The sequence below is a fragment of the Drosophila melanogaster genome, chromosome 3R (assembly GCF_000001215.4).
Source record: "Drosophila melanogaster chromosome 3R".
Lineage (NCBI taxonomy): Eukaryota > Metazoa > Arthropoda > Insecta > Diptera > Drosophilidae > Drosophila > Drosophila melanogaster.
In genome coordinates this window covers 25,158,294-25,630,697 of record NT_033777.3, presented here as the reverse complement: position 1 = coordinate 25,630,697, position 472,404 = coordinate 25,158,294, and the positions used below count along the sequence as shown (strand labels likewise).

The 472,404-nt window shown below is 41.7% G+C and overlaps 76 protein-coding genes, 7 long non-coding RNA genes, 4 other non-coding genes and 2 pseudogenes across 140 annotated transcripts, besides 5 other annotated features; 45 read left to right on the top strand and 44 right to left on the bottom strand.

Moving 5' to 3' along the window:
* Positions 1-3,773: 3,773 nt before the first annotated feature.
* Ssadh (Succinic semialdehyde dehydrogenase) lies at positions 3,774-5,893 on the top strand. 5 transcript variants are annotated; one of them, NM_001170261.2, is made up of 3 exons: positions 3,774-3,955; positions 4,053-4,354; positions 4,531-5,893. In NM_001170261.2, exons 2-3 carry the CDS (start codon positions 4,061-4,063, stop codon positions 5,764-5,766), a joined length of 1,530 nt encoding a protein of 509 aa, NP_001163732.1. In that variant the 5' UTR covers positions 3,774-3,955; positions 4,053-4,060; the 3' UTR covers positions 5,767-5,893. The 5 variants fall into 5 exon arrangements, with proteins under 5 accessions (NP_001163732.1, NP_001014665.1, NP_001014666.1 ...); NM_001014665.2 differs by having other exon boundaries at positions 4,035-4,354; NM_001014666.3 differs by having other exon boundaries at positions 3,774-3,966.
* Positions 5,894-6,035: 142 nt separating this feature from the next.
* On the top strand, positions 6,036-19,685 carry Npl4 (Nuclear protein localization 4). 3 transcript variants are annotated; one of them, NM_170231.3, is made up of 8 exons: positions 6,036-6,109; positions 7,293-7,526; positions 7,589-7,746; positions 7,808-8,336; positions 8,397-8,595; positions 8,658-8,818; positions 18,761-19,176; positions 19,249-19,685. In NM_170231.3, the coding sequence occupies exons 1-8, from the start codon at positions 6,092-6,094 to the stop codon at positions 19,406-19,408; spliced, it is 1,875 nt and encodes a 624-aa protein (NP_733110.2). In that variant the 5' UTR covers positions 6,036-6,091; the 3' UTR covers positions 19,409-19,685. The 3 variants fall into 3 exon arrangements, with proteins under 3 accessions (NP_733110.2, NP_001163731.1, NP_651407.3); NM_001170260.2 differs by having other exon boundaries at positions 19,249-19,645; NM_143150.4 differs by lacking the exon at positions 6,036-6,109 and adding an exon at positions 6,953-7,220 and having other exon boundaries at positions 19,249-19,645.
* CG5071 (uncharacterized protein) lies at positions 8,860-12,284 on the bottom strand. Of its 4 annotated transcripts, none has more exons than NM_170232.2 (2): positions 10,717-12,284; positions 10,019-10,652 (listed from the first exon to the last, which is right to left on the bottom strand). In NM_170232.2, exons 1-2 carry the CDS (start codon positions 12,217-12,219, stop codon positions 10,626-10,628), a joined length of 1,530 nt encoding a protein of 509 aa, NP_733111.1. In that variant the 5' UTR covers positions 12,220-12,284; the 3' UTR covers positions 10,019-10,625. The 4 variants fall into 4 exon arrangements, with proteins under 4 accessions (NP_001303432.1, NP_733111.1, NP_001247305.1 ...); NM_001260376.1 differs by having other exon boundaries at positions 10,019-10,649; NM_001316503.1 differs by having other exon boundaries at positions 8,860-12,284.
* Positions 16,247-17,032, bottom strand: CG5079 (uncharacterized protein). The gene has a single exon (NM_143148.2). It carries the CDS (start codon positions 16,830-16,832, stop codon positions 16,386-16,388), a length of 447 nt encoding a protein of 148 aa, NP_651405.1. The 5' UTR covers positions 16,833-17,032; the 3' UTR covers positions 16,247-16,385.
* Positions 19,686-21,570: 1,885 nt separating the features above from the next.
* On the top strand, positions 21,571-39,196 carry ymp (yellow-emperor). 4 transcript variants are annotated; one of them, NM_143147.3, is made up of 8 exons: positions 21,571-21,729; positions 21,794-21,833; positions 21,900-21,970; positions 37,813-37,977; positions 38,040-38,115; positions 38,322-38,344; positions 38,407-38,880; positions 38,935-39,196. In NM_143147.3, exons 1-6 carry the CDS (start codon positions 21,667-21,669, stop codon positions 38,324-38,326), a joined length of 420 nt encoding a protein of 139 aa, NP_651404.1. In that variant the 5' UTR covers positions 21,571-21,666; the 3' UTR covers positions 38,327-38,344; positions 38,407-38,880; positions 38,935-39,196. The 4 variants fall into 4 exon arrangements, with proteins under 4 accessions (NP_651404.1, NP_001287531.1, NP_001287530.1 ...); NM_001300602.1 differs by lacking the exon at positions 38,322-38,344 and having other exon boundaries at positions 38,588-38,880; NM_001300601.1 differs by lacking the exon at positions 38,322-38,344.
* msi (musashi) lies at positions 22,275-114,580 on the bottom strand. 7 transcript variants are annotated; one of them, NM_001276031.1, is made up of 7 exons: positions 114,349-114,580; positions 110,969-111,437; positions 66,571-66,618; positions 55,776-55,814; positions 35,096-35,624; positions 30,488-31,191; positions 22,275-30,428 (listed from the first exon to the last, which is right to left on the bottom strand). In NM_001276031.1, exons 2-7 carry the CDS (start codon positions 111,073-111,075, stop codon positions 29,951-29,953), a joined length of 1,905 nt encoding a protein of 634 aa, NP_001262960.1. In that variant the 5' UTR covers positions 111,076-111,437; positions 114,349-114,580; the 3' UTR covers positions 22,275-29,950. The 7 variants fall into 7 exon arrangements, with proteins under 7 accessions (NP_001262960.1, NP_524577.1, NP_001247303.1 ...); NM_001260374.2 differs by having other exon boundaries at positions 29,562-30,428; NM_170229.3 differs by lacking the exon at positions 114,349-114,580 and adding an exon at positions 112,226-112,375 and having other exon boundaries at positions 29,562-30,428.
* lncRNA:CR45910 (long non-coding RNA:CR45910) lies at positions 41,519-44,256 on the top strand. Its single transcript, NR_133451.1, has one exon. It is a non-coding gene; the product is annotated as a long non-coding RNA:CR45910 (long non-coding RNA).
* On the top strand, positions 41,740-41,839 carry mir-1000 (mir-1000 stem loop). Its single transcript, NR_048484.1, has one exon. It is a non-coding gene; the product is annotated as a mir-1000 precursor RNA (primary transcript).
* On the top strand, positions 47,519-49,475 carry CG4582 (uncharacterized protein). Its single transcript, NM_143146.2, has 2 exons — positions 47,519-48,230; positions 48,430-49,475. Exons 1-2 carry the CDS (start codon positions 47,734-47,736, stop codon positions 49,229-49,231), a joined length of 1,299 nt encoding a protein of 432 aa, NP_651403.1. The 5' UTR covers positions 47,519-47,733; the 3' UTR covers positions 49,232-49,475.
* On the top strand, positions 76,363-76,995 carry lncRNA:CR46100 (long non-coding RNA:CR46100). Its single transcript, NR_133450.1, has one exon. It is a non-coding gene; the product is annotated as a long non-coding RNA:CR46100 (long non-coding RNA).
* Positions 114,581-122,418: 7,838 nt separating the features above from the next.
* CG5111 (uncharacterized protein) lies at positions 122,419-124,423 on the bottom strand. The gene has a single exon (NM_143145.1). It carries the CDS (start codon positions 124,332-124,334, stop codon positions 122,490-122,492), a length of 1,845 nt encoding a protein of 614 aa, NP_651402.1. The 5' UTR covers positions 124,335-124,423; the 3' UTR covers positions 122,419-122,489.
* Positions 124,424-124,766: 343 nt separating this feature from the next.
* CG5107 (uncharacterized protein) lies at positions 124,767-125,507 on the bottom strand. Its single transcript, NM_143144.4, has 2 exons — positions 125,419-125,507; positions 124,767-125,358 (listed from the first exon to the last, which is right to left on the bottom strand). Exons 1-2 carry the CDS (start codon positions 125,479-125,481, stop codon positions 124,780-124,782), a joined length of 642 nt encoding a protein of 213 aa, NP_651401.1. The 5' UTR covers positions 125,482-125,507; the 3' UTR covers positions 124,767-124,779.
* Positions 125,508-126,219: 712 nt separating this feature from the next.
* lncRNA:CR45651 (long non-coding RNA:CR45651) lies at positions 126,220-127,320 on the bottom strand. Its single transcript, NR_125251.1, has one exon. It is a non-coding gene; the product is annotated as a long non-coding RNA:CR45651 (long non-coding RNA).
* A 156-nt stretch (positions 127,321-127,476) lies between these two features.
* lncRNA:CR43457 (long non-coding RNA:CR43457) lies at positions 127,477-127,913 on the bottom strand. The gene is made up of 2 exons (NR_048483.1): positions 127,820-127,913; positions 127,477-127,735 (listed from the first exon to the last, which is right to left on the bottom strand). It is a non-coding gene; the product is annotated as a long non-coding RNA:CR43457 (long non-coding RNA).
* A 207-nt stretch (positions 127,914-128,120) lies between these two features.
* Positions 128,121-128,871, top strand: lncRNA:CR43456 (long non-coding RNA:CR43456). Its single transcript, NR_048482.1, has 2 exons — positions 128,121-128,196; positions 128,266-128,871. It is a non-coding gene; the product is annotated as a long non-coding RNA:CR43456 (long non-coding RNA).
* A 5,348-nt stretch (positions 128,872-134,219) lies between these two features.
* On the top strand, positions 134,220-134,620 carry lncRNA:CR44948 (long non-coding RNA:CR44948). Of its 2 annotated transcripts, none has more exons than NR_125249.1 (2): positions 134,220-134,422; positions 134,478-134,620. It is a non-coding gene; the product is annotated as a long non-coding RNA:CR44948 (long non-coding RNA). The 2 variants fall into 2 exon arrangements; NR_125250.1 differs by having other exon boundaries at positions 134,475-134,620.
* A 284-nt stretch (positions 134,621-134,904) lies between these two features.
* Positions 134,905-135,398: a mobile genetic element.
* A 138-nt stretch (positions 135,399-135,536) lies between these two features.
* Positions 135,537-137,217, top strand: CG33494 (uncharacterized protein). Of its 2 annotated transcripts, none has more exons than NM_001276029.1 (3): positions 135,537-135,581; positions 136,278-136,483; positions 136,620-137,217. In NM_001276029.1, the coding sequence occupies exons 2-3, from the start codon at positions 136,287-136,289 to the stop codon at positions 136,681-136,683; spliced, it is 261 nt and encodes an 86-aa protein (NP_001262958.1). In that variant the 5' UTR covers positions 135,537-135,581; positions 136,278-136,286; the 3' UTR covers positions 136,684-137,217. The 2 variants fall into 2 exon arrangements, with proteins under 2 accessions (NP_001262958.1, NP_996295.1); NM_206572.2 differs by having other exon boundaries at positions 136,620-137,119.
* Positions 135,853-136,002: a mobile genetic element.
* A 218-nt stretch (positions 137,218-137,435) lies between the features above and the next one.
* Positions 137,436-139,238, bottom strand: CG5112 (uncharacterized protein). The gene has a single exon (NM_143143.3). The coding sequence runs from the start codon at positions 139,138-139,140 to the stop codon at positions 137,569-137,571; it is 1,572 nt and encodes a 523-aa protein (NP_651400.1). The 5' UTR covers positions 139,141-139,238; the 3' UTR covers positions 137,436-137,568.
* Positions 137,436-139,413, top strand: asRNA:CR44179 (antisense RNA:CR44179). The gene has a single exon (NR_074059.2).
* Positions 139,414-139,761: 348 nt separating this feature from the next.
* On the top strand, positions 139,762-145,080 carry Gnpat (Glyceronephosphate O-acyltransferase). Of its 3 annotated transcripts, none has more exons than NM_080271.4 (4): positions 139,762-140,101; positions 141,595-142,174; positions 142,427-143,703; positions 143,762-145,080. In NM_080271.4, the coding sequence occupies exons 2-4, from the start codon at positions 141,610-141,612 to the stop codon at positions 144,092-144,094; spliced, it is 2,175 nt and encodes a 724-aa protein (NP_525010.1). In that variant the 5' UTR covers positions 139,762-140,101; positions 141,595-141,609; the 3' UTR covers positions 144,095-145,080. The 3 variants fall into 2 exon arrangements, with proteins under 3 accessions (NP_525010.1, NP_001262957.1, NP_001262956.1); NM_001276027.1 differs by lacking the exon at positions 139,762-140,101 and adding an exon at positions 140,232-140,496.
* CG5116 (uncharacterized protein) lies at positions 144,843-147,600 on the bottom strand. Of its 2 annotated transcripts, NM_001300600.1 has the most exons (5): positions 147,418-147,600; positions 146,901-147,362; positions 146,396-146,846; positions 145,897-146,337; positions 145,217-145,837 (listed from the first exon to the last, which is right to left on the bottom strand). In NM_001300600.1, the coding sequence occupies exons 2-5, from the start codon at positions 147,134-147,136 to the stop codon at positions 145,385-145,387; spliced, it is 1,581 nt and encodes a 526-aa protein (NP_001287529.1). In that variant the 5' UTR covers positions 147,137-147,362; positions 147,418-147,600; the 3' UTR covers positions 145,217-145,384. The 2 variants fall into 2 exon arrangements, with proteins under 2 accessions (NP_651399.2, NP_001287529.1); NM_143142.4 differs by lacking the exon at positions 147,418-147,600 and having other exon boundaries at positions 144,843-145,837; positions 146,901-147,393.
* Positions 145,217-147,600, bottom strand: CG42488 (uncharacterized protein). The gene is made up of 5 exons (NM_001170258.3): positions 147,418-147,600; positions 146,901-147,362; positions 146,396-146,846; positions 145,897-146,337; positions 145,217-145,837 (listed from the first exon to the last, which is right to left on the bottom strand). The coding sequence occupies exons 1-2, from the start codon at positions 147,530-147,532 to the stop codon at positions 147,166-147,168; spliced, it is 312 nt and encodes a 103-aa protein (NP_001163729.1). The 5' UTR covers positions 147,533-147,600; the 3' UTR covers positions 145,217-145,837; positions 145,897-146,337; positions 146,396-146,846; positions 146,901-147,165.
* Positions 147,601-147,863: 263 nt separating this feature from the next.
* Positions 147,864-152,830, top strand: XNP. Of its 4 annotated transcripts, none has more exons than NM_170228.3 (4): positions 147,864-147,994; positions 148,315-150,312; positions 150,411-151,292; positions 151,349-152,830. In NM_170228.3, exons 2-4 carry the CDS (start codon positions 148,353-148,355, stop codon positions 152,440-152,442), a joined length of 3,936 nt encoding a protein of 1,311 aa, NP_733107.1. In that variant the 5' UTR covers positions 147,864-147,994; positions 148,315-148,352; the 3' UTR covers positions 152,443-152,830. The 4 variants fall into 2 exon arrangements, with proteins under 4 accessions (NP_733107.1, NP_001287527.1, NP_651398.1 ...); NM_143141.4 differs by lacking the exon at positions 147,864-147,994 and having other exon boundaries at positions 148,120-150,312.
* Positions 152,831-152,952: 122 nt separating this feature from the next.
* MED28 (Mediator complex subunit 28) lies at positions 152,953-153,695 on the bottom strand. The gene has a single exon (NM_143140.1). The coding sequence runs from the start codon at positions 153,594-153,596 to the stop codon at positions 153,027-153,029; it is 570 nt and encodes a 189-aa protein (NP_651397.1). The 5' UTR covers positions 153,597-153,695; the 3' UTR covers positions 152,953-153,026.
* Positions 153,696-153,782: 87 nt separating this feature from the next.
* CG4553 (uncharacterized protein) lies at positions 153,783-155,062 on the top strand. The gene has a single exon (NM_143139.2). The coding sequence runs from the start codon at positions 153,845-153,847 to the stop codon at positions 154,934-154,936; it is 1,092 nt and encodes a 363-aa protein (NP_651396.1). The 5' UTR covers positions 153,783-153,844; the 3' UTR covers positions 154,937-155,062.
* Vps33B (Vacuolar protein sorting 33B) lies at positions 154,942-157,208 on the bottom strand. Its single transcript, NM_143138.3, has 4 exons — positions 157,126-157,208; positions 156,970-157,070; positions 156,594-156,912; positions 154,942-156,529 (listed from the first exon to the last, which is right to left on the bottom strand). Exons 1-4 carry the CDS (start codon positions 157,180-157,182, stop codon positions 155,084-155,086), a joined length of 1,923 nt encoding a protein of 640 aa, NP_651395.1. The 5' UTR covers positions 157,183-157,208; the 3' UTR covers positions 154,942-155,083.
* Positions 157,209-157,639: 431 nt separating this feature from the next.
* On the top strand, positions 157,640-283,267 carry Fur1 (Furin 1). Of its 9 annotated transcripts, NM_001276025.1 has the most exons (13): positions 157,640-158,216; positions 198,717-198,781; positions 212,734-212,760; positions 233,136-233,986; positions 272,582-272,827; positions 272,998-273,126; positions 273,190-274,064; positions 274,128-274,301; positions 274,356-274,474; positions 274,620-275,750; positions 276,383-276,549; positions 278,506-278,581; positions 282,359-283,267. In NM_001276025.1, exons 4-13 carry the CDS (start codon positions 233,204-233,206, stop codon positions 283,093-283,095), a joined length of 4,437 nt encoding a protein of 1,478 aa, NP_001262954.1. In that variant the 5' UTR covers positions 157,640-158,216; positions 198,717-198,781; positions 212,734-212,760; positions 233,136-233,203; the 3' UTR covers positions 283,096-283,267. The 9 variants fall into 9 exon arrangements, with proteins under 9 accessions (NP_001262954.1, NP_733102.1, NP_524885.1 ...); NM_170654.2 differs by lacking the exon at positions 274,620-275,750; NM_080146.3 differs by lacking the exon at positions 282,359-283,267 and having other exon boundaries at positions 278,506-279,187.
* Positions 198,419-198,453: a mobile genetic element.
* Positions 199,042-199,088: a mobile genetic element.
* Muc96D (Mucin 96D) lies at positions 230,053-232,910 on the top strand. Its single transcript, NM_170227.3, has 2 exons — positions 230,053-230,095; positions 230,158-232,910. The coding sequence occupies exons 1-2, from the start codon at positions 230,080-230,082 to the stop codon at positions 232,785-232,787; spliced, it is 2,646 nt and encodes an 881-aa protein (NP_733106.2). The 5' UTR covers positions 230,053-230,079; the 3' UTR covers positions 232,788-232,910.
* On the bottom strand, positions 246,075-246,998 carry CG31437 (uncharacterized protein). The gene is made up of 2 exons (NM_170226.3): positions 246,958-246,998; positions 246,075-246,885 (listed from the first exon to the last, which is right to left on the bottom strand). The coding sequence occupies exons 1-2, from the start codon at positions 246,980-246,982 to the stop codon at positions 246,113-246,115; spliced, it is 798 nt and encodes a 265-aa protein (NP_733105.1). The 5' UTR covers positions 246,983-246,998; the 3' UTR covers positions 246,075-246,112.
* Positions 247,917-249,633, top strand: alrm (astrocytic leucine-rich repeat molecule). Its single transcript, NM_143136.4, has one exon. The coding sequence runs from the start codon at positions 248,026-248,028 to the stop codon at positions 249,439-249,441; it is 1,416 nt and encodes a 471-aa protein (NP_651393.1). The 5' UTR covers positions 247,917-248,025; the 3' UTR covers positions 249,442-249,633.
* Positions 270,664-272,413, bottom strand: ND-49L (NADH dehydrogenase (ubiquinone) 49 kDa subunit-like). The gene is made up of 2 exons (NM_143135.2): positions 272,198-272,413; positions 270,664-272,147 (listed from the first exon to the last, which is right to left on the bottom strand). The coding sequence occupies exons 1-2, from the start codon at positions 272,388-272,390 to the stop codon at positions 270,769-270,771; spliced, it is 1,572 nt and encodes a 523-aa protein (NP_651392.2). The 5' UTR covers positions 272,391-272,413; the 3' UTR covers positions 270,664-270,768.
* A 509-nt stretch (positions 283,268-283,776) lies between the features above and the next one.
* Positions 283,777-285,937, top strand: tobi (target of brain insulin). Its single transcript, NM_143134.3, has 2 exons — positions 283,777-285,585; positions 285,643-285,937. Exons 1-2 carry the CDS (start codon positions 283,812-283,814, stop codon positions 285,840-285,842), a joined length of 1,974 nt encoding a protein of 657 aa, NP_651391.1. The 5' UTR covers positions 283,777-283,811; the 3' UTR covers positions 285,843-285,937.
* Positions 285,860-290,446, bottom strand: rha. The gene is made up of 6 exons (NM_143133.3): positions 290,153-290,446; positions 289,650-290,095; positions 289,527-289,598; positions 289,114-289,462; positions 286,217-289,049; positions 285,860-286,153 (listed from the first exon to the last, which is right to left on the bottom strand). The coding sequence occupies exons 1-6, from the start codon at positions 290,277-290,279 to the stop codon at positions 285,982-285,984; spliced, it is 3,999 nt and encodes a 1,332-aa protein (NP_651390.2). The 5' UTR covers positions 290,280-290,446; the 3' UTR covers positions 285,860-285,981.
* Positions 290,447-290,609: 163 nt separating this feature from the next.
* CG11902 (uncharacterized protein) lies at positions 290,610-295,441 on the bottom strand. The gene is made up of 5 exons (NM_143132.4): positions 295,170-295,441; positions 294,782-295,095; positions 294,647-294,727; positions 293,077-294,595; positions 290,610-293,024 (listed from the first exon to the last, which is right to left on the bottom strand). Exons 1-5 carry the CDS (start codon positions 295,296-295,298, stop codon positions 290,787-290,789), a joined length of 4,281 nt encoding a protein of 1,426 aa, NP_651389.3. The 5' UTR covers positions 295,299-295,441; the 3' UTR covers positions 290,610-290,786.
* A 13-nt stretch (positions 295,442-295,454) lies between these two features.
* On the top strand, positions 295,455-299,335 carry CG10669 (uncharacterized protein). 2 transcript variants are annotated; one of them, NM_001170257.2, is made up of 6 exons: positions 295,455-295,670; positions 295,748-296,250; positions 296,306-296,551; positions 296,725-297,574; positions 297,776-298,324; positions 298,390-299,335. In NM_001170257.2, exons 1-6 carry the CDS (start codon positions 295,551-295,553, stop codon positions 298,921-298,923), a joined length of 2,802 nt encoding a protein of 933 aa, NP_001163728.1. In that variant the 5' UTR covers positions 295,455-295,550; the 3' UTR covers positions 298,924-299,335. The 2 variants fall into 2 exon arrangements, with proteins under 2 accessions (NP_001163728.1, NP_651388.1); NM_143131.4 differs by having other exon boundaries at positions 298,390-299,033.
* A 159-nt stretch (positions 299,336-299,494) lies between these two features.
* Positions 299,495-301,168, top strand: CHKov2 (CHK domain ov2). The gene is made up of 5 exons (NM_143130.4): positions 299,495-299,726; positions 299,779-300,275; positions 300,326-300,500; positions 300,557-300,748; positions 300,815-301,168. Exons 1-5 carry the CDS (start codon positions 299,552-299,554, stop codon positions 301,003-301,005), a joined length of 1,230 nt encoding a protein of 409 aa, NP_651387.1. The 5' UTR covers positions 299,495-299,551; the 3' UTR covers positions 301,006-301,168.
* Positions 301,169-301,381: 213 nt separating this feature from the next.
* Positions 301,382-307,542, top strand: CHKov1 (CHK domain ov1). Its single transcript, NM_001104448.2, has 5 exons — positions 301,382-301,637; positions 301,696-301,775; positions 306,288-306,701; positions 306,770-307,136; positions 307,197-307,542. The coding sequence occupies exons 1-5, from the start codon at positions 301,463-301,465 to the stop codon at positions 307,391-307,393; spliced, it is 1,233 nt and encodes a 410-aa protein (NP_001097918.1). The 5' UTR covers positions 301,382-301,462; the 3' UTR covers positions 307,394-307,542.
* Positions 301,771-306,286: a mobile genetic element.
* A 398-nt stretch (positions 307,543-307,940) lies between the features above and the next one.
* Positions 307,941-309,645, top strand: CG10562 (uncharacterized protein). Its single transcript, NM_143128.4, has 4 exons — positions 307,941-308,194; positions 308,247-308,740; positions 308,809-309,175; positions 309,234-309,645. The coding sequence occupies exons 1-4, from the start codon at positions 308,020-308,022 to the stop codon at positions 309,413-309,415; spliced, it is 1,218 nt and encodes a 405-aa protein (NP_651385.3). The 5' UTR covers positions 307,941-308,019; the 3' UTR covers positions 309,416-309,645.
* A 951-nt stretch (positions 309,646-310,596) lies between these two features.
* Positions 310,597-312,148, top strand: CG10560 (uncharacterized protein). The gene is made up of 4 exons (NM_143127.3): positions 310,597-310,849; positions 310,909-311,393; positions 311,457-311,823; positions 311,887-312,148. The coding sequence occupies exons 1-4, from the start codon at positions 310,642-310,644 to the stop codon at positions 312,069-312,071; spliced, it is 1,245 nt and encodes a 414-aa protein (NP_651384.2). The 5' UTR covers positions 310,597-310,641; the 3' UTR covers positions 312,072-312,148.
* Positions 312,149-312,586: 438 nt separating this feature from the next.
* On the top strand, positions 312,587-314,237 carry CG10553 (uncharacterized protein). Its single transcript, NM_143126.2, has 4 exons — positions 312,587-312,831; positions 312,921-313,405; positions 313,467-313,833; positions 313,893-314,237. The coding sequence occupies exons 1-4, from the start codon at positions 312,624-312,626 to the stop codon at positions 314,075-314,077; spliced, it is 1,245 nt and encodes a 414-aa protein (NP_651383.1). The 5' UTR covers positions 312,587-312,623; the 3' UTR covers positions 314,078-314,237.
* A 344-nt stretch (positions 314,238-314,581) lies between these two features.
* On the top strand, positions 314,582-316,204 carry CG10559 (uncharacterized protein). Its single transcript, NM_143125.3, has 4 exons — positions 314,582-314,783; positions 314,840-315,330; positions 315,398-315,770; positions 315,836-316,204. Exons 1-4 carry the CDS (start codon positions 314,594-314,596, stop codon positions 316,027-316,029), a joined length of 1,248 nt encoding a protein of 415 aa, NP_651382.2. The 5' UTR covers positions 314,582-314,593; the 3' UTR covers positions 316,030-316,204.
* Positions 316,205-316,864: 660 nt separating this feature from the next.
* On the top strand, positions 316,865-319,671 carry CG31087 (uncharacterized protein). Of its 2 annotated transcripts, none has more exons than NM_170221.2 (6): positions 316,865-316,937; positions 318,038-318,252; positions 318,324-318,814; positions 318,876-319,058; positions 319,129-319,312; positions 319,373-319,671. In NM_170221.2, the coding sequence occupies exons 2-6, from the start codon at positions 318,045-318,047 to the stop codon at positions 319,558-319,560; spliced, it is 1,254 nt and encodes a 417-aa protein (NP_733100.1). In that variant the 5' UTR covers positions 316,865-316,937; positions 318,038-318,044; the 3' UTR covers positions 319,561-319,671. The 2 variants fall into 2 exon arrangements, with proteins under 2 accessions (NP_733100.1, NP_001262952.1); NM_001276023.1 differs by having other exon boundaries at positions 316,865-316,950.
* Positions 319,672-319,754: 83 nt separating this feature from the next.
* Positions 319,755-321,269, top strand: CG31099 (uncharacterized protein). Its single transcript, NM_170220.2, has 3 exons — positions 319,755-320,691; positions 320,753-320,936; positions 320,990-321,269. The coding sequence occupies exons 1-3, from the start codon at positions 319,846-319,848 to the stop codon at positions 321,160-321,162; spliced, it is 1,203 nt and encodes a 400-aa protein (NP_733099.1). The 5' UTR covers positions 319,755-319,845; the 3' UTR covers positions 321,163-321,269.
* Positions 321,270-322,306: 1,037 nt separating this feature from the next.
* CG10550 (uncharacterized protein) lies at positions 322,307-324,291 on the top strand. 3 transcript variants are annotated; one of them, NM_143123.5, is made up of 4 exons: positions 322,307-322,383; positions 322,789-323,009; positions 323,070-323,936; positions 323,997-324,291. In NM_143123.5, the coding sequence occupies exons 2-4, from the start codon at positions 322,796-322,798 to the stop codon at positions 324,191-324,193; spliced, it is 1,278 nt and encodes a 425-aa protein (NP_651380.2). In that variant the 5' UTR covers positions 322,307-322,383; positions 322,789-322,795; the 3' UTR covers positions 324,194-324,291. The 3 variants fall into 3 exon arrangements, with proteins under 3 accessions (NP_651380.2, NP_733097.1, NP_733098.1); NM_170218.3 differs by having other exon boundaries at positions 322,307-322,387; NM_170219.2 differs by having other exon boundaries at positions 322,307-322,517.
* A 755-nt stretch (positions 324,292-325,046) lies between these two features.
* On the bottom strand, positions 325,047-326,561 carry CG31436 (uncharacterized protein). The gene is made up of 3 exons (NM_170217.4): positions 325,930-326,561; positions 325,352-325,877; positions 325,047-325,290 (listed from the first exon to the last, which is right to left on the bottom strand). Exons 1-3 carry the CDS (start codon positions 326,482-326,484, stop codon positions 325,109-325,111), a joined length of 1,263 nt encoding a protein of 420 aa, NP_733096.1. The 5' UTR covers positions 326,485-326,561; the 3' UTR covers positions 325,047-325,108.
* A 150-nt stretch (positions 326,562-326,711) lies between these two features.
* On the bottom strand, positions 326,712-328,234 carry CG31370 (uncharacterized protein). The gene is made up of 3 exons (NM_170216.3): positions 327,619-328,234; positions 327,042-327,555; positions 326,712-326,989 (listed from the first exon to the last, which is right to left on the bottom strand). The coding sequence occupies exons 1-3, from the start codon at positions 328,135-328,137 to the stop codon at positions 326,832-326,834; spliced, it is 1,191 nt and encodes a 396-aa protein (NP_733095.2). The 5' UTR covers positions 328,138-328,234; the 3' UTR covers positions 326,712-326,831.
* A 146-nt stretch (positions 328,235-328,380) lies between these two features.
* CG13659 (uncharacterized protein) lies at positions 328,381-329,807 on the bottom strand. Its single transcript, NM_143121.3, has 3 exons — positions 329,245-329,807; positions 328,653-329,178; positions 328,381-328,592 (listed from the first exon to the last, which is right to left on the bottom strand). Exons 1-3 carry the CDS (start codon positions 329,785-329,787, stop codon positions 328,408-328,410), a joined length of 1,254 nt encoding a protein of 417 aa, NP_651378.1. The 5' UTR covers positions 329,788-329,807; the 3' UTR covers positions 328,381-328,407.
* Positions 329,808-331,140: 1,333 nt separating this feature from the next.
* Positions 331,141-332,738, top strand: CG31288 (uncharacterized protein). The gene is made up of 4 exons (NM_170215.2): positions 331,141-331,402; positions 331,495-331,997; positions 332,061-332,430; positions 332,497-332,738. The coding sequence occupies exons 1-4, from the start codon at positions 331,198-331,200 to the stop codon at positions 332,703-332,705; spliced, it is 1,287 nt and encodes a 428-aa protein (NP_733094.1). The 5' UTR covers positions 331,141-331,197; the 3' UTR covers positions 332,706-332,738.
* A 181-nt stretch (positions 332,739-332,919) lies between these two features.
* On the top strand, positions 332,920-334,570 carry CG31097 (uncharacterized protein). The gene is made up of 4 exons (NM_170214.3): positions 332,920-333,116; positions 333,178-333,674; positions 333,729-334,098; positions 334,158-334,570. Exons 1-4 carry the CDS (start codon positions 332,924-332,926, stop codon positions 334,358-334,360), a joined length of 1,263 nt encoding a protein of 420 aa, NP_733093.2. The 5' UTR covers positions 332,920-332,923; the 3' UTR covers positions 334,361-334,570.
* A 533-nt stretch (positions 334,571-335,103) lies between these two features.
* CG31102 (uncharacterized protein) lies at positions 335,104-337,240 on the top strand. 2 transcript variants are annotated; one of them, NM_170213.3, is made up of 4 exons: positions 335,104-335,601; positions 335,863-336,350; positions 336,427-336,790; positions 336,847-337,240. In NM_170213.3, exons 1-4 carry the CDS (start codon positions 335,397-335,399, stop codon positions 337,038-337,040), a joined length of 1,251 nt encoding a protein of 416 aa, NP_733092.2. In that variant the 5' UTR covers positions 335,104-335,396; the 3' UTR covers positions 337,041-337,240. The 2 variants fall into 2 exon arrangements, with proteins under 2 accessions (NP_733092.2, NP_001262951.1); NM_001276022.1 differs by having other exon boundaries at positions 335,863-336,362.
* Positions 337,241-337,720: 480 nt separating this feature from the next.
* On the top strand, positions 337,721-339,328 carry CG31098 (uncharacterized protein). The gene is made up of 3 exons (NM_170212.3): positions 337,721-338,670; positions 338,734-338,950; positions 339,009-339,328. Exons 1-3 carry the CDS (start codon positions 337,828-337,830, stop codon positions 339,200-339,202), a joined length of 1,254 nt encoding a protein of 417 aa, NP_733091.1. The 5' UTR covers positions 337,721-337,827; the 3' UTR covers positions 339,203-339,328.
* Positions 339,329-339,331: 3 nt separating this feature from the next.
* Positions 339,332-340,809, bottom strand: CG11893 (uncharacterized protein). The gene is made up of 2 exons (NM_143118.2): positions 339,706-340,809; positions 339,332-339,642 (listed from the first exon to the last, which is right to left on the bottom strand). Exons 1-2 carry the CDS (start codon positions 340,769-340,771, stop codon positions 339,458-339,460), a joined length of 1,251 nt encoding a protein of 416 aa, NP_651375.1. The 5' UTR covers positions 340,772-340,809; the 3' UTR covers positions 339,332-339,457.
* A 958-nt stretch (positions 340,810-341,767) lies between these two features.
* CG13658 (uncharacterized protein) lies at positions 341,768-343,224 on the bottom strand. Its single transcript, NM_143117.3, has 3 exons — positions 342,659-343,224; positions 342,072-342,600; positions 341,768-342,006 (listed from the first exon to the last, which is right to left on the bottom strand). Exons 1-3 carry the CDS (start codon positions 343,211-343,213, stop codon positions 341,822-341,824), a joined length of 1,269 nt encoding a protein of 422 aa, NP_651374.2. The 5' UTR covers positions 343,214-343,224; the 3' UTR covers positions 341,768-341,821.
* A 499-nt stretch (positions 343,225-343,723) lies between these two features.
* CG31104 (uncharacterized protein) lies at positions 343,724-345,225 on the bottom strand. Its single transcript, NM_170211.2, has 3 exons — positions 344,617-345,225; positions 344,033-344,561; positions 343,724-343,967 (listed from the first exon to the last, which is right to left on the bottom strand). Exons 1-3 carry the CDS (start codon positions 345,163-345,165, stop codon positions 343,783-343,785), a joined length of 1,263 nt encoding a protein of 420 aa, NP_733090.1. The 5' UTR covers positions 345,166-345,225; the 3' UTR covers positions 343,724-343,782.
* Positions 345,226-345,473: 248 nt separating this feature from the next.
* On the bottom strand, positions 345,474-347,078 carry CG31300 (uncharacterized protein). Its single transcript, NM_143116.3, has 3 exons — positions 346,453-347,078; positions 345,863-346,391; positions 345,474-345,792 (listed from the first exon to the last, which is right to left on the bottom strand). The coding sequence occupies exons 1-3, from the start codon at positions 347,005-347,007 to the stop codon at positions 345,608-345,610; spliced, it is 1,269 nt and encodes a 422-aa protein (NP_651373.2). The 5' UTR covers positions 347,008-347,078; the 3' UTR covers positions 345,474-345,607.
* Positions 347,079-347,460: 382 nt separating this feature from the next.
* On the bottom strand, positions 347,461-349,150 carry CG11892 (uncharacterized protein). 2 transcript variants are annotated; one of them, NM_170210.2, is made up of 3 exons: positions 349,054-349,150; positions 347,873-349,010; positions 347,461-347,805 (listed from the first exon to the last, which is right to left on the bottom strand). In NM_170210.2, exons 2-3 carry the CDS (start codon positions 348,990-348,992, stop codon positions 347,606-347,608), a joined length of 1,320 nt encoding a protein of 439 aa, NP_733089.1. In that variant the 5' UTR covers positions 348,993-349,010; positions 349,054-349,150; the 3' UTR covers positions 347,461-347,605. The 2 variants fall into 2 exon arrangements, with proteins under 2 accessions (NP_733089.1, NP_651372.1); NM_143115.3 differs by lacking the exon at positions 349,054-349,150 and having other exon boundaries at positions 347,873-349,037.
* Positions 349,151-350,851: 1,701 nt separating this feature from the next.
* CG10514 (uncharacterized protein) lies at positions 350,852-352,271 on the top strand. The gene is made up of 2 exons (NM_143114.3): positions 350,852-351,925; positions 351,988-352,271. The coding sequence occupies exons 1-2, from the start codon at positions 350,890-350,892 to the stop codon at positions 352,191-352,193; spliced, it is 1,242 nt and encodes a 413-aa protein (NP_651371.1). The 5' UTR covers positions 350,852-350,889; the 3' UTR covers positions 352,194-352,271.
* A 1,214-nt stretch (positions 352,272-353,485) lies between these two features.
* Positions 353,486-354,908, top strand: CG10513 (uncharacterized protein). The gene is made up of 2 exons (NM_143113.4): positions 353,486-354,572; positions 354,638-354,908. Exons 1-2 carry the CDS (start codon positions 353,504-353,506, stop codon positions 354,835-354,837), a joined length of 1,269 nt encoding a protein of 422 aa, NP_651370.2. The 5' UTR covers positions 353,486-353,503; the 3' UTR covers positions 354,838-354,908.
* A 552-nt stretch (positions 354,909-355,460) lies between these two features.
* Positions 355,461-356,861, bottom strand: CG11878 (uncharacterized protein). The gene is made up of 2 exons (NM_143112.3): positions 355,785-356,861; positions 355,461-355,728 (listed from the first exon to the last, which is right to left on the bottom strand). Exons 1-2 carry the CDS (start codon positions 356,848-356,850, stop codon positions 355,532-355,534), a joined length of 1,263 nt encoding a protein of 420 aa, NP_651369.1. The 5' UTR covers positions 356,851-356,861; the 3' UTR covers positions 355,461-355,531.
* Positions 356,862-357,430: 569 nt separating this feature from the next.
* On the bottom strand, positions 357,431-360,489 carry CG11891 (uncharacterized protein). Of its 2 annotated transcripts, NM_001347743.1 has the most exon segments (3): positions 357,431-357,709; positions 357,767-359,352; positions 359,411-360,489. In NM_001347743.1, coding segments are annotated over 2 exon segments (1,255 nt in total). In that variant the 5' UTR covers positions 358,825-359,352; positions 359,411-360,489; the 3' UTR covers positions 357,431-357,512.
* Positions 357,431-360,489, bottom strand: CG11889 (uncharacterized protein). Of its 2 annotated transcripts, NM_143110.3 has the most exons (3): positions 359,411-360,489; positions 357,767-359,352; positions 357,431-357,709 (listed from the first exon to the last, which is right to left on the bottom strand). In NM_143110.3, the coding sequence occupies exons 1-2, from the start codon at positions 360,465-360,467 to the stop codon at positions 359,156-359,158; spliced, it is 1,254 nt and encodes a 417-aa protein (NP_651367.1). In that variant the 5' UTR covers positions 360,468-360,489; the 3' UTR covers positions 357,431-357,709; positions 357,767-359,155. The 2 variants fall into 2 exon arrangements, with proteins under 2 accessions (NP_651367.1, NP_001287526.1); NM_001300597.1 differs by lacking the exon at positions 357,431-357,709 and having other exon boundaries at positions 359,115-359,352.
* Positions 360,490-360,690: 201 nt separating this feature from the next.
* Positions 360,691-363,885, top strand: asRNA:CR45214 (antisense RNA:CR45214). The gene is made up of 5 exons (NR_125248.2): positions 360,691-360,775; positions 362,246-362,429; positions 362,486-362,594; positions 362,660-362,756; positions 363,001-363,885.
* CR13656 lies at positions 360,733-362,037 on the bottom strand (annotated as a pseudogene).
* CR43310 lies at positions 362,234-362,689 on the bottom strand (annotated as a pseudogene).
* On the bottom strand, positions 362,941-364,854 carry RIOK2 (RIO kinase 2). The gene is made up of 4 exons (NM_143108.2): positions 364,584-364,854; positions 364,149-364,527; positions 363,905-364,096; positions 362,941-363,849 (listed from the first exon to the last, which is right to left on the bottom strand). The coding sequence occupies exons 1-4, from the start codon at positions 364,789-364,791 to the stop codon at positions 363,012-363,014; spliced, it is 1,617 nt and encodes a 538-aa protein (NP_651365.1). The 5' UTR covers positions 364,792-364,854; the 3' UTR covers positions 362,941-363,011.
* A 122-nt stretch (positions 364,855-364,976) lies between these two features.
* GlnRS (Glutaminyl-tRNA synthetase) lies at positions 364,977-367,431 on the top strand. The gene has a single exon (NM_080102.5). It carries the CDS (start codon positions 365,024-365,026, stop codon positions 367,358-367,360), a length of 2,337 nt encoding a protein of 778 aa, NP_524841.1. The 5' UTR covers positions 364,977-365,023; the 3' UTR covers positions 367,361-367,431.
* CG11858 (uncharacterized protein) lies at positions 367,406-367,957 on the bottom strand. The gene is made up of 2 exons (NM_143107.4): positions 367,813-367,957; positions 367,406-367,753 (listed from the first exon to the last, which is right to left on the bottom strand). Exons 1-2 carry the CDS (start codon positions 367,886-367,888, stop codon positions 367,437-367,439), a joined length of 393 nt encoding a protein of 130 aa, NP_651364.1. The 5' UTR covers positions 367,889-367,957; the 3' UTR covers positions 367,406-367,436.
* Positions 367,958-368,061: 104 nt separating this feature from the next.
* asRNA:CR46099 (antisense RNA:CR46099) lies at positions 368,062-368,516 on the bottom strand. The gene has a single exon (NR_133449.1).
* On the top strand, positions 368,200-369,735 carry Kdsr (3-ketodihydrosphingosine reductase). Its single transcript, NM_143106.4, has 3 exons — positions 368,200-368,514; positions 368,585-369,153; positions 369,218-369,735. The coding sequence occupies exons 1-3, from the start codon at positions 368,298-368,300 to the stop codon at positions 369,440-369,442; spliced, it is 1,011 nt and encodes a 336-aa protein (NP_651363.1). The 5' UTR covers positions 368,200-368,297; the 3' UTR covers positions 369,443-369,735.
* A 203-nt stretch (positions 369,736-369,938) lies between these two features.
* On the bottom strand, positions 369,939-371,800 carry CG11857 (uncharacterized protein). 2 transcript variants are annotated; one of them, NM_143105.3, is made up of 2 exons: positions 371,266-371,800; positions 369,939-371,204 (listed from the first exon to the last, which is right to left on the bottom strand). In NM_143105.3, the coding sequence occupies exons 1-2, from the start codon at positions 371,332-371,334 to the stop codon at positions 370,662-370,664; spliced, it is 612 nt and encodes a 203-aa protein (NP_651362.1). In that variant the 5' UTR covers positions 371,335-371,800; the 3' UTR covers positions 369,939-370,661. Both variants share the same exon structure in this region, with proteins under 2 accessions (NP_651362.1, NP_001303417.1).
* A 225-nt stretch (positions 371,801-372,025) lies between these two features.
* Nup358 (Nucleoporin 358kD) lies at positions 372,026-381,350 on the bottom strand. 2 transcript variants are annotated; one of them, NM_143104.3, is made up of 7 exons: positions 380,996-381,350; positions 377,463-380,475; positions 374,405-377,406; positions 373,843-374,343; positions 373,641-373,773; positions 372,569-373,576; positions 372,026-372,497 (listed from the first exon to the last, which is right to left on the bottom strand). In NM_143104.3, the coding sequence occupies exons 1-7, from the start codon at positions 381,065-381,067 to the stop codon at positions 372,139-372,141; spliced, it is 8,088 nt and encodes a 2,695-aa protein (NP_651361.2). In that variant the 5' UTR covers positions 381,068-381,350; the 3' UTR covers positions 372,026-372,138. The 2 variants fall into 2 exon arrangements, with proteins under 2 accessions (NP_651361.2, NP_001247302.1); NM_001260373.2 differs by having other exon boundaries at positions 373,641-374,343.
* A 247-nt stretch (positions 381,351-381,597) lies between these two features.
* On the bottom strand, positions 381,598-383,040 carry Nup37 (Nucleoporin 37kD). Of its 2 annotated transcripts, NM_001276021.1 has the most exons (4): positions 382,921-383,040; positions 382,592-382,739; positions 382,117-382,525; positions 381,598-382,059 (listed from the first exon to the last, which is right to left on the bottom strand). In NM_001276021.1, the coding sequence occupies exons 2-4, from the start codon at positions 382,733-382,735 to the stop codon at positions 381,650-381,652; spliced, it is 963 nt and encodes a 320-aa protein (NP_001262950.1). In that variant the 5' UTR covers positions 382,736-382,739; positions 382,921-383,040; the 3' UTR covers positions 381,598-381,649. The 2 variants fall into 2 exon arrangements, with proteins under 2 accessions (NP_001262950.1, NP_651360.1); NM_143103.4 differs by lacking the exon at positions 382,921-383,040 and having other exon boundaries at positions 382,592-382,827.
* Positions 383,041-383,183: 143 nt separating this feature from the next.
* Positions 383,184-384,743, top strand: RpS27 (Ribosomal protein S27). 2 transcript variants are annotated; one of them, NM_143102.2, is made up of 3 exons: positions 383,184-383,265; positions 384,031-384,250; positions 384,317-384,743. In NM_143102.2, the coding sequence occupies exons 1-3, from the start codon at positions 383,260-383,262 to the stop codon at positions 384,343-384,345; spliced, it is 255 nt and encodes an 84-aa protein (NP_651359.1). In that variant the 5' UTR covers positions 383,184-383,259; the 3' UTR covers positions 384,346-384,743. The 2 variants fall into 2 exon arrangements, with proteins under 2 accessions (NP_651359.1, NP_001247301.1); NM_001260372.1 differs by having other exon boundaries at positions 383,226-383,265.
* On the top strand, positions 383,276-383,824 carry sisRNA:CR46364 (stable intronic sequence RNA CR46364). The gene has a single exon (NR_163215.1). It is a non-coding gene; the product is annotated as a stable intronic sequence RNA CR46364 (long non-coding RNA).
* An 845-nt stretch (positions 384,744-385,588) lies between the features above and the next one.
* bam (bag of marbles) lies at positions 385,589-387,659 on the top strand. The gene is made up of 3 exons (NM_057452.4): positions 385,589-386,209; positions 386,274-386,644; positions 386,706-387,659. Exons 1-3 carry the CDS (start codon positions 385,722-385,724, stop codon positions 387,173-387,175), a joined length of 1,329 nt encoding a protein of 442 aa, NP_476800.1. The 5' UTR covers positions 385,589-385,721; the 3' UTR covers positions 387,176-387,659.
* Positions 387,436-388,678, bottom strand: CG11854 (uncharacterized protein). Its single transcript, NM_143101.3, has 4 exons — positions 388,571-388,678; positions 388,257-388,494; positions 388,051-388,190; positions 387,436-387,988 (listed from the first exon to the last, which is right to left on the bottom strand). The coding sequence occupies exons 1-4, from the start codon at positions 388,638-388,640 to the stop codon at positions 387,684-387,686; spliced, it is 753 nt and encodes a 250-aa protein (NP_651358.4). The 5' UTR covers positions 388,641-388,678; the 3' UTR covers positions 387,436-387,683.
* A 351-nt stretch (positions 388,679-389,029) lies between these two features.
* On the bottom strand, positions 389,030-390,518 carry to (takeout). Of its 2 annotated transcripts, none has more exons than NM_001300596.1 (4): positions 390,448-390,518; positions 390,092-390,332; positions 389,885-390,024; positions 389,030-389,830 (listed from the first exon to the last, which is right to left on the bottom strand). In NM_001300596.1, the coding sequence occupies exons 1-4, from the start codon at positions 390,506-390,508 to the stop codon at positions 389,523-389,525; spliced, it is 750 nt and encodes a 249-aa protein (NP_001287525.1). In that variant the 5' UTR covers positions 390,509-390,518; the 3' UTR covers positions 389,030-389,522. The 2 variants fall into 2 exon arrangements, with proteins under 2 accessions (NP_001287525.1, NP_524497.1); NM_079773.2 differs by having other exon boundaries at positions 389,245-389,830.
* Positions 390,519-391,802: 1,284 nt separating this feature from the next.
* Jhbp7 (Juvenile hormone binding protein 7) lies at positions 391,803-393,084 on the bottom strand. The gene is made up of 4 exons (NM_143100.2): positions 392,919-393,084; positions 392,624-392,861; positions 392,253-392,498; positions 391,803-392,197 (listed from the first exon to the last, which is right to left on the bottom strand). Exons 1-4 carry the CDS (start codon positions 392,983-392,985, stop codon positions 391,996-391,998), a joined length of 753 nt encoding a protein of 250 aa, NP_651357.1. The 5' UTR covers positions 392,986-393,084; the 3' UTR covers positions 391,803-391,995.
* Positions 393,085-395,168: 2,084 nt separating this feature from the next.
* On the top strand, positions 395,169-397,062 carry Sil1 (Sil1 nucleotide exchange factor). The gene is made up of 2 exons (NM_143099.4): positions 395,169-395,436; positions 395,500-397,062. The coding sequence occupies exons 1-2, from the start codon at positions 395,301-395,303 to the stop codon at positions 396,651-396,653; spliced, it is 1,290 nt and encodes a 429-aa protein (NP_651356.1). The 5' UTR covers positions 395,169-395,300; the 3' UTR covers positions 396,654-397,062.
* A 1,314-nt stretch (positions 397,063-398,376) lies between these two features.
* On the top strand, positions 398,377-406,542 carry Cad96Cb (Cadherin 96Cb). Of its 3 annotated transcripts, none has more exons than NM_001170256.1 (6): positions 398,377-398,515; positions 399,738-400,065; positions 402,552-402,853; positions 404,075-405,118; positions 405,184-405,910; positions 406,092-406,542. In NM_001170256.1, exons 2-6 carry the CDS (start codon positions 400,005-400,007, stop codon positions 406,313-406,315), a joined length of 2,358 nt encoding a protein of 785 aa, NP_001163727.1. In that variant the 5' UTR covers positions 398,377-398,515; positions 399,738-400,004; the 3' UTR covers positions 406,316-406,542. The 3 variants fall into 3 exon arrangements, with proteins under 3 accessions (NP_001163727.1, NP_001287524.1, NP_651355.3); NM_001300595.1 differs by having other exon boundaries at positions 406,080-406,542; NM_143098.4 differs by having other exon boundaries at positions 398,377-398,537; positions 405,181-405,910.
* A 37-nt stretch (positions 406,543-406,579) lies between these two features.
* Positions 406,580-409,109, bottom strand: Alg9 (ALG9, alpha-1,2-mannosyltransferase). Its single transcript, NM_143096.4, has 4 exons — positions 408,839-409,109; positions 408,418-408,780; positions 407,886-408,363; positions 406,580-407,830 (listed from the first exon to the last, which is right to left on the bottom strand). Exons 1-4 carry the CDS (start codon positions 408,994-408,996, stop codon positions 406,958-406,960), a joined length of 1,872 nt encoding a protein of 623 aa, NP_651353.1. The 5' UTR covers positions 408,997-409,109; the 3' UTR covers positions 406,580-406,957.
* Positions 409,110-409,253: 144 nt separating this feature from the next.
* Positions 409,254-411,380, bottom strand: CG31103 (uncharacterized protein). Its single transcript, NM_001104444.3, has 9 exons — positions 411,279-411,380; positions 411,044-411,205; positions 410,814-410,976; positions 410,631-410,752; positions 410,156-410,570; positions 409,960-410,086; positions 409,616-409,899; positions 409,433-409,560; positions 409,254-409,371 (listed from the first exon to the last, which is right to left on the bottom strand). The coding sequence occupies exons 1-9, from the start codon at positions 411,349-411,351 to the stop codon at positions 409,325-409,327; spliced, it is 1,521 nt and encodes a 506-aa protein (NP_001097914.1). The 5' UTR covers positions 411,352-411,380; the 3' UTR covers positions 409,254-409,324.
* A 609-nt stretch (positions 411,381-411,989) lies between these two features.
* Positions 411,990-414,401, bottom strand: CG31106 (uncharacterized protein). Its single transcript, NM_170207.3, has 9 exons — positions 414,234-414,401; positions 414,004-414,165; positions 413,754-413,916; positions 413,365-413,486; positions 413,001-413,307; positions 412,830-412,937; positions 412,634-412,766; positions 412,158-412,569; positions 411,990-412,090 (listed from the first exon to the last, which is right to left on the bottom strand). Exons 1-9 carry the CDS (start codon positions 414,331-414,333, stop codon positions 412,056-412,058), a joined length of 1,542 nt encoding a protein of 513 aa, NP_733086.2. The 5' UTR covers positions 414,334-414,401; the 3' UTR covers positions 411,990-412,055.
* Positions 414,402-415,509: 1,108 nt separating this feature from the next.
* Positions 415,510-416,373, top strand: Saysd1 (SAYSVFN motif domain containing 1). Its single transcript, NM_143094.3, has 2 exons — positions 415,510-415,703; positions 415,766-416,373. Exons 1-2 carry the CDS (start codon positions 415,560-415,562, stop codon positions 416,153-416,155), a joined length of 534 nt encoding a protein of 177 aa, NP_651351.1. The 5' UTR covers positions 415,510-415,559; the 3' UTR covers positions 416,156-416,373.
* Positions 416,374-416,442: 69 nt separating this feature from the next.
* CG13654 (uncharacterized protein) lies at positions 416,443-430,880 on the bottom strand. Of its 3 annotated transcripts, none has more exons than NM_143093.3 (6): positions 430,648-430,880; positions 420,058-420,399; positions 419,886-419,997; positions 419,688-419,827; positions 418,220-419,441; positions 416,443-418,162 (listed from the first exon to the last, which is right to left on the bottom strand). In NM_143093.3, the coding sequence occupies exons 1-6, from the start codon at positions 430,697-430,699 to the stop codon at positions 417,049-417,051; spliced, it is 2,982 nt and encodes a 993-aa protein (NP_651350.2). In that variant the 5' UTR covers positions 430,700-430,880; the 3' UTR covers positions 416,443-417,048. The 3 variants fall into 3 exon arrangements, with proteins under 3 accessions (NP_651350.2, NP_001287523.1, NP_001287522.1); NM_001300594.1 differs by lacking the exon at positions 430,648-430,880 and adding an exon at positions 421,513-421,581; NM_001300593.1 differs by lacking the exon at positions 430,648-430,880 and adding an exon at positions 421,088-421,248.
* On the top strand, positions 422,415-433,127 carry Cad96Ca (Cadherin 96Ca). The gene is made up of 11 exons (NM_143092.3): positions 422,415-422,578; positions 423,605-423,785; positions 425,856-426,115; positions 426,181-426,996; positions 428,135-428,402; positions 429,050-429,138; positions 431,720-431,859; positions 431,918-432,023; positions 432,085-432,224; positions 432,288-432,429; positions 432,495-433,127. Exons 2-11 carry the CDS (start codon positions 423,650-423,652, stop codon positions 432,717-432,719), a joined length of 2,322 nt encoding a protein of 773 aa, NP_651349.1. The 5' UTR covers positions 422,415-422,578; positions 423,605-423,649; the 3' UTR covers positions 432,720-433,127.
* Positions 433,128-434,166: 1,039 nt separating this feature from the next.
* CG13653 (uncharacterized protein) lies at positions 434,167-435,171 on the bottom strand. The gene is made up of 2 exons (NM_143091.2): positions 434,979-435,171; positions 434,167-434,910 (listed from the first exon to the last, which is right to left on the bottom strand). Exons 1-2 carry the CDS (start codon positions 435,136-435,138, stop codon positions 434,363-434,365), a joined length of 708 nt encoding a protein of 235 aa, NP_651348.1. The 5' UTR covers positions 435,139-435,171; the 3' UTR covers positions 434,167-434,362.
* A 1,750-nt stretch (positions 435,172-436,921) lies between these two features.
* On the top strand, positions 436,922-461,133 carry lobo (lost boys). Its single transcript, NM_001043292.2, has 9 exons — positions 436,922-437,460; positions 437,532-437,660; positions 458,580-458,939; positions 459,004-459,718; positions 459,776-459,957; positions 460,015-460,230; positions 460,298-460,519; positions 460,580-460,774; positions 460,833-461,133. The coding sequence occupies exons 1-9, from the start codon at positions 437,044-437,046 to the stop codon at positions 461,088-461,090; spliced, it is 2,694 nt and encodes an 897-aa protein (NP_001036757.1). The 5' UTR covers positions 436,922-437,043; the 3' UTR covers positions 461,091-461,133.
* dan (distal antenna) lies at positions 437,892-446,315 on the bottom strand. 3 transcript variants are annotated; one of them, NM_143089.4, is made up of 2 exons: positions 445,269-445,687; positions 437,892-440,812 (listed from the first exon to the last, which is right to left on the bottom strand). In NM_143089.4, exon 2 carries the CDS (start codon positions 440,757-440,759, stop codon positions 438,723-438,725), a length of 2,037 nt encoding a protein of 678 aa, NP_651346.1. In that variant the 5' UTR covers positions 440,760-440,812; positions 445,269-445,687; the 3' UTR covers positions 437,892-438,722. The 3 variants fall into 2 exon arrangements, with proteins under 3 accessions (NP_001262949.1, NP_651346.1, NP_001262948.1); NM_001276020.1 differs by having other exon boundaries at positions 445,269-446,315.
* Positions 461,134-472,404: the final 11,271 nt, after the last annotated feature.

Below are 472,404 nucleotides of genomic sequence, written 5' to 3'. Positions count from 1 at the left end.
TGCTTATTTTCTAGTTCAAAATCAACCCCAACTTTTGGAGATCCAGGTTTCGCAATGAGTAAGTCGCAATAAATGTACCAAATTTGAACTTTACCAACTTTTGGGGAAGGAGACGCGAACGGAATGCGCAATTTAATATTTCCTATCCAGAGACAACAGAAGGACGAACAGAAGGATTATGCGCAGATAAATATGAATGGTCGAAAGGAAGTTCGTAATTAAAATACCCTTAGATAATAAATTATTGCACAATGCTGTTTTGAAATTACAAATCAAATGGATTAATCTAAACTTCATATATTTACACTAGCAAAATACAAGTTTGAAACATAACACTCAACTCCTCTGCTCTGCAGGATACCATAATCCCGCCGAAATCAATCAAATTATCGGAAATGAAAAACTTTTTGACTTGGGAAATTTTCGAAATTTTCTTTCACATAACAATTTAATTTGATGCGCCTGGAAGAAAGATATTTTCACAAAAGCACTCGTTAGGAAAGCAATTTTCAATTCATTTCGAAGGGTATTATGATACGCCTAGATTTCGGAATCTTTAATATTCGGGTGATCGGTTGTGTGAATTCTTTGGGGTTGGCCAGGCGTATTTTCGTACATCGAAGGACAACAATGGATACGGATAAGGGATCGTTTTGTGCGGCCCAAGGACAACGAGATCGAGTTCCAGTGCATGCCAGGACACGCCGGGGAAAGTGGAGAGGTACACAATGGGCGGCGGAATTATGAAATAATAATCAAGTAGGGCATAATCATAATGCCGTAACCTTGATGCGAAGGTAAACAATAATTAAGCCAGGCTGCGGGGACCTTCTATACACAAAAAAAAAAATAAAATAAAGAAGGAAGAAATAGGCTCGTTATAGGGGAAAGGAGAGGGTATCCTGCGCCGGGATCGCAATCACAAGCGCACACGTGTTGCTTCCACCCGGACAGAGCTAATCTGCTGACGCATTCAGGACGCCTCGTTCAGGTTCAGGATGGGACATTCGAAATTAAGGAATCTTGGCAGCTGCTCCGACCTCGTCCTCGTCTTCAGCTCCGTCTCTATCCTTCTGCGTCCTTCTTCGATTTCCCTGCGACTTGACTTGCCAGCAGCTGCAGATGCGATCGTTAAGCACACGTGCCAAGGTGAGTCAGCAGGATCTCCACCAGGATCCGAATCCGAACCGGCCAGAGGGATAGGAAACAGGAGCGACAGAGCCCACATATATCTGAAAAGCTGTTATCCTGCAAGCCGCGGCCATTTTCGAAGATTAACCCTATAAAAGCTTAAGCTCTGCCCCATTTATATTGCCAACCCCAAGGCAAATAAATATATGATACCAATGATATTAAGTATTCCTTTATAAAGAAGCAATGCTATATCAATTAGTTATCATATAGAGATACTTGTGCATAACTAAGCACAAAGTAATGAAATTCTCGAATAGCATATTGGCTATTGGCTTGGGAACTATATTACCCGCCCTCCGTGTCCTCAATGGGTTAATTTGTAACCCATCCTCGGATGGCTGATTCCGAGGAGCAGCTGCTGCTGTTGCATGAGTCGATCACGACACTTATCTGTTCGGCGGCTGTTTTGTTTTCGTGCCATCTTGCCACATTGCCACATTGCCAGGACAATTGGCAACCAGTTTGCGCCCTAAGCTTGCGAGTCCTTTGTCCTCGCAAGAAAGCTGCCAGGCAACCAGATCAGATCCCAAACCGACAGCAACCGAACAACAGATGTTTTATTCTTATTCTCGCGTTAAGGAACGTGTTTCCAAACATGATTTATGGCTCGACTGCCTCGCGTTAGAGAGTGTATTGGAATCCTACCGAAATGGAAAGAGACGGAGCATCTTTGCAACGAAAGAGATGGCCAATGCCACATCATTGTTCCCATTGACCAGCTGCCAGGGCGGCGTCTTGGGCTTCCACAGGGCCTCCGCCTCGAAAGACATAGAAAACAGCACAGAAGAACCGGTCCCAAAGACCATGATCCCTATACTATACTATACGATACGATGCGATCGCATCTTTCCAGCTTTGTGTCGTTTTTATGGCGTGTTATGATTTCGTATTACAATTAGCCGGCACAAAAGGCACACGGCTGCCTATTTCTGGGCTGTCAATTGTTTGCATTCTATAAAAACCAGGGGCCCCATAAATTCGCCGGCCATGGCAGCGCATTAAAACTGTCAAAATTGTGCAGTTAAGTAGACATTAGATTGGTTTCGAGTGCCAACGAACTGACTGACTGACTGACTGCTTCATTAGATGGGTTCCTGATGAGCCTTCGCTGAAAAGGTAACACTGACAAAATGTTCACCTAATAAGCAGATACTTTTATCTTATTATTCAATGATTAGCTTTTTAAAATACGCATACATATCTTCTTAAAACATAAAAGATACAGGGGTTACGGGACCGAAGAGCTCTTCTTAAGGATTCTAATAGTATGTTATGCTAACTAGGTATACTGATTTTGTGATATATCAACTCATGAGTATATGAAATATTTCTCTCCGTGCATCCTGATCTTGATCAGTCTGGAATGGGACATGGAAACACACCTCCCGGCAGCACTTAAGACAAATAACTTAAACACCTATCGACAGGAGCCGGCAGCATTCACGATTGCTTCCGAGCTAGACGCATTTTCAATTAGTTTTAAATCACAACTAATTGAATTCATTCCGTAGCTCCAGTTCTGGTCCGGGGATGCGATCGCCATCTGGACAATCTTATCTTAACAGTTATGATGTCCGTGTGGCGGCCGCCTGTTTTGGCATTCTTAGCCAAAATTTATTGACAAAATTTGCAACACAGATTGCGGGCTCCTGGGCGAAGGGAAGCCCCAACCAGGTGAGGCGCCGGAGGAGGAAGCTCCATGACCAGTAGCCCAGTAGGCAGAACCTACCGCTGTCTAATGCTAAATGGCACTTAGCAAAAAGAGTATTAAGAAAAAGATGAATGGAGCTTAACTTCTATTTGAAGTAAAATGTAGAAAATTATTAGTATTATAATATTTATACAAAACATTTTCTGGCTTATCCTTAAAACTTTATGGAAAATGTGGTTACAAAGAACTGATAGTTGTCTGAATATCGGTCTAATTTTTACAAATTTAAGCCCTAAGTGCACACATTTTTCTAAGTGCTTAGGATGGGTTAGGAGACCCACCTTCTGACAGAACCGCTGCCGGCATATGTGAAATCTATGGTCGTGATGCCTGGCTACAAAGTCATAATAAATGGAGCACAGTGCTCCACGTTGGCGGCGCATGCAAAAAAGATCGGGCAGATCGGGCGAAAGGCACCGATTGTCCGGAGATTGCTGGGACAAGTGGCGCTGCCTTAAAATCGCTGAAAAGCAACGACTAAAAATGGGAATCAGGAAGTTTACTTGGAATGGACTTTCTTTTTTTTGTCGTTCCCTTTTTCTTTTTGAAAGTCAAACGGCTGCCGCCCAGTTGCCTGACAGAAGGTGATTGCTGCATAACTGAAGATCGATAGCTCGAAGTCATTCGATAACAGCAGGCGAAATATTTATGGCAAATCAATATATGATATTTAGGTTCTTATTTTTTGCGTTATGGATGTACTTCTATTAAATATTTTATATTTTTAAAAGCTGAAAATATGTTTTTAATATCCGCTGCGAGTAAATTAAAAAGTAAATGTTATCAAGCAGTTCTTTTTTTTCAAATGGTACATTTTTCGCGGTTCACTCGCGACTGCCAGTTGGCAGCTCCTAAGAGCGCGAACATCTGCTGTTGATAGTAAAAAAACGAGTTGGCAGTTTCTAAGGCTCTGCTGGTTCGGAGCGTAAAAAATTAAAATCAATTAAATCCAATCAAAGCGCCCAATAGAAGCTAGAACTGCAGCTGTGGACAGCAGAGAGTCTTCCCGATAACGTCGCAGATAAGAGAAACGCCTCTAACCCCCCGCAGGTGATAAAAAGGTGATAAAGCAAGCGAACTCACATACCGGTTAATAATCGATTAGTAGCCAATTGTTAATTGCAATTAGTTTGTTTATTTCTAGCAGCCGGCAGAATGTGGCGACAGCTCAGCGGAGTCGCACGAACAGGAAGCAGCCTAAGCCTCTGCAGAATGCGAGGATTCTCGGCACTGGTGCAGGATAAGGCCCTGGTGGATGGCGCCTGGGTGGATTCCAGCAATGCAAAGGCGACCTTCGAGGTGCGGAATCCTGCCAATGGTGCTGTCATCGGCAAAGTGCCCAACATGACGGTGGCGGATGCCCAGAAGGCCATAGACGCCGCTAAGCAGGCGTACGAGTCCAAGGAGTGGCGATCCCTGACCGCCAAGGATCGGTCCAACCTGCTCAAGGTGAGTGCCGGGATCACTCGTTATCAGGGGTGCTGATTGTTGACCCCACAGATAAAGACCATCATATAATATGATGGGACTATAGAGTTGGAAAGTTCGACTGTAGGTCATTGTCATTATTTCTTCCTCTGGTCTCCAAGTTACTTCTGCTTATCTAATCTAATCTCGTCTTGCAGAAGTGGCACAAACTGATCGAGCAGCACTCGCAGGAGATAGCCGAGATAATGACGGCCGAGTCGGGCAAGCCGATCAACGAGTCGAAGGGGGAGGTGGCCTACGGAAACGCCTTCGTCGAGTGGTTTGCAGAGGAGGCCCGTCGCATCTACGGCGAAATTGTGCCCAGTGCATCGCCCAATCGCGAAATCATAGTAATGAAGCAGCCCATTGGGGTGGCGGCGCTGATTACGCCCTGGAACTTCCCGATGGCTATGATTACGAGGAAAGCAGGAGCCGCCCTGGCCGCAGGATGTACGGTCGTGGTGAAACCTTCAGAAGACACTCCTCTTACTGCCCTGGCTGTGGCCAAATTGGCAGTGGACGCTGGCATTCCAAAGGGTGTGATAAATGTGGTCACCACAAACAAAGCGGCTCCCATTGGCGATCTCTTCTGCAAGAGTCCCGATGTTAGGGGTATATCCTTCACGGGCTCCACTGAGGTGGGCAAACTGCTGTTCCGGAACTCTGCTGATGGCATCAAAAGGATTTGTCTCGAGCTCGGCGGCAATGCTCCGTTCATTGTCTTCGATTCGGCGGACATTGAAAAAGCAGTGGATGGCGCCATGGCCTCGAAGTTTAGGAATTGCGGACAGACCTGCGTCTCCGCCAATAGATTCTTTGTCCAGGACAGCGTCTACGATAAGTTTGTTGGGCAGCTGAAAAAACGCGTGGAAGCTTTGAAGATCGGAGATGGTCAGGGTTGCGATGTGCAAATCGGACCACTGATCAACGAGATGCAGTTCAACAAAGTCAGTGGCTTTGTGGAGGACGCCAGGTCGAAGAAGGCGAACATTATTCTGGGCGGACAGCCGTTGCCCGACAAGGGATCCCTTTTCTACGCACCCACAATTGTCACAGATGTGCCACCCTCGGCGCAACTCTACTCGGAGGAGGTCTTTGGTCCAGTGGTCTCCATCATACGGTTCCGAGACGAAGAAGAAGCGGTAAAGAAGGCAAACGACACCAGGAGAGGCCTGGCCGGTTACTTCTACAGCGAGAATCTGCAGCAGGTGTTCCGGGTGGCCAAGCGACTGGAGGTTGGCATGGTCGGCGTCAACGAAGGCATCATCTCCGCAGCAGAGGCTCCGTTTGGTGGCGTCAAGGAGTCCGGTGTCGGACGGGAGGGTTCCAAACACGGTATCGACGACTATGTGGACATCAAGTACATTTGCATGGGCAACCTCAAGTACGACTGAAGTCCGATGGAGGGATCACCCCCACTGCTTTCATACGCTGTCTTCCACTAGAATGCGATTGGTTTATTGTTGTCTAATTGTAGAATAACACGCCGCTATATTAATAAATGTGCACAAAGTCTACCTGAAGCTAATAGATAATTTCCCTTTTTTAAAATAGCCCGCCTCACCTTTCGATTAATTGGGATTGGTTAACAATCGCTTTAAATTGACAAGAAACCGATCATAGAGACATCGATATCCGGGAGTAATCGATTTTTCTCCACCTCTGGGCAGACTATCGCCATCCCCACAGCTGTGCGACAGAGACAGAGACAAAATTACAATGCCAAATGACAAAATTGTAAGTAAATTGTTGATAAAAAATTAAAAAGTGCATTTAGGGTGGAAACTAAGCGAATGTCTTATTGGTGAAGTGTGTGCAGTGAAATTGGTCAAGTGTTTCCCTATAGCTACCCACCAAAAAAGCCGGCAAACAATGTCGGTTTTCCAGTTCGCTGGCGTTTGTTGTTGTTGCCTAAATGTATGGAAAATATATTTAAAGTGCATTTCAGCCGGCAAAAGCGAAGCATATAATGCATAATGAACCCATTTGGAAGCACTCCCGGCAGTGCAAATCCACTGCAAGTCCCGAAATGCGGCCAAAGGTGCTGGCGGTGAAATTGAATGGTACCATGACTTGTAGATTTTCCACTGAAAGAGTGCAGTCTAGGCGGCAGTAGGACTGAGGGGAGTGTGCGGGGGTTTTGAGACCAAAAACCGATCCAAAAACCAAATAAATTATTAACAATTGTTGGCTGCAATCCGCCTGGGGGAAATGCATTTGAGGATATTTCTGTCTAATAAAGCAATTTCTGGTTGATAGGGTGCTACACTCAGAAAAATGTCTCTGCGTAAAATTAATTTTTGAAATATATGTTTTGTAAAATAAGAAAACTGCACATACCAGTAAATAGCACAACTTAAAATTTTAAATACAAATTTAATATAATTTTTTTGTTTTAAAACTGCATGCAGCTTGTCTTTCAAAATGCTGTTTTATTTTTTATTTAAAGCTCATACAATTACAGATCCGAATTTACATATACAGGCATTAGTTCTCTTTTTAACTATGCACTCATTTTGGCAACGAATTGCATTTGTTTTTAATTGCGATGCCAGATAAATTTCCGCAGTCAAGTTCGCGCCTTCATGACGTACAGTTCGAAACACTAAGCAAAAAGCCCTACAGGCTTTGGTAGCTAATAGCTACACTTGACAATCCCCCTTACCCAATCTACCACCCACCACCGCCCACACAAGAGCCCACCCAACCGCCCATCACCCAGTGACCCGTCCAGAAAGTCCAGAAAATGGCCTGTGCACCACTGCTGCTCGAGCAATTCATCTACAAGAAGCGCAATTTCGCCTACGCCTTTGTGCGCCATCGTCTGTTTGTGTTATGTAAACAATCGGTTGGATCAGAAATTGCCAAATTCACCTGTCCTAGTACTAATTAGAATCTGTTATTCATTTGTTAATTCCAGCTAATTCGCGTTCAGTCGGCGGAGGGCATCAAACGCATCGAGATCTCGCCCAAGTCAAATCTAAAGCATCTGTACGACAGCGTTCAGAATGCCCTGAAGGTGGATGGATTTGGTCTCTTCAAGGAGCGCAACTTCCTCACAGAGCTGCAGGCAAGTGGCTCCCAGCTGGTGGGGACTTCCTTGAGGCATGGCGACATGGTCTACTTAAAACAGATGGCTGGCACATCATCGCGCGTAAGTTGATCATATAGAGCAGAACGATCGGGGACTAACCTGCATTTTTCACCACTTCTCAGCGCACTAGCACCACTGTCCTGGACAGTCAGGCGTTCAAGACTAGCACCATTAGCAATCCAAACAGCGCTCGTCCATCCTTCAATGTGATCGAAGATGACGTGGACCAGGCTCTGAGCAAGGCTGATGGCACCATTAAGCGCGAACGTGATAGCAAGCTGTAGGCCTTGATTATACAATTAATTGTAAAATTAAACTGATCAACCTATAACTTTTTGTAGGTGCCACCACAATGCCAACGGCCGTTGCGTTCACTGCTCCGCACTGGAGCCCTATGATGAGTCCTATCTGAAGGAGCACAATATCAAGCACTTGTCCTTCCACTCGTACATACGAAAGCAGACATCCGGCATGGATCAGGGCAAGTACTTTGTCTTCGACGACATCAATTGCCGCATCAAGCCGGGATGTCGCGAGCATCCACCATGGCCCAAGGGCATCTGCTCCAAGTGCCAGCCGTCGGCCATTACGCTGAATCGTCAGACATATCGCCACGTGGACAACGTCATGTTCGAGAACACTAAGATCGTGGAGCGCTTCCTCAACTACTGGCGCACCACAGGACACCAGCGCATGGGATATCTGTATGGGACGTACGAGCAGCACACTGATGTTCCGTTGGGCATTCGGGCCAAGGTGGCTGCCATTTATGAGCCGCCACAAGAGTCTACCAGGGATTCGATCAATATTCAGCCGGATGAGTTCGCCGACGATGTGGATGCCGTAGCCAGTGCGCTGGGACTGAAGAAGGTTAGTTAGTTATAGACAGTAGCTATGTAGCATTAGTATTGACTTTTGTGACATTTATAGATTGGTTGGATTTTCACTGATCTCATCACGGACGATGCGAGTATCGGCACTGTCAAACAGATCCGTGGCATCGAGTCGCACTTTATTACGGCCCAGGAGTGCATCACAGCTGGCGAGCTGCAGAATCGACATCCAAATCCGTGTAAATATGCCTCCAATGGCGTCTTCGGCTCTAAGTTTGTGACCATTTGTGTAACAGGTAAGATTCACGATTTAATACTGCTTAATGAACTAGTACCAAAATAGTTTTTAACATTACAGGAGATAAAACCAAACAAGTGCACATGGAAGGCTATGCGGTTTCGGCTCAGTGCATGGCTCTGGTGCGCGATAATTGTCTGATACCCACTAAGGATGCGCCCGAGCTGGGCTACGTGCGTGAATCCACGGACAAGCAGTATGTTCCCGACGTTTTCTATAAGGTAAGTTAGAAAGTCTCCCCCCCATTCAAGCAAAATCAGTTATCGGGCAACCTTTATTGAATTACGTTCACACATTTACACAAACAACTTCCATATTTAGACATCAATACGAATGGGATTTGGTTTTTCAGTTTGATACATGCAAAGAAAATTTGGGTGTCAAGAGCAACGCCAATTCAAACATTTGACATCTAGAGGCTTACATTATCTTGGATTACGTTGATTTATTTATGGAACAACTTCATTATTTTCCTTATCCTTCTCGGTTTGTACTTCTCATCATTGCTCTGGGTTCTCCTTCAAACGTTCATTTTATTTTTCCTATACCTAGGACATTCATAAACAATGTTGTTATTTAGCGCATATTCAATTGTTAAAATAACTTTCTGAGCAACTGCCAAGCCAATCACAATTTTCCAGTTATTACCCTTATTTTTTTTTATTTATTTTTATTTTGCCAAACTGTTTTGTTCTATCTAATGCTTAATTGTGATACGCGTTTTTATTATTTTGGAAAATATAAGATTTCGATTTGATTTTTTTCTTTTCAATTGAAGTTAATCGTTGATTGATTGATTACTTAAAATAATTTAAAGTATAATAAGTCTACAAATTTCGTAAAATTGATTTCGATTTGTTCCTAAAAAGATTCTTTGCCTTCCTTTACATCGCTAAGGTCATATTATTACTTGATTCCCTTATTTTTATGGATGGCTATTCTTGGCGTTCATTATTTCATCCATCACAAACATAGCCTTAGTTATGATCACATCAAATGCATATTTAGACACCGAAAACTATCTCGTTTATTTACTTATTGCTAATAGGTTTATTTCATATTAATTATTAACTTGAATTGACATTAATTACATGTCAGCTATGTATTTGGATTTCACCTTACTCGTGGTTTCAAATTTTTAAGTTTTTATTGTAGCTAATTTACTATATCCAGGTATCGTCGTAGCGCTCCAACGCACATTTAGTGTCGTTTTCCTTAAGCTAAACTTATTTAAATACTCAAGGTCTGTTACAATTTCCACCTTGTCCATGAATCTGAAATGTTTATAGATCATTGATAGTCTTTTTTTTATTTAAAATAGCATCCAAAACGTTTCAATAAGTTGTAAATTGTTTATAAAAATTCTTTCTTTCTTTGTTAAAAAAATTGGCTTCTGTTGCTGAAAATGTCGAGTTTCAAGTGTCTTACATTGATCGTTTATTTTTACAAAATTTATACCAAGATTTGCATTCCAAGAATAAAATAGATATTGGGTGGTGTTGTACATTCAAAGTGTTTAGGAGCTTTCGGTTTGATACTGTTCGATAAGTAGGATTAGCTAATGGATCAGTCGGACTTATTATTGGTTTAAATGATATTCCCCACAATTCCGGATAATGCTCCTAAGGGCCGGGCGTCCTAGAGCATTGCCACTGGCCGCAATTCGGTCCACCAGCTCAATGCCCTGGACAATGAATCCGAAAATGGCGGTGAAGGATCGCATCTCGTTTAGCACCAGCCGAAATTGGCTGCCCACAAATCCACTTCTGTCCTGTCGCCGCTGTCCCCTGCGCATACCAACCGTTCCCCGATGTGCCGGCAATCCCGTTTCGTCTGGCAAAAAGTATCTGCTCTCAAAGGCCGAGTGCCCACCGCGTCCGTTCTGCGATTCAAAGTCGCCGGTGATGATGCTCTCGCCTCCCCAGGCCTGAAAGACAGTGCAGCCACGATAGCCATAGCCCCGCTCGTGCCGCACCAGCGCCCCAAAGTTGTCCGCCATCCGGGGAGCAGCATCAGATCGCACCTCGATTAGGACCCGTCCGGCCAGTTCTCCTGCTATTTCCATGTCCAGAAAGTAGATGGGGTAACAGTGAACGATGGGCTGACGCACAATGCTTACCGATGAACTCGTACCGCCATCCTGTCGATGATGATCATGGCTTTGTTGACCAATTAGCTGCGGCTCCACCGAGTTGACGAGAATCGCATCTGGCTGGTAAATTGAGTGGGTAAGCTGGTGTACTTGCTGCTGCTGCTGCTGCTGTTCCTGTTGCACTTGCTGCGGCTGCTGTTGCAACTGGCGCACCAATTCTCGAAGTCCATATTCCGTGTCTAGAGCAATATAATTGCTTTGGCTGTTTGTACTGCTGCTGCTGTTCGGCGACGAGGAGGATTCGTGTGAACCATCATACGGAGGTTGACTGAGCGTTCGAAACTGCTCGAGTTCGATCTGCTGCACATAATCCAGAAGTTCCACCTCCCGCAGGCTATTATTGAAATGCGGAGGCACCACAGCTCGCCGCGGTTCCGGCAGTAATTCTGGATCCGGTGTCAGATTCCTGTGGCGTGGAGGAATCATTTCGCGCTGCATCTCGCACCAGTAGGCGTACACACAGTAGTTGGTGAGGATGAGCGCCTGCGGTGGCCCCACATTGGCGGGAATAGCACCGGGCCGACGATGACTGCGTAGCCGTGCGATCCTGTTATTCAGAGTCTCAAAGTCCAGGACCTGCATCCCGTTCTCCTGAATTGCGGCTTGCATTCGACATTGAAAGTGCACCTGGTCCAACTGGCGCTCGTATCGCTGCCGCTGTGTGGCCAAGTGGGCGAGCACCTGCAGCATTTTTGCTCCAGTAAGTCTACCGACTCGATGCAGATCCCGCTCGGCTAGTCGATGCCAACCGATCATCGAGGCCGCAACCATGCTAGAATGGTGTTCCAGCATCTCACGCTTCACATGCAACTGAACGCGGTAGCACGCCTCGCACAGCTCGCGTAGTAGATCCATTTCGTGGGTGGCCAACTCTTTGGCATGGACAGCCGTGCTCTTGATCTTCCTCAACTCGGAGTTGAGCAGTTGGCTGATAAGGTCATGGTAATCAACCTGGCGCACCAGGATATGGTCCTGGTGCAATGGGACATCCGAGCAGGCACGGCACAGCAGACGTTGGCAATTGTGACACCACGTGGAGTTCGGCATGGCATGGATGAAACAGTGCTCCGCACTGGTGGCCAGAAAGCTCTCCACGTTGATGTCTTCCACCCAGTTTTTCGATGGGCTGCTGGGTGCTTCTTCAATAGACATTTCAATAGTGCTGCTCCTTTTGTACGAAAAATCCAACATGGCTCTGCCCAGAATCAAAGCTGGCAGCTCACGGAGCAGATACATGATGGTTACGGATTGCGGTAGCTGCTGGCCATCCAGCTGCGTGCGATATCCGCACAAATTGCAAATACACTCGGACGAGTTGTGGTCGGTGTTTCTTTGCACGCACTTCTTGCAGAAGCTGTGCCGGCAGGCGAGCTCCTGGGGCAGAAGGCCGGTGGCCAGATCGTACGGGCGATGGCATAGACCGCAGCTCAGCAGCGATTTCAGCTCCTTTGGCACCTGGATGGACTCCATTTTTGTCAGTACTAAAAAGTATAAAATTTAAACAAAAATACATAGGTATAACACCAATGAAATTTACAAACTTATTAAGCCGACGTACTCTGATCATGTTGGGTTAATCATTTTCAAAAGGAGAAATCTGTATATATAAAGTTACAAATTAGGGAACCCAGTTTAATTTGCTGTCTTGCACAAATCACCCACAGATGTCTCCAACTTTGTTTGCACTTAATTGAGCATCTTGAGCGCCATAAATAAATAAGCAAACTAAACGTAATTGAAAAGTTCCTGTTTTGGCAAATAAATAAATAAGGCCTTTTCACCTACCTACACTCGTTAAAAGTTGAAAGAGACTTTAAATTATTTGACTTGTATGTCTCATCATTGAGTCACAGTTTTGTCGGAAACATCTCTCTGAATTTCCTACTTTGACTCTTGATTTTTAATCCGCAAAAAACTTTGTAAATTTTCAAATTGTTTATACTTGTGCTGTCCTGTGATTAACCTTCCGCTTACACCTTCCCCTCCGAACAAAAAAAAAAAATAAGAAATCAAAGTTGCTACTAAGACTAGGGCCTAATTCTTTGTGCGACCCCTTGAGAAAGTTTTTGCCGTGTGGCAGCTATTGCGACTTTGTTCTAAGCTGTGTAATCAAACTTTGTTTGGCGTGGGACTTCCAACAGTAGAAACCCCAATTTAATAAGTAACAAGCGGTTCGGCGGGGGTCACATCAATTTGGCCTTGGCAACACACAAAACTCTGGCCAGTTGCCAGAGGAAATGGCATCGCATTCGGACAACGTGTTGACCAAAAGCCAAAACTTTGCTCTATTTATGTTGAATATGTTGGCTTGAACTGGGGCTAAACAAATTAATTAATATTCCATAGAGGTAAGTGCGACTGCTGCTTAACCAGATTTTGCACAAATGAGTGGTTTTATTGGGTCAGCAAGGGAACTTTATTTTAGTCTGCTTATATGCACTTAAATGAGCATACATATGTAAGAAGTGTGTGAAATATTACTTTAACTACGTGTCATATGTTATGAAAAATGTGAGCCTATTAATATGGAGCCGAGTACAAAATGTCAAATCACACGTTGAATTAAAGCCCCCATTTTCTGTGCAATTTGTACGGCGTACAAAACAAACAATAACCAACTGGCAAACATTGTTTGCAAAATGAGTTCTGAAGTGACCTTTCGTGCTATTTGTTGTCCTCATTTTCCCTCATTGTGTTACAATACACCTGTCCAAGGTGAAGGCTTCAAACGTTTAGGTTTCCTTGCCCATCTAGAGTTCTATTTCCTTCCATGCCATTGGACGGCGAGGAACACGTTTCTGGCATTTCTTACGCTTATTTTGGTTTCTGTTTATTATTCACTCTTGGTTGTATGTTTGTCTTTCACTTTCACATTCGCCTGCCATTTACTTTCCCCCTTTCTCTCAAAATTATGCAAATTCCTTAAGCTGCCTGCGAATTCGGCTGGCCCCAGCAATTACAGCAGGAACTTCCTTATGCGTTCACACATAAAACATTGCCTACTTTTTGGGGTCGTCTGCCTTTTTTTTCGCACTTTCCGCCAGCGAAGCGAATTTTGAACAGGAAAAAACAAATGCCGTAGCAGACTGACGCACAAATTCATATTTATGTCCTGCTGGAGTGCTGTGTTTAGAATAAAAATGCACAAAATGTGCGCGAAATTCGTTTCGGTAATTGTTTACTAGACGGGAAGTTAAGTTGACAATTTGGCGTAAAAATGTTTCGCCCTTTATTCATGACAATTGTTGATGCCGCAGTTGTGCGTTGCCTTCTATTTTGAACTGGGGGAAAGTAGAGCAAGTGGAAGACAATGACAGATTTCAGTTGGCACCAAGTCCGCAATAAATTAACCGCTCCACGTCCGTCAGTATTATTCAGGCTTAACTCACATTTAGCCACGTTTACACCCATCAAGCCGCAGTTGACACCTTGAATGAACTAATTAGGGAAACTGTGCGTCTGACAAATGTTGCTCCCAAATTCTATTTGCTGGGCTAAAGTCAGCAATTGTCCCTTTATTCTTTTCTTCGTTTGTGTAAGCCTGACTTAATTGGATAACTTTTGCGCAAACCTATTAACTATCAAAGGTCAATGGTGTAAAATTGGACTAAATTGTTGATTAAGTGCAATAATATTGGGTATAAATAGTCAAAATGATTACTGGGCTTTAGAAAAGTTATTTATACTACTTCCGTGGGCGTCTGAACTTGTGATGTTTGTTAACTCTTTAGCTTTGAAACAAATCCGATTTATTTATTAAAATTGCCAACATACATTTATAAAGAGGCCTCTTGAACAATTCCATGTGTGTCGTGTTTTGCCTTGGGGATTTTTCCAAAATCGCCATTTGTCTGAGGTGAAATATATGTACATACGTGGGAATACACTTATGTTTGCCACTTGTTGAAGCCTCTCGCTTAACACATGCAATTCCCCAACGAAATTAAAACTTTTCCACGGCAGATAAAACACCTGGTTGATGTTTAATGCAACTGTTGCTACAGTGGTCTTAATGAATTCTCGGTGAAAAATATTCCTTAGTCAAAGTTTGGCCCATTGATGGTATTCCGGGAAAATCATTTGCAGCGAATCATATGTGCGAAACGCACTGAATAACTGAGAATTTTCCATGCCTCCGTTCGTTTAATCAATTTTCACAACTGCGTCAGCGAATTCGGGCCGAGTATTCGGCTTAAAATCATAAAAAATCGGTGAAGGCAAATCTGCGAATCGATAAGCAATTTGCGGCCTGGTTCGCCTCCGTTTGGCCCACTTCCTTCTCCTTGGACTCATTGTCAGTGCCGCTGGGCGTTGGTCTGGCCCATTGGACATTGTGCTGGCTTTTCGTTTTATGCCTGGGCAATAAAAATTTATTGCGTGCCTGTGTGTCACCTTCGATGTGCAGGCGGGTGGCAGGATGTGGCTGGAGGAGGAGCATGGAGGAGGTCTCCTCTATTCCTGGACAGACTAAACCGCAAATTCCCCTTTGCTAATTGCCATAAGCGGACTAGGGCCTGGACGATAATTGGTTTCTCCACTTTAATGACAGTGCAAACGTGCTGAGAATTTCCCAGCCATATGGTAAAGTGTGCAATTCATATTTTTCAGCCAAGTGGCAATAAGGGGCTGTGCGATTACTGACAGTCTTGCCTTGAAAATGTTTCCCATCGATTCAATGCCAACTTTTCACTTTCTTTGGCTTCCTAAAAATAACTAATGCATTTTAACTTTAAGGGTGTTGAGTTACTTATGTCGCAGCACATTTCAAAGAACCAATTATAATGATGTTATAAAACAGCAAAAGTTGTAGAAAAACTAAGGAATACTAAAGATAATCAAATAGAGCAAGCAAATTGATTTCCGAAAGTTCGTTCAAAGTGGTAAGGAAGAGGTATGGGAAGATATAAGGAAGATATATCTTTACATCTCCTCCTTGACTAGCAAAACATTAATTTAAATGTGTAGATTTTTAGTAGATTTTCTTCAGTTTCCATACATCCTACATACGAGTGTTGCGCGCAGAGTTGACAAATAATTAACATATTTTGGGCGGAAATCGTCCTTTTTTGATTGATGGCCTTTGCCCCGCCGGCCAAAAAGCCTTTCTGGCCGACTTCAATCATGCAAATTAACCTTCAGCATGTCAAATCATGTGCTAATCAAAGCAAAACTTTGATGGATGCGAAATGAAATGTGGCGAGTATCTGACAAATATGCTTCCGTTGAGATATGATAATAAATTTGCGGATTAAGGAAAACCGCAGAGGTCTGTGAGTAATCAAAGGCAATATGGGAGCCATCTTTTAAAAGCGAATATATAGTAATGGATATGCTTTCATATATTTGTTTAGAGAATATAATTCAGACCCAGAATATGCAAATCTTACCATGAGAGTTATGTTTTATTCCTTAAAACTTGCGCACATTACATGGATTTAATGTTACTTTGTTTCACTTAAAAATGCACAGGAACTTGAACGTTTTTACTTGTTATTATAGTGCCTTTGGTTTGTATTTTCATCAATGTCTCAATGTTTCTACCTTGAAAATGCATCAAAAAATATTTCATATCAGTTTCGATTTGTGGTTCGGTTGTTATTGTTGAGTCATTTGTACACTTGCACGTGATGCTACTCCTACTTTTGGGTGCACTTGCAGGAGGTGAAAGCTTTGAATATTTTACTCTCACTCTTGGGACTGATTTTTTTTTTGATATTTGCTGTCTGAAGTTTGGTCTTTTGCCCCACCACCCGTCTTTCCTCCCTATTCGGTTGCACTTCCTGATGAGATGCGCCCTCGTGCTGCTGCTGCTGCTGCTGCTGCTCCTGTTGCTGCTGCTGCTCCTGTTGCTGCTGCTCGTGCTGCTGCTGCTGTATCTGTTGCTGGTGCTGGTGCAGTAGCTGTTGCTGTTGCAGGCGCGACTTGAATGCTGCATTACTAAGCTGCCAACTGCTGGCGGAGGCTCTCAGCGGCGATGGCTTCGTGTGCTGCTGCTGGTAACTGGGCGCCGCACTGGCCAATCCCGCCGAGCTCTCGGCACTGTTGGACGAGAGTGTGGAGGAGGCTACCGCCGTCCAGAACATGGTTTGATAGCTGTCTAATGAGTCTACGCATCGGATGGGGCTGCTCCTTCAGGCCAGGCATGTTAGCCAACATAAGAAAAACTACATGGGTATATTCGGAATACAAATAACCGAGGATGAAACGCGTGCCGTTCGACTATCACCGCTACTCTTAGTTGGGCTCGTCCTGCCCCTTTCGCGATTTGTTGGCAAATGCAGTCTCGACTCGCCAGGAAGTGGCTTTTATACCGCTAGGAGGAGAGAGCTTGCAAAGCTCTCGATGTCCTGGCTGCGGTTCTCTCTCTTTTTGGCTCCTTCCAATGTCAATGTCAAACTGTTTTTCCTCTCGTTTGGGTGTCTTTTCTTGCTTCACAGGGCATGCAAATATTTTTGCATACCTTACTCTGTTACTTCTCGCTACTCCAACATTGTTACACAAGCTTATAAATGGTAAAGTGACCTATATACATGTGGTATTATATTTCGACAAGACAACGAATTATTAAAGTCTTATTATTACTAAATATCGCACTCTGCTAGCTTGCGATATTGTTTTATAGGGCATTCGAATTAAACTTCCACATATTGAGTCAGTTTAAAGCACACAAGTCGTGTGTACCTTTTGTTATTCCTTCGCACAATAGATTCTATATGATCAATTATTTTGTAATTGCTTGTATGACATCTTGCAAACAATCTGATGACAAACTCCAGTGGCTTTGGCTTGGAGGTCGTGTAATTTGGCATTGTCTCAAAAAACCAATCCGATTTCAACCCACATTCAATTGTCCTGCCTTCGGGTTGTTAATTGACAAAAGATTGACAAGTATGCCACTGCAGCATTTTGTCGAATGAGGCACTTGGCTGTAACCCAACTTTAGCTGCAAATTTAATTTGCCACCGCTGACGCAAACGGAAGCGGAAATTCGTAATGCAACACATTTTGAGTGGCTCTGAAAGTTTAACATCGTTAAAGCAGCAGAAGGACCTCGTCCGAAATCCTGCTCAACCTCTATTATGTACGTCCATTGATTTTGTTGGTCCATCTGTTCCATCAGATATTCCACCAACTGCAAACTGCGTTAGGTGTGCACTTTCTGGATAACGTAGCTAATTAACTTATGCATGTTCAGGAAGTGTGAGCAATGTCATTCCAATCGGATGCACTGCTGCTGGGTGGGAAGAAATTGTTGTCATGATGACGCCTCTGTAACGCCCCCGTTCTCCCCTATTCGCCATCCCACGACATGCACAGTCAGCCAGCTTAATTGCGTTTGTCGCGGAACTAAAGCTATAAAGGCAATGGGGGCGTGGCACGTCGCGCCTCAACCTCAAAATCCGTCGGCCTTTTTTCGATTTCATCATCATTTCTCGCTACTAAAGAATTCGATCATTAACCAAAAATAGACTGCAAATGCGTAGAGATAATCACTCATGCATTTCGACATGTGGTTGCCAATTAAAATCGAAATAAACTGAATGTGCTCTCATAACTAGCATAAACTATAGACCTGTGACCTTTCAGAAGTCAGGGGAATGCCGGAACGAGTTTTCATTTTAGCAGCATAGTTTCAGGGATGCAGTGGCTTTGCTGGCTTTGCTGGCTCAGTGAATGCCATGCCGTCTCATCTGGCGACCCTCTGCTCTGCGTCCAAGACCAAAGACGAGAACCGTACCGCCGGCCTTGATGGATGTGGGCAAGGTCATTGCCGAGCTAACAGGTTGCTCGCCAACGAGCTTTTATACAGAGAGAGAGATATAGAGAGGGAGAGAAACAGAACAGAATGTGGGGTAAAAGGAGCAAAGAGCAAATCAGACGTCAGCAAACGTTTTTTGCCTTGCTTTGTGGCCCATATCTAATGTAGGTCACTGGGCCAAGTCTGACTGGGCTTATCTTGGTAAATCCACTTATAACCCGCCGTTCCCTCTTGATTTCTCGCCCCCTCCAGGAGAAGGATCTGTACGGCAACGAGGTGCAGCGGCTGGCTCGCCCCCTGCCCGTGGAGTATTTGCTGGTGGACGTGCCCGCATCCACACCGCTGCAACCCATTTACACCTTCACCGAGTACGACAAGCGCCAGCCATTCCCCATCGAGAACCGCTACATCGATGGCCACCTGCAGGATTTCAATGCACTCAGCTGCTATCTGTCCGCCTGGGGCGAGGAGGAGTTCCTGGAGGCCATCTCCGATTTCCACCTGCTGGTCTACCTGTACAAGATGGACATGCTGCCGCTGCGACAGCACATGGGTCCGCTGCTGGAGGCAGTTCGCACCAAGAACCCCAACCAGGCCGCCCAGTTCAAGGTCGTGGATGTGTGGAAGCTGCTCGAGTCGCTTATCCAGGCCAGTTCCGGCGGCAGTGGGTGAGTGGCCTTCCTCACCCAAAACTTAATCTTACCGTGAAATATTCCTAATTGCTGATTATTCCATTACAGTGGAACCACCAGCTATCCCAGTGGTGGAGCTTCGGCCAGTGCCGGAGCTTCTGGATCGGAGGCAATGGACTTGGACGCCAACACCTGGACATGCAACCACTGCACCTTCATCAACCGCGGCGAGCTAACGTCCTGCGAGATCTGCTCGCTACCCAGATAAGAATCCCAGACACGAAAATTTCCACAATTTGCAGCCTAGATGAACCATTCGAAATTCCGGTGTAAAACAAACTAAAGATTCAATCATACTTACTTACTAGCAGCGACTGGAAAACATGGGTGTCCTGCGAACACACGTACACATGCACACTTAGAGGCGGTTCGTGCGAATGTCGCGCATTCTCTATATGTAATCCTTGTGTAAGAATTTTATAAAATAAAACGAAATGATGGAAGGAAAATTTAATTTATTTTTAAATAAATTTCAATTGTTGTGCACATGTTTGTATGATTTGTTGTCTCTGTTGGCTTGGTAAAAAAAAATTGTTGCATTAAAGTCGGTGTGTCAAACGCAAAGCTTCCATAATGGCATCAAATTCCCTGGGAAAAAGTAAACATTATTTGGATTTGCTCAAATTCGAAGGGTTTTTCATCATAACTTTCTTGAATATCGACTCAATGCCATAAAAATTACCTATTTATGCAGCTTATGATCCCAACTAATAAATTCTGCCATTTACCTGCTGATTTCAACATATAAATTTTTTGTTGAATTTTGCAATTTTGGTAAGGGGTAACATCATGATTTTTTGCGAAAAATGGCAAAAATTTAAGATTTCTAGCTTTGAATGCCATCCGATGGGGAATTTTATTACGAGTCCGACGAGGTATGGCATTCTATGTTTAGATTATTTTTTTAAATTTTGTGAATAAAAAACTGATTATTTTTAAGCAGAATATTGAGATTTGGCAAAAATGCATATTTTACGGAGGGGATTTCATCATAACTTTCTTGAATATCGACACAATGCCATAAAAATTACGTATTTATGCAGCTAATGATCCCAATTAATAAATTCTGCCATTTTACTGCAGATTTGAACATATACATTTTTTGTCGAATTTTGCAATTTTGGTAAGGGGTAACATCATGATTTTATGCTAAAAATGGCAAAAATTTAAGATTTCTAGCTTTGAATGCCATCCGATGGGGAATTTTATTACGAGTCCGACGAGGTATGGCATTCTATGTTTAGATTATTTTTTTAAATTTTGTGAATAAAAAACTGATTATTTTTAAGCAGAATATTGAGATTTGGCAAAAATGCATATTTTACGGAGGGGATTTCATCATAACTTTCTTGAATATCGACACAATGCCATAAAAATTACGTATTTATGCAGCTAATGATCCCAATTAATAAATTCTGCCATTTTCCTGCAGATTTGAACATATACATTTTTTGTCGAATTTTGCAATTTTGGTAAGGGGTAACATCATGATTTTATGCTAAAAATGGCAAAAATTTAAGATTTCTAGCTTTGAATGCCATCCGATGGGGAATTTTATTACGAGTCCGACGAGGTATGGCATTCTATGTTTAGATTATTTTTTTAAATTTTGTGAATAAAAAACTGATTATTTTTAAGCAGAATATTGAGATTTGGCAAAAATGCATATTTTACGGAGGGGATTTCATCATAACTTTCTTGAATATCGACACAATGCCATAAAAATTACGTATTTATGCAGCTAATGATCCCAATTAATAAATTCTGCCATTTTACTGCAGATTTGAACATATACATTTTTTGTCGAATTTTGCAATTTTGGTAAGGGGTAACATCATGATTTTATGCTAAAAATGGCAAAAATTTAAGATTTCTAGCTTTGAATGCCATCCGATGGGGAATTTTATTACGAGTCCGGCGAGGTATGGCATTCTATGTTTAGATTATTTTTTTAAATTTTGTGAATAAAAAACTGATTATTTTTAAGCAGAATATTGAGATTTGGCAAAAATGCATATTTTACGGAGGGGATTTCATCATAACTTTCTTGAATATCGACACGATGCCATAAAAATTACCTATTTATGCAGCTAATGATCCCAACTAATAAATTCTGCCACTTTACTGCAGATTTGAACATATAAATTTTTTTCGAATTTTGCAATTTTCGTAAGGGGTAACATTATGATTTTTAGCGAAAAATGGCAAAAATTTAACATTTCTAGCCTTGAATGCCATCCGATGGGGAATTTTATTTAGAGTCCAACGAGGCATGTAATTCGATTTTTAGACGATCCTACGATCCATTTTTATCAACTTGATTTTTGGACACATTCGAAATTTATGTCAATAGACTTCAGTGTCGTAGTCTCGTTTGTATCAGAAACACAAGTTCGGCAAACACATTACAAAATTTAAAAAAAAAAAATAAAAATTTAGTGTATTGGATTAGCCGATTTGATTAAAATGGCGCTTCGTCTTACGACCATTGCTCTTCTACACCGTGCTCCTTTATTAGTTGTGCCAAAGGTGAGGCTAAATCAGATCAGATTCTCTTTATATGGTAACTCATTCTTAACAATCCGATTCGCAGTTAAAAGCAACACCGCCAACACGCACTCTATTGTTAAGAAGTAAGTAACGCGTTTGTGAAAATCCAGAACAGGATTGCTTATGTGAACACCAATGTCCTTTTGCAGAGAATCTGGTACCGTTTTTAGATGATGATCCTTGTGTGTTCTCAAAGAAAGCCGTCATGCATCATTGGGGGGTAAGTGAATACTACTAGCAAAGACTTACCACTTTTGCCATAAACCTATAAACGGAATTCAAAAGTTGGGGATGGGTGTATATATTATGTTCTATGCTTTAAGTTCCTCTAACGGACTATTAGAGGACTTCTTTGTAGAAGATTCCAGTGGTTAATGAGTGCCAAATGTATATAGAATTCTAAGTTTGTGTATTTGTTTGAAAAAAATCGAAAAAAGTTCAATTTTACCATACTAACTACGCGCAAGATTCATAGATACAAAATAATAATGTTGTGTGTAGGGTGTGAAAAATGCACGGAAATTGATTTTGTTGAAACTACAGAACAAATTATTTTATGTGAAACATTTATTGTGGTATATATGTATATAGTATATATATATATATAATTAATTATATTAATACGCTGCAACATTTAAGATGAGTTTGGTTTGAGTTTCGTGTGGGTCAAACAGCAAATCTTTACGCAAATTTAAGTTTACACATTACCAACGGATGTCTGTTTTTTTGTGTGAATGAGTGTGCATGTATGTACTACGGTCTAATCAAATACTTTATCTATGAATACTTTATATAATATTTGACTTTCAATAATATATTTATACTGCATAAGAAGCGAAGGGCAACCAAGTTTAGAAACGGCAATTCGAAAACTTCTCGACTCGATTTTTTTGTTATATAATTTTGTATTGCACAAACACTGGCAACGTAAAACATTTAATTTTTTTGAGATTAAATACTCTTCATATACGCTACTAATTTCTTTTCTTAAAACGACCAACACAACAACACAGTGTGCATCAGTGTATCTTTAAATTGGTTCATCTTTCAACTCAGCGCTTAGGGTTCTAATGTTAGCTTTTCGGGTCAAGATTGCGCTTAAGGTAGCACATCTTTGAAATACAAATATATATATGTATATATATTTATATGCATCTATTACTTGAGTTCGCCTCAACAGTAACACATCGGTATCAAAGTTATATATGTATGTATATATATTGCTTATATGTTGTCCTCGCTCCAACTAACTACCTACAATATCTGACTGTTAATTGTTGAATCATATGATTTACCTTCCAACTTTTAGTTCACACAAATAGGGTATTGTCGCATATATATTTTCTTAAAAAGAGTTCTCTTAGCTCTCAGATATCTTCGTTTATCAAAAACCATGCATTGCCTTCTGTGTGTCTAAGCCTAAGATAAAGCAAAAAAAAGTTGAATCAAATGTAAGAAATGGATACAACTTGTGTATGTACAACTTATGATGAAAGAAATCAAAAGCTGCCATTACTAAAAGCATAAATATTGTACACTAGAACTAAACTAAATTAGGAATTAAATTAAATTTTGAATCGAGAACACCGACTTCCAAATAATAATAATATTTATTAGAAAGCGGAAAAACTAGATGACTAATTCAAATTACTTTGAGCACCGGAGGTATTTAATAAAATTAAATTAAAGTTCGGAATCTACAAAGAATGGAGTAAATTGTATAATTAATATCGATATTGCTAAGTATCAATCATTTACCATTACTATTACGATTACGTGGTACCAAGTTCGAAACGGAGAGTACGTTTTACTAGTACATTTTACAAAGTCTAATATGACGGTGGTTTCTAAGTCAACTATGAACTAATTAGTACCATACGAATGTTGGAGTATTTATGTTTAATTACAGCTAATCTTACGCTAAACATTAACAATACAATATGTTGTACAAACATTTGTTTATTTTTCGTTTTTTTGTGCATTGTACAAGAAAAAATTATTTCGTGCAAACTACTTTCAAATTACAGATATACTTTTCCAGATGTTATTTTACTCGTATGCCACATAGTTCAAATGAAGTACAAACGTTCTAGGTGTAAAATGTTTTTTTTTCACATTTCATTTATTCATTTCAATTCAATTCAAAAAGGGATTTATGCCAAGAAGTATTTCAATAGGAAAATTACACAAAGGGTTCTTCACATTACATTTTCGTCAGCAATTTGTTTGATTTTCGGATTTCACGATTTGGATTCTGGGGATTTTATAGGCTAAAAGAGTAAATACCGTTTACATGTCCTTTGTATATATCGAAAGAATTATATATGGTGTTTCAGTATATATGTTAGTGTCTAAACATCGCTACAAGTATAGAGCGAGAAGTAGAGCGACAGCAGTTACGTGTTACAGTTACAAGATACAGGTGTTGTATATAATATATCTGATTCTCGTTACAGGCTAAATAAATAACCATTTCGGAAATAAATGTATACAAGGTTGGCTGTTATACTTTCTGAACTATGGATACGTTTCTCAGCCCAAGCCAAACTCAATTCAAAGGGTTTCATACTGATTTGCTTATGGCCTAAAAGTTATATCGTTTATATATGTGTATATATATAATATTTATATGAAAACTTATGGCTAACCTTCGTGTTTACCAAATCTTTCAATATAATGCACTTGCTTATCGTTTATATAGTTTGTTTTTATCCTTTCTTGACCATAATTCCAATCTCTGGAGAAACAAATTTACAACAGTTAGTAAGAAGAGCTTTCCACCCGTCTGCGATTTTTTCTTATGAATTAGGTCGAAACGATCTGTAGTTCAGGATCTTAAAAACCAAAAATGAAAACAAGGTTCTAAGCCATTTATTAATCAAATGGGCGATTTCGTTTAAAATTCCTCGTTGCAAAAATTGTACTGATTGATTACGTGTAACAAGTATAGCCAAAAGCTGAGCTCGGTTTGCCCAATGAAGTTGTTTGGAAATCATCGAGGGCTTTGGATTTAAACATAACCGAATTTTATTAACCCTAAAATTTCTGCCGTTGTCACTATTGGTGTAAGAACTTTTTCATGTCAATTAGTTGCTGGAAGACGAGTCTAAGTTATGTTTTCGTTTAGGAAAGTCTTAGCAAGGCTTTCTGCTAAAATTTCGTTAGCGAATTTACTCACCTCAGTATTGGAGTATTTACTTCACAATTTTTTTTTTTATTGTATTTAGCGTTGATAAAAAACCACGTTTGTATCAATTGAACTTGGTGTTGAATTCGTTCGTTTCGATTTTCTCTTCTTTTCTTATCTTTTCAAAATACAGCTCAGTAGAATTGATATGTTACGAGCCAGTAGAAGTAATCATCCTTCCATGCTATATAAGAAAACATGTTCCTTTTTTAAATATATATATTTATATATTTTTTGTTTTTAAGTATATTTGAATTTTTCCTGCTTAACACTTAAATTAGTTACGAATCTGACTTTTGTTGTCTTTGATCTTAGCATTTTGTTAAGCATTTGAAATGAGCAAAAGTAGCCATTCACTGTTTCTTAATAATATGTTATGCATTTAAATATAATTTTAGCAATTGATAAATATATATAGCTTGTTCGTCAAAGTATCTCTTGAATACTTGTACGCATTGCTTCGAAATTATGTAACACCTTGACTTAAGTTTAAGCTTAAATTAATGTTTTCTTAGAGCATTTTCAATGTGATTTATATGTTTTGTTGTTTTTATATTTCCCAGGATTAGTCAAGGGAAATAATTGCTTTTAGATTTTATTGTGTACGTTCGATTTTTGGTTTGCATTTTCACATTTATGGTTGGTTTTTCGCTTCGTACTTACCACCATTTTCATTTGTTTGTAAAGATTTAGTTTGTGCCTATGCACATCAATTGACTAGCTTGTTGAGAGTGTGTTGGTGTGTGTTTGGTTGTATTAGTGTCGGTGTTTTTTTTTTTCATAGCGCTTGGTTGATAAGAAACAATATTGAAACGCCAAACAATAAGCAAGAAGCCAAAAAATGCCAGGTCTCCAAATAAAAATACTTTAAGTAAACTATTTACTTTTGGGTTACACTCTCATAATGTTAGGATCTAATAACCTGATTTCTGAATTTTGCTACAAATTTGGTCCTCATCAGTCACTCAAATCAACAATATTGGATGCACTTGTGCTCGGTTATCTAAAACCATATCCAAAATGAAAACAACTTGCTTGCGCTGTTTTCAAGATTTCGTTGATCGGTTCAACATATTTTCTGGAGAATTCTTCAGCAAACCTCTTTTCGTAAATTCAGTTTGGTTTTCATGGGTAAATCTCGAAAACTTTTGGATCTGACACCATCAAAGTGATATGCGTTGTTTTGTAGCCTTCACAACAACAGTTGATGAAATGTTTACTTGTTTTTTTTTTCCTTCCCTGGTTTTCTCTGGGTATACCAAAAATTCTACTCTAAAGTATGCAATTTGACACATTTTGAGGGACGCCTCAATATACTCGTATAATTGATATATACATATAATATATAATTTTTTGTTTTGGTTTTACTAATTGAATATATCACGGTCTTGCTAAATATCATCGTATATGTTCTATCTGTATATATGCATGTAAATATCTATAAAGTTTTCGCCACTATACATGTATGTAGTTCCGCGAGAGAACCTGTTTCAAAGGCTATCTAATCCAACTATTTCAATTTCTAAAACGCTGCTCGATCCGAATCCAAATCCAAAAGGTTCCATAGGATTGGTTTCCTTGTCGATTGCATAGTATAAGTACTTTTCTCAGTTTGTTAGGTAATTTGGTTTACGAATACTGACACTTGAATGCTGAAACACAGTTGATCTTATTGTCATATGATGTATGTGTGTATGATGTAGGTATGTAAGTAGTTAATGCTAATGTCTTCCTAATGGGGGACTTCAGGAATCTAGGCTGGGATTTCAACTGTGACAGATGATATGAGATTGCCGTTGTATATATAAAGGTTTTACTCAATTGACTACTGTACATGTTTCATCATGCGTTTTGTTTTATAAATGGGTGTATATATCTATTAAAAAGGTTTAATTAACTATGGTTATCTTGGTTATGTTGTATGTCAAAAAGTTGGTTGTAAACCTACAATTATAACGAAATCATAATGCCCAATTCGGAGTGTGTAATGTTGTTACTATATTACAGGAAGTTCTTATGTAGTTTTTGGCCCGACAAAAAATGCTTGAAAACTATTTTTGCACTGAATATTAAAACTCTTGATGAGACTAACCACACCAAAACAAGTCAAAAATACAGATTATATTTTAAAATTCGATGGATGTTTAGGACTGGTTGATAATATATTCAATTTGATGAAAGATTTTGATTTTAAAATTAAATAAATAATTCATTTCATACCATATCAACCAGTCCTTCATTTTGAGCAAATTTTTATTTTAATCACATTGGTAACAAAAAAGTAGATATATGTATATGTATATATTTTATAGAGCTACATATGTTCGATCTGTTTACTATATATCAAAATTAGCAAGCTACTACTTTGGGTATATATCTTTGGTACGAGAATGGGAAATAAAACATTTCATTGGATATAAGATATATCGAATTCACACTGTTGAAACTGTTAAGATTACAAATATCTAAGTAATTCGCCGACACTTTGTCGCTTTGAATGAATATTAAAGCATACGGATAAGTGAACAAAAACTATAAGAGTTATTCCAAAGGAACTACAATGAACATAGGCAACTATGGGAGCATTTTTTGACTTCTTGCTTAATCGGCTAATAGAAATAAATGGAAAATGCAATAATGAAATATATATATTTTTATTTGGTTTCTTTATATAAATAATTTTAATAGAACAAAGTGTGTGTTTGTGTAGTCAGTAAAAAAAGGAATTCGTAAGAATCATCTTGGATTGGCAGGGTAAAATCAACCTTATGCTAAAAGCAATTGTTCTGAGATCGAGATCTGACAGACGAGTTAAAAAAATTATAAATATTAATATGGATAAGTAAATGGCACCATAGCATGTCTGGAATGTGTTAGATTCTTAAGCGTAAATAATAAATAAATAAATTAGTTTCTGCAAATGGAGATGTGGTATTTGAGCCTCGACTTAGGCCCAGCAAATGTAAAATGAATTTGGGTTAATATGCGTTATCTTTGGTATACGAAACAATATTACATTATACTCACCCCCCGAGTCGAAATCGAAAATCTACAGGAATTATAAACAATTCGCCACAATCGTTAACTTTTTGGTATTGGCAAATGCATCGAAATGTAATAAGTTCTACACATGGCTAAGAGGAGTAGATAACAGATAGTAGAGAGAAAGACAGCACAGCACAACAACAGATACAAGTGTGTGGATTACGAGATAATTCAAATCAAATCAAATAATACAGATAAATGTGGTCAAGTATGTACAATCAAATTAATCAAATCATAAGAAAACACAAATGTTTGCTCAACTCATGGCAAAGTTGTTTGTTGTTTTGTTTGTTGGTTTTTATTAAACACAAAAATTACTTCAAATGTTTCATTGTTTTCCATATAATGTGTGGTTTGTGTGGGTGTGTAATGTATATAAACTAGATATTTACATACGCAAAATATTACTTTCCAAATGATAACTAGTAACTAAAATTAAACTTCAAGCATGCAAGCGATTCAAATGAGACAAATACATAACTATCCAGGAGCATCTGCCCCGGGTTTCTTCTTAATTCGATAATTTTCTTGGTTTCAATGGGTGAAGTATTTGCCGAATGCAAAATCAAATGCAAATGCTACAGATAAGGGTAATTACAAAATAATATTAATAACTAAGATTGTGCCATTTAAAACAATAAGCTACAGTAAAGTTATGTTACCTGGTTCATGAGCTGTTTGGATGGTTATGCAAATGAAAGACTTGGTGATTGGGAAATAGGTCGAAGGATCTAAAATATTAGTAGTGCCCTAAGGACTCGTTCTCGGTTGAATATCTTAGGATCTATAAATGAAGCCGGTAGCCTTGAGAACTTGTCGTCACTCGAAAGTATAATAAGAATATGCAAATGCCAAAATGTTCAACAAATGGTTATTTAGTTACTTGCTACAAATGTTTGAGATTGAGTGCAGAATAAACTAGTTATAGAACTAAATCAAAAAAGAGTCGCACACATAAAAGACAACGTTATTTTGGTTTGTTCGTTGTGGTATTTGTAATTGTTATATAATTAAGTACAATAACAGATTTGGGTAGATAGAAGGTAGGAGGATATTGGAGTTTTCGTGTTGGTGAGTTGGTGATGTTCGTTAGTGATTGGTTAACTCTGTTGTTGTATTCTATGCTGGGTGAATTAAATTCGAACTCAACTAAACATCTAAAATAATAGTCTAATATAGGGTTTCATCGCTGATTAAAAAAATAATGAATAGTTCTTTGTCTTGAGCAAAACGTTTTTCTTCGCTGTTTCATTCAATTAATTAATACTGCCCTTGCAGGAGTTTCTCATTCATTTCAGCTGAGTTTAGGGCTCCAAAAAAAAGAACAATTTTTCGAACTTTTTAATTAGTGAGCGCCATTCTTGGTTATACGAGCGTGAGTTAACTTATATGATTCATTCCTTGCTCTTGCATTTTATAAATATGTATGTATATTTATATATACGTTTAGTTTTTATTTGGGTTTATTTTAATTTAGATTTAATGGTTTTCTTTTATGCACTAAAAATTATATATTAACGGCTACATTTAAACGCAATCACAATCGGTGGTTTTTTAATGTGTTTTCCTTTCTTCTTTTGCTTCTCTAACGCTCCGTAATTTTTGCTTTTTGGTTTTAAATTTTGTTTTTCCTTCGCTTTGCTTTGCTTCCGTTTTTGTTCTTTTTTCTCGCTTATATTGCTTATGATTTGTTATATATATATATATTAGTTAGTATTTATCGAACTCGCTCGAGGGCGCCTTAAATATAATACTTAATTTGCCTTCCGTGTATCGGACTACTAACTTAGCCAAACTCAAAGGAAAACCAACTTCGTATGAGTGTTTGTGTGTGGTTCTATGAATATTAATGGATGTGGGGGGCTGCTGTTCACATGTGGTAGTGGTTGTGGGTGTATGGGGGGTGGTTGTGAATGGTGTATGCATGGTGAGAGTGTTTCATTCAAATTACCAAACAAAACTCGCGTCTTAGACGTACATGCCCATGCCGTACATGGTGCTCCAATCGACGCCCTGGAAGCTGGACATGTCCACGTTGGCCAGCGCATAGTTGGAGTAGGCAGCCGCCGGATTGGCAGCAGCGGCGGCGGCGGCAGCAGCGGCATTCAGGGGATTGCCGGCCATTAAGCCAGCTTGCTGAGCGGCAGCGGCCAGGCTGTGGGCTCCAGCGGCACCTGCCCCATTCGCGGCATTGGCCGCCAGGGCGGCAGCCGCTGCTGCCGAGTGCGCCTGCGAAGCGGGATTCGAGACGGCGTTGTGGTGGCTCTGCTGCTGCTGCTGGGCGGCGGCCACATGGGCATTGTGGGTCTGCTGCTGGTGATGATGCTGCTGCTGTTGCTGCTGCTGGTGATGATGGGCAGCGGCGGCCACGCTTTGCGCCTGATGAGCCTGCATCAAGGCGGCGTTGGCAGTGGCGGCGCTGGCGGGGATCGAGTAGGGTGCATATCTATAATGGGGATTAATCAGATGTTAGTTCCGTCTAGATTATCTAGCGCTTTTACTCACCTGACGCTATGCAGCGCAGTCTGCGGATATGTGGTCAACAGCTTGCCGAAGCCAGCCTGATTGGCAATCGAGGCTGCCGCAGCGGCGTTTTGTACTTGAAATGGGTTCTGTGATATGAGGGCGGCCTGCTGGGCGGCAGCGGCTGCTGCCGGGGATTGCAGTAGCTGTGTGGGATTTTGAAGCATGGCCAGTGGGTTCATGGTGGCCACGCCGGCACCACGGGCTCCAATCAGCTGGCCAGGAGCTGTGGGCAGCTGGACGCCGAGGGTGCCCAACATAATGCGCTTCTGGAGAAGCTGAGCAGCCGGTGTGACTGCTTCCTTGGGCTGTGCCTTCTTGCACTCGACCTTCTTGTTCTTGATGGTGTGGAAGTGAATCTCACATACGCGATCGACCACATCCTCATTCTCAAAGGTGACAAATCCGAAGCCACGGTGGCGCTTTGTCTGCTGGTCCATCAACATAACCGTCTCCTCGACGGGTCCGAACTGGCTGAAGTAAGCCTTAACCTCCTCGGCCGAAGTATCCTGTGAGACGCCGCCCACGAAGATCTTCTTGGTCTTGTTGGCCTGACGAGGTCGATTCTTTGGGGTGGCATGCTTGGGATCGATCTTCTTGCCATCGAGTGTGTGAATGGGCACCTTGAGAACCTTCTCCACGGTGCAGGGTTCTTGGAATGTGATGAAACCAAAGCCGCGACTGCGCTGTAGGTGTAAAGTTGAGGTTTGTGTTTTTGTGTGGGTGGGAAAGATAAACAAATAGGGACGGATACATTAGTTATGTGAAGTAATTAGTTTCATAAGAGAGCTTCGGTTAAAGGCGACTAGGTCTAAGTTGCAAATGTTGTAGTTATATAACTAGGATTAATAATCGTAAAATGTCCTACGAAACGTTAGCAAAAGTCCAACAAAGTAAGAATCAATCAAGTCGATCGGAACTCGATCTTCCATAAGTATATAAAAATGATATATAAAGATATATGTAAACACAGATACGGATACAGTTTATATGCATGTATGTAGATGGCTTTATTGACTGAATTGGGCGTGCCATTTTTACGCTTTTTGCTCATCAAATATGCATCGTTTTCACTTTTTTTTTTTTGTTCTTTCGTGGAGTAAACACAAACAAGTTTTAATTAAAATCCAAACAACACAAAATATGTTTCAACTAAAAACTAAAATTCGTCTAAGGATACTTTTGCTGTTTTAACAGAATACCAATATTTATACGCAAGTAGATCGATCGTTATATGGTCATTTGCTAAACTGGAACATACATATATCATAGAAACATTACGAAATATATGCATTCAACATGTTCTCCATACAGATGCGACACCCCTCTAGATCCCAGATATATATGTAGGTACGGGAGGCATAGATTATATATACACGATAACTGGAGGATACCAAAAACATTCGTTCACTTTGCTGTGAATGCGAACTCAAGGATACAAATGTGGCAATTACATATGGTCTATGTGATAGTTAGGCTTGAATAAACAGAGTAGTACGAGTAGTGCGTTTTAGAGCTATAATACAATTGTAGCAATTTTAAATCTACTTGGCACAATATTTGTTTAAAATACCATATTTACGTAAGCTATTAAATATTACTGCTAGTAGTTCTATTGTCAAATATAGCTATAAAACGCACTATTAGAAAAGTTGGGAATGCTTTAGATATGCGTTTTTTTTTAAGTGATTACACTTTCTTTCGATTCGTTTTCTTTCAAGTTAAGTTAAACCCCCTTTTACCATACAATTCGCTTTCATTGGTTAGTTTTGCTTAATAACTACTTAAGAGTTTTTACAAATAATGAGTTGTGACTTTTGTTGGCTTAGTCTAGTTAATTATTTCCGTACCGGTTACATATATTACAGTAATGGGGAATACAATTTTCTCTTAAGCCTAGGGCAAAGAAGAGTCAAATGACTCAGATACAATTTATTGTACATTATTCGAGATAGAAATATAGAGAAACTATGAGACTACCTACCTAAAGAGAAAAGTGTATATTTTCTAGTGTATGATTTAAACCTTTCGCATACGTTTCCTTTAAAAGACGAGCTCTTTTTGTGGGCTGGGATTGGTGGGTTAACACAACTAGCTACTTACATATACCGGGCCTAGGATATTTCCTATGAGTTGAAATCTATAAAGTATGCCGATTTTTGGAAGATCTTCTAATGCGATTACAAAACATGGTAAAAAAAAAAAGAAAATTACGACGCAACACAACAGAAAAAAAATGTTTTCTTGACATATTTAAAAACTACTTAAAATAAAATATGGTTTACTTTGTGGTTGGTTAATTTAAATGATTCGGTATGCGAAATAAAATTAAGAAGCATTAACAACTAAACACATATAAACAGAATGTCGCATAATGGTTATTTATAAGGACTAAAATTTACGGGGTCTCGTAATATGGTAATAAATACGCATGTATTGGGTAAATTATGCTAAGCTAAGGTTCTTATTTATGTTACACAATCAATTCAACAGTTGCCAGGGCGATATTCGAATCCATATTACGCTAAAGTGGGAACATGGGCATTTGGATAGTATTATTGGGGGTAAAGTACGCCTCTTTAGAATATAGTTTTTATTGAGTTCTAGATCTAACAAATGTGTGTAAAAGATATGGCAGGGAAACTCGTTAGTTTAATTTGCTTTTGAGGCTTGCTTGATATCAATGCGTGGAGTTATAAGTTCATTGAATACGTTTTTGTTTTTTTGTTGGGTGAAAAAAGCTAAAGTAAACCAAGTACATAATACGGAGTACGAGTACAAGAACGAGTACATTCAATTAGAGATACGAATACAATTATGCAGCTGTTATTATTGCTCAGAGTTATACGATATACGAGAATTACGATGCGCCAGTGTTGAGTAAATCAAGTACGCTAAACGTTCTCTTTTTTATACAGTAGTTAGAGTACTTGGCGATTGGTTGTTTATTTTGTTTTATTTTTTTTTATGAAATGTACCTAAGCCGTCGCTGGTTCATCATCCTGTGGTTGCAATCGTGGTTGTGGTTACCAGGCCAGGTATTCGCTGCTTCCTCGATCGGCTTCCGGCCTTGTCCTTGACTCGAGATTCCTCACTTTTGGTCGTGGTATTGTGTTCATTAAAATTATGTTATGTTTAGTAGTTTGTACATTTGGTTGACTACATATGACTAGCTATGTATATAATTGACTGATCCTAGGTGCTTATGGACTACAGTACTCCCCAGATCATCGCAAGGATCGTCTTCACAAGCGATCTGCGGACCGAAGACAGTTGGTAAACCAGTTTTCTTCTCGCTTCTGTTGTTTTTCTTCATTCTTTTGTTTGTTTCTTGTTTCTTGTGTACTCTTTTTTTTTTTTTTGGTTCTTTGAAGGGGGGACGGAACAAAGGTGTTTTGTGTGTGTATATCTTTCGGGGTCTTCCTGAGGGGCCAGGACACAACCCCGTTAGTCGATCGCCGCGAATATAACTGCCCTATCATGCAGTCGTAGCAGGCCGACTCATTCCGTAATTGCGCAATTGGCTCGGAAACAACCCCAGGTGCACGTACAGCTATAGAATTTGTCCTGTGCCGCATCCATCCACAGCGAACCCTAGCTGCGGAGGTCGCAGGAACAGCTGCGCCGAGGGAACAGGACTCGGAACAATGCGCCAGCTAGCAGCTGCTGTTTTATGGCCAGAAAGCGGCGCGCGCGCTCTTTTCCGCTGGGGAGCCAGCCACACATTGTATGTAGTCGAATTGAAAGGAGTATGTGCATACATACATACATACATGTGTATGTGTGCCCACTAAATACTAGTATGTGTAGGATGTGTGCATAATGTTTCGCTTATCAAGCGGACAAATTGCTCAAGGCATTAAGCATTACGAAAAAGTCCATTTCCGCTGCAATAACTGCGTTTTCGAGGGAAAAACTACTATCGATACGTAATATATATTTTCTTAGAGAAAAGGTAATCTAAAAGGTGATTTCGAAAGCCATTTGTCTTGTTATCAAAAGAAAGTTCGAATCTACTCGTTTTGGGAACAAATGGCAATCCCCTAGTTCTTCAAGCTATTCAATAGAACTCAGATGGTAACTGAACTGTTGTGCCTCCAAATTCTGTGGAGAACGGTGGCCAATGTGGCCATCATGCGCTTATAAGAAAACTGATACAGCCTGCATACAAATTATGACAGGGAAATTGGTGCTCGAGTGCGTATCTCAATAAACAGTTCCGAGTGGATCAACCCCGGACAAGCTGATCTACATATTAAACCTGATTAAATTAAATTTCAGTTCGGTGGTCCCTTGTCCTCTTCCTTTTCCACCTTCTTCGCCTCCTCCTTTCCGATTTTCTTACTCCGCTTCTTTTGTTTTTGGCACGTAACGCCGAAAGAACTGTAATTCTAAACCTCGGCTGGAAGAAGAAGAGGATGCCAAAAGGGCGACAAAACCTGCAGTTTCTGCAGCTGTGCAAAAGGTAAATCACAAAATGGTAGCTGTAAACCCGAAGGGCAGGGGGATTATGGAGGTACACAATGTGCGATAGATAGATAGATATACATAGTGGTGATGAAAATGAAATTAGAGGATATTTCGGCTTACCTGGGTGACGGGATCCTTCATGATGAGCACATCGGTGACGGTGCCGAACATGTTGAAGTATTCCTTGAGCTTGTCAGACGACGTCTGCCAGCTGAGACCGCCGACAAAGAGTTTGCCGGGTGCCGGATCGGAGCCACTGCCTCCGCTCAGGCTGGGCGTGGATCTGCCAGAGGAGCCGCTCTTGTTGCTGCCACCCATGGCCGCCTGACCGTTGTTCTGTCCCGCTCCGGCGGAGGCGTTTACATTCTCCTTGAGCAGCGCCAGTGCCGCCTGTTGGGCTGGTTCCTGTTTGGGCTGTTCCAGTCCCGGTGTCACCACTACCGCGTTCTGGTTCTGTTGCACCGCCTGCTGGGACTGCTGAGCGGCACTCTTCAAGACTGCCGCTGTGGTCAGGCCACCGCCGATGGCGGCCACACTATTATTGGCTATCGAGGCCACCAGCGCCTGGTGGAGATCGCGATTGTGGTGCGGATCAATCAAGCCCGCTGCTGCGGCGGCGGCTGCTGCGGCCGCGTTCTCCATGGGATTGCTGCGTGCATAAAAGAAACTATCAGCGGTGAGCAGGTGATCCTCGCCAGAAGTGGGTGGCGGTGGCTGCTGGTGGTGCAGCACGGTGGCGCCTTCCTGAAGCGCGTGCATTTCCTGCTTTATCTGAATCTTGAAGGCTTTTTTCTTCGTTTATCAGAATTTGTGTTTAGCTGTTTTCCTTTTGGTTTGCGCGTTTTTATACTCTTTAATTGTTTGTGTTTGTATTTAAAAAAAAATGGTCTATTTCAGCACTTGTGTGGTTTCCAAATAATAAGTATAGACTTTTGTTGTTTGTGGCAATTTTTGGACTGCCTTTCGTCTTTTTTTCGCCACTTGCTTTGACTACGGTTCCCTTTTTTTCGGCTCTACTTTGTTGTTGCCAATGGCAATGATTTTCGTTTTCTGTTTTTTTTTTTTTTGCTGTTCAACAAGCTCGCGAATTATTGCAAAGGGGCAAAGCCATAAATAAATGCCCAAAACTTTGACGGAAATGTTCAAGTAACACGACTCTAAATTTATCCTATTTCGGTCTCGATTTGCTCCTTATTAACTTGCGGTTGCGACTGCGCTGTTTGAAGACTGAAACTTAAATGTTGTTTTCGCTGCTTAGGCGCTGCCGACGTCAGGATTTCGGAAGCAGCGTGGGAAGAGAAATGACAAAAAAGAGGGTTGCCGAGCAGCTGGCAAGTGACAGCTGATTCTTGCAGTTGCTCTGCTAAGTGTGTACGTTTGCCAACACTACAACTAGCTACTTAGCTCTAAAGCGCCATCTACTCCTTTTTATATAAAATTTTTATAAATTTTGCTATTCTCCTACGTCCAAAAATATTCAAAAACAAAAGGTCCGTGGGAATGAGGGAAAGCCAATAAATAAGAGAGTGCAAAGTGATGTCGAGAAGTGTAGCATCCACTTGAAAAGTGTTGGGATATTACGAATTTGAATGATTTACGATAGAGATGACAAACTACTTGAAAATCTATTCTTAACACCTGACATTATATTAATTGCCTCTTAATTATAAGCAATTTAGCTACATTTTCCCAGGCCACTATATCAAGCCCCAGCCGCAGAAATGCGATAAGCGATATAAGTATTGTTTTAATTATTGCAAAAAAGAAAAATAAATACAATTATAGCACATTTGCTAGTTTTCGTGTAAAATACTTTTTGCTATCGCATTTAGTTGCGGTTAGGACTCGAAATGGTTGGTTTTCCAACGATCGCTTACGAATTATTGCGGGTATGGCTCAATATAGTGGTCTGCAAGGATATTTTAATATGTGAAATCCTGCGCCAGACTATTATTTGGGTTCCATTCCACAGGCAGTGCCCATTATTGCGATTTCATTCCTCTCGTTCACCGCCGAAGTGATCACCTGGTTAATTATCGCGTTAACCAGACATGATGTTTCCTACACTGCCAATTCGGCACACTACGAATGCCTCGAGACCCGCAGTAGTCTATATTACCCAGCGAAGTACCTCAAGGTGAGTCCAGTTCATAACCCACTCGGAGCCATCACAAACCATTCTGCCTAACAGTTCATGAGGTTCAATCAAAAGTGCGAGGTCCCACAAGGTTTGATTCAGGCCAATCAAGGTGACACAGCCGGGCCATCATGTATGTATTGTTGCTGTTTAAAAGGACCTATTCATGTAGCTTTTTTAATGACCCAAATAACCGCAAATGTGACCGTGTCTTCCGCAGTTGATGATAAGAAAAAGAAGTAGTCTGAATATCCAATCCGATCTGGTGTAAACTTACACCCTGGTTACTTGATATGCGAATACATAGGGGCTCAAATCGACTTTCATACTTGCTGGCCGGAAGGAAATAAAAGGCCAGGGAAAATACTGTGGCGACTTTAGGTAGGAGACCACAAAAATGCAATAGTCCAGTGAAAAGGAATTCTATGCTCTAACTGCAGGATCTTAATAGGTATTATGTTTGTGTTCTATAAAAAATTTAAAATTAAACATCTATTGTGACAGGCGCTGTGGATCATCAACGACAAGGCTCTATGGATATCCAAGTTTCAGTTTTCTTTTCTTTACAAATGGAGTTGACAACTGAATAAAAAACTAAACCAAAAAAAGCGGATTTTTTCTACAATTTTTTTTTTAGTTTAATGACAATTAATTATGCAGCCCCTATGCGAAGTCACTCTATCACTACTTTATCCCATAGGTCCTTCCGATTCTGTTCATAACACTTGTTGGAGGTATACTTAAGGTTGGCGCCATGATCCGCCTGGCATTGGTGAAGGACGATGTGTTCTTTACCAAGGATTCGGCATACTATATGTACTTGGAGACACGCAAAGGTCCCTGGTACAAGCAAAAGAGTCGTAAGGTAAGTATCTCTATCAAAAGCCTAAAATAGTCGATATATAATTCCTACTTCTTTTACTAAAGTGGGGTGGTCGGGATGAGTATGATATGCCACCAGGATTGCTCTTGGCCAACCAGGGCGATGTTTCTGGTCCTTCATGTAAGTTCACAATCACAAGTTACGATATGTATGTAATCTATATTGATCTCCAAGACAAAGAAAACGAACTAATTTATTAGCTCTAATGATGTACAAGTTTTTAGCGCTTCCCAGAAATTTTTTTTTTAAATGCGATAAAATATTTTTGATTAAAAATACTATTTGGCCGGACCTTTGTTCGCTTTTCTCACTTGCCAATCGCGCAGTCTAGGAGGCGTTGAAAATAATGGTAATTAACACAAATTACGATAGACAAAACCCAACTTAATGACAATTTTCCATTTGTTGCAGTTGAAAATGCCGACAAGCATACAAGTGACGAAGGTCCGGATTTTAAAATCATTGCAGGACATGCAGTGATCACAGGCGTGGCTTTGGGTTTGGCAACAATGTTGTAGAAAGTCGTAGGACGGAGCTGTCCCCTTTTATTGTAGGCTCATGTTTCAGTTTTACTATGATCTGTATTACACAGATGAAAAGGACGACGGCAAGAAAAATGACAAATTCGCTTGGATTGGAGGAGGTGGTGGTCAGATTAGCATTGAAGCGATGTATTTTATAGACTTGACTCTACGTCTTCCATCTGTTCGCTTGGCCTTGAGGTTTCGAATCCGCTGAGGACTTGCTACTAGACTGATGAGTGAGTTCATAGACAAGCTATCAAGGTATTCGAACGGAGCTTTTGGAGTACAGGATACGCGCACTATAATCTGGCTTCAAGGAGATGGATCCTTGCTGTTTTGGTTTAATTGCGAAGAAACATACGTAAGTTATATCTAATTTGGTTAAACGCGTCATTTCATTTCCGACTTTTGACAGCATTTTGCCACGCAATTTTATAAGAGGCGCCACCAAGTGCCGAGTAGCTACTTCTTTCATATGGAAAGTAAAGAGAGGTCCTCGATGTAAAATGTTCTACAGCTATGTAGAATGCAAATGGTGGATGTAAAATTGAGGCCTTTTTTCGTAACTGCCGGATTTGAACCAATTTTTACATCTTTAGCGCCCGAAATCTCCAAGTTAATAAATTTGGCATTGATATTTTTACAATAAAGTAATAAAATAAGGTTTCTATGAAATTAAATGCAATATCTTTTAATGAGACGAAGGGCAAAAAACTGGGTAAAATACAGAACGTACGTTATAAATGAAAGCAATTTGTGGACACAAAAATTGTCCTTCAGGCCAGCTCGACGACAACCGGTTGTATCTAAGTAAAACAAAATAAATAACTCGCTTAGATATGAATATGTTTTGATAATGCCCTTAGCAAATTGCTGTACCTTTTGTGTGGACATCCCCCGAATGTCCTTTCCTTTCATTTTCCTTCCAGCTCATTTTCCATTGCGCCTGCGCCCGACGCCAAAAGCCCAAAAAAGAGGAGAGTTCGGTCGCAAAGAAAAATCCCTAAATAAAAAAATTGGTCGCTGCTTGGGACAATTTTCAGTCTTAAATTGGGACCATGTTTTTTCCTCTTTTTTTTTTTGTGTGCCAAATGGAACGCATGTGTGTGTGTGTGGTGGGCAAATACAAGTCGTGAGTTGCTGCGTTATGTGCGTTATTGATTTTTGGCCCAGGAAATGGGATATAATGCCAGAGGATATGAAATTTATTAAAATAGATTGCAAAATAATTCAATGAAGATGTTGAAAGGCAAACTTTGACGGCAAGGGGTGCGCAAGTGGGTTGGACTTTTCGGGGTGGGTGGACTTTTCTACTGCACGCGTGTATTTGTGTGGCTTTTCCTTCGTCGGTTGTTGAACTTTCCGAAGCGACGTCGTCTGCAGGATTTTTTTTGCCGTGTGAAAGACGTCTGTCAATTTTATGGCTACTGACCCAGAAAAATGGAATGCTAAGGAAACCTTTTTGATGTGGCAGCAGGGCGTCACAAATACAGCAAGGATTTGCTGAGCGCCGAAAGTCGTGCGGGAAAACCCCGAATATGATGTTGGCGATGACATCAGCAGTCGTCGCCGCGATATGTAATTCGATTAGGCGCACTTAACATTCCCCCTCCTCACACAGGGACACCTACACTTCCCCTGCCATGGTGCGCATTTTAATTGCGTCAAATAAACAGCAGGGAAGGTGCTTGGTCACGAGCCATCATCCAACTTTTTATGGCCTCCCTCGGACTGATGGCGCACACATTAAATTAAGCACTCGGAGGAGGTGACTTGATATATTTAGGGACGTAGTAGAAAGACGCAATACACTGGAGAAGCCAGCCAATCTTTAACTAGTTTGTTCAATAAGCACTAGAACTGAAAGTGATATATATAAATAGTGCTGATGGATTTAAATAAATCAGGTTTATGATGTCATCTCCATAAAAATCTGTGCCTGTTGGTGAGTAAAATACTTAATTTTACCCCATATCATATAATATCACTAAAAATTCTATCAAATAAGCATAAACGAACGCAACCTACAATCATCCAATCTATTTCTCAATCGTCATTTAAGGACTCCCTCTAGCTCAAAGCAGCTTGTCAGGACAAAGTAATTTCTAATCCGCAAACGGCCAACCGATGACAAACTGCAATCTGAAAACCGTGGTCGTCTGAGCGTTTTCCCCAGGGCTAAAAATTGCAATGCAATTTGCCGGATCCATTGCCAGGAACAACAATAACAATCGGATGAAAAAACATGAGAATGAACGAAAAACAAATTGCTCCGGCTTTGCTCTTCAAAAGCCGCCCAACAATTTCCCACTCTCTTACCTGTCGTTTGTCCTTTGCCCTGCATTTTCCACCCACACCCTCCCCCCGGCCGAATGCATAAAATTTATGTAGACACAAAACTGCAGTTCGGTGAAAAGCGTGAGAGAGCGAGCGGTATTTTCATTGAGAAAAAGGCCACAAAATGAAAATGACGGCAACTCTTTTCGAGGCAAAAGCATATGGCGCAACTTTATTGTTTTTACATTTGATTTTTCCACAGCCATGGATGGGGGAGAGCTGAGTGGCAGAGCTCGGGAAAATGAAAGGCACTTGCACTGGGCAAAGTGCAGAGGGCTACGGAAAACGCCGCATAAGCTCGGCTCTGGGAAAAGTCTATATATCATATATGTGCGATTTACGGGGTGGGTGGCATTCGTTCATCGTTTCGGAGAACTGGAAGCAGCGAGCGCGGCAGCGACTGGAATGAAACCACCCTCGAATGTGTAGCGTCGACTAATACACCGAGCGAAAATGCGCTGCAGTAAGACGCATTTCCATCGGCGGCATATGCATAAATACCGCTGTGAGCAGGCGAAAAGAGATGGAGCGGTTCGAGTGAAAGGGACGGCTGGTAGCAACCCCCTGAAATCGGGGGAGATATTTTGCAATTGGAATGCGCGCGCAACCCTCGGAAAGCCGACGAAAATCGAGACGATGGTGGCCGCTACCCTGGGCTGCCTTTCAGTCAACTTTGGGTTTCCGTACGTGCAATTTATCCCGGACCGATGACGGATCACACGTACCTCGAAAGCGGGCCACAAACTAACCCAAATCCCTGTTGGATAGTCCCCATCTACTGAGAACACTAGACCCAAGTGAATTGAATAAAGTGCTGCGAAATAAATCACTCCAACTAATTAGGAGATCTAAAAAGGATATATACATATATACCATGAAATCGGACGCTTGCCATTGATATTGTCCTGTCACAGCAGTATTGTAACACTATATTATAGTTTACTGCTGGGTCGGGGCATTAACATTGTTGAGCGTCATTAGCAACGAGCGGCGGACAGGAAAACCTGAGAAAAACGCACGAAAGCGTTCTATTCCGGCTTTGTGGAAAACATACACACATACATGCACGCACGCAGGAGCTCGTCCATTGCGATTGTGTGTGTATATGAGCGACCGGAAAAATCAATTTTCCATTTTTAATTCAAAGCTCACACAGCACAGGACACTCGCACACACACGCACACAACGCACGTGCATGTATATATGAAATGTACTTATATATACGTGTATGTGTGTGTATCGGGCCAAAAAGGGATAAGCAGGATGCTGCAGATTCTGCAGGACAAGCGAGAGGGACTGAGCGTGAGAAAGGGACAGCAGCATCCAGAGAGAGAGAGAGCTAAGAGAGAGATTCCGCATACAGGGATAAATCCCATTTTATGTAGACAAAAGCTGACAAATTAATCAAAATCAGTTAAAAAATTAAACAAAATTATAGTTATTAACCTTGGAAGTAGAGAGTTTGTTGGGACTTTTAGGGACTTCCGACTACTATTTGTATACAAGGCATTTTGAATAGAAGGCCAAAAAATAAGCAACGACCACTCCCTGATTTTTCGTGGAGTTTCTGGGTGGGCTTAAGAAAGGCATTACGGGGGGTGCAGAGGCGTAGCATCCGTTTTTTCCGCCCAGAAAATTGTTGCCAACCCGAAAGGCCGAAAAAGTTCAGAGAAATGTCCAAAAAGTTGCACCAGAATCAGCAGAGCAAAATTCGAGCATCCGAGCATCTTCATCAACAACCCCTAAATATAATCCAAATGCAATGCATTATCTGGGCAAAAGGGGCCGGCATAAGGATACCAAACCAAACAACAAAATCCAAAAGGATGACAAAGAACGATGATGAATTGGGAGATTGAGGGCAGGGCAGGGCAGAGCAGGGACAGCTGAAAAATGGCATTTAAGTGCAGTTCGGCTCGAAAGGTCCTGGGGGGCACCTGGGAATCTCTCGCTAGGGGTGGCTGCTCTCTCTTTCTCTCGAAAATCTCACGTTTCTGCAGTTTGCTGATTATGATGATGATGGCCTAGCTATATGGAACTCAATCCATAAAGAGGGGGTGAGATTCGAAACTTGCCGGCGTGCTATGCACATGCTGTTGCTATTTCATCATTGCCGTTTTGGGCTTATGCCCCTGTCAGCGAGGATCAAAGCAGTTTTGGGCGTTTCTCGGCAGCTGTGCGTCTGTATGCGTGTGTATCTGTGTCCTGTGCCCTGTGTCCTTTGCCTAAATACTTCGAAATTGGCCAAGCGTTTGTTGTGCACATTAAATTGACAACGCTTAGCTGTGCTTGAGGTAGCCAAACTGTTTCTACATGCGAAAAGGGTTCTCAAATCATCCTGTGCATCCTTGTGCCATGATTAAGGATTAAGGGTTGCTGCATTTAATATGCAACGACGGATGTGAAGTGCTTTTGTTTGAAGCGAAAATGTCACAGTTGACATGCAAGCCATGAGTTGGAATACTTAATTCGCAGAGGATTACTCATCTACATTTTACAGCATTTCGAAGGGATTATCTGCATGTTGCATAATGGCTTCATATTAAACATGTTTATTTTTATCCAAATACACAGGATTCTCATAGGAAGAGCACTTGATTAAGGACGATGTCATTTTACCTAAATAAACTTGTCAATGAGTTCATTAATTTTTAGTCATAAATCCTTTCTATGTTGCCTGACAACCTATATATTTAGAGAACCCTCCATTAGCCCCTTTAAATAATTAATTGTCAAAATAAAACAAAAAAAAAAAGAGGAACCAGTTTCAGACACAAAAAACAATAAACGGAAGCTGGCGATAAAAAGTGCGGAAATTACGTTGACCTAAAAATAAAATTGCCAACCAAGTTTGCCGGCATTGCCACCTAGACAAACACATAGAAGGGTACAAGAGAAAAAGAGAGAGAGAGGGAAGGGTACGGAGAGAGAGACGGCAGGATACGCACTTGCACTCATGCACCTCAAAAAACATGAAAAGGTAAACGCTCAACTCACACAAACGCACATGACATCAAAAGAACCGGCAGTGGATTCGTCAGGGATAAGAAGGATATATATGTGGACAAGGGTCCTTTCGAGGCTGGCTGTGCACGTAAATGCGTGGAAGAGCTGAAGAAGCGAAGGGTTAAGGTAAGTGGTTCCCAGTAACCACCGACGACGACACGTCCTCCACCCACAGCCATATGCAAATTGTCGGTGCTTTTGTGAGCTTATTAAGTGCTTGAAAGTGCATTACAAAAAATATACGCCCACACGCAGTGCAGAGGAGGGGATGAACGTTGGACGGGAGGAATGGGGGATCAAGGACCTGCGGCCGGAAAAATGCTTTCAAGTCAACCCACTCGGAAATGAGAACCCGGCAACGGTTGCTCCCTTTTCTCGCTCTCTTACGCCGAATGACAGCATCGAAATGAGCGACTACATAGAGAGAAATTCAAGACCAATATTGTATCTTCCACGAGAAAGAACTAAACTATTAACTAATAATATATATTTGAAAAGAACTTACGATTTACACGATCCAAGATATTTAAAAATTATGGCAACTAGGGGGGTTTCGCTCCTTGAGCATAGCAAACATAATAGCTCCGCCCAACGCACACATGTGGTGCTTACAAAACTTTTCCCGGTTTGGGTGTAATTTGCTAATTAAAAGGTGTGACAAAAGTGGGGCCAGCGCCCCATAAAAAGTCTCAAATTACCGAAAGCATCCTTCAACAAGTAAGTGACAAGGACAGTTGGCCAGGAGTCATAGACCACAACCCAGATGTTTGCTCATTTGCATACAATATCGTCTCAGGTGAAACGGGGAGTCCTGCGTGGAGGAGCAAGAGATGGGTGAAAGCGCCATTGAAGACGCCACTTGAGGATGTCAGGCAAGCCAGACATCGTTGGCAAGTGGCCACTTAGGCGTCTGAAGGACTCTGCAGAGCCGGAAATTCCTCTGGGCTCTCTGTTTCTCTCAAGGAAATTAACAAACAGGATGCTTGTACTTACAACTGGCAATTGGAATCATTTACCAAAAATTCGCGGAGCAGTTGAGAACTTTTAATTATTACAACTAGAGCAATAATTGGCATTTCGGAGGAGAGCACTAGCTAAATTTAAAACAAAAAATATTTAGTGCTTACAAGAAATTTTCAAAAAAATAGTAAGATTTTTTAAAAACCAAGAGGAAATCCTATAGCTTTAAAAGTCTTGAATTAAGGACGTCTATAAAGCTTGTACAAAAGCACAAAACCTTTCGAGCTTAGTCGGAGAGCTTTTTTCTGATGGGGAAGTTCACTTCAATTATGGATAACAGGAATCCAGGACACCTAACAAATCAAAGTCCATAAGCTTTTTAAAAAGCTTTTTGGAGAGCTTTGCTATCCATCGACGGATAAAGGATGCAACTGTTAGCTTTAACAGATGCTGTGCAGAGTTAATACATTAGTTTAACATTTGCATATTTAAATAAATTGAATAAAACAGCATAGAACAGCATTGATTGGAATTTCTGCTCGAAAACCTCTAATGATGAATTTAATAATACAAATTAGAATAGCCACCACTATAGTTCACATTTTAATAAACAATTTGAAGAGGCGCTTCCTTTGCTAGTCATCAAATTTGATGTCAAAAGCCTCACTCAGCCCTAACTGATGTAACAAATTCGTTTATGCCGCTCATTGTTTACCCACAACAGCAACAAAGCCACAAAGTACGTGCATGGGGAATATCAGGCTGAGTCAGCTTCTTTGAGCCGACGCATCCTGCTTATGCTCGCAGGATGCAGTGCGACAAGTGCCACTTGAGAAAATGCTTCTTTTTTAGCGATGGGGCATACCCATCCGCTAGCATGAAGGGTGCACACTCGACTGGTAAATGCTGACACCAAAGACCGGCTCAAGTATTTTGCGGGCAAATAGTCCAGAGGACGGGACACTACACCCATCTACCCATCCACACACACCCGGCATGTGCCCACATCCTTAACCAGTCTGAATATGCTCGTAATAAAAGTCACTCGAGTGACATTTTTGAGCTTGCGGCCATAAAGTAAAAGGCAAACAAAGCTCAGACTGCTGGAGTTCCTTTTTCAGTCGCTGTTTTTAATCGATTATTGTCGCGTTATTGTTTTTTATCCCCCATCTCTGCGATGGCAAACAAATCCTGTCTGAGTGTCGCATTGCAACAACAATGGGCATGCTGCAAAAAATGCAAATGCAGAAGTCCCAGCACAAAAGATTGTACATTGAACTTGTGCCGTATCATCATCATCTCTTCGGGGGCGGAAGTGATTTTACGGGGGGGCGAATTGAAATGTCCTCGCATGCTCCGTGACATCATATTCAATATACGCGCACATAATCCCGATAAGAGCGGGGTCTGAGATATGGTTACCTTCGTTTATCTTTCCCTGCTCCTGAGGCTTTTATTTCTACCCTACATCACGCTGTTCTCGTTGTTTTCGTCACGTTTTGCGATCGGCGATAAACCCAATGGAAAACAGCTATGTCCTGCAGCAGGTCCTTCGTCGTCGTTCTTATTTTCAGGCAAGAAATGCACGCGCCGGATGTCGTTAAAATGGCGACCGCCACTTCCGGTTGGCGGAATTCGCGGAAATATGTGAACTTACCTGGAAAGTAAACAAGAAGAAATGTGCAAATTTTCGATTAGTATGTTTATGCCGCAGGCTTAAGAAAATATTTTTTTGTGGGGAAAACACAATCACAAGATTGAGATACATAGTGTTTTAAATATAAAGAGAATGTTAAATCGAATTGTGGCTTGTTGAAATGTTCTTGCATTCAGTTCAATAGCGTTTCATAAAAGTTGGTAGCACGTGTTAAAACGATTTATTTTATTTATTTTAAATACTTTTGTTATTTCCGTCCGTAATGAACGAGTATTTGTGTTATTTAACTATACATTCAGAAATATTTTAGGCCAGTATATTGACCTATCCCAAAAAAGATTGAACTCCCGTCATCGAGTGCTAAATGGTACAAAAACTTGGTCAGTGGCACAGATTCCTCTCTTGCGCTTCCCCTTCCCATGACCACTTACTACCAGAACTTTTGTTGACCCAACAGATTAACAGCTAATGGGAGGGCACTCTTCCAGTAATTCCCGTCAACTCAGGCATTAACAATTACTTCTCGTTAAGAGAAATCATCGAAGATGAGAGTGAGAAAAAGTGTGAAGTTCTGCATATTAATAAGCCGAAAAATGAAAATGGTCAAAATATTGTGGTAAATGCCTGGCTTTCGTTCAGTACAATTCAGTTCGGAATTCCAGTTCGTCGAGGAAAGATCAGATTTTGAAAATATGGGAAATGTTGGACATTTGGCAGTCGTTTTGCAGGCAGGTGACTATCATCAGCATCATGAACTGCGGGAGCAACAGTAATGTACACGGACAGAAAATATCAGAAAATGTTGTTGTCAATTGATCAAAAACTAAGTGTTGTGTCACTTTTGAGAAAGTTTATGCATAATAAAATCTTTTTTAAGACTTAATTAAACAGTGCTATGAAAATGTGAAAAATCATAAAAAAAACACCTTTTTAAAAATCAATGATTTCTGGTTTTTCTTTGTGTGCCTTACTCATTTGCGGATTGGTCTAGTTGCACAGTTTCGAGACTAATGCATTTTCATTTCGTTGACACCAGTTTGTTTGTGGCTCGCTGCAGCAAAGCTGAAAGCGTCTGATTACAGGCCTGGTTTTGAGGACTATAATGTCGCTGCAGACAACAATCAATTGCAGCAGGAGGAGAAGGTGATGACTATGGCGATGGCGATGACTCCGGCGAAGACGAATCCGAGCCCGAGACCCGCAGTGCAAGTAAAAGTGACAAATGAAGTGGAAAGTGCCCTCAGAATGGGAACAATGATGATGCGGATGAGAAATCGGGGCGGTAAGCGGTTGCAGGCAAACTACTTTGACACACAAATGCCACTGCTGTCGTCTGGCCTAATGAGTCCCGGCCAGCTGCCAATATTGGATGAGCAGCATGGGCGGCAGGAGCAATTGGAGAGGCATTACTTGGCCCACGGGCCCAGTTCGGTTGAACAGCAATTACTCCGCCTGCAGCCGGACTACAAATTGCTGTACAGTGCCGAGCACCACACCTACTTCCACCTGCATACCCTGGTCCCGCAGGACAATGCCAACCGCCAGACAGGACCATTGAAATCCGAGAAGGAATCGCCACATCGCCGGCTATTCCAGCAGGTTGTGGGCAACACGCTGACCGCCGCCTTTGGCCTAAACGTGATGAACAAGGGGGACCAGGAACAGAACCAGCAGTTCACCAGCGAACCGGTGAATCTCTACGATGCCGCCTCGTTGCGCCGGTCTCGCTTCAGTCCCTTCAATCCCACCAGGTGAGTGCAGCCGGATGAAAGCTACCCGACCATTATCTGTGAGTTTTGAGAGCCATTTCGATAGCCAATTTCGGTTTTAAAGGCCCTACGGCCAATGGAAACTTGTTTTATTGTATACAAACGTATTGGGGTTGCACTCAAGAATTATATGATTAAGATATTTCATTCAAAGTTCAAAATAATATATCATACTTTTCAGAATCCTCATTCACGGCTGGTTGGGTAATGAAAATGCTAACATGTACAACGAGCTATTGCCAGCTTACTTTGATCTGAGAAATGGCAACTACAACATCTTCACTGTGGACTGGGGACGTGGAGCCATAGCGGACTACATAACGGCCAGCTATAGGGTCAAGCCGGTGGGTCAGGTTTTGGCCAAGTTCGTGGACTTCCTGCATCAGGAGGCGGGAATGCGTTTCGAGGATCTTCAGCTCGTCGGATTCAGCATGGGCGCACATGTGGCGGGACTGGCAGGCAAACATTTGCAGACCGGTCGCCTTCGGATGATCCGAGCTTTGGATCCGGCTCTACCCTTCTTTCGGTATGCCAAACCAAAGGAGCGGCTGACCGCCGAGGATGCCGACTATGTGGAGGTGCTGCACACCAGTGTGGGCAGCTATGGATTTGATCGACCCGTGGGTCATGTGGATTTCTATGCCAACTGGGGCAGCCAGCAACCAGGTTGCTTTTGGCATGAATGCAGCCATTGGAGGGCATTTATGCTGTTTGCCGAGAGTCTGGCAAGGGATCAGGCAACGGGCTTCTTATCCCAGGGCTGTCCAGCTGCTGAATGGCAGCAGTTGACCCGATTCCATCGCTGCCCAAAGGACACCGGAGTTATGCAGACCATGGGCGGGGATTTGGCCAACGTGTCGGCGGAGTTCTTGGCCCAAAGACAGGGTGTCTATTATTTCCAAACAAACGACCAGCCACCCTATGTTTTAGCGCAAAATGCAAGCTCGAAAAGGGCGGCACACATACAAGAGAACAAGAAATAAAGAGCGAAATGGCTGAGAGAACGTAATGAGCAAAATGCAAGTGCAGTTCGCGTTTTTATTTCTAATTAGTAAGTGCATGTGTACTATACACACTCACGTGTGTGTATTTGTGCTGTCCCATTTCTAAAAGCCGGCTGGCAAAATTAAAAAATGCTGCCATGTGTAAAATGCTTTTCATGCCAGTCGCAGGCAGTAAAAATAGCAAAAAAAAAGGGAGTAAAATTTATGAAAACATCCATGCAGGAAATAGAAGGAAGAACACAAAACCGAGTGTAGTTCAGTCTGGAAAATCAAAAAAATAGGAACCGAAAAATCTTGTCTGCCAGACAGCTCGGAAAATTAAAAATTGCATTCCCTAAAACTTGTATTAAATGTATTTTGTAACTACCACATATAATAAAATTTAACGAAAATGTAGCAAGCCATTTTTGTACTGATCAAGCTGTATCTAAGTTAAGTTTGAAGTGTTAAATAAACAAGCCTAATATAAAAGTTGCGAACAACACCAAGCTGAGTAAAAAAGCTTTGTAAAAACAATGAAAAACTTCTCGTGAGTCCCCCATTAATGTTTCAGCCTGCATGCTGGCATTATAAATTCAAAAACTTGGCTTAGCCGGCAAGTCAAGGCTTAAATGGCCAAGGTAACACGCTCCTGCAAAACATATAGCACACTTTGGGGCATTGAGACCTTGGTTCTGGCCAAATTGTCGCACGGCTGCCGCTAATGTGATTTTTACGCATCATTTGAGTGAGCAGCAGTCCATTGGCCAAAGGGCACAAAAACGTAGAAAACTTGGCAGCTGGCGATGGATGCCATAGAAAATTACGAGAACAAATATTGGCAAAAGCAAGACAAATATGGCGCACAACATTCCCTTGGGTTGATAAAACGAATGAGAGGAACCGCAAGAGTATTTATTTTGAACATTTTTGTAATATGTTAAGTGTATTTGAATTCGTTTTCCGAGAAATTGCATATATAAAATGTGCTCGCTGAAACTTCACTGACTTGACATGACTGAGAAAAAGTCTATGAAAATATTTAAATAAATTGTATAAAGCTGGCACAACTTCACAAATTGAAATGTATGTGAAAAGTTTGATGCATTTTCCAGGAGATTTCTTTCTTAACCGCATTTTTCCATTGTAAAAGACGTAAACATATTTTCAAATTATTTATCTGTACTAATTCTATATTTTCTTACCACAAAATAGTTTCTAAATAATTCATTTCAATTCAGATAACTCGGATTACTTTTAACTTAGTTGAGAATCTTTGCACTGAATTTAATATTTTTCCTTCCACTGGCTGCCCAAACCGAATTAGCAATCATTCGTTTCCTTTGCAGCAGCACTAATAATTAAATTAGCTCGAGAGAAGCCAAGATATTCACTTTAAGACTGGGGAATTCAACTTTTTTCCTTGGTTAACTACTCTGATTATTTCCTTCAGGGCAGACAAAAGAATCGAGTGCAAAACGAATCGAATAAAACCCGCCGACTGTTGCCAGTTGTGCACTGCAAAGCAAACTGAAAATGTTCTCAGCCAAATGGAAAAACTACAAAAAAAAAGAAGGCAAAAAAAGATGGCTAATTTGTGTCGCGTCTTCCAGCGAAGGGTTGTAAATCGGGGGGGAAGTGGTTGGATCGTGGGTGATTTGAGGTGGGGTGTCAGAGGAGGTGGAGGTTACTCTGGGAAGCCTATGAAATGTGGCCCGCACTTGAGCCAAAGAGTTGACGCACAAACTGCAGCAACACTGAGCTGAAAACCCGAACGGAAAACTGAGCTGAGCGCTCAGACAATGCATTCCTAATTCCTGCCAGAGGGTGGGAAATTGACGGGAGATGGGTTTGGGAGCCACGCCCACCAGTGCACAGAAAGTAAAAGAATAGTTATAAAAACTTATTGAATATATAGTATGAATAATACAAGCAATGTATGATGATTATCACACACATGCTTTACAACTTCGTTTATTTTCCAAATGACTTAAGACCTTTTCATTTTTAATTTAAAATGTTTTCCGTGTAGTAAGAGTTTTATGCTTGTTCCTTTTTGGAACTGGCAGCACATCAAACCGAACTGAGTGCAGGTCCCCAAGAAGCAGTCATAAAGTGTCGCGTTCCGTGTTTCCGTTCCGGTTGCCTCCCACTTACCACCACCCACATACCCACCTGCCAGCTGAAGCTCACCCCTTAACCCGCCTTGGCTTCCGGCGCACGCACCCAAACGGACGGATAAGTTTGCCAGCTGTTTGTCTCCGGCAGAAAGCGCATACTACTTTGCCCACAAGCAGAACTGCTCTCAGTAATAAGCAGGCGGATTAGCCGCGCTATTCATCTGCTCATCTCAGGGGGTGGGGGGAAGAACCAGGAGCTTTCGCGTCCTGGGAATCTGTCCTGTATTGGCAGCTTAGTACACAAAGCCACCGTCGGAACACTTGGGAAATCTCAAGTGTAGGCCTCTAATACGTCTGAGCCCAGTAATGCCCGCCATCCTCCAACTTAACTATTTAAATCACTTATTCTGCTTATCACTGTGCGCTCTCTTTAGTAAGTAAAGTTTAAAAGTTTAAACACTCGCATCCTCATATGCATAGCTCTTCAAGTTATTAAATTGTGAAACATTTTTGCTATTGTTTTAACCCCAAGAGTTAACCTTGCTTTGTAACTCGCTCCTGAAAAGCTGCAAGTGAAACTAGGGGGAAACGTCCGGCTGAATGGGGCGCAACCAATGTTTGACAAGATTGTGGCCAAAAAAAGTGGAAAACCCCGCATCCATGTGGGTGTGAAAAGATGCCCGACAACAGCAACAGCAGGTGGCCTTGAGAGGTGGAGGTAGAGCTCCGTTGTCAACACACACAGTTGGTGGTCCTCTTGGCTAGGTGACCAACGGAACGTTTATTTAATTGAAAGGTCAGTCGGTAGGATACAGTTGCCTAAACCGTTTTGGGGTGGAGAACCACAACGGCGAACGAAACAAAAGGTTGATTAAAGGCAAAGTGAAGAACACAATGGTAGGTGGAATAGGATTAGTTGCTGGAAAGGATTTCAATGGATGTGGAAATACTTGAGTGTACTAAATTCAGTGAGTCCAGATATAGCCAGCAAGATGACAAAATACGTAGAAATGGTGTAAGCCAGCTAATGAAAAGGAAACAGTTTCAGTATTCACTTAAAATAGCTGCACTTATAAACTGGGTCAACTTATGTTCTCTTGAACATTTCTAAAAAAAACCACTTGGCACCCAAATTGGGCTAACTATCAAATCAAAGTAGCGGGTAACAATTACATCACTTTGCAGACAATGCCGTAGGGAACAAGGACATTTGGCTTTTCGTGGGGCCAGGACGCTGCACTTATATCCAAAACTCGCTCAAACAATTAGCTCAAAAGGTGAGGTTGAGGTCGATAGGTGTGGTGGGGATTTGGGTGTTTGTGACTCACAACGCGGCGTCGTCAACTGAAGCCCTATGAAAAAGTTTCAGTTTTTGCGCAAACAAATTGGATTATTCGATTACGTGTTTGTACAAGCGCAGTGGAATATCGCTCACGGGGGTTGTCGGTGGGACCAAAGGGGCTGAGGTGCGGAAAAGCAGGTGAGTTTCAGGTGGAAGGGGGCTGGGTACAAGGTGGGCTGAGGTTGGATTGTAAAGCGGCCAAGGGAACAAGTTTTTAAGGGCACCTTTGGGGTTCGGTTTCTTTTTTTGCACGTAGGGGTTGCAGTTCTCTTGTTTGATTTTGATTTATTTGGCATTTGTTTGCCAATTGGCAAATGTTTGCCAGTCTATAGAGAGCAGAAATGTAATCTATTATGGATGGGCGGCATCTTTGCTGGCTGGAAAATCGAAATTTGTAATTGGATTTATTATTGCAGAAACTTTTCTATCGATTTTCTAAGGTTTTCAAGGGTTAATACTAATTATTTCGATAACTGATGCTAACTGATAACTAACTATACCCCATACGACTTTAAGCTACTGCATTGTTGCCCCATAAGGGTGCCTAAAAATAAAGTCCAACCAACTGAGCGGCGCCCAAATTGAAAGTCAATATAGTGAACAGTTGGCAAACACCTCGTGCTGCCAGCAACTGAAATTTATTGTTACAAACTGGCTTAATTGCTGGCCAACTGGTGGAAGGGGCTTTTAAAATTCTGCCCAACTCTTTTCTAAGCTTTTATTGAACGTGGAACCTGGGTGTTTTGTGTGTGTGTGTGAGTGTGTGTGGGATGTCTGGGCACTTTGATTGCTTGCTTTTAAAATGAATTTTATATAGTGGCTTTGGCCAGGTGTTTGACATTTGTGCAATATGTGGAGGACGGTGCTCTTATTTATTTTGCTTTTAATTTCTTGTTCGCCATTGAGCGGCCCGCAGCTGTCAGTTTGCCTGTCAGATGGTGCGTATGAGTGATTTTTAATTTAAATTTAAATCAAACGAAAGGAATAACTCAAAAGGCAGCAAGCAAGTAACACATACATCCTTGCTCTAATGAAACTCAAGGCAGCCCGCAGCTAAGAAGAACTCCAAAATCAACAAACTAGTGGCAAAATGGCGCAAAATGGGCGTCCGAGCAAAGTGTGAATCACAAAAGTTTGGGCCACTGGGTGGCTGAGGAACAACATGTGCGAGTTATGTGCAATCGATAAACTCGAGCGGAGCGTATTTTGCTGACGGCTGACAATTAACCCCTTACGTGCCAATTGGTAGCTAAATAAATTAACCCACATACACACAAACACAGGCGCATCGTTGCCAACAACAAAGTCAGCAAAAATCTTGGCATTTTAATTGGCCCTGCCGACGCCTTGAAGTTGGCCATAAAAAAGTTTGCTAACAGTCAACTTCAAAGGCTTTAACGGAAGCATAACCTTAATGCGAAGCGCCTTGAAAGTTGGGTAAACTTGAACAGTTCTGGAAAAGTGAGGTAATTAAATTGGGCCCTTTGTTTACATTTTCCAGAGCACCCTTCTCATGCTTTTCCCGGTAATGAAAATTAATCAAGCATACGCCATGTGTGACATGGGTGAGGGCTTTTGAATGGTCAAAAGTAAGGAAACTTTCAAAATGGCACAATTTAAATATTTATGGTTATTGAAGAAAATGTGTTAGTACTATGACTCCCAGTATTAAAAACGAATGTAAAAATATACAAGAGGATTGCTTACCGGACGAAAACTTTCGATATCCCAATAAAAATATATAAATCGCCCCAGAAAAACCCACACAAAAGTCGGAAAAGTTACTTTACTTGCCATTAAGCTTGACAGTCGATTCAGGGCACTCTTACACTAACATGTGCCAGACGTGCTCGGCTCGTTTCCTTTTGTGTTAAGCAAAGATCCTGGCTATCAACCCACTGGATTTTCCGCCCATCGCCTGACACAATACGTATTGAACGATTCTACATTATAATTCATTGAGCGAGCAACGCGATTTTTGGCATTCCTCAACTGAGCTACAATTCCCCGGAGAGTTGAGTAAAGTGATGTAAAAATGGAGGAAATGGAGGGAAGGGAACCCCCATTACTTTTAACAATGACATTCGGTGACCCCACAATGCCCCTTCCTCCCCATTTCCACCTGCCCCCTCTGAGAGCAAACATTGTGCAAAATGTGCATATGCCAGAGGGCTGCTGTGAGTTTTCCCGAGCTCCACAAACATTCCCCACCGCAATTTTTGTCGTTTGTTGGCATTTTACTTCCCCAGTCTCACTCACTGGCTTTCTCTGTCACTTTTTTATTTACTCTGATTTTTATACATGAGTTTGTATTTCATTTCGTATCATACGCATACTACGGTAACGAACAAAGCACTTGGGGAAAAAAATTAAGCAATTTAAAGCGGGCAGCTTGCAAAAAACATATGCGCGAAGTAAGCAAATAAACCCATCGATTTACACTAATTGTTTGATTGTTTTCACCATGAAATGGTAGTTTAATTGCTGGCACTTTAATCGTTGAAATATTTTAAAAGCTCGACGCGTTTTTCTTTTTTTTGGCTGATAATCCAGCAAGTTGGAAAAAAAAGTGTAGTAAGACTAGAAAAACTATCTTTTCAGCTTATAATATAAAAAGAATTCATTAAAGCGACACATTTAAACATTAGAATAGTAATGACCACTCCAATTTTAAACAAAGTTGAAACCAACTTCAATGTTTCCACTTTCCCTGGGGAGTTTGGCTAAACTTTTGTTTCGGTTTTTATTTTGTATGCCAATTATAAAGGACGTACGAGCTGCCAAAGGCGAGAGTCAAGTTAAAGCGGGGTCTGGGATTTTCGGAAGCCACACGGCCAAAGTTTGATTAAATTTGTATTTGAATTTTTGCTCGTAAAGTTTGCTTTTAAAGTTTCCCCACAGCCCACATAATGAATCGATAATGAATTTAATCCGTGTGTGTGAAAGGATACATTATGGCAGTGAGTCAATCACAATGCAAGTATAATATGATCAGGGCTTAAAGCCTCTGTGGCGGACCCTTTTCTTCCTACTATTATTAAATAATATATGAGCATAATTAAGCGTAAGTCCCACGGCTTACCCGGCATATAGAGAAGTGGCGTTCATCTCCGATACTGACCTGCAAAAGACAAAGAGCAGAGTGGAAAAGAAAACGTGATTATAGTACGGTCAATTATAAGTTTTCAGTTCATCGAGGGTCTAGTACGGGTAAAAGCTAAATATAATGACGAAAAAACAGCAACACGAGCAACAACTTCAACTACGTTTAACTAGGAAATTAAGTTGTCTGTTTATTTATTTATTTATTTTTTTTTTTTTCTTTGCGAGTGAAAGCGAGTCCTGCACCAACAGCTTACGGGCTAAAGTCAATTTTTGCCGTAAATTGCATTTCCCTTCGAGGGTTAGACGATATCCCCGGGCCAAAGAGGCAAGAGTGAGTGGAAAATCCGCACAGCTGATAGGTAAAGCGCAACAAAAGTACCAAGCAAAAAAGGCGGGTATAAAATGTAAAAGCGGAAGTTTAAGTTCTTCCTTTCCAGCGACGGATAAAAGTTGATCAACATCAGGGGTCAGACGGCTGCCTGGCTGGTGTCCATCAAAAACTCGGAGCGAAAGCTGCATAAAACCATATGAAATGCCAAGTTGAAGTGGTAGTTTTCACGGAAATATATCAATCAGTCAAGTCAACAAATGGGTGCAATTCATCAACAGATGTGAATCCAATAATAAACATTATTTTGCTCAAATATTTATCAAGAGAAACTTTACCGAACTAGCAAATGAATAATCACAACTTTCAATTGTGCCACTGGGTATAAACTTTGTGATAGGTACTGGGTAATAAGGTAAATTAATTACTCAAACCTTAATTACTCGAGTCAGATAACAAACTTTATACTTCAAACTTTGCCAAATGTGACTCTCTTCGGCCAGATTTCCACGGCTTAGAGGTCAATCGTTTTTCCAGTACAACCTAAGGCTGTGAAATTGTGTTTGAGATAATCTCTGCACTCTGCTGTGCCTTTACTTTGCTGCAAATCAATATCACACTTTGACACAAGTTTCATTAGAGAACATATTGATCCTGGGAAAGCAGAAGTTATCCTTCGGCTCGACGAGATGAACAAGAATCTGGGGGGCCAAGTGACGAGATGCACGTGCCAAAAGTCTCAAGTTTAGCTGTTGCTGTGGCTACTCACAAAAAATTCGCCCAAGGCGCTTGCAGGAAAAAAAAGGGCGGGCGGAAAAAGGGCGAGGTGGTATGTGAAAAATTGAGGAAAAGCCGAGTGGGATAAGCAAAAAGATGACGACAGCTTGGGCTTGTCATGGTAAACGCGATGTGAGCGTTTGCTTGGCCTTTGGCAAAGTTTCTTATTGCATGCATGTGGTGCAGAAAAAACGGGAAAATGGGGAAAACTGGGTGGTGGCGAGAAATAGTGTTGCATATTTATGTGTGCACCGACCAACGGACCGTTTGAAGGCTTTTGTAATTAAAAAAAGCAAAATCTTCACCCCAACCAAGCACCTGGCCGTCTACAGTGGACATACAATAAGCTGAACTCCAAGCGGTCAATATTTTTATCAAAATTTAATCATTTAATTATAGCTAGAGGTTGATTCTTTATCAATGATTTAAATTGACTAAAAATATTTATTTATATGCATTTCAGTCTTAAATTCATTCTCAAGACTTAGCTGGACTCTACTGTAAATCTTTTGCCTTTTATGTGGATGAGTTTCCATTTTGTAGTGGCGCTGGAAGGGGGCGGTGGGCGTGGGCTGAAGGATGGAAGAGTCGCAACGCTTAAGGATACTTGTGCAAGATTTATGATGTGTTAGTTTTTTTCGAGTGGAGTTCCTCGCCCAACATGCATATGCATATGCTCAAGCATGCAATTTCTGTTTTCCACTGTTTCACACTCGGTTTTTTTTTTGCTGCCCCCACTACTCTCACGCTTTCCTCGCATTTGGCAAATGGCGCTCAATTTTTTAATGAGCGCGCCGGAAATGTGGAAAATGTCTGCGTGTCTGTGTGGGTAAGTATGTGAGTGTGTGTGTGTGTGTGTGTTCGGGTGTAAGCGTATGGGTGTCACTTTGATTTATGAACATCGGCCTGGCATCCGACAGATTTTGTCATTTTCAGCTGTCGCTCTTTGTGGTGGAAAGTGCGCTTTTAGCCGGGCGCAAAAGAAAATTATTTTTAATGGTCACATGAAGGCGTGAAGTGTCCTCCAACTCGTCCTCCCATTTTGGATATTGATACGTAAGCCCTTCGCCGCAGCACTTAAACTGTATTTACGCACATGCGTCCATTAATCAAACAATTTATCAAAACATGTCACTTGACGGCGCTCAGATGAGTGTAATAATGTGCGAATACTCCTACTATTATCGCTCAACCTAACCGGAAGGAACCGACTTGTGGGCTCAGATTGCTGCCATCGTGTTGGGGCTGTCAATCATGATGGCGACAAGGATCGTTTATTGTCCTACTCCCCAGGGCCAATTATCGACAGTCAGGGAAAAATATGTAATCATATACATTGCAAGAAATAGAGCTTTCAATTTAAATATTATTATTATACAGTATGTATATATCCTCAAAGACTCTCAGCCATTTTTGCACATATAAGCAGCTGCACAACCGATGGGGATAGAGCTTACCAGGAGGGGCAACCAGGATTCACCAAGTCGGAAGGAGGTTAATAACAAGGCGTTCACACACTCTCACACAAGCTGGATGGGAAATGTGAAGAGATCTTTAGTGGGGCCACTTTTGTGTGTTCTCACTTACAGCAGGATAATGCAAAGTTTGTGATAATGTTTGAACAAAAAGCGCACGCAAACAAGTCGAACGAAGGACTAGTCGCATAAAAGGATATAACAGTGTAAGCAGGCATTTAACCTCTTACGAGTAGAGCCATCCATCAAAAGATTGGCTTTCACTCTATTGATAGTGCGGCAAATATTTAAAGTGCACGTAAGTGTGTCAATTAGCTTAAGGGGCAATGGATCAAATGACTTACTAGCTTCACTGTTTGTTGTACTAACTTGGAATATATCAAATATGGCAGAGCACTTTTCATTTCAATTTCGAATTTTTAAGCACAGTCACAATTGTAAGGGATACTTTTTACTTAACTTTAATTAGGAATGCTAAGCTGTGTTTTTTCTTGTCTTCACCCACGCATTTTTATGACATCTTCGGAACTGAGAACTTTTCGCTTTTAACCCAACTTTTGGCTTCATTTTCCTAAGAGTATTTGTGGAATGTTTCCAGTCTCTTCTCGTTTCCCGTTTTCCTGGCTGCTTTTCAGTCAACCTTTTTCCGTCAGCTTCGCCGGATGATGCTTCGCATTTTCCTATTTTCCATCTCTCAGCATCCGTTTTGCATAGTGGGGGAAATTTAAAGCGCACTTCTTGAGTCTGCTCAAGAGTTTTCTTCCTACATTTTGGCAATTCTTGTATCGCATTTGGCATGACTGAGTGGGTGTGCGTGCTCCTTACTTATGCATGTGTGTCAAAGCCATGCACAAAAATGAGTAAAAAGTTGCGATGGCATACTTTCGGGATCGCACTCAGACACCCTCATTTTAAATCAGGATTCATTCGTTTTTACGGTCTCTCAGGTTTGTATTTTTTTTTTTTCTTTTTTTGGCTCCCTACTTCTTGTGCCAGCACGCCTCCTTCACATAATTGAATTTTTATGACCCGGGCGACAAGCCGAGGAACAAAGAGGTAAGAAAACGCCGGGAAAAAGTACGAACAATAAACCGAACAGCCATAAAATAACCATAAATCCAAATTTTTGAAAGCGCCTAGGCCGCGTAGCACAATGTTTTTTTATTAGCTGCCATAATCGAAGTTCAGTGTTCGAGGCTCAAAGTTATCCATGTGTCGGCTTACTGCGACCAAACATGCGACATTTTCGATCCGCCATTGCAGCACAAATTGCAACTGCAATTGCAATTCGAGATTTTTATAGTTGCACACAGGAAGAAATGCCGGTATATCATGGATGAATATTTTATATTACTAAAATAAAAATTGTTGAACAAATGGAAATCGTATATAAAGGCTGTAAACAAATATATTCCTTTTGAAGGAACTGTTATCAATGCAAGTATTACACAATTTTTTCTGTTTTCCTTGCGATTTTCGCTTGGGTTTTTTTTTCAGAGCCAGAACTTTAACCGTCTAGCCCGAAAAAGGCATTTCCGGGCAATAAGAGAGCGGCGCGTTGCAATTTCCATTGCACAGCACACAGTGCAATGAACCGGAGACCCGGAGACAACAGTACGGCCAACTTTTTGAACATGGCGTGATTTGCGCCTAAAAGTATGCACCAAACTGCAAGAACAAAGCGGTCCGATAAGCAGGAAGACCAGACAGTCGGAGAGGATTGGAGGTGAAATGCTGGAAGGATCAAGGGCTAGGGACGCAAATGGTCGGTGGAGCACATCCAGACAACGAGACAGATGTCCAACTGACAGCCGCTGGGAAAAAGGCTTTGTTTTGTCCAAAAATGCCCAACGAAATGTCTGGTTTATGTTTCAGATTGTTGCACTTCATTGTGCAGAGACAGCATTATGAATAGGCACAAATGTAAAAAAACATTTTAATCATTATAAGTTTTACGACTTTCTACATTTAAACTTAAACTGCACGTGCTAGCAAACCTTGCATAGTATCCTTTTATCTATACACAGCATCATTCGTAATTTATGCTGCACCCCAACGCTGAGTTTCCGGTTTTAGTAAAAAATGTATTTTCATTTCTCTCAAAGTGGGAAAAATTTATCACGTTGAGTTTTTTGTAGCCTGTTTGTTGCTTAATGTTCAAGTGGCGGCTATCTCTTTCCCGCCAGTTTCCTGTCCCTTTTTCCCTCAGCAAAACTTTTGCCAGTGTGTGCGAGTGGGAATATGTATGTGCATATTTGTCTGTTTTGTGCAGCTTGTTAAATATTTATCTGCCCCTTTTTTTTGGCTTCTCTAACACCAAGCGAAAGGGCAAAGAGCATGTAGAATTTTTCGAGTTTTCATACTAACAAAGCATGTAAATAATATAAACATATATATTAGTAGGCTTGGCCTAAAATAAAAATATTTTTAATTGTTATCAAAGAGTATTTTTAATTCGCCGGACACTAGAATTTCCCCAACCCTGTTGCTATTTTGCCACTTTTGGTATGTTCACGCTATATATTCCGTTTTGATGCGTTTTTTTAATTAGCTGCAATTAAAAATTTAAGTGGCCTTCTCAGACCCGCGAAAAAGCGCATGGTCAAGGAGCTTTAAGTGAGAGTTAAAGCCATGATAGACACATCTGCTGGTGTTTCAGTGAAATTTTATAACTTAATTAACTTGGAGGGCCGCCCGTGGTGAGCTTGTAACTTCTTCAATTTGGACAAAGAAATTTCCATTTCACCAACGAACTGGAATGGGAACTTGAAACTTTGGAAAGTTGTTCTCATTCGGACTCAGCTTTTCGCTGGACTCGGCTAATTGCACTTTCGAGTTTCCAATTATAGTAGGTTAAATATTTATTTAAAGCCAAATTGTGAAGTAAGGTGCAAATGTGAAACGTGGCCGGAGCTCCGTCCACAGAAAATGGAATAACGTGACTGGCTATTTGTGTAACCTGGCCAAGGATTGCCGTGTCTATACTCTCTACCATCCTCTATAGTGTTAAACAATGATGCGGGCAGATCGGGTGGTTTCAGGGGGCTGTATGCCTGGAACAAAAGTTTAATTGAATTTCCTTAACCTGGTCAACTGGGCTGACTGACGTCAAAAGATATATATGTATGTATCTATGTCTTTGAGTTATATCGGTCTGAAATGGGGCTATACAAAAGACTGTTAGCGCAACTTTAATTTAGGGTAGTTACAGCTCAAAATATTATGTGGCAAAATAATATTAATTCATCCGTTTGCTGACACAATATGATGCAAATGTCGGTTAATATGGAAAACACCGCTGCTCTGCTGTTTTGCGGCATTAATGAAGATAAGTATAATCACATTAAGCGGAATCCTGCACATCACGTCCTCGATGTTAACGTTAAGTTAATTGAGCCCATATTAGCTGCCCAGCCTATGCATAAAATGGCCCACAGCAAATGCAAATGGCTATAACGCTATCTGCTTATAGCGTTTTCCGTCAAATTACGCCGCCAATATGAAATGGTTATAGTTATCGTTTATCGCCTCTGGGTCATCGAATCCATCCGCCATGTCCTTGATCGCTCCACTCTGACCCACCCCGTCTATCACTCGCCACCCAATACCGCCCACTTGCAACGTTGCCTGCATATTAAACGCTTGACTTGTGGATGCGCGTATCCGTATCTCGTCTATGTATCTGGAGCTATGCATTTGTATCTGGCTGCGTGTTTTCTCGGTCCGTTTTTGCATCACAAAATTTATTCATAGCTTCCGCTTTCTGACTCATTATCATTGACTTGCCATGGTTTCATGACTCTGTGTGGGCGTGCTTGGCGTATCTGCAAGATACTCGTATAGCTTTAGCTATAGATTGTTGATTTTGTTGTTCGTATATGTATACACTTCATATAACATTTTTTTGAAAATCGTTTTCATATCAAGGACTTTTGCAGAACTTTTTTCGAATTCATCTAACGTCATGGTGCCATTGATTTATCGATTGAAAAACGCATTAAATGCTTAAATCATGAAATTTGCTCATTCGTTATTGCGGAGCAGATTTATTTTGCAACTTGGGTCTGTTTGTCCACTTTCGAATAGATAAACGCATTTAAATTGCAAGGAAGTGCAAACTTTGCCACCGCTGCTAGTAGTTCATGGCTGGTGCCTCGAAAATTTATGTTGACAACGTGCTGGGCCACCACGTCACCACTGCACCACGGCATTACCCCGCCCACCCAAATACCGCCCCACTTTTCTCTCTATTTTCCACGACGCCCAGCTGTGAAAGTCGAATGAAATGACCAAGCCAAACCAGAAAGTGCCGTGCGCTTATTAATGGGTCATGTGTGCAGGGCAAAAGTTTTTCTTAGTCCCTTTAGACACTAGAAAATTAGTTCCATTATAAATAATATCATATATAATATTTAGTTTTATATTTTCAAACCTAAAAGTGGCTAAGAAAAATGTAATTCGAACGTTACTTTTTCATATAGAAGCATTTTTCGATAGCAAGAAAATGTTTTATGTTCTTCAACAACTTAAAATCAAATCTTTTGATTTTGGAGGATTTATGGGTATTATATTATACTTCAAAAAAAAAGAAACAGATTATATGCATCTTAATTTTTTAAGTGTTCTTAGAGCTGCATCGGGAGGAATCATAGGGCATAGAGCACCATAAAGTGGAAAGGGACGAGCATCCTATCTTTCACAACTTGGTCCGAAGAGTTTGCACAGAAAGTTTCACTGGTCTGTTGTGGAAAGTTTTTTTTTTTGTGGGTAGGTATCCCTTTGCACTCTAAGCCTCTTTCACATTCGCTCGCTATCCATTCTTCTGGTCGTAGTTCATTTTTGGTAATTTCCCGCCTTTGGCTAAAGCAAATTATGAGCTTCATTTGCATATTCGCATATCCAACAAAGGGCTGAAATTGAAAACGCGATTTGCACGAATTTACAATCGCAATTTACATAAGCCCTACCCGCGCTCCCTTTGCAAAAGGTGTTGCCGAATGCATAAATCATCGGAGTAAATACACACACACACACACTCTCACGAATCAAGGACAATTGTACAACGGTGCGTATTGTTGATTTGAATTCGAAATTCCATCGCCGAGTGGATCAAAAATGGAAAATGCCGATGTAATTCTAATGAAGACAGCCGTTGATGCTGCTGTCGATTCGCTGCAAACAATAAATTCTGTTTGCCATCGAAGGAGAGGAAATTAAGCCAATATTGCGTATACGCAATGTAGGAAATTAAGTGGTTTGACTTTGGCGAAGTTGAGTTGCTGAGGTACGGGTGTTTAAACAAGGACCAATCTCAGCAGTACAATAACAGTTCTTCATTTAGAGTTTTCATGGAATTTTCCGCGCAAGTGATAAAGTCAACAGAGTGGTAAATTCAGCCTCCGTCATAGTAATTCAATTCCGCGAAATCACCAATTCTACGCAACTTGACCCAAAACGTAGTCAAGTGCAAAACGGGCAATGCTACAGAGGAGATTTAAGCCAACTCAAAAAAAAAAAATAACGAAAAAAAATCCGCTCGGTCCCTGACGTAATTAAACCTTAGGTCCAGGCGGAAGTTGCTAAACAAAAAAAGGAGGAACTGACAAAAAATTTAGGATGCGTCGCTCTACCGTAACAATACACATCCTGTTGCAGGATGGCAGCAGCTCCTCGCTGCTTGTTCGACTGGGAAATTAAAAGTACCACAGCAACACACAGTAACAGAGCTGAAAAACAAGCCGAAAAAAAAAAAATGGGAAGCGAATCAGGTGATTCAGGGCGACAATAATTGGAACAGTAGAACGAAGCCCTTCAAATGTTTTCGCATCTGTGCAATATCGCAGCAATGTGAGCATGGCAGCAGAAACAACGCAGCAGCAACAACGCAACAGCAACAACGATTGCAGCTGCTGCCGCGCCACAATAACCGACTCGCGATGGCGACAGCCGCAGAGCAATTTTAATTGATTGTGGTCTTGAATGGCGAAAGTGTGCTCCCAATCGAGCGGCCGAATTAAGCGTCGAAATTGTGGTGTAAATAGCAGAAAATTCGGTTGGAAAGCCAACCTACTTTGAATCCTAAAGCGTGCTTATATTCCCTTTAATTATAGTTTTAATTATGCGGCTAATAATAGTGTTTTTTAATGATGAGTCAAGTCAAAAAACTATTAAATCGATGGCTGTTACACAAATCCGTTTCCAATTTCCATTTAATTAAGCCCGTAGTTTATGTAGCATACTTTTTCGCGCTGCGATTGCATTCGCAGCCAAAAAGGACACAAATGCCCGCTGCCAGCTTCAATTTCTAAACATAAATTTCAGTGCAATTAATTTCCCGCAGTTCTCATTGTTGTTGTTGCGTGTATCACGCCATTCTATTTTTCCTTCTATTTGTGCTGAACAACTTTTTCCAGTGATGAAATTTTTAGCACCTTGCTTCACGATTTTCCGGCTTGTTTCGTATATCGCATTGCATATCGCGTATCGTTTGTCAGTTTTGGAATGTGGCAAATGTGCTGGACTCACGCATTCCGCCAACATTTTTGAAATCCCTATGCCACGCCCCCGCCGCTTTAGCTGCCCACGCCTGCACTTGGAACAATTTTCCGGCGATTGTTATCGCAAGTCGTTTGTTAAAATTGCACCCGCACTACGCTAAAATACAATGGCTGAAATAATGCTTGCACAATTACATAGACAGATGGCTTAGTTTTCCCCGCTGCCGTTTTTCCATTTCATTTTTTTTCGCTGCCCGCTGCGCTATTATAAATAACAAACTAGAAAATTGTTTATAATTACACATTAGCAGATAAAATATTGCATGTTGCCGATGTTGGCAGCCATTTGCAATGGGCATGTACAATGTGTGTGTGACCAATTTGTTGGCCCGACTTTCGAAACATGGTTCGGGCTTTTTTTCTGGCCGCGGTAATTGTTTCAGTTCCTAGTCCACTCAATTTCTTTTTTTATGATGTGTTATATGGCGCTAAAGTGTTGTCATTATCGTCGATTACGAATGCGATTATATAATAATCGCTTTGTGTTGCGCCCAGAAGCGAAAACCATTACGACAAATTGCAGGTCTGAGGATTTAAAGAGTTTATCCTTACATCGAAATGTTCACTTATGATTGAGAAATAAGTGCAGTTAAGTTATGGCAATTAAATGTTTTACAAACGGCAGATAATTCACTGCTGCCGAATGTTAAATAACTGCATGAATGATTTTCATGTGCAAATAACTCAGATGTGTACACTGTAAGTTTTAAGATGGAATGCACTTTTATTCACATGATCAGACATTTATTGAATGTAATATTTAAGCAGAGTGTTTTCTCTGCGGTAATCGTACGCTCAATTGCTGGCACATTGAAGACATTAAAGGTTCCCTTACTACCCATTTAATGTTTAGCAAATTGTGGAGCAAATTAATACAAAAATACAAGCACGTCCATGTGTGTGTGGGCAATAAAATTATAACAAACATGGACAAGAAAACAATATAATTGCAGCCCAGAGCACAGCAGGCCCATTCAGGATACCACGGTTGGCGAAAGCAGCCAAATGCAACAGGATTATCCTTGGCATCCAACTCTCTCGACCACCAAAAACACCAGAGGGCATTGTTTTGACCATAAATATGTTTCCGTAATATGTTTCTAATTGTGGCGTTCGACAAGAAACATGAGCTACCAGAGATGGTAGGATAAAATGGAAATGCTTTCTCCATCGCTTTAATAACATTTCATCACAATTATTTACTGTACAATATTTAACTGGTTAATGTATTGTACAAAATTATAGTTACAAATTTCTAGGGCTAAGTGTACAGCACATTTTACTAGCACTAAACAAACTAAAGTTTCTACGAGCTGACAGGAAGATAGATAATTTCATGAAATTATAACAACTTCAGCAATAATGGCATGTATACAATAAAAGCCAATTTAACAGATAATCACATGAAATAGCAACTATAATATTTGCTAATTATTACGATTACAGATTGTTATTATTTTTAGCCAATTAAATAGTTTTGGGTATTTAGCACCTTTTTTTTGGAAGAGCACACATACACACCGAATGCAACAACAAACACAATTGAATTAGGCTTTGGGGTTTCATTTGGGGATTGTCCTTATAAAATGGGCAATTGCTGGGTATGGGTGGTTCGATCAGCTGGTTAGAGCTTACCTTGTGGCTGCTGTCAGGCAGGCAAACGCTTTAATGGGTGTCTGAAACCTGAAATATAAAAGAAAACCGGAAAAGAAAAGAAGAAAAGTTCGCCACTGGTAAGCAAATGTTTCAAATCGATCTCGCTTAAGTTGCTCTCACATTATTTGGTATATTTTGTTTTTTTTTTTTTCCTGGTTGGTTATTGAGTAAACACTGGTTATGGGTTTAGAGTTTGTTTGCTTTTTTGTTACTACGAATGGTTGCATCAAAACTAGATATGTATATGGGAGTATAAACGAGTTGAAAACAGTAGTTGTAGTAATAGTAGTAGTTTGTTTTTTGATGGCCGACCACGTATCAATTAAAATGCATGGGTCGTTATTTTGGTGGTTTACTCAAGAGGGATGTGGGTCTGGTGTTTGTAAAATATTTACAAAATGCACAAAACGATTTAATTGCCAGTCAGAGAAGCACGCAGATAATTATTTACATGGGTTTTCGCAAATACTTCTGTGACCTGTCAAGTGGATCATCATTGAATTTGATTCGATTAGGAGCTCATCTGGTTTCTGATTGCATAATTAAAATACGCTTTCAATGTCCACTGTGACAGGTTGAGAAAAATATAAACAAATGCAACCTGAAAAGTGGTTTTATCTATGTCTCCAACAACAACTACGTTTCAAACTATAGGTAATTTACCGATGTCTATGATGTTCAATGCAATATTATTTCGTTTTTATAAATGCGAAAATTATTTTACTATCTTATTACACATACCAAAACCATTTAATCGGGAAAGTTATGTACATAACAACTGGGGACCATGTTAATTAAATGCGCACAAAATTAATAAACCAATGTAAGCCACACTAACAACAAGGACAATGGTGTTGAGGGGAATGGGGAGGTTTACACAGAAAATTCCGATGATGCCAACCAACACGACTCTGATTTACGCAAAATTACCAACTTTGCTCGAATTATTTTTAATTATTAACGGTATGTTTTGGTTATTTATTTAAGCTGCGACAGGAAAAATAATACATAAAATAAACAGAACACGACATAAATTACACAGCACTACGACACACCGGAAGATAAACAATAAATTAAAATACATCAACCAAAAATCATTTGTACACATATGAATTGTTTATTATTTATTTGAAACTACGCTTTGCATGTTTGGGTGATAAAGTTTGGGAGCCGCGGGCGTTTATGTAGTTTTAGAAAAATGTAATTTGTACAATTGGAGCTGAGTCCTATCAATCAATATATAAAATGGCATTATTTATTCATACTAACTCTCTTTTGTTACTTTTACATATTAGCCCTTAAGGTTTAATGCTGCTTATAAAGTCGTTTGTCTGAGTTTGTTTCTTGGAACCCTTGGGATTTTTATTTAGCAACAGCAGCGTTGCGATATTTTAAACCTTAAATTGAAATAAAGTATCCTTTAGCCCCTTTACTTCCCATGGGCTCTTCCTCCTTCACCTTTCACTTGTGTATGTGTGTGTGCTGGCGTTTCTGTTTTCCGCCCACGAATCTAGGCCAAAATGCAAGTTTTGCTCCTCCAGATGTGACACCAAAATGTCAACAAGTCGACGAGGCGTGGAGGCTCCACTGAAAAGGCTAATGAGAGAACGCATCAGGCGGAATTGCCCGAGGGACGTACTCATTTGTAATTAAGAGCAGAGGGCTTTCCTCACCCATATATACTAAAATATATAATATGTAGGATGGAAAAATATCCAGCGCTAATATATAGAGGGAAATGCAGATTTTTAGACACTCCTAATTAAGCTACTTTCGCTTGGCCATTCTAATTAAATACAATTCGGTGGCAAAGTTAAGTGAATATTTGATAAGCCGCCAGAAGGCGAGATATTATGCACACTGGCACCTAAAAGTCTATAGCCAGTGTTCGCTTTGCCCCCAAATGGGGGATATTCAAAACAGACAGCGACAATCGGGCGGAAAGAATCTTTGGCAAATTGTCAAAACAACAGGAACGACAAGGAAAACATTTTTAATTTCCTGCTATAAATTGTATGCAAATGGAATAGATTATCCACTGATAAAAACTTGCACACAAAATGCCACAAAATTCTGTTTTTCAATTTGGATTTTATGATATGTTAATGTTTTAATTTTTTTAGGCGTGGTTGGATGGGGCTGATTGGGTTAAAATGGTTTTTAAAACTACTAAATACGAACACAAAAATGTAGTAGTGAATCGATTACAAGTTGGTAATGTGAAGAGAATTTGGTGGGTTAAGCTTAAAGAGAGAGTATATTCTAGTACATATGGATAGTATATAATTACGCAATTGGTGGATCTACATGGGTTAAGGCTTACACGCACACACAGACACTACGATGGTATCTATGACTATCCCTTAATCACGATGTTTTCGAGCTATTTTTGTCAGACGTCTAGCTTTGTTGCTTACCTGAAAGAAAGAAATTAAGTTAAATTAGTTAAAAATATAGAAAGTTTAATGCTTAAATTAACTTAAAAGTCATATTCAAAACACCTTTCTAGCCATATTTATTAACCTTTACATTAGCACATCTAAATCTTAGATATGCACTACCTTTTTTGCATATACCAACACTCTCTCAACATTTGCATATCCTGAAGCACTTACGCCACACGGCGACCCTGCCCCTCCACGCAAATTGACATTAAAAATGTACACGCAATCCTTTTAATCGATTTAAGCGTGAAGGGCAGGCAAAGGACTGCAAACCGGATGCTCTGGGTTACCAGGTGCTTTATAAAACGTTAGCTAAACGTTTTTGTCGGTTTGTGCATCAAATATGCATATGCAAGTAGCTGTATGTTGAGGGGCTTCCCCGAGATGTCGTGGTTAATTTCCCGGAGTTGCAACATTTTACTGTGGCAGGTGAACAAGTGCCTTAATTGCCATGATAAATTTACTCAAAACTTATTTCACTTACACGATTGATTAACCTATGTAATAAGCAACAGTTTTAAGAATTATTGTGAATATCATTATGCGATATATTTATGTCACACAGTAAAACATTTTCCTCTACGTTTTCATATATAAATATCTTCCAATTAACAATGGCAGTTACCGCAATCTATTTACGCCGTTTGGCATGCGGATTAAAACAAAAAGTTATCCCCTTTTTTGACCAACTTTTTTATGACACAAATCGGATTTAGTAGATTTTTGCGCACCGCATATGTGAGTTTGGGTATCAGCATCTCACTCACTTTCGTTTTGGCCCGTCGCTGAATTTGACAACTTTGGCTGGCCATATAAAAGCCGTTGCAAATGTCGGTCTATTACAATTTTTCGCTTTCAATTTTTGTGGCACGGCTCGCAGAGCTTAACTTATAAATCTGACACTCGGACAGGGAAAGAGCATGGCCCAAATCGATCTATAAAATTCATCGACATGACGAATTGTAACTGGCATGAGTTCCGCCCTCTCTTCAACCACTGCATATTAATGGTATTTTTTTTTTATGTTTATTCTTCGTTAAACTACACCTCTCGGTCACCTTGGGGTTAAAATTCGAGGCCCAGCTCCACTGGAGGCTGGGCAAAAATTTGCATTTTAAATAATTTGCAGCCATCGGTCATATACAGTTTATAAATTATATAGTGTGTGTGCTTTTTTCTCTCTCTCGAAACGGAAACACATTTATAATTGCGCATAAAACCAAAGCCGTTTACAGTTCTTTTGGACGTGGATGGGTGTTTCGCTTTTCCCGCTTGACTTTAATGTTTTAATGATTCACTCACATCGAGCCCCGATATGCATACGTAATTTCCTGCTCGATTTTAACGCCAACTGAGGGACCGACTCTCGACTGACTGTCCATTTTAATGGTGACATTTAATATGCGTTAATTATGCCATTTATGGCCCGTTTCGTTTGGCTTTCGAAGGCATATGCGCTAAATGGTTTGTCGTTAAAAGGCCTCATCCATTTTTATCACACGGCTACCCGAAGTTAAACCCAAATCAAAAGAAATTGTCTTCGACTGCTATTCATTCTTTTGCAATTTAGCTCAAAACATTTGAATAAACTTCGTTTGAGGAAAATATTATGAAGTAAAAGTTTTTAGATTGGCAGGGGGAATCCCTTTTCCACCAGAGCTTATGCAAATTTCTTGGCGCTTGTGACATGTGTATCTCTTTTTCAACTATGACATGCTTATATTTATGCAAAAAATTGTGTCAATGAATCTAACTGCTGTAATAACTTATAAAAGGTTGCATTCCCCTTAAAATCAAGTAATAGTTTGAACTCTAAATAAGGATCTATAAAGTCCTTCCCTTATCGTACACCAATTACAACAGCAATAGTGGCAAATAATCGAAGTCATGGTGGAAATTGAACATATCAGCTATACACACACAGCATATAAGACGACCCCTTGCACAAATAGCAATGGTATAGTCTACTTTATGGGCAAAGCTTTCACGCTGTCGAAGCTCAGAAAATTTTTATCCAATGCTGAGATCTTACAAATACGAAAATAGTTTCATTTTCCCCAAGCACACACACAAATATTTTTATACACACTTATATATACGTAATTCGGGGGATAAGGGAACTGTGGGTCAGACGAAACTTGGTTTTGGGGCAAAAAAAAAAAGCAAAACGGAAACGGAGGGTGTTTGTCTGTGTGTATGTATCCGAGTATCTGTGTATCTGGGTATCCGTGTATCTGTGTGTGAGGGCAGATATGCGAGGCGTTACGAATTGCCGCTGTGCTTTTCTGTTGTCGGTGCTCCCATTGCCATTATATTTGCGGCAGGAGAATAACTGAAACGGCAGTCCCAAGCACAAAAGTTGGCAACAACCGCAGGGGAAGTGCCGAAAACCAAATGTGAACTATAAGTAAAATAAAGCATAAAATCCAGCGGAATTCCCACGAACTGTTGATACTTTGTAGGATTTTTATAAATATTTTAAATTCGAAAGGAGCACATCGATTAAGTTAAAATTAGTCTAGTGACTAAAGCACTGTCGATCATTATCAATTTCTGAAGAATGAATATTTTAATATTCTAAACATACTCGAATGTTTATTCTGTTCCCTTTTTGCCATTTATGTCTGTTGGGTAACCCATCAAAGGAAGGTATATACACGTATGTATGTGTGTTTTTGTCTCAACTTTCAGGACTAGACCCCTCATTAACCTTAACTACGAGGCATTTCTATATGCCACAAAATTCCTATCAAATGACAAACAGAGAACAGGCGTAAACTGTTCAGCCATTAGATGGTGCCCGAAAGCACCAAAAAACGAAAACAAAAAGGGTTTTTCACACACATGGAAAGCGGGGCCGCATTTTGCTACACTGTAAATGTAATATTTTATTGTGTAATAAATACAACAACAAAAACGAAGAAAGAAACACACAAAAATACTAAGTAAAATGGCGCGCTACTTTGCCTTGGCCAAAAACGGATTCATAACATGAAATTGCTTTTCATGATGGGGTGAACATACAAAGAAAATCCGCAGCACATGAGCGCAAAAGGGGGGTTGTGTCTATGTTAATGGTTATATTTTTACTGCATCTACATTTCATAGCTATTACATTTCCTTTCCCTCTCAAAAAAAAAAAAAACAAAATAAGAAATTGGGTTTGCATCATACCAACGCGTCATATTACAACAGAGGTCACGAGTTTCTGCAAATGTGGATATGCGTGTTTCTATAAACAAAATGTATTGCAAGTTGTTAGATGCAGCCAACTTTGCTTATTAAATTTCTTTATTACAAAGTTTAGATTTGTTTTCAAATTGAAAAGCAGAACTTGTAAGACATGCAATCTGGTACTTGTACCGGAAAAATTTAATTAAATGGAAATGCAGCATAGCATTATTTTTGCAAGAAATATTGAAAATACGGGTTATGATTTAGTGAAATTTTTTAAAAGTTATTTTTCAAGTAACTATACCAAACAAGCATAAAATACATCTAATCAAATATTTTTGTTTTGCAATGCCCTTGACTGCTGTCACATTCGTTTGGTTCTGTAAACAAAACATGTGGGAAAATACATTTTCTATTTGGAAATATTTTGCACAAGCATCGTCTAAATACTGGCAAGTCTAAACTAAACAGGAAAGCCAAATAAATTGCCATATTCAATGGTAGATTTATTAAACAGAATTTTATGAAAAACAGAAAAACAAGCTGAGTTACAAAACAAAAATAAAAAATCCTCAACAATTTGCGACTTCCCAAACTAAAAAAAAAAGATTAAAAATATGCCTCCAATTAAAGTGCAGATTGTTGGGGAAAACAAATCCAATTTTCCTAGCTCTTGTCGAGCGACTTTCATTTTCATTGTATTCTGTTGTTGCTTTATAGGAATTACAGTGTTTATTTGTTTCGCATCAAGTTGACTGCACTGTGTCATGCGTTACGGTTGCTTTCATTATTGAGCAAGACAACGGGGCGAATGAGTAACGGCGATAAACACTGTTGCCTCGCTTAACTATGGGCAAACACTTTGCCCACTTAATTGACTATTTGCGGTGGTTTATGGCATCGCATGGCATCGCGCTCTCGCTTTAAACACTTTTAATTAATATTGTTACACACAACTGCACACCGATGCAGGGTGCTGTATGAAAAGTTTAATTGAAATTTAATTACACGTAGCATGTGTGAGGGAAATTGTATAGCATCTGCTACGACGAATCCCTCTTCTTGCGTCTTGGGCCTCCAATCCCGATTCCCGATACCCAATACGCTCCCATTGGGCGAAGGCGTCCATCCAGAGCATCGCCCCACGAACATAAGCCAATTGAGCGTAAACAACAAATTGTTGATTTGTTTTGTTTGCCCCTTTCCGATTTGATTCGACTCAACTCGACTCTCGATTCAATTCGATCCGATGCGATACGGATTGTGTTGGTTTTTGGACGTTGCCACTTGAAATTTTATGCCATTATTTGGCTTTGCGCACGATTGATTGATTGATTGATTTATATGAATGAAACAGACTCGCCGAGTGAAGACTAGATTGCCCCTTTGATTGCCTTACTTTGCCATGGGCTTCGAATGCAAATTATAGATGCTGCGATAACTATAGTCCATAAATATTAAATATATATTGTTTTCACCCCTTTAAACTCGAACTCTTTTCCACGCACCTTTTGTGACCTTCTTGTGTGCAAACATTTTTTATGTTAATACGCTTAGGTGAACAACACTCGCATCGCATCGCATCGCCTCACTGAACTCAACTTCAAACTTCAGCCAATCGAGAGATGAGTCGAGGTGTGCGGAGTTGAACAAAAGGCTTCGCATTTAAACTTGTGATTTATGGAGCATACTACCCTTGGGGCCAGCGAATGATCTCATATATCCATCGCAAACATTATGCGACCTATCATCTATGAAGTTCATTTCGAAATGTGTGTCTAATTCACATTTTGCATTTCGCAGAACTCAGCTGAACAACAGTGTGCATGATTTAATAGATCTTTGTTTCTGAGAAACGCAATTTGTTGCAATTTAATATCTGATGAGACACATCAAATGTGATTCATTTCGAGTAAATTATTAATTTGCCACCCATAATGGAAATTAATTCTTTGAGTGCAACATTTAGAATTCCGCACTGATGATCCAAAACATTAGCTTCAAATTACCCATGCTAATTGAATTTACTATTTAATGCGTACGAGATGGGTAATTTGTTTAATTTACTTATTTCATGCATTAACTTGCAGAAACATGCCCCAAAATATCTCAGTCCTTTTTGGCTAGAAAACAGCATTAATTATCATGCATTATTTGTATTCTGCTTGCAATCATTTTTCACTCCCCATCTCATTTGGGACTTCTTTTATTTTTCCTTGGTTTTTTGTTTTTCAAGGAAAGGAGAGTCGTGTAATTATGTGCCACTAAAGATGGCAACGAAGCAAATGGGGCCAGGCACAAAAAGAATGAAATGGAATATAAGGAAGCCACAGAGCCGCAGAAGCAGGGCGACTTAAAGGCAGTGACATACGAAAAAAAAAAAGGGAATATATAAAGAATCTGGGGGAAATGCGACCAGAAGATGGAGCTCGCAAAGGAACTGGCTGTGGCCGATTCACCTTGAACTCGAAAAATGAACTTATCGAGACTGCTCTCGGTCGTGCTCCCCCCCCCCCCAAAAAAAGGCCCCAACTCCAACTCCTTTCCCATTTTTTTCTCAGTTCCGCCGTCTTACTCGCAGAGACTCCACTCGTTGGGGCGTTGGAGCGTTGTAGCCGGGTGAGTGGAACGAGAGGGGGGGGGGGGGCGACAACCCGCGGAGGCCGAGGAGCAGGAACTGGTAACAGGTAACTGGTAAGGTAACCTGGTGCTCCACACCCGTACAATCGCATACACATGCCTTTGTGCGCCTCCCCGACAGACGGACGGACGTCGAATGGCAGCCAGTTCTGCCTTTTCAGCTGGCTTCCTTCCACTCGTTTGTGATACCCTTCTCGTGAAGAGTCCTCTCAGCTACAGGGCGAGTTGGCAAAGTTCTTGAGAATATATTTTCAAGATAGCTGAGCAAAGTTAAAGAGTGTGACCAGAATCGAAATGGTAGGAGTTGCACTATTCTAAAAACTTACACTATAAAAATATGTGAATATGAATCATAATTGTTGTTTAATTATATAAAATAATAATTAAAATAAATTTCTTTCAAATAATAAAGTCAATCTTTTAGATACTTATTTGTTGAAATTATTTCCAGTGTCTTTCAAGTTTCGGTCTGCACGACTTCCTTTGCAGTTTTTGTTAACATTTTTCAACTGGAAGTTTTGTGCGTGGTTCCTTCGGTTTTTTCGCCTCCACTTTTCCCTACCTAGCTGCTTCCTCTCGTCTTTTTTAGCTGCCTTTAACAGGTTTTCATTTAAAGTTGGCAAAAGCCACTTCTGCGGAAATTGTGTGTGCATGTGTGTGTGATCCTTTAGATTTCACTTGTCAAGGTTAGTCCACTGTGAAAAAAGGTGGCCGGGGGCGGAGGCGACCCAGTTAACGGCCTTGGTTCCTTTTGAGAAAAGCTCTCACATTTATGCCAGCGATTTCCGATTGACTTTATTTCACCTCGCAAGGTGAGAGAAAATTTTTAATTCAATTAACATTCAATTCCTCGCACCGAACAGCCATTGACTCGCCAATAATGAATAATGAAGCCGAAAAAAAAATATATGTGTCTGTATATTGAAATAATATTTATCGTAGCAGGTTCCGCGAGGTGACGACATGGTAACAAGTTACCCAAGGGGAAAGTCTCCACAATGACAGTTTAAATTTGCTTTTAAACGTTTTTATAGCTTCATCTGCACTTAATTGCAGTTTAATTCGCCATAAAGCGATTGCCCAAAAGGGTTTCAGCCAAATTGAAAACGTGCCAAGTATCCTTAAGATGTTGCTCCATGGCATAAAAAAAAACACACAAAAATGTCATCCAGTCTGGCTCCTTGATCTATTCCCTGGATACCGAGCAGATGTTACTCCCAGGTTGTATTTTTTTTTTTTTTTTTTGTTGCCAAAGTTTGTTGACCTGGATTAGGGGGAACGCATGCAAAATGAGTTTATTTGTTCAACTCGAAAAAATGCACGCAACTGCTGTCGCCTTTTGCTTTTCGCTCTCTGAATATTTATTTGCGGAATTGGAGTATGAATAATATTTACGAGTTCATAATGAAAGGCTTTAACCTGAAGTTCAACAGCCGAACGAGGCAAACTCAAACTGCAATCGCCGCTTGAATTCAAAAAGATGATAAATGGCGTTGACAATATAGGTTTGCCTGCAATACCTGACTGGCCTTGAGTCGATGGAGCAAACTCAATCAAGGTTCTTGCAACGTGATTTACAGCTAAACAAAACCGAAAGCCAACAAGAGCAGTAATAATAATAATAACCATCATAGTCAATGTGGATGGGGCAACTGCATGTTTTGAAGTTTTCGGTTCCCATCATCGCATATGTATGCCCACAAAAATGCATTATTTATGAGCGTAAAATTGTAAGAAAAACGCCAGCACGTTTTGATCGATTGAAAATAAATATTCGAAGAACAAACAAGTGCAGTTTGAATAGAAAGACCATACTCTTCTCAACAAGGTTGTAATTATTTTCTGGACAGAGAAAAAAGACACAAATATATTAAACATTAGAAACCGAAAACTGCAGATACATTTCTAGAGTATCCAAATATCCGCTGGCGCAGCAAAAGAAAAACCCGTAAATATAGATTGCATAATGGCGAAAACATGATGATGATTGGCCATATAAGGCGGCTACTCCTCAAAACCTCTCCGCATTCAATTTATTTATACAGATATCAGATGTGCAACTGTGGCACGAATGAAAACGAGTGGTTCCGCCTTAAAGCAGACATTTTGCGATGTTTGCTGGCAAATCGTTTTTCGGCTTTTATGGAAATCCCATTGCACAATATGGAATATAGTATACCATACCATATCTGCCGTTTGTTATTGTGCAGCTGCGGCTAATAAACATTTGGCGGCATATTAGCCGTGGCAATAAGTAGTCTTTGATTTGCTTTCATTCTTTTTTTTTTTTTGCATTTTATGCCGTTCTGTAACAACGGATAATAAAAGTGCTGGCCAATGGGTTCGGTTTGCTTTCAGCCTTTGTGTTGCTGTGTGCTGCTGAATGCTGATTTCTGCCTTGGCATTGTTTATTTTGCAATCATAATGCCGCAGAACAACAACCAAAGCCCCCCACTTCCACCGCCACCCAGCTACTTGTCTTGCGTACAATGGTATATGCATGTTTCAATTATGGCGCTCAGAAGCCAAAACACCCGCCAACCGATGAACAATAGACTTGGGGCGTGGGCTATGCTACATCTGCAGTGCAAATGGAAATTTATATATGTACATACATCGAGATGGAAAGTACAAAAGGCGCTAGAAAAATGTTTTCCTAATGCATTTTCCACTTTTTTCTCTTTATTTCATACGCTTGCGCCCAGAAGAATAGCAAAATGGCTGCAGACTATGTTATATTTGCTTGTGCCAAAAAACTAACTACATATTTCATTAAACTTAGTTTCTGCTTAAACAGTTTCTAAACAAAAAGTGTAACATTATTCAATAAAATCTTTCGATAAATCTAACTTTACATATACTTTCTTGGTTGCAAACCACTATAAACATTTCAGCACTCTTGACATGGAAACAAGAACAAATGCGAATGCATTTGGCTGAAGATATTAATGTGTCTGCACGAGTGTTGAAAAACAACAATGACTTCACAAAGTATGCTAGAAGAAATCGTTGCCCATCAAGCGAAAGATCGATTTCCAGCTCAATCGATGGGATTTACTTCCATCTTAAGCTGTTTTCGGCACACCTGGCCAAGTCCACCCTCATATCCGCCACAATGGATTGCCTTCTCTTCCAAATAACTGGCCAGGTAAGTCCATTTACGCACGACCTACACAGAGTGTCCGAAAATAGGAATGGGTCAGCCCATGCAAACGGAAGTCATTTATTTCGGCTCACGACATAACAATGAAATTGGCATAACAATTGTTTGGCCAAAGCGGGCGGAGTGAAAAGAAACCGAAGAAAGGCAAAGGAGCCGTTGCAGGAGCAACAAACTCGGCTAAAATCAGACATCATTATGTTGACGTGCGCTAGAGAAAAAATTTATAAAGTTTAAAATGTATTTATTAACATTATGTGGCATATTTTTTTTTTATATATATAAGTACAATATATGAGCTCGTTTCACAACACTTTATTCGTTTGTTAAAGTTTTTAACTCATTTGAATACCCTATTTTTCTCCAAGTGCATTTACATTTATTTCTTTGGCTCACTTCCTGAGCTCCAGCTAGTTGTTATCTAATTTTGCTTAAAAGCCAAAGTCACTCAGAGCGGCCTGGTTTTCAGCATTCCCTTTTTTGTTTCCAACTAAATATTTCCGACTGCAGCAACCGTCATTGTTTGGGCCACAAAAACATAATTGCAATGGGGTGGGGTGAGTGGAAACAGGATGGGTTGGGTCGAAATGAGTTTGGGCACAACAACTATTTCCAGTCATTAATTATGCAAATGTTTTTTAATATTGCTAAAAACCCGAAACTGTCAGAGCCCAAAGGAACTGCAGACTGTCTATTTGTCTAATGGTTTCCAGCAGTAATTTCGATATTGAGGCCATTCAAGGAAGCGCCATTCGGGATTTGATAAGATTAATAATACCAAAGCATTCAAAACATCAATTAACCCACTTAATATCGATTAACTGGCATTCCTTTTGTTTTTGGTGGTACATTAACCTCTAAAGTCAGCGAATTTCGAAGCCAAAACAAAAGCGAAATCCGTAATATGATTCATGCGGACAATATTCGTAATATCTTTGAACAAACCGTGTCTTCGGTTTCATATTTATTTGCATATATAAAAAATATGTTTCTTATTATTTCCCTTTTTTTGTTAATATTGTAATTTATTGCACTCGAAATGCGGGTTGAGGGGGTGTTATGGTCATTAATTCATTTTTGGCCAAGTGAGCGAACCTGAAACTGAATGGTTCGAGTCACATCCGATTTTTACTTTGACTTTTTATATAAACTTATTTTTGATTTACAAAGCTTTGACAATGGCGAAAAAGACGACTTTGATGGCTCTGAACACGACGTCATTGTCGAATCATCATTGCCAGTTTTTTTTTCTAACGAATCTTTTCGTTTGCAAAATATTTAAATTTGGTTTAACACGTTTTTTGTGGACTGCTGACAAGAGGAAATTGAGCGCATTGAATTTTAATTGGTGATTACTTGATTTTGGGAAAAGAAAAAAAATACGGAATGTGGGTGGAGTTTATAATGAAGTTTAAGAATAAGACTGGGTATAAAAAACAGCTTTCAAATATATTTCGATAACTGAAAGATCATTAAAACGCAATGAAAACTTTACAACAATGTTGATTAAAGCTTACAACATATCTCACCAATAATCGCATATTAAGCCATTTTATAAATACTATGTCATAATTTTTACGGAAATTATTACGTTCGACACACTTTTATGCATGCCAAGATGAATTGTGAATAGTGCATGAATGAATGGAGAGTTAACAAAACGATTTTCCTAGCTGTAAAACTGTTGGCACCATTTTCCTACCGTAATTTATGCAACAAAGCGGGACTTCAATGCGGAAAACAAGAAAGTGCATTACCATTTGTAGAAAAAGTCGACAATAAATAACGTATTGCGTATATCTTATGACTTAATCTTAAAGACACCGTTTTATATATAAAAAAAAAAAACCGTCCAGAAATGATAAATGGTGTGAACAAAACTTTAAGATGGGAAACTCTTGACATTTATCAAAATGAACTCTCTTTGGACCCTATATCTCAGCTCAAACTTGTTGACCAAATACAAAAACGAATTATAACTAATAAGCGTGATTAATGCCATTGTTAGGCAAATCATCGGCCACAGGGCAGGCGAAGAAAAATATAGTTTTTATTCGATTTGCCTTCATTACGGGCTTTATGTATATTTTATCTTTCCACGGTTCGATATCGCATTGAGAAAATAAATATCATTGGCTACTTTATACGCCATAGAATGTGCAGACTAGTGAATGGAAAATAAATTTGAAAATTATGCAAATTAGCGCATTAACATTCGTGAGCCAGGCATTTGTTTAATGCTGTCGCTTTTAGTTAATGATAATTCTCCTTTGGGATAAGCCAACCCAAAACCACTTTAATAAGAAAGCCAAAATTGGCAAAATGTAAGGCAGAAAATAAAGCTTGCTGAAAAGGAAAGTATTGAAATATATCGCTGAATTATAAGTTTAAAGTTGAGACATACATGAACATTTTTCATGAATTGGTTTTCAGCAAAAGTTTACTCAGTGAGAAAAAATAACTTTGGCTGCATATGGCGTTGTCAATTAACCCAATTAACTTGATATATGCAAAGCATGCATATATAATTTGTTGGTCCAAAATGCCAACTCCATAACAACAATCAGAGCTGGGCTCAAAAAGAAATTACTTTAGGGTTTTTCTTCAAGTTTTTGTTTTCCATCCAATCATTTGCATAAGATTATCATAAATTATGCTGTGATTTTGTTTATGACAGGTGCGCGTGTTGTGATCTTTGTTGCTACGATTTCGATTTTGATGATTCGGCCTCTGACAAATGTTTTTATTTGGTGTCTGATAGTTTACACTTCCCCGCCTAATTCGGTCTTTTTAGACATTGTGGTTTTGTGTCGGTAAGCCGCAAGATCTTGGATTGATTGAAAGATTACGCAAATGAATGTCAGGTTGTGAGATGATCTGGTTAGGTGTAATTGCCTGGCCTTTGAAGTGTCATTAAACCGAAACTTGGTGGTAGAAAGTTGCCGTCAATCAAAACTAATTAACATTGGGGCGGAAGTAGGGCGGGAACATCTATTTCCTAGCCAAATTGTAAACTGGTGGGGAAATGTAAAAATGTTGGTTGGGGGAAACAAATGGTTTTCGTTTCAGCTGTCTAAGTTGTCTTGGTGATAGCGTCAAAATATTTGAGTACGTCTTCTATTGACAAGGAGAGTTTAGTCTTCAAATGGTCGACAATAGACTGCAATTTGCAGTAATAGTAATAAAACCATAAAGTAATACATTTTGAAATGCACTGAATCTGTGCTTCTTGATATTATTTTTTGACAGATGAAGGCAAAAACCAAGTCAGCTTTGGAACCCATTAAATCAGCTTTCAAGGCAGTTTACTTTCAGATCCAGAGCTATCTTTGACCCATAACTTTCATGGCACCAGCTCGGTTTCAGTCTCTCAGACGAGAATGATGAAAATGGGAATGATGTTGCTTCTGCTCCCTGGAGTATGTTTGGCATTCACTTTATTGCTTCCACTTCACTTTACCCGCACAGCCGCTTGACAACATTTTTCCACCCGTCCTAAACTCACTTTGGAAAAAAAAATCCAGGCTCTTGGCGGTACAAATATTTTATAGTTTTTTCCCTAGCTCAGTTGTGATGGAAGTTATGCGTGCCATAAGCGCCCCCGGCCCGCTCAGCAACTTGCAACCGCCACCATGCACCATGCACCATGCTCCATGCTCCATGCAACCTGCAACCGTTGACAAATGCATCCCCAGTGGGTGGAAAAGTCGGTGGCGAGTGGGTGGTGGCGCTGGAAGCCCGATGGCAGTTGCGGTGGCTCTGACACCGTTTGCAGCTTCACTGGTTTACTTTGCTTTTTTTTTTTTGGGTCAGAGATTGCAATATTTTTGTGTGTTTATTTGCCTTTGGCCGAGGCATTTAAATACAGGTGCTGCCAGGGAAATGTTGCCCAGTTCAGTTGAACATTTTTCAGTCAAATATTGTTCTGTTAAAAGCATAGATTATACAATTATTTATTTCGGGGAACACCGATCATGGATGGAAAGTGGGTGGCTTGGCGCCTGTGTGCGATGGTCAATTTGCTTCTATCTGATGTGAAAATGCCGCAACACTGATTTATGCCACCTCAAGTGCGAGTCTTTGCCCATTTGCACTCTCAAATTTGTACTAACAAATTAAAATTCGTGCGTATTTTCAATATTTTTCATAGTGAGGGCGGCAGAGGAGATGAAAAATTATTTTGCTCACACTTTTCCAAGATTTATCTCACTTGTCATTAGACAAGAGGAAGGGGAAATCGAAGAAGCTTTGGTCGCTCGGTTAACCATGAAAATTGATTGCGACCAGCAGCTGTAGATGGGTCTTCCTCATTTTCTGCGTTTTTTTTTTCTGTTCGGTTTTTAGTGCTTATTCCATTTTCCATTTTCATGTTTTGCCGGAAGCATTATGTGTATTAATATTTTTTTTTTCCTTTGCGTTCAATAACGTTTTGCGTACATGCAGCTTAATATATCAAACGAAGAAAATACAAAAGCAGAAAAGTTGTTTTTTCCTTCGCTTCGCAGCAACAAAGGTGAGTTGATGTATGACACTCGGCTGCTTAAATTAGTTCATTGTTGTCCAAAAGCTGTCAACTGTCAGCTCCTCCTTTTTTTCCCCTACTCAGAACACGCATAGTGAAAATGTACTTATAAATAGCCATAGAGAATATTAAAAAAGTCGAATTTAACGAAAGACTTTAATGCCCATTGAGGATTTAAGCTCTTCTAAGATAGAACGCACAAAATTCAAGGTTCGTGGTTATGTCACTGCAGATTTTACAAATTCTTTAAAATACTTCTTGTCTCGCCCTTTAAATTTGGCAAGTAGTTTCAACTAAATCCCAAATTAACCCACTTAAGATAAAAGGAAAAAGATGCATGCGAAATTAGTAATTGCATTTCTCCATTTTATCAATTAAGAGCTCTACAAAATGTTGCTAACCTACAATTATTCATAAGACCATGAGTGCTTTGAGTTAAAGATTTAAAAGTGTTTGCGAATAAACAATTTAATGCACATTAAATACTTGATAAATGAAAGTAATGTTTGTCACAGACACAGCAAAGCACTTCCCGAATTGAAAAAGCGTCATAATCACTTGTTTTCTTGATTGCAAAGATTGGTTGAGTTTATGAAAATAGCTTCCGCATAACGCCAACATTACGTGACCAGTAATTAAAGTCGAGCATCTTGGGTGACAAACCAATTGAATGCAATCGAAATAAACAAATGGCATTGTGTGCAGAAAACTAAGGAAAAGTAAGGCAGAAATTCATGTGAGGCTAGGCATACCCTTTAATTTTTTTTTAATGCATATTAATCAAAAATTATAACCAATGCTTATAAAACTTTAGGCATTAAATCTTCTGGTTTTTGACTAAACAGCTTTAAATTATCAAAAAAGATACATCGTAAGTTGAGCAGTTCCCCTAGCAATAAATCAAATTGTGGCGCATACAAATACCCTTCCTCGCGGCAAAGCGATCCAATTAAAGTGGAAAATTAATAGCAAATAAATGTGTTTGGGCTGAGCTCGGTCCCAATAAGAAAAGACTTTCCCAGCACTTTCCCCTCATTCGTGAATGCACTTTCAAGTGCACGAACTTATGGCCACTTGAATACTCAAAGAGGGCAAATTGACAACGAGAGGGGTTCCCCGCACTCGAAATGAAACATGATAAACGACATTCACAGCAGCGCATATTTTTCAAGCCGAACGAATGGACAGCAAATTAATTTAAATGCGTTGAACAAATTGTTTTTGGTGGCATTTCATCTGAATTTGGTAACGATTTGTAGTAGCTGCGACGTCATTAACAGCCTTCGGAAATCGCATTCCCAAATCGAATGGAATCCGCCTAGTGAAGACAGCAGCCCACACTTGCCACCAAAATCACAAACCCTCCATTTAGTCGGACTGTGTGTTTGATTTCATTCGATTTGATTCGATATCGTGCGGTTCGTTTGATTGAAAGTCTGTCAGTCAATTGGAAGGAAAGAAAATCTCAGCATCAAAAAAAAAAAAAAAATAGCCGGACAAATATTTAATTGCTCGCCAAAAATGCCCACTGGGGCGCAGAGCAGAGTTGAAAAATTCAAAAATCGATATAAATCTTAGGCAAATAGCAAATATAAATAAGTTTTGAATATGCATGAGCTACTGGCCATATTTGGCCCATAAAAGCATGGCAACTGGTTTACCTTGGCTAAAACGTGGATAAAAGAAAACGGGAACCGAACACGGTATCTATTCCAATTTAAATGGTATTTAATTAATCCATACTTTTACTTTAACCTTTCATCAAATTTGGTATTCTGTGGGTCAAGGTTGTGTTGAAAATTAATCAAGAAGCATTTTGAAAGTTGGTTGGAAAAATAGATTAATCTAGTTATAATGAAATCACACCCTATAACTGATATTATATTAAAACTCTCCAAGTTCATATCTTTTTTCCAGCTTATTTAAATTCCTAAATTCTTCATGGCTGTATTTTATTTATATACTCATTCCAGTCAAACTCGATTTGATGAATTTAGATCGCTCACCTGAAAGAAACCAAAGTAGAAATGGTTTTATTAGTTAAAGGCCCATTAAAACGCTATCAAAAATGCAAATAATGTTATATAACAATAAAAATAGTCTTAAAGGTGGAATACTACTACTACTGATAATAGTTAATTAACTTGGTTTTTTCTTGGTCAAAGCAAATTCAATTTATTCAAAATATTTCATTTCTATATAGATAAATTTGAACTTTTCAAACTTATCAATAAAATCTGCCCTTGTTGAGCAAATATCTTAATTTCAATGTTTCGCCTTTCAGTAAACAACCAGTTCATCAAATTTCAGATCTATGCTCTTAGATTAAAATTAAAGTGGCTTTGTTTTCGGGCATCCAAATGCCAAAGCTAGATTGCCCAACTCATCACTAGCCTCAATTTAATCCCAAACGGCAAACCAGTTAAATGAAAATTTAATACTATTTAGAAAAAAAAAAGGGTTAGCTGGCCGAAACTTACGGCTCTAATTGCACATCAATAAATTGTACATTAATTTTCCTTTGTGGTATTTTCAATTAAAACGTCAACAGAGCAGCTCATTAATTACAAATTTATCGCTAATTTGGCCGTTTGTATAAAATATCTTTAACATAGGTTAACGTGTATGTGTTTGTGTGCCAAACGATTGCGCAAATTCGCTCGCATAACTCAGTGTCAATATTTATGTGAGGTTCAAACATGCGGTTCGCCTACACTCAGAACAAAGCAATAGCACTTTAATTAATACATAAGGCTAGTGCCAGTTGTGGGCGTGTCCGCTCTGAAGAAAAACGCTGGAAAAACGTTCTAGCCACTCAAAATCAATTAAAGATACATTAAAGATAAATATTTATAACCAGAGAACTGGGTTACGAAGTTGACGAACCACTTTTGGCATTGTTCAGCTTTTTTTGCTTTTGTCTTCGCACCGAGAACACATATTAAGGAACCTATTTTTCAAGAAATTGACTGAAGATTTAATACTCTGTTACCATAGTTATATTAAAAAAAAACTACTTCATAATTGAATTGTTTATTTTAAAACAGTTCCTTAAATTTGCCTTTAATACTGATTTTAAACTTGATTGAAGAAAACGTTTGCATATCTACTTATATTATGTATCTGGTCTTATCCACACAACACGTTGCTAAACGTTTCGCCTGAATCATAAAAACTTTAGTGAGCAGGTATATAAATAATGCATAAACGAGACTAGACTCAATCGACTAATTTGACTTTTTGTGACGCATAAAAAAGAAGCTTATACAACAGCGGAATAAATTAAGCAATTTAGTTTGAAGCTCAGAGTTCAATGTTATTTAATTGAAATAACAAAATATTAATGACACTTAATCGAGAACGGATTAACATCTAGCGTTCGGACTCTTAACAGAAATACAATAGCACTTCATTCAGTCGAATTATGCGTATTTCAATTGTCCATTTCACAGCTTCAAACAATTGCAATTCGAGTCACTCAATAATTGGCATTTTATTGTTCAAACTATTCTTTTCCGAAGCGTCGGTGAAATAAATGAGATAAAATGGATTTTCCCTTGCGACCGCATTTCAATTAAACTATCAAACTCAATCAACCGAATCAAAGTAGATTAAGTTTGCATTTATAGTTTCGACTCGATTGACAGTATTAAAAAAGTAATTTACTTAAAAGTCATCACGGTGAAAAGAAATGACAACTTGGCACTCGGATTAGTTTCCGGGTTATCCGGTGTGCATTTTGAATTACAAATAAATTCAATCGTGGACATACCTACATTGTATCCTTTTAAAATGAAACATTGTGGCATTAGTTAATAATACCTATATTCGTATCTTAATAGTCCCACGCACTATTATGCATTGCCTATAAATAGTTATAAACGTATCTCGTATTGCCTGTTTATTTTGCTACCAGTAGTTACCTCAGTAAAGTGATTGCATTATAGCCCCCTCAATAAAGATAAGCGCCCCAAAGTTGAGAGACAGTTGATTGACAAATAAAACTTCACACAAGGTGGCGGAAAACAATCCACACTTGGAGGTGTCGGTGATGGTCTTTAAATATTGAGTGCGTAAATAATAAATATTAATCATTAGAGCCCGCACTCATTGACTTTAATAATTGAATCGAGTCGACTTGAGTCCGGAATAGGCAAAGTAAAACCCGGACCTGGCACGCAACTAAATTTTTTGTGTGCTTTAAAGCTGTCAAAAGTGGTGTCGGATACCTTATAATTTTCAAATTTATACGCGTTACCCTTTTCCACTGGAACACACTCGTATTTTTGGCTAAATGGTTTGGTAATGTTCTAATTACGTGGGCGCGTGTCTGTTTTTTCGTTTTATCGTGCCGCCGAATCAGTTGCTATTATTTATGGGTTGCTGCCTAGGGTTCAGTTGGATGTCAGTTTTGGGACAGTTATTGTTGGGCATGACAATGGTTCATGTTCATATCGGGCATTAGTAGTTGGAACATGTTCTGTATTTGATTACCAGGTTGTGTGGGGCATTTATAATTGCTGTATGTTTTGGTACTTTACTCACCTTGGGTGATAAATGGTATACATATTGGGTGGAATGTTTTCTAACGATGGGTTACTCAACGAGATCAAAATAGAGGAAGTGAAAACAATATTCTGCTTAATAAAACTATCGAAAGGGGCTTTACGAATCTCTCCTTATTAAATACACATAAACGTGATTTTTTGGGGATTCCCCAACATTTATAGTTAAGTTCTTTGAATCCGAAATGTGTCACTGAACTAGTTTAAATGCTATTAAAAAACAGTAATTTTATAATCGTTAAAAACCATTCATATCATACATATCTATCAAATTAACGAGATACTTAAAAATATTTTAAGGCTGGAATTCCGTTGTATTGTTTTGCCTAATAGCCTGCGATTTATTCAACCCACTACAGTTTCTTTTGTATCCGACAGATACATTATTCGCTCGGCAGCAAATAGCTCTCACGTGGCCAAATCCGCCATCAAATGAAATACGAGCCTTAGAGCGAAAAATGGGAGAAAATAGCGCAAACCTCAGACTAAGTCTAGCAAATGCTTAAAGACAATAGCACGCCATGTCACATATCATAAAAAAGTCGGGCCCAACTATTTCCATAAAAATAACAGAATGGGTGGAAAAAAGCACAGTGAGAAAACAAAAGTGAAATTTAATAGGCTGCCACAGTTTACACGCCACCAAAATGAGCTACTTTCGACTCGAATTACAAAACTAAAAGTGCAACATCTGCTGACGAGTGCTGAATTCCCCATGCCATCCATCAAATGCGTGGCGAATGAATCCGAATTACAGGTTTCGTTGATAAATGTACAAACAAACCGAATGCAAACTAAGATTTTCCACTCAATTGCCAGCCAAATGCCAAAGTGCCACGCCAAGCCTTGATTGCAGCATTCAAGCTCTTTGGCGGCTGCCAATCTGAGGACTCACAAAAAACTATCAAAGATAAACGAATACTTCAAACTGTCAACGCTGAAAGCGTGTCGAGTGCCATGGGAAATGAATGAATAAATAAATAAACTATGCTCCGTCCGAGCAGAAGATTATAATTGCTTATGAAAATATTTTTCTGCTTCAGCTGGATCCTTTGAAAATATTTTCCCCACTGCCTTAGCCACCGGATCGAATAACGCCATCTCAGAAATTAACATAACAAAGCTAACAAAAGTTGATTTATTAATTAGCTTCAGAGTCGCACACTTCTGTGCAAATTAAATTCAAATTAAAAGATACATCAACTGCTACAGAAGTAGAACGAAATGGCAGACAAACAATGATATCAATCAAGCTGAAACACATAAAAACAAAACTATATAAACAACATTAACCAATCATGAAGGCAAACTAAAAAATCCAGTTTTTCATGCGCAAGTTCAAATAAATAAAAATTAAAAGAAATACCGACAAAATTGTTTTACACGCGGCCAAAGCACACAAAACATAAATTGTAAATAAAAAATTCGTATAAAAAACTAACAAGTTGTGTTGCACTAATTGATTGTTGAATTTTTGTTCAATTTCGGGATGGCAAAGAAAAAAGCTACAAGCAAACCAATTAGTTGCTTTTATGGGGTCAAGGGTTAACATCGACCACATACTTCTCCATTACAGTAAAGAGAAACAGTAGCCATTGAAATGTTTTCAACAACTCTATGGTCAATCAGGTGAAGTTAAATAAAAACCAGGTCAAATGAAAATATTTTTTACACAAACTTCATAAAACTATACAACTCATTTGCAGTTCGTGTAAACTCATGAATACTCAAAATCAATTACAAATACCTCGGTTTTAATTAAAACACGTACGCATTGTTCTAATTTTGTTTAAGCTTGAAGCTATCAAATTTCACTATTTATTTAACTAAACAGCTTGCATAAATTTACATTAATTAATACGGCAAACTGTGTTGATCTTAAGCAAATATTTATTTATCTTCATAAACCCTATTTGTTTGCAATTTATTGCAATTTAATAATGCACATATTTGTCATAAAATAATGAAAACACAATTTGCATAAACAAATGTGAGACGAGCCGTTCGTCAAATAAAAAATGCCAAATTAAATCATATTAAGCAAACCGACATGATGGAACCCATGTAAATATATGTATATAAAAATACGAATGAATTCCATAGGGCGATGGCAAGTGGGACTCACTCAGATAAAGCCACCAAACTGAACAAAGTGTTGTCAAAAAAAACAAGCGACGGAATAAGAACAACAGTCGAATCCCCATAGAAGATAGGTGGATATGTCAGGATGATGGAGCCCCACTGAACTCCGCCCATTACGTGCCGACAGGGCAATAAATATTTATATATATATACATGTACATATATGTGGGCTCGTATATGAGGGCTTTTGAAAAGCCGTAAGGCATTGAAATTTAAATGCACAACGCATAGCTGCTAAAAGGAAAATGGATGGGGATATCGCAGTGGTATGGGTAAAAACACATGCAAAATGAGTGAGCACACGCAGGAAATGTTGCTACCGCCTGCCACCCCTTTTTTCCGCTCCCCCAAGCTGGAAGTGGACTATGAAAGGTAAGTCAACGCGGCGTATTAGCAATGTAATTTAACCCAAGGGCAGCCATTTCCAGATATAAATGTTTCTCTTTTCCAAATGGCAAATGGTGAATGCAAATTGCGTACATTTTGTAAAATTTATGCCAACATTTGTATTTATTTTTAATTTTATAACCGAATCGATCAAGCGGATTGGTCGATGGCTCCCAAATGGGATTGCTTTCTGATCCTGAGATGTGGTGGCCCACATAATACCCCGCGAGAATTATGTATCTTTACAGTACTAAGCCGTCTTGGGACCCACACAAACACATAAGTTTTAATTATAAGCCTGTCAGGATGCATAAGAAATCCTGCTGGAAAAATAACAGAATAAAAACAAACACGAAGGAAGATTGGCAGCCAGCTGAAGCCTTGGCTCAGGTAGCACTTGGCAAATCCCTCTAAGCACACCATAAGTACTACATAATACGCAATACATACAGGCATATATATATATATATATATATAGGCACTGGAAGAAAACACATATTTATGTATATGGAAAAAAGAAGAAGGGTAAGATGTCTTAACTAAACTGCAATTTTAAATTTAAGTCTAGAGATGTAATACTATTAAATAATTAATTTAATATTTTCCCATCATATATTTGCTAAGCTTTTCGGAAGTTACTCCTATTTTCTTTCTATTTATAGAGAAAATTTCCCCAAAGATTCGGTCCCAAGGATCAAAAAGGAACAGCTGACGTCAGAGCGGCAGACAAAAGCCTTCGCGGCTTAAGCAAAACTTTGTGCTTTGTATGCCCGCCCAACCTGAAAGAAATAAAAACCCATAAAAAGAATGGATAAGCAATTCCGGGGATCAGAAAACTGAAAACTAGCAGAAGCCAAAAGACGAATCAACAAAAAGCTGAAACACATACGGTGGCCGAAACTAAAATAGCAGCTGACAAACAACTGGAGTTCCACTTTACGACTTGTTATGATGCCTAAATATGGCCAACAACAGCGCCAGCAACTGTTACGTTGCGAAATTGCGTCGCCAATAAGTCTGGACACTTTCCCAGGGACTCGGATAGCTCTTCATCCGAGTGGTCTGAAATTTATTTGCTGTTGGCGTTGTTGTCATCAAGTCTGAGCGCCTGAAGTAGGCAAAGAAAAAGGTCCTTTCAAAACGGAAAAAAAGTTCACCGACTGGGGGGAAATACTCAACGCACTTTATTCGGGTTACGAAAACAGATTAATGAAAGTATGATTTTATTAACCATGTAATCTAAACTAACTTAAAATTGATAAATGATTAAAAATAAGTTTTAAATAAATTTTGTTTGCTACACAAGCAAAAATGTTATGACGCATAAAATCTAGGCAAAAACACCAAACATTGCTATGACACGAGTCTAATTTCAACAAAACCAATGGGAATGGCGTGTTTCCCAAACGAAAAAGGACTGCGCGGAGTTTTTCGAGCTCGAAAAAAAAACGGAAAATCCCCCAAAAATCAACCCCTTAGCGACGATGCCGACGAAGACTACGACGCCACACGCAATCCCCCCAATTGGGAGTGCGCCTCCCTCCATCTCCAATTGGGAGCCATCGCAAGCCCCACCGCCCATCCTTGTGCTGATTACCTTGGCGTTCGATGTCGACGCCGTAACAGTTGCCGCTTGGTATTTTGGTATTTTACGAGATTTACGGCGGCGGCGCTGCTCCCAAAATGTATGCTAGCTAATTTTTATTCAAATATACATATATATGAAAGTGCCGGAATGTGTGCTGGTGTGTGTGTGTGTGTGTATTCTTCGCTTTTGGGAATATTTCGTGTGCGCAATAAAAATTAATGGGCTCGTCTGGCGCTTCTGTTATCCTTCGGTTTCGTTTCGGCTCATTCTCTGCCGTTGACGTTGATTTTAGTTTCATTCCCCTGACTCCCTGACTTCAAATGGACTTTTATGACCGGCTCCTTGAGGTTTAAGTGCAGATAGATAGATACGAATACATGGTTACCGATTTCCCAATGTTGAACGTTAATTGCTCTGGTTATGGCGATCCCTGGAGGTTTTTGGCCAAATCACAGGACATGCAAACAGACAAAGCGAATTTCGGGTGTTTTGGTCTTCTGTGTTTTTCGAAATCAATCAATGCACCAGGGGCCTGGCTCCTGGAGCTCCTGGAAAGCCTTTTTGTGTGCCCTATTGACCATCAAATGGTTAACAAAGCCCTCGGGCAGGGACTTCTCCTCTGGCCAAAAACCGAAAATAGTTAAACCCTTTTCTTTTCGGTTTTTACGGCCACCTGAGCAGGTGTGTAGGAAAGCATTTGAACCGGGTTATTATTGAATATTATCCGGTTGCTAACACAGGTTCGGCGCGCGTGATACGGTTTTATGTGCCATAAGACATCTCCGTCATAAATTGTGGTTTGAGGTCGACTTCATATTTAGATTGCACATGCCTCTCGAGCAATATTATGGTTTTAGTTTACAAAACCGTTATAATGGTTAAAAGGGTAGGTTTGTAAATATGATATGATATTTTAAGTATAGTATATTGTTACATAATCTGCACAAAACTGAATCATTTCTTAATTAATAAACTGTGCGAAATCATTTAACTACAATTGGTCGATTATATAATCATAGATCTTAATGCTTCCGAAATAGAGTATGTCATAGTTGGATAATAAAATTGCGTATTTATTTGACATATAAAAACCTGCCACTGCCGCTTTCTAAGCCAAGTGCACACGGCAAACATTTTATGGCTTGTTTATTGTTTAGCAAAAGGCCTTGGAGTGAGGCGGAAAAAGGGGGAGGAAAGAAAAGCTCTGGAAAGGATCAGGCGACTTTTGTATTTATACGCATTTTCTATGCTAAACCAACATCCCCGTACTTATTTGTCGGCTTTTTATGCTTTTGTTGATTCTCTATATATATATTTTTTTTTGTATGTCAACGGAATTTGTTTTTGGTTTATTGTTTATTTTTTGCCCTCACCCATAATCACATATGCTTGTTTTTTTGCCGGTTCCTAGGCAACCCCACTCGGCCAAGTCCTTGGAAAATGGAAATCCTTTAAGTCGGGCGTCAGCAAATGAAGCTAAAAACACGCCAGTCAGGCAAAAGTTTTGACCCGCCACTGCAGCGCAGATACGCGGAGTTGAAACTCATTAAAAAGAACTTAGACAAGGTCCAAGTGGAGAATAAAAAAACAAAATCCATTTAAAACTCACTCGCTGCAACAATAAAATATGGTTGCCAGCCAACTGAGGGCCTTGTAGGCGTGTTTCTTACCGGGCCCGAAGTGCCTTAGGCCATCTAAACTGCGCCAAAAGCCACTCGAAGGCCCGACTTTGGGCCACTCGAGAGTTGCTGCTGTTTTGCGGCTTACAAGTCTCACTGTAGTGGCCATAAGATAGGCTGCCAAGATATGTTGGTGGACCACGGCGTGGGAACCATTCCAAACCACTGCACCACAAAACGATCGAAAAGCTCATGGAAATGTTAAAGGAGTTGAGCCAACATTGATTTTGAAAAACATTAGGTTTTAAGTTCTACACATATATATCTTAATAACTCACGGTCAGTCCGAGAAAGTTTTCACCACTGCAAGCTGCTACTTAATCGAAATTATAAGCAAAAGTAACCTTTACATTCTTTCCCTCCACTCATATTCAGCAAACTTTATGTTTTATCCTGACAGCAACTTGGGCAAAGATTTTGTTTTAGTTTTAAAGCGTTTCTCATTACATGAATGGCAAAGAGCTAAAAGTTTACAAGATTGCGCTACCAAAAAGGGGAAAAACTTGTCGCCGGTCAGGCAGATGTTCTATGTGAAAAATAATAAACTTGCTTGCTAATAAGAAAACTTCGAAGAGCAAAATCTTGCAGCAAACTTCCGAACAAAAGCAGCAGCCGCAATTGCATCAACCAATTTGAGGGAGCGTACAAAAAAAGTATTATCGATGCTGACAGTTCTGCTTTTCGCTTTTCTTTGTGGCCGCGGCCAAGCAAATGGCTTAAAGCAAAGTGACCTTTGTTAAGAGTGTCAACGCCCACACAATGCCACTCATTAGGGCTCTACTTCATTTGACTATCTACATATCCCGGAGACTACGCAAATATATGTTTGTTTTAGCCTCTTTCTTTTTTTTTTTTTTTGTCGACTCTGTCTTATTTTTTGCTCCGTAGTTTCGGCTGCAATTACGCAGCTGGCAAATATTTAGGCAGACAGCAGCCAAAGCTGCTGACAGCTGATGGTCGCCGACGCCTTAATGTCTCTGCGGCAAACAGAAAGAAATAAATAAAAATAATAACTGAAAAATATCAGCCAGCTGACAAACAGTTGGAGGTGCAAACCCGCCCCAGCGACCCATCACGCTACTCAGGCGATCATTAATGGCTGATAAAAGCGAAGAGACCCCCAGACCCGAACACAACCATATATCATTTAAAACGAGAAAAGAAACCTTTTTGATATTTATGTTTGGGTTTGACAAAGTTAAATATTGGGCATACAGTTGGCCATAACTCATTTGGAAAGGGTCAAGTAATGTAATGCAACGAATGGGGGCGAAATTATCCGAAGATATATATTAAAAAAGGTTATTGTACAGTCAAAAATCCTTAAGATGCATAAAAATATGTATGTGTTTAATAAACGCTGTTATTCTTATCTATTCATTTTAGAACCCCCAATTAACGTTTTGCTATGCTAAATTTGTTTAACCCCTAAAGTGAATGAGTTCTCACATAAAGTACTGTAATTCCAAAAAATATTAATTATAACTTAACACTTGAATAGCTTTAAATACAAATCTGTATGCACGCCAGCACAACACTTCGTATACGTAATGTGACCTTAATCGATAGTTCGCATTCGCTTTTGATTTATGTGAATTGCATACCTGCAAAGAGAGGGAAAGAAAAATGGTGGCATTAATTAAATGTTTCAAAGCGGTTTGAGTGTTTTCAAGAGTGCCACGCACTTTGCTAATTAACTAAATGCAGCTATCCTTATACAAGTCCATTACCCGAAAATATACCTTTTTGGCCAATTGAGCTGCTTTCGTGCCCATTACGTCAAGCTGCCAAAATGCCAAAACTGTACACTTTGGAGAGTTTTGCAACATTCTTGGCCACCAATCCCAATGATATGCAAATGAAAATTGACCAATTGACCAAATGCCAGATGGCCAGCTCACCGCATTTCCATTTGGCTTGGTTTCGACATCAAAGATGCAAACTGCAGATGCGGCTACTTTGCACCGGCCTGCTGGACAGGATTAGGCCAAGTGTCCGAGCCTGAGTTGGCAAATCGTAATTGATTCGCTGCTCTCGAAACTGTCAAATCTGTCCTGTTTTGTCCTGCCTGCTCCTTTGCAGCCTGCTCGCTCTGGGACAATTCAATTAAGAATTTTGTGTCTCTGGCCCGCAAGTGTAATTAAATTTTATATTTTTAAATGACCTGCCTAAGCGGCACTGGGGAATGCTGCTCAAATAATTTTACGATGGTAACTCAACTCGAAAGATTTTCTTTGCTCTGAATAATTAAAATGTGATCTCATAACTTTAAGTCTTTGCTTGCAACAAAACTTATTTAAAGCTATAAATATTTTATTTTTCATTGCAGTACTATGAAGAAATAAGATTGATTTGTATACAGCTTAAAATAAATTTGTGATATGTGCTGTGCCTGACTTATACTTATATCGCATAAATATTATTCAAAATTCTTATCGTATACACAAAAGCATTAAAAACTTTTTTTAAAACAATACAGAGCCTGATTTATCTTGGAATGTAATCCCCTTTAAAGCTGAGATCTCGAAGAGCATTCCATTTTCGTTGGTTTATCCAAAATGCCATCCATATTTAAAAGCCCGCCTTACCCTTTTGTTCACCTGGGGGAATTTGCCAAGCAGCCGGGCCAGGTGGGCGGCTGATTGTTCGGCTGGGCGTGGCCGTGGCAGGACATTATGAAAAGACGTCACCTGCCTGGGGGACATTTTGCCTGATTGAGTTCCGTTCTCTCCATTCTGCGCTCCTTTCTCCGCCGGCTGTGAGAGGCTCTTTCTGATGGGGGCTTTGCATATTTAATTAAAATTGTAATTGATTTTGTGTTATGCACGAAATTGTGGGCCAAAATGCGTCTGTTTTTAATTTAATGCCAGCCCAATGTCCCAGTGTGCCTCATAATTTTTCAGCTAGCTGGCACAGAATTGAGCATTCTCTTATGCCCGCCATCGTTGTGGCTTTCCTAATTTGACTTTAGCTACAGAATTTCATGGCAATCTCAGGTGAGATTGGCCTCGTTGCGGTTGGCTAATGGTGGCCAAAAGGAAAAACGGAAAAGGGGTAGAAAAATCGAGGGGTGTTATTACGTCAATGTTTTGCATATGGATGGAAAATGTATGTAATCGCTTGCTCTCTGCCGCTGGTTGCAGCTTAGACTGAGTTTGATATTGATTTTGTCAGACTGTGAAATTTACTTTCATTCTCGGATATTACTCATCCGCCACCGGGGCCCATGCCACAAAACTCCTTTTTTCCGCAACAGCAGCCGAGGCTTTCGTTGGTAGAAATCAATTTTCATGTCGCCTGTCAAAAGCAGGGTTTTCTCTTTTGTGTGTTTGTTTGCGTGGGAAAAGTCAAAGTTTCGGAGATTCGAAGGTGTGTGTAAAAATAGCAGCCAAGTTGCTCTTTTTTGCCCATTTTTTTTTTTTTGGGTTTCATTTCTGTCGCGTCACGATTTGTGAGTTTTCCACTCGAATCCATTTCGTTTATTAATAATTGAAAGAATAGATTTCGGACTACGCCGAGCTGACCCAGTGAGTAAGGCCCAAAAGAAACCCGAAACTAATTAGCTGTGCTATAAATTCTGTTAATTAAACCATTAAGCATAATTACATATCATCTTCCAGCATCTAAACTCACAAATTAAACACGAAATATCCAAAAATACGAATTCACATGACATGGCTTTGGACACCAATGACCTTTCCCATAAAGTATGCAATGATGCATAAAAACAAATACGTAAGCAAAGCAACTAAAATAAAATACAAGATAAATACAGCACAAAAACATATTTGTTTATATTTTACAAAACTAGAAAAGAAGCAACAATAGCAAAAATAACCACACACAAAGGCAAACAACATGGGTATTATCAACAGATTTGGGTTTGGGTTGTTCGCTATGATAAATTGAAAGCCGAAAAAGAGCAACCAACATGTTGATTTTCGGTTGATTTTTCGTACTTTTAGCAGAAAATTGTTTTTTACCGAAGGTTGACATTATTTTTTATGCCAACACTTTGTGGCATTGCTTTTCTAAAATGGCTTATGAGTGCGGGTGTGTCAAATGATTTTGTAAGTGGTTTTAAAAGAGGCTTAACCAACAATCGTCAAGGCTATCAAAGATACCACGAAATAATCCTTAACCTTTTATTAAATTGATGCTTGTCTAGAAAAAGGTTGAATAAATTCATACATGCACATGCAAATAAATTTTATTTCACTCAAAGGCTTTAAAAGCTTAAAATTGAGAGTAAAACACATCTTGCTCAACTTGATCATAATAAAAGGCAAACAGCTTGTGAAATTAAATTTCCATATGAATCACTGAAAGTAAAAACCAGAAACTCCAATCCCCATATAAGTTTATTAAGCCATAAACAAATTCTTTCAACTCCCACACACCGAACCGAAAACGCCGAACATCAATGCATTTATTTTTTGCAGGAAATGAAAGTCACTTTATGTACGCACAGCGAAAAGACCAACGATGTGAAATAATTTATTTAATGTGACATTATTTTTGCCACCAAATAAAGACAACGCAAACGGCGGCCATAACAATAATAACAATAATAAACCGCCAACAGTTTCGGCCAGCTTCCATTTATATAACTCTGCGAGCAGAGTCCAATTGGTCGCCGTTGTAATGCTTAGATTCGATCCGATATACCCTGACATTTTTCATGATCCGAATGATCCAAGCGCAGGAAGAGATTTAGCCCAGGGCAGTGACCAGATTTCAAGATCTCCGACTTATAGACGGGCCAAGAAACAATAACAACCAGGGCAGTTCGCTGCTCCACTCATTTGGTTTTAATTTTGCGCTCGTAAATCGAAATGAAAACGAAACGAAATGGAGAGCTCTGGCCTGCGAGCGGCTCAAACCGGTTGAGTCGTGGCCAACAGATCCAAAGAGCCAAGCCAGGCCAGCCCAACAACTCAACGGCTGCTAACCCACTACAGTGGTACTTCACTAAGGCACACATTTCATTTTGTATCAGTTTCAAGTTTTCTTAAAAGTCTTAGTCTTTATATCCCTGATTGTCTTTATATAAAAATATAAAAAAGTAAAAAAAAAATTATATGTTAGATCTAAAGTTTACAATCTATATGACATTTTAACAGTTTTAATGTATGTAATTTGCCATGATATACTATAGTATATATACTGTATAAGAACAGGATCGTTATTAGATATTATATTTTTTAAAAGCCTTTTTAGATATGGCAACAATTATTTTACGAGCTCGAACATGTCGGCAAACATGTTCAGCAAAATAAAAATTTAAAAGTAACTAACAGAAAAGGTATAATAAAAATCAGATGAAGTTTGTTTAGCGGTTCAATATTTTTTCAAGGGTTTCCTATCAAAGAAAACTTTACTGTGTAAAAAATCTATAAAGCCTGAACCAGCGACCGGAGATACAGATAAAGATCAACTTCAACGTTGTGGCAGACAGCCAGCAACAACAACAACAATGGCAGCGGACACGTTTTGTGGCACAGCCGGTAAAACAAAAACAAAGCAAAAGTCTCAGCGGTAAAAAATACAACAAAAAAAAAAGAAAATAGAGGAAAAAAGTAGAAGTAGACTGGCAGCAAAAACTGAAACCAGAAACCTGAAATTGTAACGCAATCAATGCGAAAAGGGGGCGGCGCCACGCCCCCATCGCCCAGTCGTGCTGAAAATGAAAATCAACACAGCTGGCCGCCTGCAAATACACAGCAAAAAAAAAGGCGTGCAAAGTCATTAATAACGCTATTAACTTAAATAGCTGGCAATATTATTCAAAATGTTCCTTTCATTTTTAAGCGTGGTCTTAATTAATAAGAATTTGTTTTTTTTTTTTGCCGTGCAGAGGCCTGCAAAATGGGGGCTATGAAGGGGCTCATGGGCTTGGTGTTCGGGGTCAGTTGGGGCCAGGCCAGCCATGCCAGTTATAAGTTGCAGCGGTTTTTTCGCTCATTTTATTTTACCCATTTTTCTGTGGCGTTTTGTTTTTCGTTAGATTACCACACGCAATCGGCGGATTACATTTTATTCACACTCCATGGCAGGGGGTGGGAAAAGTGTGAGGGGGTGTTGGTTGGTGAGATATGGGGGAAAGGTGTGGAAACGGGATGCAACTGTCGATATGTCGGAAATTGTCAAAGCACGAAAAAGCGACGACGGCGACACGTAATTTTGCTGCAAAACGATTTTTAGTACGTTCAACTAAGTGCAGTTTTATACACGACGTGGTCCCAAGACTTAGTGAACTTAAGCTTAATGTATATCTTAAAGTTATTTAACAACCTCTAGGCTTAAAATTTTTATAAACAATTTCAATGGAACGTCGTAATTCATGCAAGTTACCTATATTCAGCTGTATTTTTAATTACTTTATTATTAAGCCCTAAGGTCACTGCAATTATAATTACATTCGTAGCGTTAGGCATTCTACTTTAATCGGTTTCTTGGGAATTTGTTGACTATAATTTGAGTAAAGAGCTTGCTAATAAACACCAAATTGCTTTTTGTCTTTTGTAAAAGCCTTGAAAAATATAAGAAATTCACATGCTTATAAATGCAATGAAAAATTTCAATGCTTATGGTTTTAGCAATTTAGCAATTTTCTATTTTGCTCTTACTATAAATTTTGTTACTTTCCATAGAATTTTAAGCTTTCAACATTATTTCATGACCTCATAAAAAGTCAGCTTCCCTGACCAACTTCAAAAGCGAACATTTCGTTGAAACACAATTTTCTGCCGCTTCAATTTGAGAAGCCCCCTCACCACTCACAAACAAAAAAAAAAATAAAACACAAAAAAATCGTATTAAAAGCCAACAGAAAATGGGATTTGACTTGGCGAATGGAGCCACATCGAAAATATAAAAGCAAACAGCCCGGCATTGCCCACTTTTGGAGCGCCTTTGTCTACGTGTTTTCGAGTGCTCGTGTGTTTTTCACGCTAGGCCGAGTTTTTTGGCAATTTTTCCAGCTCCGTCGGCTTTGTTTTGCTTTTTCGTTTGCCATTTACCAATTTCTTTGTTTATGGCCGCAACACGTGTTTTCATTTCAATACACACGCAATGGGGGCTGGGAAAACCGGTGGGTGGGAATGGGCAAGTTTTATGTCTATGTTAATGAAATGGTAATGGACCCTTTTTGCCCGCTGGGGGGGCTCTCTTCCCAGGCTCCACATAATTAAAACTAAAGCCACCATGGCTTTCCAATTGACCAACCAACCAGTCGAAGGTCGTTGACTGTTTACACTTGGAAATGTTTACAGATGCAAAAGGCGATCTACACAACTCAGACTTTAGATAGTTTTCAAGTCCCCAGCAAAAGCCTATCGTCGTCGAGGCATCAAATTTTGATTACCACTGGGTAACATTATTCTCTTCCGCCGAAAAGACTTAACTGGTCGGAAATTAAATAAGCAAATAAAACTTGAGTGGAATACACGATTGCGATTGGGAAGGTTTTCTGTTCCCATAAGAAATCAGTTGATATGGCAGAGTTGGATTCTGCATTTCAGGATATACAAAACTACTCTTTGTATATAATTTTAATTGCAACCTATATTTTATTAGATTCAATCTCGTTACCAATTAGGAAAACAACCAGCCAGCAGTGATCAAGTCAATAGCGGCAAACTTTTCACTTTCACATGAAAAGCCTGAGCTACGGACATCAAAAACAAGTTATTCAGCAACTATCTCAACACAAGGCTGAAATTATGTGGCAATTATGTGAAAGTGATACCCATTGTTGGTTGCTGCAAGTAAAATACTTTGAGGTAAGCAGTTTGATTGGCTTTAATCATGGCAGAGTGTAGGATATAAATTGCATTATAGATGCATCGTTTCCCGAGCATCGAGTGGCGCAAGTAGCACTTCATATAAATATCATCATATTGACCATTGCATTCCAGCACCTGCTGCAAAACATTCAAACGACTGCCAACTCTGAATTGGACCCGAACTAATTGCATTTACCATTTGCCATTGCCTATTGACATCTTTTGGCCAGTTGTCAGTTGGCCATCGATTTCGTTCTCCTCGCGCCATTATACAAGTTTGATTTTGGCCACTATTCATGCCGTTTTGCCAATGGGCCGAGCATGCAAAATAATGTATTTCGCACTCGTTGGCTGAGATGCCTGCAAGCCTCATAAATCCCAATCCGTTCAAGCGAAACGAATAAGATACAATCCGTAGAAAAGGAATACAAAATCACAATTCACCGATGCCAAGTAAGGCGCTCAGTCTGGGCTTGATTTCGCTATAGACCAAGTTCTTTGTTTTCGTTATTCTCGATTTTTTTTATCATTTTTTTTTTTGTTTCTTCCAATTTTCAAGCGTGTGCTTCGATTCGAAGGGAAACTGAAAACTGGTTTTCACTGCTCCACTCTTTCTGCATTTTTCGATTTAACAGATCAGGGGAGGGCGGAGATTTGCTAAGCAGATATCTTCTATTTTTAAGCTCTTCGGTTTCTGAATCTGACACAGTTGAGTGGCGGCGATTGCATAATGGCCAAAAAGAAGATTTCAATTATGATTAGGCCATGGTTAAGTGACTCGATTGATTTCCCACGGAGCCGCAAAAAAGATTCGATTTTATGGCAAGTTCTTGATTATTCTCTGGTTTTGATGGATGTTCCGAGTGTCTTTTGATTGGCTTTCTATCATTTGTTACAGTCAACTTAATGATTTGGAACTAGAGAATATTGTTTTATTAAGGCTTAATTGTGGAATTGTGGTGTCCGTTTGACAAGTTGAATCCAATTGGATTTCGATTGAGTAATACAAATTTTTAATTCTTGTTATCTAATTTTAGCATCATATCCACCGAAACTTTGCCACAGACATTTTCAATGTCAACTCGATTGAATTTACCGAAAAGCCCTGAAGAAAAAGCATTGCCCAACAAGATACATCTTCTTAGTGATAAGCAGACATCTCTGCACGTATTATTTTTCGTAAACTGATGCCGGAAACTCAAAAAAAAATATATAAAAACAAAGCGCGAAAAACACTAGCAGAAGCCCCGGGTTTTGTCACTTATTTATGCATCCGGTCGCCAGAGGAGTATATATACAAGAAATACAAAAAAAAAATAAGTAAGCATATGATGTATACCGGGTATGACATGATAATATGGCTGAGCTGCGATTTTCTCAGCATGAGCTGCACGAAAGTTTCGCGGGAAAGACAAACTTAAAGTGAATTTTACATAAATATTCGCTTGACGGAAAAAAGTTTTACTGGAATTTTATTTGCACTGCGTATGATGAGAGATATCATCGATTACAGAGATATCATTGCAAGGATATTTTATGCATCGAAATAGATACTTTGGCAAACCATTCGTTTCGTCTCATCCAAGCGACTTTTCCTTGACTTGTCGATTAAAACATTTTCCTTGTACTTTTCTCAGTACTTTGCAGACATAATTATCTGAGAATTCTCCCACAAAGACAGTCATCAACCGCAAAAAGGTGAAAAGCAAACGGAACATTTTCCAACTGTCATGCAAATCGGCACGACAAGCAGTCGGCCAAAAGTTGATCTATCCCACAGATACATTCCCATACTGGCTTACGGGATACGGCATTTTTGTGGTGCTTTTGGGTATTGCATGTTTCACAATTTTACGGCTGTTTAGATACTCAAATTGTGCAAAAATTGTGCACAATGGCAAGTGGCTGACTTTCCGTTCCGTTCTTGTCTAGTCTGGTCTGGTCTGGTCTGCATATTTGTTTGCCCAAGCGAAATTGAGTTCGTCTTTGATAGTCCTAATGGTATGAGAATGGACACCATCCTCGTTTGGGTTCGTGATATTTGATTACAAATTATCTATGAAATGGAGGAAAAATACTGCTCAATTCGTTGGTGGTTGGCTCGAGTTCATTGCATTTGACATGCCAAGCCAACTTATTTGTGTGGCCAAAAAATAAAAAATATTAGGCCAACTTTTGGCTTGATAAATTCTATCTAAAATGTCTGCATTGTATTTTATTTTGTTGATTGATTTTGTGTTTTGGCTAGAGTAAGCCATAACGAAATTGGGAATAAAATAAGTAGCAGTTCGATTTAAAAAGAATACTAGTCGCATATCGTATGCAATTTTCAGGAATAAAATACTTGCAGTACTTAAAATATAACACTTAAAATTCATATCTTTAAACTGCATTGAACAAATCGAAACCTTCTCCATCCATTTGATTCATTTTCAGCAGATATTTTTCATCCCCCGCATATGGCGAATCCTAAATCCCAAGCCAACTGAATTGAGATTTATCATCATCAAAATAATTGCACACAGGCGGCGAGCATCAAAGAGTAGAAAAAGATTTCAGGGCGCAGCAGCCTTGAAGCGATAGGTGTATACAGAGAAAAGGTTATTTACGAAAACTATATACGTTCATGACAAAATAAATTGCCATAAAATTTGTGGCTATTGCAAAAACATTTTGCACAGCTTTTAGTGCGATCAACGCGAAAGCCAAAACAGAGATCCAAACAAAATGAAAGCGAAATATATTCATACATACATAGTATTTCAGAAGGTGTAGGTGACAAATCGCATTGGCACCAATAAACTGTATAGAAATGGAAAACTATGTTGCCAAAAGCAACAAATTTGAAATTTAAATATGCATCATAAATAATGTTCAGCGATCGATAAAAGGGGTCGAAATAAATAGAATAGAAATCTAGTCATTCTTCGTGACAACCGCAGAACGCTGGCATATCTTACATGATACAGAAAAAAAAAACACACACACACACATACACACCTCAATAACCGGTCTTGAAAATTGAGCTATTTAAAGTGTAATTATAGGTTTTCTCCTGCGCGTCTAGAATCGAATCCCAGTGCAGTTCGAGTGCGCACACAAACGGGGTCAAAGTATTGCTGCAAATGCCTAACGAAGCACACCCAGATGCCATAATAATGCCACACCCCCCCACCCCCTTACTATCCCCACCCAAGTCGCCTCCACAGACGTCTCAGAAATGCCAATCAATTGATTTCATTGTCTTCAATTTATAACCTATCGATAATATAAATTCCTTCAGTCAGCCAGAAAGCAGCAGTAGCAGCAGCCGCCGTCGAACCCGTTGCGACTTATGATAAATTCATATATCTACTTTTCTATATAAATATATATATATAAAGTGTAGAAGTATATACAAATATGGGTACGTATCTGGGCAATATGAATATATAAACTTGAAATATATCTGTGCGCACTAATGTAACTGATAGATACGCATGCCAATATCAGATACTGTCACAGCACATACATCAAACTCAGATATACTCGGTCATATCTGTACGATGGTATGTATGGTGTGTGGTGTGTGTTGGGTGGTGTGTGCGCTTGCTCTTGACATTAATTATTAGGAATTGTTTTGTCACAGTCATTTGAATGGGTAGAAGGAAGTAGAGAAGCCACGGTTCCATGCGAAATAGTTTCTGTTACTTTCGTTTTGAATACATAAATAGCTAGTGCATAATATTTGCTTATAAAGAATAAGCTATTTAATTATGGAATAAATGCTTTAATTAAGTGTACTTCACAACGCGGGAGCAAGAAACATTTTCCATTCAAGACGATAAACTTGTTACCGCCCCGGGAAAACTTCATCCAAACTTGAGTTTTATCAGACAGATTTTTATGGCCGTTGCCCGGCTACTGGCAGCTAATTTTAAGTAATTGTTAGCCGTAACCTCTAACCAGGCTAACAATAAGCCAAGATCCACCAGCTGGGGGAAAGCACACGCCCCCACAAGAAAGAGAGACGCCTTCGAGAGCCCAGAGCTCGGTCGCACTTTAATTGGCATATCAGGCCATGGGTAGCAAACAATTTTGTACTTTTTATAACCATTTTGTTAGGCCAACTTGCGGCCAGGCCAGGCCAGGCCAGCCAAGTCAGGCAGTCAGCTTTCTTGTGGCCCAACAATGAACTCCCCGAGCGAAAAATTTACAACAATTGTAGTTGGAGAGGTTAATGAACTAAATGCGCAATGGGCCAAACTTATTTACCAGCCAAACGGGCTACTACCAACTCGTCCAAAAATACAAAAGACCAACGAAAAAATAACGTCTAATGAGTCTCATTACCCGTTTCTTGAGAGTTTTATGCGGGACTATATGGCCAGAAGATTGATAGAAAATCGGGGAGCAGCGGAGGAAATGATGGCTTTATTTACTTTGGCTTCGCAATTCAATTTGCTCGTTTATTTCTGTACACTGCAGCATTCTCAATTGACACATTAATGGGAAAGTTTTATTGTGAGCTGGATAAAAACTGCAGGAAATTCACTGCGTTTTTGCCACAAATCAACATTATTAATTTTAACACACGCCAAGTGTGAAAAAAAAATGTACAACATAAACAAAACTATTTCATACATAAAAATTCTTGTTCAATTTGCTTTGGCACATCAGTAATAAAAACAAAAATTTGCAAATATCTTGTCGCTAAATTTCGTTATACAAATGCCTCACAAAAACATTTAACAAATTGACAGCGACAAGCGGTCCGAAAAATGTTTTAAGATTGACCCAGTTGGAAACGAAATTATATCTTTCGGAGGGCGATTGGAAAATGAAATTGATTCTAATTGATTATGAAAATGTAGGACAAGCCTTTGAGTTTAATTGCAATATGTTCTACTTTTTGCGTTAATTAATGCAAGGTGAATTTAGGTGAGTCATGCTAGTTGATCTAAGGGATTGCAAATGTCTCTGGCAATCTTTGAAATTAATCAATCTATTTTTGCTGAATGCGATTCAAAATGAAATCAGTGCGGTTTCCCGTTGCATTGCTGCATTTTTATGGCTGGGAAGAGCATTTGGCATACTGTCGTCTTTAAAACACTCACTTGATGTAAATTCATTTCGTTTTCACTTGAGGCCGCCTTTCTTCGCTCGGTGCTAAAAATCTTGAGAATTTCATGCTCGAAATTTTCTGAAATGTTCCATTTCAAAGGGAAAGGCGCCCTTCGTTTGTGCATAATTTAATGCGGCCCTGCACTTGAGAAAATGCAATTTTCCCCCATTCGTATGGCAAATAACAAACGAACGACTTTTTCTCCGCATATATGTACATATTTACATGTGTGCACATGCATATATTTTACCCATATACATCCTGCAGTTCCACAAATGCATCGCTACTCAAAAACGTCACCCACATGAGTATTTGAATAATTGTCATATTTTGCTTAAGGTAATCAGTCATGTGAAAAAATTGAGCTTTAAATTGTGACAATTCTGTTTTTGTTGAAATTTCAGTGTTAAAATCATCTAGTACTCATGCTCAATACTGGGTGCTGATTCACAGCTGAAAACGTAGTGAATGCGACTCCAAGGCAAGTACATATTTGTACGCATTTGTACATAAGCTGACTGCGTCTTGTACATAAAACGCAAATTTACATATAAGCCTCTTGAAGCTGTATATGTACTTGTATGAAAGAAATTGAGTGAGGACTTGTGGTGCATAAGTCGAGAAATATATGTGCATTTACTGGGAAAAATTCTGAAGAAGTAAACACATGGAATAAATAAATTGCCAAGCACCTAATGATATCATGCCACATAACGGTTGAGTAAGACCAAAATGTAGTCATGGGTTAATATGCAAAACTGAAGATTTATTGAAATATGAAAATAATGAATAAAAAATTCACATATAACAGCTATTCACTGTACTGCGTTGTGCGTAATCCGGTCATCAAATCACATGCAACTCATTAGGCATTAAACTGTTGATAACCAAAACAAATAATCTATCAAAATTCAAATTGAAAAGCTACCCGAAACACGCACTATCTGCAAATGTATTCGAATCTCTAATCTTGGGCAAAATATTTACGCGGCATTCGTTTCGAGTGCCTTCAACTTTCAAGTTGTGTGATGATGGCTTTTCAATTAAAGTGCATAAACACACGCAGTCTGAACTCGGGATTATTTCCCATCCTTCGGCGTGCAATTCGTGCAAATAATTGAAACACGCCCACATCGTGGAAAACCCATATATCAGAGGGTTGCGGAAAATACTCAAAAGTTGCCGACTGCATAGAGGAAAATTCCATGCCGGCAGCTTGACAGTAAAAGCAAACTAGACAACTTTTACAATTTTATCTGCTGCGAGGAAGAAAAAAACAATCTAGATAAAATCATGAGTGCATTCATTCATTCAGCACTATTCATCCGCAATTTTAAGTGGAATGCGAGCTGCGAACAAATGCTTGCCACATATATCATGTTGCATGCATGCAACTCAATCAAAACCAAATTTATCTAGGAATTTGTACATCACTTTAGTTATAAGTCCAGTTACATAAAGAACTCCCATCAAAATATTCACCAATAATATTGGAATAAAGTTATAATACAATATTTTCTAAATTATTGTACATTTTTTCTCTGCAACCTAAATCGAGTTTATATGGCATTGAAGTCAAGGAACTTTAAGCTGCTTTTTACCAGCACTTTTTTGTGCTGTCTATGTTTTCTTATTTCATTTCGGCTTGTCATGCCCAATCTAAATGAGAGATGAGTGTCCATTCGTACATTTTCTGGCTGGTCAATTTGTTGCGGCCATTCAAAAGGCGAACATGTGAGAACAATTGAATCGAGTCTTACAGTTATAACTGCCAACGCAGTGCGTGTGGGCAGATAAATTACGATGACCGGATAATGAGTTTGTTGGATACGTTCGTAGAAACCCAGAAATAGGAAAAAATGCGAAACTAGCACACAAACTTGGTTTGGCAAACCGACAAACTGTGGTGAAATTTATATTAAAATGTATATGCTTGTTTTAGGAGCAAAGATTTTAAGAGCTAAGATACTTAGATACAAACTCCAAAGTCTGTTTCAACTGTAAAACTGTTCGTAAATATAACAAGAAGATATTTTCCAAGGCCCGTAAAGAGACAAATGATATCCAAAAGAAACCCCGACGAGCAGTCGGATTGGAAAATTCCGGGCCAAAGAAACCCGGCAGATGTAATCAGCTTAAGTAAGTACCCAAAAAGGAGAGCGCTTCGGATACGCAGTTAAATAAATCCGAGATGTGGGTGGTTGGTGCCACTATCATCAATGGTGGTGCTCTGCTCGGTGGGGCACGGTGGTGCGGTGTTGCTACCTTAATAAGAACAGCCGTTGTAGCTGTCAGTCAAAACGCCCCGGCGCAAATCTCTCGGCGAAGTCTTATGAATAATCACTCGGCGGCAGAGTAAAAACTTGGCAAAAGTGCGAGCGTACCAAATAAAACGAAACCAGTGAAGAAAAATGTATTTCAAATGCGCAAAACTAAAATAAATAAAAAAAAAAAGCCAAGCAAATATAAGACCATGAGGAAAATTGTCTTTCAGGCAACATCTTAATAATGCTGGGAAATCGAGGGAAGAAAGCGTAAAAGGGTTGTGGAGAGAGAAAGAGAGAGGGTCGGATAATACTACTCACATGTCTTCTGCCCCGAAAGATTGGCATTTTTAATTTCTAATTCATGTGGCATTTCATTTTTACACGACGGAAAAAAGTGTGGCATTAAATTGTGATACCTCATCAAGCTGGGCACTTAACTAATTCTATTGAGTAGGCACGAAGGTCACTTACCGACCACGTATGCCAGCTTACTTCGAGATAAAGATACAAATTACAAGGGGGATTTCGAGGGGTTTGCCTCGATTAATATGCAAGCAGTGCAGCGAATAAAATATATATAATTGCTGTCTGATTCTTATTTACCGGGCTGTCTGGTGCATAAAAAGCGAATGGAATGATCGACCTGGGTTTTGACTAATTACGGCGGAACTTGAGCGTGGATTAACTTCAATGTCAACTAGAAGTGACAGTGAGTTGCGAAATATTAAGTATACGTTAAATCAAAACCTTTATCCGTTTTTTCACTGAGCCCACTGTAAGACCCTTAGATGTCTATAATTCACAGCCATTTGCGTAGCAAACTGTGCGTAAAAAGCCGAAAATAATTAAGTTAACAATTTGGCTAATTACGCCTGCACTAAATGCAGTTAAAACAACGCACAATTAAGCCGCCAGAACGAGAAGACGAGAGCCAAGAATTTCAATTTCATTTTCAATGCCTCATATTACAGTGGGGCCCGAATACGAGGAAATCAATTTGCCTGCCCAGGCAAAATGTGCGGAGCATCTCGGGTTCTAGTTTTCCCGGGTACGCTGTCATTTGTTTTTCCTGTCAGTGTGTCAAATCGAAAATGTGGCGACGATGTCTGTTTATTTAGCACGTTCTTTGGCTTCTCGCATCTTCCCTCAGATTTCATCTGGTGCAAGTTCAGACAGCCAGCCAAGTTCTTCTTCTGTTTTTTTTTTGCTTGCCACATTTTTTTTTTTCAGTTTGGTACAAGTATTTATAAACGAAACTTGCCTTTCTTGTCATTTATTACTGTCACTTTAAATCCAATCAACGCTTTGTCTATGCTCTCTGACCATCGATGAACGATTTTCGCCGGCGTTTCTGTTTTTCTTTCGATTTTTGGCTCTAGTTTCCATTCTCTGTCAAGTGCCATGGGGATAATTTTAAATTTCATAATCTATTTTGGCATTGCTGGCGAATGAAAATAGGTACACAATTGTTCTTCCAAGCAATTCAATATTGAAAAGTATTGCATAAGCTACAATATCGAAAAAGTGTACCAGCAAAACACTTAAAGAATGCATGATTTTGCCATGTGAATCGGATAATATGAATAGTTTCCCCAAGCATGATTTTGCCATATGAATCGGATAATATGAATAGTTTCCCCAAGCAAAGGAAAAAAAATTGACACACGCCGAGCGAAATAATTATGAGATAATAAATAAAATGCTAATTGAAAAGCAAACACTGAGGAAGCGAAAATTAAAAACTTAAAATTCTTAATTGACTGGCGCCAGACGATCGTTTTTAATATCAAAAGTAAAGCAAGTTCCAATGACTTTGACGAACCTGAATGTCGGCTTTAATTTTTTGTGCCAGTAAAGTTCGCTTTTACCAGCAAGGCTCTTTTTAAAACCGTTTACTCTCATTTTTGTGCCACGAAATGGTTCATTAAAAACGTCACTTAGGGCCAAAGCAGGGCATTAATAAAAACGCCCAAGCCTACAATCATTTATTACCGGGCTCAGGAAAATTACGAAAAAAATACAAATTTACAAAACTTGACAGTGACTCATAATGGAAAAATATCGCGGACATTCTGGAGTGGAATGCAATTCATTAATTTTAATTTATTTGTGAAGGACTTGAAAGTAAGGACAATAAGTTCGCATAATGAGCATAGGCTTAATAACTGTAACTAAGCTATTTATAATTATTTTAGGTTATTTAAAACTGTTCTAAAATATTGACACTTTTTCTTGATTTGTTAACTGTAATAAGAAGCCCAGTACAGACCAAAATGAGCGATATTAACATTCCCAATATAAATATTTGCCTCAATCTCTTATAATAAATGAATGCAATTTACGGACAGCAACTTAGTGAAATTATAGGTTGGAAAATTTACCAGCGTTTCAAACGGAGGCTGAGTGCCTGATGAAAAATTTAAAAAGAAGCAAAGAGCAAAACAATTTTCATAAATATGCCACTGAGGCAAAAGTTGGGAAAAAACTGGGCGAAAAAAAATAACAGAGAGTAAAAACCTCAAAGCGCATTAACGCCTTTAATGGCCTTGAGACGCGCAGAGTTCTTACTTTTCAGCTACACGTAGAAAAAATCTTAGTAGATTGTATCGTTTTCTAGAAACTTTTAATCTTTCACAAAGGCAGAACCAAAAATACTGAAACAATTTAAGATATATATTAATCTACTTTTTCTTAAATAATCCTAAGGGCTTTATAAAGATAACTGTTTATATATCCGTATTGTTGCGCCTAAAAGTATGCAGCAAAGACTCGAAATGAAGCAAGCTGACTTTACGGACTCTGCATACATATAAGAATGTATACAACCAATTTCATCTAATCTCATATCAAAGATAAGTGACAATTAGTTTTCAGTGTAATATCTCAGGCTTTTCCGTCGTGGAAAGTGGAAAACTCACCTTAGATTTGGGACAGCCGCCGCTGCTGCCGCCGCCGCCTGCAGGGGCGGGGGCACGTTGTACGGAAAGGGCAACTTGGCCGCAACCGCCGGATTCTCGAACAGCATTCTCGCACTGTTTTGGGGGTGGTGCTGAGCCTGGTGGTGCTGAATCTGGAGGTGGGTGCTGCTGCCGCCGGGGGGGTTGATGGTGTTGTTGTTGGTGCTTATGTTGAGAGCGGAGTTTCCAAAGCAGTAAATTTTGCTGGTTTTTCGCTTATCCCAAAGACACACGCTGAGAAAATCACTTTAGGTCGCACCAAATACTTTGTTTTTCTTGAGATTTTTTTCTTTTTGCACTTTTCTGTTGACTTTTTGCAACTATTTTGTTAAATATTATGTATTTTATAACCGCACTGAATTATTTTTGTTTTTCTTAGGTAATACTCATTTTAATACCACCAATATTAGATGGCAAGGTTTCAGATTTTCTAGAAAAAAAATTAAGTATTATTAAACTATTGTTATAACATGTTTTATGGATTTTTTCTAAGAATGCATTATGTTATTTTATTAGTAAAAGTATATAGTCATGCAACTTTTTAATGTTTACATTAAATGTATTTGTCAATATTTGTGTTTTCATTGATATTTGTATCTGAAGCGCTTTTCCATTTCCCATAACATTGATTTGCATTATTGTTTATTAATTTTAACAATTTTTTTTGGCTTTCTGGGTTTTCTTTGGCATTTCTTTGTTTTGGCTTTACGCTTTTACTTTCGCTGTTTGGCATTCGCTTTTGCCTTTTGCTTCTCGCCTTTCAATGCTGAATTCTGAATTCTCTTTTGCCATTGCCGGCTTTTTCGACACATACACACACGCCACTGCACACACACACACACTAACACTCAAGAACTCACACACGTGCGTGCCGCTCTCAAAATGGTGATAAAATATTGTTGTTTTTGCCGTTGCGGTTTGATAATATTTCACACACGGCTTTTAATTAAAAACATTTGAGTCTTGGATCGCTTGCATAGTTTTTGTATAGTTCGCTGCCGGTTTTCGTATTAATTTTTCATAAATTTAATCGATTTGCTTGAACAAAAACACATGCACACGCATACAGAAACATAAATTCATGGCATAAAAACAAATTTCTGCGACGTCATTGAATTCGCCGCAAAAGAATATGCGAATATGTGAAAGAGAAATAAAAAACCAAAGAAGCGTCCCTCGACAAAAGAAACAAAAATGTCTTCGAGTTGAGTCACTTACACGCACACACACCAGTACGTTATACACACACTCACACACACTCGCTGGTGCAAATAAACGACGCGTGACGAAAATTACACGGGAAATATTCGCAAAAATCCACGAAATTCGACAATCCTTCCGCTTCGGGCAAGGAATTTTTTTTAACTAACGGTGAAGGAGCGGCTGCGAACTGTTTAAGGCGAGCTCAGCGAATTTCGCCGTGCTGCGCTGAAGCTCTGCCGCTCTCCCTCTCCGCTCGCTCTCCACGCTCTCTCTCTGGATTTTGGGACTCTCTCTGCAGGACGTGAATACTGAGCAGAAAAAGGAGCAACAAAAAAAGCTTGGATGCAACATGCGGCTGAGTCAGTTAATGACGTACCAACCTTTTTTTTTCTCCCCCCTTTTGTGTGTCTTTTATCGCGCCTCTACCGTCATCAAGCTGGTACTCCCCCCATAATCATTTCCGATATGCAGTTCCATGCAGTTTCCCCAGACAATAGGCCTACAATATAGCCATATAGTCGCATATAGCCAGCACACTGAGTCGCCGAACGAGCGTCTTTATAGCCCGCTTTGTTCTCCCCCCAATTTAAAGTGAGCTCTGGAATAGTGGAACACCCTCAACGATAACTCCATTATCTATCCTTCAAACATGGAAATGTTGAAGGTTTTTTAAGCAACTTTGCAGATTTTCATAAAATACGTATTCTTATAAACGTCGAAAAATATGATAAAAAAAAAACAATTAAGAGCTTACTTTGTAGCATGTATGCAACTAAATTCAGTATTTCCAAGTAATTGTTATTTATAGGCTCTAACTTACTGTCATTAAAGTGTAAAGAACAGAAACTATTTTATTTATATTTCGAAAAAAAAACCATGACTTATTTTTGAGCTGTCGTTTTAAACAATTTGCACTTTACTTTATTGGGAAAATCCTAAAATATATTTGTGGGTTACAAAATTGGAGCACTGACTGTACTTGACTTTCTGTGTTTATCTTATATTGTTTGCTCAGCTCGTATTTCTTTTAAAGCTCAGCTCGCAGCTGACGCATTTTGTTGATTTTGAATGCTTAAAACTGAGAAACAAAGAGTAATTGTTTAATTCAGTTGAAGGGAAGGATTGCCAGCTATTTCGCTTTGATTTATGTGAAATTTACAAATCAAATTTATTTCGGTTGGAAAGTGTTCAGTTATCGTATCTGTTGTTTAAGCTTAATTAATTTAATTGTCACATATTCCATGGGATTTTGAACTGTACACGGGCTTATGCGTGTTTATTTCTTTTAAATAACGACAATTTGTTAAATTGTAGTAAAATATTTCATTATCGTTAGTTCCCTAGAGCCATTTCTGATTTTCTTCAAATCTTAGGTCTCCTTTCAGTTCTTATCGTACACAACTCGTTGAGAAATACACAAAACTGAAACGCAAAATTGTTGTTGTTGATAAAACTGAGCTAGTCACCGACAACAACCACAGTAAACATTAACCACAGCTTGTAGTTTGATAATGGATTTTTCTGTTTTAAAAATTGATGGTTTTCTCCAGTGCACAAATGTTCACCAATCTCGAATCGAAATTTGATATAAATTTAATCCATTTGAATTGAATTTTGTATCAATTTATTAGTAAAGCACTTATTTAATTACACATGTTTTATTTAGTCAAATTACTGGGCTTTTTATCTCGAGCTGAGAGTTCATTGTTTTATATTATTTATACACACATATCTTGAACTCGTCTTTTGTATGGATTATCGGTCTCTTAGTCATAGCGAATTAAATTGCTTTATGTTTTGGCATTCATTAGTTAAACATATCATTAGTTAATAAACCATGAAAGTTGATTTTAGATTTAATGATAAATTTTGTTTATAATCTTAATAGCCATGAAATACATATTTTATTTAGCCGCTCAAGTCATTGATTTGAATAAAGCTTGATGGGTTGTGCATGCATGTGTAGAGAGATTTCGAATCGTATTTTTAATTAATTTGCATGCACTGGCATCCGTTTTATGGATGCGGTTTGTTCATTTAGCTTAACAATTTAACACGTAATTTAATTCAGTCATGCAACATGTCAGAAACAGATTTTCTTATTATTGTATTTTCTAGGGGCGACAAATAGGAATTACTTTAAATGCGCGGCAAACAAAATTCAAGCTTTGTTTGTTTGTTTATTTTCCATTAGCCCACTTCGGTTTCGATTTCGATTTTCGGCCCAGTCCAGAATCAAGTTAAGACCTGGCTTTATCTGCATGCACAAACGGAAATCAACGACAAAACGACGACGACACGATGAAAACGAATCCACGAATCGCTCCGCTTCGAATCAACTGGCTGTTGTAACGGTCGCAGGCAAACTGAGTCCGAAAGATACAGATACAAGTACAAGCGGCCCCCGCGGAAAAGTTCTCTCACCGCCTCTCGCTTTTTATACCTCTTCCTCTCTTTGTCGATCTATCTCTCTCGGTTGTTTGTCGTTTGCGGCAAGCATAATAAAATAAAACAAGTGGTCGAGTTTTCCAACTTGCAGATACCCGGTTTTTAGATACAATAAGTTTTAGATACACTAAGCTTAACTTCCCAATGATAAATATAATTTAAAAAATTACTTTAGGAATTTTATTTAAAAAATAGATATAATATAAAATATATTTTAAAATAATACTCTGCAAACGCAATATACTCTGGGAATTTCTGAAGTACAGGGTAATCCAAAAGGAGAGCGGAATCGTTCTCTCTCTTGCGATGCGATGGCAACAACCACCCACAACATAAGCGGTTCACTCGCCCCCACCACACCACCAGCGAAGGAACAAAAACAAGCAAACTCTCTCTCCCATAAACTGAGAGCGCGTTGTTGTTTGCGGCGAAGTCGCTCAAAAAACGCCATTTGGGGAGACAGCAACAACTTTTGGGACTCATACTGTTGTCCCGTTCGCACTCGAGCGCTCTCTAACTTCCGGTCCCGTATGCTGCGACGTAGTGTTGTTGCTGTGGCTTTTTCAGTGGGGAAATGAAAATGAGCATCATTTGGTATTTACTTGGTATTTTTCGGTACTTTAAAATTGTTGCTTAAGTGCAATAAAAAATTTAATTTAATTAATTTGAAGGAAATGCTTGTAATATTGTAATTTTTATTTAACACACACTTTATTATTATTTTACCTTTACCATTTTTATATGATTGTTAAACAACGACTTAATCCCAGTTTATAGCTTATTTTATAGCGTTTTTGTCGCCTGTTGCACCCACCGCAATTACCAAATGTCGGCACGCCCCCGCAAAATTCAAAATTTACACAAATTTTTTGCAAAATCGCAGACGGGCGCTCCCAAATCAGAAGAAAAAAATCTAAAACAATAATTTCAGCGGCTTATTAGACGGCCTAAAAACATCAAAGGCCTACCCATTCCTAAGCAAGATTTCATGAAATTTGCTCCTTTTTTTATTTTCTTTATAATTCACAACAAAACGCGCAACAAGCGCAACGAGTTTTCTGCAATCGAGCAGCTGACGGCGAAAAAGAGTTTTTTTCTGTAATATATTTTCCCTTATTTTGTTTGGTCCATTTTTTCATGTTGGTTCCTTTTTTGTCGGGACACAAGAAACTTGTTTGCAGAGCTTCGGGCGATAAAGAAGGAGAAATATATAACAATAGCAACAGCAACAACAGTGACTGAGGCAGACAGGTCAAAGGAGCAGTTTTTGCCCCTGCCACGCCTCCATTTCGTCTACATCTTAACCGCCCACCGCCTGCCACGCCCCCGCCGAAGCAGCAATAAATTCTGCCAGAAAGCGTCTTCGATTAGTTCGGAAATGGCGAGAGAAGTGACTGAAACGAATAAAAAGAAAATGTTCTTAGAAAAAGTCGTCATACGTCTTCTGGACTAAGAGATACCTCTTAATTCATTATAAAAGATTTTAGAATAAGTTATTGGAATTTAGAATTAAAAACAATTATACAACAATTATAACAACTGAAATATTTTAATACCATACATTTTAGATTATTGACAGTTACCACACTTTTTAATAGATGTAGATTGCCCAAAGACCCCAAGATCCATTCAGGAATACAGGACAACAGGACAAAATAAGCCATTGATCTATATCAATGGCAATATCTAGTCTGCAACTGATGTTCCCAGAGTTTATTACCGCTCAAAGGTAGAAATTTATAGCAAACTGCGCATTCAGCAAATTTGGGTCATAAAAGTAATTAGTGAAATCTGTTCCAGTACAGATTGGTATTTGTGGGTGGATTTTAATTACCGGCCAGAAGTTCATGAAAGTGCCAAGAAGTTTCCCACTACCCCGCCATTGGCTAATTGATTTAGCTTCCGTTTTATTGATCAGCAGAAAGGAGTGAAACCCTTGGCCGGCAGTAAAATCGAACACGTGGGGCCTTCTGGGGTTAAGGGGCAGAGGAGCAGGGTGTTAACCAGCAGCGGGCAACGTCGGTTATTGGCCTAATAATGAAACAGCCATAAAATTAAAAAGCGCTTTCAGAGATTTAGGGCTCAATAGAAGAAATATATGCAGCTTTTATGCAAGAATTATTAGTGAATATTAATGGGTATAAGTTTTTAGGCAATTAATTATTTTACAAATACCTATATACTCATGCCTTAGCCATTACAGTTACCTTTTTTAAATACTAGAATATTCCTTAATTTTATATAGTTATGAACACTTATGAACACTTCTTAAGTGCTTAGTCATACGAGGATGACAACAATTTCATTAATGCTTACGCTAGCAAATTTCAGTGAGGACCCATTCTTCCTCATTCCTCGCCGAGATTAATGTCCTCGGTGAGCCCTTAAGTCCGATTTGAGTCGTTAAAACTACTGCCAGATGAAAATTTTATGACTCTGCCATGGTCTTTGGTCCTATATGGTCCTTGGTGTCCTTGGTGTGCGTGGCATGGTCTTGTAGGTCGGCAAATCACAGTGCTGTTTATGCCCGTTGCTTGCGAATTGTGCACATAACAATTAGGCAGCTTAGGCTTCTCCTGCTTTTGCCATCGAGAAACTGAGAACCCGACTGTATGTATCCAATGCCATAAAAATATCAGGAACACATGTTGCCTGCCGCTGATTTTCTGCAGATTTAAGAGGGGGCAGTTGCTGCATGATATGGGGGCGGACGGCATTATACGGAGGGGCAGGCGAGATGCTGTCGTCTGCCAGGCATGCCACGTCTAGTTAATGAGCACGTTGCATCCGTGGGAAAGAGGCGTACATGCAGGATTTTTGGAAATGGGTTGTTCGTTAGATGATTTCAAAATCTTTCCGAAAATATCTCTATACAATCGGATTACATGTGGAATTTTTTCTCTCGAGAAATATTAGCCGCATCAGTAATTCAAAATTGTATACAACTTCGTGATCAAAAAGTATAAGGAAAGCATATACTTGATTTTATATTTCTTTGAATTCTTTCTAAATATATATATATTTTATATTAAATGTAGAGCACTTAAAATGCCTTTCAAACCGTTTTCCGCCTGAAATGTAGCAGTACAAAAGTATCTTTTTCCCAACAGCCCCAAAGTATGCAACTTTTTTCATTGTCCTTTTATTCCCTGTCTCTTTGAAATTCATTTGCCATATGGGGAAAAGCCATGAAAAAGGAAGAAGTGTGAAAGTAGTTGGGGAACTTTGGCAAAGTGTGGGTGTTGACCTTAACAAGCGTAATATCATCAATCAGTGCACAAATTTGCATTTCATTTTAGCCTATTTCTGGCGAACAAGGCTAACATACTTGCTGCCCCCCCCTTCGTAGCTATCTATATATATATCTGTATCTTGTCACCGATGTCCGCCTGGCGGTGACGCCGCATCAACGCGCTTCATCGGCCAGCGGACTGATATGTAAATCTCATAAATCATGCACACCTGTCGTCGATGGCAGCGACAGTTCAGCTCGGTTTTGCTCAGGTCACTCAGGACGACAAGGACATTGTCAGCAGACCAATGAAGGGTGGGCCAATTGTCCACCATGTCCAGTTTTTGCAGTGGTCAAGCCTTTTGATCGAGCAAATGCACCATCATTTGGGTAGTCTTTCTCGTAAAAATTTACTCTACAGACTGCGTATACAAGAATATATGTATAATTCTACCAGATACGGATTTTAAAATACTTTGTTATATTTAGAAAATATATTACTTTAACAAAAGTGCTGCCATAAGAGTTATGGAAATTTTAAATCGCAAAAAATAGCTACACAGTCCCTAAGCTTCCGTTCCCCAATCTTAAGTTGGCCATTGTAAAAGCGATTCTGGTCGGAACTTGCACTAATTGGTCGGCCACAACACCTGCTGCCGGCTATTTTTAAGGTGGCCTTTTTTAGCCCGGCTCTGAAGAGATGTTCAACTGGCAGTGGGTAAAAACCACAAATTTACATAAATATGCCACAAATCATAGAGCTGCGCCGTTACAGCAACTTGTGGTCCATGTGACAGTGTCTCTGGTTATTATGAATGCATAAAAAGCGCTCATAAGTTCATTTTTTTCAACTACACTTTCATTGCAATTAAAATACCGAAAATAAAAAGGGAACAGAGCTTAAAAAAATATTTGTATACCTAGGCCATAAAAAATACCAAGGAAAATTTATGTGCTGCACATGCCACGCCTGAAACTAAAGGGTTTTCCCTTAAATTTTGCATGATTTTTTTTTTCTTTTTGTATTTTGCGGATTTTTGCGGTGCGAAACGCACGTTGCATAATAATAAAAGTTGGAGTGGAGTGCAAGTTGGGGGTGTGGCACTTTGGGACCTCATGCCACCGCCATCGTGGCAAACTGCTGCAATTGTTTGTCATTAGCAAATGTTGCCTTTTCCGGGGACTTTACGAGCTCATTCCCACACCAAAAATATACTTGTAGGCCTTGTCCTACAGCAGACAAAATTTGTGACTGCGACAGTTTGTCCGGTTGCCCCATTGTCCTCCCACCACCCATTGGAATTTGATACTGCCCCGAAACGAAGGTCTCCTCTCATTTTTAACGCATCATTTAACCATTTTATGTAGGTGCAACATTGCAGCACAAAACACGCCAAAACATAACCTCAGGCTGTTGCCCGAATGAATGACTAAATGTGGGTGGATCCAAGTGAACATGACCGCAAAATATTCGCAAAACTACACGGAACAGTATAGTTCAGAAGCTCAGAAAAGCTGAAATTATGAATATTCATAATATTTGCAAATATATGAACTCTTAAAGAAAAATATTATTTTATTTCCACTATTTTCAATTTTCCATATGTTTGAAAAGGCAGTTTAATCAAAAAAAACCCTCTACTAATTTTGTTCACCTTTACTAATTTTCCATGGTCTCCGCTCGATGGAATTTCATTAAAAGTCCGTTTAACTTTTCACTTTAAACAATTTGTGAACAACACACATCAATTTGAGTGAACTCAAATCAGTTTGCCAAATAAAACCCCACCCCCAACACATCCATTTTCACACCACCTTGGCCCAACCCCTTTAACGCTACCAGTTTTTTATTTGACAAAATAACGAACTTTGTGAATGAGCGTATCCAACAGCTGTATATATATTTTTTAGTCCTTTGGCGTCAAATTAATTTTAGTCGTTGGCGGGATAAGTACTTATTGCACCAGAGGCGACAAAATAAAAGGTACATGGTATGCAATACATCCATCCATTCAACAGTGGTGTCTATAAAGTAAGGCTCGCTTTTAATTTGTGCATTTTTTACACTTACTAAACTGTTCACATAATGAAATGGTAAATTACGGAAAAGTTATGGACTCATTTTGGAGCTCCAATACGCGATGCGAATGGCGATGGAACTTGACTTTATGAGCACATAAAGTTCGCCTGTTGCCACATGAGACTTCGGTCTCATCTCATTAGGGAAACTTTTCCGAGGACCCAGTGAAACGTAAATAGATTTCAACTCAAATTGCATAGGCCCAAGTACAGCTGAGCATTATGGGATGGCATGGACTTTAATAAGAGAACAAAGGCAAAATGCCCTTGACTATCAAATACTCTTGGATTAGTGGGATAATACTCTATAGTCAAAAAAAAAAAAAATATAACAAATTTGGGAATTTTGGGAGATATATATTATGTTTTACAATTTATCCCACTATATAAATGGTAAAAATAGCGAAAAATGTGCGGCAAGTATTTTTGGCAGCGATTATTTGTCGTTTGCTTATCAACGCACTTCCGCATCATTAAATAATTTTATCATTTGCATTATTTTCACTTTCCTAAGCACAGCAGATAATGTTGGCCATAATGATGAAGCTGCTGGGTGGTAGAAGGTTACAAAGTTCACTGGGAAAGTTGTGAGTGGTGGTTGTTCCCAGGCTGAATTAACTAATTTGTAATTTATGCGACACTTCTTGCGGTTAAGTTGATGAGCCATCTTTTTTTAATTAACTCATGCAAAATGATAAAAAAAAAAATTTGGAGTTGGTCCAATTTGAAAACTTTTCGTTTTCGTTAGAAAAGAACTTGAGACATAACATTTAAATGCATGGCTTACATTTTAGTGCAGTTCTCAAGTCTTTTAAGATACAAATCGGAGGCATATATCTTCCACAAAAGGACAGCAACAGAGTTGAGTTCACTTCAGCTACATTACAAACCCATTAAAGTTGCCCAGGGAACACGAAAAAAGTTTCTTATTATTATGGAAATGCAAATGCCAAAAGACATGAGAAGAGCATGGGGTACAAACGATAATGAGGACAAACAGCAGTGGCAGCAACAACTGCCACTTGCAGCTACAATGATAATGTTGCTGGCTGTTGATGACAACAACATCTAGCAACGCCAACTACAACTGCCAGCAACAAACACCAAAGCAATTGCACTGAGAGAAAAGCATGCTAACGCTCTTGTCTTTCTTTGGCAGTGACAGTTCTGCTACTAAAATGTCCTTTAGGACATTAACATGAATTATAGTGATTTTTTTCTTAGTGTAGCTGCAACCTCTACTAACAAACAACGGAAATCAGCCAAAGAATGCGCGCCCCAGTGAAGCATTCCCCTGCTCCTCTTTTTTTTTTTTGTTTTTTCCCCAGCCCTTTGCACATTTTGAGTCCCTGGGAAAAAAGGAACAGCATCTAAACGGTGTCCTCCGTCTGCCAAACCCAGTTCTTTTTTTGCCAGCAAGGATATGCCTGCCGCTGCTCATTTTCGCTACTAAATAAGACAGGCGGCCGCGTCCTCGAACAATATTTTGACATTTCTTCCTCTGTGTCGCGTTTTTTTTTGCGCGATTTTTGCTTAACAATTTCTTTTGCATTTTCGTGCCACAACGCAAGGACTTATTGAAACAAGAAAGAGGGCGAACTCGTTAAAGAAACGTATTATTTTAAAGAGAGAGTCCACCCAAGTACTTGCCCTCCTACATAAATATCATTCTGTATTATTAAAAAAATTCATTACATAAATTAAATAAATAATATAAAAAGTTCGTTCGAAAGATTAATCCTTCCAGACAGCTGCTCACCTATAAAAGTAGAAAACAATCTGCAAAATGGCTTTTCGGTGTGGTTGTATTTTTTGTGAAATGCTCGATTTAGCCGTGAAGAAGCGAAGGAAATCGCAGTCAAGTGAAAATGTCAGCCACTCAAAATGTGTGCGCCATTTCGCATATATAATAAATCAACGTAAACCGAAAAAAAAAAAACACGAAATGAAGAAAGAAATGGAAGAGTGAAATAAGCTGAGCGGAGTTTATTTTAGGTTTAACGATTTGGAAATAACGCCACAAAACAGGACGACAAATTATTTGGCCATCATCTGCAGAACTTTCGCATGGCATTGGCAGATTGGCGAGAGGGTCTGAAAACTTATTAATTTTCACAAAGTCAGCCACACGCAAAGAGCACGCGCACACACACACATACACAAAATTGTGAAAAACTGTGACGTTATGCACATGAGTGAGCAAATAGCAGCAGCCACATCAGCAACCAAAATGCATAGCATACTTTGCTGGGCAATAAGTATTTGAGTTTTTGAAGGGACGCACTATAAGCTGGATTTTTTTTATTTTTTTTTTATTTAATTGACTAGCTGTTATGTTATTAATTTTGGCCACAAAAAGGTACCATTCAGACTATAGTGGAATGGCTGTGAAATGAAATGGTAACATGGTGAGAAAAGATGTTAAAAATATAACAAAGCAACAATAAATATTTGTACGTACTTATTTATTGCCTGTTTTTTGATTTACAAATATTTAAAAAAAATCTTATTTTTTTCTTATTAGCCCTCGAGCAAACGTTTATACTCGATCAGAATTTGCTCCTCCTGATCCAAGGGCAAGTTTAAGTAGTGGTTGTTGTTCTCGGCGAGGTTCTCGTTGAATCTCTTGAAGGCATTGTAAGACTCAATCTCCGACTTGGCCTCGCTAAGGACAGTCTGGAGCAAGTTCACCTTGCTGTTGGATAAGTTTACGAGTGGGGTGGTGCTATTTGCAGTCGCATTAGTTGAGCTCGTAGGTTCTTGAACCTCCAAAACTTTTGTCATGGTTTCAATAACATGAAGTAATTCCGATTCGTTGGGGAAACTTTTCAATAGAAATTTCAGAGATTTATGGAAACTGTTGCCCGTAGTTTCCAAAGCATCTCGAGCGGAAATCTCCGAAAATCCAAGGTGCTGTAGAGTAGTAAGTAACGATTCATCGACAGGAGGAATGGGCGGCAGATTGGCCCTAAGTTCATCTGAATGACGCTGCAGTAGATCCAAACTGCGATCGAGATTATTTTTGGTCCTCTTCAGAGCCTCCACAACCAAACGCCTTTCGTAGCCCATTTCCATGAGCCTAATAATGCTGCGTGGATTGACCCATTCTCCTCCTTGACCGGCGAAAATCATCTCTTGGTTGACTTGCCTCTCGGCAGCCGAGTTCTTTCGCTCCTCACTGATTCTCTCGCTGCGTTCCTGGATATATTGAATGGCCCTATCCACTTGGCCCGCACAGGATCTCAAGGCCAACCTGGCATCCGATTCCTCATAGCCCATTTCAACGAGAGTGCTTAGCTCAGTGTCATTCATCTTGACCTCATACAAGTCCTTTGTCGCCACCTCCAGTTTTTCGTAGGCCTCATCCCGGCGATTTTGGTGAAAGAGGAGCACACCTTGGAGCAGGTGCAGTCTCATGATCAAAGCTCTTTCCGGGCTACTTGGACCCTTAATCGAGAACAATCGAATGAACTGCTCGCCATAGCTCTTGACAAAGCCCCTCTCGCAAATATCCAAACGTCGCTGTGCATCTGGCAGTTGGGTGATGTTCTTCAGGCGCAGATAGCACCAAACAATATCTAGATTGATTAAGGCATAGTTATCCACTCCTTCCAGGAGCTTTGAGTCACATTGGGAGAAGAGTTCATCGGCCTCGAGTAGGATGAGTAGAGCCTCATCGAAGTTCTCCTTATGCATGGCAACTCTGGCCACTTCGTACATGCTCATGGCCATCAATAGGGATCGATTTTCCTCGCGTGGCAAGAAAATTGGACGTCCATCCTGATCCTCCATTTCCATAAAGCGATCTGCATCCGCAACTAACTCCAAGTCCGCACGAATCCTTTGGATACGTTCGTGCAACTCCTGACCTTCATTAGTTCCACCCACAACCACCATGAGGTGCTGATTGGTTTTGAGCCCCTGCGAGGCCAGTGTCTTCTGCCCATTGATGATGCGTCCTCCGGAGATGCATTTCACATGACTGGAATCAACGATATCCAACTTCTTGGCCACCTCAGCTTGCAGATCCGAGCCCAGTCCACCCAGCGAACACTTGATCTCCAGCATTTGCACGGTGCCACCCTTGCTGTCCACACACCGCACATTGAACGTGGCCAATCCGGTGTCATTGAACTCTCGGCGAGCCGCCAGCTTCCGCAAGGCACCATCTTGCAATTCGCCCAAGGCAATTCTGCAGTCCGACACACTGATGCCCAGTTCGCCACTGATGTCCCTGGCCAGGCGGTCCATCTCCGACTCGATGCTGCCCACCTCCTCGAAGTAGTACGGCTCCTCCCACAACTTGATATCACGCTCCCGCAGACGAGCTCGCAGCTTAATGAATATATTGTTTATCTGGGACATGTTTCGTGCTGTCGTGCCCGAATCGAACTAAATAATTTCTAAATTTATGACGAACATTTTCAACTCTGACAGTGCTCTTTCAGTGTTACCTTAACATCTGTTTTTGCTAAATGCTAAAAAATGCTAAATTATTATAAATTCAGAGACGTAAGTTAAATCCCTTTAATTGCAATTTATAATTAATTACAATTAATTTTCCATATCAGTATAAAGCTGTTCAAGAACCCTCTCTAGATACCGATTGTATTTATTAACGAATCTTAATCGAATCGCTTCAGTTCGGCTCATAGTTGGAAATTGAAGTTATCTTATCATAATGAAACAAAATTTATTTTCAATCAAATCACTATATTATTGTTCATAGGTTGTTGGGAACAAAGGCTCGAGAATTGAAATCTAATCTGCTGTAAGCTTAAGAGTTTTTTATTTTTTAATAATAATATATTTACATAGACTCGATGCAGACATCAATGTTGGGCAGAAAAGAGTTAAAGGACGCTGTAACTTTATTGGTGGCATTTACGAAGCAGGAACTGGTATCGGCTGGCAATTTGGCAATCAGTTTTAGGGTTTTATTGATCTTTCGGGTCAGCCTCATGGATGCCTTGAACAATTTCCAGAAGCATTTGGCCGAGTTTTTGATGGACGAGCCCACGGACTTATCCGTGGCACAAAGTTTCGAATGCAGATGCAAAATATCGTCGCAGATTTTGATAATCTCCTTAACGGAGTCCACAATCTTGGCCACATCCTTGGGAATGGCAGTGCCACAGGCATCAATAGCATCCACATAGCTGGTGCATGAACTAAGGATGTTTGTCACCTCCTTGATAATACAGTTGGTGCCTCGAACCGTTTTCAATGCCTTGCGAAGGATTTTAAGGCATGTTCTAATAAAGCCCTGTGCCTCCACATCCATGTAGTCAGTGTCATTGTCCAGTTCATCCAGCAACTGCTCCAATTCCGATTCAAAGTCGAAATCATAGTCGAAGTTCTCGTTCTCCAGCAATTCTATTGCATTGGCCTGAAACAAAGAAATATTTATTATATTTAAGTTAATTTTTTTTTAATTGGCAAATCTTACCCGCGTGGTCAGCAGACAGGTGGCCGAAACCAGAACCAAAAGGCAAACGGTGATGGCTTTCATTTTACTGTCCAATTAATAATATTTTCTCGGCCAGTAGTGAAGATCAGTTTATATACCCGCTGAAAACTACGTCTTATCAGAAATTAATCGAATTGCCCACTCCAACTATCTAATACCTTTTTTTTATACGGCTATCATCTAGAAATGTGTAATCAATCTACCTACCTCAAAAGTACTTATATGTATCTATCTATCAGCACTTATCAGCCACTTAAGATACTTAAAATATACATTTTCGATCGGTTAATTTTCATATTGCTCAATTGAAGTGTTTTAAATGAATACAAATCTGAAATGATTAATTAATTTTCCCATTTAAATGCAAACGAAATGTACGCTCTAAAAATGTCGAATATTTTTCTTGTGGCAATTATCACACAATATCCGTTGATGTCAGTGCGAAATTCACTTGGGCACCCTTAAGAATCGAGGCTCAGAACGAATTAAAAGCCATAAACCGCAGACAAAGAGGAAAAGAACCACAATTGAATGGTGGCTGCCACCAGATTTTCCGGGCACAATAGACGGCAAAAGGAAAAAAATTTGTTGCCATTGTCAGCTTAACGCGCTCGGTTCACTTTGTTCGGGTTATAAATGGTAACGTGTGGTTAAGGGTTAATAACTCCCACTAGGGGTGTGTGGAAAATAAGACACTGCCACCAGGTCCAAGACATTTCCAACATACAAAAGAAAGTTTCCGGCTACCCGCGACAACAGCAAGTGTGGCTGCTAATGAAAAGTGTCGTAAAAGTCTGTAGTAATATCGTTTGTAAGGGTGTTCGGGTGGTCTGTCATTAGGTTAGCTGGGGTCTTTCCAATTTTCCCGGGATGGGATGGCAATATCTCTCCGGGTAATAAAGTAGCTGACTGAGTTCTTTAGGGTCTTTATTTCGTGTCGATTGCGCATCCTTAATTTGTTTTTCCGGAATGGCTTATTTGCTCGGAAAATGCGTTTGTTGAAGTAAGCATCTTAAATCCGCAGATGATTCATTTGGAAAATGGTTGCTGATTTAATAAATATAGTAAATAGAAAAGTAAGCTCTACCTTCTTGAAAGTAGAAGAATAACTAGTTTGTCGTAAATTATTATTCCGAGAAGCTCAGCCTTTCTTTTATACAATTAGAACCGCCCGCCCGGAACTTCACATCCTTCCTTTCCGTTTTCCTGTTCGTAGCCGTCGTCTCCATCGCATCTGCACTTGGCATAAGTTAAATGTCGAGTAAATGTGGCTGACAACCATGATGATGCATCGTAGCCTGCATGCGGCACTTTTTAAGATCCTTGTCCTGTCCTTTTTGTGTCCTGTGTCCTGAGTCCTGAGTCCTGCGTCCTGGGCATGCAGCGTGTATGAAATCAATGACATGTTGTCGGCAAACTTTTCTCGGCACTAAGTGAGTTTTATCCCCCCCTCGGGGCATTAGACTAATATGAACTGATTTACCATCCCCGGCCAAGTTTCGACCAAAAAGTTGACAAGTGACAAGTCACATTGTTGTACATTAAATTAATGAAATCATTCCGCAAGTTTTACAGGTCATGGCCGTGCTCATTGCTCTTCATCTTCGATTACGGGAAACTTGAAGTGTCTGTCCGGATCTGCGGCTCATAAATATTGAGCACATTATGTCAGGAGCAGACAAAAAAAAAAAACAAAGAGAAAAGCAACCGGGGGGCGGAAGGATGCGGGCCTGCAGTCAATTGTTGGTCATCAATCTTTTAAACAAATGCGGTTCAATGGCAGTGACAGCAGCCAAGAGGGTTGAAATGTAATGAAGAAAAGGGAGCGAAATACCGGTGCTGAAAAGCTGACAAAAGGCCAGCAGCCAGATAAAGATGAGTGGTAAAAATCGAGTGGAGCTCAACTGAAACATACCCAATTTGTAAAAAAAAAGTAAATAAAAAAAAAATTGTTTTAAAGCGTTAAATAAAATTCTCCATGGTTCAGCTGGCGGATAACTGAATGAGGTCTCTAGAATTAAGTGAGGCAAACATATTGTTCTTAAAATGTAATCTTTATGAAATTTTGTTATATATATTAAAAGTTATAAAATGATACTTCTGAAGTCTCAGTGGCACTTTACCATTACTTCGGTACTTCTCCTTTGGTTGACACTCGACATGGGAAATGCCGAGCATGTTGCAATTATTGGACATTGGAGAAAATCGGATATCCTTCTGCTCAATAAAAACATATTCGTCCCAGGCAGAAGAAGAGCCAAAGTCTCGCACAAGTTTCATTATACACAAGAGGTGACTATTAGTAATTTGAGAATTTAATTTTTAATTAGTATGTTATTCCTCAGAGCGATCCGAAAGTTATTAGTGCTATTGTACTAACAAACTATGATAAGTCCACGTTTGGAGCCGAGGGAAGTCTGCTCGAAGGTGGCCCAAATAATATCTACTGCTCCATTCGATTGTCGGCAAGAAATAACCATAATATAAACTTTAATCTCAAAATTTATAGTAATAACAACATTTTAGAGTAAACACAAAAGTCTCTTTCTTTACTACTAAGCAAAAATTGTTGTTAACTTTAAAAGCATGCCCAAAAGTGTTAAACTGCTGCTAACTTGATTATTGTTTGTAAGTAAGCGTTACTTTAGACTTTACACATTTTTCGATCGGCTTTAGAATAACCATGTTGCACATCATTTTATTGTGGCACTTGCAGTTTAATAAAAATTTATATAATTAATATTTACATACTGTAAAGTAAGTGATTTTAAAAATATCTGCATATATATTTCTTACTGTGTACTTATACCAAGCAAATTCCTGCAGCAGGACGAGTTCAATGAAGGACAAACCCTCGTCTGGATTTGATGGCCATGGCGGCGACATATTACTTCCTTATTTGTGGGCCGTGCCGCCCGGCGACCTTTCACCTTTCTCCGTCACGCTTCGAAAAAGTGAAACATTAGGCCCAGGAATCGCATTGTGTGTGTGTGGCATAAGTGTGTGTGCGTGTGTTTCGCATTAAAACAATGACGAGGCGAAAACATTTTTAGCGCTGACAGCGAGCCAAACATCCGCCAGATAAAAATGCCCGCGAACAAGCACACAAATTTGATTGAATCAACGGTGGCGCATCGTCCTGTCCTGTCCTGTCCCGTCTATATCCCTCGTCCTGGCCATTGTTTCCCCCCACCACACTACTGATGCAGTGAGTCCTGGCCGCTAGCTAGTCGTTCTGGGATGATAATGATAAGCGCATAAAACCATTAAGTGATTCCACTTAAATGAGCACGTTAGGAGGACTGCGAAGCTTGTTTGGACCGAATTATTCGCTTACTGGCTGATCTACCCTCGCGTACACTTGGCAAAAATTATTTTAGAATATTCTAATTAATATTTTAAATGTGTTTTATAAAAACGGACAATAGTACTAAGCTTGTAGTTAAGGAATATTTTATTTATATCACTTAAAGGTATTCACTTAATTTCATATGATAGATATGGGTTCACTGCAGTCGCATCCACTAATTGAATAGCTCACAAAGGCAAAATCCTCGCTCTGAACCCACGGAAAGTGAATCTATCGAAAAAAGAAACAGGACAATCGAGTTTTTTTTTTCTCTTCCAGCCCGAACAACACGACATGGGAGGTCGGGAAAATGGGGGGAGTGGTCGTAACAGTAACGATGACAGCGATGTCCTTAAACCGCCGGTAAAGCGGAATACGGCTGGTGCAGAGGGTGGCCCAGGTGGGTGGACACAGAGGCAGGGAGCCAGGACTCGGAATTGGAAAGCACAGGACGCCCCGTTCATGTTAAATGGCCAACAAGGTGACAATGCAGATATAATGCTCATAAGCAGCAGGCATAAAGCGACAAACGTGATGCCCACCAACGACCATTATGCTGATGATTTCGCAGGACATTTCGCGATTGATAATGCTCACTTACTGGTGAAAAAAAAAAAACAACAATACTTCGCTTATCGGTTGACTTTACGCACAATATAACAGACAGATGTCAGTGGATGTGCTGAATGATGTCGCGTAATGCGATTAAATGACAAATGAAGGACTTCGATGAAGTGCTACTAAATTACCGAATAACGTTATCAAAAATGTGACCTTCGTTGAGTATATTTCAATTGTTTGATACATTTTATAAGTTAAAAACTCCAATATTATTGATTATATTTCTGATTTTATTTTATTTTTTTCTAATTTCCTAATGAAGTAAAATAAGTCCAAAGGCCACCAACATCTACAAACTGAACTTTGTGCGGCTGACATTAGTTAATTGTCAGCCGCTTCAGTTTGCAAACATGCATTTGGCCAAAAGCCAACAGGGCCAACAAAAAAAGGAGCACAGTGTGGAAAATGCTGTGACAACGATAGTCGACTATCAGCTACTCATTACTCATCATCTCAACTCATTTTTCTTACCTAGCGAACCAGATATATCTGTAGTGAATATGATCTTAAACGCATCCAACTACCGGGTAATTACTTTCCAGCGAATCGAGTATACCCTTTTAATCAGCGAGTAGTGGGTGTAAAAATAGGGAAATGGTAACAATTTAATTAAGTTCTTGGAAGGCAATTTGCGCCAACACTTAAAGTTGTTCCCTCGACTTGTTTTCGTAGTAGCTGCGTTGACTTTTTATGGGTCTATATGCTGTTGCACCTTCGGGTTGCAAGCAACTAACCAGCCAACGGGAAAGTCGGCTGCTAATTACGCAAATGTTTCAACTTTAAAACGGCGATGCCATTTCACGCGCCCTGCGTGTGAAATTTATAAATGTCAACTGCAGGAGCCACCCGCCATCACTTTGCACTTTGTTTTGTCTGTTTAACTTTTGTTCATAGCTGGCTGACTTTTGCTGATTGTGCGACTGGTTGCAAACTGGTGGTAAAATCCACTCGAACCTCCATCTCTGTCCATTTTTTTTCTTTTTCCACCGCACTTGCAATTTGTTATATTTGCTAGTTTTAGAAATTAAAAAAAAATCTCCTTATCCGGAAAAAAGCAAGTGAGTAGGGACTGAAGACATTATGCTCCATGCAAGTGCAACAGTGCGTATGCGTGATGCCATGGCATTTGCAAGGAAATTACATTTATATGCATGAAATTTAAATTGCTGGTGTGCAGACATTTTTTTTTTTTTAATTTTTTTTAGTTTTTTTTTCAGCTAACCAACATTTTCACTATGTTTTTTCCAATTGCATTAAAGAGGTAAAAAATTGAAGTCGACTCAAGATCTGGCCAAAGTTTCCCAATTCAATTGGAAATGTCAGACATCTCAACACACGGCTTTTCCAAGCAGTTATTTCCAAAGGAAGAACACAACAGACTTAGATTTGCAAAAGAGTAAAGCCCACACACACACACACACACACACACTGGCCAATATATAATACACGAGCACACATAAAATTGCATTACAAACACAAATACGGGTAGTGCGCGTACAAAGCTCCGGAACACATTTGGCAGTTACTGTCAGTCAATCTCCATTAAGTCCAACCCCAACACCTTATTGAATTTTATTGTAAATTGGAAAGAAAAAAAATTGCAGCGACTGCAAAAGGCCAAATGGGAGCTGGGAAAAATGGAAAGAACGTGGAGCAAAGATTTGAGGAAAAAAATAGAAAAAAAAAGAAAATTGAAAAGAAAAATAAATGGCTGAAGTTCGAAAGCGTTTGCAGTGGGTAAGAAGTTTTCAATTAATTTGCATAAACGGCCAAACGATTATGTAATTTGTATGCGCCACATAAATTATCACGCAATGCAAATAGTTCTCAAATATGCAACCTCCACACACACACAGAAAGGACTCAAATGAGTTGGAGGTCCTGCGAGAAGGGTTCGGCTTATTAGAAGCGAATGAAATGGCCAACTATCAATAAATTACCAACTGGGGCGTGGTAACTCCAGTGTCCCAAAACCACAAAAGGCGCTCACATTAGAGTTGCAACTCAACTGACTCATATGAACGAGAGAAATAATAAAACTAGCAAAATTAATAATTTAATAATTTAAGTATTTATACTGCCTTTTAGCATGTAAAATGGCATGCTCTTTATGCTCCATTGAAAATTACATATTGGCTTTGTTTGTTATCTTAGCTCAGAGTAATGGATTATTAATAAATATATTTAAATATTAATATTTTTTTTCAATAAAAATTTAAATCACTTAAAACACATTCAACCGGTTGCAAGTAAGATCTCGAGTATGAATCCAACTAGCCTTAAATGACTCAAATAAATGAGTATTTTATATCCAATCTCGTTTGATTTATCAACCACGAACGGAACTAGATCCTTTGGGCGCCTCAGCTCCATTCGTGATGATGCCTTTGACAAATTTTTGGGGCTCTGGCATTTTGGTTGGATAGGTGCTTTGCCAGGGACCGCAAAATTTTATGCACGTTATAAATCACGGCCAAACAACGACGACGACTGCAAAACTGTTCACATTAATTGTTGCAACGTCATTTTCGGGCCTATTGTATTTTGGCCAGCACCACGCCCATCGCCGCCATCCAAATACCCAGCTCCACCTCACATTCGGTGGAACAGGCCAATAAAAGGCGCATTCTCTATGTGCTCCAGACGCCTTTGTGTCACGTGGCAATTTTCGCAAAAAGGAATTCCAACAATGCAGACGTTTTCCCTACAGCAAATAATCACGGGGAAGAAAAAAAAACAGAAAGTCCAACTACATTATACTTTTTTATTTTTTTTTTTGTTATTGTGTTCGGCATAGGCAAATGTTACTTGCTGGGGACCATAAAAAACTGCTGTTTAGTAGCTGGATTTGTGGATTTGTCAAAGGATCGGCGACGAAGCGCGGATACTGAAAATCTGCCACGATTTTTTCTGCCCATATTCGTAATTTCACATTTGCGTCACAAAAGGCCAACGGATATAACTACCGACGGCAAAGGAATGTCGGGATTTTTCCTCCAGCAATATAAAAAAAACACAGCATATTTAAAACGTAAATATAAAACGAAGTACATAGACTTAAACAGCATTATATACTTAACTAAGAAAATCATAGATACTTCTATAAGCTAAACATATGTTTTTTATATAATTATTGCTGCGAGGTAAAAGTAATAGCAGCACATGTGCATATTTACATACCAACTTGCGTATCTTACGGATGCGTATCCATTGTTGGAAGATAATCCCGGCAAATACATAAAATGCAGGCACAAACACTCGAAAGCAAAGTTATGAACTGAGCCGCTGGGGGGCCAGCAGAGCTCCAAAAAACAGCAAAAGGGCGTCGTTAATATTTCAAAAACAGAAACACAACCGAAACGAAACGAAACGAGAACACGACAAACAAATAGCAGCAGGAAATGGAAGATATAGTCTCGAAATACTTGGACAATTGCACGACGAGCCCACACTTGAGTTTTACGGGTCCATTCGGAATAGTAAGGCATATTTGCCGCTTGGTCAGCGATTCCGGACGGAATGGTAAATGGTTAAGTGAGACAAAGCCAACCAGACGAGACGGGGTGAAAGGTCACCTTCGTGTGGCACTGAATTTATGGCCAGCAAGGACACCTTTGGATAATCAGGCTAAGGATACCCTCGAGGACTTCTAAGTTGCGGTCCAACCAGGTGTGCGGTTAGGTTTCGGTTAATCAAGGATTTAGAAGCTTCTGATCGAAATGAAAATACCGTGTGGCAAGTAAAATAGGAATGGGTGTTCAAGATTGGGGGTTGGATGCACATGTTCCTTTCTTGCATCCCAGAGAAATTGATGCCCCAGTGTGAGTTGCGTGTGTGGGCAAATTAATTGTTGACAGCGCGACATCTTCGAAGCCCCCAAACCGAACTCCCTACAGGAAGTTTCGGGTTAAGTGTTTCCTGACACCGAATCCATTTATCACCGCCCGACGACAAGCTAAGTTCAAAGGTTCCACCAGAGCAACGAGGGGTTGACCATGAGGGTTCGAATTTGTCAAGGTTAAAGTTGCTATTCTTATGTTCAAAAATCTATTTCAAGTTCGCACTCACAATAAAAATACAGAAAATACGTTCATTGCAATTGAATTTCTTAATTGCTTCAAAGCAATTAGTTGGGGAAAATGATTCAGGGATCTAATCATTTTTAAAACAGGAAACGCTCCTATTCGTTGAATATATTTCATTTATTTACAGATATTTATATATTTCACAAATCTCTTTGCCAGAGAATTCATTTAAGGTCCATTAAGTTTCTCTCATTGGCACAGATAAGCTGCAAAAATAAATTTCGCTCAGAATCATTTGGTTTTTCGCCCAGAATGCACGTGTTGACTGCCGCTACCATCGGGATCATTATCCTGTTGCTCCTTGGACATATTTCGGAACAAGCTACCGTACCCCCATCGGTATTCGACCCTAAAACACTAAGCAGTATCAAAGAAAATGGGATACCGCACGGTTTACACAACAATCCATTTGAACAGAACGCTGATTGGAGAAAATAGAGGTAAAGTATCTGTGCTGTTTATAGGTGGTAAGGTAACCGATCGAAGTTATTGAAATTCGGATTTGTCTTCTTTTATGTACAAAAATCTCTTTTTCAAGTTTCCATTCAAAACATATAATACAATCATCGCAATTGAATTTTTTAATTGCTTCAAAACAATGAGTTGGGGAAGATGATTCAGGGATCTAATCAAAAACTATTCGTTGAATATATTTATATTAAATTTATATATTTCACAAATCTGTTTGCCAGTTTCTCTCATTATTAAAGATAAGCTGCAAAAATAAATTTCGCTCAGAATCATTTGGTTTTTCGCCCAGAATGAACGTATTGACTGCCGCTACCATCGGGATCATTATCCTGTTGCTCCTTGGAAATATTTCGGGACGATTCGACGCAGGAGAACTAAACGCCAAAAAAGAAAATGGCACCGATCAGGCTTTTGGCAGCAATCCATTTGATGGTAACATAGGTTGAAGGAAATAGAGGTAAAGTATCTGTGCTGTAACCGATCGAAGATATTGAAATCAAAATCGTTAGCAGGTTCGAGTTAGTGGAGGAGTACTGGCATTAAACAGGAAGATAGCATCCGGCGCAATTACTAGAACTCGTCAATTGTAAATGTCTGTTGAAATATATATTAAACATCGTTTGTACTGTGCTCAAAAAAATATTTAATATTTATTATGTTACTTTTATCGTAAAATATAATGCAATTAAATAAATTTTGGTATTAAAAGTAATAATAATATCGAATGTGTTTTTATCTCTTTTCAATATATATCGATATTTTTCCGGGAAGTTCATTAAGCTTGATGGGATTTATGTCATCAACTTCCAGGAAAAATATCGATGTTTTGATATATTATCACCCCATTATTATGTCTAAAAAAAAAGTAGTAAATATGCTCAAATTTCATCACTTAAACAGCGATAAGAAATACATTTTGTCAAGAAAGTGTTTACACATAACATTATAGACGGGATACAGAAAACATTTCTACTAATTCTGAAATAGATTTTCCCAACTGGTGGTTATAGCTTATTAATTGAGTAACTTCAAAAGTTAATCTCTTTCCAGGCATTTTATTAAATTTAATAAATCACTTTAAGCACGTTCGATCAGGAAATTTAAGCAAGCAAAGTCAAAAAATGTCAATAGAAACGTTGTAAAAAGCAATGCAAATAACGGAAAAATCGAGTTCGTTCTAAGAAAAAGAGTAAAACAAAGTAGGAAAACAAAATGTGTAAAGAGTTTCTTGACAGTCTCAAAAGTGTGTAAGCTTGGAATTTGTTGTTTATTTTCTTGTATATTTAATATTTTTAATTTTTAAGTAAAAAAAAAATTTTAATTATATTTCATAAAGAATTGCCTTTAGTTAAGCAAGGAACTCTTAAAATTTACCTTTAAAGTCAAAAATTCAACTTATTTCACAGTGTGTAAACAGTGTCTTGACATAATTGAAAATACAAAAGTCACACTTACGCAAAGCTGTGCGTATGTAGCGTAATGAAATTATGAGGATCGTTGAAAAATAGAACGCTTGTTCTCTTTCGTAGTCGAATGCTTGAATGCATGCTATAAGAATAATCGCTTGCAGACAACGGGATAGTGCGGTTTTATCGGTTGCTTAAATAAATTGAACAGTAAGAATAATAATATTGTTTCACTATTTGGCTGGCTTATAATATACTTAAAAATACTTTATTATATTAAATTGAATAATATATTTGATTTAAACCGAACAATAAACATAGGCGGACAAGAGATCGTCATTTCGGCCAAGTGGTGAAATAATTTAATTGTACAAAGGAGAATAATTAAATTAAATAAATGTGAATTTTCTTATTTAAATATATGTATTTATTGAACACAAGTGCATATAAAATTTGCGAAATAAATACATGTATATACATTGACTCTAGAATAACATGATGCGTAACGCCATAAAAATTTTTTGCATTTATAAGCGTGGTCTTACGCTTTCGAGAGCGGTGCGCTCAACAGCGAACAGCTCTCAAGATATGACTTTTGCAACAAATAGTTTTCATATTTTTATTTATTTTATACATAGTATTTATTTAATGAAATATTTTTTTCTCAATGTAATGACTGCGATTGGAAAATTTATGTTTTAAATTACAGTAGTTATAATAATTTTCTTTGTATTTTGTCGTTTTGTTGCAATATTAAAGTACAGAAATATAAGCGCAAATAGTAATTGCGATAAGTAGTGCTTTTATAAACAATCTTATTCAATTTTAATGCTTAATGACAACAATGTATTACATACACTTTGTTCTTACTCAGTTAAATTCTTTATTCTTCAAATAAACCAACAGCTTTCCAGAATGCACGCGACTGTCATCTCGGCTTTCGGGATAGTATATCTACTGTTCCTGTTCCTGGGACATCTTTCTGCTCAAATTACCGTGAGTCCAAGCACGTTCAATCCTCTTATGGTCGACAGCAAGCCGGAACCCGCCACAAAAAACTCTTGGCACATTAATAATTATTATCCAAAAAGGTGGTTAATAAATATGAATAGGTAAGTAATCATTTTAAATAAATGAATATATGGAAAGAGCTTGGGAGAAGATGTATCGTCTTATCAGAGTTATTATTATTATTATATTTTGTTTTTATTAAAGCAATTAATTTTTTTTTTTTTTTCATTTTTTCAGTTCCGATAAGAAACTCAGACAATCCTACGATTACCGCCCGCTGCACAATCCCCTCTATGGGTAACCAGTTCCAAAGTCCACTTAGTCTTTGCTCTCGAATCGGTCATCCAAGCCTTTGAGATTACATTTAAATATGTCATGAAATACATAGCATGATATACATACATATATAGCATGAGTAACGAAATATGTATATGTGCAACAAGTTCTGATTGTTAAAGCTACTCGATTCTAATTTAAAATCAAGGTCAATACAAAATGCTCTTATCAACATATATGAATCACATATGTATTAAGATGTAAAATCTCATTTTTAATTAAGCATTAATGTGAAATGAAAGTGCCTTTTTGCCGTGTGTATTTTTTATATGTAAGGCCCCTTTAAAGTCGGCAGTCAACTGTTTGTTTACTGAGTCAGAATCTTGGAGTCGCCATGATCAGTCGCATTGAAATATTTATTTTTATTCATATAAATTCCATAATAATCAAAACTGGAAATTAAAAAAAAAAAAAAAATTAATTAATTACATTTTAATTCTACGTAATTCGAATTGTGTAGTGTAGATTTTTTGGCGGCATAATTTGAATATATTTATGGATTATGCAGCACTGTACATTGCGAAAGAGCTGACACACCTACGCACAGCTGATTTTTGTTATTGTTTGAATTGTGGTGAATTTTAATAAATTTCTTAATAAAATTTGTTTTTTATTTCCTAAAGCTAATATTAACGGTATCCGTAAAAATGAAACAACGAAATTAAATAAGCAATTTGATGTTAAGCACCCAAAAGTAAGTAAGGAACAACAAATAATCAAGCAGTTAAAAAAGATAGCCAATTTATTTATATCCTGTAATAAAAGTAATAAATAAAAGCGACAGTCTTCAGCGTTACCCACACCCTATGTTCTCTAACAATAAGTTGATCGATCATACATCATAAACCATCTAGTTCTTCAGCGGAAATGGAGGCACCCAGCCGCCAAAAGTGCGCTCCAGTTCCTCGGCAACCGCCAGGCAAAGGCGATCGTTGTTCGGATTGGCCACCACTTGGATGCCCAGCGGCATGCCCTTGGAGTCCAGACCCATGGGCACCTGGGTGGCCGGCAAGTGGAGCACATTGAAGAGGCTGAAGTACGCGAAGTCATTGAACTTGACCAGAGGATAGTAGTGGAATGGTGCAGTCCTGGGAGAACTGTGAAAGAACAGCACACCATCGTCGCCGAGCAAGTCCTGGACGGACTTCTTGCACTTGGCCGTGGCTTCCCTCATCAGCTTCTCCTTTTCCTTGGGCAGCACACTGTCGATCAGACCATAAATGGCCGCCATGCTGTAGTCACTTTGCCCCAGTATCTTCTTGAAGAGCTCCACAAATGGATTGAGCTCGGCGCCATTGCCCAACAGCAGATTGAAGTTGGCCGGTTCCTGGGTCATCCAATAGCGCCACATCTTTCCGGTCAGCTTGGTATAGGGCAAGTCAGCGTGCCGCACGTCCTTTCCACTCACTGCCTCGAAATGTTTGCGAATCTTGTACATAACCCGTTCGGTTTCCCGGTTAATAGGATTGCACTGAGCCATGCCATTGGAGGACACATAGAAGTAACGCAGCCGCTTCAGATCCACCTTCTGATCCAGTTTTAGCTTGGCTTTCAACGATGGCTCCACCAGAACCTGCATCATGGGCAGTAGATCCCGCGCAGAACGACTCATTGGACCGGCACATACCATCGTATCCTTTTCCTTGCCCGTTCTGAACGTACATCCGGCCATATTGACCGCACCGGAAGTGGGTTTGTGCCCGAAGATGCCGCAATTGAAGGCCGGTATGCGTATGGAACCACCAATGTCTGTTCCCAAACCAAAACCCGTGCAGCAGGCAGCGATCAGAGCGGCTTCACCACCCGAAGAACCGCCGACGGAACGCCGCAGATCGTAGGGATTGTTGGTGCAGCCGATTAGCATGTTCCTCGACTCAATCCACTTGTTCACCTCCGGCACATTGCTGGTGGCGATGATAATGGCGCCACTTTCCTTCATCAGGCGCACGCATTCCGCATCCGTGGTCGAACGTTCCGATTTCCTTGCTAGCAGGCCCAGTGTGTGTAGCCTCCCAGCCACAGCGGTGCTATCCTTGGTGGAGAAGGGTACGCCTAGGAAGGGCAGGCGCCGCAGATCCTCATCGCTGTACTCCTTTTCGTCCAACTTGCGATCGATTTCGCGTGCCTGGTCCAAGGCCTCCGGAAACGGGCCATCGACCACCGCATTGAGATCCCGATTAACGCTCTCGATTCGCTCACAGTAGGCCTTGACTATGTCGTAACTGCGCTGCCTGCGTTCCCGTATCTGTTGCGCCAACTCCACAGCGCTCTTCGTAATCGTCGTCTGCTGTTCCAGGCTCGGTGGACCCGATACCCGCTTGTGCTCGCCCAAATACCAGTCCAGTACGAACTCCAGCAGGCGATCGCTCAGGATGTGGACCAGTGCCAGCAGGGCATCAAGTACGTGGCTCCAAAATGACATGATGACGCCGCTTCCAATTTCTGATGAGATTTGCACTTTGCGCAATGCATATGCAAACTGAAACCGAGCCAAAGACCACTGAGGTTGCGATAAACCCAAGACGTTGCCACCCGATATGGAAGAAGAAGCTGGCGAGGAGAGCTTTGCCTCAAACCAGTTTCAGTAGCAGGTACAGTGGCCAACGGGTAAAATGGATTTTTTATCTAGTTTACGAAATGGGGGTGTGGAAACATCTGAAATATTTGTTTTCTTAAGCTTGTTTATGTTGAAAATAAATAAACGACACCTTATTCTTATCCTTAAAATATTTAATATTATATACTTTATAAATACTACGAGCCTTTTATACTAGAGCAAAGAGCAGTTAATTTGCTTTAAGTTTTAATCTTATGTAAGTTTGTTTTATGCAATATTACATTAAAATTATTTAAAAAAAAACATAGTTACAACCATTTCATTAAATATATTTATTAATATTTGTTACTTTTCCACCCTACCCATATGTAGTTTTTCTAAAAAAAAAAATTGTTCATCAAAAACATAACCCGATAACAGTTTAATATCGCATTTGCTGGAATACCCCGCACGTCACCCAAGCAAGCGCGCATGAACAGCTGAGCGCGGAGGAACCCCAATGCGGCGCTCGCACCGTGCAGAGGCCGCCGCGCAGCCACCCAGCCGTCAAATTGCCGAATATCGATTCGCAGCTGCTGCAGATGTTTTTTGGTCAACAAAACAAAACAGCCGCCGCTTCGCCGCCGAGCAAGCAAATATACAAAAATACGAAAATACCAAAATACAAGAAAGTCGGTCAGGGAGAACCGAAATAAGTCGCGAATTGTGAATTAAATGCGCTAAAATTGCGGTAGCCCAGTGCAGTGCGGAAATAGAGGCATTCCAACTTGCAGCAAAGAGCAGCTCATATTGAAAATATATATATTTTTTTTTTTTGGAGACCAGTGTACGTAAACCAGCAGCACGAATTGCGCATACCGTGCAATCCCCGGGATAAGAAAAGCAGGCGTGACCAATCAAAAAATTCGCTCTTATCTGCACAGTGAATCATTTTTTAATTACTATTGCTCATAGCGAACGGCCTAGCTTGATAATTCGATAGTGTTGTCACATACGTAACCGATTAGTCAGCATGCCCATGCTACCCCGCTGGCGTGTAAATAGAAAGTTAACGAATTTAAAAGTGCATTTGCCCAGTTATTTGCCATTTTTGCCGCACTTGCAGGCGCTTAGTTACAGTGAAAACCAAACAAGAAGCCCATTTACAAGCCGTGTAAAATTGCAATTACCGGTTAAAAGGCAAAACCAAGTGTTAAATGCTACCTGCAAAAAATGTTCAGTGTGCGTTTGTTTGTTTGTTTGTTTGGCTGGGAAACAGCACAACTGCTCATTTTCCAACGCATTACTTATTAATTCGAAAGCCCAGAGTTGCTAAGCACACATGCATACATATTTATGTATGTATTTCTTGGTTTTGGCCGATTATTTTTCCTTGGCATTATCTTTGGCACTCGAATTTAGAGGGTGTGTGGTTTTATGACTTAGCCAGTGCTTTCTCATACTTTTTTTTTACGCCCGGCCAGGTGTTTTTTCGGCTCACCTGATGAGTGACGTTATCAGCAGCACTGCGAACGTGTCGTGACACGAGTTTTGCGTGTCTCTATTCGCGCAGTGTATCTTTGAGATAGGTCAGCGATCGCTAGAATCCACCTTCAAGTCCCAAGTAGAGCAAATGCTATATAATTCTAAATTACTCTCAGCTGAATTAATTTAAAAGGCCACAACAACTATTAAATCTTTATAGCCATACAATTTGTAAGCTCCTTAAGTTCATGATACCTTTGAAAATGGCACCCATTTAGAAACTATGGAGTTGAAGAAAATTTCATTGTTTTCTTATTTTTAACTTAACTTAACTTAAGGCTTTATACGCCTTCACCTTTAACACGCAACATTCGCCACTCGCCGCTGATTGCCGTAACTGCTTATGAATCTGTCAGATAATCAACCTTTGGGATAGCAAGGCACTCTTCACACAAACGATCACTTGGCGCAATGAACCTATAACCTATCAGACATAAAACTCGATATGCACTGCATATTTCAAAATTTAAATTAAATTCTTTTTATAAATTATACAAATTTGAAAGTTAAATTAATTTTTAATAAGTGTTTAAAAAGTTAATATACACTTAAATGGCACATTTAACAAATTAAAAATATATATATCTTTTACTCCGACATTTCGTTGCACACATTTTCTCCCAGTGCCTGCGATATCTCAGCAAACAGCGAGTTTATGGCAGTGTGTTTGTGTGTCATGTCTGTTAAGTGGGGCCGCCTGCTTGACAGTTGATTCGTCAAATATTTTCTTTCAGTCAGCTACCTCCAGAGATTCTCATCGGACCGACGCACGTTTTTTTTTTTCCATTTCCACAGTTGAAGCGCAGCGCGATGGATAGAAATCCCGTGAGGCAGTCGACGTCATCCGGCACCGTAGAAGGTGAATCCAGCGAACAGGAGGAGCAGAAGACGCCCAGTGCGGCCGAATATATGAGGAACTTCAAGAACATCATAGCGCCGGGCAACGAGGCCTCCATGACCAGGGAGTTCAATCCGCAGGTGGCATACGAATTCGAAAAGTATCTCAATCCGCAAAAGCTCAAGCAGCACGTCCTTAGGAGCGAGAAGCTGCGATCCATTCTGGAGCACTATGCCAAGGAGTCGGGCACGCCGCTCAAGCAGATGGAGCGTCAGGCCCGGGCGATCATTGATGAAATCGGCCTCGATCGGAATATGGCCATCATCCGGTGGTGCGGCATTGCCATTACGGCGATCGGCAAGCGGATCTGCGATGGATTCTATGTCAATTCGGCTAGCATGGCCAATGTGCGCAAGGATATGGGCAAGTGCCCGGTGCTCTATCTGCCAAGTCATCGCAGCTACATGGACTTCATCCTGATGTCCTACATCTGCTATTACTACGACATCGAGATACCAGGAATAGCAGCCGGCATGGGTATGTTTCGCCAAAAACCATAAACAAATTACAATCTGGCGGAAAATGTGTTAAATACATTAAGCGAGCTTATATTTTCCGCTAATTTTACGCCACTTTTCAAATATGTTTGCCAAGTAATTAGCATGAATTAGCAATTGTGATTGTGACTGTCAACGGATTTGCTAATTTTTGTACGCTGTTTCTAAACAAAAGTCGTTAATATTCTTAATTGCCCAATAATATTAATTGTTGTCTACTTAATTTTTATAGATTTCCACTCCATGTTCGGAATGGGCACCATGTTGAGGAAAACAGGAGCGTTCTTCATGCGCCGCAGCTTCTCCAACGATGAGCTATACTGGGATATTTTCCGGGAGTATATGTACGCGCTGGTGGCAAACTACCACATCGGCGTGGAGTTCTTCATTGAGGGCACGCGCTCCAGGAATTTCAAAGCTCTGGTTCCCAAAATTGGACTACTCTCGATGGCTCTGTTGCCATATTTCACGGGCGAAGTGCCGGATGTGATGATTGTGCCAGTGAGTGTGGCCTACGAACGCGTCCTGGAGGAGCAACTGTTCGTCTATGAGCTGCTGGGTGTGCCCAAGCCCAAGGAGTCGACAAAGGGCTTTTTCAAGGCCCTAAAAATCATCGACGAGCGATTTGGCAAGATGTTCCTCGACTTCGGAGAGCCCATCTCGGTCAAGGAGTTTTTCGGACACGACAGCGCGCAGCGAATGCAGCGAGCAGGCGTGGGTGGTCACTTGCAGAAGCTGAACCGCCAGGAGGTGGAACTAGTCAAACAGCTGGCCAATGAGATTATCTACCAGCAGCAGCGTCGCATTGTGATCTCCACGTTCAATCTGCTTAGCCTCTACTACGCCAGTCAATTGTATGCCCAAAGGAGTGTCACTCTGGACGAGCTAGCACGAGGTGTTCTGCATCTGAAGCGAATCTTCGAGCAGCTGGGCGCCCATGTTAGCACGACTCCGAGCAGCATTAAGGCGGATGTGATTGATGCTGTGGAGATACACTCGAATATTTTACATTTCGCGACTGGCCGCCTGCAGTTTACGCCCATGGCAGCCAAGCAACTGGCGGAGCAGATCGATGTTAAGCGCCTGAAAGCCCATGCCCTGTGTCCACAGACCATGGCGGTGGCTGTGCCCATGCTGGCACTGCAGCTCTACATTAATCCCTGCATGTTCTGGCTGGCCAGACCCGCCTACCTGCTGCTGGCAGCGCTCAAGGAGCAAAAGAATCAACAGAAGCAATCGACGGACATCTCGTACGATGCCAGTTTGTGTGCCCTGCATGCGCACGTGACCACCATGGACGCGCTATTCCAGCACGAGTTCATCATTGAATCGAATCGCGAGGCGGCCGAGTTTGAGACGCATCTGCAGCTGCTGCTGGACGAACGAGTTGTGGAGGTAGAGACCAGTGGCCGGATCAATGTGCAGGACAATGAATGCTCGCATGTCATTCTGGCCGCCCTGGCGCCATTCCTCTGCCTCTACTACCAACTGGTGGTCACGTTAAGAAAGGTGTGTAGCTAAGCATTTCGTGGATAAATCGGTATTTGAACTTCATTCCTTCTTGCAGATCCCTTTGGAGCTGGAGTTCAGTAACAAGGAGCTGCTCGTGCGCGTCCAGCAGCATGTGGAGCAGCTCCTACAGCAACCCGGAGCCTCCGCCTCTCATGTGCACCCATATTGCCTGGCCCTGGACAATCTGAACATTGCCATCTATGCGCTAATCCAGAGGGGCTACCTAGTGAAGAGCAGGGACTCTGGTCAGATGAAGATCGCGTCCACTCCGGGAAAGTGCCTGCGAGAACTGGAAACGCAGCTTCTCGAGTACTGTCAACTAATGCCATTTGCTCAATACTCGACGGCGGCCAACCAGCAGGCCCAGTTCCACATAGCCAAGTTATAACTGGCAAACGGAAATGGGCCGGCGAGGGAGGCGACAAGGGAGAGGGACACCGATTCGAGTACCGATACCCAGTCGGGTCCCAATCAGTGTAGTACAATTACCATTTCATTGCCCATGCAGTTCATCCAGTTTGTTGTCGGCCTGCTCAAGAATTGTCGCATCATCTGCATACTTTTCATCATCGTGGTGTTGTCGCCGCTGTGGCAGCTGCTCCACTGGATCATCGTATCCACCCACTCATTCACGTAGGTTAACGGGGTGTCTGGTTAGGATGGGTCGATACTAATAGTATCCTATTTATATTGGCATAATTAACATTCCCTATTTTCCACCTGCCATTTAAGAGTTTTTGATAATGTACATAGCGACACCCATTTGTTAGGAAGACAAAAGAGCTATGCTAGAATAAGATTGAACTACAATTTTGTGACTAGCGAAATCGATCCATCCTTGAGTGTTAGTGTATCCGAGTGCATAGAGAATCTTATAGTCTAACAACTGATATTTTATGTCCAGTTCGCTATGAAGCAAATGAAATTCACGAAACCGCCAAAAACATACACTTGCAAAAAAGTGGATTTTTCATTCAAAAATGTTGTATAGACAAGCCGGTTAGTGTTAGATCCCATCGAAATATATATCACATATATTTTTAGCCGAGGAATTCATAGAAATGTTGCCAACAAAATGTAACATTGAAAGCACATTCACTTTTTTTAACGAAAATAGTTTAGCACAATTTTTAAGTCAATTTTCACACGCATAAATGGGTTTTTAATTTGTACACTAGAGTGTTGAACGCATTTTTGTTTAATTTTAAGTTACTTTAGGTTTAAGCTGGTGTTAAGTTTGTTTCAGTTTCTGTATTTTAAGTTGTTTATGCTCATCAACCCTGCATTATTTTTAAATATTCCATTGTGCCAATAGAGAAGTCAGCACCACACAAAGAAAAATAAATAAAAAAAACTTGCCCTAGTTATATAAACAAAAATGGTTGATGCGAAAACTGATCCCACAAGGGTTTAGTTTCGATTATTCCTAGAGAAAACCACAGCACAAAAATGTCAGAGAAGTGCAATACAATACAAATATTATGTTAAAAAATATTTTTAGAGATTGTTTCGTTTTAGTTTTCGGCAGATACTTTTATATTTGTATAGAATTTAAAACAAGAAAAGAAAACCAGTCCTAACTACACCCGCTAATAAACCAACAAAAAAAACGAGAGCAATAATAAACATTTAGTCGGTGCCAGTTGCGCCTCAGATATTTATCCATGGCACTTTAAATTCATCGGCAAAACTGTCGCTTGAACTGATCCAGTGTGCGTTGGCTGATAACCACGTGCATCATGAGGCGTTCGGGATTCTCCGCATCCGCTGTCGTTTCCACCACAGCTGCGTTTTTGTACAGCCAAGCCATTTCTGGACCGCCGCTGGGCACTCGCATCTGAAGTTTTCTTCGCCCGGTGGCGGTCAATATCTGTTGCTCGATGTCATCTAGCAGGGGTTCCAGCCCAGTCTGTGCTCTGGCTGATATATGATGCACTGGGTCTGCAGACGACTGAGCCTCTTGGGAAACAAGATCACATTTGTTGTACACATTAATGATCGGCGGCAACTGGCTGGCCGTGGAATCTCCGCCAGCCACGTTGAATGCCAAAGAACGAAGCGTGGCCTCCACATGGCTGCGTTGAGCAGCGTGACACGGATGGGAAAGATCCTGGACGTGGACTATTACATCCTGCGAAGGAAAAAGGTTTTTATGTATAGAACTTTTTAATGGCAGAAGATTTTACTTACCGCCAGCATGGCATCCTCCAAAGTGGCCACAAAGCATTCAAACAGTCCCGTTGGCAGATCGGACATAAAGCCCACCGTGTCCATATAGATCACCTCCAGATTGCATGGCAAACAACCAGCATGAGCAGTCACATCAAGCGTTGCGAACAACTGATTCCTGGGCTGCAGTGCATCCTCGACTGTGAGTGCCTTGATCAAGGAAGTCTTGCCAGCATTTGTGTAACCCACCACTGCAACGATGGGATAATTTTGCTGTTTTCTTTTCTGGCGAAGCAACTGCCTCTGTCGCCGGACACGATCTAATTCCGCTCGCAACTTTCGCTCCCTGGTTCGCAGAATCTCCTTCTGCAGATCGGTCAAGGCGTAGCCCTGACGACGCGTCTGCGTAACACTGGCATCCTTAGCCTGCGCCCAAATGTAAGGAAGTTCAGCCATGGCTACCTAAATAACATGATCAGTATCTAATTCGTTATAGTGCTTGTTCAATGAGTATAGTAACCTGCAGTTTTGCTTCGGCGCTGGTGGCATGCAGTCTTAGTATCTGTATAACAACGGAATAGCGATCCATTACTGGCAGGCGAAACTCCGCCTCCAGGAAACGTTTTTGGGCGAATGATAGTGTCCCCTTGCTGACAAACAGGCAAGTTAGATGCCGTTCCTGCCGCAATTCGGCGACCAGTTCCTTGAGTTCCACCAGCTTGCCGCTGCCGAAAAGCGTCTTCTTTTCGAGGCTTTCGAGGGGAACCTTTAATGCCCTGGCCACCTGCCAATTGGGCAGGGAGTGGATCAGCGCTGTGGCCTCCGCGAGTTGATCCTCGGGCCGAACATCGACGGGTGCGTTCTGTCGTTTGGCTGCCCATTTTACATACGGTTGGAGGATGAGCACCTGCTGAGAGCTGGCTATGTCACGTGTGATTCTCATGGCTCCTCCAGCCACCTCGTCGTAGGCTCTTAAATAAAAGGTTAGTAATATCTCTTTTTTTTTCTTTGATTTTTAAGCCTACCGATCATCCAAGAACCGCATATCCGCCAGATCGCTATTGGCTGTCCGCTCTAAGTCCGCATCCTCCTCACCTTGTTGACCTGCCTGAATTTGGGCTTCGAAGAAGCTCTTCCTGTTCCGAATGCCCTTAACTCCTTGATGTTGGGTGTACTTGCAGCGTGCGGGAATCTCCAGAATCGGACGAATTCGCAGAGTCCTAGTGCTGACAAATCGGGCCAATATTCGTAGAGCAGACATGACTAAAGCTAAATGGAATTTTGAAGGTGTTAAAAGGTTTTCTCTTTGAGCACCGAATGCTTGTCCTCAAAGGCCATCCACGCCGCTTGGCAGGCTTTAGTCCGTGTCGATGTGATTTGGTAGGACACGCCGGTGGCCACCAGTGAGGAGATAAGTATGTTGTACTTGATTGGGTAGCGAATTTTTGATTGTACTATCTTCTGGGCGAAATAGGTGCCGGAAAAACCTGTAGTTTGAGCAATTATTATGCAATTATCGAAAAACTGAAGCTAATTACGCACTTAAACAAAATGTGGCGAGCCCCGTGAAAAGGGAGCGGGTCATGCAGTCCATGTAACCATCGAACCCGGGATGCTTCTCGCGCTGCTGATCCTTCAATCGCTTAATATCGTTCATAATAAACGGCCGGTGAACTAATTAAGCGTTTATTTTCATTGGCTTTTAGCCGGTGCGCGAAATCAGCTGTTTGTCCCAGAGGTGGCTAAGCGATTACAAATAGTATCGATAGGGAAATATCTTATGTTTTAAAATTATTCACGTTACAGTTTGTAATAAAGAAAATACGATTAAGGAGAGAATGCTTATATAATATTAACTTTCTTTACTTAGTATTTCATATAAGTAATATGATAGTGCGCATATTGAACAATTTGATTTCAACCGCCTCGGTTCGATACTATCGCATGAGTCAAGCCACCGATAACAGCTCGTCCGGTGGCCTGGCAACCCTTACGAATTTAGTATACCCAAGTTGGAATTGCGGCGTCTTCACGCTGAAAAATAACAATTAAAGGCTCGCAAAAAGGAGTGGATATCGAGTGGCAGGACGCGATGAAGCGGCCACACAACCAGTAGCAGGTGAACACAGCAGAACAAACCGATCTAGTGATATTTTCGATGTGGAAACTAAAGTGTTTTCGGATAAATAATAGATTTAGCAGTGGTGCCGAGCCACACACAAAAAAAAATAGAGAGAGACAGACGCAGATTGCAAAAAAAAGGCGAAGAGAGCGAACAGAGGAAGTGCGATAGGTGGAAAGAAGAAGAGAAAGCGAAGCGAAGAACGCGCGGCAAATGCTGACAATAAAAATATAATAACGAACGAAAAAAAAAGAACATTACCTTTTGCAGGCTGCAAATAAAAAACCAGTAACGCAACAAAATCGCATTTCTTGCAGATCTTCGACGTGCTGGGCGGATAAACAGCCGGTTACCTATGGGAAAGAAAAACCCCAACGCCCGTCACACAGATGCCGCAACACCTTTGACCACAGACGACTCCAACTCCTCATCCGTATCTCGGCGCGAATCCGCAACGGAATCCAAATCTGCATCCGAATCGGAGTCCTCGCCTCCAAGGTCGAACACCAAGCAGTCGCGAACGCATAAAAATGTCAAGGCATCCGGAAAGGCCACTGTTAGTAGCTCCAGTGATTCCGATCAGGCAGTAGCAAACAGTTCAGCCAACGACGAGGAGAAGGAGCCCGTTTGCAAAATACGCATTGTGCCGCTGGAGAAACTGCTGGCCAGTCCCAAAACCAAGGAGCGACCTTCGCGCGGCAGCCAACAAAAGAACGTTACGATCAACGATTCCAGTGACGAAGAGCCTCTGAAAGGAAGTAAGCTTGTGTTGCCGGCTCGCAAAAGTCGCAACAAGAACGCTTCTATTATAGAACTCAGCGACAGCGAGGAAGTCGACGAAGAGGAGGAGTCATTACTGGTGGCCATTCCTTTGCCCAAAGAGGCACAGCAGACCAAGCCAGAGAAGAATAGTAGCAAGGCAAGCAAGGAATCGATCGAAAAGCGGCAGAAGGCGCAGAAAGAAGCTACGACATCATCCGCCAGGGCAATCAGAAGCGTTAACGGCACACGACGAGGATCCCTGTCCAGCGAAAGATCGTCTAGAGCCAGCTCCTCTCGAGCAGAGTCACCGCCGAGGCCAAAACGTTGTGTCGTCCGCTTGAAGCGAGTCAGTCTGCCCAAAACGAAACCCGCCCAGAAGCCAAAAAAAATGAGCTCGGATTCGGAAGAGGCGGCCACCACCTCGAAGAAGAGCCGTCAGAGGCGCTCCAAAAGCGAAAGTGAGGCTGATTCAGACTATGAAGCACCAGCTGCAGAGGAGGAGGAGGAGGAGGAGAGAAAGTCGTCCGGTGATGAGGAGGAGGCGGCTAACAGCAGCGACAGCGAGGTGATGCCCCAAAGGAAGCGGCGTCGAAAGAAGAGCGAATCCGACAAGGGCTCCTCCGATTTTGAGCCCGAGGAGAAGCAGAAAAAGAAAGGTCGAAAACGCATCAAGAAGACCTCAAGCGGCGAGAGCGATGGTGATGGCGATGATGACAAGCAGAAGAACAAGCGTAAGCACATACGCAAGATCATCAAGACCAAGGATCTGGATCTGACGACTAAGGAGGCGGCCAAAGAGGAGGATGACAGAAGGAAGCGTATCGAAGATCGTCAGAAGCTCTATAACCGCATCTTTGTGAAATCCGAGAGCGTGGAGATCAATGAACTGGTGCTAGACTTTGACGAGGAGTCGAAAAAGGCCCTGTTGCAGGTGGACAAGGGACTGCTGAAGAAGCTGAAGCCCCATCAGGTGGCTGGCGTTAAGTTCATGTGGGACGCGTGCTTCGAGACGCTCAAGGAGAGCCAGGAGAAGCCCGGTTCCGGTTGCATTCTAGCCCATTGCATGGGTCTGGGCAAGACTCTGCAGGTGGTTACCTTGTCTCACACGCTGTTGGTCAACACGAGGCGAACCGGTGTGGACCGCGTCCTGATCATCTCGCCACTGAGTACGGTCAACAACTGGGCTCGGGAGTTTACCAGCTGGATGAAGTTCGCCAACCGGAACGACATCGAGGTGTACGACATCTCACGCTATAAGGACAAGCCCACGCGCATCTTTAAGCTCAACGAATGGTTTAACGAGGGCGGCGTCTGCATCCTCGGCTACGACATGTACCGCATTCTGGCCAACGAGAAGGCCAAGGGTCTGCGCAAAAAGCAGCGTGAGCAGCTAATGCAGGCCCTGGTTGATCCCGGCCCGGACCTGGTAGTCTGTGACGAGGGACATCTGCTCAAGAACGAGAAGACGTCCATTAGCAAGGCTGTCACCAGAATGCGCACAAAGCGTCGGATTGTCCTTACTGGTACACCGCTTCAAAATAATCTCAGAGAATGTAAGTATCGAAGGAAAGCATAATACATAGATGAACCACATGAGGGATTCTACCAACAAACTTATCCGACATGCTATTAAATCGCTGTTTCCCCTTAGATTACTGCATGATCCAGTTTGTGAAGCCGAATCTGTTGGGCACATACAAGGAGTACATGAACCGCTTCGTCAACCCAATCACCAATGGTCAGTACACCGACTCCACGGAACGGGATCTTCGCTTAATGAAGCACCGCTCACACATTCTGCACAAGCTGCTAGAGGGCTGCATCCAGCGAAGGGACTACTCGGTCCTGGCGCCTTATCTGCCGCCAAAGCACGAGTATGTGGTCTACACGACGTTGTCGGAGCTGCAACAGAAGCTATATGGCTACTATATGACCACACACCGGGAACAGAGCGGCGGTGATGTGGTCGGCAAGGGGGCCAGGCTGTTTCAGGACTTTCAAGATCTGCGGCGCATCTGGACGCATCCGATGAACCTGCGGGTTAACAGTGACAACGTGATTGCCAAACGGTTGCTCAGCAACGACGACTCCGACATGGAGGGCTTTATCTGCGACGAAACCGACGAGGATGAGGCTGCCTCAAACTCTTCGGACAGCTGTGAGACCTTCAAGTCGGACGCCAGTATGTCGGGATTGGCGGCCAGTTCGGGAAAGGTGAAAAAGCGCAAGACTCGTAATGGCAACGCTGGTGGCGGTGATAGCGATTCCGATCTGGAGATGCTGGGCGGATTGGGTGGAGGATCCAGTGTCCAAAAGGACGACCCCTCGGAATGGTGGAAACCCTTTGTCGAAGAACGAGAATTGAACAATGTACACCATTCCCCAAAGCTACTCATCCTTTTGCGGCTACTGCAGCAGTGCGAGGCCATTGGCGACAAGCTGCTCGTATTCTCACAGTCTCTGCAGTCCCTGGACGTCATCGAGCACTTTCTTTCACTGGTGGACAGCAACACCAAGAACTACGAGTTCGAAGGTATTTTGAGTATATACATTTATAGGAAGTAATACAAATTTGTTGTTCTTTCGCAGGTGATGTGGGTGATTTCAAGGGCTGCTGGACGAGCGGAAAGGATTACTTCCGATTGGACGGCAGCTGCAGCGTGGAACAGCGCGAGGCGATGTGCAAGCAGTTTAACAACATAACCAACTTGCGCGCCCGCCTGTTTCTCATCTCCACGCGTGCCGGTGGACTCGGCATTAATCTGGTGGCCGCTAACAGAGTGGTCATCTTCGATGTCTCCTGGAATCCCTCGCACGACACCCAGAGCATATTCCGAGTGTATCGCTTTGGCCAGATCAAGCCGTGCTATATTTATCGTCTGATTGCCATGGGCACCATGGAGCAGAAGGTGTACGAGCGCCAGGTGGCCAAACAGGCTACGGCTAAGCGTGTGATCGACGAGCAGCAGATTTCACGGCACTACAATCAGACGGACCTTATGGAGCTGTACTCGTACGAGCTGAAACCCAGCACCGAGCGTGAGATGCCTATTCTGCCCAAGGATCGATTGTTTGCCGAGATTCTCACCGAGCACGAGAAACTGATCTTTAAGTACCACGAGCACGATTCACTGCTGGAACAGGAGGAGCATGAGAATCTGACGGAGGAGGAGCGCAAGTCGGCTTGGGCCGAGTACGAGGCGGAAAAGACGCGAACCGTACAGGCGTCACAGTACATGAGCTACGATAGGAATGCCTTTGGCAACCAGGTGATGGGCCAGTTTGGCAATGCCTCCGGCAGCGTGACGTCCAACAAGATCTTCGGCTTCCGCTCGGACATATTGCTGCAGCTGCTGAACATGAAGATATCGAAGGATCATCAGGAGCTCAACCAGAACCAGGTCATTCAGCTGGTGCCTACCTATCTGCAGCAACTGTACAATGAGATGAACAACGGCGATCCGACCATGTACAAGGATCTCCTCAACCTGCACTCAAATATTGTCCATCCCAGCGGGATGTACATGAATCCCCTGCTCTACGCCAACCAGAATCCCAATGCCGCTGGCTACAACCAGGGCACTGGTGGTGTTCCGCCAATGGCGGGCGGATCGGTGGCACATGGGCCACCGGCAGCACCTGCTCCGGGCTTTGAACCGGATAAGGTATACGAGATCGACTAAAATACCCGAATCGAACCAATGCCGTGGTTACACCCTTTAATTTAATCGTAGGTAATTCGTCGACTTTGTCGATATTTCCTGTGGACTAAAGTTACAAATGTGGTTTATCCTATCTAATTACAATTACCAATTACCCATAACCGAGCGCATAAGATTATTTTTTCGTCAACTCAGTTAAGTTCGAAACTGTCCTAATTCATGTGTAGACTTACATTAGATACAAGTAAAAACAACAAAATATACAGCATATGATTTAAATACATATTTACACGATATAGATCATGGCTATATACAAACAATTCTGCGTATCCGGCTAGGACAAGCAGAATTACAATTATTTAACACGCGACATAAAGATAACAAAAATAAATGGCACAGATATTATAATAAATGCGTAACGATTTTTCTCCTCAAAAGTGAATGTTTTGCAGATATGGGAAGGAAAACTATTAATCATCAAAACTATGAGTAAGAAACGAACTATATAAGGATTATAAAAACGTTCGTGATATATAATCAAATCGGTTTATTTAACTAATCCAGGTCTATACAAGATTACAAGCTAAAAGGAATGCATTCCTGTTTCATTTGGGTGGCATTTGTCTGCTTATCATGCGGAGCTGCTGCATCTGCTGTGCCTGCAGCATGTGTGGACTGGGCTGCATGGGTCCGCCGGGTTGCATTGCACCCGGAGGCATTCCGGGCATCATTCCCGGTCGCGGCGGTGTACCTCCCATGGGTGGCATTCCGCCACCGGGACCTTGCAGCATTCCAGAGCCGATGGGCGGCGTGGGGCGACTGTGTACGCCCTGTTGGATGTCCGATAGGCAGGCCTTCCACTCCTCCAGGCGATTGTAGTGCTTCTGCAGGAGTGCCTCCTTGCGTTGAATCTCGATGCTCAGGTCCTGATTCTCGTCCTTGATCAGCATGTAGGGCTTCAGCGTGGAGACGAGAAAACGCTTCTGCAGGAAGAACGCCTCCATTTGGCGGGCGACGTCTATGAAGCGATTTGTGGTCTTCTGTACCTCCAGATCGATTTCCTCCTTGTTTGTCCCGGAATTCGGCTCCTGTTTGGTCAGCGTCAGCAGGCACGACTGGAAGGCCTCCTCGAACTCGTCCATCAGGTTACCGCCGCCGGACTCATTGCTGGCCATGATTTCGTGAGCTTGGAAGTCGAATAAACAATTAAATACAAATAACTTCGCCGGTTCAGCGGAAACAACAAAAAAATCAGCAACACAATTTCGGGAGGGTTGTTACGTTTTGTAAAGTGCTATACCGACGACTTATCGATAATGAATTAGAAGACGATAAGCGCTATATATCGATAGCCTTAATCGCGGTTTGCATGCGGCTGTTTATGTAAACAAAAAGTTTAAATGACTTAAAATTGTTCACCAAGATGACTGCCCGCATGATCCAACGCGGCCTGCACACTGCTCGCTCCTGTCTGTTGGCGAGAGCTCCTCGTCGCGCAAATCCTGGACTAGGTTACCAGCTGGAGCAGCTGCAGGAGCACCCGGAAAAGAGCAGCGAAGCTAGCGAGGATTACGCCGATCTGGAGTCGGATTTCATGGACGTGCAGAAGACCCATCGGCAGTACGAGAGGGAGCAGCAGCAGCATCGCGACCGCATCCGTCAGTTTATGATAAAGCACAAGTATTTCCGAGACGCCAAGTTGCCCAATCTCTTGCTTCATGCCGAAAAGGAGCAGATGCGCCTGCTGCACGAGCGAGATCCCGAGGAATGGAGCGTTGAGCGATTGGCCGAAAGTTTTCCCGCCACTCCGGACATTGTGCAGAAAATTCTGCGGGCCAAGTGGCGACCGAGAAGTGTGCAAAGGATACGCTCCCACGATGAAACCGTCATTAAAAACTGGCAGCTTTTAGGGACGGGAAAGGGTGACTTCAGTATCCCACCGTCTCTTCTCCAGCATCTGCAGAAATTCGCCGAGCGAAGGTGGCAGGATCTGCGGGAGCTTAAAATCCAGGATTGGCCCACAAAATCACAACTACCGACTCCGCAAGGCAACGAATTCCGCAAACTGCTGGGCAGCAGTAGTAAAACAACAGAGGAGATGCCTACACCACAAATCCCATCCGGCTATGAAGCTCCACCCTCTGCTGCCGAAGATGAAACCTATTTGTTGGACAAAATCCGTAATAAAAAGAAGATGCGGCTGCAGGAGCTTAAGGAATTGCAGCTCGTTGAGTCTGCGCCCGCAGTTCCAGAGGAAATGAAGCGGCCCATCGAGAATCCCAGTGGCACCGGATTCCTGCCCAGTTTCGTGCCCAAGTTTGCGAGCAGCGAGATTGTGATCAGTGCCGCGGATCAGCGCAAGTATGAAATAACCCAGGTGAAAACACGCATTGTTATTCCCCGGAAACTGCATCGCCAAGGAGCCACTTACCGGGTGGAGGATGCCTATTACGATGACGATGGAGAGCTGCTCTACCGAGTGCCTGGAATGACCAGAGCCAGTGGTGATAAATAGCAAATGCCACTTTTAGGTAATATTTATTCGAAAAGAGCATTGTTTAAATTGTAAATTTCGAAAATTGTTAATCACAAGCTTTGTCATCATTGTTTTGTATAAAAATATATAAAACATTTGATACACAGATTCTTAGTTACTTCATGGTCAGCGGTTGAAGGCGGTGGCGATCAAATCACTGCCCGCCATTAGAGAGTCGGATGCCACGGTTATTTGGGCGCCTGTTAGCTTTGCCACAAAATCGCAGGCGGCGATTTCCGCATAACTGGCACCACCCACAATGAATACAAAGAGATTCCTGAGACGCAAGGGGAACATATCCTGATCTGCAACTCCGTTTAGCTTCACTTGGCTGGCATAGGCCTTGGGCGTGATTTTTCCGCTGTCCAGGTGTAGATGCAGCCCCTCAATCATGCCCAGCTTCGAGGACAACTCCTCAGCACTATTGATTTTCAGCAAAATGGAGCAGAGCTGAGCCACCAATGGTATGTAGGTGCCATTGAACACAAAACTGGGACAGGTCTGCAAGCCACTGGATTGGCTCTTGGAGGAGGAACCTCCATCCTGACCATCTCCACTGGAGGTCAACAGCTTTAGCCGATTAGCATTGGCCTGAAACTCCGTTTGCTGGAACTTGGGCAGAGGTAGATTTGAGAGCAGTTTCGTTGGCGCCTTTTTCTCCACCACAAGTGGTGGCAACAAGCCCGCCTGCGACAACTGCTGGAACACGCCCAATTCCTGGTGTCCAAACAGATTGCAGTAGTTCCGCGCAAATATCTGCAGCTCCTCGGGCGCCACGCCAACGCAATGATGCAAGAGGCACAGCAGTCGCAGTGTATTAAATCTCTGACCATCTGTGGTCAACAGCTCGTCGATCTCGCTTAGCAATCGCTTTCTTGAATCATTGTTTAGTATGTCCTCCTCCAGCGTTTGGAGCTTCCTGAAGTTACCCATCATTTGGATCACAATCTCGCTGGCATTCAGATGCCTAAGGACTTTGCTCTTAAGCTCGGTTAGTTTGGGTAGCTTCCTGGCCACATAGTCATGCATCTCGTCCAGCTGCATGTCATTGAGTTTCTGCAGTTCCAAGCCCAGGGCTTTTACTTGTGCGTGAATCAAACTGCTGACCTGAGCAAATCGTTTGTACCGATTATCGCCGTAGATCTCATCGGATGTGGAGTTAAGACGAATGGAACACGGCTTGCTGGCTGAGTTTACGCCTATCTTGGATTTCTTTCCCTGGAGTAACTCCACACGCTGGCTGCGGATCTTGTTCTTGGAATTGTCTACCAGAATCTCGCCAGAACTATGCTCGAAAACTTCCAAGAGAAGACCTGCATAGATGGCCGGAGTGAGCAAGCTGGCGGGGTAATCCTTATCCCGATCGATGACCAGCCAGCCGCCATAGTCTGGAGGATTTGTGGGCGCCGGAAGTTTGCCAAGAGTCTTCGCCATTTGCATTAGCTGCGACGAGTGGTGGCCAAAGCTCAGAATCAAAGACGGTTGTCCGCAAATCATCTGAAGCAATCGCAGGCTCTGGGCCACCGCAGGCAATGGAGATGTGTTCTTCTGCAGGTAGAGACACTCGTAAAGCTGAATAATAAGAATATCCAGTATAAAAGACTCTTTTCTGAATGTTCAATGTACATCTACTCACATTGGGCAGCTCCAAGCTGAGAACTCCCTGATCAAAATAGATGAAGTCCCAGTTAAAGTGATGAAGTTGCACCAGTCCGTACAAACCAGCCTGTTCCAGCAGGGTTTGAAAATAGGAGTAACAACTGGGCACACAGACTATGTGATACATTTTCATGGAGATGTCGGGCATTTCCTCTGAGGCCACGGGTTGCAATTGCTTGAGAAGTGTCTGAAATGTACCCAAAACACTGCGGATCATGTAGATGTGCACCTGATCGGCGGATCGGGGCAAAGATTGTGCCGCATCATGTTTGTAGATCCGTTGTATGCCCTTCAACCTGTTAAGGGGTATATATAAGACGTAAATATCCATAAAATATGGATTAAACACCTACTTCAGCCAGGAGGCAGTGACAACATGTTCCAGTGGCTTTATCAAGTCGGGCTCCAAAATTAACTCCTTCTTTCCAGGTATGCTACATAGTATGGAACAAAGCTGCAGTCGAATTGCAGGTAGTTAATAGTTTCACTCTTCCGATTCATTATTATACCTTTTCTTGTGCCACCAACTGGAATCCCTGCAGCTTTTTGTCCAGCGTCAAATCCATTCTTCGCCGCACAACACAAACAGCTGATGCAGCAAGGTAGCAAAATGTAAGGTGACGCACGCAAAATAAAATAGGGTTGTCACAAAGCAAATATATGCAGTTTTTATTACGTAAATGTTTATCGCAGTCAAAAAAGCAGTATTACTAGTTATTCTATACAATACATTAAACAAAAGCTATACTCAAATTAATTATTTTGAACTTATGCTACTACTGACGTCACAAAGTGTTGAGTCACCATTAAAAGCATTAATTGTGCACAGTCTTAATTCCTGCCGATCCAAAACTTATTTTCAAAGTTCGAGCTATCCGGTTTGTTAAACAAAAGTACTTAATCTACTGCTCAGTTTGATTGCATACCACTGTGCGAAGGCTGTTCGCTCACGAACTATCGAACCGGTTCGCCATGCGTTCCCATCTTTAGACGGGTATTTAAGCGCGATTCGCTGCAAAAGTGGCAGTTTCGTTCCAAATTCCGAAGCGAGAGTTTGTCGTGGGAAGTTGTTGCGCGCGCCCTGTTCGCATTTATGTGTTTTTATCGTGATTCCGTCAACCGAAATCATATGTTTTTAGCCAGGAGAGAGACGATTGCCAAAACAGCAGCAAAACGGGCGGAGTTCTGCGGTGGAAAATCGAAAATTAGCAAGCGCACGGAACACACTGTGATTGGAGCGAATTAAATGTGAATCAAAATATGGTTAGCCATTCGAAAAGCGTGTAATAAAATCGTGAAGAAAAACCAGAAAACAAATTTGTTATCGCTCTCTGTCTCTTTCTCTCTCCCATTCTCGCTGCGATTTGCTCTCCGTGTGTTTATGTCTCAGCTGTCCAAGTGTGTGTGCGGGTGTGTGTGACGTATGTGCGTGCAAGTGTTTGTGATTTTATGTTGTTGTCTTGCCTGCTTTCGCGTGAAATTCAACAACAACAACAACAGCAGCGGCAGCAACAACAAGCAAAGCAACAGCCAACAACAAATTTAAATTGAGATTTTCCATATTATCAAAAGTTACAGGCGCCTATTTTGCAGTTATCAGGTGAGCTTGCACTTACATTGTTTATAAATAATTTGGGTTTGGCGCATGTGGGTGAAACTGTGCAAAAATATGTGAAATATTTAATCTAATGACAAAAATAGCCGTGCGGTCTGGTTTGTTGTTGTTATTTTGGGCAATTGCAGCTTGTTGCATGTTCTCGTCTTCTCTTTTGTGCCGCAGATTCGTCTCTTTTTTACCGCTCTCTCCTTCTCACTCTGTCCTGCTTGCAGTTGTACATTGTTGCCTTTGTCAATCATTATCTTTGTGTTTTCGCTTCGTTCTGTTTTTGTTTTAGTGGCTAACATTATTTTCTTATAGTCCGTGTGTGTGTCTTCTTCGCGTTTTCTTTGCGGTTCAATTGTTGTTGCGATACCGGTTTGAGCAGCTGTCTCGCTCGGGCACGCTGCACAGGTTGCTGTTTAGATTACTTTTAATTTTTCTATTCTTTGCGCTCCCGTGCCTTCTAATCGCATCTTCTTCTTCGTGCTCATCTTTCTAATGCCCGTTTCTTATTGTTGTTGTTCTTGTTGCCCCTCCCAATTATGCTTTATTTGTTTGTATTTCCCTCTCTCCCATTAAAAATAAGTTTTTGCCATGGGTTTTATAATTTATTGGCCTTTCGATTTATTTAAAAGTTTAATTTTTGCCCAGACTGTTCAACTTTTGCTAATTGCCTACAAGTTTTAAAAGGTTTTTAAGTAGTTTAGCTTAGAACAGGTTTTGCAACAGTATGTTTTGTTAGGAGAGTCACGTTAGAATGTTTCAACTATATATGATTTTTTTTAATATTTATTGTTTTATAATTGAAAGCATAAATAATGTAAAATTTGCGTTCATATTATTTTTCTTTTTATAATTGTAGGTTTGCTCTCGAAAGTGCGAGAAATTTTAAACATGAATCATCATTTCAGAACTAAACAAATCTTAAGAGATTTGTTTGTATTGCATAAAATACAAACAATTTGATTTTCTTGTGCTGAAATTAGTATTACTGCTTAGTTTCACCATTATATACTAGATATAGAAAAAATCATTAGGATCCGCTTTAGGAATAAATCTAAAAGCAAGTTAATTATCTTTACTTGAAATGAATTTTTATTCCGACTAATGCGACATTTTATTATTACTCATAAGAGTGGTTAATCGTTAGTTGGATTAAAGAAGATGTGGATTCCCGTTAATGGGAAATTCCGCTGAGTTTATCGAGGCCATCGGCGTTTCTCAATTCGATTTCCAGTCCGAGATGCGCTCTTCACTCGCTTAATAAAAACAATAATAAGCTGAAAGCAAAGCAAATCGAAATAATTCATTTGCATTTACATAGGTAAATAAACAACACCATCACCCGAAGGTGATTCCAATCCCAATTCCAATCGCACCCCCATAAATTCTCTTGCCAAAGTTCGGCACTAATTAAAACCTGAAACAAATTACACATCTACGGGAGAAGAAAACGAAACAAGAACTCGTGCAAACAGCAATGATTTTGAAAAAGAAAGCAGAAAGCATTTTTGCAACGTGCGTTGCTATTCGTTACCCCCCACCCCCTCCAAAAAATTTACCCAATCCCCAAAAAGATTCTCGTTTTGGTTCGCTGTGTGGAGGAGGCGTGTGAATTTTCGTCGGTTTGATGTCTGTTTTTGCTCTGCTCATTTCCACGCTCACACATCAAACCCAATTAGTATTGTTCTTCTGTTGGCATATGGCAAATATTTCCATTTGTCTGTTTGTACACATATAAATTGCTTTGTATTAGCTTCGTTTCACTCTCTTTTTCGATCTCTGGTGTTTGGCGTAAGTCTGTTTAAAAATGTAATTATTCCCATACTTGGCGGGTTCTATTTTTGGGCAGCATTTTCGGTACATTTTGACACATGTGTGTGTTGGAAAAATGCGATTGAAGTTTATTCTTACGTTTTTTGAACATTTGCCAATACTGCGTCGCTTTTTAGCTGATTTGTGTGCTAGTTTGGTAACGAATTCATTTTACATGATTAGGTATTTTTAATTTGTATATTTCTTTTACAATATTTTTAGACCCAAAAAGTGAGTACATATATGCATGTACATTTAAAGAAAAGTGAGTGCTTTATTTTAGCACACTCATCAAAAAACCGCAAACAATCGCGGCAATTCGCACTCATGCGTTTCTTTACGTTAGGGTGACTCACTCGACTCACTCGAAGACAAGACAAGTAACAAAGAATTGTTCATTCTACGGCATTCTTCGCTCTTCGGCTTTCATCATTTCTTTGGGACGGACGCACTGAGCCATGTTTGTTTTTCTTGCGCCGAACCAGAATGGCGAAAGTGAACCCAACTCGAGTTGGGAGACACAATGGATATATGTTGGGGATGTAGAATCTGGGATGGATGACTTGCTCTGACGTACAGATAGTGTTTGTGTGTGTGGTTTGCCTGCCTTGAGCAAAGTATTTTGGCGCGTGTCCAAGTAGAAACAAAGAAAAGCAACGAAGGTGCGGCAAATATAGCGAATAAATCAGCAAATCGTTACTTGGCCACTATATTCGTGGAACTGAGCCTAAGAAATATACTTGAGAAGTATCTAAACGCTACAGATGAATTAATACATGAAATACATTCTCTAGCACATTTGTATATTTTGGAAAAACGTATATTTGAATGAGGAAGATGTGTTTGAGAAACAAGATTCAGAACAACTTTAATTTGTGCATAAAATTTCAATTTAAACTGATAGATGGCGATATATTTGATTTTTGCTTTTGCCTATTCGCAATGGCCAAAATCAACTTTGCACTTATTTTTAGAATAATGTAAATACAAACAGTCGATAAAATAAACAACTTTGATTAGAGGTCATTGTAAAATTTTCGACTTTGGCCGCTGGAAAATTGCGAATTTAATTGGAAATTCGGGGAAAAAATTTATGCAAAGCAGCTAGTCGGCCATTAGGTTAACTTGTTTCGACACGGCCAATTCATTTGAAGATCCTACATACCTGCCCACCATTTCACACCAGCGGCTTTCACAAGTCCGGGGTTTTCACATCCTCGTCTTAAGCGCGCTGCCTAGCCGAAAAATGACGGCACTCGAGCGCAGATGAAAAATCTTTTGGTTTGGTTTTTCTCGCTGGTCTGGATTGGCTTGGTCGTGCAATCTCCAGTTTAGTTCCCTCGAATTTTCTCACCTTTCTCAGCAATTTGAGCGCGAGGCAACGTGCCACGCATAGCTGAGAAGGCGGAAAAGCGTTTGACGCAACTCCGTCTCAGCGTTTTCCCACTTTCCCTCGATCTGCCTGCCACACGCCCCCACCGCCGTCCTTTGTTTATTCGGTTCAGTTTGAATTTCCCGCGATGTCGCCGGCCAAAAACAAAAAAGGAAAACAGAAACCAAACAAAAGCGGAACCAACTAGTTAAGTTAACTCTCTTAGAAACTGCCGACATACAAAGAAGACCAGAGATGTGGGAATTTTAAACCTCGCACCGTTCTCCGGACACCAAACTCCGGACAGAACGGACACCATACCACGGACAGCCCAGAAATTCAAGCGTTTTTGGAGCTTTAACAAAATAAGCATTGTTATTAAGCTTATTTATTTAAAAAATAAAATTTCTAAATACTATAACCGAGAATCTCCAGTGTCAACACTATTTGCCAGAGTTCTTTTTTTTTTTTCTAAATTAACGAGGCGATGAAGACAAAAGGCTAGATTTGAGCAATTGAAACGAGCTGAACTTTTTATTTTGCACTTTGACTCAGCGGAAATTTCTTTTGTTTTTCGTTTGGCTAGTTCCTGGAGTAGACACCAAAAAAAGCTACAAAAACACTTTAAATCGACCGGATATTGCAAATTTTACGTTTCTTCTGGTTCAATGGTCAGTCGTTACTTCTTGTGCAATTCTTTGTTGATTCTTTCTCTGATAATATTAGTTACGATTAGGATTGTTTTATGTTCTCCACTTAACAGCTGAAAATAGAAAATATAGAAAGAAAAAAACATTTTTACTCTTTTTATGATCCGAAAATACAAGTGCCTTCATTTGGGTTAAAAACAAATAACTCCAGAATCAAGAAAAACTATCGATGCATTCTGTGCAGTCAACCAAGTTGACATTTGCTAACAAAATACGCTGGAAAATATGAACAAGAAAAACTGTTTATATGTTTGTTTACCAACAGAGCCAGTAGTGGCAACCCAACCCAACACCCATTCTCCGTCCACTTTCTTCAATGCCGAAGAAATGTTGCACACGAAAATATATTCAAAAAGCTTCTGCATTTTAACACATGATTTCATATGCAAATATGAACAATGCACAGAATATAGGGAGAAGAAACGAGATGCCGAGACGAAAATTTATGGGAAATCACAAAATTTATGGCATTTCTTGGTGGCAGAAAGCGGGACAGAGAATGTGAGAGTAAGAGAGAGAGAGAGGTGGATATATATCTGGGAAAACTCCGGGCCGAGTTGGCAAGAAGTTGATGTTGTCTAAGCTGTTTTCCCCGTTCATTTTCCGCTCTCTGGCTCGTTTTTCACTTACTTTTCTTGTTTGCCAAAGTTATACAATTTTTTGAGTGTATAAGTGTATATATATGTGTGTGTGTGTGTGTTTGTACTTTTTGGCACGTGACAATAAATTGTTGTTTGTTGTCTCCCACCGTGTATTTGTTGTTCGTTGTTCGCCGTTCGTTGTCTTGCAAGAAAGCCAGCAGAAAAGTGTGTCATAAATGTCATAGTTAATATTTGCTGCTCTGTAAATTTTTTGGCACTTTTTGCCAACTCTGGTAGCTTACTGCTTTATAAATAAAAAGTACATCGCAGCGCTCTGTCAACCTTGACCCAGCAAAAAAAAAGAACAAAAAAAAAACAAAGGCGTTCGCGTCGAAGTGAGATGGGGATGTTCCATGAGAGGCGATATAAATTGCACAGCCAGCAAATTTATGGATTTAACTCAGTGCCCCAACCAATAACCCACAAAAGTTTTGGACGCGGTTTTACTCGTATTTTCAATTAGAGAAGCACTTCCAAAGACAGGAAATCAGAGCAAAAAATGCTAATGAAACTTGATTTAAAATCGAGCGAACATTTGAAACAAAAAACCGAGACGAGGCAGAAAATAGAACTCGCACACTTAATATTATTTTTAAACTAACTAGTTTTTATTTTACTCCTAAATTGATCTAATAATAATACAGTACAATACTATCATTGTACTTCAATATAATCAATATCAATATCAATAATATCATTGTACTTCATTTTCATTCTCTATTATTTATACGGTGATTTCAGTAAAGTTAAAACTTCCATTAATAAAAATATTTAAATACTTTCCAAACCAAATTTGGCCATGAAACTTGTTTAATTTTTGAAAAGCCAATGGCTCATGGTTTTTGATTTCAGACTTTGAAAGCAGTACTATGCCAAACTAAGAGGTTTCTAATTTACTGATGTACTTCAGAATTATTTTTTCCGGCTGCAATCATGCAATAAACTTCACCTTGAAACTAGTTCGCAACAATTTGCGTCGATAAAAACCGCAAAGCTGAAATTCAATCGACATATTGGCATGGCTTTCGGTTGCCTTGAACAATCGGATTCAGAACGAACGAGCTGATAATACGCATTAATCTCTCACCTGGCGAGCACCTGAAGAGCAGCTAGAATCCACAAAACTATGAAAATGAAATGTGTTGGCTGGCGGCGGAAAAGCGGGAGCAAAACTGTAAAATTGTTCACCTTGCAAGCTGGAAAATGCAGCAAAGCACTCACATGAAAAAATGTTGATTATTGTTTTTGTTTCTCCTGTTGCTTTTCCGATGGCTTTAGTTTTCTGATTGCAGCTCAGCTCAGTTCTTCTGCTCGTTGGTTGTATTTTATTGTTGGCTGGCTGGCTGCTCTAGGCCTAAAGTTGATTGCATGACATTGTTCTTAGCCAGCTCCCTTGTGCGCTTGTGTGTGTGTGTGCTTTGTTGTATTTTTTTCAGTGCGGTTTGTTTACATTTATTTCGTTGCTCACAATCAGAAGGCTTTGATGGAACCCACCGTCCAACCGAACCACTCACCATTTGCAATATTATCGAAAAACCACTTGAATCGACCACCTACCACCCTCTTTGTTTGCCGTTCAACTTTGATTTCTATTTCGTTTTTCCCCTGTTTTCTTTTTTTGTGTAGCTTTATTGTTAAGGCATTTTTTGGTTGAAAATACTTGAAGTGCATTTTCATTTCGTGTTGCAATTGATGAATGCCCGAGTAATAAACTTGAAAAATGCCCATTTCGGTAGATTGTCGGCAGTTTCCAAGGAGCCAGATTTTTCCAACTCAGTCGGTTTTTCCTCACGTATTCAGGGGGTCGTTTTGGGTGTAAACTTCTGGGAGCCGCGAGGCCTGATGGACAAGACAAATCGCTTTTTTTGGCGGCGTGGGGCCGTTAAAAATAGTTGAAATATTGAATATAATTTGGGCCAGCGGAATATAGGAAATAGGAAAAAGACTTCACACAGTAGTTGATTGGCAGCCGCTTAACAGATGTTTTTCGCTCCGAAATTAGGTGATTTTGAATGTGTGGATGTCTGAGTTTTATTCGGGTTGGTATTTTAAAAAATTAACCTGTCAGTTGTAATTTAATAAATTAGACAAGTTTAAAAATTCGTAATTTGAGTTACGCTTCATAATTTATAAAATGCGAATAAATAAATTTTAATAATTATTTTCTGTGTACGCTAGTATATTGTTTAAGCAATTTATTTTCGAAAAGGCATGCAGTAAATGTGCAACCTTCGCTGGCTAATTAAAATCTTAAAAGACGTCACTAAATATTTCAACGCTAATTGGATTTTACGCCAAGAATGTTGAAGAATATAAACATTTTTATGTTGCGTCTTTTCATTTGGCACCCAATGGAGTGTCCATATTGCAGCAACCACTGAGATGCATTTTAACTACACTTTAATGCGGACATTGATAGGATCATAAAAATCGAAAAGTGTTCGCAGCACATTGTGCGAATGGAAAGACGCACAAATGAGCCACATTATTGACAATAATGCGACAAGCCAGGACAAACATTTTCGAAAAGGCGTTTATAATAATAATAATCGTTATTATTCGCTGATGGAAGGCGATGAACATAAAGATGCCAGGAAGTCAAAGGAGGCGAGTGGCGAACGAGGATATCATCATCGTCGTCAGCACTCGACTTGCATTTTATGCTCAAATTATTATAAACGAAGAGGTTAAAGGAAGTCAAATTGTGGCAAAAAGAATACGCTTTTAAAAAAAAGTATCTTGAAGTTACTGCTTTTTTGAAGATACTTTTGAAGATACTTCTTTTTGTTTTGAAGATACTCCTTTTTAATAATATTACTTTCATCATTCGTAGTAAAATTGTTCATTTTTAAATGTGAAAAACATATATTTATTTTGCTGGCCTGTTTAAAAATACATTTTCCCTCTGGGCAAACAACTTTTCGCAACTTTTGTGACATTTTGCCACGCCCCCGCCTACAGCGGTGTCAAAAGAGTTGTCAACTTTAACTCGGCAGACAGAGCACACGCTATTTTATAAATACACATGTATACACATTCGCTGGGTGAATCCTCTTTGCAGTTAAATGGCATCATTGTTGGCTTTTTGAGGCTGTCCTTTGACACTTTGTCGGATCTCGTAATTATGATAAACAGTTTGCACTCGATATGGAGTTCTTAAGTATACAAAAATAAGTATATAAAAGTATAAAATATTGTGAAAGACTTTCCGTTGGTAAGGTAAATGTAATGAGATTAATGAGTTTTTTTTTTAATAATATAAGTATTTTTTAGTGTACGAATATGCTCGACTTCTCTGCATAAGCTTTACCCATTGTTTCTTAAACATTATGCATCAATTTCATCGTTTTTGATGCTCCTGTTTTTAAAGCCATTTCCTCTTTTCAGAAATTGCGTATGTCCGCTTTTAATGCGTTATTGTCGTGGCTTTTTCCGTTTTATTGAAGTGCCATTAATTTGTATGCATCATTATAATTAAGCATAATTACGATTAAAAAAAACAGACAACAATTTCAGACGATTCAAACTTGATGAGCATTTTCTTGGGCATCATGACATGACGAAAATTAAATGCAAGAGTTACCAAACCGAAAATGAACCGGTCCGTTGACCCTCGATTTCATCTACTTAACTGAATGGAAAAATCACTCAGTTTTCCCGTTTGTTGCGCTTTGCTGACTTACATGGATTTTCACAGTTTTCGTTAGCTTTAGCTTTAACCCCTTGACATATGGGAGTGACTTTCTGGTCAGCTGAGTAAAACGAATAGAGCGTTTGGATATTACCTTATCTTTCATTGAGCTTACCTCACCTTCGTCAATGACATAATGAGTTTTTTTTGGTTGCTTTAATTTTATGATCATTTTCTATTCTGTGTGTGTTAAAAAAAAACATAATTTCGTTTGTTGAACTTCCGGTTTTTGGGAGCTTCGGTGTTCATGCATTGATTAATGCGGCCACGAACTTGGCTTTGGTTTTTTTTTTCAAGCTGTTAAATAATGAGTTGAATTTGGGACTCCGAATTAAACTTTGTTGTACACCACATGTAAGGTTAATTGTTTTTAAAAGCATAACAAACGTAATGATGTTATTGAAATAAATTGTGCTCGCCTTATTTAAAAGCTATATTTATTCAAGCTGATTGTTTTATTTTCCCCCTGCTGGAAATTCGCGTGCATCACAGCTCCTCCTTTAGTTTGCGCCATATTATACCAACCTCAGTTCGAAGTCACGTACACCAAATTTAAAAAAAAAAAAAACAAGGGGAAGGCAACACAAATTGATTTTCGTGGCTGCTGTCTGTCGGCCAGCAAATAATCAAATCAAACCAGCTAAATTCATCTTGGCCAAGAAACACATATTCATTCAGCGTTTGCCCCTCGCGAAAATATACATATATAGGCATATATATATATAGCACGCAAGTCATATAGCAAAAAATCAATCTTTCAGCGAAGAAGAACGCCCCGAAAATTGTGGTCATTAGTTTTTGGCAAAGGAATAAAATTGGAATTTTTGTGTGGGGGAATTTTTGGGGGGGCCCAGCCGAAAAAGTTCATGACCAAAACGCCACCGAACTACTTAGCCAAGTTGGCAGTGGCGGTTATTTGGGGCCTGGGCTTTTGTTCAAACATCCAGAGCGCCACAATACAGCTCTCTCGCGCTGACTTTTGATGCGCGGCATCAATCAGTTTGGCTCTCAACTACCCATTGTCTGAACTTGAAATCGACTTTTAAGCAGCCACAAAAGGCAGACAGGCCGGTCTGCAACAACGACAACAACAACAAACGACCGCAACATAAAAGCCTAATGATCTCGGCCAGCGATTGAGTTACATGCATCGAATCTCTGGCGATCTCTGGCTCCTCGGAGCCCCGTCCTCGAAATCCCGATTGCCGATTGTTGGCTCTCCACCTCTCAACAGTTAATCACGAACTGGCCCAAAAGAATGCCGGATTAAGGCGGCGTCACTTATTTTTTTTTTTCAAGGGGACCACAGTGGAACCAGTTTTATGGAGCGCCGGCTTCAAAGTTGTCGATTGTTTGGGCCGTGGAAGTAGCTTCAAGCTAAAGGTACATGGATTTTATATTACAGGAATGTACATATTTATTACATTAAATTATTAAAACATTATATGATATAGTTGAAGATTTAATTATGTTAGCATTTTCCTATGCTATTATTTGTTTCCAAAAAATTACTTTATTAGCGGTTTGTTTTGGTTTATTTACCATGACTACCTCGTCGTAGAGCATCTGTAGTTTTTTGTTGTTTTGCCACAGTAGAGCGTTCTTCTTGTTTTTGTAAATCAAGTTTTGCAGTTTTTGAAGTCGGGGTCTGGCTTTTTGAAATGTTTGTTATTCCGCCAGCGCTGGGGAGCAACTCGTTTATGGCCAAAAGGGCGAAGGGTCTAAACGGCGGAGGAGTCCCTGCTGGATGAGCCCGGGCTCTGGATGATTGTGTCTGGGGCCGCTTTAACTTCTTCGCCTCGCGGGCTCTGGCTTTTGGCATATTTACTGTGCGGGCTGCGTGGCAGCGAAAGCAACAGCAGCAGCAACAAGCAAAACGTGCAACGCCAAAATATGCAACTGCAACAAGGTCTTAAGCTTGCAATGCTGCAGCAACATCGTCGTCATCCCGTCTAGCTTGGGTTATTTTCCTTGTTAGCTTCCTTGGCTCCGGTTGGTTCGACTTTTGGTCTCTCCGTTGGCCTGGCTATCTGCCAATTGTTTGGCAAATTAACAGCCCAAAAGGAGTTGCCAGTTGCGAGCTAGTCGAGGTTGTTGCTGCATTGCTGCCGTTGCATTTGCTGTTGCTGTTGCAAGTGCCCCACTGGTTCTGCAGACTGGCAAGCTTCCACTCCAAATGTTTGGCCAGAATAACATTTAAATATGCCTTTGTTTGGCCAAGTCTTTGGCGTTTCTTTCTCTGCCAAATCTCCGCTTGCAGTCGTTTCCCGTATGATAATCTTCTCGGTTGTCCTCGTTTCATGTGCATTGCTACATATACTCTTGCTTATGGGGGTTATGAATTCCCAAAAATAAATTTGATTTCCGAGGAAAAAGGTATTAATTTAGTTAAATATTTTTTAACTACGATATGTGTACATTTTAACCTTTAGTTATGTCTTCTATAGGGTATTCGAGTTTCGGCTTCGTTTGTTAGTAATGCCGACATTATCTGGCTTTTTGTAGCCATTGAATTTATTCATGCGTCTATATTTGGTTAAATTACATGTTCGCAAAAACGCAAAAAGCCACAAGAAAAGATACTTCGTCGAGATCGTATAATCCCTAAGTGCCCCCTTGCAACCTAATTAGAGGAGAGAGTGTGTATGTGTGTGCGTTGGCTTTCTTTGCCGAGAAAAGTTTTTCTTGCATATCTGGGATACATAATTAGCCAACCAGTCAGTGCTTTTGCTGCGGTTTTTGCATTTGTTTTCGTTTCAGCAGCCTCATTTCTAAACTCTCTTTTACGCGACTGCTTTTTTTAATGCACTTTTCCACTCTATTTCATTGCAGGTGAGCTCATCATTTGCATCAAGAGATAAATTGCATCAGAATTGCAGCATTTGCCGGTAAATATTTTGGGTCTTTGCTAGTTGAGCATTTGTGAGAGCTAGTTAGGGGATTAATTGGGATTATAAAGTAGTTTTCAAACTTATCACGAAAATTGCAGTTTAAGCTTGCCAAGATGTTTTGCAATATGCAAATTAAATCTTATTAACAAACAGGCTTCTAAAGTGCCGAAGGATGCAAATGAGCTGTAAAATCAAGTTTTTACTGTGGGTATTATTATTCAATGGGTTAACGCAGTAAAATTGTTTAATTTAAGCGCTCCTTTTCTTATGCCTCACATAAATAGCACACATTTTAATCATATGGAGCTGTTGCATTCCTTCCCCTTTTTCCGCATCAAATTCTACGACTTGAAGTCATAAAACAAGACTCGAATGAGAAGCACAAGCTATGGTCGCTGGTATAAATTACATAAATATAGAAGAGGAACGCCAACCGCAACTGCAAGTGCAACTACAACTTGCAGCGTCAACTGGGCCAAACTAAATGTCAGCAAGTTTAGCTCTTCTCGGCTTTGCCGAGCGTTTTTCTTTTATGACTCTGCCGTGTGCACTCGCATATCGGGCTATATATCTGCAATTGTACAGATAGCAGTCTACGTTTTATAGGCTAACTGCATTTCGCTTTGCGCCTTTGGCTGACTTCACCTTTTTACGCTCGATCGGGCCAAAGACCAAAAGATACGAAATTGTAAAAAAAATGTACTAGCCGCTGCAGGTTCAATGGTGCAAAGAAATACGAAATATTATATATTTGAAAATAAAGTTTAAATAGAGAAATAGAAAGATAATAATATTAGTTTCCACAATTAAAAATATAAGCCATGTATTAGGTATTTAACGTTTTCAGTTCTCTAGGTTAGTTTTGATTAGATTTTTTTTTTTTTGATTTATTAATTCTTACTCAACCAATCGAAACCGGAAGTCAGTTCGCAGTGAATGGCAATCGTTGTCCAGTTTGACTGTGGTTTCTCCACTACTTCGTTGCCGCTTTTGCAGCCGGCCAAAGTTTTGCAATTAAAATGCCATTGAAGTGTTTGAGTTCTGCCAGCCCTAAGCCAGTAATCAGTTAACGAGGAGACCCTTTTCCTTTCCCTTGAGATTCTGACAACCGGAATCGGCTTGATGGATGCGTGCAGAAATCGTCGTCCGATTGGCCGACACGCCCCTAATTGAACAGGTGTGTGCTCAGCGAATCTGATTCACTTAGACGATTAATTAATTCGCAACAACCGCTGTTGCACCTGGACTGGCGTCGATAATTGCTGGCTTTTTTTATTTTGTCACAATCCCAAAGTGTTTTTGTGGCTCAATTGCAAAAATAAATGAATTGCAATTGTCAAGCGAACGGGTCGCGCCGGGCGGACATCAATAAAAATTGCTCCATTTTCAGTTTCAGTTTCATTTTCATTCCAGTCCCCCATTTCCATTTTCATTTCCCATTCTCGTTGGCCGCTTTCCCATTGCCATTTCCTTGGCGACTTCTGCGTGTGCGGTGTGTGAAAAATGTAACAATAATTGAAATTTAATAGCCACGCCGACAGCCCGCAACCAAATGTCGTCAGCAGCCAGCGGCAGGCAGCAAAAAATTGTTGTAAACCGCGTCGCAACGTCGTTTCCCCATCATCAGGACTTGGTTTCCTCCTCAGCATAAATGCATAAAGATCGCTGGTGAGGAGGGGAGGTCGGGGGACAAGGGGCGAAAAATCGCATTCACTTTTACTATTATATTCATAGGCGAGCAAAGTGGAGAAAAACCTTCGAAAAGGTCCGTGTTAGACGGTACCCTATAAAAATAAATATTAAAAAGTTTAAAATTAATAAAATTAGACAAAAAAAAAGTTAAGATTTGAACTTAATAGAATTTGAACCTTAAAATATATATTTAAACATTTTTTTAAACTAGTTTGAAATTTAAAATATTTTTAATAAGTTTTGTAGTGCTAATATGGATATGTTCTGGATTAATGCAATTCTCCTAACTTAGTTACAATGATACAATTTAAGGATATCATTAGTTTTTAGTAAACCGTTCGCAGGCCCAAATGACCGTAAACGAGTATACCCCTCAAACACTGGGTATCGAAATGCATACGTTGCTGACGTTGTCGTCATCGCCGTTGGCGGTTCATAAAAAGGAGCTGAAATAAAAGTGGGTCAAAAACTGTAAATGATATTTGTTCTACTTGGTTTAAGATGTTGTTGGACAAACTCCCTAGCGTTGGCTCCCACTTTGCATCCCGCGATTTCGCTCACATATCGCATTGTACTGGGAATGCATTTGGTAAAACGATTTGTTGGCCAAAGTTCATGGAAGCAGGCAACAGGAAAAGGGGACATTTGAACCATTAAAATGCTAAAATGATTCCCATAGCTGGCAGCGAGAATGAAGTGTAAAATTCAACACCAACCGAATCTCACACTCGAGATTCAAATACAAAATGTTCATCAAACGGAAAATTTGCCATCAAAATTGCGGAAAGTGGAATTCAACATTTTAAAGCAACGGAAAAGCTTCCGTCATAATTTGCCGGCATAAATTCAAAATTCAAAGTGAAGATTTCACAGAAAGCAGAAGCAAATAAAAACAAATTGGAATTTCCTGTTAGGGCCTTTGGCTCCTGGCCAAAATCATCATCATAATCGTATTCATTAGGTTAATGATTATAACAGACATTAACATCATTATCAGTGGTTGTCTGGCATTTTCATATTGTGCGCAAAACCAAATAAAGTTAGAACTGAGAATTTGAATGAGAGCCTAATTAGGGACCACTACGTTGCCTTTGGCGGGTATTTTAGTACTGGTCAATTGTTTGGAATAACATTTAAATGTGAAATAAATAAATTTATAAGAAATAAATACAATGTTTCTAAATGTTTAGTGTGTTTTGAAATTGTAAACTTTATGAAATCGAATGGCAACTCTGAAGCTAAGAGAATATCAGTTTCATCATATTCTCAATTTAATTCTACTCGCCTCATCCCCAATGAAATCATTAGCTGACCCACCTTAAACCCTTACAGCCGGATGGCTTAGGATCCAGCTAACTAATTCCTTTGTGGGTTGGGGATTTCCAAAAGGGGTCCACGGAATGGGTCAGTCTGATGCCCCCGGGCATGTCTGTAAATCATATCAAAAGGGTTCGGGTTCACTTGCCGCTTAATATATGTGGTTTCACATTGTTTGTTTTCCCGGTTATGTTTTTGTTTTTGTTTTTTTTTTGTTTTGTTTTAACCGGAAGTTTTTCTTTGACTTAATTTAATTAATGAACTGATGAATTTGTGTTGCATTCAACGATAAGCTTTTAAAGTTAAGCCCACGAGCGCTTTTTTCTACAGCTGACGGGAATAGTACTTCTTTAATTAATCAATTGAATTATTATACAAATTTATGGACATTGAATAATGGAGTCTTCAATTCATTAATTGCATGTTTTCGCATTCAATTTGCATAATTGATTAGAAATGCTAATACGTTGCATGCAAATATGGAAATTAAATAAGAGCACACTTATTTATGCATTTCTCAATGGTTTAATGTTTATTTGTAATTTCATCTTAGTTATGAGCAGTCTGATAAGTATGTATACTTAACAGATAACTATGATGCCTTAATTATGAAAGAACGACAATAAACTCCGAAATAAGAACCCATTTTGTATTTTGGAAAAGTACTCAGATAACGAAAAAAAATAAAAACGCGGCCAACCACCAAATTTGTTATTAGTATTTCTCGGAAATGTTCCTGCCACCGCACCCTGTGCTCAAGTTTCTAATTTTAATTAAAGGAACCTTGTTATCAGTATGCTGCATTAGGCGTACCAAGCCCCGTTTTCCCAAGAAAACCCATTAAATTTATGTTGAAATCCAATTAGCTATCGATTTCTGATAAGAGTTTATGAAATGACACCAAAAGTTCATCAGCCTTCGTCCGGACTAATTTAGCAATAACGACGGTCCGCTGCAAATTAAGTAGTTTCATCATACAAAGTCAGTGGGGAGTATTTTGGAAAAGGGAAATCCCGTCGGGCAGTCACCCCTACGAAATTCACCAGAAGGGACGATAACAGATGACCGGCGGTAAGGTGACAAAAACCGGGGGAGTTACTCAAATAGTGGGCAGAGGGTGGGACGAACGAAATGCGTTGGTTTTGGACTCGGACAATACGTGCGAAAAATGTGGCAAAAAGAAAAGTGAGGAAAAACTGTGGACAGCTGGTTGACAACCGAAAGCAATTGTTCGTTCGTCCTGATGAAGAGGGTGCTTGCTGGTTGGTGTCCGTCTCCTTGCCATTGATGATGATGATGATGAGGAGCAACGGCGAGTCAAGGTGGAGGAGAGGAGGCGTCACATACCCACATCACAGTACAACGTGACTGGAGAACTTGCCGCCCGTGCACTGCGGTTCACTTGGCCACGTGTTTTTCCCTGCGGTTTTTCCACCAGAACTATGGTCTATCCTCGAACTCTGTACTCTTAAACGTACGCGAAACCCCCGAAAGGACCGTGAAATCCCCGGCCTCGGCCGGATACACGCGCAGACAGAAAACGGATGTAATTAAGGATTTTGCGTGTGCCCATTGCAAAATTTTCCAAGTCTGTGTCTGTATGTGGGTGTGGGTGTGTGTGTTTGAGTGTGGCTCGAGTTGCCCAGGGCGAGAGCATTTTCCACTAAAGAAGCACACTTCGAATAATCGTTTGCCATGTCCCTAACTCTCTGTCTCTCCAGTGTTTGATTAGCCGCCATCACAGGAGTCGGTCTTAATTGCTTTTGTTCGGAGGGACAGGACGAGGTAGATGGAGATGAGCTTCTGATTTGCTTATCCTGGTAAATTACATGCATAGTTGCCTCCATCCATCGCAGGTAGAGCTAATTATGGAGCAGTAATGAGTTGTCTTCGCAAAAAGCAATGCGAGCCACACGACTTGAACTCATTGACAAAAACCCTACGATGAACCCGAGTAGAGCGGACTAAAACTAAATTAAAATTGTTCGCCCACAGCCGAAACTCATTTCCTATGCGATCCCAAACTAACCCAAAGGAAAATCCTCTCCTAAATTAATTTCGCACATAAAACATGCCGCAATCCTAAGCATATTTTCCTTTTTTTCCGGCTAGGATGCCTATAAAGAATCACAAAATCAAGGCGAAACGTAACCAGAATTAATTTCCCAGTTTTGCAACCCATAAAAAAGGTTAGCCCTAAAATCCCGAAAATCCTTTGAGCGGATAGCTACGAAAATTTTCAATTTTTGTGAGAACCGACAGAAAATTGATATATGTATATGTAGGGGAAATGTGGTAAAAACATGATGCCTATAAATATGATAAGAAATAAAACTCAATTCGATGCTATCAATCATATCTGTTCGAAAACTTTTCGCACACTAATTAGAGAACAATGTAATGGGAAATATAATCTAATTTCGACGACGGGAAACCCAATAAAATTCATTGACCACAATTTGGTTAGAATAACAAGCCGCAGACCCCTTGCCAAAAAGCTAAAAAAAAATGGACAGACGACAAGAAGGTCTAATAAAATAAAAATCAACAACATGCACATCATAAAATAAATAAACTATGGAAAAGGGGGCTGCTCACCCGACGCGACTAGAATTTCTACGCAATTTAACTTTCTTATATAACAACGGCAAAGGGGATTGTGTGCCAAAATTGGCATAATAAATGCGATAACAGCGACGGAGCATCAGCAAACTTAAGCGGACCGAAAAAAAAAGTTTGGCTAACAAGCACCTAACAAGTATATAAGTATGTACAATACACTCATGTGGGCATACACACATATGTACATAAATATGAATGGATTCCCCAAGAAGTATATCTTTGATGACATATAGAGCGAAACTCCAGTGAATATTGAACCAATAAAGGCCAAGATTTACTCTTCCTCTTCGTCGGCTGGCAATCTTTCAGCGGGTTCTTCTGGCCTTTACTCGTTCTGGCCGAAAACTCATTTATTTCGGCGTATGATAACAACAGCTGAAAAAAAGGAGCAGCAAGCTGTCGGCGGCCATGACCAAGTCAAAAACATTTCGATTTGGCTATAGACGAGCTTGATACTTCTTAATATCAGTGATAGGTTCAACAATTTTCAACAGCAATAATATTCATGTTTTATAAAATCTTGTACAATAGAATTACTTAAAAACAATTTCACAATGGTTTTGAAAATATGTTGATCACAAAAGTTGCGTGTATAAAATGACTTTATATTTAATAGGACAATACGTTATTCGAATAACCTTTTTAAATTATTAAGTTGCTCATTCCTACTTAATTTTGTTTTGGCATTTTTCTCAACATTTGGCACATCATATGGCACATAGTTAAAGATTTTGTTGCTGCTTGTCGCCATTGTTATGGTCGCCAGCACATTTTATATGCATCGCATCGGTATAGAAATACAAATACATACATTGGCAGCCAAGTATGTACTGTAATCATGATTTTAAGCAGCTTTAATATTGTATTCCGCCCCCCAAGAGTGGTAACAACCGAGCCACAACCCCAAACATTCTGGAAACGTTAAGAGGTTCGACATATAGGGGGTAGAAATATAAGAAGATATCGAGAGAGAAAGTGAAGAGGAGTGTCGAATGGGGTGAGAGTCAAGGGCCTTACAGGCATGAAATTTTTATTGTTTTGTTGAAAGTTTTTCTTATGGCATTGAGACAAAAAAAAAAAAAAAAAAAAAAAAAAAATGGAAACTTGGGCTCATGTTATTTTTGTGTTACTCGAGAAAGATGAACTGGTCAAGCAGATGAGGGAAAAAAGTCGGAAAAATAAAGCATATAGTTTCAGAAAATTTAACAATAATCTCCGACTTTTTCTCGAGGACTTTTTCCCCAACCACTTATCGTAATGTGCGGCATTTAATCTTTCGAATTGCGTGTCCTTAAGTTGTTGTGATTTTGCTTTGGTTTCATTCGAGTCTGTTTTGTTTGGATTTTTTCTTTTATGCTCTTCAAAATGTGACAACAAATTGCCTTTTGACGTGCTTAATGAACGGCATTTTCCCCGTTTACTTCCCGTGGCTCCCTTTCGTTTTTCCGGCTAAAGTTTTTACGAGAACGTTTGGCTTCGTTATCGGAATTTTGCATGAAAATCGCTGGCGAAAATATCCAAATAAAGTGACAGCTTTCTGAAATACTGGAGAAGATCAAAGTTATTCCGAGGAATTTAGGCATTTTAAGGCACCGGATACGGAAGTGAGAGTATTAAATGAAGAAATTTGGTAATCAAGGTACTTAAAAATATATATATAACTTCAACTCAGCAAAACTATATAAAAGATGCTACAAAAAAGGGTTATTCGTAAAATTATATAAGTTGTACCACTTTAAAAGCGTTTTATTTTCAGTCAAGTTAGCAAGAACTTAAGTGACTTCCTTTTGAGTTCCCTTTTTTTTTTACCACACCTGCATGCGTTTTATTTACTAATGCTATATTTTGGTCACATCTTTGGCCTTTTAACAAGATTAAACATAATTCAAGCTCCACCACCCATCACCCCTCAATTTCCGCAGCGAACTTTCCTTTGATTGTGCGAAAAGTGAGTTTTTAGGGCTTTCAATGAAAATGTACTTTCTTCCAACTGAACGCTTCGTTGAGCAGATCAGGTGCAATTGCAGTCCAGTCCAGTCAGTTGGTGTTCCACTTAGTTCGTTCATTTATTTATTTATGATTTATTACAAAATTCTCTCAGCGGCGTCGTCATGTAAATGCCACAAAGTGCAAACAGCTAGATGGGTAAACAAGCGAAAACAGACACACGAACTTATCGAAAATTCATTTCGTTCTCCTCTATCATTAATAATTATGCATTTGTTTTGGTCGCCACACTGTCGTTGGCCCAAAACGTAATTAAATGCCATCGCTTATCAAAAGCCAAATACAAACAGCAGATACAGATAAGCTCCGTTTTGCGAGTGATCCGTAAGCCTTGACATTATTTCCGTGAACGTATTTGACCAATAAACATTTATCAAAAGTTGATTTCTATTCATCAAAATGTTGAATACATTTTATTCAAGTCTTTGCTTCTTTCGTCGTATTTTTTTCTTTCTGTTTATTTAGCTCTGTTTGCGACCACCTGTTTATTTGCTTTTTTATAATTTCGGTTGTCAGGGCGCCACAATTGTATTTGTTTTGGTTTTTCTTATTCGAAATTTGTTGTTTCGCATTGTTGTGTCAGTTTTGTTGACAAACGATAAGAGGTCTAGATATTTTTTCGAGGGATTTAGGCAGCGTCAACTCAAATAGATATGGCTTAGATTTACTATTCTGTGTGTAATAGTTTTCCACCTCTACCTTTTAAAATGACACTCCATTAAAAACTCACCGTATTATTTCCACTAATTGAATGTAATGAAAAGTGTTTAAGCATTATTAAGTGGCCATTTCCTCTTTTTCTTCAATTTCCGCTCCCTTTCCCTAAAAACTTATTACGCAAAATAAGTACTGATGATTGATGTGAAAAACTCATTAAAGCCAAATTCCTCATTTTGCTAATGGCCCGATCAATTAAACTTACATTCGCATATTGATGGAACACAATAAGCTAATTACCTGGCAATCATACAAATTGTGTTAAATAATTAGCAAAAATTGTGTACATGTGTATGCGTCCAAGGAAGATAAGATAACAATTGATTGCAAAAAAAAAAAAAAAACGGAGTGAGAAGGAAATTCATTTAGCAGCAAACAATGACTAAGAGTAAATAGAAAACAGGGAGTGGGCGGTCCGGGCCAGACACATAAAATAACATAAAAGTTGGCGTGACAGGAAAACACTTCAGGAATCACTCGAGACATGGTTCCTGTATGAACAACCCCTTCAAGGTGAAATAGCCAGGATTAAATGCATGCAGGGCCAACTTAATTAGAGTGGAAAAGCCTCGGGTGGAGTAAGGAAACTCTAGGAATGACAATGAATACATTCATAATGGCCAGGGAAAACCTCAAGTGGCAACAACACACCGAGCTGGCCGCCACGTAAGGATCATTAATCAAATGTCCAGACAAGTGTAAAGTATGAAAGAAGCCCCCAGCCATCAACTGTTGGAAAATCTTGAAAATAAAATGAAGAGAGCTGCTCGAAGGCTATGCGGAAGTACAGTGGGTAATCGATAGGAAAACCTTCAGGGTGAACAGGATAAATAATTAAAAAGCTTAAACTTTATAAAATTATGGTGTTTAATAATATTAGGTCCAAGCTATTAGGTTACCCTAAAAGAATTTGAACATTTTGCATTTTAAATTTCTTAAATATTTGTACTCCAATTATTTTGGCCTAAATTATCTCTTTGGCAAACTCGTCTTTTAATAACCGAGTTTGATTAACGAAGCTGACAGTACGGTATTTTACAAATTTAAGCGATTTCTTTGTTCACTTTATCAATGCCGTACTGTAAACTCCTCCGATGCCTTTGGCTGGAAACTGGCGAAGATGGCGCCTGGCGCTTCTGAACACGTACACTCCTCAAGAGCTTGCCGGGGCCGTAGGCCCAAACAACGCGGGAGACGCCGCTCCTCTGGTGCCCCCAACTAACTGTCCTATTGCTTCCCCTGTGGAAAGTGCCACTTGAGGCACCTTTGGCTGTTGACAATAAACATTGCGATTTACCGACGACACCGAATAACGCAGAAAACACAGACAACGCACTTTGTCAACGTGCGCGCTGTGGAATATTATGGCTGGATGTTGGGTGTTATGGATGTTGAATGTTGGCGCAGCTAGAGGGCCAAAATGGGAGGGAAAATCTAATAAGCGGCTGTTGAAAACAATATTAAGCGTCTAGGGCAAGGGACCATTCTGCAACTCTCCTCCGTGGCGTTATGAAAACAGACGCAAACACACGCACTAGAAATCTAGAAATCCAGTCAGGGCCAGGAGGTTCAGACCCGCACCGCATTGTTGACACGGATGACATTTTAGTGTCCCAGGTGTGATTAATTCCCCTATTGTTTGTGGTCGCACGCAATTCTGTTCAGCACACTAGAAGAAACTAGTATTTACTTGGAAGTTAGAGGCTACTTCCCTTACCACTTCATTTTGAAATAGTATTATAAAAAAGGATACAAGAAAGCACTTACTGCGTGTATTGCAATCAGTAAAGCAATTAATTTAAATTGAACATTCAATTTATATTAGTTTGTCTATTAATTTTTTTAGTGTCTAGAATGCGTTTGTAATATTATTTTCATTCCGCTTCTATGATTTCCGAGATATAATCGCTTTCTGCACTAAATTGTGTTGATAAATAGTAATAAAGTGCGATGAAAGCTTGAATTTCTTGCATAATGCCAATGAAATCTTACTATGGCAAATAACATGGTGGAATAAATTAATTTAATTTAAACGAAACACGAACCCCTAAAAAAACTTGTTTGTTACATTTTCATATAGAACACACGTAGCATGTTTTCCCCCTAAACTTTTCGATAATTTTACTCCCTCATTGTATTGGTAAATATAAGCTGATGACCGGTTGCAACCAACATATTTATACCAATCTCCCCTTTGTCGAAAGTTCAATTAAATTGTATTTTAAGCAGCATTATTAGTTGTACTGCATGGCAGGCAATCATTATTTTGGCGCGTAATTACTAATTTCATGCAATTTGCGAGTGATGAGAGAGAGTGGAATTGCAGCCGAGAATCCCATGCACGTAATTCCCATGCCTACAAATTTCCGCTGCACTTGAACTGCACATTTATACACATTTATACGGAGATTAACTGTCGCTGTACTTTGTGAAAATGGAAAATAATTAAACTAGAAATTAGTAGAGCGTAACGCGGCTTGGCCCAAACTCAACACAACTCAACTCAACTAAACTGGCTTTTGCACCTTTTTGTCCCGACTTTTCATTTATCTGGGCCCGCATTTCCATCATGGGTTGTGGGTGTAGTGTGTGGAAATGGGAGCAAGGTTGTTAGAGGTGTTGCCTTAATTAGATGGCCATGTTTCTCCTTTGTCTTTGGCAACATTTTGTAGCTTGCGGTTTGCCCAGCTCGGCCCCCCTATTCACGTTCATTATCTTTATCGCATTTCGCTTTAAAGTGCTGGAAATCCCCTGGGAACATCATAATGAATTGATTTTGAAGAAACTTGACAACCTTATGAGCCGAAAGGATTAGCCCCATGAAATACATTTATGTCCAAATTTTAGTAGACCATGAAAACGCATTTGAGGCGCCATTAAGAATTAAATGCTGACAGCCTAAGTCGCTTTTGGAATTTATTTTCAAGTGGTTTCGAGAACGATTAAATTTTGATGTTCTTCGTTAAGCGTTGTAGGTATTAGGTGTTTTACGTTTGAGAAAACATCTGTGCAATTTCCATTGGCCTGGGTAATGGCAAATTATGGCATTTTCATTAAAGGTGTTCGATTAAGACGTAGAATTAAATATAAAAATTATAAGTTTAAATACGACTCATATTTATATAACCTGAAAAAAAAAATTTAATTAAAGCAAATTCAATTATTGATTTCTGCTTGGTATTGGTCCATTTTAATAACAATATTTGCAGTATTAGCAACATGTGTCGCTAATTGCCGTTTCCAGTGTTGCTGCCGCTTTTTATGATGTTGTCGCTAAATGTGCCATAGCATCATTCTACAAATGGTTACTGCCATATTGCTTTTGCTGTGCTATTGCTTTGCTTTTTCAATTGCTGTTGGTGGCACGTGTTGCTGCTGCTGCTTTTGCTGCTGCTGCTGCCAGATGCGATTGCATGCAACATGCTTTCTGCTCGCCACGCGTTCTAATTTTCGAGCTGCGTCCGTCGCATTTAAGCTTATTGGGCCGCATTCATGGTTTTTGTTGCTACACCCATTTTAATTGATTTTACCGTTCGGAAACACCTCTCAATCGGCCATTCGATTCGAATTGGGAATTGCAGTTAATGCAGCTGCAATAGGAACCTGATTAGTTGCCATCGTTTGACGCTCTTCCAGTCATGGCCTCTAAATTTGGCCAATTTCAGAGTAGTTGATTGGTTTTCGGGATTACCTTTGCATTACTTTCGCTTGCGCCACGAGCAGTGAATGTGTGGCAAAAGTATAATTAGAAGTGGAATAGAAGCTAGCGAAGTTAATGGCGGTGAGTCCTAAGTCCATTGCTTACAGATTCAAATCCTTAAACTTTTAAGAGCACGAATTGAAATCTTTTCATCTTTACACCAAAAGCAATAATCATTCGATTTTACCGCAAATCATTAGGTTCTTGATTCGTGACCACAACATCTATGTCAACCCTTCCCTTTGCTTCAAAATAATTCAAGACAAACAAAACTAAGTAAACACAACTCGGTTGACTTTCGATTATTTGCAATTAAATTAGGAAAACCTCTTTTTGTGCAAACATTTGCGCAGCAATTAAATATTATTTACTCACCATTCTATACATTCTATTTACTTGCAGGTACGAGCGTTTCATTTTTGCCATACGAATCTGACTAGCACTGCGTAAGCCCAACAATAGTTAACTACTCTCTGCCATTTGGGCAAATAAATAATAAAATTTTATATTTGAGTTAAATTCGACTGGGAAGACAGCAACAAAAGACAGCGCTTGAATATGCAAACAAAAGTGTACAAAAATATTTTGCCCGCTTCGATATAAGTTTGTATGTGAATGCGAGTTGAATAAATAGCATTCGCTGTGTGTGCAAAGTGTGCTGGGTTGGGAAATATGCTTACTTTCTGTGTATTTCGTATTTGACTTTTGATAGCCAGCCAATCGTCGCATTGTGAACTTGACACACAATCGAAAGCGCCACACTTGTTCATTATGAAATTGCAGCAGAATTTCTTATAAACACCCTTACCAAAGGTATATTCACTTCTCTATCTGTAGAAGAAAAAGATAACATCTACTTTCAATTCTGATTCAATGTTATTGACATATTGGGAATTTTCTCTGTAAGGGTATTCACAAATGTATTCACTTTGCGTCCAACTCCGTTTCGTTAATCCACTGTGCACTGGTCAAATTTCCAATTCAGAACGTGTGAAAAGGGTCCGTCGAGAATGCGGTGAATCAGCTGAGTTGAGCAGAGTTAGTTGATTTAGAGTCCAGCTGTTCGACACAAATGCGGAATATTTTCTCGTTTGCATATCAAATGATGCAACAGATGTGTCATCGCAGGGAGTTGGACGGAATAAATGAAAAGCTGAAAGCACGTTTGATAAATAGATGCTGATTGAGTGCACTTTAAAAGTGTTCTCTTAAAGCAATTTCAACCAAAGATATTACTTTAAGATGGAGGGGTATTTAAAATCATTTTTTCATAATTTAACCAACTTGTTTTCCAGTCAATCAACCCACTAAATTGTGTCCTTCCCACGCAGCTTTGATACCAGATTATATGAAGAATACACCAGAGATTACATATTTATGTCACCGTCTCGGTCTGCAAACAAAGCACACTTCACCCAAATCGATTATGAAGGTCTGGGATTGATGCGTTTTGAAAGTCACAAGAATGAAGTGATTCCAACAACTAAACAGTGGCTGGCTGCCTCTTGAAAGTCGAACAGCCTAACTAATTTCCATAACAAACACACAAAAGATACGTTTTGGTTGCTGGTCTCTTCGGAGGTGCTAAAAATATGTAGTTCAAGTTGGACAATCTATTATGCATCAGCCATAGACTCGCCCATTTCTTGGTTGACAAAATTGAAAACAAATTTAAATGTTAATGTGTGTGCTCCCAATTTAATATATTCCACAATGCGACGCCGCCTTGGAGATTAATGAAAACCCATGCTGGTTCCCCAAGGAGCGCCTGTTTTGTTGTTTTGTTTGCGTTTTCCAGTCCGAAGGTGAGTGCTAAGCACTCGTGGCATTATACAGATATCTGACTTGCTGCATGCGATTTGCATATAATATTTCATATAAATAGAAATTTCAAGTAGCTTCATGGCAGCTAAACTCGTGACAGGAAAATTGATTATGCGGAACAGGGAATAATACAAACGGAATGCAGATAAAAAGATAATGAACTCATTTTAATGCCACGTAATTTATTAATTCATTCAATAATTCATTTAGATTTATCTCATTTAAAGTGGTTCACCAAATGTAGGACAATAATATGCTTATAAACATTTCAATTATAAGATATATAACTGTCAAATCTTTATTCGAAAAAGTAAAGTACTAACAATCCAGCCAACTTCAACTTTAGATGTGCAATATCAATTGACTAGCAACGTTTTTATGACCCACCACTGTATTTAATCGATGTTGTGTTTAATAAAACGCAGTGTGTGCATGTGTGGTTGCACACTGTAAACAAATCAGCAGTTAGACTACATCTTTCTGTGTGTAAGGGCATTTGTTTTTGTATTCTTTTTGGGTCATCCAACCAAAAAAAGGGGTAAAATCAAATATAGTAGCACTGACCCATGGCCAGCGCACAGGAGACCAGAAAGAGATGGCAGGAGGGAAGTTGAAAGAGATGGCTGTATGGGAACCCATTGAACTGTGCACCCAAGCGCCGGCATTGATGTGGAATTAATAAAGCATAGCCCCACGCTTAGAACAAACAAAAGGCAGGCAACAACAAGCGCACATATGTATAGCAAACATGGCACAAAGGAGAGATTCTCGAATGGAGAAAGTGAAAAGAGTAAGAGAGACGGCAATAATTGCAGTTCGCGGCGCGACGGTTCAGCTGCAGTTTTGGTTTCGCCGCAGACAGCGCCTGAGCCTGGATGCTATAAAAGCGATTTATTAATGTCAGCCAGACAAGTGCCTGCTGGCGTCAGTGGGTGCGGAGTCGGAGTGCCGGGCGGCGGAGTGGAGGCGGAGCAGCGCATAGTAGCGGCAACTGCAACAGCAGCAGCGGCACCACCACCACCAGATCCAGCTTCAGTATCAGCATCAGCTGCACCACTGCTGTGGTTACAGCCCCGCTCACAGTGATATTCATCACTTAAATTAGCCAGCGGGATGAGACTATGGGTCAGGAGTGTCTTTCGAAATTTGGTCGTTTATCTATCAATAAAAGTTAATCGTTAGTGCAATAAAAAAAATGATGAAAGTTCATTTTAACCGTTAACTGCAATAAAAACGTTATTTATTTTTATAAAAAGTTTGGTTACTGCACACGCATTTAATTTATTGACCCCCCTTTGATGCTTTCTTGCCCCACTGTGCAATGCATCGAGCATGTTTGTAATAATGTTGCTAGTGATGAGCATCGGCTCATGTTGCTGCTGTTGATGTTGATGTTGATGTTGCTGTTGTGGCGGCGACGGCAGCTGCAGTTGCTTACCCCGTCTCCCTCGCCCCCGCAGGCTATCTCTTTCTCACTGCGTGTTTGGAAGTGCAGTGTGTTCGAGTCGTGGACAAAGTGATTCATTCATTCATTCATTCGCCTGGCAACTGCTCGCTGGCAACATTAATGTTGATTACATGCCGACAGTATGTACATAGACTTGTCATTTGCACCATAAACGGCAGCAAAGGCCTCAATTCACCGCTTCGACTTGCATATGCTACGCACAGCACCAATTCGGTTCGAAAATCTAGAATTTAGTATTGAAATTGTGAAAAAACACTTAAACACATTTAAAGAATTTTTTTTTAAATTGTTTAAAGTGTTAGCTGATTACTAACTTCCCATTAAAAGTAATTTTTTTTTTATAAAACTTGAAACTTCTTTATATTTTCTCTCAGTGTATCCAAAAATACACAGACACAGCCAATTGTCAAGTTGTTTTAATTTGAATTTCTTTCTCGCTCCTCTTTATTTTTTTATATTTTATTAAATTGTTTCATTGAGTGAGATGCCGGATTTCGGGGAACTGGTAGCGGAATCCGGTAATTTCTTTCGTGCAATTATTTACTTAGCTCCCCCAACCGCTTGACACCCGTTTCCCACACATTTTGGGGTAGGTTCTACCCCTTTGGTTCGTCTTGTAGGAGTTTTGTTTGTGTTATGTTCGGTAATTACACAAATTATTATGGCAGCGTTATGGAAAGCAGTTGTGTGTCAATTGGGAACTTGATTTTCCCCATTTGTGTGCGTTACGCTTGGTTAATCCTTTAGCAACGGCATCAAAGGCCGCCGAGATGTATCTCTCAGATACTTGAGAGTGCCTCTCAGCCGAGTTGAGTGCAATCGAAAAGTTTGCATCGCTTCAATTGCATAGTTTTGCGCCCCCACCCCCTCCACTGGTATTAATTAACCAAAGCAGAACCAAGTTGATCCAGTTGCTGAGTGGCGAGCGGCGCAATGCAGGTACTCCAGTGCTATTTACAGACCGAAAATAAAGTTTTAGCAAAAGTTCGGCTATGGCAAAATGCATTACCCAGCTCATAGTTGAAGATGCATTCAATTCGCTGGTTAAATTTCACAACTTTCACTCGGAAATTATCATAGTTTTATTCAATTAAAAGAACTGAACATATCCGTAGTGTATGATCCTATGTTTTCCATGATTATGGTAATTTATTAATATATCCTTGGTACATTTGCCATTTTAATAATGGAAACAATAAGAAACATAAATCTTGCACCACAACCCAAGGAATGAAATCGCTGAAATGAAAAAACCATGATGTGGGTTAAACACAAGGAAAAACGAAATCAAATTAACAATGTTTTCGGGGACATAGCCACAGAACGCATATTTCACGCCAAAACCGGGAGAAACGACCCAAATTCTGATGTTTAGTGTAACCGAAAAAAGAAATCACGAAATTATGTGAAAAATGTGCACTTTCATGTTGAACCCGTTTTTCCTTTTCGCCTAGTGGATTTAGCCCTTAAGCCCCCAGGATCCAATTCTCTGTGCTCCACTCGCCATTCTTTATACGCTTTTTTCGGGTTTCTGTTTCATATTTCTAGTCATACAGTTGAGTGAATTTGACAAATTATAAAATGGCCCACAACCCAAACCCAAATCCAAATCCAAATCCGAATCCAAGGACTACAACGAAAACATCAAGGCGAATAACATGCAAGTTTTTGCCCATACATACATATTATGAAGGACATGTTATACAGTGTACACTAATGATTATTAATGTTCATAAGGATTTGGCCAAAAGTTCTCGTTTCGCATTTTCTTTGTTCGCCTCGAGGGCTTTTCCTTTTCCTCGTACGAGTTAAATTGCCTGAGAGATGAGCCTCCTGTTGCCCCTTTTTGTGTTTTCAACCGAAAAGTGCCATGTAATTGAATAGGAATTTAATTCGGTTTTTGCAATAGAAAAAGGGTTTTGATTCGCTGGAAAAACAAAATATAAGTGAAAGGAAAAGCGCAATATGTAAACAAACTGTATCTGATCGGTATAAAATTTAGAAATTAATTTAATGCCGCCCCCAAAAATACAATTACCCTTTGCTGTTGGAAAATAATGCAAATAGGAAATGACTTTTTTTCACTACTAATTACGCGCAACTGCAAGCATAATTATTTGCTAATTAAATTACTTTCACAGTGTCGATTGCAGAACCGCAAAAACAATGCAATAAAAATTTGTTAAATTATACAGATAAACAAATATAATGTGTTTGCGCCACTATTGGATTAACCCCACTCACACACATTATGGAACAATTAAAAAGTCCGCAAAATTGCACAATTAAGAATTCACAATTTTATGACGATCAATTTCTAATTGTCAACAATGTTAACTCAGAGAATTGATAATTGCTGGCCACTGAAAATCGACCCAAAATTAAATTATAAATGCAATTTGACTGGCTGACATTAAAATCCGCGTGTGAAGGCTAACGACAAATCTGATAGTCAAAATAAATTTACGGCGCTTAAAAACCGAGTTGTAATTTAAAAGATCATGACAGCAAAATATTAATGAGAGCTTCTCACGAATAAAGCTTATAAGGGTCAGAAGGTGAAGGTTATTAGGGAATGATAATGTGTTAAAAATTTGTATTTGATTGAGGAAATAATTTGAAATGGCAAAAAAATGCTTTAATATCAGATATTTAATTGCTTTTTCTTTTCGACTTGACAGAGAACTAAACTAGTTGCGCTTTTAAATTGATAAACTTTGGTCTGATGCCACTATGTCCTGTACATCCTTCTGCACATCTCCCACCGAGGGGTGTAATTACTAACAAAATCAAGAAACTTTTCCTCTGCTTTTGGCCAGCTAATGATTGTTTGATAAGCTCTCCCCGGGCAACAGGGGATTGCAATGAAAGAATGGAGTGCTGCTCCAAGGAACAGAATGAGGCAGATTATATATACATATATATATATATAAAGGCGGCGGAAAAGGGGGGAAAATGGACTTGATGAAGGACCCTGAATGGCGGAGCAACGAGGCATAAATAAATAAAACAAAAAGCCGTGGAAAGTGCCGAACAAGTTGCACTTGTCGTCGACCATTGGCCATTGGCCATCCGTCTCATCCTTTTATCCTTGCGCGTTGCTAGTTTGCCATTATATGTACACCATTTTTTGTTTTTTTTTTTGGGTTATCCTGCTGTGCAGATATGCAAGTTGCATGACAAAAGTTTCACAATTAAAACGGCAACAAGAGCTACATTTTAAAGAGAGACTTGTGGCTCTGGAACGTTAAATTTTATATGTATGCTGGTCGAGTGAAATTCATAGCCAAAGTCTATTTTATAGCTGCAACACAAGTTTTTCCACCCATTCCGACTGCCCAGTGCCCTTTCCGGAAAAGTTTTCCATTTTTCTTGTTGGCTTTTTATATGTTTTTGTTTTACAGCCTTCTTTTTCATTTTCTGTTTTTTTTTACGTTGTCTGTTGGCTAGCCGGAAGTTGTTAGCATGAAATCTGATTTGGGAAGGCAGCGACAGGGAATTTCTGGCTTTTTGGATTTTGTGCATTGTGTCGGCTTAGAACTCGGAAAGTTAAGGACTGGCAGATAGTTGAATGAACTGTGAAAGGGTTAAGCATTAATATAGATTTGCTCGATGATTTGCTCAACAATAAGTTGGCAAACTTTATGATCGCCCAGAAGATGTCTAGATAAATGTGGTTTATTGCAAAAGTTTAAGTCAACATTTAAAGTCTAATTTCATTTAATGTTGACATAAAACAGTAATTCCCCAACTATGAGTCATCAGAAACACACAACCCTTTCCTAAAGCTATTAAACTAGTTTTTATGGAATTCCAAAACAACACTTATACAATTTCAATTCAACTTTTGACATCTTTTAAACGGCGATTGTCATAAGCATCAACATTTAGTGGTCTTTGCCAAGAGACCCAAAAATACAAAGTTATTAACACTTGGCACACACTTAACCCTTTGACTTCAGCATTATAAAATCCTTGGAAATGCTTTTTAATGACCACAGAAACGTAACGTAACTTTCGTGTATGTCGATTACACAAATTAGTAAAACGCAAAACACAACAAAATCTGTTGGGGTAAGGGAGTTTGAAAGGGAGTTTTAATTAAAACTTTTCCCTTTTGGGACTTCATAACTCTTTTCACCTCCCTTGCCATCAGAATTCAAATTGCTCTCCCGAGTACGTAAAAATATTTTAAACAATATTACTAAAATTTGGCCAATGGGAATTTCGGTTTCCGGAATGCCAAAAGATAAACTTAACTTTAGGGAGCAATTTTAGGGACAAATTAAAATCATTATTTAAAAAGCGAAACTAAACTTTCTTGTAAGATTGACATTGAATTATATAAAAGTTAATTATAAAAAGTAATAACCCAATACTTGTTTCATGCTTCAACAATTTTATTTATTCATTCCATATTAACAGACTAACGTAAACCGATTTTCACAGAGCTTTGCCAGCTCAGTAACCACAAATTAGAACTTAAATGAAATCGAAATGGTTTTGATGGAATCACTATCCATGAAATATATGCACATAAATGCGGATGCAATTGCATAGATATGGATTTGTTCTGGAATTTTAAGTCCTTTTTTCAACTGGTCAACACAATAAAACTGGCCGCCATTTCGAAACTAATATGAAATGCAACAATTCAGTTGCCCAAAGCCCTGCCTTTGGTGGCGTGGCATTGATGGACTAAAAATTTCTCGGCTTATGATTTTTACATGTTATAGTCTGAAGTGAAAATTGTGAGGGATTATACTCACTTTATTTTTACGTTTACAGACCGCAAAAAACGTTAAAATCAGATCAATTAAATCAACTAAAATATAGATTTTCAATACTTTTCGACATGAAATTTGATAGGTTTAGTTTTCAAAATAAGTGTAAAAAGTGTATATAGTTTTCTTATTCTTTCTTTTAGGCTTCAGATTATTGACCTTGTAAATGAGTAAACAAATTCATAAATAATAAGTATTTGTACAACAGAACATATTTTTAAAACTCTTGGAAATTTGATTAATTAATTTTAAGGGCTTAGTTTTTATGTGATTTAATTTTCCTAGAAGCCACTTAGGTATTAGTAATTACACATTTCCGACAATTATTTATAAGGCACGTTCTATTTGATTCTACTGTTCAGCCAATAAAAATTAATTGCGTTGTGTTGACCCACAAATAGAATAATGTGCACAAGCCAATTGCATGCCGAGCCGGAACTTAGAGAAAAACAAATGCCAGAAAACTGCACAAATTGTATAATATAATTAAATTCCAAGAAGAATTAAAAACAAGGTATGCTGCCAGTGAAAGCGCAAAAAGATCACAAAAGAAAATTAATTTCCATGCAAAAATACCCTAACTGAGTGGAAAGAATCAAATATTAAATGAAGAATTGTTTTATTTAATTTAAACTATACAAAAAACGAAGTCTGCAAGTTTCCATGTTTAAATCACTTACATTTATAACTACGATAAGGACACACCGAAGGCGGGATCAGCACAATTATGTAAGTCAACACACAAACATTGCACATTTAGATAGAATTTGGTTGTTGCTGCTTCTGCCGGTTGTCAAGTCAATTGCGTAATTAACATTCGTAAGCAAGTTGCAGGCAATTTGGGTAAGGGCTCAAACTCCTCGAACCCCTGGCACTACTCAACCTAATTGAAAATTTGGTCCGAAGCCAAATAGAAACAAGTAGCAGCCAAACTGTTTTGCCTTTCAATTGTCATCCCTGGCTGTATATGGGAATCATAATTCTACAAGAGCTTACGTTGTGCGTCCAGGTTACTTGACATTAGAATATACTATTTATGTGGGTCCTCGATTTGGCCAGATGGACAACAAAGCAACATCATCATCGTCTAAGACGTTGCACAGTTTCAATATGTGTTTTATGCCCTGCAGCAAGTGGCCCTAATGAGCATTCATAATACATGAAATGTTACATTCACAATTCATGGAGAATTCTATAAATTCATACTTACGTTGCCTCTAAATGAATAGATGGGAATTTTCTCAGCAATATGGTATAATCGCTTGTTAAAATGAATTTGTCATTTTGTGACTGCGCTTATAACGCGTCTATTACTTTAGATTATTTAAAATTACTTAACGCTCTACTTCTCTCTTTGCAGGTAAGCCAAATTTAAGGGTAGACATCAATTAAGAGAATTAAAGACCAAGTTCTATTTTATTTTAATATGTGAGTACAAAATCATGATATTTGATTGCGGACATTTTGTTTTCCAAGTTTGTTAAAACCAAAAAACCCAAAACCGATAAAATCTTAGAAAAGTTATAAATACGCTGCGGCTGCATTTGTTATCCATTGCTATTTGACTTTCCTAGAAATGATTTTAATAAATATAATATTTAATTCCCAAGAGGACGTCACTCGATTTGGTCTAGAGAGTACTTATATTATTTGTTAATTATTTTTATGGAGATGAATTTGCAGTTGTAGCCAAATGTTGTGCTACAGTCACGCTCAAAAGTGCTTAGTGGCATCGTGATAATTTTTAGCCCAGCTCAACGACGCCCACTTAGTTTTCCCTGTGGTAATTACTAAAAAATCTAAACCGCACTTCGTGTTCGAGTGATTTTTTAGCAGGTATAAGTAGGGAAATGATAAACATTTCGATTAGCGTTCAATTGAGTGCACATAACTGTACACGAACCTGCAAAAACGGGCTCCTGTCACAGTGGGAAAACTGCTAATTGAATTGCCCCAGAAAATCGAAGCCTATCCAGGTTCATTAGGGAAGAAGTCGAACATCGGTATTTGAGTAAACATCGTTTTCCATGCAGACATTACATCGTAAGAAATGTAGCCAACTGATGTTTGAGAAATAAATATGAAACTTTAAATCGCATATTTTTAGAAATCAATTTGTTTTCAGTGTAATATTCCTTGGATGAAATTCGAATTTAGCTTTCAGATTGGTTTTCATTAGCACTCTGTAAATTCGTTGGGCAAAGCCCGTGAATCTGCGTAACTGTATCTCGTATCTTGTATCTGCTAATTGCTCCGATTACCGCATTCCCTGGCAAGTCAGGCAAAAGTTCAGTAAACTCATGCATGCCACAAGCGCAATTATAATTATAATTTATTATATAATTTATAATTTGCTGCATGTGGAGGCACTGATAGTACAGAATCTCTCGAGTCTTATCATTTCGACCTGTTCCACGTTAGCCTCAGCCTCTGTAAATCCCAAAAGCTAGCAGATAAGACAAAGTATATATAATAATATATAAATTTCACAATTTTCAGCTGTTCCGCTGTTAGTTATAAAATACTGCATCTGTTTCGGCTTTTGTTTGCTCCGTAATTGCAATGCCTTGTTTTCGTATTTTATAACCTGCCCGAGCATTGCATTAATATCAGCCGCTCATCATCATTATAAGCCCGCGCAATTGATTATCAGTAATTATTTGAAATTCTGTGCTTATTCTAACCACTCACATTTCCCCTCAAAATCGCCGAGAGAATTTCCCCCGGCTAAGTGATAAGCCAAATAAACACGTTCTCATTCGGTTCAGTTGTGTTTAGACCTTGTGCTTAGCCGGTTCAACTTTTGAGAGCGAGCGATAAGTTCAGTGCAATTGTTTGCGAATGTAAGCGTTTCTTTTTTTTATCAGATTGTTTACAATTATTGTGAAATAATTTAGCAGTGCGTTAATAGGTGAATAATTGCTTTTCGGTCTGCAAGGGCTCTTTAAAAATGTTTACTTGCAAACAAACAAAGTGAATTCAATGTTTTCTCGCTACTCGAAAGCCAATGAATAACATAAATCACAATAAGATAAGGCAAATAATATTGTGTTATTCCAAGAACTCAATTATTAAACTATATATATTTTTCTTAAAATTTATTTATGGGCTTTGCCGACATGTTGATTCGCATAAAAATGTTAAACTCATTTTAAAGCTGACACAATCAAGTGCAATACATTTATTCTTCAGTCAACAAGCAATAAATCAAAGTTAATTCGATTAGCAGCCTTGAAGATGATCGCCCACTTGAGAGCCAAATAAATTCTATAGCGTTTTGAGACTACATAGCATTTATTAAATATAGTTAAATCTTTAGCTTGATAATATCGTGTGATGGTAGAAAATCGCTCAGCATGAAGCAAAAAAAAAATTGGCTATAAATAAAGACGAGATGTGAACTTCCGCTTGAAACACGTGTGCCACTCGACATTCAATTGCAGAAATCTTCAAACCCATTTTCGAATACTCAAAGCCTGTTGCCAAGGTCAAGTTGGTGTTATATTTTTGGCAATCGAGATAGTTTTTGCTGTATATAGATAATTTGAATTTACATTCGATGCGCTTCAGAGAGACAGACAGACAAATAAACAGATAGAGCGACAGACTCAAGACACCAATTAAGTGTCTCAAGAAGTGAACGGACCATGAAGCACTTTTCAATGTCAGCTCGTAGATAAAAATGTTCATAAACCTCTAGCTTCAGACACAACCAGCTCCACCGAAAGGTCAGCCAGTCAGAAGTCAGTTTGGGGGCTCACTCAATTGAATTGTGTAACTTGAAATGTTTAAGTATAATTAAAGCAGCCCCAAGGCGGCAACCAGCGATGGCGAAGATTGAATCCCCAACAGATCGCTTTTGAAGTTTGCATTTTGAGTGGAATGAGTGATGAGTGTGCGGAGTGGAGCCAGCTGCTCGTCAGTGAGCTTTGATCTCTTACTAGTCTGACTAACAACAGGCACTGCACAGAATTACACTCAAATAAAATAGTGAAACAAAAAAACTAAAACTATCTTGTATAAACTGTATAATCTTAACCTGGCTGACGCATTTCTCGAAAAGTCTCCAAGCTCTAAAGGCATAAAAATTCCGCATTAATAAACATCACTTTAAACGAATTTCCATATGACCTGTTTTGCCTAGATTTTCACCCATTTTTCCTAGTTTTCCCCCACTTTCTTCCTCTTTCTTCTTCTTGTAAACGCCCTGCAATGTGAGCATGTGAGACGGCATCTTCTTCAACACTCTTGAGTTCCAAGTCCTGTTCAAGTTTTCCACAGCAGCATAATTTTCAATTGCTTTGGGGAAAGGCAGAGCCTTCGGTTTGGTTCGGTTCAATTCGATTCGATTTTTTGCCCAATCCACCGCAAACTGTCAGGTGAGAAGGTGGTGCAAATGGAGAACAATTTCCATTGAAACGTATCCTGCACTGATTTTGCTGCACAAATGAGCAGACCTCGATGTGTCTCAGTTGTCATGTAGGATGGTTGTCAAATCGATGCCATGCAAAATTCCATTTTCGCAACGAACGAGGAGGTGAAAAGCATTTCTACCTTTTCGGTTTTCGGTCAGAATATTTAATTAGGACAATTGACTTGACTCTGGATTCCCAGCCCTGCCATTTTGTGAGTCAAATTTTGATAAACTCGTTGATGTTTAATTGTTGGCAAATGGTTTTGAATACTAATTGAAGACGTCTTAAAAGTGAAAGAACTTCGTGTTTGACACAAAAGAATATCTATAGGTGTTTACACGTTGTCAAAGTCAATAGCATAGGATAAATAATCAAAACTTTAAAACATGCATGAAGCTTTTTACTTATTTTGTTACATAGTTTAAAGAAGTTTTCCTTCTAAGTAGACGTTATAAAACATAGCTTTTTTAAATAAAACCTTTTAATTATGACAATTTAAAGAAAACCCTGTATATCGCCGCAAAATAAATCATAATTGTGGTTAATTTTCTGCCCACTTACAAACCAAAGGCACAGGCACAACACCCTCAAACGGGCAGGAAAAAACCATTTCGCATAAAAGCCGCAAACAGATGAAACCAACAGGGAAAGCCAAAAATGAAAGCCAGAAATGAGAGGAGGACCAAAGCCAGCCACAGATTCATTCCACAACAGGCAGGCATATGAAAAATAATGCGTGTCGTACCAATTTCATTGCAGTTTTCCAGACAGCCCTTAATCTGTGTCCTAAAAGTGCAGATAAAAATATATGTATTTATTTATATTTCAGATAAATTTTAGAAGCATTTCATCTGAGGGCATTCACTTACGCTTGATCAATTTCAATTCGTTTTTATTTTGGAATTTCTCGTAATATTTTAGTTTTGATAATTAATTGAACTTATATATCGTTCCAAATTTCGAATAATATATTGTGCTGCAATTAAGTAACAAGTTTAGGAGTGAGCATTGTTCTGTTTACCACGTAACATTTATTGTTTACTGTGTGATGAATTTGATGGACACAGGGCATTGCACAAAAATCTCATTCGGCATTGTAGACTCGACCAGAAACTGGGTTTTGTGACGGATTCCGGGGCAGTTGAAATTAGCATGCATGTGGATATGTGTGAGCGTAATTACCAAAGGCAACAGACATTCACTCACTTACTCACTCACTCACCCGCTTGACAGACACCAACCACCCAACCACCCATTCAACCACTGACATTTGACCCACCTAAATCAGTGCTGGCATTGCATTATCTTTTTGGGGCGTGGCGCCATCACTTGGCCTTAAATTGCCTTGCAGGCTTTCGGGCCAAAAGCTCAATCGCTTGTCAATCATATAATCATAATAAAAAACGGGAGTAAAAAAAAAATAATACGAAAATTAAGATAAAAAAACAACAACCCGGGGCGATTCGACTTAATTGTTTTTGCTTGTTTTGGCTTTTGTGGTTGTGCATTATTCATGAGAAGGAAGTGGAACAACCCTTTAATCCTCTTCACGGGGTTATTCGGTGGGTGCAATTTCCGACCCCCTTTCGTCTGTCAACTGCAGTCGGTTTAATGTTTAAGAATAATTCCCCACTTTTGTTGTCGCCCCGAATTAAGTGAATTGTCAATTTGCTTGTCAATTGCGCATTTACCCCTTGAGGTTGGTCTGGTGGTTTTAAATTTGCGGGCACCGTCGGCTTCGATGGGTCAGTGTCGGGGCGTAAGGATTGGCTTAAGGGTCGTTTACTTTCGGTTGAATTAGGTCAAAGTTGAGAGAACCTTTTACCGCATATTAGGGGTTGAATTTAAGGCTTAACAATAATGAGGCATAATCTAAATATTTCGAAGAATATTCAGTTTATTAAGAGGTGAGCTAGAAATTACTTAAATTCGTGCAAATCAGTTCATAAATTTTATTGATTTCATTTGACAGGCGTCATGTATCATAGCGTGCATTTAATTGCTTTTAAAAAAATATATATATGTGTATATACGAACCACATGCTGTAATCTAATAACCCTTAAAATTATTTTTAACCGCAGACTGCAATTAGTTTGCACTTATACATGCATTATTATCTGCTGTCTCTCACCCAAAAATTCTCGAAAAAAGAAACACAATCAAACCCGCGAACGTAGACCGCAAAAATTCCAATTCGCATCCCGTGAACACTTTGCACTATAATCCGTTTAGCCCCGGTATTTGTTTATACAATGATATAGGTGAAAAATATAGGAAATATCCAGGCAAACTAAAGCCACACATACCGCCCAACCGCCTATGACGATAACAAATCCCTGTCATATTTGCGTTGAGCGTGGAGGTCCTTGCTGACGGGAGTGATTCTAGTTGTTTGGGGCAAGTCCTTTGTCAAAATGCGGCTTAAAATATTTTGCGCAAATATTTTCATGACAGGTGCATGAAGCAAATACACCCACAAGCATGCAACCAGAACTGTATTAGTGTCAGGATTCGTGTGGGTATATATGCACATATATGTTTACTGATATACACTACCGCACATCCTGTTTTAGTTTCGTAAAATCCGTTAATGAAAGCCAGCTCAACCTAATGGAGATTTATTGTTTTTTGCACATTCTGCCATATAAACAGACTGTCACATTTATTAGATTACGTTACCTGTCTTCTCCTGTCATCATTGTTTGGTTACTTCTCTGGGTTTTTGTGTCCACGTTTTTTTATCCGACATCATGTGCATGATGTTAATGCGCTAAGTGCAATGCGAAACAAGGGGAAAACCCAAATGATTTATGGCAAGCGGATCACGTGAGCCAAATTTTTATAAAGGTATCCAAGCTTTAGATAGCTTGAATATTATTTGGGAAAAAGTTCACGAGTTGCTTTTTAGCAAATGATTCTATTCTAGAAGGTGATTTAAGTAAAGATACATACATTTTTATTAACCTTTGCTTTGTTTTAAAATGTTAATTATCTGTGCAAACTAAGTGTAAGTAAATAAGTGTTTGGAACTTATTTGCTATACTCCAAAATGTAATCACTCATGGGTGCGCATTAAGTATACAATTTACATTTCTCATTATTGATCGGAAAATCAGTGCAGACACAAGAAAGATGGAGTGTGCAAAGCCTTTCAAACTAATTAGTACAACTAGCAATAAGCAGTAATTAAATCATATTCTAAAGACGGCAGTCAAACGCATCTATGCTCTTGCTTTAGTTTGTGCCTGTCTCATCTGCGTCTATCCTGCCATCCGTCGCTATCCTTTCTCTGTTTATTTAAGCCCATCGACAAGGACTTAACCACGCACAGAGACAGCTTCAACGATTTGCCTCTGACCTGCTGCAGGAAGAGCCAAATGAATGGATGGCTGCCACCAGGTGAAGAAAGTGGCGAAAGGGGCGAACCACTTGACACACATACACCGACGCACACTGATAAAGTTACACCAGCGGCCAAGACGGCAAAGTCAACAATGCGCCAAAGTGGAAAAGAGGGTTTGGGGTTAATAGGTGCTCAGTGCTGTTAGCTTTAAGATAGCTATGAAGCAAAGTCAAATGAAAAATACATTATATAACTAAGAATTTTAAAGGTTTTAAAATGTATTTGTTAAATATTCATGTCTCTCTTAGGATGTACTACATTCTTCTTATCGTACAACAGAATTATGTGTTTGCGTGAATGTCCTTTCTACCTTTGTTGCTATATTATTTGTTGCTGCCTTTTTCTTTTTTTGGCCAAAGGACTTTACTTGATGCTGCGGATAAGACGTGTCTACCAAGTAGTCTTAAAGGAATTTATGAAATGTTGAGGAAAGTACACAGAATTGCATTCAGGAAGAAAAAGGATGTTTATAAAAATTGTCCTTAAAAAGGTTTATAAGATCAGACGTTATATTTCTGCATAGAAAGTATATATCCAAATTTTAATATAAATTTTTTTCGTTTTAAGTAATTTGGTTCAATTCGTAGAGCATGAAAAACTCTACCTAATACACTGACTTTAGTGACTTGTTTTTAAAGTAGATTTTGTTTGTAGCAAATGTTGTTGTTGTTGATGTTTGGAATTTAAATTCTAAGCGCCTGTCAGCTTATTGGGTGTGAAAAATCCGACCAACGGAGCAGAGTTTCCCCCAGATATTGACAAAGGATGGCGAAAAGAGAGTGAAAACTGCAACTCTGGTATTTGATTTGCTTTTGCCTTTCGATTTCAGCTGTCACGTCTTGTCTCCGTGTGGACTTGACTTCCATCGGCACCATTCCAATCTACATGGAAGAGCTGCAGTTCAGTTTATATCGATTGCAGTGGACTTTTTGAGTTTGTTTTTTTTTCCATGAACTTTGCGTCATTTTTGGTTGGGTTGATTTCACCTTTAAAGTTTTGTGCATTACCCCGAAAGTTTTATGCAAACTGGTGATAAACATACAAAAGTAGGCAACATAATGTTCACACAAAATGATGTGCAAGCCAGAAAACTGCAGCACGCCACTGGAACTGTTTTGTGGAAAAAAACACCCGGGTGGCAAAAAATGCCACCCTTGCAGTTCTCTGGTGCAAACTACTTTGATACAGGCACGATTAAACAGCAAATGTTAGCGTTAATTTCCAGAGAAATGTATCTGGCTTATCACATTCTAAATGATCATTCCGAAAATGAATTTTCCCAATGGTCGGCGTGGGGTACGAATGTGTGCCTTTCCACAAGTAAAGCTAATTGAGTCTGCCTTTTTTTTCCCCATCTCTAACTCAAACTGTCTTGATAATGCATAAACTTTTTCTCATATTCAAATTTATGTTTCTGTATCATTTTCTAGTCTGAAGTCGGTGTGAAGTGCTATCCTGGACTTTTCGTTTTAGTCACCCCTTGGCCTCATCTAACGTAAGTCTTAATTTATGCTTAAGAGTGGCCTTATTTGGGCAAAAACGTCTGGGCTGAAATGAATGAATAACTTTTTAGTCAATGCCATCGAAAAGTTATTTGTTTAGGACAGACAGGCTGTGGCAGTGGGGCGGAAAAGACGGCCCGAAAGAAAATCAAGAAAACAAAAGCCAAAACGATGACAAATGATAAATGATTTTATCACAGTCAAGTGCGAGTGCCTATGACAGGCTAAAAAAGATATGAAAGTATATTAAAACAAGAAAGAACTCTATAGTCAAGTTTCTCGACTATCGGATACCCGTTAGCGCAGACATCAGAAACTCCATGGACCCCATGGGCACCACGGACATTACGGACACCGGACAATAATTTAAATTTAAATTTATATTTTTATGAACAGTGTTTGCAGCTACGTTATAAAAATTTGTAATTATAAGAAAAAAATTTAATAAAGCAAAAATAATCCGAAGTGCCGATATCAAACGGAGGAGTAGTGAAAGAAAAATATATAAAAGGAAATAAAGTGAAAAGGGACAGTGGAAAATGTCAAAATATATTTTCTTGTTCTCTGTCCGCTGCCAAATTTCTACTCATTCAACATTAAAGGCAAATGTTTGTAAAAAAGACCATGAAGAAAAAAGCAAGAAAATTGTGGAGAATTAGATTTGAATTTTAAGCTTGCCGACAGCAATGATAAACATTTTTGGCTTGCATAAATGCCTTATACAACTATCTTTGATGAGCTGCTACGATGACTGAAGAGCAAAAATTATTTTTGTTATGCCACCAGAAAATGATGGCAAATGTAAACAAAGTTCCGGCAACGGAACAATAAGCGATGATACTTTGCATAATGAAATGGATTTTGAAATGGAATTGTGTACACAACAAATCCATTCAAAATAAAAGTTGATTTAAAGTCACGAAATTTCTAAGGGTTTCTTTGAGCTTGGTCAATCTTGGTCAGGAATAAAATCATAGTGTGATCAACCTATTAACCAACGCCTTTTTACGAAAAACGTAAAATCCATTATATTTTATAAATCTGAAATCAATTACTTATGTCGTACTACCCTGCGTATGCGTAATATATTTGCTTGCGGCAGTTTTAAAAGCATTAAACTAACATTACAGAGCACCAAGTACAGCCACTGAATTATGGCCAATGATTAGAAATAAGGTTGCAAAAAAAAAGTGTACAAAAATAAAAAATAGGAAAAACAAACCGGAAAATCCTAGCTCTTAGCCCGAAGTCATAAATTAGTTGTAACCGGAGAGCAAAAAGGATTGGCGAGGGGGGAGTGTAACATAAAAACGTCTGCTTTTGCTATAATTGGCCACATATTTCGCCTGAACCGGCCCAAAACAAACCAAAAACCAAAGTCAGGTAACGTTAGTCCTGGCTTTTACGAGTGCCCGACAAACGGGGATTTGTTACCATTAACAAAGGGGAGGAGGAGTGTGCGTGGCCCTTTTTTGGGTTATGCATCCTGTAAACTAGTGCTCTGTTTTCGGTCATATCAATATATATTTTCTAGAGCATGGACATGCCAACGAGACCCAAAGCAAAAATAAAATACAAGCAAATAAAATGGATACAACTATCCCAGGTTGATGTTTGTTATGGAAATCCGGCCAGGATGGCTGAATGGTAATAATTTTGTAGATAGTTCCGTTGGGCTTCGCCTGTGAATGGAGATTTCGGGATATCCCGTAAATGGAAATGAGCCCAAAAGAGATTTTGTCCTGATGAATAGATAGAAGATGGCAGCGGTGGAAAACCTGTGATATCTGAGGCGGAAAAACTCGGGGAAATGCAATGTTTATGTACCTGAAAATATTAGAAATAGGAACATTTCGTTCTTTTATATATTTCTTTTTATATTTCTTTGGAAAATATTTTAATTAAAAAGAAATGTTGTAAAGTCAACTTTATTTGTAATATTGAGTTGCCCAGAATTGCGTAATGCTCTTTTATAAATTTCTGTTGAAACACATTTGCCAACTATGTTTTTCTTGTCCACAACTTCACGCTGGAGAAGCAAAAGTTATGGGAAAAGCAATCAAGGTATAACTTATTGGTTGCAATCCCATGCATAACCAAGTCAGCACTGAACCTTCTGCTAAAGCAATCAAAGAAAAGGGCCTAGAGCAGTGAGATACAGTGAAAAAGTGACTGCGAGACACACAAATTGGCAAATGCCGATGAGTTTGTTGGTCCTGCAAAGGACCTCGTAGTTGCAGAAAGCTGCCCCAACTAAAATGCCAATTCAATCGCCCGCAAAAGGAGACACACACGAAAAACACATACAAATTGATGGAAGCAGTCTCCAGCTTTTTTACCCCAATATCCGTCCTTTTCCATTTTCTTCAAAACATATTGGCAAATGTCATTCGGTAGTCGTTATAAAACAAACACAGACACACAAGTGCAGTTATAAAGACGCAGAGACGGCATACACAATGCTCTCTAGTATGCCATTCTAATAATATAAACTTTACATAAATGTTTTCCTTGCAAATAGAACCGAGCAGCGAAACAGAATGGCTTGAGTGGGTTGCCAGCAATGGCGAGGGGGGGTGGTTTATTTGGGGGAGTTGGTTGGTGCAATTGCATGTGTGTGTATCTATGTGTGTGTTTGAGTGTGTTTGCACTGGACGCATCTGCTGAGCTGGCAATCGCATTGCAGTTTGTCAGGCGGCGAGACAGTCAGTCGACACAGTCAAAAAGACTTTTTAACTCGGAGATAGTTTTGCCATTTCTACGTGATCTACATGACATAGGACAGTATTAAAGACAAGCTAAAAAGGATTGGTTTTAAAATGGTTATCAACAAATAATATCTAATGTTTTTAATAACTATTCGCCTTTCTTCATAGATAGGTAGGTAGTGGTAGTAAAATAAAGAATATCTTGTTTAGCTTTGAAAATATCTTTTATCTAAAACAACATCATAGATATTAAAAACCATTATTTTGTTTTATTTGCTATTTTTCATACATTTAGTAAAAGGTATCAATCCAAAATCGTTAATTTTCCCTTCCGAAAATTCGGCATAGACAAATATTTGGTTCTATTTGCTTTCTGCTTGATGTGTCACACATGTCGTATGATTGATTTATATTACAAAACTCACAGTCGGAATTTGTTTCAGTTTTGTGATTTGTGCCTGTGCCCTGTTTCTATGCATGTTTCGGGTGCCATTTATTTTACGTTTAAACAAAAAAACGGCAAAATTGACATGGAACCACAAGTTTGTGACTTATCTTGCTGTCAGCTGTTGCGCTTTTTGTGGGTTCTCTCTGAAAAGTACCGAAATTGAATAATTAATCGGGATTGATTGGATGCTTGATGTGATGTGCAGGGATGTGCAGGCATTGAGAGCGGCCGAGCTCTGAAGTTAAGACCACACAATGCAAGTGTCCTTGTGATTGGCCCCCAACAGCCTTTCGCCCAACTAATTGAACAGGCTTGAGCTGCTGTCAGACACAGAGCACACACCCAGTCACATAAATAAACATGGCCCAAACAACTCGACCACACCTGACCAGTCCCGGCCAATCCCTTGCCTTCCGCTGCCACATCCGCATCCTTGCAATCGCTTCATGTGGGTCATGCCGTATATTGACCACGAAATGGCAAACATTCCCGTGGTTATTTCATAGTTCAAATGTGTGTGGCATGGGCAAATAAATAATATATAGTATTGTACTGGGACTCCTTCCATATAGTAGATGTATATATGTTTGTATGTATGTACATGTGTTGGACGTGGGGAATATGCGGTTTAAATGACAAACTAAATAAAATGAAATACAAAATGGCGCTTGGCCAAGTGAAGTCAATGATGCACAACCACATCTTCGAAAAACAAGTGTTGCAAAGGGTATATGTGCTAAAGGAATGATTTGGATGAAAGTATCTTACGTTGGATAATCTTTCTAGGATTCAATATTGGCAGAAATATGAAAAAGTAACATAAACATAAAGTGTATTGACTAGCAATGCATCAGTTTTTCATTATGTCAAGGTTTAGAATAATGGAAAATCTTCAAATACACAACTTATACTTTTTTTTTTTATATTTTTTTTAATGAACTTTAAGTGCCTGCCACAAATTGAGGTTATTCGTGCTGGTTTTCTTGGGGTTAGCATTATTAGTTGGCTGTTGGTTTAAGGCCTTATAAAAGTCAAAGCGAAAATGTTTTAAAAAAGGAAAATAGTAAACAGTAGGTGAGATGGCTCAATTTATTTCACAAAATATAAAAAGCACATATCTCCAAACGATTTATTTCCTTTGGTTACATAAATCGCAGTGTGAACCCCTTATTATCCCACAATCTGGGCATTACTTACACCCAACTTTTACTCTAATTGACCACGCCCTTTGCCATTTTTTGCTGTCAGCTGGTGGCGGTTTGTATTTAACTTCTCGGCTGAGTTATATTTCAGCCATGCTTGAACTGCCCGGTTGATTTATGTCGTGTATGAAGTTGTGTTTTTATTGTTCGCCTTTATATATAGTAGCATTGGTATATATATTTTATTGCCAGAGGTAGGCGACGCCAGGTGGCGCCACCTAAAATGGAACATAAATCTACAGAGTTGAAAGGGTTATAAAAACGAGGCGGAAAGCAATTTGAGGAAAGATCGAGTTCATCTGGGGGGAAAAACTGCGTAATTTCTTTCCGTATGTAACTTAAACTGTTGTTCGAATAAAAAAGCATAATTCTGATAATAGTTGTGCCTGGAAAGGGAAACCAATTAAATTTAAACCCGGCATGAATGGTTTATCACACGGTTTACTATATTGCAGCATACCTTGTGCCAAAAGTCCTATAAAAAGTGAGCACTTTTTCTATTTTTCTTCAGTCCAATTGAGGAACAGATGTGTGAAATTGTCCCTATACAAGGATTGCGAAAAAAAATCGAGTAAATAAGACTGAAAGGTGGAAAAAAAGCAAAATGTGCCGATGGCGCGAAAAATTCCTGTTCATTATTTATTTCATGTTTTCGCTGGAGGCTGGTTTTATTTATTTACCTGTGCATTGGTATTTATTTAGTTTTTCAATTCAATTGAATTTCCATTAACAAATTGCGCACTCTGCTCCTCGTCAGTTCCGCATCAACGTCACCGTCATCGCCATTTCCATTGCCAAACGAAGTTTCCACATTTTTCTGCTTGTCCAATTTATGGTCAGGTTTTGTTTCCTCTTATTTATTTTGCCGTATGATACAAATAAAAAAGCTATAAAAGTAAATCAACACGATGTGAAATATCGTTGAGTGAGTGCAGCTGAATTTCAGATTTTCCTCAGTCTAAATTATAAATTTAGAAAATAATTGAAAGCAGCTCTTTGTCATGGTTGTATAACAAATTGATGTGAAATGAAGATAGATTTATTAGTGAGAAATGAAAACTTACTGTTCCATGGGATATTTCATTATAACTATAATAAATGTAGTCTTCGAAATAATTAATATAATTGAAATATGCAATGTGATGAGTAAATGTTTGCTAAGATTTCTACTAAACTTGGGCAGTTAGGCTCCATTTTAGGTACCACCTTCTTCCATTTCGAAAATGAAATTCCATTAGCAGCCAGGAAACCAAATTTCAACACTTTGTGGTGTGGCCAAAGTACTTCACTATCGGCCCTCAGATATCTGACACATACTTTCCCCCACCCCGCCCATCTGTAGTTCTAGATCCAACAAAACCACACCACATCCTCCCACTTTTGAGGACTCTTGAATTATAGATTGGCTTCATTACCCATTTAGCCTTGGCCTCATGACAAGCTGGGAAATATTGTGTTGTAAGTAGTGGGAATCCTGAGCCCAGTGGGGTGGACTCTTTGACATTCCCATTCTGGCCAGAAATCATCTTCGCTTCGTTCCATGGAGAGTGAAAATAAATTGCGTGCAACTTTCAAACCAATTAACCCACAAATTTTGCACTCAATTAGCTGTCCTCCTGCTTGCTGCATACATTACACAGTTGAAATTATTTATTTATTACCACGCCCTGACATTTTATCAAGTTTTACTCGTGGCCAATGCACTTCCTCTTCTTCCGCCAATTAGCCTGGGCAAAAGCAAATTATTTTCCGCTCTGGCGGAGAAAAAATAATAAATAATTGAATAAGTTACTCATTAGTGTGCCGACTGGAAGTGACTTCTGCCTGGTGGCTGGCTGGCTGCTTGGGGCAGCAAACAAAAGCGGGTGGAGGTGCAAAAGTAAATGACAAAAAAAAAAACCGAAAATAACAAAAATGAAAGCAGGAAAGTACTCACAATATCCTGGTAACTGTCTGCGTTGGTGTCTCTTATCTAACCTTAACATGCACATTTAGTTGCCTCATCCGCCTTTCCTACTTAACTTCCTCCGCCACCCCGCCCCATTTCACCCCATCCCCCCCAAAACAACCAACTCTGGGTCTTTTTGTCTGTCTGTCTGTCTCGCTGCGTGAATTTGTCACCATTTTGCTGGCAACCTAAGTTGCACTAACTTGTCCCTGTCTCTTTGTATCTTTTTGCCCTGCCATGGGGTATTATAACTTTTTGTACAAAAGAAGTAAATAGCCTTTTAAAAAGGATATTACAATTAAAGTTTATAGTGTCTTACAATAAAGAGTCGCTGAAAAGATATTCTTTTGATAGTTTTATAATGCTTCAAGTAGAAACTACTTACATCTATCCAACTGCCCCTGCAGTTCCCTTGCCCATGCCTTTGCGTAATTGCTTTATGCCCTGATTTATGCTTATCTTTAGTCATATTTTTACATTTACCTTTATCACACCATCGTAGACGGTGCTGGGTAAGCGAGGGGGGGGGGCAGAGAGGAGCCTGCTGGGTTTGGACTGCAAAACGAAGGTTGACCTAATTTCATTGAACTTAATTTTTTTCGCTCATATCTCTGTCAGCACGAAGCAGTTTGTATGAGGAATATATACAGGGTGCTTTTTAAGGTATAAACAAATTGCTAAAGAGTATGACAGAACACCAATAACATATTTAAAACGTTTATAATACACTCTTATCAGGATCTCATAACAACATGTAGGACTTAACGCTTTAATGGACACCTTGCACTGCAACAATCATCATAAAACAGGCATTAGAGAAACCTCAACGAGTCACATCTGTATCCTGTCTTCTACTCACGTTTTTGTGCAAGAACATTTTGCGAATGAAGAGATTTTTATCAATCAAAGTGACCATCGGGATGCTCATTTTTTTCCCGCCCAACTAAATGGGCTGTGTAAATTTCTCAAGATCTCCGTTTCGTTTTAATGCTGAAGCTACAAAAAAAAAAGTTTCCCATGCCCTGCACGTAATGAGGAAGTCACAGCGCAATTAATGTGGCTCATTATTCGTTTCGTTTTTGCTTCTCTGGCTCATTTCCGCTCTTATCAGTGGGGATACCATGGGAAATATATGCTCGCTAGGCGTGAGTAAAGGACATTAGATAACAGTAGGAGTAGTTGAGTTAACATATACGTTCGTCACAAGTTGAATAAAAATACAATTAAGCCCTAAAACAAGTCTTCCGACTCGTTTTTTCGCCTTTCTGATATCTATATTTGTTTTTGGATGCAGGTCTCAGCATTAATCTGCAGGAATTTAGTTGGAAATTTGTTTTGACCCAAACTATGTTCCTTTTTACATTCATTAAAGCGTGAACAAGTTAGGTGCAGTAGAGAACGCAATTGTAACTTACATAAACTTTTATGCTACTCTTTATTTAAGCACATAAAATAAAGCTTTTGTAATTTTCTTTAAGTAATTTTAAGACCAAGTCAATGTTTTTTTCATTTCACTAAACCTACAAAAATCGTGTACATCTGTTAAATTTTTCAAATCCAGCCACTAAAATTTTGACTGCAGCTGTACGTGTGCAGCATGTTGTACATATGTGTGTGTGTGTGTGTGTGTGCAGGGTATTGCTGCATACGTGCCTGCAACACCTAAATACATCCAACAATGGCTTACAGTAGCGAAAGAGACAGGAAATGAGTATGAAAGAGCAGCACAGAGCGAGTCAGACAATGCATGAAGCTTAAATTGAAATTCTTTGTTTCTTTAAACGTCCCTGGCCCTGAGTATCCCCGAGTTTCTATAGCTAAATCTCCTGTCTGACTTGTGCGTCGTAACAAAAAGTTCTGCGCTGAGCCTTAAAGTATGCTCGGGATTTTTTATATTTAAATAGTTTTCCCCCCATCCTGGAGTTCGTTTGAGTGAATGTGCAGCAGACAAAACAGAAACTTGATGGGCATGTGAGCGTTTGTTTCCTCTGCTATGCAGAGGAATTAGAAATGTCGGAGGTAAAACAGAAAATGGAATTGCTGATGCACTTTTTCTGTTCTGTCAGTCGTTTTTTTTTTTTTAATATAGAATTTTATGACTTATTCTGAATATGAAAACATTAATTTAAAGTTATAAACTAACGAAACTAAAAGCTAGCATATATTAAACAATAATACGAACTGCAGCCCAATTCCGCAGTGAAGGTATGAAAGTGCAAGAATTCTAGTGATTTTCATTAATTCTCCATAGCTGACAGCAACTGTCTGTCAATTGAAAATTTGACTAGTGAAAATTGCACTCAACGCATACAAATTAAGTGACATGCCATGTTTTTGTAATTGGTGATGTCATTGTCATTGAAATGCATTATTTTGCCATCGCCTGCATTTTAATGACCACAGAGGTTTTTCCTGCACTCAAAAAACAATGAGTGCTCCCACTTTGATTGACAGCTAACACGTGGGAGTATCTAACAAAACCGAATTGAAATTGCTTTGCATATGGTTAAAAATGCATTCAGCTTTGGTAATCATGCAGATTTCACATCGTGATGATCCATCCGACAGGAAAACAAAAACTTTTTAATTAAAAGGAATGGAGAGGCGGCCTCAAAGTTGAAAAAAAAAATTTTCAAAATTTGCATTTTGGATGGCATATAGCCAAAGGGCACCTGACACTTGTGCCGCTTGGCCTGAAAAACCCTTTCTCCCTCTCTTTCCGCTGCATATTAGTCTACTCACTCTGACAGCTTACAAACACACATACACACACACACTGCTAGACATACTGCTGGCAATTCAATTAGATTCTAGAATCTAGGCAGAGTGCACGTCACATATACACACATTTTAATTAAATAAATTCAGTGTTTGCCCGATGCTTGGGCGCCATAAACATTTTGGCGAAGAAGCATGAAAATGAAAACATTTAACTGCCGGTTAGGTTAGTTTGTCCCTTGGGTGGAAGGGCGTATCCGGTATCCGGCTGTTGCTGCTCCGCTTGTGTTTGCATAAAAGCAAGAAAATTGCCCAGCCTGCAGTTTTCCCGAGACGAAGATGCAGAAGAAGCTGAAAGAGCAACACATCGTTTTGCAAAACGTCAACAGATTTGCTTTTCAGACTTCATACAAGTTTTCCCTGCTCGCTACTCCACATAATCAAATTTAACCTGTCTGGGAGGAATGAAGGAGCTCCAAATGATGATGGTGTGGCTTTTGGAAAACCCATCCCACTGTAGTTGTCCGAATGCTGCAGTATTTAATTGAACTTCCTACTTGCTACTTGCACCCATGCATTCCGATTTGCAGAACATGCCCATCGTAATGAACTGAACCAATTTGCATGTGCTATTCGGGTAATATGAAACCATGGTACAGCATAAATTTCCCAGCCCTTGGGGTTAATACTCGGAGTTTGCTTGGGTATTTAGAAAACAATTTTCCTAGCAATGTGCTTGTGCCTCAAGCAAAATCAAGTTCCTCAGTTGCCAGAAGTATGCCAGAAAGTTAAAGTGAGGTACAACTTGCGGAAGCTACTTGATTTCACGATAATTCACTTCAAAATATTGCTATTTTATATTTCTCATATTCTATTAGTGCTTAATGTTCGCCGTGGAGCATAATTGTTAAACAGAATTCGAATGCTCATCTAAATTTCTCCTGGAATTTTCGCACTTAACCCCATTCTCCTCCCAGATGACTGAATTCCAGTTCTCAAATATTTGCAAAACCCAACAACTTCAATATTTTTCCTGCCATCCAACAATGGCAACTAATTAAGCCATTTTTTATGGCCCACTCTATCGGTTAGCCAACTCTGTGCTGCAGCTGGCCAACGGGCCATCATCCCAACTGTCTGAAACGCCCAAAAGTCCACCCGCACCACCGCAGACTACAATGAACGCTAGAATGCGGGTTCGGGTCTTCATGTTATCCTGCGGCTTTCGGTTTCATAGTAAATTATTATTATTATTATTTTACGGGGTCGAGGAAGGAGTGCCAGTGCCAGTGCCAGCTGCAGTTTCAGTGTTGTGGTTGCGGACAGTGTTGAAATTAAACACTGTAAGCAGATTTCCTAAGCTCCTCCTTTTACGAACGAAATCAAGTTGCTGGCAAATGGTTTTGTGGCTTCGGTCTTTCGACAAAATTAGGCAACAGTAGATAATTATTTATATTTAACTGCAAAGGAACTGAAACCCAGGCATAATTGCCCGTGGTTGAAGCGTCTAAATTTGTCAATGCTTTGTCCCAAAACTTTTAGGAAATTCATGTGGCCTACAGGCCGATATAGTGATGCTGAATCAAATGATTCATTTGCATTAGTTTAAACTTTGCCGGTTGGCTTTTTCGGCAAAATCCTGCTTAAACTTTTGGCTCATTTAAGCTTTTGTTTCCACCTGTAGATCGTTTATAAAAATCCCGCCCGGTGCAAAAAAAAAAAAAAAATAGTAATAACGTTTAGTGCTGGCCAAAGTTTAAGCAAATAAAATGCGAGAATCGCCTGGACTTCAGACCCAAAACGATGGTTTAGCCGACTTTCCTTAAATCCGAAAAAAGAAACTTTGTTAAAGTCTTTAATTTAATGCTTGGTTACCTTTTCTTTTCTCAAGTTAGCTTTTTTTTGTTGTTAGGGCAACCAATCTCGAAATCGCTCGAGTGGCCCCACGGAACACTTGAGCAAAGGAACAAGTTTAAAGTGTGCTCACAGCACTGCCAAAATGAACGAAATTGAGACCCAACCGCTTACCTTTATTGTAAGGGATTTACGCCTGAAAGCATGTTATCAAACAATAACTAGAAGATTTATTGTATGGGTTATCCTGCCGCCGTGGCTCCTGTTTTCATTAATATATGCCGAAAATGGTGGATGCTCCTTTCATACATTTTCGAAGGAAATTGTACCCTCTGCATACTAAATGTTTGCAGGGACCTTCTTCTTAAACCGAATTTTTGGCACATTCCCTTACGCTTGTGATTATTGCTTATGATAAGCATTAAAAAAAAGAAAGATAGCAAGATTAAGCAAGTAAGAAAACCTTTGCCAACACTGAAGTTCATATAAGCGTTACTAGCACTGGTGGTAAAATAGCTTTTACCAACACTGAACCATATTCACTTTGCGCATATACCTCTGTCTCTCAAATTTTTATCCAACAAGACAAAATGATGAAATCCAGTGAATACCGTAAAGCTTAATTGAAGAGGTAGTAACTTTTCCGCAAGTCAACTTCGAGCTTAATCATCCGTGCTTAAATGGGGGAGACTTAGATGCTGCGTTCTATCAGCTAGACAAATCCCTGAGGCAAATATCATTTTAACAATGGCATTAAATGAATTTGCATAATTAGCTGCAGCTTAGTCAAGTGCTGGGACACCCCACGACCAAGTTCCATTTATTTACGCTTTCCGCTCCCCTTGTGGCCTTGGTTGGTCCTGTGGCTATGATGCATGTGTGACATTAGCTCAGACACGTTATGCCAAATGTGTTCACAGTGGGTGGGCCAAGACATTGGGGGAAATCCAGTAACAGGGGATGCTTAAGTTGAATTGTGAGTTTTATTTGGTCCAAGGCATTCACTACAATGTGAAGGGAAAATAATTAAACCGAAATGATTAGTGTGCTATCTATAATGCATAACTCGGCTTTGTTGCTAAGGATCGATTTTAGTAGTTTCCGATTATGTTCACAGCTAATTGCGCACTTTGCATCAATTGGGAATGCAATTAACCAGGAAAATCTAGCTAAGCCAGTATCTGAATTCATAATTCAAGCTTATGCGAATCAAGTGAACAACAATTTGCGAACTAATTAATTACGAAAAAGCAGCAAAACGCATGCAAATAGAATGCGCTTAAGATGAAATCGCCGGCGGCTAAGTGAGATTGCCATAAATCTCTCAATGGCTATGGGGGAAGCGAAAGGACTTTGGACCAAGTTGGCCGAGTGAAAGTGAGATGTGAAAAGTTTAAAGGCCAAGTTAAGTCAACTCCTTGGCCAAGCATGTTTAGCAAAGTTCATTAAGCACTTAACAAACAGAGCGCACCAAGGGAACTTAATGTGCTTTGGCGTAATTCAACTAAACAAAGTACCAAAGTTCTTAGCCCAGTTTTCCGGGTAGGAGGGAAACGAGTTGGCCAGCTGCATAGATGAAAATCAAATGCGGTCATATCCCCACACACTCTCTCGCCGAAAAGGACACCACCATACACGAAGACACACTCTTTCACCTATGTGTGCACATTCCACCCATACATGCAGGCTGAATGTTTTGGTCATTCAGGAGCGTCCTGGCATTTTTGCATTTACCGTCATCGTCGTCCGTCAGTGGCTGTAAAACTGTGCCACAGGACAATGTTGTGGCTGCGGCGGGGGATACCCTTAGTTTTCACACTAAAAAAATATATTTTCAAAGATAATTATGGATTTCGTAATTTACAAACATAAAGGACATTGAACAAACCCCAGTTAGTACTGTAATGCAAAATATTGCAAAAATTCGGATTTTCTTTTATATGTAGTTATATAAATATTTCAAAAAATTAATTGATATCATTGTTGGGTTACTTTATATGGTTTTAGATTCGATAAGTTTATTTCCGAGTGTACGAGTATAGCAGATTGTAGCCAGCGAGAAGGTTCAGGGGGCACAGTTTGTTCAAGCGAACATTGTTAGCCTGCGGCCAAAAGGCTTTCAAAGTTTTCGTGGTTTGGCTGCCAAAGGGTGGTACAGGGTGGCAAGATGGGGCAAGGGGTAAAGGGCAACGGGAGACTGCTCTGAATTATTGCCAAACATGGTGGGTGTGTTGGCCTGGTCCTGCAGAAAGGGGCAACCAATCGGCCGATGGTCTTTCGCCAAAGGATAAAAAAAAAGTTAATTGGCAAATGGCCAAATGAGTTCAAATTGAAGTTGGCTCAAAAGACAGGAAAAGCGGGTGAGCAAACTTAATTCATTCCAAATGGATTCAGCTTCAATGAACGAAATAGTTGAAACTGCTGATACTTCTGAGGCTGCACAAAACCGTGCGTTCTTCAAAAGTTTGTTTTTGAAATTTTATTGAAATGCTTATACAGTACTAAATAAATTTATGAACCCAAATTGCAAAAAAATAATCTATTTAAATACATATACAATAATTTAACTGAAACCCCAAACCCGAAATTGTCATTGATAAATTTAGCCTGGCTGTCAACGCTGTTTTGTGGATTTCCCTGTTTGCCTTGTTGCTATTTTTAATATGCATACCATTTGGATTTCCTTTACCCAGATATAGATACTCAGATACCTTTTGCCCACTTCTTTTTGTTACATTGAGCGACATATTTTACTGCTACGGTTTGCCCTTCTTTTTTTACCTTTCCATTCTGTTTTTTCTCTGCCTTCTTGGCCATTACCATTAGCATAAAATGGCTGCTGTTTCGCTGTCCATTTTGGGTATCCTGCACTTGGAAAGCTTCTCTAATTACGTTCTTAAAACAAAAAGTTAATGCATAAAAAATAGCTCGTTAAATGTTTCCCCCAGCAGCTCAATGACAATATTGTGTCTTCATTTTATTATTGCTAAGCATTTTGCTCATGCAACAGACTTATAGCAAAAGTATTCAAAAATCTTTAATATTATGTATTTCTTTTTCTTTGCAGATCCACTTAATTGAAATAGAACATTTGGTAAGTTTTGCAAGTTCGCTTCAATTGGATTTGTATTTTTAATTTTTACTATGGCTGTGTGGAAAAATATTTCATTTAAATATACAAATAACTAGATTGTGTTGGTATTTCTCATAAAGCTTTGGATTTTTACAAAGTATGAAAAAGGAGAGCTTTTAAAGTGTGAATAAAACTTGCCAAGAATTCAGCTGGTTCAACAAAATGGAGCAAATCGTTTGGCAAATGATTTGAACTTTTGCATCGTGCATTATGCTGACCTCAAAACTCATTAACTATGCCTTTTCGGGGCGAATTCGAGCAATTTAGCGCCACAGAATATGCAATCCTTTTTGGCTCCTAATTGCTGGCATTTGGCATCCGAAAATTTGCCTGTCCAATGAAGCATGCCGCCCAAATCCCCATTCCACCTCGATTAAGCAAAAGATGAAGGAAAATGCAGCTGAAGCGCAGGGAGAAAATGTAATTTAAAACTTTGTGCCACGTTGGCGGGAAAATACTTTTCCTTTTGATTTTTTTTTGCAATGATTAAACGACATTAGGTGTGCTTATCTCAGCTCAAAATCAGTTGCACTCGCCAACCCGCATCTATGTGAAATGCTAAATTGGAGCGCCAACTTTTGATGCAACATTGGGTGGGATTTGGTGTTTGGCATTTGGCTTTGATTTGAACATTTACTCGCTTTGAAAATTGCATTCGGAAAATGCTTTTGGTTAGAAATTTCGCCGTTTTCCTAATTAACTGCACTTATTGATTCTGGACGTGGCTTAAACCACGCACACAAGCTGCCTAATTGCCATTTGGTTTGAACGATTTCGTAGCATACTTTTGTGGGTCGCAACTATTTTTCAGTCTTTCAACTTAATTTTATTATTTACTACTTCTCTATTTAATTATATTATTAACAAATAATTAGAAAACTATTTAAACAAATAGTTAGACCGCAAAAAAAGCTTCAACATTTCATTCATATATGTGTGTGTGGCCACAGTTTAATCACCATTTAGTTATGACTGTTTCACCATAAACAGGAAATCAAATTAACCACTCCTTGCCAAAGCACTCAATACTAATTTAATTATTGGGCGCCAATGCTATATCGGACCGTACCCCCTTCTCCAATTACGCTACCATCAAACATGGTAAACAAAACCGCACGAATATTGCTGATGAAAGCGTTGGTAAGTGGGCAAATGGCTCGATTGTCCAAGGTACCGGCCACTCAAATTCATCCGGCTTCTGATATTGAGCCACCTAAACAATTGTCAATTAAATTTTGCTCCTGCAGCAGCCCGATGGTGGTAGTTATAAATGCCAAGACACGTTCGATGCGGTGGTGGAATTTTCAATCGGTTAACACCCCCAGCCCACGCGACACGACCTTCCACCCACCGGAGGTCTGCAGACGCGTCCCTAATTTGCATTAAAAGGTGCGCCAGCTGGTTGCACCCCTTTTGGCCAACGGCAACTGGAAGCTGGCAACCAACTGTTGCTCAACCAGTGGTAATCAGTGGCGAGGATGGGGATGCGGTACGCATAACAGGCATTCAGGCATTGCAACCCTTCAGCAGTTGTTGATTCAATTTTATAATTTTAACGCACAATTTCCCCAATAAATTTCCATTGTGGGAAGCCTTGATTTGTGGGTAAATGCCTGTTGTCCGGGAAAATCATTTCGCAAATGGAATAAATTACTCATTGATCGGTGCTTGCAGCTAGAAAATAGTTTTCGGCAAAATGAATTGATTATATGACCCGATTTCCAATCAACACGAATCGCCATAAAATTGGGTAATTAAAGATATGCGGTAACTACTTCACCATTTATTTTTCTTATAACTATATTTTTTTAGTCTACCACCAGGTGCCTTTGACTAAAAGATTTTCACGTGTGGATGCATCAAAAAAATATTTAGTCAAGTGGTTGATTTCGAATTGAATGGCAAAAATTGTGACTCACTTGAGGTCTAAGCACAGAAACCCTTGTTTTTTCCTTTTATTTGGACAAAAATTGAAATTTAATTTCCTAATTGAATGGTTTTGCCGTGTGCTTGCCTCTCCTCCCTCGCCCTCCACTGGCAATTCCAATTTAATTGAAAATTTATCGGTTGCATTTGCATATGCTACGTTCGCTCTCTCTGAAATTGACATTCCCAACATGCATTTGTGGACCTTTTAAAGCCAAAGAATTGGTTTTCTTTTTTTTTTCAGACCATCGTGTACTGGAGAAAAGAATGTTCTTTCTTCTATTTTCAAATATTCAAGATATATTGTACATGAAAGCAAAGCTAAAGAGATATTGTATCTGGCTTTTGAAAGAATTCTTGGCTTGTAGAAAACGAATACAAAAGGAAAACGCACTTTTTAATCTATATAAAAATGTCTGCGGAACATTTAACTTAATGGCCTCTGACTTATAATTTCTGATTGCAGCTGCATATGCTGGTCTTAATGATACATTTGGCTTATGGGTGCTCCCTTTTTCCGCCACCCCCCCTCCCCCTGTGCATTTAATTTGCCATTGACAACGTGAAAAACTTCACATGGCATCGCTGAAATATTTGCGTGGCTCTCACCCTGCCATTTCCTCCGCCCTTCCATCAGCATTAAATGACTGCGGCGCTTAATTGAGATTGTCGGGGTTGTGGGTGTGTGGCTCGCTTATTAATTTATTTTTATGTTTAATAACAGGCGCTAGGCAGTGGCGCCATTGCAGAGTGTGACGCAAAAAAAAAAAGTGAAAAGGACTCGCACAAAAACGAGCAAAAAAAATGCGGTTCGATAAAGCAGCAAGCCATAACAATGACATTGTGAAGAGGTTGTAAATTAATACACCAACAGCAAACCGAGTTGGCATGCGCCACCCACCAGGTCATCGTTATCTATCGCGTTGTTTATCGTTGTTTATGTCCGGAGAGCCGAGTAATAGGTTCATAAATTTCCCCCATTTTCACGGAATAATTTCCAAATTGCGGCGTCGCAGGTTTCCTGTTTTAAATGCAAGGCGGCAATTAAAGCCCTTCGGCTGCAAAGAGCCACTTCTGTGTGGATTATGGATATCGTTAGCCCGCCTGGGATCCCTCGCCTCATTTGGCGGTCGTTTAATTAATAGCAAGCTGATTAATTAGTGTTTGTGTGCGATATCCTTGGCCACTGAGGAGGATGGCTGCGGGGGCCAGTGGTGGGGTCACTTCTGAGTTCCTGGGGAATGCATTTCCGGGCTTAAACTGCGCGAAATTGCATTATTTGCATCTACTGCCATGTAAAAGCTTATACTGCCAATGCAAAATGCCATTAATTTCATTAGTTGATTGTCGTCATGGCAATTCCCTTTGTGGATTTTATAATTGCCCGAACCGCAACGAAACGATGGTGGAAAAATTGTAAAGGATGGGAACATGAACATGAACTAAGTGGAAATATGCATATGGTGCCGGCTAATAAATTAATTGGAGTGGGTGTGAAAATGGCGAAATTCTGTTTGTTTTGCGGTGGCAGACAAGTGCATATTCCCTTTACACTTCTACCCATTGATTGCTTTTAATTAAATAACGTTAGTTGTACACTTTACTGAGCAAGTTATAGAATAAATAAACAAGTTTTTGAAATTGATTAAAACTGGTTTATTACAAGCTAGCCACTGACTTTAAAAATATATTATTCATAACATTGATATGTGGGATTATACAAATATTTTATGGTTATGAATATTTCGTGAACAAATTCATCAAATAAATTCAATTTGTTTCAGAGACTGTTAAACTTTTTGCGTGCCTTACGTTTTTCTCGTTATTTTTCTTCGTTTCCTTATATCATTATCCTTTAGCAATCGCTTTGCTGCAATCGAAACTTTTCAGATTACCCTAGACCAAAGCAAAAGGAGCAAACAAATTTTTGTATGGAATTATATTGCATTTTTATTACCTACCGCAGATAAATTTTGTTTGTCACAGCAGCCGCCGGGCACGTAACATTTTAAAAAACAATTTTGTCTTGATACAATTTCTTGTATTATCACCGAAAATGTATGCAAACACACGAACATGGCCAAAAGCAGGCGGCAGCGCAAAAGGAAAACCGTTCAAAGGGGCGTATGGGCAATTTTATTTGCATGCGTGGCGTTTCAACCGTTGCCCTGCGGCTCCTTATCACTTTATATGCGACTGGGTGTGAGTGTGAGTGTGTGTGTGTGACGCTGAAGAGAGCCTCGATGGTGTGTGTAAGATATGGATTTGCTGCTAACGGGGGCTCCCAATAGCGCAGGCAATCAAATTCATTGTTCCGGAACACGTATACGCCACCGTTAACGCAAATGTAATGAAAAGTATATAAATTGATATAACCAGTTTTTGAGCTTTGAAAATAGCAACACAAATAAATAAAATTAATTCCAAAAGAAATTCACTTTAATTATAATATTAAAATTTCGAATCGAATGCCATAACTCAATTAAAATAGCTAATATGAAAAGCTCTAAACATTGAACATAATTTAAATACCTTAACATTTTTGCTTGCACATAAAATCCACAAACAGACAGGAACGTAAATAATGTCAGACCTTTTTTTTATCGGATATCAGCGTAAAATGGAGGACAATCGGAAGTGAGTGTGTGTGCGTTTAAAATTATATACATATTATACAGCCTGAGGGAAAGTTGTTGTTTATTGTCTGACAAGGTGGCGCCGCTGTAATGCGTTTTCATGCCTTATTTAAAATGATTTTCCGTTTACCACTCATGAAATTACTTTCATTTATTGCTTTTATTATTTTTTTTTTCGTATATGAAATACCATGTCGCAGGGAATTCCTCTATCTTCCCACCTGTTGCCAAGTTATATAATTTTTAAGGCGACTTTATTAAATTTTTCGCAAAAGGCGATGCAAGAGACGTTAACCACAAAATTAAAACTCAATATGTGCGAAAGGGCGGTACATTCAATTATAGGACTGGAATGGCGCACACACACAGAGAGAAACCAAGTTGAATTAGTGGCGAACGCCAAAAGACAAACATCAATGTGTGAGTGTGGTGAGCGACGGGGGGTGGGCAATAGGCGATGGGAGATGAGAGATGGCTGGAGTGAGCGAGATGGCCATGGCCAATTCCCAGGACTCAAAGGAAGCCAAAGCCCCAGAAAAACGCCCTCGAGGCTCTTGAAGACAAAAACGTAAAAGGAAGAACCCCAACATCTCAAAAGGAAGGCGAGCTATAGGGAGTGGCAGGAAAAGCATGACAGCTCAGCATATTCTGAAATGGGTAGAGTCGTTTGGTTGATTCTTGGCAGGACTATGAAATGGACACACACTAAAGAGCGATACATATGCAGATTCAGTCAAAATATTAGATATATACTGCATGTAATAAACTTTTAGTTTACCTAATAAAATTGTTAAGAATTATAAACAGTTTTAAGATGTTCATATCACGAATATTTTCATATTCTTAAAGTTTATGTGTACACATCTATGAACATTTCCATAATATAGTCCTTCAATCGCACTGGTATTGCATAAGCCAAACGATTAAGGATAAGACAATGCTTATATCACAGACAAATACAGTTGCTTCAATAGCCGGAGAGAGAAATCAATGTCAGTATGACGCCCTTTGATGTTGTGGGCGTGCCCGAGGCGAAAGTAAACTGAATCTTATGTGTAATTGAATGTGTGCCTGTGTTTGCTGGGGGTTTTCCACTAAGCTGCCTAAACCGCCCTCGACTGTGTCTCGGATTGTTTAGCATAAGTTTCTTACATCCCATTTCCGGCCCCGCCCCCATCTCTTTATGCAAATGCGTTGGCACTTTATTGCTTTTATTTATGTAATTTGTAGCATCTTCTTGTCATTTACGAAGACAAACATTTGCATTTTCCAACTTAGTTCGAGTGGGAATTCCGCAAAATAACAAAAAGTTTGCGCTTGGTTTTTAATGTCATTTTGCGGGCAACTTAGAGAGATCTTCGGAATTTATTATTGCAGCCAGAAAGCCGCTGAAAGTATTTGAAATATTTTTAAGATGTCAATTTATAGACATTAAATGCAGTTGGAAATTTTTTCTGTTAATAGATCCAATAATTAACAGCTCTAATAAACACAAAATTCTTGAGTATGAATTTTTCCGCGTAGAATGTTTTTCATTATAATGTCTGAAGTACTAATATTTAAATCTACAAAATAAGTTTTCTTTAGAATACAATAGTGAGCCAATTAGACGCCCCCTTTTTTATTTTCCACATACTGAAAATGTCTGCCGCAAACATATTTATGCTAGTCAGCAAACTGTTTAAAATGGAGCAAAGGAAAACTGGGAAAAGGAAAACATACTGCTGGAAAGAAGAGGGCGAAACACTAAGAAAAAAAAAAAACGGAAAAGAACAGATGGCAGTCAGACAAGAAGGCAGGCAGGCAGGGCCTCCCTATGTTTTATTGTTATGGCGATGTGTGTTATCCTTTTTTGTCGCCAAGCCTTTTCCTCGTTCGTCTGGCTTCCAATCGAGTTGCGGATCCGGATTCTCAGACACAATCTGAAACAGAATCAACGCCAGAATCTGAAACTGAACCTGAGCCTCCGGCATCCTCACTCCAGAGGCATCAATCACATTTTTTCACGGACTTTCGGGGGCCCAGCACTTACGTATTTCCACTTCATTTTTGTCGATTTCGTGGGCAATCAGGCGCAAATGCCCACGGTAAGCTTGATTCTACGGCGCGAGAGCTTGGGTGATACGCGTCTTTATTAAGTTCATGAAAGGGCGTGAAAAAACCAATCCCATCCTCTGGTCATCATCATCATGATGTTGGCAATTTTGTAGTATTTTTCAGTCATTTTTTTTATAGTAAAACATTTTGCCATTTTTATTCCCTTCCCTTTCCATTGACAATATAATTTTCGACATTTGATGTTCTACTTATGCTTCATTGGAACCGCGCTTGTTCATATTGTAGAGTGCTATGAATTAAACCAATATATTTGTTTTATTTGTTTGGTGGATGTGTTATAAACAGAAGATATCCTGGAAGACATACAGTCCTATATACCATTACGAATTTTCATAAACCTTTTTTTTCAAAAAGCTTTCTGAGGCCATCACGCTTACGTAGAAGTTTAAATTTACAAAGTTTTTAAATTTAGCTTGATATATATAGCGGCTAATGATTCCTTTATAAACTTTATGTTGAAACAAAATTACAACGTCGAAATGCTGAGTGAAAAGGTCCATTTCGTGGACGCGAAAATTTCCGCCACACTTGCCCCCATGATAAAGGAACATTTTGCCAACTGACCGAAGGCATTTAAAGTTTTCGTTTGCATTTTCCAGTTCTTTCCCTGCTTTTTTTTTTATGACTGTCACGACTTTTGCCCGACTCATCTGGCTTGTCCATCAGAATGAAGACCCGAGGCAAAGCTGCGACTCTCATTAGTTGAACAACTGAATTTGCCAAAGGCCAACTTTTCGGAGATCGGGTGAATACAGATATATACGGATGGATACATGCCTTAGCATTTCAATCGATGAGGCTGAGGGGGAAAAGTTGTTTCTGCATCCGAACGCATACTAAAAAGGCCGCCAGCTGATGATGGGGAAAAAGATGATGGTGGAAAAAAATTAGAAAGGGAGAAAGTTGGGGCAAATTCAATTTTGTGCAAAAAAAAAGTTGGTCGTTTCAGCAACGCAAGAAAATCTTTTAATTCAATCGGCGCCGCGTTGAGAACTCTAGACTTGTGTGTTAAGTTATTGACGTATTGTTGTACTAGGCGTATACTTGATATTTCCCATAATTTTCATTTCGCCATTTCGTTGTATTAGGCGTATACTTAACATTTTACCGTATTTTCTTTCGGCCATTTCTCATCTTTCTCGTTGGACCGGAAGACGCAGATTTGCCTGCCAGATGCAGCTGCTGCTGCTTCTGGCGAAACGGAAATGAGAAGTCATGGAGCATTTATCCAAGGATCTAACCGCCATGGAAACCCCTTTCCATCCCTCATCGCAGTGCTTTGGGTTCTACTTTATTTTATTATTACGTTTTTTGGGTCTGGGTCTGCTACTCACATTTGCATATCAATTTGTTCGCATTCGTTCGTGCTGCCTCCCACCATTGCAATGGATTGCCCCATTTTCCTTTCTCGGCCCGCACCATTTCATTCCATACTTTTGGGAGTCACTACCGAAGTGCATTTCCCATTGTTGTGTTGGGGAAATAGGAGTGAATGCTGCGCGTAATCAGGCAAAAATCTGTCTAGCTTTTAGTTTTGTTTTCGCTTGGGGAGTGTCCCTACGGTTTTCGGGTCTCCGGCTTTGAAATCGGGATTTAGCATTGGGTTTCTTCGGTCCGCATTCTAATATTTTAGTGCCTTGTTTATTTGCCATTTGCTGCTATGTTTGCTTATCGCTTCTGACAAATGGCATCTGGTTAGAGGATTTCTGCTGCTTGGTTTTTATGGAGATTCTTGCGCTGAATGATTCTCATCTAAAATTTGTCTAGTATTTATGATGAATAAATCTTCAGGGACTTAGCTTGATTAAATGTGAATGTCGAGCCACGATTAATGTCGCCAAAGATTTTTGACAAATAATGCTTGCCCATTTTCCCCTTATATAAGTCTCTACTTAGCTTGGAGGTATGATTTTTAAATAAAAGTTCAAGGACTAATTTTTGTTTTAAGTACTTTTTTAATCAATTTGAGTGTCATGTTTTGACCTCAATTCAGTGAAAAACTTCGTTGTTATGTTACCAATTTCCCGGTCCAAATTGTTACACAACATCTATGATTGTCATATAGAAGAGAAAAAAACCCGCTGGGAAATTCCGCAACTGCTAAATGGAAGCTGTCGTTTGTTTTGACATTTTGCTAATAACTGAAAATTAGTGTTTTTGCTGTCAGTGGAATTGCAGTTCGCAACAAAAAAATTGTTAAATGGAAAATGGTAGCTAAAAATGGGCACTTATAAATGCAGGCAAATTAAGAGTGAACGCAAGCCAATTAAGGGAAAAAGGAATTATTTAGCTAATTTATTTATAATTTTCGAAGTTTGGTTTGTCCTTTAAAAAATGATTGTAATTCCTACACTTTTTTGCAAGTGTCGAACTGACCACGCTCTTTTTTCATTTTGTGACTTAAACCGTAACAAAGCTGCATCAAAAAATTGTTTACTTGTGCAATTTAACCACTTATAGTGGGTTTTACCACTGGATATTTGCATATGCATGAGTGGGGATCCATGTAGTAGAAGTCCTTGGCTGCGAATCCCGCGTGGCTCGACAATATGGCGACACTAAGCTCTGCACTCGAGCAACACAATTGGCGCATTGAAGAGGAATTTGCGCGTTCGCGGTTTTTGCTGCATAAGCGAATAAAGGGAGGCAAAGGCGCAATCCAGCCGCTGATTATGAAGTATTGTGCCAATATTAAACTAAGCTAAGCCATCGTAGCTGTAGACTTTGGTTTGTGCAACTAAGCCCGATGAGGCAGGCGGCTCCTAACGAGCAATACCAGAACATGGTCAACTTTAGGCACCCCCATTTGTCATGCAAATAACAAGGACAAAAACAAGCGAAAAAGTTTTGACCAACAACAAGATGTTGGAAATGGTTACTGGCGCAAACTTTCTAATTGTCTAAATTACATAGACACCGCACAGAACTACACCTACTACGACCTAATGAAATGGTCTGCTGGGTCTCCTTTTAGCCGGGTTGGGGTGGCCCACAGTGGGTGGCATAGTGCGGCGATGTCTGTTTGATGTTGCGGCCAGCGGTGGGCTTTGGCGCAGCTTTTCAGCTTTTCGCAGTTAATTTTTATTGGCTATGCGCGCATAGTTTGCTTTGGCCAAGTCCTTGTTTGCTCTACGTTTGTTTAGCGACATTTGTGGATTGCCTTATACGTTTACGCTGATGTAGACTATATTTTTAAATATTTTCTACAAAATCTCAAACTGTAAGGTTCATAATTTACAGACATTTAAAGATAAGAGATTTCTTATAAATAAAGCTTTTTCGACCGTTTTTTGTTTATTACTTTTAATCTGAAGAACCACTAAATATTACAAATTTTATTATTTTGAGCAAAAATGCTCCATTTGAACTTGGGTGATTCACCCATTTGACTTTACCAAATTTCCATGAAATTCTCGTTAAATAGAATCGTTTGTTTGGCAGGCAGCGCAGACAAATGTTCTGCATATTTTTTGGGGCGTAAAAAATTATTAGCGCATTGAGTGCCAATGCCAATGTGTGAGAAAGCTGTATATATCTGTATTGTGAGCCTGCCATTTGCCACTTTGGCACATTTGTTGTGCGTGAATTGTGCTGTCTCACTCTTTGGCCTTTCGGCGATATCCTCCTCTCGCTTACCCTCCTACCGCATTGCATGGCACCTCCCCTGCGAGCACTTGGCATAATAATGAAAAATTAATCGGTAAAAATCCGCAGGAAAAGCATCCATTGCATACATTTCGGCGCCGGGCTTAATTGAAATGACGACAATCGGCGAACGGGCGCCATGCCGCCAAAAAAAATGGCATACTTGAGAAAGAGAGGGGTGTCGGTAAAAGGAAAGAGAAAGAAAGTTGTTGGGCGGAAAGAGTAAGAGGGAGCCACCAGCATGAGCGAATAGACACGCATAAATTTTGCACAAACAGGCGAACAAGGTCCCTGAAAGTATACAGCAAGCTGTGCATACTAATAACCTGCATTTCGGTGGTTGGCTCCGGATTTTTCGCTGGTGCCACCGAAACCATTACATTGCCTCCCCATCCTGGGTAACTGATGCCATTGCCATCAGCACCACTAGGTCCCCAATCCCCGATTCACAATCCCTGATGCCCCATACCCAACCACCGTCACCAGACTCCATGCGGATTACACGCCATTTTCTTGTTGCTTTTGCTGTTTGCGTTTTTGTGTTTGGCGGTCCTGCAACTGCAGTTGGCATCAAAATTGTGCGCATATTAAGTTGTTGATTTGTTGATTTACACTTGGCCTCGCCGCATTCCAACTCCACGAAAATCCCACAGAAATGCAACCACAAAAACGCCGATTTAGCCAGAGATGGATATCAGATGTGCACAGTGAAAGCTATTCGCAAAGAACTGCCTCACATCAGAAACAGGGTTTTCAAATTGTTCTGCCTCTCTGTCTTTATGATTTTGCTAGTTGATTTACTGCCTAAGAAACAATTTCATTATCATTGTCAACGCTAATGTAGTCCATCAAGGCAACAAAAAATGCACTTTGCCCACCTTAACTTCGTTGTTTTTTTTTGTTTTTGCCTCCTTTTACCCAGAACGAGTCGCATCTTCATCAGCCTTAGGATCATCTTCACCTCCTTGGACAATAACATCGTCATCGTAGTCGGGAACATCGTAATCGTAGGGCTGCTCACCTCTCTCGCTGTTGCATTACCCATCTGCATTTCCGCCGTGAGCGTTGCAACTGTTGCAAGAAATGGCTGCTGCCACATGCTGAAAAAGACCCTGACTTTTCTGGACGGCTTAATAGTCTTTTCCGGCGTACAAAGGGCTTCTTTTGCGACTTGTTGAGTGTAGGGGAAATATGAAATTTTCTAAATTCCGGTAGTGTAGCATAAGTTTGTGGTGGCTTGAAGTTTTGCTACCAGATCTTTTACACTATATATAGTGATGAACGAAGTGAACATACATAGTTCTCTAGGCTTTTAGTATAAAATAATTAAGCAATTTACTCGTTTCCATATTATAATAATTATATCCTACATTCATTTAGAGTATGCAAGCTTTCGGGCATTGAAATTGTTTAAGAAAAAGAAGTCATAATTGTACTTTATCTTATATGAGCAGCAGTTGAGTTGGGGGAGTCATTGAGTGGATGGAGAGCTGTCAGAAAGGGTTCTTTATACTCCTTTTTTTTTTGTCCAAACCCTTCTTCTGTCGGATTGCACTTCAGGTAGGTGCTGTTGTTGTTCGTTCTTGCCCTAAGCCGTCTTTTGTTTTGAATGAAATTTCTATGGACTTTTTTATATTCGCACACTTTTAGGAGCTCCTCTTTTCCGCCTCCCAGGTGGTACTTACATTAAGCGTTATTCAGGGCCCGCTGAATGGAGTGCGCCCAGCCACGATTTCCACCTGGAGAGTTAATTTCGCAAATGCAACGACGAAGAAAAGCAGGTGAAACAAAAGCCGGAGAAAAATCCCTTCCATCGCCATGACACATGTTGGTATTGGCGGCATTCTTGCCTGCGCTCCTTCTTTTTCCCACTTTTTGCCATCCTTGGTCATTTATCTTACGCCTCGGCCGCTGCAAGTGACCATGCAAAATCAATTAATGCCGGCGAGGCACTCAAATTGCATTGCAGGGTTTTTTCACCGGCTATTTCCAGCCAGCACACCCATTTTCCAGGGCCTCACTTAATACGCATCGTTGTTTGCACATTAAGAAGCAATCCGATACTCAAGCCGACTCGAAATGGAAAATACCGCAAGGTGGAAATATATACATACAAATATATATATATATATATATATATATATATATATATGCGTACGCTTCACAAACAATTCGAAATAATTAAGAATTCGTTGGTCCGAAAAGCACACGATACCATTATCCTTTAAATCGTCGCAGCGAACGTTCGGGGATTTCATTACCGCATGGATGTCGGTATTAACATAACTTTAATTTTATTGTAGCTCAGGTAAATTTGCTCGCCACAGAAATGATTGATTAACGCCTGAGATTTTATCGCAACACGCATGGTTGATTTTACATTCAATTTTCCGTTTGACTTTTAAATGAATACGGGCTTATCTTTAAACCCTTTTGAGAAGAAGAAGAACCTTTAAATAAAATTCTTTAAAATGTTCTCTTCAATTCTTTATACCCTTCGCATACCAACAAGCAATTTTTGATGCAACTGTACGTTTTGGAAATTCCTTGACATCACAGCAAGTCCCTCGAAAGTCCTGTTGATTTGGTAAAAACTAACATGACCTCGTTGCCTCTGCCCAGTTACCGATGGAAATTCTCACACCGTCATCTGTCAAAGCCATTTGACTTGACATTCTGCGACTAACTTGGTACAGTCACCACATTCGGCATTCGTGCACTGTAGCAGGTGCAAATGCCAAATGGCGTTTCCATGCATTTAGCTGGCCGCAAAAACGCATGCAACACCTTTTGTTTGGCGATCGTGTGCTAATACGCTACGAAAAAATGGTTCACCTATGCGCACCCCTCGTGCCCCCTCCCCCCCCCCACCTGACACTTTGGCGTGGCTTTTTGTTTGGCGTTTTGTTTGGCCGGGCTCTTTCCTTTCCTTTCTAGCCTTCTTTTGGGCTTCAGCCGCTTTTCTGCGGGCGTTAACCGAGGCTGTTTGGTTGTTGACTTTGCGCTCCAGTTGCTGGTCGCGGATAAAAAAGGATGCTGTGGGCTTGGGCCAAGGGGTTGAGTGGGCTGGTGGACGGAGTAAAAGCCAAGCGAGTGTTAGAGAGTGCATATTTGCCTTTGTGGAACTATCATTAAACAAGTGAAGCCACCAGCAGAAACTGCGGGAAACTACTATACAACAGCCACCACACAAGCAGCTCACCTCAATCCACCACACGAAACACATTAAAAGCGAGGCCAAAAGACAAATGCACCAACACAAACAAAGCAACAAAGGTGCCCAGACTGCAGTGAAACAAAAAGTATATCAAAATATTTAGTTTAATGATTACACAGCAGAGTGTGGCCATCAAGGCGAAAAAGCGGCAGAAGCGCACATATTGCTAACAAAATAGGTTTCAAAATAAATAAAATTTTTCCCTTTTTGTCAGTGTATGTGATGCTTTTTGACTTCTTGCCTGCAGTTTTGTAGCCCTTTTAAGCTTCTAACTGCCGCTGCTTCAACTGCAGCTCCATTTTTCCCACCGACTCCGCAGAAGCCTCTTTCTTGGCTTAATGTGCTTTGCTTCGGCTTCCCCCACATTCGAGCAAGTCGGTGTACTGGTATCCTGCTATCCTAGCTATCACTGTTAGCCCTTTCAGTCCTGTTTTTGACACGGACATTTTGCATAGAACGGCGGTCCAGAGAAACTACAACACTCGCAGGACAGGAGCCACCACAAAGGATACCAAAGGAGCAGCCAAGTGTCGGTCTGTTTGCCCAAAAAATGCCTCGAGGATTGTTAAACCGATGCCTGGCATTGTCATCTCTCTATGATGTGCTCTTTTATTCTCTGGCGTTTGTTTTTCTTGTGGTTTAAGCAATTTAAGGATTTCTGTTGGGCATTTGAGTGATTTCCGATTGGACGCTTTTTATATGGAATACCCAAGCCGTGTTGGCTGAGTGAAAATAGATCGGTTTATGATGCGAAAACTGAAGGGATGTGAGCAAGGCTTAGGTAAATTGCTTGAAATGCAAAAGAAAGGCAACAGAGTATGAAGAGTCGTTAGCTTCGGGATGAAAAAGTTGGAACCACAACAAAGCAATGAATAATTAATTTTGATTTATACATAAGCAAAGATAATTTCAATAATTAAATTCTGCTTTAAAGGTCATATATTTACTTAAAATATAAGACACATCCGCTAGTAGTAGCTGCTTTTTTTTTGTTAGCGAATTCATGAACTGAAACCGAACTAGTTTTAGCACTTTATTGGTTGACAAGCGCTTTCGACCCCAAAAGGCTACTGCATGCCACACTCCTCTTATAAAGAGAAACAACGCTTCAATTTGTCTCAAGTTGTCAGGTCGCGTTGTTGGTGTTGTTCCACCGTACATTTTCAACTCATCGCTGCCACTTTTCGCGCCCTGCAACTTTCATCAGCCAGCTAGTGCTGCTCTTGTCGGTGACTTTGACACCGTTTTCCACTTTTCGTTACCATGTGAGCGTGCCGAAGAAGCCAACCAGTCCCTCCTGCCACGCCTACGTTAACATGGCACTTATTTTCTTATTATTAAGTATACGCTTAGTGGGCCGACGAGGAGATGCCAAAGATGCAGCTGCGGAAGCGCGCCAAGTAATGATTACTTTGTGTCTGCCACTGACAAATGCCGTCAGTCAAAGTCAAAGTTGGTGATGAAGGACGAAGGACGCAGGACGCTGCTAAGGAACAGGGTGCTGGGGATGATGGTGTCGACAACGACTCAATGCGGAAGGAAGTTCAAGCACAAAAGGTGCACAGTCAATGTAACGGAGTCCTTTGGCCTGTGCATTCATGTGCATCGGCTTTCGATGAGATCAGGGAGGTGTAGCGGTACGTTGACAGTCCATTTCAATGCCCAGAAAGTAAGATGTAACACGGCAACGGGAAAAATGCACATCTTCATTTTTGAAATTCTAATAAGAGTTTCACTTTTTCATCCCCCGGAATTCATTGCTGCAATTCCAATAAGGGTCTCGAGAAAATGTAAATAACACTTTTACATCTTAAGTAAGTTTTGCGGAAACAGATGACTCTTAAGATGAAATAGTGAAATACATCTTTGGGTTGATTTTGACAAGATAAGTGATAGTGAAAATAGAAATAAAAGTCGAAAGAACTTCGCCGTTATCAGCTATGCGTCTGAAGATAAAAGCTTTGCAACATTGGAGGTGCAAAAAATTATTATAACAGTATAAACCCGATTTGGAATACCAGAAACTAGTTTTTAAAGTATTAGGAGAGATCTTGTGCAAATAAAATCGAAAATCGTTTCGTTTTAGGCCACTGCTGATTCAGAGCCAACCCCTCACAAAATTCAATTTCCTATCCACTTAGCCAATGATTACCATGGCCCGAACACTGCACACCAACCGCTTCCGTCGCCACCCGTCAAATCCGTCCAAACAACACATCGCCATCGCCGTCTCTACTTCAGGGCACCCCCCAAAAACGATCCATCTCCTTGTGCTTGGCATTTCCGCTGTCACTCGCTTTAATTACGCCCCCACTTCAGCCGACTTTCTGGCCGAGTGACTGGCCAAATCCAGAAATCCTCTATCAATAGATGAAATATGCCCGTCAATGCACTGGCCTCTGGCCATCATCAGTCATGGACATATTTTGACAGTGGCATTAGTCGGAAGCTTCGAATCTTCCATCGGGTCTAGTTAGTCCGCGCTGATTCTCATTTGCAATCGAAACTTGTCTACGGGTGACAATCAATGCGTTACTGGCTTTTGGCCAGCAGTTCCCCTTTGGGCCATAATCCATTCTGGACACTGGCCTCGCTTTGGGCTTCCTCACTAACGATGCAAAATAGCAATCAATATTTCTTTTGTTGCCCTACCCAATTAATCGCAGATAAAAGTTCTTGTGTGCATATTTCGCCATCTCTACTTTACATATACCCTCCTATTTGGACTTCTTGTAATAAGCCAAAAGTTTTATATGGCCGACTGAAATTGGATTTGTCAGATGCTGGCATTTGTAAGCGTGATTGGATAGCGCAAAAAAAAAACTTGGCTTGCAAATATTTAGTAATTATTGGGCGATATGTTGATTTATTGTAATAAGAAAGCTTATTCTTCCTATAGTTGTTTGTAAACTTTGATCACAATTAGAAACCACCAGTGTTGAGAATTAAAAATAACTTTTTTCACCTTTATCAATTATCATTTCGTTTGATATCAGCTGTCTGGCAGGTATCAAAGAACGAAGTGCCAAAAAAAAAATATAACCAAAATTTTATAGATAACAAGAAGTGTGTCCGGAAGCTGTGGAGCCGTTAAAAGCTATAAATAGCTAACCATTGTAACTTGTACAGTAAATGGAAGATTTTACTTTCCGGTAATATTTGATCAAACATACAAATAGAGCTTATATTATCTTCTTCTATGCAATTAATTTTTACATATTATTAAAAAATTTGTCAATTACTCAAGTTTGCAAAAAGAATCACTAATTTACTTACTTTTAACTTGGCAAAATGTTGTCTTTAGATAAGTAAGATTGATAACACATTCGGCTTTACCATATGAGCTTTAATTTTTATTCGTGTAAAAATTTTATTTTACTATACAAAATACTATTCTATATACTATACTGTACGAAAAAGATTGTATCAAAAAATTATTTACTGGATAAAATTAAACTTAAAATGGTAATTTTACCAAAAAATAACGAGAAAAAATACGAGAAATAAGCAAATAGAGAAGAGTCTTGATGGTAAAAGCTTGTATTGATTGTGAAAACAGTGAATGTGATACAGATCTTTCTAATAATGCATTCTTGGGAAAATTTCATTAACCAATTTGTTAATGGGAATTTGTGTGAATGAAAATTTTTTTGGCAGTATAAATAGTGGAGCCATCAGCGCTAAATGGCCACAGTACCTTCTCAGTCTGAGGAACGTAAATTTGAAGCAACTGCAGACATGAGGAATGTATACGGTAAACGGATAGACAAAGCATCCAAATGGTTCTGTAAAGCACCCTTTTTTTTGCTTCCACAGCTTTTGCCCTGCTGCTTATTGCAGTTTTTGCAAGCACCTCCAGTGGTGCCAGCGTTTCCGACCTTCTGTGTCGCAACAAGGCCAACGGAATTCGTGCTCTGGTACCCGGCAGTTGCTCCAGGTTCTATGAGTGCCAAAATGGCGTTGCCAAGGAATATACCTGTCCCAAATTCTATGACTTCAAGATCCGCAGCTGTGTAACCTATAATACTGGTTGCGTTGAGGGTGTTGTCGTTAAACCAGTGGCCCAGCAATCCGTACGTGACACTGCCCAACCATGTAATGGAGCGACAACAACTCCACCACCTTGTGCTACCACCACACCGCCTTGTACTAAGACCACAACGCAAACTCCGTGCTCAGGAATAATTACATCTACAACGACAACACCAGCATCAACAACAACAACAACAACAACTTGTACCCCAACAACTACGACAACCACGTCCACCACAACCACCACAACGACTACAACCACTACAACTACAACAACGTGTACCCCAACAACTACGACAACAACGACTACCACAACCACAACCACCACCACGACCACAACCACCACAACGACTACAACCACTACAACTACAACAACTTGTACCCCAACAACTACGACAACCACGACTACCACAACCACAACCACCACCACGACCACAACCACCACAACGACTACAACCACTACAACTACAACAACTTGTACCCCAACAACTACGACAACCACGACTACCACAACCACAACCACCACCACGACTACAACCACCACAACGACTACAACTTGTACCCCAACAACTACGACAACCACGACTACCACAACCACCACAACGACTACAACCACTACAACTACAACAACTTGTACACCAACAACTACGACAACAACGACTACCACCACCACAACCACCACCACGACCACAACCACCACAACGACTACAACCACTACAACTACAACAACTTGTACCCCAACAACTACGACAACCACGACTACCACAACCACAACCACCACCACGACTACAACCACCACAACGACTACAACCACTACAACTACAACAACTTGTACCCCAACAACTACGACAACCACGACTACCACAACCACAACCACCACCACGACTACAACCACTACAACTACAACAACTTGTACCCCAACAACTACGACTACCACAACCACCACAACGACTACAACCACTACAACTACAACAACTTGTACCCCAACAACTACGACAACCACGACTAGCACAACCACCACCACGACTACAACCACCACAACGACAACAACCACTACAACTACAACAACTTGTACCCCAACAACTACGACAACTACGACTACCACAACCACCACCACGACTACGACCACCACAACGACTACTACTTGTACCCCAACAACTACGACAACCACGACTACGACAACCACAACCACCACCACGACTACAACCACCACAACGACTACAACTACAACAACTTGTACCCCAACAACAACGACAACCACGACTACCACAACCACAACCACCACCACGACTACAACCCCTACTACTACAACAACTTGTACCCCAACAACTACGACAACCACGACTACCACAACCACCACAACTACTACAACCACTACAACTACAACTACTTGTACCCCAACAACTACGACAACCACGACTACCACAACCACCACCACGACTACAACCACCACAGCGACTACAACCCCTACAACTACAACTTGTACCCCAACAACTACGACAACCACGACTACCACAACCACAACCACCACCACGACTACAACCACCACAACGACTACAACTTGTACCCCAACTACGACAACCACGACTACCACAACCACCACCACGACTACAACCACCACAACGACTACAACCACTACAACTACAACAACTTGTACCCCAACAACTACGACAACCACGACTACCACAACCACAACCACCACCACGACTACAACCACCACAACGACTACAACTTGTACCCCAACAACTACGACAACCACGACTACCACAACCACCACAACGACAACTACTTGTACCCCAACAACGACGACAACCACAACAACGACTACCACGACCACCACAACTACAACAACTTGTACCACAACAACTACGACAACCACAACAACGACTACCACAACCACCACAACTACTACAACTTGTGCCCCAACAACTACTACAACTTGTACCCCAACAACTACGACAACCACAACCTGTGCCCCAACAACATCGAGCACAACAACAACGAGCACAACAACAACATGTACCTCAAAAACGATCTCGACCACTACATGTCCAGAAACCGCTCCGACAACCACCGCTTGCTCTGACGTGACAACAACTGTTTGCCCCACTGAATCAAAGGCCGTGGCTGCCACCCAATCAAAGCGTAATCCCGTCCGCCGAAACCCCGTCAACCGCCTGCTCTGGGAAGTAGCCGAATGGGCCGGTCTGTCGTCCTCTAGTTCTGAGGCTCAGCTTAAGGTTTCGTGCTTGGGCAAACCTGACGGATTCCTGATGGCATCTCCTGAACGGTGCAACGATTACTACATCTGTCGTCACCAGCGCGCCCTCAAGGTCAGCTGTGGTGATAGGTACTTCAACGGACTGAAGGGAATCTGCGATCTCCCCGAAAATACCAGCTGTGTTCAGTCTTAAGTATAAACTCCGTCGTTGAGACCAACATCATTTTGAAAATGTGACAAGAAATTATGGATCGAAACCTTAATTAATTATAACAACACAACTTGACCATGCACTTAAGAAACTGCAAAGGCTTATAAAAGGCAATAGAAAAATTATTTAAATGTTGTTTTCTTGGGCGTAAAACGACAATTCGGGACTTTTCGAAATTGTCTTATTTCGAAACCTTAACACAAGTACTATCGTTGTGGTAGCTTTTCCTTGATATAAGTTTGATTAAAAGCATTTTCATAAATTGTGATTCCTCAAAATTAACTAAAAATAAATAATAAAGAAACCTATATTGATATTTTTTAATTGCAGCATCTCAGCCTCACAACCAATATCCCGAGCAACGTGCACAAAAACTATTGGAAATATCCTAACCCACAATGAAAAACGACGTCGTGCGATGGAGCAGGCAGCCAACTAGCAACACCACTAACAGCAGCAGCAGCAGTAGAAGCGATAGCAACAGCACTCATAAGCACAGAAGCAAAAGCAACAAATTAAATGCTCGACAATTAGGGTCAAATGCTGCCAGAAGTTGTCAGCAAAGATCCTCTGTGGCAACAACACTAGAAGATGAACAACAAACAATCATTGAATGTGATATAGGAAATTTCAATTTCGATTGCAATTTATTCAAAACTAGTTTTTTAACGCAACACAAACAGAAACGTAGTGGCAAGAGCAGCAGCAAAAGTAAGAGCAACAGAAGTAGACCCCTAGCGAAAACGAAAGCGGTGTTTCTATTAGCTCTGCAATTTAGTGCCGTAGTTTTTTTATGTAATATTAATGTCGGTTTCGTGGCCGGAAGTGTGGCAACTGCGGCATCATCGGCAGGCGGCTCATCGCCGGCAGCTCCATCATCTGCGCCCTCATCCCCGCCCACAGTTGCTGTACCACCGCCGCCGCCACCTTCGTCGGCACTCAAAGTGGATCCAAATGGTCAGTCACCAGTGCTGCCGCCCTACGTTCTCGATTATGAGACGGGGGGCAAGGCCAAGCTAACGCCAAACAATGGCAAGTTCGGCCAATCGGGCAGTTCCGGGAGCAATAACAACCACATCGTCGGACACTATACCCACACCTGGGCGGTGCACATACCAAACGGCGATAATGGCATGGCCGATGCGGTTGCCAAGGATCACGGATTCGTCAATTTGGGCAAGGTAAGAATCGTTTAAATATCTAAACCAAACCACGTCACATTTTGTTCACCGGCTTCATTTGTCCGAAGAGTTCTGGCCAAACACCTAGAGCAATATCCAGCGAGACTCGTTAGCCAGTTTAGCATATGATTAGAACGCTCAAATGTGAGACTATTAAAAGTTTGTGCCGCCAGAGAGAAGTTTTTCGTTATGGAAAGAAGCACTTGGCATATCAGTTGATATGCAACTGCTGGACAAAGTTTCTACTGCTGAAATCTGTGCTTTCTCCGTTTTGCATTCTCTGCACCCGTGCTTTCCAGCTTAGCTTGCATCCCCGTCAGTCACTGGGAAAACATTGAGGTTGGAATGTGATGGTATGGGGGGAAATGTGGGTTTGAAATGCGGGCACAGGTGTTGCCACCGGACAAGTTTAATCTGAAAGCATTTCGACCATGTACTTTCAACTGCTACTTTGATACACACACCTCCGGCTTCTACGATTTCCACACTCCACAACTTGCCGGCACAGACGCGAACCCGCTAAGTGACTGTCAAGTAATCCTGGCAATGGGAATGGCCAGCACAAATGGAGCTCAAATCGCCTTGTAATGGCATCGTTTGCGATAAAACAAGGCAGTTGGTGGATAGATGTTGGCGCGGGAGTATAAGTGCCTCTAAGTATGGATTTACAGTTGCTTGCTATAAACTGCACAGGCAGAAATCATTCTCCCTATTGTCGGCGTCTCATAAATCACTATGGCACAATGAAAACACTTCTAAAGGAGTCTAAAAGTAGGCTATCAAATATTTGGTTAATGCATAATACCCACACATTCCTTCCAAATGTTCGCGTTCTTATTTGATTGCATTCTTTTTTTTTTAAGTGGGAGAGGTGGTTTTAAAGCCATATGGAATTTTCTGAATTAATTGTATTTTAAGTAGTTCATCGTTCTCTTTTTTATAAGTGCAGAGCACAAGCCCCATTCGTTGGGGTATTTGAAAGTAAAATACATGCCAAGGGTTAAGTCCTGCTCCCGCTGTTTGAGCCCCAAATGGATCCCGGCTTTTGTGTTTTCAATTGAGGAACAGAGACCGACACGCAGGTGGCCGACGTAAAAAGAGCCCGTGCCACGAAAAGCTCAACTGTGGCGATTTCCATTGTACGACTCCCATTTGGCGGATCGAAGGAAAGACCTGGAGAAATCGGGGATAGGGCGGATGGCGGATGGCGACTTAAGTAGCATCTGCCATCGGGTCAGTGGAAATTAGTATCACTCACAATGGCGCCCGTACTCTTTCGACCATCGACTTAATTGGCAGAAACAAAAAGCGGAAAATTCAATTTATGAAGGCGGGCACACAAAACTTTTGTTAGCACTCCCAACTAGTTGAAACTGACGATCCCGAAAGTCTCCGTACCGGCGAAATGCGGCAGATGGCCGGCCAGCTGGACTGGGGGCTCCGCGAAAGTTAATTGAAAATTAATTTTAAATGGCATTGTTAAAATGAATCCAACTTAAGGCCAACCTGAATGCGAACAGACACCGCCGAGTCTCTGCAAATGAAATGTGCCGTTTTGCATAATTAGATGACGCCCGAAACGGCTGTAAAACTGTAATGAGATGAGCGTCAAGCGGAAGTGGAAATGAATTCTAGACGTTCTGCCTTACTTACCATTATTAATTGCCAACTTGATTGCTGGGAAATGAAAAATGAACAAGTAGTTTGGTAAAGGAATTGCTCTTTGGGGGGGAAATGGCAACATCAATTAAAACGACGTCTATTGGGCGTAGTAGAGAAACTTTCAAATGTATTATAATAATATTCTTATGTTGCTGGGCAACTGCACTTATGGCACAAACAATCTTGTGCTATTACCCATTACATTGGCTTATTTGAGACCCTGAATTGCTTCATATATCAAACACATAACGCGCCAAGTAAAATTGTTGGTCTTACTTCCAACCTATACAATTGAAATCAAATGCCTTGGTAACCCTTCAACCTGAACCTTGTTACGCTTTGCTTCATCCAACACGAACTTTCAACCCCACGAACTTTCGGTCCACCTCCAAACATTTGAAACATAACTCGTCGAGAGTGTTGCCAAACATTTCGCACTTGTTCGTGTTGCTAGCTGCTTTTGCTTTCTGTTTCTCATGTTGTAATTTTTTGTGGGGGCGTGCCAGCTAGCGTTATAAACTAAAAACTAAATTCGCAGCACAAACAAGTTACAAGTGCCAAACAGCAGTAGTAGCAGCAGCAGCAGCAGCAACCTAGAGCAAAAACAATTAATAAAACCATAAAGATGAAGTAGTGGGACGCGAGACTTTTTGCCATTTGCTGTAACAACTCTGGCTGTTGCGATGCGATTTCAAATTGCAGCTTCCAGGGTCGTGATGTTTGTTTCCCTGAAGGAGGAGCTACCGAATGCGGGGCACATCAACAAATTCGGTGTGTCAGAAGTTTTAATGAAAACGATGCTCTATATATATATATATGTACATTCATATACCTCTCTTGTTTCAGCCAGTTCCTTGGCTTTCGCCCATCAAGTTTTCAGCGGAGAAAACTTTTTGGCACCGAAATTATGATGATAAAATAGAGAAATAAAGTTTTCTGGACAACGAGAGTTGGTCGGAGATATTCGGAGACGAGAATGGTAGGAAATTGCAAAGGAATGCTCATTAAGTGCACTTTTAATTTCGTTTTTCTGTTCGCTAAGCAGGAAGGAATTTCATGTAGATAAATACGGCAAAGTACAAATTAAAAAATTTGCGTAAAAATCTGCAGTCTCATTTTAACGCTTTGATATATTTGAATTCAGTTTCGCACTTTTTTGGATCCATAAATTTGAATGTTTCTTTTTGAAGAGGGACCGCTCTCAAAAACCTTTACCTAAACGTTTAGGAAATTCTTGGAATTTATACAAAATGAACCCTGATAAGAATTCCAGAATGTTGGTCCTTTAGCTTTCTTTCCCAGCTGTTTGTCATTTGCTTATCTGACTTTAGTCTTCCGGTCCCGCCTTTTTTCTCCATTTCTCCTGCCATTGTTCTTCTTTTCTATAGCGTCATTTACATAACACTCACTCTTTGTCCGTCTGCTGCAGTCCTTTGGAATCCTTGGTCCTTCTTAAGCTCCTATTGTCTGTCTTTCTGGACTGCCGCTGATAAATGTTATCCCTCGGCCACTCATCAATTTAATTGAAAAGCAAGAGCCGCCAAAAGCTTCAGCCAACTCCTCTTTACCAAAATTATTTGCCTTTTCGGGCTGATTTTTTCTTTTTTAAAATTAATTTGCCTCTTTCTTGAGCCAGCCGGGTCAATTGAATTATTGATCGACCGTCCGATTGATTGATTCTGTGGCTGCCCCTGGCACAGGATTGCATCGCATGCTTATTGCATTCGCGTAATTAAAATCACTGCCAGTCGGTTGTCCTTTGAGGACATTCGTTTTCCACCTGGAAGCCATATACCCTTAATACTCCACTGCGGGCCATCCTTGATAAAGGTCAACGGCTTTTTAATAAGGGTCCGCCGGGCATCAGAATCTGGGTTCAAAGAAACTGCCAGGGGCGTACCTTTGCAACCTTAAGCCAAACTGGAGGTTGCCCTTTTCATTATATTCTTTTTTGTCTCAAGGAAAACGTCATCATGGAAAAGTAAACTTTTCAATAAGGCTTAATTGGTTAACAATTTGACAAGTTGTCAGGCACAACGGTGACACATTCGGGTCTAAGCTCTTTTTAAGATGCAGGCCCAACACAAAAGGGCACACTTTATTAATTAGTTCTTAGAAGTGTGTACAATTTAACAATCTTTCTTATAATATAAGAAGACTGCTTTGTTTTTATTTTGGCAACAACACATTATTATGAAGGCAACAACACATTTCATCTTAACTCGTAAAATTCGTATTCTATGAAAAATATTTTACAATTTAAACCATGGAGGGTTAAGTAGTTTGAGCAGCACTGGATCAACCTTAACCCCAGCTGACAAATTTTTGTAATATATTTTTGCACTTTTGCATGTCGCAAAGTTTGCCAACGAAAGTTAAATATTGTAGGTGTTCATGTGACTGTGGATTGTCTGTGTACACATTTGTACTTATGTCTGTGTGCTGGTGTGTCCTTTGTTCGGATTTCGCGTGGCTGCAAGGCGGATATCGTTGATAAATTTTAAGTCAAAAACTCGGAAAATATTTATGACTTAACTTTTGTTTAGTAACAAAGCAACACGCCAGCACTCGTATCTAGGATTCCGCCCTGTGTCCCTTGGCAGGATTTCACAATTGTCACAGAACTTGGAACCCTATGCAAATGGAAAAAAAGGGGGGGTGGCGGGGGATATGCCTTCAGCTTGTTTTTGAGAACTTGTACAACTTTAATCACATGACATGGGAAATACCAGAAGTTTACATAATTTTCTGCTTTTTCGCCATTGATCCTTGGGACTTGGGAAAACTTTTTAGTACGATTTGCCTGCAGCAAACAGCGGGAGGGATATCGAAACGCAGTGCTGTTCCTAATTGAATATGTAAAACCGAAATGCGATTGAGTGTGAAATGAGTAAGCCAACCGACTGCCAATCGAAGTAACTGCCTTTATTGCTCGTACATCCTCGCAAAGTTTCTGCAACGCAATTGAACAGACAAGTTTTGGGGCAACATATTTTATTCCACTTCTCGCTTTTTTTTCTCCCCCATGCGTCGAGTAAAATTAAGTTTACTACTTTTGTGCCGCAAATGAATCAATGATTGAAATAGTGTGGTATGAGCGTGTGTGGGTGAAAACTTTTTGTGCATTTGCCAATACTGCAGAATAAGTTCAAATGAAGCTAATAAATATTTCGCAATTCGTTGCAAACTTTTACGCCGAAAAATTTGCATCGGGGCCGATTCAATTGGCCTGAAAATTGGGCCAAGGAATTTATATCCAGCCATTGCTGGTTCTTTTTTTTCTACACTCTTCTTTTCATTGGCGGTTCAGTGTTTCACTTGTCTAACAGATCGACAACAACAAAAGTGGCGACTTTAAGGACCTCAATCAAGTTGGCCATGCTCCTTTTGATGACCCATCCGTTATTTTCCAATCTTGGAAGAGTAGGAATACATTTTAACAACCACCTGACCTGCCACAATGTTCAGTGTTTGGAGAATGAGCAACTTTATGCGTAATGGTGATGAAGCTGATGTTTATGCTTCTCGGCAGGCAGTTAAATTAATTAGGTTAATTTATGGGACAAACGCGTGGCAGCTTTTTTAGAAACCAGATCTTAAAACGGAGATAATTTTTCACTTTTAACTAATTGAAAAGTATGTTCTTACCTAGACCGTCTTCCACGAAAATAATACACAGATAGCGTTTTTATCGGTCTCCATCGATAGCATTTTTCAACGAATTTGCCTATTTTTCTTTGGCACTTTTTTTTGGCACTTTTCAGCTCTCTCAAGTAGGGGCTTTCCATCAAAATATTCCTTATCCTTTGGCTATGCACGGACTGCATAAATATTATAGATATCCTCTCCATCAAAAGTTCAATCATCTGCTCCATCATCAAGTTTGAAGGGAGCACTTCACTTGACTGAGCTGAACTGACCCGCCTCAAAGGAAAGTTTACTCTTTCGCATTCATTCCCCACCCATTGCAAATGATTCTCGCATATTTTAATGCATATTTTGGGTCGTCCTTTGCGTTATTCCCATTCTATGTTGGTATTAACAAGAAATCGCTAGCAAAACATGAATAACGAGACGAAGACGTTGGAAAACCTTGCGTAAAAGTTTTCCCAACCTCGACCGCTGCTGTTGTTGTTAACGCCCAATCGCGTCGTGTTTGCTTAGCTTATCTTTTTGGGCTGTCGACGGTTTTTTTTTTGTTCTCGCAGCTCCTTAGGAAAAGCTGGTTGAAAATGTGAAAATAAAAATATTTGTAAATAGGCATCCCTCGGAGTTGAGACAGGCCAAAATAAACGGGCGTTTTTAGCCTCGGCTTTGCCACGCCTCTAACTCCGAAAATGCTTTCAGCATGGGGTGTGTCATTCTTTTTGGCATCTTCAGTATCTGCCATCCATTGTCGTTTATATGCAGGCTAAAAAATCATTAGAGAGTCGCGTTTTCCCTTTGTCCGGTTGTGAATCTCTTTTCTTTCGTTTTTTTCGCCGTCTGGACACGCCCTGGCTTTTGGCGATGATCTCCTCCCTTTTGCTGTACGGCAATTGGCGTTTGGGCCTCAGTCGAGTGGAAAATTGCTAATGGCCAAGCAAGACCCTAAGCAATACAAAAAAAAAAAAAAAAAAACAAAAAATTGAAAAGAATAAAAAACCAAACTGTGACTCCTTGCAAATGGCCGCTGTGATTTTAATTAAAAGTGCTGGGGGAAGTCACAGTCACAGGGGACAATCGACATTGGTCAAAAGTCAAAGTTGACTTGATTTTAGGGTCCTTTTAATTGCCCTCGAAAACGGGCAATGAAAAATGCGAAAATAAAACGAGACTCGTAAATTTATACATTGCTCAATCAAGTGTAACGATTGTATTGCAAGTGCAAAAGGGAGAGTGGAACCAAATGGTGTGGGTGGAAAAGTTGGTGAAAATCACGGTAAATATTTCCGCAGCATAAATATTGAAATTTTCCCGGTCGGTATATTGAATTTTTAGCCCTCAACCCACACAGCGAACTTGGTCAAATAAATCGTTAACAATTGCAGGTCATGGGGTGATGGTGGATTGGAATCAAATCAACACTTTCCGCTTGATTAGGCCAATATGGAAATTTGATATTTGACCGATGTCAGTTCGGGGCCAATTAGAAAATATTGCTCAAATATCTGGAAAGCTTTTGTTTTAATTTGTTTTATCGTGTTTAAGCCCATCGGGATTTGCATAGAACAATATACGTTCGTATTAACGCCACACTATGCGTATACCTTATGTGAAATCACTCATACGCCTAGTGGTCGCATGGAAATGAACTATGTGTTTTTTCTTTTCTAAGATTAAAGCGGTAATTAATAAAGCGGAAAATGCCATTAGAAAGCACAGATGAATTACGTTTTCCTCTGTGTGTTTAATTAATGTTTACCCCCTTCCCATGTCGCAATAAATTATTGATCGCCTTCTTGACCTGACCCACCTATTCTGTTCACTTTCCCCCCCTTCTCTACACTTGGCCCGCATCCCAAATGACAATTTGAGTTATTAGTGCCACATTCATATATCACGATTGTGTCTGTGGGAATAGATTGGCATTTTAATTGCCACCGACACATTCAAGTGCCATTTAACATAGATCCCGGCTAAATGGTTTCATGATTTAGATGGATTCTTATGGAAGTCTATTGTAAAATTGCAATAGAAACTAGCACAAGGTCATGTCACTATGTTTTTGGCTTGCAGTAAATCTTGCTTGTCTGTAGTTCCTTTTTTTTTGGCACCGACAGGACCCAAAATTAAATATGAAAATTTTGAATTTACGTTTCGTTGTCATTGATCCGGAATTTATGGCTTCCATTCTCATTTTTAATTAACTTGACGACGGGACTTTCAAGTTGGCACCCTGGCTATAAAACTGGCAACGATTATTCCTTTGTGCCATCCAAAAAATTACCAAGCCATTCCCCTCCTCTCTCGTCGACCAACGAACTGTGTCCTCGTTGTGATTTGGCATGCATTCAAAAAGTTTTACACGATACAAAAGCACTTTGTTCTGCCTGCCAACTGACATTGAAAAAAGACGCATATAACGAATGGCAATCAACGCTGCAATTATGTAAGTGTATGTGTTTGTGCTGGGACATGTGTGTGTGTGTGTAGATTGTGTGTTTGTTGGCTGTCGCCTGTTTATTGAACTTGCATGCTGACCTTAGCCTGCTTTTCAGCCACATTTCAGTTGCTTAGTCATTTTGGCACTAGAAGTACAGGACGGACATACTCAAAAGTTTGAAATACTATATAATATATATATATATATTTCAAGGAAAAACATTTCATATATGCTCCTAATATGTTCTACTAAAAAGATTACCAAACTAGTGGTTTATCATTCTACTTGAGTTCAACTTACAAAAGTTCTACTGTAGCTGGGAAATACTGTCGGGCAAATGTGTTGCATACTTTTAGGCAGCCACCGCACATGCAATCCCCTCCATGAATCCCCACCATCTCAACGCCACCACTTCCGTCGAACGATCCAGCCCTCGTTCATGGCCACATCAGCATGGGCTTGAGCCTTAGCTTTGGCCATAGCTTTTGCTATAGCTTCACCATCGGCAGCGGCTTCAAAGTCGCGTTCAACGTCAAGTGGCCCACTCGGCATTCCACTTGAAGCGTAATGAAAGCATTTTTGCCACTAACACATGTGAAGAGGCTGTTGGCCAGAGAGGGAAAGGGATACGTCGAGTGAATGAGGCAGAAATGCAGATATATAGAGAGAGAGAGAGACAGACAGACTCCAGCACTTGCTTAGCATTAGTGTGTGCGACATCAGATTGACACTTGTCAGAATCATTTCTGTCTACACCACAGCAAATTGTGGCCCAAAGGCGACGAAAAAAGCACAGAAAATTAGCCAAAGGAGCAAAATAAGAGAAAATTACCCTGCCCTTTCTTTTCTTTTCATGCTTGCCCAACTCGATTACACCAAGTTCGAGATCTGTAATTCCATTAAGATTTCTGTCTCATTGCACAGCGGTGTCAAGTTCATTTGTTTCCACAGACTCGGCAGGTTGTGTGCCACCTGGCTGCCCAAGAACAATAAAACACATTAACACCTATTAGAGCGTTGTGTGGGGGTGAGATTGGGGCGAAAGGGGAGTTAAAGGGTGGCTTCTGGCCATTGTACAAATGGGAGCATAAATAATAGCGACTGTCTGCCAAGTTATGAATAATAATGACAACAACAATGAAAGCGATGGAGAGAGAACAGGAAAGCCAGGCTAAACTGATTTAACTACGCACAGATGTGGTCATCTGAATAGGTTTCTTAAAGTTTCTATAAGCAATTACATGGCTTTTGAGACTTTATATAATGACTAAAATTTTCTTGAGTTAATATGGTGGGAACTGCTATATTTGCTAGTATTGCATATCACCCCAATATTTTGACCTGCACTGTACATGTACATGAGTGTGTGGAATGGTAATTAAGGATTTGGCCTTTGCCAAGGCAGTCCGGTTAAAATGCCCTGCCGCTTTGGGCCATTTTTATGGTCGTTGTGCAATGGAATGGAAGGACTAAAGAGGAAAAAGTAGAATCGTGCCGAGACAAAACCACACCTGCCTGTATACCTGGCTCTAAGTCGGGGGAATAGCAAACAGGACATGGCCACAGATAAGGCCAAGTCCAGTATTTGTGTATGTGTGTGTGCTTACAAATCTCTGCGCTAATTAAAAGTCATTAGAGTGTGGTATAATTGCATCTAAATGAAATGGCCGGGGAAAAGCCGTTTTCCCTCACAGTTTAACCCTCAGATAAATCTGTTGGAACTTTTAGTTGATCCAAGGCGATAGTACAACCATATCTGATTGCGTTTTCTCTCTTGTTTTTCAGGTAAGCAACCAGTGAAACATGAAAGTGAATTGCCAAAAAAAAAAAAAGGTGTAAGTAATAAACTGTCGGACTGTAGCAATTTGAATGCAATGCTGACTAATGAACACGGACGTAAAGTTCAAAAAGGACATTCTGTTGGCACATGAATATTTTACGAGCCAGTTTCATTAGCACTTAAGCCGCTCGAGTTGTGACCTGTGTCTCCGCGCTGCGGTTACCATAAAATATTAATCTGTTCGAGCCGCATTACAGATGCAAATGCAAAGCGAATGAATAAGTAATAGTCGAGTGTGCGAATTATTAGAGGGCATTCGGCGCACTAAGTGTTCGCCCGAAAGTTGAAAGTTGCCGGCGTAAGCTCGATCGAATGCGCTGTTCTGTTCGCTTCTTCATAAATTTCTGGCTCATGAAATATGCAAGTGCCAAGCTGGCATGAAAATGGCGGAGCTTCCGGTGCAGCCGCTCATCCTGTCCCGCCCAGAGTCCTGCCTTATCCTATTATCTCTGGCCAAGTTCTTTTTTAAAATCTACTTTCAGCAGGAGCCCTCTGTTCTGTTCTGTTCTGTTCGTTTCTGTTCCGTCCTATGCTCTCTGTTCACTGTCCGTCCGTCCTCCTGCTGTTTTGTTTAAATTGTCAGTTTGCACGCAAAACGGCGCACTTCCGGCCAGCGTTCATTTCGCTGACTTGGCCTGCAAATTACAGCCAACTTTTGTTGCCGGCATTTCCACGCATTTCCTTTGGCTATTTAGGTTCGCTGAAAATATCTATGAATTCATCGCGAATATTTTGCAGCAATTTTTTAATAAACTTGCGTTGTTGGCGCGCGGATTTAATGGTGTTGGATGATTGAAATACTTGTTTATTTTAGTTTTTCCCACGTCCTTTTCCGACAATGGAATTTAATTGACTGCTCTTTGATCGCGTCAAGTTTATATTAGTTTTTACGAAAGACGTATATTGAAACACGATGATTTTATGCGTGTTGTGTATTGATTCGACGATAACAATTGGCTGCAAAAAAATGGCGTAATGGCTTTCACTCGCTGGCTTTTACTTCCTAAAAAAACAGCAATTATTTTTAAAAGTCAAACTATTTTAATAAGGGTATAAATATAATTTGCTTTGATAGGGGAATACGATATTTTTTTGTGCAATTAAGTAATTTAACTTTATATTTAAAAACTTCTGGTATTTTTAGTGTTACATATCAAATTAAGCATACACCACGTGTATTCCGATTTATGATCCGCATTAAAGTCTTATACATTTGCTTCTGCCAGTGGGACAGGCAATGGCCCACAACACTTTATTATTTACTGCCATAATCATTTTAATGGCAAAAAGCCAAGCAACGGTTATAACGAACACAGCATGATAATCATATTTATTAACATTTTAACTTAATCAGCTTGGTGTCTTTTGATGTATGCGCAATGGGGAGGAAAAGATGACATCGGGAAGGCGGCCTAATCAGTCAGGTGCTGTCAGGATCCCAAGTAGCAAACAAACATTTTAATTTAAATTTTATTCAGCTTCCACTCAGTTAAGTGCAATATTTCCACCCAAACGTGTGTTGGCAATTTTCTTTTTCCCTTCTCAACCGCCACAATCTTGTTTGTCATGCCGTCTTGACATTAACATTGTCTGGGTTTTCCTTTGAAATTTACAGATCAGAAAGTATGTGAAACGTTATGAGAATTTTTCAGGGAACGAAAACGAGTACGAAAATGAAGCTTTCTGTGAAGGCATCCATCATTTTGTGGCCCCAGTAAACTGCAGCTGTTGTTAGTGAGACAAACACTAAACGTATAAAACATTTTCATTTAATTGAAACAAATGAGTGCGGCGTATCAATTGAAGCGAATGTGTTGGTTTTTAGGATACGACAACTAGAGAGCAACTTTGGCTAAAACTGTTAGCCAAATGAATTGAACTAGTGTGGGTTGTGGGTGGGTGTTCCAGGCATAATTTGCCAAATGAGCAAAAAGGATGGCAATCGCTCCAGGAGGCGACACGTCGATGGGGCCACAAAAAAGCGAAATACAAATAGAAGAAAACAAGCGGGACGAGCGTATAAAAAATATTCCACCCCTAGGTTTTGGTGCCAAGTGATATTAAAATCCATGTAAATTACACACAATCATCATCGTGCTTACGTCTGCATGTGTGCTAGCGTGCCATAAACTGACACCAAACACGAGCATTCCGCCAGACCTTTTATGGTCTGACCGCAACACCAACGTTTGACACACTCGTTACAATAGATACGTAGATATTTTATATATATGTCATATACTGCAGATAATGCCAGCGACGTGCTCTCCGAAGTACAAGTGTACCGGCCACATGGATACTACACACTTTAATCAGAGATAAGAGGATGTCGTAATGGAGCATAAAGTAAAACCGAATGGCATTCATGCGATTAGACGACACGCACCACCACAGATACATATAATTGCAGACTACATCCTGTGAAACTCGTAGTATTGCTTATATCGCCTGAAATATAAATACTTTTAATGGAAAATTGCTTCTAATTGAAAATCGTTTGTACTTTTCACAATTTAGTTTCATTTATTTCTGATACTTTTCAGCTTTGATAACCACCGGAAAAGGGCTGGTTGTACTGGGGCTTGCTATTAAAGTTATTATTGTTGCTACTCGCTTGGGTGTACCAAATGCTCTGAGGTTTTTGCGATGAAATAACGCCAGACTCACCGGCAGGACCTCGTGGACCCCGTGGACCTGGGGGTCCTGCAGGTCCCCGCTGTCCTGGTGGACCTGGTGGGCCCGGCGGACCTGGAGGTCCAGACACAGGAATGGGAATGTAGGCAGTGGGTGGATGAGGCTCCTCCTTCTCAGCAGCGGCAGATTCACCGGCCAGATTCGATGGCAGCAGATTTAGACCAGGCCAATTGAAACCCGATTGTCCTTGAACATTGAAACCCACTTGGACGCGGGGCACCACGACATAGGAAAGGCCATTTCCTTGATTTGAGCTAATGGCATTCTTGTTGGAGATTAATTGAGGGCCATAGGCCACGGGAAAGGCGGCCACTTGCGGAACCACATACTTCAGATTCTGATCATTTACCATGGGAATGGCATTCGAGTAGAGGTAATCTGGAACTTTGCGACTGTCCTTATCCGATTCGGTGTCTGGATCTTCCTCCCTGATTTGTGGTTCATGGAAGGTGGTGTCCTGGTCATCGGATCGTGCTATGGCATCGCCGGGGGAATAAATGAGAATTTGTGGACCACTGGGTTCCTCGACATCTATATCCAAGCTACTACGGCCAGTTCCAACAACTCGTCGCAAGTTTTGAATACGCGCGTGACTGCCAAAAACCAGGCCCAAGATCACTGAAAAATATAGGAAAAAGTATAGGATTTTCTTAGTCTGGAAAAAAATTTGAGAACTTCGTCTTTTCTTACCCAATATTTGCACTCTGCGATTCATTTTGATGAACTGTTGATTCTTCGATTTTCGCTGGCCTCTTTTATACCCGAGTCTTTGACTAAGATAAGATCTGCAGAAAGGTTCTCAGTAATGGGCAAGTTCAGTCAACTTGTCGGCATCTCGGTGGTAATCAATTTTAACTGCCCATTTTAACTGGGTCAGCGTGCTAAACCGGTTCGCTTTATCTGGGGATCTTCGCCATTGAGTCATTGGGTGCGGTTTTGCACAGCGAACTCTAATAGAAGGGCAGACCAGAACCCTTTGTGGTGTTGATATATTACAATTACTCTTTAACATGCTGGTTTTTTGGGTGACTTTTTATAATGAAAAAAATGTATGCTTATCGACTTATATGCATAATTTAGTTGGCCAGTTTTTATTTTATGAAATATATTAGACAGAGAGAAGAACTATTAGAAGACACATAATCCTAGAACATTTTTGGCCAATAGTTATGGAATTCAAGATAATAATTCAACCCTTGATGCATTCCCACTCGTTTTTGTTTGTTTTCCATTTCCTACTTTAAAAAACATTCATTTTCATCAGTCAGATGTGGGTAGCCCAGATACAGAGACCTGCTTTGGAACCCAAATAATGGAATGCAATAAAACAAGAGTGCAGAAAAACGTACGAGTAATACGTGTATATATAGATATATATATATATATATTTGTAGTGAAATGGAATGTCGCCCGAGAACGAAATTGAAAGTTCAGCATGAAACATTTTTGGAATAGAAACCTGGCAGGGGTTTAATTGAATTAAATCAAAAACAACTGCTATGCGACCCCTTCGGCGTTGCTATGTTTCTGCTTAGCTGGCTGCGCAGATCGGATTGAATTGAAGCACCCGCATCCGCATTTGGGGTCGCTTGGAACATCTGAATTCGGATTTCAGATTTTAGATCTGTGGATAGTTGGATCGAATGGTCAAAGTAGTTGAGCCAGTTGCGCCGTGGCAAGCGCTTCGTTGGCGGCTCCCGAGCGAAAGGATCGCCACTAGGGGGTCCTGAAAAATCGGTTTCGCGTAATCCGTATACCATGGCGGTACTCTGGTGGTTGCTCTCGTTGCAGGTGGTGCTGATCTTACCGCCCAGTTACCACCTGGCCACGCCCTCCTCCGGGAGCGGTCAATTGCGTCGTCTTTGGCTGCAGGATCATTGCAGTGCGGGAATTTGCACGAATGTCGTGATTGGTCGCAGTGATTATGTGATCCTATCACAGGCCCCCATTGGGGGCACCACCATGCTCACCTTTCTGAACTCGAGCATTGCCAAGATACCGCATTTGTTGTTCGACACCTTTCCGGATCTACAGGTTCTGCGCATGGAAAACTGTTCGCTGGAAACTTTCGAAAAACCGCAGTTTGAAGGTGCCAGCAATCTGATGAGCTTGTTCTTGGGATATAATCGCCTGAAGGATATACCTAAGAATATATTCTTGGGCGCAGACAATCTGGCCACATTGCATCTGCAAGGAAATCAGTTGAAGCAGCTGGGAAATCATAGTTTCCATGCCTTGAAAGAAGTGAAGGAACTTTCGCTGGCGGAAAATCAACTTGAGCAAATTTCTCTAGGAGTTTTTAGCGGCATGAGGAAACTAATGGACCTAAATTTGGCTGGCAATCGATTAGATGCTCTACCAAGAGGCGTCTTCGATCGGAATTTAAACCTTACCAAACTAAATCTGGCCAGAAACCGGTTCACCGCCTTCGAATCGGAACTGTTGAAGCTGCAGCCAGTATTTACGCAGTTGGATATTTCTGGAAATATCTTCCAGGAGTTAACACTCAACTTTACCATGCTGGATGTGGCTATAGCTCATAGTTGCGATTTGAGGAGGTTGACCGTCTACGGAGTGATCCATGAACTGGATTTGCACAACAACTCGCTGAGGGAAATGCCACACATTCCACTGGCCGCCAATGTGAGCAGTCTGGATTTGTCGCACAATCCATTGGGAAACCTTCAGGGTAATCCGTTGCGTAGATTCACATCGCTATTGCGGTTGAATCTTTCTGCCACCGGTGCCCACGAGTTGCCAGAGGGATTGTTCAAGAAACAGAGCCATCTGCAAATGTTGGATATATCAGGAAACTCTATATACTCGTTGAAGATCACCATCTTCGACAGTTTGAAGGCGCTGCAGTATTTCTACTTTCAGCAGAACAACTGGAACTGCGATTTCCTGCAACTTCTAATGAGTTCGTTTGTGAAACGCAAGGACATTTCCTTCATGGAGGATATAACAGCACCCGAATTGGTGGACGATTATGTGGATGGCATTGCCTGTTGGTATGAGAGCGACAAGCAGTCGAAGAAGTGTGAGTCTGGTGGCTCGGATGCTGCCATGGAACTCTCGGTGGTGCGAAATGAGATCAAGACATTCACCGAGTTGGTGGAGAAGAAGTTCGTCAAGGTCTATCGCATGTTGGAGGAGATGAAGATGAAGCTATAGCCGGAATTGGATTAAATTCCTTGCAATATTATTCAAATCATATTTAATCCCCTTATTTAATCAACTATTTAATCAAACATCAAGCAATGTTAATCGTACTTTAAGGAATTTGACACACAAAAGCAACATATTGATATTTTAAGACAAATTACTAGAACCAATAAAGCACTTTTTGGAACTCTAGGGAAAACCAAGTGTTTGATTACTTATGAGTTTTTTTTATCAGTGTTTGTGCAATGGATTCAGAAAGCCTAACTACAAATGCATTAAATCACATTATTTAATTAACTTTAGTCTCTTCAAAAGACTATTAAAATTTATTCCCATCTAACTGTTTTATAAATCTATCTTTTCGTTATCATATTTCATAATCAGTTCGCCAGAAACATTTTCTGCTGCACATATTTAAAATTCTTTTGTGCATAAACGTGAAAACAGTTTATCAGGCGATAAATCCCAGACTTCACAGACAGCTCAAACCTAGAATTAAAAAAATCGCTAACGCTCAATTTAATGCCATAAATATTTTATGCAAAACACGAGCGGGCCAGAAAAAATATTTATGGCATAAACACAATATTTTTTTTTTTATAAAATGAAACTTATCGGCGTAATCGCGCCCAGAGGAGACAGACACACTTAAAAACCGACAAAACTTAATTAAATGCAGGCGCACAGAAAAATATCCACAAATAAACACACGCGAATGGAATTTTTTCATGCGGTCCGGCAACGTCAACGGAACATTGCAATGATAAAAATAAATGCATTTCGTAAACGTTTTTTCATTTCGGTATATTCATAAGTGTGCGCTGTGGCACTGTGGCGAATTAATAAAAACAATCGCACGTGGAAATATCATTAAAATATGGATTACAGTTGATTGGGCTTACAAATATAAAACGATGGTTTTCCCAATGCCAAATATAAATAGTTTCGGGTATATTTTTGTGGATGCGACTGTTGGTCGAACTTTTGGCTAACAATGCTAACCCGATAGCGCTCGGTTTATGATGATTTATAGACGACGTAACCTTAACGTTATCGAACCTATTCCGATTCGTGACCGGAAGAGCGAAATTCCAATAAGCATCATTTGCATTTTCAATGCTTTCCGCTTGCCATTTTCTTTTTTGGCTCATTCGGAGATGGAGGCTCTATGCAAAAATGCTGGGAAAGATGAAAGACGGAATATAGTATGCATCACATCTTAAAGCTAGCGCTATTAAGACACTCTCGCAACATCCTATCTCTCTCTCTATTGTGCGGCACTTCTTCTTGGCCTCTCTGTCGCTCTTGGACTCTTACTACGCTTGTAAGCAACTTCCGTTTCCGTTATCCGAGGCGCCATTTGTTCTGCCATTGTTGCCATTGAAGCTGCTGCTGTTGTTGCCTTTCACCATGCCCCTGGATTCCTGTACTGTAACTATGCACTGAAAGAAATGTCCATAGGTTTATACAGTCTATAATGTTACATAATAGAAGATTTAGATATGTAATTTTTCTCTGTGTAACAACGTTAACGCACTAACTATGTGCAACATATGCAGTACATTCTTAATAGTCCTCCACTTCGGTTCGCCTGACTTTGTCCTGTCTTGGGCTCAAATGCTTTTTGGCCAAGTTTATGAAATTGTTGTTGGCAGCTTGTTGCTAATGTTGTTGCTGTTCCGATGCCGCAACTCATTAAGAAAACAAAAGCAAAGTACGAAAGTTGCTCGTTACCTAAGCGCCTCCACCACCGGCTTACCACTTTGTTGTAATTAAGTTGACTTTATTACTCAACAATGTTGTACAAATGCATTTAGCTTCAGTTTTTAGTGCTTTCGAGGTTACCCGCTGTAACCTTAATCGAACTTTTGAGCCCGGAATATTCATTATTTTATGGTGCAATTTTAATATTACCTTATTACCTTTATTGCAAGGTGGCCAGCTGTCGGAGAAAAGTTTTCGTCCAAACTTTGGTTAATGGGTCAAGGTTTCTGGGGGCGGCGAACAAATCAAATGGGTGTACCGAATTTCCTGTCCATCATTCCTGTGTATCATTTTGCACTCTGCCCATATAGTATGTGTTCTTTTTTCGCCCACCTCATTTACTTAATTTCCTGGCTATGCTCACGTACCTTCACTCAAATTCCCTTTACGTGCCACAAGTGAAATGCGTGCTTATTTGATTTGCGCAAGTGGCTGCCTCAAACAAAAAAAAATGAGCAGATAAACATACGTGTCCTCTAGGGACCCCGGTATATTTGCATGCTCCACTCTCAATTTAATTTCCCCAGCTTTATTTCGTATTATAAGCCAGCAAATCATTCAATTGCTTATTTGTCATTAGCCATAAACAATGCACACGCTCCACTGCAATTATGTGCGCAATTAGGCGTTTGAGGCTAATTTTTATCAAATTTTTTGCTGTCCGCTCGCGAAAAACATACATATTTATTTGCTGCGAGAGATGGCCGGCAGCAGGCTCATAAATAAAGCTTAATGGCAAAAACAGTTGGTCAGCCTCCTGGCGGCAAGAAGTGGGGTATTGTGCTGTGTTGGGGGTGGCATTAAATTAAAAATTCGGAAGAGCGAAAGGAGGGAGCGAAAAATATGTTGCCTACTTTTGTGGGCTGTGCATAATTGGGCAGCATGAATAATATACGAGCGAGCGGTTGTATGTGTGTGTGGGTGTGTGTGTGTGTGTTTGTATGGGTAAGTTGCTAGTTTGGCAAACGAGGCGTATGCACAACATGCGTTTGCATAAATTCACGCTTAATTAGCTCTCGCTTCCTCACGCCTAGCTCTCTCTCTCTCTCCCGCTCTCACCAACGCTCTCACTCATACGACCAACAAAACAGGCGGCCAAGCAAGTTGTAACGCTTCTAATTAGCGGTTGCTAAACGGGCTTAAATTTAATTTAATAGAATATGTTTAAGCTTTAGCTTTAGCTGCTAAATCTGCTGGTGCAGCTGCAATCAATTTGTGGCAATCGGATTATTGAAATTGAAATAGAACATGCACAACAAAACCGAAATGGTTTTAATATTTTTTTCATTTAATCATTGCCAAAAACATTTATTTGCCAGCTGAGCTATGCTCCTTTTCGAAATGAAAGAAAACCAAATATAATCCCAGCCAAATTCAATTTCATTTGCCATCCATTGTTCGTGCGTTGTTTGCGTTTTGCTACCATTATTAACTGCCTTTTTGGCGCAATTAAGCTGCCACGCCCCCTTCTCCAACACACCTGGTCGGCAAGGCGTACGTGTCTTTGGCGCAGTTACGTTTAATTTGCAGCAGTTGGTGCGGGTGGTGCGGCATGTGGCAGGAGTTGCAGGAAAAGCGGCAGGAAGGCTGGCGCAACAGGAACAGAAGCGGAAAGTTGGCAAGTATTTGACTGCTAATGCACTCACGTTTTATCCTCGCTGGAACACCGAGTGGTTTCCTGTTTGTGTGTGTGTACACCCGTTGTGTTTTACAACTTTTAACCAAATTGTTTAACTAAGTAGTAAAAGCGCATAAAAGCACGTAAGACAAATGTACACAAAACGGCGAAAAGAAACATAAATTCAGGAAGAAAGTAGTTAAAATGAGTTGATACAAAGAGGCAAAGTTTTCGCAATGAATTAAAATATGTTTGCAAAGGCAAACATTTTCTCTTTAATTTATATTAAGAATCATATTGGTTACAAGTTCTCTGGTTCGTTAATTAGTTAATTTAAGTGCATCCACTTGATTTTAACGCGTTATCAGCATCAGTAAATCTTTTTTCAATTGATAAATCATGAGCGTGTTAGGGAAGGAATATTCGATGCTTCCGTTGAGGACAAAGTTCCAATTGAATGATTCAAACAAACAAACCAAGTAATTGAGTACTTAACAAGGTACGAAGGGACGCCAAGACAAATGACATGAATTCTGGAATCCCAACCAGCTATTTGAATCTCCATTTACCAATGCATTTAGTTTCACCCGGTCGAACTAGTGCATTTTGCCATGGCCATGGCTAACTTCCGAGGAGCATTTGTCATTGCAAATTGAATTCAGGAGAAAAGGAGACGAAGCTAACATTACAAATCATTTGCTTATTATTCCCAGGTCGCTACAGCCGTCTAAAGAGGAAAATGTTATGCATTTGACAGGGAAATAGGTGGGATAGCCCAGGGAAAACAGAGGAAAAATCAGGAGAAGGGAAAGAGATTAGATAATGGTTCGGTTCTGTTCGGTTTGGATTTCAGATTTAGCAGCAACTTTGCTTAAAGCCACGTAACATGATATTGGCAGTTGACCAAGAGGTGGATTTTTAGGTGGCTCTGCGGTGCTGCTCGCCGCTCGAATCTCAGTTGCCAGTAAATGCATTCCACTTCAGTGGACAATGTGCCACCTCCACCAGCACCTCAACCACCGTCTCCATTTCCATCTCCGCCGCCACACCCACCATCCATCCATCCGTCCATTGCATTGAGCGTTACTCGCATGGAAGGCGCAGCTGCACAATTTATAGGATATCTGTAGGAGGCCAACTTAACTGGGTGTTAAGGGGGTGTAAAAGGGGTCCGGCCCGATAACAAGCTTACTCGGGCTGCTTCCCCGACACTCTTCTCTCCCGTTCTCCTTCGATTGCGTATAAAATCTTATAAATTGCAAATTGAATTTAACGATAAACATCGTTGGGGGCAGCCAGAGGCAGCAGAACAGCAGAGAGCTGCATTGGGCATATTGGAAGGACGACTCGGTACCGGAATCGGTTCATTGTTGGCTCACTTACCCCACTTGTTCGACTGCTGGGATGGACATGCAATTGATCCTGATTCGGATTGTCTTGTGCCGTTTGTGTAGATACACAAAGCACTTAGGATAATGCAGGATTGGCCATCGACTTCATTTCGATTGATATTAACCCTTTATTGGGGCAACAATCTACATATCTATTTAGCTTAAGTATTGATTTTGACATAGTGCATAATTTAAGCAATCCCTAAAATATCCAATAATTCTTTTAAATCAAATCACTAATTCATAGTCTCTTTACCTCTTCTCATTTTAGGTAAGCTCGAAAGCTAATCGAAAGAATTTAAGTTCTTAAACACGTAAGAAACGGACAACTATATATTTTCCATTCAATCATCATCTGTCTGCCAGACTTCATCATCTGAGCCCGTGTCTAGACTCTCTTAACTCATTTGCCACTCAAAGTGTTGTGGTGCGTGGATTCCCCAGCTACGCATTATGTGTTCAACTTTTGCAGCTCCCACATGAAACTTCCTCTTTTTGCTTTCTCTGCCCACACTGTCGCTTCCACTTTGCAATTATGTAGTCGGAAACACAGCTCACAGCCCAAACCCCACAAAACTTGCTTCATAATTTATAAGTCAGTCGAAAAAATACAAGAACACAACACAAAGGTCCAAAGACCAGACAGCGTGGCGACGACAATGACGACGGCAAACGTTTTCCAACAGCTGGAAAAAAGGGGTAAAAGCTACAGTAAAACGAGGAACACGAGAGGGAAAAACTAAGCTAAGAACTTGTTGATACCTTAGGGCACACATTTTGATAATAAAATTAATATATGTTTCAGCTATTTAACAGGCAACGCGTGGTATACGTACTATTTGTGAAGACATGTAGTTGTATATATTGCCTGCAGTTTGTATTTGAAATATTGCAAAGTACCTTAGGCTAGGTACGAAATTATATAATTAAATTATATTAAAAATTTTTTCAATTTTTTTTTTAAAACATTGCCGAAAATACTTTATTTTACCCTTTAGCTACATGTTTAAGGGAAAAACACTTTCTGGCTGCGAAAAGCCAAAAACTAACTGCCTTTTGTTTGACTCCAATGCGCCATGTGTCCTTTACGGTTAGGAGTTTGTTGCTCTGTGCCCGCGTGAGTGTGTGTGTGTGTAACGATCTGTCGGTGTGTGCGTGACTCCTGCTTTCGTCCTCTTGGTTTTTGTCTCAGTGCACGCTCTACGATTTAACCTTTTTTCTCCCCTTTGGCCATATTGTTGCTGGCCATTTTCTTGTTCCCGCTGCGTTAGCTTTTGTTATTGTTACGACGATTGTTGTTGTCGTGCGGACATAAATAATTCAGCACACAGACAGACGCACATAGCCACACAGACAGAGAAAGTTTTGGACACCGATACAGTTGGCCTTTCATTGTTGCTTCTGGCTTTTTTCATGCCTACTTTTATGGCGCTTTTGTTAAACAAAAGAAAGGGCAATTGTTGACAGAGAAGGAAGTCAGTTAAGTGATTTGTAGACTGCTTCGATTTTGCTTCTTATTCAGATTCATGTTTTTAATCACTGCAATCAACATTAAACTTCAACCAGCATTTTAAAACTTTGTAGAACATTTTAAATCTGCTCTAAAACAAACAACAGAGCAACTTTCAATCTCTTCTTAACTAGGTATCTTAAATTTGTTAAATACATGAAAGCACGTTTTTTGATTCTTGGAAACTCTTTAAGCTGCGTGTGCATTTTTTCTAAGATATGCAAAAAAAAAAAAAAGAAAGAAATTTCATTTTCACATTTTTGAAATACTTGGCGAAATTCATCCGAAGTTGCTCAACCAACTTGGCTGCCACATAAATTTTCGCCATATGATTTATACACTCTAACATGGGAGCACCTTCCCCTTCAACAAACCTCTTGTTCTACACAGCAATTATTTGGAAGCCAGTTTTTGGCACTCGCACACATTCAGACTACCACCCACACATGCTTGCCTAAGCGATTTCTCAATTTGCATATGTTTCACACACACGCCAGAACGCTGAAGGACTCTCTCGCTCTCTCGTGGGATCCTTGAGTTGGCCAGGCTGTGGCAGTCAATTTGTTAAATAAATTGAATTATGTTACAGTTTCGCCATATTTTTTTTTTTGTGCTTTTGGGTTTTGGGTCTCGTCGTGTTTCTGCCCTCGAGTTGACCTTTTTTTGGGAGCTCTAATAGAATTACATATGCGACAAGTTTGATGACCAAACTCGAAACGATATCTCCTGGGCATCATGGGGCTGCTGTAAGTTTATAACTAATTAAAGAGCTACCAAAGGCTACTTTGTACTTTCATTTCAAACCCGTCAACCGGAAACAAATAAATAAAAGAGCAGAGGCAACAGAATGCGGAAATTCTTATCGTTCAAATATTTCATTTTGCAAGAAAAAATAATTTTGGAAAAACATAAAAACGGAAACTGCGGGCCGACCCAAAATAAATAACCAGAGATATTAAAATTCGGGCAAACCATTTTTGTGTGAATGCCTCCCCCCCCCCTCTCACATGGCTTTTTCTTCGTAAGCCAACACATGCAGAGCATAATTAATAATGAGAGCGTAGTAGCAACGCGAAGCAGAAAGCGGAAATCCAATTAACATTTTTTCGGTTACTTCCGTTTCCTGTCCAAATTTAATTCTGGGAATTTCACCAAACACAACAGAGTAACAAAATTAATTAAATTGTATTTTTTCCTGCGGCACAACGTGTGGTATACTTAATGGGCCTTCGTGCAACACATTTCCCTAGGATTTTAGTGCCATAGGTAGATCGTAAAAATCTATCCCATTCCCTTGCTCAGCGACAAAGCCAATTGACAAAGTTGGTCCTTTGTGTCGTCTTCTATTTTTTATTACCACTTCAGGACGATTAACGCTTCATGGGCCGCTTACAGTAAGGTTTGACTAATTAGATTTGTGAGCGAGTATATAGTATATATATTTTCTTATATGTGCGTAGTCAAGTGTCCTTCCATTTTCTGGGTACCCAGTTGTGTTCATAAAATGTAAGCGTAATAAACCCTTATTTTATTTTTGCGTCCCTTCAGTTTGGCTGACTTTGGGGAAAGTGAAGGCATCGCTAATGGAAATTTATGTAGTAAAAAGGAAGAGTCTGTGAAAGTTCTAGCTAGTCGCATAGTTAGAAGTTGGCTAGGCAAGGCGGTAAATGTTGGACAGTTGAGTTACTTAATTAGCATCAGGTGGAAATTCAGAAAAATCACAAGTGTACCTGCCTAATTAGTATTTTTATGGAAAATATTATACTGACAGTTCAATTAAAAGCATGTTCGCAGATAAAACTGTCAGAATAAAAATTGAACTGAACTCAAAAATATTTTTTTATCTTTGTTATCTTCGAACAATGCAAAGATTCGACTTGATACAACATTGACGCAGAAACAAAACAATATTTGTTCTTTTGAGAGCGGTCTTCATCCACTTATAATACCAGCCAAAGCTAGCCACACAATTCCGCTTGATATGTTTGCCTTTCATCGAATACACCATGAATTCAACCAGACCCCCCTCCCCCAAAAAATATCCGCTGAAAAAATACCCCACAGACCGGAACAGAAAAGAGGCAGCAGGATTGTTAAAACCGCTGCTGAAAAGCGACTTTCAATTAATATACAGTCCAGGGGGAGGGAAAAATTCGCAGACATTTTCCCGCTCTCACATTCCGCCGCTTTTGGCGGCTCAATTCGGTGAACCTTAACGGGCAATAACGAGCAAAAGCCGCAGGGCCAACACGCACTTGGATATGGTCGTCGTACACTACAAGAAAAGTCTCGAAAAATATGTAAAAAAAATACTTCATTTGTGTAAAGGAAAAATCATGTTAGGATATTTAATAATGTTAGAATTGTCAATTTTTTCAAGTGCATAGTTCCCATTCTAAAGTCTTTGCTCCTCTTTGTTTAATACCCAGCAGACATTTTTAAAAACGCAATCCACAAAGAATGTTAAAATACTTTGTCTCGCCCTCACACGCACTCTTGACCCGTGGGACTCGTAAATTGTGCAATTTCTTCATTGTTGCTAATTTATATGACACGTCCGAGAGCCGGCGAGCATTAAATAGAGAGAGGGGGCAGTTGGGGGAGGCGATTGAGCCAGGACGAGAAGAGAGTTCGGCAGGACGAGTGCTAATTCAAGGCAAATAATGCGTTGCAGGCGTCAGGCGTCGGGCCAAAATGGTTTCATGGCCAAAAGTCAGTCGGAGCAGGACGAGCGAAACAGCAAAAATACAAGTGTGAGTGGTTGGGGGAAAAAAGTAAAAAAGCCCAACAGGAAAAAAAAGAAAGCCGAGCAAACAAAAGGAAATAAACCGAAGCACGTAACTTTTGGTTAACCAAATGGAATATGACGGCTTTGGTAGCTCTGACCCACTCAGAGCATATCCTGCGTGGGACGAGGAGTGTGGGGGCAGTGAGGATACATCCTTATCCCCAGACACAGAGACAGACCCTCGACCGGCCCCCACCCCCCATCCACCACCACCATCACTGCACCAGCAAACCCCACTGGCCTGTTGTGTTAGTTCAAATTACCTGAAAGTCCTTTTGGGCTTTTGAGTTGCTACACCCAGCTGCATGGCCAAATGGAATGCGCAAGATGAGCCAAGTAGACCACTGCAATTTGCTGATTTTTGCCAGGAATATGAGATTCATACATATACACGGTCTTAAATGGAATTAGAGATATCTAGGTGGTGCTAGAATTGGCTTTGTTTCTGTTACATTTAATACCGCACTCGGAATTAAGAACTACCGTAGTTAAAGGAAATGTTTGTGCACTTAACACTTTGTTTTCAGTTAATGGCAAAATATTGTAGAATTTCGTTGCATGGCCAATGACATGTTTGATGTCACATTAAATTACAGCTTTTAATTGGGATTTGTAGTTTTGTAATTCCGCAATTTCGTCGCCACATAAAAATGTGCAAAAAGGTATTCAAGTTTCATAAGTCAACTTAATTTTCCAACAGCTGGTGTCAGTCGCTTAACCGCAATTATCCTGACCACTGAAACGCAGCCACGTATGAGAAACTAATTACTAAGTAGGAGCATCTAATAACTTTATGGCATTCGCTGGCTACTCACTTTTTCCAAGTCAGTTGGTCGGACAATCCGCTTAGGTCCAGTGAAATTTTGTGCGAATTAAGACATTTTTTATGCTGCTTGTGTGTCTGATAAGAGGCAGCTAAAAAAAAAAAACAAAAACCTAAAACTCATTTGGCCATTACATCCGGTGGGTGCATTGCTCCTGCTAATCCTGGCCCAACTTTGTTGCATTATTTCAAGCCAAGTTTGGAAACAAAACGTTGTGGAAATATCCAAGTTTTTTGCAGCCAGCTAGATGAATTTAGGGGGATGTGTTGAGAAGGCTGCTGGCACATTGTATGCGAAATATATTTTGCATGGAGCCCATTTCTGCTCTTTCACAACCGAAAGTTGAAAGAATATTTAGTGCCTGGCTATAAACTGAACAATTTGCTGTCAAATTATGCCTTTGAAAGGCGCAAGTTGGGCATGCGTTGGCAGGAGGTACAAAGTGTCGTAAAAAGCGCATGAAACTGTGGCAAACACTTGAGGCAGCACACAGGAGCTCCCCAGAAAGTATGCAACATTTTCGGGCGTTTTTATGGCTGACAAAGGAAGCTGCTGAGAGAGAAGGGGGACAGGGGAGTGGTAGAGGACAGGCGGAAATGAGATGAAAACTGGACACCATGTTGCAAGCTAGTTATTGAACAACAGAGGGGCTGGTACGGGGCAGGGCACAGATGCATCCACAGAGGGGCGGAGATGCACTTAACATGTGTGAAAAATGCGTTCAAGGCGAAAGCAACCAGAGAAGCTAGCTCGACCAGGTATTAGTGTGTGTGCTCCTTATTCAGCCTTTGCACTGAAAGAAATTTAATGTTTTATGACTATGAACCTAACATCGAAACAGCCTGTTTAATGAATTTCAGTAACAACACATTTTTTTTACTTGTGCTTTTTTCTCTGTGTACTTTCTTGCCGCCTTGTTTTACCGCAACAATGCGTTTATGTGTACGTTGAGGGTATTTCGGTTCTGTTGTGTTTCCTCGGGCTTCGTTCGCCTGGCAAATTGCCATAAAAAAATGTTTTCAAGCGCCACAAAATATGCAACACTCACTCTACACATGCACATGCACTTGAGAATGTGTGTGTTGCCATTCCATGTGTGTGTGTGTGTGTGCCCCATAAACTATGTTAAAATGTTGCGCATTGCATTTTCTTCGCGAATGGAACTTTTCGGTTTTGAATTAAACAACGCACGTATTTCACACCTGCCAAGCAGCAGCGTCATTCGCTCAGGTGAGGCGATATGATGGAAATGTGGAAGGCTGAATCAAAAGCATTTGCCTTGGGGGCTGGCAAAACGCGTTTATCCATATGAGTGACTGACAATCGTGAATGCCAGAGTGATAAAATGAGCGATAATTTGGTGTTGCGAGAAATGCGGGCAATGAATTTAAAATGAAAAACTTTAATCTTAACTGAAAATGAACCCAATTATGCAATTGGCTATTTAATGATTTAAGATTTTAACTGTTTAACACTTGCGTGCCGTGTTTACCAAACACTTCAAACTGGAAGTTTTCAAGCGCGCGTCTTCAGGCTATTAACTGCCATCTAGCAAATTGAAATCCTTGTTAACACACACATACACACACATGTTGAATTCACCTAACTGCAACACTGCTTGTGGGGATTTATTTACAGTTTTTGTTGCCTCCGATGGAATGGAGTGAAGTGAAGTGCTATGAAATTGAAGCAACGAACACAAGTCCGTGCACCCAACGCCTGCATTTTTCCTCCTGTTTTCACCCCCATCTGGTTTTTCCACTTTTCACCCAACACACGCACAACTTTCACTGATTGTTTAGACTGCCAACGCATCGCCTCTAACTATGCAACAAATTGTTGATGCAGTTGGTAGAAAGGGGTCGGAATCCCATCCGAGCTTACTCACTTTTTTGGCACTTGACTTGACAGTTCACCCCTGCACTTTCCTGTTCACCTTATGCAGCTTTACTTGTGTTTTAGTTTTCCAACTAGGGCTGCTGGATCGAGGGCAAAACACTGGGGAGCTGGGCCCATGAAGTGGGCGGTTGGCTGAGGAGTTTGTATAGAGAGTAACCGCCGAAACCGAAAGCCGTTAACTCGAAGAGACTGCGATGTTTTAAGTGCTTGTGTGGCAGCTTCGCTCGATTTTTGCTTCATTAAATTCGCCCCTCTTCGCACAGACTTACCATACTCACTTGGTCTATCTATTTTCCAGCCATTTGAAGCCCTCTCTTTCCTAAGTTTTCCACATTGCTGCGCCGCGTCTGTGCTTATTTACGCAAACATAAATTTACGGCTTGATACCGGAAAACTTTGCTCATCTTTCATATTCGCCTATTTTTTCCGCATTCTCAGCTATTCAAAAAGTTTGCTTTTAGCTCAGTTTAATTTCCGTTTATTTGAACTGTGTTATTTTCGAGGCAGATTTTCGTCTAGACGATAGAAGAGATAAGAATGTAAAATACTTTCAATGAAGGGTATTATTTGCACTTAAAAGAAATATTTACTATATTTATTCCAAATATTTAGAAAGTACTTTTGTGCTTTATTCCCGTATTAAATCCTCTCTTCATATTGTACTTGGTATGTGGTAAAATGTATTTTTAAGTTTTTGTACACCTTTATGATTTTGTTTCAGTGTAATGCTCACCTATACCGTATGCAATGTGTCTATAAAGCCTTAATTTCTGTTATCGGCTCTGGACAGAGTGTGACTTACCCACTTACATAAACCTAAACCTTTCTTTTGTTGCATCAGTATCTGATTTTTACTCTTGTTTTAAAGAACGAGGAACAAATGACATCCTGCAGGATTACGATAGTGGGGGTAGTCTTTGTTTAGCCAAAATTTAATTAGTGTCTAATAAGTAACGTATCTGGATAAGCCGTGCATTGTATTTTACCTATAAATTGTGATGTCTCACTCCATAAGTACTCTCATATTCCCTTAAAAGCATAAAATAGACAAAATTATGGTTCCCCAATGGGTTCATAAGGGAAAAGTAAACATTTTCACTGGCTCGCATTTCACCATTAGAAGAAGGCCACCCCTGCAGAGAAAACTGATATCCATACCTCACCACCGCGGTACAAAAAAGAAGAAAATAGAAAACAAAAACAATTTTCAACATTTTGCCTTGGCGTTGCATTATTGGCAACAGTTCCACCACGGAAGAAACTACCCCGAAATATAAAAACTGAAACAAAGATGCGAAGCACCTCAACAAATTTTGATTAATGCATTTCAATAATAATAGTACCCCCCAGCCTCCGTCCATTCATTTTCATCTCCCAGCTGCCAATTTGCAATTTGTTTCGCATTTGCACTTTGATGGTTTCATTTTATGGTACCCGGGGTGTGCCACCGATGATTTTGCAATATGCCACAGACTCGGTGGCGAATAAAAGGGGAGTGCAATTGCTGAAATTTGTTACGCAGTTACTTGCGATTTCTGGCAGAAAAAAGTTTTTCAATCATGACACGAGATTGAATCAAGCATTTTCATTTTCTACGACTACAAAACTCTTTAACGCTGTGCAGCATATTTTCTTTCGATCTGCATCCGCATCCGCATCCCCATTTCGCCCATCATTAATTGTTCCTTTGTTGGCAAAGTTTTTGGCTTTTCCTTCACTAACAATTACATTCTTTGCCATGCATAAGTTTAAAGTAATTTAACTTCTGACGAGCTCTACCCTTTCACTGAAACAAGCTGAAAAAAGAAAAGAACGCGAACTTGGCGAACTCTTTTCTTTGTTCTTTTGGCTCTTAAGCGTTTTAAAATTACGGGCCAACAAAAAAAAAAAAAAATTGGAAAGTTCGGTGAAGTGTGAATTGATTTTCAAGAAATAGTTTTTTAAGCAAAAGGAGATATAAAGATAGTGTTATATTTGCAAAGTAGGCTAAAAACTTTCCGCTCAGAAAATTTGTTAAAAAATTAATTAAGTTCTTGTACTTATGACTAAAACAAATTGCTTTGTACTCTCGTTTTGGACCACTTGGCGGGCTCTCAAGAGCAAAACTTATCATCCCTCTTGGCCCCCGAAAAACCCCTTAAAACCCCAATAGCCATCGTAGAAACGCGCAGAAAGCACAAAATTCCCATGGGCTGGCAATTGAAGTTGAGAAAACATCAGAGCCAAAAGCCCACTCAGACCAAAGTGCCGAGTGGGGGAGTCGAGTGGATACCTCAGATCTGAACATGCGTTATGCCATATAAATATGGGGGACCTATGACCTGCATTGACACGTGCTGGCATCCCAGCCAACCCACTCCGCATTGTGTATTTATGATTATTGTTATTGCGCCGGTGTGTGTGGGCAATACATATACGTACGTATATTCGCCACCCGGAATTTCTGCCCCACCACCCACTTTTTTCCCCTATTTTGCGCACCTGATGTTGTTTTTCCTGCTGTCGAAGTCAATTTGTGTCACGGCCCCATCGAAGGCGGCTACGGAAATAGTTTAAGTCGGAAGCGGGGAAAATCCAAGAAAAACCAAAAAAAAAAAGGAATGGGAAATATAATAGGCGAGTACAAGTGAGTAGAACATTAAAATAATAATAACTTATCCCACAATGCATTCTTAGTTCATAAGAACTTTCTTATAACTCCGTACAAAGTTCGACGCATCTCAATGCAAGTAAGAGATACCATTTTTCTTGTGGGAATTATATGGTAAATTTCTCAACTGGCATTCGAGTTATTTATTCTGCACTCCTGTTTTTTTTTCATTTGAACACTTTTGGTGTGCCTCGTTCATTGTCAGGCATTTCTGGCTTCAAGGCGCAATAATAGCTCACATCTACATCGATTCCTCCTGTAAATTTACCACCAAAGAGCCCAGAAGTCATGTGAACGAGCTTTTGAGGTATTTTGAGCATTTCTCGAATATGTTTCCCATATTGCATAGCTCCGTTTTGTGGTGCAGTCAGGGGTATAGATTGCGTTCCTTTTGAGCGCCTTTAATGAGAGCAAACTGCAGGAGAAAGCGATGCGAAACCAATTACCAGGCTACGAATTCACGACAAAAACCCCATGGAATCGGCATCCAGGAGGAGGAGCCGAAACCTAATTTCAATCAATTTGGCCTAACAAGCGACAGATTGCCAACCTAACGAATCAATTTGATTTACCAAAGAGACAAAAGAACTCGATGTCGCCGTACGGCAAACGGCAACAAATTTCGCATTTCATTACAAAACTAAAAGGCTGCGCAAGGATACGGGCACCAAAGGATTAAGGGGGCAGCTTCCTAAATGCTCGGCATTGGAGTTCCTCCGATTCGGGACTCGAAAATAAAGCAGCAGTGGCAAGTGGCATCATTACTTAAGCAAATGGGACCATCATCAGTCGATGGCCGGCGAAGTTCCGCCCAGACAACAAGTGCAATCAATTTTCAACAAAGGGCGATGCGATGCGATGCAATGCAACTACATCCATTTTCCCCCTTTATTTTCCCAACCAACTACCCTTAATCCATTCGCTCATCTGCATACAACTGCCTTGTGCCACAAATGCTGATGCTGCCACTTGAAATGCAAAAATATTTGGAAATTCCCCGATTGCATTTGGGGCGCACTGCCTCGACTCCATTCGAACAACAGAAGCAGATATCTTGATGGAGCTGTGAATGGAATCCGAGTGCGGTTAATGAGCCACTGCTGAGTCTCAAAAATGAAATCTCTAAACTGAAAGAAGCCGGTGGTGCACTATACCCTTTCAATGGGCTTTAGTCTGGTTCCCTAATCCAAGTGCTGGAATTATGATTTGTGGTTTTTTGGTTCGAACGACTCGACAATTTCACAATTTACGTGCACAGCTCAGCAGCCTGAGCATACACATTCATTAAGTGGATTTCAATCGCTGAATCTTTCAAAAAAATGTTGTAATTGGTGCCTTTTCTGTAGACCAAGTAATAAAGTAACAGATTGTAATTATAATATATTCTTTTTTTACCATTTTTGGTCAGAAGCACGACCCAAAAAGAGGCGCAAAAGAAACGTGTCCCTCTTTACTCTCCTCCGAAAGCCAATAAATTTCGTTTGCTGTGCGCCGACTGTTTGCCAAAGGACATGCAGGTTTATCCAAGACTGCGAATGACCAAAGGCCCCCCCCCCTCTTTTTTTTATTAAACAGCCAGCTCACGTCGCTCCCCCTTCCGCCAATGCAAATGGGGAGGCATTTTATTTGTCCTTGCTTCTTCGCCAAACAAGGAATCCGCTTTAAAACTGAAACTCTTTTTCGGATCAGTGCAGCGGCCTTGGAAGTGATTCGTCAAATTCCGCACTGCCATATATAACGAAAAAACATTTTTGGGATAAAAAAAAAATCACCGAAAGGATGTCGTTTGTTTACAGGACTGCCAGCTGAGCTGGCCCTCGTGTTTTGTTCAACAACTTTTCAAGCGAAGTGGCCCCTCGGTGGCCATCCATCTGGAGAGATGCGTCTTTTATTGGACATCGGTTGGGAAATCGAATTTAAGGGCTGCGATGAACGATTTAATCCACCTTTCAGCATTTAACAGCTGCAATGAATAGTAATGCCTGGTTGTTGTCAATTCAATTTGAATATTATTTTTCACCTGCGCAAGCGGTAAATAGCAAAGTGATTCGATCCCATTGGAGACTACTGAATGGGCATCAATTAAAATAAAACACACTTTTCACCACTGGGTGCTGTTCTGGCAATGTCATTAATATTCCGCAGCCAGGCTATGCCGCATAATTTAAAACCAAAATGATTTTTATATTTTCAATTAATTTCGAAACAATAAATCGAGGTACGAGGCTTACCTATGAAAATGCATACAATTAAATCGCCGCATTAATTTGAGAAAGGTTTCGTACGCAACTGAATCGTTAATCATGGATATGATTAATCAAATAAATTGCATTTTGTATGCAATGCTAACACTTAAAGTGCACAATGCACATAATTCAACAATAAATGTTATATTACCTAATTACTATAAATTACACGAAACAAATTATATACAAATTATAAATACACGAAATATATTTGATATGAAGGGTATTTTACATTGCCATTGACACTTGAGTACGATTTTGAAACCCAAAACTGTCTCATCATTTGCAATCGAATATTCTGCCATTTCCATTAAGACATCTGTAGTTTGAGGCTATGCTCGAAGATTCTACAAAGGGTAAGTCTCCTGGATCAACCCCCGTAAGATACAGATTTGCGAAAAGATATGTATTGCTCCCCCAATTGCCATAAAAACCGAGAAATTGTGAGGGCAATTCATGCCAGGAATTTACAACAGCTGATCTCCTGATTTATTCAATTTTTTCCTTTTCTACCCTGACGGCCATTTTCGGTTTTGTATCTTACATTTAGCTACCCACAGGGGACAGTTTCGGCAATCCGAAGGGTTGGCTGGCCCACCTGATTGGAAGTGCAAAAATAAGAGAAAAAACCAGTGAGGGAAACCATGTCATAGTATATAGTAGTAACAATCTCTCCCATGGAAACAATTATGTATTTTCGGGGACCAAGAGATTGCCGAACTGGGGTAGATTTTCCTTGGCCAGCCCTTGGGGTATTACCTTGTGGAAAGCTGGCATATGCGAGGCGTGGGAGTAGATTCGACTTTTTGTTTATCCACCCATAAGTATAGCCCGTAGCTACTGCCCATTTCAGTCTTAATGCATGGAAGATCATAATGAGGTTTGACCTATGGATAAAATGGTTTCGCAAATACGCCGAGAGGCAAAAAAAAAAAAAATAAAACCCATAAACATGGCTTGTAAAGTGCGTGAAGCCTGACCCGCAATTGTTTGTTGCAAATTGTCGCCATTTTCTATAAATATTTTAACAAAAGGCTGGCCTGGCAAGGAAAACTTACAGCCGCCACCCGGAAAAACATATACGTTTTTATGGCATCGTTGTGCTGATGAGGAAAACAAAAGCCAGCCAGGTATCCAATGTACATATGCAAATGGGAACGTTGGTGCCCAAATGATTGGCAAACAACTCGACATGGTTGTGGGATTTCAGACGATAGTGTTTTGTGCCGAAAACCAGGTATACACTCAAGAACATAAAAGGGCTAAAAAACGATTCTATTTGTTATAACCACTTTTCTGGGCCAAATATTGCTGTTAAAATCTATTGTTGAATTGTTAAACAGTTCAAACTTCAAACAAACTTTAACAAGTTCAATCACAAAAGGTGCCCCACTTTGATTACCTGTATTTTTCCAACTCCACTTTTTTTAATATTACTTATTAAATTTTCCTTTTAATAACACATGCTGAGGACGTGCAAGGAGATTCACGTAATGGACAATGAGTGCACATACTATATGCATCGTGTTGAAAAAAAAAGCCCACAACAAAATGGTTAAGTCGCCATTTTTTCTGGGAATGATGTTTAACCTTTTCGGAAGAGGATCCCCTGCAGGGAGCTCTTCTGTCCCCACCAACACCCCACACCCATCAACACCCAACCACCGACAACAGCCTACTCTCGCTGCTTTTGACATCTTTCACAGCTCCTGTGTGACAGTTTACAGCTCTCGTAGTTTGGAGCTCAGCCCATGAGCTTGGGGCTCCGTACCCTGCACCTGTCATCGCTTTTAACACTGTGTAATATTTTCCAGCTTGCAAGCGGTGAAATCGCACATCCCCAGCTTGCACACTTCCGACTTCCTTGGCCCGCCCACTTAATTGAAAATCCAAACTGCATTTCCTTCTTGACGCGATGGGGCGTTGGATTGGTGGGCTGGGTGGTTTGTTGGCGGTGAGTGCTTGTGTGCGAGCTAAATTAATTAGTAGCTAATGAAACGGGGCACATATTTATACAGGGCTGCTTCCTGTCTGGCTGTCACTAGGTGCAGGTCCTGTTTCACTTCCTGCTCGCGATTCTGGCATTCCATCGATGACCCCAGGCCTTCACTGGCGACGCCGGAAAATTAACCATTTGAACACATTGCGGTTATTGTGCTCTTTAAGTTCAGTGAGGAAAAAACCGTGGTCGAATCTTTATATAATATTATTTATTGATTTCCACCTTACCGTAAACTTTTTCTCAGTGTATGTATTAATTTAAAACCACACTCAACTCACATTGCTGCCAATGGCTAAGCCAATATCCTTGGTCCTCCTAAGCTCGCTTTTTTCCTCGCTCGAAACAGCCATTTATCAGGGAGTTCCCCGAGGTGGCCTGCACTAGCGAGCGAGTTGATTAATTAAATTGTTGACATTTTTAAAAGCTGCCATGGAGTGGGCATTATTCACAGCTTAACATATCCCTCTTTGCCTCTAAACGATTTGTTGCTGGCCATGTTTGTCATGGTTTTATTGCCTTTTCTGTGTCATCGTCTGCTGTGTTGTTGCAGACAATCCACTAGAAAATTAGTTTCTTGCGGTTCAGATCGCTTAACTTGGCCAATGTGATTTACTAAAATAAATGTATTTGTGTTTACTTCTTTATTCAAATCCATTTTATCATTCGCAAACTCACGAACGTATCCAGTATCCTCATTTGCTTAATATGATTTTTATTTATGGCTAATGAAAGTAATATCCTGCCCAGAGACCATGATTGAAGCGTAGGCAGCTTGACTTCCATAAGTCACTTTTAATTGAAACCGCATCAAAACAATTAAAACTAAGCAAATTGCCATTCTAGCCCTCGGAGCACTCAAAAAACTGATCCTATATATAAGTATATCCTTTTTTTGTGCAAAAAATTAGATACCCAGTAGACTGCGTGTTTGTGAGCGTGTGCGAGGTATTAACTTAACTTTTCCACCCAACTCAATTAAAATGTTAGACAAAATTGCATATGCACAAGAGCAGGCAGCAAGTAAACAAATCCAAGTGTACATATGTGTGCGAATGTGTGTGTGCTGCATAAATTAATAAACTTGATAGTGGGCGCGCGAGCTGGGGGCGTGGCACCACTCGTCGGACATAAAAACTAAACGAGCTTTGAGCGCTGGGCGACACGTACGCAGAGAGTAGCAGCAATTAAAATTTTAGTAGTCGCCCAGCCGTGCCAAAAGGGGGTTAAGGGTGGGAAGTAGTTGGGGGTTAAGGGTGGGCACTAGTTGGGGCTTGGGGTTTCCGTCTGCTGCTGTCGGCTCATATGTATGCCTCGCCTATCATCCTGTGCCATTCAACAGCTCCAATTTTTCAACAAACACAGTGGAAAACATGGGGAAATTCTGGCAAACATCCTTCCTGCTGTTTCTATGTAGTTTAAAGCTTGGCAATTTCAAAGTAAACTGGCCAAATTTATCGATATGACTTTTACTCCTATTTTATTAAGTACATCAATTTTATATCTGGCATTAAATATAAAAAGGTTTTTAATACATGTTTTAAGTCGTACAACTTGTTCAGACCTTATATCCCAACGAAAATGAAATGTCGAACGTGTTTGCAAGGTGGTGAAGGATGAGAAAGTGGCAACCGGAAGGAGAATGCCACTTCCGCTGTTTGCCAAATCGACAGCGACATCCTGCTGTGGGCCTAAATAAATTGTGTTGCATACTTTTAAGCGCTTACCCGAGGTACCAAACTTTGTGCTGGTTTTGGCATGGCCCTTAATGATGCAAGAGTAAGTTTTGGGTGGATGTAGGTTCCTAGGAGTTCGCTTTCAATTAGTACCAATACTTCTTCACACAGCTATGTCATATGTGCCTGCCCAAAGCTCAGTTAGGCGACAAGAATGGCTTCGGGAATGTATCACATTCACCTCCCAAATTGGTCGAGTTCCTTTGGCTGGTCAAAACAATGTGGCCGAACTTTATGGCCCAGTAGTTGCCATAACTAATTCTGTCAACGCTTCTGCACAACTAATTGTAATTGTAATTGCAAAATAGTTTGACTCACAGTCAGCTTCGTGTGCAGCCTTTGAATTGCAATTTGCCAAAGAATTTAGCACAATGAAATTCAATTAACAACGAAGCACACACATACACACACAGCTCTTAAAACTGCGGCAAAATCCCTGCTACTATTTTATCTCACTTACACAGGAGCCGAGAGAGAGAGAGGTGGCAGATAGCGTGGGAAAGGGACGCAACAGCTTATGTCATGCGTCACTAAATCAGAACAATTTTGAACAAATTTCAAAAATAATAAAAGCCCATTTTAATTACACTCATGCTCTGGACAGAAATTGTGTGTGTGCTCTAAAATTGTACACTTTCCGAAAATAAATTGTTTTCTCTAAAGATAAATCAGTGGGAATTTTTCAATAATTAATTAATGATTTATATTTTATGTGTAATTATATTTATTAGAATAAAGGTTTCAAATTTATTGGCCAAAAAAATTTGTCTATAAATTCGATACTTTCTCCGAGTGCTATTTAAATTACATGCTGCATAAATAGGCTTCCGTTTTATTTAGGTTTTGGGCATTTGACGTTCATACACAAAATGGGGTTTATAATAAATGTAATTGAAATTACCAAACCCTGACTAACGGTCGATTTCACCAAAAACGATGTCCAGCGATCCAATAATGGCCACAACATCGGCCAGCAGGTGTGCGGGTGCCATTTTGGCCATGAGGGCTAGATGAGCATAGGAAGCTGGACGAATCTTGCAGCGATAGGGACGCGATGAACCATCGGAGATGAGGAATGCTCCGAATTCACCCTTGGGCGATTCAACGGCACAGTACGTCTGTCCCGGAGGCACCCGGAATCCTTGCGAGAAGTGCTTGAAATGATGGATCAGATCCTCCATGCCCTCCTTCATCTTGCTTCGTTGCGGAGGGCAGATCTTCAGATCATCCACCTTGATCTCACCCGGTGGCATGGCGTCGATGCATTGCTTGATGATATTCACCGACTCGCGCATTTCTCGCATGCGCACCAAGTAGCGATCGTAGCAGTCTCCATTCGATCCCACAACCACGTCAAAATCCATCTCGTCATAGGCATCGTATGGCTGTTGCTTACGCAAATCCCACTTTACGCCGGTGGCCCTCAGAACGGGTCCAGTGCATCCATAGTTTAAGGCATCGTGTGCGGATATGACTCCAATGCCAATATTACGCATACGCCAGATGCGATTATCGGTCACTACGTCCTCCACTTCGTCCAATCGTTCGTTGAATTGATTGATAAACTGATACAAATCGTGGAGAAACCCTAGAGGTATATCACTGGCCACGCCCCCCGGTCGAATGTAGGCGGCATGGAGACGAGCTCCCGAAGCGCGTTCCGAAAACTCATACAACTTCTCACGTTCCTCGAACAGCCAAAAGAGTGGAGTTATAGCTCCACAGTCCAGTACCGACGAACCAATGGCCATCGTGTGATTCGTCAGCCTCATTATCTCCGAAAACATGGTGCGTATGTACTTGGCCCGGCGTGGAACCTCCACATTCAGCAACTTCTCCACCGCCAAGCAGTAGGCCAACTCATTGGCCATGCAGGACACATAGTCCAGACGATCGAAATAGGGCAGTGCTTGAGTGTACGTCTTGTACTCGATCAGTTTCTCGGTTCCGCGATGCAGTAGCCCAATGTGCGGATCGGCATTCAGCACCGTTTCATTATCCAGCTCGAGGATCATGCGGAGTACTCCGTGTGCCGCCGGATGCGCGGGTCCAAAGTTTATGAGCTTGGTGCGAAATGTACGATCAACGGGTGGAATCTGTTTTCCCTTAAAATTGGGACGCTTTTTCCACTCGTCACCTTCGGGATACCAAACTATATACTGTTGTTTATTCATGAACTCGGGATCTGGATACCAGTAGTGTGTGTCATAGGGCTCGTATGGCGGGCCTGGAGGATACAGCTCATCCCAGCTGGGGTCACATTCCTTAACTTTTGGCTCTTCGGGGCAATCTTAAAAAAAGCTCCTTACAATAAATTTACCAGTGTTTGAGGGATCTTACCTTCTTTGTTTGATGAAAACACGCGACGGTTGAATAGTTTTCCCAAATCCGGTCTCTTGAAGGTGGACTTTAAGCCCTCCACGGTCAAATACTTTTCACTGAGGCGGTTCTTGTATGCCTGGAAACGTCTAATTTCGTTGGGTGTGAATAGCTTATCCGCCAGCTTGCGAATCCCTTGCGTTCCGCCAGACATGATTACCGGAGTATTAAAAAAAATATTAGTTCTATACTAACTTCTTTGGAAAATTAAAAATGTAAACAAATGTTTCTACCCTTAGCTTACTAAGATGTTAAGAGCAACGACTACTATCTCCAGTTTATTTTTAGATTTATATGTTATTTTGTAAACTGCCTATTAATCCATTGAACCATCATTCCTTGCAGATCTTCGATGATCACTACCACTTCGCACATCACAAGGTCTCGAAGCGGTCGCTCTCCCCCGCCACGCATCACCAGACTCGCCTGGATGACGACGATCGCGTCCACTGGGCGAAGCAGCAGCGGGCCAAGTCGCGATCCAAACGGGACTTTATCCGCATGCGACCCTCAAGGACCTCCTCGCGAGCCATGTCGATGGTGGACGCCATGTCCTTTAACGACTCCAAGTGGCCGCAGATGTGGTATCTGGTAAGTTATCGAAAATGCAAAGCATTCCATTCCATTTACCATTCTTAGAAAGCAAAATGATTATTTCAATGTTTTGATGTTTCAAGAACACAACCATAGGTATTGGGATATAATATTTAAACAAATATTTTTTATACCTACAAATTGTTATAACGTAACCTTATTCTCAGAATCGTGGTGGTGGCCTGGACATGAATGTGATACCCGCCTGGAAGATGGGCATAACCGGCAAGGGCGTGGTGGTGACAATTCTGGATGATGGCCTGGAATCCGATCATCCGGACATACAGGATAACTACGTAAGTAGTGACATTCGTTTATCATAAAACCCATACTAAATTAGCATATGATAACCTAAACAGGATCCCAAAGCCTCGTACGATGTGAATAGCCACGACGACGATCCGATGCCGCATTACGATATGACGGACTCGAACCGCCATGGAACTCGCTGTGCCGGCGAGGTGGCAGCCACCGCCAACAATTCGTTCTGCGCGGTGGGTATTGCCTACGGCGCCAGTGTGGGCGGAGTCAGGATGCTGGACGGAGACGTCACGGATGCGGTTGAGGCACGGTCGCTGTCGCTGAATCCGCAGCACATTGACATATACAGTGCCTCCTGGGGACCCGATGACGATGGCAAGACGGTGGACGGACCCGGCGAACTGGCATCGCGCGCCTTTATCGAGGGCACAACTAAGGGTCGCGGCGGCAAGGGCAGCATCTTCATATGGGCATCGGGCAATGGTGGGCGGGAGCAGGATAACTGCAACTGCGACGGCTACACGAACTCCATCTGGACGCTGTCCATCTCCAGTGCCACGGAGGAGGGCCATGTGCCCTGGTACTCGGAGAAGTGCAGCTCCACGCTGGCCACCACCTACAGCAGCGGCGGGCAGGGCGAGAAGCAGGTGGTCACCACGGACCTGCACCACTCGTGCACTGTCTCCCACACGGGCACCTCGGCGTCGGCCCCGCTCGCCGCTGGCATAGCCGCCCTGGTGCTGCAGTCCAACCAGAATCTCACCTGGCGCGATCTGCAGCACATTGTTGTGCGCACCGCCAAGCCGGCGAACCTTAAGGACCCCAGCTGGTCACGCAATGGGGTGGGGCGGCGGGTGAGCCACTCCTTTGGCTACGGATTGATGGACGCCGCCGAGATGGTGCGCGTGGCCCGCAACTGGAAGGCGGTGCCGGAGCAGCAGCGGTGCGAGATTAACGCTCCCCATGTCGACAAGTAGGAGAAGCAAATAGATTTACCCCTTCGTTGTGGTACTCACTTAAATTCTCTACTTTCCAGGGTCATTCCACCTCGTACCCATATCACCCTGCAACTGACGGTTAATCACTGTCGATCGGTCAATTACCTGGAGCACGTCCAGGCCAAGATTACGCTAACGTCGCAGAGACGAGGAGACATTCAGCTCTTTTTGAGGTCTCCCGCAAACACCAGTGTCACGCTCCTAACGCCTAGGTAAGTGGGGCAGATGGTAACCACCGAACTCCTGCTAATTCCCTCCATCAACAGGATACATGACAACTCTCGTTCCGGATTCAATCAATGGCCCTTCATGTCTGTGCACACCTGGGGAGAGTCGCCGCAAGGAAACTGGCAGCTGGAGATCCACAACGAGGGTCGCTATATGGGTAAGTCTAAGAACTTTTTCCAAGATACCAAACATTGTGCCGTCAGATCGATGCTTTAAACCTGTACCGTTTAACATGCTGCGCTTTTGTGGATCTCACCCACTAAACACCCCATGAACCCACCCATTTACCCACCGGCTTGTAGGCCATGCTCTGCTCAGGGAATGGTCGCTGATCTTTTATGGCACCACTCAGAGCATCGGTCCCAACGATCCGATCTCGGTGCCCAAGCCAAGTGGTTCGGAGGCAACCACCCCGAATAGCAGCAGCACCACCAGCAATCTGCATCAAGCCTATTCACCCCAGTATCCCCGCATTCCACCCAATAACTTTGGTAGCTCACCCTCTGGCGGTTCCAAGTTGCCCCTGGGCAAAGTGCCTCCACCCAATAAATCCAGCTATGTGACAAACAATCCGCTGCTGAATTCCGCACCACCCAAACAGGGTTACCAACAGATTTCGGCCACCTACGGTGTGATTTTGGGCAAAGCCAATGGAAAGTCTAACAATAACAGCAAGGAGAAGACCAACAACAAGGGAAACAAGAGCAATAATGGTAACAAGGGAAAATCAGGCGGATCGAGTGGTAACCGCAAGGAGCAAACCACTCAGAGCACCATCATTCAGACAAGCACCAGCAAGAATAAGTACTACCGCATCTCGCAGCAACAGCAGCAAAAGAACAATAAGCAGGACAGGAATGGAGTGCAGACACAGAGACCCAAGGCCAACTCCGGCGAGAAATCCTATGACGAGAAGAGTCGCAAAGTGGTGGGTGAGATCACGACGAATTCCGGCAACGGATCCATCAAAGCAGCCAAGCAGGTGAAGGAGAGTACCACCACCTCGTCGAATTCACGGATACCCAAGCTATTCGAGCGCTACGAGAAGATCCAGGCAATTTTTCCCGAACTAGAACCCTATGAAAACAGTTCTCCCAAAGGAAAACCCAAGCAGGCCAAGCAGGGAAAACAATTCGAGGTGGATCTGTTTAAGCCCACCAATGGGGGAAATAGTCGCCAGGGCAATACGAAGAAGTCACCATCGGTGCCGCCGCCCTCGCAAACGATGGCTACCCTCTCCATTTTGCCCATTTTACCCGCCGGCGGTAGTAGCTTCCTGCCCGATCAGAAGATTCTAAAGAAACAGCAACTGCTGATGGCCGCGGCCGGAGTGATGGCCCCCGCTCAGGTGGAGGTGGAAATGGAGGAGGTACACGCGACTCCGGATTACGAGGCACGGAAAGACCAACGAAAGGAGGTCAACGGACCAAATGGTAGCCAACCAATTTTTGGAACCACATATTTTGCTTTTTAGTTTCGTACAAAAGCATTATTTGTAGTATTTTCACTGAGCCACCTTATCATTTATTAGTATCAATTTGTACTTGTTTAGTAGATTTCGTCATGATCGTTTTCTGTGTCGAAAGTATCCATATTTTGCTTTCTATTTTATGATTTTCGACCCGTGGCCGTCAATGAAAGTTTGACAGCCACTGAGTGGCACTTTCTTGTTACTTTCATCAATCCAAGTGCAACTTTAAAATGTTTTTTTTTTCGGTTTGTTGGCCATTGAGCTGACGTTGCCATGGCTGCTGTCAGTGGAGCAATTTTTCATTTTTATCCTTTTTGTCGAATTGTGATGAAAGTTGCGATTAGCTTTCGGCACTTGATCTGCGCCATGTACATGTACATATAGTACGTATTTCGTTCATATGGTAGATTTATTGGCCCTTCACTTGACTTGTTTGCCCGCCTGCAATCTGCAATATATCATACATTTTATAACATTTTGCGTTTGTCGTTCGCTGTTGATTTTGTATAGATGTTTCGATTTTATTTGGATTATTGAGCCCTCGGCTAGTCAGCAATAACTAAAAGCATTTGATTTCTCTACTCTGCGTTGCAGCACAAATCACACAATGGGATATGATATTCTACGGCACCGAAACGCCCGCCCAACCCGATGACGTGGCCAATCCCAGCCAGTCGAACCAGTTCAATCTGTACGGCAACGATATGGCCCACAATGACGTCGAGTACGATTCCACCGGCCAGTGGAGGAATATGCAGCAGGTAAGTTTCGCATTTATTGTTTACCTGTGAAAATCCCCCACGTGCATGAATAGCTACATAGATTTTGAATACAGTGAATGCTTGCGTACTAGAAGATATATTGTAGAAAGGCAAGAGATTGCCGATAAATCTAGGCTTGTTTTCTATTTTAATATATTGCTTATTAATACATTTAACTAAAAGTATAGAATGCATATAGGCTTTAGTCCAGCCTTGCGAACCTTTACTGTATTCATACGCCACGTTGCCCTTCGTGTTCTGTTTATTTCTTGGTCTTGCAGTGCCTTGTAGATGCTTTGTCTGGGAGCGAGGAGATAGGTAGTGAGCACAACCCGTATCAGAATCGCGGCATAATGCTGCGTGCTTGCATGTGGCTAGCTTGATTAAACCCCTTAGTCAGTCATTCAGGCGGGACAATTGGACAGTCGCAGTGGCTTGCAAACTGTGCTGCCGTGCAGAACTCTGTTCCTTTGGCAGGTAGCCTATTTCTCTCGAGTTTGCTCAAGTTGCAGCTTGTTTATTTTGATTTTTTTTTACCCCCAGCCCAGCATGCCTTTTGTTGTTAATGTACCAAGTTCCCCAGCACGCGCCAATGCACAGAAGCCAAAGTATGCAAAGTACTCGCCCAATAGCGCTCATAAATTTGCAAATACTTAGGCATACACTGTCAGCAGCTATCTTTGGGCCTGTTTGCTGCACTCCTGCCTCCAGCCACGTTCACCTCCCTAACCAAGTCACCATCCGCCAGCATCTTAATTCCACTTTTGGCAGCCGTTTTTAAGCCTCGTTTTTGGCGATGGGCCAAGAGGCAGTGCCTCTGTCAGGGACACCAGGACATCGGTGGGCACAGCGAAAAACTATCACCAGCAATTATTAGAAAATAAAATACCTTTAACTACAGCTGAACAAGTTGTATTTGACTAAGAACGCACGACATTCATTTCGATGGTAGTGCAAAATATGTATATTCTGTAGGTATCATTGGTCTGCCATTTTTCTCCGTGTGCGAAATCAGCATTTTTCTAAACTTTGCCTACGTTTGGCCAGCCCATGGCAGCCCGGGCTTTATTCAAGTGCACTTTTGCCCCGGGCAGGCAGCAATTTTTAACCTTTTGGCACCTATTGTGCTTTAAAAGCGTTGCTGCTTTCCGCTGCCACTGGTCGGGCAGCAAGGGATGTGCGGTAATAAAGGCGAGTGCAGTGACCTTAGTTTTTTGCTGTTCACCGCTCGGGCTGGCTGGCAAAAAACTTTTTGCATAACAAACACTTTTCCAGGCAGATGAAGGGGCTCCCTCCCCCCTTTGAAAGTCCTTCGTCCCTACCGTTTTCCTGCGCCGAACTAGCACGCGACGTCATTGCATGTGAACTTAGATAGACTTGGACAGACCTTTTTCGGATGGGGCAGCTATAAATAAGGCCAGACGGAGCCACATACATAAGTGCTTAAAATGCCAGACAGAGCGGCAACATGCAATGAACTACAACAACTGGAATTGGAATCGGAGGGGGCCAAACTTTCAGCCACTTCTGACTGGCCAAATAAAACCAAAGGCACCGACTTTCGACTTTAAACTTTAAGCACAGGAGGAATGGCCATAAATGTACTTCAATCCTCGACTTGAACGTATTTAGTGCTCTTGTATTCACTTTTGATGGCATTAATTTTGTGAAATTCTTACTGCTTTTCAAACTAATCTGCTGTTTAATAATAAATCATATTAGATTTATACTTGCTTTAAATTAGATTTCAGCCAGATATAACCACAACTGTCTGTGATTAGTTGGATTACTCTTATCCTTGCAATGCTATTTGTTATTTATAGCAATAACCATTCTGAAAGTAATCCTAAGATAACCTAACCGCTTGTACCATTAAGCCCCGTCTTTCGATTATCTATGCTATCTGTAAGAATGTAATTGCCTATCTTAATCCAGCAATATCCTTTTCCTTTCCAGGTGGGCGAGGTGGGCATGACCCGAGATCACAGCAACACCGCCGCGTGCCTTAAGTGGAGCGATCGCAAGTGCTTAGGTTTGTCCTTACTCTTTTTTATGATCATGCAAGTCTTCTTTCTAAACTTTAAACATGCCAACGACAACAACAACAAGAACAAAAACAACATTATCAAATGCATTAGATAATTTAGTAACAAATGACGGTAAAAAAAAAGAAAAGAAAATCGGCAACAGCAAAGAAACAAAATTGAACTGTGTAAAGAACGAAAAACCGAAATGAGATGAAAAGCGAACAAAGAATTTCCATTTAAAAAATTTGATGGCAACATTGCGAGAAAAAATACAAGTAAAAATAAACAAAAATACAAGTAACTTAGATTAGGCGAGCTGATGAGAAGGAATCACTACAAGTCCAAAAAAATATACATACTAAAAATTTTGTAGTTAAATTTAAATGTAAGCCTAGTTGTACACAACGACACAAGCAACACACACACACACTCACACAAACAAACACACGCACACGTATTAGGGGGCGTGGCAGGGCAAAAAAACAAAGGTTGTTCTCCATTGGATATCCTTTACTTTTTGTTTGTCGAGAAATGGGACGCACAAAGCAAACTTTTGTATTATTTTAGTCGAAATGCAATTTAACGCAGCTATATACAAACGCATCCTAAATATATTATACACATTATATTTAAGAGTTTAGTTGAAATTTATTTGTACGATTCGTTTTTATTGTTTTCGTTTAGTCTGTTTGTGTTTGTTTTAAGCCTGTTTAGTTTGATTTGTTTTTCCCATGTTTTTTCCAAATGCCTGCTTCCCGTGTACACAGGAAAAAAAGTAAGATCACTTTTGATCAATCAAACTTCTTAATGTCAAATCAAATTGTTCATGTCATTCTAATCCTTTTACTTATACAAATTTACATTGTTTTGTTATAATTATTAATAGCAGGTTTTAATCTTAATCTATCGAATTGATCTTGAAAATTTGCATACATTTTCCTGTGTAACATTCTGTATGTATATGTGTGTACATGTAAACTAAATGCATTATTTCAGATATTGCCAAGCCAGCCAAGTAGTCGCGCCACAGTTTGAAAGGCACTGTACGCAAGCTTAAGCTTTTTAATTGTATTTTTTGCCTATAATTTGAGTTCCCTTCTTGACTTTTGATTTGATTTTGTATAAGAAATATTGTTTAATGCCATGCAGCCAAACGAAAGGAATGTTCAACAGACACAAAAACCACTGCAGTTTAGAGTTCATAGTAAAAGACTGTTTCTTAAAATTAAAACCAAATCTTGGACAGCGGTAAATGATTAAAATGGGTCGATGGAGTGAAAGGATGCGAAAAATGAAAACCAAATCTAAGTAATTAATGGAAATATTTCTAGAGTTAAGGCGCTAAGCAAAGCAAACCACTTTTGTATCAAAAATAAACGAAAACAAAACGAGAAATGGTCATGAACATAAACGTGAACCAAGTAAAAAATATCCTAAGGTGTAGGGGTGAAGCATAGCGTAATAATTGAAAAGTAGGCAGCAACCACTAAACAATTAAATCGTATTTATAATAAACAATTTATAAAAAGTTCCTGCAGTTTTCAACAAAGTTTCAACATAAATCTAAAGCGCGAAACACACATAATTATTACAAATTAACACTGAATTGCCGGTTTATTTTTGTCCACAATGCAAAGAAACACATACAAAACATATCTTTGTTACAAATTTGTTGCTTACTTAAATCATTATTATTAAACACAAATCAAAAGCAAATTGAGTGCAATAATTATTATTAAATCTTTAAATCTGTATTAAGCAGCAGTTAGAACTTAAAAGGGTTTTCGTTTCTTATCAAACCGACAAACAAAAACATATCATTTAATATTTGTTTAATTTCGGAACTAAGTACAAACTATTAGTTTACTTAACAAATTCTATACAAAATTACTTATCTCCTTTGTGATTTATATTTCTATTTTATTGGTTTTTGACTTAGAGAAATGTTCCCGACATCTATGCATTTTCGTTGTATGAATAATCATATCGTAACTGCACAATAAACAATACAAATATAAATGTTAATTTAATAAACAAGTTAATAGCGATGTAACGAACAAGAGGTGGAGTATCTTTTTGTTGTTGTTGTAATTAGCAAACGCACACACACACACACATATTTAGCCAGAGCATAAGATTTAAACAAACTAAAGCTAGCATTTCTCTATCTGCATTGACAAGCAATCGAAAATAGTTGAATTAACCCACAAATTCCTCAGTATACACGTATAATATGCTATCCGCACTAGCAGCGAACCGAAAAGCCGAAAATATTAACCAAGCCAATATACACAACACAAAAACTTACAAGTATTTGCCGAAAACTTCGTCAAGTGCCCCACATAAATTATGTTGAACAAATTTCCAAGTGAGTTTGGTTAGGAACACAACAAAATTCTGCTCAGTTTCCAAGTATTCTGTTGTTCTTAAACGCACACGCAGTTTTGGTACTTATTTAACTTCGAGAGCCAGAATACACAGGAAACTAAACTCTGAAGCATATTTACTCTAACAACTAATTAGAGAGAAAGCCAAATTAATATATAAGCTTATACTGAACAACAAAAATTTGAAAAGATAAAAAAGCGAACAAAAACAAAAGAAAAACGAAAAAAAAGTAAACAAAAACTGGTACTAGGGCATGGGGTAGAAACTAGAATTAAAACGTATTAACTTTAAAGCCACGAAATTGTAAAATACCATTGGAACAAAAACCGTATATTAATGCTTGCAATTAGTGAGAGGAAACGAAATAAAATTAAACTTTTTTAAATGTAAAGAAAGCGAAACTGAAATTAAACACTTAAATTTAGTGACACAAATTGAGAATGACGCAATTCGAAACTCAATACAATTTTTTATGTATGTTTGTGTATATATCTATCTATATAATATCTATATGAGTAATAAATAAATGCATTGACAACGTAAAAACCAAAACTCCTTGAAGCCAATTTATTTACAACAAAAAACTCAAAGCCGCAAGCGAAACATGCTCAAAAAATTAAATATACATATATGATGAAAGGAGCGCTCACAAATTACCATTGAGGTTTTGAGATTGCAGACAAGGTGAGTGTGGCTTCAACCTAAGTATTGTTTTGTTCTACTTTTTGGTTTAAACAGAAAGTTTAATTACTTCCCACTGCTGTGTGACATTAACCACTTTCTAATTCGTTTAATTCGTTACGTTGCCTTTTTAACACAATAGAAATCCACATTTTCATGTCCATAATTTGGTGTTTTATCTGGTGGAGGTGAAGCAAATATGCCTACACTGCCATCTTCAATCGCACACTGGCTTCTATGATTTTTCCTATTATTTTTTTGAGCATGTTTTTCCTGCTGAGCTTGCTTTAAACATTTTTGGTTGCAAACGGTTGTGTTTCAGTTACGAGCTTGTTTTAAAAATATAAAAAATATATATAATACAACACTATTTAATGTGAATTTGACATAAACCGATATAACTCATATTAAAACACTACAGTATTAGTAGTAATAGTTTGCATTAGTGGATTCAAAAATAGCCAATAATTATAAAACAGAATACCCATTTAATCGCTTGTGTGTTTTCATTGCGTTTTATTCCAATCTCAACACGCACAAACATTGCTCAATTTTATTTCGTTTTGAGTTTCACTAAGCTTTTGTAACAACTTTCTAACCAACTATTTTCCAAACATTCCTTTTCGCAAAATCTGTCGCTGAGGTAAATCACTTCCTTGCCACTTTGGATCAAAAGTAAATATTTAACATCAACCTTCTCTAAATTTCAACAGAGTGCAATGACTCCGCCTATATGTTCGAGGACCAGTGCTACGATGTCTGCCCGGTGCACACATATCCATTGGACAAGTTCCAAGCAGAGGAGGATGAGCAGGATGACGAGGTGACAAGGGGTCCGGTTAATCCCTACAGCAGCTCCCCCATGGATCATTCCCTGTTGATGTCCAACAGCTTGGATGACAAGCAAGATCCTCTGCAGGCGGAGGATCGACGTCGTCGTAGTTCACTCACCCAACTGGTGGAGGTGCCTTCTCGGGTCTGTGCCGCCTGCGATCGGAGCTGCTTGGAGTGCTACGGTGCCCTGGCCTCCCAGTGCAGCACCTGCTCCCCGGGCAGCCAACTGCGTAAGATCCTGAACGAGACCTTCTGCTATGCCTATGTGGTGCGTAGCACGGGAATGGCCAGTGTGGTGGACATATCCAAAATGGACGATAGAGATACCCAGCAATATATGACTGGCACAACTGTGCTCCTTTTGGTTTCGGTGATTTTCACCCTGATGGGCGTAGCAGTGGCCGGTGGCATCGTGTATCATCGAAGGGCAATGGCTCGATCCAACGAACTATACTCCCGAGTTTCCCTAGTTCCGGGTGACGAAAGTGACTCTGACGAGGATGAACTGTTTACGGCCCACTTCCCAGCGAGAAAGAGTGGTGTTAATATATATCGCGATGAAGCGCCCAGCGAAAAGATATTCGAGGAAGATGAGATCAGCCACTTGGTACCCTAAATAATCAAAACAAGTTATTAGTTAGGTCATGCATTTAGCCATCCTCATAACCACCAGAAATATATCTATATGTTAAGCGACCGACAAACGCATTTTTGGTCTATATTTTGTTACATTCGACGGCATTACAGCTCCTTTATTTCAAGCCAAAATAGATTAAAGTATTAAATGTAAAAGAAAAAAAATCAAAACTAATTATTTGTAATATTTATGCCTTAATAAAATGATTTTAACTTAGCTGCTACTGCTTGAAACTACTTGAAGAGGTATAATTCATCGATTTAGCGATATAACACTTGAGGAAATGCTCAAAATGTTCATGTACTGATAAGAAACTGTTGCATTTGATATTAGGATTTTTCAGATTGCTTCTGAAGCCGTCCTTGACTTTAAGAAGTCACTTGTTGAGATAGGCTTATATTTTTTTATTGATGACTGTGTATGTAGGTGAACTGCAATCTCAGCGGTAACAACAATCAATTAGCTAATGGAAAATAAAGAAATTCAGGTGGGACCCCGCTTATCAGACAGGTTATCACGGAGCTGTCTGAAGTGTTCTCCCCAGGTGAGAATTGTGTTGACATCGCTCAAGAGTTTTATTTGTATAATACGCTGACCGAAGCCCCAACGAAGTCGCATCGATTTTCTTATCGCGACTATATTAGGTAGATCAGCCCGTGCATGACCGGCAGTCGTGTTGTGAGAAAGGCACGAAAATGAGGTTTATTTTACTATCCCTGCTGTTGGCATCCTTCTGCCTCTGGGAGGCGGTTCACACTTGTGCCAGCATCGAGCAGCGCTACAAGTTTCCCAATAGCAATGTCTACGTGCGACTTAGGAGAGGTGATAAGTTGCAGTATGAGCTAATGAAGGGCGAGAAGTCCCTGCAGACGGTGACCTTCGACAACTTTGACAGCAGCGCCAATCTGGTGGAGACGAGCAGTGGTAGCTACCAGCTTACCGATGGCCAATCCACCGTGGAGTTCACCCTGGTCAAAAGCGGAGTGGTTGCCGGCACAGGCAGTGAGATAACCCATGTGAAAGTATCCCGAGATCAGGTGCTGCAAGGCACCCAACCCAGGGATTGCGTCCCCCTGAAGACCGGATCGACGCACTGGTTCAGTGGTCCGGAGCAGAAGCAACACTACTGGCCAGTGGAGCGACAGAGGCATAGTAACTATTCCTACCTGCCAAAGGAGCTGGATAACTTTGGTGTGGGTGAGCGATATTGGTTGAACGGCGACGGAGTCTTTTTGTACGTGGAGAGCAACACTCCTCTGTTTATTGATCAGAATAGTGCTGCCTATCCTGACCAGCTGTGTCTGAGTGCTATTAGTGCTCTACCCTATGATCCTCGGGTGACCTCTGCCAAATTCGTTTACCACGTAGCTGTGGCCAAGGATGCCAAGGCGGCGCACCGGTATGCCGTTAAAACGTTCCTCGGCCAACCCACAGGCTATCCCGATGAGCGAATGGTCATGCATCCTGTGTGGTCCACATGGGCTCTCTACAAGGCTGAGGTATCCGACGATGTGGTTCGTGACTTCGCCAAGCAGATTCTGGATAATGGGTTCAACAACAGCCAGCTGGAAATCGACGATGATTGGGAGGATTGCTATGGAGCCATGACCTTCAGGAAGAACAAGTTCCCCGATAGCAAGACCCTGACTGATGACCTCAAGGCCTTGGGTTTCCGTGTGACCCTGTGGATTCATCCATTCATTAACAACAACTGCACAGCCATTTACGATGAAGCTAAGTCTAAGGGTTACCTGGTGCTCGATCACGAGGGAAGCTCCGACACGCAATGGTGGAACAGCAAGCCCAAGGATGCAGCCATTTTGGACTTTACCAAAACTGAGGTTCAGGAGTGGTTCAGCAAGCGTTTAAAGCGCCTTCAGGATGAGGATGGCATTGATAGCTTCAAGTTTGATGCCGGAGAGACCAGTTGGCTACCCAGTGATCCTGTACTCCAGGCTAGCAGTTCCATGGTGACACCACTGCAGGCGGTGGGCGACTACGTGCGTACTGTAGCGGCATTCGGAGACATGGTGGAGGTTCGATCAGCCCAGAACACTCAAGATCAGCCAATCTTCGTGCGCATCGTGGACAAGGACTCCGAATGGGGATGGAACAACGGCCTGCTCACACTGATCTCTTCGATGCTGCAAATGAACCTCAACGGTTATCCTTTCGTCCTTCCCGATATGATTGGTGGTAATGGCTACTACGAAAAGCCACCAACCAAGGAGCTTTTCCTCCGTTGGCTGCAGGCCAACGTCTTTATGCCCGCCCTGCAGTTCTCCTTCGTTCCCTGGAACTTTGACGACGAGGCCATTGCGATCAGCAAGAACTTCACCGCCCTCCATGCCACCTATACACCTTACATTATGAAGCTCTTTAAGCGCGCTGTGGATTCTGGTGAACCTGTGAATGTTCCCCTCTGGTGGATCGCCCCGACTGATGAGGTGGCGCAGTCTATCTATGATGGTAATCCTGTCACTTAACTTAAAATTTTAGCAGCTATAACTGGTTTATATCTCGCAGAGTTCCTTTTGGGCGAAGACATCATCGCTGCTCCCGTTGTGGTCGAGGGCGCCACCAAGCGAGACATTTACCTGCCAGAGGGCGAGTGGCAGGATGGAAACAGCGACCAGGTGTACACTGGACCCACCTGGGTGATGGACTACGCCGCTCCCTTGGATACCCTACCCTACTTTTTGCGCGTGGGATTCACACTGGAGTAGAGCGGAAACCGTTTTATATATCTAAACTTCCTAGCGTGTATATTTAAAAAAAAAACAGAAGACGAACAAACTTAATAAAGTTAAATAATTATAACAATGTTCACACAGTTAATTTGGTAAAATCGAATGGATCGTATCTTTAAATCTTATGGGCCGCCACCATACGCTTTCTGTTTGGAGGCGCAAAGTCACCCGATCCGGACAGCGAATTGAGGGTATATCTTGGAGACATGCCATTCTGGCGAAACTGTCCGTACTCCCGCTCGAATTCCTCAGCATCCTTGGTTAGGATCTTTCGAAGGTCAATGGGTCTGCAAACGAAATGGACTTAGGTAAGTTGAATTAAAGGTTTTAGTAAAAAAGCAGAAACTTACTCGACTCTAATATTGCTATGCTCCCTTTCCAAGCTCCTTTCGTACATGGCCAGTTTGAGGGCGTGCACCCGTTTGGCCGATCTGCGCCAACGCTTCCTAAAGAGTTCCTTTTCGCGGGCCAGATTATTATACCGGTAATGCTGCGATCTTAGTTCCCCGAGTACTTCCTTGAGGTCTCCCTCGTCGGAGCCCTGCGCCTTGAGATCCCCAATCTGCTGTTCCAAGGCCGCGATGCGCACCTTTAATTCCGTTTTTTCGCTGTACAGCTGAAGGTTCTCCTGCCGCAGCTCTCTACTCCGATTCTCGAAAAGCCTAACCTGTTCCTCCATCTCAGATTTCAGCAGAGCTATGTGCTCCTCGAGCTCTGTAAACTTCGCCTCGTAGTCAACTTCCGATACATTAGGTATTTTGCTTATAAAGGTCTCATCCAAATTCGTGTCCGCCTTGTGCAGTTGATGTAATCTGGCCTCTTGGCTTTCCATCTGCTCCAACTGTTTAATGTAGTGCATCTCTTTTCGTGCCAGCTCCTGCTCAAAGAGATCTATTTGCTGCCTTCGCCAGGACTTGATTTTTTGTCCTATTGAGTCAATAGTACTTGAAGGCTTTTCCATGGTAAAATGCTCTTTAGAGGTGCTTTTTAACTTTCGAGATTCCCCTTTTTTCGTTTTCGGATATTCCTCAACTGTTGGATTATCACACGCAGGCTTAGCCTTTTTTTTAATAATTTTTTTAGCCTCAACAGAAACAACTTCATCGGCTGGTCCTTTATTTTCGGTATCTTCTATCTTCTCCAGAATAACCGATGATTTTTTCCTCACTATTTTCTTTTTGACTGGCTTTATTGTTTCCTCTTCTAAAGTTTCGTAGTCTTGAGCGACAGTATCATTCGTTACCAAAGTCTTCTTAAGCTTCTTCTTTTTCAAGACTTGAACATCTGTTTGTTCAACATCTGGTTCTATTAACTCTTTGCATTTTACATTACCCTCCGTCTTGGAGATACTTTTTTGGGAGCTGGTGTACTCAACGTGGAACAACTGCTGGTCTCCTGACGTATCCCTCTTCTTTTTTTTTACACGATCTACTTGAGGCTGATCAGTGATAGGATTTGCATTATCAGTCCCTCGAGATTCAGACTGCGAAGAAGGTTCCTCGGAGGGTGTAAGCTCCGCCTGGTATACCTGATCCTCGTGTATAGAAATTTTTTTCTTTTTCCTAACACAATCTGTTTTAGAACGAGCAGAGGATCTTAGATTGATATATTCTTCGGACCTGACTTCAACCAAAAGATCGTCCTTTGACAAAGAGCTCAATTTTTTCTTTTCACGATCTCGTTTGGGATTGACAAAAGTGACCCGCTGTTCTGTTTCTGTGTAAACAATTTCAGCAGGTTTTGAATTGCCTTCCGAAATAGAGATATACTCTTCAGAGCTCGCCAAATCGTTTAGGTTTATCGGATTTTCACCTATCATTGTCATAGGATCCTTTTCAGGATGACAGAAAGTGATTTCCTCCTCATAAGAGGTTTCATAATCGATTCTTTTGACCTTATCCTCTTCGGGTTTTTTAACTTTCCTTTTTGTTGGCTTGGAAGTTTTTGCCTGACCGAGCGCCACCTGATCCTCGTAGAGGACCTCGTCGAGCTCAGCGGGGCAAGTCTTCTGAAGAAACTTTTCCGTTTCAATCAAGGCTTGAGTCTGCACTTTATTAACCTCCACCCAACGGGCCCGAAGTTTTAGATCGCCTTTAGAGGGGTTAGGTCTCCCTTTTTCCAGAGTATCTGTGGATGAATCTTCAAAGTTATGCAATTCATTGGATATTACTAGTTTTGATTTGGATTTCCGTTTCTTTTGGATACTAAATACACTTATGTCTGTCTCTAAATCAGTGTCCACGTGCTCTGGTGGTCTCATAGTTTTAGAAGCTCCTGGTTTTTTGTCTAACTTTTCATTGGAGGAACTGTGTTCTTCAGAAAGAGCATAACTTAAATCCTCGTTATTCTCCTCGCAGTTTTCCTTTTGTATGCGGCTTCCTTTCGTTTGATTATTTAATATAGGAAGATTTTCCTGGATTTTTGGCACATTATTTAGTTCACTTTGGGAAACAGGTTTAGATTTTCTTAAAGATTTTGGTGGGACCTCATTAATTGTTTCTAGTTGGCTTTTTTTCCCCTGCAATTCAAGGTCTGCCTTTTTGTGTTTTTTTACTTTGAGCTCCGTTTGCAGTAAGGACTCGCTTTGACCTGCTTTTATCCTTTCCAACTCAGCTATCTTTTCTTGTCTTTTTTCCTCCAGCTCGAACAAGTCTAAAGAAGTAAGTTCATCAACGTTCTGGAGATTCTCCAAAGAGTTTCTGGTATTTCTTGAAGATTCCCTGATTAATTTTTTTGATTCCTGGGACTTTCTTTGTGGCGATGTATTATGTTTTGAGTTTTTGGTATTAGATTTCATTTCGATTACTTCTGTTTCGGAATCATTTGCCAATTGTTTCATTACATTAGATGCAATTTCATCTGTCTCTTCACTTTCATTCAAATTCAATCTCGAACGAACTACTGATGCGCAAAACGTCTGTCCCAAGTACTGCTCATCCTCGCTATCCAAGTTGCCGCTGGCAATCGAAGGTGTTCGTTCGGGCTCCTCCTGTTCCTGTCGTGAAAATATCGTCTTAAGATCCACACTAAAAGTGTACTCCATTAGTGGCGGCTTGGGTTCCCTGCCGCTGTCCGTCCGGCCAAATCGGTTAAAGGAGAAGGAGCCGTTGGAAGTGTACTTTCGGTTGTCGGAGAAGAAGTCATCCGCAGGTAGTAGATTAGTAAAGTCCATGCGGTAATGAGCTATAAAGTAAATTAGATTAGATAATGTATTGAATATAAAATCTTTTAAAAAAGCCATGCTCACCTATAGCCGTTCCATTCATGTACATGTTAATGGGCAGATAGAAGATGCGCTGAAAATAGAGCCTCATGCTGCGCAAGGATGTTTTGAAACGCAGTCCAAGGACATCGTTGAGAGTGTAGGTGTCGGATTCGTTTAACTTTAACTCAATGTTGGTTACATTGCCCACAAAGTCAAACACCAAGATCACGGAGCTTGGTGGCTTGCCCTGGTTAAGCGACTTCACCAGCCCGGTCACGTTCCTTAGCTGCTTCAGCTGCAGCACCACCTCGATAATGTCACAATCGACTAGCGGATCATTGCCCACCTGCAGCAGGCCCAGTTGCACCAAAGACTGTACATAGACGTTGGCCTGGCATAATCAGAAAAATAAAATTAGTTGTATGACAATGATATTAACAAATCCACCTATTCACCTGCGACTGGAGCATGCTAGCAGTTATCGAGTGTCCGGGCGACTGCATCGGGGGTGTGGGTGGCGATTTGACCTATACAATATAAATTAATATACGCTATGCACCACTTTCTCAACCACTTACTTCGGTGAACTGCATAAAGTGTTCAAAGTCCTTGGTGTGGAGGATGGACTTCTTGATAATGGTCAGCATGAGCAGCACCTCCGGCTTGTGGGAGCGGAACTCACTGGAGGTGCAGATTAGCTTGTGCCAGAACATCTTCAAGTGCGGGCTATTGTGGCTGCCCACCGTGCCGAGCACTGGCAGTCCTCGGACGGGCAGGAGCAGCGTACCAATGGTCTTTCGTTCCGCTCCGCCGCCACGACAGGCATAGAAGGTCATTTTGACGGGACGGTGATCGGTTTTGAGCCGCTTAATCCCAGCCAGGTCACACTCCCAGATACAGTTGCTGTTAAAGATAATGGTCTCCTCCGACTGGGTGCCCTCCACCTCAAAGTCCACACTGTTCAGAGCGGCGTTCATCACTATCTGCTGCCGATCTGTGGCATCGCGTCCAATGAAGTTTATCGCTGGACAGAGAGTAAGCTATTAGCTTTAAGAATGCCAGGTACAATATAATAACCCACCCTCGACCACGTGGAGCAGCACGCAATAGACCTGGTCGGAATCCTTGGAGCTGACACTTCCGCTTCGGCCACCACTGCGGCCACCGCTGGCTGTCATCGAACGAGGTGCCTTGGATGGCTTGACCATTTTTGTGTAAGTGTAGCGAAATGTCGATTTGGAGAGTGTTAAACTTTCAAAGCAAAATTTAAACGTGGATCCTCGTAAGCTAGTGCATCGAGTTCCACTACGATCTTCCTGTTCCGTTACCTCCGCTTTTATATAGTTTTGTATGTGACTACTTACTCGCTCTGAACGGAGAGGCAAAAGCCACTTGGATTGGTATCCAAGGTTACGCCTGGCGATTACTATCGAGTGTGTGGAAGGCAGGTGGAACTGGTGCACTCAAAACAACCACCGAGGAGTTTAAATGACCGGGGTGGGTAGAGGTATCATTAATTTTTGATCATTTCATCAATTATCGTTTATTTGTAACCCTTGTAATTTTATTTTTATCTTTACATTAACAAAATAAAGGTATAATATGGGGTAAAAATCCAATGAAAAGTAAAATGTATATATTAATACCGTGCTGTCTTATTTTACCGCTGACGAAAACTGAACTGAACAGAATAGGTAGTACTTTTGTTGCCTATTTCATAGAGTAAACTGCTCTAGAACCGTGCGCCTGGTGGGCTCAACTGATTCCTGTCCCTCCTCATAGTGGCTCTGCTGCATGCGATGGTTCTTTAAAGCAGTGCCCTGGATAAAGCGCTCTCCACAGACGCCACATTGGTAGGGACGCTCGCCAGTGTGCCGCCGGATGTGCAGGGTGAGGTCGTTGGATTGCGTGAAGCTCTTCTCGCAGTAGGTGCACTTGTAGGGCCGTTCTCCGCTGTGAATTCGCATGTGCTGCTGCAGTTTATACGAACGGGCGAATCCCTTCTGGCACACTGTGCATACATGTGGACGTTCGCCGGTATGCGTACGTCGGTGGCACTGGAGATCAGAGGATCGTGGGAAGGCCATAGTGCAGTACTCGCACTTGAAAGGTTTCTCACCGGTATGACGTCGCATGTGGATGATTAAGTTGGAGGAAGAACTGACCGCCTTGCCGCAGAAAGCACATAGGAACCGCTTTGGTTCCTTAGGGGATATAGGTCTATTCGGAGTCTTCGCTGTACTCGGTTTGCAGTCGGGCCCATGGAACTTTTTTAAGTGCGCCGTCAGCCGATCTTTCCGATTGTATTTCCTTGTACAAAGTCCACACTGAAAGACCTGGCCTTCGGTTTTTGGCTCGTCACCTGACGCTTCCTTTGACTCATCTAGCTCCTGATCTTCTGTTTTCACATGTTGCAAATCCATGTGTAGCAAAAGGTTTGACTCCCACATGAACTTGTATCCGCAGCGTGTGCATTTGAACTGCTTTTCTCGGTTTTCGCACTGAGTTCTTTTGTGGTGCGATATAATTTCCGGGCAGACGCTCTTGAATAGGCAACTATCACAGCCGTCGGAGATCTTCTCCATCCGGTGCATAGCCTGCTGGTGCTGATATAGCTCGAATTTCCGTAAACATCTTAGTTGGCACATATTGCACGTATAAGAGGAAGGCGCTCCTGGTGGTTTTATGTGTGTCCTAGAGTCTTCATCATCAGTCTCGGAATCATACAAATCCATCTCGAAACCCATTTGGTTAGTAATCGAGTAGTTTTGAAGTGAGGAGTAGTCGTGGTGACTACCGGCGGGCATAGTTTCCAGATGAAGTCGCAAAGCGGCGATAGTAGGAAAGCTCACGTTGCACACTCGGCATTCCACCTTTTTTCGGCCTCCAGGATTCACATATGAGTCCAGTATGGCCTCAGCATAAGGCAACTGGCTAACACTTATCCCGTGACGAGCGATGTGCTGTAAAAGATTGGCCCTACGATAAAAGCGACGTGCACACCAACGGCATCGGAAGATATTTGATTCCTGACCGTGCATTAGTGTATGGCGCGTGAGATCCTTTTGCATCCTAAAACTGCGATTACACTTTCCGCACTGCAGATCGCCATCTACTTTAGGTAAATCATCCTGTATTGAAAGTTCATCTAGCATATGGAATACTTCCATATGGAGCTTCAGATTCTCCCGCCAGCGGAAACGAAGCGGACACTTTCGGCACTGAAAGAGTTTTTGCGGATTGTGGCAAAGGGTTCTGGAGTGGTGATCGAGCAAAGATTCATTAACAAATCGTGTCTGGCAGTTGGAACATACGAGGACTGCCTCCTCCCACTTGTGCTCCTCCAGTTGGTGGGCATACAGCTGATGTTTCCTCTTCACAACCGTCGTACAGAGGTTGCATGGATAGTTTAGAGATGAGTGATTATCCTCTTGCTCGGACTCAGTATCAGTTTCGCTGCTTTCCAGATTCAGCTCCAGGCCGGCCTCGTTTGTGATAGAAATAAAGCGGTCTAAGTCGAATTCCCTTTGCACATCAGCCATAATCATTTCGGCCAGTTCATCTTTTTCTAGAGTATTTTCCAGATCTGGGTAAAAAGCTTTTGAAGCACTCGGAATATCTCTGTCTTCGGCGAAACTCAGTTCGTATTGATGAGAACTCAAATGAGACCTTAGATCACTGATCTTTGAGTGGCGTGAGAGGCAGATCATGCACTGAATCAGCTTGCAACCATGAGGACGACTTAGCCGGGCCAGAATCATTTCCTGGTTAACGTCAGGTACGACAGGCTGATTATTTATGTAGTCTGAATTTCCAGCGTGTACTTTAAGGTGGGACTTTAGGCCATCCTTGCGGTGGAACCTACGATGGCAATGGGGACAGTCGAACTGGGCAGCAGACTGAGGTTGATGCAGGCGTTTGTGACGATTGAGATCCTTGTGCCAGATGAATACCTACGAAGTAAAGTGTCAGGATTAATATTGCTTATTTTAAAAAATCGTTTACCTTTTCGCACTGGTCGCACTTCAATTTTGTAGGTCGTTCCTCTGCGTCTTTCGTTTTGTTGTGGTGAGTCTTCTCGTGTTTCTCATAGTTCGATTCCCATATGAACCGGATATTACATATTCGGCAGTGAAATCGGGAGTGTTTCTTTTCGCAACGGTGCCTACGATGTTGTTGAAGAAGGGCTTTGCTTACGAAGCCAGATCCACAGTAGTCGCAGCGACAGGGAAGCTCAGCCACCCCATCAGAATGTAAGCATATTTGGTGCTTCATCAGGTTCATCAGTGAATTCGAAGTTTCTCCACATAAAAGACAGATGTGCGATGTTTTAGATGTCTCCTCGTCGCTCAACTCTGTTTCGGATTCAAAAAGATCGAGCTCCTGCCCACTTTCGGTACTGGCGTTATAGTAGCGATCGAAGTCCTGAACCTCAAAATCCTCAGCTATACGAACAGCAAGATCTGAGATACTGCAATTCAATCCGTCAGGATAAAACGACCGAAAGAACAAGGAATTGTACTCCGGGCTAATGCCATTCAAATCATGTTGGTGGGTTATTAAGTGAAGGCGAAGTTGCGATAAGCTAGATAGCGAAATATCGCACAGGGAGCACAATATTTGGCTGGCAATCGTTTTCTCCTCGCGGTGCGAGCACGCGTGTCTTTGGAGGTTTTCCGGCCACATAAACCTCCCGGAACATTTACGGCAGCGATATCTTCGGATTTTGCTCTGGCAATGCGTGTTCAGATGTTTGTTGTACATCGTTAGGCACAGGAAACCAACTTTACAGGAACTGCAGCGTTGCCAAGGCAGCGTTGTAGCAGATTGGGAGTGGTCCTCTAGGGTGTGTTTCATCAGGCGATGTTTGCGATTAAAAGACATATTGCACACGAAGCAATGATATTTAGACTCTTTGCTGTCACACTCTTCGTCGGAATCGCTGAGTCCCAGCTCGTATCCGTGGAAATTCACTACACAGGCATACTTCTCCAAATGGCCATCTGCTATGTCAACGCAGATCTGTTTCTTTATATTGTCCAAGTCACATGGCAAGCCAGGAAAATGCTCTCTTACCACGTCACTATCCGTTCTCAAGTTGACTAAGGTCTCCGTATCTGCGTGATCCCATAGGTGAGCTCTAAGCTCCTCCATTCGCTGGCAGCTCAACCCGCATAGCTTGCACTCGATTCTTTTTAACTTTCCTGAGCTATAGAGGCGCTCAGCAAAACGCCACTCTTTCCCGAGCTGGAGAGCCTTCCATTTGGCCTCTCGCTTCTTGTGGCATCGGAGATGAAATATGTACTTGTCCTTGCGCAGGAATCCCTTGCCACAGGTGTCGCACACGTATGAAGCGTTCTCGAAGTGGATCCTGGCGTGGCGCTGCATGTCGCGGTACCAGGAGAATGTCTTTCCGCAAACCTCACATGCGTGCCGGCCATCCGTGGTCATCGCCTGGCTTTTCGCTGGACCAGGTGGGCGTCCTCGACGGCGCTTAACCGGCGATGGTTCAGATGGCTTACATCTAGGAGGGACAAAAAGATTAGGGCTTATAGTGCTATTATATTAGACTTACTCCTCGTTTTCGCTTTCCACTGGATGCTTTACTTTTCGAGAGCTTCGACGTAGATGATACGACTTCTTTTCCACTTGATCTCTTTAAGGAAATTAATGTTATATTGTAAAGACGGTAAGTTTGAAGAACACTTACTCATCGCTTTCCGGACCAGAACAAAATTCCCGATCGCTGCCACTCGCCGGCTGCCACTTAAGTTCCAAAGCCGTCGCTTCGGTGTCGTCCACTTCCACTTCGGACTTGTTACCGCCATCATCGAGGTCTACTTCCGTTTTTATGTTCTGTTCCGCAGGAATATCGATGGGCAATTCGTCTAGACATTCCCTCAACTGAGCCAGCAGCTCTCCATGGACTTTTCTGGCCTGTTGCACAAAGGTATAGGCACTTTCCATTCGTCTCCAGCACTCGCTGCATATATGTTGCGGCAGGTTGTCATCGGTGTTTTCCAGCTGGGTTTAAGGATCAGGATTGTTACAAGGTTAGGAAGGTATGTTCTAAGACCAAGTTCTGTTAACAGACTCACATCGATTTGCGTCAATTCCTGGAGCACCGCATAGTAGCTTTTGGAGGAGTCTTTGTCCAGGCAAGTGGACAAGGGCAGCAATTGGCTGTTCTGCACCGCACAGGTGCGGCACACGTCCGACGGAAGCATTTTTTCCGTAGTGAGCTCGCTTAGCTCATGATTTTCAACTAGAATGTTTATGAAAATCACTGAAAAACAAATTAAACTTATAAATGCAACAAGAGCCCTTTTGAGTGTGACCGATGTTTATGCAATCAGCTGTTTCACAATGCAATCCGCGTTTTTCAGCACTACTCACTCAGCTGTTTTTTCAGTTGGCTAAACTGACACTTTTTGCTCTTTAACTTGGTTATAAAAAAAGTAAAATAAATGCGTTAGGAGATGACCAGGACGTGCAGAGTGTGTGGCTGCGACGACGGACGCTACTGGATTGAAACGCCCGTGGAGAAGTACGCGGAGAAGACCTTCGTCCAGCTGCTGGTCGAGCTAACGCGAATCGAGGTGGGTGAATTGTCCTTTTGTCATTCAATTGGTGCCCTCATCTATATTAATTTACTTTATTTAAATGGTACTAAAAGGTGGTCATGGCGCAAGCTGAGAAGTTCCCACAGTGGCTGTGCTACGCGTGTGCCGAGAAGCTGGAGAGCACCTACGATTTTGTGCTGCAGGCACGTCGAACACACGAGCTGTGGCTGCAGAAAATCGGGGATTCTTTGAATGGGGATGACGAGATGGAGGGCACTGCGGCCTTGGAATGCCTGCGTGAGACACCCATCCACCTGTTTGAGATTGAAGGCGTGACCATCAAGACGGAGGAACTGGCTTCAACGCAACAGGCGCCCAAGGCAGATCCTTTAGTGCGCCCGCGCATTGTCAAACGGAGTATTGTACACTTTAGCGATTCCGATGAAGACCTGGATGATGTGCCTCTGCGTCAACGTAAGATAGCAGCCTCGGTCTGCGGCTCTGACACGACGAAGGAAAATGTTTGCGAGCTGTGCAACAAGGTCTTCAGATATGTCACCAATCTGTATCGTCACAAGCAGAGGGACCACGGAATTCTGGGCAAGAACGGAGAGGAGTATGAAACAACTTTATGCTAGCTAGATAGCCATCTAAAAGTTTTTTATTGATAGTTATGAAGAAGACTATTACAAGTGCGATCTGTGCGATAAAACCTACAAGTACGTGATGGCGCTGGTGAAGCACAAACACAAAGAGCACGGATCCAGTCTCCTGTCGAATAATTCCGGGCGAAAGATGCCGTCAACTTTGGCCGAAGATGCCAATCCATACAGTCCAGCATCCATCTCTGAAACATCCACTAATCAAAGCAGAACCAACAACGACTCCCTGGTACACAGCATCATCAAGGCAGTGGTGTAAGATTAATGTCATTATTCATTATGCGGGTGCCACAAATATCACATCAATTCCATAGTAAAATCCAAAACGGAAATCTTTTGTATCGCAAAATGTGTCTAATAATTGCCATCTGCCCGCTTGATTGCTAGTCCATTTACCTAATTGATATTTGCACTATTCTTTTTTGCAGACTCTCCGATGAGGATGGCCACAGTGGTGAAGATAGCTACTACAATTGCGATCAGTGTAGTAAATCGTACAAGTACATTGTCAGCTTGATCAAGCACAAGCACAAAGAGCACCTAGACAAGGAGTCATACAAGCAGTCGGATGACGAAGACGATCGGCCTCTGGCCTCCACATCCGCCTCGGCAAGTGCACCAACTGCGAAACCTTCTAGGATCAACCGAAGAGTCGACGGGTTCGACTTTCATCGCAGCGAGCCAAACGGAGCCAAGGAAATCAAGTGCATGATATGCTTGCGACGGTTTACTAAACTACGGGAGCTTAGGAATCATCTACAGAACCATCCCACTGATTTCGATTTTGAGGCGCATGGCGAGCCTATCGAGCGCATTGCGGAAGGATTTTTCAAAACAGCCGTTGAGTCCACGGCAGAGGGCTTAAAGCGGCGAATATTTAGAGATCTCAGAATGGGCGTCTATGGACGCTACTATTCCATCACAAATCAAGCGCGTTATGAAATGACCCTAGATAGCTCGGATACGGACAGTGATGGCGATGGCGACGACAATGTCGTCATCCGACGAAGTTACTCCTGTGAATTGTGCGACTCTCCGGAGGCTAGGTGGCCGCGCAAGTACCTGCTACACCAGCACCATCAGAAGGAGCACACATGGCTAGACGCCCCTCATGTCTGCCAGCGCTGCGACTCGCGGTTTCTCAATCTCCAGCTTCTGAAGCACCATACCAGCCAGCTGTGTCAAAACACTTTGAAGCGCTTTATGTGCGACAAGTGCCCTCAGCGATTCTTTTGGCGTCGCAATTTGCGCGCACACCTTGTCGAGCACAAGTGCAAGGTGAGGCCATCCCGATCTCCTGTGAAATATTTAAATAATTAGATAATTTAAATTAATTTTAGTTTATTCTTCTTATAATTTATTAAATTGAAATTATAATGTATCATCCAAAGCCTATGAATTTATGTTTTAATTTATCTGATTAAATGCTTCTAATTAAATGCTAAACCAAACTTATTTTACTTTTCTGTATTCTTACAGCAAGAATCTTATCCATGTGACCAATGCTCTCGTAGCTTTCAAGACAAGAGCGCCGTGACCAAACATAAGCTCATGATGCATCGGGATAGTAACATGGAGCTCCTTCCCTGCCGCTGGTGCACCCGTACGTTCTACCGTCCTGCCCTGCTGTACAAGCATTTACAGAGACACGGATTCACTGGTCAGGACCTACCTCTGGCTGAAACCTTGCTAGCGGATGCGTCAAAGCCGGCGGGTCCCAAGAGCGTCCAGTGCAAGATTTGTGACATCCAGTTTGTCAGCGTGGCAGACTTGCGAAGGCACATATCTATGCAGGGCCACAGCGATCAACCCTCGGCGTACATGATTAGCACAGCAACTGGCTTTGAGCTCCTGCTGGACGACACAGACGACAGTGATGAGGAAACATCGGGCAGGACGTACTCTTGCGACCTTTGTGATCTGAATTTCCGACGCCGACGAGAGATCAGCGAGCATCAGTACTCCCTCCACAGCTTTGACAAACTGCCACATAACTGCGAGCACTGCATTTTCAAGACGGTTGATAAGGTAATTTTCATATAAATTGCATTTCGGAATAGGTGTTTAATTTGATTGCTTTTATCTACTCTCAGAACATGCTGCATCAGCATCTTCGCACGCAGTGTATGAACACCGAAAAGAAGTTTGCCTGCATGCGCTGCGGCTACAAGTTCATGTGGGAGGAGAACTTGGCCCAGCACCTTTCCACCCAGCATTCCAAGCAACCCGCCGTTCCGGAACAGCAGCCACCGCTGAGGAGAAAGAGGCGCTTCCGCTACCAGTGCCCCCATTGCTGGCGTTCCTTTGTCGTTCAGCCCAGCCTGGATAAACACATTCGGGACATGCATGTGGCCAAGAAAAATCCAGGAAAAAAGTATCTCTGCTCGCTGTGCGGCCTGGAGTCACTGACCCCCAACAAGCTTAACATCCATATGCGGCGACACACGGGCGAGAAGCCATTCAAGTGCGATCTCTGCGACATGCGCTTCACGGTCCACTACGAGTTGAAGGTGCACCGTCGGAAGCATACTGGCGAGCGACCCTACCAATGCACGTTTTGCGACAAGGACTTCGCTCGACCAGACAAACTAAGACGGCACGTCTTCATGCACAACGACAAGTCGTAGACTCATGATTTTGAAATGGGTCATTTGTATATTGATTTTATTTCTATGTAATACGTACGTAAGTAATGACGAATTTTCTATTCATCAGCCAAAAATTAAAAATTATTTTTAAAATAATGTAAGTAAACTAAGTATAAGAATGCTTCAAAGGTTTTGTTGATTCAACTTATCAAACACATAAAAGACACGATGAAATTACTTTATAAAAGATTTTATAATAAATTAAAACAATACTGTGTGATTAAAAGGGGAATAGTTTGTAGTTTGTAATATTTTAATATCTCGGGAGATATAAGATAGAAAATTAAAATTTTAAACAAGCTCTATTAAAATAGAGTATTCTGTAACTTATAGATAATAAATAATAGATATATATAATAATACGAGTCAATAAAAAACGTGTATAAAATGTAAACCAAAGACCATCATTTCAGCCAGATGATAAGAAATTCGAATTCCAAATGCAATTCCCTCTCTTAAAAGTTCGGTATCTTTTAAACAGAGTATGATGTCACGGAATTGAAGAGAACACAATATATCGAGCTTTTATTCAGCGACGCATTTTGTGGTCCAGTAACTACTTGGAAGGCAATAATATCGGACGTTAGCGCATCTAAACAAAGTTAAAATGACTGACCAACCAACTCCACAGTGGGTGACCAAGGAGCTATTCAGCAGCTTGTTGGAACAGAGTAATCGAAATTTCAAGGCGATCATTAAATTTGTTCCAACATCAGCGATTAGCAAAGGGGAAAACTATTTGACGATCGTGCTGCGCATACAAATTGAAATGCAGCTGAAAGGTAAGCTAGAACAACAAAAATATCTCGTCAGATAATTAATGATAACATTTAGATAACAGCATAGAAGATGTCAGCTACATACTGAAGATTCCTTTAGTCCCGGAAGATGAGAAGAACGACTTCCACGAAATGTTCGATGCCGAACTGGACATGTACGATCATCTGATACCAGAATTGGAGGATCTATATGCCAAAAACACTTCCATATCACCAAAATTCAAGCCTGTTCATCTGAAGTTTCCAGGAGAGCCGGTAAAAAGCGACTACATTCTTTTGGAGGATCTGCGGAAGAAGGGATATAGGAATGCCGACAGAACCCAGGGATTGGAGCAGTTTGAAGTGGAGGCGGTCCTCAAGAAGTTGGCACAGTGGCACGCAGCCTCTGCAAAAAGAGTAGTCGAGCTGGGTGAATACGAGAAGGACATCCGGGAGAGTTACTTTACTACTGAGCACCAGAAATTACTCGATGAATTCAACATTAATTTTTGTATGCCCTTCCTGGAGTGCATGCAGCAATATAATCTTGAGCCAGGACAGCTCGTTCTCATAGTGAGATTATTTTATATCCATTTAGATAAATTGTAATCATTTTTATTCAGAGCGACTATACATCTCAACTGACGGATCTGAATATTGAGTTTGGTAAGAACGATCCTCTGGAGTTATCTGTGTTAAACCACGGAGATTTTTGGTGCAATAACTTTATGTTCAAGTATAAAAACGCCTCAGAAGTGGAGGACGTTTGCTTTGTTGACTTCCAGCTCCCAAAATATGGTAAACTGAAGGAAAATTCCAAAATATTTAATTGTAATAATAATACTCCTTTCCAGGCACACCCGCCCAAGATCTTCTATGCATACTGATGACCTCACCTAAGTTTTCAATCAAACTGGACAAATTCGACTATTTCATAGAGTATTATCACCAGCAGCTAGTCGAACACCTCACTATGCTCAATTACAATCGGAATGCACCCACACTATCCAAGTTCCACGCCCATCTACACCGATATAGTCTCTGGGGTAAGATCGTTATTAGAAGCTTCTTTCATAGGAATTCTATTTGAAACCTCACCTACTTGTTTGTAGCTTTCATATGCGCCCAGCGAATGCTTCCAATTGTTCTGCTCCCGCCCGATGTTGATTCACATATAGGCAACGTAATGGGTAATTCGGAGGAGGCGATCGCGTTTAAGCGTAAGATGTTCCTGTTGCCGGCTTACGTGGATCAGATAAAAGTCATATTGCCATGGCTCATTAACCGGGGTTACATAAGATAGACGGAGGATGCAATGATAAACAAGTTTCTAGAGAACGAATAGTGTAATAATAATATTGTATTGCATTCATACAAACATGTTGTTCACAAACTATCTCAAAATGCTAGGTGTTAGTATAAGCTAATACGAGAGGGTTTTTTTAAATAAATGTGCATAGTTTTACAAAAAATTATTTTCAATTTGTATGCAGGCTCAATTTGAAGAATTACAGTGAAATCGCTCGTTGTGAAATAAACAAAGGCAAACGACGCTCTTTCAGCTGCCAAAATATTTAGAATGCAATTAGCGGAGCTTTTGAGAGAAGATCGAGAGAAATCGGCCGCGCACTACGAAATTAAAAAGCTCCACAGATGTGTAGAGTCTAATACTCGGCTTTCATCAGTCTACGCAAGACCGTCACACTGGACGTATATGTGTTTTCTGCTCGATTTCAAAATACTTATCCCGATTATCTACAATGGCGGCTGGCAAAATACCCGATTGGGTCACCGCTGAACGTTTCGAAGATGTTCTCAAATCGAATGTGGACGGATATTCGAAAGTGCGAAATTTCAAAGCGGAAATGGGATCCGCGGCAGGTGACAACTACGCCACTAATATGTTGCGAGTTAATATCGAAGTGGAGCTGCAGGGTGAGTTGGGGAGTGGACTGGCTGGGAGCACCGTTGACATCAAATTTCTGCCTTCCAGATGGCACCACCAAAGAGTTGTCATACATGGTCAAGTTGCCACGTCAAAGGGAAATCAACAAGGAAATGATGAAGCACAACATACGTTCTCAGCGACAATGTGAACAAGACGAGCGCCGGCTCTCTTTACAACGCAACAATGCATACTTTTCTTTCGTCTCACCGCAAATCGGTGATCGAGCACCCTCACCTTCAACTAACTCGAAACTTTTGCCCTCAGAGAACGTCAGACCGCGTTCTTGCTCTCGCTCTCTGCCTGCTTCGGCTCACAAGTCGTGGAGCGAAGAAACCGCCTCTCCTACCCCGCTCCTCTCGCAGCGCCAAACGACCGTCCCGGGTAACTGTAACACTGCAATAACGAGTGCAGTGACCTCACTGGCAACTGCCACTGCTACCACAACATCAACTTCGTCAGCGGCCCAACTAATTATCGCTGTGCCAGCTGTAAATAATACAGCAGCACTGACCGTTTGCAACAACAATAATGCACGTAAAGAAGAATCAAAACAAAAGCAGAAGTCGATTTCGACTGTGCAGACTGGCATGGATCGCTACATCCAAATCAAGAGAAAGCTCAGCCCTCAAAACAATAAGGCAGGTAATCAACCCAAAATCAATCGAACCAACAACGGCAATGAAAACTCTGCAGTAAATAATTCAAACCGATATGCTATCTTGGCTGATTCTGCGACCGAACAACCCAACGAAAAAACGGTAGGGGAACCAAAAAAGACCAGGCCTCCACCAATTTTCATACGAGAACAAAGTACAAATGCACTTGTAAATAAACTCGTTGATTTGATTGGTGACAGCAAATTCCACATTATCCCACTTAAAAAAGGAAATATTCATGAAATAAAACTACAGATCCAAACAGAAGCAGACCACCGTATAGTGACTAAATACCTAAATGATGCTGGTAAAAACTACTACACATACCAATTAAAAAGTTGCAAAGGGCTACAGGTAGTACTTAAGGGCATTGAAGCAACAGTGACACCAGCTGAGATAATTGAGGCTCTGAAGGCCAAAAACTTTTCTGCAAAGACAGCTATTAATATTTTAAACAAAGACAAAGTTCCGCAGCCACTATTCAAAATAGAACTCGAACCAGAGCTCCAGGCACTAAAGAAAAACGAAGTGCACCCAATATACAATTTACAGTACTTGCTACATCGGAGGATCACCGTGGAGGAGCCGCACAAACGTATCAATCCAGTTCAATGTACTAATTGCCAAGAATACGGCCACACCAAGGCATACTGCACCCTTAAGTCCGTATGTGTTGTCTGTAGCGAACCTCATACTACCGCAAACTGCCCCAAAAACAAGGACGATAAGTCTGTGAAGAAATGCAGTAACTGCGGGGAAAAACATACTGCAAACTACAGAGGCTGTGTGGTGTACAAAGAATTGAAGAGCCGCCTAAACAAACGTATTGCCACAGCACATACATACAACAAAGTCAATTTCTACTCTCCGCAACCGATTTTTCAACCACCCCTAACTGTCCCAAGCACTACTCCAACAATTTCTTTCGCTAGCGCCCTAAAATCCGGACTAGAAGTGCCCGCCCCACCGACAAGAACTGCTCATTCCGAACATACACCGACAAACATCCAACAAACACAACAAAGTGGCATCGAAGCTATGATGCTATCCCTACAGCAAAGCATGAAAGACTTTATGACGTTCATGCAAAATACTTTGCAAGAGCTCATGAAAAACCAAAATATCCTGATTCAACTTCTTGTATCTTCAAAATCCCCATAATGGCTTCCCTACGGATATCTCTGTGGAACGCAAATGGCGTTTCACGGCATACACAAGAGCTCACACAGTTCATTTACGAAAAAAACATCGACGTAATGCTACTATCAGAAACGCACCTCACAAATAAAAACAATTTTCATATACCAGGATACTTGTTCTATGGTACAAATCATCCAGATGGTAAAGCTCATGGAGGCACTGGAATACTCATCAGAAATCGCATAAAACACCACCACTTAAACAATTTTGACAAAAACTACTTACAATCTACGTCCATAGCCTTACAACTCAACAATGGTTCAACGACTCTAGCCGCAGTCTACTGCCCACCGCGCTTTCCAATCTCTGAGGATCAATTCATGGAATTCTTTAACACACTAGGTGACAGGTTCATCGCAGCGGGTGACTATAACGCCAAGCACACCCATTGGGGATCTCGACTTGTGACGCCAAAGGGTAAGCAATTGTACAATGCGCTTACGAAGCCAGAAAACAAGCTAGACTATGTATCCCCGGGTAAGCCTACATACTGGCCAGCAGACCCAAGAAAAATCCCAGACCTGATCGATTTTGCAATTACTAAACATGTCCCCCGCAACATGGTCACCGCCGAAGCACTAGCAGATTTATCATCAGATCACTCACCTGTTTTTCTAAATATGCTAACTCGCCATCACATCGTCGACCCACCGTATAGACTCACAAATTTTAGAACAAACTGGCCAAGGTATCAAAAGTATGTCTGTTCACACATAGAACTAACGACGGCATTATCTACAAAGGAGGATATAGACAAGTCAACGGAAACTCTTGAAAACATTTTAGTTTCGGCTGCAAAGGCTTCAACCCCGCCAGTGACGTATGCAAAACCAAACTACATCAAAACTAATCGCGAAATCGAGCGGCTGGTATTAGATAAACGACGCCTACGATGGGATTGGCAGTCTAATAGATCACCAATTACAAAGCACATGCTTAAGATAGCCACACGCAGGCTTACCAATGCTCTCAAACAAGAGGAAAAAAACAGCCAACGTTCATATATCGAGCAACTCTCTCCCACCAGCACTAAGTACCCTCTTTGGAGAGCTCACAGAAACCTAAAGACTCCAATAGCGCCAATTATGCCACTACGAAGTCCCTCTGGCACCTGGTTTCGAAGTGATGAAGAAAGAGCCTGTGCTTTCGCTGACCATTTACAAAATGTATTCCGACCAAATCCCTCTACCAACACATTTATTCTCCCTCCTTTAATAGCAGCCAATCTAGATCCTCAAGAACCCTTTGAATTCCGACCATGTGAACTAGCAAAGGTTATCAAAGAGCAACTGAACCCAAGAAAATCGCCTGGCTATGACCTAATAACTCCAAGAATGCTCATTGAACTCCCAAAGTGTGCTATTCTTCACATCTGCCTGTTGTTCAACGCAATCGCCAAGCTTGGATACTTCCCTCAAAAATGGAAAAAGTCGACCATAGTAATGATTCCAAAGCCAGGAAAAGATAAAACGCAGCCATCATCATATAGACCGATAAGCTTACTAACATGTCTTTCAAAGCTGTTTGAAAAAATGCTACTCCTTCGGATTAGCCCTCATCTTAGAATAAACAACACACTTCCAACACATCAATTTGGCTTTAGAGAAAAACATGGAACCATCGAACAGGTAAACCGAATCACGTCAGAAATTCGTACTGCTTTTGAACATCGAGAATACTGCACAGCCATTTTTCTAGACGTCGCGCAGGCATTTGACAGAGTGTGGCTTGATGGACTTTTGTTTAAAATAATCAAGCTGTTGCCCCAAAACACACATAAGCTACTGAAGTCATACCTATATAACACAGTGTTTGCAATAAGATGCGATACAAGCACTTCACGCGATTGCGCAATCGAAGCTGGAGTGCCGCAAGGCAGTGTACTGGGTCCAATCTTATACACCCTGTATACGGCGGATTTCCCCATAGACTACAATCTAACAACCTCCACGTTCGCTGATGATACCGCGATACTCAGTCGCTCCAAATGCCCAATAAAAGCCACGGCACTCCTATCCCGACACTTAACATCTGTAGAACGATGGCTTGCCGACTGGAGAATTTCAATAAATGTTCAAAAATGCAAGCAGGTTACCTTTACCTTAAACAAACAAACATGCCCACCACTGGTCTTGAATAACATATGCATTCCACAAGCCGACGAGGTAACATATCTGGGTGTTCATCTGGACAGGCGGCTCACTTGGCGCAAACATATAGAAGCCAAATCGAAACATCTTAAACTTAAAGCAAGGAACCTCCACTGGCTCATAAATGCTCGCTCTCCACTTAGTCTGGAGTTCAAAGCTCTTCTATACAACTCCGTCTTAAAACCTATCTGGACTTATGGCTCCGAGCTGTGGGGCAACGCATCCAGAAGTAACATAGACATTATTCAGCGAGCACAGTCAAGAATTCTGAGAATTATCACTGGAGCGCCGTGGTACCTTCGGAACGAAAACATACACAGAGACCTAAAAATCAAATTAGTAATCGAAGTAATAGCTGAGAAAAAAACGAAGTATAACGAAAAGCTGACCACCCATACAAATCCCCTCGCAAGAAAACTAATCCGAGTATGCAGTCAAAGCCGGCTGCACCGCAACGACCTCCCAGCCCAGCAATAAACTTATTAGGGCATTAATGAAAAAAAAAAAAACTATCACTAAGTGAAAGTTAATTAAGTTAGATTAAGATTTGAACACTTATTGTTAGTCTCTTAACACAAAGAGAAGATTCAATAAATAATAAAAAAATTTAAAAAAAAAAAAAAAAAAAAACAACATCTTCGAAATCGAACGCACCATGTACAATCTGGTTGTTCCTGAGATGGAGGCTCTTTATAAGGCAGCCGGTGTGGAGGTCACGTTTGGAGCCAAGAGCTATGAACTGAAGAATGCCCAGACCGAGTACATATCTCTGGAGGATCTGTGCATCAAAGGATTTAAGAACGCCAATCGCCTTGAGGGCCTCGATCAAGCGCACACGGAGCGGGTTCTCCGGAAGTTGGCCCAGTGGCATGCTGCAACCGCCGTAAGGGTGGCCACTAAGGGTCAGTATCCGGAAATCGTGCTGAACGGATTCTTCAAGGAGGAAAACAGGCCGATGATGAACGATATGATGAATGGCATGGGACAGGTGTTTGTCAAATGCTGTAGCACCTACGAAGGTAACGAGGCCTATATAGAAAAAGTCGTAAGTTTTATCCCGAAGTTTGCTATAAAAATGTAATTTACGAACTTTCTTATATCATATCTCACTAGAAAGCTCTTAAGGACGTGATGATAGACGAGTTGTTTAAGATGTGCGTAGTCGATCCCACGGAGTTCAACGTCCTGAATCACGGTGATTCTTGGTCCAATAACATTATGTTTCAGTATGATGAGTCTGGCAAAATCAAGGAGGTGTATATGGTCGACTTTCAGGTCTCGAAGTACGGCACTGTTGCTCAGGACTTGTACTACTTCCTGATTTCATCCACAAAGCTGGAGGACAAGCTAAGCAAATTCGATTACTACGTTAAGGTGTACCATGATAACCTAGTGGAGCACCTGAAAATCCTCAAATATTCCAAGCCACTGCCAAGCCTGCGAGATATCCATAAGTCTCTATACAAATACGGAACTTTTGGTATGCATAACTGAGCACAATAATAGAATGTATTTAATACTAGTGTCCATTATTCTTCAGCATACTCTGTGGCCACAGGTGTAATGGCAGCCGTTCTCGTCGATCCAACGGAGAGCGCCAGTTTCGAAAACTTTGTTGGCGATTCCGCCGAGGGAGCGGACTTCCAGATGAAAATGTACAACAATCCCCGCTATCGGAAGCACATGCAGGCTATCCTGCCCTGGCTGCTCAACCGAGGTGCCCTGGACTTTAATTAGGAAAGTAATGATTCCATCATACGACTCCAACACACTCCGACTTATATTCAAAAAAAACCTCATTATCCAACTAACTCAGCTTGGTGCAGCCTACGCGTGAAGTATTGTAAATGTATTAAAATAAATAAATACAAGTTTTTTAAAACATTAAGCTGCTTTTAAAATGTTTATTGAATAGCTTATCTTAAAAACAGCAAATATTTACGGCTGCATACATTAGTATGTACCAAGTACTGGGAATACAACTCCAAATTTGGTCAATCGCGAATACGGATACTGGGATCTTTTGTGATACGATTTGAGCTCTGCTAAATTACACTGCTCTTCGCCCCGGAATATTGGTATATTAGTGTAATATAGTTTCAGCGATGTACACATATGTATTATGTTTAATTTACTCAAAACTAGACAAAAACTTGTTCGCTAGATAATTAACTAAAGTTTACTCAGAAAAGCTTGTACGGCAGACAGTGAAAAGCCCACTGGTTCTACGAGCTGAATTAGGAAAGCTCCCCAAACGATATAAAACTATTGATCCTCCCTGACTGGCCTCAGTCCACTAACTGTGGAATAACGGGGCGTATACGTGCTTTCTGCTTCTGAGAACAAATCAACTATTATCTACAATGGCGTCCAGTAAAATCCCCGATTGGGTAACTGCAGAAATATTTGAAGATTTGCTTAAGGCAAATGTGGATGGATACTCAAAAATTAAGAACTTTAAGGCGGACATTGGATCCGCTGCAGGTGAAAATTATGCCACCATTATGCTTCGAGTCAAAATCGAAGTTGAGCTGCAGGGTAAGTTACTGCGCCTGATGTCTAAGAAAACTGTCTCATTTGCAAACCTTAGATGGCAAATCGAAATCGGTATCCTACATGGTTAAGTTGCCCCACCAAGTGGAGGCTATTCAGGAGATGATGAAACGAACCAACATCTTCGAAATCGAGCGTACCATGTATAACGAGGTTGTACCTGAACTAGAGGCGCTTTACAAGGCAGTAGGAGTGGACATCACATTCGGCGCCAAAAACTATGATCTCAAGAATGCCAAGACAGACTACGTGGCCCTGGAGGATTTGGGGTTGAAAGGGTTCAAGAATGCCAACCGCCTCGAAGGGCTGGATCAAGAGCACACGGAGAGGGTTCTGCGAAAGCTATCCCAATGGCATGCTGCATCAGCTGTACGAGTGGCCACCAAAGGACCCTATCCCAAAATCCTACTTCAAGGCTTCTTTAAGGAGGAAAGCAGGCCCGTTATGTCTGAAATGATAAAAGGAATGGGCGCGAATTTCGTTAAAAGCTGCGCCACCTACGAAGGTCATGAGGCTTATTTAGACAAAGTCGTAAGTAGTAAATACTTCAAACGCCCAATTAGTCGCGGAAAATATTTAATTGTTCTTTCCTCTATCAGAAAGCGTTACAGCCTGTTGCTATAGATAAGATTTTTGAGTTCGCCAAGGTCGAGCCAACGGAGTTCAACGTTCTGAACCACGGCGATTCGTGGTCAAACAATATAATGTTTCAGTATGATGCCTTTGGAAAGATCAAGGAGGTGTATTTGGTCGACTACCAGCTGCCCAAGTACGGAACCGTGGCACAGGATCTGCTCTACTTCTTGCTCTCATCCACAAAGCTGGAGGATAAACTGGCCAAATTCGATTATTATATTAAAATTTATCACGATAATCTGGTGGAGCACCTGAAGATTTTGAAATACTCGAAACCCATTCCTAGTCTGCGAGATATTCATTTGGCGCTGTTCAAATACGGCTACTTCGGTAAGGATTTGTAAGGATGCTCTTGGGAAATAGATAATAATTTTATTACATTCCCCAGGCTACACGGTCGCTACTGGTGTAATGTCTGCTGTTCTTTTGGATCCCACGGACAGTGCTAGTTTGGAAAACTTCATAGGTGGCAGTGACTTCCAGATGCAGCTCTACAACAGTCCCCGTTACCGCAAACACATCCAAGCCGTCATGCCCTGGCTGTTAAATCGTGGCGCCTTGGAGCTCTAGTGCCGCCAACGAAGTGATTTCAATTTTTCACGATAAACAATCGAAATTGAGTCAGAACAATGTGGGGCACTATGATAGTGCTATCAGTATCTGTGCGCGATAATGGCAACGAGTATAAATAAACCTTTAACAATAAAAGACTTCAAACATTTCACCAAACTTGTCATGAATTTCGCATTTTTAGAAGGAATGTGGTCATGATAATGGGAACCAATGTTTAAAGTTAACTTAATGGCTAAGTCATTCAAGTCAATGTAGCTATATTGATAACAGCTTAATTATCATTAGATCTACAGGTACTTCACAAAATATGAGAACCAGATTTCGATTAAAAAGTTCATTGCCATTCAGTTAGAAAATAAGTATACTGGGTAGTACAATATACCATATATGGTCACAACAAACCAGCGTAGCAAAACATAACTTAAAGAACAGGCTTTATAAGCTTTTGTGGCTATAACTTCTTAGTACTAAGAGAACACCTTTTTGGGCATCAACAAATAAGCGAATCAAAACAAAACGAATGAAGATAACCCCCTCATTATAACAGAAGAGCTATCTGCAAAATTCGGAAGAGCAAACTACACAACCGTATACCTTATAAGGCATGTGAACAGGGTAGCAAAACAAAACATAAATAAAAGCTATAGAGCTTACCTCTATTAAATTGTTTTATCTACTTACACACATACGTATGTATGTATATATACCTTGATTTTATGGCGTACTACACAGAGTTATAAGCTTGCAGGTGGTAGTTTTTATACAGCAAGCTTAATTTTATTTAACTATTATGAAATTGCCCAAGTAAGACACGCAATTCGTACTACTTGTCGTTGATTATCGCATCGGTACACAGATGAACGGAATACGGACCAAAAAGATTGTTAAACTTTCTCGCTCAGTAACGGGTTACAGATAGTCTACGAAATCGACTAATGCGTTATCTCTTGTCCTATATATAATCTTCAATTTCGAGAATTTTTGGATTATTTTTTAATTTGTAATGTCACGCTTAAAACGACTTTATGGGCTGGTTTACGCCAACTTATATGTACGTGGATAAACTTGCAATGTCATATTCTAATTAAAGCTGTCTGTGGCGATTGAGATAATATATGTATATCTCTCCCATCTCATATCAAAACCAAACCTATTTAATGAAGTGACTTGCATAGCAAGTGCTCAGTAAGTACGATCAAGTCTAGTAGAACAACTAATTAAAAATGCCACCCCAGACAAACGATGAAAATGTTTGCGAGCGAGAGGTTCCAATTCCGGGCTGGGTGAAACCAGAAGTCTTTGAGGACCTGCTCAAGGATAATGTCAAGGATTATAAGAAGACCAAGGCCCTAAGGGCCAAAGCAGGAGTCGCTGCTGGCGAAAACTATGCCACCATAATGCTGAGACTGGAACTAGATGTGGAAACGAAGGGTACATTAAATTTTGCTTAAAAAGAATCAAAAAATTAAGCCAAAGGATCTATATTTTAGACAAATCGGAAGTAACCAAAGCATTCATGCTAAAAACTCCCCACGACACTGACGCATATCGCAAGCTTCTTCAAGAAACGAATATCTTCGATGTGGAGCGCGGAATGTATTTGGTAGTGGTTCCCGAGCTGGAGCAAATGTACCGGGATGTGGGCTTGGAGGTAAAGTTTGGGGCTGAGGCCTACGAAATAAAGGTGAGCGAGAACTATGTTCTACTGGAGGATCTCAGGCCTCGAGGATTCAAGAATGTAGACCGCCTGCAGGGCTTGGACCAAGCTCACACCGAAAGTGTCCTGAGAAAGTTCGCCCAATGGCATGCGGCTTCTGCAGTTCGCGTGGACCTCAAGGGCCCTTACGAAGAAAAGTATACCAATGGTTTTTTCAAATCGAAAGAAATCATGAACTTTTTCTGCGATCGCAGCGCTAAAATTTTGCTAAATAATATCGATCAGTACGATGGACATGCAGCTTACATAAAGGATTTGGTAAGTTAACTTGTGTTTGTATATATAGGTGCATTTCTAATCCAAACATTTCTCTGACTACAGCAAAGTGTTTCAGAAAAGTTATTCGATATATATAATGATATTAAGGAACCAAAATCCGACGAGTTCAATGCCCTCAACCATGGCGATGGTTGGTCTAACAACATTATGTTCCAGTACAACGACAAAAACGAGATATCAAATACCTACTTTGTGGATCTTCAACTGCCGAAGTGGGGATCAGTTGCGCAGGATTTGTATTATTTCTTGCTTTCATCGACCAGCCTGGACATTAAAACGGAGAAATTCGACTATTTCGTCTGGTTCTACCACTCAGAGTTGGTGAAACACCTCAAACTTCTGAACTACTCTAAGAAACTGCCAACTTTAAGAAGCATTCGCAATGCTCTTAACAAGTACAGTGGATGGGGTAAGTTAGTTATAATAGTTAAGACCATTATAATATCTTCTTATACGTATTATCTTATTGTAGCCTTCATTTGCTCTATATCCGTCATGGGAGTCGTTCTGCTGGACCCCACAGATGATGCTGATTTCGATAAGATCATTTCGAACGAGCATTCAAACTTTACGAATTCCATCTACACCAATCCCAGATACCGCAGGCATATGAAAGTTGTCTTACCTTGGCTGCAGCATCGTGGTGCCTTGGAGTAAAATATCAAATGATCTCTTAAAATTAGTCTATTTGCAGATATCATTTTTACTTAGAAATAAATTAAACGATACAAAATATTGATGTTGAATATCGGATTGTAATTATAAGGTGATATGAGAAAAGGGCCACCCTAATTTTCAGAATGGAAAGGCGAAAGATTTTTTCCTGTCCATACGTTTGTTTTCCAAATAGAATAATAGAAAATTGTATGCTGGAAATGCGCCTGTTATCTTCCCAAATACATCATCTAAACACTTTAGAGTTACTTTGGATTAAGATATATTATATTGAGCCAATATCGCAGAAACTGCGATGTCACTATGATAATCTACTCTGTGGGGTGAGGGATTGTTTTAAAATTTCCGGACGCACCTTTCGAGCACAGTCACTTCTCACAAACTAAATTAATATAAAACAGTTGACTGATTGTTAGGTAAGAGGTAATGCTTATCGCTCACATGTAGATTTATTTCTCCCTAGAGTATTTAAGACATTCGCTGAGTGCTCTAAGCTTGCAGTAAGTGCGCTGAACTGAAACAGCTTATTACAAGATGCATCCCCAGACAAAGGATGAGGATGTTAGCCAAAAACAGGTCACCATTCCGGATTGGGTTAAGCCAACAGTCTTTGAGGAGCTGCTTAAAAGGATTGTCAAGGATTACAAAGCAACGAAATCCATGAGGGCAAATGCAGGAGTCGCTGCTGGCGAAAACTATGCCACCGTAATGCTTAGAATTGAACTGGATGTTGAGAAAGAAGGTTCGTTAAATTCATTCTATAGGACTAATGAATTAGGGTATCAGCGTATTTGAACTGAAATTATCTTTCAATTATTGTAAACCTTGCAGATAACACTCAAACAACCAAGGCATTTATGCTTAAAACTCCCCATCAGTCAGAGCAGTATCGTAAAGTAATCGAGAAGACAGATATCTTCGATGTGGAGCGAGGAATGTATGTGGAAGTAGTGCCCGAGCTGGAGCAACTGTATCGCGATGTGGGATTGGAGGTCAAATTTGGAGCTGAACTCTACGACATAGAGGCCAGCGACTACTACGTCCTGCTGGAGGATCTTCGGCCACGTGGATTCGGGAACATAGATCGCCTCGAAGGCATGGACCAGGCTCACACCGAATGTGTTCTCAAGAAATTTGCCCAATGGCATGCGGCCTCTGCCGTTCGCGTAGAAACAAAGGGTCCTTATCAGGAGAAGTACACAAAGGGTTTTTTAAGGAACGAGGAAATCGTAGATGCCTTTATTAATCGGAGCATAAAAGTTTTTCTGGATAACGTCCATCTGTGCAAGGGTTACGAAACTTATCTAAATGATCTGGTGGGTAATTTATCTTTTGATATTCGTATCTTCAAGTCTTCTATCTTATCATTAATTACAGCGCATTGTCTCCGGCAAGACATTCGAAATTGTGGAGAGCCTCAACAATCCGAGTCCTGATGAATTTATTGCGTTAAACCATGGCGATGGTTGGGCCAACAACATTATGTCCCAGTACAATACGAAAGGCGAGATACAGGATACCTACTTTGTCGATCTGCAAGTCCCTAAGTGGGGATCAGTGACCCAGGATCTATACTACTTTCTTTTGTCCTCTACAAGCTTGGACATAAAAACATCAAAGTTTGATTACTTCATATGGTTTTACCACTCCGAATTGGTAAAGCATCTGAAATTGCTTGGATATTCGAAAACTCTTCCCACTTTAAGAAGAATTAACGACGCTCTCAACAAATACAGTGGATGGTGTAAGTTTTCAATCGTTACTTAATCATTAGTTCAGATCTTATAAAAAAAAACATTTCAGCGTTCATCTGCACCGCAACTATATTGGCATATGTCCTCCTGGATCCCGTGGACGGAGCCGATTTTGATAAGGTTCTTGGTGATGACGACTGTAGCTTTAAGAACTCGCTATACATTAATCCCAGATTTCGCAAACATATGGAGGTTCTATTGCCATGGCTTCAGCATCGCGGAGCTATGGAATAGATACTTAGAATGCACAATATTAAATCGTATGGCGTATAACGAAAAAATTACACTCAAGGTTTATATATACAGTATAGTAGAAGTAGCATATTGTGTAATATCTAATAAAGACCTAACTAGTGTTTAACAAACATTGTGGTTAATAAAAAACTTGTTCCGGAGTTTACATATAGGTAAATATAACTATAAGTATAGTTATAAGCATTTTTTTTTATGGTCATACAATTATTTTTATTGTCTTTAAATACTTACACTTATATGACAGACAAGCTTCTATATGGGTATAAATGCATCCCCCCACGTTTGTTTTGGTCTATATGTATGTATCACTCGAGACTTTGAAAACAAGTTGTTTTGAGAACTCTCCATATCCAGCACTCTCTTTGTTTTCCGACAAGCTTTTGGAGCTTTCGTATTGGCATTTGTTTTGGTAGCAAACAAAGATACAGAGAAAAAAAGTTTTGCTCACATGTTTGTACGGGACCAGCCGGCAAATAAACTCTTAGTTTGCTTAGAATGACGGCTGAGACAGGAACAGCGCCTATGCCCACCTGGCTGAGAGCAAATCTATTCGAAGAATTGCTAAGTAAACGTTACGGCGGCAATTATGCCGGAATCAAAAGTTTCAAGCCGGAAGCCGGGCTCAAGCCGGGAGAAAACTACTCCACAATTATGCTGCGCCTCAAGCTTGAAGTCGAACTGCAGGGTGAGTGTGAGTCACAGGTGAACAATGGAAAGTCAAGCAGAAATTTCCATCATCAGATCACACAATCGAAAATGTGAGCTATATGCTGAAGACTCCCTATGATTTCGAGATGTATCGCGAGATTCTGAGGAAGAACAACATGTTTGCTGTGGAGAGGGATGTGTTCATTCAGGTGATTCCCGAGCTGGAACAGATGTACAAGGATGTGGGCGTGGAGGTCAAGTTTGGGGCCAAGGCTTATGAAATCGACGCGCCCGATGATTACGTACTTCTGCAGGATCTGGGTCCTTTGGGTTTCAGGAACGTCGATCGCCTGGAGGGCCTAGACATGGTTCACACCAAGTGTGTTCTAAAGAAGATGGCCCAGTGGCATGCGGTATCGGCCACCAGGATCCATCTCAAGGGTCCGTACCCCCAGAACTACTTGCAACCCACGTACGCCGATACCATGAAGGAGAGCATCGAACAGGTGGCTGAAACCTTGGGCAAGTATTTCCTCAAGTGCCTGCCACTCTACGAGGGTTACGAGGAGTACAGTGCGGCGGTTGTATGTTTCTTTAGCTATATGCACCAATTGGTTGCACGGTTCATCACAAAATAATCTATTTGTACAGCACAAGATGCAACCTAAAATCGTCGACCTTATGTATGCTATGAACACGCCCGATCCGCAGGACTTCAATGCTCTGAATCATGGAGATTGCTGGACCAGCAACATCATGTTTAAGTACGAGGACGAGTCGCCCGAACCGATCGAGACATATTTCGTGGATCTCCAACTGCCCAAGGTCACGAGCGTGGCATATGATCTGATCTATTTCCTCCTGGGCTCGACGAAATTCGAAATCCAATTGAGTCAGTTCGATTACTTCATCAAGTACTACCACGATCACCTGGTCGAGCACTTGAGAATGCTGAACTACCCCGAAGCAAAAACCCCCACGTTGGGGTTCCTCCATACTCAGCTATTGAAATATGGACGAGTTGGTAAGTGGAAACCTCGCTCTGCAAAGCTGTAGATAACCAAGTTCTGATTTCTTTTCCAATCGTAGGGTATCACATTGCTTTTATTCTCTGCCCACCAGTGCTGCTCGATCGGACTGAAGATGCAAATCTGACCGATTTCGTCACCGAGACGGATAATGGCGATGGTCTAAAGTTGGCTATGTACTCCAATGCCCGATATAAGAAGCACGTTAGCGCCATTCTCAAATGGTTGAACAATCGAGGGGCCTTCCAGTGCTAGTTCGCTATACATTATATATATATAAAGAATACTATTGCTAAAGTGATTCCTAACGTTCTCTGGGAAAGAAAATTTGTAATACCATGACATATAAAATGTACTGCTTTCAATAAAATACTAATGCACGAATTTTAAGAATAAAATATGCTTGTAACTGAGCAATGATTATTCAGTGAAGTATAGAAGTTTCTCATTAGACGGATGGTAAACATAATCTCATAAGCACACTTTTGTTTTTAAATGATGAGTATGTGAAAATATATTTAACTTCTAGCCGCTTTGTACTAGCCAGGCCTAATAATAAAACAAAACATAACTGCCCCATTAAAGCACAATCAAAGATAATCAAAATGCCGTTTGGTACCCATATAGACCAGCATTTTGTAGGATTAATAATATTCAAATAATTGTTTATTGAGTGCGTGGTGCTCGTGCGGAAACCGATGGTGAACTGTCTATCTACCCATCACATGTCACGCCCAAAAACACCAATTAATGAGGAATCACGAAATAATTAGAGCGAATGGCGAGCGCAAAGAGGAACTCGGGTGCCCGATCCCGATATGGAAGTCGAATCAGGAGCGGGAACAAGAAACTGTTTTCGTTATCAATCAAACAATTGACGGTGTTTGCGTCTCTATATCATATATCACACACCTCTCGCTCGGGCACGCTATCGCGCACCCACTCTCGCCAACGCCAATTGCCACTCTTTTGCCGGTTTTGGCGAACTGAATTACAAAAAAAAAAACTTCAATCGAATGCATGCGATAAGGAATTTCTTGGCCCATACCCAAATCGGGGCAATACCGCTGTTCCCGAGCACAACCACTCGTATTTCCCACTCGACAGTTGGCCGGATTGCAGTCGATCTATCAGTGCGCTCCGTTTACCAATTAAGGAAAAAGGTTTGCCACCGCTGTATGTGTTTTCGCATTGGGCCATTCACCGAATCTAGGGATCCGACCCGCCAGTTTTGACCAACCCCCAATAGTGCTATAAAAACATAGTTCAGATGGGACTAACATCTAGTATTCAAACTTTTCTTGTGGTGGAAAGAGCGACTAAGAGTGAAATTAGCTTATAAGCTAAGAAAGTGCATTGAAAATTGTTCAAAAATCAAAACTATCATTTCAGTTCGATTAGGTAGGATTCCCCGAATTGTGTTTCGTAATGTACTCCAAACTTATAACAAGTGTTTCATTCGGTGGCATGTGACCTGATTTACGATTTTTGCTCATTAATTTGCGATAATTCTGATAATTGCCTAATCAATAAAAGCCCCACCAAAGTTCGGTAATTACCCGTAATGGAATGACCACAAATCGTCAAATCACGTTTCTCCAACTATGTACTTCGATAAAGTTTTATCTTCACAATGATGCATTTCCCACGGAATTATTAGTATTACAAGTTTTCTAGTCTTATACACTTAAAAAAAATATAAAAATATCAGGTAGTGCAGCAACTCTTCTCAAGTATCGAAGAAAACACTTGAGAGTGGCATTAGCACTTCTAAGTATTAGCTTGAGTCATATGCTTACTGACTTTTCCAAGTGTGGAATAAAAGAAGTGCCACATATTGGGGTAATAATGACTTTTGCAGAGATAACTTCATGGGAAATCATTCAAAAGTTATTGCACTTAAGGTTATTTCATTTTTTTATTTTACTGTACCAATTAGTGTCCGTTATGATAATTTTCCGCCGACGCATTAGACTCAATTTCAAGATACTCAATTTGTCGGCACATTTGATATAATTCTCTAAAAATACACAAATCTTGAGACGTTCCTTATTGAATGGGCTGGGCCAAAAGCAGAACGGATTTTATTATTCAAATATTCCGCGCCTTTGGCAAAAACGGAAGAGTGGCGCCACCTATGCTTGATGTTGTCGAACAATCATTTCGTATACGACCTGTTAGCCATGCTAACAGTGAAGTTAAAGAATTTTATTCGTTGTTATCAGCACGACACTAATGCTATTTTAAATTAATTTTATGGCAGATTCATCATGTCTGAGGCCACCACCAATGGACACAATGAGGTGCCAGCCAATAATCTTCCATCTTGGCTGTCGAAAATCTCTCTGGAGAAGGCTGTTCAGGCCCAGATCGGAGACTTTGAGAAAATCATCTCGGTAATCCCACAAAAGGGCAGCAGTGATGGCGATAATTATTCTACACAGTTCCTTCGTTTGCTGGTGGAAGTGGAACTGATTGGTGAGTGCGGATCTATACTTATAGATGCATATAGGATGCAAATAATTATATCGCATAAATATTGTTTGCAGACCACAGCACCAAGGATCTTTCCTTCGTTCTGAAGGCACAGCACAGCAACGAAATGATGGCCGCCATATTGGCCAAGTTGAAGCTCTTCCAAAAGGAGGAACAGATGTACCATAGCATTCTGCCCAAATTCGAGAAGCTTTACGCGGATGCCGGCAAACCCATTCAGTTCGCGCCCAAAGCCTTCAAGTTCGATCGTGACCTCGGAGTGGACTACATTCTGCTTGAGGACCTACATCGCAAGAACTTCAAAAACGCCAATCGCCTGGCCGGTCTGGATCTCGATCACATGCATAAGGTTCTCGAGAAACTGGCCGCCTTCCATGCGGCATCCGCCTGCTACGTGGAGCACCACGGTCTCTTTGGCGAGGAGTTCACCGTTGGCGTTTTCAGCGAGTCCAATCGCCAGCTTCTTCAGGAGTTCAATGCATCTGGTGCATTTCTGGCTCAGCTCAAGAAGTGGAAGAATGCGCAGAAAATTTATGAAAAGCTGGTGGGTAACTGGTGTGCCAATGAGTTGAAAGATGATCCGGCTATAAATCTGTTTCATTTAGGCTGACAGCGATGACTACTTGGTGGATCGTCTGCTGCAGGATCAGCAATACAATACCAGAGAATTCAACGTGCTCAACCATGGAGACTGCTGGGCCAATAATGTGATGTACCAACATGATGCATTTGGAACTATTAAGGAGACCCTTTTCGTTGACTTTCAAGTGGGAAAATACGGAAGTCCGGTAGGTCTTCTGGATATAGATTATATCTGAATATTTCAATCTGATCAATACTCTAACTTCTTATCTGCAGGCCAATGATCTGTACTACTTAATATTGTCATCGGCTGCTCCAGAGCTGAAGACTGCCAAGTTTGACTACTTGGTGCGCTACTATTTTGATAATCTTATTGAGAATCTAAAGCTTCTGCAATACCACCGACCACTGCCCAAGTTGAAGAACCTGCATGCTTCCCTTTTTCGCAACGGTTTGGCTGGTGAGTAATCCAATCCACTATCGACATTATGATTGCACATTCATAATGCTTTATCGACAGCTTATATGGTGGTCTCCAAGGTGTTGCCCGTCGTCATGCTGGACAAGACAGCCGATGCTAATCTGGAAAGCTATATAAGTGACGAGTCCAAAATGAAGAACGCTATGTTCACCAACCCGAAGTATGTCCAGGTGATGACGGAGGTGCTGCCATGGTTGGACAACCGCGGCCTGCTCGACTTGAAGTGATTACCGTCCCAAAGTTGTGGAGTAATGATGGATTCACACTTTAATAATGACTATTTAATTGTGTGATCTACAAATGGCGCATAAAGTCAAATAAAAAGATAATTATATTCTAATGGACTGTTTACTGATGTTTAAAAATATAATTGGTACATCATGCTACTTTAAAAACATTATTTTAAATTTCGACAATATTGCAACAATGAATTGATCTTTTAGGCCCTTGCATAGAAATTTCAATCAATAGTTACATTTCCAAACAAAATTGTATTGTATATTAAAATAGCCATGAAAGTTCCGAAAATTCCCGATTGGGTTTCCTCTCTATCCTTGAACCAGGCCGTCCATTCCGTCCTGGAAGATGGGGTGCAGATTACGTCCGTCATCCCAAGCGTTCATCTTATCCAGTTTCGCAACTGCACTGTGCTTCTGCCAATCCAGGTGAAAGTCCAACTGCGGGACTTCACGATGAAGAAATTGTTCTTTCTACTGAAGGCACAACATGGCACCGACATTCAGGCCATGGTGATGAACCAGTTGAAGATGTTCCAACGGGAACACCAGGTTTACCACAATGTCCTGCCCAAGCTCGAGGAAATCTACAGAGAGGTGGGCAAGAAGGTGTCCTTTGGTCCAAGGGCCTTTAGGCTGGACTACAGCATCGGTGTTCAGTATGTCCTGTTGGAGGATCTCAAGGCCAAGTCCTACAAAAACGTTGAACGGCAGGCTGGCTTCAACAAATTGTGCCTGAAGCAGGTGCTCAAGAAACTGGCCCAGTTCCATGCCGCCTCCGCCGTGTGTGTGGAAAAGCATGGCGCGTTTAGCAATCTTCTGGTCAACGGAGTCTACACAAAGGCAAACGAATCTGTGCTCCAGGAGCTGAACGATCCGGAGATCTTCCTTTCTCAGTTGCGACGCTGGCGTTTGGGTGATCATTTCCACAAACGGTTGGTGGAAAAGGAGAAGGACCTCGTCGATGGGCTGTTAAAGCTTCATTCTCCCGACTCCAATGAATTTAACGTCCTGAATCACAGCGACTGCTGGGTGAACAACGTTATGTTCAAGTTCGACGACTCCGGCCATGTGGAGGACACCGCACTGCTCGATTACCAGTTGGTCAAATATGGATCTCCTGTAGGTTTTGTGGTTTCTAAGCCTCCGCGTAAATCCATGTTTACTCATTAACATTTTCCAGGCCATTGATTTGTACTACACCATTTTGTCGTCCGCTGAAAAGGACATAAAACTAGCCCAGTTTGACAATATGGTTCAGTATTACTTCTACCATTTGCTGGATAACCTCAAAGCTCTTAATTTCGGAGGCAGTCTACCGCAGTTGCAGCATATTCGCGATGCCCTAAACAAAAACGGACTGGCTGGTATTAATAATTGATATTAACTAAATTAAATCTAATCGGTGAATGGTTTTCAGCCTATGTGGTGGTCACTCGGGCCCTGCCCATAACGATGATGAATCAGTTCGAGGACGAGGTAAACGAACGATATGCCTCCAAAATGAAGTGCGCCATGTTCACCAGCCGGAAATACATCCAGGCGATTAAGGATATCCTGCCCTGGATGGAGGAGCGCTCCCTTCTTAATTAGTCATGAATTAAGGGTTCTCGACCATTTAATGAATGAAAGAGATATTCATAGACTGATAATTGATTCAAGTACAATGCTCAATAAACTTGATTAGCCGCCTTATCAATTTTGTTTGGGTTGATTTTTGTCTTAAATGCCAGTCATGTTGGTATGACTTTTTAACACATTATTTCGTGTGTTTCGCATGGTCTTACGCCTGCTATTAATAAAGGCGTAATCGAAAACTAACGTTAATTGAGCTTGAATCTAAGTTGATAATATTCGTTATCAGGCCACAACCAGCGCGAGCCAATGACACACTTCCCGAAATCGGACAATCATCAATTATTCCGATTCGGGATGACGGAGCTGGTTCAATTAAAGAATTTTAGCTAGACAATAGACCACAATGCATTTGTATAAGTATTGAAACACGAGTAGCGACAATGAACTGAACTATTTGTGTGGAATTTAAATGAATTTGTTGGACAACAATTAAGTTCTATGTCAACATTACTTCTACAGATATTATGAGAGATGTATCTACAAAATTTCAACAAGGGGTTGTTTCATCAATTGCAGTATTCAAACTTATCGATTGTTTAGATCAGCCGTTGAGTTTGGGTAATTGTTTTTTCCTATATAGCTTCCTATAATTGCTAGCCCATCAATTTATGAAATATATCATGGTCACAACTTATTGTAAACTCAGCAAGGAATAATTCCGTTGCATTCTGGAAAAACGGAGTCTTAATATGCCAAAAATTAGGACTTTGGTTGGATATGTATGATAATGTGTGACAAAAAAACTTCAAAGAATATAGTTCTTATTGATTATTTTGTGGTTACCGATAATTTACAGACGTAGTGTTATCACATATCTTAGAAATACCTAAAACAATACCAATACAATTGAAAATGGATTTGTGCAGGTCAATGATGATTTCTTTCACGACTACAGTTATCCAAAAATATGGGAAGCCTTTACTTGGCTTTATTGTAACCTTTGTTCTGCATCATATCTAGTATATGGGTGTTATGGGTACGCCTAAACAAAAACCCGTTTACGCTATCAGTTCGGCCCAAACACAGATACATATGCACACACACTAGTGCACTTGCCATGGGCGACTATTAGTATAAAAGTATGCGAACCGGACGGAGAGTTCAGTATTTGCTTGTCGTTAGAAATCGTCGGACACAAAAGCAGCGTTTTCTCCGAACGGGAATTTAAATTGAAAAGTCGGTCAGTAATAAATAACAATTGTATCAAATGTGATGAGCAATTCGCAGTCATTCATATGAGGCGGAAACAATCTTTGCCTTGCTGCATTCTTTGAACAAAAATTTACAAAATTTACGAAATTTACATTCCGGTATTTGATAAGTGCATTTTCGAACAAAATATCAGACTAATGTGCTAAATACTTAGCCATAAAAGTACTATTAAAAAACTATTACTAAAAACTGTGCAAACTGTGCAAAAATTGGACTTTGAACACACTAACACGTGATGCTTTCGCTTTCGATAACTGTTATTAAAATGAATGGGAATCACAATGTAACTTTTTTAATTGCTTTGATCTTGAACGGCTGTTCATTTCCTCCACGAAAGTCAATTAATTGATCTACCGTTTTCATCATCAGCATCAAAATGTCGCCAAACAACAGCGCGGAAAAGCCAGTCAATCCCAACGAGCACCTGCACATACCGAAGTGGATAAATGAGGAATACTTCCAGCCGATCATCGAGAAGGATGTGGAAAACTTTGACAAGATCATAAACCTTGTGCCCATTGCGGCCACTGCGCCCGGCGAGAACTACACATCCATTATGATCCGCGTCATTGTGGATATACTGCTGAAGGGTCAGTAGCTTAACAAGGATGATTTTTCAAGACTTATTTCAAGTTTACCTCCATTTTCAGATGGCAGCGAGCAGAGGGTATCGTACATTTTGAAGACAATGCTGGAGGCGGACAGTGGAGCGGATGTGATCGATGGCATGGGACTTTTTCCCAAGGAGCGAAAAATGTACGAGGTGCACATCCCGCAGTTCGTAAAGCTTTACAAGGAGGCTGGCCTGGAAATCGAATTGGCGCCCAAGTGCCTCCATGTCGACGCCACTGACGAATTGATTACCATGGTTTTCGAGGATCTGAGCCGGCAGAATTTCAAGAACTTCGATCGGCTAAAAGGGTTCGATCTGCCGCACATGCGAGAAGTGCTCCGGAAACTGGCCGAACTGCATGCTGCATCCGTGGTGGCCAAGGAAATAAATGGTCCCTACGATGCCATGTACAACATGTCCATCTACAACGAGCAGAGTCGGGACCTCTTTGAGTCTCTGGGTAAGCAGCGAGAGGAGCAATTCCTCAAGGCCATGCGCAACTGGGACCTCGAGAATGCCGAAAGCTACATCGCCCGGATGTGGGACCCCTTGGAGGTGTTCGAGGAAGCAGTGCAAGTCAACCAGGTGGACGAGGACGAGTTCAATGTGCTGAACCACGGCGACTGTTGGTCCAACAACATCATGTTCAACTACAAGGATAACGGCGAGATCGATAGAACCATATTGGTGGACCTGCAGGTTGGCAAGTGGGGCAGCCCGGCTCAAGACCTTTGGTACCTGATCACAACATCGGCATCGCTGGATATCAAGATCAAGGAATTCGATCACTTTATTCAGATCTATCACCAGCGTCTGGCGGAATGCCTCAAGCTACTGAACTACTCGAAGCCCATTCCCACACTCAGGGACCTGCACATTATGATGCTGAAGTATGGATTCTGGGGTTAGTATATTTTAGGTTTTTTTATTTTCAATAAGATGGAATGAATATTTAAATTGATAGGACCTCTGACCGCCATGGGTGTGATGGTGGCCACACTTATGCCCACGGACAAGGACGCCAATATGAAAATGATTCTGGCCCAAGGACCCGAGGCCGATGCCATACGATACAGGACCTTCATCAATCCCTACTATGCCAAAGCAATGAAGGTGCTTTTACCGTTCTTCGATAACAAGGGACTTTTGAAGTCGAATTAGCTTTAATCCCGGATCCCAATTGTGGTGTAGCCAATTTGCTGTGATATTATATATCATAGGCGCAAGCAATAAATACGAATTTGATTTAATTTACACGTAATTCGTTTGGTTTCACTATTAAATCGTTTCGCCCAGACTTAGTCCAGTAATAAAACCCCAAACAAAACGTAGAACACAATCATCATGACTGGCTAAAATGGCTACGCGTGCGTTGAGCTTGAAATGGGTCCAAATGACGTCGTCTTCAAACTTTTGTTTAGTAGGAAAAACCTTTAAATCTGTCTGCGAGCTTGTGAGCTTCAGACTTGCCAACTAGTGACGTATGTGCTAATCGCAAAACAAACAGGTGTTCATTTGCTTCTTCACTTCAATGATTATCAATCAATTAACAAAAATAGGCAATGGCGATAACTAATTATTTCTTGATAATAAGTTAGACCACAGACTTTTCTGTAATCGTATTTTTAATCTATTGGCTTCTTCCAGCCAAAAACCGCACTTCCATAAAATCGGAATTCTATTTAATCAGCCGGAAACATTCTATAAAATAATTGCACAGCCAGCAGTTGGCATTGATGGCAAAAACTGCGCCACAATGGGGTTTTAATTGACAGAGGCATTCTATATATGTAATTAGGAACACGCAAATAGTTCTCATTCATTGGGCCTCCAGATGAGCAGCCATAGAGAGATGTAAATTAGCGATTCAAATGAGGCAAACATTTAAATTGTTTGCTTCTCTAATTTCAGCTTGGGTAGACATGTGTTGTTAGAAAAACGTGCTTAGCATATTGAAGAAAATGTAGTATGATTATGAATCTGACGAGTAAGAAAGTTGGAAGATGGTGAAAGTGCTGGGCTTAACTAAGGATTGATTTATTAAACTACTATTTCTCATATAATTTTGGAAAATGTTTAGGCATGGAGTAATCCCAATTGATCCAGTCGAGCCAGCAATATGGTGACTTCCTTAATGTAGCCTTTAGAAAAAGAGCATTTTCTTCGCTTTTCTTCATTCTGAAGCAGATCGCCAAAGTCAACGGACTTATCCCTCAATGCCCACATCAGCGGTAGAAAGGTGCTAATGAGAAAGAACTCTGTTGGGGAAATATTTTTATTAAATTATATTAGATTAACTTAGATAAATTGGTAACTCACCGTAGTACTTGTGTTGATGCAGGCGCTTCCAAAGACCCGATTGACTGGGCATTACGCCTTTATAGCCGATCTTCTTTAGAACATCCTGCAGAACGGAGATGTAATAATTGATGAGGTCATCCCAGTTATTCCATCGATGCTCCGGCTCCAAAAGCATGTAAATCGAATAGAGTAGATCGAATGTCAAGGGAAAGAGATTACTGATTTGAAAGTCCAGCAGCATGCAGTCCTCTAAGGATACAGTATCCTTATGCTTGAACATAATGTTTCGAAGGTGCAGGTCTCCGTGGCAAAGTACCCAGTACTCGTCTTTTTTCTGGCTCTTTCGAATGTCCTTCCACTCTTCAACAAGTCGCTCTAGGAAATCGTCCTTGATGCTTTCGAAGTACGGCTTATACTTATTCAACTCCGGCTCCTTTCCCAAAAGCTCAACGAAGAATTCCATTCCAGTTCTCATAAAGGGATCATTCAGGACATGTGGCATCTCAAACAGTCCATGGGTGTACGACTCTAGGAACTCTGGTTGCTGATAAAAATTCATATTATTAGAAGAAGAACAATTACTTTTAACAACTTACCTCATTCTGCACTTTCAAGCTGACTGCATGCCACTTGGCCAGTTTGAAGTAGATGCGTCGTATCTCATCTAATGTGGCGTCCCGATCCCGTAGCACAATGTAACCCATCTCGGCCAGATCCTCAAAGATCAGGACCTGATGCGGCTCCAGGCTGTGGTATATGCAATTCACATATAGCTGGGTGTCATCGCCGACCTGTCGAAGGATCCTCTCGAACTCGGGCAGCACCTTTGTGTACAATCCCATCTCCGTTTCGAATATGGGCGATCCTCCGAGCATATCCTTCTTGTGTCCCTCTGCCTCTGGCATTGTCTTGATGATCAGCGACTTCTGGAACTCGCCTTTTCGGTTGGTGTACTTCACCCTTGCCCGGAACATGATGCTGGCATAGTGATCTCCCTTCGCACTCGCCGGGGAGAAGGTCAAATCGATAACCTTGACCGCGGCCTCCAGCTCATTGCCTTCCAAAACGCGAGCCATGAACTCGGAGTTGAGCCACTCAGGTGGCACCAATTCGTCATCGTTAAACTGGTTGTTTTGGGGGTTCCCGGACATATTGTTTACTATCTTCTATTGCGATGTCCAAAGAAGAGCGAACTGAACAAAGCTCCAGTTCACTGGCACCTAAATTGAATTACAGAGAGAGAATTTCGTTTTTGAATGGGATTGTAGGTGTGTGGGACTTAAGAAGCTTTTACCCAGAGATAATGAAGAGCTTTTCGGTTTGTTTTAAAATTCTCTCATGTCGGAGTAACTCAAGAGAAGAGAAAAACGTGATTTTTCGAGCGATATCAAAACAATAGCCTTATACACTTTATTAAGTACATATAATGGAACGCTCATTTATTTGTTGGTCTATCTATAAAAACTGTTCTTAAAAACTCTTTTTCCACTTATTCGTTTTATAAGTTCTCAAAATATCCAGACCTTTCAAATCTTGCCAGTATTGATTTACACTCTTCAATAAAATCCTGTAATTTATCATCAGTTTCTTCGTTAGTCGCGGTTTCAAGGCTAAGACCTACCGACATTGGCAAGTAGGTGCTGAGAAATAGGAACTCTGCAATCGAAATATTATAAAAACCGTAATTAATAAACATATAGAAACATACCATAATCTTTAAGGCGATACATTTCCTTCCAGAACGCAGGAGGATCGGGCAGTTTGCCCTGGTAGCCAATCTTTCTTAGTGTTTCCCTTAGAACTGAGAAGTAGTAGTTCAGTAAGGTCTCTAGTTCCCCAATGCGCTGTTCTCGGTTCATTAGCATATAAATGGAATACATAAGGTCGAAGGCAAGAGGAGCAACATAGCATCCTTGGTAATCAAGCAGCATGCAATCCTCGAAGCCTCCGGATTCCTTATTATGTTTAACCATTATGTTACGTGTGTGGTAGTCACCATGGCAGAGAACGTAGTAGCCAGGCTGAGGATTGGTTTGGTACTCTTTCATAATATCACGCAGTCGGTCTATAAAATGGACTTCTATCTTCTCAAAGTGCGTCTTGTATCTGTCCAACTCAGGAATGCGGCCCAAAAAATCCTTAAACGGGCCCATGCCTGAGCTCATATAGGGAATATCAACTAGACAAATGCCATCTTTGAATTCCTTAACGAATTCTGGTCGCTAATTGGGAAATAATTTGCTTTACAGTTCTAATATCTGATATATTTATGATTTTTGGCCTACCTCGTTAATGATCTTCATGCTAAGTGCGTGAAATTTGGCCAATTTAGAATAGGCACCACATATCTCTCCATGTGTGAGCACACGATCTCGCACCATAGCATAATCCATCTCGCCAAGATCCTCAAAGATCATAACTTGACTCGGTTCCAGGCTATAATATATACATTCTGCGTAAAGCCTGGAAGTATCATTGTTTTCTCGCAATATTCTCGCAAACTCCGGCAGGACCTTCCTATACATGCCTATTTCAGTTTTAAATAGAGCTGAACCGGCAAACATTTCCAAAACCGTCTTAATAATGAGCGACTTGGAAAAGAATCCCTTCTGGGTTATATATTCCACCCGTGCACGAATTATAACACTGGCATAGTTATCTCCTTTGGCACTTCCTGGAGTAAAGTCCAATTTGGTTACCCTGAGATCCGGTTCCTTTTCGTGGGATCTCAGAACATCTGTAACAAACTGCTCATTTAACCATTCTGGGACATTCAGCTGATCAGCTAAGCTATCTTCAGCCATTTTCTAGTCTGTAAGGGAAAGTTACTAATATTTATATTAACCGGTTCAGGTAATTTTGTATAAATTTTATATAAAAATGTGTATGGCTCCTGAGAAGCTTGATGACTAAACGTTCAATGAAAACTGAAAACATTCACGCTCTCTTGTTTTTATTTTCATTGAGCTTTTAAGCTCTTTGAAACTCACTGAAATTCACAGATGGTCTTGTTGACTATTGTTTTAACGATTAAAAGCTTTCAAATTATTTATATATTTAAATGGGAAATTTTATTAAAAGTCGTCAAAATATCCCGATTTCTGGAATCTGTCTAATATGGATTTGGTTTCTTCCATAAAATCCTCTAGCTGATATAGTTTCTTGCGGGTTTCTTCGTTGTGCATCATATCACCTATATCCAACTTATGGGTTCGCAACCCAATCGAAACTGGCAAGAATGTGCTCAGCAGTAGAAACTCTGAAATAAATATATAATTTCATTAATAAGTCCTTTAACCAAAGGACGATTTCAAATTACCGTAATATCTGTGGCGTTTCATTTCCGCCCAAAATCCTTGTTCCGTCGGCATTGATCCTTGGTAGCCAATCTTCTTGAGAGTCTCTAGGAGGATGGATAGGTAGTAGTTTAACAAAATGTCCAGCTCCTCTCTTCGCTGTGCTGGCCCCATCAACATGTAAATGGAGTACATAAGATCAACGGCCATTGGAGCCACATTACAGCCCTGATAATCCAGCAGCATGCAGTCCTCGAAGCATCCTGTTTCCTTATTGTTCTTAAACATCATGTTGCGGGAATGGAAGTCTGCGTGGCAGAGAACGTTGTATCCTGGCTGGGGATTGTTTCGATACTCCTGCATAGTCTCTCGCAATCGGTCCTTAAAATGCAGACTTATTTTCTTAAAATGCGGCTGGTATTTGCTGAGTTCAGGAATCCGTCCCAACATTTCCATAAATGGATCCATGCCTCCGCTTATAATGGAACTGTCTATCAGCCCGGGCATTTCACACAATCCGTTCTTAAACTCCTTCAGATATTCAGGTTGCTTAAAATAGAGAGTATAACACATTAAATTTTAAATGTACATAGTTTTAGTTAAATTTCTGCTTACCTCGTGAATAAACTTCATACTGATTGCATGGATCTTGGCCAACTTGGAGTAGGCACTGCTGATTTCTTCCCGTGTAAGGAAACGATCACGCACAACTGCATATCCCATCTCGACGAGATCGTCGAAGATGAGAATCTGATGTGGCTGTAGACTGTGATAAATGCACTCCACATATAGCTTGGCTGGATCGTTTGCTCTCCGAAGAATCCTCTCCCACTCGGGCAGGACCTTAGTGTACATTCCGATCTCAGTTGTAAATAGTGGAGAATCTTTAAACATATCCTTTTTGATACCCTCCTCCACGATCATCGTTTTTATGATAAGCGACTTGGTGAAGTTACCGTTCTGGGCCGTATATTCCACCCTAGCGCGAAACATAATGCTGGCATAGTGATCGCCCTTGGCACTGGCCGGGGTGAAACTCAAGTTGATGACCTTAAGATTTGAATCTTTTTCGTAACCCCTCAACACCTGAGTCATGAACTGAACGTTTAGCCACTCCGGAGGATTCAACTCGTCGTCATTGAAACTTTCCTCGGCCATATTGACGCACCTTTGGGTATATTTCTAATACTGTTTTCAAACTGTTACTGAGAGAGCCCTATATACGTGTTCAACCGATTTGTTAGAGCTTTTTGTGTCAATGTAATGAACGATTCCCTGGCGAAATCGTTATCAGTTTGAATTCGGCTCTCAAGTTACCTGAGCACCATATGCCCCCCGGTAACCAAATTCGTAAGTTCGCACTGTTTTCAGTTTGTATGGAGCTTTGAAGCTTTGGAAGATAACCATAAGAATGAAACATGTTAAGCATACTCTTATAATAAGCTTTCCAAGAAATTTAAAAATTTGTGTAAATACTATAGCAATGTTGGAGACTAAGTGTCTGCAAACGGATCAGTGGGAGGTCACGTTTAAAACTAAATAAATAATTCATGAAGAAGTGAGGAAGTAAGGAGACGATCGATCACAAGGCCATTGAGCTGGGAAGATGCTGAAAAGTAAAGTAACAGCAATGTATGAGAATAATCTCTTTACAAAACCCAAGATGGAGCAGTTCTCCAAAAACAATTACTGTTTCGTAACTCAAACATCGACAACCGTGGAGAGCCTAATTTTACGGACTGCGAATGGAAAACCGTCTGAATGGATGCAGTAGTACATTTAGAGTGATCATATGCCAAAATATCGGATAACAACTTGAGTACTAGTTAAATATACTCTGAAGTTATGGCCTCTCTACTAACAGTTTACAGTAACCAACAAAACTAATCTCACAACTCACAAGTGGCGTCCTAAACAATATAAAACTTCACGATGACTAGCTGGTATAAGCCAAAAAAGCAAGCACAAATATAATTGCTGTCGCAAACTATTTTTGTGTGCCTATAATAACGAGTTTGCAAAAAAGATGTCTGATTATCAATTATACAAGCACGCGTGTTACCAATTATTTTACTACTATCAGTGTCCCAAAAACAAACAAACTATCTATATGTATACGGTTGTTGTTAAATAATTATTGTAGATCAACAAATACTTTTTTTGTATCGGAAAAACGCATTAATCGGCTGGCTATCAACAAACCATATGTCAATTGATTGTCAAGACCTAATAAATTTTGTTAACCGTGCCAATTTTTGAAATAGACGAAATAAAAAACCATTTAAAACTTGATTAAAAACAAGAAAATATTTAAATATGTAAAAAATTTAAAAGATGTATCAATCCACAATTGATAAGTCTATGTCAATTGAAGTGGCTATGACAATCAATTGGATTCACATAGGTTATACCAATTTCGTATTGCCCCACAACACGAAATGCGCTTAATGATAAGGAATGCTAGAGAGACACGATTTAAAGCTCTACTGGAAGAGTCTAAAATATCAGTTCCCAACTAGCAGTTGGCGAAAGCGGTTGTGCTGGCCAAATAATAAAGACAGTATCATTATGTCCGACAACGATGATATCGTAAACCCCAATGAGCACCTGATTATTCCGGATTGGATCAATGAAAAGTATTTCGAGAGTGTACTGGCCAAGGACGAACCCGATCATGTCAAGGTCCTGAAGTTCACGGTAGTGGCGGCGATTCCGCCGGGCGAAAATTTCACTTCGACCATGCTAAGGGTTTATATCAAACTGGAAATGAAAGGTGAGTTAGCGATAAACATTCTCCAATTAGCATTTTAGCTGGTGTAAGCAACTGGAAACCCAGAAACTTGACCCATACTCCATATTTTGCAGATGGTAGTGTCAAGACCAAAACATACATTTTCAAGACGATGCTGCCCGAGGAGCGAGGAGGCAGCGACATCAACGAGTTTGGCCTCTTTCCCAAGGAGGCAATGATGTACAAGACATACCTTCCTGCATTCGAAGCCCTATACAAGGATGTCGGTTGGGACATTCAGTTGGCGCCCAAGTGCCTGCACACCGAGGAGCGTGAGGGTGACATCCATTTCATCTTCGAGGATCTGTGCGTTAAGAGGTTTAAGAACATGGATCGCACGAAGGGCCTGGACATGGAGCACATGACCAAGTGCCTGCAAAAGCTGGCCGAGTATCATGCGGCCAGTGCGGTTTACGAGGAGCTGCATGGTCCCTATCCCAGCGAGTTCAGTGAGGGATTCGTTAAGAAGGATGTGAAAAAATTCCACGTCGATGGGTTCCAGCTGAAGGAGAAGGCCTACAAGAAGGCAATGCTCTCGTGGGGTTTGAAAGACGCCGATAAATATATTAAGGCATTTGTAAGTTTAAGATAATTGAAATTCCATGGTCTGCTGAAACTAACAACAATATATTTCTTTTAGCCCACTGTTAAGCAATATTGGGCGCAATGTCTTAGTACTTTGGAATTAAATCCCGATGAATTTCATGTGCTTAACCACGGCGACTTTTGGTCGAGCAATCTGATGAGCAGCTATCTGCCGGACGGAACTCTCGAGAAGCTGATACTAATCGACTTCCAGATTGTCATGTGGGGTAGTCCGGCCATGGACCTGCTTTTCTTTCTCACCCTCTCCCCCACCAACGATTTGCGCATCAAGGAGTTCGACCATTTTGTAAGGATATACTGGGAACGTCTGGTCGAGTGCTTGAAGGTTTTGAAGCTGAAAAAGCCCCTGCCAAAACTTCGTGATCTTCAAAACTCCATGAACAATAAGAACCACTCCTTTTATGGTAGGTTTCTAATGCGATAATTTTCGCTATAGATTTCTTTAACATGCAAATGCAATTCTTCTGCAGCTTTCTTCAGCATCCTGAACCACCTGCCCATTATTCTCTTCCCCACCGACAAGGACAGCAACATACACAACTTATCCGCTAATACGGAGGAAGGAGAAAATTATAGACTACGTTTGCTCTCAAATCCCGCCTTTGGAAACGTTATGAAGGATCTGTACCCCTTCTTGTATAACCGTGGAATACTGAACTTTGAGGACTACGATGTCTGATTTATTGCCCGGCAATAAAATAATAGGAAGTACAACGAAATCTCGTTTATCTGGGGGTATCGCATAAGTGTGCACCTTATCAGTATAATATTGCTGGTCATCGAGGTAATCGTCTGTTACCTCAGATAAAAAATTATCTCCGGAGACGATAACTTTTTGTGATAAGTTGAACATAATGTCGTTTCGGATTTAAATCAGTTGTAATCATGTCGCGCTCCATGAATATCGAAAATCCCAACGAAAGTCTCGTTGTTCCCAAATGGTTGAATAAGTCAAAGTTTGAGTCCTTGATCGCAAAGGATGAACCTGATTTCACCAAGATAGACCAGTTTACAACTGTGGCCGCTGTGCCCCCAGGTGGTAATTTTGCATCAGTCATGCTGCGAGTTTACTTGGATATAGTAATGAAAGGTAGGCTGGCTGATAGAGATCCTATTTATAAGAACCGAGTGGTAAATCCAATTTTGCCCAGATGGATCTCAGAAAAGAAAGTCGTATGTGGTCAAGACTATGCTGGAATCTGATAAAGGTGGCAAGGCGGTGAATGAAATGAGGTACTTCCACAAGGAGCAGCAGATGTACTCCACCTATTTGCCGCAGTTTGAGAAAATCTATCGTGTGGCGGGACATCCCGTGCAGCTGATGCCGAAATGCCTGGAAATTGGGGAGATTGATGGAAATATATATTTCATATTTGAGGATCTTTCGACTCGAAATTTCGTGGCAGCAGATCGAACGAAAGGAGTGAATATGGAGCACATGCGACTCTCTCTTCGTAAATTGGCCGAGCTGCATGCCGCCAGTGTGATATACAAAGAAAGGTATGGACCATATCACGCTGACTTTGATAATGGATTCGCCAGAAAGGACAAAATCGAGCATAGTGTGAGAAGATTCGAAGTAAAAGCTCCTGAATACAAGGCAGCCATGAAAACGTGGGGAATAGATGAGTGCTACCTTAAGAATTTCGTAAGTTTCCTAGTGAAATCATGAATAGCACATTAATAATAACTTTAATTACAGCCCACTACTGAGCAGTACGGCAAGCTCTGTTTGGAGTCCCTCAATGTAGATCCCCAGGACTTTAATGTCCTAACACATGGGGACTTTTCTCCCTCCAACATTCTTTTTAAGTACAATGAAAATGGAGCCCCAAGTGAGGCACTTATACTGGACTTTCAAATTTGCAAATGGGCCAGTCCGACACAGGATCTGCTTATGCTGATAATCCTTTCGGCGCGAAAGGATTCGAGCTATAAAGAATTCGATAATATTGTAAGAATCTACTGGGAATATCTCATCGACTTCTTGAGAGTCTTGAAGTACAAGAAGCCGCTTCCGCAACTGAGGGAACTGCAATCTGCTATCTACAAGAAAAACAACACTTTCTCTGGTAACGAACGAATATACATATTTTTTGTCGTATCTTATACTGAAATTCTATATTTTCAGCATTCTTTGCCGTAATGAATCATTTGCCGGGGGATTTGCTGCCAGTTTGCAAGGAAAATAACCTGCACACGTTTAATTTAGAAGACGAGGTGGGCAAAAGTTTCCGTACCAAGGTGTACACCAATCCCATCTTTGTGGAAGTCGTCAAGGAGCTGTATCCCATTTGCTGCAACCGCGGACTCTTCAACTTCGAAGACTACTAGTGATCGCCAATTTATGCATCTGCCAGTGAAGCTTTCATTCGAACCTATTAAGCAAATTGTGTGCGAATATTGATTCTGGATTTTTCAAGTTTTCCACGGCGAATGTCGGGGCCGCAACGTAATCGAAGGTCGGGGACCATGAAATAGTTTTCCAACTAGTACGCCTGTAAATAGAAATATGATTCCAAAAAATGTTATCTTTCAACAATTAACGCATTGCATTACTTGTTTTAGTATATACATATGTATATATGTGCATATTTTACTCTTGAGATAACAAAAATGTTTGTCTACTTATCACGTACTCACCGTATCTACATCAAAATGCTGATAAAAGCTATTAAGCGATAGTCTAGTAAAATAATCTAGTCTTGAAGGGATAATAATTAATTTTTCACAGTAACATCAAAAAAATTATTAATAATATTAAAAATTATTTGCTTACAGCTTTCAAAGCCAAAATCAAAAAATTTTTCCAAAAATACAATACTTTTGGCAGTTTTACCCCACACTCAATTCCCAAATTGTTTAAGTTCAAATTAACATAAATACGTACTCATGGGTGCACCAACATATGTACGTATGTCAGGTTATCAGGTATTCCCATCACCACACTGCTACCGTTGATAAGCCCGGCGCCCAGTGCACCCAGTGTCTGGCTACTGGGAGAATGGGAAAGCTCTGGCAATTATCACCCACTGCCTTCAGAGAGAGTCTTTTGGCCAACGTGCCCGACGGACGATGCTCAGTGTCCGTACTGTTGACGAACCAGTTAGACGGGCAGTTGGCATTGCTTTTGGGGCGTTGATAAGTGCGCACCTCAAGTCACCCACCTCGACGGATGGTTGTTGTTGTTGTGCGTGCAATGAAATAAAAATAACATCGCGGGTCTGAAATAAGAAAAACACTCTCGATAAGGCAAGGCAACGCAAAACAGTTGCGCTGCACACTTCGGACCGGGCACAACGCCAATTCACAGCCAATCCGTTTAGAGCCAATCGCCGCAGTGAGCTCACTCCGGCGGAATCCCAGCGCCATGCCCGATAACAGCAATAAATTTAGCGCCTCCAGCGATGTCCGCATTCCGGCCTGGATCAATGAGGCCTACTTCAAGCGACTGCTCAAGCGGGAGTTTCGGGAGTTCCGGCGCATCCTCAACCTCTCGATCATTCCAGCCACGCCGCCCGGAGAAACCTATACATCGCTGCTGATGCGCATCGTCATCGACATCGAGTTGAAAGGTGAGAAAAAAGGGCGCAGTTCGGTACACAATCGTTAAGAGCCATTACGCATACGCACTGTTGCCATTTTAAAAAAGCAATAAACAATAGCTATTACCTTATATTTTTTTAAATCAGAAAAACCATAGCCAAATTACAAAAATTAATTCCTATTTAGTAATTAAAACAAATTTGATTCAAATCAACTTGAGTGCTTTCTATATATAATACTATTTATATCAAACAATATAACAACTATTCGATTTATCGATCGTTCGATAGATGGATTCTCACAGCAAAAGTCCTACATAGTAAAGACCATGCTGGACGACGCCCAGGGAAATGGTGGATTCGTGAATACCCTCAACATTTTTCCAAAGGAGAAGATGATGTACGAAACGATTATACCTAATTTGGAACAGCTTTACGAAGAAGCTGGGCTGAGTGTAAAGTTTGCACCAAAGTGCCACCATGCGGAGGATATCAAAGGAAGGATCTGCCTGGTTCAGGAGGATTTGCAAACGAAAAAGTACCGAAATATAAATCGCCTCAAGGGCTTCGACATGGCCCACATGCATCGAGTGCTAGAAAAGCTGGCGGAATTCCATGCAGCAGGTGCCGTTTGGCGTCAGCGAAAAGGACCGTTTCCCGATGATTTTCAGAGGATTTACCTACCCGCCAACTATCAGAAATCGAAATCGTATCAGGCGAGGCTCCAGAGCTATAAAACTGCAATAGCCAGTTGGGGTCTGGCCGATCACGAACAGTATGTGAGTCGCATTGTAAGTTAAACAATCTAATAAATATCTTAACATTCAATAACATCGATTTGATGATGTATTCAAGCCCACGGCCGATCAATTTGTGCAATCCTACGCCAGCTGCTTTAACAACAATCCGCAGGAGTTTAAAGTTCTAAATCACGGTGATTTTTGGTCCAGCAACATAATGCTAAGCTATACTCAAACTGGTGATATCAACCAGGTGCGTTTCGTGGACTTCCAACTGTGCAAGTGGGGTAGTCCGGCTCAGGATCTTTGGGAACTCATCATATGTTCGGCACGGCATAGTATACGAATACAATACTTTGACTACTTCATCAGGATATACCACACACACCTAGTGCGCTGCCTAAAGATCCTAAAATACAGCGAACGAATACCAATGCTAAGGGAGCTGCATATGAGCATGATCAAGTATGGATTTTGGGGTAAGAATTTAACTAGACGATCACTATATATAAATGATACAAAACTCTTTTATCAGGCTACTTTACCACCTTCACGCACCTTGTGTTCATTTTGCTGCCACCGGATACGGAAGCTAGCTTGGTGAAGCTTACGCAGCCGGGAGAGGAAGGAGATCGCTTCCGGTCCAAGGTGTACACAAATCCACTCTACGTCCGCTCTGCGCTCAGCATATTCCCCTTTCTACTTCGGCGTGGTATTCTAGACTTTTGAAGCGGTTCAAGTCATTACTGTTAAAACCGAAATTAAGTATATGAATTTGTATTAAAGACTAAAAATGTATACAAGTAGATCGATATATATATATATTTTACATACTTTATCCCGTTTGGACTGTAACTTCTTTTACATCATAATTTAATATGTTTTCAACTATCAAAACAAATATAGTAAACAGCATAGTTTCAGCAGATAAACAAATCTATTTGTTTATTGAAATAATTTTCTGAAGTTGATAACTTGTAGAAAATGTGCTAATGCATTTCTGAAGTTCTGAAGAAAATCCTCTAACTGGCATAGAATATGTATAAATCTATAGAATATAGAATATATACCTATAGAATAAATACATTAGATAAATGCCAAGTCATTAAAGCTTATCACAACAGTTGCCTGTATTCAGATCACATTTTATTTGTTCCCCAAGGAAAACAGTAAAACATCACTAACAAGTACGTTAAATATATATGTATCTCTGTTTTTCCACTTTTATTTGTTGTTATCGGGCACAAGTTCCACACTGCTCAATAAACCGGTTTCATTGCCGCCATAGATTCCACATGTACATATAAATAATATTATATATACATAAATCAGCTGATAAGCCAGCGCAAAGCTAACAACAGAGAGAGCTTTACAGAAGCTCTATCTTTCTCCCAGCCCGTCACATGTTTTGCCCCACATTCTTGATTCGATAGCCCCCAGCGTAAGTTGCTACTCAGCTCTCTGTTATTTTTATTCGGTGCGGTCAGGTGACTTGAGAAAAAAAGAAGAAAATACAATGGGAACCGGCAGCAAGAACTACCAGGCTCCGGAATGGCTCACCGCCGAATTCCTGCAGGATGTGCTGAAGGAACACTTCAAGGAAGAGCAGCTGGCAGTCACCGAGTTGATAGTAAAGAGCGCCCAAGTGGGCGACCAGGCGGCGGGATTTGCCAGCGAAATGCATCGGGCCAGTTTCAATCTTCAGAGGGGCACTGCACCCAAAGGCAAGTTTTCAGTGATTGTGAAGGATCATCCCAAGGGACAAACAGGTGCTGTGGCCCACAGGAGTAAGCTCTTCAAGCGTGAGATTCTGGCTTACAAGGAGGTGCTTCCACGTATTCAAGCCTTGCTCCAATCCATTGGAGATCAAACGAAAATTGCACCTACGTGCTACTACACCACGGAATCGCCGGAGCCATTCCTGATTCTGGAGGACATGCAGCTGTCCGGCTTCGAGAACTTCGAACGCGGTCGACTGCTGAATCTGGACTACGTACTGCCCACCATCGAGAAGGTCGCCAAGCTGCACGCTTGCAGCGCCCTTATCGCCCAGGATAGCCCCGAGGTGCTGGAGTTCTTCGACGAGGCGCCCATTTCGAGGAATCCGGACCGTCGTGACTTCCTCACCTTCTTCCCCGTCAACATTCGCTGCGTGGCCGAGGAAGTGGCTCACTGGAAGGGCTACGAGGAGATCACCGAGAAGATGTTCAACCTGGCCGAGAATGTCCTGCAAAGAGCGCTGACCATGTTTGAGAGCACAGGCAAGGATTTCCGGGTCTTCAACCTCACCGATCTGTGGATCAACAATCTCTTGTTCCACATCAACAACGAGACCAAGGAGCCAGACGATGTGGTCACAGTATGTCATTCATAGACGAGAATCCATTCGAAATCCACGTTAATTTATCTCTTCGTTCACTAGTTGGACTTTCAGTTGGCCTATGTGGGATCCCCAACCATTGATCTCAATTACTTCCTCTACGGATCCTTGAACGAGAATGTTCGTAAGGTCCACTATAAGTACATTGTGAGGGAATACCAGAGAGTGCTTCAGCAGACCCTGGAGAAGCTAAACTACCAGGGACACATTCCAACTCTTAAAGAAATCCACATCGAGTTGATCAAGACCAGTCTTATGGGTATGATCATCATCACCATTTATCTATATTGGTTTTCATAATGACTCCACCATTATAGGTGTCATTGGCGCCACTTGCCTGACTCCACTGATCTTCAGGGAGGGAGCTGGTTTCGAAAACCTTGAGGATCTGAACTCACGCACTGAGAGCGGTGATCGTTTCCGCCGGGAAAATGTTGAAAACCCCAAGTATCGGGCTTTCCTTCAGCGAACTATTAAAGAATTCGAGCTATCTGGATTCTTGGATGAATAGTGACAAAGGGCTAATGAAGATTGCGTTACATTCGATCAAAAGTATTCGGGCTTCCACATACAGTAAGCTTTCCAGACAAATATTCCATGAGTATTTTACACCCAAATTAAAAAAAAAGAAAAATTTAATTTGATGATACGTTTTGTTATTTAATTTAAAGCAAAAGGAAACCCTAAAAAATTACATGGTTCATATAGTTGCGATCAATTAGCCATGCAATATATACACATTTTAACTGATAGCTTTAAAAATAGATCAAAGATCGTTAAAGTATCCCATTTCCTCATATTTACCCAAAAGCTTTTTGACATCTTGAACATAAGGGTCATAGAGGTATGATTTTTGTCTGATTTCCGGATCTTGAATTAACTCGTGTATTTTAAACGTATTCGCTTTAACGGCCACAATCATTGGCGAAAAAGTGGTTAAAAGGAAGAAGTCTGTAAAAATATTGAAGTGGTTAGGCTTATTGAAACTAGGCGATAAATAAAATAGGCACTTACCATAAAACTTGTGTCGGTGTATTTGCTTCCACAGACCATCATTGGTCGGCATCTTGCCCTTGTAGCCAACTTTTTTTAACGTGTCCTCCAAAACCGAAAAATAAAAGTTAATAAGATCCTTTCCGAGATCCCATCGCTGCTCTGGCTCCATGAGCATGTACACAGAATAACTCAAATCGATTGTAATGGGACACAGGTTACAGATTTGGAAATCTACAAACATGACCTCCTCATTTTTATTGAACATCATATTTCGGCCATGAAAATCTCCGTGACACATCACGTAGTATCCATCGGATTGAACGTTCTTGCGATATTCCTGCATTACATCACCCATACGCTGTATGTAGTTCTCTTTTATTTTCTCAAAGTGTGGCTTGTACTTTGTAAGTTCAGGAATCTGGTCCATCATTTTCAAAAAGTTGTCCATTCCAGTAGTAACCATTGGATCCGACATAATAGAAGGCATTTCCATTAGCCCATACTTGAAGTCTTTCAAGATATCAGGTTGCTCATTCAAGACTTTCATGCTAACAGCATGCCATTTGGCCAGTTTGGAGAAAACATTTTTGTATTCGTTCATGTTTATTGGACGATCTCGGATCACGAAGTATCCCTGCGGCACCAAATCCTCGAATATTAACACCTGCCGAGGCTCTAGACTGTGGTAGATACAGGGCACAAATAGCTTTGTATCGTCGCCTGCCTCCCGGAGAATTCTCTCGAATTCGGGCAGAGCCTTAGTGTAAGCATTAATCTCGGTGGAGAACAAATGTGAGTCGCTAAGCATATCCTTCTTGTGTCCTTCTTGTTCTGGCATCGTTTTAATGATTAGCGGCTTACAGAACTTTCCTTTCGAAGTGGTATACTCAGCAGTAGTACGGAACATTACGCTTGCGTAGTGATCTCCCTGGGCACTCGCCGGAGTGATTTTAAGATCGGTAACCTCCAGTTCCGGACACTTTTCGTAGGTTCTAAGAACGTCAGTAATAAACTGGGCATTCAGCCATGCAGGAGCCTCCAGCTCATCGGCATTAAATTGCTCGGTATCTGCGTTTTCTGGCATTTTTATTTCGCGCTCTCAACAAACAATTCGGAATGATGTTTGATCTGGGTATACTAAACCTTCCTATGTGCCCACTTATTATAAAGGCTGGCTAAGTGAGCTTTCGAAAGCGGCTTGAACCTTTTAACACGAAACTTTTCGATTTTGTGTGAAATACGTCTACTCAATGATCTTATCAATATGCATTGAAATCTGTTCTACAGGACAAATACTGTGATCAATAGAAACTTACAAATAAATCAGATATTTATTCTGTTCTATGAAATAATATTTAGGTCAGGTGTAAGAAGTATAAAACGCTAAAAATGTTTAATGTTAGTCCAGCTTACTGGATTATCAAATGTTTGAAGACGAATTAAATTCAAGTTTGCCCGATTTTATACAATCGTGATACAGATTTTCAAAATAACTATGTTGTTTCACTATAACTATATTTTCGAAACTGCATCTTGACAGAATGTAAGACGTAAGACCGTAATCCTTATGGCCATGGATATGCTTTTAGATTCCTGGAAGGGAACATATCTCCCTGAAGCCCACTTTTTTCAGTTTGATGTTGGAGTAAATTGGGACAATGGTATTGGAGCGCATATGTGTAGCTGATCTTGAAATCACTACTGCCACAAAGACCTCTGTTTCCTTGTTCTATTCTTTAACATCGTGTTCCGAACATGATTAGGATAATGACTTTTTTGATTACTGAATGACACATTGCCAACTTTAAGTTTATAATTTAACAGCCCTATCCGTCATGATGTGAAGTCATGATGATGTCAGCAATATTAATAAAACAAATTCCAAGATTTTATTTATAATAATAATATACATATTTGGTAAACGCAAGAAACGGATTTCAGTAAATATATATAAGCAATAAAATAATAAATGTATGTTTTAAATGTTTCTTTTAGAATTTCGAAATCAATAGCGGGAAAGAACTTTACCTTGAATGCATGCAACTTTACACGTATATGTTTGTTAATAACGAGTGCAATTATGTAGGTAAATGTGAAGTTATTTTTTTATTTCAATTAATTTTATACAATCGGATTAAAGATCTTTAAAATATCCCAGTTCTTCGAATTTTCGCAATAGCATCTTGACATCCGTAATGTATTCATCCAAAAAGAAAGACTTTTGTTTCGTTTGCGGATCAAAAAATGAATCCATACTTTTAAATGTTTTCGTATTCATGGCAGCCACCAGGGGTAGAAAGCTGGTCATCATGAAGAATTCTATAACGATGTAACAAGGAATAAGCATACAAGTCAACAGCTGTCTTTCAATTTTAGTTCCTTACCGTAATCCTTATGGCCATGAATATGCTCCCACACTCCTGTCTGAGTTGGCATTTCACCTTTGAAGCCTATTTTTTTCAGAGTGTCCGCCAGAACAGAGAAATAATAATTGATATATTCCTTTCCAAGATCCCAACGATCCTCCGTATCCATTACCATGAAGATGGAGTAAATTAGGTCAATGGAAAGGGGGCAAACATTACTGATCTGGAAATCCACCAGCATTACGTCCTCGAAAGACCCTGTTTCCTTGTTATACCTAAACATCATGTTGCGCCCATGAAAATCCCCGTGACACAGCACGTAGTACCTATTTGGCTTCGGATTAGTGCGATATTCTTCCATGACTGCACTCATCTGCTGAATGTAGTTATCCTTTATTTTTTCGAAATACGGCTTATATTTCGTGAGTTCCGGAACCTTGTCTAACATTTCCAGGAAACAGGGTACTCCAGTTGTCACTATAGAATCGTTCAGAAAGTTGGGCATGCCCCATAACCCATACTTAAATTCCTTAAGAAAGTCAGGTCGCTTGAAAAGAAAAGTTCTTACTTTGTTATCTTTTGCAATGGATGGTGCACTAGTTCACCTCATTTAAAACTTTCATGCTGGCTGCATGCCACTTTGCCAACTTGAAGAAGGCTTTCTGAAGTTCTTCTTTATTAGGATAACGATCTCGGATGACGGTGTACCCCTGTGGCACCAGATCCTCGAATATCATCACCTGATGAGGTTCCAAGCTGTGATAGATACAAGGCGCATAGAGCTTGGTAGTATCCCCTGCCTCCCGGAGAATTCTCTCGAGCTCTGGAAGAGCTTTGCTGTACATTAAGATCTCCGTTTTGAATATCGGCGAATTTGACAGCATATCCTTTTTGTGACCTTCCTGTTCCGGCATTGTTTTAACTATCAGTGCCTTGGAGAAATTCCCCTTGGCGGTGGAGTAGTGGGAAACAGCTCGGAACATGACGCTGGCATAATGATCTCCCTGCAGAGTCGCAGGACTAATTTTCAAATCAGTTACATGCAATTCAGGATCCTTTTCATAAGCTCTTAGAGCGCCCTCGATAAGTTCCGCATTTAGCCAAGCTGGGGCATCCACCTCATCCGCATTAAATTGTGCTGAATCTACGTTTTCCGCCATACCTCTACCAACTTTGCAAGCTTTTACTAAACTGACTACTGATCATTTGAGTTTTCAAGAGCGTTATTGAGGGCCTACTTATGATATTAAAAGAATAAAGATAACAATTTGCAAAGCTTTTTTTTGTCTGTGTACGGAGATAATGTATTTTGAGTAGAAGAGACAAGTTAATATGCGGAAGCTTCATAACAATAATTTTCTTGAAATATCTGAAGCTTAAAAAGTTTAAACCAATTGAGCTTTTACTATGCACAATAACGTCAAGTCATGATGTTAGGCGAAATTAATTTCAACAGGAACGCAAAGCAATAATAATTGTTATGATTCCCTTTTCTTTCGTAATTCATACCAAAATTGTGTAAATAGTGACAAAAACTTACCTTGAATTGACACTTAAGGACCATTTACAATAAGTACTTAAAAAAATAATTACAGATAGTGATGAGTTTTGCGCAAACATCAGAATCAATTCTAAATTTAATATCTAAAGTATTATTATGCATGAAATTTAAAGGTGAATTTGTATTGCTAGTTTATTGAAATTCCTATTACATAAATCATTAATTACATTATAGATCCTTAAAGTATCCTAGTTGTTCATACTTGGTCAAAAGCTTATAGACATCTTGAACATAGTCGTCTAGGAAGTAGGACTTCAGTCGGGCCTGGGAATCTTGGAGTGCCTCATGCATTTTCAAATCATTTGATTTAACGCCCACCATTATAGGAAGAAAGGTGCTTATCAGAAAGAAATCTGAAATGAGTTGAATATGGTGTTACTGCTAAAGCTTTGAGTTCCCACTTGACCGACTCTCTTACCATAATACTTGTTATTTTGTATTTGCTCCCACAATTCTCTTTGGGTAGGCATATCCCCCTTGTATCCAATTTTCCTGAGGGTGGCTACCAAAACCGAAAAATATTCATTGATCAAGTTCTCTCCCATTTCCCAGCGCTGTTCCGGCTCCATCAGCATATATACGGAGTATGTCAAGTCCACTGTAATGGGGCACAGATTGCTCAATTGAAAGTCGACTAACATCACGTCATCGTAGGCTCCCAACTCCTTATTGTGTCTAAACATCATATTGCGAAGATGGAAGTCACCGTGACACAGGACGTAGTACCGATCGTTTCGCCGATATTTGTGATATTCATGCATCTCAACCTCTAGGCGTTGCATGTAATTATCTTTAATCTTTTCAAAATGATGTTTATACTTTCTTAGTTCCGGCATTTTGTCCAGCATTTCAATAAAGTTTGTCATGCCTGTTGTTATAAAAGGATCAGTATCGATTGTGGGCATTTCGAATAAGCCATACTGAAATTCCTTTAGGAAGTATGGTTGCTAAAGGGAAAAAAGATGTGAAAAGGATATTTGTCACGCAACCAATGAATCCTACCTCATTGATGACTTTCATGCTGACCGCATGCCACTTGGCCAGCTTGTCGAAGGCCAATTTCAAATCCCCCAGTGAGGGCGGGCTATCGCGGATGACGGTGTACCCCTGCGGAACCAGATCCTCGAATATCATCACTTGCCGCGGCTTCAAGCTGTGATAAATGCAGGGCACAAACAGTTTGGTATTGTCCCCTGCTTCTCGGAGGATCCTTTCGAACTCTGGAAGGGCATGGCAGTACATTCCGATTTCCGTTTCGAATAAATGCGATTCGGACAGCATGTCCTTTTTATGTCCTTCCTGCTCTGGCATAGTTTTGATGATCAGTGGCTTGAAGAACTTTCCCTTAGGTGTTGTGTACTCCACTTTGGTGCGGAACATAACGCTGGCATAGTGATCTCCCTGGGCAGTGGCGGGTGATACCTGCAGATCGGTTACTTTAAGATCCGGGAGTTGCTCGTACTCTCTCAGAATATCACCGATAAACTGAGCATTTAGCCAAGCTGGCGCCTGAAGTTCGTCCGCATTATATTCAATATTTTTGCCTTCCATTTTCAAAATGTTCTATTGGGTTTTATTAGAATCAGTAGTATAACCGTTCCGAGAGCTCTGCGAACTACCAGTATAATAAGTCTGTCAAGTGACGATCATTTTAAAGAAAACCTGAGGAGCTTTTATTAAGCTTTTAATTTATTAAGGTATATTTAAAAATATTTCAATTGCTCGTCAAACTGCTTAATCTTATCATTCCTTCCAATAAACTTTGCAAAACATTGTTTAGGCCTTCAACTTAGGCCAAACAAAAGTGGAGGTGATAAGCAAAGTTGTTGTATCCTTGCTGAAAAAAGTCTTTCCGTTTCATGTTTCAGTAATAATCTTTTATTGGAAGAAATGTTCCTTTCGTAAGTACTTATGTACATATGTATTTCAACCGGAAAACAAAATAATGGAATAAACAAAATAAGGGCAACATATTTATGTAAATAAATGAGAGCTATAGACATTTAAAGTAGCCAAGTTGCTCGAATTTCGGCAATAGTTTGGAAACATCTTTAACATATGTATCCAAAAAGTAGGTTTTTTGGCGGGTTTCCGGATCCTGTATAAGGTCGTTCACTTTAAAACTCTTCGATTTGATGGCCAAAATCAAGGGCAGAAAAGTGCTCAACAAAAAGAAATCTAAAAGTTAATTAAAGAACGCATTATTATAATTTTTCACAATTCATTTTTTGATAAGTGGCTGACTCACCATAATACTTGTTCTTATGGATTTCATCCCAGAGTTTCGCTTGGGTTGGCAGTTCACCTGGGTATCCAATGCTCTTGAGGGTGGCAACCAAAACGGTTAAGTAGTGATTAATCAAGTCCTTTCCCATTTCTCTGCGTTGTTCCGGCTCCATCAGCATATAGATGGAATATGTGAGATCAATTGTGATGGGACAAAGGTTGCTAATCTGGAAATCCACCAGCATGGTATCCTCGTGGGCTCCCGTCCCCTTGTTGTTCTTGAACATCATATTGCGAAGATGGAAGTCACCATGACAGAGGACATAGAAGGCATCACTCTTTCGATTTTCATGGTATTCCTTCATCACAGCTTGTAGTCGTTGCATGTACTTATCTTTTATCTTTTCGAAATGAGGCTTATACTTTCTTAGCTCTGGTAATCTGTCCAGCATTTCAATGAAGCTCTGCATGCCAGTTGTAATAAAAGGGTCGGTCTTTACAGTGGGCATCTCGAAGAGGCCATACTTAAACTCCTTTAGGAAGTCAGGTTGCTGTTTGAGTCAAAAACATATTGGAATATAGAACTCCCATAATTACCTAAATTAAACCTACCTCCTTAATGTATTTCATGCTAATTGCATGCCATTTGGCCAGTTTAGCAAAGGCTGTTTTGAGTTCTTCCTGAGCAACCGGACGGTCTCGAATGACATAATATCCCTGGGGCACAAGGTCCTCAAATATCATCACCTTACGCGGCTCCAGGCTATGGTAAATGCAGGGAACAAATAGCTTTGTATCGTCTCCGGATTCCCGCAGAATTCTCTCGAATTCCGGAAGAACCTGGCAGTACATTCCGATCTCGGTTTCGAATAGATGCGATTCGCTGAGCATATCCTTCTTGTGTCCATCCTGCTCGGGCATCGCCTTGATGATTAGTGGCCTACTGAACTTTCCCTTCGCGGTGGTACACTCTGCAGTTGTTCGGAACATAACGCTGGCATAGTGATCTCCCTGGGCACTTGCGGGTGTGATTTTAAGATCGACAACTTTTAGTTCCGGGGAATCTTCGTACGCGCTCAGAATTTCCTCTATAAATTGACGATTCAGCCAAGCAGGTGCCTCTAGTTCGTCGTCGTTAAATTGTTCCGCATCTAACTTGTCAGTCATATTGCTCGCTGTTGCACAATCTAGTAGATAAGTGCCACGACTATTCTGAGTGGCGTTGTAGTTTATTATGGAAAACCCTATTACAGGCTTGTCCCATTTTAAGCAAAATGCTCGAGCTTTCAAAATGTTTTGCTCAAGCTTTGGGTATACACCACCACCCACTGTTCGATAATCAGTTGTAACCTCTAAGGTGGGGCTGATCCCATGTCAAGGTATAAATAGAAAAGCTATCAATTAGTATTCTTTTATAAGTCATTGCACCTAAACCGGTATCTTTCATTACAGATCTTTACATCGTATCTTCATTTCACTAAGCACTTAGTTAAAAAAAAAAAAAACAAACCACATCAAAGCAATATGTATACCTTTTCGATTACTATAGTTTCTACTGATTAGATCGGTGTCAGAATGACCCATCCAATGAAGTGACGAAAGGTAAACAAAACGCTTGATATGATTACGGTTAGTTTTATTACAAGTGGTATATAGAATGTGCTTTATATTACTTTACTAAAATATCTTAACTTAATATATAATTTTCTTTGGATACATTTTGGCTAGCTAATACTACATAACACAGTTATATTGTAAAGATTTCTCACTGGTCGGCATCAAGAAGACCCTCTGCCTCGAAATCAGGCAGAAGTTCCCGCAAGATCCTTTGAGCAATCGGATTCCTATAGCAGGCATCCTTGAAATTCATGGCCCGTTGGTTGTTCTCCATTAGGGCATTAAAATCGGCATCTGCTGTTTCCACATTTCGCTGAACTGGAAACACCGAAATGGATGTGTGGGCAGCTGAAAATCAAGAGATGAATTTGGTAATTAGCAACAGAAGGTCTAATCTGGTTACATTTTAACTCACCGTAGAATTTCTTCTGCTGCAATTGCTGGTGGAACTGATGCAAGCTTGGAATTGTGGATCGGTACTGCAGTTTTTTCAATGTATCTGCGAAATGCCTAAAGTAGTAGGCAATCAGCTGCTCCTGATGGTTCTGATGAAGATCGAACTCCAACGAGGAGTTCATGAAGTAAAACAGATCAAGTGCCGGCGATCCCCAGGCCGTGTATTGGAAATCAATAATAACCACGTCAATTGGCTCACCGGTCTGCTTGTCGTACTTAACCAGCACATTATTGGTCCAAAGATCTCCGTGAGCCAGGACATTAATGTGCCCAGGACTAATGTCGAAGATTCTTTTGCCCAGTTCCATGTAGATGGGCACCAGAGCCTTTAACTTCTCTGCGTACTTTTCGTATCCTGGCCACTGAGCCACACGCCTAGTGGCCGCCTGGAGCATGCCCACAAATGCTGGTTCATAGTTATCGGTATAGCGGTTGAAGAACCCTCGATCGTAGCTCTCGAGGATGTGGTTCTCGCGTTCGTTCAGGACCGCCGAAGTGGCATGCATTTTGGCCAGCTTACGGAGCACAATTCGAGCTAGCTTCTGGTCCAATCCGACCAAGCGATCCGGCATTACAAAGCCACGAGCATTCAGATCTTCGAAAATCAGCGCCGAGTTATCTATGTCCACCGCCATGGTTTCGGCAAAGATCTGCTCCGCATCACCGATTTCCCGGAGGAGGGCCTTCTGCTTGGGCAAGACCTGCTCGTAGATGATCATCTCACGATTGAAGATGTCGTACGGCTTCATGGCATTCTGGGCGAACTCATTCCCCTCAAATGTGGACTTTACAATGTAGTGACCCAGTTGGGAGCTACCATCGCTCCGAGTGAACTGTGCCTTCACACGGGTGAGGACTCCACCGTAGTTTTCACCCTTGCCCAAGGCAGGATTAACCTTGACCCAGTTGATCCTAATGAGTTGGTCCTTGTAGTATTTGCGCAAGGCATCCTGCAGATAGCTTTCGGTCAGCCATTCAGGAGCATCCAGGAAAACCGAAGTTTCTTCCGGCACAAGAGACTCGGGAACGGTGAGCTTGGGAATGGCATCAAGGGCACCAATCAGATCCGAAACCGACATATTGAAAATGATCTTTAACTGTAAGACTTGTGAATGAGATTGTGCCTAAAACTCAGAGTACCTGCGCTTTTATGGCAAAATTTCAGACGCTGTAAACTGTTCCCACAGCTCCTAGATATGAAACCGTATATATCCGAGGGCCCTCCGTCACAACTGTGATTAATATAACCATAAAATCTCAGATTTTGTAGCTGTGAACGTATGCACACAACGGGCGTACAGAACAGATTACACTTTTTATTGGTCACCCCACCCCCAGAACCCATTTCGGGATCCGTCCCGTGCCTCTAGTCTGGTAATCTGAATACCCAGATTCACCTCTCGCGCCGTGGCTACCGCCTAATTGTAAATTGTTTGAGTTTGCCAAAGGCAAGCCAGTTAATCTTTATAGCACCTGCTGTGGATTTAGGGATGCAGCAGCCTTCTAGTAATTAACCTGGCTCGCAAATGCTAAACGATTCCCAGCCATATCATTCCAAAAGCGAGTGATTTGTTTGAATGCTAACGTCAAACGCTGGGAGAAATCTTAGGGATATACGCAAAAAAAAGTACTATATCTAAGTGATAGACTGGCATCCATAATCTTTTTACAAAGTTCAATACACTCAGGGCTTAAGTTACTTACTTCCTTATTGTATACATATTCAAACCATTATTGTTATCTATTATATCCAATAATACCTTTTTATAAGAACATATTTAAAATGAAAAGGTTGAAATATTTAACATTCTGTCTGTAAAATCGGTTTATATATATGCATTTCCCACAACTAACTTTTTATACAGTCTGCTTATCTTAATTTAGCTTAATAAACTTTGTTAGCCTTATACTGACTGATAAACTTAGTTTTCTTTGTCTAGGTACATACAAGTGAGTTTGTAAACTATTTTTCAATGGTTTATAGCTTCCTTAAGAAAATTCGCTTAAGTAAGTCGATAATTTAAAGCATAAGAGCTTTAAACAAAAATGTATTTTTTCAAAAATTTATTTCAAACCATGCTTTTTAAAACTGTAGCACTTTTCTTTATCTGGCGTAGTACACGTCTGTAAAAATAAGACAATTTGGTTCGTTCGGCTGAATAAATAGTTACTAAGGAAGTCTGGACACACATATATGTAGTAAGAGGAATTATTAGTTGAATCCACAATGTAAGACGTAAGCTCTGCGATAAATATCATCTCAAGTGGAACGTGTGGAAATGACCCATTAAAATGTCTTACATAAGTCAATGAATGATGTCGATTGCTAAATTATGATGATGAATGGGCTTACGCGTGATAAGTCGAGAGCAAAAATTAAAACGGAATAAAAAGATGAGCCCTAATCTCTTGAGTTTCTTTGCCCCAAGCCTCAAGTGAAGTGGGAACTTTCCTGGGATTTGGAGTATCTTAACGATGCGAACGCTGGGCGTCTGTTCCCCGTACATAAATCCTCAGATACTATATCTTCACCAGGCGCAGTGTTGAGCAATGGCACGATTCTTGGCACACGATACACATATTTGAGACCTGTTGCCAAACGGAGGTAATCCCCAAAGCAAACATCGCAGGCTTGTTTGCCCATAAAAGCCCAGAGCGTCAACCAAAGTCAGAAGAAATGGATGCAGATAGGAGCAGAGTCAAATACACTTTGAGAAAAAGAAAGCTTACACTTAATCATAGTAATTGAGCACAAACTAATAACTTTCAAAAGATAAGTGTGTGCAAAAGACATGTTTATTATTTGAAATGTATCACTTTGAAACACACATTTCTCCAAGTGCAGCACAAGATCTCACACATGGGCTAAGATAAGTGCACTGTGACAAGTGTGCGTCATTTGGGGGTACTATATAAGCAGTCAGTCTAAGGTCGCTCATCACGGTTCAGTCGAAAAAATTGAAGCAACTAAACAAGATGGCAGCGGCACCCGAGTGGCTTACCCACGAATACATCGAGCATGCACTTCGCTGCCACTACAAGGATGAAGGACTAACCATAACTCAGCTGCAGATAAATCCCGCCCTGGGGCCTGGTGAAAACTACGGCGGAGTTCTGACCCGTGCTCGAGTGGAGTTCACACTGTCTAACAAGGAGAAAAATGTGCAGAACCTGATTGTAAAGACGGAAATCGATGATGATGAGTTGACCCAGGAACTGATGGCCCCATATGATATTTACAACCGCGAGATGACCATCTACCAGGAAGTGCTGCCCAAATGCAGGGAGCTGCTTAATGAGATCGGAGATACTGAAAGGATATTTCCCACGGCCATCTATGTGGATCGCGAGCGTATGGCCATTATCTTCGAAGATCTTTCTGTGGTGGGCTACGTAATGGCCGATCGAGTGCGTCGCCTCAACGAGGAGCACACTCACCTCATCCTGCGCAAGTTGGCCAAATTCCATGCCGCCACAGCGGTCTTGAACGAGCGACAAAGTGGATGCCTCGAAAGTTACGATCGTGGTTTCTTTAATCGCTATACAAACGCCTACAGTGGCTACTTTGTGGGTGGTCTGCTGGCCGCCGCTCGCTGGATGAGCAAGGTGCCCACGTTGGCCCACTACGGAGAGAAGCTATTCGCTTTGGCTCCGCACTACATGGACATCGGCAGGGAGTGCTTTGCACCCACTCCGGGTCAAGTTAATGTTCTGGCCCATGGCGATGTGTGGACCAACAATGTGATGTTCAAGTACGATCCGAATACGGGACGACCCGTCGATGTGCTGCTCATTGACTTCCAGTACTCCTTCTGGGGCTCCCCATGCATCGATCTCCATCACCTGTTCAATACTTCTCTAAAGGAGCCACTGCGTAGAGATCAGCAGAACGGGCTCTTCCAGTTCTACCACAAGATATTCACTGAGACGTTAGAAAAGCTCAACTATCGTCAAAATCAGATTCCCAGTTTGCATCAGTTTAAATTGGAGGTGGAGCAAAAGAGATTCTTTGGTAGGTGGTATATTTAATCACAAAATGTAATTTCTTTTTAAATAATTGTATATTCTTTATAGCTTTGCATTCTACGGTAGTGGTGCAGCCAGTTATGATTAGCCAGGATCCCACGGATGCCTGTTTCAATGCCTTGATGAACGATGATGAGCGTGGCATTCGGTTTAAGAACCGATTATATAACAACCCTACAGTTCAACAAAATTTACATTCCCTGGTTCCCTTCTTCGATAGAAAGGGACTGCTGGAAGTTAACCAGACCTGTTAAGAGATTATTAGGATATGTTTTATTGGGCTTCCACGTTTTATGTCTATAAGTTTAAATAATAATAAACAATCTCATTTTAAATTAAATGTTTATCTCTGTTATGGGATATTTGACTTTCCAAAATTCAAGGGACTAGTGCAATACGGTTGGGACATTTTTGATCTGAGACATAAAATGGCCAACATGTCGTATAAGCTATTTTTAAAACATTGAGATAAGAATAACACTTGTGTTCTCATAAGTGGGTCATAATAATTTTTGGTATAAAATCAAAAAGCAAAATAATGTATCGTTCCTAAAAAAAATTAAAGAGAATATGTAAGACATGTTTTGAATCTGACATATGTAATGGATCGTTTTTTATTTATTTAGGTGCATTATCTCCAATTGACAATATCACAATTTTTAATTTATTAATGAGAAAAGAAAGAAAACGGATATGCGTACCTAATAAGTTGACCATCAAAGAAATTCTCAAGTTGGAAGGTATGTTACAGAATACATTCAGCAGGAAAACAGAAAAGGTATTCGCTCAAAAGTAGGCAGTGCCGTATTCAAAGCTCCTCTTGAAAATAAACAGATCGTAAATCCTCGAACAGATGAAAATAAAAATTCTGTTGCTAGATAAAGGAAGACCCGACATATATACAAATGTACATTCAAGATTGTTATCGGCTACACCTGAAAGTATGCAGGGGAAATCTTATCTCCTCTACCCATTATCTTGGCACTTGAAAACTTGTTTAACTATTTTCCTTCTGGGCTATTCTGTTTCGAAAATCCTTGTGAAATTCAAAGTTTCCGACTGATTATTATAAATACGTAGAACGTTAAATACTAGGAAATAAAAAACGAAACCATTGTAAGTCTGTAAATAGCTTAACTATCCGGCTCAACTATGCAAATGGATGGACGGCAGATGGATTTATGGGCTGTGAAGTAGATTAGTTTGACGCGAGCACGAGAGCGATCTTTAGACGCCACGTCAGCACCATTCGGCATGAATTACGGCGGGCACACTTACATCATATATAGGAACGTGCACCGATTTGCGAGATGTGGGGGTGTTATCTCACCCTGTCAAGTGTCGCGCTCCGAGATCTGCTTCTATCTAGTCAGCTTTAGATACTCACGAATCTCTGTCGTATGAATCGAAATCCACGGGCAGCAGCTACGTAATTGTCTGAGCCAGCTTGCTTTACGGCTACCATAATGTGGGATCTGTTGTCGGCGAGATTGCGTCTTCCGGCTGCCTATAAATGGGGCCTTCGACTGGACCAAGTGATCCAGAACACAAGTCGAGCATCATCATGGTGGAGCAGGGCAAGGAAGACGCTACCGAATTTCATCCGGCGCCAGAGTGGCTAGATGAAACCTACTTGGAGCGACTGCTCCGGGATTTGAAGAATGATCCGGGACTGAGGATCACCGATTTGGTGATCAAGCCCGCCACTGCCAAGGGTGACAATTATGCTAGTGTGATGACACGCGTGCGGATTTTGTTCTTGAAAAGTGGCGCCAAAAGCCCCGAGACTGAATACTATATTGTGAAGACCACCTATGAGAACGATGCCTTCGCCTCTGGAATATTTTCCCAGTACCAGGTTAGCACCACGGAAATGCGTATGTACGAGAAGATCCTGCCCCAATTGAGCTCGCTCATCGAGAAGACTCGCCAGCCGGAAAAGGTTTTCGCCAAGACATTGCATGTGGACTACGAGCACGAGGCCATCATCTTTGAGGACCTTGCGGTGACGAAATATGTCCTGGCCGATCGTCTGGTTGGTTTCGATCTGGAGCACACCCGCTTGGGACTCCGAAAGCTGGCCAAGATGCATGCGGCCGCTGCTGTTCTGAACGAACGTCAACCCGGATTGCTGACCAAGTTCGATCACGGCATCTTCAATCGCCACACCCAGGCCTTTGCACCCTTCTTTGTGAATACGGTGGGCGTGGCGGCTGACTTTGCCAGGGAGTGTCCCGAATTGGGTGAGCGGTATGCTACCAAATTGAAGAAGCTGCAGGAACGTGTAATGGAGTACTCCACAAGAGTTTACGATCCCCAACCGGGAGATTTTAATACATTGGTGCACGGTGACTACTGGGTGAACAATGTGATGTTGCGCTACGGCGAAAATAAGGAGCCACTGGACATGACTCTCATCGACTTCCAATTCTGCAGTTGGTCCTCGCCGGCGGTGGATCTGCACTACTTCTTCAACACTTCGGTGCAGGTCGATATTCGCTACGAACAGCAGGATGCCCTGTTTCAGTATTATCACACGGTGCTCGTGGAAACGCTTAAGGATCTCAACTTTGGTGGCTACATTCCCACATTGAGGCAGTTCGTCCTGCAGCTCGAAAGGGGCAGATTCTTTGGTGAGTCCCATCTGGAATGATTTTCAAAAACCCATTATAATTGTTTATATTATTGTATCTAACAGCTGTCACAGTCGCTCTGGTCTGCCAGGCCATATTGACCAATGACCAAAACGCCGATGCCGACTTTAATGCTTTGATGAAGGATGACGAACGAGGCCGTAACTTCCGGAAGGTATTGTACACCAACAAGAGGTTGCAGGACAATCTCAAACGCGAGCTGCCACGCTTCGATCGGAGTGGTCTACTAGACGTAATTGACTGAATGGAAGCCATCATATACTACGAGTATTTGATAAAAAATAAAAACAAATTTTATTTTGAAGTTAAAACCATATGAAAAGCAGTTCATTTTTATTGCAAGTTGGTAAGCAATAAGATTAGAAATAGAACACACAATGGTTCTATTGTAAATGTTTGTATTCATAAAACTATATTAAATGTGACGTTTTAAAGCAAACGATAAGCGGGCCAACGGTGCGTATGAGTTATAAGGGGGACGCAACAATTCACTTACAAGTTTTTTCCTCAGTAGTACACCTTGACTTGTTAAATACATTCGTATTCGTATTTATTTGTTGTAGGTAAATATTAGTTTCTTTTATTAGCTAAAACATCTGCGGCTTATCTTTTGGCGTATCGCGATTGTTTCTATTTCACCACGATTCAAGGGCTTGTAATTGTTATCTTCTGAGATTTTTAGTATTGCTTGCACCTTTTGTTTGTCAAGAGTTTAGCACTATCTTGCCGAAATAAACTCGAAAGCGCTATTATCAGTCATGAACACTGTATTTCATATAAAAAGGTCAGTTATTGCCGAATTACACACATAAAGTGCAATCAAGCTATTAGATAAGTATTTTCCCAGGAAATTAAAAGCAACGACGTAGTTGAGCCAATACGTAGTAGTACTTAAACTTTTATTTATTTTAACTATTTACACAAGTTCAAGATTATCATTACATGTCATCCAGCAATCCAAACTGATCCAGAAAAGGCAGTGTGACACTTAATTTCTTTTTTATATTTTCCGATTCATAAACTGAGTTCTTGAATCGCATTCCACTCTCGGAACTGGATAGGACCTGCTCAATAGAAGCATCCTCTTTGCCCTCGTACTGCATGACAGGCTCAAAAATCAAGGAACAGAATACGGCTGCGGATAAATTATTTAAAAAACTATTTTGAAAGAGAGTTAAGAACTGTACCCACCATAGAATCCTCTCGAGCGGAACTGCAGTTGGAAGTCGAACAAGCTGGGTATCCGACCAGCATATTTTAACTTCCTTAGGGCCTCCGTCAGCCTATAGTAATAAAACTGAACCAATTCTGTTTGATGTTCCAAGCGAAGATTATCCTGCAACGAGGTGGAGAAGAAGTAGTGGAGATCGATGGCCGGCGAGTTCCACACGCTGAACTGGAAGTCAATGAAGATGGCATTCGTGGGATGCTCTTTTGCATCGTACTGGAACATAAAGTTGGTGGTCCAAAGATCTCCATGGGCCAGAGTTAAAAAGTCGCCAGGACTACTAGTCGTCGATCTTTCGCCATAGTCCATCAAACGTTCCACAAGCCTGTCGATCTTGGCCTTGTACCGCTGTCCCAACTCCTCATCCGAAGCAAGGGAGCGGGACAGAGCCTCCAGAAGATTGGTCATGATCGGGGCGTATGCCCGGGTGTGTTTGTTGAAAAAGCCACGATCATAGTTCTTGTCGAAGATACCCGGCTGTCGCTCGGCGAGAACTGATGAAGCTGCATGAAAGAGGGCCAGTTTCTCCAGTACCAGGTGGGTGTGTTCTAGGTCCAGCTTCTTTCGACGGCATGCAACCTTGTAATGATCCAGTGACATGTCCTCGAAGATGATCGAGTCCCTTTCGCGGTCCACATTCATGGTGGCCGCAAAGAGCTTCCTGGAGTCTTTAAGCTCCTTCCTCACCATATCCGCCAGCTGGGGAAGGATGTGCTCGTATATATCCATTTCACGGGTGTAGACACCATAGTGGATGAGCACATCGCCGGCTGGATCCCGGTCAGCGAATGTGGTCTTAACCAGAAATGTGGTGGACTGTTTCCCTTTCGATACCTTGGTCGTGTACTCCACATTGATGCGGGTCATCACGCTGCCGTAGTTTCCTCCATTGGCCACGGCTGGCTTTGTATCCAACGTCGCCAGCTTCAGTGAGCTATCCTTGAAGTAGGTGCGCAACTTATCCTGCACATATTCCGAGGTGAGCCAAACTGGCGCTGGGTGAACTTTGTGGGTAGATTTCTCAGTCATGATCCTATCCGTAACTCAGGGCTTTCGCTTCTGCGACATTGCGAACGGAGTCCGACCACTTTTATAGCCAACTTTAGTGTATATATGATAAGTTTAGTGCAAGTATCTCGTGGCAACTGGCTTCGTCATGGACAAACAACACTTGAACAATTTCGAGTCTGGTCGAACGCTCACGTTTTTTGCAATGCACTTTTTATTAAGTATTCCTGGTAACCAAAATTTCGCAACTTATCACCATATACAGATTCATCGCAACAAATTTATAATTAATTCATTTTGTTTTACATTTCCCAAAGAAGAGAAATACAACTTAATATTTTTTATTGTTTGTTATCGAATATCGTAAAAAGTAAGTGAATTAATTTAGTGGGTTGCCTTGATAGTTTTTCCAAGAATTCCCCCGTATCGTCGTCTGTAGCTAATTTTAATGTCAATATCAACAAAAACAATTAGAAAACTTTTTAATACGGATTTTGTCCCGTTTTCATGTTTTCTAAACATTTACCTACAATTAGCACCTGTGAATTGTCATTCATAAGTGCATACACAATTAATAAAAGTTAGTAATAGCAGGGAAAGTAATCGAAATTATTTTGTATTTATTATATTTTATAAGCAAATATAAAATCTATAATTACGATAATAATATTACTATTTTCGCTTTACATCACGTCTAGTAAACCCAAATGATCAAGAAAGGGCAAAGTGAGACGCATCTTTTTCCTGGTCTCCTCCGCCTGAAATGCGTCATCCTTAAAGCGCATTCCCTTCTCCGAAAGGGATATTATCTGATCCATTGATGCCTCTTCCTTGCCCGTGTACGTCATCGTTGGTTCAAAGATCAGTGATGCGAAGGCAGCTGAATGATAACATAAATGAATATAAATTCCTTAACCAGGCACGTTAGTATACCCACCATAGAAGGATCTGTTCCTGAACTGCTGATGGAAGACGAATAGGCTCGGAACATTTCCGGAATACTGGACTTTCTTCAAGGCAGCATTCAGTTTGTAATAGTAGAACTGGACCAGCTCTGGCTGTTTCTTCAGTCGAATATCAGCCTGCAAGGCCGTTGAAAAGAAGTAGTGTAGATCGATGGCCGGCGAGTTCCAAGCACTGAACTGAAAGTCGATAAAGATGGCATTTATGGGATGTCCTTTGTCGTCGTATTGGAACATAATATTGGTGGTCCAGAGATCCCCGTGAGCCAGGGTCAAAAAGTCACCGGGAACAATGGTCGTCGATCGTTCTCCGTACTCCATTACGTTCTCCACCAGTCGATCGATCTTTGCCTGGTAACGCTGACACAGATCCGGCTCCAGCTCCAGGGATCGGGACAAAGCCATCAAAAGATTCTTCATGATGGGCTCGTAGCCGCGGGTATGCTGGTTAAAGAATCCACGATCGAAATTCTTCGCAAAGATTCCAGGCTGGCGCTCAGCCAAGGCTGCTCCGGCAGCATGGAAATTGGCCAGCTTCTCGAGTACCAGATGAGTGTGCTCCAGATCCAGTTTCTTGAGCCGATCGGCCACTCTGTAATTCTCCAGGGACATATCCTCGAAGATGATCGAGTCCCGTTTCCGATCAACATAAACAGTGCCTGCAAATAGTTTCCGGGAATCTGCCAGCTCATTTCGCACCACTTCCGCCATCTGGGGCAGGATGCGCTCATACAGATCCAATTCCCTGTTGTACACTCCGTAGCTCAGGAGAACCTGCGCCGCCGGACCTGCGTCGGCAAATCTGGTGGAATCTGGTGGATTGTTTATCCTTTGATTTATCCGTCGTATACTCCACATAGATGCGAGTTATCACGCTTGAGTAGTTCTCCCCGTTGCCAAGGGCCAGCTTGATGTCCAGGTTCACCAGGCGGAGGGAGTCATTTCTAAAGTAGGAACGCAGCTTCTGCTCCACATAGTCGCGAGTGAGCCAAGCGGGCACCACTTGTGCGCTTCTATTGATTTCCTGGTGATCAACACTGCGGATTTTTCATCGGTGGGGTTCCGCTTTTATACCTCGTCGGTTAGGTAAGTACACATTTATTATTCAAGTCTTATCTATCATTCTATCTGACATTCCTGTTATCTTTCAATTCAACCATTTGAATTAGCTATTAGAAATCGTCATTGAGCTTATTACATACATATCCATTTGATGCCAGCGAACTACTAGAAATTTCTAAACAATTAATTGCTAAAAATAACGAAACTATTTTTAAGCTAAATTTCTAGGTAGATAGCAGTGATAATTTGATTAATTGACTTATACTGATAAGGAGCATTTATTTATTGTGTGGAGCATTTTCTTACATTTCGTCTAGTAAGCCCAGTTGATCAAGGAACGGCAGAGTCAGGTGCAACTTTTTTAGGTTCTCCTCCGTCTGATACACTGCATCCCTCAGTCGCACGCCCTTCTCATCGCTGGTCATGAACTGCTCTATGGACGGCTCCTCCTTGCCATTGTAGACCATAGTGGGCTCAAAAATCAACGACGCAAACACAGCTGAGTAAAATAAAGAAATTAAAAATTGTATAACATTTTATATACTTCGCAAACTTACCATAAAAACCTTTGGTCCGAAACTGCTGTTGGAACTCAAATAAACTCGGAACCTTACCCGAATATTTCACCCTTTCTAGAGCCACCACTAGTTTATAGAAGTAGAACTGGACCAGCTCGGTCTGACGCTCCAGACGAAGGTTTTCGTGGATCGAGGTTGAGAAAAAGTATTGCAGATCGATGGCCGGAGAATTCCAAACGCTGAACTGGAAATCAATGAAGATGGCATTAACTGGATGACCTTCGTCATCGTACTGGAACATGACATTGGTTGTCCAAATATCTCCATGGGCCAGAGTCACAAAATCGCCGGGAGCGACAGATGTCGATCTTTCGCCGTAGTCCATTACATTATCAATTAACCTGTCAATCTTCGCCTGGTATCGCTCCTTTAGATCCGGACTCAAATCGAGGGTACGCGACAAGGCCTTAAGGATATTTTTCATGATGGGCTCGTAGCCTCGTACATGTTTGTTAAAGAATCCACGGTCGTAGTTCTTTTCAAAGATTCCCGGTTGCCGCTGAGCCAGAGCTGCCCCCGCTGCATGGAAATCTGCCAGTTTCTCAAGAACCAGATAAGTGTGCTCCAGATCCAGTTTCTTCACCCTGCACGCAACCTTATACCTCTCCAGCGAAAGGTCCTCGAACATAATCGAGTCCCGCTCACGATCTACACCCACAGTAGCTGCAAACAGCTTCCGAGAATCGTGGAGCTCATTCTTCACTATATCCGCCAATCGGGGCAGTATCTGCTCGTACATGTCGATCTCCCTGGTGTAAATGCCGTAGTTGATGAGCAAATGGGCCGCCGGGTCTTTGTCGGCGAAGGTCGTCTTCAGCAGAAAGGTTGCGGACTGGTTATCCTTTGAATCCTTCGTAATGTACTCCACACTGATGCGGGTCATCACGCTGGCGTAGTTCTCTCCATTCGCTGTCGCCGGCTTGATCGTCAGTTTCTTCAGATTCAAGGTGTCATTCTTAAAGTAGACTCTTAACTTTTTCTCCACGTACTCCTCTGTCAGCCACGCGGGCGCATTGTGGGTCGTTTTCTCCGGCATAATGTTGAAATTCTACTAGCTTTCGTCAGAGGTGGGCATGGCTTTTATACACTGACGAGATGCTCATGATTAGATGAGACGGCACAGAGCGTATCTCATGAGTCGTAAGCTCCTTAATTGCCGGCAATTGAAAAGATAGGCGACAGCACATCTGAAAAAATTTATTAGGATAGGGCTCTGCACTGTGTGAAAGATCATAGAATAGCGACTGTTGTTCAGCTAGGCTAACTAGCTAGACCAACTTATAAGTAAAAAAAATAAAACTTCACATATCGTCTAACAACCCCTGCTGATCCAGAAACGGCAGAGTGAGTAGCATTTTTTCTCGGATGTGGTCAGCATGATACACAGAATCTCTGAACCGGACTCCACTGGCGGCAGTGGACAATCCTTGTGCAATAGACGCTTCCTCAGTTCCGGTGTAAAGCATGCAGGGCTCGGAAATCAGTGAGCAGAAAACAGCTAAAAGAATTTCTTAAATTAAAATTTATTTTCACTATAACTTGCATATACTTACCATAGAAAGATCTAGCCCTAAACTGCAGTTGAAATTCAAATAAGCTCGGAATACGACGCGAATACTGTAGTTTCTTCAGAGATTCCACCAGCCTGTAGTAATAAAACTGGACCAATTCAGGCTGATGTTTCCAGCGAAGATGGTCCTGGATCGAAGTGGAGAAGAAGTAGTGCAAATCGATGGCCGGAGAGTTCCACACACTGAACTGAAAATCAATTAGGACGGCATTGATGGGATGACCCTGTTCGTCGTACTGAAACATCACATTTGTTGTCTAAAGATCCCCGTGGGCTAGGGTTAGGAAATCTCCTGGATTGGTCAATGTCGATCGATCGCCGTAATCCATTATTGTATCCACTAGCCGGTCTATCTTGCTCTGATAACGATCGTTTAAATACAAATTCAGCTCCAGGGAGCGAGATAGAGCCTGTAGTAGGTTCCTAAAGATTGGCTGAAAGCCTCGAAAATGTTTGTTAAAGAATCCTCGATCGTAGTTCTTCTCAAAGATTCCAGGCTTTCGCTCGGCAAGAACTGCTGCAGCTGCATGGAAATCAGCCAGTTTCTCCAGGACCAGATGTGTGTGCTCCAAATCCAGTTTTTTAAGCCGGCAAGCGACTTTGTAGTCCTCCAACGACAGGTCCTCAAAAAGGATTGAGTCCCGCTCGCGATCTACATTGACGGTAGCTGCAAACATCTTTCGGGAATCCTCGAGCTCGCCCCTCACCATTCTGGCCAGGTTGGTTGTTGTTGGTACATGTCCATTTCTCTGATGGAAACCCCGTAGCCGGCCAGTATATTGGCTGCCGGATCCTTGGCGGCAAAGGTGGTTTTCAGTAGGAAAGTAGCGCTCTGAGTGTCCTTTGAATCCTTTGTGCTGTACTCCAGATTGATGCGGGTCATCACACTGGCGTAATTATCTCCTTTTGATGTAGCCGGCTCAGTCTCTAGTTTCTTCAACTGTAGAGAGTCGTCTTCAAAATATCTGCATAACTTATACTCCACATATTCCTTTGTGAGCCATTCAGGATCGGTATGGGTATTTTTTTCTGACATTATGGATCCGAACGTTAGCGCTATAGTTTAAGCAGTGAAGACAGTTTGCGATATTTCCCAAAGTCTTATCATCTTAATTACGACTAACTACGCTAATCCCTCTGGTTAGGGGCCCCCAATAAAATCGTAAAGTACATTTTATTCAGAGTGTTAGCATTCTTCTTACTTATGTAACGTAATCGTTTGTACAAATTTACATGTCATCCAGCAATCCCCACTGATCAAGATACGGAAGTGTTTGCTGAAGCTTTAGCCTGACGGACTCCTGCTGGAACACATCGTCTTTGAATCTCATACCACCTTTGCTCTCCGAAATGATGTGGTCCAGGGAAACCTTTTCTTTTCCATCATACACCATAAAGGGTTCAAAAATTAGAGAAGCGAACACAGCTGTAAATCAGAGTAGATTTGTATCAGATCTTAAATATATATACTTCTCTTTTTTTAGTGCATCCCTCAGTTTGTAGAAGTAGAACTGGACCAGCTCTGGTTGATTGTTTAGGCGGAGCTTGTCATGGATGGAAGTGGAGAAGAAGTGAAGTGAAGATCGAGGGCTGGTGAGTTCCACACGCTAAACTGGAAATCGATGAAGGCAGCATTAATGGGATGTCCCTTTGCACAGATCTCCGTGATTGAGAATCACAAAATCGCCATATAGCCTGAAGCTCATCTCGCTCCGACTAAGTTAAATACCCTAGATAGAAAATTAATAACATAAAGTATGTTATAGTCAATTTTAATATATTTTCCGTTTCTCAATTACTTTTATATATTTTCATAACCATAACCCATTATTATAAAAGCTATCATCTTATTAAATCATTTTGGCGACTCATGAAAATGCCTTTATTATTATTTATTATTATTATTTATTTATTACCTAGAGTAGTTAAAACACAATTTGCGATGTCTTGATGAAATGTTTTAATTTTAAATATACATATCACTATTTTTATTTAATAGATTAACATGATCTAGAAGTCCCAGCCAGCATACTCCTTAACCACATCCTTGTTCTCCTTGCGATGACGATGCACAGCACTAGCCTCTCCCTTGGCCACACACTTCTTTCGCTGCTCCCGCTTCTCCTTAATGTCCATGTTGCGTCGTATCCGGTCGGTAATCACAGACGGAGCTATTGTGCTGGTTGTGGTAGAATAGGAGCGTTGACTTCTCGCATCATTTAGCATTTGCTCGACCATTTTGAGACGATACATGCGGGAGTTAGGATCCAGGCCAACTAGCTCGGGAACTTCATCCGTATCTAAATCATTGGAACTGATGGACTTGACGTCTTCTTCAACGGTATTAGTTGCCGAAGTTTCAGCTTCGAATGGAATAACGTCTGGAGTTTCAGCCGGCAGGGAAATGTCCAACTTTTTGGGCATTGTTTGATCGGGAACTTCTGGACCTACGCTGAGATTACCCAGATATTGCGTACACGATTCAATGTACCGACGCACTGCGTCATCCGACTTCTGAGTGGGCTTGGCTTCGCTATAAATGACTTCGTTCTCCACCTGGCGTCGGCACTCGTCAATCTCTACAGATGCTGCGGTAACCAAGGTGGGAGGCTCTTCCTCCTCTTCCAAATCCTCTCCCTCATCCTCCTCATCTGCCTGATCCACCATGCCGTACTCCTCAAGAAGATCCTGCTCCATCTCCTTAGTGAAGCCATAGCCTGTGCAATGTACCTCGGCATCCAAATCATCCTCACGCACCAGGTCGCTGAACTTGGGGTAGTCTTCGCTTTCGTAACCAAATTTGCGACGGAACATTTCACGCACGCAGTTAACATCGCGTTCGAAGAAACTAAAATATATTTTTCTATTAATACTTGAATACTATAATCACAAAGAAAGCTTACAATTCTGCATTTTCATGCGAGGTGGACATCATCTGAGGGAAATCAATCAGTATGGGCTTGCCGGCGTCTGTCACCATTAAATTAAACTCATTAAAATCGCCATGAATAACTCCAGAATTTCCCAGACGCACAATAAGGTTCATAAGATCATCGTAAACTTGTGGAGCGTCTAGAAGTTCGTGAACTTGGGTCCTATAAAAATGATATTCAAAAATACGAATAATGATAAAAGTGACTAGCTTACATGGGCCAGCCCTTGACGAGGTCCATTAAGACGCAGTGGCGGTTGAAATCGATGGGTTTTGGCACTGGAAACCCACGATCATAGAGTGCCGACATGTAGGCAAACTCGCGGGTAGCCGAGATGCGAGATAAGTACAACCAGGAGGCCTTGTGTCGGCGACCGTGGTAGTCTCTTTTGGCTTTTACATTCCTGAAACAAGTTCGACCCAATCGGTGTAGTTTGAGGCAAATTGGAGTGCCCTCCTCATCAGCCACCACGTAGATGTTGGACTCCTTGCCAATTCCAATCTGGTTGCCAAAGGAACTGACCGATCCCCGCAGTGTGAGAGACTTCAGAGCCAGATAGTCGTAGCCCGTGTTTGTCAAGCGGTAGCCATCATCTGTGAGCCAATAATTGTTAATGACCATAAAAACTTCAATCTGCAGCCATACATACATTTCTTTCCCCGTTCGTAGGCCAATAGCTTGTGCTTGCACAGCTCCTTGAGCAGCTTGTGGACTCCACCCGACTTCAGATTCGCAATGGCAGCAGCCAGGGGACCAGGGACCAGCTCGTGGTTCTTCATGCCCATCTCGATGGCGGTGAGGACGCGGAAGTCCTCTTTGGTGAGATATCGCAGCACTGTCACGTTTAATTTACCCATTTTCGTTCTATTTTGACAGTTTAACAACGCATTTAGCAATGTTTTCGTTTCACACGTGCAGGCACGATAGGTGGTGAGAAATCGGTATGCATCGATTGTAGCAAGAGTATCGCTTATAATTATATCATTTTCCAACTACCGAACATTGTAATGCAACTGGTGTTTTACATCCCGGTCCGGAACGGTCACACTGACCTGCACATCGTCATCAGGAAGAGACAAAATCGGGGAAATGGCTGGAGATGATCTGATTGCGAAATTCCAGGCGCTCGGCATGAGCGAGCAAAAGGCGAAGGAAACTTTGAAGAATGCCAACGTGACAAAGAATCTCCAGCTGTCGCTGGCGGCGGCGGGAAGCGCCACCCTATCCGACGGCACTGGTATGCTGATCTACCACATGGCTACCAAGCTGAAGCCGCAGACTGCGGACCATCTGCCTCTTCTGGTGCGCTACATAGTGGAGCACAAGCTGGACAACACTCAGCGCGTTGATGCCGCCCTGGAGTACCTGCTCAAGTGCGGTCAGAGCCTGAATGCCAACATAGATCTGCAGGCGCTTGAGAAGGAGTGCGGCGTTGGAGTGGTGGTCACTCCGGAGCAGATCGAGCGCACTGTGCAGGCCAAGATCAAGGCCAGCTACAAGGAGGCCTTGTTGGAGCAACGCTACCATTTTAACTCTTTTAAAATCCTGCAAGATGTCCGGGGAGAACTCAAGTGGGCGGATGCCAAGTCCGTGAAGGCGGCCATCGATGTGGAGATCTTCGATCTGTTGGGTCCCAAAACAGAAGCAGACTTGAAACCTCAGACAAAAGCAAACGATAAGCCGAAGGCTGCAAAACCGAAAGCTGAAGTAACTCCTGCCGCTCAAACGGCTGAAGCTGCATCCGATGGAGCCACCACCATTTCGGAACTCATGAAAACCAAGGTACACTTCCATGCTCCCGGAGAGAACTTCAAGGCAGATGGCTACGTGGTCACCGAGCACACGGAGCGGCTACTAAAGGAGCACCTGGCGAGAACTGGAGGCAAAGTGCACACACGATTTCCGCCAGAGCCGAATGGCATCCTGCACATCGGTCACGCAAAGGCTATTAACATTAACTTTGGATACGCGGCTGCCCACGATGGAGTCTGTTACTTGCGCTACGACGACACCAATCCCGAGAAGGAGGAGGAGAAGTTCTTTTTGGCCATCAAGGAGATGGTGGAATGGCTGGGCTACAAACCATTCAAGATCACCTACTCCTCGGACAACTTCCAGCAGCTGTACGAGTGGGCTGTTGTGCTGATTAACAAAGGATTGGCCTACGTGTGTCACCAGAAGGCGGAGGAACTGAAAGGCTTCAATCCGAAGCCCAGCCCTTGGAGGGAGCGTCCCATTGAGGAGTCACTTCGGCTGTTTGAAGACATGAAGCGTGGAAAGATCGACGAGGGAGCGGCCACACTGCGCATGAAGGTCACCCTGGAGGAGGGCAAGATGGACCCGGTGGCGTATCGCATTAAGTTTATCTCACACCACCGTACGGGCTCTGACTGGTGCATTTACCCCACGTATGATTATACTCATTGCCTTTGTGACTCTCTCGAGGATATAACCCACTCACTGTGCACCAAGGAGTTCCAGTCGAGACGATCCTCCTACTACTGGCTGTGCAACGCTTTGGGTATCTACTGCCCGGTGCAGTGGGAATACGGTAGGCTGAACATGAACTACGCACTTGTGTCAAAGCGCAAGATTGCAAAGCTGATCACGGAGCAGATTGTCCACGACTGGGACGATCCCAGGCTGTTTACTCTGACGGCTCTGAGACGTAGAGGCTTCCCAGCAGAGGCCATCAACAACTTCTGCGCCCAGATGGGCGTAACGGGTGCCCAGATCGCCGTCGACCCCGCCATGTTGGAGGCAGCAGTGCGGGATGTGCTAAATGTTACAGCTCCCCGTCGGTTGGTTGTCCTGGAACCGCTCAAAGTTACCATAAAGAATTTCCCTCATGCAGCGCCCGTGCAGCTAGAAGTGCCTGATTTCCCGCAAAACCCACAGCAAGGAACTCATAAGATCACCCTAGACAAGGTGATCTATATTGAGCAGGGAGACTTCAAGTTGGAGCCTGAAAAGGGATACCGTCGTCTGGCACCGAAGCAATCTGTGGGTCTCCGGCACGCGGGTCTCGTAATCAGCGTGGATGAGATAGTAAAGGATCCGGCGACTGGTCAGGTGGTGGAACTAATCTGCACCAGCCAACCTGCCGAGCAGGCCGAGAAGCCCAAGGCTTTTGTCCAGTGGGTATCGCAGCCGATACAGCTGGAAGTGCGTCTGTACGAGCAGCTCTTCAAGCACAAGAATCCCGAGGATCCCAACGAGGTGCCCGGCGGTTTCCTGAGCGACATCAGTGAGCAATCCATGTCGGTGGTGGTGGCATTCGCGGATCGGGCCCTAAACCAGGCCAAGGTTTACGACAAGTTCCAGTTCGAGAGGATTGGCTTCTTCTCCGTAGATCCTGACACCAGTGCGAACCACCTAGTGTTCAACCGCACTGTGGGATTGAAGGAAGATGCGGGCAAGAAGTGAACGGGATTTCGGGAACCCACAAATGAAAAGAAACAAAATCCGTATCACATTAAAATTCGATTTATAAAATCAATGTTCATTTCTTTCCCTCCACCATGATGATGTGGTAGCCAAACTTGGTCTTAATCGGGGGATCTGTGTACACGGGATTGTTGACAGTGGAGATGGGCAATGCGAAGGCGGCGTCCTGAAATGGGCCCACCATCGCTCCTCGGATCTGCCATCCGAGATCGCCGCCTTGTCGCGCCTTGTCCTCGCTGTAAGCAGCCGCTACCTCGGGGAATTTTTGGCCTGCCTTTAGCTTCTCCATCGCTTCGGTGATCTTGCCCTGCTTCTCGCACAAGATGTGACGAACCTTTACAGCATTGCCTCCCTTCTTCTCCTTACCGGCAGCTGCAGATGGCAAAATTCATTTGAAGGATAGGATTTTTGCTTTAGTCGTAAGCACTTACACTTGTCTTCGGCGGCTGGCTTTTTGCCACCTTTCCCTGCATCCTTTCCACTCTTCGCATCCTTTTTCGGTGGCATTTTCGTTCAATGTTTTTAAATTGCAAATTCGAAACAAGTAAACAGTTTGGTTGGAGCAGACACATGCGGTCAGTGCTGCGCACTAAGATCTAACCTTTTTTATCAAACCACTTTATTTCAAGATCTAGTAAATATTTATGTTGTTGATTCATATGGGTAGCCATTGCACATTTAATTTATTATGAATAAAATTAAACAAAAAGTTTTGAAGAACAAAATATTTGCTTGGCCGCTTATAGCCACATTTGCATCTCTGATGTGCGTCGAAAGCTTTCGATAGAAATCCGGTTTGCGTCAACGGTCACACTTAGATGCACTTTCTAATCAGACGTTTAACTTTGGGTGCAGATAAGCCAGCGTAAGAGATTAGAGAATCCGGGAATTATCGCACCCTCTTGAAATTGTCATCATGGAACTGAGCTGGGAGATAGTGTTCTGCGTGGGCATTGCGGTGCTGGTTCATGTTCTGGTCTACGTGTTCGTCATGGCCAAGAAACCGAGGAGCATTGTGGGTCGTCATGTGGTGGTCACCGGCGGCTCCAAGGGAATCGGACTCTGTCTGGCGGTGGAGTGCGCCATGAAAGGCGCCAATGTGACGGTGATAGCGCGCGACGAGAAAATGCTGAGTGAGTAATGTTCTGGCTAGGAAACCCCACCCAAAATACTCTTATCTTTGATATACGATCTTTTTTGCAGGCGGAGCAGTGGCTCTGATGGAAGTGATTCGCCAGCGGCCAGATCAAAAGTTCCAGTACAGAAGTCTGGACATAAGCGGCGATTATGACCAGGTGGCCAAAGTGCTTGGCGAGATCGAAGATAGCTTCGGCCCCATATACACTTTAATAAACTGTGCCGGAATGGCCATTTGCGGTGTGTTCGAGGAGGTCTCAGTCCAGGATGTCCACAAGCTGATGAACGTAAACTTCTTCGGCACCTATAACTGCACCCGTTATGTCCTGCCCAAAATGAAGAAAGCCGGCGACGGCATTATTGTAATCACTGCCTCACAGGCGGCTATGTTTGGCATCTATGGATACGGTCCTTACTCAGCCACCAAGTACGCCCTGAGAGCGATGGCTGAAACGATTGCAATGGAGTCTCGGGAGCACGGGGTCAGCGTCACTCTGGCCATGCCCTGCGATACGAATACACCCGGATTCGAGGAGGAGGAGAAGTCAAAGCCCAGGGAAACCAAAATAATCTCTGGTGGAGGAGGTCTCATAGAGCCGGAAGTTATGGCGAAAGCTATACTTAAGGATGCCCTGGTGAGTCTGTTACCCATAGTTAATATTCACGCAATCTAACTAGAATACTTTTTCTTATTTGTAGAAGGGAAAATTCACCTCAACTGTTGGAGCAGAAAGCTGGCTGATCACCACTTTGGGTGGAGCATTGCTTCCTTGGGATGGCTTCTTCACCAATCTTCTGCACGCCATAGTTTTGGGACCACTGCGAATAGTTAGCTACGCTCTGCACAAGTACTTCAATAGTGTTATACGCAAATGCGCTCGAGAGGATAAGGCCAAGGCCACATCGCAAGTGGAGTCCAAGTGAAATCTCTCTTGTCCCGCTGCCCTTAAAGTATTCCCAAGTGCCCATAATTAAATCACTTTTTTATAATTAATCAAAATGTGCGATTGTTTTGCATGGTTAGCCTATTCATATATTACAATTCCCGTATTATCATTCATTTTTATATATATATTTGTATGTGCATTTGAACTTTTTTATTATTGCCGTGCTAGGGTTTTAACTATTTGTATCGTGTTTTCTAGACTAGATGACGTGTGCTCGTTTTGTTGGTGTGTGCTTCGTTTTAACAAAAATAAAATGTATTTACTGTTCAGAAAATGAGTCGTTTTTAAATAACCACTTAGTGATTGTGCTAATCGCTAAAGCAATTTCACGCATTGGCCTAATCAAAATTGGTTTCGTATCTTAAAATCGAACAGCAAACTACATGCAGAAGCGATTAGATAAATACAAAAACCACGCCACAAAAGCCATCAACCTTTTCCAAATGGTTCAAAATTCAACGATAAATTATTTGGTTTTCTTTTGTCTTTCTTTATTCATAAGACGCACCCAGTGTACACTTCCTATAGTTTCAGTTTTCAATTCGCCTTTTTTTAACATTCTGTATAGTTAACGCTAACAAAAATTGTATAATCATAATGCAAAATATATATATATATATGTTTGTATATATATTTAGACATATTATTATAGCATCTTAGCACGATAATCAAAAATAATTGGATTCAAATACAGTAAGTCTACTTTTTGGATAGAAGAGTTATTAAATTATTGTTAGGATTAGGATGAAAAACTAAATTAGAGCTGATCTGCAGTATTTCGGTATCGTTTGGGATTTACAATAGATAGAAAGCATTGTAAATAAATATAAATTTAAACAAGCAGTTAGATTAAACAATAAACAAGGTATTTTGCACAAGACGCCGTACGACAACTCAACAGTGAAACGAAAAATGCTACACAAACCGAAAAGGAAAATCATATTATAAGCTTGTTTCTGGTTGATGTTATGCTGCTGGTTCCCATTCCGGGCTGCTTTCGGTAGCTTTCTCTAGTAGTCCTCAATGGCAATGATCTGCGGTGGTTTGATGGACGATGCTGTTGGCGACCCCACATCCTTGGTCGCTGCGCTGTCGCTGGTTGGTGATGGTGGCGCTGCAGCTGCAGAAGAGGCATTTGAAGGATCACCCGATCCCGCTGCCGTCGCCCGCGTGTCCGACGTCTGTGCGGCTAATTGTCACTTTGAGTTGCCCGCCACGGAACCGGGTCCGGAACCCGCCAGATCATTCACCCGCTGGTAGCGCGGTTTATTGCGGGTAAACGGCAAGTACTTGTACTTGATCATATGCTTGATCTGGCGCTTCATCGTGATGCAGAAGAGCGTGATAAAGTACATGACCAGGATGGGCCAGAATACCGGCACGTTGAAGAAATCGAAGAACGTACAAATCAGACCGATGAGCGTGCTCTTCGCCACCGACAGCCAGAACTTGAACTCCGGCAGGCGGCGAATGAATGGCCGGAACTCTTCGTTGCTGCGAGTTGGCAGATTGGGTCCCTCGTCCTCGTCATCCTGCGAATACGGATCGAACTCCGGGTCGATCTTGGGCGTTAAAAAAGCGATAAACAGGTTCAAGTGGTAAATGCCAAGCGCATAGCACACGATGTACCAGCCCTGATAGATGAAGATGCGCAGCACAAAGAGCAGGAGCAGAAAGCCGGCGAACACCCAGCGCATTCGTGTGTGCGGTGTGCTACGGTCCAAGGCGGATTGGTAGGTCTGCGGAAGCAAAGGATGCGGGTTAGTTCCCGGCACGTACGGGCTATCCACAATTACTTACCTGTGAGAGGCGCTGAAAGAACTTCTTAACCCCGCCGCCGCCGGCAGCACTGCTGTCCTCGTTCATCATGGTCGTCGTCGGTAGTCTCTCATTAATCTCCGGCCCTCGACTTTTATTGTTGACTTTGACGCTGTCGTTGTTCTCGCTGCACACGTGTATCGATTCGGGAATTGCAAAATTTTCCGGGACGGGGGCAGGGGCTGCCGGAAAGGGGCTAACAAAACACGAAATGGGCCAACTGGCAAACTAGACGCGCTTCAATCGCTAATTATTCTCTAATTCATATTCTGCACCGCCCGTCGTCGCCTTCTTCTTCTTCCTCCTTGTTGTAGGGCTGTTTCAACTGTCAGTTTCCTGAGATTGCTATATAGACAGTATTCGGGATTCGTAAAGTTCTGGCCACAGTTTAGTGCGTTTCTATGCGGTAACTAATTTAATTACACTAGAGATTTGTCGGCAATTTATTGTTCTTTTTTCACACAGAGTTCACCACGTCATTATGCTCTCTCAGTGGCAGGGCTGTCAAACTATCGGCTGGGGATGGAACAATCGGGAGTTGAGCGATTATCGCGAAAGGTAATTGTTTGTTTTAATTTTTTATCTAAGTGCTGTCGATATTTTAAAAATAGGTAGAGGTACATTTAATATATAAAAACATAGCCAGTTTCCTTGTGCTATATGGTTGTACGTCCGAATTTGTCTCCTCTCTAATATATCGATTGCTTTATTCAATAGTCAAATTTATTTCAAATGTAATATTAATGTTTATCGAAATTTTATTAGCAAAATGTGAAATAGCCATTGTCGCTACTGTTTTGGATGAATATTCTAACACAATCCTAGACATGCTACATATATTTAGATCCGGTTTGCTTATGAGCTCGCCTGCTCCTCCGGCGCGTCGTCATTCTTGTTCTCCTCATCACCTTGCAAGGCCTTGGCTCGTTTTATGCACGAATTGACCGTGTTGAGGAACTCACTGGCGATCTCTTCCTTGGCGAATCGACAGGCAAGGCGTTCCAGGACGCCCTCGGTGTCAACTTTACCCTCTGCGTCCACCGCGTAGTTGTAGCCGGCCCACAGGAAGCTCTTCATCTGCGCGTTCATGTAATCCATTTGCAGGGAGGCGGAGATATTCATGTTAAGCACCAGCTTGTGGATCTGCTCCTGCCGCATGATCAGTCGGAATGTCTGCAGCTCCGGGTGCTCCAGCACCTTTATCTCACCGACACCTTTTTTTTTTTTTTTTGGTTTTATAAAAACTTTTAGTGTGAATAAGAAAGGGACTATTACTACAGCTTACCTCGCTCCTTCCATTGTTTCGATTCGGCGTCATAGCGATAAAGCTTCGCCCGCTCGCCAAACAGCTTAGTCTCGTTCTCCTCTCCCGTGGTGACAACTATCTCATCCGGCAGCTCTACAATGGCATCATAGTGCGGATCGTAGTTGTCATCAGTGGTCGCGTCGCCGTCATCATCGCACTCTTCTGTGGCTTGCGGCGACTCGAAGTTCTTGAAAGCGTTCTGATGCGTGAGGTTATAAAAGCCGCCCCCGGCGGACTTGTTGAATCCCACGGTAGTGCCCTGGCTATTGGCCGACAGGTTGGCAAAGTCGTTGCCCGTCTTGTTCGCTAAGTCCGCAAAAGTGCCGCCCGGATTGCTTGCCAAATCTGCAAACGTGCTGCCTGTCTTGGCCAAATCGGCAAATGTGCTGGTCGTCTCCGGCACCAACTCCTTCTTTTCCTTGCCTTCGGCTTTAAGATCAGTGGTGTTATTCGAGGTTATGTCCTTTTCCTTTTCATTTTTTGCAGCTGTAAATGAGAAGGTTGCCATTTGTCCAAAAGCGGGTGCACTGCCAAACACAAAGTCTTTAGCAGGTGACTGGGTTTCAATTTTGGGTATTCCAAAGGCGTTGGACCCTCCAAATAACAATGGGGTTCCGCCAATGATAGATTTTGGTTCTTCCTTGCCATCTGATTTTTGCAAATTAACTTTGTGGCCTCCAAAAGGATTGGCGTCTCCGAACACAGGTGCGGCAATTCCACCGAAGGCCAACTTCGGTGCTTCTTGGGTCGCTGGCGATTGGGAATCCGCTTTATTGCCTCCGAAGACAGACTCTGAGGAATCTTTCTTCTGTTGCTCAGCCGCTTTATTTCCACCCCCGAAAAAGAACTTGACAGAACCGTCAGACGAATTTTCGTTTGACGAGCCGCTACGGAATATAGATCCCAAAACGTTTCCTTGTCCTTCGCCTGATGCTAGTTTTTGAAGATTAGCTAATGGGCCAGCATCCTTTCCAGGCTCCGATTTATCTGAAGTGAACATAAAAAGCGGTTAGATCCTTTTATCTTGAGGTCAACGTCGAATTATACATACCCGTGCTACCGAAAATGAATGCTGAACTAGGCGTTTTGCTTGCCTCAGAAGCCGAAGAGTTATTTCTGCTCAGCGAACTGCCTTTGAACAATATGGTGGCAGGTGTTTGGTAATCGTTAGGCTTGGCCAATGGCTGGGGGAGAGTCAGTAGGGGAAGGGTCATGGGAAGTGGAGGGATTACTTCGTGCGTGGTTGGCCTTACAGAAGAGGTTTTGCCAACATCAAGTACTTCCGATTCGCCTCCTCTGCTCTTTGCCGCCCCATCATTTTTTTGGGACGGTTTATTTGCTTCCGTCGATTGGGAAACGGAGCCGACCACTGGGCTATCTTCTATCGGCTTTGCGGTTTCATTAAGAGCATTTTTGATCGCTTCCATAAATCCTTGTGCCACCTCCTTGTTTTTAAAACGCAAAGTGAATCGCTCTAGGACACTCTCGCCCTCGCTAAAATCGTGTACAGCAAACATCCACGACGTTTCAGTCTTCTCCCTGTACACCACATTCTCGTTAAGCACATGGTTAAGACAGATCTTGAACACCTGCTCCCGACGCATGACCACGCGCAGCTTTTTGGTCTGCCTATGGCGCAGGATCTTCACATCCCCCAAGCCGCGCTCTTTCCAATCGCTCTCGTTTAGGCGGTACAACTTGGCCTTATGCACATACAATAGCTCCTCGTCCTCCTCACCTGTTTTTACATCAATCTGAAATAAACATTTGTTAAATAAGAAAACAAATATGGTTTATGGCATCAAATAATTGTACCTTATCGGGTAATGGGATTACTGGTGAAAAGTAAGTGTTGTTCTCCTCCTCCTCCACCTCTTGCGAATCGTTATCTTCATCCTCCTTAGCTGCTGTACTATTTGGCTGCTGCTGGTCGGGCTTGGGCTTGGTCATGGAGAAGGTGAAGCTGCTGGATCCAATTGAGGTAGTCGGAGCAACAGCTGCGGGCATCGCAGCGAAGTTGAACGTGGCTCCATCGCCAGCCTGATCTTTGTCACCAGCCGCTGCGGCTCCGAAACCAAAGCTAAACTTGGAGGTAGGTGGCAGATTAAGTCCCGATCCTAGTGACTTCTCCTTCTGTGGTACCGTGTCATTCTTGGGTGCATCACAGGCGCTGCAGTAAAGAGACTCTCCGGGATTGTTCACATAGCATGCGCTACATGACCAACTACCGACTGCAGGTTTGAAGGCGTCCCCGAATCCAGAAGTCATTGAAGACTTTCCAAATCCAAGGGCTGCCGTTTGAACTGACGTAGGTGCCGAAGCCGAGGCGGTAACAACTGCCACTGCTGGCTTCTCCTTTGGCTGTGTGGCGCCACCGAAACTAAATCCACCTGTGGCTGGAAGAGTCGCTGAGGAGGCAAAGCCAAACGAAAACTTGTTTGAGGAGCTAGTGGTAAGATTTAACGCGTTCCCTTGGTCTAACCCCGATTGCTTGGGGGGAACAGTGGCATCTTTGGGCTCCTGGCAGGCCAAGCAGTAGAGCTGATCCTGGCCATTGTTGGTATAGCAGGCTTGGCAGTTCCAACTGCCTGCCTTAGGCTTAAAGGCATCTCCAAAGCCTTTAATTGGCTTCTCCTTTTCTCCAGCGGCAGAAGGGACCTCCTCCTTTTTGGGTTCATTTCCAATACTTTGTTGAGCCTTTTGCACGGCCTCGAGGAATTGCTGACAGATGTCTTGCGACTTAAATCGCACAGCGAGCAATGCGGTGGTTAACTCCTCATCGGAATAATCCTGAGCACCCCATGTGACGGCCGCTTTACAGTTCGTTGCATAAGTGAACTTGGTCTCAGGCAACAGTCGCTGATTGCAGCACAGCTTATGGACCTGCTCGCGCCGCATAAGCAGGCGAACCTTGTTGGGATCAGTGCGATCCCGAAGGAGCTTCATATTACCAAGGCCGCGCTCCTTCCACTCATTCGCTTCCTTATCCCAACGCAGAAGCTTGGCACGGTGCTCGAAGAGCACATCCTCATTCTCTTCGCCGGTGACCACCTCCACTATATCGGGCAGGGCAATAACAGGCACGAACTGAGCGGTGGGCACATACTCCTCCTCAGCGTCCGAGGAGTTTGACTTGTTTAATTGTGACTCCTGCTGAAGCGTTTTGCCTTGAACTGTATTGTCCTTGATCAAAGCCGTGGTGAATAAAGTAGTGTTGTTGCCGCTGCCCACCGCAGAAGCGGTACCAAAAGAAAGGTTTCCGAACGGAGAGGCGGTGGAAGTTCCAAATCCTGATGACCCATTCGGCGTGAAGCTAAAGCTGGCAAATGGTGTGGCAGAGGCTGGCGCAGATGTTGCAGGAGCAGCACTGACTGACAGGGTTCCAAACAGTGACTTAGCTGCTGTTGCTGGTGGGTCCGGATTAGGCTGAGTTTTTGTCTGCTCCTGAGGCTTATTGATTAGCGAATTGGCTGCTGGGGTGCTGGTTACAAAGCTCTTGAATGCCGCTGGAGCAGTCGCAGTTGATCCTTTCTCCGCTGTGTTTACCGTCGGTTTCACGGTTTCCTTCGACTTGGCGGCCTCGCTTGCCTTTGTAAAAGCCACCCTGAACTCTTCAGCCAACTCCCCTGTTTTGAAACGCACCAGGAATCTCTCCAATGTAACTTGCTCATCCGCAAAATCATTTGCCGCCCACAGAAGGGATTTCTTATCCTTGTCCTGGTTGGCAACATTTATCGTAATGTCTGCAGTGATTGTGTGATTAGCACACACTTTGTGAGTTTGATCGCGACGCATCAAGACTCGCGAAACGCCGGTGGCTTTGTCGCATAAAATTTTGATCACCCCTGTCCCGCGCTCCTTCCACTCCTTGTCCACATATCGAAAGAGCTTGGCTCGGCTGGTAAACTTGATATCCTCGCCCTCCTCCCCTGTTCGAACCTCCACTTCATCGGGTAGTGGAATGATGGGCTTGAAATCGGGACGAGGATCGTAATCATCTGCTGAAGTATCTTGTGGCAGAGTTTTGTTGGGATCAGTAGCCCCACTTTGGTTTTGCTCAGCTTCCTCTTGTTCCTTTTGTTTTTCGGCTGCTGCCTTAGCCACCTGTGTCTTGAATGAAAAAGGACTTTCGGAAGACTTACTGCCAAAGTTAAAGCTGAGTGATCCTACTCCTGACACCGATGGCTGTGCCGGTTGTGCCGATTGTGCCGGCTGTTCCGGTGCTTGAACCAAACTTGGCTTGATATGCTGTGCTGGAATGGTCACACTTAAAGTGGGTTGGACACTGGCAGTCGTGGGTTTCGGCAACGGATCTGAACTGGTTATGACCACATTGGCTGGCGGCTCCTTTTCCACGGGCTGATTGTTCAACGCACGGTTAAACATAGACGGCACACTAACAGGGGCGGGTGCGGGTGGCTGTGCAGGAACAGAAGGAGCCACTTGAGGTATATGAACAGGAGGCGGAACAGCAGTTGTTGCCGGTGGATTCACAGTTCCAGCAATTGGTGGAGCAGGAGCAGTACTAGGTATTGGCACCGTTGGAACAGTTAATGGTTTCGACTGCGGAACTTGAATGGGCGAAGCTCCAAAGACCGGTGTTGTCGTATTGAAGAATCCTGGAGTTGGCAGTGCAACCACAGGCTTGGACTCAAGAATATTCAAGGGAGCCGGAGGAGCTGCTGGCTGAGCGGGAGGAGGTATCAAACTTGGGGGAGGCTGGGTAAAGTTGCCCATGGCGTCAATGTAAGGTGCTACCGAAGGCACGGTCGGCGGGGGAAACATACTGGGCAGGCCAAAGTTTGGATTTCGAGGACCTACATAAAATTAAACATTATCAATTCATCCAAATCAAATTTAAAACGGTGCTTACCAAACATATTCGGAGGTGGAATTGATCCTGGAGCTGGAGGAGTCCGCAAGAACTGCGCTTGCGCTTGAGCCTGAGCTTGGGCAGCGTAGTAGTTGTACATCTGGTTTTGGTTAAACATGGGACTCCCGTATGGTCCCTGCAGAAAGCGCTCTTGGGCGGATGGCGTGTTTGGCATCCCGTTGTAGAAGCCAGAAGTATATGGATTTGGTACGACTGGGTGTATTGCACCTTGGTTGTGGCTCTGCTGCTGCTGATGCTGTTGCTGCTGCTGATGCTCCGCAAGTGCATCCTCAATTATGAAGAGGTCGTCCAGGCCTAAGGCAGCTGCGGGATCGACATCTCGTGTAGGCGTGTCTCGACTGCTGATCTTGATCTTCTTAAGCAGATCCTCCAGGCCAGTGAACTTCTCAGTAAGAACTTTGATATCCTGCCGCATGGCTTCCATTCCCACACTCACATCGTCCTTGAGCACACACAGTGACTTGCTGATCTGCTTGACAGCCTGCTCCATTTCCTGACTCGGTTGTGCCATAACAATGGGAGTGACTGGGGTGACTTCTAACTGACGACGTGATCGATTGGCAGAGAAGGCTGCATGGGAATAGAAATCATCTTCTGCGTCCTCGTAGGCGGATGAATTGTTATGAACATCCGGACTGCCGAAGCTATTATCGATACCCCGACTATTGCGGTCCTGTTGATGTCTATGCATGGCCGCTATGAGTGGGTGCTTATCATCATTTTTGATTAACTTTTGCGTTTTCTGCAGGCATTCACGTCTTCGCTCTGAGTAACGATCTCGGGAAGTTCGAGGCAGCTTGGAAGATTCCTCAAGATGATGACACGCCTCCGATTGCAAAAAGTAGGCCATGGGCAGATGAAGTCCCCGGACCTCGTCCAAAAACTGCTCATACTGTCCAATCCTAAACATTTTCTCGCTAAAATAGGTGACGGCTTCCTCAGCCAACGACTGAAGATCTTGCCATGCTGCCGTTGAGCCGGCGGATCCGTACTTAAAGACGCGGACATAGGATTCCATCTGCTGGTTGTGTTGGTGGCGTAAAATTGAAAATCCTTGCCTGTACAGGGTATCGATACGCGCTTCTAGAGAAGAACGATCCGATCGGGAATTTAAAATCTTTCCCAATTGAAAAATGATGATGGCATCTGCTTTTGGGCCATTAACGCCGCGCACCGCTTCCAATCCATGTTGTAGTTGAGCTCGTTGCTCGGCGCGATTGCCTTCAGTGATAAGCTGGTTCGAGTTAAGTCGCACCACCAGATCCCACCAGTTACTTTGCTCCGGTGCGCCTAGTTGACCCACTAGATTGGCAAATGGCATCATATGTGGCCGGGCGGCAGCATTGCGGTTTCCCAAATTGGAGGAGTCATACACCTCACGCTGGATTTGCAATTTACGTCTGGTCTGAATGGTTGTGGCATAAAGGTAGAGGTCCACATCTACCTGGCTGATTGAATCTTGCCCACAGTAGTTTAGATTCTGCTTAACATCCCGTTGGAAACCCTCATAAAAGACCACGCGTGGCGCATCTCCAAGTTTGTTCGGGTCGGTGCCCAGAGCCAGGTAGACATGTTGGGCTAAGGAGTGTGGCGGCAGCACCAACGCTTGCAGTTCGTAGTTCTCGATATGCGCCAGATTCGGCCACTCAAAAAGAGGCAGCTGCAGACGCAGGTTCCGCACCAGATGCGAAGACGTATCCTTTAGCTTGTGTTCGGCGTGGGTAAAGAGCTGTTGGTAAATTTGACTTCGCCAGCTCTTGTCCAAGCATTGCTGGTGAGCGCTGGCCAACAGCTCTTCGGAGTCGGCAAATAATCCCGGCATAGAATTTCCCGAATTCTTATTCTCATCAAACTCGGCATTTTCTCTATCGTTTTTAATTTCCATTTGTGACCGGTCCAAGCAGCCCAAAAGGGTTCGTCCAAGCTGGGCACATCGAAAGGCGCCCTGAGGGCGCCACATCTGTATCAACTGCTTCTGTTCCGCGTCGCAGTGTTTTATCCATTGGTTGGTACTCGAATCATCGATCGGTCGCACCTGGTAACCAAGGAGCAGAAGTGGCAAAGCGGAGCGAAGCGTGCTCATCCATTTGTTTTTGTTTGCCAGAACCTCACGTTTGAAAATCAGTGTCACCGCGTGAAGCAGAAGCTGGCCGGTAAAGTGGTCAATACAAGCCTGGTGGAGATCCCGCTGCGGAGCGTCCCCTGACCTCTCTATCGAAGTGCTAAACTTGAATAGATATTGATCAAGTCTGAACAACTGCTTGCTGCTGTCTGCCAGTCCACTGCCCTCCAGGCTTAGCTGCACGAGACGATCGAGAGTGTGCAAGGCGAAGTGCCAAAATCGCCAGTTCTTCTTTACATCCTTGGCCATTTCTATCTTGAAAAGGACCATCCAGATCTGCTCGTACCATTCGTTCGACTGGCTCGTGCAGTTTTTCGACTCCAGTTCCGTTTTTAGAGCATAGTTGAAGGCCTGGTCTATTTTCATTTTTTCAACATAGCTGCGCAGCAGTTGTATGCGTATATTAACATCCTGGGGACGCGCCTGCAGCTCCTTGTACATAAGAATCTCGAGGGTATTTTGCTCGCCGTCTCCGCCACTGGTGTCATCTCTTTCGCCGTTACTGTCCGCAAGATTTACACGCATTCGCAGGTTGAAGACTTGCTTGTTGCCGCTTAAATCAAGGCTATTAGCCTGATCCAACCAGTACCTGGCGCACTCCGTGATCGATGCGTTGTTCTCCTTCACCAGAAGTTCGCAGGCGTCAATGACAACCTCTGACTGACGCGGATCAATTTGAATAGAACGTTGGTAGTGCTGCAGGGCCTCTGTCACATCGGGCGGGTTCAGCCTACTGTAGCAAGTGGCAATCATGTTATGGCCTACAGCGTCGTCCCTCACCCGGAGATAGCCGTTCAAATACTCGATGGCTTTTGGGTATTCCTGAACTTTCATGTACAATCGAGCTACAGCCAAGCCTTTGATATCGCGCTACAATATACATTTTATTGATTAGTACGTTAGGTTCAAAAAAGTCTGTTAAATTTTTAGACAATCACTGTGAGCTGGATAAGAATAACTTTGTAAGATTTGACTTATTGTGTGCTTATTATTTAGATAGAGCTACGTTAGACCGCAAAAAATCATTCAAATCCACAATGGAAATTCGAATTATTTTTGGCGGTCTTACAAATTCAGCGCTCACTCTAGCAGATTGATATGGTACACATAACCTCAAATATCTAATTTGATTTATACAGAGAAGGCGAAAGCCATGCAGCTGCGAAAAAAGCGTTCTATTTGTCAAGTATATGAAATGCAGCCGTTGAAAGAAAAGCGCGCAATTTCTTATTCAATCTCAAAAACGACGGCCAAGTGACGCCGACTCACACACACAAACACAAGCAGACGCCGCACGCACACAACGGTGTGCTTTCAATGGCGGCGCCTGAAGATTTCGCAATGATTTTCTTTTTGGAAATTCCGATGCACACTTTGGCCGTTTATTTACCTCTCTTCCCGGCTGAAGTTTTCCCAACATTTTGTGGACGTGTGCGTCCACTTCTTTTCGCGTTGTAAACATATCTGTACTTTTTTAAACACGTCCAATTTGCAGTGGACGAGACCTTGCAAAAATGTGCTTCGCGTTAGATTCTTCTTCACTCGTCATCCGATTGAAGCAGATTCCTCGAACGGTTAATTGCCCCGGCCGGAAAATCACGTAGATTCGGATGGGCAATTCCAGTCGCAACAAACTGCACTCGTTTGCGGTGTAGATTGGAACGTAAATATCACTAAATTCCAATTAAAACTTAAGCTGAACAGCACGGAAACCAAAAAATTTGTGCAAACTTAGTGCTGGAACAAAAAACGATGACTACGCGTTTTCATCGATGGGCGCGAATATATCGCGTCACCGATGTTTTAATGACTATAGCAACTATCGATTGCTACGATTTTTTTTCGAACAAACAAATAAGTATAAGGGATTTAATAAATAAATTAAAGAAGGTTCAAGAATAATATAAAACTTATGATAGTTTAACGAAATTATGAAATATAAATATAGAAATAGAGTGTAGATCATTGATATTCTTCTGATAAATCTTTTTTATATCATATTTTTTATATTCTTTTATTTATTATTCATACAATTTTATATAAATTACTTCATTTGCACTTTCCAGAAGAGCAGTTTCCTATCGGAAACCGCACTAATGTACGGCAATCGCTGGTGCCAGGCCATTCCCCCATAGGATTTCAGGGAGGCCTCCAGCAGAGGAACGGTCGACTTGGCCGCGAACACTTTGAGAGTCAGCCCGATGACCATGGCGATAACCATCTCGGAGCTGCCTGGCGCGAAGCGCACCACCCGGCCGCAATCCTCGTGGACCTGCTTGACATCCGCGGGCACATAGGGTCGGTTCAGGTCCCAGGTAACCACATCTCCGCCGGCCAGCGAGGTGATGAAGAGCCGGTTGCTGTGGGCCCAGTCCGCCGACATCAGGGGGAATTTGGGCGACTCCACGGAGATGACTGTCTGCTTGAGCGTCACATTGTATAGATGAATGATGCCTGCAAGGAGTTTCCTTAGTTACACCGCGGGCTAAACACTGGTAATAGCAAGCACACCCTTCTTTTCCGCCACAAGAACCTTGTTGGGATCCTCGGGGTGACTCTTGACGGACATTCCAGCGGAGGACAGGCCAAAGGTTATGACATTCTCCCCGCCGCCTGTCGTCGTCCAGAATCTGCAGGTGAAGTCATCGCTAACGGAGGCCAGCAGTTCGCCGTCGCAAACCCAGGATACATCGTTGACGTAGTCCCCATGCCCACGGAGCACCTGGAGCGAGGTGAACTGGCCCAGATCGGTGCGGTATAGTTTAAGCTGGCTGCCGTTGGCCGCGCACAAAGTCACATTGTTGGGCGTGCAGTTGAGCGAGGTGTCCGGCGAGAAGGCCAGTGCGCTCACGCTCCGCTGCTCCTTTTCGCCCAGGTCCATGTCCTGCAGGCGTGTGTACCCGAACTCGCCGCTCTCCTCCTGCGGATTAAGGGTTAACCATTCAAAATCATTCAACCTTCACTGGTCTTATGCATGGAAACCCACCGGCAGTCCAACGAGCAGCAGACTCAAGTGTTTCCTGAAGGCCACTGCGATTAGGTTGTAGGCAAAGTCATTGGTGCATATATCGTAGCAGTAGATGGCTTCATTAAGCTGGATGCTGTGGTCGGGCTCGATGACAGATCGCATCTTTCTATAAATATTGTTTGTTATTCGCGGGATATATGCAACAATTAGCCGGCGCCAAAAAAATGTTTATTTTAGTATGACCAAAAATCAGTGGAAGAATTTTCCAAGATTTTACACTTTTAAAAAACAGAATACGCAAAGAAATGTTATTCGAAAATATATTCGTTATTATGTTTAATGCTTACATTATTGTGCCTCAAGTTTTAATAAAAATGGCTAGTCTTAAAAAGAAACATAACAATATTTAAGTAGTCATACGTCGGCGAACTTTTTAATGATAGTAATAGTAGTAATGCCTAATATCGACTGTGTAGCGTTTGCTTTTTATAAAATTTATTGCTAATACACGAATAAAGTCAGAATAAATTTTGAACTCAAGCAACACACACTCCAGTATTGGAAAGCGTGAGCAGCAGAGTTGCCATCGCCCAGCTGTTCAGCATTATTTAGTGCATTCTCGGGCAAGTTAAGTTGGCTGCGATTTACCCCACTTCCTTTTCCGTGTTAGCTGTGAAAGAAAAAACATGCCGGTGGGTTCCGAATTGCGTTAAAATTGAATTTAAACACAGAAAACTCAACCGAATGATAACCAAAAACGGCCGCTTATTACCGCCAAAGTGTCCAGTGTAAACGGAGCAAGTGTCGGCCGATAATAACGGCCCTGAAAGACTGTAAAACAAATGTCTGGCCCGCTTCCATTGAATGTGTGCGATACAAGCCACGCATGGCGTGCGCCAGTGAAATTGCAAACAGTTGTGAAATGGCCAAATGAGATTTAAATGGAATCTTGGGACTTACAGGAGGAATTGATTGCACTGTCATGTGAAATCGACGGATATCCTTGCACATAACCTAGAACACGCATTTGCGAATTTATGTTGTTGTTGCCTGGAGTCTGCTCTGCATTTGTTGATACACCGAGAGAAAATGTGCCAATTGTCTGGCTTAGAATCGTCAAGTGGCCTGATAACATTGTATTCAATTCTATTGTTATCTATTTCCCAAATGAATTGTTAATTGAGAACTTAAAGATCAAAGTAGTTATACTTTAAAATATATTTTCAAGTATTTAAATTGGTAGAAAGTTACTTCTTCGTTAATTAATAAAGAATTGGTTTTCCTATTGGATCAAAGTTGGACCAACACGTTTGGCGCCAAAGAAATTTCGACTTATAACTAAGATTTAGAGGATTATCTAGGCTTGAAGTAATCCAACACATTTGGCCGTAATCATATAGTATAATATATACATTAAATGAATTTATACTAATTTTGAAACTATTTTCACCTTGCAGCTAGCAAAAGATCTTCTGCACCCTCTGCCCGCCGAGGAGAAGCGCAAGCACAAGCTGAAGCGCCTGGTCCAGCACCCCAACTCGTACTTCATGGACGTGAAGTGCCCCGGCTGCTACAGGATCACCACCGTCTTCAGCCACGCCCAAGGCGTCGTGGTCTGCGCTGGATGCGCTACCATTTTGTGCCAGCCGACTGGAGGACGCGCCAAGCTGACAGAAGGTATGCTCCAAATGCTCACTGTCCAATGTTCCTTCGCAATTAACCCAAACGATGTCTTTCTTTCAGGCTGCTCCTTCCGCAGGAAGCCACAGTAAAATGGGACTCGCGATGAACCACAAATTATTAATTTTTTAATAAAAACTCTAAAACGTAAAGAAACCACAGAACCCATACGAGAGAAAGCTTGTAATTCAATTGCTGCGGTCCTTTGGTTCATTGTGCTTTGTGAATTAAAGAATTAACGATGTTGTGGTCGGCTAAGTGAAAAAAAAAACAGTTCTTGTCGTATTTGTTTATAGAAAGTGGATAATTGCCAACAGGATAGATAGTGGAGCTCAATCGCTGGGGTTCCCCGATAAGAAACCGCCCATAATGGAAGCTCTTGTGTGTGCAAATACCCTTGTGCGGCAAAACTTCAGGAATTTTTCACTAGTTATGCTTAGATCTAACCATTGATTAACTTCACAACAATAAAGAATGTTTCATAGGCTCTAAATCGAGATTTTGTGAGGCTTCTAATGATTGGGCATTCAGCATTTTTTCAAGAATTTTGTAACCGACTCAAAAAATCTTTAGAATGGTTGGTTATTCGGATCGCATATACTTAGCTTGTTTGTCTTATTTTTATTTGGATGAGCGCCAAAATTTTGCTGCGTCAGTCTGGAAAAAATTGAATCAAATGTGTATAGTTTTATAGAAGTTGGGAAGCGGAATTTATTTATTTATTTAAATATTTATAATTAAAAAAATGAAAATAGTCACGTTGTTTAACTAGTCAGTATTCGAACCAACAAATGTAAAATGTATACTGGTTTGTGTCTAAGCTAAGCTTGTCATATTAACGGAGCTGCCAGATGTTAGGAAGTGGGGATGCCATACATTATTCTAAATTTGCGCGCAATTTTAGAAGCTTATCGTCGTCAGAATTACAAAAACAAATTGAATATGAAAATGGGTTATTGCTACTTCATTATTATTGTCACGATATATGATAATTTATACAAAATGTGATAAATCCCAAATTGTTAAATAATGCTTTGGCTTGCTTTATACAAAACCACTAGATAATTAAAATATAGGTGGCCTAAATTGTTGCATGTTGTTTTATAATTAATCAGCAATTTGATTTGGTTGTGATCGACCAAATCAGTGTGTATAATTGTAGTTAAAATGTAAAGTTCGTAATGGATTATTGAATCGCATTTCAAATTTCTTTAAATGCGCCCGGGTCAATGACCTTTTGAGGTGACCATAAATTGAAACTTATTTGTGCGACGGCAACCCTGTTCTGGGACTCGACATGATATCGATACGTTAACAACAAAGAGTCTGGACGCCATCATTCTTCCTCTTTCTCCTGAATTCGCAGACAGCGTGGCGTCAGGCATTTCAAACGGTAAAAAGAACCTGGCGATAAGGAAAGATTTAAAAGGCAAAAATCGAGTGATTTGTGTGATTTAACTTAAGAATAATGCTTAATGCACGTGACGTGTGTCCTGAGGGCAACGACGACCAGCAGTTGGACCACAATTTTAAGCAGATGGAGGAGCATTTGGCCTTAATGGTGGAAGGCAATGAAAACGAAGATCCGAGGAAAGCCACTTGTGAGTACGAGGATACGAACGAAGATGGTGCAACCTGCACATCGGGCGTTTTATCCGAAATCCAGGAGAACTTCGGTAGACTCCGGTTGTGTGACGTTACTGCACCACTCCTCGAATTCCACGGTTTGGATTGCTTGCAACAGATTCAAAAGCGCTCGCGCCATTTTGCATTCGACGGTTCTCCGGCCAAGAAGTCGCGATCCGGAGGCGTGTTGGTCACCGGGCCAAAGCAGAAGCAACTGCAGAAGGAAAATGTGTGGAACCGGAAGAGTAAAGGCTCTGCGTCCGCGGATAATATTGAGAAACTGCCCATAACTATTGAGAAACTGCATATGATTGGTCTGCACGGCGATTGGTGAGTCTTCTGGAGTATATCCCAAATATATCACATAATAAAAAGCTCCTTATCTAAACAATAGCTTAGAGCACAACGCCGTGCTGCGTTTGATGAATCTGTTCAGATCCCTGCATGATCACCTGACCGCCGATTTGGGCTTCTCGCGCCAAAACTCAATGCCCTCGGACTATCTGTTCGATATGCCGGTGAAGAGCACGATGCCTAAGAGCTTGAATGTGCGCTACCAACTGCAGGTGCTGTGCACCAAAGTAGAGCGCTTCCTTGTCCAGCAGCGCCGCACCTTGGAGGCGAATCGCCACTTCGATTTCGAGAAATACGACGAGTGTGACAAGTTGCTTAAGGGTTTCGCATCCTATTTGGACAACTTCAAACTGCTTTTAAAGCCCAAAATGCGCAATCGAAACGGAAACTCGGGGAGCAATGCGGACAAGTGTAAGCTGTAGATTTGCAAGCAACCATTCAGCTATTCCTGCAACGATTTTATTATTTACAGTCCATACTCAGCGCATGGAGAGATTGCTAATTGGTCTGCGCGATTGGATCAAGGCTGCGCATCTCAGTGTGCACGTATTTAACTGGGAAATGGATCTGGAGCACCGCTACTCCGGGGCCATGACCGAAAGCCACAAGTCGTTGAACGAGCGGGCCATCCTTTTGTCCGGTGCCGAGCTAAGGGCGGCCGAAGCGCGTGGAATCAGTGCGGAGGATCTGTTCATCGCCCAGAGATACAAACTGGGAGGTCCGATCTATTGCGTTCTGGAGCAGCATGAGTTCCTCTCCGCTCTGATCGCCAATCCAGAGACCTATTTCCCGCCCAGTGTTGTCGCCATTTGCGGGCCACAGAAGCTTGGCGCAGTGAGCATGGAGCAGCCGTCAGCGTCGGAGGAGGAGTTTGAGGAGACCGAGGAAGTGCCATCATCGCCACCTCGTCACACCGGACGTGTACCTCGCTTCAGAAGCTAAACTAATGCTGTGCACATCGATAAAAGAATGACAGCAAATATGCAATTTAAAAAAGCTACTCTTCTCATGGGAAGCAATAATTTCGTAAAGTAAACATATCTATAGTGTAAGATATATTTGTCCAATAGTGCGGACTCCATATTTGTATTCGTGAATAAGCTTATATAAGCTTTTTAAAAATATTTATCAAATCGATACAAACAAAATCAAAATGAAAACGATTTATTACCCCTGTTTTGAGATTGATAACAAATTTATATAAGTTTAACTGTGTTTACATTTATTTGGCAAAACTACAAATGTGTTTGCTTTTCACTTTTATAAATCTGTATTTTACTTAAACTTTAGAAATAAGAAATCCTTTAGTGCCTGAATTTATTTTGCAACTACGTTTTATTTGTATGAGGAACTTACCAGTTTTTCTTATTTGCTTTGCATTTGTATTTTGAAAGTCAAATAAATATTTACGATTTGTGTTTGGACTAATTAGGGTGTTTGTACTAAGGTCTTAGACTACAAAGAGCTGTTCGAGCGGCAGTTTGCCAAAGATCCTGTCCACCACCGACTTGGCTATCAGTCCGAAGGCCTCGCCAATGCCCGGTTTCAGTTCATTGAAGATGTCCTTCCAGTTCTCATTGATAAGCGCGTGCATGTTCTCGCTGAGATCTTTCTGGCCGTTGAACAGATTTTCCAGCTGGTAGGTCACATGGGATGGATCCAGCTCAACCTTTATGTTCATCACCTCGGCGTAGGTTTGATGATCGCCCTTGGAGACGCGCTTCAATTTGATCTGTGCACGTACCTTTGTTCTAGCTGCGAATTCCAGAAACACATTAAAAATTTTAGATTTCAAAGCTGTGGGAGGCAAATCTTACTGAGGCGTATGTCAGCAATGCCATTTCCGGTGATGGGCAGAATGAGTATTCTTCCGTCCACCGAGTAGGGTCCTCTGACTCCTATTTCTGGAACTTCCATGACCAGCTCGATGGAGCGGCTGAGATCCCTTGTGAATCCGCTAAAATCCGAAACAGAAAAATGTAGTAAGCAGAGCGATCATAAAATGAAATGAGGATCCACTCACCTCACTCGCTTCGCAACTCCCTGATGCAGACCCAAGATGTCCATCTCGTGGAAGCTGAGATCGATGTTGACCGGACTGTGCGGATTGCGTCCGATTTTGAACTTCTTGACGTGCAGCGGATCGAGGGGGATCAAGCCCAGCTCCTTGATACCGCTTTTGGCGTAGTTCCTGAGCACGAAGTTCACCCTGTCCTCCAGGCACTGCTCGTCCATTATGGCGCACCTCTCGATGCCCGAGGCTGTAAATTGGGGCGTGGCGATTGTGAAATATACATAAACATTATATATTACGGAAAGGGGGTGTGTGCAACTCACGGAAATCGGAGGCGTGTCCGTAGGTGGACGCACATCCGAACAGCAGGACGAGGGCGAGAGTTAGCTCCATAATTGCTGGCGGCGAACGTAATCGAGTACTGATCCATTAGCCGCGGGCGTTAACACTTATATAGTCACTTTCGTCAATTGAAATGTATCATGTTTTTGTTGCCGTAAACCGCTTTTGCGTTTCAGCCGCACAGAATTTGACTTTAGACCGTTTGGCAGTTGAGTCAGTTAAATGGATTATAAACCGAAACCGGCAGGCTGGCTGTATGGCAAAGTGGCTGGTTATAGCCGGCGAATTCATTTTACGATTCCCTTTAATGAACTCCCAAGTTCCCAACTCCCAAGCCAGACATCGACCCCGTCCCATTCAATCGCTCCTAATCGCGTTTTGGGTGCAATTTGCTCGATATATGCAAATTGGATCGGCCTTCCCCAAAACGCACATTAATTCCCGTTTCAACGTCTAATTAATGGCTAAGTCAACAAAGATTGTTTATCAAGCTTTTTTTTAATGTAACTGCCTTTTCCAGTTACAGATATTCCCTGCCTTTCGGAATCTCCGCGCGCGAATAACACATACTTTCAGGCGGTCCTTCATCTTTTGGATCAACCTGATCTATAGGGTTCCACTCACTGTAACTTAATTAATAATGGGTCATAGTTTTAAATGTTTTTATGGTATTTTACAGAATTCTTTGTATCACTTATAAATAATTTACAATGTGCTAACTACATATATGTAACTTTTATTGCCACACAACACTTACAGATTATTTAGCTGAGATGGCTTAATAGTAGTTACTTGTGTTCTCACTTTCAAACGCGAAACACGAACTCCATTAAACCTAATGATGATTGCTAGCCTCAAAACTTAGATCTGTCAGTACGCAAACAACATGATCTAGTATCTTTATGTGGACTCTGCCCACTTTGAAGAGCTAACTCACGATTCATCCGCAAAAAACTTGGCATACGGCAGTTTGGAGAACACACCTTTGACGACGCCCAGGTAAAGTTTGCCAAAGGATCGGTCGATTGCTTTGGCCGTCTCCTTGTAAATGGCCTCCGAGTTTTCGTTGAGGAAGACATTCATGTTGTCACCCAGCGCCTTGTCCCCATTGAACAGATTACTGAAATGGTAGTGGCTGGACTCCGGCTTCATCGTTATTTTCAGATCGGTAACGTCCAGGTAGGTCTCCCCATTCTTCACCAGCGGTTTGCCCGAGAAGCTGACGATTGCCCTGACGTTAACTGGACAGGATTTTTAGTTCCTCGAAATCTGAAAAATCAATTGGCATAGCTTACCCATTGTCATGTTACTCTGTCCAGTTCCGCTGATCGGTAGAATGAGTACCTTGCCCTGGATGTTATAGGGTCCAACGAGTGAGAAGGTTTTCGTGACAATTTTCACTTCGTGCTTGGCGGTGAGATCCCTTCCGAAACCCCTGCAAAGATCAAGGCAAGTTGAATCACATCCTTCTCATCCAAACAAAGTGTTGTTCCTGCACCCACTTTACTTTGACGATCCTTTGGTCCTTGATCCCATACAACAGATTGTCGGTGAAGGTTAGAGTTATGCCCACGGGACTGGAGCTCTCACCCTGGCTAATAACCATCCGATCCACCTTCAACGGATCCAGCTGCATCAGGTTCAGACCAGGATCCCCCTCCGCCGAGTTTTCGCTGAACAGGGTGTTGCACAGCTTCATGATACATTCGCCATCACCATACTTACAAGGTTTTGGATCTTCGGCTGTGAGGAACACAAAGGATTATTTTGGAACCGAAAAGTAGAGGTAGGTGTCTATCTAGGTTTCCCAGATTATTACTTCATTGGCAAGGTCTTGTTTTAAAGGACTTTCTCTTACGGAATTTGGCATCCACCGAGACCAAAAGGCACAAAACCACTGCGAATGCGATTGCGAACATGCTAACACGTCTATAACTTTAAGTTACTGAATACGAACGGGATTTTCGCCTAGTATTTATAGTGGTCCACTAAGTGCAACTCAAATAACGTCTAATGGCAACCTTTGATATAGCTCTTATCTGTGCCGTAACCGTCTGTCTGTCAATTCCAGAGCTCGTTTCAGAATCATCAACTAATAACGAATAGCAACTGAATCATCTGATGGTATTAGGTAAGAAAACGTTGTTCTAATTTCAATACAAGCCTTAGTTTATCACCTCATTTGGGTGCACTTTAGACAGCAAGTAGATCATGTAGCAAATCTTCTTATTCACCTTAATCTTCATCAATCAGTTACATCGAAAATCCGCTCAATGAATTTAAGTATCAGACAGATTATGTCCAATTAAAAGTCATGGTATTAAGTTCTCCCTTAACAAAGTTAACTGGCAAGTGTGCAACTCACAAAAGGGCCAGTTCCAAATATAGCCGAATTGAGATGCGAAAACAACGCAGTCATCGTGACCACCAGTTCTTTAGTTGGCTTTAGTTCTTGCGAATCGAAGTGAAGGGCAGTGGAGGAGTAGCGGTGGAGTAGTAGCTCGGAACAGGTCCTAGACTTTGGGTTAACTTAATGACCAAGTGTCCCGCTTTAAAGTCCAGCCCCCGTGGAGAACAAAAGCAACTTGTTTCGCTCGGAATCGCTGCAGTTGATTGCTCGCTCGTGGAAGATTTTCACTGACCCAAGGCCAACTGGGTGTCCGATTCCCTGGGATCGGGATGGCAGCTATACCGTTGGCTACTCTTGAACTTGGACAGTGAAATGAGTTCGCAATGAGTGACAGCACAGTTGTGTTCAGATTAATAGCACTGCCATTTAGTTAGTTCTTGATTCTAAGACAAGCAGATCTTAGTCATATATCATATCATCATATCATATACTAATTTTAGTGCACTTTGGGCTAAATTAGTTGCACAGGATGTAGGAGTAGTAGTAGGAGCATGCATCTTCGTCTTTTTTAAGACACAAAGTATTTGCTCATAATAATTAAGGTGTTTATTTCAATTTGTTGGATGTTTTAATACTTTAAGCGTATGTATAACTACGCTTTTATCCACAAGTATAGTCACCTTAGCAATAATGCCTTTGTCATGCAAATTTCGAATCAATCGTTCCATCACGTGAGCTGCCTGTTGATTGCTGATTGCTGGCCAAAAATGAAACAAAAAGTGTATGCGACACTTGTGCGGAAATAGTGAGATCCACGTTTTAGCTAACAATGGCCCCCCGCAGAAGCAGAACCAGTTTTTTTTCGAATGTTTTTGTTTATTCTACAAGTTAAAGCTTAGCTTAGCAGATACGATGATACGATGATGATGTGTCAATGGCCGGAATGCCGGAATGCAACGCCCCATGTGAGTGAGAATAGCTTGGATAGGTGAGGAAATACTCGTACACTTAGCCTAAAGTCCTAGGGCGCCTGATGGCGACTAGGACGACTAGTGCTCAGTTCTCGAGGAATAAATCCTCGTAGGCGAAGCGCTTGAAGAGCTGCGAGAGAACGCTCTTCATGATCTCGGCGATGGCCACATGAATGGAGGGATGCAGCTCGTTCCACACCTCCGTCCAGTTGTCGTTGAGGAACTGATTCAGATTGGTGCCCAATGCCTGGTCGCCATTAAAGAGGTTCTCCAGCCGAATGTTCATCCTGTGGGAACACAAATATGTTAGTATATCTCAGCTAAAATCCGAACTGCACCTACTTTTGTGGCTCCACCAGAACCTTGAGCTTATCCACGCTCAGGTAGGTGCGTCCATTGCGCTGCTGTGTGCCCGGCTTGAATTTCACCGAAAACTTGGGATTGTGCAACACGATCTCGGCATCGCCATCGCCACGAATCGGCAGGATCAGGATGCGTCCATCCGCCACGTACTTGCCCTTCAGCACGATCTTGGGAAAGGATCCGTACATCTCAAACTTGCTGGTTGCAGGATCAGCGCCAAAGCCACTGAAAAATACGATTATGATGGATAAGTGCAATCAACTTAATATATCTTCTTCTGTTAATAAACATGAGAACTTCTTCACTTTTGCTTAAGAAGGAAATCACTTTTCATTTCACTTGCTACTTACACGGCTCTGTCGAACTTCACACTGGACAGGCCCTCCACATTCACGTCCCTGAAGTTGAGCTTTAGATTCAGGGAGCCAGTGCGTCCGTCGGAGATGTCGAAGCGCTTGATCAGGAAGGGCTCCACCTGGGGGAATCCAGCGGACGGATAGCCGGTCCTCGCGTGCTGTCTGATCAGCATGTGCGACACGTTGATGATGCAGCTGGTGTCGCCCATGTGGCAGCGCGGCAGTTCGGGAGCTGCAAGGATAAGCTGGCGATTAGCGAAGCACTGGGATTGTTGGCCAAAGGACTCACGGAAATTCGAGGCACCGCTAACCAAGCAGCAGAAGAGGGCCACGCAGCCCAGCTGGAGCAGCATCATTCTGGATATGGATCTAGTTACGTACGAAATTCAAGCGCCCCGAAATTCAACCGCTCGACGATTTGGCGAATGCCCGACCAGGTTCAATGGCAAACTGTAAATCGGCTCTGGACAGACGGCGGCATTTATAAAATTTCTGATCGGCCAGAACGATGGAGCGGCAACAAATGTGGCCAACAACAACCAGTACACTTCATAGTTTATTCATTCCTGACTTGTCGCGTCTTGGCCCTTGTTTTTCTTGTTGTTGCTGCTGCTGCTGTTGTTGTTGTCTGTCTGATTGCTGGCTATTTTTATTTATATTTTTTTTTTATTTATTCGTATGTGTATATCTCTTTCGCTTCGTGTTATGGATTCTCCTCATCATCATAGACATCGCAGTCTTTATCTTTATCGCAGCTACCCCTAACCAGAATTGGCAGCAGCATTATTATTAATTAATATTATTAGCATGCAGCAACAAATAACAATAAACAATAACAATGGCAACGCGCACAAAAGGCAGCGAAACTCAAAATTTTAATGCTCAATCCAGTCAGTTTTCAAGCAATTAACCAATATATTTCCACTTATCCTGCAATGCATTATATATATATATAATTTAATTATACATATATAATTTGCACTATATTTCGGCATCTTGTGTACTTTTTATAGATTCAAACTCCGTGAAATGGAATCCGCGCTTTGTTCACACTTTTAATAAAGTGCAAATATCAATTCGTACTTATTGGCTTATGATATTATTCATCCCATATTTGCTTTGAGATCAGCACTTGGAATTGGGAACCTACCTCTGGGGGAATTCCTAAGTGTGCTAAATGGCCAGGCAATCTGAAAGGGAATGATAATGAATAGGTCATGGTTAAGGATCCACGATAAAAATCACTTAAGTTATGAAATTGTATTCCGACCAGAAGGAAGAATGCATCCCAAGGCTCCCAACTATGAAATTTCCGTTTTGGACATATGTACGAAGATAAATCTTTTTGTGGCCAACACAACTCAATTCCGACATAAACCAATTAGACATAGTCGGGCATTTTGGACGACATCAAACAGGTTCCAACGGCATCGATAATCGATAATGGATGGATCGACGGATAAAAGTTGCTCGGCGAGGTGGCTTCACTTTCAAAACTATTGGACAGGCGACGTTCGGAACGGGCCGAGTGAATTTAATTTGGCAAATTCTAGTTAAAGGCTCCTGGCGTTCGTCATCAGCAATTAGCATATACTACATATATACATATGTATATGTATATTTGGTGTGTGATTGGCATGAAACCGGCATTCTGTTTATTTACCCATCCAATTGGCGCCAGGTGAGTCCAAATATTTCACTTTTGTCCACTTTGATGTGTTTGCGCAGCCAATTCCTAGACGCTGTCGTAGACATCGAGATTACAACGGATTTTCGGGGGCGAAATATGGTAATATATGCAAACACGCTTTTATTTTATTACGTCGGGCTTGCCTGCAAATAATTTGGCATTTCAATTTTGAGTTGGTTGATTCATCTGCGCGTAAACATGATTTCGTTTTTCTTTGTAAACTCAGTAAATACGTTTAGTTTATAACTAGTTTAGCTACGTTGTAACGAAGTGGAAAGCTTATGAATGGCGGTTACTTTTCAATTTTTAATGAATTCACGATGAGTTTGGGAATTTTTGGTGGCATTCTGGTTTGATGTGGTTTAATCGTTCTGAATGGCATTAACTTTTTCTGGTTCTTAAATATTAATTTCAAGTCTGGAAATTTCTAGCAATGCTTGTTTTTCACAACAAACTAAGGTTTAAAAATATTAATATTTGTGTTCGTTAGGGATAAAAATTAATTTGTTAGCGAAATAATGTTTGAAATCATTTAAAGTTTCCAACTATTCCGGACTAAGAGCAAAAATTAACCATAAAAATTTTTACTTAATTTTTGTATTACTTATTTATATAAGATTTGGCTTGGAATGTCCAACAGCACAATCTAATAAATATAAAGAAAGATTATAAAGCATACATATAGTTTACACTTTTTCAATACTTTAATATATTCTATTGTTTATAACGAATTTATTGATTACAAATATTTTCAAATTTGAAATTGAATTGTAACCGCCTTTGACTGGTTCCGAATCGACTGGCTCTCCACGGAACATATCGCCACATGCGGTATAATCAATGCAGCTCCCTACGGTCATACTATTAACCACATCCACATCAGAAGTCTGAAATCTGATTTAAAAACTCTCACGAAACTTACTTAAAACCAGGTGAAATAAAGACTGAATACATTCTGGAGGCAAGACAAGCTGAAGCAGTATGAGTGGCAAGCAGGTAGTCATCCTTCTGGGCAGTGTCCTGATCCTGGGATGCTTACAAGTGGCAGCGGCAACGGAAACGGATAACAAAACCAACGATTTCGTGGCCACCGACGAATGGCAGACGATTGCGGAAGGTTAATGGCTAGCCAGGCTAACTCTCGGATGACGTGTACTAAGTGAGCACTCTATATTTCCAGGTCAAGCTATTCCAAGGGGCCTGCACGTGCGCATCAACCTACAAACGGGGCTCAAGGAAGCCAAACTCTTAGACGAAAGCGAACGTGGCACGTCGCTGCAGAGTCAACCGGATGATCAGAATGCTCGGGAATCTCACGATGACAACGAACCCCTGGCTCTGGACTATAAACCGGACATAATCGAGGAGTCTATACGGCGGGTCAAGGAGCAGAAGAAGAGCTATGCCGAGCTACGCAAAGCGTACAAAGAGTTCCAGAAGAACTTTCGCACCGACGGAGAACTGATCGTCCAGTTAATCGATCAGTTTCGGAACTTCAGCAGAACGCCGCTAGAGTCAGAGATGCGCTCCAAGCTGGACTGCCTGGAAAATCTGGAGTATTTGCTCCATCAGATAGACAATGCCTTGATGTTCATTGATAATGGGGGATTGGATGATGTACTACTGCCCATTGTTGTGAACGATACCAGTACATCCCTGAGAGTGTCGGCCATGCGTGTGTTGGGCTCGCTGGCGAGCAACAATCCCAAGGCCCAGATCAAGGTGTTCGAAAAGAATTTCGGGTCTCATCTGGCTCAGATTCTGACCAGTTCCGGAAATGTCGGTGAGATCTCCGCTGCATTGCACGCCTTTGGAGCCTTGTTGCGGAAATTTCCGCTAGCCCAGCAGCGAGTGCTTTCCACCTCGGGTACACAGGCTCTGATCAAGGTGCTCCAGAGTCCGGATGTGGAGCTGCGGAGCAAGGCGAAGGTAGTGACTCTCATAAGCGACCTAGTGCTGGAGAAGCGGTCAGTGCTGGATGTCAGCAAAGATGATCCCGAAGCCTCATCCACAATGGCGCAATATGTGCTCTTGGACTTCGAGTCGTGGCTGAAAACGCCGGGCTACTGCGCGGCGGTGGACACTGTGCTAACCAAGGAGTTCCTGCTCCTCCTAGAGCAACCGGAGGTGGTGGAACAGTTTGCCACCGCATTGGAGACCACCGAAGATATGTGCACCAGCACGTGGTCGCAAAGTTCCGGTCTCAGGCATGCACTATTAACCGTTCGCAATCGGTATGCCAACAGCACGGACGAGTACCGACTGGAGGTGTCCCAGATTTTGGCCAAACTGTGCGAGAGATTGTTCAACAAGCCCAAGCACACCGAACTGTAATCCTAGCCAATTTACTATGTTATTTATGTTAATTTCATTTAATTGTAAGCTGAGTTGGAATGAAATTCGCAGCCAAACCATAGAATACGATAGCTAAGATGCCAAGTACTTGTGATGCAAAAATAATGCTCTTTGTCATTAACTTAGGATAGCAATCAATCATGCCAAACATCTACAGGATTTTCGTTATCAAATATAGTCTCTTACTTAAGATTATTTTAAGTGTGATTTTTTTTTAATAGGCAGACGATTCACCAACGAGCACATCAAAATAATTATGTTGTTACACGTCATTAAACTAGCAAAAATTTGTATGCTACAGAATTGTTCTCCAAACAGATTATGAATCCTTAAAGCCTTAAGTTCTTGTTTATTGTAGCTACAATAATAAAGCAATGACCTAATGTTTAATTTAGAAATTCTTTCTTAAATCAGTTGACTTCTTTTCAGTGGCATATTCTTAAAATGTAGTGCTAAATTATGAAAGGAAATGTATTTTCAATCAAGAAATCGCATTAGGAGATTGGATATTCCACCCCTATAGAACTACAGACCCATTTAAAGCCCGATAAGGCGAGCATAATCGACCGGGCCATAAAGTAAGTCAAAAGTGTCGGAAGGAAAGCAAAAACGCCGAGGAAAGCATGTCCCAAAAAACCACTTGAAGTTTGAATGTGAGCCAAACGAAGCCACAAGAACAGGGAAAACCTGGCACGGAACTGTACAGGAGGAGAAAGGACATCGGAGCAGGAGAGTGCAATTATGTGCCGGCAAAGTTGGAAGTTGGAGTCGAAGTCCAGCGCGGGAATTACAGCAATTAGCGGCAGTCACATGCAAATGCAATGTCACTGGGGCTGAGTCACGACGGTGGATGGTCGGATAGGTGGAGTGGTAAAGGTGAAGCAGCGCCTGGAAGGGAGCCGGCTAGGACGCCGCCTTGGTTCCCATGGCTACTCCATGCAATGTAAACAGAGAAAAGGGGTTGCAAAGCCGGCTCAGTGGAGCACAACGCAGAGAGGCAGGAGAGGATTCCTGAACTGGAATTCACTCATCAATTCCAATTCCAGCTGGGGCGCGTGCGCAGTGGCGGCGAGCTGTTGTTGTTGTCATGGCACTGCCCCACCGCCGCTACGCTTCCCCCTGCCTCTTGCCGCTTTCCAGCCGAAACGCTTACGCTTGACGAGTGATGTGGAAACATTTTCGACACAAGCGAAAGAGAGGCTTCCACCGTTTAGCCACAGCAGCGGTCAAAATGGTAGGAGCTTGACTGGGAAAGCCTGGTATCCCATCAAGAATTGCAGTTGGACTTATAATATTTTCAATTAGATCAAGTTCGCTTTTTTTGAAATTCTGGGATGTGGTTTCACTTTGTATACAATAATTCAAAAGTTTTTTTTTTAAGATTCTTTGCGACTGTTTTAAAAGCTAAAAGTGAACAAAAATTTCAATTTATGCATCATTTACAATTGTCTACGATAACAAAATAATTTCAAAATTTCAAAAATGGTTTCCCATTTTGAAGGTTTCTTCTGGAGATTCCTTCTGAAAGCGTATGAAAGATCACTATTTTTGTGACCGCGACTGTCGCATGTGTGCATGCATGTTGATAGTGAGCGCACACCGGCTTCACAGGCTGTTGCTGCTTTTATTGCCGTCGGTTGTTAGGGGGCGCGACTTTGGCTACATTATGGAAGGAAAATCAGTTTGTGTTTGGATCGCGAGGCGAGGAGCTCGTTCAGCGCTGCGGAGTACTAACTGAAAGCGTTTCGGCCAACATTGTTCTTTGTCCGTTGCAATCGCGGTCAAAACAATGAAATAACTAACATTTAGTGCACCTGGAAGATAAAGCACGAAAGGATTAAGTGCGTGTTTGTAAAACATAAAGTACAGTGAAGCATATATGTAGTTCAAAGTATAAAAATCAGCATATACTAAGCTGCTCAGTTGGTGATTCCTTTTTATAATATCAGTTTTTTATTAAATGAAGTACTTTCCTTTTCATCTTATTTTATCAGCCCTACTTGCTGTCATTACCGGAATCCATAAATTGTCACCAATTAAATCTCCCATATGCCGTAAATCAGTTAACAGTTTATCCGAATGAAAAACCCCTGGGGAAAACAAGTTCACAGTCTGCGCCACAGGCGAATATCGGAAAATGTAACCGTTTTTACACAGGTGAATGACTTTTTTGTGCGCTTCCGCGGGCTTCCGGTCAAAAAAGCGTTTTCATTTTCGCCATCGGCCAACGGCCAGCTATGCGATTTGTATGCAAATGTTTGTCTGTCCCCCAAACCTCCGGATTCAGCCATCAAACGATGCAGCACGCCTCCCACTCCCCACGCTTTCCTCCCTCATCCTCAAAACACCCGCCCACCTGCTGTGGTATGCCATAAATCCTGTCCAGGAGGAGGAAGCTCCTTTGGCCCGTGTAAACGGGCGTTTCGAATTCTTCCACTCGCTCGAAAATACCGGAACCAAGGAAACAAAAACAAAAACATTGCCACCGTCTTCAGTGGCTGCTGTTGTCTATATACTCTTTAAGTCCATGAGGGTATAACAGACTGATCTTCATACCTATTTTATATGGATGAACTTATTATAATCAATTCAAGGTTGGTAAAGTTCGGATAGGTAAAAGGCGACCAAGAAAGAGTACTCCTAGCTTCGGTTTTGTATCATCCCCTTTTCGCTTGTATTATTCTTGGAGTTCCTGGCGGAATAGAATGCCGCCAATTCCGTTGGTGACAACAATGTGGCAACCGAGCCAGCGACCCCACTCCCGACATCCACCTCCAAACGCGCAACTTGGAGGTAACATGTGTGCGACATTTGCCCCACAACCAGAAGACAATGGTGTAAGGGAGGGGAGGTGGTGTACGAGGGGGTTTATGCTAAAGATGAAGAACAACATTCAGTTGCTAGAAGGTTGGTCGGTGGGGAGTGCTAATGTTCCAGTTGCTTTGGTTTCTGTGCCAGAGTGTTTTGTCTATCTAATAATCTTGTAATAATCTAGAAGACTCCAGTTGCCCCTGTGAAGCCCCCTACATTATCCATTTCAAATTGCCATTTTGCCAATTACAGGGCTAAACAAAGGAAAAGTTGCACATAAATTCAATTCGTTTATGGCACATCACAGATAGACGCAAAGTTATTGCTTAAATAAAAAACACGTACCGGTTAAACAAGGGCATTACAAATGGAGTATGGAAAGTGCTAAAGAACATCAAGTGAAGTGACTGAGCTAAATCTTATTTTCATGATTTGTGTGGAAGTGTTATGTGGCTCTGAACTGAGGAAGCTGAGGAACTATCAACTAACCTAATTGCTAACATAATATCGTTGTACAAAATGCGGATAAATCACCAATGGATATACTATGCGATCTTGTCTCTCTGCTGGTTTAATAAAGGTGAGTCCTTCAAGCGTATTTATGGGGTAGCTATTGAATCGGAATGTTGAAATGTTTGGTAACTCCGGATCCAAGTGTCGTCTTTGATAATCGAAAAACAAACAAAGTAATTAACCGCATGTAACCCTCGAAAAGTAAAAACTGAAAAATAGTGAAATTCCTAGCGAGACTCGATAAACCGAAGAGGAAAGTCGGCGGCAAAGAAAACAAACGGAGACGTCAACGTCGTTCTGGTCCAACGATTTATGACGGATAAAAGCTTTTACCTGATTTACTGGGGTTTTGCCCACCCCCAAATCCCGAAGCCCCATGCCCCCATCGAAATCCCGCCCCCTGGGGCAGCTGTCAAAGGGTTTTACCTTTTCTGGATATGGATACGATACGCAGGCCGATTGTGGTCATGAAGTTGCTCTAGTTTCGAGTTCCATTCAGTGCATTAATCTCGGTTCATTACGTTGTCATACTCGAGTGGTATCGTTACTCCACTTGGGGCATAGAACACATGTGCGTCTTAATGGCTCTTTCACAGTTCAAGTTCTTCCTTAACGGGTTTGCCATATAGCTGGCATAGCTTGACCTGTGCCACAAAGATTGATTGTGAAATACTTATGTCGATGCTTACGATGTTTAACCAGACAGAACTCGCATCTGGCGAGGAGCCACAAGTTGCCGTTTGGAATACCAAAAATAAAAGCCCTATAAATATACCCATACCTATATATGACTATACTATGTATACCTTTGGCCAAAGTCAGTGGCCCAGACCGAGGAGTTTGTCGTTTCGTTGGCGTTTTCATGAAAATCACCAAGCTGAACGGACACTTTTTCTCTTTTTTGGGCTTTCATGCTGTTGTTTTATCAAAAGCAACCAAAACAAACCGAATGAAAATTTGTTTTCTGAACTTTTTGATTGTTGAAACTTTTCTCCAACTCCACCACATCCATATGCACATTCACGTAGTTTTGGCCAAATTTGTTCAGCCGCCACCAACTCACTTTCATTTGTCTTACACTCACCCACTTGGCAAAAAATAAAAATAAAAGTAGAACTTATGCAATCTTTAGGTGGGTATTTGGTTCGCTATTTAATCTCGACTCCATTTGGGTAAAGCTTCGCGGATTTACGCTTCAGATATTTGCGGCTTTATGGATGAGTTTTGGAATTCAATGACTCTAATTAGTCTTGGTTTTTAAATAAAGCGGATTGCATACATGCATTCGTTACTAATTAGTAGGATAGTTGGGTAATTTCATTGCGGGATGGATTCCAGTGCGTAGTCCCGATTTCAGATTACGATTATAAAACTTTCCATTTTCTGCAGAAAGTAGTGCATGTACACATACGTGAGCTATCAGCACACATCTGAGAGATTTTGTAATAAATCCGCAGCAATTAGACTTATTTTCGAAACACTTTTAACTGTCGAAGAAAGTCCACAAGCGCATATCTTCATTACCATATGCATTGCCCAATGTCACAACAATTAACCTACAACGAAGATCTTGAAGACACAGCTAGAAGATTTCACTCTGCCTCATCGCAGATGTATCTATATCTCGCATGGAGAAAATCCCGCCGGAGATGACGGGCGACCCCCAGCCAGGGTCATTCTAAGTCGTTTGTAAACCGACAACCGTTTACCAGAACAAAATTAAAAAAAGAAACAAACTGAAATTATACTGTTAGCACATAATAAGAACTTGTTTTTGAGGTGGTCAAGGGGTTGGAGGTATAAACCGGAACATTTCAGGGGATATACTTGCAAGAGTTTATAATTGCACTGCCCAAAAAAAAGGTGTTATGTCATGCTCCCATGGGTGTTAAGTAATTGGTCGGGGCTTGGAAGCATTACATTCACATAAATATGTCACTTAAGATATCAAGTTGGGAAGTTAGGCAAATTGACTTTCTTCTAGTTTTCTCCGAATAAACTTGTGGCTATTTGCATCCGCGGAGCGCAAGTGTTTGCATCCATTTGCATGACCATCCCAAGTTTACCCATTGCACACTAACACAATTAGATATCAGAGCTTGTCCGGAAACGCAAATCAGCTGCGAAGCGGCCAGAGAGCTGTTCCATGTGGCCAGTTACCCACATGGATATCCACTGGGACCCACGGTGGTTGGTCTTCGCCTTTGCAGCGCGGGTCCAAAATTGCAGCACTCGAAATGAAAGAAAACGGAAGCTTAGTAGAGCGTATCCGAGGTACGAGCAAACATGTCTGGCGATTCGGACAGGTGGCTCAATGGAACACAAACACTGGACCGTCCAGTCCATCAATGTGGTTGCTTCCTCTGCCTGTCGCTGCAATTTACTCTTAATTCGCAATTATCAGGACGGACCGAAAGTAAGCCTGAAAGGGAGAGAGTCCAATTTGTAGTCCGATACTCGAACATGGTATTCTTTTTTAGGTCAGCGACACTGGTTGATGGAAAACAGACTATGGATGTTTTACTAACATATACAATTTCCTTCACTTTGTAGCTACTCTGGGCGCCATTCTGGACTCACGTTGTTACCTGGAGGGCGGAGGTTCCGCGGAAAGTTTTCTTGCCACCGAGGATTTGGCGGTGGGCTCCATAATCGGCAAGCTGCGGATCAATGGGGATGCCAATGCCGAAACAGGCGACATCAATCTTTCATTGAGGGAAAAGAATGCACCAGTTGAGATTCATCCCGGCACCAAGGAGCTAGCCCTATCGGTGGAACTGGACAAGGAGGGTGTGAGAGGACCATCGTCCATTTACGTGAATGTGATCTGCATACGACGGCATTCAACGGATCCGGTAAGCACTTTATCCCTTTATCCCAGTGATATAGACTAATGGTCTTTCCTTGAGAGAAAACCCCAGGAAACTAGGGTGGATAGAAACTAGTTAGTGCTACCATAATGGGAAACTATATAGCCAGCATTTCGAATAAAACTATCGAAAGTGGTGGCTAAGAACTTGCCGATCAGGCTAACGCCGCAATTAATCAGACGTCCTGGTCGTTGACCCACATCGTGCACATTTCCTTGGAGCTCTTCCTGTCGCCCACTTCGGAACCGCATTCCGCACCTGCGAAGGACCCGTTCGTGCAATTCAATGGGCAACCAATTAACCTATATACAGCAAGTGGCCACCTTCTTGAGCCCATGCCAACTCCTCCAGCCCCACCTCCACCTCCTCCAGGTAGTGCGTGTTCCCTTGGGCTAGCTAAGCTTTGTTAAATTTCGGTAAACACGGTTCCCGGCGTTGCGGCTTTTCGAAGCACTCTATAAACAATTGAAAACTTGCCAGACACAACGCCCATTTCAATTTTAGAATCAACAAAGCGCTAGTTCCTACTTCAACAGCAACGACTGCTGCAAGTCCATTTAAACGCGAAGGAGCCATCGAAGGTGGAATCAAGATCTGAAATAGATTAACAAAGCATTCATTTCTAGCGAATATCTGCTGATTTCCGTTGGAGCTATTACATATATTTATCATCAAATTTTGCCACTCAAGCGAACATCTCAAGATCGCAGACTTTGGTCTAGTCACCACTAGTTTCCTGGTCCTGCAGTCCGACAGGAACGCTTCTGTCCAACCCCTTTGGCGCCTGCGGTTAGCCCCAACTTCGTGGCCATAAATTAGCCATTAAGGCTTCCGTTTGCGGGTAGAAATCTAGTTGGGTGGTTGAAGGTAGCGGGGATGTCCTGGTTTGGGGAGCGAGGTCCGCTAAACATGCAAATGTATGCAGGACATTTGGCGGCGTGGTTGGGCTTTGAACTCCTGCGAGGTCAGTGACCAGGATACGTGTGCTAAAAAGAAGGTGTTTGTCTTGAAGTGCACACACTCGAAAATGGATTCTTCTACACAGGCAGAAAAGGGGTATTAGTTCGTTAAGATGTAATATAATATACAAAATAACTAAGTAATAGCCAAATTCCATAGTATGAGTACGAGTAGTCAATTATGGTTTTGCATTTTTTTTTTAGTGTATACCTTGCTCAATTTCCACCTCAATCAATTTCTCCACAGAGCTTCGTCATTCCCGTTAACGTGCGAGTAACTGATGTGAATGACAATGCCCCCCAGTGGATCGGAACGCCCTACACTCTAACTCTTTCGGAGGTGACCGTTCCGGGCACTAGAATCCTGCAGGGCGCCCGTGCCGAGGATGCCGACCAACCGGGTCCCTTCTCTACGGTGGAGTACCAGGTGCTGCCAGGACCGTACTCGGAGTACGTGCAGTTTCTCAATCCTCTGGAAGGCACGCTGGTGCTAAAGAAAGCCCTCGACTACGAACAGCTTCAGAATTTCACGGTGAAGCTGAGGGCGCAGGATCAGGGAACACCGCCACGTCACTCGGACACGTTGCTGCGGGTGGTCATCACGGATGCGGATGATCAGAACCCAAAGTTCCAGCGAGAGTCCTACAGCGCTGAGATACCAGCGGATGGTAGGCCAGGAGAGCTGCGCATGCGGCCGGAGCCCCTGAAGGCGGTGGATCAGGACGAGGGTATTTGTGCGCCCATTCAGTACACGATAGTCCAGTCGCAGGATGCCAAGTACTTCCGCATCCATCCGCACAATGGAGCTATTAGCCTGCTGACACCCATCGGATATGCGGATGTGGCCAATGGGGCAACGTTGGTGGTGAAGGCCACGCAGATCGACAATCCAGATCGTTATGCCTTGACCACTGTCCAGTTGACGCGACCTGGAAGTCACAGTGATTTGAGCACTCTGGCCTTCGTCCAGAAGCGATTCGTGATGCGCATTCGCGAGGATACGGCAGTTGGGAATCGGATTCTAGCACTGCCCACCAATAAGCCCGGCAAACATCTCAAGTACGTCATTCCCGATCCCGTAAATTCGCAGTTCTTTAGCGTAGGATCGCTGGGAGAACTTGTGCTAGCCAAGCCACTCGACTACGAGAAGATGACCAAGCACGAGTTCCAGGTCCTAGCCACCGATGGCATGACCAACAGCACCGCGGAACTTACACTGGAGGTGATTGACGTAAATGACTGGGAACCTCGGTTCCGGGAAACGCACTACGAGTTCATGGTGCCCAAAAGCGTAAGTCTTTGAAAAGTGTTATTTTACTTCTTAATCTTACCTTCAAAATTACTCACCTCCAGCAGTCCCTGCAATCTCGAGCGGATTCCTTTGAGGGCGTGCTCATCGGCAAGGTTGAGGCTGCTGATGGGGATCGTAATGACAAACTGGAACTCTCGCTGCGTGGTCAGCACGCTGGACTGTTTGAAATTGATTCCACTGGAAATATCTACATGCGTCCGGAGCAGCTACAGAGTCTCAACGAGTCCACGGTCCATCTGATAGCCATCGCCACGGACACGGGCGTTCCACCCAGGAGCACTTCCGTTCCGGTCAGTGTCACCATGGAGGGTCTGACGCTGGCCCGGTCCGGATGGAACAGCAACATGTTGGGCATGTTCGGCATGATAATGGGCCTCTTTCTGATGATCATAGTGGCGTTAAGCTGCTACATAGTCCGATCGAAGAAGCAAGGCAAGAGTGCATCCAGCGGATTGGGACTCGGTCGGAATCGGGTGCACAGCCAGGCGCACAGCAGCGTGTCGTCTGCCAATCTCGTTACCCACGAAAAGCTAGCGGGGAATGGCAACGGCAACGGAGCCAGCGTAACGAGCGGCGGAGTCTCCGTGCTGCACATGAAGCACGGCGGTAACATTACCATGGCCAATCCGATGAACAATGGCTTGCATCACGTGGCCAGTGGAGCCAGTAGTAGCATGGCCCTCGGTAGTTCCGCCGCCTTGCTGGAGCGGGAACGAGAGAGGGAGCGGGACCGGGAGCGCCAGCGGGAGAGCTATGCGGCTACAGTGCGCAGTAAGTGGAAGTCAATCATTATCATTACCAAGGGTGCCAGTCGATAACTTAGTTCATCCAATTTCAAAATTAATAACGTACAAAAACATGAAATTAATAAGATTTGCATCTTTGATCCTTCCCAACATTCCGTTCCCCCATTCTCACCCGAAACATTCACTATTAAAAGTCTTCTTGCCAGGCATAGTTTCGCGCGCCTCCGCCAATGGCCAGCTCTTCGAGGAGGATGAGATCGAGCACGACTCACTGCAGACGGAGAACAACAATCGGAAAGTGGCAGCCACGGGAGTGGCAAGCGGTGGGGTTACCACCATCAGTACCACACCCGCCAACGCGGGCTCCAATCTTCTATCCGCCACCGATGCCATGGGTTCCTCTGAGAACAACTTGACGGTCTACTTCTAGAGCGCAGGAGGGGAGGCAGCTACTCCCGGAGAGCTTGTAAATATCGCTGCTAAGTCAGTTTAGGATTAGGTTTAGGCCCCGCACACGTGTATGTACATTGAGTAGACCAAATATAGCATTGTAAACAGACCCAGCACCAGATCTAGGCTAAGTCCAAGCGATTTCCATTGTAAAGTTTTGCTTCCCAGATTGTAAGAGGATCCGTCCAATAAAGTTTTCAACTATTCAATCACGTTGGCCCCTTCCATGCAAACAGTTTACCATACGAATCTCGTTGTTTATATTCTTGACGCTTATGTTCTACTTCGATTCTGGTGATCTTCACAACTTTGGCATGGACAAAACGAAAATAACGTGAATTAAAAACGCTTCACTGACTTAGAACAGATATTAGGATATTACAAATTCAATGCTGGGTACGAAAGATTATTTGGAATACAGACAGAGGCTCTCAGGGGTGTAAGATACTTGGAAATCACTATAAATTCAATATGAATTGAAGCTATAGTTTCTTAAGCATATTTGCTTGGCATTACTTTAAGATTAATGCGTTTTTTTTGTTTTGAAAGAATAAGAGAGCCACCCCATATGCATTGGAGTTTTTGTGGCATGAATCCAGACTCTTTCTATCTGGGCCTGCCTTTACCTGCCATTTCGTTTCGTCTTTCGCTTGAGCAGATTAAAGTCTCCGTACTGAATGTGATTGTCGGTCAGGAATGGCACATAGAAGGCACGTAACACTTTGTGCGACTTCTCCGGAATGAGGAAGGGCAGACTCTTCATCACCGACCAATCTTTGGATCGTTTTGAATAATTGGGTTCCAGAGCCGTATACTTGCCTTCATCAAAGTCGACGAGGAAATCGCAACGGTCGTAGTCAAAGTACATGTGCTCATTTTCCTGGTTGAGATCGTTAAAATACGGTTGCACTACCTTAGTAGCATTTTGACCTTCGTCATAGTACGCGGGCAGCATGCCTCGGAATTCGGATTTCAGAAAACGCAGCCGGAAGTTTTTGGCGGGAAAGAAGAAGCTGCCCGGATATCGATGCCAATCTTTGCCAATACACACGTTGTATATTACATCCGGGTCGTACTGCGGTGTCGCCTTAAACTGGTTCAGTTCCAGCATCAAATCCATCGGAGCATGGTAGTTCCTATACAGGGCAAACACCCTGGAAAGTCCCAACAATGTGCTGGTCACCATTACCAAGATGGCAATAAACATGCTGTGGTCCAGATAATGAACTCCCGCCTTAATTTTGAAGACCACCGATTTCATACGGAAGAATATGCGCTGATACACATCCACAGTGATGGCTCCGCAAAGCGAGATTAAAGGATATATGGGAAACAGAAAGCGCTCTTCCTTGTGCGGTTGGGCAAAAAAGACGAGAAGCCACAGGTACAGGGGAGCCAGCGAGATGTAGTGGGGGAAATTTAACGTCGACTTTGATTTGGCTGGCACAATCAAATAGTCTATGACCAGCATTATGGGTAGTTGAAGTGCCAGGAGCTATAAGGGAAAAAGTTATCATAAATTTAAGAGTGTAATAGATACAATAGCTCACCCAAATAATATTAAAGTTAAGGAAACCATTGATAATGTAGTAACTGAGTGGTTCCGTACCAAATATGTTTGGTCCGTGACTGGTGAACACATTGTACCAAACAATATTTAGAGGAGCAAATGTCAGTTTGCCAAAATAGCTGGTATCAATTGCAATCATGGGAATGGCAACCGTGGCGCCCGATATCAGTGTCCACTGAACAAAGGTCTTCCAATCACGCTGCCTTAAAAGCATCTCCAGCACCAGCGGTATGCCAATAAGCGCAGCAAATGGCCAACCAAGCAAAGCGGATATTGCTGTCAGGAATATGGCAAAACAGTAATTTTGTTGCCACCACGCGGCCAGGGCAGCACAGCCAAAGTACATGGAAAAGGAGGATGGCAGTAGAGCGGTGCTAGACACAAACATGCCCACACTGAAGAGCTGGAATATCAGCCACAGACGACCGATGTGAATTCCAAACTCTTGACAAATCGACCTAAATAAAGTTTAGTTAGTTTTGAACAGGATTTAGTACCAATGCCATGCTTACTTGTACATATATCGCTCCATTACGGCACAACCGAAACCCAACATACATCGCACCATGTAGAAGATGAGTATGGGACTGGGATTGAACAACTTTTGGTAAAAGTATCCGGGCACGCCCTGCAGCAATAGGTAGGTGTACGATCGGAGTCCAAACTGCGGGCTGTACTCCCACGTCTGGAGTCCATGGCCATTAATGATGTAGTGCAGCGGCTCCCAGTAGTTGAACGTCTCGTCGCAGTCGGCTATGTACGCCCAAATGGCGCTGCACAACCGGGCGCTCACGAAGGTCTTGAAGGCGGTCTGAACACTGGGCATTATGGGGTTGGGAAGCCCCTTCTCTTGACCACCACTTGTGGGTTGGTTGCTGCGGGTGAGAAGTAACGGCGTTTAGTGGGAGTCAGGGTACATAGGCCAATACTTACCGCTTTTTAGCATCCTTATCCTTTTTTTTGCCGGCCGGTGTGGCTTCCTTCGTCTTGTTGTTGCCATTTAGGCCCGGTCTTTTGGGCGGTTTCTTTGAGAGAATCTGGTTGTCCGCCTTGTTGGCTATGTAGCGAGCGCGAGCAGCCGGAGGCGCCATAATCCGGACTTTCTGAGAAAATTACCGGCGGAAAAGTTGCAAAGTATTGTATATTATCAATATTATGTGGCGCAGGTTATCGATTGCATCAAAGCTATCGTGGAAACCTGCATTTCAGTTGGGGTATTCTTGTCCCTAGTAATGTGCCCTATACACCAACTCAGATTTGTTATCGATATATGTGTAGACGTGAGTATAGTAACGGCTTTTTGAACTGGATGTGTGTCACCATTGTAATTTAAAAAGACAACAGTTTTAATATTGGTGTAAAAATTTAATAAGAAACATTAAAGAAGAAAAATATACAAATACAAAAATGAACAATTCATTAAGCTGAGTTCCGAATTGGTAGGTAATGAACGATAACAATGCACACTGAAATGAAAGAAACTTGAGGTAGTTAAAGTTCTTCCATTGGTAGAATTACAATACTTACCAATTAACGTGCACGTAAACATAGCAAAAGTGGTGTTGCAATAAGGCTGCAGCATAACTCCCATCAAGTTTGTAGCTGCAATGATCCCAAGTCTTCCCAGTGACATGCAGAAGCTAACTGCCTTGGATCTGATCGGAAAAGTGAATAATTATTTCAATATTAATAGAAGTGTAGATCATTTACCTCAAATGTGTAGGGACCAAATCAACAATGGCGCCAATCATAATAGAAATCGAAAGCCCAGGCAGAAGAATGTAAAGGCAAAAGAGAACAAGGACTCCTGTTGGACTTTCCATAAAATGCAATAGGACTCCACTTAAAGTTGCAACTGCCAGAGCAGCTAAAAGTACGTTTTTACGGCCCAAAGGATTAAGTATTAGTCCTTGAATCGAGAATCCAATCAGAAATGCGAAACCTACAACGAGGTTGTCAATATAGGTTTTGCTACTAATAGGATCGGTGCAGTCCTAAAATTAAAATTAAGTATTAAGATTGGTTACGTAATTTTAAAATATGTTCATAATTACCAAAGTTTCTGTAACATTGGGTTGTTCTACGGGTACGCTGAGAATTTCGCATACTGTTGAAGAGTTATTTTCGGCACCTGATGACCGATTAACAATTTCGGGAAACCAAAGCTGCATGCCGTTTGAACTATGTAAAAGATTATGTAAAAGATTATTTATTAAAGAACTATTAAGGTCTAACACCATTTAAGATTACCTGAAAAACATTCCGAATAATGCCAAGTTGCAAAGAATAAAATTAAATCCATGTGGCTTGTGGAAAAGTGGAATAGTGGCCCTGCAAATTTTGGATAATATACCACATCCCTGGCTTTCGCCCAACAAGTTTTCGCCCACTGGATCCTCGGACTTCAGTGTAAATTCATCGCAGCTCAAAACTTGTTGTATGGATTTTCCTCTGTTAAATTTACTGATCCAAGCCACAGCTTCTATGGCTTCGTTGTTCTTTTCTTGGGACAGCAGGAACTTGGGGCTTTCAGGATAATAGAGTAATATCAAGCCGCCAATAAATCCTGGTAGCAGACTAACTAGCAATAGCAAACGCCATGGCCTAAACACAAAATCTCCCATGGTGATGGCCCAGTTCGAGGAAAGTACCAACCAAGCAGTTGCTGTAAGTTCAAAAGAAGTTAGTTAGTAAATCAATTGCATCCATAAGTAATCATGCATACCTGGAACATATATGGCCGTAACACTGACGAACATCGTCGAATAGTTAATTGCCACGGCGCGATGTCGTGGTATATTGAATTCACTTAGATATGCATAGAGTGCTGCTGACACCGCGCCAACACTGTATTCATATGACAATCAAAAACTTTTGCAATAAATTACGTTTTAGCGCTCGTACTCACCTAATTCCAACGAGAAGGTTTATAATGTTAAATAGCCAGACGCTGGTAACAAACATCAGAACGAACTGGAGGGCATTGCTGGCGAAGTTACCATAGAGTAAGACCCTTCGACGACCTATATCATCGCTGATGTATCCCCATATGTAGGTCGATAGGAAGATACCTGTGCACACAACACGAATTTCCATTGTGATCGCCGTGAATACCAGCCCACTCACATAACGACTTACCTGTAACACTAGCCGCCATCATCACGCCCTTCTCGGCCTGTGTGGTTTCAAATTCGCACTGCGAGGCGATCACAATGATACTCATGGCCTGTTGGGCTGCAACGGATGTGATGGTCAGCAGTCCGCTGACGAGCAGGAGCACCCACTGCGTTTTGCCATAGCCTGGTTTTGTTGTTATTTATTTTTTGTCCAAAACCCAGTTAATAGCACCAGATACGTCATTTGAGTTAGTTACCTATCTTCTCCAGCACCATGTCGTAGTCCCACACATTGGGACCGAGGGTATTGCTCTCCAGTGAGCTGTGCATCTTGACATACCTGAGATAACTGGCGACTGGTCAGTAAGTTAGTGCAACACTTGCTTTTAAGCATTGTATTCTAATATAACCCCCCCTGTAGAACAAATGAGCGACATGTGAACCGCAAACCAGTTTTGAGATTAAGGCATTTGAATTTGATTCAAATTAAACATTTTGCTGAGAGATCTCAGGCACATCAATGAATTCGATTTTATATGCAAGCTGGTTGGAGAACATGTGTATGATGCCAGTGGGGTCTCATCTTGCTATCTAAGCATAAAAACACTCATTGAAATCGAATAGTTCAGTTGCTATAGTATTCAAACTGAAGGGTTTTAAAATTCGTTGGATACTTTAAAATAAAATGGAACAGTTAAGAATATATGTATATACTCTCTCAGCAGAACAAAACCTGAGTGAATTTCCATTGTAAAATGTGGTTTGGATTTTCGTCCGGTTTTGTAGAGGGAGTGCCAGTCTCTTTTTTATTGTATTTCTTAGAGAACAAGGTTATAGAAAAAACTGGCAACGAATTTAATTTAGCAACTAATTTAACTTTAGGCAATATAAGATAAGATAAAATAATATAGCCATACATACTTTATTTTATATGCCAGGTTATTCGGTTCCATGAAAATACTGATTTTCCTAAACATTCTAATTTATTTTGGAACTTAAATTAAACTTAGCTACTTAAACTATAGTGGCCAATCTTAAATAGGCAACAGTAACGTCAGACTTGCACATACTGTAAAGGGAAATGGAAATCTTTAGCTTTATATGTATGTACATATAGTAACTCTTAGGTGTCTTACCCAGCACAAATCCAGAGAATACCCCGAAAGTTAGAGAGCAATAGGATTCCAGGAGCACTCCGATGATATTACTACCGAAAACACTTCCCGTGCGTCCCAGCATCAGGCAAATGCACACCGCTTTTCCGCGCAGATGGGTGGGCACCAAATCGACGACTGCTCCACTCAGAATGGAGACACAAAGTCCCGGTAGTACCAGATACAAGCAGAAGCAAACCACTATGGCCACCTCGTCCTTTATAAAGATCAATGCTATTGCACAAGCTCCAGCTAGAGTTAATCCAATTGAAATCGAGGCCTTGCGACCAATCGTGTTTATAACAAGACCCATCAAGATATAGCCAACTATTAGGGCCGATCCATAGGTAATGGTGTCTATATAGCTCTTGGTATTTATGTGGTCGTCGCAAATCTGCAATGTGAATTGAAGAGGAAATATACAAGATGTATGGCCTACTTATGAGCTGTTTACTTACTTTATTGGATGCATTCGCTTGCATTTGATCTATTGACGCATCAATAACTTGGCAAACAGTCATTGAATCGTCCGCCGCATTTGAGCCCAATCGATTTTGAATTTCTGGATACCAAAGACCCATGCCCGAAGAACTGTTTTCAAAAGTTATTTCTTATCATTGAAAGCCAATTGCATATTGTGTCATTATCACTCACCTGAAAAATAGACCACACATAATCGTACAGCTGATGACGAAGTTCAGCAAGTGAGGTCTTCTTAGCAGCGGCAAAGTTTCCTTCCACATTTTCTTGATTGTTGTAAACCTTAAATTGTTAGTTAATTTGTTAGTTTTTCAACTCACTATTTGATTAGCAATAAAAACTCACGCTGACTTGGATATGAGCAGTATATTTTCCCCATTCGCGTTATCTTCCGTTTTTAGTTTATGCACCTTGAATTCGTGTAAGTGTTTGCCCGAATTCGTCACTGCAATCCAATCGACTGCCGCAAAAGCCTCTTCAGTTTTGTGCAAGGACATTAGGATCTTGGGACTCTCGGGAAGCGACCACAACATCAATGTGCCCACGACACCAGGCAGCAAGTAGCATATGGTCAGCAGTCTCCAAGGACGTAAGGAGAAGCCATCGGTTATACTGACACTCCAGTCCATCGAAAGTATTAGCCAGGCGGTAGCTACAAGGATCAATTTCTAGTCTTTAAAGTAATTAGGTTACATACTATAGTTATTACCTGGAACATAGACAGTGGACACACCCACGAAGAGACTGGCGTAATTAATGGCGATTGGTCGATGACGGGGAGTGAAGAATTCCCCAAGATACGCATAGGTTGTTGATGATGCTCCCGCAATGCTATTTAAGTTAGATTGATAATATTGTTAGAGGGAGATACATGTGTTCGATGGTTAGCAGATAACGTAGTTAATTAACGGAATTGGTGTTCTATTCTAAAGTTTTTGCTTCACACTAGTGAAAGGTGTGTACCTTTGCGTTAAGGTCAATTATATCCACTTTACATCCATATATAACATCTAATACCATGCAATAACCCTAGTATTTGCGTTAGTTCTGTCACTAAAAGAGCACGTTGTTCGTTTTAAATCTTGCTAAAGTACTTACAAAAATCCAACACCGAAACGAATGAACACATAAAGCCAGTAGTTCGGAATGACGGTGGAGCATAAGGATAAGAAATTCCCGGCGATCGTCGTATAGATTAGCACTGGTCTGCGACCTATAGTGTCACTCAGGTAGCCCCAAAAGTATGATGAACAGAATATGCCTGTTGAATAGTTAAAGCCCACGTGAAATATGCCACTATGGAAACGTGAAAGATAAGGTTTTACTAATGCTAATTAAAAGTACCTACCGATAAAACTGGCAGCACTCATGACCGCCTTATCCATTGAGTTCATCTCAAAATCGCACTGGGATACTATGGTAATATAGGACATGCCCATGGTCTCGTTTATGACCATCATCAGGAGAAGTCCTGCGGCAAAAAGGACGATCCATTGCACTCGCCCGAATCCTGGTACATATCCAATTAAAAACAAATATTTATAAGGATTCACAAGGCTTCCAGGACATTTGCACTACCAATAATCTGAAGCACATCCTCGTATTCGTGACCAGCACTGGTACTCCGAGCCGATTTTGGCTTCGATTCAACGTCTTGTTGGCCAGATTCCGAACTCATAGTGATCGCCTGGATTGACTTTCAAGATATTTGGCATTCCCGAACCTGCGACAAACTTGAACTGATGAAATGTCCAAGTTGAAGTGGGTATAAAAGCAGTGGTGGCAGTGGCAGCAGCCAAGAGGTTGGTTTATCAGACGGCACAATAAAGATAAATGAGGGTCTAGATGATATTCTGTTTGTCTATAAAATGTGTATCACTCATATACTACGACTGGGAGTCTTGGGCAAAAAAAGATCGCTCCCCTTCCTCGCCCACCGGAACTGTATCGTTTATTCCGTTTTTTCAATTCATTAGAGCAAATAATACAAAGTTTCATGTTATTCTCCACCACGTTCTGTCATATATTCGCGTGTCTGAACACTCTGCAACATATTTTTAAATATATATATTAAGAATTGAAACCAATACTATCTTTATTTGGGTTAATAAAAATCTATAATATAGAAAACTATGTTATCTGGCCTTACAAAATTAATTTATTACAAAAAAATAGTGTGCAAGGTATTTAAAAAATTTCCGTAAGAACCCTGAGGTAAACACTTATTTGCTAGAGAGTGATACTATGGGACAATAACAGTGGCTAAATACAATTAAGTGCAGTAGTTACAGTTCTTTCACAAAAAAATATTATGTTTAATTGTTAATTGTTTACCCCTTCATGTTTACGATCATTAAAAGTGTGAAAACGGAACGCCACTTGGGGATTACCGCAATAAATCCCTTCACACATGGCGACATATATGTTCTCTTGCGGGGAAGACGACACCTTGAAGCGACCCCATGACATCCACATATTCGTAGATGATTTCACATTTGCATACTAAGTGAATCATTTTAAAGTTTTTACAAGTGGAGGTTATATCTATTATATGCATGCATAGGTATTGAAGGTTTTCTGCAACTCTTTACATTGTTAGTTCGAAAGACAAGTAATTTATTTATTTATTTGTAAATACCAATATTGCGTAACTGTTAAACATGATGAGCGCGCATATATTATTGCAAAATAAATCATTACATTGGGTTGTGGAGAAGATATAATTAAAAAAAACAACAAAAAATGTTTGACGTAATTTAATAACCGGTTCGCTTTAGCGAGCGTTCCCGGTTGCGTGTATCGATAAGAGTACGTGGAGTTATCGCCCGGTGCCTATCGATATGTTGTTGACACGTCCAGCTTAGTTTATTTACAATTTGGGCAAAATCAGTGAAGTTGCAATTTATGGCTGATTTTCAAGAACAGCTGCGACAGTATCGCGCTCAGAAAAGGAGAAAGGAAACGGTAGACAACTTCAAGGACAAACTACGGAGATTCTGGATGTTGGGAACCGGGGCTAATAAAGATACCACAATAGAGGTACAACAGGTAAGATGAAAACCAAACATATGTATATGCTCTATTTACTTTGATGTAAATGCTTCATTTAGGTACCTACTAAGTTCGAAGCTATCTCGGAAAACTCACAAGATGAGGCTGTGACCTCCAGTGAAAGTGAATTGGTGCCAGAGGAGCAGCCCACCAGATCCACAGATCATCACCACAAGGAAAACAACTGCCTAAAGTACACCCTCTGGACTGTCTATCTGCTGTTCTGGATAACTCTCTACGTTATTGCCATAAAGCTAAGCTTTGGATTGGTTTTCCTCATGTTTTCCGCCCTCTTTGGCATCTACTTCAACACCCGAACGGAGCCAAAGAAACGGAACGAGATGAGTGCCTACAGCGTTTTCAACAAGAATTGCGAGAGTATAGACGGCACCTTGAAGGCCGAGCAGTTCGAAAGGGAAATCCGCTATGGATCCGGAAGTGTACGATAGTCTTACGAGTATATCATGAGATAATCTAAATACTGTAGTCTAGACAATTTTATAATATATTCACTAACTTGTATCTTATGTAGCTATGTGGCTGTAAAAGTATATTTTATTATGTGTTATTGGTTTCTATCCTTATCTTCTCAAGAGATTTTTATTAAACATGACATGTTGATCTTACCTTTTGTTAATCATACAAATGTAGCCGAAATAACTACAGTATACTGTTCTAAGGTCTCTATCTTTTTATTGGTAATGTATAAATCTATCAATTCTCTTCGAACGATTTTCACAACGAAACACAAATTTAAGTTTCGGGTTTTGCTCAACAACCGTCACAATTTTCATCAATAAATTGATTAATTTAAATAAGTGCAGACAATATTTAGATAAGATTCTATTTATTAGCTAATCTTACAGTCAGCGATGTACCTCACAACAGGTATTTATGTACACTTATACATACACATTTCCATGCGTGCTTTTCATTAAATTTAGTAAGGCTGTTGAAATATTTTCTGTAGAGTTAATGTTTGTAGGCCTTAGTGCATAGATTTGTATGGCAAAGGATAGGAAAACAAATATCATAACGATTAAATAACTATATCCGCCTATTTATCCGTGCATGCTTTAGTGAACATTCAGTGCTTCATTGATCAATTCCAGGATCTCTTTAGTTTACCAACTACATCTATGAGTATTGCTATGTACAAACTAAAGTAGGGACTATTCTACTGTACTACTAGATGGGGTCCTGTAACGGTCTTGTTCGCCGGGAGAGTGAGGAAAAGCTTTGGAGTAACCTATTTCCAGCCACGAAGTCACCAGGCTCACATGTGAAACTCCTGATCCTGAGCCAGCAGGAGCTCCCTGGCATGGGAACAGTACTCCGCGTGCTAGCACTTCGGCAGGAAGGACTTTCTGGAGGGCAGCAGGCATAGGATGCTCAACGCCATAACCATGTGCCAGATGGAGTGGACGATGTGGTAGTTTTGCTTAGTCTGCAGAAAGGCATAGCACACCAGACCGGCGACCACGAGGGTCAGTCCAAAGGGCAGCCACACCGATAGGTATCTCCTTGAAGGGAACAGCTTACGAGACTTGGCACATCGGAGGCCCCAGCTGGTCGAGATCAGACAGATCCCCGTCAGAGCTGGAGCCAAGAACACCCATAAGCTCTGTTTATTCAGCTCCGTACCAAAGGCCAGCAGAATGGCTCCAAACATGTGCAGTAGTGAGACGAGTTCCGTTCGGACATGGGCCATGGCCACCAGGGTCACCCAGATGCTCAGCAAGCCGCAGTAGAAGTCGCAGAACTGTAGCACACCGATCTTCACCAGGCAGAAGCTGTACTCATCCTCGCCAGCGTCGCAGGCGTGATAGAAGATCGAGAAGAACATGGCAAAGAAGTAGATTACGCCCTCGGTGTAGTAGCGCCTTTTGACCGCCATGTAGATGCTCGGGAAGAATAGCAGGTTGCTTAGCGTAAGCAGCAGGGTGGCCAACAGGATGGACATGTTGGTGGGCACCTGCGAATCCTCCGTGCAATCCCAACCACGATATCCCTTCGAGCAGACGCACGTGGAGAAGACGAATCCGCCGGACATGTAATGATAGCACCTTCCAAATCGTCCACATCTTCCGGCCACACACGGACTGGAGGACACCGAGAAGACCACCGAAGTGTTGCAGTTCTCCACCGCTACATGCTGCTCCATTGCCGCCTTGTGGTGTTCCACGAAGAGTCGTGTCATCTGCTTGAAATTGGTACTGCACTTGTCGTCCATGATGCACTCCTTCACCTTGAGAGTTTCGGTTTCGTTCATCGCCTCCAGGCAATCGGGAGACTGCAAGCAGCTGGTGTAGCGAGCAACGGATTCAGCACAGTCACACGGGGAACGCATATCAGCCAACATGTCCTGGTGCTTCCTGATGAACTCCTTAACGCTCTCCATGATGGACACTCGTGCGGTTCCAGATCCGTGGCAGAACAGCCCCATGGTCACATACCTGCAGATGTGAAATTTGATTAGTATTAAGTTATGATTTCAAGTCATCCGAACTCACCATCGACCACTCTCGGGGAATGGCACGTGGACTAGACCCATGCTCTCCGTGTTGTTAACAATAATGGAGGCCTGCATTAGCCGCTGCCCGTAGCGGCACTTGTCCGGATACTCCGGCTCTCCTGGTTCACCCAACTGCATGCAGACCACAATCTGCATGCTCTGATTGCTGGTCGCCGAGACGGCGGGCACCACCTCCTCCTTGGGATCCCCGATCAGTCGCTCGGCCAGGATGCCGCCCAAATCTGGCGGCTGTGTGGGCAGACTCATCTTCAGGCTTGCGCGGTGCGCCTCTTTCATGGAAAGAGCGAAGGTAAGGGTGCCTCCGATATCGGACACCTGGCCCAGATCAAAGGCGAATCCCGAATGGGTTTTGGCCGTAAGATTGAGGGTTTCGGGCACCGTTCCGTTTACATCCGGCCGTAGATCGTAGTCAAACATGAAGAATTCGCGGTAAGTTTGGCGCAACAGCGAGTAAAAGTTCATTCGACGGAACTTAGTGGGTTCCCAGGGATTTGCACTGGAACTATTTGTGCTGTTTTGCACGGTCTTGGACTTCTGCATCGCGTTATCTGAGTCCTCGGTAATATAATCAATTTGCAGTACATACGATAAGCTATGATTTGTATGACTATTGTTGGCCTGAGAATGCATTTCCGATTCATCCGCCTCGTTGACGAAGGTCAATAGGGCATAGTGCCACGAATTGGGCTGCACGCCAAACTGAATAGAGATTTCTGTCGTCTGGTTTGGCCGGATGATGGTGCCGTGACCATGATTGTGATCCGTACCGCCCAGCGGATATCCATTGGCTCGTACATGGAAACCCACTGGCGGACACTCGTCGCACACTTGGTCGAACATTATCCGCGCCGTAGCATCGCCTATATCGTCTGGCACATAGAATCTGTAAATGATTTCATTGTTTGCGGTCGGTGTGCTGTTGTGGTTTTCCGTAGTATTTGCAAACTGAGCAGCTCGGCTGGATTTGCCCTCCGCAAGGGATTTGGATGCAACTTTCAGTTTCTGCTGCTTGGGCGGAATAGAGCGCAGCGGCCTGGAGGTGTTAAGTGCATCCTTGGTTATATTGGCTCCATTCAGTTCGGGCAAAACATGACTTGTTAGGTTGTCCTCGTGCTCCTGACCATTATTTATGATTATCGGACGGAATCGGGAAACGGACATCTCGGCGGACAGCAGAGTGTCACACGAAGCAGCGAGTCCTGCAAACGGAAATTAAATTCATAAATATGCATATGCAGTCTAAACACAATGCCGAAATCATCACAATCGGATTTTTGCATATTCAAAAGGCTTTTATCTCTGGGGTAACAAAGTCAATTTTTAAAAATATTCAAAAGTCTAAATAAAATTTATCACAATAGAAGGATTTTTTTTACGTTCCGCTGCAATGTCAATTAAATATTTGCATATTTTAAAGGAAGTCTGTAAATTGAATGGAGAAATACCTTGTTGTTCAATGCGGTCGTTATTGGGATCTGACCAACTCACAAACGCCACCGCAAACCAGTTGCCTATATAAGGTCCTTCAATGGTAATACGCTGCTGCTGCTCATCGGATAGAAACTGTAGGTCATATACCTTAAATCTGAAAGATATTAAATTGAGTTCGTTAATTTTCGAAGAGTGTACACAATATTATATACCTCTGATCCTTGGTAAAGAAGTTCTTGGGAAAGGTTATGTTCTCTGGACTTATCACGGGATAACTGCTCGCCTTCAGATGCAGCGTGACATCCTTGGGCTTACACTTGCGTTCTAACAAATTAGTTGTACTAAGTTTTAAGTTACTCTACCTTTTGTATTTGCAATACTCACGAAAGGCACTTTTGGGATCCTCGAACGCCTTGAAAGTAAAGTAGGCAGTTCGCGAATCGGGTGGAACATCAAAATGCAGGATGGACACATCCTTGTAGGATGTGTACTTTAGCAGCGAGTTCGACGGTAGTCGGACAACCAGTTCCTGATCCTCTGGCAATTTGAGTTCCTCAATCGGCACATACTTTGTGTACTCTTCCGATGGATTTTGCAGCACAGGCACACTCGAGTCCACAATGAGACGGTGGTCGACTAGAAGTAACATGAAGACCACCAGAGGACTGAAGTTGGGACGATGTGTGAGTATTTGAATCATTGTGTTTCTACAAGTAATGGTAACTCCTGGAATGAAAACAATTGGCATTAATTAGTTGAGTAATACGCTGAAAAAGTGCACATTTACTTTAAGTATGATTTAAAAAGCATCCTTCTCAAACTTTCATACCAGTAATTTGTTTTTATTTCGCGTGCAATTTCCAGGAGCAAGTTGGCTCAACTAGAATGGGCTACATACAGGGGATGGCTTTGTGCCCACGGACAAACCCAAACGATGCGGACATGGATAACATATAATGCTGGGCCTACGGATGAGCATAAATGTACATATTCCCAAACCCCAAACTTTCTGGCACAAGTACAGACATAAAGCCTTTTTGTTAGCTTGTGCAAGTAAATTGCACCGTTGCAAAAATGCCAAATTCCGGCCCATTTGTGTGGCGCGGCCAAAACCAATGTAGATTCGGTGCTATGGAGAACTTGTCCGGCAAAAGCCGAAAATAAAAAACTTCTGCACTCGATGCGGTGACGCTGGGCCTGAACTGTGCATTGTTGGCTAACACCTACTATAATTTATGGCCGACTTGTAGCCCCCAAAGCACTAGGAGAGCTATCTCGACCAGACTGCAGACTATCCGTGGGCTTACCTCATGCCCACCGAAATATATAGATACTCCACCACATAATCTGTCACATAAAAAGGCATATTGACCAAAAATGAACACAATTATTTTTCATCTTGATTTATCCATACCTGTTGCAGTTCTACATGCAATTTGTTTACACTCAACAAGCTAAATATTAGGGCCGAATTCTATATTGTTTATGAGCTATATGCATCTATATTATACATCGCTTTGAGCGAGCTTTTAATTAGTCAACGTATGTGTTTTCTGAATGAGAGTCGCGAAGCAACTGACGCATGCTGGTTCGGTTCGTAGAATTCGTGCTTGACCTAAGATCTTATCAGTACCACTCAATTCTCTTATCGAACTGTTGTGGAAACAAACATGCTCTTATCAGTTTAGCTTTGAGCTCATTCAGTGTGTCAAAACAATAGGCTTTTCACTCGAATATTTAATGGGCACTGTAGAATGTGAATTATTGATGCGTAAACGATGCAAAAATGTTTCTCAAACTTAAAACACTTGCTTTTGCTGATAATACATATCTGCTTACTTATTCATCAAGCTGAGTGAGATATATATATCAAACACATTATGCTCGACCGAATAATGACATCCCACTCTGCCGGTCGCCAATAGACTGAAAGCATGAGCTCTGCTCACCTGCTTTTTTTTTTTGGTTTTTTATACCTTTCGTATATTGGAAGTTTTGAAGATGTTCAAGATCTTTGAATGTGTCTTAAGAGAGGTTTTGACCTTTTTTCGCGGGAAAAATCCGCGTGACGCATTCGAGTTTACAATGCATTTGGGCAAGCAAATAACTATACTGGCACTTAGGTAAATAAGCAGTCGCGGAAAAGCTTTGTTGAGTTGTTTTTGAACTTCCGCGGCGTTTCCATTGACGACGCTGCTACTGCAATCGACCCCATATATCCACCAGATATCGGATGGTCGCTAAACAGATAAGCGCTTTGATTAATGAATGGGTCTCGGAGCACTAAGCTTTATTGTTCCGGGGAAATGGGGGAAATCCCAAGGCAATGCGTGATGAACTCGTGAGTGAGTGCTTTAGTAAGAGAAACATATGATTAGACTTGGTTTTTATATGTACAATATTTACATGAGAATGTTGGGCAATATGCAAGACGAAGCCTTAACGATTTTAAAATAATTACTTATTCTTATCAATGGCCGATTATGTGTCTAATTTGTATTCAAGTACACAATAATCTGCACCAACTACTGATAACTCAATTAATAATAATGCTCCGATCCACAAACACAATTCCAAGCGAGAGAGAGAGAGCAAAGAGAGGCTCTGAGCAAATGCGATCCACAAGAGAGCAAGTTCAAGTTCGTTTCTTGTGGCGGCTAAACAAGTTTTTCGTTTTTGAGAGCGCGAGTAAGCGGATATTTCGGGAGAGGTCTTTGGGACTGGGGCTGGGATCTATAGCTTCAGTTGTCTGTCCGCCGAGTGGTTCAACGCATCGCCGATCAAGTCCCACCGATCTGGGATCGCCCCATACGCAACCCGTGAAAGTTTGTGGATACCAGTTTCAGTGGCTTTGTGTACAATCTATATATGTGAAATTCAGCGAAAATCCCACCCTAAAATAAAAGTAATAATGGCTGCAAATGAAAATCAAATTTAAAATATATACTACGTGCAATTGGGTGACTCATTGTTACCAAAAAAAAAAAAAAAAACAGACGTGTGAATTCAATAATTAGCATATTGGAATGGCCTCTTTTGATGGCCCAATGTGGATATTTATATAATTAAATGATGAGCTTTTATTTTGTTGTCTTGCTATGGAGAGCAAGCACACCTCACCTAGGCGTTTTCTTCAGTTTCTAAACTTCCTTTTAAATTATTTGAATACACAAAGCATTCCCAAGCCGCTCTCTTTCGTCCCAATCTATCTGTCTTTTTCCGTGCGATCTTAAACTATGTGAGAGTGTGCACATACAGTTGCGGACAAAGATCTAAAGTCATACATAAAATATAAAGATAATTAAAGACAAGGTCGTCTTTATATATAATGCTCTATTAGAAGAGTAAACACCTACAATTTTTATAAATATTCCATTAAAATATAGTTTAACGTGTTTCAAGTTATGTGAAACTATTTGAATGTAGTTGACTCTTCTGGAGATTTTTCAAATATTTTCCTTTGTCAGTGTTGAGTGGCCTGTCGCTGCTATTGCTTTGACCGCTGCTGTTTGTACATGTATATTGGGGTTGTGCTCGGTTGCCCAGTTTGTTTTGCTATTGCGCCATGCACCCGATGCCGTATACGTCAAAAAGAGAAATCGCCGACCCGCTTCATGACGCGCAGCGTCTTAAGTTATATTTTCTTTTAGTTGGGCGTGATGTCTGCCCTTCACTTAAATATTTCAACAATCATATATTGTATGCTGGATCATTGCAACCAGTTGGCAGTGGCATTTGGCATGCAATATTTCCGGGCTAAAACAAACGACTGTTTCCTCTTTGTTAATTTAATAAAACCCATTTCTATGGCGGAATCTGCAGAATGCGGACGACACAAACTCCCACGCGTTTATATGTTTTTTCTTGTTTTCGATTTTTTTGAACACGTTGTGCAGCAGCTTTTAATTAAAATTTCATCACCTTGTCTCAGTCCTCGGACATCTGGCAGGCTGCCTTTTAGGCGGTTGATTGCGCAATGGTTTATCACCATCACAACCACGAAAGTCGGATAATACACTGCAGAAAACAATTAACTTCCTGGCGGAGAAGAAGCCTGCTGCTGACCATCATTGTGGTCACAGCCACAGTGGTTTCACTGATTTCACAAGAAGGTAAGTGTTATTAAGTGAATATTCTGTAGGGCCTGGTTACAACTGTAATTAAGCATACACATTATGTTGGCACCCTTCACACGTCCAACTATTGTAGATTATCTGTCAGATTGGCTATATGAGGGTATCGGGTCAATAGTCTCCGTCTATCGCGATGTCGCAACACGTTAATGACCACAATATTGATGCGTAATTGGCGCCCGAAACAATGCGAATCGCTCTTGAAGTCCCACAATGGTCCAATTGTCCCCGTGGGCGAGAAAAACAAATGAAATTGAGCTCCAGTACATTTAGCCTTGACCGTGAATGCTCCACCAGATTGCTGGGCGACATTTTGGCGAAGGCGTTTAATACCCGGTGTTTGAACTCTTAATTCGACTAATGGGCCAGGAAATAGATTGAATTTTATTTGCACTTTTAATAAAAAAGCAATAAATTGGGCATAGAAATCAGAGTTCAACAACTTATTTGCCAATGTTTTCGGTGCAGAAATATAAATATTGGGAATAGTTTTCGCAATTCAATATTTATTTTATTAGTTTCGCAACTAATTGTGATTTAAATAATAATAGTGACAAATGAAGCTTTAACAATTTTATTAAATTTGTGCTTATTTTTCTTTCCCATGAGCGGTAGCATATAATAATAATACGATACAAATTTGCAGAAAGGTATTTGTATTTCAACCAATTATGTTTATAAAAAATATTCTGAATCGATTGGAATTATTCGTAATGAAGTCCGTTTCATCTTAAGTCTTCTAAATTTTTTCCTGGTTTCCTGGTAATAAATCATTGGAAATCTGTATTATTTAAAATTCTCCATATTAATATTGCTTTCGAACTGAAACTCACGCACACAACTCATCAGCATATTGTGCAACATTTAGCCGAAACGGAACATTTCTGCGAGCATCGTAATAAATGGCAGTCGTGTATTTTTGGATGTGGATGGGCTTACACGCGGACAGAGTTAAATCCGCTCAAAACAATGTTCCAAGACCTCAGACCTGTTTGGCCACGCAATCCGCAGCGCAAAAACATGCTGCTCACTTAAGCGGCGCCGTCAGACACGCTGTTGGCCAAAATAAAGAAAAATAAGACTCTCCTTTAGCCGTTCTCCGGGTTACACACGCATATAACACACATATAACCATGTAGCCGTATAGCCATATATCACGTATACGTATTCGTTACATGTGTGCGCATTTGTATCTGAAGGTCGAGCGCCAGCAGAAGAGATACAAGTGCAAACAACTCAACCGGTTATCACGTCACGTCGCTTAGGTCCATTGAATGATGCTTATGGCTGACTTATGGAGCGCCAAGAAATCAACTGAATATGCGAATATTTCACGGACATTCTCAGTGGACAATGAACCGATTGATATTCGCTAGAAAAACTGCCACCACAAATTTTACCCCAGATGTTGCAATCTGGCCCTCGCCCAAAAGGGGGTAGCCTTTGTCTGCACTTGGCTCGCGTTCAAAGCGATTCCCAAGTGGGAGACATCCGGGTCAATAGCTGGCACTCGCAGTATCCGAATGAACTTGGCTGCCAACTAACTGTTGGGCCATGGAAATGCGAGTTAAGTCGCTGTCTTAACCAATTAATCGCTGTGTCGTCATCGGTTTCGACGACCGCTTTGAATGGATTGAAAAGGTGCTTGCTGTGGGATTACAAAACAAGTTAATCGCCTCACATGAACACTCTGCTTTTAAGTGATATCGCGTTTCTAGGAAGGGGTTTTCTAGGGAAAATTATAGTTTTTTGATATATTTTTTTTATCATCTAAATGTTTTTACATTATATTGTATATTAAACGGGATAGTTAGGAAGTTAAACATGTGCTCCACGAACTACGTTATTACTTTTAAGTCAGTATCGAGGTGATCTCTAAGTTTTTTTATGCAAACAAAGTGTGGGATCTTGTTGTACAATAATATTAAAATAAAACACTTTATAAAACCGGTACTGTAACATCGGAGAATCTGGCTTATGTACAACAACCTGTTGTTCATGAACATGCTATAAAACGGCATATTATTAATTTTTCATGTAAATTTTCAGCCGAGGCCCACAATCAGAATGCACCACCGATTCTATATGTTCGCGAACGCAACTGGCGTATTTCGGAGACCGAGAAAGTTGGCCAGATAATCGATAGAGTGCGGGCGGAGGATCCGGATGGCGATGATCTGATATTTGGCATAGAACCGCGATTCAGTCTGCCTGGTGGTGAAAACGATGCTAGTCCTCCGGAGAAGATACCCTTTCAAATTGATCGAGAAACGGGAGTGGTAACTCTCAATGAAAGTTTGGCAGGAAGGGTAAGTCAAATGAATATATATGTTATATATCTTTCAACAGGCATTTCTAATTTGATTCCTTATAGGCTGGTCAGAATTTTCTCATCTATATAACTGTCACCGATGGCTCCTATACGGCAAAGAATGAGGTTTTCATCAATATCTTGGGCGAGCGGGAGAATAGCTCCGGCTATCGACCGCAGACATCAATTTCGAACGTGGTGCACAATATATCGCAATTCCTTCCACGTTTTGACCAGCTGCCCGGTGTTCAATCCATCCGGAATGGGCTGCCAAACAGCCGACCAGGCGGTTGGTATCCACCGGTGCCCCAGAACAATATATTCGGTCCGCCGCCATTCGGTAACAACTACCCACCGCCTCCGCCGAATATTCCCGGCGTGCGGGGAGAGCAGAGTGGAGAAGAGGAGCAGCCGGATGAGGAGGTGACACCCACAACACCCGTCAGAATCAGCTCCACCACGCCGAAGAGTCGCACCAAACTGACGCCGATAACTGCCAATAATTCAACGAGAGTCGAATCCGCAATCCCCGCGGAGACAACGACACCGAGTGGCGGCCACCATAATAATAGCTCCAGTCCCATCACAATTTTCTCCCTCAAGTCCGGCACAATTCCGATTGTGGTCACCGTGGGCGGATTCTTTGTCGCCATCGCCGTGCTTCTGGCGTACTTGTGCCGCCGACGCCTCTGCGCCATCAGCAGGACGCTAAAGAAGACCAAGGAGAAGGAGGAGCTGGCCAAGAAGTCCAACCAAAGCCAGCTGAGCAGCACGCTGACCGACGACAGCCGCAACTCGATGGTCATGCAGCAGTGGCAAGGACCTGTGGCCTTCGCCAATCGCTATGTTCCCTGGGAGCGGGATCAGCAGATGGGCATTGTGAGTGGAATGCAAGCAATATAAACTAACTAATTTCAGTCACTGATATGCGGTTACTTAGGTAGGGTATCTCCTGTTGAATGGCCTTTGGGCTTTTGGTAGCAATTTCATTATTAATAGCTAACCAAAGAATTATTCAAAAGAAGTATGACAGAGTGCTAATAGATTTAGGTCAGACCTTAATAGCATACCTCACAAAAGCTCTACAGTGAAGTAAAACAAAATGTGCAGAAGCATTTTATCTTGCAAAGTAAAGAGTGCGAGTACTGGCAACGTAATCTAAAATTCATATTTCACAGAAGGTCCATTTGAAATGATTGCATAAAATTAGTGGGCGATGCAGAAGAGCTTATGCAAATATCGATTGAGTTTTACCCGTTTTGGGAGTGATTGGGGCTTAGGGCACGGAGTCCCTAATCGACAGCTACTCCAGTGCAGATTTCAACCTCAGTTGGCTCTCATTCAACGCCTCCTCCGCAGCAGAGTGGCTGTCGTCCTTTTGGTCCCTTGGTCCCTAGGTCCGTAGATTTTTTGGCCCTGTCACCCACAGTATCCACGCAGGCAGGCAGTGTAATTGACAGGAAAAAGTAGCTGAATGCAGCTGCATGTTGGCTTTGAGCCCTTGGAGTCTGCTGGGAACGTCCTTTCATTCGATTCCCATTTATTGACAGCGAATGCCAAAACTTCAGCAGGCTCTCGCGTCATCAGCAAAAAACTGAAACGCGCGTAAAAATTTTGACATTTTGTGGTGCTGACAGCTGGGCTTTATTTTGAAATTTTGAAATTTCAGCACTTTGCTATAACAATAGAATATTTGCATCCATATAGTTATTTATTGCATTTTTTTGGGCTGTTTCTAAAGTTAGTACTGTCATGTTAATTGCAAAAGCTATGATGTCAGTATAGATTCTAAAGTTCCGCTCTGATTTTATGAAACTTAAATGTCAATCAAAGTTTAACCTAGATTTTATGCCGTCACCACGGTTAACGTGACAACCAGTAGGGGATCACAACTAATCAAAGTGTTTTTTCTTGTTTTTCTGAATCCTGTACGCGACACAAATGTCAACATCGCTCGCATTTCCGCTCACCTGGACATTGGACATTGCACAACTGCCATCGATGCTGTCGCTCAAAGGCAACGTCCCAGTTATCAACAGGTGTCACCAATGGCGGAGTGTCCTCCCCCGGAGTGCCCAGTCCCGGGACAGGTGAGCCGGGTTCCAACTTGGGCCCGGGCTGCTTGACAGGTGGAGCAGGAAGTTCCGGCGCACCGGAAAACGCTTTTGCCGGCGAGGCCAACTGCGACCGCTGGGAATTCCCCAGGTACCGATTGAAGTTCTTCAATATCTTGGGCGAAGGAGCCTTCGGACAAGTTTGGCGCTGCGAGGCCACTAATATAAATGGTAAGTTTGAGTAGAAAACAAACCAAATAAGTTAAGATGACTATGAAATCTAAGCCGCAATGCAACAATTAATATCCTTTGGGATAGATTAGGGTCATAATTCATTCCTAAATCGATTTTGATTTAATATAATAGTTTATCTTGAAAAAGGTTTTGAAAAGGTGTATACCTCGCTTAAATTCCCATTAGATTCAGGCCTTTAGTTCCACGAGATCCATAATTTCAACAGAGTAATTTCATCAATTTCGCTGTGATGCCGAAAGGAATTTAAAATGGAGCAGATTGTGCATTCAATCAGCGGAGTTCCACAAAACGACTGGCACATGCAATCCGGCAGTTGTTGGCCCAAATTCAAGTGCTCAGGTGGTGCAAAAATGTGCATGTAGTAGTGGGTGGATGTCCACCACCCACTCGATATACCACATTCCAGAGCTCCACACTGAGCCCTTTTTTATGAGCACGTATGTAGAATAGAGTGCAAAACGAAAGGCAAGTGATTTCTGGATTTCTATAAAGGCAGAAAAAAAGCCTGGGTTCCTATGTGATGCAATGCAATGGTAAACTTTAAATATTAAATAGATAACAAGTGTATGATTTTAAGAATTTAAATATGATACAAGCGCCTAAGGATAATTATCTATTTGCAGGCAACGAGGGCATTACAACCGTGGCTGTGAAGACGCTCAAGGAAAGTGCCACCGAAGTGGATCGCAAGGACCTCTTATCCGAACTGGAGGTGAGTTGGATGGCTAATCGCATAATTCTGGCGAATCAGCATTTACAATTTCCTAAATCAACCGTAAAGAGTATGCAAAACACCGACAAAATCGTTACAACATCCCCAGTTGGCTCGATTTCTCGGCTGCCTTTTCCTCTGTCACTTTTCATTCAATTGGTCGCCGTCGCCTTTCCCGCCCAAAAAGAAAAAAAAGAGGATGAAAATATCCTGACAGACTCGCTAACTCGACGACTGAGTACTGAAAACTGAGAACCGAGAACTGAGAACTGAAAACTGGGAGGACTGTCGGGGCAAATCTTGTGAGTTGGTTTTTCTGGTTAGATGAAAAAGTTTTGTAAATTGAAAATTAACGATGCTGAAAAGTTTCGAAAGAATTCCTTTCCTGTTCCCGCTGCTACCAGCCATATCCCCTTGAGTTCGGATTTAATGTTTGCCTTTTTAATGAAAACGCCAAGGAGTCCACTTATGTGTCTCACTCCAGAAAGTTTCAAAATGTTTCACTACCTGCTGCCAAGTTTGCAATTGCAGGTGTATTTAGTTAAATTCAGGAATATAATTTGGCTAAGTGGTTCAGTGGCAAATTCTAAGAATATCTACCTTGTTTATGCTCGACTTGACCACTGATTTCTTGGCCACGTTTCGAGTAGTCACTGTAAAGTTTCATCTCTCTGTTTATTGTCAAAAAGTCCTACCCATTCAAGAGTTTTCTAATTTAAAGTTTGCCACTGCCTTTCTCCACTTTTACTTTGCCTGTCATTTAGTTATTGTATTTGTTGTTAGCTAATTAGCTTTGTTGGGCACTGTAATCTGGGTAAAATGCTATTTAGTGAATTAAATTTAAAGCCCAGTATGACAAATGCAATTCGGCCATGGTCACGATGTGGGTTAAATGCCAATTCGAATACTGTCTGCCTTATTGCATATTGCATATTCATGCTCGCCAAAAATACTGCGACAAAATGATTAATTTATGCCCTTGTAAGTAGCCCGGTGTCAGGCGTGCATATTTAATGAGCTGGATCCTTGTGGGCTTACATATGCGAGCACTCCGAAAAATCCTCACAATCCAGTCAAGCGGGATTGCTGCCTTAAAAGAAAAATATGCCATGTCAACATATATCAGCATTTCGAGGCTCAAACGCCTTTGAGCTGTGTAAATCCAAATGCGCTGAGCTGCACAATTGTCCGCAATCAGTGGGCTAAAATATTTTCATTTCGAATGGCGAATCAATAAATTTGATTGTAGTGGTCGGAGCGAAGGTCCTTTGTTCCGTGCGCATTTATGGTCCTTTAATGGCATCAACACTTTCAGTCATTTGCATACTTGTGCAAGGCAATCAAAGGAGTGTTGTCATGGCAATTATTTGCCACTATCACATATAGATATTCTCGTATCTGAATTTCACAATACGATTGTTAAGGCCGCAATGATAGCGACACAAGAGCTAGGACCATTTTTCGTATCGATTAGCATTTACATACTATACTTGGGTGCATTATTATTACCTCTGGTCTCGCCGGTTTGGAAAAGTCGATGGCTAGCTAATGAGTTCAGCATTTGGGGGCACTGAGTAGCATTAATTCAACGCGCACACAAACACGCACCGCACTCATTTCGGGCGAAACTATTTTGACAGCAGTTGCGGGCTGTAAACACGGAGGAAACTCCCGCAGCCTTGCAAAAAGACGACAAAAAAAGTCCTTTGCCCGGATACCAAACACAATCCGAACTGTGCGCTCCGGCGCCTTGAAACAAACTGATTCCTGTTGCTGTTCCTGCCAGCAACAAAATAATGAAGAAAAAAATAGAAACAAAAAGAACCACAGCATCCTCTCGCCTGGAGGGCCACCATACCACACATACTCGTATCTCTCTGAATCCGAGACTGAGCATCTCGCAGGACCTCCAATCCGCTCGTCCTGCGCAGTGCATCTTTCGGAGTTCGAGACCTTTTGCGGCCTGGCCTTGCCCCTTGCAATCTGACTCTGACTCTGTTGACTCCGTGACTCTGAATCTGAATCTGAACAGGAATCTGAGGAGGAATCTGATGCCATAGAGCCACTCTAGGGTTGCCGTCGTGTGGGTCGCGTCCTTCATCATTAAAGTCGCATTTGGTTCTCGTTCTGGTTTTGGTCCTGCACCGGCAGCCTTCTGCGGCGGCAGTTTATCATGTTCTGCGGATTACCCCAGAAACGAGAATAATTGCACTTTAATTTTAGAACAATGAAAAATTATGAATGGCCCTCGGCTAGGCTGCAGACTCATTCCTCAAGTTGCCTCCGCATTTGAAGGCGCTAGAGACCTGGAAAATTACCGGGCTTTATTGTTTTTTCTTTTGTTTTTTTGCTTTCGCGCGGCGGCCTTAGTTGTTCAAAGTTTGAATTTGAATTGGAGGGGAGACGGTTGGTTATTAACTGAAATGAATGACGGCTACTTGGGAAATCGGATAGCCCAATAAATCAGAAGGAAAGTGGCTTAATAAAACACTTATTAATAGGATTTCTGCCTCGTTAGTAAAACAAACAGCTTGATTGTGTGACATTTATAAAGCAATTTGTTATTCATTTTTTTTTTTAGGTAATGAAATCTCTGGAGCCACACATCAATGTTGTTCATTTGTTGGGCTGCTGCACGGACAAGGATCCCACATTTGTGATTCTGGAGTACGTGAATCGGGGAAAACTGCAAACGTACCTACGCAGCTCACGCGCCGAAAGGTAGGCAATAATTCTTATAAATATTAAAAACAAATTAATTTAATTTCCATTTTTATAGGCACTATGGAAACACTCATGGAAAGTCAAATGTACTAACGTCCTGCGACCTAACATCCTTTATGTATCAAGTAGCTAAGGGCATGGACTACCTAACATCTCGAGGAGTAAGTTGACTAGGAAAATCTAAGTGCTATCTAATTTATATATATGTAATTCCCTATCCAGATTATCCATCGTGACTTGGCTGCTCGAAATATTCTCATAACCGATGATCACACTTGCAAAGTTGCGGACTTTGGCTTCGCACGAGATGTAATCACCTCGAAGATTTATGAAAGAAAAAGCGAGGGCAAGCTGCCCATCAGGTAATAAATATTTCAATAAATCATTATAAGCAAAAGTGTTCAAGCAAAGCCCTGATTTTTCAGATGGATGGCTACAGAGTCGCTATACGACAATATATTCTCCGTAAAGTCGGATATCTGGAGCTTCGGCATACTGATGTGGGAAATTGTGACGCTGGGATCGACGCCCTACCCTGGCATATCAGCAGCAGATGTGATGCGAAAGGTATGCATAAAAAATAAAAATAAATTTATTGTATATATGGAATAAATGTAATTAATTTTTTTCAGGTGAGGGATGGATATCGTCTGGAGAAGCCCGAGCACTGTCGTCGGGAGCTGTACAACATAATGTACTACTGCTGGTCCCACGATCCCCAGGAGCGTCCTCTATTCGCGGAAATAATCCAAATGCTCGACAAGCTGCTGCACACGGAAATGGATTATATCGAACTCGAGCGGTTTCCCGATCACAACTACTACAATATCGTTAGTCTTAGTGGTGAAAAGTTGTAGTAGGGTGGCCCCCAATGCACTGAACCCGAACCCCAAGAGCTTTATTACCTCCAAACGACTTTGGGACATCTGGTTCCAGTAAGTTGATACTCTTACTTGAATTTGCATACAGAGAGAAGGTTTACACTGCCATTACGAGTCGCACTGCAAATAAATGTATCTTTTGGATATTTGACACGTCGAAATGCCAAAGTGTTTAGCACTATCTTTGAGTTTCGGTTGAGCGATATACTCCAATGCAAAGGCCGTTGTAATTCCTCTTAAACTCTAAGTTGATTGCATTGTTTGCGTTCACGTTTTATTTATTTGACTTGTATTATGTACTTAATTTATCAACCGTGTATAGAAGTTATACTATATGTAATTTATATTATTGTTAAACCGAAAATAAACCATAAATATACACCTAAAAGCGTCATTTTTTCCACATCCTTAAACTCCCTTTCATATCCTTAAACATTCATCAACCTAAGCCGAATTCGTTGACGCATAGTTATTTAGAGACTTATTGGCATGGCAAACTTTGCAGCTCCGGCGAACTGAGTACGTGCATAAATGATGCCGATGGCGTCAAAAGCTGACGAAGCTGATACCTAAAAGACTGACTACGTGACGTGCATCCAGAAATTTAGCATACTCGCATTAAACATATCGATTTCTGCTCACTGCGGCAACGAACCATTCTTATATAGCAGCCATATAATGGCTTTCGAATCGCATCTATTTAAATCTTTAGTTATTAGTCAGCATAAAATGCAACAGGTTGGCATTGCATCAAAAACACATTAAAGGCTCTATTCGGGTCGCCATTTAAGCCCTTTAAAGTGGCTTGCAAAATACGCAAACTGGGAGTGGAAAGGAGTAGTTCATTTGGGTGCGATTCTATTTTTATTACCGAGCAGCAACAGCAACAGACTAATTGCGGGTTAAAACTGAGCACGGCTTTTATATGTTCCAAGAATCCGTGGCACAATACGGCGCATGGTCCGCTCTTCTGGAGCACGTGTTTGTGTTGTTGGATCGGAGCAGGAGCAGCAAACTATTGTGGCACCATATGTCCGCCTATTATGGAAATATTTGTTGTCATGCTGCCAGAGAGGAGTAGCAATTAAAGCAGCTAGTCAGCTGTTTATATAATCGTTCGATTAAGTGCGCAATTTGCATTTAAATGTATTAATATACAAATGCTTTTATAAATAAATAAATTTACTTAGCTATAAGCCAGTGTTTTTGTCATTAACATGTTTGCCAAATGATTTCAAATATTTAAGATGAGAATATTTACCAGCTCCGTTGAACAAAGCTCTCTGTGTGGAGAGGACATGCGCAGGTGTGTTTATACCAAAAGCTTGAAGGACTCCGAATTGCCAAACATATAAGACACCAACTGGCCAACTTCAAACGTCAAACAGTTATAAACCATTATCGTTTCATTTCAAATCTTCTTAGTCACTTTATTTATAATTTTCATGTTGAAAAAAAAATATGAAAGTTATATGCTATGCTATGTTAATAAATACTCAAACAATCGTTTGATTTAAAGCGCGTTTCTGGCATTATAAACTACTCTAGCCTAAAGACAAGTCCAATGCCAGCATATGAACCTCTATTGCACAGCCCTCCATCATCGATAGTCTAGGGATTTAGATGTAGTCATCATTGTCGGGGCCGTGCAATTTGGTTTCTTCGCTCTCCCGCTCCCACTCGTTCATCTTGGCCTGCATAATGAGGTCCTGGAAGGATCCGTACTCAGTGTTCTGGCGCGTCTTGGCCGTTAGACCCACATCTCCCTCGTCGTCGTAGAAATTATCGGATTCGTAATCAGTATCCCTGGCCATGTCAAGATCGGGATAATCGTGCTCCTCGGCGTTGCGTGGAATTCCGTGCTTCAGATAGAATGAGTTCAGCAGGCTCTCGATCTTCCATGATGGCATATCGGAAACCATCTTGACGGCGATCTTACGGCGCGGCCTTTTTAGGGTCTTGTGTGGCCTGTCGGCCAGTTCAAAGTTCAACGAGGTCTTCAGCATGCGCTTGGATGCCGTCAGCTTCTTCAGGATGGATCTGTAGAGTCCCATGAACTGATCGGGTTGTGGCTTGGCCTTCGGCAGTGCCTTTGGGTTCTCCAGAATGAATCGATTGAGCAGCTCCTTAGTGCCTTGTTGGTCCTTTTGCGATTTTAGCAGTTCAACTGAAGAGGAAATAATGACAAAGTTAGTGAAGAGTTCAAAATGAGCTTTAATCTAAGTCGCAACCCACCTTTTTCTTGGCTTAGTCCGAGTGTGTTCTTGAAGACGCCCCAATCGTCCTTGGGCCCAGTCTTGGCTGGATTCTTCTCCGCGCTCTTGATGTAGAGAGCCAGGCAGCTTTGCTGGATGGCCGCCAGCAAAATCAGAATGATAGCTTTTCCCAACTGCATCTTCAGATCGATGTGCTTCGTTCGGTGGTTGTGGCGAATGTGATGTCCTGTGCTCCTGCGTAGCTACCCTTATATACCTCGATCCTTTCGGACTGATCCGCATCCGCGTTAATTGACATAACCGCACATCAGCGTTGCGTGGCTGCGATAATCAGACAATGGCTGCAAAGGCGCTTGACACTCGAGACATCCGGGGCGCCTGCGCAAGGACCACTTTTGGCCAAGGAGTCAGCCCAGGACGACATGTGCTTGATTGAACCTCCGACGCGCAGCGCCTGCCTTTGTTTTTCTAGGGAACACTTAGCGCGAGCCGCGGCAATTAAACGGCAAACTGAGCGCACACAAAAATTAGTGCTTACGCATCTTGCCTCAGACGGCGGCCAGGTAGACCGCGTCCAGTCCTCAGTCCTTGCCACAGGACCAAGCTGGACGAGGCAGAGCAAGGCGACACCCAACGACAGGCGACTACTAGCGGCCAATGTGGGAATCAAAGTGCGTAATTGAGTCGCTTAAAAGCGCCAAATGGTTTCATGAATGTACCGCTCTCACCAGGCTCACCAGGTAGACGCTCGCCTTTCAAATGCGAAAGGAAGTACAAATAAATCCTAGCGCCAGCCATAAACGGATCAACTGCGCCGATCTCAATCCGCTGGTCTCCGCTCCTGCTCATCGACAAGTTCTGCGCTCGCTAATTATTCCTGAATGCGGGTTTTATTGATGCAATATAAATAATGCAAATGCAATTTGTGGTGCATGCAGACAAGGGGGTGGTCCCTAAAAAATGTGCCATCTAAGTAAGCCATTGCCACTGTCGCTGCCACTGCAGCTGCGGAAGACCAGCATTGAGTTTTCGACGGGTAATTATGTAATATGCATAATGACAATAAATAAAGTTAGTCGAAATATACATATGTATGTATGTAGGTAACCAGGGAAAAGATTAGGTTGAATGTGGAATTAGCTTTATTTAAATTAAATCAACAAAAAATGCACAAGGTGAAGAAGTAGTTCTATATATTATATCAATTTTTCACATTTAAAATATGTGACTTGTCATACAATTTACCAAATATTTATAAGTAGGGAAGTTTTGTGCCTTCTGTGCTATAATACAAATATAACTTTGATACATTCCATCAAATTTTATAGAAAATAGCTATTGAAAAAATAGCTAATTGAAAATGACTAGCGAAATGAATGGAAATTAAATAGTTTTTTATTTTCTTAAAATATAGCTATGCCTTAATATTCAAGGCTAAAAAGCAGTAGGTAATCAATCGTTCAAGGGCTTACCTACTATTTTAAAAATACTAATGTCAATTTTAAAGTTATTCTCTTCATGACATGAAGCTTACTACTATTCTTTTGCTAAAAGGTGATGGCCATATGCTATTCACAACCTGCTTGCTCTATTTTAAAAATGTTCGTTACAAAAAGACTTTTGGGTAAAATTGTTACCCTACTTCAATTTTACATGTAGACACTTAACCGAGAAAAAAGCAGTAGAAATTGATATACGAAGCAGGGTAAAGAAGTTCAAATCTAATGCCAAAGCAGTTACAAACCAGTACAACGGTTATTTAGCCCAGACGCAAACCAGAATCAGGAAGTAAAGTAATGTAAAGTAAAGTTTTCAACCGGAAGAAGGAAATGTTCGTTCTTATAAGAAGTTATTTCAAGCGAAACCCACACAAAACTAATTAGAATTACGAAAGTTTTTTAAGCAAATTACAATTTTTATATATTTTATTTGCTACAATGAACAGACTAGCACAACACAATACATATTTCAATTTCTGTCACATCTAGCCGTTAAAATATATATTTTTCTACAAACACCGTAGTTATAGAAACGAAGTTTCTTGTTTATTATTTTAAAGAGCCGGCAATTGTAACCACGCCAAAATGCCGAAAGTACTGTTTCAGAAGTACAAGAAGGTGGTGAGCAACATCGACCCGAGTCGCTATAGCGCCAAGTTCAAGGAAATCGACGAGCAGAGGCGCTCGCAAGGTTCGGAATCGGATTTTGCAGATGAAATGGAGGGCGAGTTCGAGGCGGAAATGGAGGAAATGGGATCTAGTGAATTTAGTTTATCCGAAGGAGAACCATCGCTCAATATCGGAAAGATCGATTTATCCTTTCCCGAAACAGTCGAGGAGTTCGAAAACAGTCCCCAGTGCTATCCTCCATCGTACTATACCCTCTCGCCCAAGGAGCGGTTGCTCCTGCTGTACGCTGAGAATTTCCGGAAGCAATTGGTTCTCAGCTACCCAAAGAGACGAGCCATGGTCTTGGCCCTGCCCAACGAATGCAAAGTACAGGTGAAGTCAGCACCATCTGCTCCTTTAGTGGCCAGCGTTTTGATAAATTGCCACTCTTAACCAACTTACAGAAATTCGTTTGCACCACCATCAGGCCAACGGCGTTTATTTACACGCAACTCATATCAAGTGTCGAGGAAATTGCCAAGTTTGTCGCCGATTTCATTCAGTATGAGCCACTGCAGGATCCCATAAATTTGGTAAGTCTATTATGGCAAAGTTGAACCAATCACATATCCATTATTCTTATGTTCCGAGCTCATGTAGCAATATATTTAAAAGTTTATGCGTTCTAAAATGTTCAATAACTTGACCAAGGCAATTTATACTTGTAAATATAAAAGTAAAACATTTAGGTATTTTAGTAGATATATATGAAAAACCACTTAGACCCTCCAATACGACAGCGGTAAGTAAATACGACGACAGTTCTAAGAGTTTCATAAAAATTATCTAATTATTTTTTATTGAACATGTATTTAAAATTACATTTAAATTTGTAAATGTTTTTATTTAAATATCGCATTAATTCCGAATTAAGAAAATTCTTTTGAGCACATTTCCATAGTTATTAATATACGAAATTTAAAAACGTTTGATATCAAATGCATGCCATTCGCGCCAACACACCTTGCAGTTCGAAAAGTATTTTTTCTTTTTCGTAACAAAAACTAAGGGCTATAACATTTTTCTAGAATGCATCATTGGGTGAAAAAACAAACTAACAAAACAGAGTCGGTTGTCTTTCCGTTCAAAAAGAAATGCATAATAGCTACAAATAGAGTTTCTCGATATATACACGTTAACCGTACGATTAATTAATTAATACAATGCAATGCAATGCAATGGAGTGGATTCGAATTGAATTGAAAGATACTGAAAGTATGCTCGATAGGTTTCACAGCTAGGAGATAAATTCAGTGGAGTCCTCCGGATGCGTGGAACCATGTGGTCTAACTGCTGGAGCTCAGTTCGTCGTACTGCTGGTACTCGCCCGTGATCTGGCAGTCGTCGGGGTCATCGTCGAGGTCACAATGTACAAATTCGTAGGGAGGGAAGAACAGGGAGCTGAGTAGGGTGGCCGACGATCGGTAGACGGCCGGCGCATAGACATGGCACCTCGTCGAGCCCTCGGCGGTATCTGCATTTGCATCTGTAGCCAGGACACCGGGTCCTGGCTCTGCATCGTGCAGAGCACCGTCTGGGCTATCCTCTATCTCTGTATCCGTGGCTGGCTCCGTGGGCGCCAACTTTGGCTTTTCCTATTTGCGACGGCGACTCTTGCCCCGCCCACTGCCCTCCTCCTCCGCGGCGTGCTCCTCGCTGTCCTCCGGCAAAGCGGATTTCTCGATCATCGGTGTCTCGTTGCCCGACTTGATGGCGGCTATTAGGAAACGAAGTTGCATCAGCTGCACGGCCGTCACGCGGGGATTGCTGCAATTCTCCAGCCACTGCAGGAACTTTTCGCCATGGCGGATGGCCTCGATATCCTCGTCCGCCGTGCAGTCCAGATACTTGGCCTTCTCCTCCTCGTCCGTTTTGTTTGAGTTATTATTGTTATTGTTATTGCTGGCGCTCACATCGTTGTTGTTCGTATGCGGATTGCTGGTGTCCTGGAAGCTGCCCTCCGATTCGGAGGATCCCTGTTCCGGCATCAACGGACCAGTGGCCTCCATTCCGCCCATCTTGAAGAGCATATTGTCTAGGATCTTCTTGCATTCGCTTGTGGAATTCGTGGTCTCTGGGGTTTTGGTCTTCGCCTTTGGTTCGGGACTCCTGCTGCCTGATGAATGGGCAATGGGACTTTGCGAAGGGGTCATCACTTTGCCGGCGGCTGAGAGATCCTCCGGTTTCCCGGATGCCTCCGGCTCCACTTCGCCATCGAGATCGGTTTCGGTGGCCTCGTCAGCCTCGGGATTCTGTTCGTTGGAGGACAAACTTCTCACCGACGGCGTCTCAGTCTCTTTCGTGAGATGGGAGTACAGTATGTTCGAGGGATCTCCCATGGATCCCCCCTCTGCGGCCGTGGTGGCCACCTGCTGCTGCAGTTGGTTGGCTTGCAGGGCGGCCAAGGTGGCGGCATTGGGATTCAGGGTATGCAGACTGGCACCGAACGCCTTGCACCAGTTGTACCACGCCGCGTTCTTCTCGTCCAGACTGCCCGACGGTGTGGACGAGGGTGTTAGCGGAGCCGAGGGTATCGGCGGAGTCTGTGCCAACTGACTCATGTGCTGCGGCGTGGAAGATCTGATAGGGGGACTGGTCACGCCCATGGGAATTGTGGGCGGATAAAGGGGATTCAGACCCAACATGGTCTGCTGCGACTTGAGCCAGTAGAGCAAGGGATCTTCGGCCAGATTGGAGAGCGTCATGGGCCCGCCCATTTGCGAAGGAGCAATCGAAGGACTGGGACTCTTGATATCGCCTCCCTTGCCCTCGTTCTTGATGCTCAGATTGAGGCTGCCCTGGCCCTCCCCCGGCTTCTGTTTGGCCCAGTTCTTTACCGACAATCCCTGCGCCGATCGATCTCCACTATCGCTCCTGGGGCTCTGCACCTGCAGCGGCGTTTGGCCACTGGGCTTCGGGGTCCTCAGGTTACCAGCGCCCGCTGGGAAACTGTTTAGACCCGACATGGCCGCCAGACCGGGATTCAGCTGGGCCAGCAAGTTGAGGTTTGTGGTCAGCTCGTTGAAACTGATCGCCAGCGGGGATTGTGATATGCCCGTGAGACCCGAAAGGTGCGTCAAGCTAGAGAGCGGACTAATTGCATTTAGGGAGGGATCGGCGGCGGGTCTGTTGATATCGGCACCAAACACTTTGGCCTTGACCCCGCCATTAAAGGCCGCATAGTCTACGGGCAGCCCATTGTACCCAAGATCGGCCAGATTCTTGTTTGTACTGTAGTCCAGGCCATTCAGAGGGGATCGCTTGAAGGCCAGCTCATCGAACTTCAGTTTGTTGGAGAAGTTCAGGGGCAGGGCGCCGTCCAAACGCTGGCGTTTCTCCGGCGGTCCCAGAAGACCTCCGCCGCCTGCTCCACCACCTCCTCCTCCTCCTCCATCCATCTTATCGCCCAGGGCGTCGGCGCAGAGGTTATCCGTGGCAGACTGGCGGGACATGAAGCGGAGCTTGTCCTCGTTCTTGCACCAGCCGCGCAGCGTGGACTCGGGCACGCCGATGTCCCTGGCCACCGAGGCCTTGGACTCGCCATCGTGGATCCTCTGGATGGCATGGATCTTGTCGCGGGGCGTCAGGCTCCGCAGGGGACGCTTGCCCTTTGTGCCCATGCGGATGTTCATGTGGGGGTAGCTGGAAATATCCAACTTTAGGCCGTTGTCGAACAGCTTGGCGTCTGCAAGAAAGAAGAACAAGCGGTTCTTAATTAATTACCGTGACACACTTGGCATATCGCATATCGCACGGCGGACCGATGCGTTCCCATTCGCCAGCGGTGTAGCACATAGCGATATATATGTACTCGTCTGAATGGCGAATGCCGTGTGCGCGCGTCCATGTACTTTGCAGGGGAAGGGGGTTGGGGCTCAAAAACGGTCGGAAGAAGGGGGTGGGGGGCGGTCTGTCATGGGGTGTCAGGATGTGCCACAATGTACCAGGATGTGTCAGGATGTTCAAGGGGTGGCGGCTGGTGTTTCGCATGTTCGCACGGTGCTCCAATAAAATCGCCGCGCGCTTTAAAATTTTACAGACAACTCGCGGTGTAAATAAACCGCACAGCCGGGCGTATGCGCTATATTGCGTATACGTGTAGATGGTTCCATCGTATCTACATATATACGTACATAGCTATACAGCTACGGCTACAGTCAGGATGACAAAATCTCTCTCTACGCTCTTGCAGGCAAATGAGCTGCGTCACGCCCCTTGCCGCTTTTTCGCTCGGCTCACGAAGGATGCCAAATTTGCAAAAAGGACTCGACAGTGTTTGTGTGTGTGTAATCGTTAGTTCGACACTGTGTGCGAGTTTGCGAGAGTGTGTGTGTGTGTATACACGGGGAGACAATGGAATATGCTAATTGGTGCGTTGCCTTCGCGCCGCGACGCGCCTGCTCCAAAATGCAGCGGGCAACGCGAGCTACGAATAAGCAACAAGAACAAGCCATTCGTCGGCCGAACTTTCCCGAGTCCGCAAATTTATAACTTGTTTACCTGTCTCGGGCCACTTGGCGCTGCAGCGCAGAACATCCCCCAACTTGAGATACTATGCGATACTGTTGTGGGCATGGATGTGGATCCATGCCAATGCCAAGCACGCCTGTTGCGCCTTCCTGTCCTTCCCAACCTTTCAGCCTTGCTGCCTTGCTGCTTTCCTTCTTCTAGATCTGAAATGTTGCCAAAGGCAACAGCAGGTGCAGCAGAATCAGCCGCAGCAGCACCAGCAGCAGCAGCGTCTTTTGGGCCAGCTCTCAAGTCTTTTTTGGCCTGGCCAAAAGTCGAAGGCAGGCAGAAAACAGAAACCTGAGCGAGCAACAATATGCTCCGCCTCCATCTCTCCAGAAAGTGAGGCATGCAAAAGAGCTCGCCCCATGGTGCAATTTTAAAATGAAAAACACGTTTTGCGCATGACTGACACATGATTTCTTTCCCTGCATATATATGTACGGATATATCTGTATATATACATATATATCTATATATATATATATATGTGTGTGGCATTCAAATATACTGGCAGCACAAGTTGGTGTGCGTGCCCTCGCAGAGCGAACTTCTCAAAGGAAGAGAAACTTTCGAGAACTAAGAGAGTCCAGATGACCAAACTGGAGGAGTCTTTCGTTTGGCCATCCATCGCAATGCTGTTTACAAAACGCACATCGCTCCTTGGCTGGCTTTGAAGCCACTTGGAATGGAGTTTACACGTTGCCAGCTATTAATTTGAGGCTCCTGAATCACTGGACTTATCTCCTTCGGTTGCTTGTTTAAGCAGACTTGAGCTTATGATTTGGAATAAGCAGTTGGCAAGGACCAAAAGGGATAAGGTGCATCGTTTTGCCAAATATTTAATCTGGTTGGTATTGTTATAGGATATGCTAGGATGCTTTCTATTATTTGTTTTGTATGCAAAGAAAACTTAAATGAGAAAAGTGGTACTAGATTCCAGTATTTGAATTAAAGCTATTTAGTTAACTCTAAAGCGTATGCAAATCAAATGTATTTATCTACAAAGTAGGTAATCTAAGTCTATTATTATTATTATATAATTAATGTGCTACGTTGGTAATCACTGCTAATAGTTATGCGTTTGTCACCTGGTTGAGTATGCGGTTTAATGCATACCAATCTAGTTTAAGCCTCCATTTCTCGCTCCCCCTCACTTGACACCCAAACCACAAAAATAGACACTCCGGGCTGTTCATAACCAATAGAGCAGCAAATAACTGTGTCGACGGTGGTGCATGTGATTCTGCCCCTACTACCGACAACCTAAACAGCAAACAGCAAACACCTAACACCATACACCATACACCTAACTCCATTCAACTAACACCACCCACAGATCCGGAGCTGCGGAGATCCAGAGAAGCAGCGACCTGAGAACAACCTGCACCCAAACACATATCGAATAAAACTTTTACCGCTGTATAAAAATTACAAGGTCTTTGGCCATTCAGCAGCGGAGTCGAATGGGAAATGGGAAATGGCAAATGGGAATGGGTGGGTCTGAGATGGGGTAGAAGGAAAAGAATTTTTACTTTCGCTTTCTGCAGTGGGTCCGTCCTTGTCCTAGCCGGCTCGCCATTAAACTTTTCACGAACCGAACTGGGACAGTGAGAAGTGTGTAAAAAATCTAGTAACAACAGAAAAAGATGAAAGAAATAAATATAAAAGAATTACACCAAGTTTGTCAGTGTGTGTGTGAGTGAGTGTGTGTGGAAGGGGCCCGTCTGTGTCTGATGTTGCTGCTGTGCACACATGCACACTCACACACCCGAACACTTACACACACCTAGTCAGGACAGGACATATGTATGCCGGAATGGCCATACCCGTCAGTATGTCTGTAATGGCCAACCGTCTGGCCATTTCATCGTACACGTGAGTGTGTATGTGTGTGTGTGTGTGGGCTAAGAGCTTCTGATTTTCCTATATACAATTATAATTTTATTGTATTTACTATTTTTTTCGTTTCTTTGGCTTCGTATTGAACTCACTCACAGACACAGAGGGGCAATGCATGTGGCAATGTGGCAAGGACACCAAGGAGGGTCAAATGGGATGGGTCGGGATGAGCGAGGCGGGGGGAGGGGCAAGCGAAGGGGGGCAGGAGAGTCTGGCAAATGGAGGTCAACGACTGAAACTAGTACTAATATGTGCAAGCGTTTGATAGCTCCATTCGTTTGTGCTAATGCAGAAAGAAATAAAACACAAAAACGAGGCAACACATAAAAATAAGAATTCCGTAGATAAAAGAAAAAGTTGCTTTGGTCCAAACCCAATCGTGTGTTAGTGTGTGTGTGTCTGGGATGTCTGGGATGCTTCCCTCACCGCAGTTAAGTGTGTGCAAATAAACCATGTGTCTGCTGTAATGTTGGACCTGTTGGCACCAATGATCTATGTGGCTTTAAGCACTATTGCACCTTTTTTATTGTGTGTTTTCGTTTATGATTAGCCCGATTAATGTTGTGTCGGCATTTCGCAGTGGAACGAATTTATTAATTGTCGGGGGATTCAATATGAACTTTATCAAATTATCTAACTATGGTCTCATGTATGGGCAATACTATTTTAAACAATGAATCGATTTTCAGAATTACAGTTATATAATAAATAAATAAAAATATGTAAATCCTTTGATAATTTTCCTAGTGTTGAAATATCAGTGATGTTATGAATGATGTTGTTTTACAACACTGAAATGCTAATGATGTACGAGAAAAATATAATTATAAATAAAATAAAAAATAAGAAAGATAATAATAAGCAACTTTATTAAATACTTTCTAATTTATAAAACAAGATGAGAATAGTGACACAGAAGCGTTCAACAACTAAACGGATAGGAAAATAACTTTTTACCATAAATACAATCAAAAAGTATTGCATACATTAAGGGGCCAATAAAACCGGTTTCCTGTGTTTGTTAATATTGCAATTCAATATAAACTTGGTAGATAAAGGAAATCTAACTAAAACTCTTTAGTTATATAAAATTTACATTTTTTCAAGCTTATTTTACAAACCAAGTATCATATGGACAAAGTAATATTTGAATCTAAACTCGGAGGTAAAAAAATTAAATAAAAAATTAAAAATATTAATTTTTGATGGAAAGCAAATTTAAGTAATTGCTAACGCAGTGTTAGGAGGTAAATAATAAAATTACATAAGATATTAATGTTATACACAATATCTATCACTCCTGAATATTATTATAAATAAATATGAATAAATACTTTCTCGTAAAATATTTCCTGCTCTTTTGTATAAAAAAGTTGTTAAGTTGTTATTTGAAGGACCTACTAAGATTTGTACTTATTAATTTATAAAATGTGGCAACTATTCAAATACACAAAGAACTGCACTTATATTGTTTTCCAAATTGTGTAAAAATAATTCGTTTTTGTTATGTAGAAAGGTAAACAATAAATCTTCAAAACTAATCTCTCGAAAAACTTTTTATGTTTGGTTTCCGATTTAAATAAATATTTTTTGATTATTTAATATTTTTTCTTGTGTCACCAATTCTTCAAGTTGTGTTTAAAACACTCAGTTAACTGTTATTAATTAATGCAGAACTAACAATTACACTTTACGGATTGCTCAATTCACCGGTGAAATCAAATACTAACCTTTTAGTTATCTTCCGGGGGCGAAAATGGATCGGTGCCTTCTTCCAGCGAAGGCGGGAGAAATTCGGTGATAGCGCAACTATTTGCAGCAGTTAAATTATTCTTATCTCGACCGGCGATGTTTTTAAATCACTTTACTTATAGTTCACATGGATTTGAATTTATTGTTTTCAGTTAATGTTGTTGTTCATTTGAAAGTATAACATCACTCGGTCAATCACAATCGAACACTGTGCTCGCGATGCGGCGTGATGTTTACCGCTGCTGTGGCGTGCGAATTTTAGCGGCAGGACATGCGGTGCGGTGCGGTGCGACCTCTCTCTCGCGCTCGTCGAAGGATATTGTGATATTGTGACGCTGCGTCGCTGTGACGTGGATGTGCGAACCTGAGCGGCTAGCGTGCGGCGACAAACTACCGCGGCGGACTTGAGTGAATTTTGATTTTAGCGCGGCGAATTTCCGCACGGCGACGACGGCGGCGACGTCACGGGAAATTTAAAGTCGCACGTCCACGAAATGCGGCGTTTCGTTCTCACTCACATACACAAGCACACTCGCAGATATATGCGTCCTGCAGTGGTGGTTGTGTGCTGGTCAGTTGGTCTGCCTTGGTATTAGTAGTTTTGTAGTTGTCGTTTTTGTTTCTTTCACGTGTGCGTGAGTCGCTCTCTCTCGCTCCCTCTCTCGGACTCTCTTTCGCCCGCTCTCTTTCGCTCTCACTGTTGCGAAATTCGCGGCCTTTTTCGGTGACAGCCAAATGTACAATGATTAATAACGGTCAAGACGGCGGCGAAGAAGTCCTCTCGCTTTGGCTGCCCCGTTCGCAATATTCGCATTTTGGCATTTTCGCATTTTGGCCGGCCCAACCACAGGCCAGTGTCCACTCACACACACACATATCGAGCACACATACTAACACAGCACATCCTCCCACACACACACACACACACGTGCGGACACACAGCTGTGTGCAACGAAGACGACGCAATACTCGTGCTAGGCTTTTTGAGATTGAGAGACGCACATCCTTTTCGGCCTCCTTTCTTGCGCCCACGTGTGTGTGTGAGCACAGAGAGAAAAATCTTGATACCTTAGTAAAGATAATGTTATTAAATTTGGTAAGAATTCGAAATTTAGTATAATAATTTAGCAATTTTGTATCTCTTAGTTATGTACATATATTCCATGATTATAACTATGAAAATGAAATTTCATACAAATAAACGAATAGATGATACGATCGCTTGTGATGAAAAGTATATATTACTTTTCTGCCAAGCTTATATTTCCTTGTATTCTGTATTAGTTTTAGGTAAAATCTAGATTTTTTCCAGTGTAAGACTGTGTGCAACCTCAGGAGGCATTTGCTTGCGTTTAGCTAAGCCATTTTCTGCTTCCTTAAACGCTGGGCAACAACTATCAAACGAGCAACGGATCTGCGAGAAGAACGTGAAAAACCTAGCCGAAATCCCTGTCTAATTTTCGCAGTAGGGGGTGCGCCTTTTATCGTCACTGATAATTCTGCTAGTTTTCCCGCTGTCATGTGCTGCAGTTGTTGCTGTTGTGATTGCGGCCAGTTTTCCTCGCTTTGTTTTGATACATGCCTTCATCGCAGATTACGTGGGCTCGCCTCTCTTTCGCGACCGTTTCGCAAAGAGCTGAGGCAAATGAGAACCGAACATCCTCTTCCTTAAGAGAGAGAGAGAGAGAGAGGGAGAGAGCCAGTGAGAGAGCAGCTTTCGTCCTCGTCTTCGGCTTTTTGCCGCCCGAACCGAACGAAGTTATGACGGCAGGAGGTGGTGACCCCACGGGGAAACCCCCCTTGGGAAACCCACATTCTTGAAAACAAGGCGAATCCGTCCAACAGAGTGGCTTTCTTGGCTCTTTTCGTCGCTCTTTTCGCTGGAGCGTGACCGGCGATCGCCGAAGGAACCGGAATTCTCGAACGGACACTCGATCGCAAAGATATGGGCATGACATAGTGGTTGTTTCTCCATCGACTTTTGCAGGCAAATTGCTGCGGTTTAGAAATGTCAGATGGCGAAATAATCGAATTCAAATTGTGGGACAAGAAACTAATCAGCTGCAAATTTCAGGTGATAGCCAGCTTCAAAATATGTATTTCCCATATTTAGCTACCAAGAATAATATAATTGTAGTGTATATAGGTAGGCAGGACAATAACTTATGTTTTCCATTAAAGTGCCGACATATTCATACATATTCATATACTTAGTGCACAACATATTCAATGCTTGGTATACACCAATGTTTAACATGGTTACGCATTAAGATGTTTAGGTTCCTTGTAATATTAATTACCGAGCTGATAAGCTCTAGGTAGGAATAAAAAACCATGTTAAATAGATTGTTGATATCATTCCCAAGCAAGTTTCAAGTCAAAGTGTATTTTGATTAGTTCTGCGAGAGAAGAAAAACCTGACAAGTATTTGCACCATCGTGGGATAGCCCCGAGATTACGATCTTATATAATGCGTGTGTACACATAGGCATTTTGAGGTCGTAGACTTAGTAGTTGCTATGCAAAACATTTGCGCAGAGCACACACACAATCGCACATACATAGCTCCCTATTTCCCTATTGTATCTGGCCAACGAAGGCGGCCACTGACCATAATAACAACAACGGCAACGAAAAAGACAGCAGCAGTGTCGCCAGAGTTGCTAGTTGCTGCCTTTCGGGAAATCGCTAAGAAAGGTTTTTGAATCCATGTCCGAAACGCACAATCACACGTACACGCACAGCCACACGCACACGAAAACACAGGCCCAAGGATATAGTGTAGTCGTACATATAAGTAGAGGCGTATACACAACAAGGAGCAACAATAACGCAGGACTACGGAATACGGACAGCGGACAACGGACGACGGACGACGGACTACGGACGACCACGAGTATAGATGGCCGGCATGGGGCCGCATTGGCAAGAAACATATCCTTGCCACTAAAAAGCCAAGCAGCCTGCCCGGGTCGCTTCATTTCGTCACACACACACACCCGCAGCCTCACTCACTGGACACACACTGAAGCAGTTTGGCAACACGCTACCCACACAGACGCACATTCTTCTTAGCATCCGCAGGCACATCAGCATCTTTAGCGTAAATTTTGCTGCTGCGAAAATTTAGAGTTGTTGCTTTATGCCAATGTGCGTGCTAGAGTGTGTGTGCTGGTGTGTGTTTTTGGGTATATATACTTCAGATTTTCATCGGCCAACCTAAAAACCCCCCGCCCCTTAGACAGCGGAGCCCAACCCGACCGATTGTCCATTGTCCATTGTGTCCACCAAGGCAACATTTTCCATTTTCGTTCGTCCTCTCTTTGGCCGCCGGACTTTCTCTCATATCTGCAGCTCCTTGCCAGCCGCCTTCGTCCTAGCCACCAAGCCACCAAAACCGCCCAACCGCCCACCACACCACCCCTTCAGTTGGTCAAAACCCCCCTTTTCGGATGTGTATGTGTGTCCATTTGTGAGTGTGTGTGTGTGTGCTGGATGCCTTAATGTCGCTGCGTGTGTGTGTACAATTACGAATTCGTCGTCCTCGACTAAACTCAATTCACTTTCTCCCTAACTCTGGCAAGCCCGCGTCGTTGTCACCGTCGTCCTGCGATGTCCTTTCACCCAACCCGACTCACCTCCCAGAATCCCCCATCCATCCCTGAATCAACCCAACCCCTCATGTCACACCTCCGGATGGCGAAGGAAATTTTCGCGTGAATTGAAAGATGAAGGCGCACTGGGCTGGACGTTGGTCACCCCCGATGGTTGGTTATATGTACACGCATAGGTCCTTGCTGATTTCCGTTCGAACGTGTGGCTATGTGTGTGTGTGTCGGTGTGTGTACATATGCTAGAAGACGTGTGCGCTTGATTTTCAGCACCCATCTACCAACACCCACCCGCCCTGGGAATCTGCATCCTCTCACATTGTCTTTGTATAACTGTTCCTAAAACAAAATTTTCAGTTTTGCCTTCGAAAAGATAAATGTGTGTACACGAGTTTTCTATGTATGCTTTTTCGTGCTTGTGTGCGTTTCTCCCGGCTACATGTACTCGTACACTGGGATCTACTCAAAATATATCCCTAGATGCGTACTTGTTTGCACCTTGCCTTAAACTCGATTTGTCCCTGCCCATTTCAATCAACTCATCGATCATTTATTTCTATTTCGATCACCATCAATTGGGTTTGGGAATTCAATTCGATACCAGTTTGGATCAGAACTGACATTGATGGTTACGAAAGATTAACAAAAATATGAACCACCTGGAATAGAAATTTATCGAGTTTTCAAAAATATCAACGAGAAATATAATTTCTCAGAATTTTAAGTGAAAGTTGATATAAAATTTAGTTGATAGATAATGAAGTCGATAAATAATACTTGAAGCCAATATATATATATTGTGTGCGAAACTATTTTATAGCAGTAGAAGATGCGGTTCCTTTTCACATACACCTGATTTCATGTACTGCAGATATATTTGCGATGGTCAAGTCGAGCCGAGCATCGTCGCCTGGAGACAGTCTAATCCGTTGTCCGCAATTGTGCTGACCTGGGCGGTCCTGCAAGATGCCCATGCTGGCAGTTCTTTCCTACCTAACCCGGAGCGAAACACCCTGCCTCCTTGGCCATTATCTGCAGTTTTGTCTAAGCTAAGGCGATTTGAGCAGACAAAACCGCAGCTCTCGCAAGTTGTTTGGACCCAGTGCGTCCTTTCGTCCTTCGTGCCCTTCCTATCCTTCAAATGAGCTCGACATGCACTAGTGGTATTCTATTTTGTGTGCTGCTGCCATAGCTGCTGCTTCTATGCTATGTTCCTATGATTTGCATATTCGAGCTCGTAGCTCCTTTGTTTGCACCCCCACCCCTTTGGTGCTGAGTCCTGGCTCCTTTGTCAGCAGCATTTACCTGGGCGAGCGTGTGTGCGAGTGTGTGTGACACTGGTCTTTGGCCAGGATGCCGCGTAAGAAGAAGGCAAACGGCCAGGCTGGAATTTGTCCTTCCAATCTAAGCCAAATGCTGGCCGTCGTCCGCTGGACGCCTTGGTCTCCTTTGCTTTTCCAGCAGGCAAGCAGGGAAATTGAAACAATTGAAGAGGTAGCCATGGATGGAGCCGGGCAGCCCAGCAGTCCGGCATCCTGGCAGTCAGGACAACCAGACGCAGCATTTTCGACCATCAACTACTGGCCACTTACGGACTCGCCTCCACCACATCGCATCGGCAAATGTCCTGCTGCGGAAGCCAGAGCGAGAGGGATAGCGAGCTTAAGGATGCAGCTGGCTAGCCAGTGCGAGTGAGATGTCCTTTTTGGCCAGAGCTCTAGCAACGGCAGACGAATCCTTTTCAAAATTAAACTATATGCAGCAAGTGGAAGAGCAAGGCAAGAAATGCACACACACACAAGGACACACACACACACACACATATTCACATCCATGCCACAACCGCCCAGTTTTCGTATCCTGGTCCGAGAATCAGTCGAGTGCGAGCCACATGCAAATAGCGCAGACACATGCACTTTTTCTCGTATCCTTGGTCCGTCCGCATCTTATGTATTCGGCAGAGCTTTGTTAAGATATTCTTTGCACCTAAGATGGACGACGTTAGATACGGGCGGCAGCTAGCCAGCCCGGCGCTTATATACAGGTTCAATCAGTTGCTAATTGCTATAGGTCCGAAAACAGTCATGTGCACTGCACCCACACACTCGCCGCTATTTGTTTATACTCATATGCCAGGATATATAAATGAGTGTGCACACACACCCACACACACACATATATATGCTTATGCGGCGAAAATATGTAAGTGCAAAGCTGCACACTCAAGTGTTCAAACAGCGCGCCAGATTAGTTATAACTACATAGCTCAAGATGCCATAAAGTCGATTTTTTGATACGAACTGATGGATACTTTCCGTAAAACCCATCTATATGGCCTATAGGGTTCGAAAAACCTGATAATAATACTTGACCTTTACATGCCAAGCGCTCGAATTCGATTTCATTCTTGACACTCTTACGAAAATAATCACACAATTTGTTTGGCACAGTTTTTTCTCCTTTCTTGTCTGCATTCTTTTTCTTGTTTTAAACAAAAAAGGGTTTGCCGGAGTACGAGAAAAAGTTTGTCTGAGTTTTTGCCTTTTTTCTTCTCCTTTGTATGTTACAAAAAGTAATTATTTTCATTTTATTTTTATGTGCCAGTCTAGCCAGTTTACTTTTACTCGTATCAATTGCAAGGGGATAAATGGGTGCTTTAAGTCACCAACATTCGTCGGCTGGGTTATATGAGAAAGTAGAAGTGATTAAAACTTAATAAGCGATATTACATTAAGCCTAAAACTGCACCTTAAATGTGTTCGATCTTATAAGAGTCATATAACCTTTGATAGGACCCGGAAAATAATTCTACCAAGAGATACTCTGAGAGGGGTAATGTAGAAATAAAGGCTGAGCGAACAATCAATTCATACAGCCGTGTAAACTGGCACTTCCTAGCCGCACATATCCATTCATATGAACTCACGCCACCACTTCAGAAAAGCCTTTCTTTTGCGCCTTTTTTCAAACGTGTTCGACGTTTCCCGCACTGCAGATGCAGTGGGGAATACTCGGCTACCAGATACCCAGGGCCAAAAACAGTCATTAGATATTAGATATTAACTCAACTTAACAACAATATATATTAAAAATAACAAACCAAAAACAAATTTTTCCTTTGAATTATGAACATACCCTCTGTAAAACCGATAAGCCCCATGGAATAAGTGCCACAGGGCATAGACGCCACAATGCGGTTAAATGATGGCGATATGCGCTGACGCTGTAAACTCAAGAGTGATGTCCTTTGCCATTCACTCACAGTCGCTAAGAAAAACGAGAGACCGCAAACGCAAAAGGATGCGACGGCGTCGAAAAGCGATAAAACGCGATTTTATGCACGTGTTGAGTGGCTGCCAAAATGGGCAGGTTCTATATCCGCAATTCTGATGAGGCTCCAAATGTGCCAGAATACTTTCACGTAATGAACTATTATAAAAACGTACATAAGTAATCGTTTTCGAAATAATACTGTCCTGCGATTTCATATATTTCGATCCAGAATTCATTTAGCTGATAAAAAACGTGGAGGGTTAGCGAAGCTTACAAAAATTGGTAAAGAAAATAAACAAATGGACATTGCATTAACCAAAGTCTGGACAACAGATGTCTGGGGTTTGGTCCCCTGACAATATTAGTTCGGAAATGGAGGCGTAACATTCCGGGTGAACTGCAGATGTCACTAAAATTCGCTGACAGCCCAATGAATCGATATGATATCTAGGCCACAATGATTATAGCACAAAATGCGAACTTTCTTCCGGAAATGAGAACTGCCTTTTGATCTCGTAATATTCCGTTTGTTCCCGACTTTCCAAGCATGCATTCATCATTCGATTCAATACCGATTTTTTTTTTTTGGTGCGATGTGAGCGGGCCAGGTCGGGCCATTCCAAGTCGCTTGGCGAAACCAAATACGATGGGATACAGCGCGATGTTCCCTTTCTCGAGGGGATGAAATCGCTGTCGCTTCCGGTTGAGTGCACCGAGTCGCGGAGTTGCAGCGATGTAGAATAGCGTGTCGTGTTGCTTGGTCAGTTTGCAATTGCGAACCTTGTCGTCTTTCGACTTCAGTGACAAAAAGCAGCACTGGCTCTGTTTTAGCGAAAATAAGTGGGTAGGGTATGATGGCTGTAACTGCGACGAGGGAATACCCTTTAATCTGGTATAATATGTGGGCTATTCAATCTGGTAGTGCAAATTTATAAAATTAGGAGTATCTTCTAATAATACAAAAACTATAATAGTTTTATTGTTTTCTTACACCTTTTGAGGAACATACATCATTGCATACTGCTAAGTATCAAATAAAATTGTTAAGGAACAAATGGCCATCATCGATTCGACACCAAGCGGAATAGCAGCTGAAAAAAAAATCGAAACAACAATGCGGCAAGACATCTTCCAGATACTCGTCGTTCGCCATTCCCCCCGCTGACTATGCGCATATCGATTTCCTTCGGCTCGAGAGCAATTCACTCGAGATCGGGCCAAGTGCCACCGGCAAAAACCCAACGAAAAAGGTGGCCCCAAACTGCGAACTGCAATCCCTATCTCATTTCCCTGGCTCGGCGACTCGGCACGGTTGTTGCAACCCTTTGACAAAGAAAAGCGTCTCCCTGACGGAAAACTGGCAGCGGGTCTTTGCGTCCAGACTTCGCAGGCAGGAGGCAGGACTTGGCCATATATGGTCAGACGGGCGAGCGAACCGATGACGTGGACCCCCCTCCCACCAGCTTCCGGACATTTCAGCCCCGCGGCTGCTGTTTACCATGGCACGCTCGGTTTAAGTCGCAGAACATCCGCAACCACCGCTGACCCACCCATCTTCGACCACCCATCTCTTGCCACCCACCACGTCCCACCGCCAAAGGTGCTCCGGCAATGGCCAACAGCCTTCGTGGCTACAATAAACTAGACGCCAATTTCGCTGTCGCTGACACGGCCATTGCCGCGGCCATTGAGCGTCGACCATCTACACATCTGCACGGAGAAAAATAACGAGTGCTTTCTTATGAGCGCATAATCTGAATCATTTGTTTTTACTGGACTTGTGCAGCAGGGCTGCGAATGGATAAGAAGTAAAGAAACTTCTCGAATTTTGATACCCCTTTCTATAACAAGTAAATACGCGCCTGTTTTATCAGTGTTTCTTGAAAATTTCCTTCACCACCTTTACACATTAGCCCATGATTTCTCACTGTGCAGCATCTAGCCTCCACCGTCGACCATTGTCGACTATAGGACTCGTCGGGTCCACTTACTCGCCTTGCCCGCGACGGAGTGGCGTATTCCTTTGCTCAAAAGCAGACCAAAACCAAACCAAACACACATCGACTTTGTGTCCGAGTCCTCGCATCAGTGTCCGCATCTGTCTGGATTCGCGACCCCCGTCACATCACTCGAGTCCGTGGTCCGCAGTCCGCAGTCCACAGTCCAGAGTTCCGAGTTTCAGTCCCAGTCCCAGTCCCGATGGCCGCGACCTCATCCCACTTTGGTTCTTAGCGACGTCGTCTGTCCGTCGCATTTATCCTCGCTGTGGGCAACGCCATGTGACTTGGATCGAATCTGTGATTGTAAGTTGTGCGCCGTCGTTAGGTTGCCGCATTGGCAGTCGGTGGGTGCCACTCCAGCACATCCACATCCACATTCTCCACATGCACCCTCTGCCATATCCACTCCATCACTGGGCTGGCCTCTGTCCACCGGCTGTACACGGGGTCTGTATCCCAAAGACAACGGCGGAGTTTAAAACCATCATCGTCGTATACACACTCGCTTGGCTCAGACAGCGCGATATTGAATAAGAATGCCTCCCGATGGCAGGACTCAAAATTTAATGTGCGTCTGCTCATATGTGGATGGCTATTGATTAGGAAAAAATGCTTGTGAGGATGGGCCAGTTCTTGAGCTATGTGATTTATTAAATCTTAGGTACAATGAATGTGTTTAATATCATGGCACTCTTGCACACGAAGCGCTTCCATACTGATTATCATGAAATTTTCGAGCATTTCAAGGTATTGGCCACTTTCAAAACTGGGCTAATGCCGCGTGTCCCATATTAATAAATCCTGTGTGTATAATTCCTTCGAGGATATGAGTGAAACTATGATGGGATTTAAGCGTAAGCCCACCGCAGAACAAAACCTCCATTAAGCGTCAGCTGAAAGGCACCGACTTTGACTGACTGACTGTTCGGGGGAATCAAATGTCTTAATTTCGCGTGTTTATATCTTAATCTTGGCCGTTTTTAAGAGCGTCTATTGGCCGGGACTTTTATGTGCCCGGGGTCCCGGGTCGCGGAAGCGGGAAGTCGGGCAAATAATAAAACCCCAGCGTGGTGAATGGGGGGAATGGCGCCATAGACATCCACGTACATCCAGGGGCGCAATATCAACGAAGACGCGCAAATAGTGAGCGGATTTTGGACGGGATGAGAGATGGGATGGGTTGGGTTTGGCTTGGCTTGGGCAACATTGGGCGGTTAAATGGGTCCGGAAGATGGTGGGTGTGGTGCTGTGGTGGTATTGCGCGTATTATGGCGACACTAGCGGCGCCGTGTGTCCTTTTGTCCCCAGGACAATAACACTTCCGTGCAGTACATTATCATAAAGGGGTTAAGTCGCTGATTTTCATCGTGTGTGCTCATTTAAAAACTTACACACGCTGCTGGCCCGCAAAAGGCCCGGCTTGGGATTTCCTGGAGGAGGCGCACCACCCGAGTTCTGGCTGACGTCTTATGGCCAACAGGCAGGACGCGCAAGGACTCGACGCCTCGGCCGAAGGAATCGCGCTGAATTTCACCGCTTTGTTTCAGCGCTCTTGTGGAAAAGATGGCAGCGGCTCATTATGCGTCCCGATAAGCGATGTGCCTCCCCAGCGAGTCCTTCGCCCCCAGGTTAGTCTAACGAGGACGACGGCGGGCTGGTGTGGGCGGTACGTATGGTGCCGTGTCATGAGGAATCTTTCTGTTGGGTGGGGGGTGCTTGCTGCATTGTGTCAACGAGGGAAGGCCGCCAGTGTGTACGTGTGTGCTTGTGTGTGTGTTTGTGTGTTAGTCCGCCTGACAACCCCGTCTTGAGCCCTCGTCGGCCGCATTGTTTTGAGTTGTGACCCGCGGTGGCAGTGGCAGCCATTCAGCAGGGTGGCAACTGAAAGTGATTCTGTCTCGGCAGACTCTGTTACTTGCCACCCTTTTTCGCAATATTTCGCCGCTTTTGGCGCAGTTTTTTCCGCTTTTTTTTCGTACTTCTTCCTTCAGATGGACGTTGTCGTTTTATACCCCGTAGTCTTGGTGGGGTATATCAGCGCAGCGGTATGATAGCATAATAACTATAGGGGTCCTAATAGATCAACTAACCAAAATCTTGAAGAGATCTACATCTGCTAAGCCATTATATACAAATTTCAATGATCAACATATAAACCAAATTTAATTACTAGCTTAAGTGCCTAGTAAAGTATGTAGTAATTAGGGAAGGCGTTCAGATCATCATCACTGTAAGAGGTATCTCATGGTCGATCATCTCATGGCATTATCCCTTTCGCCGACTGTAATTTGAGCTAGGGCCCCTGTTCGAGCAACCGGGCGCCCGTTGCTCCATTCTCGCTGTGCATTCGTCCCTTTGTTTTCGTCATGTTCGCTCCTCCATTGTTGCGACTGCTCTACCAGGCCCGATCCTAATTTAACACGTTCGAATAACCTTGAAGCGTTTCTTATTACGCGCGACCGCAGTGATAGCGGCTCTGCAACGCGCTTCCATGGCCAGGCAGTCCAGGGTAGCCTTGGTGGCCGGGGAATCTGGGGAAGAAGAACCGTGTAGAGGGCAGGAGAACCCTGGACGAAGAGGAGGAGGACTCAATCGGCTGGCCAGGTAATGCCGTTTGCATCGAATTCAATTAGACGCCGCTGACTGACTGGTTTGCTGACTAATCGATTCGAAAGAGCGTGAGCGAGAGTGTTTGACCTCGAACAGTGCGACTTCGTTCGGTTCGCCCCGCTGATAGCTGATGACTCCGGGCCTCATTGTGATTCTTATGGCTTCACACGGCGATTTTGCATTTTAATGGCCTTCTTCGAAGCGACGGGGCGTATCTGCGCAGGGTGGAAAGGTGCAGGACCCACCACACGACTAGAATCCTGTTTAGCTCCTGGGTTGCACGGAACTTTCCCGCGAAAAAGTGTTGGCTAGCCAATGTGGTTTTAGGGAAACATGCCATGAACTGCATGTGATATCTTTCAGATACTATTACTATCTTACCATATATACCAATTTCATATCATATCAACATGCTACCATCACATGCATACCTAGTCACAGATCCTCCTGAAAGATCTTGGCTTATACCGGTAAATCCTATCCCAAAGCCGAAACTAGAGCTGTGCGTATTTGAATTGCCCGACTGCAACGCAGCCGACGCTGCAATGGCAATTGCAATCTCGGAGTGCGTATGTGTCAACGACTGGTGTGGCAGTAGGAACCCGGAACCCCAGGCCCACAATAATTGCCAGCGTTTCCCGCGTTAATGGCCGCTTCGCTACGCTTCACAGATTCGGACGCACATGCACAGAATTCCTGGCAACGGCGGGATTGTCTCCTAAGTCTTCGCGGAACAGCAAAGAAGATGAATGGCACGGGGTCACGCAGCCACCTACGGGGCAGTCGCAGATGTGCAGGTAAACAACAATCGGGACAAAGGATCGGCCGAAGGCGGATTAAATGGGAGTGGGTCTCACTACCTCGATGCCGAGCTGCAATGAAAACAGACCGCTGATTGTTTTGGGCAACTGAATGACATCCGAAAATCGGGGGAAAAAAAACACATCGAAATGAACGGGCATGAGTACACACTATATGGTTAATACCCCCTTTAGAAAACATCCAAGAAGTTACAGTTTCCTGGTGGGTTTTAAACGATTCTTAAGAATTCGCATGAGGAATACGAAAATAAAAACATGGGACTATCAGATTAAGATAAAACAATTTTGAGATACTTTTTAACATATAGACGGCCTCTTGGAATAGTAAGGTTGTTTTACTTTCAGTAGTAACATTAAAATTTTAAGATACCCTTATGTTTTCACACCGCTCAACAGGTTCATTTCCCAAATATGAGGTCTTCACATCCTCAATGCAAAGCGGATATAACTTTTCCAAGGTTGTAAAATATAGCCTATACGATCTTGACTCCTGCTGTTTTTACAGGGCCATATATAAGGGTACATATAAATTTTCCTCGGGCAGGTAAACGCTGCTTGCTAAAGGTAATCGAAGATTTCCTTTTTGTCTCGTGCTGCGCAATAGTTTGTGCCAAATTTCGTGGAAACTGGCATGCTGTTTCCTCAGCCCCGTTCTATATACATTCCTCTACATATTTATATGCAGCTAATAAACTCTTGTATTGCAATTGCATATTGGCTTCCAATGACTTTTATCGGGGGATGATTCAGAGATATTGCATTCTTAAGCTAATGAGACGCAATCATTTGCTAGCCAAGTCCTTTGGTAGTTATTTGTAACAGATGTAAATATATTTTTAACATTAACGTATCTTGTACTCAGATAGAACATTTCCGATGAAGTGTTCATTTAATCGATCAAAAGGTAGTTGATAATCCAGTTTTGTAGTCTAAAGATTTGTCATACCATCCTATTTTCTTATTTAATCCTTTAGCCAAATCGCCTGATTTCGCCGGAAACCTTGTTGCGCAAGCGGAAGGGCAACTCCTATGAGATGGCCACTCTGCTGGTCAGCATGCTGATTGGAGCTGGACACCCAGCGCTGGTGGTTTCCGGAGTGGCCCGCGAGGAGACGATTCTCAACGATCAGCTGGCCGTTCCGTACCCGTATCCAATCGTCGAGGTGGAGGTCGAGGAAGTGAAGCCAAAGGTTGAGAAGCCGGGCCAGAAGTATAAGCTGCGCGGATTACCCGATTTGAAGAGTCATCTCGAAGAGGATATGGCCGAGGTTCACAGGCAAAAGGAGGCAGAGGAAAAACGGATTCAGGACGAAATTATTCGGAAGCAAATGGAGGTGAGGATAGACATGCACTTGCGCATTCGTTGTGTGGATTAACATACTGGCTAATCCCGAACAGGATCTTGAGCTGCTGGCCGTGGATCGATATCATTATCGACGCAGTCATGCCTGGGTCGTGATCATAAACAATGCACCCTGGAGTGTCAAGCCCAAGACTACCTACACAGATGTCAATGGGGACGTGGTTGAGGCTCCACCCACGGCCATTTTCATAGAGCCCTCGACAGGATTCATTTGCGAGACGGGCTGCAAGCAGTACATCCTCGTGGATAGCATCTGGAATGAGTACAACTACTATGTATGCAAGCAGAAGCACCAGAGGGTGAGTGAACTGCGTTGGGATCTGCGGGACACCAAGGACTGGGAGCACATGCTTCCAGGTGAGCCGCCCGAGATGCGCATCTACAAAATGGCCTCGGATGAGAATGTTGCCGATGAGGAGCGCGACATAAGCGAGGAGAAGCACCTGGATTGCATCGGCTCCTGGGTGGAGCGTCTGCACATCGGACTTGCCGACTTTGAGCAACGTTTCCCCAGCTCCGAGAAGAAGATCCAATACAAGGGAGCCATCCATGAGCGATTCTCGCCCTATTCCCAGCGCGATGGAAAGGTGATGCAGCTAACTATTTTCAATAACGATGAGTGCACCATTCCCAAGGTCAGATATGAGTACTACGAGAATCGATCTGACCTCATGCGCCATGTGAAATACACATATGCCACCGATCAGTTTGAGGAAATATTCAATAAGGGTCGCAACGACAGTCTAAAGTGTAGGTATTCATAAATTGAGCCAGAAATATTTATATTAATCTTGAATACTTTCTTAGCCATCGAATATTTCTCGGATCCCTCGCAGCAGCGAAAAGTACATTTTTTTTCGGCTTCCAGAATCGATTCCTTGGAACTGATGGTGGTTGAACCAGGCTCGCTTATTCTGCACTACAAGGATCGCAGTGACAAGTGTTGGTATAAGGAATTCGAATTCACTCCAGCTGGAAACGTTCTCAAAGTGAGTGTACATTTTGTTTATTTTGCAATTAATTTGGCTAACTTCCAACACCAACAGAAAGTCACCGAGAAATTTCTCAAAGCCAGTGCTAATGATGTGTGCTCAAATGATATTGCAACACGCACGTTTCTATTTCAACAAAATAAAATTGTTCTGAAATTTCATTACACATTTGGGGCACTCACCGCTACAGTAGTGGAATTTACAAAGCCACCAAGACCGGATTATGGCAAAGAGCTCATATACGATGAGAAACTTACGAAAATATACAAGGCAAGTGGGAGGATAATTTAAATATTATTATTTTGGTTTCACACAAGTATTCCTAAATCTCCTCCAGGCAAATCCCCTAGATCCAACGCGCACTAATCTCGAACTGTACAGATTGTTGTGCGAGCAACTGCAGTATGAGGACCATTTGAGGAAGAATTTCGAAAAAATCTTCGAGGATATAAACAACGTATTCGATTTGCGTAAATCCGAAAAGGCTGAACCCAAACTTAAGTTCAGCATATTTGATCCACTTCGGAATGGAGCAGCCAGAGCCATAAGGATGAGACAGGTAAATGAGGCACTCAATCATAAAGATAATACTTTGATTCCTTATATGCATTTTATCCAGTTTGAAGAAGAGGAGGAACTTAAAAAAGAAATAGCCAGCAAGCCCGCCGATTTCCTGGCTCCATATCTGGTGCCCTATAAACACCAGGAGGAACTTACTCCCGAGCAATCTCAAAATGCATATAACGCCTGTCTAAACGATCTGAAGTCTCGGTTTGTGAGTCTGCTCAACAACTTGCAACGTCACTATGAAGATGTAAGTCTTAAAATTTTATACAAGAATGCAAAAATATTGAAATTTTTTAAAAATCTAGTTAACCTCCGAGTCAAAGTCGCTGAATCGATTCCTAAACAAATTCGAAAACCAGTTCAATAACTACGATTACAAGAGGTTGGTGCAACAATCGAAGGATCTCGAACTCAATAAGCGAATGGTGCAACAGCGTCTGACTCTGACCCATGAGGAGTCCCAGAAGAAATACGAAGTGGTCAAGAACTCCCTGCTCAAGGATCCACGACTGAATTTCAAAAAGGACGACTTGGCGAGAAGAGCTTCGGAGACATCGAAATAATAAACTTGACTGAGAACTCAAAAAATAAAAGAAGTAATTAACTATTTGTATCTTTTCTTTCACATTGAAGTTAAATATTGAAACAGAAAACATACCATTCCATTCGGTAATCAAGATATGCTGCCATCGTATTGAATATTCATAAATTTAACGAATTCTTTGCTCGTGAATCCTAATAGCAATTATCCACTTTGAAATGACCGATTGCCAAGTAAATGGAATTCAATTGAACAAGCGACTTCCAGATTAAATCAAAATCAAAGGTCGGCCTTTAAGATGCAGATAGTGAATTGCTGAGATTCTCTAGCGCCGGTGGTTAAGTGGATTCTAAAATGCGAATGTCGATTTCATGGCCTAGAATCATTGCCGCCGCGCGAACAACGTCGCTAAGGGCGGTTGGGTGGTATGAGTGCTGTGAGTGGTATGAGTGAGTGGTTTGGGTGCTATTCGGGCGACTTGGACTTGTGAAGGGAAGGGGGTGCGGTGCTGGCGACGGCGAGGAAAATTCGTTTCAAAAAGTGACCGTTTGAAAATTGGACAAAGTGGCTGATGCTGCTGCCGTGTACGGACCCGCGCCCAAGGCACACAAGCCGTACAGCCGAAGAGTCGTGGTTGGAGGCTACACACACACACACACACATTCACAGTAAAATATCCTGAAAAACACACACTCGCGTGTGCATGTGTGTGTGTGCGAATGTCTGAGCTGGGCGGCTGTCCATTTAGCGCGATACCCACACCCCTGAAAAGCGCTCACACAATCGTTCACGACCCACGCACACACACACACACACACAGTACACACACTCACACACAACGAACTCATATGATGTCCGTGACCCCCACCCGCTAAACCATCGACCATCGCCACCCCTCGTCCTGATGGGACGGCGAAATTGGGTTCGTCCCTTGAAAGAATCGTCCTAAGATGAAAGTGCTGTCCCTTGTCCGCCTACCGTACGTTAGCTTCGCTGAAAATTTGCTCGTGGCATGAACACATGTGGCGTAATTTCGTCGCAGATTTTTGTTCGCTAACTGGACAAGAAGATTTCGTGCACTGCGCAAAACGGGTTGGCCCTTTACAAAGAAAATCTAAGATCCGTTTAACCTTCGAATGGGAGAAGTAACTTTAGCTGCTTATAGGCACATATAATATGATATGATATTCTAACTCCTAATTTATTATGATTTTATGAGCATTAAACAATGGTACATCACTTATTCCTAATCGTATGATTACTTGACCTTCTTATACGATTTAGAACTCTGTTTAAACTGACCACAAGAAGGTGTCCCACTTTTCGCTCAGTGTCCTTTTTGGACTTCCGAGTCGCGGGACCCCGTAATAGCGGCTAGTCAATGTTGTGCGCCAAGGCGTGGGCCGTGTTGTCGTCCCCCGCGGTGGTGGGACTTCTTTTTCGTCCTTTCGCCGAAACCCCCCCCCCCCCCCAACCAACCCCCACTCATTCTCATCGTGAGCATCCCATCCGTGGTTGCCTCGGACTTGGGCAGTGACCGGCTGGGCATAAGTACAGTTGTGTAAATACACTAGCGGCCAACGCCGCGGCCCAAGAATTTGTATTTTATCAGCATCATTCACATCGCGTAGTCAAGGACTCCCAATATTTACGCGAAGTATACACATACAAGCACGTGTGCGCGTGTGTGTTCGTGTGTGTGTGTGTTAGACGGTGTGTCTGTGTGTGTAAGTGGGTTCTTGCCGAAGCAAACAGGACATGTGATGGGATGGTGGTGGTGGTGGTGGGGGCAACGCGAGGGTTTTGCACACGGGTTGTCGACTCTGTCCGTGTGTGAGTGTACCTCCACGCGAAAAAAATAAGACATGGGATTGGAAATTACAAAATCAATCGATTTTCGATTCAAGTTATTAAAGGTGTGTTGTAAATGCTCAAGATCTTAAAAGGTGATTATAAAAAATCATTTTGTTTAAAAGAACAATGACCAATTTAAATAATGCTTATCTGCGAAGAATTAAAATTAAAAATTTAAGTTTTGTAAAATCTTTTTTATTATGTGCCTACAGAATTTTATTTGAATGCACTCTTAACGTTTCTTATCAGTACTAATTTCCAAAATATTTTTTAGCTAGCCTTACCATTCGATTTACAATTTTTAAAAAATCCCCCAAGTTTTCTGCATGTGTGCGCGAGGATACACGTTTGCGCGCCGGTTGGAGTGGTGGGGTGGTGCGATCCTTTCATTTTATTCCTAAATGTCCTTCCTTCAATATTTCAAACGTGCTTCGTGACGCGTCCGTTTTGCAAAGGCCGGGGCGACTTGCAAGTGGGCCTTCGCCTTTTGTCGCGCTCCGTTCTTCAGCTTGTTGTTATTGTTCGCCGCTGACATGTTGCTGCTGCGCCGCGGTGAATTGAACGGCGGACTGGGAGTGGGCGGAATGGGACATGGGTGGACGGACATACGGACAAACGGACGGATGGATGGACGGACGGACGGAGGGTCGAGTGGGTGGGTTTTGGGTTGGCGAGCAGACGCGCCGAGGGGGAAAAACTTTTATCTCGGCGCATTTATTTTTCTATTCCACTTATAATATATGCCAGAAACAGGATACACACCCACATGGGCATATATTGGATATTTATTTTGTATTCGAACGCCCGGCGACGGACAGCGAACGTGTCAGCATCAGCAGCAGGAGCAGAAGCAGGAGCAGGAGTGGGAGTAGAATCGGCGGCATCGCCGGGTCGCCGGACGGTTAAGTGGGGTAGCCCGTTATAGGACTTGTAGGACTGGACCAGGACTCATGGGGGAGCATGTAATGTGAGTGAGTGTGTGTGTGCATGCATGTGTGTGTGTGTGTGTGTGAGTTTGGGCCTTCGCCCGGACAAAGCGACGGACGCTGAAAAATGGCGTGAATTCACTTGGGTGATTTGCGCGACGTCCTGCACGATACACACATTTAAGGATGATGGAAAAATGCTCCTTCACCTTTTCATTTTCTGCGCTTAGAAGTTCGTCTTGGCATATAGCAAACAAAAAGAAAAAAATAACGCAAAAAGCAAAAAGGTCCTGTGGATGGGGCAGCCAGGCGGCTTGTGACCACATGACAAAGATTTTAGATGCTGGGCTTATATTTGCGTGATTCTCTTTTAATATATGGAATTTAATAGGAATTAAAATTGGTATTCACTCTTTGTAAGTTTTTAAATTATCTTAAATAAAATAAAGTGCTATTTATTGGTCAAGTAAGTGGTCTGTAAATGGTTACAATTGGGAATAAAAATGCTCTTCAGTAGTCTACTGATATATTCGCTTTATTGTATCATTCCCTTATCTCTACAATCATCTAATGCAAGTAATGTTTTATAATTTGTATGCATACTAATAATAATTAACATTAATTTCGCATGGTACATACACTTGTATCATTCACTTCACACTTGTATCATTGTATTATTCTAATCCCTGGCAGTTGGTTTAAGAAGCCGTTTAGGAAAGCTGCCGCAATCCATGTATCACTTCATGGTCAAGTCTTTATGGGACCATCAAAAGGAAGTGCGTTACATTCGGAAGCGGTCAGTAGTCTTATGATCCGGCCGTGATAAACCGCTGAAAAGCGGTAGAAAGTACACCTGCCGTGGCTGATTGTTATGGCCAAAGCCATTTCCATCAAGTGCTAATATAGCGACGTGCCCGTTGACGCCTCTTCCGCGTTCAGAGCTCAGTTTATGACTCTAATTGCCCCCAACTTGGCCAAGTTGATACTGGTAACTGCTTATCTGTGCCCAGTTGATATGTTGATGACGTGTTTACTGCAGCATAAAGTCCCTTTTACGACCCATTTTATTTATATCCAAGCTCTGGTCATGAGCCTGTCCTGGCGCCAATAAATTTTTATTAGCCATCATGTGGCCGCTCTTGTTCCTTGAGACTTCCAGCAAACTGATTCCGATGTTTTATTGCCCATATTGTGGCCATTCGCATGTAATTCGCGTTTTATTTCCCACACACACATTCACACACGGTGGACGTGTGAGGAAATTAGTTTTCAATTAGGTTTCGCTTATTCAACTTGAGATAAACGAGCAGCGCACTTTTCAACTGAGCTAATTTCCCCATTCGAAGGTCAAATGTGGAGCTGCATATATATGCCATATAATGCATTTCGATGCGCTCTAATTGAGGGATTAGTTAGCCTGATTATCGGGTTCATTAAACTTTCACCAGACAATGGGCCGGCTATAATGCATTTAGCCCAGCAGGTGCGCCCAGTCTAGTACATAATGTACTAGCATCATTATTGTGCAACCATGTACAAGAATGCTCTTGGTTTCAGGTGCCGACTGCATTGACATTGACTTTCATCTCATTATAATGGCAACAAATGTTTATTTATGATTGTACTTGCCGACACACATGAGTGCATGGCGTGTGTGTGTGTGTGTGTGTTAATAGAGCAAATTCCAGTCAAACTGCTCCCGGCATTGGGTTAAACAACTTGTTTTCCTAATTTAATGATAATGAGCTATTTATGGCTGGACATGTGGATACTTTGGCATCGCTGTGTGGGTGCCCAGCTACTTATGAGGCTTTCAGGGAAAGTGTTCTGCTCCCCAGTGGAGTCATGTGTCTGAGGCATCTGAATGCGAAGGTGTTTCTGCATTCTGCTCAGGAATGTAAGCCAAATGCAGGCTGCATTATTTATAATATATATATATATCGATTAGGTGCCAATTGGCATTAATTGTTTTATAGGCCCTCATTTGTCAGTCATTAATTAAGCAAAACGTGTTGTTAATGAGCGAACTTTCGAGCTCGAAAAGATATCTTATTCAACGTAAATAAGAGCTGCATTTTAGTCTATTTAAATAAAAAGTATTATTGCTTTAACTTGTTTGTTGTTTGCTGAAATAATAGGAAACAACGCGATTTATAAATGACTTAGTTAAATTAGTTAATTAAATTAACTGATAAGCTACATGGATACATTCCTCACTCGTATATATTTATATTATATCGTATATTAAAAGCGCACCTTATTTTAATGTATCGGTCTATTCTACTCAATTAACTGCTTTACGATAAATAAATGGATTGCATATAGAAATGGGTAGTTAAATTCGTATTTGTGTCTTAAAGCCTTAAATCTATAACTTATGTCGATTATAATGGCTGTGTCTTATTAACAACACAATTTAATCTCAGATATTGTAGTTTCTATTATGAATTAGGTAAGTAGTTAGGGAGTTAACTCTTAAGAATTTATTAAGATTAAGTTTTCTGTGATGAAATACAATATAGCCACAACCACAGGGATAAGGCAAACATGATGGAAATTTGCCTAATGACAGTCACTAAGGTATTAATTATTTAGCTCGGAATTATCGGTAGCGCATATCTGGGAAAAAGGCGAGATGCCAATTGGCAAACAAACGCAGATATGTATGCTCGTCCTTACTCATATGTATGCCTTTCGAGTATTTATGTCTTCGCACACCGCAGTACAATATACGCAGAATGCATTTATGCAAATGCATATCACACTCACATACGCACACACACACATGCAGGCTCATACGCTCATGTAATTGCAGGCACGCGCAATTTCTTCAACTTACGCACACGTGTGCATGTGTGTGTATGTGAGTTTCTGGCAAATGAAAGTTATATACTCGCATAATATGCATATTCCAGAGGAGGCATGCGCTTGTGTGCGTTCTCGTTCTAATTCTAATGTCCAGCGTTTGAAAGTCTTCAGGATGCGGATGCGGATGCTGCTGCTGCTGCTGCTCCTGCTGCTGCTTCTTCTTCTTCTTCTGCTGCTGCTGCTGCTGATGCCAATGCGAATGCGAACACGAACGGACACACGCACCTATGTGTATGTGTGTGTACACAAACACAACTGTGCGTCGGCTGTAGAGTCGAGGCGATTCGAGTCCTGGCGTGGTCGTCAGATGGCTAGGATGCAGTCTTGATACATGAGCGGCCATCCAGTCGTGCATCCGTTCAGGCGCAAAATCTGATGTGGCTGCTCCTACGTTGTCCTTATTGCAGCAGCTCCTCCACTACTCCACTTCTCCGTTTTCCTCCTCGATGCCCTCGTATCCTTTCGCATCCATTCCTTGCCTTGCGAGCCACGCTCGAAACTTTCTGCCCAGGAAGAAGTAAGCATGTGCATATACCGCATACATACACGTATATATCGCAGCTAGGTAGGTCTGCTTTGCATCATTGGCCGTCCACCTCCACTTCCACGTCCACGTCCATATCCACGGATGACCAGCAGTAACCGAAATGTACGATAAGATTTGGCACAGTGGTTCTGAACTACATTGGTAGTTGAAGTGATCCAAATTCGGGTTCCTTTGAAGCTAAAACCAAAGTCCTTTTCTCAAACTTACACCTAATGATTAAGCAACTTAGTTATATTTGTATAAATTATGGAGTATAGAAAAATAACGATAAATATGAACCAACTCACCAACCAACTCTCTTATTTAATGTCTCATTCTTATAATCACATAACACGCCCAAATAACACATAGTGTTTGCTTTAATTATTTATCAATGATTTAATTGATAGCGAAAGCAATCTAATTGTGATTGCACTGACCTAGTTAATTCTATAATAGGAGTAGATAAAATATATCAAGTTACTTTTCTTGAATTAATAATAAAAAATGTATAAACTCGCTAATGACTTAAAATTAAGCATTAATTAACTTAACTTTAACCCTTCAACAATAATTGGTGAAAAAGGCAATGGCTCCGCGTATTTAGTCTATGAAGAATATATACCAATCCGTGAGCTAGCAACTGGCACTTCGTAATTTTATTATCTATTCTCGAGCTGAGTTTTAGTAATTCGCTCCTTGGACGACTGTATATACCGGCCAGCTGTATATGCAAATACCAGTTCCCGAGCCTCAAGTGTCCGAATGGGAGTCCACACCTCCTCCAAGTCCCAACCCCAAATCCGCTGGAGAAGCGAGTGGAGATGGCGACTCCATACAGTACGGCAACGGTCTTGGTCAATTGCGACGTCGGCGGCATTCGTGAAATAGCCAACTTTCGTACATACTGCGATGGTGAATTTTTGCTGTTGCTCCTCGTGATACGTCTCCATCTCCATCTCCGACTCCAGCTTCATCTACATCTACATCTACAGCTCCGTCTCCGTCTTTCATCGCTAGCTCTTTCGCTCTGCAGAGATGCACATGTGTGTTTGTGTATTAATTTGCCCACCCACCATGGCTATATGCAAGCTGGATACGGCCAAGCTGGCCATAGCAACTTGAAAAGTCGAATTTTCGCCATCTCGTTCGGACGTCTCGCGCAGCTACCTCAGCCAACAGAGGTTGCTTTTGCTTTTGCTGCTCCTGCTCCTGCTCCTGCTGCTGCCGCTGCTTCCACTTGGACTTCGGCTTTAGCATCAGGATCCCAACACCAGCATCAGCATGAGCCTCAACCTCAATTTTAGTCCTGGCAATGACGATGGCGACGCAGCAAAACGTGACCTAGCCCGGTTAGAACGTAGCCCCCATATAGACTCCATCGCCAGTGGACCAGAGAAAATCTCCACCCCCTAAAATGACCCCAACCCCTGTTGCCTGCACAGCTTCGCAGCCTCCTTACCCCTTTTCGGAACCAGCCTCCTTGCTGGCCGGACACGGAGCCATCATCCTCATCAGCTTTGGCCGCCGATGTAGCAAGCAATCGCAAGCCGTATGCAAACAATATTTTACATAGCTACTGTCTGGAGGTTCTTGCTGCCCGACTTCGTTGGCCTTCCTTCGTGCCGAGGCCTTCTTGCTCCTTGCATCCCGATCCCGATGGCCGCTCGATGTCCGAGCAATCCCACTCACCACACACGACAAGGAGCACTGAGAAAAATAACTATATTTAACGGTATACCATACTTGATATTGAAATAATATAAATTTAGAACAGGTGTGTTAACATATTCCCACAGAAGCATATAAGATAACCAAATATCCTGATAGATTGCCTCTCATTTTTCTGGGTGTAAGGATATGGGGGATACGGATGCGAAGGGCCCACGGAGTGCTACGTATGCTGCGATGTTTGTGTTTGTGTAAATGTCCGCATCTAAATTCGCATATACAGCAGCGGTCAACTATGGAAATTATCGATCGACTTGTTTTTGGTGTCAGGTGGTCGGGCGATGGATGCGGTGGCAAGTGGCAAGGAAGCAAAGGCAGCAAAGCAGCAAGGCAGCAAAGGCAGCATGATGGACACGCGGCTGGACGGGAGTTTGGGAAATGCGAGACGGGAGATCCTGGGAGGTCCTGTGTGCCAACGAACTGAATTTCGGGGGCGGCCGATATGCCAAGGCGAACATGGGCGCAGCGCGTAGATTGAGATGGCAGTGGCCAAGTGGCAGGAGTGGCGGGAGTGGCAGGAGTTGGATGGCTGGAAGGAGCTTGTCACATCCTCGGCCCGGTTGCCCAGAAGTTGCCTGCGAATTACCACTGCTTGTTCGTCGTGGTGGAAGTGGTAGTTGTAGTTGTAGAACTGTCCCCCTTCTAGCTGCTTGTGCAACGGACACTGGGCCTCCAGGACAACGGACACTGGACACTGGACATTAGAGAACGGCGACGGCGAACGGCCAACGACAACGACAACGACAACGCCAACGACATCGTAGTCGGCCCAACGACTAGGAGATGACGATGGCCAAAGGAATGGGTGAATGCTCTGCATTTGCGAAGCATTCAGCGGAAATATTCATCCTAGCTCGTCTTTTCAGCCAAGGACCCCACATCCTTTCACCCCGTTCTCGACTCGATTCGACTGGACTCGACTCGACTCACACAGGCACACACATCAAAAGGTTGTTGGTTGGGTAGCAGCAAAAGCAGCAGCAGCAACAGCAGCCATGTCCTTTTGGACCGGCCGCGGCCAACTCGAATGGCTGGAATTCATCGAAGGCGAAGGGAGCTGCGAGGGCACGGAGGCCAGAAATTGCTTATGCGACATCCACATACACATCCACATCCCTGCTATCGCCTGCAGTATTAGTTATGGCAGAGCAGCAAAGGCAAAGACTGAAGAAGAAGGCTGTCCAGACGCATGGAAATGGTAGTTCCCAGGTCCGTTGGATCGCTGGGGTCCCTTGAGCCAAGTCCGCAAGTCCGAGAACTGAAATATGTATTCCGAAGTGTGTGTATGTGTTTATTTAAATGGGGTTTCGACTGGACAAGTGTGGGGGACGGAGGACTCCTTCAGCATCTGAAGGCGGCTGGGGGGGATTAGCAAATGTTCGTTAGTTGCTGCGGTGGTTGCCCAGCCACGTTGAGTTGATAGTCGCTTTTTCCGACAACTTGATCTGGACATGTTCTCAAGTTGGGAAACACAACCGCGTCGCCTCTGCTCCTCTCCTTTTCGCCGGAATCTCGGCACTGCGGCGGTCTTTTGAAGGTGGCGTTGCAGCCGGGGCCATATCCTGATCAGCGAACCATTAACTTGACCGTCAGATGTTGATGGACCACCTCTTTTTCCATTTATTTCTGCTATTTTCAGCAAGGACGCGAGAACTCACTCGGTTTTTATTGAATTGCGCCCTGCGTTTTGCAATCCGTATTTGTGTATCAACCGATTCGCTAAACCGAGTCCAGGTGCTACCATCTTAAGGTCCACTGGGCACACAATTGAGTTTCAGACTCGACCATTAAATGGAATTTAGCCACTCTTATATGGCGAAGGTAAATTGAAACGAAACATATCATCAATAACCTATACATCTACTCAATATGTTTAAACTTTCTCAACTCTTTATTCATCTTTCCCCTTAAAACATCAATAAACTCACAGCCCTTTTTCATTTCTTTCCCACAACTAGAAAACCCGTACGAATCCTTTAAAAAGTGACCTTCTGACTGAGTTGATTGTTTTATTCTAATGCCATAAATGTGCATAAGCGATATCCTTGCTGGTGGGTTAGGTCAGTTCAGGGAGTTGGCTATCAGTCGGTCAAAGGACCTGCCTGACTGCCTGCCTGGTTTTTAAAGCCAAAAGCAACAGATATCTGTTTGTATTCACCCATTCAGATTTTTATTCATGAACTTTTATTATTTCTGCTCGCTCATGAGCTTACTTCTGTTCCGTTCTGCCGGGGAATCCCCATCGCTGCTGCTCCTGGTTGCGGGGGGGGAGTGTAAGCGGAAAAGGGATGGCTAGATAGAGGGAAGGACTCTGTGGTGCTAAAGCTTTTTTATGTTTCTCTGTATGTATTTTATTTTTTTTTATCCGTTTCCCTACTGCTGCTCTCTATGTCAACGTTGCAAGTGCTGATGCGGTCCTTTTTATTTTGTGCCCCACTCAAAGTTACAACTTAACTGTTATTTTATTACAACATTTAATAAAAATCAACAAGTGCATGAGTCGGCGAGAAAGGAGTTGGTCCTTCGAGCCGAGGACTCCAGGGCTCCTCTGCTGCTCCTCTTCCTTTCGTTGCTCTCGTTTTTTTTCCCCCCCACTCGTCTTGCGATGCTATGTATGCCCTGCACTTGCCCGAACAAATGGAGCGTGATTTTGTGGCTCCATGAGGTTTATATTAAGTGTCGGTATTAAAATAAAAATGCTTGTTATTTGTCTTGGCTTTTATTTAGTCGCCGTTCTCGTTGCCGTTGCCGTTGCCCTTCGTTTTTTATCGCTCTTCCTGCTAACAGATATCGCTGACGTGGAGCGTGAAGGAATACTATACTATACTATACCATACGCATTGGAGCCCAGCAGATTGAAGCCACGGTAGCGCCAGCGGCAATTCAACCGTGGGCTAATTACCCGACGGCCTCAGGAAGCGACAAAGTATCGGGTTTCGATTAGGGCCAGCATGTCTCTAAAACAGTTCGCTTAATTTGGCGCCGCTGACCGTAACGGTATTGTCTCCATCCTGCGATGCGAGTCCTGTTTTCTGGATGCCTCGCAATCGCTGAACAGGGCCCAGTATTTAATTACGCCGATACCCACGGCGTCGCAGCTGGATCTCATCTTAGGATTTGCGAAAATCCACGGGAGCAATCGGTGGAAAGGTCTTATGAGGTAAACTAATGGTAATGAAAAATTACAAAAAATTAAACTGAAGGAATTTTCATAATAAAACCATTCAACTGTTACAAAAAGTTAACTCAAAAAACTTAATGAAATGTAGAGAAATTCTAAATAGTTTTTATTTTTTAAATCAACAAAAAATACTACTTACAAATTAACCCAGAACTAAACGGTTAACAAAGCAAACAAAATCATGTCACAAACATTATTCTGCAATTTAGCAAGCAATTTTAGATATTTGCGCTTTGTCAATTTACCTTTT

Bases quoted from the DNA above. Each gene is read 5' to 3' on its own strand.
- Ssadh (NM_001170261.2), top strand. From the start codon at position 4,061: ATGTGGCGACAGCTCAGCGGAGTCGCACGAACAGGAAGCAGCCTAAGC. The intron at 4,355-4,530 runs GTGAGTGCCGGG...CTCGTCTTGCAG, and splicing joins ATCGGTCCAACCTGCTCAAG to AAGTGGCACAAACTGATCGA.
- CG31099 (NM_170220.2), top strand. From the start codon at position 319,846: ATGAAAGTTCCGAAAATTCCCGATTGGGTTTCCTCTCTATCCTTGAAC. The intron at 320,692-320,752 runs GTAGGTTTTGTG...AACATTTTCCAG, and splicing joins TGGTCAAATATGGATCTCCT to GCCATTGATTTGTACTACAC. The intron at 320,937-320,989 runs GTATTAATAATT...AATGGTTTTCAG, and splicing joins AAACAAAAACGGACTGGCTG to CCTATGTGGTGGTCACTCGG.
- CG33494 (NM_001276029.1), top strand. From the start codon at position 136,287: ATGCACGCGACTGTCATCTCGGCTTTCGGGATAGTATATCTACTGTTC. The intron at 136,484-136,619 runs GTAAGTAATCAT...TCATTTTTTCAG, and splicing joins TGGTTAATAAATATGAATAG to TTCCGATAAGAAACTCAGAC.
- CG31087 (NM_170221.2), top strand. From the start codon at position 318,045: ATGTCTGAGGCCACCACCAATGGACACAATGAGGTGCCAGCCAATAAT. The intron at 318,253-318,323 runs GTGAGTGCGGAT...TATTGTTTGCAG, and splicing joins GGTGGAAGTGGAACTGATTG to ACCACAGCACCAAGGATCTT. The intron at 318,815-318,875 runs GTGGGTAACTGG...TGTTTCATTTAG, and splicing joins AGAAAATTTATGAAAAGCTG to GCTGACAGCGATGACTACTT.
- CG10513 (NM_143113.4), top strand. From the start codon at position 353,504: ATGGTGGAGCAGGGCAAGGAAGACGCTACCGAATTTCATCCGGCGCCA. The intron at 354,573-354,637 runs GTGAGTCCCATC...TGTATCTAACAG, and splicing joins CGAAAGGGGCAGATTCTTTG to CTGTCACAGTCGCTCTGGTC.
- ymp (NM_001300602.1), top strand. From the start codon at position 21,667: ATGGCGCTTCGTCTTACGACCATTGCTCTTCTACACCGTGCTCCTTTA. The intron at 21,834-21,899 runs GTAAGTAACGCG...GTCCTTTTGCAG, and splicing joins ACGCACTCTATTGTTAAGAA to AGAATCTGGTACCGTTTTTA. The intron at 38,116-38,587 runs GTAAGTTCACAA...TGTATTACACAG, and splicing joins CGATGTTTCTGGTCCTTCAT to ATGAAAAGGACGACGGCAAG.
- CG31370 (NM_170216.3), bottom strand. From the start codon at position 328,137: ATGGCTGAAGATAGCTTAGCTGATCAGCTGAATGTCCCAGAATGGTTA. The intron at 327,556-327,618 runs GTAGGCCAAAAA...TTTCCCAATTAG, and splicing joins GCATGAAGATCATTAACGAG to CGACCAGAATTCGTTAAGGA. The intron at 326,990-327,041 runs GTATGTTTCTAT...TTTCGATTGCAG, and splicing joins GTATCGCCTTAAAGATTATG to AGTTCCTATTTCTCAGCACC.
- CG31102 (NM_001276022.1), top strand. From the start codon at position 335,397: ATGCCCGATAACAGCAATAAATTTAGCGCCTCCAGCGATGTCCGCATT. The intron at 335,602-335,862 runs GTGAGAAAAAAG...ATCGTTCGATAG, and splicing joins CATCGACATCGAGTTGAAAG to ATGGATTCTCACAGCAAAAG. The intron at 336,363-336,426 runs GTAAGTTAAACA...GATGTATTCAAG, and splicing joins AACAGTATGTGAGTCGCATT to CCCACGGCCGATCAATTTGT.
- Nup37 (NM_001276021.1), bottom strand. From the start codon at position 382,735: ATGCGATCTGTCATCGAGCCCGACCACAGCATCCAGCTTAATGAAGCC. The intron at 382,526-382,591 runs GTGGGTTTCCAT...CTTAATCCGCAG, and splicing joins TGCTGCTCGTTGGACTGCCG to GAGGAGAGCGGCGAGTTCGG. The intron at 382,060-382,116 runs GTGTGCTTGCTA...AACTCCTTGCAG, and splicing joins TCTTGTGGCGGAAAAGAAGG to GCATCATTCATCTATACAAT.
- Gnpat (NM_080271.4), top strand. From the start codon at position 141,610: ATGGATAGAAATCCCGTGAGGCAGTCGACGTCATCCGGCACCGTAGAA. The intron at 142,175-142,426 runs GTATGTTTCGCC...TAATTTTTATAG, and splicing joins AGGAATAGCAGCCGGCATGG to ATTTCCACTCCATGTTCGGA. The intron at 143,704-143,761 runs GTGTGTAGCTAA...TCCTTCTTGCAG, and splicing joins TGGTGGTCACGTTAAGAAAG to ATCCCTTTGGAGCTGGAGTT.
- RIOK2 (NM_143108.2), bottom strand. From the start codon at position 364,791: ATGGGTAAATTAAACGTGACAGTGCTGCGATATCTCACCAAAGAGGAC. The intron at 364,528-364,583 runs GTATGTATGGCT...ATTGGCTCACAG, and splicing joins CTACGAACGGGGAAAGAAAT to ATGATGGCTACCGCTTGACA. The intron at 363,850-363,904 runs GTAAGCTTTCTT...AATATATTTTAG, and splicing joins TCGCATGAAAATGCAGAATT to TTTCTTCGAACGCGATGTTA.
- CG13653 (NM_143091.2), bottom strand. From the start codon at position 435,138: ATGCAGTTGGGAAAAGCTATCATTCTGATTTTGCTGGCGGCCATCCAG. The intron at 434,911-434,978 runs GTGGGTTGCGAC...TTTCCTCTTCAG, and splicing joins CGGACTAAGCCAAGAAAAAG to TTGAACTGCTAAAATCGCAA.
- Sil1 (NM_143099.4), top strand. From the start codon at position 395,301: ATGAGTGGCAAGCAGGTAGTCATCCTTCTGGGCAGTGTCCTGATCCTG. The intron at 395,437-395,499 runs GTTAATGGCTAG...CTATATTTCCAG, and splicing joins ATGGCAGACGATTGCGGAAG to GTCAAGCTATTCCAAGGGGC.
- CG11878 (NM_143112.3), bottom strand. From the start codon at position 356,850: ATGACTGAGAAATCTACCCACAAAGTTCACCCAGCGCCAGTTTGGCTC. The intron at 355,729-355,784 runs GTGGGTACAGTT...ATTTATCCGCAG, and splicing joins CCGCTCGAGAGGATTCTATG to CCGTATTCTGTTCCTTGATT.
- dan (NM_001276020.1), bottom strand. From the start codon at position 440,759: ATGAACATCCGCATGGGCACAAAGGGCAAGCGTCCCCTGCGGAGCCTG.
- Cad96Cb (NM_001300595.1), top strand. From the start codon at position 400,005: ATGCGGATAAATCACCAATGGATATACTATGCGATCTTGTCTCTCTGC. The intron at 402,854-404,074 runs GTAAGCACTTTA...ATTTCTCCACAG, and splicing joins GACGGCATTCAACGGATCCG to AGCTTCGTCATTCCCGTTAA. The intron at 405,119-405,183 runs GTAAGTCTTTGA...CACCTCCAGCAG, and splicing joins AGTTCATGGTGCCCAAAAGC to TCCCTGCAATCTCGAGCGGA.
- CG31288 (NM_170215.2), top strand. From the start codon at position 331,198: ATGTCCGACAACGATGATATCGTAAACCCCAATGAGCACCTGATTATT. The intron at 331,998-332,060 runs GTAAGTTTAAGA...TATTTCTTTTAG, and splicing joins ATAAATATATTAAGGCATTT to CCCACTGTTAAGCAATATTG. The intron at 332,431-332,496 runs GTAGGTTTCTAA...ATTCTTCTGCAG, and splicing joins TAAGAACCACTCCTTTTATG to CTTTCTTCAGCATCCTGAAC.
- ND-49L (NM_143135.2), bottom strand. From the start codon at position 272,390: ATGTCTGGCGGAACGCAAGGGATTCGCAAGCTGGCGGATAAGCTATTC. The intron at 272,148-272,197 runs GTAAGATCCCTC...GCTTTTTTTAAG, and splicing joins GTTTTCATCAAACAAAGAAG to ATTGCCCCGAAGAGCCAAAA.
- bam (NM_057452.4), top strand. From the start codon at position 385,722: ATGCTTAATGCACGTGACGTGTGTCCTGAGGGCAACGACGACCAGCAG. The intron at 386,210-386,273 runs GTGAGTCTTCTG...TCTAAACAATAG, and splicing joins ATTGGTCTGCACGGCGATTG to CTTAGAGCACAACGCCGTGC. The intron at 386,645-386,705 runs GTAAGCTGTAGA...TATTATTTACAG, and splicing joins GGGGAGCAATGCGGACAAGT to TCCATACTCAGCGCATGGAG.
- CHKov2 (NM_143130.4), top strand. From the start codon at position 299,552: ATGACTGACCAACCAACTCCACAGTGGGTGACCAAGGAGCTATTCAGC. The intron at 299,727-299,778 runs GTAAGCTAGAAC...GATAACATTTAG, and splicing joins AATTGAAATGCAGCTGAAAG to ATAACAGCATAGAAGATGTC. The intron at 300,276-300,325 runs GTGAGATTATTT...ATTTTTATTCAG, and splicing joins CAGGACAGCTCGTTCTCATA to AGCGACTATACATCTCAACT.
- CG11857 (NM_143105.3), bottom strand. From the start codon at position 371,334: ATGATGAACGAGGACAGCAGTGCTGCCGGCGGCGGCGGGGTTAAGAAG. The intron at 371,205-371,265 runs GTAAGTAATTGT...TTGCTTCCGCAG, and splicing joins TCTTTCAGCGCCTCTCACAG to ACCTACCAATCCGCCTTGGA.
- RpS27 (NM_143102.2), top strand. The intron at 384,251-384,316 runs GTATGCTCCAAA...TCTTTCTTTCAG, and splicing joins ACGCGCCAAGCTGACAGAAG to GCTGCTCCTTCCGCAGGAAG.
- CG11858 (NM_143107.4), bottom strand. From the start codon at position 367,888: ATGCCACCGAAAAAGGATGCGAAGAGTGGAAAGGATGCAGGGAAAGGT. The intron at 367,754-367,812 runs GTAAGTGCTTAC...TGCCATCTGCAG, and splicing joins GCCAGCCGCCGAAGACAAGT to CTGCCGGTAAGGAGAAGAAG.
- CG10560 (NM_143127.3), top strand. From the start codon at position 310,642: ATGCCACCCCAGACAAACGATGAAAATGTTTGCGAGCGAGAGGTTCCA. The intron at 310,850-310,908 runs GTACATTAAATT...TCTATATTTTAG, and splicing joins ACTAGATGTGGAAACGAAGG to ACAAATCGGAAGTAACCAAA. The intron at 311,394-311,456 runs GTAAGTTAACTT...CTCTGACTACAG, and splicing joins CAGCTTACATAAAGGATTTG to CAAAGTGTTTCAGAAAAGTT.
- CG31104 (NM_170211.2), bottom strand. From the start codon at position 345,165: ATGGAAGGCAAAAATATTGAATATAATGCGGACGAACTTCAGGCGCCA. The intron at 344,562-344,616 runs GTAGGATTCATT...TTTTCCCTTTAG, and splicing joins GCATGAAAGTCATCAATGAG to CAACCATACTTCCTAAAGGA. The intron at 343,968-344,032 runs GTAAGAGAGTCG...AACTCATTTCAG, and splicing joins ACAAAATAACAAGTATTATG to ATTTCTTTCTGATAAGCACC.
- alrm (NM_143136.4), top strand. From the start codon at position 248,026: ATGGCGGTACTCTGGTGGTTGCTCTCGTTGCAGGTGGTGCTGATCTTA.
- Cad96Ca (NM_143092.3), top strand. From the start codon at position 423,650: ATGGTTTATCACCATCACAACCACGAAAGTCGGATAATACACTGCAGA. The intron at 426,116-426,180 runs GTAAGTCAAATG...GATTCCTTATAG, and splicing joins ATGAAAGTTTGGCAGGAAGG to GCTGGTCAGAATTTTCTCAT. The intron at 429,139-431,719 runs GTGAGTTGGATG...TTTTTTTTTTAG, and splicing joins ACCTCTTATCCGAACTGGAG to GTAATGAAATCTCTGGAGCC.
- CG10559 (NM_143125.3), top strand. From the start codon at position 314,594: ATGACGGCTGAGACAGGAACAGCGCCTATGCCCACCTGGCTGAGAGCA. The intron at 314,784-314,839 runs GTGAGTGTGAGT...TTCCATCATCAG, and splicing joins GCTTGAAGTCGAACTGCAGG to ATCACACAATCGAAAATGTG. The intron at 315,771-315,835 runs GTAAGTGGAAAC...TTCCAATCGTAG, and splicing joins ATTGAAATATGGACGAGTTG to GGTATCACATTGCTTTTATT.
- Alg9 (NM_143096.4), bottom strand. From the start codon at position 408,996: ATGGCGCCTCCGGCTGCTCGCGCTCGCTACATAGCCAACAAGGCGGAC. The intron at 408,364-408,417 runs GTAAGCATGGCA...AACTTTATTTAG, and splicing joins ATGGAGCGATATATGTACAA to GTCGATTTGTCAAGAGTTTG. The intron at 407,831-407,885 runs GTGAGCTATTGT...TTTCCCTTATAG, and splicing joins TTAACTTTAATATTATTTGG to CTCCTGGCACTTCAACTACC.
- CG10562 (NM_143128.4), top strand. From the start codon at position 308,020: ATGGCGTCCAGTAAAATCCCCGATTGGGTAACTGCAGAAATATTTGAA. The intron at 308,195-308,246 runs GTAAGTTACTGC...TGCAAACCTTAG, and splicing joins AATCGAAGTTGAGCTGCAGG to ATGGCAAATCGAAATCGGTA. The intron at 309,176-309,233 runs GTAAGGATTTGT...TACATTCCCCAG, and splicing joins GTTCAAATACGGCTACTTCG to GCTACACGGTCGCTACTGGT.
- Vps33B (NM_143138.3), bottom strand. From the start codon at position 157,182: ATGGATTTGACGCTGGACAAAAAGCTGCAGGGATTCCAGTTGGTGGCA. The intron at 157,071-157,125 runs GTATAATAATGA...ATTCGACTGCAG, and splicing joins AGTTGGTGGCACAAGAAAAG to CTTTGTTCCATACTATGTAG. The intron at 156,530-156,593 runs GTGAGTAGATGT...CTTATTATTCAG, and splicing joins TCAGCTTGGAGCTGCCCAAT to CTTTACGAGTGTCTCTACCT.
- CG10550 (NM_143123.5), top strand. From the start codon at position 322,796: ATGTCGCCAAACAACAGCGCGGAAAAGCCAGTCAATCCCAACGAGCAC. The intron at 323,010-323,069 runs GTCAGTAGCTTA...CTCCATTTTCAG, and splicing joins TGTGGATATACTGCTGAAGG to ATGGCAGCGAGCAGAGGGTA. The intron at 323,937-323,996 runs GTTAGTATATTT...TTAAATTGATAG, and splicing joins GCTGAAGTATGGATTCTGGG to GACCTCTGACCGCCATGGGT.
- CG10514 (NM_143114.3), top strand. From the start codon at position 350,890: ATGGCAGCGGCACCCGAGTGGCTTACCCACGAATACATCGAGCATGCA. The intron at 351,926-351,987 runs GTAGGTGGTATA...TATTCTTTATAG, and splicing joins GGAGCAAAAGAGATTCTTTG to CTTTGCATTCTACGGTAGTG.
- CG31437 (NM_170226.3), bottom strand. From the start codon at position 246,982: ATGAATCGCAGAGTGCAAATATTGG. The intron at 246,886-246,957 runs GTAAGAAAAGAC...TATATTTTTCAG, and splicing joins TCGCAGAGTGCAAATATTGG to TGATCTTGGGCCTGGTTTTT.
- CHKov1 (NM_001104448.2), top strand. From the start codon at position 301,463: ATGGCGGCTGGCAAAATACCCGATTGGGTCACCGCTGAACGTTTCGAA. The intron at 301,776-306,287 runs ATACGTTCTCAG...AAAAAAAAAAAC, and splicing joins AGGAAATGATGAAGCACAAC to AACATCTTCGAAATCGAACG. The intron at 306,702-306,769 runs GTAAGTTTTATC...ATATCTCACTAG, and splicing joins AGGCCTATATAGAAAAAGTC to AAAGCTCTTAAGGACGTGAT.
- CG31436 (NM_170217.4), bottom strand. From the start codon at position 326,484: ATGTCCGGGAACCCCCAAAACAACCAGTTTAACGATGACGAATTGGTG. The intron at 325,878-325,929 runs GTAAGTTGTTAA...AATTTTTATCAG, and splicing joins GCTTGAAAGTGCAGAATGAG to CAACCAGAGTTCCTAGAGTC. The intron at 325,291-325,351 runs GTGAGTTACCAA...TTTCCCCAACAG, and splicing joins GCATCAACACAAGTACTACG to AGTTCTTTCTCATTAGCACC.
- tobi (NM_143134.3), top strand. From the start codon at position 283,812: ATGAGGTTTATTTTACTATCCCTGCTGTTGGCATCCTTCTGCCTCTGG. The intron at 285,586-285,642 runs GTAATCCTGTCA...TATATCTCGCAG, and splicing joins GGCGCAGTCTATCTATGATG to AGTTCCTTTTGGGCGAAGAC.
- CG11854 (NM_143101.3), bottom strand. From the start codon at position 388,640: ATGGAGCTAACTCTCGCCCTCGTCCTGCTGTTCGGATGTGCGTCCACC. The intron at 388,191-388,256 runs GTGAGTGGATCC...TTCGGATTTTAG, and splicing joins GGAGTTGCGAAGCGAGTGAG to CGGATTCACAAGGGATCTCA. The intron at 387,989-388,050 runs GTAAGATTTGCC...TGGAATTCGCAG, and splicing joins CATTGCTGACATACGCCTCA to CTAGAACAAAGGTACGTGCA.
- Fur1 (NM_001276025.1), top strand. From the start codon at position 233,204: ATGAAAAACGACGTCGTGCGATGGAGCAGGCAGCCAACTAGCAACACC. The intron at 274,475-274,619 runs GTAAGTCTAAGA...ACCGGCTTGTAG, and splicing joins CAACGAGGGTCGCTATATGG to GCCATGCTCTGCTCAGGGAA. The intron at 276,550-278,505 runs GTAAGTTTCGCA...TTTCCTTTCCAG, and splicing joins AGTGGAGGAATATGCAGCAG to GTGGGCGAGGTGGGCATGAC.
- CG4582 (NM_143146.2), top strand. From the start codon at position 47,734: ATGATGATGCGGATGAGAAATCGGGGCGGTAAGCGGTTGCAGGCAAAC. The intron at 48,231-48,429 runs GTGAGTGCAGCC...CATACTTTTCAG, and splicing joins AGTCCCTTCAATCCCACCAG to AATCCTCATTCACGGCTGGT.
- CG5112 (NM_143143.3), bottom strand. From the start codon at position 139,140: ATGTCATTTTGGAGCCACGTACTTGATGCCCTGCTGGCACTGGTCCAC.
- CG13654 (NM_143093.3), bottom strand. From the start codon at position 430,699: ATGCTGAACTCATTAGCTAGCCATCGACTTTTCCAAACCGGCGAGACC. The intron at 419,828-419,885 runs GTATATAATATT...AATATCTTTCAG, and splicing joins TTCTTTACCAAGGATCAGAG to ATTTAAGGTATATGACCTAC. The intron at 418,163-418,219 runs GTGAGTTCGGAT...TCACATCTGCAG, and splicing joins TTCCCCGAGAGTGGTCGATG to GTATGTGACCATGGGGCTGT.
- MED28 (NM_143140.1), bottom strand. From the start codon at position 153,596: ATGGCCAGCAATGAGTCCGGCGGCGGTAACCTGATGGACGAGTTCGAG.
- CG5071 (NM_001316503.1), bottom strand. From the start codon at position 12,219: ATGGAGTCCATCCAGGTGCCAAAGGAGCTGAAATCGCTGCTGAGCTGC.
- CG13658 (NM_143117.3), bottom strand. From the start codon at position 343,213: ATGGCGGAAAACGTAGATTCAGCACAATTTAATGCGGATGAGGTGGAT. The intron at 342,601-342,658 runs GTGAACTAGTGC...TTTCTTTTCAAG, and splicing joins GCATGAAAGTTTTAAATGAG to CGACCTGACTTTCTTAAGGA. The intron at 342,007-342,071 runs GTAAGGAACTAA...ACATCGTTATAG, and splicing joins TCATGGCCATAAGGATTACG to AATTCTTCATGATGACCAGC.
- CG10669 (NM_001170257.2), top strand. From the start codon at position 295,551: ATGACCAGGACGTGCAGAGTGTGTGGCTGCGACGACGGACGCTACTGG. The intron at 296,552-296,724 runs GTAAGATTAATG...TCTTTTTTGCAG, and splicing joins AGCATCATCAAGGCAGTGGT to ACTCTCCGATGAGGATGGCC. The intron at 298,325-298,389 runs GTAATTTTCATA...ATCTACTCTCAG, and splicing joins TTTTCAAGACGGTTGATAAG to AACATGCTGCATCAGCATCT.
- GlnRS (NM_080102.5), top strand. From the start codon at position 365,024: ATGGCTGGAGATGATCTGATTGCGAAATTCCAGGCGCTCGGCATGAGC.
- CG31097 (NM_170214.3), top strand. From the start codon at position 332,924: ATGAATATCGAAAATCCCAACGAAAGTCTCGTTGTTCCCAAATGGTTG. The intron at 333,117-333,177 runs GTAGGCTGGCTG...AATTTTGCCCAG, and splicing joins CTTGGATATAGTAATGAAAG to ATGGATCTCAGAAAAGAAAG. The intron at 333,675-333,728 runs GTAAGTTTCCTA...CTTTAATTACAG, and splicing joins AGTGCTACCTTAAGAATTTC to CCCACTACTGAGCAGTACGG.
- CG31300 (NM_143116.3), bottom strand. From the start codon at position 347,007: ATGACTGACAAGTTAGATGCGGAACAATTTAACGACGACGAACTAGAG. The intron at 346,392-346,452 runs GTAGGTTTAATT...TGACTCAAACAG, and splicing joins GCATGAAATACATTAAGGAG to CAACCTGACTTCCTAAAGGA. The intron at 345,793-345,862 runs GTGAGTCAGCCA...ATTAACTTTTAG, and splicing joins CCATAAGAACAAGTATTATG to ATTTCTTTTTGTTGAGCACT.
- Npl4 (NM_143150.4), top strand. From the start codon at position 7,119: ATGGCCTGTGCACCACTGCTGCTCGAGCAATTCATCTACAAGAAGCGC. The intron at 7,527-7,588 runs GTAAGTTGATCA...ACCACTTCTCAG, and splicing joins TGGCTGGCACATCATCGCGC to CGCACTAGCACCACTGTCCT. The intron at 7,747-7,807 runs GTAGGCCTTGAT...AACTTTTTGTAG, and splicing joins CGCGAACGTGATAGCAAGCT to GTGCCACCACAATGCCAACG.
- CG5111 (NM_143145.1), bottom strand. From the start codon at position 124,334: ATGTCCCAGATAAACAATATATTCATTAAGCTGCGAGCTCGTCTGCGG.
- rha (NM_143133.3), bottom strand. From the start codon at position 290,279: ATGGTCAAGCCATCCAAGGCACCTCGTTCGATGACAGCCAGCGGTGGC. The intron at 289,599-289,649 runs GTAAGTGGTTGA...TATATTGTATAG, and splicing joins ACTTTATGCAGTTCACCGAA to GTCAAATCGCCACCCACACC. The intron at 289,463-289,526 runs GTGAATAGGTGG...TGATTATGCCAG, and splicing joins CTAGCATGCTCCAGTCGCAG to GCCAACGTCTATGTACAGTC.
- Jhbp7 (NM_143100.2), bottom strand. From the start codon at position 392,985: ATGATGCTGCTCCAGCTGGGCTGCGTGGCCCTCTTCTGCTGCTTGGTT. The intron at 392,862-392,918 runs GTGAGTCCTTTG...TTATCCTTGCAG, and splicing joins TAGCGGTGCCTCGAATTTCC to CTCCCGAACTGCCGCGCTGC. The intron at 392,198-392,252 runs GTAGGTGCAGTT...GTGTTCCCACAG, and splicing joins GTTCTGGTGGAGCCACAAAA to GATGAACATTCGGCTGGAGA.
- CG4553 (NM_143139.2), top strand. From the start codon at position 153,845: ATGACTGCCCGCATGATCCAACGCGGCCTGCACACTGCTCGCTCCTGT.
- lobo (NM_001043292.2), top strand. From the start codon at position 437,044: ATGCCGAAAGTACTGTTTCAGAAGTACAAGAAGGTGGTGAGCAACATC. The intron at 437,461-437,531 runs GTGAAGTCAGCA...ACCAACTTACAG, and splicing joins CCAACGAATGCAAAGTACAG to AAATTCGTTTGCACCACCAT. The intron at 460,775-460,832 runs GTAAGTCTTAAA...TTAAAAATCTAG, and splicing joins TGCAACGTCACTATGAAGAT to TTAACCTCCGAGTCAAAGTC.
- Kdsr (NM_143106.4), top strand. From the start codon at position 368,298: ATGGAACTGAGCTGGGAGATAGTGTTCTGCGTGGGCATTGCGGTGCTG. The intron at 368,515-368,584 runs GTGAGTAATGTT...TCTTTTTTGCAG, and splicing joins GCGCGACGAGAAAATGCTGA to GCGGAGCAGTGGCTCTGATG. The intron at 369,154-369,217 runs GTGAGTCTGTTA...TCTTATTTGTAG, and splicing joins CTATACTTAAGGATGCCCTG to AAGGGAAAATTCACCTCAAC.
- CG31103 (NM_001104444.3), bottom strand. From the start codon at position 411,351: ATGCACAGCTCACTGGAGAGCAATACCCTCGGTCCCAATGTGTGGGAC. The intron at 409,900-409,959 runs GTAATTATGAAC...TTTTAATTTTAG, and splicing joins CCAATGTTACAGAAACTTTG to GACTGCACCGATCCTATTAG. The intron at 409,561-409,615 runs GTAAATGATCTA...TTTTCCGATCAG, and splicing joins TTGGTCCCTACACATTTGAG to ATCCAAGGCAGTTAGCTTCT.
- CG11893 (NM_143118.2), bottom strand. From the start codon at position 340,771: ATGCCAGAAAACGCAGATACCGAGCAATTTAATGCCGATGAGCTGGAG. The intron at 339,643-339,705 runs GTAAGTGCCTAT...ATATTTTTACAG, and splicing joins ACACCGACACAAGTTTTATG to ACTTCTTCCTTTTAACCACT.
- CG13659 (NM_143121.3), bottom strand. From the start codon at position 329,787: ATGGCCGAGGAAAGTTTCAATGACGACGAGTTGAATCCTCCGGAGTGG. The intron at 329,179-329,244 runs GTAAGCAGAAAT...CTCTATTTTAAG, and splicing joins GTATGAAGTTTATTCACGAG to CAACCTGAATATCTGAAGGA. The intron at 328,593-328,652 runs GTAATTTGAAAT...TATTTATTTCAG, and splicing joins GAAACGCCACAGATATTACG to AGTTTCTACTGCTGAGCACA.
- CG31098 (NM_170212.3), top strand. From the start codon at position 337,828: ATGGGAACCGGCAGCAAGAACTACCAGGCTCCGGAATGGCTCACCGCC. The intron at 338,671-338,733 runs GTATGTCATTCA...TTCGTTCACTAG, and splicing joins AGCCAGACGATGTGGTCACA to TTGGACTTTCAGTTGGCCTA. The intron at 338,951-339,008 runs GTATGATCATCA...CCACCATTATAG, and splicing joins GATCAAGACCAGTCTTATGG to GTGTCATTGGCGCCACTTGC.
- XNP (NM_170228.3), top strand. From the start codon at position 148,353: ATGGGAAAGAAAAACCCCAACGCCCGTCACACAGATGCCGCAACACCT. The intron at 150,313-150,410 runs GTAAGTATCGAA...GTTTCCCCTTAG, and splicing joins TCAAAATAATCTCAGAGAAT to ATTACTGCATGATCCAGTTT. The intron at 151,293-151,348 runs GTATTTTGAGTA...GTTCTTTCGCAG, and splicing joins CAAGAACTACGAGTTCGAAG to GTGATGTGGGTGATTTCAAG.
- CG11902 (NM_143132.4), bottom strand. From the start codon at position 295,298: ATGCTTCCGTCGGACGTGTGCCGCACCTGTGCGGTGCAGAACAGCCAA. The intron at 294,728-294,781 runs GTAAGTGTTCTT...ATTTCCTTAAAG, and splicing joins TCTGGTCCGGAAAGCGATGA to AGATCAAGTGGAAAAGAAGT. The intron at 293,025-293,076 runs GTAAACGATTTT...TTTACTTCGTAG, and splicing joins AGTGCGACCAGTGCGAAAAG to GTATTCATCTGGCACAAGGA.
- CG31106 (NM_170207.3), bottom strand. From the start codon at position 414,333: ATGAGTTCGGAATCTGGCCAACAAGACGTTGAATCGAAGCCAAAATCG. The intron at 413,917-414,003 runs GTAGGTACTTTT...ACTATTCAACAG, and splicing joins GAGTGCTGCCAGTTTTATCG to GCATATTCTGTTCATCATAC. The intron at 412,570-412,633 runs GTAAGTAAACAG...TTCACATTGCAG, and splicing joins AAGCGAATGCATCCAATAAA to ATTTGCGACGACCACATAAA.
- CG10553 (NM_143126.2), top strand. From the start codon at position 312,624: ATGCATCCCCAGACAAAGGATGAGGATGTTAGCCAAAAACAGGTCACC. The intron at 312,832-312,920 runs GTTCGTTAAATT...TAAACCTTGCAG, and splicing joins ACTGGATGTTGAGAAAGAAG to ATAACACTCAAACAACCAAG. The intron at 313,406-313,466 runs GTGGGTAATTTA...CATTAATTACAG, and splicing joins AAACTTATCTAAATGATCTG to CGCATTGTCTCCGGCAAGAC.
- to (NM_001300596.1), bottom strand. From the start codon at position 390,508: ATGTTCGCAATCGCATTCGCAGTGGTTTTGTGCCTTTTGGTCTCGGTG. The intron at 390,025-390,091 runs GTGGGTGCAGGA...TGATCTTTGCAG, and splicing joins CAAAGGATCGTCAAAGTAAA to GGGTTTCGGAAGGGATCTCA. The intron at 389,831-389,884 runs GTAAGCTATGCC...AATCCTGTCCAG, and splicing joins ACAGAGTAACATGACAATGG to TTAACGTCAGGGCAATCGTC.
- msi (NM_001276031.1), bottom strand. From the start codon at position 111,075: ATGCTGTTCGAGAATCCGGCGGTTGCGGCCAAGTTGCCCTTTCCGTAC. The intron at 66,619-110,968 runs GTGAGTTTTCCA...TTTATATTTCAG, and splicing joins GCGGCTGTCCCAAATCTAAG to GTTTCAGACACCCATTAAAG. The intron at 30,429-30,487 runs GTGAGTAAAAGC...TCCCCATTATAG, and splicing joins ACTGCGCTGCATAGCGTCAG to ATATGCACCCTACTCGATCC.
- CG11892 (NM_170210.2), bottom strand. From the start codon at position 348,992: ATGTCGGTTTCGGATCTGATTGGTGCCCTTGATGCCATTCCCAAGCTC. The intron at 347,806-347,872 runs GTGAGTTAAAAT...CTTGATTTTCAG, and splicing joins GCAGCAGAAGAAATTCTACG to CTGCCCACACATCCATTTCG.
- CG5079 (NM_143148.2), bottom strand. From the start codon at position 16,832: ATGTTCTGGACGGCGGTAGCCTCCTCCACACTCTCGTCCAACAGTGCC.
- CG5107 (NM_143144.4), bottom strand. From the start codon at position 125,481: ATGAAAGCCATCACCGTTTGCCTTTTGGTTCTGGTTTCGGCCACCTGT. The intron at 125,359-125,418 runs GTAAGATTTGCC...TCTTTGTTTCAG, and splicing joins CCTGTCTGCTGACCACGCGG to GCCAATGCAATAGAATTGCT.
- Nup358 (NM_001260373.2), bottom strand. From the start codon at position 381,067: ATGTTTACAACGCGAAAAGAAGTGGACGCACACGTCCACAAAATGTTG. The intron at 373,577-373,640 runs GTATGTATAATT...TGTTCACTTCAG, and splicing joins ATTCATTTTCGGTAGCACGG to ATAAATCGGAGCCTGGAAAG. The intron at 372,498-372,568 runs GTAAGCTGTAGT...AAAAAAAAAAAG, and splicing joins GAAACAATGGAAGGAGCGAG to GTGTCGGTGAGATAAAGGTG.
- Saysd1 (NM_143094.3), top strand. From the start codon at position 415,560: ATGGCTGATTTTCAAGAACAGCTGCGACAGTATCGCGCTCAGAAAAGG. The intron at 415,704-415,765 runs GTAAGATGAAAA...TGCTTCATTTAG, and splicing joins CCACAATAGAGGTACAACAG to GTACCTACTAAGTTCGAAGC.